Raw genomic sequence first — 439,040 nt, 5'->3', positions numbered from 1 at the left:
TCACATCATCGTTGTTTTTAAATATACAAAATATATATTGTTGTGGTCTTCAGTCCTGAGACTGGTTTGATGCAGCTCTCCATGCTACTCTATCCTGTGCAAGCTTCTTCACCTCCCAGTACCTACTGCAACCTACATCCTTCTGAATCTGCTTAGTGTATTTATTTCTTGGTCTCCCTCTACGATTTTTACCCTCCACGCTGCCCTCCAATATTAAATTGGTGATCCCTTGATGCCTCAGATCATGTCCTACCAACCGATCCCTTCTTCTGGTCAAGTTGTGCCACAAACTTCTCTTCTCCCCAATCCTATTCAATATTTCCTCATTAGTTATGTGATCTACCCATCTAATCTTCAGCATTCTTCTGTAGCACCACATTTCGAAAGCTTCTATTCTCTTCTAGTACAAACTATTTATCGTCCATGTTTCACTTCCATACATGGCTACACTCCATACAAATACTTTCAGAAATGACTTCCTGACGCTTAAATCTATACTTGATGTTAACAAATTTCTTTTCTTCAGAAACGCTTTCCTTGCCATTGCCAGTCTACATTTTATATCCTCTCTACTTCGACCATCGTCAGTTATTTTGCTCCCCAAATAGCAAAACTCCTTTACTACTTTAAGTGTCTAATTTCCTAGTCTAATTCCCTCAGCATCACCCGACTTAATTAGACTACATTCCATTATCCTTGTTTTGCTTTTGTTGATGTTCATCTTATATCCTCCTTTCAAGACACTGTCCATTCCGTTCAACTGCTCTTCCAAGTCCTTTGCTGTCTCTGACAGAATTGCAATGTCATCGGCGAACCTCAAAGTTTTTATTTCTTCTCCATGAATTTTAATACCTACTCCAAATTTTTCTTTTGTTTCCTTTACTGCTTGCTCAATATACAGATTGAACAACATCGGGGAGAGGCTACAACCCTGTCTTACTCCCTTCCCAACCACTGCTTCCCTTTCATGTCCCTCGACTCTTATAACTGCCATCTGGTTTCTGTACAAATTGTAAATAGCCTTTCGCTCCCTGTATTTTACCCCTGCCACCTATATATTTTTAAGCTGACAGTGCATCACCGCATGGAATGCCTTCTGGAAGAAAAGGAAAGCTTCAGTACTGCTATCTCTTTACTGCTTTCTGCATCTCATGAATCCAGAGTGATCTCTCATAGAATAGAACAGTTTGAGTTTCATATGATCACTCGTTGCAGAATACTCGTTAATTCCTAGAGGAAATTTTTGATCAAATTTTGTGAACTTATAACTGAGGAATATTTGATGCATGGAGAACATAGGGTTCTACAGAAAAGACTTTTGACCATTCCTGCACAGTCTTTCTGGATGAAAAATTTTCTAACTTTATTTACATAGTTAAAATGATGTCTTACATACTGCTAATAAGATTTAACTTATGAAATGCATGTTTACCTCTAGTCTGTACTAGGGAAGTTTTGCAATTATGTTAATACTTCTTAAGTTCTACATGAAAGTGGAGAAGTTTGCTATCATCTGCATAGTGTAATGGTATAAATTTGGCATTTATCTGACTATTGTAAGTTCATTATATTTACAGTGTGGTTTTTTTTTTATTTTTATTTTTTTTTATTTTTTAACTGTGTGTAGCTGGACTGTTGACAAATAAAACAAAGAAATAAGAAAAATAATGATTTCAATTTTTGTAAGCTGTTGTTATTTTCAGTACACCTCTACATCTGCATCTACATGACTACTCTGCAATTCACATTTAAGTGCTTGGCAGAGGGTTCGTCGAACCACAATCATATTATCTCTCTACCATTCCACTCCCGAACAGCGCGCGGGAAAAACAAACACCTAAACCTTTCTGTTCGAGCTCTGATTTCTCTTATTTTATTTTGATGATCATTCCTACCTATGTAGGTTGGGCTCAACAAAATATTTTCGAATTCGGAAGAGAAAGTTGGTGACTGAAATTTGGTAAGTAGATCTCGCCGCGACGAAAAACGTCTTTGCTTTAATGACTTCCATCCCAATTCGCGTATCATATCTGCCACACTCTCTCCCCTACTACGTGATAATACAAAACGAGCTGCCCTTTTTTGCACCCTTTCGATGTCCTCCGTCAATCCCACCTGGTAAGGATCCCACACCGCGCAGCAATATTCTAACAGAGGACGAATGAGTGTAGTGTAAGCTGTCTCTTTAGTGGACTTGTTGCATCTTCTAACTGTCCTGCCAATGAAAGGCAACTATTGGCTCGCCTTCCCCACAATATTATCTATGTGGTCTTTCCAACTGAAGTTGTTCGTAATTTTAACACCCAGGTACTTAGTTGAATTGACAGCCTTGAGAATAGTACTATTTATCGAGTAATCGAATTCCAACGGATTTCTTTTGGAACTCATGTGGATCACCTCACACTTTTTGTTATTTAGCGTCAACTGCCACCTGCCACACGATACAGCAATCTTTTCTAAATCACTTTGCAACTGATACTGGTCTTCGGATGATCTTACTAGACGGTAAATTACAGCATCATCTGCGAACAACCTAAGAGAACTGCTCAGATTGTCACCCAGGTCATTTATATACACTCCTGGAAATGGAAAAAAGAACACATTGACACCGGTGTGTCAGACCCACCATACTTGCTCTGGACACTGCGAGAGGGCTGTACAAGCAATGATCACACGCACGGCACAGCGGACACACCAGGAACCGCGGTGTTGGCCGTCAAATGGCGCTAGCTGCGCAGCATTTGTGCACCGCCGCCGTCAGTGTCAGCCAGTTTGCCATGGCATACGGAGCTCCATCGCAGTCTTTAACACTGGTAGCATGCCGCGACAGCGTGGACGTGAACCGTATGTGCAGTTGACGGACTTTGAGCGAGGGCGTATAGTGGGCATGCGGGAGGCCGGGTGGACGTACCGCCGAATTGCTCAACACGTGGGGCGTGAGGTCTCCACAGTACATCGATGTTGTCGCCAGTGGTCGGCGGAAGGTGCACGTGCCCGTCGACCTGGGACCGGACCGCAGCGACGCACGGATGCACGCCAAGACCGTAGGATCCTACGCAGTGCCGTAGGGGACCGCACCGCCACTTCCCAGCAAATTAGGGACACTGTTGCTCCTGGGGTATCGGCGAGGACCATTCGCAACCGTCTCCATGAAGCTGGGCTACGGTCCCGCACACCGTTAGGCCGTCTTCCGCTCATGCCCCAACATCGTGCAGCCCGCCTCCAGTGGTGTCGCGACAGGCGTGAATGGAGGGACGAATGGAGACGTGTCGTCTTCAGCGATGAGAGTCGCTTCTGCCTTGGTGCCAATGATGGTCGTATGCGTGTTTGGCGCCGCGCAGGTGAGTGCCACAATCAGGACTGCATACGACTGAGGCACACAGGGCCAACACCCGGCATCATGGTGTGGGGAGCGATCTCCTACACTGGCCGTACACCACTGGTGATCGTCGAGGGGACACTGAATAGTGCACGGTACATCCAAACCGGCATCGAACCCATCGTTCTACCATTCCTAGACCGGCAAGGGAACTTGCTGTTCCAACAGGACAATGCACGTCCGCATGTATCCCGTGCCACCCAACGTGCTCTAGAAGGTGTAAGTTAACTACCCTGGCCAGCAAGATCTCCGGATCTGTCCCCCATTGAGCATGTTTGGGACTGGATGAAGCGTCGTCTCATGCGGTCTGCACGTCCAGCACGAACGCTGGTCCAACTGAGGCGCCAGGTGGAAATGGCATGGCAAGCCGTTCCACAGGACTACATCCAGCATCTCTACGATCGTCTCCATGGGAGAATAGCAGCCTGCATTGCTGCGAAAGGTGGATATACACTGTACTAGTGCCGACATTGTGCATGCTCTGTTGCCTGTGTGTATGTGCCTGTGGTTCTGTCAGTGTGATCATGTGATGTATCTGACCCCAGGAATGTGTCAATAAAGTTTCCCCTTCCTGGGGCAATGAATTCACGGTGTTCTTATTTCAATTTCCAGGAGTGTAGATCAGGAACAGCAGAGGTCCCAGGACGCTTCCCTGGAGAACACCTGATATCACTTCAGTTTTACTCGATGATTTGCCGTCTATTACTACGAACTGCGACCTTCCTGACAGGAAATCACGAATCCAGTCGCACAACTGAGACGATACCCCATAGGCCCGCAGCTTGATTAGAAGTCGCTTGTGAGGAACGGTGTCAAAAGCTTTCCGGAAATCTAGAAATACGGAATCAACTTGAGATCCCCTGTCGATAACGGCCATTACTTCGTGCGAATAAAGAGCTAGCTGCATTGCACAAGAACGATGTTTTCTGAAACCATGCTGATTACGTATCAATAGATCGTTCCCTTCGAGGCGATTCATAATGTTCTAATGCAAGAAGTCATCATCTCAATATTGTTTCTGTCATATATTTATTTCCTTTAGCTGGAAACAGCTTCAGTCCTCCCTCAGGCATGGGTGTGTGTGTTGTTCTTAGCATAAAGTTAGTTTATGTAGTGTGTAAGTCTAGGGACCGATGACCTAAGCAGTTTGGTCCCTTAGGAATTCACATGAATTTGAACATTTTTGAAACAGAAATCTTTATTACTGATGCATTTTTGGTGTAATATATGTTATTTGTTGCTATATTATAAGGCATGTACAGACTCCACCAGTCTTTCTAGAAACCATTGTTTTGTAGGACTTTAAATCCAGTTAATTTAGTGTTAACTACACATATGAGATGCTAAAAAATCTGACACTGTATCAACACTGATAACTCCAATTACTATTATATCTACCCATCACCTTGTCTGGTACTGCTTGCCAGCTACATCAATAAAAAATGACTAAGTTGGAAAATGGGGACCCACATAGAACTACGGCGATTACTTTTTATTTTCTGCACTCACAGATTATTTATGCAATTTTTCATAATACCTCAACATTAAAAGTATTTATATTTATGGCAGTGACAGTATTGTTCTTACAATGCGTAGCAAGGTTTGAAACACTGTCATCATCTTTTCAGCTGAATGCAGGGCAAAAATTTAGTGGAGTGGATAATATATAATAATTAACTAACGTGGATACCAGTGCTAGGTTGTAACTAAAACAGCTAGGTTGTCACTCCACACAGTGGTATCTACATCACTGTTCTGTTTTTTGGAATATTATTTTAAATTTAAATTTGTACAGTGAGACAAAATCTAGGTGGATTACTATACACATTTGTGTTTCTTATAGTTTTGAATTTACTGTCTTTGAAGTGAGTTATTTCAGTTAACATTACTAAACAAGTCAAATAAAATACAACTACCATTCAGTACATGTACTTCTGGGAGTATCTATGCATTACACGCAAATCATCTACGGGTGAGTGGTTGCCTTGCCCCATTTTTATTTATAGTTGGCATTATGCTTATTATTAGGAAGTTTTCTTTGTCATGATATAAAATGTACTTTCAACAACAGTACCACTGTCACTGGAAGATACACTGATGAGCCAAAACATTATGACTACTGCCCACCGTAAGAACGAACGCAACCTGGTGGCATTTCAGGCACATGTGATAAGGGAAGTATATAAACAGAACAGAGCCAATGCGGAGTCATTCTAGCAATAATAAGGTATGGAAAGGGGGTAAGCCACTGACCTAAGCAACTTTGACAAGGGAAAATTGTTATGGCTCAGTGCCTGAGAATGAACATCGCGAAATGGCAAAGCTGGATGGCTGTTTGCTTTCTACTGTCATGGGTATATGGAAAGTAATTGAAGGACGATGAAACCATGGGTAGGTGACAAGGTATTGGATGTCCACACCTCAGAGCCTTCCCTGCCCTGTAAAACAGGGAAGTGAGCAATCTGTGGCAGATCTGACAACAGAGAACAGTGATGGTTCAATCACATGTGTTTTGGAGTGTACAAATCGGCACACATTGTTTCGTGTGGTGCTCCACAGCAGACGACCCCTACGTATTTCTATGATGATCCAGTGACTTCATCAATTACAACTGCAGTGGGCACGAGATCATTGGAATTCGACCATGGGAACATGTGGCCTGGTAAGCTGAATTACTTTTCCTATTACACCTGGTTGATGGTCATGTCTGGATATGCCATTATTGATGTGAAGGGTTGCTCAGAACATGCACTGTGCCATGTACACAGGCTGGTGGGGGCAGTATTACACTATGGGGGCCATCGACATGAGTTTCCAAGGGATCTGCAGTAGTAATCCTAAGCAACATAACAGCTGCGGACTATTATTGTTAATGGTTTTTTTTTATGTAAACACCGTTGTGGATCACCTGCATAGCTTCATGTTTGATGTCTGGATCAATGGCAATGGCATCTTCCAGCAGAATAACTGTCGATGTCACACGGCCAGAATTGTGCTACAATGATTTGAGGAGCATGATAGTGACCTACTTTTACATCTGTATGACTACTCTGTAATGTACATTTAAATGCCTGGCAAAGGGTTCATCGAACCACTTCCACTCTTTTTCTCTACTATTCCACTCTCAAACAGCGTGCGGAAAAAAGAACACTCAAGTCTTCCTGTGCAAGTTCTGATTTCTCTTGCTTTACTAGAATGGTGATTTCTCCCTCTGTAGGTGGGTGTCATCAAAATACTTCCATGTTAGGAGTAGAACATTGGAGATTGAAATTTCGTGAAGAGAAGAAGAAGATGATGAAGTTTGGTTGGTGGGGAACTCAACTGCGCGGTTATCAGTGCCCATACAAAGTCCCAATCTCACCACATTCATGAATGATGATGAAATGATGAGGACAACACAAACACCCAGTCTCGTGAAAAGATCTTGATGCAATGACTTGCATATTGTATCCAAGACACACTCTCCTTAAATCCACAAGCCCATAATTTACAGGAATTGCATGACCTGTGCATAGACATTTGTGCAACATACCTCCATAGCTCAACCAAGGGCTTGTTGAATCCGTGCCATACAGAAGTGGTGCTTTATTGCAGTCCAGAGATGGACCAGCAAGCTATTAAGCATGTGATCACAATGATATGGTTTATCAAAGTATGTTTGCCCATTGCCATAAAAATGTATTATGAGACCACTACCTGTTTCTTCATTTACACTTTCTGATATGAATCTGATGACTTTTTCCTCGCTCAGTAGACAGTTCGAACAATAACAGAAGACAGTGAAATAATATAATTCCGGTTATTATAAAAGAAATTTTATTTTATAAAAAATATGAAAATTACAATCTCTTTACACTGTTGGCACAATGCATAAAAATACCTGTTTAACAAGATTATAATCATTAAAGTATGAAGCACAATAAAACAATTATCACAGATGAAGTAGGTAAAACATACTCTCATAATCATAAAAAAGATCAAAAATGGTATAAATTCATCAACATTTACATGTACCACTACAGCTCTGTGGTGAAGAAGGTGCATGTGCACAGTGCACAAGTTATGAGGATTAAATCTGTACCTTCATAGAAGTTAATACCCATTTTTCTTCACAGATCTTCAGTCATTAAATTTTTCTTGTCATCAGCATTTAAAACACTAAGAACGTAACTAAATATATCAGCCTTTTTCTCATCTTCTTCACTGTGGCACGACAGATTGAGCTGGTTCACAATGTCTTGCAATTTTGTAGCTATACCAGCTGATTTCATGGTTATTTTAGCCTTCTGATTGTTAGCAGTCACAGCCCATACCATTAGCACAACTAAATATTTTTGTTCTAAACTCCCCTCAGACAGCTTATTGAATAGAAGTTTTATGTATTCACCTGTAAAGAAAAATTCGATAAGTGTCATGCATTGCAAAATATATCAAGGAAGTGATTTATTGCAACACCACAAAAGAGTAATTTGTGACTGCATTTGTTAAATGTAATAGGAGTCTGGCTGTGGTAACAAGTGCAGAAAATATTGTAAAGTTAGAAAATGATCTCAGAAAAGGAGTGCAAAAGTCTCACTAATATGAAATTTTAAAGATGAAAAAGAGTGATGTAAGTAGTGATAATATGATCCTAAACATATAAGATGTTTGAGTTTCTTTCTGAAACACTTCACATAGAAAATAGGAAGATCCAAAAAGTTTACTGAGCAGCCTTCCATTAGTAAAACTGAATGCTGACTTTAACATCTGCAGATGTTGTTTAAGAAAAGCATATTAGCAGTCTGGTGCCAGACAGGAATCTAGGAATAGAGGTGGTCAGCACTAAAATAAAACTCACTTATTACTCGTGGCCTTCACAGCTGTTAGGGAGTTGGTTAAGAATGAACTTATGGCTTGTGCACAAGTGCTCATGTGCAAGACAATTTGGTCATACTCATAGCAGAAGGGAAATTTCTGAAGGAAAAAAACTGCATGCATGACAAGCACACAAGTAGTGAAGTCATTATTTCATCATCATATTTTCAATTTTGCATTTTCTTGTGAACTTGTTTACAAACAGCATAGTAGTTTTCATTTGTTAAATATGTGCCTGTAAGGAAAATATTTGTCCTGTTTAATAATCTTCAATACATGAAGTTATTTCATGAGTTCAGTGAGTAGTCCTCCACATGTGACATATGAGTAATGCTTTGCATCCCTCTCTCTGGCACTAAACATAGCCCACTGAACCACTATATCCATTTCACTGTCCACCAGAAATTAAAAATAACATTAATAAACATTTGTTCTGTTGAATACAGGTCCTACCTCTTTCTCTTACCTATTTAAAACTTTGAAGCTAACTTCTTTTATAACTAATGAGAAAGGGAAAAAAAAGCAGAAATGAAAATAATATTATGATTATTCCCATTATGGTCACAAAATGAAACTTGGTGAAAAGTTGCTTCAGTAGATAAGAAACATTATTCAAGTTTTTTGATGAAATCAAAGGAACATGTTTTCTAAATTCAGTCTCAAAATTTATTATTCACTACAGCTTCCCTTTTCACTGACATCTGGCAATATTCCCAAACATTTGGCCATAACTGAACTCTACAGCTTGATGTGGAACAGATATTACTTAATTTAAATAATACAATGAGCATAATTTTATCATATCAGTGTTCACAAACTAAGTGAGTTGTGAAAATAAACTTAAGTACTCTAATTTCCAGAGAAAGTAAGAGAGAAGAAAGAAAACTCCAGGAAAATCTGATAACTTTGGATTGGGCACTTTGTTCATCTGACATTAAATGATGCAAAGTCTTAATAAAATTAAGGAAGTAGTTGCTTGAAATTATTCTTGCTTATCATGGGCCAGTTGAGCAGTATGTACATTCTGTGTGGTAATATTCATAGAAGGTCCTTCTTAGTAGTCATAGCACTGTAACAAATGGTACTTGAGAGTCAAAGAGTCTAACAAGCTCTACAAGCACAGAGTAAAATTGCAGAGTTACTGACCAATGTCAATCACCGGCTCTTCCCACGTTGCACCTCACAAGGATGTCAGCGACTTCGCGTATGGAACAAGGGTGGGATGAGCTTAAGAGCAAGTATGAAGGCTGAGATGCCTGGATCTACCCAGTATCTGAAAGTATACGAGGGGCAATATAAAGGGAAAAAACACTAAAGAGTGATTCTGACTGTCCTTCTAGATGGCTGGGAATCATTATTATGAGTATTTGGCAAAGCTGATACCTCTTTGTAAGTCCAAATTGATCTCTGTGTTTTCCAAAACTTATGTTAATGTATATCAGTGCAATGCCTACATGTCTGATGAACCTTGTAGCTTATTTTTTTAAAAAAAAATATTTGTGTCCTTACATTCATAAGGAATATGCTCAATATAGCTAATGGATATCAATATTCAGAGCATAATCATTTCTGATGAGTTCTTTGTCATTTATGTTATTCTTTTCTTTTAGAACTTACAAATCCAACAGTTCTGCCCACTTCACCATTGTTACCACATTCTTCAAGGGATGGCATTTCTTCTCCACTTGGGTTAATATATAGTGTATTCAGAAACAGTCTGAAAGCTTGTGTGAGTGTTTCAGGGTAGGTTGTGCTGAGGAATAAACATTGAGATAAAAATTTGATATGTTGTGTAATTTCTGAGTTAATTAGCACTGATGTTAGCAAATCAGCTACTGCTTGCACAAATTCAAGTGGCCTGCCAGATACAATTAATGTCAGTTGTTCTCACAGCATAAATAGTAGTGCTTTAGACTGCTCAGCCTTTGGCTTGGGTTCAATCCTTACTACCATCCCATGCCCAATTTTTGTATCACTCTCTTGTTCAGTTTTAGGAAATCAAACAAAGAATATGTTTGGCCAACACCATCTCTGGTGTGTTGCTTGAATTTGGCCTCACAACAGCCTGATAGTCTAATGTAAATGCTAATTAACTTGGAAATCATGCAATGTATCAATTTTTTTTTCTTCACAAATATTTCTCAGCAGAATGTAGCCTGCGACACCTTTACAAGCTTTTTCTGATCACACTGTATATGACTTTTTATCCAACTCTAGTCTTATTAAGAATACTTAACAATAGGTATTCAGCATACTTGCTTCTATAAATTTTCATCCTCTTTTTGTAAAGGATGATAGTTCCCTAAGTGATTTTTGCCATGTAGTAAAATCAATCTTCTTGGTACAATACACCAAATAGCTCCACTTCCCTGCCAAAAGGATATGCTTGACCTACTTACTCATCACTATTTTCATTTCAATTCCACACATAAAAGTTCCCATTATTTGCTCAGAGGTCTTCTGCATTGACAGGCACTTAAAATAAACCACCTTCTTTGTTTGCCTTTTTGCCCTCTGTAAAATAAAATTCAGGCTGTCTGCCAATATTTTGAAGGGTTGAACATTCAACTCTTCAATGAATTTTTTTAAAGATAGCAACCACCCTGTCTGTTATTTATACATACACTGCTGGCCACTAAAATTGGAACATAAAGAACAAATGCCAAATACATTTGGATGTGCAAATGATCAGCATTTCAGTGCAAAATAGGTAGGTGTAACTCTGTCTGAAGTATGAGATTATGCAGTAGGTTTGTCATTCATAAATCTTATCTGAAGGTCATTTAATCGGACAGATAAAAAAAATCTACTCACCAAGTGGTGGCAGAACACACACACATAAAAGACGGTTGTAATTGGCAAGCTTTTGGAGCCAGTGGTTCCTTCTTCAGGCAGAATGGTTGAAGGGGAAGGAAGACAAGTGAAGGAAAAGAACTGGAGAGTCTTTCCTTCTCATCCTGTATGGAAGTCTCCCCTGACCCACAGTTATGGGTGACTTTCCTGAAACCTACCCCTTTTCCTAGTCCTCTCCAACTCTTCTGCCTGAAGAAGGAGCCACTGGCGCCAAAAGCTTGCCTATTACAACCGTCTTTTATGCGTGTGTTCTGCCGCAGCTTGGTGAGTAGATTTTTTATCTATCCAATTAAATAATTTTGTCAATAATTGATTGTCTTCATTGTTATCTGAATGTCAGTTGTTTGTGAAAAGTTTGTGTTAGGAAGGGGAAACATTTACTAGCACATGTTGGAAATTAACTGCAGCAGCAGCATGGTCTACTGAGACTGCAGTTTATCATTCTGTGATAATGCTGCTCATGATGGTTGGGATCCCATTACTGTCATGTAAATATGACACTGACAGGTTCAGGGGGACCAACCAGGGTATCAGTAGCCCCATGAGGCTAGTGCCCAAGATGACAGAATGTTCACTCAGACATGCAGATCTCATACAGCCATGTCAAGTACCTGTAAGTCATGAAATGGGCTTATTTGCACTTACAGTGGGACTGTGTGGAGCATCAAAGACTGTCAGCATGGAGACCATTGTTCTGGTTTCTCCTGATGTGGCAGCAGAGAGATGTACTAACAGTGACATATCCATTGTCAACAATGGATGAAAGCGGAGCAGGATGTTACCTTTTCAGAGCAGTCTCAGTTTTGTGTCACCATCGTAATAGAGGTATCCATGTCTGGAGGCTTCAAGAAGAATAAATGGTGCCATATAGTACTCATCATCATTATATGGGCCAAGCACATGAAATGATGGTTTTGTAGTGTATAACATGATCGCCTCTGATTCACAGAGCTGGTAACTTGAGTAGCAGCCATTACATTTCTGCTCCTGATAAATGTATACTCTGCAGATGTCCAGCGTGAAATGATGAGACCAATGAAAAGGTTAGTATACCTTATTTATCTGAAGGATACCAGTGGACAAATCAATTTGGGAAAGAAAAAAAAAATCAGACTCAGAAAAAAAGTGTCACTCAAAGTGACACTGATATAATGTCCATGTCCATTCTCTAAATTATCTAACAATCGCTCACATTCAATATGGAAATTGGACACAGTCACACTTTCTAACTTCTCCCTTCACTGCCAAACCCCCCCCCCCCCCCCACACACACACACACAAAAGCAAGCAAACGAATGAATGAACACACATAAATTAATAATAAAGCTGGTATGGTAAATGAAATGATCATGTGCCATTGACGGCAGAGAGGCCCCATGCGGGGAAGGTCGGCCGATAGGTTGCAAGTCTTATTTCAGGTGACACCACATTGGGTGACTTGCGTGTCGGTGATGATGTGACAAGGATGAGGACAACACAACACCCAGTCCATGAGTGGAGGAAATCTCCAACCCAGCCGAAAGGAAATCTCCAACCCAGCCGAGCTGGGAATCGAACCCGTGCCTGCTGCATGGTAGGCAAACACATTACCACTCATCTAAGCAGGCAGATGTTGGTGTGGTATTAACATATAAATCATTTTATACAGAATATGTAGATGCTTACCATGCCCAACCAGACGAGCTCTATTTGAATGGCTGAAAGTAACATTGCGAAGTACTTCTAGGGCTTTAATCTGACACGGCTCTTTGAGTGTTTTAGCAAATACCATAAGTGTATCTAATGAGTCATTTGCCTGAAACAAATAAATATATAAATAATTTGCCTGTCAGGAACACGTATCACAGTTAGAATGTAAAAACTGTATGAATACTTTGTTAAAAATCAACATATGAGTAACTCTACAAACTATCACTTCTTATAATTAAGGGTTTTATTAACTATATCAAAAGAAAAACGTAAATTAGAAAACCAAAAAATTATGAGGCAAAAGGATGGCCAATAGTTACCAATAGGACGCAAAATTCAATGTAGTTGTTGATAGAAACACTTACAAGTACTCCAAGTGACCTACTACTCCTTTCCAAACTTTCCCAATCTCTCTCTCCTTCCTCCATGAAGAAGGTACATACAAGTTCTGAAAGCTAAGTATAGTTTCTTCCTACTTTTTAGTGTTTATATCAGCAATAATAACAAAGAGTATTGTAATATCATGTAGGAGTAATAGGAACTGCATTATAGTATGAAGGAAAGTCACAAATCAGCAGCAGAATTTCACTACCGGTAATATTATGAAGCACTGAAAAGTGCCACTAAAACTATTACAACCATGCAATGTACTAAGAGAGTAGATGGGCCCATGAAAAATTAAAAACTATATGGTCAGTTTACAAAGAATTATCAAGGCTGAGTGTGGAATCTTAACATGTCACATGAAGCTCCTGCTGACATGGTACGGCATGGCTATCAGTGGCCAAGATCAACAGGCTGCAACAGATTATGTAATCATTGAGTTCACAGAGATTCCCACAGGACAGGATATTTAAGTGAGAACCCAGGGTGACTCAAAAAGAAGAGAAGAAATCACTCCTCGGATTTTGACAAGATCAATGTGTTGTTTATTTAATCATTTGATACATCTCTAACTTCTACACCTTCTCAACATACCGTCGTTCGGTTCTTGGCTGACACTACCACAGTTCTTAAATACTATTACACACAGTTGTATTACTAACAAACTTAAATTTTATAGATATTCCATGACCCCTGATAAAACTTTATGGGACTGTTGGTGAACTACTAAATCTGTGGAAATTTTTTATAAATTCTCTCTGCCAACAGCTGATAACTTGAATGAAAATTTTATTTGTATGGGCAACTATGCAGAATTTTTACAAGCTGATGTTACAGGTATAGATTATGCTGTATATGGTTAAAAGAAACTAGCGAGGAGGAAACAAAATCAATATGATTGTTGAATCATTGAAGACTATACTCTGATTTAAACTATTTGTCACGTGACAGGTAACAGGCTATGCAGCTCCCACCACCAACAAAGCAAAGGGAGCCTGGTACTGTTGGATGCCACTCTGTTGCCAACTAGAGCTGTGCTCCGTAAAGCAATGCGCCAGCCAGTCCTCAACGAGCCACTGTAGTGACACATTTGAGTGACTCTCAGCTTCACATATCTTACGATGTGTGATGAAAGTTGTCAAAAGAGGGGCAGACCGCACACTCCTAGGAAAGTGTCGGACATGGTGTGATTATGCACAGTCAGTCATGTGAATTCGTGTATTCCATGACAGAGTGTTCTCAGAGAGAGAGGGATGCAGGGGTGCCTCTACTTCCTCTGGGTAAAGTGGTGCAGCAAACTGCAGCTGCTCTGTAAATCAGTGAATTATCAGCGATAACAATCTTCAAGGAGAAATTGGTGAAGGAAGAATTATGTGAGTCATCTAAACAGGAGACATGTGGGAAGAAGAAGTGTGTCGAGAAAAGGTTCGTAAATCTCGACTCTTTTCAGGAAGGTGTGATTTGTCGTCAGATATATGCAAAGTGTTGGAGGAAGGTGTATCTGACAATCAAAAAGCTACATGCTACCTTTGTAGCAGTGGACCTAATTCAGAATAGTAAATAGTCCTCGTTATTAGTCATGAAAAAATTAGGATTCTGCTACAAAAGCATTTCTGACCATAATTTTTAATGGAACACCAAGATATTGGAGCATGTCACTTTTTTAGAGAATTAGTAGGGAAAAATTCTGACAGTATCATTTGGCTTAATGAAACATGGGTGGATATTGGAGGCAATTTAAAAAAAGTTTGGACAGACGATACCATCAGTGGCAGTATGGCAGCTCCAATCAGCAGAGAAGAAAGAATAATTGTAGCACATGCCAGAAATTCAAAGGATTCCTTCTAATTTTCTGCTGTTATGCACTTCAAAAAAGACTCCAACTACCACCAAGACATGAATCAATACTTTTGTGAAAAGGTTTGAAGTCACTGTGCTTCAAAACTTAATGAAAGACTCTGTAATTACCATGCATAATACTCCATATTGTTCAGTTATACAAGGCGCCCACAAAGGAAATGAAGAAAAATACATTGTTTTCTGGCTAGAGAAACGTAAGACACAGTTTAACAGTATCTTCGCAAGGGCAGAACTATTAGAAAATGTGTTGCAACACAAGCTGAAGAATCTAGTTTACATTGTGGATGAAACAGTAAAAAAATATGAGCATAAAGTGCTCAGATTGCTGCCCTACCATTGCCACTTCAACACAACAGAACTGATTTGGGCCCTGGTTAAGTGTCATGTTGATTCAGAAAATAATAAATTTACATTGACCGAAGTGGAATGGATTTTGTAGGAGACAGTAGAAAAAGTGATGCCAAAAGACTGGCAAAAAGGAGTGGATCAAGTGAAACGAGTGATAGAGGAAGCATGGAATAATGAAGGGGTGTTACAACAGTGTGTCAAGGACTGGATAATATCTGTAACAATAAGCAGCGCCGACACTCATTCTGATTTTGAATTAAGTGTTGTCTTCCCATTGTATGATTAGTATTTAGTGTATAGTGAATGAATGTCTTACTTCCATTAAATCATGTGTTTGTGACTTTATTTTGATCGGTCTCTCTTGATGTTGTGAGACTAAGGAATACTGTTCAGCCACCTCCCATCATATCCTTATGGTAAGTTAGACTACATTTTAAATATATTTCATTTTGTGGAAACTCCAAGATGTTATTTCACATGTGTAATAGTTTTCAGGATATGCAAAGATAAGAAGCGAACTTTTCCAGATGCAAAAATTTCTCTTTTTAAAATAACCAACATAACAATGGCCCTATGTAAAATGAAAAAAAAAAAAAATGACATGCTTAGAGATAACACTGAGAAAAACACTATTTGTAATTTAAGAGTTTTTACTTTTTTTGTAGCAGATTGAGACATTAAACTTCAGACTTCTTACGAGTTAAATACTGAAAACTGCATAAAAATGCCATTTTCAGAAGCATTTATGTATATAGGAAATGTAATGCAGTATGAAAACTTTAAGAGATATGTTGCCAAGCAAGATATTTTAGTAATCAACGGAAAAAAAATCATGGCTGACTGAGCATTGGTTTTTGAGATATGACATGAGAAGTGTGAAGCTATTTACGAATGGGAAAATTTGATCTCTTAAAAAAATTAATATCTCTTTTCCTAATTAAAATTAAGAACAGATTCTTGACATTACGAACAGGTGTTTGTCATGCTGAGAGAGACTATAGAGGTCTACATTTGAGATTTTTTACTTGAGTTTTGGGGAAGATAGAGGCTTTAAAGCAATTTTCTATCTCTGTGGAGAGCGATGCACTGTGGAGGTTGCCTGCAGACTATACTAGACTCAAGAATGCTACAGCTTTAGATCTTAAACATCAAGTGATAACTAGTTTAAATCAGATTATAGTGGCTCACACAAGTAAGACAAAATAGCAATGTATTAAAGATACATTTGCATCATACCCATGTCATGCAGTATGTATTATAGGTACAGGCAATTTTGAAATTCAGAGATTCATTAGTGAAGCCTCTTTATGTATCAACTGCATCACTATCATTGTTTTAAAGGGCTTTGTATCGAAGCCTAGTAACACTTTTCAGCAAACATAAATTTTGCAAAATTCACAGTTTAGCTTCAGGAAAGGAGCATCAAAAGAAGATGCAATTTTTTTAGTTTTTATATGTTGTGTCAAACATGGGGTTGTTATTACACCTGTATAACAGTAGTTTGAACATGTGCTTTCCATACTGATCTTCTGGACTCCATCAACAAAGCTATAATAACTACTTTAAATCCAAAAAGCATCCAAGCAGGTATTCCTTCTTGCTAAGTTGCTGTGACTGCCATCCCTTGCTGAAAACATGCATTGTATCACAATATGATTAACCACAAGCACAATAAAAATAAAACCAACACGCAATGTCTGCATATTTATACCTTCCATATTATTTAGGTTATTATTTTCTTACTACATAAATTACTTTCATTTACAACAAATGTCATGAGAAAATACATTTACCATGAAGCAGTAGTCAAAATGCCTAAGTCCTTGAACATATCTGTCAAAGATGACCATCAGTAAACACCATATATTATTCTTACAATTTACAACAAACTCATGAGGAAATACATATGTGGTGAAGCAATAGTGAAAATGCATAACTCCTTAAACGTACCTGAACAAGACAATCATGGGTGAAAATCTTATATTACTCTTATAAGCAGCTTTTAAGCAATTAATACTTTCTTAAAGACGAGTTACCCCCGGAACATCATTCCACAGTACAGTAATGAATGAAAATACGAAAACTATGGTAACTTAATGATTGCTCTCTCCCCAAGACTTGCAATGGTTTGACATAGAAATGTGGCTGAATTGCGTCACTTTAGGAGTCCAAAAAGGTGTTTTATGCAGTTTAAATTATCATAAATATGGACACCTAAAAATGTTGTAGTTTCAACACTCATTATTACTTTCTAACTATGTGTTACATTTATTAACTGCGTTAATACATCTAGGTACGAAGAATTAATTTTTTTAAAATTTTCAAATTTTATTTTACTTCATTTTATTTATTTATTTATTTAAATTGGGAGTGAAACCATCTACAGAAAATCACACAATAATACTTTTAAGAACATTATTCACCATGTCTTCTGTTGCTAGATATACATTTGGGTTGATTACAATACTCAGGGTGTACATGTGGACACACACACAAAAAAGCTGGAATTCTTGGTTAAAAATACACCTTTTCCAGGGCAGAAGGACATTTTTTCAGTGTTAAGTGATAATATTTCCCCTCAGAGCTCTAAAACTTATCAATCCATTGCATGGTAAAGGTTTTATACACCAGTGCAGAACTTCCCAGCACTTTAGGAAATGAAACTCACAAAAAATAACATGGTTCTGAAACATCTATGATGTGTGGCAACATGTACACTGCATATTTCTGTATTATGAAAGTATAAATACCAATTCCACCAAACACAGCAGGTTGCTTCCAAAGCACTGAAACCGAGATTGCAATGTGCTTTTGTCAGCCAGTCATATCTCACATCACATGATCTCACCGGCCAATAACAGCATGACTTAAGAAACATGTACAAATAAACTGGCTACAAATTAATGTTTAAACAATGGAAAAATCCAGGGTGGAATAATGATAATACAAAGAAAAGGACAGATTGCTACTCACCATATAGTGGAGATGCTGAGTCACAGATTCACTGAAATTAGACAAGCACGCAAATGCAACTCTCGTACGTACACACATGACCACAGAGATTGTGGTTGCTGAGGCCAGACAGCAAGCAGCAGCACATGGTGGGAGAGCAATCTGGATGATGGGGGTAAGGAGGTGGCTGGGGTGGGGAGGGTTAGGGATGGCAGGATAGGAGTGGAGACAGTAAAGTGTTGCTTTTGAGGGTGTACAGTGACGAGGTGGAGAGAGGCTAGGGCAGCTAGATGGGGGAGGGAGGGGAGGGGAAGCATAGAAAAAAGACTATTGGTGTGCTTGTGGAATGGAGGGTTGTGTAGTACTGGAATGGGAACAGGGAAGGTGATAAGCAGGTAAAGGACAATGACTACAGAAGGTTGACACGAGGATGGTTATGAGAATGTAGGATATATTGCAGTTACAAGTTCCCAGCTGGCCAGTTCACAAAAGCTGGAGTTGGTAGTGGGTATCCAGATGGCACAGACTGTGAAGCAGTCATTGAAATGAAGAATGTCATGTTGGGTAGTGTGCTCAGCAACTGGATGGTTAAGCTGTTTCTTGACTACAGTTTGATGGTGGCCATTGATGCTGACGTACAGCCTATTGATTGTCATGCCAGTGTAGAATACAGGAAGGTGCGTTGGGGGGAGAGAGAGAGAGAGAGAGAGAGAGAGAGAGAGAGAGAGAGAGAGAGAGAGAGAGAGTCTTTTCTTTGCTGAGAAGGCTTTGGCCAAAAGATACAATGTGTAACTTTCTTTTTATTCTGCAGGGTGGTGAAAAAAGTGCTTTAAATATATTTGTGTACTTAAAAACCAAGCAGAAAGCTGCACTCAAAGAGGAGATAATTTTGGAGTAACAAGAAATTGAAATTGCAATGTAAGCTTAATTTTGTCACCAAAGAGGTAACAGTGACGTTTACCATTTTGAGAAAACTATTGGTAAAGTCTTCATGAAATATAAATGTAGGGAGTATCGGGAAAATTTATTAACACTTCTGGACCTTCTAAAATAGCCAGTCTTTCTGCCACATAATTAATGAAATGACAATACATACACATTATCTGCATCTTATTACATGATTATGACAATGTGCTTACATATTTTCATGAAATTTTGGAATGTTGGCACCCAAGGTTGTTTACATAAAAATGTACTGACAGACATTAACATTCATAAAAACACTATGGCAAAAGAACACTGCTGTTAAGATCTGAGAACACAGAAATTATTAATAAAAATATTACTTTATAATGTACAGGTCATTCTGGCTTCTAGATTATTATTGGAGGGGACTTTAATATAAAATGATAATTATTGTATGTATGCAATGTAGTGTTCCCTGGTTTACTGTATTCAATGGAGACTTAATACTGTTCTGCTTAGTTGACTGTTGCCTTGGGTGTAGTAATACAATGCTTCTTATTATAATTGAAGTACTACTGCTGGAAGGAAATTTAACTTAACAACTTCTACTTTTCTTCGATAATCAGACGTATACTTTCGTATATATACTCCATATGCTGTCCACAAATATGTGCAAAATCCTTACATGTTTCTAACATTTATTTGGCCATTGACACCTTATTAAACAGTAAGGAAATACTTCAAACATAATGTCCAACTGAGAAAATTATGTATAAGTTCTTACACAGGGTGACGGGTTCAGAATTCAGAATGAAAGTTCAATTCATATTCATTTGTTTCAATATCAATATTGTCAGTGTCCTCTTTCCTTGCATTTATTCCAGTGATATTACACCTCTCCAAAATAGGCCAGTGATACATGGAGCCCTTTTCTTGTGCCACTCGCAAAGTTAATGCCAAGGCGATCCTGCCTTGATCACATGCATCTACTCACAGCATGGTTCTCCAATTGAAAATAAAACAATAGGGTGGGCTCTCTTACACAATAATTGGTTTTACAGTTTTTCATTCATGAGTATCATTTGTCAATAAGAATGTATAGGAATACCCATCATTCCCGTGAAGTGATGTATAGCACTGCAGCAAATAACCGAAAGTAGTGTGGGAAAGGATATATGTATTTTAATGACATAAAGAATACTAATTAATAAATACATGAAATATATTTAATGTTACTATCTTCATTTGTACAGTTCCTTGGGGATTTGTTAACATGATTGTTTTCTCAAAAAGTAAATACATAAATAAAAGTTACTTTTAAGATTATACATAGCTTAAAGTACATGCAGACTCAAACAGTAACTGTCTACGCATGGTCCCAGATCATGGAGGCTCAAATCACAGTTGGCCATGTTACAGAACTAACTGCCTGAGTCAGCTGCAGAATACTTAAAACAACATGTTGTAAAAGTAGACCTGTAGCACTAATGTTACGTAATACAAGGGTGAGTGTACAGTATATACAAAGGCACACAGTAGTATTTCCTTCTGTTTGGTAAGATACTGATGGTCAAGTTAACTGCATTAACATTATTTTCTACTGAATGACAATTTGTCCATAATCCAAGTCATTACCCCTCACCCTAGCTTGTGAAAACTACCAGTGACATGATCACATGTGGACAACAGAAAATTACTGAAAACATTGAGAAATTAACAAAAATCACTGTAAACAGAAACTTATTCTGAAAAATATATCGACAAAAGGAAAATTGTAAAATCTTAAAAAACTCTTTTTGCTTACCTTGGAAATTGTAATCTGTCCTTCTGGATATGACGAAAAGTCAGTCAAGAAATCAAGCCACATATTCTGCAAATAGTCAATCTCAGTGCTGGGTTTTCGGCTGTGTGTATGCAGATATGTTAGTCCTCGAAGCAAATTGCTCTAATGGACAAAAAAAAAACAAGTTTGTGAATCAACCTTTTATAAATTTTGACTGCATCATAAAAAAATATCACAATATTTATCTTCAACACCGAAGTAATAAGGAGAATGGAAATAAAAGAAAGAATATATGACGTAATGGATAGGAAGAAATTACAGTGGTACGGGCATGTACAACGAATGGAGAAAACCAGAATACCAAAATTGATACTGGAGTGGGAACTGGAGGGGAGAAGAAGAAGAGGACGACCTATGACCACCTGGCTCCAAAATGTACAGCACACAATGAGGAGAATGGGCGCAGGGGAAGAAGACACACAAGATCGAAACACCTGGAGAAATATTTTGAGAATATAGTTTATGAACGTTTATTGTTTGTATTGTAATTTCCAAGTAAACTATTATGTTGGAGATAAACCTCTGTAATGAGGAAAAGCTCAAAATAATAATAAAATATTTATCTTCAAATCAAACTTTCAGTCAATGATAAACAGTAAAGATATAGTTAGATATAATTTCCATCTTGCTTCTTCCTGTATCCTGTCCAGTTTTGTTTTACTCCCACAGCAGCCATTAAAGGAGATAGTAGTAGTGTATCACACCTAAAAGTCAAATGTCATTTTCTGTAATTGACTGCTCTTTTATGAAATAATGTTTACTAAAGCAGAAAAAAACTTGTCAGTACTTGAATTAGTTTTACTGAAGCAATTTGGGTGAATATAAATTAGGAATTATCCTGTGCTATAAATGTGACCTTAAAAATAAAATGATGTGACAACATTGTATAATGACTGTGTGAAATACATCAGTCGAAGGCCCGGTTAGCAAATCCTTTGAAGGCACGTTAAAAGCAACATAAACCAGATGAAAAACCTTCTGTTGCCACTTGTCCTCACAAGTGACTTAAGCTCTTTGGACCGACCAATTGTGTTGATATTTCATGTGTGCTAATTTTAAAGTTTTAGTAAGTAGTAAGTGTAGTGTCTAGATTTTATTAGGTTTAACTGCGTTCAGTAGTGTAATAACTGGGGAAGTGAAGATTTTAAGTTCTCTGCCGCATTTTTAAAGAAAATAGCGTAAAACCGTTACTGCTTAACAGCCATTTTTAGGCCTAAATTTTGTGTGCAAAAGTTAAGTGATTCGAAGTGTAATTAAGTAAGTACATTAATTCTATTAGAGCACTACAGAGCATAGGAAATAGGAAATAATCTTTATTTAGCAAAAGCTTAAAAAGTAGGCCTATATTGTAAGCAATCATGAGTGTGAAGTGTTTTAGCTGCCATAGGAAAGTTAGTTCTGGGGTGCTATGCAGCTATTGTGACAGATCGTTTCACTGGGGGGAATGCAGTGGCATGGAAAGTGGGGAACAAAATGAGACTCTTCTTAGGAACTGTAGAGTGTGTTCACGGGATATGAAAATAGCAGAACAGGAGGGGAAGATTACAGCCCTTCAGGCTGAATTAGATAAAGCTAGAGAGGAACTAATTAGGTTAAGGGGGGAGAAGGGTGAAGAGAAGTGGGAAGTGGTAGCAGGGAACAGGGGCCACCGAAAGAGGACAGTATCTGACAGTTTCATTGCTGGCACAAAAAATAGATTTGCCCTGCTGCCACAGTTACGTAATGAAGAGCCTCATGTAGATGTAGGTGTAGCTGATGCTCAGCAGAATTCAGTTAGGAATCCTGTTGCTTCACAAAAAGTAGGAAGTAGGAAGAAAATTCTGCTGCTAGGTAGCAGTCATGGAAGAGGTGTAGGCCAACTTCTGCAGGGAAAATTAGGTGACAGCTACCAGGTCTCAAACTTTTTCAAGCCTAGTGCATATCTCAGCCAAGTGATAGAGGGCGTAGGATCTTTGTGTAAAGGTTTCACCAAGGTGGATCATGTTGTAATAGTGGGTGGAGCAGGGAACAGTATCGATAGGGACCAGGAGGGCTACAGAACTGAGAGTGACCTGGTAAAAATAGCATCAGCAATGAACCATACTAATATTGAGTTTGGGCCTGTTTTCAAGCGGTACGATCAATCCCAGTTGAACAGCTCTGTGAAGAGGGTCAATATGAAGTTGGATCGACTACTTCGAGCTGGTGCTGGATCAGGGATTGGTTTGGTTCCTCTTGACACTATTGGTAGATGGGGCTTTACTTCTCATGGCCTGCATCTCAAAAGAATAGGGAATGATATATGGGCTAGGTTGATAAAGAATTCTTTAAGGGGGGACACTGCAACTCATGGAAGTAGTTCTTTTTTAGGTTAAGCTCATTATCTACAAATTCAATATTGAAACAAGATAAGTCTGAAAATGTTAAGCGTAATACAAGTGGGGAGGGAAGGGGAGGGGGGGGGGGAGGGAGAGGGGGAGGGAGAGGGAGGGAGAGAGAGAGAGAGAGAGAGAGAGAGAGAGAGAGAGAGAGAGAGAGAGAGAGAGAGAGTGTGTTACAGTAAATTTACATCAAAATCTCAGAGGTTTAAAAAATTAATGAATTTCAAATTTGTTTAGATGAGCTACAGTCTACAAATCCTGTTGATATTATTTGTATTTCTGAGCATCATTTAGGTAGTGAAATTGAAATGCTTAATATGGAAGGGTATAGCTTAGCTTCAAAGTATTGTAGAAAAGAGATGGAGGAAAGAGGAGTTGCCACTTACATTAGAAAGGGTCTCAATTATAAAAACATTGACATTCTTAAATACTGTAGTGTTCAGCATTTTGAAGCATGTGCCACACAAGTAGAAACATACAAAAGAAAAATAATTATAGTCACAATATACAGGGCTCCAACTGGTAATTTCCAGCTATTCACTAAACAGCTTGATGCAGTATAAATTTTGTATAAATTTTTTTAACTTCTAAAAATAATGAACTCATACTAAGTGGAGATCTTAATTTAAATTTTCTGGAGGATAGTCACTCTAGATCCGTACTAGAGTCTCCTATCACTTCTTATAATCTCACTGCCTTAGTACAGTTTCCAACCAGGGTTAGGGGTACCATTGACAAAATTTTCATAGATACTACTGCACTAGCAAATCATAGTATAAATCCAATATTTAATGGCCTCTCAGATCATGCACAGTTGCTTACATTTAACATTGTGGGGTCTGATTCAACTAATAACAGGAAGTGGGAAACTATATGAATAATAAATGAAGCAGGAATTGAAGGTATAAAAAACTGTTTGAGGAATACAGACTGGAAAGATGTATACAATTCACCCAGGATAAATGAAAAATGTAGCTGTTTCTCTAATAGGGGCTTAGGTCACACAAAACTGCTGCCCTAAGAAAGTAATCAAAGCAAATAGATTAAATGTTTCAAAACCTTGGACTACAAATGGAATAAAAGTATCTTGCAAAAAAAAGGAAGACTGTACTTAATGTCAAGGGAAAACGATGACTATAGAGCTAAATCACATTACAAATTATATTGTAAAATTCTAAACAAAGTAATCAGAACTTCAAAATGTATTTATTTTCAAGAAATAATAAATGCCTCTAATAAAAAGGTAAAAACTATATGGAACATAGTAAAAAGTGAAACAGGGAAACCTAGTAAGGCAAATGAGGGAATTATGTTAAATGTAAATAATGAGTTGATTAGAGATACCTCCAAAATTGCAGACACTTTAAACAACTTTTTCCTTTCAGTAGCAGACAACTTAGGTTTGCATAGTTCCTCAGAAGACAGCTAAAAATATTTTAAAAATGCAATTCTGCAACATTTTGACAAAATTCAACTATATCCTACCTCACCAAAAGAGTTTTCTAATATTTTAGCTCTCTTAAAAACAAATGTTCCCGTGGTTATGATGAAATCAGCACTACCGTAATTAAATGTTGCTCCTCAGAACTTTGTGATATACTGAGTTACTTACGTAATGAATCCCTCCACAGTGGTACTTTTCCAGATAGGCTTTAATATGCTATTGTCAAACCATTACACAAAAAAGGAGACAAATCATCAGTGGAAAACTTCCGTTCAATTTCATTATTGGCAATATTTTCAAAAGTGTTTGAAAGGGTTATGTACAATAGACTTTATAAACACTTAATATAGAAAAATATTCTCATTCACAATCAGTTTGGATTTCAGAAAGGATTGTCAACTGATCAATCTATATTCACTTTTACAGATGATATATTAGAATCAATAAATTAAAAGTTATTACCACTTGGAATATTCCATGATGTGGCTAAAGCTTTTGATTGTGTTAAGCATGATATCCTTATACAAAATTTAAAATATTAGGTGGTAACAGGAGTGGCAGGCTCATGGTTCTCATCCTATATTTTTAATAGAAAACAGTGTGTGTCTGTATCAAGCTTACCACATGACAACAGTTATTCAAAATATGAAACCATCAAGACAAGGGGTGCCCCAGGGCTCTATTTTAGGTACCTTGTTGTTCCCATTATATATTAATGGCCTTCCATATGCAGTGTCACAAAATGCAAATTTTTTCTTACTTGCAGATGATACAAGTATTGGTATAAAAAACAGTACCCGTGATCTCACTGAGCAATCAGCTAATGAAATATTTGTAAGTATCAATGGGTGGTTCACAGCAAATGGACTGTCACTGAATTTTGACAAGACCCAGTACATACAGTTTAGTACCTCACAAAGAATACCTGACCCTATAAGTATAATGTATTCAAACAATGAAATTACAGCTGTAGACAGTGTCAAATTTTTAGGGCTACAAATTGACCACAATCTAAATTGGAAAACTCACACACATGCTTTAGTTCAGCTATATTTACAGTAGGCATGATAACAGAAATAGGTGGTTTAAAAATGAAGAAGTTAACTTATTCAGCCTACTTCCATTCACTAATGAGTTATGGAATTATCTTTTGGGGAAACTCCTCTCACAAAGAGAACATTTTCAAAATTAAGAAAAGAGTCATTAGAATTATATCTGGTCTCAGTCCTAGATCATCATGCAGAGACCTCTTTAAGAAACTTGGTATTCCAACTACTACTTCTCATTACATATACTCACTGATGCCCTTTGTCATTTCCATCACATCTCTTTTTACACAAAATAGTGCAAAACATGATTATAATACCAGAACCAAAAACAATCTGTATAAGGACTATTAAAGCTTATCATTAGCACAAAAAGGAGTCAAATACATGGGTATTCATATATTCAGTAACTTACTAGAGCATATCAAAGGTCTTGTAAGTGATAAAGATCGGTTTCAGAGTGAATAAAAGAATTTCCTGTTGGCCGACTCCTTCTACTCCATTGATGAATATCTTCACAAGGATTATAGCTCATAACCCTGTCTGCATTAGGATTGTACAATATCCATGTATCTAAGTAAGACTCTTTCCACATCCCATAGACTCCTCTCCAAGGGATCCATGAAAAATGATAAATGTAATGTAAAGTGGGTTTCTCTGGGATATAAGTGACTTACACTTCATATCTAACTTTCCCCAACCTCTCTCTATCTCCTCCCTGAGAAAAGAAACAATACGTAGTGGTTGCTTCACTGTCCTTTTACCTCTTTCCGTAGATACTCATGATAGTAACATGGGAACATTCCACCACCTTTGCTGTTTTCGAGATAATTTTCACAGGCTTTCTGTAATAATAATCTGCCCTTTGTCAAAGTTGTTTATCTCATTGGATTTCCCCATTTGCAGCCCCTATCTTCATTAGAGTGATCCCCAATCTGTGTCTGCTATGCTTTAATAGTTTTGTTACGGTATCACATACACACAACACCTCCAGGCGGCATCCGAAGTCACAGTGGGCAGTGGTCATAATGTTTTGGCTCATCGGAGTATATATCCAATAACAATGGCAGTAATAAAATCAAAGACATTAAAGCATGTATAATAATATACAGCAGTTCATCTGTGAATAGGATGAGGAGGGGGAATCAAATGATTGTAACATGAGATGCTATCATCATACACTATGTGCAGCTTGCAAAATACGAAATTAAGTATATTTACCACATAACATACACTAGCAGGGACACTGCTTTCTCATTTCTTATTGTTTTAAACTTCTAAAAAAAAAAGAAAGAAACTGTATAGAGCATGCCATAAAATTCAAGTGAAACCATTGCAGACTATAATGAGAACATTACGCAAAATTTCATGGCAGTCACTCTGTAAGTATTTAATGTTCTGGGCACTGCACTCTATATGTTGTTTTTGTTGTGTCGGCCACTGTGAGAGTCAGCACCAACATAAACATGGAAGGAGCAAAGTTGCAATGGCTGGTGGCAGGAATTCAAAATGATCTGTACATAACACCTGAAAATTAATTGATCACCTTATTTCTAAAAAGAAAATTAACTTAACTTCTTCCTGTGCCTCCTACTACAAGTACTTTACTCTCTACTAATACTCACAGAACGCAAGCTAAGTAACGTCTTCTTGCTACTCAATACTTATATTCTTGAAGTCTGCGACGGATCTGATGCCAACCGGTGATGGGCGACTGGTTAAATCAGCATTGGCAGGGGGTGCTGAACTCTGTCTTCCTGGAGATGTGGCACTGCCCGCTCTTTCCATTGGCGTGTGGGTCAGCGCCTTTTTGAAGCTGTTTCACTGCGCTGCATTGGATATTTGGCAAGTTCTGCTCAATTCCTCTACCATGTTCCTGGCGATTTTTACTTATCTGTTTATTTTTTTTGCAGTTTATTCACACACTGATTTAAACTGTCATAAACGCAAAAACTCAACTGGTTCTATTGCTTCATTACCAAATATTACTATTTCATTTTGGAATGTCGATCACACACTACTTTAGTGTTATTATAACTGACTTTCAGGAGTGCTTACAAAGTTTTCCATTAATGTCTTCACAGCATGAAGCTTGAAACATGGTACACACACTCAATCTACCATACCAAAAACACTATGCTGAAATAGACCTTTACCATGTAGTTAAAACTTTCAACTAATGTTTTTTCTAATGAACTAATGGATTGGACTTCTGCTTCTAAATACAATTTTTCCAGGTGCCTCCCTGGCAAAGAAGAGACCTGATTTGAATATGTAAATGGTAACCTTCTGTGTATTCCAACAGACAATGGAAAGTGCAGGCTGGAATATCAACAATATTACACATTGAGCTTTCGGCCAAAGCCTTCTTCAGGAGAGAAATCTCACACACACACACACACACACACACACACACACACACACACACACACTTAGACAAGCAATCACACCTCACACACGTGTGCCCACTATCTCTGACCAGAACCCATCAGTTTGTCAAAATACAAATGGTGGTAAAACTATTAAAACATTGCATCAGGATAAACTTGTTAGTTGGCCAATAGCTGAAGAACATTTTGTGCAAGAATTTCACTAAGAAAGTTTGCATAGTATCTGGATTACTAAATCCATAGTCTGTATAGCATTTAATACATAAGTGAAGAGTCCGACTTTTCCTAATGAATAACTGGCAAGAAATCTTGTTTCCTGATATTGTTTTAATTATGTATGTTGTGCTTCATCAAACATCATTTAATAAGAACACAATAACACAAAGCTATACTTGTTTCTTTGAACATGAATGTTTCACAATTCACATGTCTTCCTACTTCGTAGAATTTCCATTACACAACAAAAAACATATAAAAAAAAATAAAAATAAAACCAAGACTGGCAATTCTGGTTGTGTTAGGAGTGAATAATTACTCCAAAGCATGCTCAATCCATACAAGCACGGTGGCCAGTGAACAACTGTCACAAAAGCTGTAAACTTACAGTGCTCCTTAGATGGCTGACTAATGAAATAAATAAATAAGTAAGTAATCTATTAAAAGTGAAAGAGGAGGAAGACAAGTTAATACAATGGTCACACAAAGTTCTGAAAGTGTCACAATGTATAACTGGTCTGCTTGTTTGTTCATTAAGTTTTAGTGAAGAAACATCTGTCCTTCCAATATACCGGGTGATCACAAAGTCAGTATAAATTTGAAAACTGAATAAATCACGGAATAATGTAGATAGATAGGTACAAATTGACACACATGCTTCGTATGAGATGGGGTTTTATTAGAACAAAAAAAAAAAAAAAAATTACAAACGTTCAAAAAATGTCCGACAGATGGCGCTTCATCTGATCAGAATAGCAATAATTAGCATAACAAAGTAAGACAAAGATCATGTTCTTTACAGGAAATGCTCATTACGTCCACCATCATTCCTCAACAATTGCTGTAGTCGAGAAATAATGTTGTGAACAGCACTGTAAAGCATGTCTGGGGTTATGGTGAGGCATTGGCGTCGGATGTTGTCTTTCAGCATCCCTAGAGGTGTCGGTCGATCATGATACACTTGCGACTTCAGGTAACCCCAAAGCCAATAATCGCACGGACTGAGCTCTGGGGACCTGGGAGGCCAACCATGACGAAAGTGGCAGCTGAGCGCACGATCATAACCAAATGACGTACGCAAGAGATCTTTCACGCGTCTAGCAATACTTTGCTTTTTTTTTGGTTCTAATAAAACCCCATGTCATTCCAAGCATGTGTGTCAATTTTTACCCCTCTATCTACATTATTCCGTGGTTTATTAAGTTTTCAAATTTATACTGACTTTTTGATCACCTGGTATGACACACACACACACACACACACACACACACACACACACACACACACACACACACGAGTTAATGACAAATACAAACTTAATTAATCAACAATTTAACAAATGACATTCACAGAATACCTTAATCATTGCTGTCCTGCATTCCTGGGATTGGCAGGCATTTTTCAGAAGATGTAAAGCAAATTTCATCAGTAGCAAATTACTGGACTGTGGTGTCAATGACATTTCTTGAAGAACTAAATTCACAACTGTGTGGAGCAGAGACATGGAGCTTGGTGATTTCCTCAGACCCACACCATGAACAGTACTTGTTAAGATCAAAGACCTGCAAGCTATCATCAAGAAAACTGCATGAAAGTGTTTGAAAAATAATAATAATAATAATAATAATAATAATAATAATAAGATACAGCCACTGCAACTAGGCTACAAAGTAAAATAGGCACTAAAGTATTGCTTAACAATGATGGTCTGATGTTGACAGCAAGTTTCCTTTTTCTTTCTTCAAATTACAATGACAGCTGTAGCTACTAAAGCACACAAAATAGTTCACACAATCCACAGCTCCCATGGTGGCTTTGATTGTTACCACAGATCCCATGGGAATCTAGTGAATATACCCCATAGCAGAGAACCTCCAAATTTTGTGAAGAGACGTGGACATTCAGTACTTTGTCACTTAATTGATTTTCACTATCCTTTAACTGTTCTGGACATGTTAACGCACACACCTTTGTACCTGATGTTTACACATAGACACGTTCAGAGTACCAGGTAGAAGGACTGGTAGCGCACATAAACGCGTTCAGAGCACACAGGGACAGGTACAAAGGCGTGTTAACACGTCCAGAGCAGTTAAGGGTTAAGCTCTTTCCATAGATGCTCATGGCAATAGCATGTGAACAGCCGAACAGTTTTGCCATTTCCGAGCTCCTTGTTTCCAGGAGCTGGGCCACAACAATCTGCTCTTTTTCAAAGCCACTTATGTTAGTCGACACCAATTTGTGACCTGTATCAGCACTAGAATCCTTTCCCATTTATCTCTGCTCCACTTACGTACTTTCTTTACAGAAACATGTGCCTGCAATACCACCAGGCGGCATATAATTTCGTGACGAACAGTGGTTATAATGTTTTAGCTCATCAGCGTGGAGAGAGAGAGAGAGAGAGAGAGAGTGAGAGACAGGGTACCTGGAGAATCTTGACCACACAGGTTGTCAAGCAGATGTTGTAGATCACATTTTGTCAAGCAATACGATCTGCTGCAATCACGTGGGGGAGCCTTGTCGAGCCCACAAAATGTTGGCATGAGTGGAAAATTAGTTCATGGTGATGATCACTTATAACATTGCAAGAGATACCTACAAGATCACTTTTACGTTGGGCGATCACCCATAGCAATGACTGTTTGTAGTTGAGTCAGGTTATCACTGTTTAAGAGTTTAAATTAACATATACTATTTTCGTTATTCTTATATGAATAATACATGTACTGACCATGAGCGCCTCTCCTTTGTATTTATTCATTAACAGAGACTAGCTCAAGGAAATTAGGTAGAGTATTTACAGTTATCAGTTCATTCTGGACTGACTGATGTTTTCAATTTCTAACCAAGTTGACAATTTGTTTTAGTGTACAATAGTTTTATGATAGAACTAGTCATCTTCTTTAGGTGGGATAAGCAGAGGTACAATGTATGCTTGATGCTCTGAAGTCAGCAAAATATATTGTTGGTGTTGTGCTGTCATTTATATTTGAGTTCTAAGCAGTGCCGGTTTTACACAGCCACTTACCATTTGGTGCTTCCCTCCCTCCCCCCATGCACATTCATCTGTCAATTGTAGCTATTAATTGTGAAATACACTGTACATAAATCTTACACTTGGGCTAACCTGGTTCCCCTCTTATCTCGATGCCCAAGTGGCCTCTTCTAATTGTGATACATCCTGCATACTAACTGACATTACAGTTGTGGCACCACTGGTGCTCCTCTCAGCTTAGCAACCCAAGCAGTGAATTATGTCACTTGGACCTTAAACCAGACCTGGGTCTGTCAACAGACATTATATCTGTCGATGCAGTTTGTTTTCCTGTGTTTATGCCCTTACTATGAAAAGCGTACACCTTCTGTTTCAGCACTTACAAATTGAATGACCAATGAGACATTAAAAAATGATTACCATTTCCCAAGTTTTACTTAAATTTAATGCCTATCTCTGTTAATGAGATAGTCTGATGTACTTGTTACTGTAAAATTACATAGAACACATGATGGATGAAGAATCTTAGCATTGCTGATAAATACATTTATCAGTATTTTAAAAAAACTTTATTGCTACCTCTGGGAACTGTTCCTCCCTTCCTCAGGGCAGAAAGAAAGGAGTGTTAGGCCACTCATACCCCAGGAAGAGAGAAACCAACTTGTTGTGAGGGCAAGGAAGGAATCAACAGTTCCAAAATATGAGAATATATTTTTTAAACAATGGAAGCTCCAGGTAACAAACTCAACAATGTAAGAAAAGATAGATCGCTACTTACCGTAAAGATAATGTGCTATGCTGCAGAAAGGCACAATTAAAAGCCACTTACATATAAACTTTCAGCCACAGCCTTTGGCAGTAAAAGAGAAACACACACCCTTCATTTACACAAGCAAGCACCTCATGTACACATGATCACCAACTACGGCAGCTTGGGCCAGAATGCAACTATCACGTGGGATGGTAGCAGCAATCTAGTAAGGAAGGGGAAAAGGAAAGGGGAAGGGATAGCAGTGTATGGGCAGGGGAAGAGGAGCGCTGTCTGGCAGAGTGTGCAGATACTAGAATGCCAACAGACACAGTGTCAGGAGGTTGTGGGGAAGAGAGGTGGGGAAAACGAAGCAAAAAAGGAGAGGAGCGGGGAAACATGGTTGGGTGTGATGGCAGAGGATGGCAAACAAAGAGTGTAGGAGACGGGAATGGGGAGGAGGTGACAGGGCAGAGGGGGTGAAAACTGTTGGGTGGAGGGGGTGGGGACAGTATGTTACCGTAGGTTGAGGATGGAATAACAGGGTGTATACAACCCGGGACAACCGGGAGATCCGGGAAAAACCTGGGAATTTTTTCATCCGGGAGAAAACCGGGAAAAACCCGGGGATTTTTTATAATTCCGGGAATTTTTTGTTGTTTTAGTTTTCAGTTAAGTTTTTGTAATTTTGGTTGGTAAGAACCAATACTCTAAAAAATGGTTCAAATGGCTCTGAGCACTATGGGACTTAACATCTGAGGTCATCAGTCCCCTAGAACTTAGAACTACTTAAACCTAACTAACCTAAGGACATCACACACATCCATGCCCGAGGCAGGATTCGAACCTGCGACTGTAGCAGCCGTGCAGTTCCGGACTAAAGCGCCTAGAACCGCTCAGCCACCGCGGCTGGCGATACTCTAAACAAAGAATATTACTGTATCCCGCTACTGCAGGAGAATACTGCAGCATTAAAACATGAACGAGAGAAAAAAACGAAAATAAAACTTAAATTGCAAAGGAAGTGCACCATATAAAATAACACAGTGCTCGTACCAGCATCTGCCGATAGCAAAATGTGTCAAAGGCCTTCGGAAGACTATGCAGTGCTTCGTAGCAACAAATGCCTCCGATGAGCGTGACGTCACAACTGTACATTTGACTCATTTAATCAGTTATGAGCGGGCTCATGCACACGCGCAGTTGAGTCGCGTATGAGTAGTACATTCTCCCCCCTTCTGGCTACAGAAATGTGGCTCTTGGCTGTGTAAGCAGCAGTAGCAGCAACCACCCACATGGTACCCGAAAAATTTTACTGGCGTGCCCAAGCTGCCAGATTCATGCGTGCGCAGCAGGCCCGGATCTATTAGGGGCTGGAGGCATACCGGGGTATCTGAACCGGGAGGAAATTTCGCAGGCAGGGGACATATTCATATTCTCGAGGAAAAAACCTTGTTTCACTAAGCAACTATCAACCAGCGCACGTCGCTCTATCAATTACTCATATGATTTTAAAATGCACCCCTGCTGGATTTTGGACACATTTTAAGTTGATTTCTGAATGAATTATAAGTTGATTTTTGAATGCATGCATAGTGTACGTGATCTCTGCCAGGTGAATCCTTGTCACATCTAGAAAGAAACTTTCCTGCAGACAATACGGGACGGGGCTATGCGAGCTGAGCGGAATAACGCCGAACCGGTGAATGCCAACTGCTGCTTGTTTATGTGGTTGATTCGGTTTGCGAACGCTCAGCGTTGTTATAATTACTAGCGAAATCCACAGAGTCAGACTACCGGAATGGAAATAAATGACTACCAGGAATAACAGGTGAGAAATATTACGTATTATCTTCTCGGTGTATCCAAGAAAGTGAAATTTTCACAGAAAATATTTGACCAGATCGCTACACTAGACAGGGCCAGTTGTAGTCCCAGGATAGCAGCTGCTTAAGTTCCATTCTGAGTAGCGCTGAAAATGCATTGTACGAACATCTACTAATGCCTAACCGGAGAATAATCAGTGGATAACTGAACTGGTGATTGTGGCAGGGTTAATAAAGTTAACCGGAAAATGAGTTTTGACAGTGGTAGAAATAGTTACAGAATTAGTGATGACAAGACTTTGTTAGAACGAGGAAGAAGAAGAAACAGGGGACCACAGAAATTATGGAAGAATATGACGATTCCAAATTTATACAAAAATTTGTTACTACTGCTTTTCGGTCTCGTGCGTTAGAAACTGGAGCTTATGAATGAAATGTGAAACTATTTCCTAATGTAAAGCATTTTGCTTGTAGTAGGCCAAATAGGAATTTCATTTTGGTGCTAAATGAATTATATTCTGTCGTATTATTAAAATGATCATCATTGCCAAAACAGTCTCGCGTATTTGGTGTGTGTTGCAGTTGATATAATATTAGAAAGGCCTATTCTGTTTATCCAGCACACAGTGACAAAATAGACGTAATCAGATCGAGAAACCACACCAGTCTTGGGTACTATTTGTATTAACAGCTTTTTCGGTATTAGACAACGACATTTCTATTTTTCATGTAGCAAAACATTTGACGAACTTTATAAGGTGATAGTTCTTTCGCTGAAAGGAAAGCATGCCATGTAAAGCTGTAGCAAGATTAGAGAGAAAAATCGCTAGGACCTAAGGATGTGTACTGTCTTGCCTGTTTCTTGTCTTTACTGGTTTTAGGTATCCTATCTTCAATTTTGTCACACAGAAGAGCAAGTCATAAGTTAATAGGCAATAAAGAGTCCAGATTTTCTGAAGAGTTCTTGTTCTCCTGGTTACAAATAATCCTACCCAGTACTAATTGCGAGGTTATTTTATTTTATTTTTTAAAATTTTTTTTAATAAAAGGAGGGCGGGGTGTTTAATTTCCACTGTACTGAAATATTTTGATGACATCTATTACAAAATATACACTCTTGAGTTCCACAGAGCGACATAGAGTGATGTGCGGTATAAGAATGTTGTTTGAAGAGGTGTGGTACTGCACTGCACACTTTAATTACGGAAGGCCAAAATATGTTACTAGTTTTAGATTTTATTTTATTTCCACCTTTCTGACAGTTAAGCATTAATTCCCTTGTGGAACCAATAAAGTTATTTTTGTTGGTTTGCTAAAGAAATTTGGCTTTTATTAAGCTTTCCTGCTGAGGCAGCCAATGTATTTGAAACGAAGTGTTTAATTCCACACTATTGATTAGTTTCAACTGATCGCTGCATTTCAAGTGCATGTTTTCATCTTCTAGCACATATGGCATTATGCCATAATAAAGAACCAAACATGAGATAATACAGTACTGGTACTCCAAGAAAATTAACGTCACAAAAACCGCACTGAAAAGCTTCCTGTCAGGCCGAGGCCTACGTCATTCAGAATCTGGACATATGAATGTGCACTGTAAGGGAGCTGTGCAAGCGCGGTGATGCTTCTTATCTGGGGCTCTCTGGCAACTGCTGAAATGAATCTATTTCTAACAGGTTGCGGGAAAATATTGCAAATTATTGTTCGAAAAGCATTAGTTTCAAAGTAAATTTACCTTTTACGCAAGATGAACTATGTATGATGAATTTCTTAAATCACAGAACGTTTGCTCTCTTTTAAAAATCAACTCATTGATGACGAGCCATTTAGAAGAATTTCGAGCCCAGAAGATCAGAGATTTAAGTCGGTATTAAAAATTTTACTCGTGTATTTGTGTGATGTCTCTTAAAGTGTAACATGCGCTAAACAGATCAACATTATATGTGAATGCTTAGCTTCTCTTGTAGCTTATTAATCCTTGAGATAAATATTATATGCGAAAGCTTTGCTTTTCTTACAGCAACACTATGAATATTAATTTAAACCATTAACTTTTCCTGTTGGTGGAATTCGAATCTATGCAGCGTACATGTCGATGCACATCTAAGATCTTTCCAAAACGTGTTTTTTCCCCCTGAGTTTCGTTTTCTAAAGCGCCGGGAAATTCTACGCTGCTGTATAAAACCATGTCCATTCAAAGGATAAGTTTTACAGTTGCGAGAGAAAGTATACTGTCACTTAAAAGGGAAAAAGTGTATTTTCACCCAGGAGAAAATGTATTTATAACCGGGAGATCCGGGAAAAATCTGGGATTTTTTTTTCCTTGTCCACGTATACACCCTGAATAATTACTGGAGTGGAGAAAGTGTTGTAAGGATAACTCCCATCAGCACAGTTCAGAAAAGTGGGTGGTGGAGGGGAGCATCCAGACAGCTGGGGTAGAGAAGCAGCCATTGAAATCAAGTAAGTCGTGTTCTGCTGCATGTTGTGCCACAAGATGGTCTACTTTGTGCTTGACCATAGACTGGTGGTGTCTATTCATCCTGGTAGACAGTGGGGCTGATAGTCAACCACTATAAAAAGCCGTGAATGACTGCTGCAGAACTGCTAAATGACATGGCTGCTTTCATGGGTGGCCTGTGGCCCCTGACGGGATAGGATAAATCTGTGACAGGACTGAAATTGGGAGTGCTGGGTGGGTGGATTTGGCAGGTCTGTATCTGGGTCTACCACAGGGATATGATTCTTGTGGCAAGGAGTTGAGATTAGGAGTGGCATAGGGTTGGATTAGGAAGCTGTTGAGGTTGGGTGGGCGACGCAACATCACTTTACAAAATGATTTTAGGTAGTACGACCCTCTTTACAAGGCATGATGATAGGTAATCAAAGCCCTGATGAAGGATGTGGTTCAGTTGTTCCAGTCCAGGAAGGTACTGGGTGATGAAGGGGGCACTCCTTTGTCGTTGGTTCTTGGAGATGGTGGAGGATTTCAGGTTGGGGGGGGGGGGGGGGGGGATGGCACTGGAGATCTGCTTGCGGAGTAGGTCTGGTGGCAGTGCCTGCCAGTGTAGGCAGATGAGACTCTCAGCATACTTGGGAAAAGGATTCTCGTCTTTGTAGATGCACCATCCCTGGTTAGCCAGGCTGTATGGGAGAGATGCTTTGGTGTGAAAGGTATGAGAGGTGTCAAAATGCAGGTACAGTTTATAGTTGATGGGTTTAATGTGGACAGGAGTGTGGTTGGAGCCATCAGAGAGGAGGATGTCAACATCTAGGAAGGTGGCACATTGGGTTGAGGAGCACCAGGTGAAGTGGATGGAAGAGAAGGTGTTGAGGTTATGAAGGAACGAGAATAGTGTGTCTTGGCCTTGAGTCCAGTTGTGCAGATATCATCAATGAGCCTGAACCAGTCTAGAGGTTTGGTGTTTTGGGAGGCCAGGAAGGTCCCCTCCAGATGGCCCATGAACAGGGTGGCATAGGAGCGTGCCATGTAGAAACCAATGCCTGTGCCATGGATTTGTTTGTATATCTTCCCTTAAAAGGAGATGTAGTTTGGGGTTAGAATAAAGTTGTTAAGGTGTATGAGGAATGAAGTAGTGGGTTTGGGGTCTAAAGGACATTGAGAAAGGTAATGTTCAGTAGTGGTAAGAGAATGGGCATAAATCATGTTTGCGTGTAGGGAAGTTGTGTCAACAGTGATGAGTGGAGATCCATAGCAATCAGCTACAACGGAGCGTCCGGGATAGTTGCGTTTGTGGATTTTGGGAGCATGTAGAACGTGGGTGGGTAGGGTGTCAGAGGGGTGAGGAAGGAAATGAATTCAGGGGAGAGGTTCTGTGAATGGCCTAAGGCTCTAAGCAGGGATTGGAGGTTATGTCGGGCTTCTGGGATGGAATCACTCTGGCAGAGTTTATAGGTGGGGGGCCAGGTAAGGTGGAGGCCTTCCATCAGGCAGTCACTATGATTCATGACAGTACTGGTGGAACCTTTGTCTGCAGTTAGGAGGATAAGGCCAGTGTTGTTTTGAGGTTGTGTATGGCTATTGTTTCTTCAGCTGAAAGGTTGGCAGTTTGAGAAAGGGACCTGGGGAAGGAAGGATGACAAAGCTAATCTGGAGGTAAGGAATTCCTGGAAGGTGACTAGCAGGAGGTTAGGTGGGGGCGGGGGGGGGGGGGGATCATGGTTGGATAGTGGTATGAACTGGGAGAGGCAGGGTTCAATGCTGGAAACAGGTTGGCTTTGCTTGGAGGGATTGGCATCAAAGAAGTTTTTCCATTGCAGAGTTTGGGGCAAGGAGAGAAGGTCTTTGACAAGTCCAAATTGGTTAAATTTGGGTGTGGGACTATAAAGGTGAGGCCTCTGGGTAGGACTGAAACAACTGTGGAGCTGAGGATTTTGTTGGAAAGGTTAACAACAATGTTATGGGAATATTTTGATGGAAAGGTTAACAACAGTGTTATGGGAATGTTTTGGCTCTGGAGTTGCTGGAGTGTAAGTAGGGAGTTGTGTCGCACAAGCAGGTGTGGAGAATAAAACACCAAAGAACTTCAGGATGAGGATGAAGTGGGATCAATAGGAATAAAATAATTACAAACAACTATTGGAGGGAAGAGTCTGAGCCATCAGATACGGCATCAACAATCTGCATGATCACAAAGCCTGTGCTATGCACAGATGATCTAAGATACAATGTAACTTGAAGGTAGCTCCAGTTTGGGGGGGGGGGACAACACCAGGATGGAAGAGAAAGAATGGACACCGAGAAGAGTAATACCACAGAGAATAGTAATAAAGGAAAACATCGCAGAGTTGCAGGATGGAAGAAGAGACATTCGACAAAATCAAGTAATGGAAACTCCAGGTTGGAATTTCAGCAATGTAGGATAAAATAGATTGCTGCTTACTGTAAGGATAACCAGCTAAATTGAAGACAGGCACAATGAAAAGACACTTACACATAAGCTTTCAGCCACAGCCTTCATCGGCAAAAGTGAAACACATACCATTCATTCACACAAACAAGCACCTCACACTCACATGACCGCCAAGTCCAACTGGTTATTGTGCCCTCACTGAAAGAATTTTGGCTCTCACTGACCAATACCTTCAACCAACAGGCCATAATCTAGCCTCCCACATCAAAGATGCAAACCACTTATCTCACCGACTATCCACCATCTGCACCGATTTACCTCATGGATCCCTACTCATTGTTAGCAGCACCTTCCTATACACCAACATCCCTCACGCCTGTGAACTTACCGCTACTGAAAACTACCTTTCCCAAACATCCTTCAGACTGAAGACCCACTACCTCATTCCTCAAACACCTTACCAGCTTGATCCCAATCCAAGACTGCTACTCCTTTGATGGGAAGATATACAAACAAATCCATGGCACAGCCACGGGCACCTACATTGCACACTCCTATGCCAACCTGTTCATGAGCTATCCAGAGGAGACCTTCCTAGCCTCCAAAAACGCCAAACTCCTAGCCTGGTTCCGGTTCACTGATAATGTCTTCATGATCTGGACTCAGGGCCAAGACACCCTATCCTAATTCCTTCACAACTTCAACACTTCTGTCTCATCCTCTTGCCCGGGTCCTCCTCGACCCAACATGCCACCTTCCTAAATGTTGCCCTCCTTCTCTCTGATGGCTCCAATGGCACCTCTGTCCACATTAAATCCACCAACCACCTACAGTACCTGCATTTTGACAGCTGTCATACCTTTCACACCACAAAATCCCTCCCATAGAGCCTTCAGAGACAAGAACTCCCTTGGACAGTATGCTGAGGGTCTCACGCATTCACAGACAGACACTACCCCACAGACCTAGTCCATAAACAGATCTCCAATGCCATTTCCCCTCACATCCCAATCGTCCACCACCACCAAGAACCAGCCACAATGTAGTGCTCCCTTCATCACACAATACCGGTCCAGACTGGAACAAATGAATGACCTCCGCCACCAGGGCTTTGATTCCCTATCATCATGCCCTGAAATGCGGGACACCCACTCGAGATTGTTCCCACCCCTCCTAAAGTAGTGTTCAGTCGCCCACCAAACCTCCACAACATCCTAGTTGATCCCCATGCTATTCTCAATCCCAACCAACTTGCCCCAAGGATCATATCCCTGTGGAAGACTCAGGTGCAAGACTGTCCAGTCCTCTCACCCCGCACTTCCTAGTCCAGTCCTGTCACAGGCTTATCCTACCCCATCAGGGGCCAGGCCACATGTGAAAGCAGCCATGTCATTTACAGCTATCCTACAATCACTGCACTGCTCTTTATATTGGTATGACTACCAACCATCTGTCTACCAGGATGAACAGCCATTGCCAAATTGTAGCCAAGATCAAAGTAGACCATCGTGTGGCACAACACATGGCTGAACATAACACACTTGATTTCAATGGCTGCTTCACTACCTGAGACATCTGGATCTCCCCCCATGACTGCTCTGCTGAACTGTGCAGATGGGAGTCATCCTTCTTGATTTCAAAGGCTGCTTCACTACCTGAGACATGTGGATCTCCCCCCATGACTGCTTTGCTGAAATGTGCAGATGGGAGTCATCCTTACAGCACATTCTTTGTTCTAGTAATTATGTAGGCTTTAACCTATGGTAATATACTGTTCCCACCCCTCCAGCCAACAGTTTCCATCCCCCTCTGTCCTATTACCTCCTCCCCCTTTCCATCTTCTACACTCTTATTTTGCCACCCTCTGCCAATGCATCTGCCCATCTTTTCCCACTCCCCTCCTTTTTCTCTCAGTTTTCCCCACAACCTACTGCGCTTTTTGGCATTTGAGTCCCCGTACACTCTGCCAGACAGCACTGTTCTTCTCCCACTCATATACTCCTATCCCTTCAACTTCCCTGCCCCGTCCACATTGCCACTACCATCTCACCCGATAGTTGCGTTCTGGCCTGAGCTGTCATAATTCGCAGTCATATGTACATGAGGTATTTGCTTGTGTGAATGAATGATGTGTGTTTCTCTTTTTCTGTTGAAGAAACTGCAAAAAGGTGGGAATTTAAGGAGATGGGACCTGGATAAACTGACTAAACCAGAGGTTGTAGAGAGTTTCAGGTAGAGCATAAGCAAACAATTGACAGGAATAGGGGAAAGAAATACAGTAGAAGAAGAATGGGTAGCTTTGAGAGAGGAAATAGTGAAGGCAGCAGAGGATCAAATAGGTAAAAGATGAGGGTTAGTAGAAATCCTTGGGTAACAGAAGAAATAATCAATTTAATTGATGAAAGGAGGAAATATAAAAATGCAGTAAATGAAGCAGGCAAAAAGGAATACAAAGGTCTCAAAATTGATATCGATATGTAGAGGCATATATCATTAGGAGTAAGAAAGATTCTGCCTACAGGAAAATTAAAGAGACCTTTGGCAAAAAGAGAACCACTTGTATGAATAACACAAGCTCAGATGGAAAACCATTTCTAAGCAAAGAAGGAAAAGTAGAAAGTTTGAAGGAGTATACAGAGGGCCTATACAAGGGCAATGTACTTGAGGACAATATTATGGAAATGGAACAGGACATAGATGAAGATAAAATGGGAGATATGATACTGCATGAAGAGTTTGACAGAGCACAGAAAGACCTAAGTCGAAACAAGGCCCCGGGAGTAGACAACATTCCATTTGAACAACTGACAGCCTTGGGAGAGCCAGGCCTAACAAAACTCTACCATCTAGTGAGCAAGATGTATGAGACAGGCGAAATACCTTCAGACTTCAAGAAGAATATAATAATTCCAATCCCAAAGAAAGCAGGTGTTGACAGATGTGAAAATTACTGAACTATCAGTTTAATAAGTCACAGCTGCAAAATACTAACACGAATTCTTCACAGACGAATAGAAAAACTGGTAGAAGCCGACCTTGGGGAAGATCAGTTTGGATTCCGTAGAAATGCTGGAACACGTGAGGCAATACTGACCCTACAACTTATCTTAGAAGATAGATTAAGGAAAGGCAAACCTACGTTTCTAGCATTTGTAGACTTTAAGAGGAAGCTTTTGACCAATGTTGACTGGAATAATTCTGAAGGTGGCAGGGGTCAAACACAGGGAGTGCAAGGCTACTTACAATTTGTACAGAAACCAGATGGCAGTCATAACAGTTGGAGGGCATGAAAGGGAAGCAGTGGTTAGGAAGGGAGTGAGACAGGGTTGTCGCCTATCCCCGATTTTATTCAATCTGTACATTGAGTAAGCAGTAAAGGAAACAAAAGAAAAATTCGGAGTAGGAATTAAAATCCATGTAGAAGAAATAAAAATTTTTGAGGTTTGCTGATGACATTGTAATTCTGTCAGAGACAGCAAAGGATCTGGAAGAGCGGTTGAAAGGAATGGAGTGTGTCTTGGAAGGAGGATATAAGATGAACATCAACAAAAGCAAAACAAGGAATGTAGTCAAATCGGGTGATGCTGAGGGAATTAGATTAGGAAATTAGACACTTAAAGTAGTAGATGAGTTTTGCTATTTGGGGAGCAAAATAACTGATGTTGGTTGAAGTAGAGAGGATATAAAATGGAGACTGGCAATGGCAAGTAAAGCGTTTCTGAAGAAGAGAAATTTGTTAACACTGAATATAGATTTAAGTGACAGGAAGTCGTTTGTGAAAGTATTTGTATGGAATGTGGTCATGTGTGGAAGTGAAAGGTGGACGATAAATAGTTTTGACAAAAAGAGAATAGAAGCTTTTGAAATGTGGTGCTACAGAAGAATGCTGAAGATTAGATGGGTAGATCACATAACTAATGAGAAGGTACTGAATAGAATTGGGGAGAAGAGAAATTTGTGGCACAACTTGAGTAAAAGAAGGGATCGGTTGGTAGGACATGTTCTGAGGCATCAAGGAATCACCACTTTAGTATTGGAGGGCAGCGTGGAGGGTAAAAATCGTAGAGGGAGACCAAGAGATGAATACACTAAGCAGATTCAGAAGGATGTAGGTTGCAGTAGGTACTGGGAGATGAAGAAGTTTGCACAGGATAGAGTAGCATGGAGAGCTGCATCAAACCAGTCTCTGGACTGAAGACCACAACAACAACAACAACAACAACAACAAGTAGCAATTTATCTTTTCCTACATAGTGAATATATATTTATTTTTTACACTTTTAAGTCTGTCTAATGGCAGTACTGGAATTTTGTCTTCTAGGCCATCCATTCTGCCACCTGGTAATTTTACCGTTTCCTAAAGCGAATTCGCCTTTTAATATATTTATTTTGGTAGGTTACTTACTCAGATTCTTGGAACCTATACTCCAATTCAGGTCTTATCATACAAGATTTTGTCATTGTTTCTTCTACTTCTTCTTCTTCTTCTTTTGTTTTGGTCATTAGCAGCCTACATCAATGCAGATGAATTTAATGTATTCCAGTCTTTATCCTTGTCCAATTTCCTTTCATTCTCATGCTACACAACATTCTTCATTCCTCTGCATATTATGTCTTTTATCATTAAAATAATTACTAACGGCAAATCAATACAAGAAAACCTTTGACAACCAGATTTTTTCTTTGAAAGTCAGTTTTTTGTATTCCTGTTTCTTTAGATCCCTTTTTACCTCTTGGATTTGGTATACTTCGGTTCTGCTATTCACAAGAAACTGCAATACGTGTCAACCTCCCCATATCCATTCTAAGGATGCTTTTGAAGAACATAGTCCTCTTTTCCCTGATGGCATCCAAATTCCTCTCCATCTAGATCTTCTGGACTGACCATCTCATATTCTTCGAGACCAAATATCCTCCAGAGAATCCTTCATTCCGTAAGTTATAGCCTCTTAAGCAATCCCGTTCTTACAAGGCTCTGACTTTCTGCTGTGTATAAAGTTTTAGGACATATTATTGTCTAGTTGTGTCTCAATTTAGTATTGTTCAAAAGATTCCTCTTATTGCCCATGTGCATAGCAAGTTTGTATGCTAATTCACCTTGTTATTTATGCTTACATAACTTCACTTTCTGCCAGACTCTATTCTACCAGTAAGGTACTTAAATAACTCTACCTTCACTGAAAGATTTCACTTCTCCAGAAGCCTCTACAAGTTTCCATTCACCTTCTTTACAACTGATTTAAATGTACTGTTCAATTTCATATCCCTTTAATAGTATTATTCACAGGTATTATTACAATCACAAAGTGTTGGGAAGCTTAACATTCACGCAATAATTAGTTGTATCTGGATTTCACGGGTAATATATTGCATTTGCTCGCACTTAAAGAGCTACCTTTGAGGATAGAAAATGGAAATGTTGTCCATTATTTTCTGCAGTTGCATACAATCAACCAGTGAAGGTCCTTCTGACCCTATTCATTAAATTATTACAAAATTACAAAGTAACAGTAGAAGCTCTGAATCATAAAGAGGTATATATGCAAGACCGAAAACTTTGAATGTATTCGTCTGAAAGCTAGAAACTTCTTAGCCTTTTTTATGTGCTGACTCACCACTACTGCTATTTGATGAGGTGTTACCTTTAATTTTTAAATTATTTTCCTTATTCCTTGGAACACGTCCAATGGACTTTTTCTGTTGAACATTCTCTCACTGAAAAGTGTTTTGAATGGATCATATTACTGAGAAGATAATCTGTATCAGGGTTTCTTCATTATTAGTCAATGATGTTCAATGCTTTTCAAAAATCTAGAAAATGGCATCTACCTATTCAGCTGATGTACTACTTGCAAAATATGGATGTGAATGAAGTTTTCTATGATTCTGAACTTGTTCTAGTTCTTGAAAACTTAGGATGTCCATTAAAATCATGCAACAGATGGACATTAGAGACAATTCTGTGACTCAGGTCTTTAACTATTCTTATAAACAAGAGTAGCTTGTTCTCTTCTTGTCACACAGGTATGGCTATTAGTGAGACATTCTCAATAAATATTACCTTGAAAAGGCATAATACTACCATGTATTCTATATCATGTGTGCATCATACCCACTCCAGGTAAGGTAAATACTACTACTAATCATTCCAAAAGAGGTGATGGGTGGGGATAGGAGAGGAAGAGAGGGGGGAGAGCAGAAGTGGAGATAAATAAGGAGGGGGAGAGAACATGTATTTGGGGTGGAACAATGGAGGAGAGCATGTCAAAAGGGTACAATAACTGAGCTATAATAATCAACTTGTAGTTTTGAACCTCTTGGTTACAGAATACCATCTTCATTGGATGACTCATATTAGTAACTAGTAAGTTTGGTAACTAAATCTGTTTCATATTTTGGTGAACAACCTTCATATCTATTTCTGAATATTATTTTGAGCATAGCACATTTACAAAAATTAGCAGCAGCTGCATAATTCTGAACACTAATACTTACCAGAAACACAATCTGTTGTAAATGTACACATCAGTTTGAGAGCCTTTAATAAACATGCTGACTGAAATGAAAACCAAACCCACATTTTATGAATTAGATCTGCCATTCCTGCTTCAGATGCCTCTGATTTCACATTTATTGAGCCAAATAGGAAATTTGTGAGGAGCTCTAATAGTAATTCTACATCTCGTAGCACTGGTGCAAGCTGGAACAAAGAACAAATCAGGAAACACATTAAAACATATAAAGAAAAACATTGACAGTGTCACATTAGAAAATGAAATTAATGATTAATGCAATTACATTCCTCTAGAGTCTCTTCCGGATGCCTAGGAAATACAAAGCACGATTATTTGAAAAATAAACCATAAATCGAAGTATGACTTTAAGTTTACACGAATGACCACTAGATGGTGCTATTGAGGTGTGACATTAATACTGCTTTAAAATTTCTCATTTCTTATTGTTAAAACAATGACAGTAAACAAGCAGTTTGTTTACCGGGAGCATTTAAAGAAACAGTTGCAGTTTTTTGATGGATAATTGTTTATGATGTTTTTTATGGCCTAACTAAACTACATCCGCTGCTCGTGGTCTCACGGTAGTGTTCTCGCTTTCCGAGCATGGGGTCCTGGGTTTGATTCCCGGCGGGGCTAGGGATTTTTCCTACGTCGAGATGACTGGGTGTTGTTGTGTCGTCTTCATCATCATCGTTTATCCCCATTACGGTCAGAGGAAGGCAATGGCAAACCACCTCCACTAGGACCTTGCCTAGTAAAGCGGTGCAGGTCTCCCGCATCGTTCCCCTACGCTCTGTAAAGAAGCATGGGACTTCATTTCATTTCACAACTAAACAACAGTGCCTAAAATTGTCTTGTTCAACTTTTGGTAACCACCCATTTCCCCAGAAATGGTACAATTGCAGAATCTGATCATAGTCATCTTGTATAAGCAATAAATTACATGAATGTTGACCAAACTGTGTTGTTCCAAAGAAATATTCATGTTTTGTGCAACATGACTCAAGACGATTGGCCTGAGACTTATTGTGAGACAGAGGTAGTATCTTTACGCATACTGAAAACTACAGAACATTCAACTTTACCTGAACATTTGTCTGTGAGAAACGCCTGTTTTCAACCAATTCTGCACAATTTAACCAAAGCTTCAAAAGAAGCCCCTGTTAATTAATTTATGTAAGAAATCACTACAAAGAAAAAAGGGGGAGGGAGAGGGGGAGGGATGGAGGGAGAGAGAGAAGAGGTCTGACTAAGGGAATGCAAAATCTATATACTACATTGTAACAGGATACGAAACATTATGTATTTGTACAAGCCAGAAAATATGTAACAACCAATTGTTTCAATATCCCAAGATGAATCAAAACCAGAAACCACTTCCAACGACAGCAGGTTTCTGTGGTCACATTGAACAACTGGACATGTTGCAAGTATTGCTTGGCCTTAAAGGGTCAAAGATCAGTTAATGTTGAATAGTGTCCAACAATTTGTTTCGCTGAAGGATACTATCATGGTTTAGGTTTTGCACAACTGGCCAATCATGCAAAACAGAATAATGTAAATACTTTTTAATTAAGGAACAGACATGGTAGACCCATGACACTATCTTTTAACATATTCCTGGGTGGGGTACCCTACATGACGAGAATGAGTAATTTGTTTTGCCACAAGTCATAAATGAAATCAGGATAAACAAGCAAAAATGTCAAATCATTCTCAATCATGACCATACATGCTGTCCAATAATTGATAGTTTGATCAGGAAAAATCAGTGTCTTCTTGTTTGTTGGTTGGTTAAAAGAGGGGAGAAGGGACCAAATTATGAGGCCATGAGTCCCTTGTTCTGAAGGAAACAATACCACAAGGGTGAGAATAAGACAATGAGACTTACAACAGAAAACAGAATGAAAGAAGACACCACAACAATGACTGAAGGGCAACAAACACTTAAATGGACAAAAGGGGACTGGAAAACCACAAAGACGCAAGGAACAGGTAGAAGAGGTTAAAACAATGGATAGCTGACCATGGGGATAAAAAGGAAAAGCCAGCCACTCTGCAACACATTAAAACCATCACCCTGAAAGAACTAGGGTGGAGGACACACAGGAACAAAGGACATGTGCTAAAACTTAGAGCAAATGATAAAACTCACCCTCATGAATAAAACATAAAAGTAAAGCTGCTGTTGGGGGCTGGGAAAGTTAAAAGTACACCGCAGAGTGGCTAAAAGCAGGCAGTCCAGCAAGAGATGGACGACCATCATTCGTGAGCCACAGCAACACCAAGGTGGGTCCTCGTGACGGAGGAGGTAACCATGCGTCAGCACATATGGCCAGTGCAGATCCGACAGAAAACCACAGAGTCCCTGCAAGAGGCGTGCGAGGAGGTCTTCCACATATTCATAGTTTCTTTAATAGCACGCAGCTTGTTGTGCGTACTGAGCTTATGCCAGTCCATCTCCTAAAGCCGCAAAACATTGAAGCATAATACTGAATGCAGGTCAGTTTCAAAGAACCGATCTTCATAAGCGGTTTCTACGTAGCCTGTTTGGCCAGCCTGTGGCAAGTTCATTGCCTGGGATTCCAACGTGACCTGGGGTCCAGACAAACACCACGGAACGATCGGACCATTCCAGGGCACAGATGGACTCCTGAATGGGTGCTACCAAAGGATTACAGGGGTAGCACTGGTCAATAGGTTGTAGGCTGCTCAAGGAGTCAGTACACAGTAGAAATGACTCGCCTGGGTACAAGCGGATGTGCTCAAGAGCACGAGATATGGCCGCCAGCTCTGCAGTAAAAACACTCAGTCACCTGGTAAGGAGTGCTGTTCTATATGTCCTCCAGGAACATAGGCAAAGCCAACGTGACCATCAGCCATCGAGTCATCGGTGTAAACCATTTCACGGCCCTGGTACATGTCAAGAATCAAGAGGAAGTGACAGCGGAGAGTCGGAGTGTCACCGAGTCCTTAGGGCCATGTGAAAGGCCTTAGGGCCATGTGAAAGGTCCAGGCGAAGCCATGGGGCCTAGTTGTACTCCATGGAGGTGTTCGTGAATGAACCTCAAGTATAAGTGGTAGAGGCAAGGTCTCCAGTTCGGAGAGAAGGGATCGCACATGAACTTCAATTGTAAGCCCTGACCTGGACCGCCGATGAGGGAGATGAACTGCCGTGGGCGAAAGGAGATGGTAATTCGGATGAACATGAAAACTACAAATGTGCGCAACGTAACTGGAGAGCAATTGTGCATGCCTAAACTGCAATGGAGGGACTCCGGACTTCACCAGGACACAGGTCACCGGACTCGTCCTAAAAGCTCCTTTTGCTAGGCGAATGCCACAATGGTGCACTGGGTCAAGTAAACGCGATGCTGAGGGTGCCGCCGGACCGTGAACCACATTCCCTTAGTCAAGGCGGGATTGAACAAAGGCTCTGTAGAGCTGCAGCAGTGTAAAGCGATCTGCACCCCAGTTGGTGTTGCTCAGGCAGCGGAGGGCATTGTGGTGCTGCCAGCACTTCCACTTAAGCTGACAGAGGTGAGGAAGCCAAGTCAATCAGGTGTCGAAAACCAGTCCTAAGAATCGATATGTCTCCATTAAGGTCAGTGAATCGTCATTAAGGTAAAGTTCTGGTTCCAGATGAACGGTATGATGCCAACAGAAGTGCATAACATACGACTTTGTGGCCAAAAACTGGAAACCATGGGCTAGAGCCCATGACTGCGCCTTGTGGATGGCTCCCTGTAGACGCCGCTCAGCAACAACAATACTGGTGGAGCAGTACAAAATGCAGAAGTCGTCTGCATACAGAAAGGTGAGACGGATGGCCCTACAGCTGCTGCTAGGCCATTAATGGCCACTAAAAATAGAGATACATTCAACACGTAGCCCTGTGGGACCCAATCTCCTGGATATGGGGGGAACTATGGGAGGCACCAACTTAGACACGGAAAGTATGAAGCAACAGGAAACTGTGGATAAAAATCAAGAGCGGGCCTCAGAGACCCCACTCGTATAATGTGGCAAGGATATGATGTTTCCAGGTCGTGTCATACACTTTTCGTAAATCAAAAAAGACGGAAACCAGGTGTTGGCATCTGGAAAAGGCTGTTCAGATGGCAGACTTGAGGGACACAAGATTATCAGTGGCACAGCGACCCTGGCGGAAGCTGCCCTGACATGAAGCCAGCAGGCCACATGACTCCAGGACTCGAACCAACTGCCGACACACCATACGTTCCAGCAGCTTACAAAAAACGTTAGTGAGGCTGATGGGCCGACAGCTATCCACATCAAGCGGGTTTTTACTGGGGTTAAGCACCGCAATAATGGTGCTCTCCTGCCACTGCAATGGAAAGATGCCATTGCACCAGATCCAGTTGAAAATGACAAGTAGATGTCCTTTGTAGTCAGATGAGAGATGTTTAATCATCTAAACGTGGACCCGATCTGGCCCAGGAGCTGTGTCGGGGCAATATGCAAGGGCACTGAGGAGCTCCCACTGTGTAAATGAGGCGTTATAGTGTTCACTTGGCGTGTAGCGAACTATAGGACTTTCCCTTCCATCCGCCGTTTGAGGATGTGAAAGGCTGGGGGTAGTTCTCTGATGCAGAGGCTCGAGCATAGTGCTCAGCAATCGCGTTTGTGTCAGTAGATAAGATGCCATTGATTTTAATGCCAGGGACACCTGTTGGGGTCTGGTACCCGAAAAGACATCTGATCTTTGTCCAGACTTGGGAAGGTGATGTATGGCACCCAATGGCTGAGACTTATCTCTCTGAACACTCCTGCTTCCTTCTTTTGATAAGCTGGCGAACACGGGCACAGAGCCGCTTAAAGGCTATGAGGTGCTCCAGGGAAGGGTGCTGCTTATGCCGCTGTAGAGCTCACCGACACTCCTTAACTGCCTGAGTGACTTCCGATGACCACCAAGGGACCGCCTTTCACCAGGGGCACCCTAAAGATTGAGGGATTGCGTTTTCTGCCGCATTAATGATTGTTGTAGTCACCTGTTCAATCATTACATCGATGTTATTGTGTGGGGGAAAGTCAATGGTGACTGCAGAGGTGAAAGTTTCCCAGCCTGCCTTGTTTAAAGCCCATCTGGACAGGCGTCCATGGGCCTGACACTGGGCAGTGACAGGAAGATGGGGAAGTGGTCACTACCACACAGGTCATGTGCTCTCCAGTGGATAGATGGGAGAAGTCCTGGGTTGCAAATTGATAAATCAATGTCTGAGTAACTACAATGAACCACAATGAAATGTGTGGTGGCCCCAGTATTTAAGAGGCACAGGTCGAACTGAGTCAGTAAGGTTTCAACATCTCTGCCTCGGCCAGTAAGGTGCCACCCCACAAGGGGTTATGGGCATTAAAATCTCCCAAAAGTAGGAAAGGTTTAGGGAGTTGATCAATCAGTGCAACTAATACATTCAGGGGTACTGCAGCATCTGGAGGAAGATATACATTGCACACCGTTATTTCCTGCGTCATCCTAATTCTGACAGCCACAGCTTCAAGAGGGGGTTGAAGGGGCACCGTTTCACTACAGACTGAGTTTAGGACATAAACACAAACTGCCCCACAGACTCGATTATAGTTGCTGCGGTTCCTGTGATATCCCTTATAGTCACAGAGGGCAGGGGTCTGCATTGCTGGGAACCAGGTTTCCTGGAGGGCAATGCAGCAAGCAGGTGTAAAGTGTAACAGTTGCCGTAGCTCAGCCAGGCGGCGGATAAAACCACTGCAATTCCACTGGAGGATGACGTCTTGGTGAGACTGGGAGGCATGGAACATTCAATGAGGCAGTCTACACCTCAGGGTCACCTGCTACCACCAACTTATTGCCTGAGCAGTCTATATCCATTGTGTCTGACGGTCCAGCCAGAATCTCCACCTTATCCTCAGGTGCAGAACTTGTAGGTAGCGGCGGTGTGGGTGCCACCGCAATTACCTTGGTCTTAGGGGTCGTCTTTTTGGACTTTTCTCACTGCTCCTTGGGTTTCTCTGGGTTGGAGGGCTTCCTGATTCAGTCTCCGAGACTGGGGATGATCGTGAAGCCCTATGACCAACTGCTTTTCGGCACTTCAACCACTGGCGGGAGTCATCTTTCCCATTAGCAGAAACCTGGGAAGGGAGTGACCCAACGGACCCCTTCCTGGTGAGAGGAGCCGAAGAAGACTTACGCTTCTCTGGCTGAGAAGTGGGGACTGGTGTCCCCAAAGGTTGGGGGGGGGGGGGGGAGTGGGGGTAGTGCTCCCGAGGTAGATGGTACAAGAGCAACAGGGGGTAAGTGCCCTCCACCATCAAGGGGCAAGTGTAGCCATCTGGCTCTGAGAGATGACTGGAATTAGTGGAACTGATGGGGCTACAACTGTTCTCATAACGGAGGTGTATGAGGAGGTAATAGCCACAGGATGTAGGTGCTCATATTTTCTCTCAGGCTCAGTGTAGGTCAGTAAGTACCGTGTCTTGTAGTCCATGATTTTCCGATCTTTCTGTAAAGTCCTGCAGTCTGGTGAGCAAGGTGAATGACGCTCTCTGCAGCTGACACAGATGGGAGGCGGGACACATGGATTATTGGGATGTGATGGTTGTCCAAAATCTTGACATGTGACGCTGGAAGTACAGAGGGAAGACATATGGCCGAACTTCCAGCACTTAAAGCACCACATCATAATGTGAAGATATTACAGTGGTAGACCATCACCTTGACCTTCTTGGGTAGAGTGTTATCCTCGAAGGCCAAGATGAAGGCACCGGTGGCTATCTGATTATCCCTCGGGCCCCGATGGAAGTGCTGCACGAAATGATCACCTAGCTGCTCTAAATTGGCATGCAGCTCATTGCCGGACTGCAAAAGAAGGTCCTTGTGGAAGATAATAACCCTGGATTTAAGCTCTTATGTGGTGTGATGGTAACGGAAACATCACCCAACTTGTTACAAGCGAGTAAAGTCCGTGAATGGGCAGAGGATGCTGATTTAATCAGGACTGATCCAGATCGCATTTTGGACAAGCCCTCCACCTCCCCAAACTTGTCCTCTAAATGATCTACAAAAAAGTATGGCTTCTTCGAAACAAAGGAGTCCCCATCAGTTCTTGTACATATGAAGTACAGGGGTGAATAAGGTTCGCTGTCATCCTTAGCCTAGTGTTCCTCTATGGTGTGGCCAGGGAGGGGAATGACTTAGGGTCGTACTTTTTTGCATTGTACTGAGACCTGGAACGCTTAGAGACTGCTGGTGTTTGATCACCAGAAAGTGATGACGTGGTACGCTTTGTCGCTTGTCATCCACCTTGATGCCACCCACTCTGACCAGAGGCCCTCCCCATGGGTGCTACCCAGCCGCAGCAAAGGCCACCTGGCAGGATGGCCACAGCTGGGAGTCCGGATCCCCCAGGATGACGGGCATCTACTCCTTGGCATACGTGGGGAGTTACCAGTGGAAGCATCAGCAGAGCGATCCCTGTGTTGTCAGAGGGCTACAACCAACAGGGAATATGGCAGCCCCACCACAACAGACTGGCTACCGTGCTGGATATGAGGTGCAAAGAAGTCCATGGTCATTGTTGGCGCAAAAAACGACACTGCATAGTGCATGGAAAACGCACCCAAGAAGGCATCCTCGCCCAAGAGATGGAGAATGAGCTGGACTGCAGTGTGATGGCGGGAAAGTGGGCTAAAGATCTCAAGGCATGACGGACATGGTGCATCATGTAAGACACCCTTCCCCAATTGGCTCACTGTTCACAGAAATTTTGAAAAATGGTCGAACTCTACAGGGGACTATCACATAAAGGCCAAAACGTGTGTGACTCCTTTTAGTCGCCTCTTACGACAGGCAGGAATACCTCGGGCTTCTTGTAATACCTGGACCTGCAGGGGACATTGTTGTTTGTATTCACCAGATTTATTGCACGATGACATCTCTTTATTCCATTACATCAAACAAAAAGTGTGAAGAGAGATTTTCATCATCTCAAGAAGCTGTTGAATCCTTCCAAATCCATGTTCTGTGGTACTAACATCCGAACAGAAAAATAGTTCCAGAATTGATTTGAACATATATGAAACACACAGATGATTGGAACAAAAATCTTTCATTGTTTCCATAAAATCATGAAAGATGGCCCTAGTAGATACTGGTAAATTTATTTGTAACTTACAGCAATCTGCTTCCAAATAATATTTGTGTGCCATTTCAACAAGACAATACCTAAAACTTCATATGTCTGCGAGAGTGGGGCAGTATGAGAGTTAACATCAAGCAAGGAATTACACTGGAAGTAGAGTAATACCGGTAAGGATTCTGAAGTTGGGACAGATCCCTTTAGATAAACAAGACAGTATTCCACAATTCCCTACTGCTCTTATGCTCTACCTCAACATGTAAATATTGTAATTGTACATTAGTCAGCTTATCTTATAGCAATCTTAGACACTGTTGATATTCATCATTGTCACTGTCATTGAACAAATATCAACAGTGTTTAGGACTGCAATAAATCAGGCCAACTGGTGGACAGTAGCAATATTATAGCAATCCTAGACAATGTTTATATTATGAATTAGCTTTATGTATTATTGTGGCTGACAGGTCCTACTGCAAGGAATAGTTATGATCATTCTAGCAGGAGTTTTTTCAAAGGAAGACAGGAGAGGTGGTGGTTGTTAGTGTTTAACGTCCCGTCGACAACGAGGTCATTAGAGACGGAGCGCAAGCTCGGGTTAGGGAAGGATTGGGAAGGAAATCGGCCGTGCCCTTTCAAAGAAACCATCCCAGCATTTGCCTGAAACGATTTAGGGAAATCGCGGAAAACCTAAATCAGGATGGCCGGAGACGGGATTGAACCGTCGTCCTCCCGAATGCGGACAGGAGAGTGAACAAATGATAAGGGCACTCACGATCCCTTGCAACTGGAGAAAAATTGCCTAAGAAGGCACTGTATCAGTAATGCACACAGCATGCATGCGGAGTAAATAGTAGAAGCCATTGCATACAAGACACGAAAAAAACTGTTCATAAAACTTCCGGGCAGATTAAAATTGTTTGTCAGATCAAGACTCAAACTCAGGACCATCTTCTTGTGTGGACAAGTGCTCTACCTGCAGAGCTACTTAAGCATAACTGATGACTTACCCTCACAGCTTTCCTTCCACCAGTGTCTCATCTCCCACCTTCCAAAATCCGAAGCTGTGAGGATGGGTCATGAGTAAAGCTTAGGTAGGTCAGTCAGTAGAGCACTTGCCTGAGATAGGCAAAGGTGAAAAATTCATTTTAGAAATCTATTCATAGTTCACACAATTTCTTGGAATACCCTTACAGTGGTCAGTCCTCTATTAAAATATTTAGAAGTATAACAATCTACTAACAGCTGAGAAGAAAGCACAGGTCACACACATCTGCGAGAAGGATAGAAGAAATGACACACAACCACTATTCAATATCATTGATATCCACAGGTTGTAGAATTTTAGAAAATTTAGAACATATTCTGAGTTCAAACATAATTTGGAATGTCGAATGGAATGTCCTCCATGTCAGTCAGTATGGATTCTGAAAACAATGGTTATGTGAAATCCAGCTTGTGTTTTTCTCAAATGATATCCTGAAAGCCATAATCAAGTCAGTTGAGGTAGATGCAATATTTTTTGGCTTTTGAAAAGAATTTGACTCAGCACCACACCAACACTTATTAATGAAGGAACAATGGTAATAGATATCAAGCAAAATTTATGACTGAGCTGAGAATTTCTTGTTGGGGAGGTTTGAGCTTGTTACCCCAAATGGAGAGTCACCAACAGATATAGAAATAACTTCAGGCATGTCGCAGGAAATGCTTCAGGACTCTTTCTAATTACTGTTGTATATTAATAATCTGGCAGACAATACTAATCTCAGGCATGTTGTCTATGATTCAATTATCCATAACAAAGTAATGAAATGTAGAACGTAATATTGTAATCTTCTCAAAAAAAAAAAAAAAAATAAATAAAAAATAAAATAAAAATAAAAAAATAATATATATATATAATAGAGGGAAACATTCCACGTAGGAAAAATATATCTAAAAACAAAGATGATGTGACTTACCAAATGAAAGTGCTGGCAGGTCGACAGACACACAAACAAACACAAACATACACACAAAATTCAAGCTTTCGCAACAAACTGTTGCCTCATCAGGAAAGAGGGAAGGAGAGGGAAAGACGAAAGGATGTGGGTTTTAAGGGAGAGGGTAAGGAGTCATTCCAATCCCGGGAGCGGAAAGACTTACCTTAGGGGGAAAAAGGACGGGTATACACTCGCACACACACACACACATATCCATCCACACATATACAGACACAAGCAGACATATTTGAAGACAAAGAGTTTGGGCAGAGATGTCAGTCGAGGCAGGAGTGCAGGGGCAAAGATGTTGTTGAATGACAGGTGAGGTATGAGTGGCGGCAACTTGAAATTAGCGGAGATTGAGGCCTGGTGGATAACGGGAAGAGAGGATATATTGAAGAGCAAGTTCCCATCTCCGGAGTTCGGATAGGTTGGTGTTAGTGGGAAGTATCCAGATAACCCGGATGGTGTAACACTGTGCCAAGATGTGCTGGCCGTGCACCAAGGCATGTTTAGCCACAGGGTGATCCTTATTACCAACAAACACTGTCTGCCTGTGTCCATTCATGCGAATGGACAGTTTGTTACTGGTCATTCCCACATAGAATGCGTCACAGTGTAGGCAGGTCAGTTGGTAGATCAAGTGGGTGCTCTCACACGTGGCTCTGCCTTTGATCGTGTACACCTTCCGGGTTACAGGACTGGAGTAGGTGGTGGTGGGAGGGTGCATGGGACAGGTTTTACACCGGGGGCGGTTACAAGGATAGGAGCCAGAGGGTAGGGAGAGTGGTTTGGGGATTTCATAGGGATGAACTAACAGGTTACGAAGGTTAGGGGGACGGCGGAAAGACACTCTTGGTGGAGTGGGGAGGATTTCATGAAGGATGGATCTCATTTCAGGGCAGGATTTGAGGAAGTCGTATCCCTGCTGGAGAGCCACATTCAGAGTCTGGTCCAGTCCCGGAAAGTATCCTGTCACAAGTGGGGCACTTTTGTGGTTCTTCTGTGGGGGATTCTGGGTTCGAGGGGATGAGGAAGTGGCTCTGGTTATTTGCTTCTGTACCAGGTCGGGAGGTGTACACGATCAAAGGCAGAGCCACGTGTGAGAGCACCCACGTGATCTACCAACTGACCTGCCTACACTGTGACGCATTCTATGTGGGAATGACCAGTAACAAACTGTCCATTCGCATGAATGGTAACAGGCAGACAGTGTTTGTTGGTAATGAGGATCACCCTGTGGCTAAACATGCCTTGGTGCACGGCCAGCACATCTTGGCACAGTGTTACACCGTCCGGATTATCTGGATACTTCCCACTAACACCAACCTATCCGAACTCCAGAGATGGGAACTTGCTCTTCAATATATCCTCTCTTCCCGTTATCCACCAGGCCTCAATCTCCGCTAATTTCAAGTTGCCGCCACTCATACCTCACCTGTCATTCAACAACATCTTTGCCCCTGCACTCCTGCCTCGACTGACATCTCTGCCCAAACTCTTTGTCTTCAAATATGTCTGCTTGTGTCTGTATATGTGTGGATGGATATGTGTGTGTGTGCGAGTGTATACCCGTCCTTTATCCCCCTAAGGTAAGTCTTTCCGCTCCCGGGATTGGAATGACTCCTTACCCTCTCCCTTAAAACCCACATCCTTTCATCTTTCCCTCTTTCCTGATGAGGCAACAGTTTGTTGCGAAAGCTTGAATTTTGTGTGTGTGTATGTTTGTGTGTCTGTCGACCTGCCAGCACTTTCATTTGGTAAGTCACATCATCTTTGTTTTCATATATATATATCCATGCGGAAAAAATATATATTGCTTGTGTCTGTGTATGTGCAGATGGAGAGATATATATATCTGTGTGTGTGTGTGTGTGTGTGTGTGTGTGTGTGTGTGTGTGTGTGTGTGTGTGTGCGCGCGCGCGCGAGTGTATACCTGTCCTTTTTTCCTCCTAAGGTAAGTCTTTCCGCTTCCGGGATTGGAATGACTCCTTACCCTCTCCCTTACAACCCACATCCTTTCATCTTTCCCTCTCCTTCCCTCTTTCCTGACGAAGCAACCGTTGGTTGCGAAAGCTTGAATTTTGTATATATATATATATATATATATATATATATATATATATATATATATATATATGGCAGGGGGGTAGACTACATCGTTTGGGTACTAGGAAAAAGCAATCAATCTGTACAGGATGTTGCTTACAAAACAATCGTGTGACCTCTCTTAGAATACTGTTCAAGTTGTGGGGACCAATACCAAATAGAGCTACCATGAGACAATGAACACATACAAAGAAGGATATGTTTATAGTTTGATATGGGAGAGTGTAAAGGAGGCACTAAAAAAATTTGAAGTGACAGGTATTTAAATACAGACACCAAAAATGGTTCAAATGGCTCTGGCCACTATGGGACTTAACATCTGAGGTCATCAGCCCCCTAGAACTTAGAACTACTTAAACTTAACTAACATACGGGCATCACACACATCCATGCCTGAGGCAGGATTCGAACCTGTGACTGTAGCAGTCACGCGGTTCTGGACTGAAGTGCCTAGAACTGCTCAGCCACCGCGGCCGGCAATACAGACACCAACTAACCTGCAAGAGACTACTTAAAAAGTGTCAAGAAGCAGCATTAGGTAAGGAATTTAAAAATATACATGCTGATTCAAAGAGAAAGAACAGATTTTAATTGTTTATTACAAACATATTATGGCAGATAGAAACACATTGTGCATTCCACTGGATAGAGGGCAGTTCAAAGTTTAATGTTTACACAGACAGTACAGGGCTATTACAAATGATTGAAGCGATTTCATAAATTCACTGTAGCTCCATTCATTGACATATGGTCACGACACACTACAGATACGTAGAAAAACTCATAAAGTTTTGTTCAGCTGAAGCCGCACTTCAGGTTTCTGCCACCAGAGCGCTCGAGAGTGCAGTGAGACAAAATGGCGACAGGAGCCGAGAAAGTGTATGTCGTGCTTGAAATGCACTCACATCAGTCAGTCATAACAGTGCAACGACACTTCAGGACGAAGTTCAACAAAGATCCACCAACTGCTAACTCCATTCGGCAATGGTATGTGCAGTTTAAAGCTTCTGGATGCCTCTGTAAGGGGAAATTAATGGGTTGGCCTGCAGTGAGCAAAGAAACGGTTGAACGCGTGCGGGCAAGTTTCACGCGTAGCCCGCGGAAGTCGACGAATAAAGTAAGCAGGGAGCTAAACGTACCACAGCGACGGTTTGGAAAATCTTACGTAAAAGGCTAAAGCAGAAGCCTTACCGTTTACAATTGCTACAGGCCCTGACACTCGATGACAAAGTCAAACGCTTTGAATTTTCGGTGCGGTTGTAACAGCTCATGGAAGAGGATGCGTTCAGTGCGAAACTTGTTTTCAGTGATGAAGCAACATTTTTTCTTAAGGGTGAAGTGAACAGACACAATGTGCGAATCAGGGTGGTAGAAAATCCTCACGCATTCGTGCAGCAAATTCGCAATTCACCAAAAGTTAAGGTGTTTTGTGCAATCTCACGGTTTAAAGTTTATGGCCCCTTTTTCTTCTGCAAAAAAAACGTTACAGGACACGTGTATCTGGACATGCTGGAAAATTGGCTCATGCCACAACTGGAGACCGACAGCGCCGACTTTATCTTTCAACAGGATGGTGCTCCACCGCACTTCCATCATGATGTTTGGCATTTCTTAAACAGGAGATTGGAAAACCGATGGATCGGTCGTGGTGGAGATCATGATCAGCAATTCATGTCATGGCCTCCATGCTCTCCTGACTTAACCCCATGCGATTTCTTTCTGTGGGGTTATGTGAAAGATTCAGTGTTTAAACTCCTCTACCAAGAAATGTGCTAGAACTGCAAGCTCGCATCAGCGATGCTTTCGAACTCATTGATGGGGACATGCTGCACCGAGTGTGGGAGGAACTTGATTATCGGCTTGATGTCTGCCGAATCACTAAAGGGGCACATATCGAACATTTGTGAATGCCTAAAAAAACTTTTTGAGTTTTTGTATGTGTGTGCAAAGCACTGTGAAAATATCTCAAATAATAAAGTTATTTTAGAGCTGTGAAATCGCTTCAATCATTTGTAATAACCCTGTATACCATACACTCAACATGAGCATCATGCAATTCTCAAGAAACATGGAAACGATAGTTCATCTTATTCTACACATGAATCAACAGGTCCCTCTTAATTGAATTGACAGCTGCAAGAATACGATTCTCAGCTCTTGAAGAGTAATTGCTGTAAGTGGGACAAAGGCTCTGTCTTCTATGTGTCCCCACAGAAAATATTGCAAGGTGTGAGGTCTGGTGACTTGGGAGGTCAAAAGCAATGAACAAGATCTTCTTGTCCACCTCTTCCAATGCAATGTTGTGGGATGGTGTCATTAAGATACCACGACATCTCAAGATGGAGGTGAGGTGGGACACTGTCGTGAATGAAAATGAAATCCTTGGAATCTTTGTAGGTTGAGGAAACAACCAATTTTGCAGCATGTCTGGGTATGACACTCCCGTCACAGTTTCCTCTGCAAAAAAGAAAGGCCCATAAATTTTGTGAACAGAAATGGCACAACGCTTGTTCAGTTTTGGTGGGTGTCTTGTGTTCAGTGATGATGGCAGGATTCCATGACCCAAATTCTTACACTATGATTAGCAAATTCTTACACTATGGTGGTTTACTTTAGCCAATACACAGATGAAACATCAATTCATTTGAAAAGATGAGTCATTTGGAAAAAGTGTCCTCTGCCATATCATGGAGAATTGAAATGCAAAATTTGTACCTTCTGTTAAGTCACTGGGCAGTAACCAACTTCTTAAGGCTTCATATGCATGCATCAGCTGAAATTTATTCCTTCTTTTTGGATCACCTTGCTCCAATAGGGATCACTGGACAAGACTAGACCAATTACAGAGTGCACAGTGGCATTTAGGCACTCATTTTTCCTGCATTCTACACCTAGATGGAATGAGAGGAAGATGCAGATGTTGACTAGTTGTATTTAAACTCAATGGGGATGTAAATGTTGAATCTTGCAAAGGAGAAAACAGCAACCAGCCACATTAATAATGCAATTTATGTACACAAAAAGGGCTGTTATCAGTTTCAAGATGACAGGGTCATCACCTGATGGCTGTTCACATTTAAATTACATTTGTTGTTGTTTGTATTAGTTGTTGGTTCGGTTTCCCCCTTTGTGATGGAAGTTCCTTGGGATTTTGGTTGTTTGATTGGTTTACTGATTGAACGGAACAAATTATGAGGTCATCAGTCCCATCTACCTGGAACAGGAAAGTCAAAATAACTGCATACCAAAGAAAGAAAATCCCAGTCTACCAAAGGTCAATAAAGCCCAGAGAAAGAAACAAAGAAGAAGAAAAGGGGAGAAAAGAAGAATGGAAGTGAGGTGCCCTGTCCAGGGAGCAGCTGGATGCCCCAAAGTCAGAAAGTGCAATGGGGGACATACTCCCCCCCCCCCCCCCTCCCCCCTGCCAGCATCTACCAAAGACACACGGCACCCCACCCAACAATACTCAGAAAAGATTAGCGACATGGACAGGACAAGAGAAGCACACGGAGAGGAAGAACACCAAGCCAATTAGAACATATGAAAAGGGGGAATAAGAGCAAAAGAGTGGGGCAAACCACCAGGTTCAGACGGCCACTGCTCGTTTTGGGCAGAGGCGGCAACAGGGCATCCTGCCAATTCCTCAATAGACCAACAAGGCAGCGGTGCCCTTGCTTAGAGAGAATGGTAAAAACCTGCTTCATGAGTAAACTGTAAAATCAGGTCAGGCACTGAGGTATCACCCCTAGCACAAGGGATAACAACTCAGGAAAATTTAGAGTCTGTCACAGGCAGCTAAGTTAGGACAGCCCAGCAAAATGTGGACCACTATCAAACGGGCACCACAATGACAGTGAGGAGGATCATCACAACAGAGATGACCATGAGTCAGCTAAGTACTGGTGATGCAGAGCTGGCAAAGGATGGTGAAGTCCTTGCAAGAGGCTTGCATGGTCCACAAATTCATGGTTTCCTTTGTTACCCGTAGTATGTTCAGCAATGTCACAGTATGCAGTTCTCTATTACTAATCCTCAGAACTTGACTGCGCAGTATCCATTGCAGCTCTGGTTCTGGAATAAGGATTTCAAAAGGTGCCTTGCCAGCAGCCAATTTGGCCAGACTGTCAGTGAGTTCATTCGCCGGGATCCCAATGTGACCCAGTCAAATTCTGGAGTTCTTCTTCACTGTGAGTCCAGATCATGAAGAACCTCTCCAACCTCAACTCCCTTTGGTTCCATCAGATTCACCTGGTCCTACTCCAAATCCCACGCCTCTTTCCTTGACGTTGACCTCCATCTGTCCAGTGGCCTGCTTCACACATCCGTCCACATCAAACCCACCAACAAGCAACAGCACCTGCATTATGACAGCTGCCACCCATTCCACATCAAACGGTCCCTTCCCTACAGCCTAGGTCTTCATGGCAAACGAATCTGCTCCACTCCAGAATCCCTGAACCATTACACCAACAACCTGACAACAGCTTTCGCACCCCGTAACTACCCTCCCGACCTGGTACAGAAGCAAATAACCAGAGCCACTTCCTCATCCCCTCAAACCCAGAATCTCCCACAGAAGAACCACAAAAGTGCCCCATTTGTGACAGGATACTTTCCGGGACTGGACCAGACTCTGAATGTGGCTCTCCAGCAGGGATACAACTTCCTCAAATCCTGCCCTGAAATGAGATCCATCCTTCATGAAATCCTCCCCACTCCACCAAGAGTGTCTTTCCGCCGTCCACCTAACCTTCATCCCTATGAAATCCCCAAACCACCTTCCCTACCCTCTGGCTCCTACCCTTGTAACCGCCCCCGGTGTAAAACCTGTCCCATGCACCCTCCCACCACCACCTACTCCAGTCCTGTAACCCGGAAGGTGAACACGATCAAAGGCAGAGCCACGTGTGAAAGCACCCACGTGATTTACCAACTAACCTGCCTACACTGTGATGCATTCTATGTGGGAATGACCAGCAACAAACTGTCCATTCGCATGAATGGACACAGGCAGACAGTGTTTGTTGGTAATGAGGATCACCTTGTGGCTAAACATGCCTTGGTGCACGGCCAGCACATCTTGGCACAGTGTTACACCATCCGGGTTATCTGGATACTTCCCACCAACACCAACCTATCCGAACTCCGGAGATGGGAACTTGCTCTTCAATATATCCTCTCTTCCCGCTACCCACCAGGCCTCAATCTCCGCTAATTTCGAGTTGCCGCCACTCATACCTCACCTGTCATTCAACAACATCTTTGCCTCTGCACTTCCGCCTCGACTGACATCTCTGCCCAAACACTTTGTCTTTAAATATGTCTGCTTGTGTCTGTATATGTGTGGATGGATATGTGTGTGTGTGCGAGTGTATACCCGTCCTTTTTTCCCCCTAAGGCAAGTCTTTCCGCTCCCGGGATTGGAATGACTCCTTACCCTCTCCCTTAAAACCCACATCCTTTCGTCTTTCCCTCTCCTTCCCTCTTTCCTGATGAGGCAACAGTTTGTTGCGAAAGCTTGAATTTTGTGTGTATGTTTGTGTTTGTTTGTGTGTCTTTCGACCTGCCAGCGCTTTTGTTCGGTAAGTCACATCATCCTTGTTTTTTGATAAATATTTTTTTGTTATATAAACATGGCATACAGTGTAGAGCAATAGCCACACACAGTGAATTATTTTTGCCACATGGGAGACAGTAAACAAAGATGGTGATATAACAGATAAAGCAGTGCCAAAGAATCTCTCAGTGGTGTTATGATATGTACACCGATGTGAGAGCTCAAAATTTATAATTTATATACATTTCATTATATTAAATTTACAATAATGAGCATCAGTTACAATTAAAATAAACAAGTAAAGCAGCAACTAGTATTTTGTATACAGCCATGGTCTCAAAAAGTCAGCAGAAATGAGTAAGGTAATATGAAAACAGGGCCAAGATTTCTGGTTAGGTGAGAGTAGCATCAGCAGATGATATTGCAAATGCTGCTTTTTTATGAGTATGGTGGTAGGTACCAGAACATGTTACTACACATGGAGTTGTGCTCTAGTTTCTATCTGGATTAAATGGAGGCAGTAGCAACTACTATGGTACAGATTAACATGAGAACGTTATAAATGTACAACAATAAAACAAGTGTCAGGTGATTTTTAATCATTTTAATAAGGCAACTGTAGCAGACTATGCAAATTATACAAGTTAAAGAAATGGTTAGCAAAGACCAACTGAAAGTTTTATGCTATAGCGAATTTGGATGCTTCTAGACAATTGTACAAATTGTGTTGTGAAGTAGAAATTAAAAAAAGAAAACAACATACAAAATAGTGTGTTTAAGTGAAGATATGGAAATTGCTACAGAATTTACATGTGTTCTCAAAATAGCAGCAATTTTGTTTTTGTGTAGAACTTAAGTGTATAATCAGAAATACCTTTTTTTTATTGCTCTTATTCAGCAAATTGTCCACTGCTTCTAGGCTCAGAAAGGCATGGTGATCTCGTAGACGTGAAAGTAATGAGCTAAGGAGTCCTCGCGCAAGTGCCATGCGCGTTGCTTCCTGAGACACTGCCAGCAAACCTCCCAAGGCTTGGCATATTTCCACGTGTCCCACATTCCAGTTGGTCTGCTGTAATGTAACTGTGTCATACACATGTATAAGCAGCAAACATAAGTCTCCTCCTTCACTGCTTTCATCTAGCAGTGATTGCAGTCTTACACAACCAGTAGTCTTCACTTTATCAGTGCCCTGAAAGCAAAGTTGCATGCAAAAAGAAAATTATTGTAAACTGTAGCTCTACAACCGCTACACTGGCATAGCAAGAACATTAGTTTTCCTATTTCACTGCAGAGGACACAACATCAAAGCATTTGCATGAAACTATTTACTTTTCATTTTCATTTTTTGTCAACATAATTAATATTCTCAAGCTTATAATTTCCTTACAAGCTCCTCTTTATTTTTTATAAATTTGTAGAATTATTTCAATGAATAAAGAGGATATTTACATCTGGAGTCCATTTCAGTTAACTTTTAATTTTCATATAGCATGAGTTGCACATGTTCTGGAAGCACATCAGGTATATAGAGACCAGTGTTATAATTGTTTTTCAGATACTGCTGTTCTATGAGTAAGAAGTTTTAGGTCTATCTGGCTTCCATAGGGAGTTTATTGATAAGCAATGTTTAGTAGAACCAATATTACTCAAATTTCTCAAAGAAAATACTCTTTGAAGTTGGAATCTAGAACAAGTAGCAGGCATAAAGATCAAACTTATGCTATGCACAAATTTCATACATCTCTGATTTGGTAGAAAGATACATTTTACACACTGACAGTAACTGATATGATATGTAAAAAAGTGAATGAGGACACTGAACATCAAACTAGAGTTTTTTTATTGTTTTATTTTCCACTTTTATTTTATTTTATTTTTTTATGTTTTATTTATTTATTTATTTTTTGCATGCTGCTCAGTGGCAGCATGTGAATGAGAATACACAGTGACTGAGTAAGAAGTGCAGAGTGTGTCCATAATTAAAGTTCCAATTTCAAAGTGCTGTAGAAAGAGAACCACTTCTCAGAATGAGATGAAATTTGAACATCATATTATTGATGAATGGCATATTATTGATGAAAATTTTACCAATAGATGGTGTTGTAAGGGTCTTAATGTAAATGGGGTTGGATACAACTGACAGATGAATCGCAATACAATGGATATGGGTTGAGTTGCACATTACACCATATGTACAGTTCAGTGTGCATGACTACACAAGTTCAGCAGTCAACAGTTGTGACACCATGGACCACAGCAAGATTGTACCACATCGGAGGGCAAAAATTGGTTTTTAATTGTACTGAGGCCTAAAACTGCACAAAAAGCAAAATGACATTGATTTTTAATCGTCATGAGGCTGGCACATGGCATGTTCAATATGCTCTCTCCCGTTTTCACCCACAAGTTGAAAATGAGAAACAGCATGTTCCACAACAGATCGGAGCATCTCAGGGGTCACGCTCAGAACATGCTGCGCTATGAGTGCCTACAACTTAGTTATGATTGTAATTCGAGCACTGAAGACAACATCTTTCAGATAAACCCATGGTTAGTAGTATCACGGATTCAGGCTGTAAGGAAATGATGGCTGAAAATTATAGCATTTTCAAAATGCCTCTGCAGCAGCCTCTTCACTGGCTGTGCAATGTGCACAGGCGTTGCCATCTTACATAGAAAACTAATCCTACACATATCCAGGCCACTGAATGGCGCTTACCAATAACGGTACAGGTAACAGGACCCACAGGACCCGCCTCCTCGAAAAAATATGGCCCTTTGATAAATGATGCCATCAACTCGCACCGCACGGTCACTTGCAAAATGAAGTGGTAATGGTTGGTGTGTGTGTGTGTGTGTGTGTGTGTGTGTGTGTGTGTGTAGATTTTCCATTGCCCATATTCTGAAATTCTGTGTACTGACATGTCCTTGGAGATGGAAATGAGCTTTGTCTGTGCACAGAATGTTCCATAGCCATTCTGTCCACTTCCATGCAAGCAAGAAATTGTAGACAGAACATATGTCTTGCTGGCAGGTCAGCAGGATGCAACTCCTGAACATGGGTGATTTTGTATGAATAGCAATGCAGGATATTTCTTATGATTTTATGTGTTGTGCTTGGTAGAAGGCCAACATTCATGCAATTTCCCTTGCACTGCATGTTAGCACACCACTGCTCGACCCCTCCTGTAATGCTGTCGCTACATCTTCAACAAACATTGGATCAACCGTTTTCCTTCCTCTGTCACTCTGCACTTCAAAGGAACATATCTTTTCAAATTAAGTAATCATTGCCTCTAGAAGCAGACATAAGACTGATGCGTTTTTCCATACCCTTGGGTGTCCAGAACTTCTGTAGGACTACTGGCGCACAGTCCTGTTCTTGTAAAAGAGCTTCACCAGCAGCATGCAAGCCTTCATGGAGACAGTTATGTTGGGCATCTGGCACACAAACTGAGGAAGAGTCATGTGCTGCGCATCCACTGGTGTGTATTTTCTGATGTTTACAGTGCCATCTATTGATCCAATTTCATTAATCCCCCCCCCCCCCCCCCCCCCCACACACACACACACACACACACACACACACACACTTGCCGTCTCCCTCTGCAACAATGATATGCTGTTCAAATTTGACATCATTCTGAACAGTGGTTCTCTTTCCACAGAAATCTGAAATTTTAGTTATGGACACCCTGTAAAAGCAATTGTATGGAGCTTCGAAAAATTTTAATGTTATTTGCTGGGACAATGTATCGTAGTTATAGTTGCTCACAGGACATTGTTCCTTCTAATGGCACAAATTACTTCATTAACACTGAATTAAAGAGTAAACCTGAATTCAAACCATTGAAGCCAATTCCTAACACCAGAGAGTAGAATAACTTATCCGATATATACATGAGAGTTTCATCTACTTTGGAACAAAGAAGTATTTAGTGCAGGAATATTGGAATGCAGCCAGTAAAGTAACCACAATACCAAAACCCTATAACTAATTCCAGGAAAGGGAGGTTACACCCGATGAGTTTAAAGTTTCATACACAGTTCTATTCCTTTGAGACAATGTGAGATAATAGCAATCAACTTAAATGTCCCACTGTCACGATCAAAAGGAAATTTCATTGAGATAATGGTTGTGATGAAATTCATGACCAAGTGTGTCCACACTTAGTCACTAAAGAACAAAAGCAGTACAGTCGTGTTAAAGATACTATAAAATTAAACACCAACTTAGAATATCAACAATATTAGGAAAACGGTGTATGGTTACTCAGTATAAAGATGACATGTTGAGTTTCAGACATGCAGAACAAAAAGACTGTTCGCAGGTGTACAAGTATGAAATGCGGATTTCAGACAACAGATGTCACACCAATGCAGTTTGTGCTATAAAGATTTGACACTGCACCATTATTTTGGGTCATCAACAAGAGTCAGATGTGCACAAGTGATAAATTTGAAAACTTTGTACATAGTGTTGTCCTGTTGTGTTCAGTATGCCAAAATTTATACTGACGAAAGACCATTCGCAGACAGCATTAATTGTTTGTTTTCGTTTGAAGAAAACCGCTGCTGAATCATACCGATTAAGCTTATGGTAGACATGCTCCATCACATGGTATGTGTGAATGATGGTTTCAAAATGATGACTTCAATGTTGTAGATAAGGAACTTGGAAAACTGCCAAAAAATTATGAAAATGTGGAATTGGAAGTATTGTTGAACAAAGATGATTCGCAAAAACAAAAACAACTTGCTGAGCAAGTGGGCGTTAATCAACAAGCTGTTTGCAATCAGCTACAAGACATGGGAAGGGTTCAGAAGACCAGTAGATATGTACCACTTCAGTTGAATGAAAGGCAAATGGAAAAGCACAAAAACACATGTGACATATTGCTCACTCGGTACAAAAGGAAGTCAATTTTGCATCGTACAGTTACAGGGGACGAAAATTGGATTTCCATTGTTAACTCCAAGTGCAAAGAATCATGGGTAGATGCAGGCACACCATCCACATCAACCGCAAGACCGAATCACTTTAGGAGAAAGACAATGGTCTGCATTTGGTGGGACCAGGGGAGAGTGGTCTATTATGAGCTGTTAAAACCTGGGTAAATGGTTAATAGTAAACGTTACCAACAAAGTCATTTTTCTTCAGGACAATGCTGCTTCACATATGGAAAAAAGGTTCACGACTCGTTGGAAGCACTCGGCTGGGAATTTCTAATCCACACACCTTACACACTTGACTTGGCTCCCTCTGATTGCCACTTATTTGCATTGATGGGTCACACACTTGCTTAGCAGAGCTCTGGTTCGTACAAAGATGTGAAAAACGTATAACAAATGATGGAGCATAGTTTGAATAAAACACTATTTATTGTTCTTCTGAATTTAACATGTTTTTTAACCAAAACATCTGGATTTCATACTTGTACACCTGTGCACATTTTGTTTTTTACCAAGCCTTCTTCGCAAAAGAAAACACCCACACTTTCCCACAAGCAAGCACACCTCATGCATATGACTGCCATCACCGGCAGCTTGGAGCGGGATGCAATTGTAATGTTGAGCGGCAATTTGGAGTGGGCCAGGGAAGGGTGAGAGATAAGAGAACATGGGCAGTGGTGGCGGGAGGAGAGCACTGTCTGGCAGAGCATGCAGGGATGGAGGCATGACAAGTCTGCCAGTTGCAGCATTGGGAAGCTGTGTGGCAGGGAGGTGGGTATGGAAAAGGAGAGGAGTGCGGAAGGAGAAGGAGAAAGATGGACAGGTGCAGTGGCAGAGGGTGGCTCAATGAAGATGAAGGGATGTGAGTAGGGAGGAGGTGATACGACAGATGGGGACGGAACAGGTTGGTTGGAGGACGTGGGGAGAATAGATTACCATAGGTTGAGGCTGAGATGGTTTCAAGAGTGGATAATGTGTTATAAGGATAGCTTCCATCCGAGCAGTTCAGAAAAGCTCATGGTAGAGGGCAGGATTCAGATGGCCTGGCGTGTGAAGCAGCCATTGAAATCAAGCATGTTGTGCTCAGCTGCAGCATGTTTTGTCAAAGGGTGGTCTACCATGTTCTTGGCCACAGTTTGGCAGTGACCATTCATCCTAGGGGATAGCTGGCTGGTATTCATACCAATATAAACTGTGCAATGACTGCAGTAGAGCTGGTATATGACATGACTGCTTCCAAATGTGGCCTGGTATCTGATGGTGTAGAATAAGCCTTTGACAGGACTGGAATAGGAATTGCTGTTTGGATGGATTGAGTAGGTGTTGCACTGGGTCTTCCACTGGGACCTGATCCTCGTGGCAAGGGGTTGGGACTGGGACATTGCAGAGATAGCGAGGGTGACAGATTATCATTTTAGGAGGAGTGGGAAGGATCTTAGTTTGGATTTCCCTTATTTCGGGACATGATAATAAATCGAAGCGCTGACAAAGGATGTGATTGAGTTGTTCCAGTGCGGGAAAGTATTGGGTGAGGAACGGCGCACTCCTGTATAACTGATAACTGTTTCTTGGGGGTGGGAGGGGGGGGGTAGTGGGAGGTTTGAGGGTGTGTTGGGAAATGGCACAGGTTGGTTGGTATCAGACGACAAAAAGGGCAATCCTGTGTTGCTGGTTCATGGGGATGGTGGGAGGATTGGGGTTGTGTGGGCAAGTGGCATGGGATTCTGATTGCATACTATGTCTGGGGAATAGAGCCTGTCTGTGAAGGTCTTGGCAAGATTTTCGGCATACTGGGCAAGAGAGTTCTTGTCACTGCAAATATGGCATCTTTGAGGGCCCACGCTGTACGGGAGAAATTTTTTTGTGTGGAAGGAATGGCAGCTGTCAAAACGCAGGTACTGTTGGTGATTGGTGGGTATAATGTGAACAGGCGTGTGGATGAAGCCATCAGAGAGGAGGAGGTCAACATCCAGGTAGATGGCATGCTGAGTTGAGGGGGACCAAGTAAGTGGATGCCAGAGAAGGTGTTGAGCTTGTGAAGGAATGAGGATAGGATGTCTTGGCCCTGAGTCTAGATCATAAAGATATAATCAGAGAACCTGAAACACAAATGAGGGTGCCATGTGGATCCTCATGGCTGTGCTGTGAATTTCTTTGCATACAATCCCTTCAATGAAGAAGTAGATCTGTTTAAGGATAAAGTTAGTAAGTTGTATGAGGAATGAGGTAGTGGCTCTGGAGTCTGAAATACACTGGGAAAGGTTGCGTTCAATAGTGGCAAGACCATGAGCATGAGGGATGTTGGTATATAAGGAAGTGTCATCACCAGTGATGAGTATATCCATGAAGTAAAAGGGTCAGTATGGTGAAGAGTTGGTGAAGAAAGTCTTTGATGTTAAGAGTGTAGATTTCAGGCAATTGGTTGGGGGTATTGGTCAATGAGGGCTGAAATTCTTTTAGTAGGGGCACAATAACCACCTATAATGGGGCATCCAGCATTGTTTGGCTTGTGAATTTTGAGGAGCATGTAGAAAGTTTGTGTGTGGGGTGTCATAGGGGCAAGGACAGGAATGGATTCAGAGGAAAGTTTCTGGAAAGAGCATAACAGTTTAAGCAAGGACTGGTGGCTATGCTGGACCTCTGGGATGGGATTATTCTGGCATAGTTTGTAGGTACAGGAATTTTTATGGTTAGTCTCTTGGATGGGATCACCCATCCTTTCACAACGACCTTCACCTTTTCAGATTCTGCCAGACCCTAGCAATCACAAACCTCCTGGGGAAAAAAAAAGAGGAGAAGAAGAACCATGGCATAGGTATCCCACCAGACACACCTCTGCTCCTCCACAAGATAGAGCTATTGTTGATCTCTACAACATACATCTCTGAAACTGAACCCCCTGCTTTCAAACACCTGTAGGAGAATTATTAGACATCACCTCCATAAGTTATCCAACCTGCTGACATCCTATTGCCACCTTCAGGCACCACTATCCAATCCCTATTCTACACACAATGTTACTCCTCATCAAACCCTCATAACAACCAGACCCTGTCTTGCTGCCATATTCCATAACATTCCCTACAAACACTCACTAAATCCAGATCCAAAACATTTCCAGAACTCTGTTGTTAACCTTTCCACCAAAAACCTCAGCCCCACAGCAATTTCAGCCCTACTCAAAGGCCTCTTCTTTAGCCCTACACCCAAATTTAACCATGCTGTACATGTCAAATATCTATTCTCCTTCTCCCGATCTCTGCAATGGAAACACTTCTTCGCCATTAATCCCTACAACCAATGTGATATAGCTCCAAAACTGAACCCTGCATTTCCCAGTTCATATGACAATCCAACCGTGATCCTTATCCCCTCCGACCTAACCACACTCTGGTCACTTTCCAGGAATTCCTTACCTCCAACTTGGCCTCACCATCCTTCCTTAAGTCCATTTCTCAGAACACCAACCTTTCAGCAGCACAAAGGCAGCCACACACATCCACAAAACACATCCTTAAGGTCAATCTATATGAAGTGGTCCAGTGATGGTTTCTTGACCATTTTTAAATTTTTTAACTTTTTTACATGCGATTGCCCTACATTTGAGAAATTCAAACCAGTTTTTTAAAATAATTTATCTTCAGCTTTACTGGATGGTGGCCATTTTTATTTGTAGGCGTGCAACAATTTTTCAGTCTGGAGACATTAGTGAAAGTTTGAATATCTCTGCACTGGGTTAAGTTACAACATTGCAATTGCCGTGACTGTTTTTAGAAAAGTGTCCTCTACAACACTGCCTATTAAACAAAATACCCTAAATTCAAAAATAACCATTCAAAATGACCTCCAAAGTTTGGTATCCAAATTTTCAAAAATCATCTTTTCAGGCTCAAAAATAACAAACAAGGAGTGATTTATGAGTGTATATTTTTTCCTATAGTTAGATATCATACACTACTAGCCTCATATAGAGCAAGAACACTTACAAAAGTTTCCTTAATTTTTTATGGATTTTTGAAATTTGAGAAGTTTGGCATTAGTTATCTCAGGTGGGACTGAATGTAAAAATATGATTTTTGCACAGTTTGTACACCTATATGCCTATATGATAGCAACGTACTGTAAAAATTTCAACATTGATATCTGACTGCGAACAAAGATACAAATTTTGAAAATGAGGAGATAATTCACATTACTCTACAACTGATCTTATGGCTGTTGCCTATTTAAATGGTTTATTGTTTCATTGTAACAAAATTTATTTGTGACATTTATTTAGTTAACACTATCACCCAATATTCATTTAGTTTACTTATTTTTAATAATGCAATATTAAACAATAGGAGCTTTTGCTTTTCTTCTATGGTAATTAAAAAGCCCATTTACATTTAGGTTTATTGTCAATAAAGAAGTACATTATTTCTGTTTGTGGCACTGTAGAAGTACATTATTGCTGGGTGTGGCACTGTTGTAGTCAGTCTGTTCTGAAACCTCTGTTAGAGTGGATGTACATACTTCATCGAGAGTATAGAATGTGTTATGTGCTTTGTTCTGTGTGTAATTTGTAATTAATTTTGAGAGATTAGCTGGAATGCAATAACATGGATGAACAGTGCTCTGTTGGACAGATAGCAAGTGAAGTTTGTCACAAAACAGTTTACGGTTCAGTCTCAAAAAACTTGAAAAATGTCAATGACTGTGACGACGATAGACAAACTTTGTTTAAATTTCGCATAAGTTCTTATGTAACATCAGTGTGTGGTATCATGAGAAGAAATATATTCTGAACTGCAACCAAATTTTTGGAAGAAAGTGCTGTGATCCACTTAAAGTTCATAAAAAGCCTGTTACGAAAGGTTTGAGGGAAATAAAATCTGAAAATTTGTCCTTGTTATGAGAGAGTGAAACAGCTTCCCAAGTGAAAAGTAATGTGATTCCTGGAAATTCCCTGTGCCCATATTGTTATTCAAAAATATTTGTTGTGAATCCAGAACCAGAATCATGTAACCTTGTAAATGACATTTATATTCCTAATGAGGAAGCTGTTAGCATATTGGATTTTGCTTGTTCTAAGTTAGACGTATCTCCTGCTTTGAAAATAATAAATAGTAGAAAAAGAAAAGCAGCTATTGAAAATAAGGTACAATAAATTTCAGACAAAATTAGAAAAGACTTGGAATCATGCTTTAATAATACAGATACCAACATTATTTTTAAAGAAGAAGAAAACCTACCACTAGCATCATCTGATACTGAATATTTGAGCTTAATAGAGAAATTAAAAATTAAATGTTCACTGATAACTGAAGAGGAAATGTTAAAATTTTAAGTTTGCTCCCTGACTCATGGTCAAGAGAAAAATTGTTCATGGATTCAACGTTTCTCATCGTTTGTTTAAACTAACCTGAAAATTAGTGAAAGAGCAAGGCATTCTGCCAGTTTTAGGAAAGAAGAAAGGAGTAGGTATAAGTGAAGAAACAATTAAAAAGATCCAGCAGTTTTTTGAAGATGACGAAAACAGTAGAATGTGCCCAGGTTGCAAAGATAGCAAAAGAATTGTTATAAATGGAATTAAAGTAACAAAGCAGAAATGACTAGTGCTGTCAAATTTAAATGAACTTTATGCAGCTTTCAAAAATTCTCATTCTGAATGTGAAACTGGGAGGTCAAAATTTTGTGACCTCCATCATAAGTGGTGTATTTTGGCTGGATCCTCAGGGACACACTCCATATGTGTTTGTTTATATCATCAAAATGTCAAACTGATGATTGTGGGTGCAAAACTCAGTTATCTTAACTACAAAGAGTTACTAGATTTAATAACCTGTGACACTAACCGTTATGACTGCATGATGAGTTTGTGTAATACATGCCCTGGTAAGGAAACTGTTATTGAATTGTTTCGCAAATATGATGAGGAAATGCCAGACAGTATTACCTTCAAACAGTGGGTCACTAATGACAGGGCAGAAATGATAACAGTGGTTAAATCTCAGGAAGAGCACTTGAAATCTTCAACTGATAACTTACAAAAACTCAAAAGTCACCACTATGTTTCTAAAATCCAAAGTATGTTTTTGAAGGACAAAAAAGCACAACTTCATGAAACTGAATGCATAGTGCCAGCTGATTTTGCAGAAAATTTTACATGTGTGATTCAGGATGCAATACAAAAATACCACTGGGTCAATGACCAGGAAACAGTGCATCCATTTATTCTCTACTTTAAAAATGTGAAAGATGAAGTTTGCAGTTCTTCAATTTGCATTCTAAGTGACTACTTGGAGCACAACACTTTGGCTGTACATGTGTTTCAAAAGTACGTAATAAATTACATAAAATAAAAATTTCCCAGTGTTGAGAAGCTGATATACTTTTCAGATGGAAGTGGTAGTCAGTATAAGAACAAAAAGAATTTTTCAAATCTGTGCAACCACAAAGTAGACTTTGGGTTGGAGGCTGAATGGCACTTTTTTGCATCTTGCCATGGTAAAAATGCAGGTGATGGAGTAGGAGGTACAACAAAATGTAAAAACGTAAATTAAGTAAAGCCAGCCTACAAAGACCAACCACAGACCAAATTCTCACAGTACAGTACATGTATGTCTTTTGCAAGGATAATATTAAAGGCATTACCTATTTTATGATCAAGAAAGAAGAAGGGGTTTTGCATATGACACAATACTTCAAACCAGATTTGAAAAGTGTACAGCAATAAAAGGAACAGGGCATTTCCAAAAATTCCTTGGCATTGCAGAAAACTTAGTTTGATGCTATGTAACATCATAAACCGAATTTATGAGGATAATTGTGTCAGTAAAATTACATTTCTGTCTTTAATGTTGAATGACATAGTGGCATGTGTGTATGATGGACAGTGGTGGCTTGCAGAGGCTGAAAGAATAAGTTTGGAAAACAATGATGTTTCTGTGCATTTTTACCACCCTGCTGGCCCAAGAACATAATTCAAGAAATCTACTAGTGACAAAGTTTGGATACCAATGAAAAATGTTTTAAGGAAACTTTCAGTACTTGAACTTACCACAGCAACTGGGAGGTCATCTTCTATACCACAGAAGCTGTCTGAAGTAATAAGTTTTCTTAACATGCTCCACCAGGTTTAGGGACAGTTGCATCTTGAAGGATGTTAATTGAAAATATTTATTTTAAGTGTCTCAAAATAATATAAATGTTAATTTCAGTGATGTTTCCACTTTTTGTATGTAATTCAGTACCTTACTTCAATAATAAGTGATTATATCCCACCAATATCACACATGAATAGGCAACAGCCATAAGATCAGTTGTAGGGTAATGTGGATTATCTCCTCATTTTCAAAAATTTGTATTTTTGTTCACAGTCAGATATCAATTTTGAAATTTTTACAGTACTTTGCTATCACATAGGTGTACAAACTGTGCAAAAATCATATTTTTACATTCCGTCCCACCTGAGATGATTAACCCTAAACTTTACAAAAAATGAAAATTTTCAAATTTCAAAAATTCATAAAAAATTGAGGAAACATTTGTAAGTGTTCTTGCTCTATACGAGGCTAGTAGTGTATGATATGTAACTATAGGAAAAAATACTCTCATAAACCACTGCTTGGTTTTTTTTATATCAAACTTGGGAGGTCAGTTTGAATGGTTATTTTTGAATTTAGGGTATTTTGTGTAATAGACAATGTTGTAGAGGACACTTTTCTAAAAACAGTCATGTCAACTGCAAAAAAAAACTTCAAATGAGTGTGAAATCTTGTGAGACTTAACTGCTAAGGTCATCAGTCCCTAAGCTTACACGCTACTTAACCTAAATTATCCTAAAGACAAACACACACACACACCCATGCCCGAGGGAGGACTCGAACCTCTGCCAGGACTAGCCACACAGTCCATGACTGCAGCACCTTAGACCGCTCGGCTAATGCCGCGCGGTGTCAATTGCAATGTGCAGTGCAGAGATATTCATATTTTTGCTAACGTCTCTAAACTGAAACATCCATGCAGTAAAGGCGAAAGGTAAAATTTAAAAAAAAAAAAAACAACTGTTTTGAATGTCTCAATTATAGGGCAATAACATATCAAAAATTAAAATATTTTAAAATGGTCAAGGGTAACCAACTTAATTTTTATTGGACCACTTCATTTGGATTGACCCTTACCTAATCACCCTACCTGCAGACGAAGGTACCACCATTGTCATTATTAATCACAATGACTATCTGGCAGAAGTCATCTGCCAATTATCTGATATCTCCAGCTATAAACTTTGCCAGAGAAATCCAATACTAAACATCCAACATAACCTCCAGTCCCTGCTTACACCCTTAGGCCATTCCCAGAACCTTTCTGCTGAATCCATTTGCCTCCTTGTTCCTATGACACCCCACACACCCACCTTCTACAAGCTCCCAAATCCCACAAACCCAAAAATCCTGGCCACCCCATTATAGATGGGTATTGTGCCTCCACTAAAAGAATTTTGGCCGCACTTACCAACACTTCCAACCAGTTGCCCAAAATCTAGCCTCCCACATCAAAGATACCAACCACGTCCTACACAGACTCTCCACTAACCCCACCCATTTCCTTTCTGGATCTGTACTTGCCACTATTGATACCACATCCCAATGCACCATAATTCCTAACACTCACTGTCTTGCCACTATTGAACATTACCTTTGTCAACATCATTCAAACCCACTACCTTATACCTCATAAATCTTAGCAACTTTATCCTAACATGCATCTACGTCTCCATTGAAGAGAAGGCATACAAAAAAATCCATGGCACAGCCATGGGCACCTGCATAGCACCCTCCTATGCCAAACTGTTTATGGGTCACCTAGAGGAAACCTTTCTAGTCCCTCCAAACCCTAAACCCCTGGTCTGGTTCAGGTTCACTGATGATCTCTTCATGATCTGGACACAGGACCAAGATACCATATTCCCATTTTTTCATAACCTCAACACCCTTTCTCCCATCCACTTCACTTTGTTCTCCTCAACCCAGCATGCCACCTTCTTGAACATTGACCATCTCCTCTATGATGGCTCCATCCACATGTCTGTCCAAATTCAACCCATAAACCACCAACAGCATCTGCATTTCGACACCTGTCATCCCTTTCACACCAAGAAGGCCTTCACAGACAGACACAACTGCCAAGATCTAGTAGCCAAACAGATCCCCCTTCCCATTTCCCCACACACCCCCACCCATGAACCTGTTAATACCACCCTGTACTGGAATAACTGAATCACATATTTTGTTAGGACTTGGATTACCTATCATCATGTCCTGAAATGAGGAAGGTCCTTTCCACCCCACCTACAGTGATGCCCATTCCCACCCTACATCCAACAGAACATCCTAGTGGATGATAATCCATCAAGGATGGTGGGACAGCTGCGGGACATTAAGTATTTGAATAATACAAACTGAAACCAATAGCTATATTGTAGCTCAAATGTCATTTATTTAATAAATGCTATCAGTTTTGATGTGAAAAAACTTCATTTTTCAGGCCCCAAGCATAATCTGCCATCAATGTATGAACAACAATGACAAAGACCAATGGAATCTTGAAATGGAAACACTACACCTTATTAAGCATAATAAACCAGCATGTGCAACCACAAGAGTCGAGTGCAGTGGGGGCAAAATCAACTGGATTACGTAACTTCCAGTAACAAGTTCATCAATGGTCAGCTGTCGTCTGAACCTTAGTACACCCCCACTTTTTTGAGACCCAGGTCACCCTAAGAAAGCTTATGTTTTGGCTGGCAGGCAGAAAATATGTGTTCTGTGGTGTTTTTGCTGCAGTCTGTCAATTTTTGATGATACATTGCCAGAATATGGTCTCTTCGTCTTCTTCTTCTACGTGATTCTTAGGGCTCTGGCCTCACAAAGCCACTCGAATCTGTCAGTTGCTGCATCCATTCACATGGAAGATGGTTTCCAGGTGCCGCAGCATGGCTGTCAGACTTTTTTTATCTCAGACAGAGTATGCTCTGTGGATGTTTTCATGGATGGAATTCAGTACGTTAATGACACTTTTGTTATTTGTATAATATGGACCTGCAAAACTACAGCACTTATAAGAACATCTGAATTCCATCCATGAAAACATCCAGTTTAGCATTGAAAAAGAATTTATATCCCCCTCTCCCCAAAGTCTTTTGCTGTGTGCCACACCTTCAAACAACCTCCCACTTGACCATGGGTGAAGACCCCCACAGTGATGCAAATTGGCAACAGCCTCAAGCTGCGTGACTAAAGCCAGAACTGCACGGAGCTGTGAGCAATGGGTCACCAACTCAACTTTCATTTGAATACAACAGTCAGAGGCTATTCATACTAAAGACACTGGAAGTCTGCAGAGCGACAGAACAAAACACTACACAGTTATTAAAACTGTGTATAGTATACATGCAAACCTGCAAACACTTTAAGAATTTAAAACAGAAAGCACACAGGTAAATCAAAATAAGTAGCTTCAAGTTGGAAGCTTGTAGAACAATTCCTTACTGTAGGATCCAAAGCTACTGCCAAACTGGGGTGTCTAACAACTGTGACTGATTGTCCAAACAAAAATAAATTACTATCATGACACATGCGATAAATTATACACTACTCCATAATTAAAATGTGGGCAAATCAAAATAATTTGGTTCTAGTTTTTGATGATTAGTAATATGTGTATTATTCGGTAAAGCCAACTGTTTACCTGGTGACAGCAGAAACTAATCTGGTCATGTGGCTAGGTATGGTCACGTTCCAATACAAAGTAGTGCATGGTTACTTCGGAATATGAATGCTAAAAATGATTGCAGAAAATATCTTCAAGGAAGCCATAACAACTTGCTCTTAATGTCATTAATTTTACTAACAATGAGAATGAGAAGGGTGTGAAGATGCTGATAAAGAAAGCGATGAAAGGCTGAAGCAAATGTTGGCAAGCAGGATTTAAGTCAATGGCCTAAAAATTATGAAAGGAGAGATGTGATGCTGAATGTAGCAGAATTCAAGTGTCTGTACTCAGTAAATGTTTCAGTGATGGCATAAAGAAATGTGTTATTAGACGACAATGAACATTAATAAATAATAAGTATACTCTTTGGGCACCACCAATTCAAAACAAACATTAATAACTTGTACATAGCATGTTTAGGTAAGTTGTGATTTTATGTACAGTATTTTTCCTTGGATTTTTTATGCCTCATGAACTTTTTCTGAAAAAATAAATAAATAAAAAACTTTAAAAGGAAACAATCTTAAAAGCAATTGGGATACATGAGATACCAATGGTCTCATGTCCCCTGACTCTCACAACGATACACAAAGTTACAGTGTTAACAGATACTGTCACTTTAAGAAAATAATAGAAATTAAAAGCTAATTTTTAAAAATGAAGTACTGCACCAATTTACTCCCACTATCGAGTGCAACTACTTACAGCACTAATTTTATATTATGTAAATAGGTGCACTTCATAATGGGAACAAATTCCTGAAAAACCTTGTGCCATGCGCGAGAAAAGAACATAACTAATGCAGTGTTTTATTATTAAATATTAAATGACATGGCCACAGGCTTTCAAAAAATGTTGATTACAATGAATGAAACTAAAAAATTAACACCTGTTTAACTAATCAATGTGAACATTTCAGCTAAGAGACTTACTTCCCCATGTGACATGGAACTGCACACACACTTCTGAACTTACCAAAACAGTGGAGATATGTACAGCTGCTACTAGTGCTAGAGCCATTTTTGTTGGAAATTATATTTAATCTCCAGCTATGTAAGCAGAGACAGAATTCCAAAAAGCAAAGTAACTACTTGTAATACAGTATGTTTTTATCAGACTGATAGAGATGTGCCATAAAAGCATCCAGGAGGGAGGCGACCATGGTGAATAATTTACTTAGTCTACAATTTGCTGAATTGGTCACAGATGAAGGAATTATAATGTAGAGAAAACTAGAAACCAGTATTCCTTCACTTATTAATCCATTTTACGTGTTTTGGTATTAGCCATCAACAGGATCTGTATATAAAAAAGTGAATACACTGTAATACAAATGTATGGAGGCACTTAAGGCTAACACATAGCAAACAGCAGGCACACCAAATAATTACAGATAAGACACATGTAGCAAAATGAAACCATACTATACATGAAGACTAGAAACATCCAAAATTTCACAAAAAATTGCTAACCTGATCCAGATAAAAACCAGAGGATTACATACTTACATGGCTGACTTGCAACAAACATGAGCAGAATGACAGAATTCGCATTGTGAGTAAGAGAGAGGTTCAACAGCATGGTCGCTAGGTGGTGCCATGGTACATTCAAGCTGACAACCAACACCATCCAAGAAGAACAGAAGCAAAATTATTTTAACCGATGGTACACAGCTGACAAATGTCTAAAACATTTGTATAAAGAAAAACAAAGATACTTCTTTATTATAACATGACATATGTACAGCTAATCCCTCTTTTAATATTGCTGTACATTTATATTTTTCATGACATAATTAGTTTTTATGTATGGTTTGAATCATGTAATTATGTTTTCAGTAATACTGTCACAGAAGAAGCTGCATAGCACTGTGGTGTAGTGGTTATGGTACTAAACTGTTGCATGGAGGGTCATGAGTTCAAAACTCACCTGGACTGTAGAATTTTAATTACTATATTCGGTTTGAGTACCTTCTAGAAGTATCCACAAATGTCACGAATCATTGAACTGGAATGTTCTGTAGCTGTATATATACTGTATGTGTTCTGGCCGGAGGCAGTTAACTCCGTACTCTTGTATTCGCAAGTGCTGAAAGTTAGTGTTTGTCCTTCATCTAATTACACCTTCTTCTACGTGACAATATGTCCTCTATTATATTTATCCTCTCATTCCATTTATAATAATTATTGTTATCATAATTTGACAAATTCTATTACTGTACATATGCTGTGTTGTAATAAAGAAGTTTCTTTGTTCTTCTTTATAGAAATGTTTTAGACATTAGCTAACAGTAAACCATAGGTTACAATAATTTAATTTTTTGGCCATTCCACTAGTTTAACTTTGCCTACACAGATTATCCAATGAACTGAAGACTTATTTTACAGTTATAAATAGTTAACAGCATTGCTCTTGTTCTTCTTGGGTGATGCTGGTTGTCAGCATGATCGTACTGTGGCACCACCTAGTGACCAAGCTGTTGTACCTCTCTATACTCGCAATCTGAATTCTGTTAGTCTGCTCACGTTCATTGCAAGTCGACCACGTAACAATGTAATATTCTGGTTTTTGTCTGAATCAGGGCAGGTATCTTTTGCAAGATTCTGGATGTTTCTAGTCTTCATATGTAGTATGGTTTCATTTTGCAACATGTGTCTCATCCATAGATTTTTTGACATACCTTCTGTTTTGCTGTACGCTATCTCTAAGTGCCTTCATAGATATTTTATTTTACATATGTATTAATTTTTATGTACAGATTCTGATCATAGCTACTAACAAAACACATAAAATCAATTAGTAAATGAAGGAATACTGGTTAATTTACTCTGCATTATAATTCCTTCATCTGCAATAAATTTAGCAAAGTGCAGACTATGTAAACTTACAAGATTAGCTGTCATAAACTCAACCTCATCATAAGTTCAGCATTCATAATCATCTTGAACCTCATGGGAGGTTACTGAACCAGGCAAGTGGTGAGCTAACATATTGTATTTCTCAACATAATGTTTTAAGAAAACAAATTAATTTGTGGATTTTCTACATTACTTTCTTTTCCTGGGAAAGAAAATCTAAGGCTTAAAATGTTAAGACTAGCAGTAAGGAGTAATTATTTACCTTGGTCAGCTCTTCCATTTCCTGTGACAAAAGGGCTGTGAGGGAACCAAGGGCATTGCTCACAAGATCTGGAGGAGAGTCTATCTTCAGGCACTTATGCAGAGCACAAATATACGTATTTTCACCACAATCCAACAATTCCTGTAAAATCATCTTATATCCTTCATATTTTGTAGCCAGTGCTGACAGCAAGTGAAACACTTTGGACCACAAATCATCGCGAAGATGCAGGAACTCTTCTTCTTTCTCATCTGTGGCAAAAATTATCATACACAGAAATTAACAATGTGTGTGTGTGTGTGGTTAGTTAGGAAAAAAAGATCTCACTGGAAATATTTATTAGTTGTTGTTGTGATGTCATGTTCAAGTCATAAAGCATGCACTCCATCACAGAGAGAAATATTCACTCTAGGAAGAACCACTACACTGTGGCTAAGCCATGTTTTCACTAAATTCTTTTTCCTAGGAGTACCAATCCATCACAGAACATAGGAGAACTTGTAAGAAGTTTGGGAAGTTGGAAATAAGTACTGGAAGATTGAAAGGCCATGACTATGCTTGGACAGAGGAAGGAAGAAATACTGACATTAGGTCTCCAAATGACTTGAAATCTCTCTCATTTTTTCTCATTATTGTCCTTTCACGACATGCTTATGGGATGAAGCAATACTGACCGACTTTTCTTGGACTGCAAACACCTAGTATTTTAACACTGCTGTTGGAGTTCAATGAGTGTTCATATGATAAACTTGCTCGTGCTGTATGAACCCATGATGAAGCACATGCTCATGTTTTGATCTTCTCTATTATCTGTGCCGGTATACACCTTTGGCAGCACACTGGTCGGCACTAGAAAACATTGTATAGCAGGCGCTGAACTAGGCGCATCTATGACACGAGAAGAGCAAGACACGCTATGCGATGATAACAGCCCATGGGCAGCGTGCATACAGGCCACTGCTGCGGACCGAGCTGTCTCAATCTCTCAATCTCAGTACATCACATCGGGACTCACTTCGTATTGCACATCAATACATCGCATTGTGCTCTAGTCTTCCACAGTGATAGTTGTAACCTCGCACCTTAGCAAGCTGTGAGGGAACGTAATTCATTGTATATAGTTGTGATATGGACATGGACAAGATTCAAGAATTGGTACATGTAATTTGATTGTGGTTAACCACAGAACTTCATATTGGACACAAATGAAGTTAAGTACATGATCAGTTCCTGTAATAAAGTGTATTTTAACCATGTGTGCATTTTGTGTTGTAGTGAGATGAAATCGGCCACCCACATATCATACCACCCTCTCCTCATCCAGCTAGGAACCACAAAACATTACAAGAGGGCACAGCCACAAGTGGCGACGGCTTTGATCAATGAGTTTTGTTTGCTTTAATGTGTCCTAGGTTGCTGCGGGGGAGCTGTCATTACAAAGATTCTATTTGCTAGTTTGTTCTTGTTGTTGCATATATACAAAAGGGGAGCTGCAGGACTAATCTCTTTCTCCTTTCAGAGGCTTTGAAGATTTTGATTCTCTATTTGTCTTTTCATATTTTGCTGTAATTTTTTAGCGATAGAATGGCTACCCACCCCGTCCCCCTGCACCCAATACCCCTGCGCCTCAGCCGCAGACTGCTCCTGCTCTGGAGCTAAATCAGATTTTTTAGTTTCAGAACCAACAAATTGCCACATTGCTGTCCACTGTACAGCAATTTCTTGCTCCACCAGCTATGTCGGCTGCCCAACTGACCAACCAACCAATCCAACAAGTGCTACCAAACAACATTCAACCATTCCGGCACTTCGATGAAAAAGAAGAGGATTGGCTCAAATATCTCACCCAGTACCAGACCCACTGTCGAGCCCATCAAATTCACGGTACTGTGAAATCTCATTGTTTCCAGTTTGTCGTGGGAACCTCCTGTGTTTTCCTTAATTCAAAAGCTCTTCTCTATGTTGTATCCTGACGCACTCTCTTATGATGAAATACTAGGTGCATTAAGTCAGTATTACAAGCAGCAGATTCAGGTCGCGGCTGCCAGATTTCAGTTCTTTTCTCTTAAGAAAAAGCCAAGATACATGTACTGTCAGTGGTATACTGACTTACAGGGCCTAACTAGGAAGTGTAAATTCAAGTGTAGTTGTGGCAACTTTTATAGTGACATGATGATCTGTGATGTGATCACATACATAGTCCCTGATAGCAGAATTAAGAACAGATTCTCAAGTACTCAGATCCTTTGCTCCATCGAGTGTTGCAAATATTAGAACAATTTGATTCTGATGCCACAGCCACTGATAAATTTGATCAGGTCCTTCCTCTTGCCCATGTCCCCCCCCCCTCAGCTGCCGCAATGGGCATGCACAGAGGCGTGCAGACAGCCTAGCAAACAAGTAGCCAGGCCTGTAAATCTAATGAAGTCTTGTCCTCACTGTTTTGCTTGCCATAAGTGGCAAGATTGCCTGTCTGGCAACGTGACATGCTACTCATGTGGAAAGAAATGTCATGTCCAGGCAGTTTGCTTGCAACGGCAAAAGAACACCAATTCTGCCCACTCTCACAACAACTGGTCTCATGCACATTCTGTGAATGCAGTGTTTCAAAACCGACTACTGGTTCTAGCAGTAATTCAAGTAACGTTGCGCCCTCATCTAACCCCAGTGCAGTGTGACACCATTTCAACTATCTGTAACACTACAAATTGCTGGCTATCGTGTTGGCTTTCAACTGGACACTGGTGCTTCTATAACATTGCTTAATCATGCCACATACAAACAGTTACGCTCACCACACCTGTCAAAATCTAGCATGACCTCACTGCATATAATGGACAGGAAGTTCCAATACTTGGACAGTGTAGTTTGCCTGCCACTTACAAATCTCACACTAGGATGGTGAAATTTATCATGCTGCAATCAACAGCCGTGGAATTATTTTTGGCTTAGATTCGTTTGACTTGTTGGGCCTTAGCATCCAAGACAAGGTACTTTCAGTGACTGTTTTTAATTCAGAAGACAGTTAGTTAGTTTGCTTAAGGAATTTCCTGAACTCTTTTCTGATAGCATTGGAAAAGCTAATAATTTTGTAGCACACATTACCATGAAAGACAATGCAAAGCCTACGATTTTCCGGGCTCAGCCCATTCCCACCGCTTTATGAGACAAAGTAGCCAGTGAATTAAATAATTGCAAGACAATAGTATGATTGCTCCGATACAAGCTAGTCAGGGTAAGTCCACTGGTTTTGATGCCCAAGCCTTCGCGTCACGTTCGCATTTGTGTTGACTTCAAAACTACAGTCAATCCACACACAATAATGAACACTTATCCATTGCCTCGCTATGAGGAACTTACGAACAGGATTGGTACAGGCCATTACTTTTCTAAGAGAGATCTGCATGATGCTTATTTGCAAATACCACTAGTTCTCATAATATGCAAAGATCAGCACATTCCTCAGACTGGGGAACTATCAAGAATGGGGCTCTACAAGGGTCGGTCTTGAGTCCTTTGTTGTTCTTAATATATATTAATGACTTGCCATTCTATATTCATGAAGAGGCAAAGTTAGTTCTCTTTGCTGATGATACAAGTATAGTAATCACACCTGACAAACAAGAATTAACTGATGAAATTGTCAATAATGTCTTTCAGAAAATTACTAAGTGGTTCCTTGTAAACGGACTCTCACTGAATTTTGATAAGACACAGTACATACAGTTCTGTACAGTAAATGGTGTGACGCCATTAATAAAAATAGACCTTAATCAGAAGCATATAGCTAAGGTAAAATATTCAAAGTTTTTAGGTGTGTCCATTGATGAGAGATTAAATTGGAAGAAACACATTGATGATCTGCTGAAACATTTGAGTTCAGCTACTTATGCAATAAGGGTCGTTGCAAATTTTGGTGATAAACATCTTAGTAAATTAGCTAACTGTGCCTATTTTCACTCATTGCTTGCATATGGCATCATATTTTGGGGTAATTCATCACTGAGGAATAAAGTATTTATTGCACAAAAGCGTGTAATCAGAATAATAGCTGGAGTCCACCCAAGATCATGCTGCAGACACTTATTTAAGGATCTAGGGATATTCACAGTAGCTTCTCAGTACATATACTCTCTTATGAAATTTGTTATTAACAACCAAACCCAATTCAAAAGTAAGAGCAGTGTGCATAACTACAATACTAGGAGAAAGGACAATCTTCACTATTCAAGATTAAATCTAACTTTGGCACAGAAAGGGGTGAATTATGCTGCCACTAAAGTCTTTGGTCACTTACCAAATAGTATCAAAAGTCTGACAGATAACCAACAAGTATTTGAGAAGAAATTAAAAGAATTTCTGAATGACAACTCCTTCTACTCCATAGAGGAATTTTTAGATATAAATTAAGAAAAAAAAGAAAAAAAAAAACAAAAAAACAAAAAAATATAATTTTTTTTTTAAAAAGTTGTTATATTAACTTAATTATGTTGTTAAATTAACTTAATTATGTCATGTATTGGAAAATTTGACTCGTTCCACATCATTACAAAATATCGTATTCATGATCCATGGAACTAGTATTAATCTAATCTTATCTAATCTAATCAAGAATCACAAAAAGTGTTGGCTGTTACTACACACTTAGGCCTGTTCAAGTATCTGCGTTTTCCCTTTGGCAGTGCCTCCACACCTGCCATTTTACAACATTACTTGGAACAGTGACTGCTCAAGTGCTGTTCTGTTCGAACTACCCTGATGATATTGTCAGGCGAGGTCATATGAAAGAGGAAAACATTGCTAATTTGCTTACTCTTTTTTGAGTGTTGTAAGATGCAGGACTCCAGTGTCATCTCAAAAAGTGTGACTTTTTTCAGGCGGAACTACAGTATTTAGGTCATGAGATCAACTGTCAGGGTGTGCACCCTCTCCAACATCATTTGCTTGCAATCTGTGACCTGCATGTTCCTCACTATGTATCTGAACTGCAGTCCATGCTAGGTAAGTTGACACACAGCATTCATTTCATTCCAAATGCTTCACAGATTGTGGCCCCATTGCATCACTGCGTCAGAAAAATGTGCGCTTCGTATGGACCAAAGAGTGTCATGACGCATTTCAGAACCTCAAAAATGCCTTCTCAGTGACAAATGTTTACTACACATTGATCCTGCCAAACCAGTGATACTGCAAGTAGAAGCTTTCCCTGGAATCAGCACTGTGTTTTCACAAAGAATTGCTGCACAAGACAGACCTATTGCTTTTGCCTCAAAGTTGTTAACTCAAACTCAATGCAATTATTCACAGAATGAAAAAGAAGCTCTCACTATTCTGTATGGTGTGACAAAATTCCATCACTATCTGTTTGGTCACAAGTTCTATTTAGTGACAGATCAAAAGCCTCTGGAGTCCTTGTGTCATCTGTCAAAGCCAGTTCCTACATGTACCGCTCAAGTTGAAATATACCAAGATTAAATTAAAAGTATGCTGCAACTATCCACCACTTATTTCATGAGTAGAGATAGATAGATAGATAGATAGATAGATAGATAGAGAGAGAGAGAGAGAGAGAGAGAGTAGAGAGTAGAGAGTTCTGTTAACAAGCTATATTCTTCGGAGAAGAAGTTTTTGGAGATTGTCGTAGCCAGCTATCCAGAGAAAAAGATCGTCTATGCAGATCAAGTAAGTCAACCGATGTAAGAGGGGTGTGAATTTTGCATGCAATCCAATTTTGCATCACACTCCAGGTCATCGACAACGTTTGAACATGGCAACCAGTGAAAAGGACTCAAAAAAATGGGAGTTTTGAGAGGAAATCAAAGCAGAAGATATAATGTGTTGTCATAGCAACCAGACATAACAAGACAAGAGAACTGTTTCATGGAATTTGATTCGGCTTAATAGTGCAAATGGTGAGAATTAATAAATGCAATGAAAGATAAGACGTAAGAAATATATTATGGTAAAAGAAAAGAGAGAAGATTCTGATGTATTAGACTAAGAAGAAATACGACGAGAATAATTCTTCGAAGAAGATCTGGTGTGGGGAGTAAGCGGCTCTCACCCACATCGTGGGGGATGCAGATGTGGAAACCAGCCTAAGTCCAACGATGCCGGCACCAGTCACTGATCACCAGTGCTGATTCCACATATGCTTGCCGATTCCAACGCTGAAACCAACATTTGATGCCGCCCAGTGCTGTTCACCAGCGCTGATTATGCATCTGCTCACCAATGCAGCTAGAACTCTACGCCGGGTGAGTGCAAAACAATAATAGTTGGAGTGTAAAGTTAAAGAAACTGTTGAATAATAGTCTGTTAGTATAGTTATTATACTCAATGTAGAATTTTTTTGATGATTACTAGATCAAAAACTAAGAGAAATATGGATAATACACAGAGAATTGGGGACACTTCAGAACCAGCCACGGCAATGAAAGTGAGTAAGGAGGTGTCTGACTGGTCTGAGGTATTAAATTTAATCAAGATTCAGAGGCTTTAAGAAAGGAACTAAGTCTTAAATTAGACTCAGTAAATACTCAATTAAATAATAAATTGGATGTTCAAAATGAAACTTTAAATTCTCGATTGGATGATCAAAATACAACTTAAAATGCTCAAAGTCTTAAATTAGATTCAATAATTACTCTATTAAATAATAAATTGGATGTTCAGAATGAAACTTTAGGATTGTTAATAGCTAAGGTAGATTCACAAAGTAAAGACTTTAGTAATTTACGTGAAGGTATGGGAAATTTGAAGACTGAATTTGACACTTTAACAACTAAAGTAGAACATTTTAAAATAGATTTGAAAGAGGAATTAACTAGTTCGTTAAAGAGTCAGGTAAACCAACTGTTCACTGACTTTAGTCGGACACAGAGTAACCAATTTCGGGGCTTAGCTAAAAAGTTAGAATTGGATATTGAAGATAAATATAATATTGTAGAAACTGAACTTGGTGAAAATTTAGGATCATTTCAGAGTGTCTGTAATGTTATGTTTGATGCTGTAAAACATAGATTGCATACCTAAAAAGAAAATGTTGAAAAGCAGGACAAGTTAATACCAGTAGTCCATTTGCAAATTGAAGGCATTAACACTCGAATAGATAACACGAAATGAAACTTTAAAGAGAAGCAAGCAACTTCAGATATGAAAAATATAAGTAGCCTGGAGGAACAGGTAGAAGAGATGATAGACCGAAAAGCTGCCGCGAGAGTAATCTCTGAGAGCGCATCTCCTGTTTTATCTTCTGAGTTTAGTAATACCGAGAGAGGTATGGAAAGGATTTAAATTTAACCAGGATAGAGTAGAAAATACAATAACTTTACCTGATGTTATGTTGCCTAGTAAAGTGGTGATTGTTTTGTCGTGGGAAGACTTTCACATAAAATTTCATAAGAAGTACTGGTTTGCACTTGCGCAAGTGAAGTTAATATCAGATCCATGGGATCCAGACGGAGTCACATTTATCCCCCAGAGACGTTAACATTCTGAGTTAATGGGCGGAGTGACGACCATCAGATGTCGAGTTGTTTAGGGTGTTTCTTTCAAGATAATTTTCCTGCACCGAATTCTCTTAAATCTTAAACTATTCTATAATTTTAGTGTGTAGGAAAGCAGATATAACAGTCAAGTAGAAAACTTAAGAGAATTACAAATGAACAGTGATTTCTAAACATGAAATGAAATGAATAAAATGTTATATTAGCAAAAAGTATAATATGATGGTACTATTTAAACAGAGTTATGTCGAGACGACGTAAACTGAATAGAGGATTTCATGTGTGTATAAAAGATAATATAAAGTGACTAACTAGACAACTATTTTATAGTAGTGTATAATTTTCTATTTGGTATAGAATATTTTATACCTTTTATGAAATGTGATGTATATGGGAGGGTTTGTAAAATTTTTGGAAGGGGTGGGTATTATAGATTAAACCATGATTTGCACAAACATATACAGGGCTATTACAAATGATTGAAGTGATTTCATAAATTCACTGTAGCTCCATTCAGTGACATATGGTCACAACACACTACAGATACGTAGAAAAACTCATAAAGTTTTGTTCGACTGAAGCCGCACTTCAAGTTTCTGCCGCCAGAGCGCTCGAGAGCGCAGTGAGACAAAATGGCGACAGGAGCCGAGAAAGTGTATGTCGTGCTTGAAACGCACTCACATCAGTCAGTCATAACAGTGCAACGACACTTCAGGACGAAGTTCAACAAAGATCCACCAAACGCTAACTCCATTCGGCAATGGTATGCACAGTTTAAAGCTTCTGGATGCCTCTGTAAGGGGAAATCAACGGGTCGGCCTGCAGTGAGCAAAGAAACGGTTGAACGCGTGCGGGCAAGTTTCACGCGTAGCCCGCAGAAGTCGACGAATAAAGCAAGCAGGGAGCTAAACATACCACAGCGACGGTTTGGAAAATCTTATGGAAAAGGCTAAAGCAGAAGCCTTACCGTATACAATTGTTACAAGCCCTGACACTCGATGACAAAGTCAAACGCTTTGAATTTTTGGCGCGGTTGCAACAGCTCATGGAAGAGGATGCGTTCAGTGCGAAACTTGTTTTCAGTGATGAAGCAACATTTTTTCTTAATGGTGAAGTGAACAGACACAATGTGCGAATCTGGGCGGTAGAGAATTCTCACGCATTCGTGCAGCAAATTCACAATTCACCAAAAGTTAAGGTGTTTTGTGCAATCTCATGGTTTAAAGTTTACGGCCCCTTTTTCTTCTGCGAAGAAAACGTTACAGGACACGTGTATCTGGACATGCTGGAAAATTGGCTCATGTTACAACTGGAGACCGACAGCGCCGACTTCATCTTTCAACAGGATGCTGCTCCACCGCATTTCCAACATGATGTTCAGCATTTCTTAAACAGGATATTGGAAAACCGATGGATCGGTTGTGGTGGAGATCATGATCAGCAATTCATGTCATGGCCTCCATGCTCTCCCGACTTAACCCCATGCGATTTCTTTCTGTGGGGTTATGTGAAAGATTCAGTGTTTAAACCTCCTCTACCAAGAAACGTGCCAGAACTGCGAGCTCGCATCAACGATGCTTTCGAACTCACTGATGGGGACATGCTGCGCCAAGCGTGGGAGGAACTTGATTATCGGCTTGATGTCTGCCGAATCACTAAAGGGGCACATATCAAACATTTGTGAATGCCTAAAAAAACTTTTTGAGTTTTTGTATGTGTGTGCAAAGCATTGTGAAAATATCTCAAATAATAAAGTTATTGTAGAGCTATGAAATCGCTTCAATCATTTGTAATAACCCTGTATACCATGTCTAACACAGAAAACACACCACACCTTTCAAACAACCCTCGCAAACAAGTGTGACTGATTCTTCACCATTTGCCATTCCATAGGGGTTGCTAATGTTTTCTTTGGGGACCTCAAGGGAGAAAGTGGGAATGTCCATTCTGTAGGAGACAATTTAACACCATACCTCCTCCGGCTTCTCGCTCAAGTACCGGCGAGGTAGGGATACTGGGGAAGGGAGCTGGGAAGGTTTTCGTGTCTTTGGGGCTATCTTCTTTCTCTTCTTCGATCTTAGCAACCATTTCTATTTTTTCCTTCCTTACTTCTCTTTTGAGTACCTGCCTATTTTTCCCCTCTTTCCATATTCATCTACTTCTGTCACAGAAGTCCTTCATATTATCCGTGGTTTCCAATAACCTACAACTTATCTTCAGATAAGAAGGCCGAAGAATCAGGCTACAAAAACACACATCATCATACACACAAAGATATACAAGTACGCAAACAATGAAACTACTATCTAGAAACCTCTCGAGAGGTACGAACCATCAAGTGTAAGTATAGAAAAAGTATGATGATTTTATGAGTATACATAAGATGGAGGCATGAGTAATGAAGGAGAATGCAAGTCAGATTGTGGTTAATTATGATGCTTAATTAAGTAAAGTCAGTGTAGCAAATACTCTGATGGAGTGATGAGTCATACAGTAGTGGGACTTGATCATAAGGTGTACACATAGTATCTACTAAGGATTACAGAAGTTGAAAAGTAGAGGAGGACTCTAGGGTATTAAAAGAAGTGTTAAGAAGTGAGTCTGTAGAGTGAAATAGATTTTTATTTTTTCCTGAAAATATTTAATTGTAGTGTCCACAAAATGTATACTAGAGCAATGAACCATGATGTCTACTCATAAAGGAAAAGGGGGCGTACCCAGCATTTGCTAAGGATTTAGGGCAGGCATACTTACACAAAGATAGGACGACCTGTGGCCTGAAGAATAGGGATTTGTTATAAAGGGGCATACCTACTGGAATGGATGGAGGAAGTGTACTCATTGGGTCAAGACACATGTAAGGTATTGGTGCTGATCCTAGGGGAAAAGGACAGTATCGTGGCAGAAGTCACACATTTTGTAGGAATTGTTCTGATGAGTTTGAATTCTATATTCCACTAGCATTATTATGTTTTATGTGAGTTTACAAGTGTCGAGCAGAACACTTTCATTTGCCCAGAGTTCCTCCGGACTACAAACAGTCTATAATTAATGAGACTATTACGTACTAAAGAAGCAGTACAAGAGTAAAATACTAAAGTGTCACGAACACCTGCAGCTTACGATCGGAAACCAAAGGTTTAAGTCCCATAACTCCTAGATATAAAAGAATTGACTCAAACATTGAGTGAAATACTCCCGTTTTATAATCAAAGTAAAATGAAAAAATAAAAGCTAAATAGTAAATAAAAGGGTTATGCACAGTTAATAAAAAAATGTGGAATGCATACTTTTGAAATATGAATTGTTATTACATGTAATACTAATATAAATAATGAGTATGTATAAAATATCGCGTGTTCGAGCTGAGGGGAGGAATATGTAGTGCTTCGAGAATTTCGGCGTAAATTCTAGAACCGCTCGTCCTTCTACTGTCTCGGACACACAATATTTTAAAAATAAATGTGAGAGAATATACATACTGCGTGACACATGTTTGTGTGTGCAGGCTGGAAAGGAGTCATGAGCACAAGGTAGATGCGACGGTTGAACGGCATCGGCAAGTGTTTGCCGCTCAGGCCACGGAAGTCGTATGGGAAGAACAAGGAGTAATATGTAACTTATGGTGTTTTATATCGTTGACTCTTGTAACGAGAAAAAAGAAGAACAGTTGAAAATTTGTTAATTGCACTTCATGTGTTGGACTTGCTAGAAGCAAGACATGTTCATAAATTATGTGATTGTAAAAACTACGCTATTGTAAAAGTATTTAATTGAGTCTAATGCTAGACGAATCAGTTGGCTTGCAAACATTCGAATATTTATGTGAGAAGTGGAGAATTTGTTTGCTGTGGAAGTTGAAATATACCAAGACTAAATTAAAAGTATTCTGCAAGTATCCACTTACTTAATGAGTAGAGAGTGAGTGAGTGAGTGAGTGAGTGAGTGAGAGAGAGAGAGAGAGAGAGAGAGAGAGAGAGAGAGAGAGAGAGAGAGAGTGAGTGATAAATTCCGTTAAACAACAGTACTCTTCGGAGCAGAAGTTTTTGGTGATTGACGTAGCCAGCTATCCAGAGAAGAAGATTGTCTGTGCAGATCAAGTAACTCAACCGATGTAAGAGGGGTGTGAATTTTGCAATCCAACTTCACATCGCTTCTTATCGTCAGACATCGTTAGAAGAACTACAGCAAAGCATGGCAATGCTGACACCCTTTCTCACCTTCCGATTGGCCCCGACTCTGATTTTGATTCCTCTGTTGCATCTTACTGGCAGACCGATGTGCAGGACTCTGAATTGCTGCAATCTTTTGCAACAAATTACAGAAAAATTGCACAGACCACAGAAGTGGATGCTGACCTGAAGATTTTGTTGCATTACATTTGTACTTCTTGGCCTCGCTCATTGAACAGTATTAACTCAGTGGTGCACCGATACTCGTCAGTATAACCTTTCAGTACAATAAGGTGTAATTTTAGTATAATCTGCCAGTGGACAATTGCATGTGCTCATTCCCACAGTGTTGCAAAAGGATTTGTTACTACTGCTTCGCCACAGACATTGGGGAATTGTTCACACTACACAGTTAGCACACCGGCATTGTACTTGGCAGAGCATGGATGCCCACATTGAACAGATCATGTCGCAGTGCCACATATTTGCGGAAAACCAATCCATTCCACCAGAGACATTCTCAGCTTGGCCTAAGACTCAACTGCCACGGCAATGAGTGCACAGTCTTTCCAGTACCATTCTGGAACACTCGTTGGCTCATAGTGGTAGAATCTCTTAGCAAGTTTCCACTTGTGTTGCCTACGAACTCTACCATGTCATGTAGCACCATTCAAGTGTCCTCAATTTTTTGCAATGAAGGATTACCTGAAGTCACTGTTACAGACAACGGACCTCATTCATGTCACATGACTTTGAACAGTTTTGTGACTGAAATAGCGTTCGTCATCTAACAAGTGCTCCATTTCATCTCCTGCCAGAAGCGGAATGCTTTGTTTGCACTTTTAAACAACAGATGGCCAAGCTTTGCACCTCCCACACACAGGAACAGGTACAGCTCCCACCCATGCCATGTACCATCAAAGGTAGAACTTCTGCATGCCCGCCGCCATCGGATGCTGTTTCACTTGCTCCACCCACTGCAGCATTTGGCGCCACCAATGGTCCGTAAGTATACTTTGCACCACGTGATCTTGTTCTTTACAGGGTTTTTGGCTGCCATCAGCACTGGGAGCAAGGTGAGATCCAGAAATGCACTGGCACATATATGTATCTAATTGCAGGTCCTGACGGTTTTTGCAGCACTATCATCAGAATCAAATTCGCATTTGTCGTTTGCCTTGTGATTCTGCTGCTTTTCTTCCCCCAGATTCTCAGCCTCACGTGACCATGTGGCCTTTGCAGCTGCCCACTATTGCTGCCAAGGAACCCAAGGACGAGCCAATGGACGTCATGCCCTCGCATCTTCTGTCACTGCTCTCCGACCCGATGGACCTGGACCCACCATTTCCGTCGTCGTCGACATCGCCCCAGAATTGGACATGTATCCTGAGCAGTGTTTACGGGAGAATGATCCTGTGCTCTCACAAGCCAGATGGCAGGGTACGGCCGTGAGTATGCCATTCTCCACAGCTCCGGCTCCCAGCTCATCTCTCTGTCCAGCTTCTTGCCTCCCCCCATTGTTGTTCGTATCTCCAGTACATGACAACGGAGTGGCTTTTTTGAGGAGGGGGGAGGGGGGGGGGGGAGGGGAATGTGGTGGCATACACCTCCTCCAGCACACCGGTTGGCACTAGGAGCTAGGAATGACTGTGACGAGAGAAGACCAAGACATGCCTCCAGGCTATGCGGCCATAACGCCCACTGGGCAGCATGCATATAGGCTGCTGCTGACCTCCAAGCTAATGTCAGTATGTCGCATTGAGAGTCACTTTGCACTGCACTTCAAAATGTTGCATAGTGCTCTAGTCTTCCACAGTGATAGTCATCACCTTGCACCTTAGCTAGCTGTGAGGGATCGTTAGTCATTGTATATAGTTGTGATATGGACACGGACAAGATTCAAGAATTGGTACATGTAATCTGATTGCTGTTAACAACAGAACTTCAGATTGAACATCACTGATGTTAAGTACTCCATTGGTTCCAGTAATAAAGTGTATTTTAACCATGTGTGCATTTTGTGTTGAAGTGAGTGGAAACCGGCAACCCACATATACCAACCTCTCCTTATCCAGGCATTACAAGAGGACACAGCCACAACATTACCTCGATTAATTCTATATTTTAAGCACCTGGACTAATGAGCAATAATCAATCATTCAGACAAGGGTGCTCTAAGCCACCTATTCTGTGGCTGAATTATGTTCCACTATAGTTCAATTCTTTTATCTTGGCGGCTCGCGCATGCCCGCCCAGACGCTGGAGATAGCTGCGTTGCCATTTGCACACGACGCACGCGCCAATAGAAGCAGCACCATAGAATAGCATAGTTCGCAAGCTTACGTGTAGGGGGGAGCACGCAGTTCATAAAGTAAAGCCACCACGGCCGCATTAACCCTTTCGCTGCTACGAAGACGTACTCCCTGCATTCCGCGCTGTAGGCGATTTTGTCACTGCACTGCTCGCCTGTGCAGACACATTGTGTTCCGACTGCTTTGACACTCTTTATCATTCGATTCCACAAAAACTATTTGGCTCAAAAATTAGATTTTTACCTATCTTCTTGACTGATACCTTCCCCCCATTAATGACTTAATTTTGTTTCGATGTTCAACGCAGTTATTATGCAGCATTAAATATAGTAAACCTTTGCACGAAATTTTGAAGAGTTTGCATAGGTAAAAGTCCATAGAGTATACTTTCCGTATGGTCGATTTTAGTTGCCACAATGTTGAGAATGAAATGTGGACAAGATACCTATATATTTCATTTAATTTAAGTACCACATAAGTGTCGTATGTAATATTGAGAAATATTCCACCTTTTGCGACTGTAACAAAAGTTTTACTTAGACTGGGCACGTTTGGCTTTATTTTAAAGCACTTCAATCAATCAAAAGGAAGTAGACAAAATACATTAAACAAAACTGTGGACTTACAAAAACATTAGGACTTGAATATACCGTCTGTCAGTGAAGTGCTCAGACCTATGTCAAATATAATTTTGTTTGTGGCACACACAAACAGCATTTATTTGCTAAAACACTGATGAGCCAACACAAACGTTGAATATTGTGCTACCGCAGCACAAAACTACGAAAGGTGACTTGGCAATGGAGGACACAAAATACAGTCCTCTTATGATGCTTCAAAAGAGAGAAACGCGTCTGGTCTAAATAAGTCGCTTATTACAGTTGCAGAAGAGGGATATATTTCAATACCATTGGTAAAACTGCGACTGTGGAAAAAAAAAAAAGAAATAGAACATGAATACCATTGTGTATGTGCCATACCTTTCACCGATGGAAGTGCTTTAAAATAAAGCCAAACGCGCCGTGTGTATATAAAACTTTTATTACAGTCGCGAAAGACGGAATATTTCTCAATATTACATACGACACCTATGTGGTACTTAAATTAAATGAGATATTGTTATACAGTAAATATATATGAAATTTTGGTATCTTGTCCACATTTCATTCTCAACATTGTGGCAACTAAAATCGACCATACGGAAAGTATACGCTATGGACTTTTACCTCTGCAAACTCTTCAAAATTTCGTGCAATGGTTTACTACATTTAATGCTGCACATCAAAACAAAATTAAGTCATTTATGGGGGGAAGGTATCTGGCAAGAAGACGTGTAAAAATCAAATTTTTTGGCCAAATAGTTTTTGTGAAATCGAATGATAAGTGTGTCAAAGCAGTGGGAACACCATGTGTCTGCACAGGCGAGAAGTGCAGTGATGACAAAATCGCGCACAGCGCGGAATGCGGGGAGCACGTGTCTGCAGCAGCGAAAAAGTTAAAGAAGAGGCAAAGCACTAGAAATTTCATTCAAACGAATAAAATTCGTGAAGTAAGGCAATCCAATATTGTTTTTAAATAAAGGAAATATTATGCGCCGCACAAGGTTTGAACTCATAACCTTTCACTTGGCAGCCCAACACCTTAACCGTTCCGCTACCTCACCTCGTCGAACAGTGTAACTCCATAAGGTGTAACTCCATAAGGAGTATAACACCTCACGCAACTACTTATAAACACTGTTGGTATGACTATGAATTACTCACGCTTCGTTGAAGTACAATAGGAAATAAACAATTACCGATGTTCTTTATTGCGAAAAAGCAGTTCGTGAGATTGAAACAAACACCTTTTCTTGCTATCGCCTGAATTAGGAGTCTTATTGCTTGTTTGGTTTAATTAATTAATAGAATATGAAGCAATTGGTATAAAGAATGCTTTTTCCAAACTTTCTGTAAAAGAAAGTCTGCTATCAAGACATTGTTTTTGTTCTATTACTTTATTTATGACTGAACGTTTCTAAAACTGAAGACACTCGTCCGTGCTCTGCACTGCTGTCGAGATCTGGCAACGTCGTTCTCTGTTCATTGGCTGACTGTGTTTTGTGATGTCAGATGCGCAGAACGAACCTAAACTCGGCCGCCAAGATATATGACGCGCACTTTAGGACATTTCCAACCACTCTCAGTCTGGCACCTGCCTTTTCAACAACTATTTTCATGTTCCTCTTCCTCTTCAGATATATCTGAAGAGGATGCGTACTCCTACATATTTTACAGTTTTTACTGTTTCAACTGACTGTATACTAATAATGTAATGAAATCATTCAGAACATATAGGGGAAAAGAAAACGTTATCACAAGGCTGGGCCTCAGGCTTAAATCATCCCCTTCAAAAGAAATGGGACCATAATGAAATCAATATCTACATCTGCATCTACATCTACATATATATTCCCCAAGCCACCATACAGTGCACGGCAGGAGGTATCTTGTACCATTACTTGTAATTCCTTTTCCTGTTCCACTTGTGAAGGGACTGAGGGAAAAAATGACTGCCTGTGTACCTAACTAGGAGCTCAAATTTTCTTATCTTGTCCTTGCAGACTTTCCATAAAATGTACATTGGCAACAGTAGAATCTTTCTGCACTCAGATGCTGGTTCTTTGAATGTTCTCAATAGTGTTTTGCAATGTCATCTTCCCTCAAGGGTTTCCCATTTCAGTTCATGGAGAAATTCTGTAGTACCTATAGCAAATCTAGAAGAATGCCTCAGAATTGCTTTGATGATTTCTTTTAATCCGATCTGGAGGTGATCGTGAACACTTGGACAGTACTTAAGAATGGGTCGCAGTAGTCTACATGCAGTCTCCTTTATAGATGAGTTATGCTTTCTTATAATTTCTCCAAAAAATCAAAGTCAACCCTAGTACTGACTGTATGTGCCCATTCAATTTCACATCACTTTGCAATGTTACATACAGGTATTTAATAGACGCACTGTATTCAAACATTACAGGGTTGTTTTTCCTTATCATCTGTATTAATCACATTTTTCTATGTGTAGCACAAGCTGCCATTCATCTCACCAAATAGAAATTCTGTCTTAGCAATCCTGTATCCACTTACAGTCACTCAACTACAACATTCTCCCGTGCACTACAGCATCATCAGCAGTTGCAGCTTACTGATCTCTCTATCTGTCATTTTGTTTATGTGTAGGGAGATAGAGAGTGGTCCTGTCACATTTCCATGGAGCACTACTTACGATACCCTTATCTCTGATGAACACTTGCCATCCAGAACAAAGTACCAGGTTCTAGTACTTAGTAAATCTTAGAGTCACTCTCGTATCTGAGAACTTATCCTGTATACACAGACCTTCCTTAACAGTCTGCACTTGGGCACTGTGTCAAATGCCTTTCAGAAATTGAGGAATATGGACTCTGTCTCTTGTCCTTTCTATGTAGTTCAGAGGATACTGCATGAGAAAAGGGCAAGCTGAATTCAGCCTGAGCGATGCTTCCTAAATCTGTTTTGATTTATGCAGAGATGCTTTTCTGTCTAAAGGAAATTTATTAAATTTGAAGTTACAATATCCTCCACGATTCTGCAGCAAAACCGTGTTGAAGATATTAGTCTCTAGTTTTAAGAAACAGTTGTTTCTTTGAGTTGTTTGTGACTTTGCACTTTGTGAAAGATTCACAATAAATGCAAGATAAGTAATGGGACAATGCCAAAGAGTACTCACTGTAAAACTGAATAGAGATTCCCTCTGGACTTGGCACTTTCTTGTTTTAAACTCCTTTAGTCGCTTCTGAATGTCAGGGATGCTTATTTCTACGTTCTCCATATGGGAGTCTGTGTGATAGTCAAACGATGGTGTCTGTGCAAGCATCCTGCATGAGTATTTTAAGCATCAGCTTTCCTTTTACTGTCTTATATTGCCACACCAGACTGGTTGACAAGTGACTTTGTGTGACTTAAGAGATTTTATACAGGACCAGAATTTTCTTTGTTCTTAGCAAGATCTTTTGATGGTATATGATGGTGGAAGTTGTATGCTTCATGCATCATGCTTTTAAAGACACACGAATTTGTATTAATTTTTTCCTGTCATCACTTCCGCATTCTTTTTTGAACAGTGTGTGCAACAGTCTCTGTATCCTCAGCATTTACCGATTTTCGATACTAAACCACTGTAGGCCTTCCCATCCTTAATTCACTTACTTGGCACACACTCTCCACAGCACGATTTGCAATTAGTTTCAACTTTAACCATAATTTCTCTATGTGCATCAAATTGGATCTAAATAATGTCCATTATTGTCTAAGTAGGATGACAACAACTGCTTATCTGCTTTTTTCAGCATAAAAACTGTTCTAGGATTTACTGAATTTATTAATAGTTGTTGCCATGATTACTTCATGACCACTAATTCCTGTCTCTATACAGTAGATGGAAGTGGTATGGGTTGATGAGAGTCACAAGCTGCTTGATGACAGCATAATCCCTTCATCAGTTTTCAACAGCTCATATTAGTAGCTTATGCCCACATCTGGCCTTGCCGGTGAGATGGGCATCAACGCACGGATCTCGGCAGTGAAATATGAAGGTGTCTGCAACTACTATACCCAGTGCAGCCTGGTCACAGTGTGACCTTGTGTGGTAAGCATTCCCAGCCGGCAGCAGAGCTGTGTCACGAAGTGGTGTGGCAGACTGGCGCGGCCAGCTAAGGTGCGTGACATGCTGGCAGCCTGCCCCAGTGTGGTGGCTGACAGGAATATAGGTGCCTTGGGAACAAAATATGGTCTGCTGGCTGGCTCCTAGCATCTGATACACGTGGACACCCAGTAGCACATTGGTTACGAGGGCCTCAGTTCGACCCTTGACCCATCAACAATGCAGCTGAATCTCCTGTCCTGCAGTCCTCTCAGGATGGCGGTGGAGCAGTAGTGACTTCATGGTGGAAGCCAACAATGTGATGGACACCAAATCCATGAAATGCCTGGTTGGGCACCCAGTATTTATGCACAAATCGTGTATACCACATGCTAGAAAGTGCTTGAATTTGGTAACTAACTGGGCACTGACCGGAGTGGGCACTGATACCCAGCAGGTGTCGTGGCACAATGCTGTGCCAGTGTATTGCGGGATGTGTTGTTTTTATGGCATCAAACCCACTTGCCTAAATTTTGTCATTACAATACTGACACAGGTAATATGGGCAGGACTGTGTGTAGCTACAAGGTCTAAAATATTTCCCTTATGTTTGAGTTGACTATCTGCTTAAGATAGTTTTTAGAAAAGTGTTCAGAACAATTTCACAAGACAGTCTAATTAATTCATAGACTTCCCAATCAAGTTGTCAGCAATAAATGTGACATGATCATGATACTTCTGCACTACTGAGCATAGAGTTTCTCTGAATGATTCTGCAATTGTTCCAGAAGAATCAGATAAATGATAAAAACTTATGGTAATTAACTTGAGTTCACTTAAGCAGGTTAGTTGCATCCAGATAACTTCATAATCAGACTCAATTTTGACCCTGATAGGAGACAATATTTATGTCAAATGCAACGAAAACTTCTCCTCCTATGGCATCTAACATGCCTTTTTGATATATCTTCCATGATCTGTCAAACATTTTGGGGCTTTCCACTTTGGGTATCATCTAGCTCTCTGTTCCAAATATAATTTGTACACAACAGCGTTCCTGGAGGGCAGTAAATTCAGTGACTTTGTTATGAATACTTTGACAGTTTTCTGTTGAACTTTTGACATCCGGAGTGTGTTTACTTTGTGATCTGGTTTTTCTCTCTGTGTACCAACTGATGAGCATTCATCAGAGGACCTCAAACCATTGTCTATCCTAAAAAGCCTTCATGAACACTTCACAAGTATCTTGTTACCCAAGCAACTGCTTCCTCTGTGTAGTGCACTCTTGACCTATCAGGAGGAATCTTACAATTCTCTGCCCCACAAAGCAGGTCCATAAAGCTGCAGCCAAGACTGTCACAAAATCGATGGAGCCTCTGGCTGAAACTTTCCAGTTGACTCCTAACCAAAGGACCTACATCAATTCTGGGTACAATACTGCAAATTGTAAGCTCTGCTTGCAACCCAGAAGTGAGGCTAGCAGTGTTCACCACCAGCTGTATGAACCAAGTACAGCCACAGAACCCAACTGACAGGTGTTATATGTGCTAACATGAGCCACAATTTGATGATGACTGCACCTGCACCCTTGATAACCACACCTTCACAATTTGGATGAGGCCTCCCGGCTAATGACTAAGGGCGCATTGGACTTTTTTCCTCATGTGACGCTTTACTTGGTCTAGCCATAGCTTAACACAATCTTGTAAATCATTAGCATGTTGCCACATATTTCAAGGAGGAAGTGTACTGTAATTGTAAAACTAACTCTCTCTCTTTCTTTCCAAGCCTTATTTCTGCTTGACATTTATTAATTTCATACTCACTATCTTGGTTTATTGGCATTTCTTTCTATTTCTTATCACCTTTGGATTGATACAAAAGTCTTTATTTTCTTCTCCTCCTCCTCCTTGTTACTGTGGAGGCTTCTCATATTTTACAGGAAACTGATGATATATTAGTTTCCTGTCTTGTACCTGGTAACACTCCTACAGCTTTATGCACTTCCTGAAGTCTCACTGTCTTAAGCCTGTAATGGTATGTCTGTAAAGCCGGGACTAGGTCAATATGTGTGAGTGAGTGTGTGTGTGTGTGTGTGTGTGTGTGTGTGTGTGTTTAAGTGAGCTCCAAAAAAGACATGAAAATTTAGCAAAATTTTTACTTTTGTTTATGTGAATGCTAGCTGTTCAATGTCTCAACTATATGTTGAGTTGTTAGCTTTATTTTCACATTACTGACATCACATGTTTCACGATCATAAACATATAACAGTGCCACAATTTTTATCTGCCTTCTTCATTGCAGTATGATGTTTCTTTTGAGGAAATCATACGTTTTAAGTATCTGTGCATTAGTCATGTTGCTGAATGTGTTTTTATTGAAATTCCTGTGAAATGTACCAGGGCAATAGCCAAATTGATGAGTATAAATACTTGCATGTTTCAGTCACTCTCAACTCCTCCTCTCATACATATGACCATATTTCAACTATTGTATTTATGATCAAACATTTCTGCTGAGTGTGACTGCCCCTGCAAGTGCTCAGAATCTAATTCACTGATGTATGAAAGTATTAAAAGTTTAGGCTGAGTAAAGTGTGAGTCTAAAAGTGAGACTGAGAGTTCCAGCTCAGTGAAAAAGATATGCCTGTAACACTCAAAGTTTAGGAACTTGTACGGATTACCAGTACATGTACTATGCTATGAAAAATTATGACCACCTGCTGACCGGCACATTTAGAACAATACAGCACTGATTCCATGTGGGATTGATTCAACGAGTCCATGGTAGCTTTCCAGAGGTATGTGGCACCAGATGCCTATGCAGACGCCATGCAATTCCCGTAAATTACAGGTCAGTTGTTTGTGGGCACACCGCTGGCACCAAATAGCAGCCAAGATGTCTTTCATCAGGTTCAGATCACACGAATTTGAAGGTCAAGACATCAGTCTTAGTTCACTATTCAGCTCCTCAAACCACTACAGCACAATTCAGGCCCAGAGACTTGGTTAGCTAATCTGCTGGAAGACTCCATTGCTGATGAAAAGACATCACGTATAAAAGGATGCATGCAGTTCGCAATGATGTTTACGTAGTCCACAGCTATCATGTTGCCTTCGATTACTACCCCATCTCCCATGGAGACAGAGATGAGCATCTCCCATAGCATAATACCATGCCCATCAGCCTGCACCCATGCTGTGGTGCTTGTTTCAAGCAGCTTTTTGCTTGAATGATCATGTATCTGGACATAACCACCAACCTGGTGTAATAAGAAATTTGATTCATCTGACCAGGTGGCAGATTTTCATTGATCCACAATCTAATCTTGATGATCATGTGTTCACTGTTATCGTAATTGACAATGTCATTGTTGTCCCTGTGTGTATATGCAGGGCTCATCTGCTGTGGAGCCCCTGTTAAACAATATATGATGAAAGGTGTGCTACAAAACACTTGTGCTTGTACCAGCATTACAATGTACTCTGTTGTCAGATCTGGCACTGGTTTACAGAATGAAAGCCTCTGACACCCACGTTCTACAATGACACTTGGACATATAATACCTTGTCAACTACTCAATATTTCTTTGTCCTTCAATGACTTTCTGTAGATATTATGGCAGTAGGTCTTGGATAGCCAACTAGCTTCATCACTTCCAAAGTACTTGTTATCAAGTGTTGGGTTATAACATAATGTCCTTGGCCAAAGTTGCTTATGACAGTGGATTTCCCAATTTGTGGCCCAGATCATTGTAAGAATGATTCTTCTTTCATCTCTGTTTTGCTTATATAGTTCCATTACCAGATCACATGTCCACAACACCACCAGGTGGCATTCTGCCTCACAGTGGACGGTAATCGTAATGTTTTGACTCATCAGTGTTGCATGTTTTTCATGCTAAAAACTGTTGCCCACAACAGGTGAAACTACACAAAACATGTACATGATACAATCTGAAAGTTCTTTATCTACAGAGCTTTGAAGAAGAGGAAGATGAAGAAGAATGAAGGAAAGGAGGAAGAAACAAAAGAGGGAGAGGCCAAATTCAAGTAAAGAAAAATATGTCACTTACAGTATGCACTGGGATTCAGCAGACCAATTAAAGTGTTTATACAGCCATGTGTATGCACAGCGACATCATGGCTGCTGGAATTGAGGGATACGCATGTTGATAACACAGTGCACACTGCTGTGTACATCTCCAAAACATCTCTGTACAGTGTTTTATTCCACTGATAATCTCCACATGCTGGTACATCACTGATGCTCCTAAAAAGAATTACTGCATTTTAAATACAAAACTTGATAGAAGAAATGAAAACATATAGAGTATACTTCAAATTCAAATTTTTACATTTTGTGTCCAATTTTCACAACTAAATTCTACCATGAAAGCTGATGAAAATAAGAAAAAAAAAAAACCATGACATAGAATGAGTGTATCTAAAATACGTTTTTACTGCAGAATATAATTTGTGAGCTTTTGGAGCCAGTGACTCCTTCTTCTGTCAGAAGAGTTGGAGGGGAAGGAAGGGGGAGAAGGAAAATGACTGGAGAGGTTTAGGGAAAGGGGTACAATTCGGAAAAGTCACCCAGAACCTTGGGTCAGGGGAGACTTATCAGACGGGATGAGAAGGAACTGAGTCTTTCCTTCAAATCCTGTTTGGTACGTCTCCCCTGACCCGGGGTTCTGGGTGACTTTTCTGAACTGTACTCCTTTCCCTAAACCTCTCCAGTCCTTTTCCTTCAACCCTCTTCCTTCCCATCCAACTCTTCCGCCAAAAGCACTGGCTCCAAAAGCTTGTAAAAGTTAAATCCTTTTGTGTGTGTGTTCCCCAGCTGCCACTTGGTGAGTAGATATTTTATCTACCCATTTACATTGTATTATCAATAATTGATTCTTTTCATTGTTAGAATATAGTTGTGTATGATTAACAGATATGGAAAACCTCTATTTAAAAGGGTCTGTAATGAAATGAATGTTCTGGTGCAATAACCAAGTAAGTCATGTTTACATAATTACAAGTCAAACACAAGAAACAGTGCAAAAATTGGAAAAAAATGCCAACAAAGTTTTTATTATGATATTAATTGACTTTTAAAATATTGCACTTACCTCTCACTTACACAAAAAACTTTTTTTTGTGTATGATGTCAAATAAATAAACAAACAACTAAAGAAACAACAAATATTAGCATTTCACATGAACTGTATGTAGTGTCTGTAACAATTCTCTTACAGACCAAATTACAATAAAATTACATGTCTCAAGCTGCACATAATTTTGGCAAGCTTGGTTACATGTTTATATTTCTGAGATTTAATTGGCAGAGATGCTTTTAATTGGCAGAGGTGCTTTGTAAAGTTTTTCATCAGGAAAAGTCAATGTAGTTGAGGCTTACTGAATGACAAAATCATTATGGTTAAGTTGTGATAATGATGTACTACTGTGAAGTACATGATTGTGTGCAGTGGAGTACTCAAAGAAGCTGTGATCTGATATAGTAAACTACTTGTTATGAGCACTCTTAATGTTAGACTGGAAAAGCTTTCTTAGATGGGACAAGAAGTCTAAACAAATGGATCTTGTATAGCATCAACCATAGTGAACTCCTTGGGTGTATTTCACAAGCCAGAATCTACCTACTGTTTGGTGCAATGACAAGGCAATCCAGGGACATGTCTGATTCTTGCCCCAAACACCTGACATCTACAAGTCCAGTCCCTACATTATTCTCAATTGGTCCCATATACAAGTCTCATTCTTGCACCAGTTGATTGAGCAACATTCATACTAAGCAATAGTATTAAATGCTTATTTTCAGCCAGAAGTGGACATATCAGGTTATTGCAGCAATGCCTTCAATTAAAGATTTTTTTCCGTACAGCACCTACCTTCACTAATTTATTCAGAAGTGTGTTACTGACCTTGTAAAATTCTTGACCAAGCCAAACAAAATTGAAGTCAGTAACATCAAATATTTAGGAGCTACTGATCTTTTATATGTAAGGAAAAAGGAGGACAGAACAACGTGAGGAAGGAAAGGTGATTCACTGCAACAGAGAGAGAGAGAGAGAGAGAGAGAGAGAGAGAGAGGGTGAGTGTTTTTGTGTCATTTCTGGAAGCAAATAAAATGGACAATTCAATCACTTCATTCTGAGATTTTACTGAGAGCCTGCGAAGTTATAAATCCTGTTACTTGTACCTTACCAAGAGCTGACAGTGATGAGCACTTTTAAAGTCCACTTCATTATCTATAGCTTGAGCCTATCGATAAACAACAAATTGTAAAATGCGGCAGATCAGATGCTGTTGTAAAATGAAAAATCTAAATTCAAATCAGAGGGGATAAGTTTTATTTAATTTATTTATTTATTTATTTTTTGAAACACATACCATTTACTCATCTTTAAAGCATGAACCATGGACCTTGCCATTGGTGGGGAGGCTTGCGTGCCTCAGCAATACAGATAGCCGTACTGTAGGTGCAACCACAACGGAGGGGTATCTGTTGAGAGGCCACACAAACGTGTGGTTCCTTGGCTGAAAGCAAGGGGAAACTACAGCCGTAATTTTTCCCGAGGGCATGCAGCTTTACTGTATGGTTAAATGATGATGGCGTCCTCTTGGGTAAAATATTCCAGAGGTAAAATAGTCCCCCATTCGGATCTCCAGGGGGGGACTACTCAGGAGGATGTCGTTATCAGGAGAACGAAAACTGGCGTTCTACGGATCGGAGCGTGGAATGTCAGATCCCTTAATCGGGCAGGTAGGTTAGAAAATTTGAAAAGGGAAATGGATAGGTTAAAGTTAGATATAGTGGGAATTAGTGAAGTTCGATGGGAGGAGGAACAAGACTTTTGGTCAGGCGAATACAGGGTTATAAATACAAAATCAAAATGGGGGAATGCAGGAGTAGGTCTAATAATGAATAAAAAAATAGGAGTGCGGGTAAGCTACTACAAACAGCATAGTGAACGCATTATTGTGGCCAAGATAGACACGAAGCCCACACCTACCACAGTAGTACAAGTTTATATGCCAACTAGCTCTGTAGATGACGAAGAAATTTATGAAATGTATGATGAGATAAAAGAAATTATTCAGATAGTGAAGGGAGACGAAAATTTAATAGTCATGGGTGACTGGAATTCGGTAGTAGGAAAAGGAAGAGAAGGAAACGTAGTAGGTGAATATGGATTGGGGGGAAGAAATGAAAGAGGAAGCTGTCTGGTAGAATTTTGCACAGAGCACAACTTAATGATAGCTAACACTTGGTTCAAGAATCATAAAAGAAGGTTGTATACATGGAAGAAGCCTGGAAATACTGACAGGTTTCAGATAGATTATATAATGGTAAGACAGAGATTTAGGAACCAGGTTTTAAATTGTAAGACGTTTCCAGGGGCAGATGTGGACTCTGACCACAATCTATTGGTTATGAACTGTAGATTAAAACTGAAGAAACCTGAAAAAAAGTGGGAATTTAAGGAGATGGGACCTGGATAAACTGAAAGAACCAGAGGTTGTACAGAGTTTCAAGGAGAGCATAAGGGAACAATTGACAGGAATGGGGGAAAGAAATACAGTAGAAGAAGAATGGGTAGCTTTGAGGGATGAAGTAGTGAAGGCAGCAGAGGATAAAGTAGGTAAAAAGACGAGGGCTAGTAGAAATCCTTGGGTAAAAGAAGAAATATTGAACTTAATTGATCAAAGGAGAAAATATAAAAATGCAGTAAATGAAGCAGGCAAAAAGGAATACAAACGTCTCAAAAATGAGATCGACAGGAAGTGCAAAACGGCTAAGCAGGCATGGCTAGAGGACAAATGTAAGGATGTAGAGGCTTGTCTCGCCAGGGTAAGATAGATACTGCCTACACGAAAATTAAAGAGACCTTTGGAGAAAAGAGAACTACTTGTATGAATATCAAGAGCTCAGATGGAAACCCAGTTCTAAGCAAAAAAGGGAAAGCAGAAAGGTGGAAGGAGTATATTGAGGGTCTATACAAGGGCGATGTACTTGAGGACAATATTATGGAAATGGAAGACGATGTAGATGAAGATGAAATGGGAGATATGATACTGCGTGAAGAGTTTGACAGATCACTGAGAGACCTGAGTCGACACAAGGCCCCGGGAGTAGACAACATTCCATTAGAACTACTGACAGCCTTGGGAGAGTCAGTCCTGACAAAACTCTACCATCTGGTGAGCAAGATATATGAAACAGGCGAAATACCCTCAGACTTCAAGAAGAATATAATAATTCCAATCCCAAAGAAAGCAGGTGTTGACAGATGTGAAAATTACCGAACTATCAGTTTAATAAGTCACAGCTGCAAAAAACTAACACAAATTCTTTACAGACGAATGGAAAAACTAGTAGAAGCCGACCTCGGGGAAGATCAGTTTGGATTCCGTAGAAATATAGGAACACGTGAGGCAATATTGACCCTACGACTTATCTTAGAAGCTAGATTAAGGAAAGGCAAACCTACGTTTCTAGCATTTGTAGACTTAGAGAAAGCTTTTGACAATGTTGACTGGAATACTCTCTTTCAAATTCTGAAGGTAGCAGGGGTAAAATACAGGGAGCAAAAGGCTATTTACAACTTGTACAGAAACCAGATGGCAGTTATAAGAGTTGAAGGACATGAAAGGGAAGCAGTGGTTGAGAAGGGAGTGAGACAGGGTTGTAGCCTCTCCTCGATGTTATTCAATCTGTATATTGAGCAAGCAGTGAAGGAAACAAAAGAAAAATTCGGCTTAGGTATTAAAATCCATGGAGAAGAAATAAAAACTCTGAGGTTCGCCGATGACATTGTAGTTCTGTCAGAGACAGCAAAGGACTTGGAAGAGCAGTTGAATGGAATGGACAGTGTCTTGAAAGGAGGATATAAGATGAACATCAACAAAAGTAAAACGAGGATAATGGAATGTAGTCGTATAAAGTCGGGTGATGCTGAGGGAATTAGATTAGGAAATGAGACACTTAAGGTAGTAAAGGAGTTTTGCTATTTGGGGAGCAAAATAACTGATGATGGGCGAAGTAGAGAGGATATAAAATGTAGACTGGCAATGGCAAGGAAAGCATTTCTGAAGAAGAGAAATTTGTTAACATCGAGTATAGATTTAAATGTCAGGAAGTCGTTTCTGAAAGTATTTGTATGGAGTGTAGCCATGTATGGAAGTGAAACATGGACGATAAATAGTTTGGACAAGAAGAGAATAGAAGCTTTTGAAATGTGATGCTACAGAAGAATGCTGAAGATTAGATGGGTAGATCACATAACTAATGAGGAGGTATTGAATAGGATTGGGGAGAAGAGAAATTTGTGGCACAACTTGACTAGTAGAAGGAATCGGTTGGTAGGACATGTTCTGAGGCATCAAGGGATCACCAATTTAGTATTGGAGGGCAGCGTGGAGGGTAAAAATCGTAGAGGGAGACCAAGAGATGAATACACTAAGCATATTCAGAAGGATTTAGGTTGCAGTAGTTACTGGGAGATGATGCAGCTTGCACAGGATAGAGTAGCATGGAGAGCTGCATCAAACCAGTCTCAGGACTGAAGACCACAACAACAACAACAAAGCAGTGTTGTATCAAGTAGCAATAAAGCTTCATTTTGGTCAATAAATAGTGTCAAACTTGCTTAAATAATAGGCTCAACCGGGGCTATGACATACAGCAATTACCCTACATCAGTTTTTCTGATAAAATAAGAATCATGTTGCCATTATCCTGGTACAAGCCTTCAGGGATTTGTGTGTCAATTTCCTTATTTAAAAAACAAACAAGGCAGGCACAATCACATAAATCACAGCCGAGCCTTAGCACCTGGAAACGACAGTGGTGTGTGTGTGTGTGTGTGTGTGTGTGTGTGTGTGTGTGTGCGTGTGCAAGAGTTATGCATCTATGAATGTTTTGTCTTTGTTGATAGACTTAATCCAATAGCTTATAATATCTAGCAGTCTTTTTTTCAGTGTGCTTGTCTGCCACTCAACACCTATTCTATGTGGTAATAGCAGTCTATCCTTTACATATAATTTTGCTGCTTATATTACTAAGCAGCTTCTTATTTCGCCTCAGAAGGTGTGCCAGACCTCTTTACTACAAAAAAATCTGAAAGGTTCAACAGGAATCAAATCCGTAGCTTCTGCATTAGCAGACACTAATTCTAGCCACCAGTCCATGGAGGCAGCCTAGTTTGGTAATATTCTTTTCATTTAAAAATTATAAAAAGGATAGACTGCTACTCGCCATAAATATGATTTGTTGAGTTACTGACGTGCAAAACAAACAGAAACACCAAGCTTTCAGTCAAAGTCTTTTTCAGAAAAGAAAAAAAGACACACACGCACACTAACACAAATAGGCACACCTATCTCTGGCCGCTCTGACCAGAGCTACAATGGCACTGCCAATAAAAGTCTTAAACAATTAATAGTGCTACATGAACTGACATAGTCTACCTCTTCCAGTTTGTGGAATACTTATTCAACATTTTTATCACAGTTGTGTGAACAGGTTTTGCACATATGTTGTTCTGTTTTCTGTTAAACAAGCCTCATCTGTTTCATGAACGTGGTTTCTAACAAAATGAACAGTATGTACCTTCCACGTCATAAAAATGCATATAAATTCAACTGATGCTGATAACTACATCCCTGACACAAATGCTGAAGAAGAAATTGAAGCAGGAATGACATAATAAGAAAGTGTTAAAGTCAGGTGCCTGATTTTCATTCCTAGAGAGCGGAAAAAGAGAAAGAGAAAGAGAAAGAGAGAGAGAGAGAGGAGGAGAGGTGAAGAAAGAATTTACAGGAAGCAAAATATGTATAATATTTTGGCCTTTGTTTCACGACAAAGGAAGTGCAAGGATAAACTTCTAAAAGCAGAAAATCTGCCATATATAATTTAATATCCAGTGCTAGTGTTACATTCAAAAGTGTACTATACTTATAAATATACAACTCAGCACCCAACCAATAACTACTGTTCCATAAAGGCTAACAAAACTAAATCCATTGCAAATAACACTAGAATATTTGAATAAGGCCGTTGAATATTTACCTCAATAAAATTCGTATAAGTCCCCAATGGTTAATTTCACACAAAGTTTCCTCTGGATTTATTGTCACTATGTTCAGTATGAACCAACACAATGACTTGACTAGACCAGGTGTTGTGAGCAAATGAGGCTCATTGCCATCTGAACAACTACTTGATCCTGGAATAATATATACAACAAAATAATAGTTTAACTATCAATAATTACAATTCTCAAAATATTATGTACAGGGTGCCCATAGAAGAATGTCCTGGTTTCAATGATGTATTATACCAGTTTAATTGAGACAATTTACAACAAATTATACTTCAAATTGAAGGTAATGTAGTTTTTCTTACAAATTTTCAAAATGTGCACTTTGAGTTATATGGCGCACATCCAAACTAAAACCCAATTTTTCTCACACTTCACTTAACAAGTCGGGAGTAACACAAGCAATAGTCTCTTGCACACTGTGTCTCAACTCTGGAAAATCATTAGGTAGTGGTGAAACATAGAAACAATCTTTTATAGAACCACAAAGAAAAAATTGCATGGCATGAGGTCAGGTGAACATTGTGAGTTAACGAGCATTGTGTTCTCATTTAAATATATGGCCGAAAAAGTCAGCCTACAGGAATTGTGAAACATAACCTGTCGTCCAGGACCACGTGCCACAGAGGGTACAGATTCACCATGAGATGGGGAAATTCACAGCTGTTTATTGTCTATTGAGGCCTAAGCGCTGTAGTGTGCAAGTGAGACAGATGAGAACCTACGTCATAGGGAAACCCATGAGAAGCTGTTTGTGGCCGAGGCGACGCAGCAGTGTTAAATATGGCAGCCCTAAGACCGGCTACAAAGGGAACAATTTGTGGAAACTATTTAATTATGTGGTGATGCAGGGAATGAAGCCACAGTAATTTCAATCTGCCATCCTCCATAAATTTTCGTGGGGATCAAAATAAAACTTGAATACTTATCATATCTATAATAGTTTAGGATTTACTGTTACAGTGAAATTAACAAGTTTTGTATATCAAAGACCTGAATGATAAAATCTGAATGCTTTGGTCGATCTTAATGACTGACATTTCATATAGAAGTGAATCATTAAAATGACAAACATTGTAAATATCAACTCTGTAACTTTACGTGTTTTAAAAGATATAGTAAATTTAAATTATCAGTATTTTCAGTTAAGCATCAGATCATCATTTCCTCCACAAAAAACACACTGAGCGATGACAGCATGACGCCTTACTGAATCATTAGGTAATAGAATATTTGTTGTAAAGTTTAGTGCACAATAGTTACTTTTGTTCTTTATTTATTTATTAGAAAGCACATTGGTGCAAGGCTACTGGCTGTGGCTAAGAAGGAATTTAACATTTATTATGTAATATATGTTATTGTTACTTTATTTAGAATGTGAATGTGGTCAAGTTTTGATTATTTAAATATGTTAAAATGTAAAATAATGTAGAATAAATTGTAGCCAAACAGATGGATGGCTTCAGGAGAGGGAACTGCACTAGTCAGTTGAGCGACGATGCTCATCGCGCTGGCAACACGGCCGCGGATGGGCAGAGAGTGCTGGTGCATACGCGAAAGGGACGGTTTGGCTGGAGACACTAAAGGGTACGGTTCGGATGCAGATGTGAAAGCAGACAGTCAGTCTTTGCACTTTGTGGCATCGCGGGACTTATCTCTGAGCGGTGACAAGCTGTGCGCCTGGTGTGAACTCTAACTTTTCATGTAGATAACTTGTATTTCGCGATGAGAATGTGAATGATCGAACTGTGTCAAATGGATATGCACTCGAGTGTAACAGTAACTCAAAATACAACCACTTTCGCTGTTAGTTTGCTTTCTGAAAAAACATTATTCTAAACAAATCGCAACTGTGTGGCTTACATCATTTATGGGTTGTAGATTTACTTCCCGGTATTATTATTACTGTTATGATATATTATATTAACTTTGTATTTCGCAAACTTGCCAGCAGCCAGACAATTTAACCAAAAGGTCACAAGTGTCTAATTTAGGGTGTGTAATGTGACACGAGTGGTTCAACCTCTACACGAGTTTGAGCCAAGACATCCGGGATAGGAACTTGGAAAGTGTTAGTTGAGAGATAAGAATGTTGCAAAGTGTTGGAACAGTATTTGATTTTGGAATGGGTTAGTTGCAGAATATGAACTCTGGAAAGTTTGGAATTGGATTTGAATTCTGCAAAGTGTTTCCAAAAGTATTATCTGAACTTTGATAGGTAGAACCTCTCACAAAAGTTAAATGTTGAGATCGGTTCAGGACTGAATACTAGGTTTCTTTAATAGTTGTGAAATTACAGTTGTAATTCTCACAGTTAAAAACATACTGTGATCTAGGTCCCAAGTCTGTGGCAGTTTAGGCAGTTTGCATGGGAAAACCATACTGTGATCTAGGTCCCAAGTCTGTGGCAGTTTGCACGGGGACTCTGAGCTATGAATTTTTCAACATTTGTGTGCACTGAGTTTAGCAGTGGTTAGAAGTGACAAAAAAAGTAGCGCAGAAGAAGAGGTGACATCGAAAGCACGTGGTTCCAGCCAGCAGTTGCATCTTCAACAGCGATTCATCATGCAGCGGTGGTTGCAGTACCACAGCAGAGGGTACGAGATCTTCAGTGTCGGCTTCAACTGCAACATCAGCAGAAATACCATTGCAGTAGGATCCAGCAGGACAAAGCTAAGTACCTGCACTGATAGTGAGATTATGTATAATTCTGTAGTTCAATTGCTAATAATATACGCCGCTAATATAAAGCAGTCGGCCAGTTTGTGTGGGTCTGAAAATACTAATGAGTCACTTAGCCCGAAGTCGGAGCGGGAGAGCATGATTGGCTGTGAATTTAGTAGGGCAAATAGTCCGAAACCAGGCAAGGGAGATGAATTTGGGGGAGACATGATGTCACAGTTAATGCAAATGATAAGAGGATTGGGATCCAAAATTGATTCTGTTAAAACCGATACAGGTGACGTAAATTTAAAAATTGACTCTGTTAGAACCGATATGGTTCATGTAAATTTAAAAATTGATTCAGTTCAATCCGAAATAGCTTTGGTTGTGAAAGATGAAGTAGGTAAAATGGCTAGTGGAATCGAGGAATTGATGATGGAAAATTAAAAACCATTAGATTTGAGGGAACAGCACCTGGTGAAATGAACCAACGTAATGGGAGATCGGGAAACTAGGTTTCACCGCATCTCACGTCCGGAGATGGCACAATAAACCGGTGATGAATAGGACACGAGTAAATGGATATGTGATATGTGTTAATAAATCGGCAGAAAAGTGTCAGAATTCTGAAATGAAATTAGTAAGAGATGAGAATCAAGTAGGTAAATTTTCAAATCAGATTGTATGTAAAAGGTGTAATCCTAAGATAAAGGCAATGATGATGATTTAGGTCTAAATTATTTGTTTCATGAATGTGAGATGAAAGAGTATGTGAATGTTAATACAATGAAAGATTCTATGTGCCAAAAGGAGACTGAGGTGGAGCTGAATTTGGTGGAGTTAAGATGGTATAGAAAATTCTAGGGAGATACTAACCAGTGGTAATGATTATAGTGATGAAGGTGATGATGTTTCAGGTGATATTGTGATGACGAAAGTTGTTATGGAGGTTAATAAGGGGGGCGTAGCATTAGACTCATCAGCTCTTGCTGAATCTGTTTGTGTACTGGCGGAGATTGGTGAATTATTTTTGAAGGAAGGTAGTAATGATGTTTTATGTGTTGAACTTATGTAAGTTGGGGCTGCTAGTACTGATATTTCAGAAGAAGAAATCTGTGCATATCCTTCTACTAATGGAGGTGAAGCCAAAATTCTGGATGGACCTATGGATCGTGAATGTTTGTTTGAGAAGGAAAGTGGACCTGAATTTGATGTGTGACCTGCAATTAATGTGGCGCAGGAGCATATAGGAGAGGAAAAGGTATTAAGCTCACATTCAAATCTTATGTTATGTAATGGCAGAGGATGGTGAAACTATGGGCAGTTCTTATATTGGTGATTTGTTGACAGAGGTAAATGAGGTTTTATGTAGCGAGCTGTATGATATGTCAGTGGCTGTTGAAAGTGCTGTTTGTGAAGGTGTTTGTAATGACATGGAAGTAAAAATTAATGCTTTATTTCATGATAATGATGTAGCTACTAATGTCAATAATTTTAAGGGAGAATACAGTGAGTTAGATTCTAATATAGAAAGTGATATTTGGACAGAATGGTATCTTAAGGAGGAATGTGATTTTACTGTAACTGATTGGCGATGGTACGGTATAACATTATGATCGTTATTGCCTCATTTGTGAACTTGAGAAAAGTTTAAGGTAGTGAGTGGCCTAGAAGAGAGAATAAAAGAAACTGGGGCGAAAGAAGCATTTAATGAATTATTTTGGGATGAATATGAAATTGAGGGGTGGATCAAACAGGATATGTGTACTCTAGAGATGGAAGAGAAGGGACGAGACATAGAAAATGATTTATTGAGGGAACAGTGGAGCGAAAAGAAATGATTAATGTTCAGCCTATCATTGAAATTAAAGTAAATGACGAGAAAGTAGACGCACTGCTCGATTCTGGACGTAATGTGTCAGCAATGTCAGAAGGATTTGTACATAGGGTAAAGAATAAGAAATTAGTAGAAAAGGTCCTGAGTTCGAGTCTCGGTCCGGTACACAGTTTTAATCTGCCAGGAAGTTTCAGAAATTAGTATTATTACCTGTAAATAGTGTAAAAATCAAAACGGCAATTGGCTGTTTAAGTATGCCCATAAGTCAAGAAGTGCTCTTTGAATTCAAGTGCGAGTAGAATCATTTTAGTATAGGATGCTTTTTAGTGAATGGACCTGTAAAAGATGCGGTGCTGGGAACAAATTTCTTATGTAAATATAAAACTTCACTTCACTGCGTGGGAAGGTGCTTGGATTTTGGAATTGAGGGTGAAGAAAGGAAAGTAAAATTGATGGGGAACAACCAGATTGCGCACAACATAATTACACATGGTTGGGATGAAGAGAAAAATATGTGCGACAATTTTGGAGGCGTAATTTGCAAAGTGAGTGTTTCTGGTGCACTTTTCACCTTGAGTTGCTAACAATTTTGAGGGCAGCACACGATAAAACAGTCCCGTCTCATCAGCACTGAACATGTCGTTCAGGTCACAATTCACAATTAAGTTGGACAGTATTGTCTTCCATCCTGTTGCTAGATTTTCATGCTCATCCTTAGCTTCCCCACACACTTCATTTCCACATCACATTGTGCCTAGCTTTGAAACTGTCCAATTTCCGGTCTTCTTTGCCTTTCTTTTCATCTGCCCATTCTCTTTCATCCATTCGTCCCAAATCTTATCCTTGTTTCTTAAATTCTCATAAATTTGTGTTTTACTGCATATGAAACGCGACATAATTTTGTGCACGGAGAGTTCGTCTTTCTCACTTGTCTAGATTACATTGATCTTTTCATTCAGTGTTAACGACACATACCGTTTGTTCAACATCATGTTAGTGTATCTCTTAAAGTGCTACAGTACTAGTCAACTGAAACTGACAGAAAATGATGACCTTGCCGGGCAAAACCATCATTTAATGGAACAATACCCATCTCCTTCACTGCGCACATTGCAGCAGAATGTTTGTAGATGCGCAACAATGTTCCTGTATGTGCTGGCGTGCGTCAATAATGAGGAAAACAAGAAAGCCGGCAAAAACAGCGCTGATGAATGAACCGTTTCCTTTGATGTACTGTACCAACACTGAGCATAATTTATTCATTGTTGCACAGAGCGGTGCGGTTTTAGGTCCACACAAGCAGCGGCGTGCTGTGCTGGACCTCTTTCCTTGGTTTTGTGTGTTAAAAGTAACGTCCTTGTAGAGTTGTGAATAACTAATGAAGTAATACAGTAGTACTGTATGGGCTCTTTTCCACTTTATGCAGTGAATTATTAAGTATGTTCTAAGATTTGCTTTCCACTTCCATGTTAGGTACGTTTTGCTTTATACAAAAAAATCAGCATATAAAAGTGCACTGAATGCGTCGGGATTGAAATACTTGTACAGTTTGGGCAGATTTCTGAATTATACACACGCCAATCTGAGCAAGTTTTACTGTACCTACTAAACAAAGGAATGTACACTTTGGAATATCAAGAATATTGTGAAAATTATAGCTTGCTACCCGCATTAAAGATGACATGCTGAGTTGCAGACAGGCAGTATGAAAAGACTGTACACATTAGCTTTTAGCGAAAGACTTCTTCAGAAAAAACACACACACACACACACACACACACACACACACACACACACACACATTTACACAAGTAAGCAAACCTTACACATGACTGCAATCTGCATCCGCTGTAGCCACAATGAAACAGTCACGCTGAGCAGAAGCAGCAATGCAGAATGAGTCGGGAAAGGGGGAGGGATAGCAGGAGTACAGGTGGGGGGAGAGAAACTGCTGTCTGGAGAAGCATGCAGAGACTGATAGCAACAGGACAAGGCAGCCAGGTCCTCATCAAGAGGCTCTGGGGGAGGGACGGGGGATACTGGAAGTGGAAAAGGAGAGGAGAGGAGAAGAGAAGGAGGAAAGAAAGATGGGTGCATTGCTAGAGAACAGTGCAAATGAGGGTGAGGAGACATGAAACGGGATAAGATGATAGGACAGAGGGGGTGGGGTGGGGGGGAGGGAAGGGAGGGGAAATGTTGGGTGGGTGGTGGTGGTGGTGGTGGTGGTGGTGGTGGTGGTGGTGGTGGGGTATGTTATCGTAGATTGAAGTCCGGATAATTTCGGGAGTGGAAAATGTGTTGTAAGGATAGCTCCCATCTGCACAGTTAATAAAAGCTGATCTAGAGAGAAGGATCTAGATGGGCCAGGTTGCGAAGCAGGTTAATTGAGGATATCTTTATGATCCCGAGTCAGGGCCAAAACACTGTATCCCCATTCCTTCACAACCTCAATGCCTTCTCTCCCCTTCGCAACACTTGATCCTTCTCACCCCCGTCCTTCCTGGACACTTACCTCCACCTCTCTAATGGTTCCATGCACACCCCTGTCCACATTGTACCCAACAACGATATCTACATTTCGACAGCCAAAAAATCTCTCCCGTACAGCTTGACTAGCCAGGGATGGCGTATCTGTTGACAAGACCTTTCTTTCCCAGTATGCTGAAGGTCTCACAAAGACCTTTACCGACAGGCACTAACCTCAGACACAGTCCGTCGTATCCCACCACATACTGCCAATCCTCCCAACAACAGCAAGAACCAGCATCACCCAATAACATTCTGGAATGAAAAAACTCCACCATATTCTTTATCACTGCTTTGCCATGAAATGAGAGACAACCTATTCAAGATCCTTCCCACCCCTCTTAAAGTGGTTTTCCATCTCCCAACCAATCTCCACATCCTAATCCATTGCTATGCCATTCCTAATCCCTTGCCAAGGGGATCATATCCCTGTGGAAGACCCAGGTGCAAGACCTGTGCAATCCACCAACCCAGCACTTCCTATTCCAGTCCTTACACAGGATTATCTTAACCCCCATCAGAAGCCAGGCCACATATGAAAGCAGTCATCTTTTATACCAGCTAGTCCAACAGGATGAACGGCCACTGCCAAACTGTGGCTAAAAGCAATAGTGGACCACCCTGTGCTGAATGTAACATGGTTGATTTCAATTGGCTGCTTCATAACACTGGTTATCTCAATCCTTCACTCCATCACCAGCTGTTCTGAATTGCACAGATGGAAGATGTCCTTACAGTTCTCAAAATTATCCTGGTTTCAACCTACGCAGTTCCCCCCCCCTCTTTGTCCAACAATTTCCATCCCCTCTGTCATATCATCTCCTTTAATTTCAAATTAATGATACAATAAATATGTGAAATGGAATAATTAACACTGAATTGTCACTGACCTTCTGCCAATGGTGTACCTCCATATATCATCAGGTAATGGCCAAAGAGGTGGTTAGAACCAGAAACATCCTGTTGCTGGTATGCCTTGACTGGTGCTGGAACATATCCTCCTGGAGCAATTTTGTCACCACAAAACAGTCTGGATATTACAATTCCTGCTTCCCTATAGAAGTTATTTTCCTTAAGCAGTTCTAGCATACTAGATACTGCATCCTATCAATAGACAACATACATACTCAGTTCAGAGAAGCAAATTAAAATACAGTATGAAAGATGTCAAGAACATGTTCTGGAACAAAGTCAACATAATCCTTGAAACTTACCACAAGATAAGGTAACATGTTAGACATAACATCAGTAGACAATCACTAAATTACAGAGACTAGGCATACTGCCTAAGGAGAGCACAGTGATTAATACAAATGAATTTATTTTGTTGCATTTTCAGGCTCAGGGCACACAAACAATATCTTAACTGGTTTCAACTACAACTTGTGCAATTTATGTCGGTAGGTGGGCAGCATGTGAACTGCTCCTAATATCATCTTATGATGACCTTCTAAGAACTTCAACCTGGTCATGATACTTTTTGTGTGACTTGAGGCTGAAAACAATAATAAAAGAATTTCAATTTCATTTTTCAACAGCAGCTGCTACAGTATTCATTCCTTTCTAAACTAATACATGACTGTTTAAAATTTTCTATTACTTTTATATATTTTTAATGGCCTGTACTATTACAATAAAAAAACAACGAAATCTTGAAATGATTATTTGTTGACCATGTAAACTAAAATAAAATACTCCAGTATATTACAAAACAAAATCATGAGGTTATCATTTGTTGACAGCGTAAACTAAAATAAAATTAAAAAAAATAGAATCTTTAAACAACGCTGTAAAGTGTTTCTTTTAAAATCGACTGCGAAAAAGAAAATGTTGTCCTTTGAAAATGTGTAGTTTCATTTTCTTCCTCGCAGTCAGTTTCAACTATGACAGCAAGGCATGTAAACCATTAGACAAATTGTTTCCTGCATGTATATTCATTTTTCTTACATATAATTTAACACAAAAATTGCTGTTTTGTTTGCTTCTTCATGCCAGATTTTAACAGAATAAAGGAAAGTTGAATTTATAGCTTAGGGACTCATAATCTGGAAAGTATTATGGAATTTGAACAGTCTGAATTTTTTTTAAATCCTGCTCATTCACAGATTAAAATTATGTAGAATACTGTCCTCACAGACCAAGCGGCTAGAGAGGTCTCTCTAATGCCTCCATATCAATGATTCCAATAGATTTACTCCAGTCATTTTAAGCAACTACATCCTAATGAGGGTTCTATTAGTATATATACCCAATTCCCATATATATTTAGCAATTGCAAAGCATTCCCAAGTTTGCTAGTGCAGTTATAAAAATGTACATAACAGTGAAAATTTTTTGAGCACTATATTCCTGTTTTAAAGAGGCTAATGAAATTAACTCTCCATGAAGAAATCTTGCATGTAACAAAGTAAGTTTTCCTAAGACACAACTTATGTTTCTTATTAAAACTCTAAGTTAAAACCTGAGAATCAACTATAGCTGTGCATCATAAGATAAAATGTACATAATTTTTATTGCATGAAAAAAAAGTGTGATCCATTGAAAAGTTTAGAGTCTGATTTTTATTTATGAAGATTGTGGAAAACCATTTTAAAAGGCAATTGTTCAGTGCACTGCCTGAAACTGCTTTAGCACATATTGGGAAAACGTTGTGTAAGTGTTGTATAAAGGAGTGTATCAATGCTGGGAAGATGTATCTGGGTATCAAAAGGGCCAAAGGGCTCATCCCCAAATCGAATGTCTTACTTAAGGGAACTGATGGAACAGCCAACATGGACTGCAATTGGCAACTGCACCTATGGTTCAAACACTACTCCAGCCTCTTCTGGGATCTGGAAAACATAACCCCAAAGGCAACAAGAGAAATTTCTCAACTGTCAACTTCCCACAAGAAGGGAGCTGCACCTACAAAGGAGAGCTTCAGCGAGCTGTTGCATGGCTTAAATGCAGGAAATGCCCCAGTAAAGGCAACATCCACACACAACTTATCACACTGACATCGCTTCTCCCAGCACTCTACAAAATTTTATTGAAATGTTAGGCTGACATCACTATGCTGGGGGATGTGCACAATGTGAACATTGTCATTCGGTACAAAGGTAAAGGCGACAATGGTGACTGTGACTGCTATTGCTGAATTTCACTGCTGAGTATTGTCAGAAAAGCTGGGCTGGACAGACTGGGGAAGCTTGCACAGTGTGTCTACCCTGAGTCTCAGTGTGGGTTTTGAGCTCAGTGATCTACTATTGATACACTCTGGCAAACTCAAGAAAAGCGCCACAACCAGAAGACCTCATTGTTCACTGCTTTCGTTGACCTGAATAAGGCGTATGACACAGCCAACAGGGAGGAACTGTATACTTTACAAGTGATAACAGGGTGTCCTCCAAAACTCCTGAAGATGGTCAGGACTTTTCTCAGCAATATGGAAGGTGCTGTGACATTTACAGGAAGCACATCACATCCATTTCTTGTGCAAACAGGAGCTCATCAGGATTTACTGGCCACTACAATGTTTGGTGCATTCTCCTCGTTACTTCCCAAAGTCATATTCAGCACAACAAATATGGACATCCAACTACACAGTACAACTGACAGGAAACTTTACTACATATTGTTACTGAGGTCCAAGAGCTATCATGATGAGGACTTATTGTAAGCAACTTCTTATTCACTGAAATGCAGAACTTTAGCTCTTACACAAGAGGATGTTCGAAGTCTTATGGACAAATTTCCTGCTGCATGCAAGCTCTTATCTATGTCTCTGAATGTAAAGAAGACTGTGATCATGGCACAAGCATACATGGATATGCCTATCATAAGATTGTATGGCTCTCTGTTGAATGTATTCGACAAATTATGCTACCTTGGATTGGTTGTGCCAGAAGATCTCTCTCTGGATGACAAAATAAATGCGACAATTGGGAAAGCAGCAAATACTTTCAGGAAGCTCCACACAAGAGTGTGGAAAAACATACATCTTATGGTGACGACAAAAACACTATCAGGCATGTGTGCTGAGCTCCCTCTTGTATGGTGCTGAGACCTGGGCATCAATGCTAAACTAGAATGTAAGTTCAACACCTTTTGCCTGTGGTGCTTAAGAAACTTTCTAGATGTAACATGAAGTGACCACGTAACAAAAGAGATGCTGCTGAATACTGTGAAGGTACCGAGTATCAGTGCCACTCTCAAGGAAAGTCACCTTCAATGGCTATGATGCTTACATCGTATGGACCATTTCTGTTTTCCCTGACACATGCTACTTAGTGAGACAGCATTTGCTAAGAGACTGTCTGAAATGAGCACTTTGCTTTAAAGATTGGTGCCAAGCAAGATATCAATGCATTTACGAGGGTTGTCCAGAAAGGAGGTTCTGATCGGTCACGAAATGGACGCCACAGTGACAACCTGATTTAGCTTTGCACAGATGTGTTGGGTAGCGTCTCTAGTATGACTGTCGATTGCATCAAGGTGCTCTTTTCAGTTGTGAGCACACTTTGAGTGAGTAAAGGTGCCTAGAACATTGATATCTCCCGCCAAGTAGGAGGGCCCACTGAGATGCTTCGCCTTAATGAATGCCGCCCACCTAACACAACTGCAATGCACTTCCTTCTTCATGGCAATTCTCAGCCGCACTCTGCAGAGCAGTGAAGATGCTCCTGCAGCTTTTTCGATGGGAAGTGTTTGATCACCCACAACACAGCCCTAATTGGCTTGTCCTGAATATCATCTCTGTTCACATGAAACGCTAGATATGAAGACAACACTTGGGTGCAAGCTACACGCTATAGACCAGCATAGAAAATTATCAGAAAACACAAGCAGCTGCCTTCTATGACAATAGTGTTGGAAATTTGATATAACGCTCCGACAAATGTCGGAGTCGGAGTGGCGATTGTGTAGAGAAGTATCAGGAAGGTGTAGCTAACTCTTGCAAATAAAATGTTTCTGATTTTCACTGTGGTTTCCATTTAGCCACCGATCAGAACTTACTTTCTGGACAACCCTTGTAATATCGACTCCAGCATATGACAAATTGGAGGAGCTCCCTTAATACCACAACAGATAGAGGAAACTTGTTAAGAACAGTAGCAAGTTCCACGACAGTCTTTGGATCAACAGCTTAACTGTGAAATGACCATGTAGACAAGCACTTACAGTTTATATCTCTATCTAATACCATTATGAATCAGACCAGCTCTATCTAATACCATTATGAATCAGACCAGCCAAGTCATTAATGAAAGCAATTTTCCAGAAATGAGGTCGCTATCATGGTATTGGTTGATTACTACTTCTTTTACACAATACCATGAAAGGTTTAGGGCTTTTATTTGTTCACATATGTTTCAATGGTAAAAAGAAGAGTTTAAAACATTGGACAATCTAGCCCCATGTCGTCAAAATGCAAAGCAAAGGCCCTAAAAGACACATTGATGATGAACTAATTTATAAAGTATTACACTGTTGTGGATACAATAAAGTGCATAATTAAACTGAAAAGTCTGCTCACTGTTCCCGGATTCTTTTCAGGCTTGTTCCTTGTACTGCACACAAAAGATGTGACTGAGTTTTCGGCTGAAAAATGACATGGAACACACACAATTTAATAATACTCTACTTGAGATGCATGAATGCTATTCTATCCATAGTTTTGGAAACAGCTTCAACAATACTGGAGACAATAGAGAAAGAAATAGAGACTGAATTTGTCTGGATAATCACTTCTCCAACTGAGTGTAGAATAATGTTGAAAAATATTTTAGAATTCTCTGTGCCTTAAGAGACGCTGCTTTTAAATCCCTTATGGCTGATACCCAAGAATACAAGGCCCATAAATCTTACCAATTCCACAATGCTAAGAGCTGTAAGCGTAATTTTCAGGAACAGTGATGTCTAAATGTGATGTGAATATTGAAGGTTCTAAGGTTATCAATATTGTCACCTTCCCTTTCCAGAAAGTTCCTACTTTTCTGGTAGTTAGAGCACCTATGGTGTTGTGGTGGGTTACAGAAAAAGTTGATGTCTTTCCTTAAGATGTACGTAATCCCTAAAACTTGACAGTATCAGGAGTTGTGTAGGGTGAATTGGCTTGCAAACTGCGCAGGCAAATTTCTTGGTGGGACGTGTAAACGAAAATGAAGAGTCCTCCACACTTTTCATGCCAGTAGTGGTAGGTAACCAGTCAGATTCATGGTAGTGTGACACCAGTTATAGTTTACAATTTTGGAACAACATTGTCTGTTAGCACTGCAGTCCACAAGTGAATATATCAGAATTAGTAATAATTTGTAAAAAAGTGCACAGAAATGGTATTGTATTATTTGTACCTCTGCATATACTGAGTAATGGTAAAAATATTTCACAATTTAATATATTTCTCAGAAGTTTAAAGATTATTTCCAATGTGACAAAGAATTTGGTCATTTCTGTAATGCAAACTTAAAATGATAAAAGTGATACCTAGTTAGGGAAGAAACGCTGAATGTTGAAAATTTCTCGGGTATTCAGCCGGGTAGCGTCGTCCAAAAGACGCGATATTTCGGCAAGCCGACTTCTTGCTATCTTCAGGCATTCTGGGAATCTGATTGACCTCTGATGGATGCCGACTTTATATAATCTCCACTCCTCTTCCACATCCCCTGTCTAGGTGGTTCCAAACAGTCCACGGCCGGTGGTGGGGGAAGGGCGGCACTGGGTGGTGGGGTAAGTGCAGTGCCCTGCGACAGATCATGGGCCGCAGTCCTTCTGCAGCCACGGCAGCTTGCTGAACTCTGCCATCTTCTTCTTCTTCTTCAAGTGTCCTAACAGGAGCGGATTTTCGTGTAGACTGTCATAGTGTTTTAATCATACTCAAAGCTGGACCCCAGGCCTTGCTTAACTGGAAACCGCTGTCTTTATATATTAGTTCGTCATGCAGCCGGATTTCCACTGCCTCTTTGAGGATACAGTCTCAGAAGGTTTTCGATTGCTGTAACACCTTTGTGCCACTGTAGCTCATGTCATGTCCATGTGAGATGCAGTGCTCTGCCATGGAGTACTTGGTCAGCTGTGTGTTGTCTGTGTGATGTTTATGTCCACTACATCTCTCCTGTACGGTCCAGATGTTGTGGCCTACATCCACTTTCCCACACTGGCAAGGGATGCTGTAAACTCCCAGTTTCCAGAGTCCTAGGTCGTCCTTGACTGATACTAATAATGTTTTTGTTTTGGATGGAGGGTGAAACATGCACTTGACATTGTATTTTCTGAGTATTCGGCCAATCTTTGCCAATGTGTTCCCGACATATGGTATAATTGCCGTCACAACCTGTTTGTCTTCATTCTCAGAAGGCTGTGGTTTCGGATTCTTCGGTCTTAAGGTGCATTTTATCTGCCGGTTGTTAAAACCGTTGGTGCAGAACATGGCCTGCAAGTGCTGCAATTCAACTGCTGGGCTCTCACAGTCCGAGATTTCGCGTGCTCTGTGCACCAGTGTGCTCAGAACAACCTCTCGCTTTGAAGGAGCATGACAGCTGGAGGCGTACAGGTACAAATCTATATGTGTTGGCTTACAGCAGATTGTGAACTTGATGTTCTGGTGCAGCAGAAAGTCTTGGAAGCATTGTTGTCCTTGCGGCCAGATTACTAATGTATCGTCTACATATCAAAAAAATCAAGAGAGCTTGTAGATTGCCGACGAGAGAGCTGCTTCTTCAAAAGCCTCCACAAACATATTGGCCACTACCGATGATAGCGGACAGCCCGTCGCTACTCCATTTGTTTGTTCATAGTAGTTCCCACCGAACAGAAAGCATGTTGACGTAAGTACGAATTTGAAAACTTTCATTACTGTTGGTCAGAAGTTTTCTAATATGAGACTTAGGGAATCTCTTATAGGTACCCTAGGAAAGAGGGATACCACATTAAAGCTCGACAAGACGTCTTCTTGACCCATTCAGAAGTTCTGGATCTGCTGGATGAAATGCGCGCACTTTCTGATGTGGTGCAGGCATCTGCCCACAAAGGGACTGAAAAACATCAGATGTTTTGCTAATTCTTATGTTGGTGCTCCAATGTTGCATACAATCGTGCAGAGAGGTGATTCATCCTTATGGACTTTAGGTAGTCCATAAAGTCTAGGAGTTGCAGCTGCTCATGAACGAAGTTTCTTCAGCATCTTCTTATCTTCGAAGGTATGCTGGAGAAGCTCAATAGTCTTCCTTTTCACTCTGTTGGTAGGATCGCCTTTGATTCTCTGGTAGGTGTCATCTTCTAATAGGTCGTACAATTTTTGCTTGTATACATTACATGGCAGTAGGACTGTGCAATTCCTTTTATCCTGATGTCGATGCTCAGTCCCTTTGTGGGCAAATGTCAGCACCACATCAGAAACTCCGCGCATTTCATCCAGCAGCTCCTGAACTTGTGACTGGGTCAAGAAGACCTCATGGTGAGCTTTTACCTGATATCCCTCTTTACTAGGGTACCTTTAAGAGATTCCCTATGCCTCATAGGAGAAACATCCGGCAAACAGTAACGTAAGTCTTTGAATTCATAATTATGTCAACATACATTCTGTCCAATGGGAACTACTATGGACAAACAGATGGAGTAGTGATGGGCTGTCTGCTATCACCAGTATTGGCCAATATGTTTATGGATGCTTTTGGAGAAGAAGCTCTCTAGTTGGCAGTCTACAAGCCCTCTTGCTTTTTTCGATATTTAGACGACACATTCGTAATCAGGCCGTACAGACGAAGACAAACCGGTTACAACGGCTACTATACGATATGTCGGAACACATCGTCAAAGATCAGCAGAATACTCAGAAAATACAATGTCAAGTGCGTGTTTCGCCCTCCATCAGAAACATAAACATTATTAGGATCAGTCAAGGACGACTTAGGACTTTAGAAACCGGGAGTTTACAGCATCCCTTGCCAGTGCGGGAAAACGTATGTAGGCCAGACCATGCAGACAGTACAGGAGAGATTTAGTGAACATAAACGGCACGCAGACAATGCACAACCGACCGAGTACTCCATGGCAGAGCACTGCATCTCACATGGACATGACATGAACTACAATGGCACAAAGGTGTTACAGCAATCGAACACCTTCTGGGACTGTATCCTCAAAGAGGCAATGTAGATCCAGCTGCATGACGAACTAATAAATAAAGACAGCAGTTTCCAGTAAAGCAAGGCCTGGGATCCAGCTTTGAGAATGATTCAAACACAACAAGAGTCTACACAGAAATCCACTCCTGTCAGGACACTTGAAGAAGAAGGTGAAGCATTGTTACCATGATGGCAGAGTTCTGCAAGTGGCCGCGGCTGCAGAAGGGCTTTGGCCCATGATCTGTCGCGGGGCGTCGCACTTCCCCCCACCCAATCAAACTGCATTTCAAGATTATATGCATAAGCCAATATATAAGGCTCCATCCACAATGTTGGCAGTATTCCTTTTAAGTTCCATAGGAACACTATTCGATATAGACAGGTATTTGTAGAGAAGTGTCTGATCTAAACACCCTGAATGCAATGGTTCTTATAAAATTATCTTATTGTTGGTCCTGCTCAACGTGAGTTGCATTGTCATCATACACATATACTCGTGGGCTATGTGAAGGTAATGATGTGGTTTGTGGCTTCTATTTTTGCACTTCATCTCTCTCAATACTCTGCACACTCTCACTTCTCATACTCCCACTTGGACTGACAATTCATACACTTAGTAAGGAGTCCGCTGCCACATAGGATGTTCCCAGTATTGGTATGCCAGGTATCACCATATTACCTGCTTGTCCAATGCCTAACTGCACTATGATTAACAGCTTCATCCTTTCTCTCTTCACTTGGCATCAAGGACTTCTGATGTTACATTCTTAAGTACTTAAATGGTTCAAAGCTCTAAATCCAGATGGAAATCCAGTCAGAAGCTTCTGCAGCTTCACAAACTGTGAAGGTCTTCCATTGTCCCTTTGAATGCCCTGAGCAAACATTCAGTGGAGGACCTTCATCCCCATTGGTGTAGCAAAGTTGCACATCTGCCCCAGTCTATTCTGATCCAATTTAGTATGCAATATTGTCATCAGCGTATGTGAAAACCTCCTGGTTGCTCCCAGGGAGATTTGAGTACTGGTGATACTTCATGGAAGACTACTCCTGCCATTGATCATTCCAGGTTTCTTACATGCTGAAATTATTGTCCTGCAAACTGATTCAATGTGTCATGATGGTTTTTTAGACCTCAGTCACTGGGGTTTTGATAATGAAATTTCTGAATGAATTGGTAACTCTGGATTGTTACTTATAAATTCTGATTCTTGTCCACATGTTCAGCAATGACTGTGATCTTCTTATGGATGGTGGAAGAATACTAGTTAGTAGCGGTAATCAGTGCTAGAACAGCGGTATTCTGTGACTGAGTGTGAAAGTGCTGCAGCCAATGGTCTGAAGACTGTTGCAGTGGCACCCTAGGCAGTTCCTTTTAACTTATGGAGTACATTGTTCTGAGCTTTGATTTTAGCTGCCACATTTTGGAGATGGAATTTATATGCCACACATCTGTCTAGGGCCACACTTACATATTTTGGAGTGTTGCAGTATTGGAGAGTCAAGTGTGATGTTGGGTTTGTAGTTTGCTTGTCTACTCTGTACATGGAATGTTGATACAATGGTGTTTTGCGGATCTGGTCAGAGAGAGTTGTGTCTGAGGTATTCATTCAACATCTTTAGGTCTGATGTTAGCGTTGTTTCGCTTCCCTACAGCTTTGATCCTGAGCAATCACAGCGATATCATCAGCGCAAATAAATTTCCTGGATTTTGATTCTGGAATGTCATATTAAAAAGAAGTGGGTAAAACACAGCTGTGTGAAATACCATCACTTACTCTGTGAACACTGCTTTTACAGTTCTTTGAGAACACATGAGAGTATTTACTGTTCAGCATGTTGCTATTTAGAGTGATTACTTTTTGATACCAAAGAATGGACAAGAAAACTGAGGGTCTGTTAGATGATGATCTGTTTGATTTTAGGAAAGGTAGTGGCACCAGAGAGGCAGTTCTGACATTACGATTTATAATGGAAGCAAAGCTGAAGAAAATCAAGACATGTTCATAGGATTTGTAAACCTGGAAAAATCTTTCAACAATGTAAAATGGTGCAAAATGTTCAAAATTCTGAGAAGAAAAATAGGAGTAAGCAGTAGGGAGAGATGGGTAATTGTTGGAGCTAGCGCAGTGGAATAAGTAAATCTGAACATGGAAAATGCGGGAACAAGGCAAACTATATTTTAATATCCATTACACAGAAGAGTGCATTCACAATCGGTAGTTAAGGTGACGCCGCAGAGCATACAAAACAGTCATAGAAGTCTATTACACTCCGTGCACAGCACTTTGCTGCATACACAGTCACATACAAAATTACTACTCATATATCCCCAACAGTAATGTACAATATGTACAAGAACCAAGAGGGAACAAAGAGGCTGGAAGACTAAGAATGAGTGAATGGATTAAAAAGGGTGTGAGACAGGGATGTAATCTTTTGCTCCTACTGTTCAATGTATATATCGAAGAAGCAATGATGGAAAAACAGAAAGATTCAAGAGTGGGATTAAAATTCAAGGTGATATGATATCAATGATAAGGATCACTGATGACACTGCCATCCTCAGTGAAAGTGAAGAAGAATTACAGGATGTATTGATTGGAATGAACAATCTAATGAGTACAGAATATGGATTGAGATTAAATTGAGGAATGACAACAGCAATGAGAAGTAGCAGAAATGAGAACAGTGAGAAATGTAAAGTCAGAACTGGGAATTATGAAGCATATGAAGTTAAAAAAAATAGGAGTACGGGTAAGCTACTACAAACAGCATAGTGAACGCATTATTGTGGCCAAGATAGACATGAAGCCCACACCTACTATAGTAGTACAAGTTTATATGCCAACTAGCTCTGCAGATGATGAAGAAATTGATGAAATGTATGATGAGATAAAAGAAATTATTCAGGTAGTGAAGGGAGACGAAAATTTAATAGTCATGGGTGACTGGAATTCGACAGTAGGAAAAGGGAGAGAAGGAAACATAGTAGGTGAATATGGATTGGGGCTAAGAAATGAAAGAGGAAGCCGTCTGGTAGAATTTTGCACAGAGCATAACTTAATCATAGCTAACACTTGGTTCAAGAATCATAAAAGAAGGTTGTATACATGGAAGAATCCTGGAGATACTAAAAGGTATCAGATAGATTATATAATGGTAAGACAGACATTTAGGAACCAGGTTTTAAATTGTAAGACATTTCCAGGGGCAGATGTGGACTCTGACTACAATCTATTGGTTATGAACTGTAGATTAAAACTGAAGAAACTACAAAAAGGTGGGAATTTAAGGAGACGGGACCTGGATAAACTGAAAGAACCAGAGGTTGTACAGAGTTTCAGAGAGAGCATAAGGGAACAATTGACAGGAATGGGGGAAAGAAATACAGTAGAAGAGGAATGGGTAGCTTTGAGGGATGAAATAGTGAAGGCAGCGGAGGATCAAATAGGTAAAAAGACGAGGGCTGGTAGAAACCCTTGGGTAACAGAAGAAATATTGAATTTAATTGATGAAAGGAGAAAATATAAAAATGCAGTAAACGAAGTAGGCAAAAAGGAATACAAATGTCTCAAAAATGAGATCGACAGGAAGTGCAAAATGGCTAAGCAGGCATGGCTAGAGGACAAACGTAAGGATGTAGAGACTTATCTCACTAGGGGTAAGATAGATACAGGAAAATTAAAGAGACCTTTGGAGAAAGGAGAACCACTTGCACGAATATCAAGTGCTTTGATGGAAACCCAGTTCTAAGCAAAGAAGGGAAAGCAGAAAGGTGGAAGGAGTATATAGAGGGTCTATATAAGGGTGATGTACTTGAGGGCAATATTATGGAAATGGAAGAGGATGTAGATGAAGATGAAATGGGAGATATGATACTGCGTGAAGAGTTTGACAGAGCACTGAAAGAACTGAGTCGAAACAAGGCCCCCGGAGTAGACAACATTCCATTAGAACTACTGACAGCCTTGGGAGAGCCAGTCCTGACAAAACTCTACCATCTGGTGAGCAAGACGTATGAGACAGGTGAAATTCCCTCAGACTTCAAGAAGAATATAATAATTCCAATCCCAAAGATAGCAGGTGTTGACAGATGTGAAAATTATCGAACTATCAGTTTAATAAGTCACAGCTGCAAAATACTAACGCGAATTCTTTACAGACGAATGGAAAAACTGATAGAAGCCAACCTCGGGGAAGATCAATTTGGATTCCGTAGAAATGTTAGAACACGTGAGGCAATACTGACCCTACAACTTATCTTAGAAGAAAGATTAAGGAAAGACAAACCTACGTTTCTAGCATTTGTAGACTTAGAGAAAGCTTTTGACAATGTTGATTGGAATACTCTCTTTCAAATTCTGGAGGTGGCAGGGGTAAAATACAGGGAGTGAAAGACTATTTACAATTTGTACAGCAAGCAGATGGCAGTTATAAGAATCGAGGGGTATGAAAGGGAAGCAGTGGTTGGGTAGCCTATCCCCAATTTTATTCAATTTGTATATTGAGCAAGCAATAAAGGAAACAAAAGAAAAGTTCGGAGTAGGTATTAATATCCATGGAGAAGAAATAAAAACTTTGAGGTTCGCCGATGACATTGTAATTCTGTCAGAGACAGCAAAGGACTTGGAAGAGCAGTTGAATGGAATGGACAGTGTCATGAAAGGAGGATATAAGATGAACATCAACAAAAGCAAAACGAGGATAATGGAATGTAGTCGAATTAAGTCGGGTGATGCTGAGGGAATTAGATTAGGAAATGAGACACTTAAAGTAGTAAAAGAGTTTTGCTATTTGGGGAGCAAAATAACTGATGATGGTCGAAGTAGAGAGGATATAAAATGTAGACTGGCAATGGGAAGGAAAGCATTTCTGAAGAAGAGAAATTTGTTAACAGCGAATATAGATCTAAGTGTCAGGAAGTCATTTCTGAAAGTATTTGTATGGAGTGTGGCCATGTATGGAAGTGAAAATTGGACGATAAATAGTTTAGACAAGAAGAGAATAGAAGCTTTCGAAATGTGGTGCTACAGAAGAATGCTGAAGATTAGATGGGTAGATCACATAACTAATGAGGAGGTATTGAATAGAACTGGGGAGAAGAGGAGCTTGTGGCACAATTTGACTAGAAGAAGGGATCGGTTGGTAGGACATGTTCTGAGACATCGAGGGATCACCAATTTAGTAGTGGAGGGTAAAAATCGTAGAGGGAGACCAAGAGATGAATACACTAAGCACATTCAGAAGGATGTAGGCTGCAGTAGGTACTGGGAGATGAAGAAGCTTGCACAGGATAGAGTAGCATGGAGAGCTGCATCAAACCAGTCTCAGGACTGAAGACCACAACAACAACAACATTAAGTTAAGGAATTCTGCTGCCCAGGCAGCAAAATAGCCCATGATGTATCGAGCAAGGAGGACATAAAAAGCAGACTAGTGCTGGCCATATGTGCACTCCCAGCGAAGATAAGTCTACCAGTATCAAGCATGGGCCTCAATTTGAGGAAGAAATTTCTGAAAATATATCTTTGGAGCACGGCATTGTATGGTAGTGAAAGATGAGGGGAAAACTGGAACATTTGAGATGTGGTGCTACAGAAGAATGTTGAAAATTAGGTGAACTGATAAGGTAAGAAATGAGGAGGTTCTCTGAAGAATTGGTGAGAGAAGGAATATACAGGAGACACTGACAAGAAGAAGGTTCATGATGATAGGACATCTGCTAATTCATCAATCAATAACTTCCATGGTACTTGAAGGAGCAGTAGAGGATAAAACTATAAAGGAAGACAGAGATTTGAATACATCCTGCAAATAATTCATGGTGTAGGTTACAAGTGCTACTCTGAGATGAAAAGGTGTGTGCAGGAGAAGAAATCGTGGTGGGTTGCATCAAAATGGTCATGTGACTGATGAAAAAGAAAGGTGGTTTCTGACATGGAGTGACACTGATGAATTTGAGCAGGAGTCTAATTCGTTCAGTGCATTATTGGCTTACAGCCTAGACTTCAAAAGATAATGCTTTTTTTTCTTATGTATGAGCTTTCGTGAAGTTTGGAATGTTCAAGAGAGATACTAGTGGAATTAAAGCTGTGAGGGCAAGTCATGAGTCATGCTTGGATCACTCATTCACAAAGAGCACTGCCTTTGAACAGTAAGATTCCAGGCTTGAATATAGGTACAGCACACACTTTTAACCTGTCATGAAGCTTGAAAACAATGTTGATCCTGCACATGTGCATATGGGTTCTGAAATGCTTGGAGGTATATACTATAGCTGAATAAGTTTCAAAAGTACTCTTTTTTTAAAAAAAAAAAATTCTGTTATTTGTCAATTTATTAAGTGTCTGTACTGGAATGGAAAACAGAAGTCATTAATCCAAAACAATATGTTTAAAATTTAAACTATGCTTGGTATGTTCAGGATACAGAATACAATGGTTATAGTTTTTATCAGTATGAATGAAATGATGACACCAGGAAACTACAATGATATTCTGCACTACTTTAGAGTCTGAACTTTGTACTTACCTGTTTTAGGGCAGTAACAGATGCTGATGTTTTTCCTCGTATATGGCTGCTAAGATTTGTTAGTACAATTGCAGACTGCTCTCTTACAATGTTGGCTTCAGCATGGTCTAACAGAAAGCTGTAATATATGACCATGAAATACGTTATGTATTAATTGATCCAAACTAGTGCCTGATGGAAAAAGAGTTTACACTGAAGAATAACTCCAACTGCTGTAATCTCTCTCTCTCTCTCTCTCTCTCTCTCTCTCTCTCTCTCTCTCACACACACACACACACACACACACACACACACACACACACACACACACACACACACAAGTTAATACAGGTAGGTACAAAACAATTATATTTCTGATGATATACATTTCACCGCTTCACCCCCCACTTCAAGACCTTACTGCAGTGGGTTGGCTTGCATGCCTCAATGAAACAGGTACCCTTAGCATAGGTGCAATCACTTTAGATGGGCATCTGTTAAAAGGTCTGATTAGCATGCACTTGCTGACAAGAGGCGGTCATCTCAAATTAGTGTAATGCAGGAGCAGACCTAAAAATGAACAAGAAAATAGGAATACTTGGAAACTTCTATGCACGCACAGTGAACAGCTTATTGAAGTTATGATAGATACAATGCCATTACCCACCAGAGTAATACAAGTATGTATGCCCACCAGTCCAGCAAAAAACGGATGGTGAGATAAAAGAAATTGTTCACAACATTAATGGAGGCAAAAGTGTAAATGTGTTGGCAGGAAAGGAATTAGAAAGTGGAAAAAGGATGAGCAGGAAAAAATGGAATGAGAACATGTACTGGGAGCAACGAATGAAAGGGGAAGCCATCTGATAAAATTTTTCACAGAGTATAATTTAATCATTGCTAATATTTGGTTTAAGAATCTTGAAATAAGACTGTATAGGAGAAGGAGACCTGAAGACACCAGAAGGGTTCAGAGTACATAATGTTAATATAGAGATCTATAATCCAAATTTTAAATAGCAAAGCATTTCCAGGAGCAAATGAGGGCGGTTGCCACAGTTTATTAGTAACAAAATGTAGACAAAATGAAGAAACTGGAGAAAGGTAGAAAATTATAGACATGGGACATGGATAATTTAAAACAACCAAATATAACTGAAATAGGTATAAAAATACAATGCATGGGCAGTTCTGAAATTGAAATTGTGAAGACAGCAGAGAAACAAGTTGACAAAAACACAAGGTCCAGTAGGAAACCTTGAATAACAGTCAAGATAATAAATATAATTAATGAAATGAGAAAATATAAAAATGCAATAAATGAAGCAGGCAAAAGTGAACACAGATGTCTAAAAAATGAGGTTATCATAGAAAGCACAAATCGACAAAGCAGGAATGACTAGAGGGGAAGTGCTAAGCTGCACAGGCATGCATGACTGTATAAAAGGTAGATGCTGTGTAAAGGAAATTTAAAGAAACTTTGAAGAAGAGAGAAGCTGATGCATGAACATTAAAAACTACAATTGTGGCACAGAACTACACAAAGAAGGCAAGGGTGCAAGGGGGAAGCAATACATAAGAACGTTTCATAGAGGAAAGGAACTTGAAGACAGTGTTACGGAAAGGGACGGGGATGAAGTTGAGATAGGTGATGCAACACTGCGAGACAAACTTGAGAAATAACTGAAAGACCTAAGTCAAAAAAAGGCACCTGGAGTAGATGATGTTCCTTTAGAATCACTAAGATCCTTGCAACTATCAACCATGACAAAACTGTTCCACTTAGCACATAGCACATATGAGATGGGAGAAATATCCCAAGACTACAAGAAGAATGTAATAATCTTACTACCAAAGAAGGCTGGTGTCAACAAATATCAGAATTATTGAATTATGAGTTTAGTAAGTAGGTATCACCAGTTACTGACATGAATTATAAACAGAAGGATGAAACAAGTGGCAGGGAGATCAATTTGGATTCCAGAGAAATGTAGGAACATGTGCAATGACTTATCTTAGAAGATAGGTCAACGATAAGACTTTTCTGAAATCATTTGCTTGAGTGTAGCCTTACAGGGAAGTGAAACGCAGATGACAAACAATACAGAGAACAAAAGAGTAAAAACTTTTGAAATGTGGTACTACAGAAGAATGTTATAGATTAGATGGACAGATTAACTAATGAAGAGGTACTAAATCAAATTGAGGAGAAAAGAACATTTAAGGCACAAATTCATTTCATGAATGGATAGTTTGATAGGACACAACTTGAGGAATCATGGAATAGTTAATTTGCTAAGGGAGGGAAGTGTGGGTGGTTATGAACTGTACACACAGACCAACACATGACTGCAGTAAGCAAGTTAAAGTGTATGTGGGAGGGTGAATAAAATATAAATGGGAGTTTTGTTCCTGAGTATCAGCAGTTGGGCAGACTGGGCACACACTTCTAGTAGTGTTGGGTGGGACCATTAGGAGTGGGAGAGCCGGATGTTACATACTTCCAACAGCTTCATCAGCAACACACGCAATGTCTGAACAACATGTGCACCCACTCCACTGTGCAAGGCACAATTACAAAATTTTTTGCTCATGAAGGAGTTCAAGCGATAGACATTTTTTAGAGATTGACTGCAAAGTTTAGTGAATAAACATTGTCAAGGATACCTGTGTTTACCTGCCATAAAGAGTTGTATGGGACAAAAACATGTGGAAAATCAACAACACGATCAACATCCTCGGACCAGCATCACAGACGAAAACATTCATGTGGTTTGAGGCATTCTTGAAGGCAATTGATTGTTGAGAGTATCAGAAATTGCAGCACAGGAATAAGTTATGGGAGATGTCAAGTGATCATCACAAATGACCTACAGTTCCATAAAGTGTTCTCCAAATGGGTCCCTCAAATTCTGATCAAAAATCATAAGTTGAGATGTTTGGAGGCCTGAGAGGGTTACAGCACTGTTTGTGAAAGAAGGTGATGCATTTTTGAGTCGGACTGTCACCTGCGATGAAATGTGGGTCCACTACTACACTCTAAAATCCAAACAAGGAAAGGGGAGGAAGTCCCAGTGAGAGTCAAGACTTCACTTTCAGCTGGTAAGGTTCACCACAAAAGATGAGACCAATCAATTCGATGGGTAATCCTCACCCACAGCAATGTCGGACCCCATACTCCATCTCTAACAGTCTCCAAAATACAGGAAATGCACTGGATTCAATGTAACCATCCCCGTTACAACCCAGACCTATCACCCTGTGATTTCCATTTGTTTCGACTGCCTAGGGACACTACAAGTTGGCACCAATTTGAAGATTATGAAGGTATGACGGAATTTGTGCACAACTGGTTCCTGATACAATCAGCTTCACACTATGATGCTGCAATGAGAAACCTTCTTTCTCGCTAGAAAAAATGTGTCTCTAAAGCAGGAAACTATGTGGAAAAATAAACTGAAACTGGCTTTTGTTTTTCAATAAATTAATTTAAAAAATAAAATCCCATTTGTATTTGATTCACCCTCGTAGGCTGTGTTAATTACGTAGAGATGTAGAGACCTGCACATGATAGAATAATGTGGAGAGTGGCATCAAACCAGTATTCGTGCTGAAGACCACAGTAATGTGGAGAGTGGCATCAAACCAGTATTCGTGCTGAAGACCACAACAACAAATGCCTTTTACTACCTGCATGACTGCATGCATATGTAATAACTGTACTTCTCAAATCCAGAAAATAGACTGACTCATAACTGACAGAAAGGAAAAAAGGGTGGAAAGAAGCAGGCCTTTTCTTACTCCTAGCATCTGGTAAGTACAGTTCCTTTTTGTATACAAAAAGCGTTTTCTATATCAATAATATACTGGTTCAATGTTATTTACGGCCACCATGTTTCTGTATTTGGTTCTTGGAAATAGTGCCAATGCTGTAGATGCTTTTCTTTGTGGTCACAGAACAAGTTATACAATGGTGATTAAATAACCAGGGTAGGAGGGGAGGGAGAGTAATCAGAGATCATACAGAAACTTACTGATAGCTGTCCTTACCACACACTCAGGGTTGCCACAACTTTTCCCAAGTGAAATTTCCTGATGTTTCCCTGATTTTCAGACAAGTTTTAGCATTTTCCCCTGATAAATTTTGAGATCTCAAGGGTAAGTAAAGATCCAAGTAGATAAAAAAAATGTAAGGACTTCTGTATTTCTAAATGTGTGAGCAGAAATCTTAAGTACTAACGTCAACATCTTGTGTAATGAACTGCTTTTACATGGAGAAAGAAGCCAAATGGTATATATGTTTCATTAATACCACTGATGTTATTTTATTTCAATAAAGCGAAACACATCTGGTGACAAAAATACGCATTTTGTTGGAGTCTCAAGACAGATTTAAAATACCTTCACTGCTTTTAGAAACAACCTCTGAAAAAAGTAGGCCTCTTGAAAGAAATGTATAAGATGGGGAAGAGTTGTGTAAACCAACACTGTAGGTGACCACGAATAAAATGTTAGCTCTACTACGTTTATTATTGTTGGTTATTTCCCACTGTGTTATGTCTATTCAACAGGTATTATGTGATTTTTATTTCAAGAAATACACGAGTACATAGCGTACAAACTGACAGTGACTGCCACAATTTTCTTCTTCTTATCATCCATACTTTCTACTATACTACTTTTGAAGTGCCAAAATGTACTAGAATAAATAAAATGTCTATACAACGCCACATTGTACAATGTACTTGTGGTGAGACAGTCGCAATTCCTGAAATCCATCGCCTGTGGCCTCTGGCCTGCCGAGGAGCACCACAGTCCTGGGTCCATGGATAAACCGTGAAAATCTGCTGCATTATGCCACACACAGACAGAACCAGCCTGCGGGCAGATCGGTGAGACTAGATACGACAGGCAGGGGCTGCACATTAGTGGGAATCTATGTGCTTCAGATCAGAAGGCGCGATCCGTTAGAGATACCTACAGAAATGGCCTGAGGTTTTGGCCTGTCATGAAAGTTCACTCGTGTGGCCAGCTATTGTCTTGGCACAGACAACATGTTGACGAAATGAGACCATGGTGATCACCCAGGCAACAGATGGCAAGCGCAAAAACTGTGAGAATCAATACTAATGAGCATAGGTAGCAACTCACCATAAAGATGATCGCTGAATCACAGACAGGCACATAGAAAAGATAATCTCACACTCAAAAGTAAATTTTTGGCCATAGCCTTTGTCAGAAAACAAGAGGGAACACACATCCAATCAGACACACCTCATGCACATATGATCATTGTCTCTGGCTGCTGCGTCAACAAGCTCTGAGAATCAAATACAAACAAACCATTCCTCATGCTGCCCTGCCTCTAATTGGCAGCTGCTAGACTAGCAGCAAGTAGTGGTGGCAGCACTGACTGCTAGCTGAGAGGAGGGTGGGATGGTGAAAAGCAGTAAGAATGAGAGAGTCAGGAAATGGCGCACATACTCAGCCATGCCCAACCACCGATGAAGAATGGCATCTCAGTGTACAAACAATTTCAGGCAACTGAGACAAAAACGAGATTTTTCCCAATGTATTTTTTTTTTCTTCAAATTTCCCTGGTATGTTTGAAATTCCCTGATTTCCAGAACTTGTGGCAACCCTGGCACCTTTTTCAAATGTAACAGGGAACAAAAGAAATGACAGTGGTAATAGAAGTACTTCCTGACACACACTGCAAGGTGAACTGCTGAGTATAAATGTATACTCAGAGCTCCAAGTATGGTTTTCTTCAATGAAAAGGGCTATTTGGTTATGGGATGTGGCTAATAACATTAGGTGGTTGGGTGGCAAATGGAGAATGTTATCTTGAAGGTCCACTGTGTAATTCCTCACAATTTAGCTGAAACTATGTAAGAGCTGGAGCTATGGAAAATAAAAAATTGACATTGAGCAATTGACAGCATGGAGATGTCAACATGTAATGGTTATAACAACAGATTATTCCTTTCCAGAGACAAGAGCTGATCACAAGTTTATAGGCTTCATTAACATACTACATATGGCGAAAGAGGCATCATTCACAGTTTTTTTTCTATGGAAAGTGAAAAAAAAATTATATGAGGGTTGGAACTTAAATAGTGGCAACTATTCTTTCACAAGTGATGCAAAAGAGTTACATGTTTGCACCTGTTACTGTCCTTCAAAGTAGTCACCAGCATTATGTAGAACCTATTGCTAGTGATGTGGAAGGTGTAGTATACTGTTAGCAGAGCCTATTCTGTTGATGGTGCGAATGGAGCGGTCTGAAGTCATGGTGATTCTCGTGTACAACTGTGATGGTGTTATCCTAATGCATTATGTTCCTCCATGGCAGATCGTCAGTGCACGTTTTAGGAGCATCACCTGCGACCAGCTTTGCGACAGAAGCGGCGACACTCTCTGCGCAACACACCCATCATTTTGGACGACAATGTGTGGGCACATACAGCGCAAGCTGTGGCTGCTCTGTTCTGTCGATGGGACTGGGAAATACTGTACCATCCACCATACTCCCTGGACTTAAGTCCTTGTGACTTTGATTTGATTCCAAAGATGAAGGAACGACTTCGTGGCATTCGCTTCAGAACTGTTCCAGGGATTCAACAGGCAGTAGACTGCTCCATTCGCACCATCAACAGAACAGGCTTTGCTAACGGTATACTACACCTTGCACATCGCTGGCAAAGGGTTCTACACAATGCTGGTGACTACTTTTAATGGACAGTAACATGTGCAAACATGTAACTCTTTTGTATCGGTTGTGAACAAATAGTTGCCACTATTTAAGTTCCAACCTTCATAGATCATGATCTCGAGCCCTGGTGGATCTCTAACTGCCACTTGGCAATGACCTTTTAGAACCAGCACTAAGTAGTGATGCTGGACACCTTCCTGGCCTGACCTAACCCAAGCAATAACACATTAGAAATCAGGGGGCAGGTCACTTGAGATGTCTACAGTCGCCCTTATCCCCTCCCATTTCTAACAAATCTTCCACCACATTTTAAAATCTCATTTAGAGCACAACCAATACACTGGCATCACCATGTTGTGGTGCTGCCTGGTTTCACTGAGACAACTCATCTGTGAGGATAGCACAAAGACAGGGTAGTATGTATTTTCACTGAGACAACTCATCTGTGAGGATAGCACAAAGACAGGGTAGTATGTATTTGGCAGCAGAGCTTTTAGCATCTACCAGCAGCAGGTTGAGAGTGATAGTTGGGCAATTGGGTAGGGATCAACAGTTTGAAATAGTTGAACTTGTGGGCTACCATTTCTCCAGTGGTCATCAGCAGCCTTTCTTCAGCAATGCTATCATCTGGTTCCAGATCGCAAGGTTGATTGTGGAGGCCTTTTTGGTGAGTAAGTGGAAATCTAAACATGGTCTTGCTCTTGGATTGCATTCCACAGTTGTTCCTCTGCTTGTAACTTGCTTACCACCTTCTCTTAGGAAATTGTACCACAATCCTGTCTTCTTAAGTAGTGGCCCAAGCTAGAAATACAGCTTGAGATATCACCCTGAATGTAAATGGAGACTAATTATTTTTTTATTAATACAGTTTTCAGGACCTTATATGTTTAGCATTATTTAATGGCCGTTTCTACAAGAATCTTGGTGTGGGTGCTTTCGGTCATAACCTTATTTGTGCAAATCTGTAAACCTAGGCTTCTTGGTTATATCTTGCCTGTATGGCTAAGTAACTGTAGAAACATTTCATGTTAAATTATACAAATTAAACTGTTATAATTTTATGAATTATGTGGATCCACAAATAAAACTTCTTTTTCTTGTTAATAATGACTACTATGGAAATCTGAGTAGAATTATATCGTAGCTTGTGTTAACTATGATATCTATGAGAGTAAGAAACCATTCACGGTGGCCTCCATTCTGTGTGTTCACCCCAGTCAACCAATCTCTCGCTCCTCACAAGTAATTTATTCTGCACCACACCTTCACCCTTCCTTCACTGTAAGAATATGTTATCATATTTACTAGACCATTTCTTCACTGCCTCAGAAACTATAGGTCGTTGAAACTGATTGGTGGATCATATACGCTGATCTTAGGCATATGCTTTCTATGAAGTAAGGATCTAACTAACAACAAATACATGCAACCCTAGCATTAGCAAGGTCCTGCAGGTATGACATTCAACCATCTTCTGACCCCACACCTACTGATATCCACATCTTTGTAAGACTGGAGCCAATTTTAAAAAAGCCAAACAGATGCCTGATGACAAAGCTGTGATTTATTGAGTACAGCAGTACCCTCCAGGATAACAAGTGTATTATACAAGAGCTAGAGAATAATAACAGAATCTTCACAAGGCTGGCAGGTAATTCACTCAGAACATAAATAAAAGTAACATTGTAGGCAGAAACAGGGGAAGAGATCAATTACTGTATAAATACATTACTGGCGGTAAATCACTGGTAAAAGTAATAAACAAAAAATATAATTAAAGCTAGTGGGAAACACACATCAGTATGAGACTGATTGGAAGAAGTTTATTGTTCAACTGATTCTTGAGTATTGTCACCAGTCTGGTACTATTATCAGGTTGGAATGATGTTGTTGTTGTTGTTGTTGTTGTTGTTGTTGTCTTCAGTCCTGAGACTGGTTTGATGCAGCTCTCCATGCTACTCTATCCTGTGCAAGTTCCTTCAACTCCCAGTACTTACTGCAACCTATATCCTTCTGAATCTGCTTAGGGTATTCATCTCTTGGTCTCCCTCTACGATTTTTACCCTCCACACTGCCCTCCAATGCTAAATTTGTGATCCCTTGATGCCTCAGAACATGTCCTACCAACCGGTCCCTTCTTCTTGTCAAATTGTGCCACAAACTCCTCTTCTCCCCAATTCTATTCAATACCTCCTCGTTAGTTATGTGATCTACCCATCTACACTTCAGCATTCTTCTGTAGCACCACATTTCGAAAGCTTCTATTCTCTTCTTGTCCAAACTATTTATCGTCAGTTACAAATACTTTCAGAAACGACTTCCTGACATTTAAATCTATACTCGATGTTAACAAATTTCTCTTCTTCAGAAATGCTTTCCTTGCCATTGCCAGTCTACATTTTATATCCTCTCTACTTCGACCATCATCAGTTATTTTGCTCCCCAAATAGCAAAACTCCTTTACTACTTTAGCGTCTCATTTCCTAATCTAATTCCCTCAGCATCCCCCGACTTAATTCGACTACATTCCATTATCCTCATTTTGCTTTTGTTGATGTTCATCTTATATCCTCCTTTCAAGACACTGTCCATTCCGTTCAACTGCTCTTCCAAGTCCTTTGCTGTCTCTGACAGAATTACAATGTCATCAGCGAACCTCAAAGTTTTTATTTCTTCTCCGTGGATTTTAATACCTACTCCAAATTTTTCTTTTGTTTCCTTTACTGCTTGCTCAATATACAGATTGAATAACATTGGGGAGAGGCTACAACACTGTCTCACTCCCTTCCCAACCACTGCTTCCCTTTCATGCCCATCGACTCTTATAACTTCCATCTGGTTTCTGTACAAATTGTAAACAGTCTTTCGCTCCCTGTATTTTACCCCTGCTACCTTCAGAATTTGAAAGAGATTATTCCAGTCAACATTGTCAAAAGCTTTCTCTTTTAAGATAAGGCGCAAGGTCAGTATTGCCTCATGTGTTCCAACATTTCTACGGAATCCAAACTGATCTTCCCTGAGGTCGGCTTCTACCAGTTTTTCCACTCATCTGTAAAGAATTTGTGTTAGTTTTTTGCAACCGTGACTTATTAAACAGATGGTTCAGTAATTTTCACATCTGTCAACATCTGCTTTCTTTGGAATTGGAATTATTATATTCTTCTTGAAGTCTGAGGGTATTTCGCCTGTCTCATACATCTTGCTCACTAGGTGGTAGAGTTTTGTCAGCACTGGCTCTCCCAAGGCTATCAGTAGTTCTAATGGAATGTTGTCTACTCCCGGGGCCTTGTTTCGACTTAGGTCTTTCAGTGGTCTGTCTTCATGCAGTATCATATCTCCCATTTCATCTTCATCTACATCCTCTTCCATTTCTATATACTCCTTCCACCTTTCTGCTTTCCCTAATTTGCTTAGAACTGGGTTTCCATCTGAGCTCTTGATATTCATACAAGTGGTTCTCTTCTCTCCAAAGGTTTCTTTAATTTTCCTGTAGGCAGTATCTATCTTTCCCCTAGTGAGATATGCCTCTACATCCTTACATTTGTCCTCCAGCCATCCCTGCTTAGCCATTCTGCACTTCCTGTCAATCTCATTTTTGAGACATTTGTATTCCTTTTTGCGTGCTTCATTTACTGCATTTTTGTATTTTCTCCTTTCATCAGTTAAATTCAATATTTCTTCTGTTACCCAAGGATTTCTACTAGCCCTAGTCTTTTTACCTATTTGATCCTCTGCTGCCTTCACTATTTCATCCCTTAATGCTACCCATTCTTCTTCTACTGTATTTCTTTCCCCCATTCCTGTCAATCGTACCCTAATGCTGTCCCTGAAACTCTGTACAACCTCTGGTTCTGTCAGTTTATCCAGGTCCCATCTCCTTACATTCCCACCTTTTTGCAGTTTCTTCAGTTTTAATCTACAGTTCATAACCAACAGATTGTGGTCAGAATCCACATCTGCCCCTGGAAATGTCTTACAATTTAAAACCTGGTTCCTAAATGTCTGTCTTACCATTATATAATCTATCTGATACCTTCTAGTATCTCCAGGATTCTTCCATGTATACAACCTTCTTTCATGATTCTTGAACCAATTCTTGGATTGATAGGGGAGATATAGAAGATTCAATTATAAGAAGTGCGTTTTGTCAGGGGATTGTGTAGTGAATAGTGGCAGAATAGAGGGGCAGGCAAAATAATGCAATGGAATGGAAACTGATTAGTAATTGCTGACTAAATAATTAAAAAAATGGAAAGAACAATTGAAGGAAATTGGAAGGTACACATATCCTGGGTGGAGTTTAACTGGCACTAATATCAACAAACCTTCAATGTCAATACAATTTAGATCGACATTCATTATTTAAAGTGATGTACTTCTCCTCAACAGTTCCAATGTTAATAAAGCTGATTATGAAAATGCTTTTAGCGGACTGCCTCCTCTGCTGCTCATGCAAATTCCTCTTGTCTGCTTCAATCTTCTTAATGCTTGCAGGATTCTCAGAGTGGGCAAAATGATGAACAGCCGGGGTTTTTGAATGTATATTTTTGAACAATACTGGCACAGCTGAGTTCATCACACATCAAATAGGTGAAGATACAGAAATTAATCAATTGAAGAGTGTATCTCTGCTCTTGTTTCTATAAAAAACATTATCTTTTCCATAAAATAACTTATTACTTTGCCGTTGGCTTTCCCTCCCCCCCCACTGTGTACTGACGTTGTATGGAGGTCCATAGTGTCTGAGCTTATTTCCCTTTTTGAGGGTTCATAACCCTGGCCAGTAGGGGCATAGCCTTTATTTCTGGGCATTGGAGTTATCCCGTATGGTTATAATTTATATGGGCGTGTCAGCTTCCTTTAACACATACATACATGTTTTCTTTCATAACAAAGTGCTTGCTGTAACCGCATAGTCCCATTGCTGTCAGTCAATATCTGCACAGCGTTTAGCTTGCAGAAGCTTGCATTCGCAGCTCGACGCCCGTTACCACCCCAGCTTGCTCTCACATGTTTAATACAAAGTTAGAATGTCCATGTTGTGCATTCACAGTAGCTTTCACTGCACAACTTGTGTTCAGCCAATGCCACCTAAATGACGTGATTTAGGTGGTGTTGGTTCAGTGGCGTGATCTTCGATGTGGTAACAAGTGGTTTCCATATCAGCATCCCAAGGAATTTATTTCACTTCATCACTCTCACTTATTCAGTGGGGACACCAGCCATACATCCACTGACAAGGTAACTTTCTTGCCGCTTTCATGACACTTCCGAGCACAGAAAATTCATGTTTTTACGACGTTGTCGAGCACAGAAAATTCATGTTTTTACGACATGTTCGAGCACAGAAAATTCATGTTACACGAAGTATTGTCATCTTTAGTTTATTGGGTGCAGCCAAGTTTCATATGTTTTTGCGCTTTGTTTTTGAGCGTCTTTCATACAGTTGCATTACATAAAGTTCCTGCAGTGTCCTTTCCAAATACTACACACACAGCATTAAAAAAATAATAATAATAATATTTCAATTACAAAAATAAACTTATCCTATTCATTTGCTAACATGCCATTATCGTCGCTTATACACATTATTGTTTGCTTGTTGTTTTGTTTTAGTACATTTTATTAAATTATAACTAACACATCACTACCTGTTTTACTCTTGTTTGGTTTTACATTCTTTACATAACATTCATACAATAATAGATTCCGCTTTCCTTTATGCCATAAATTGATGTACATTTCATTTGTACTCACAGTAACTTGTAGTTGGAGCATATTTATCTATTGCAAAGAATTAATGAAGTAAACAAGAGTCATTACAATAGACACTACGCGCTGTTCAAGTAACTACATTTGGCCTCGCCTCTCTAACATTCTCCAGGAAGCATCTATACACTACAGGGTTGGGCAAATTCCAAGGAAAGGCATTTATGTGCTCAGTTACGTCTCGTTACTAGACTTAACAGTGATCTCAAGAACAAAATGGTTTGTTGTTTATAAACACAATGCAAATCTGACGATACCAATCATATCAAGTACTTATTCAGTGTTTAAAGTGCAGCTCAATATTTACTTGTTATGTTCATTGTATAAAGGATAACCATTTCATATGCTGAGGTGTTCAGAGTTGTATCATCAATACAACATGTTATGTGCAATGAGCGTAAAACATTGTTTACATAAGTAACAAACATGCAAAAAAAGTTCAATGTAAATCAGGCGTGTCACGCTTTCATGGTTAGTTGACGTTCACCATAGTTTGGTTTTGACCCCTTGATTACTTGGTAGGGCTCAAAATTAGTTCAGCATCATGTATGTGACGTACTGCAACTCTTTTCTTCTTCACATACTTTCACACTTTCACATTCATATGTATCATAAATTTATAACTAAATTTTTCTTGCGGTGCAGTCCTTCTTATTTTTATATGGTACCTAACACTCTACAAGCATTTATCTTTCTTCATTTTAGGACAATATTACAACCAAACCCTCCAATTCCATAATGACTATAAATGTTCAGCTTCAGATAAAGCGTGGCTGGCAAAGCTAATTACTTTTGGGATGAGACTTCTCTGTTGTTCTACCATTTAACAAAGGCATGCATCCCAGACCGTGACAAGGTGTGTTGGTGTATAAACAAAAATTCATGTCTGGTTGAGATAAAATTTTAGCATTTAATAAGGCCTGCTTAATGTCCTCGAAATCGGTCTGACATTGCTTGTCCCATAAACAAGGTCTGTCTTTCTGGAGAAGATTGAATAAAGCAACACTGTTCATAAGTTGGTTAGGAATGAATTTCCTGAAAAATGGCACTTGCTTACGTATGCCTTTAATTGTCTCTTGTTTTGAGGAACAGGGCAGCTCCTAACGGCATCAAGTTTTTTAGGATCTGGCAGTATGCCTTCCAAAGAGACTAAGTGTCCTAAATTTTTACCTTTTCTTGTCCGAAATTAGATTTCTTGAGATTTACTTTTACTCCATATTTGGAAAAGCGGCTCAATACTTGTTCAATTAATCTTAAATGTTCTACCCAAGTGGGTGTAGTGACTAAAATGTCATACACATATACTGTTACCTTACTAAAAAGTTCGGGCCCTTGCACTCTGTCCAGTGCAAAGATAAATATACCTGCACTTACGTTCAATCCAAATGGTAATACTTGAAATTCGAAGCTCCTGCCCCAACATATGATGGTGGTGTACTTCCAACTTTCTTCATGCAGCTTTATTTGCCAATGTGAAGACCAGAGGTCAAGTGTAGTAAGAAAGTTAGCATTATGGAATTTCGTAAGCTGTTCCTCTAAATTGTCTGGATGTGTTCGGACTGGCACAGTAATCTTATTAATGTTACATGTGCAAGGACCAAGGGCACCTTGTCATCTGACTTATTCGTGGCCAAAATAGGACTACAGGAAGGGGAAAAATGATGGTTGTGTTATGCCCCATTCAAGCATCCCGTTAATATCTTTTCTTACTGCTTCCCTCTTTGTCCATGCTAGAGGGTATGAGGTAGAACTAAAAGTTTCATGAGGATATACTTCCATTTTGTACACAAAATCTTTAGTAATACCTGTTTTTTCTTCTTCTTCAAATACATGTATATAAGCAAGTATCAGCTCCCTAAGTTCTGCTTGTTGTTCTTGAGACAAGCACTTTGATTCACTTACCTTTGTGCTTATTGTGTTGACATTTACTTCATCTGCTGCCAACTGTTCATTATTGTATGTGTCAATAAATATAACTATAGGATTTACCAATTGATCTTGAAAGTCGTGAGTAACTTCAGTCTTATGTCTATTAGTACTTCCCCTGATTAGGTCTATTAAAAATAATTGGTTATTTACAGTGAAATGACATTGGCTTTTTCCTATATTGATGTGTACTTAATATGTCCTAAATGTATCTATACCAATTAAACAATCAACTATTAAATTCTCTGCTATGAAAAATTACATCATACAGAAAACTGTTCTAATTGTATGGGATTAAGGCTTGTATCTTGTTGTATCTTGATTCCTTTTGATTTCTGACCAGTGGCAGTTTATACCTTGCAATTTTGCCATCTGCACCATTTTTTTCCCACAGATCTTCTCTTTCTACACTAGCATTTAGCCCGTCTCTAATTATATTCTCTTGATTATTTTTTTTTTTTATTTTCTACTTTTTCTCCCTTTGATACACCCCCCCCCCCCCTCAATTATTTCTTTCTTCATAAACTATAACCTGTTACTTACTCCTGTTTCATCTTACCAAAAGTCATCTCTGCAAGATGTAATACAGAACAATAGGAGAAATGATCAGTTATCACAAGGAAAATATTTTGGAAACTTAGGTATCAATCTTTTAAAGGATGGTAATTATTGTTTAGATGTTTCAAATGCTATGAAGCAGTGCCATCTCCAGCCTTCTCCAATCTGAAGAATTAAAAAGTGAGTTCCTACTGAACTCAACTATGTCACAAGCTGCTTCACAAGATTATATCTGACTCTTCTTCAGCATAACTTTTACATCAATGGTGATGCAGTGTGCTAATATGCATAAGAGTGTCTATCTTTTCAGTAAATGTGTTAACACCACATGAAATACAGAAATAGCACAAGAAACATCGCTCAGAAAAACATAATTTACATAAATCACTGCAAGAAGCATTGCCTTGCTTGATGGAAAAGTGTTCCTGTATGGCAGCTGTAGTTTTCTTCTGCGAAAGCTTACTTCCTTCTTGACAAGGATTGTCCGCACTCCAATTTAATGTGATACTATATCTTTTGTGGATTTGGAGACTGACCTGAATGTAACCTCTGTTCAGCTTGGGGAATGGTTTGTGTGTACGACTGCTGATATTCTATGTAAATCTGCATTGCTTCTATGATCCACAAGAGTTTAACAGTTCTATGACAACAAGGAAGTATGTGACTCTATCGTCACAATAACTAATACCTTCAATGAATACAAAAAAGGAATTATTATTGCCTACAAACAACAAGTTGCATTCCAAAAACACTTCACTCACCCCAGGGAAGCTTCCCACACAAGGAAATTGCGAAGTCTGTGCAGCAGAAATATACATCCTTGACGATTTAAGCTTAGTCCAGCCAGTAGCTGCATAGCTCCTGCACGAAGAACTGGATCTCTACTTGTCCATAAAGAGGCAAGCCACAAGAAATCTTCCTCCCCCATAGCAGATGTCAACATCTCACGCCAATCCTGAACAAAAATTATTGTGTTAATAGCATATATTCAAACATAAATACTGTAGTGAATACTGAAATTTGGCTAACAATCTATGAAAAGCGAGGCAAGAAAATCATAAAGCCATTCGGTAAGCACAACAGTCTTCAAATAGTCACTAATTAAATTTATAGGAGATATAGGAATGCCATGAACCAGTATTGTATACAGCTGTATAAAAATTTATCATACAATACATCACAGTAAAATTTCTTCTGATGTTCCGCAAGACACAAATGGAAGTGTAACTTTGATAAACACTGCTCATAAACCAATAAGTAATGGTGTATTATTCATTTTTTAAATTAAAATTGCATCTTTTCAAAGAGCATTACAACAAATTTCCTATCTGTAGAACAAGCAGCACAGTTATAAAACTTCTGGATGGCACAAAGTGGTCCCAGAAAGATATTTGAAACATAATTGCGAAAACACTTGTTACGTGTGCAACTGTGACCAGTCAAACAGTAACATACTACAAATTTTCATCAGTTAAGGAATGAATAATTTATGAAAATAATGCAGTTGCTGTAAATCTGTACTTACTTAGAGTGCTGCAAAGTACTGACACTATCCAAATTACATTTTTTTACCAAAGCTAAACTACCGTATAACCGGTTGTGATCTGAGATCAGGGGCAGAACCAATGAAAATATGATAACCTGTTGGTCCTGACAGAAACACTACAAAAAATCTCCCATTCATTATGCTGGAGGTTTACTTTATCTTTATTTCAGAGTCAGGAATTTTTTGGATACCCTAAACCTTACATGAAACAGGAATAGGGAGTCTAAACATCTATGCAGCGTAATTTATAAATTCCAAATATTTACACAGTTGGTTCCTCATTTCTAATGATGAAGTTTCGTTTTCAACATATGTGGCAGTATCATTAACCACACCTTTAAATGCTTATCAACTGATTAAAATGAAAATAAAAATAGGAACTCCTAGTGCCACAACTTGACTAGAAGAAGGGATTGGTTAGTAGGACATGTTCTGAGACCTCAAGGGATCACCAATTTAGTATTGGAGGGCAGCGTGAAGGGTAAAAATCATAGAGGGACACCAAGAGATGAATACACTAAACAGATACAGAAGGATGTAGGTTGCAGTAGGTACTGGGAGATGAAGAAGCTTGCACAGGATAGAGTAGCATGGAGAGCTGCATCAAACCAGTCTCAGGACTGAAGACCACAACAACAACAACAACAACAACAACAACAGTGCCACAAGAATTTTGTGATGGCAGCATTTCTCAGCTTTGGATGAAAACATTTTTATAGAGCACTGAAGGAGTTAGAATTACATCATGATATTTTATGATCATTACCTTCAATTAACGGACTGTCTGCACACAAAACCAACAGGAAGTTTATTTACATAAAATGCAAGCCTCAGGTCATGGCTAATGAGCAGCTTTAGTAAGTCAATACCAATCATGAATAAAAGCTGTGGTGCCCAGAACACACGCTAATAATGTGTGAAGTAAGTGAGATTGCTAACAGAAGATATTCTATCACATTCCATATTACTTTCATACTTCACAACAGGATTTTGACCCTCCAGATGGCTGCTGAGCTGGTCAGTGTGGGTGTGGTTTTTAAGCAGCTTCACACACTTACAGAGCCTATATAGAGAGACAGAATGGCCATTGGTGAAATCACATGTGATTGATTGAACAGCTGTACCACTGCCCCCCCTTTTTTTGCCACATGTTTTTCATGAGCCATATGTCCACAGTGCTTCCTGGAGTTGGAAACTTTTAGAAAACTGTTTCAGTCTATAGCATGCTACATCCACAATTTTTTTGTGTCGGGAAGAAAAGAATAAACTTAAAAAATTTCTGAGCACTAGTACATACAAAATATCTGCCCGTCTGGTCTAATGTTGTGTTTAGCTCAGTAAGTAGTATTCAGTATCCTAAATTGTGCCATCAGCAATTTGATTCTTGCTGTCACCAAATTATTTTTTTTTACTTTTACCTGAATTGGATTTATTGAGCCGAAATGTCAATCAACAAACCCTACAAAATAATTTTTTTATGTTTAGTTACTAATCTCATGAAAGTGTGTGTCCACAATAAGAGCAGCTTGCTTTTCAAAAATCAGTGACTGTGAAATTGTTTTATCATGGTTCTGCGTTACCAACCAATGAGCAGTCCTCGCTGGCACTTGCTGCAGATTATATGCAACATATGCAGATTACAAAAGAAAAAGGTACTAGAGGAAGAAAAACAAGACCAAATTAAAAAGTCAATAGAATGATGAAAACCATTTGGGCAAGTATTAGAAATAAAAAAATTTCATTTAAACCAATTACTGAATAAAACAATAACCAAAGTTTTTGATTAACTTTAGAAATAAAAAAATTTCCCTACATTAGATAGATTCTAACGCACGACTTTCAACACATCAGGCTTGTACACTAACCACTGTGCCATGCCACAACACTGGGTTACGCAGTTATAACTGGGGTGACCTAGTAGCAATGATGAATTGCAGCCTTCAAAAATTTGGCATCTTGCAATGTCACTTGAAGCTTATCTACTGCAATTCCATCTCTGTGACTGTGATATCTGTATACAGGGTTTTACAACAAGGTACGGCCAAACTTTCAGGAAACATTCCTCACACACAAAGAAAGAAAATATGTTATGTGGACATGTGTCTGGAAACGCTTACTTTCCATGTTAGAGCTCATTTTATTACTTCTCTTCAAATCACATTAATCATGGAATGGAAACACACAACAACAGAACGCACCAGCGTGACTTCAAACACTTTGTTACAGGAAATGTTCAAAATGTCCTCCATTAGTGAGGATACATGCATCCACCCTCCGTCGCATGGATTCCCTGATGCGCTGATGCAGCCCTGGAGAATGACGTATTGTATCACAGCCGTCCACAATACGAGCACGAAGAGTCTCTACATTTGGTACCGGGGTTGTGTAGACAAGAGCTTTCAAATGCCCCCATAAATGAAAGTCAAGAGGGTCAGGAGAGCGTGGAGGCCATGGAATTGGTCCGCCTCTACCAATCCATCGGTCACCGAATCTGTTGTTGAGAAACGTACGAACACTTCGACTGAAATGTGCAGGAGCTCCATCGTGCATGAACCACATGTTGTGTCGTACTTTTAAAGGCACATGTTCTAGCAGCACAGGTAGAGTATCCAGTATGAAATCATCATAACGTGCTCCATTGAGCGTAGGTGGAAGAAACTAAAATGAGCTCTAACATGGAAATTAAGCATTTCCGGACACATGTCCACATAACACCTTTTCTTTATTTGTGTGTGAGGAATGTTTCCTGAAAGTTTGGGAGTACCTTTTTGTAACACCCTGTATGTGACACTAAATCGTCGCGGTTTTTGGTTATCATGTGTGATGAAATATGAAATAAAAGTGCCACACCGATGATTTGGGATCCAAGACATCAAGAAAAAAAGTCGGATAAGGAACTGCAAGTGAAATGACTACATGTTGTGGCAGAATGGCAATGGTGAGTGGTTCGGGCGTCATGTTGAGTGCTCTGGTTGGAGGAAATCAACTTCAATGCATGAGGTGTCAACTATCAAGTAATTTTAATTGGACTACAGTGCTCTCCCTGTCCTTCAGGCAGACTGCACACATTTGGTATTTAGAAGGATTTGGCTTCAGCTGGTTCATCATCCAGCAGGTGGACAGCAAGCCTAGGGCTTTTGACAGCTTTTGCTCAATGCTTTCAAAGGATTTTCCCTGAGATTTGAAGGCATGATCATCTGCACAAAAGTTTTTTTTTTCTCTTTGGGGGGGGGGGGGGGGGGGGGCACTGGTCATTAGTATAGATGTGAAACAGATTGGTGCCAACACACTTTCTCCTCCAACTGCTCCTTTGACCCTGGAAGTACAAAGTTCTGGTGAAAGTTGCTGATGGCCTGGGTGAAAACATATTTTTCTGTGATGTTGTAATGCTTCCTAAGCAGAAGGCAATGGTTAATGGAGTCGTAGGCTGCTGAGAGGTTTACAAACACTGGCCCTGTAATCTTCTGCCTTTCCAACCCATCTTTTATGTGCTGAGTCAGCTTCAGTATTTTGTAGGTGCAGTTTTTTCCTTCTCTAAAAGTGGTTTGTTATGGGATCAAGAATGGATCAATCTTCACCAGCCTCTGTTAGGTGTACTCTCCCCAGCACTCTGTGAAGAAGGCACAGCACAGACATCAGCTCTGTAGTTCTCTGGGTCATTCTTATCCTTACACGGTTTCAGGATGGCTGTGATCCTAGCTGTCCTCCAAATTTTTAGTATTCTGCATATGTTCATCATTTGCAGGAGACGTATCTTAGTTGCAAAGCCGAAGCTCTGTAACTGATCTACTCCTAGGTCATTGATGCCAACTGCTTTACACTTCTTACATCTGCCCAAGGCAATTTCAAGTTCATTTGCAGTGAAAGGATGACACAACTCACTTATTTCATGGATTTGCTGCCTGATGATGGTTTTTGTTATAACTTCAAGTTGAACAAATATGTTTCAAGAAAGAAGCAATACATGAAAGTCACAGATCAAATAAACAGAGTACGACGTGTGTACACTTCAACAGTCAAATCATAACTGAGTCCGAGTCTAGCGGCCGCTGGCCACTTAGGTGGCGCTGCTGCTGCATGGCTGGCAGACAGTGCCGCATGTAGAAGACGCGCGTAACTGTGTGACGGCACTTTGAAAGATCGGCGAGTCACAACACTTCCCCCCCCCCCACCCCTTTGAAGTTTTTGCACAGGTCTTGATGGAGGTGGCCTGTAGATTGTTAACGTCCATAGGTGTTGTTTGACTGGCCGTAAAGTCTCGAGGAGGAGGCTTTCCATACAGACCTAAGTGTCCCCGATGATAACGGGTCGAGATGACAGGAGACATGGGGAACGAATATGCTGGGGCCCCATGCACCAATCTGCCCATTGCAGCAAGACCGGTTGTTATAACAGGAGACATGGGCGATGTGTCTGCATCCATAGGAGAAGGAGGCGAGTAGAGCTGCTCCGACAGATGATGGTCATCCGGTTCCTGCATGGGCACGTCTTCTGGTGGCATAAGTTCTTGTGCTGGCATTGATATGATGGTGAGAGGACTGCAATGTGAGTAATGAGAGATTCCAGTATCCCGAGTGTCAGGTAGAGCCGAAGGTGGTGTAGCGGCATCTGGAACAGGCGTTGCCGGCACACGAGGCCGAAGCTGGTCCGAATGACGCACTGCAACACCCATGTCTGTCTGAATTTCATACAGGCGTTGGCCACGGTGTCGTAAGATGCGGCCAGGACTCCATTTTGGCCGCCTGCCATATCCCCGTACCCATAAAAGGTCGTCGGCGGTGAACCGGCCAAGCGAAGGCACCCGCGGTCGTGAGGTGGAAGGCCGCAGAAGATGAAGTAGCATGTGGAGCTGTCGGCCATGTAAGAGCTCAGCTGGGCTGTGGTCGCACATGGGGGTGAAACGGTAAGAAGCCAAAAATTGGAGAAGCGCATTATCAGCAGCAGAAGAAGTCAGGAGTTTCCTCATCTGAGCCTTAAATGTGCGGACCAGTCGTTCAGCCTCACCATTTGACTGTGGATGGAACGGAGGGGCCGTGACATGCATGACGCCGTGACGGGTACAAAACTCCGCAAAATCGGAAGAGGCAAATTGCGGACCATTATCAGTAACAAGAGTAGAGGGAAGGCCTTCCAAAGAGAAAATGCGAGCTAGAGCATTGGTGGTTGCCGCAGTGGTAGGCGACGTGCAACGGACAATGAAAAGAAAATTAGAGTAGGCGTCAATAATGAGAAGCCAATAAGTACCTAAAAAAGGTCCCGTGAAGTCAGCACGAATATGCTCCCAGGGCTTCTCAGGTGACAGCCACGGTGACAAAGATGACTTCGGGGCGGCGGCCTGTGACGCACAAGGGCCACAGGCAGCAACCATGTGTGCGATTTCAGAGTCGATGCCGGGCCAGTACACACGATGGCACACCAGAGATTTTGTGCAAGAGACACCCCAGTGCCCTTGGTGAAGGAGCCACAAGACCGAAGCATGCAAAGACACAGGTACCACAACAGGTAGTGAAACATTTTCGGTGGAAAGGAGGATAACACCATCCCTAGCTGTGAGGCGGTAACGCAAAGCATAGTAGTGCCGCAACAGATCAGAAGTCTTAGCGGACGGGCGATCTGGCCAACCCTTCTGAATACAGCGTAAAACTCGGGAGAGGGTAGCGTCAGAACCCGTAGCAGCTGGCAGCCGGTCCCGGTGATGGGGAACCTGTCCACAACCCGCTGCTCGGCAACATCCAGGTGGAAACACAAAAGTTCGACCCTATCGAATGCCAGATCAGGACCCATGGGAAGGCATTCGCATGTTGAGTCGTCAGCTGGAAATGAATCTCATAATTGAAACAAGACAAGTAAAGAGCCCAATGCTGGAGGCGGTGTGCAGCCTTGTCGGGAAGTGACGTTGATCGATGAAACAAGGAAACAAGTGGTTTGTGATCCGTAACAAGATGAAATTTGGATCCATAGAGGAAAACACCCAACTTATGAAGAGCACAAATAATGGCCAAAGCTTCTTTTTCAATTTGAGAATACTTTTGTTGGGCATCCGTGAGCGTTTTGGAGGCATAAGCAATGGGTTGTTCAGAACCGTCAGAAAAACGGTGCGCAAGGACTGCACCGACCCCGTATTGGGAGGCGTCCATGGCAAGAACAAGATGTTGGCCAGGTCGATAAGTAGCCAGGCACGGGGCCTGTTTCAGCATAGTCTTCAATTTCTGGAAAGGCGCATTGCATGACGCTCAATTGGATTCCTTGTCGACGACATTTTCGTTCCTTTTTTCTCCTGGGTTAGGCCGTGCAAACGACTTTGAAGCTCATATCACGCTCAAACCCACTGCTTGGCCTCAGTTTTTTCTAGCTCGGCCCATTCCTGTGGCCCTTCGTGATCAGGTCAAAGGAGAGCTGGATTGTCTCACTGCTTCAGGGGTCTTGCTTCCTGTCACTTCCAGTGAGTGGTCCACTTGAGCATAAGGAATAGCATCAGAGACGATATTGAAGGAGTCATCTATGGAGAACCCAAAAATGCGAAAGGCATCGAAACCAAAAAGATTCTCCACGTTACTATGGTCGACCACAAATATGGGAACAGTGCGAACAACAGATTTGTAAGATACCGCAGCATTAAATTGTCCCAAGAGAGAAATCTTCTGTTTATTGTAAGTCCGTAATTGCCTAGTGACAGGTGACAGAACCCAACTGAAGATACGTCTGAGAATTGATGATAGTGGCAGCAGAACCAGTATCCACCTGCATGCAAACATCTTGACCAAGTATTTGGACAGTGAGGAATAACTTCCCTGAAAGGGAAGAAGTACAATTGACAGAGAACACAGAATAAGAATCAGCGTCATGTTCATGAACATCATGTATGCGGTCGGATTTGCAAACGGATGACACATGACCCCTTTTTTTTGCATTTGTGACACACGGCCCAACGTTGTGGACAATCTTCTCGTGAATGTTTCGTAAAACACCGCAGACATGAAGGAAGTTGCTGTGGGTTTTGCTGCAGTTTCGTAGAGGTTTGTTTACGGTAAGGCCAAGGCTGCGCTTTGGAGCATACTGCGTCCACGTCGGCTGGTGGGGACACGCCACACGCTTCGTCAACATCGCACAGAGGTTGTATTTCCCCGACGTCGCCCCATGCCTCTATTTGCGCTCCAGCGGTGCGAGAAATTTCAAAAGACTGAGCAATGGATAGGATTTCATCTGGAGTCAGATTTGCCAAATGAAGGGCACGTTGCCTAACTTCTTTGTCGGGCGCCGATCGGATAATAGCATCCCACACCATGGAATCGGCGTAGGATTCTTTGTGAACTTCAGGAACAAATTGCCACTTTCTAATGAGGCCGTGAAGTTCAGCAGCCCAAGCACAATAGGATTGATTCGGTTGTTTTTGACAACGATAAAAGGCAACACGAGAGGCTACCACTTTGCTTTTGAAAATAGACGGACAGAAGTGAGCACATTTCAGCAAAGGACAAAGATGCAGAATCTTTCAAAGGATCCAATTGCGACAACAACCGATACATTTGAGGTGAAATCCATGAAAGGAACAGAGACTTACATGTTTGTTCGTCCGCAACATGAAATGCCAAGAAGTGCTGTCGAAGACGTTTTTCGTAATCAGACCAGTCTTCCGCCGTCTCGTTGTAAGGAGGTAGAGACAACGACGAGAGACACCCCGCATTTGATGCCGCGACGAAATCACAAATCGCATTTGTGAGAAGTGTTTGCTGTTCTATGAGACCTTGCAATAGTTGCTCTGAAGTAGTCATGGAAACATGTGGGTCAATGATGGAAAAGAAAAATCCCATCCTCGTCGCCAATTGTTATAACTTCAAGTTGAACAAATATATTTCAAGGAAGAAGCAATACATGGAAGTCACAGATCAAGTAAGCAGAGTACGACGTGTGTACACTTTAACAGTCAAATCATAACTGAGTCTGAGTCTAGCGGCCGCTGGCTGGCTGGCCGCTTAGGTGGCTCTGCTGGTGCATGGCTGGCAGACAGCGCCACATGTAGAGGACGCGCGTAACTGCGCGGTGGAACTTTGAAAGATCGGCGAGTCACAACAGTTTTCATTCTTATTTTTGTGGTTGTAGTTGGCTTTCCATTTAACAGTAAGTGATGATGTATTTGGTTGGTCTTCATGTTAGATAAGAGTTCATTTGGGAAGGGTAATTGCTGAGTCATCTTAGCAACCTCCACGCTTCTTGGCTGCTCCTGCTCGGGTCCAGCTCTGTTATCATTTTCATCCACTGCTCCTTTCTAGCATGGGAGATGGAGGTAAGGATTTTTTTTTTTTTGGACTTATTGATGTCAACCAACATCCATGCCCAGAATAACTCTTGAGCCAAGCTCCTTTGTGGCCACTGCTACTCAAAGATTGACTTTGTAGATGCATATTTGCAGTTTCCCTTGGACAAACAGTCTCAAAAATTAGCTGTGGCTAATACACCATTCAGTTTCTACCAGTTTCAGTTCCTGCTTTCAGAAATTGCTAATGCAGAAACACTGTTCCACCAATGTTTAGAAGAACTGATGAGAGACATACCATCACACATAAACTATGTGGGTGACACCGTCATCATAGGAGCTAATCTACAGAAACACATATCAAAGCCACACATCTGGTTATAGAAACTGCAGGCAGCCAGGCAACACTACAACTTGTGCAAAAGATATTCTTTCAGGTAGAAGCTGAATATTGAAACCATATACTAAACAAAAACATCATATTTCTTACTGTGCATCATTTAGAAGTCACTGACAAGCTGCCAATACCCAACAACAAAAAGAAGTTAAAATCTTTCATGCGCAAAATGAACTATAATATTAAGTTTATTCCACATGTAGCTACTACTGCCCATCCTCTCAACCAGCTATGGCAAAAGAGGGTACAGTTCAAGTGGACAATAAATAACCTGTGACAGAGCCTATGAAAAGCTGAAGGAATATCTCAATCTGCCCCATTCCTAGGATCATTTAAACCTGGCCAAGCATTAATATTGACAGCCAATGCATCACCCGATGACATATGGGTAAGCACTGTGTCATGAAAACTGATTGAATATGTTTCAAACATGTCAGCACCTGTCCAAAGAAACTACTTCCAGATATAATTAGAGTAGAGCCAAAGGGTATACGTAATGAAATTCAATACTTATCTCTATGGAGCACAATTCCACTTAACCACTGATCACAAACCCTTGTTATCATTATTTGTCAGACCCTACAGGCTATCAAAGCAGACAGCACAGTACCTGCAATGATGAGCCTTACTCCTCCATATATACAGCTACGAAATTAACCAGTCCACAACTAAACATGCTGACTCCAATGTGTTGTCGTGCCTGCCTGTGGATTCTAATCAAGTGTTTGATAGTAGGGCACAGGTCTGCTTCCATATCAACTTGTCAGCCCAGGATACTGTGCAAAACTTTCCCATAATGGCCACAAACACAGCTACAAGGCAGGGCTCAATGCTTCAGCACGTCCTACACTGGTTTTGTCTACGCTGGCCTCCCACATTACCAGCTTCCACAGCTTCTCCATTGCAGACACTCTTTCGCCTGAAGGTCATCTTTTGGTTGTTGATAAAGTTGTACTACTGGCCACCAATGGCTTTTGTGTTGCCATTCCCCAATTGTTGGGGCCACTTGGGAATCACCCACACAAAGAACATAGCATGCCAAAGTATGTATTGGCCTCAGATTGATGGAGGCATCAAATGTATGTTCTGTGCATGTACCAAGTGCTCTAAACATCAAGTATGCCCACCACCACGACAGCCGTGGAATAGGATACACTTGGACTTTGCAGGATCTGTCCTACACTTGGACTTTGCAGGGTCAGTCCTACATTCAGTGTGTCTGGTAATGGGGAAAGCATCATTCAACTATCATTATGTGGTTGATATGAGGTCCACCATCAAAGGAGCTATCCTCTGGGTGCTGGCAAATATATTAGCAATAGAAGGCTTACTCTGCACCATAGAAATGGGAAACAACCTCAAATTACATTCAAAATTTTCACAGAATTCCACTCCTGGAATCACATAATGCAGGTCACAATGGCGCCTTTTCAATTAGCATCTCACAGCAAGACATTTAGAATGGTGCTTATATTCAAACAACAAATGTCAAGGCAATGAGAGAAATGTGACTTGAGGCAGGGCTAACATTATTTCTTCACATTTTCAGGACAATGCTACTAAACGATTGCAGCCTTGCTGAAGTATTCCATGGTCAACAACCATGCACCCTTCTGCACCTGCTCATGTTGTCCTTATGGTTGGTTGCATGGATGCATTTCTCATTTTTTGGCTATTACATGATGGCCAAGGTGCAGGCCTACACATAGAGTGCCACAACAGGCAGAGTCCAGCAATAATAATCTGGCATCAGGAACACACTTGTATTGTTTACTGTGGGAGACTCACATGCTGCCACATCCATAGGACTTGCTTGCTGCATGAGGCAGCTCCTTCTCCTCAACTGGACACTACCAGGCACCGCCACTACCTGACCTGCTAGCAACCCCACAACCACAACCACAAGGGAAGTGCAGGCCAATGTTCAGGTGCTGGGGGAACCACCCCAGGTCCTTATTCTGAAAGCAGAGACTACCTGCCCACAACCAACCACCAACCCTGCTGCAGCATCAGGCCCTCTGGAACTGCTCCAACATCCATGCAGATTCTGGCCAGGTTGCTAGCAACTTCTGCCCTTCTACAAAGACATAGGTGCCATGCTGGCCATTGCTGAGCATACTAGTTAAAGTGGAGGAGGGATCTTGTATCCAGGTCAGAAGCAGAATACACAATTCTGATGGTGCAAGAAAAAGGATGGTGGTAGATCTCCTAAATTCATATGATCTTATGCAGACAGTGTTTTTTCCAACTAGGGTGCAGGGGAACAGTAGCACAGCCACAGACAATATTTTTATTCATTCTTCATTACTAGATGGGCATTCTGTTAGCAAAAGCGTGAATGGCCTTTCAGACCATGATGCACAAAATTTAACTAAAAGGCTTTTGTACTCAAACAAATGTCATATTTAATTACAAACTATGAAGGAAAGTTAATCCAACAGCAATAGATAGTTTTTTAAACCTTGTCAAGGAATAAGAATGGCAGGGTGTTTATAGTGCCGATAACATCGATGATAAATACAATGCTTTCCTTAACACATTTCTCATACTCTTTGAGAGTTGCTTTCCATTAGAAGATTCTAAATGGAGTACTAGCAGTAATAGGCAGCGTGAGCAGCTGACTAGTGAGATAAGGATATCTTGTAGAACAAAGTGGGAATTATATCAAAATGTTAGAAGTAGCCCCAATCAAGCTACAGTAGCCTATTACAAACAGTATTGTTAGGTGCTTAAAAATGTTATTATGAAGGCAAAGAATATGTGGTATGCAAATAGAATAGCCAATTCCCAGGATAAAATTAAAACCATATGGTCAGTTGTGAAGGAAGTGTCTGGTCAGCAGCACAAGGTCGTCAATATAAAGTCAGTTCACAGTAAAAATATTTCTGTCACTGATAAATCAGATACATATGTACAGTATTCAACAATCATTTTCTGAGCATTGCTGGTGAATTAAATAAAAATTTAGTTTCTACAGGGAATCATATAACTTTCTTGGAAAATGCCTTTCCAAGATTGATGTCTGAAATACTCCTCTGCGATACAGACAAGAGGGAGACTGAGTCAATAATTAAATCACTGAAGACTAAGGACTCTCGTGGTTATGATGGAGTGTCTATCAGAATATTAGTCCTGTTTTCAGCCATATTTGGAATTTTTCCTTTAGGAATGGTCAGTTTCCTGAGTGATTAAAGCACTCAGTAGTAAAGCTAGTTTTGTTTTTTTTAGGCACAAAACAAACTAGGGTCCTACATGCCTTGTCAGAACTGCAGAACACGAAGACAAGAGAGGAGTTAAAAAGAGACAGCTAAGAACAGGGACGTGGAGAAAGGTTCATAAAATACGCCATAAAGAAACGGAGGTTCTGAACTAAAGATTAAATGTCCTTTGCTATCTTGCCACAATGGATAAAAAGTAAAACACGGTTGACAGCCCACGCGTTGTTCACTAAAATGGCCGATAACTCAGACGGCAAACACAAATGAGAACGTAAGTGGTTAAAAGAAGGGCATTCCATCAGGAAATGGTGGACCATCAAAAGTTGAGGGCAATGAGCATAAAGTGGTTAATAAATGGCGATGGCTAAAAAGACAGTGCCCGATACACAACCTAGCTAGAATGACCTCTTCATGGTAAGAGGGCCGAGAGGAAGTCATCTAAGGCACTGGGAGAGGCTTCTTAACCCGAAACTTGTTCCCAAGAAGGGACAAACAGTGCTGATGCTAAAGTGACACCACCTGCTGACAGATGGCAACATAGAGATCATGAGAGGCAATGCAAGAACTAGCAGCCTGAGATACAAGGACTGCAGCCTTGGCAGCAACATCAGCTACCTCATTTCCTGTCAGGCCAACGTGACTAGGAACCCACATACACACTACAGTGGCTCCATCAAGAGTGAGCAAGTGACAGCTTTCCTGGACCTGTTGGACTAAGGGATGGACAGTGTACAGCACACAGTGGCTTTGAAAGGCACTGAGAGTGTTGGAGCAGATGACGCAATTTAAAGGTCTATGTCACTGGATGTTCTTCTTGGCCTGATACACGGTGACAAGCTCTGCTGTAAATACTGAGTAGTTTCTGGAAGCCGATACTAAAAATACATGGGTGTCAATGACGAAGGCACACCTGACACCATGGTCAGACCGAGAACCATCAGTATACACAAAGGTACTTTCGCAAAGTTCCATGCAAAGATCGTGAAACTGAAGGCAATAGAGTGAGACTGGAGTAGTGTCCTTAGGAAGCAAACGAAGACCAGGGCTGCCACACGGGGCCAAGGTGGTGAAGGGTTCACACCCATTGCGAAAGTGGCAGAGAGCATGAAGTTAAGCTGCCAGAGCACCTGCATACAGACACTCAACTGGGCTACTGTAAAAGGTGCCAGTGGCCAAACAGATGCCATGATGTCGGATAGTATTGAGATGGTGTATGACAGACAGATGTGCAGATGCATAAACGAAACACCCATAGTCTAGTTTCGAACAGACAACGGACCCATACAAGTGGAGGAGGGTGGTTTGATCTGCTCCCCAGGCAGTACTACTGAGGACACGTAGGACACTGAGGGACCACATACAGCAGGCTGCCAGGTAAGCCATGTGGCAGAACCGAGAAAGTTTCCTATCAAACGTGAGCCCCAGGAATTTTGTAGTTTCTATGAACAGAAGAGCAAGAGGTCCAAGATGTAAAGGCGGTAGAAGAATCCAATAGCGCCGCGAGAAATTCATGCAAACGGTTTTGTCAGTGGAAAAATGAAAGCCACTGTCAATGAGTAAAGATGATAGAGACATCACTGAAGATGCCGCTCAATGAGACAGGTCTGTGGAGAACTGCATTAGATGGCAAAACCATCAACATAAAGGGAGCCAGAGATGCCCCTCAGGAGACAAGCCATTATAGGGTTGATGGTGGTAACAAAGATGACGACGCTCAGGACGGAACCCTGAGGCACACCGTTTTCCATGGATAAAGGTGTACGACAAGGCAGAACCCACATGTACCTTCAAAATTCGGTGTTTTAAAAATTCTTGAAGGAAACAGTGCATGCAGCCTCGGAAGCCCCACGTGTAGAGCGTACGGAGAATACTATTTTTCCGGCAGGTGTCGTAGGCTTTCTTCAAATAGAAAAACATGGCCACAGTCTGGTATTTCTACAGAAAACTATTCATGATGTGGGTGGACAAGATGGTCAACTGCAGAGCAGCATGCTCGAAATCCACACCATGCAGTGGTTAGTAAATTACGAGACTCAAGCCACCATACCAGCTGGGCATGAATCATATGTTCCATCACCTTGTAAAAACAGCTGGTGAGAGAACTCGGGCGCCCGTCCTTTCTGGGCTTAGGTGTGGGTATGACAGTGGCTTCATGCCAGCATCTGGGAAATGTGCCCTCTGCCCAGATGCGGTTGTACGTGCAAAGGAGAAAGTGCTTGCCTGCAAGATAAAGCTGCTGCAACATCTGAATGTGAACTCTGTCTGGCCCTGGGGTGGAGGACTAGGATGAAGTGAAAGCATGATTGAGCTCCCTCATTGGTGGCATTGTAGCACTCACTATTCTGGGAAGAGAAGGGTATTGCCCAAATCTCCTCCACTCATTTCCGATGGAAGAAAGCAGGGTAACAGTGAGAGGAGCCCAAAATATCTGCAAAATGGCAGCCCACGGTGTTAGAGATAGCAATAGTGTCCACTATGACGTTGTCTGCTACTGTCAGTCCGGAAATTGGGGAATGGACCTAGGTCACAGAGAGCTGTCGGAAGCTGACCCACACGACGGAAGAGGGAGAGTGGAACCGTTAAAAGAACTAGTAAATGAAATCCAGCTAGCTTTTTTGCCATCCTGAAGAATATGATAACACTGTGCATGCAACCGTTTGTAATGAACACAGTTTGCCATTGTAGAATGATGGTTAAAATTGCAGAGATAAAGTCTCCATGTATGAATGGCGTTGCAGCACACCTCAGTCCACCAAGGGAGGGGGAGGTGGCATGCTAAAGAAGTGCGAGGGATGGAACATTCGCAGTAGTAAGGATAAACTTTGTAAGATATTCCATCTGTCATCGCAGCTGGAGAAATGTTGTTCGTCAATGGGCGCCAGGCAGGAGTAAAGCCTCCAGTCAACCTCAGAAAAGTGCTATTTGGGTGCGCAAGTTGACTGAGGAGGTCAGCCAAGAGGGCATGTATCGGACAGGTTCTGGGTGAGCCCCATGCCCAATAAGCTGGAGGAAGTCTGCCCTGGTGCCATCGAATGACGGAGGGATGTAAACGGTACAAAGGGAAAATGTCAAGTGAGGAAGGAAAACGAGGACTGCAACAGCTTGGAGCTGGGTAGTCAGGGAGATGGGTTGACTATGATCATCATCCCGGATGAGCAGCATGACTGCCCCATGAGATGGAATGCCGTCCTTGGGAGAGGGTCAAAGTGGGCCGGGAAGAGCTGCGAGAGCTCAAAGCGGTCATGAGGACACAACTTTGTTTTCTGGAGGCAGAGTACAAGGGGACACTGCAATTCTAAGAGCAACAGTAAGTCCTCTTTGTTGGATCAAAGGCCATGAACGTTCCATTTGAGGAGAGTCTGACGAGGAAAAAATCAAGGGATGTCACCTTGGTGGCTGCCGAGTGGCAGCCTTCGAAGACTCACTGCTCCACGAGGTGAACTGAGGTACTGGCATTCTCCTTCTGTCAGTTTGTGGAGTTCAGGGCAGAAAAATGGTTGTTGGTGCATGCCAACGACACACAGGTCAGCCAGGCAAGGGCATCACTTGGTAACACAGTTGAAGAGGATCTCAGAGTTTGTGAAGGAGAAGACCGGTTCCCTCTGTTTGATTTCCTGGAGCCTTTCTGGTTGGCAGAGGAAGACTCAGATGTTTCTTGATTGGGCGGACGTAGGAAGTCTTCGCGGGAGTACTCCTTTCTGGCCTGCTGGTTGTATAGCAAGTGACTTCTCCCTGTGAGGTGCAAGTTTGGTGGCTTGTTGCACGGCTGGAGAAGACGGGGACGCAACCATGGCACTTGGCGATTTCACAGCTGCAGTGCTAAATTTGAGGTCACATGTCTGTATGGCCATGTTCTTCTTGGAGTGAGATGTAACAAGAACAGTACTGTAGGTGCCAGATGGTAAAATGCAGGGTTTCCGACAGGCAAACAACTTGCAAGCGACTGGCTAAGGCACTTTCTCCTTCACCTGGATCTCCTGGACAGCCCGCTCATTGAGATATCTACATCTACATCCATACTCTGCAAGCCACCTGACGGTGTGTGGCGGAGGGTACCTTGAGTATCTCTATCTGTTCTCCCTTCTATTCCAGTCTCGTATTGTTCGTGGAAAGAGATTGTCGGTATGCCTCTGTGTGGGCTCTAATCTCTCTGATTTGATCCTCATGGTCTCTTTGCGAGATATACGTAGGAGGGAGCAATATACTGCTTGACTCCTTGGTGAAGGTATGTTCTCGAAACTTCAACAAAAGCCCGTACCGAGCTACTGAGCGTCTCTCTTGCAGAGTCTTCCACTGGAGTTTATCTATCACCTCCGTAACGCTTTCGCGATTACTAAATGATCCTGTAACGAAGCGCGCTGCTTTCCATTGGATCTTCTCTATCTAGGACAATATAGGGAGGAGGTGGCATGGTCATCATTGCAGTTGATACAGTGGGGACAAGGAGGCAGACAATTGACCTTGTGAGCATCCCTGCCACAGGTTACACATTTGGCTGGGTGTCGACAGGACTCTTGAGTGTGGTTGTAACAATAACACCAGCAGCAGCATATTGAGTTCGAAATGTATGGTTGTACTGTGACAACTTCATAGCCTGCTTTGATCTTTGACGGAGGCACCATTCTATCGAAAGTTAGAAAAAGAGTGTGTGTGGGCACTTTTTTCATCAGCTGATGGACTGGAAAGACACTCTAATCAGAGATGTAAGTTTGGATTTCTGTCTCAGTCACACCATTGAGCAGCCTAGTGCAAATAACACCACAGGAAGAATTCAGCATTCGATGGGCTTCGGTACGATCAGGACAGCTGTGGAGGAGCTAAGCTACAAGCAGTTGTTGTGCTTGAGAATCTCTAGTCTCTAAAAGCAAAGTGTCATTTCGTAAATGAGAGCAGGCTTTCACACGGCCAGCAATTGCATCAACACCTTTCTGAATAATAAATGGATTTACTATAGCGAAGGGCTGACCACCTTCAGTAAGTGAAACCACTAGGAACCATGGTGCAGCTGGAGGGGGGGGAGGGGTCTTTGAATCGTTAGCCTCATTCCATTTACATTTGGTAGACGCTGACGGTGAAAAAGATAGTGGCTCATTGTGAGAAAATCCCCTATGACTGCCATCGTCTCTGATGGCACGCTCCTTCCAACTGGGGGCTCCCCTCAGAAGTGGCCACACCCGCCTTAGGTGTTTGTTCACACCTCAGGTGACACCTCCCGAACACCTGACAGTGGGAATAATTGGCAATTTAGGAAGGTAGCAGCTCACGCAGTCACCCTCCCTGGGCCTGGCACTTACCAGGAGGTACGTGCGAACCATACATGTCAATCCAGGGCTCGGAATTACATGTTAGCCCGTCACCTGTTGTGTGTGAGACACATGGGCTGGCCTTCAGGAGAGCACAGGGAGGAAGAAGAAAAAGAGGAACCTCAACACAGAAGTGGAGGAAGGATAGGAGAAGGGGAAAAAAGGGGAAAGAAAAGCAGTGGAGAGACTGTTCTGATATCAGCTACTGAATACACAGAACACATTTCCTACAACATCCCATACATGTTCCCCAAGGGAGGGGAAAAGGAATAGCAAGAGGATAGACGTGCAGCATTGAAGGGAAAAGATGCTGCAAAGGCTCTGGCCCCTGGTAGCCAAGCACGAATCCGCCAATGAGCGGCGAGCCCTCTGGGGGGAGTATTGTCAGTGTTGGTTTGCTGTTGAGTCTCATGACAACAACCCTATCATTGAACTGGCCATTCAACAGCCATTCAATGGCGAGGTTATCATTGCTCTATGCACATTAAAAGAAAAAAATGCAGAAAAAATTATGAAAATGTATTGCACAGTGAGGAGGACATCTATAAAATGACACTCATGTACTCACTCCCGCCTCACTTTCGTTGACCACACAATCAGTCCATTTCACACACTTTAAGACAATGGAGAAAGGTTGGCAGGTGCTATACCTGGGATTAAAACAGAAATAAAACAACAGAGGAGCTAAAAGAGAGGTGCAGAGAACTGCGACTGGCTGACCACTTACAATGAACATGGGTGAGACAGTCACCATGTTAACACGTTAAAAACATCTCCCTAAAATTTTCGGAAACATGTTGGACAAATCACACAACGTTGAAACACACTGTCACTAAACTGTTCGCAGTAACTCTCTCTCTCTCTCTCTCTCTCTCTCTCTCTCTCTCTCTCTCTCTCTCTCACTCTCTCTCCCCCCCCCCCCTCCCCCCACCTCACTGCTTTACCTTGCTATTCATAACAAATTCAACTCCAGTAATACCATTTTCTGCTGCTGTTGATATTACCCTATATTTGTCTGACCAGAAATCTTTGTCTTCTTTTCATTTTAGTGCATTGACACCACTACATCTAGATTAAGCCACTGCAGTTCCTTTGTCGGATTTTCTAGTTTCTCTACCACATACAAACTCCTGACATTCCATGCCTGGACGTGTAGAAACTTATCCTTTCATTGGCTACACAATCTTTTTCTCATGGTTACCTCCCCCATGGCAGTCCCCTCCTGGAGATTCAAATGGGGGACTATTCTGGAATCTTTTGCCAACGGACAGATCATCATGACACTTTTTCAATTATAGACCAAATTTGCTGTGGATAAATGTTGTGTGTCTTTAATGCAGTAGTTTCCATTGCCTCCTGCACCCTCATTCCACTGATCATTGCTGACTCTTCCACCTTTATAGGCAGTTTCCCACTCCAAGGACAAGAGAGTGCCCTGAACCTCTGTCTGCTCTGCCGCCCTCTTTGACGATGATTTTGGCAGAATGAGGGTGACTTCTTACGCCAGAAATCTTCGGCTGCCACTGACAATGATTTTTATTCAAAATTTAAGCAGTGGCAAGGTTCAAACCTGGGACCCAAAGGATGCTATGATTACTCATCAAAGATACTACCCTCTAGACCATAAGTTACAGACACAAAATATGGAACTAGTTCCAGACAAAGACCCCAACAACAGAGAGGGCACCACCAAGACAGGTGTGCAGCCAGCATACATAAACACAGAGGTGGCTATGGAAATAGCAGACAACAACATGATGTTGGTTCCCAAACTATCTTAACATGGCTGAGAGGGTGCTGCCAATCTTCATGTGGTCTCTAAAGGTGCAACTTCTGGGCAACACGTGGCATGCGGCACTGACACACATGGCAAGGAGTACTTTAGGTGAAGCTACTGGGTACAGTATGTAGCTAGAAACAATTATGTATGCCACATGTTGCGACATGCAGCCAGGCGCATAGGCCACTATGCAACATAGGTACAATGTTTTGAACAGTGTTACCAGTATCCAAGTGGTGGTGGAAAGGAGTGACAGAAAATTTGTGACATGGAGTGGAATATACAGAAAACAACCTTATTTACTGAGGACTACCATACTTCACTAGAGTTGTGGAACAAGAAATTGCTTCATATAAAGACAGGATGTGAAAGGTGATAAATTAAAACTACTTGGTAACAGGTATGGATGTTCAGTAGCTGAAATAAAAAAGAAAATCGAGAACGTTATCAGGGACATAAAAGGCATACTAAGCCAAGGAGTGGCTCATCTCCTAAAATACAGAAATGTTTTGCTTATAATCTACTGAAATTTTCATTAGATGTTGACATTTCATGGCAAACTTTTTTAACAGATGAAAACTATAAAGAATGTTAATTAAAATTTCTAATTATTTTTAATGGTATAATTTAACTAGTCATGGAACATGAGCTATATCCCCTTTGAGATTACAAATACAAAATTTGAAAAATTCCTTGCAATTTTCACTACTTTTAACAAATAGATCTTTGCTCCATCACATAGCACTCTTTCATTTTCTTGTTTTATAGTCATTTGCAGGGAGAAAATAAGCAGCAGCTGCCTCTGCTTCTGACAACATTGGCAAACAGATGTTGAATAACTTGAAATGCTTTTGTCTCATGCTACAAGCAACGGCAACAAGTAGCAAATGACAACTGCCACCAGATTCTTGGTTGACATTCGACTTGCAATGAAAGTATGAAAATGGATGCCAATAGCTAGCAACAAAATAATAAGTGTAGCATGCCACATGTAGCTTGTTGTTGCATCAGTGGAATCGTACCATAGGACACGACTGCAGCACCATTCGACCTGGCCAGTTCCACTCGTTCAGGACTGTATATGAGGTCTGACATCAACTGCAGCCAATTAGTGTTTGAATCTCACTGTGCGTCATCTGCATAAAGTATTGTATACTGTTGTTGACATCAGTGTGACTTGGAATCTGCTTATAGATTAACCTCCAGACTAATGACTTATTGCTTTGTGTCACACTCTGGCCTGCATTATCTAACGGACTCTGTCTTATCGACAAACTGTCAAGCTTATGATTGAGCGATGTCCATGTATTCTGTTCCAGATCATCAGCAGACTCTGTATGGGACTGTGATGTGTACAGTGGTGAGCATGCAGTAAGTTCTTGTTGAAATAAAGAACTTTGTTTGAGTTCCCGTCAAACGGGGTGATTTCGGATGGCTTTGTTGTTATTTTGATTGTAACTTTTGTATATATTGTTAGATTAAATTGATTGCTATGGAAGTGGTAGGGTATATGTGTAACGAATAAAACATCCCAGAACCAGAAAGTGTATGTGTAGGTATATTTATCTGAGGCAGTTAAATAAAGTGTCTGAAGTCACCCCATGCATTGGGGTGATTTCGGGCACATGTGGTTTTTAAATCTCTGTCCAATGTTACAGCATATAGAGGGTGAATTCGGACAGTTACTGCCTTTTTTTTTTTTTTTAATTCTACATGGAGTTTTGCTATTTGGGGAGCAAAATAACTGATGATGGTTGAAATAGGGAGGATATAAAATGTAGACTGGCAATGGCAAGGAAAGCGTTTCTGAAGAAGAGAAATTTGTTAACATCGAGTATAGATTTAGGTGTCAGGAAGTCGTTTCTGAAAGTATTTGTATGGAGTGTAGCCATGTATGGAAGTGAAACATGCACGATAAATAGTTTTGACAAGAACAGAATAGAAGCTTTCGAAATGTTGTGCTACAGAAGAATGCTGAAGATTAGATGGGTAGATCACATAACTAATGAGGAGGTATTGAATAGGATTGGGGAGGAGAGAAATTTGTGGCACAACTTGACTAGAAGGGATCAGTTGGTAGGACATGTTTTGAGGCATCAAGGGATCACCAATTTAGTACTGGAGGGCAGCGCGGAGGGTAAAAATCATAGAGGGAGACCAAGAGATGAATACACTAAGCAGATTCATAAGGATGTAGGTTGCAGTAGGTACTGGGAGATGAAGAAGCTTGCACAGGATAGAGTAGCATGGAGAGCTGCATCAAACCAGTCTCAGGACTGAAGACCACAACAACAACAACAACAACATGCTTTTTATTTGATTTTGGTGACGTTTTACACATTTTAAGGTAGCCCTTTGTTATGAATAAGTGATATGGAATGATGGTTTCATCACAGTTGATCATGTTGCTAGGTGGCAGATTTTCCAGCTTTGCCTTGATATTGGAGAAAATCATCTTAACAGTCTCTTTGTTCACTTAATATATTCGCTTAAGCGAATGGAAAGATCTTCTGACTTTCGTTTGAGGAATAAATGCACCCATTCTTCTCATGGCAAATTATTACAAAATTTCTTCTCTTTTCGGCCAGATTTATCAAGGTAGCCTTTAACTAAATATCTAATATCCAATTTAGTGAAGGGAAATTCCCAATGTGCAGCCCTCAAGATACCTTGCTTCAACATTTCTTCTTCTTCTTTATTTAGCACTGGCTGTCCTTCCATTTCTTTCGGATGTGCTTCCTGCACTTTATTTTGTATGGTTGATTTAGGTATACCATACAAATCGCACGCTTTTCTGTACGATAATTTACCACTCTGAATATCACAGACAGCTTTATCTAAAAGTTCCGGGTCAAAATTACACCGTACTGTAGCACCTCTCCTGCTCTTATACATTCTTGGCATTGTCCAAAATCACCCTACACAGTACACAGTTTTACAAAAACTCTCGTAATTTTATAACCTTGCATGAGAAATTTGACAAACTTGTACAGAAATTGTCTCAATGCAGTTAGCTAATGAGCATGTCGACAATTACGGTTACAATAACTTCCCACTTGACGCAATGATAGAAAGTTTTCACTTTACGATAACGCATGGATTTTTAACACTGAGACTGTGATAATCTTGCACTTAAAATAAGTGGTGCACAGACGTTAAAATAAGTAACTCTTTGTTTCTATGCAGTGGCAAAGAGCTAATAAGCAATACTGTCCGAATTCGCCCCAGTGTCCGAAATCACCCCGTTTGACGGTACATTATTTAAGTTACAAACAATGGAAAATCCAGGATGGAATGTAGTCTGGCTTCAGCTGGCAGACTGCTGTCCTGTGTGTGTGTGTGTGTGTGTGTGTGTGTGTGTGTCTGTTGTCTATTTTTGACAAAGGCCTTGTTGGCTGAAAGCTTATTGCGTGACAGTCTTCTTGTTGTGCCTATCTGCGACTCAGCATCTCCACTAAAAGGTGAGTAGCAACTACCCTTTTCATAATATTGTTATTTAAGTTACTTTACACACACACACACACACACACACACACACACACGGAATATGTAACCTGTTCAATTAACTGTGCCTTTAGGACACATTACAATGCCTGATTATTTACTTCACAGCCTGTCTGTTCTCCAAACTAACAGAATTAAGGTGCATCTGAACTACATGTTGAACATTAGTGTAATGATCCTTTATCCTAAAAAAGTCACATGTTTGTAGCCTAGAGCAATTGGACCCTCCTCCTAATCAGGGGGTTACATAGTTCACTTATACAGGTAACTAGCTTGACCTTTCCCTTCCTGTGTATATGCAGTCCATGGTTGTGTGTTCATCAGGGTTCATTTTACTTATGTCTAGCAAATGTGCACATTTGAACTTATCACACAGCATTTTAGCTTAAATTTTAGTACTGAATTTCTTTATTTACATACAATGTAACATGCTCTTTCATTAATGAGTATCTAGCTCATGACATATTCACTGCACAGATGTTACGTCATTTTTGGGTCAAATTGAAAGATGTATCCACTTGCATAAATTACAGTTTTATTACTTAGTTGATTCTTTTACTGGTCTCGTTGTCTTCTTCTCAAGGGTATTATGGTCTCAAGTTCTTCTCTTTGAAGAAATATGTATTTTTCCAAGATTGTAAATCTTCAATTCAACTGGTTGACAACAACTATCATCTGTTTGCTACCTTGAGCTACAAACTGGAACTGTACACATAACATGTCTACTCCATAGAATAACTAAATACCCAATTGTTTCCTAAAGCATCTAAAACATAGTTACTTCTCACAACTCTTCCAGTTGTGAGAGAGAAAGATAAACAATTACAGGGTTCGGTCTTAGGTCCTTTACTGTTCTTGGTATACATTAAAGACTTACCATTCCACATTGATGAAGATGCAAAGTTAGTTCTTTTTGCTGATGATACAAGTATAGTAATAACATCCAAAAACCAAGAACTAAGTGATGTAATTGTAAATGACGTTTTTTACAAAATTATTAAGTGGTTCTCAGCAAATGGACTCTCTTTAAATTTTGATAAAACACAGTACATACAGTTCCGTACAGTAAATGGCACAACTCCAGTAATAAATATATACTTTGAACAGAAGTCTGTAGCTAAGGTAGAATTTTCAAAATTTTTAGGTGTGTCCATTGATGAGAGGTTAAACTGGAAGCAACACATTGATGGTCTGCTGAACGTCTGAGTTCAGCTACGTATGCTATTAGGGTTATTGCAAATTTTAGTGATAAGAATCTCAGTAAATTAGCTTACTATGCCTACTTTCATTCACTGCTTTCGTATGGCATCATATTCTGGGGTAATTCATCGTTGAGTAGAAAAGTATTCATTGCTCAAAAACGCGTAATCAGAATAATTGCTGGTGCCCACCCACGGTCATCCTGCAGACATCTATTTAAGGATCTAGGGATCCTCACAGGAACCTCACAGTATATATATATTCACTTATGAAATTTGTTGTTAATAATCCAACCCAGTTCAAAAGTAATAGCAATGTGCATAGCTATAACACCAGGAGAAAGGATGATCTTCACTATGCAGGGTTACATCTGACTTTGGCACAGAAAGGGGTAAATTATGCTGCCACAAAAGTCTTTGGTCACCTACCAAACAGCATCAAAAGCCTGACAGATAGCCAACCAACATCTAAAAATAAATTAAAAGAATTTCTAGATGACAACTCCTTCTACTCATTGGCTGAATTTTTAGATATAAATTAAGGGAGGGGGGAAAAAAACCAACTTAAACATTAGTGTCATGCAATATTTTGTGTAATGTAATATCTTGTACAGACATCTTTTATTAACCTGACACGTTCCACATCATTACGAAGTGTCGTATTCATGATCTATGGAACAATTATTAATCTAATCTAATCTAACAATTACATTTGTATGACAAAGAATTTAAATTACTTATATTGCAGCCAAAGACATTATTTAGATTAACTGATAAATATTCAACAAAACTTAGCAGAATATGGATCTATGTACTTTTGCATTAAAACTTCTAAATTATCCTAATCAAATAAAATGTAAATAGCAAGGCACGAAATATGCACATTCTACCAGAAATGTCCTGCAACAAATAGGGAATTTTAGTATACATAGTTTTATGGGAGCTTTTTACCTTACAAATGTAAATATCATTACCAATCAGTATCAGAGAGTTTATAATGTGTATTAGGCTTGATTACATCACAACAGCCATTGTGGTGAAACATGTCAAACCAGCACATTTGTGATAATGACATTCATATCAACTAGTTTTGGCAATAAACTTCTAAAACATTGAAGAGCTCTCTTGCTATCACTATTATGTACATAACGGCCACCGCCTATAATCACAATACAATTGGCTTCTTTCAGGTGAAATGTTTTTGTTTTAAAATTCTACATCACTGAATTTAATCTGGCACTAGGCTTACCTTTCACAAAGATGCAATGTTTTGTACATATATTGACCTGAATGTGTGTGGAAAAGCTTTTTCTTGATTGAATTTCAGCACAAAGTAGGAGTGCTGTTTTGCACTGTAAAGTTCTTTTTTGAATCTGTATTAGAAGTTTTGTTACTGTTTTTTGGCTTGCCTAACTGATAGTATGATGTCTGCTTGTGTCTGTATGTGTGGATGGATATGTGCGTGTGTGCGAGTGTATACCTGTCCTTTTTTCCCCCTAAGGTAAGTCTTTCCGCTCCCGGGATTGGAATGACTCCTTACCCTCTCCCTTAAAACCCACTTCCTTTCGTCTTCCCCTCTCCTTCCCTCTTTCCTGATGAGGCAACAGTTTGTTGCGAAAGCTTGAATTTTGTGTGTATGTTTGTGTTTGTTTGTGTGTCTATCGACCTGCCAGCGCTTTCGTTCGGTAAGTCACCTCATCTTTGTTTTTATATATAATTTTTCCTTCTATTATATTGATAGTATTATCAGAATCACATCCTAGTGCCACACACCATTTTCTGTGAGGAATGACAACACTAGCTAGGGATAGTTGATGTTTACAATCAAGTGATTTATATTTCTTTTCATGCTCTTGAAGAAGTTCTGGATATTTTGAATTGACTATCACCCACATTATTTTTTCATTTTCATGAGGGAAGGATCTTCTATGCACTGACAGCATGTCAATTTATGTTCACTTTTTATAATTTTCTGATTTACTCTGACACTTCTGTCATGGTACTAGCAACTTCAGTCAACACACAGGATACCTCCTTTCACCTGTGTGTGCAGGTTTTACAAGCTTTTAATATGAGGGACTGACGAAGAACTAAAATAAATGTGGCTGATCCAGTCTTTCTGCACCGCATTGCAACTTCTCTCATAAAAGTTCAGAAAGGCATTTGGGTTGGAAAAAATTAATATTAAATAAAATAAAATCATATCATAACGTGAAGTCATTAGCTAAACTTGAAGGCAAATCCCTAGTTATATTTAACTCTGGCCTCTTGCTAACATGCAGTGTTCTGAAATGTATATGTGCAAGCATTACACACTAAGAGGATCCTCTAACTTGAGAAAAACAAATGGTACATTGTTCAATGTTACATCCTCCAGATTGGCCTACCCAGTTCTCTCATTGGAAATTAAAGATCACTCCATGTGACTGCAGATTTCCTAATTACAATAAATCTTGCTTATTGATCACTTTAAAATAAGTACACCATAGAGTGCCATGTGGTAACATACAATATCGGACACTATGCCTGATTATGACTAAACCTGTAACAAAATAAGGAGGAGGTCATTATTCTGATGTAATGAAACTAAAGATGATTTCTTGCCTTGTATCATAAAAGTAAAAAAAATTGATCAGAGTTCACATGCTCATTTCTGAGGCTTGCATTCGTGAGGAAATAAGTACTGGATGCTCCTGATATCAAAACTTTGTATAGTAATTTACAATTAAAACTTTAAATAAACTTTGTATCACAGTTACAGGAAACATTTACATTCACATAATACTTAATTTCGATTACTTACTTCATTCTTTGGTGGAAAGTGATGCAGTTCAGAAATTGTGTGATTGAGACACACAATACTTCTCTGTGATATGCTTAAGCCCATGAAGGAAGCAGACCCATCACCACCCTTGCCACAATGAAAGGCCTTAACAAGTTCCACAAGACATCTCACAAATGAGTTCAGATGATCAGACACAGAATCAGACCAGCCTCGTACACTTGTCAATTGTGTAAGACAATTCAGCATTGAATTCAGGAATGCTGTAAAAGAAACAGAAAAGTATACAGATCCAAAAAGTGTCAGAGATTTGAATGGACTGAAGAACAATAAAAACTAAAAATTAGTCTGTATGCAAGTATGTATCATTTATCCCTGAATTCAATACAAGGTTTTCTCCTGAAATTCTGTGCCCAGAATTAAGGGTCATCAATAATGGAAGTGTTTGTTACAGTGATTTTTTTTTTTTTTTATAAATAGTTGTTCAACTTTGGAGATCCAACTTCTAAAATGCGTAGTTTAATGTGTAACAGATCACAGTGCGGGACAACATGGATCTACTTCATAGCCTGCTTTGATCTTTGACAAGACGCTGGCATTATTGTGACGCAAATTTCAAAATCTCTTTCTTGAGAGACTGTTATGTGTACACATTTTGCCTCATTCATCATAACAGAATGCTGGGAAAGGACTGATATATATTCAGACATAATAGTAAACCAACTAGTTTGCTTTTCAAAAGGATATAGCAGTTTACTGCATATGGAAAGAAAGGTAGAAGTAATGTTAATACAAACACGAGTTGTGAAATCATGCAGTGGATATAAGACTCCACACACCTAAAAAGGAATCAATATATCCTGTAGTTACAGACTGTGTTTTCCAAACCCACACTGAGCTCCATACAATGTCATGCTCAAATTCTGAAAGTTAACAGTTTTGTACAGCTGGTACATTCCAGGCTGTTTTTCTCCAAGTTCCTAAAAACTATGGAAGACAGCCGCGTTGCAAGTATCTGTCAGCTGTTTTCCAATGATATGTACAAATGAATTCAGCTTCCATGTATGAAAAACTGGCACAGAGTGCTATGTGAACTGCCACTGCATTCACCAGGTATACTTCCATTTTGTACAATGCGAAAGATTTATTCATGACATATCATTTTACATATATAAGTGAAGTTATATGTTCATCGCAAATAAGCAACACTGCATTTTATGATCTTCATAAACAGACAAGGTTGTGTACAAGGCTTGATCTTGTTACACACCTCATTTTACACTTTTCCGGTAACTTAGGCATTATTAATAATTAATTTGCAAAATGAATAAATGTTTAATTATTCAACCAGTCCTGAAAATGTCAAAAAATCTTAGCAGAATCCAGAGTTCACTCCAACATGTACATCCAACAAAGCTAGGAACCCCAATCCAATTTTTCCTACACATACATACAGTCAATGAGATTCAGAAACCTCCAATGGAACACACGATCAGTGAGATCTAATAGAGCAACGTTGTTTATGTGATGCTTACATGTTATTCATTGCCCGTGGCGATTACAGAGGCAAGATTCAAGTCTAATTCCCATATTAGCCACTCCAAATATAAAATAATTAAAGAAGAAATAATAGATGGGAATGAAGGCACCACTTCGTTTCTCCACAAAACTACAGCATACCAGTAACTGCATTACTGTGTACAGTACAAATACCACTGGAACTAATGCAGTTTGCATAAAACTAATAGGTGGTTCAGTTACAGTTTCATAACTTTGCCTCTCAGCAAGATTTACAACACAATAGGATTTACAACATTTGCTACCTGATAAATCACAAAATGGCCACAAGAAGCATTACATCAGCTAAGCATCCACAGTGAAATGTGGTCTACATAATCTCTCCTGACATGGGCCAAACAAATTATAGACATGGTAAACCACATCAGCCATCATCTTTTGAGGCTAGAAGAAGCAATAAGTAATCTTTGTGCACTGGCTGATCCCTTGTGGGGTGCACATCCTGCCACAAAGCTCATCCTGCACTGATCACTGGTCTCAATCAGATTACAGTGTTACCTTTCATTGAAGTGGGATTAAGTTAGCACTCACCACATTAGATAAAATACAGTACCTCGGTACTCAAACCTGCATCAGAGTTATATGTTCCCAATGACTAACACTCCGCCTTGGAAACAGCAGAAATGACTATCCATATCCATAGCCCTTTCCTGGCATATACATTTACAATGAAGAGAATCCAAACTCTGGGGTGGAAATAGTTAAAAAATAGCTTAATTATAAAAGCTTATTCGAACTAGTTATCATCTGTTTACTGGCCTAAAAAGCACACTGCTGAGTAGTGATCACCGCTTAAAAAGACTGCTTCCTTACCTAGTTTATTTGATGAAGAAACACTCCAACCCCCCCTCCCCCTCACCCTTGAAATTCCTGTCATGGAACAAGCAGAATGGCCAAATTAATTCTCTCAGAAGACATCAGTGTTTATGGCAGATGTAGTAACTGCTGTGCAGGTTACAGAGGACTGATACTGTGATAGGAAACTTCAAGGCAAGATGGCATGAAAATAGTAGAGGAAGCTGGAGGAGACCATACTATGTTCATGATTGTAACGACACAGATGGGTTCACGTAACAAGTACAATTAATGTAAACAGCTACATCAAAGTGCTGAAATAATTTTTTGCAGTTAGCTTTTCCCCTTAATGAAGTGCAAGGCAATTTTTGTGGCCACCAAGCTGAAATTGAGATCACCTGATGTAGGGAATGCTCAGGAGCTATAACACATCTTGAGTGCCTCACAAAGTACTCATATTTCAATTTCACTGAAAATCTTTAGGATTTTCTGGAGTAATGCACCTGCCATCAGGGACAATATTAACTCTATCGGGTAAATCACCTAGAGTGAGTGTTGTACAAATAGTTCGACACTGCTGTTTCTTACGCCCAGAATCTTGTGCAGTTCATGTTATAGGAATCTGTAGCTGTTACAAAAGCTTCAGCTGTTACAAAGGCTTCTGAAGTGTTAGATGCTGTAAGTAGGATAATGGCTAATTTTGTGACAGTTTGTAAGATTTTTGATCAAATATTCAGAATTATCATGAAATTCTTAGTATGTGTGTACATTGGCACTACTTAGATAATTTAACTTCTGAAATAATGGAATTTACCTAGATTGTAGAAATGTTGCGTATCACTGCAGTGGAGGCTGCGTATGATTGTACGAATAACTGCTGCCCACTTTCTTGGCTCCAAATGTTTTGCAAGCAGACTGCACTGTCTGTACAGCAACAACAGTAAATTACAAAGCTCCACCTGGGCTCCTCTACTGTCATGGTCACTAGTCATATCCAACATCAGAAGTCCAATAAGAGGCTGACGTTCCTCCCGAAAGAAATCTGACAGCCAAATGCACCATGCAGAGCCATCTGTGCCTGGACAGAAAATATCACAGACAATGTAACAACCACAGTTATTTACGAAGCACATTGTAAAGAAAAAAACATTGTTGAATTGTATACTAAACATAAAACACAAGAAAATATTGAAAAAAATCATCTTTTAAGTTTAAACAGTATTCAACAGAACTACACACTAAACTGGTTCAAACAAAAGACATGAGGAACATAGAGCTCTCATCTGACATAAGCCATGGAGCTTTCTGTTAGTTCAACCGAAATTTAATCGATATTTGTGCTATTTATTGTGACATAATGAGGCTTTAAAGTTACCTTTTTTTTAAAAAAAAATCCCCATCTAGTACTTGCTCCACTGAATTCAAGTTCTGGCAATTTTTTATTTTGTTTAATTTTGTTGCTAGAAACTCGTGTGTGGGTGATCACATTTTAACTGCCTGTGTATTGTATTCTTTGAGCCCGACAGCGGAGACCAGCTGAGGATTTGCCTAAACCAGTGTGAGAAACTGCCTTAAAACCACACCTAGGCTGTCCAATGCACCAACCACAGTCATTAACCAGCCTTGCGGATCTGATCCGGTTGAGGCTCACATTACTGTCTCACAAGTTAGCATGCTGTGCAGAATACTATATTAGCAGGTGTTCTAAAGTTACTTTACGTAGAGAAACTAGTATATATTAAAGACTGAAGATTTTTATGCACGGAATCTATCAGGCACAGCTACTTAATAAGAAATTTGTAGCAGATATGAATGAGTTGTAGGGCAAAAAGGCCTGAAAGCAAGAATTTATACAGGGTCCAGTCACATTTATGTGACCACCTGTCACCTTTGGAGTTTAGGCTTGCAGGAAGAGTGCCAGTGAAGTTCTGGAAGATATGAACAGGGATCTGCAGCCAAGCTGACTCCAGTGCTATGGTCATCTGTGTAGGTTTCTTGGTTAAGGATCCATGGAATGAACAGCCCTATCAAGGTGGTCCCACAGATTCTCAGTTGGGTTTATAAATCCTGGGAGTTTGGTGATCAGAGGAGTACAATAAACTCATCCTGGTGTTCTTTGAACCATGCATATATACTGCAAGCTGTGTGACGCATTACACTGTCCTCCTGGTGATTCCACTCTGCCGAAGAAGAAACAAACTGCACGTAGGGGTGGATGTGGTCCCCCAAGGATAGATACATACTTGTCCAGATCCATTGCACCTTCTGGAATGATGACAACACCCAAGGAATGCCACAAAAACATTTCCCAGACCATAACCCTCCCTCCTCCAATCTGAACCCTCACAACAATTGTTGCAGGGTCATATGTGCCAACAACCATCTGTCCAATGAAGAATGAAACATGATTCATCTGGAAAGGCCACCCGTTGCCACTCAGTGGAAGTCCAGCTGAGGTACTGGCATGCAAATTGCAGCCTTCGGCACTGATGAGCAGCAGTCAGCATAGCTGCACGAACCAGGCATCTGCTGTGGAAGCCCATGAAGCCGATATGCAGCAATGTTCGCTGAGCAATATTGAGGAGATACTGTTGGCAGCTCCTTAGTTCATCTGGGTTGGTCAACAGAAGCATGTCTGTTCACTCTATTCACTATTAGCATCTCTGCAGGCATAATCCATTCCAGTCATCTGTCACCTCAGTGCTGGTTTAGTACAGCACTATGTTGGCTTGCACAGTATACTTTAACCACAGCAGCACATGGATACTTTACAAATTTACCCATTTCTGAAATGCTTCCACCCTTGACCCTGAAGCCAATGATCATGCCGTTTTGGACATCAGATATATCAATCAATTTCTGCATTACGACAATGACTGCACTGTTATCCGTGTCCCCCGCCACAGAAACGTTATATAGTAGAATGAAATTTTCACTCTACAGCGGAGTGTGCGCTGATATGAAACTTCCTGGAAGATTAAAACTGTGTGCCGGACCCAGACTCGAACTCGGGACCTTTGCCTTTCATGGGCAAGTGCTGACTGAGCTACCCGAGCACGACTCACGCCCCATCCTCACAGCTTTAATTCCACCAGTACCTCGTCTCCTAACTTCCAAACTTCACAGAAGCTCTCCTGCGAACCTTGCAGAACTAGCACTCCTGGAAGAAAGGATATTGCGGAGACATGGCTTAGCCACAGCCTTGGGGATGTTTCTAGAATGAAATTTTCACTCTACAGTGGAGTGTGCGCTGATATGAAACTTCCTGGCAGATTAAAACTGTGTGCCGGACCGAGACTCGAAGAACCAAAGGTCTCGAGTTCGAGTCTCGGTCCGGCACACAGTTTTAATCTGCCAGGAAGTTTCATATCAGCGAAAACTCCGCAGTAGAGTGAAAATTTCATTCTAAATCAGTAACAGCTTGCACTGTACGTGCTTGAGCATTGTCCTGCAAAATGATGGTCAGGTCCCACAGAAAGTGTCATCACTTCTGTCTCTAAGCTGGTCGTAGGCTGTGTTCCAAAAATGAACAGCGTAGAGACAGAAGTTATGACACTTTCTGTAGGACTTGACCATCATTTTGCAGGACAATACTCAAGCACGCACAGTGCAAGCTGTTACTGATTTGTTTGACTGATGGGGCTGCTAAGTGCCATACCACCTACTGCACTCCCATGACTTAATCCCTCGTGAGTTCAACTCCATTTCTAAAGTGAAGGAAACACTTCACGGCATTTGGTTCAGAACTGCTACAAATTCGTCGGGCAACAGACCGTGCCGTTAGAATTGTCAACACAACTGGCACTGCTAAGAGTATCCTACGACTTCCACATCGCTGGCAATGGGTTGTACACAATGCTGGTGACTACTTTGAAGGTCAGTAAAACTTTGAAACACATATCTATTTTGTATGAACTGTAAATAAATAGTTGCCACTATTAAAGTTCCAACCGTTGTATTTGTCTAATGCTTCATCAATGGTTTTGATGTCTTTTTGTACGATACCTAAAACTAACAGATGAAACATTATTGATTGAAAACCATAATAAACATACAGTTTTAAAAGACGGACAAGAGTTATTCTTATCTATATGACAGATATTATTGAAGTAGAAACTGAGGAAAAAGGGCTGCGAATATTAAAAATACGACAGTCTAATAGTTGGTTTAAGAATGAAAACATGTATTTGGGGACCCTTCTTTATTTTTCAGAGAGATAAAATATAAATATTTATGAAGAAAGTGTTTTTAATTGTCTAAATTTTGACATTTTATAGAGAACGGGGACTCTAACTTATGAAAAAGAAAGTTTGTTTAGGGAAGTCGAATTAATGTAACAGAATATCAACTTTCTCTGCTTTTGAAAAACCGCTGGTGAACAATCCAGGCTATGAAGGCAGTCGTCAGAAAGGCTTTAAGGAGAGGGGGAAGGGGGGGGGGGGGGTTAAGATGATTCCCAATATCGGGGCCAAGATTATGTCCTCGTATTGTCAACTGTACACGTGTATTTCATTTGGTGTACTGACGTGAACGTAGTGTGTCTCGATTAAAATTTTCTCCTAAAAGAGTTAGTATGCAAGAGACTGTTTTTATTGGGGATACGAGTCGAGCAATTCGGATATGAATTAGTGCAAGCATTGTAGTGTACAATGTATGTCATGGGTAGTAGAACCCCGAAGTTACGATATGTGTGCTGTAATTCAACTTCCTGACATACTAAAACTGTGTTCTCATGAGGAATCAGAGAGTAATTCTACGTACTTGGAAAATACACTTGCCAGTTGAACAATTAAATTATGCCTGATGATTCGATTAAAAATTAATCTGACAGTATCTGTCAACAGCTCCTGCAGTCTCCACTCAGGCTTATGCACGTCGCGTGAAACTGCTGGGATTACGTTTTCCCGACAGTCAAAGTTTCACATGAGTTCCAAGAGGCCACGCCGTTTTGAGGAAGGCATTCATTGACAAGAGAAAGGAAAGTCTAAAAGTGGAAATTGTAAGATCCTTCTGATACAAAACTGAAAAAAAAAAAAAAAAAAACAACACAGATTTCAGTGCTTGCCATGATTTTTGTGTGAGGCGTTGGATCTACATTTCAAATGTTATGGGGACTAGACCACAGTTGGTCCGTATTAGAATTCCACTCTACGATGAAGTGCACGTTTTAAGCAAGTTCTCTGACAGCCAACACCATTGCGCCGAATTACGTCTCGAACCTGGTCTCTTAGCTTACTTGAACAATACTCTGTCAGCTGAGCGATCCGACGTAAGTCTCATGACGCGAACTTGCAAGGAGGCTAGCTCTTTGTTCGAGAATGAAGCACTGCTTGTCGACAAAGGCAATTAATTTGTCACATTATTTCCCGTAGAATGACTGAAAAAGATTGATCATTTTCTTGATCAGTCATTATACTGTCATTTAAATACTGACGCTAGTGATAAGTAATTGTGGATTTATTTTTTTTTCTTCTTTTATTTTGCCCTCTTCAATACTAAGAAGATATCTGTGAATATAATGGATGCACATAAGATCCATTTTCTCTGTAACTGTCTAATTTGTACAGAGTGCAAACGATAGTTCTTTTCTCTTAATGATGTTGTGCAAGAGAGTGACTTGCAAGAGTAAGATTTGTGAATTAGGTCCTCCTGTATCCTGTATTCTGTGTAATTCTTTACTGCCTTTATGTATCGCTGATTATATGTATATTCGTATCTATTGTTTAACGGGTTTAAAGTGTTGTTTGTATTCTCAGCACCGTTTACATGCCTTATTTTTCTTTCGTGTTATGCCATATCCCTCCAGTTGACACAGTATTACGCAAATTCCGAGCAACATAAGCGAGGAATATTCCCTCTTGCTTTCGGTTCTCCAATGATACACTGTTTTCAGTTTGATGTAGATAATTAGGTATAGCGGGTATCATTTATCTCTTAGACAGTTATTTTATTTATATTTTAATGCATATCTTTGCAGCAAAGACCACTTGTTAAGCGTATCTTAATTACATCTATGGGAACAATATATAGTGTTTTCGCACTAACCTACAAGCACTGGTAAGGTGAATAATCAGAGGTGATTAATAGATGCAGGTCTCTTGTTAGATCAATGTTTCAATCGTGCCATACACGCATGCAGGCAACTGACAAGACACACGACTATCTGTATACGAAAATTTCATTTCTGTTTTGCCTTCTTTCTAGCATTTTCTAGTCGGTTTCATCAGCTGTAGGATCGAGAACAGTTAAAAAAATGTAGTATGTATTTTCTTTCTCAACAAGTGTATTAACCAGATGTATTTCTGTTATTTATTTCAGATATATTGTTATTATTTCATAGCAACGTTATTTGTCGAAGTGAGCTGGCATTTAATTTCCGGGTACTGCTTTATTGCAGGAAGGCTAACCAACTTGCTTCCTTCATTTTCTCAGGCAATGTCTCGCCCCATTTGCAATTCATCCAGTGAAAATCTCTCGCACCCCTCACCAGATTAGAACTGAAGGGGCGGCATTTTCTCACGAAATGAGAAGGTCTATGATCGAGCATCGATTCGGCACATTATTTTAATCTGGATGCAGAAAATCCAGAATTATACAACAGTGCTGTTGTCCGTCGTGTAACAGACGTTTCAGTATTGCGAGATAACTGAATAACGTAGTGGTAATATTGCAAAGCTGGTTTCTGGGACGATCGTGGTATTATTTCACTCCTATGTAATTTCGTTATTCACATCATCCCCATATCACTGTAAAAGTGTACGGTGTGCACTCATCTGATGTCATCACATCACACCTAGTGCTACTGATCCCATGACAGCCCCATCATTGGTAATTTCTGTGGCCTGCTCCCATTACCTTGACTTGCGTCTGAGTGGAAAAAGAAACGTCACTAGTTTCATAATCCGGAATTTAGCAGAGAAAGGTTAAGCACGGTTAGTACAGCCCTTCTGTCAGTCAACCTTCATGCTCCACTAAATGTAATTGGGTGCACTATTTCTTGTTTTATTGCATGTCAGAAGGCAACAGAGGCGACCATTCAGACTATTAGCCGACGTGTTGAAACAGTCATTCTTTGCATTACTCGTTCCCAGCCAATCAGTGTAGAAACTTTCTCTGTACTGCCACTGTTTGTTTTTCATTTAGTGGACGCATTAGCAACGGCCACCGCAACCGCAGTGACGTAAAACCATTACGGAGCAGTACTGTTAAATATAACGACGACTTGTGAGGCTTCTCAGAATGCAGCATCTCTGTGTTGGTGTTCTATACCTTTCGGATAAGAATCAATTTTCAGAATCCTACACTGTAAATTTTTATATTATTGATTTATTTACAGAATAAAGAAGAAAGCACTTTCCTGAATGATGTTGGTGTCACGTTACAAGGCAGTCACTAGCCTATCTGCAGTTTACTAAGAGGAAAATCAACCCTGATGCAGTCCGCCTGCAATAGTTTATCAAACTGTGAGAAGTCTAAGTGATGTTCGCCAAATAAATGAATTCATCAACCCGCACTTGCCCTTTGTCACACTGTATAATGAAGTTAATACCACCGTTGACAGTAGAAGCTGTCACGAAGCTTAGATAATGTTGTATTATATAAAATAACTGTTACTGCAGACAAGGCAAAAAAAGCGGTCAGCCAATGTGGTTGCGATCTTTGACATTACACGTTTGATTGTCATTGCAAGCTGTATGTTTCTCTGGTTTTTTTGCAAAATATAATGTCCTCTTTTAAGGAATGTGAAAATAAAAAGCCGACCAAAAATGTTACGCAGTTATTGTCGAAATCTGTCTCTCTTTCCGTCTCTCTAATACTTTTCTTGGCAGTCACGTGAGACGTTATCACACTGTAAATATTAACTAATATTTGAGTGCCCATGTATATAGAAGGAAAGAATTCCCTTAGGAAAATTGCCACAGATCACACCAAACAGCACAGACTATGTGTACATGCATCTACTCGCGGGATTATTGTAGTTAACATAACAATACTAGGTCTACAACTTTGCTTCCACTGTTTTTTCTCGAAGTTCGGGGCTTCATTGTGAAAAACTTACAAAAAATTATGATTCATAGTATTGCCCATCGCTGGCCACTACATTCTCCCATCTTTCGGAAAGCATACGAATCCCGTGGCAGAAGAACTGGGTGTCTTTTGTGAGGATACATAAATGGAATCAATTTTGCACTTGTTCATATGATCGGAAGTGCTGGTCATCCCGACTGTATGCCACTGATCGAAAAAGGTGGTAGTCAGAGCAACATATGGAGAATTCGGCGGGAGGGATAGGATTTCTCATTTCAATGTTTCCATGTATATTTTGACGGGTTTTGCGACATGGGGTCGAGCACTGACCTACTGCGCTGTATTGTGGCCGTTTGTGTTTCAGTGCTGGGCTCGAACACATCAATTGCTTTTGATAATAATGTCTTGTGACTGTCTTCGTCTGTTTCAGTAGCTACGAAAACGTACTGTATTCCACCGCCATGCCGGTCTTCCACTAATAGTTCCTTCACCATAGGTCTTACCCAGCATTTCAAGAGCCACAGTCACAGATTTCTTCATGTTAAAGCAGAAAATTAAAACTTCCCGCAAATGGCGAGAAATGGGTACGTAAGTTGACGTGTTAATCGAGAATAACCTTATGATGCAATCAAAAATAGACTAATATTTTTATGGCATTATGTTTACAGATGCCTAAGCTTATTGTGTTACACCTATGACCAACCACCCGAACCCCACTTGCCGTACTGCCATCTACTGCAAAACGGCGGAAGCAAAGTTGTAGACCTAATATATGAATTTTGCGATAGTAAACAAGAAATGAAAATGGTACGATTCCAATCCACACACAGGGAAGATGTGAACCGAACGCCAGCGTTGTGTTACTTGGACACGGCCCAACTAAAATGTTGTGGAAAACATAAAGACGAAAGAAAATTTCACACGGTTTGGCACTACCGAGGAACATAGCTCGATGAAACTTGGACCGTGCATAGGAAGAACTGTTACAATGTAGTACTGAAGGTAATTGAAAGAAATAGGCCTAGAGACGGACAGAAATGACGCTTTTGTGTATATAGACGGAAGCGGCGACTGAAAATTTATACCAAGGCCTGCTATCGAACTCGGGTTCCCTGCTTACAAGGCTGATGTGTTAGCCACTAAGCCATCTTGAGACAGCGGTTCGCATAACTGCACAGATTACTCTGACAAGCCTCCCTCCTCGATCCACCAGTCTACTTTAAGTTCCCACTCTGAAATTGTGTCATTTCATTTGTAGAAATGACACTTTTATCCAAAGACAAAATTTACACTGAAGTTAACATGATTTGTAAAAGTCGCCTGGATATTACAAGCTGCGGTCATGATTCTTAATAGGGTGTGTGATCACCATGGAATGCAGGCCATTCTCTGTAACGTGCTTCCACGCTGGCCAGAAGGAAGGAAATGTTCATTCTTGGCTTCGGTGACGTACCCTGGTGCCTGCTCGCAGGCCACCTACCCGTGGGTACGTGTGGCCTGACTTTCCACATTGCCTGGCGCGGCCGCCATGCACATATGACAGTTATTAATTAATTGTTAGCGCGTGAGAATGGAGCTGTAATGCTCTGAAACTGGTCATGTAGTTAATAAATAAATTCTCATTACAGCTGAATCGGATTCTTAGTTTACTCGGTTGCAGATGTTCACCACATCAAATACTTTGAACGAGTCGTGAAGTGTGAAATGTCGCAATTCCTCTATGGCCACATCGCAGGTGACTGCATTGCTCTTCAATATAGCGCCACTAATATCAGTATGGCTGACGGTGGTTTGTTGTGACACATCAGCACTTCTTAAACATGCGCCTTACACACACACTGCTCATTCTAAATCTCTTACTGCCTGTAACAGCGATTTTCGACCATTGCTTCCTAACGTCATATTAGTGTAGCATCCATTATTTTTTGTATAACTTCAACACCAACGTTTGGGACACAGTGTAACGACTCCATCCTGAGGCAGATACTATTAATCATGACTATAGTAAAACAGGGTGTGTGTTGTTGTTTCGTGTATGTGCCTCCGCAACAGAATATGAGAGAAATACTCAGTGTAGTTTAAAATTGGAGACTGTTACAGGACAGTTTTTTGCAATAGTCACAAGAAACATGTTAAGTCATATAAATTGATAGTAGAATTGCTTCCTCAACCTCAATAATTACTTACAATCGGGGGAATAAACTGATGTCAAAGGTATGAGTGACTTGTCAGTTTCTGCAGTAAACTAAAACACATTTGCATGCTGGTTGGAAATAAGAGAATTTTTTGGAAGCACGCTGGGCGACACGGATGCAAAACTAAGTGCCAGAACGTTCAGGAACTACACTCAGTCCTTCTTGGAAGGCCGATGAGGTGAGGCAGTCATTGCGACACCCCCGCCCAACACGCACTCTTGTGACACCTAAAGGCGATGTCATGCAGACAGACAGTTATAACATCCTATATCGACCACTTGCGCAATTTTTTTTAGGAGGTGGAGTAAGGGGGAATCTTTAGAAAAAGGCACTGTTGTCAGTCAAACCTACAAAGCCGGCTTTTGGGATTGACGCTGGAGATGCTATATTGCAGGTGAAAACAGAGCCCCAAACTAGGCTGTGAGACGCCACTGAACATGTAGCTCTTACTAAAAACTCTGTTTAAGGATGCGAGCGCTATGGGCGTTAGTCCATCTAAACTTTTTTTCAGATTTGTAGAGAAGCTCGATAGTGTCAGATGGCAGCTGTCTCAATGGCCGAAGAGAGAGACAGGAATAGCAAGGAATGACTTTTCTCAGAGGAGAATGATAGAAAGGAACTCATTGCTTAACCAAGTGAAACATAGCTCATAGAATGGGACCTCTGCTATTTGAGGAGCATTTTGGTCAGTCGAACCTTGGATGATTCAGAGGCCAGCCAATAAAATCAAGCATGAATTTTTTTTTTAAAAAAGAAAAAAACGTCGCAAGCGCTGTTTCTTTGTCAGGCGCTCTTACATAGGAAACTGTTTACTTCACTTCTTCTTCTTCTTCTTGCTTGTTATTCAACTTTAGATGTTGTCATTTCGCCTCTCTTCTTGGAGCACTGCTGCTACTCAGCGAACTTCATCAGCTTCAGCCACCAGCAGATGTAATACATCTGGAGGACTTCGAAAATTTTCTGGCCATCCAACACTTAGGCTAAGGCGAGAGGGCAGGTGCTGCCATTGTTTGAGGTCGCTGTACCTCAGTCAGTGGCAGCTACACTGTTGTGAGACTGAGCCGCTACTGCGTGAGATGTGGCGAACTTCGAGTCAGTTTATAATTTTATAGTTTCAGAGCCTCACTCTGAAGATTTGCATTGTCAAGTCATGAACAGTTAGCTGACAAAATCCACAACAGGTGAGATGTATTACCTTCAATAACTCTGCATATTACCTTTAATGGTTCTATGTATTCCTTCAGATGGTCTATTCTACGTTAGCCAGTTTCACGACAATTACTCAGTACTTCACGATTCATCCTCAGTTTCCTCACCTGACCCATGTGCTAGATTCATAGATCTGCGTTCACACAGGGTACCGTTATTAAATGTTTACTAAGATGCGGCCACAAGATCTCATTATTGTGTTCGAAGAATTAATTATCAATTACCTGGACAGTAGTAGACGACACACACAGCAGCCAGAGACAGTGAGATCATGTGTGTGAGCTGCGTGTGTGTGTGCGTGTGTGTGTGTGTGTGTGTGTGTGTGTGTGTGTGTGCGTGTGCGTGTGCGTGTGCGTGCGTGTTTTTGTGTGTGGCTATTTCCGACGAAGACCTTGTTGATCCAAGGCTTATTTTCTGACAGTCTTTTTGTTGTGCTTATCTGCGACTCAGCATCCCCGCTCCATAGTCAGTAGAAACTATTCTTCTCATAGTATTGTTACATTATAAATATGGCAAAATAAATATGTAGCTTACTGTATTTAATTTCACATAACTCTCACCTCTCAGATGTTTTTTCTCAGATATGTGGATCAATTCTAATCAAAAACTGGCTATCTTCTACAACATAATGTACAGTTGCCCCCTGCCTGGGAGAAGACTGACCCCGTTTAATAGTACAAAAATTATTTTTATTTATTTTTTCCATTGCTCCTTACTGAGATGAGGTAGCCAGCTTGGACACTGGATTGCCGCCCCAGCTGCATGCTTTCAGTGTGGAATGCCGTGGAATGAAATTTCCAACAGTGAGGAGTGCTAACAGGGTGTGCTTTCAGTGGACTTTGTTCAACCACCTCTTTCAATGGCATGGTATGAGAGGTATCACGTTGTCATAGGTGCAGATACACAAGGAACTATGTGGGAGCACATCACTTTCTTGCCATCCAGTGCTCGTCCTGTTAATACCCACATTTCCAGCATTTCCAATTCTCCTCCCTTCCATGGGAGGAACTTAGAGAATATATATATATATATATTCCCCTCCACACCTCTACCCTTCTCTTGCACTGATCGTTTTTCCACCTTTGGAAATAAACTTTTACTGGGATCATTGTTTACAAGTTGCAATGTCATTCATGATATGCACCACCTGAATCCGGATGCATACTCATGAGCTGCTTGCGTCCCAACTGTATGATAATGATCTTCAAAGGAATAGAATGTCTACATCCTCATGGTTATTTTTAATTTTCCTTTCTGTTTCTTTCCTACAACAATATTCCAACATATTTCCATAGTTTCCTTCATTGTTGACACAAAGCATATTATTTTTATGCAGTTTCTAAGAGGCTGTGTCAGAACTCACGCTTTTCCCAATAAATCATCACATTCCCACACTGCCTTTTGTAGCACTTTCATGTACAGTTAATTTGTGAATTTTAATTAAAAATAATAATGTTTGCATCCCCCCACCACCATGAACCATGGACTTTGGCATTGGTGGGGACGCTTGTGTGCCTCAGCGATACAGATAGACGTACTGTAGGTACAACCACAACAGAGGGGTATCTGTTGGGAGGCCAGACAAACGTGTGGTCCCTGAAGAAAGGCAGCAACCTTTTCAGTAGTTGTAGGGGCAACAGTCTGGATGATTGACTGATCTGGCCTTGTAACATTAACCAAAACGGCCTTGCTGTACTGGTACTGCAAATGGCTGAAAGCAAGGGGAAAATACAGCCGTAATTTTTCCCGAGGGTATGCAGCTTTAATGGATGGTTAAATGATGATGGCATCCTCTTGGGTAAAATATTCCAGAGGTAAAATGGGAGTAAGGAATGAAAGAGGAAGCCGCCTAGTAGAATTTTGCACAGAACATAACGTAATCATAGCTAACACTTGGTTCAAGAATCATGAAAGAACATAGTATACGTGGAAAAGGCCTGGAGACACTGGATGGCTTCAGATAGATTATATAATGGTACTACAGAGATTTAGGAACCAGGTTTTAAATTGTAAGACATTTCAGGGGGCAGATGTGGAGTCTGACCACAATCTATTGATTATGAACTGTAGATTAAAACTGAAGAAACTGCAAAAAGGTGGAAATTTAAGTGCCTGAAGATGGCCTTGTAAGCCGAAAACCGGTTAGCAATAAAAATAATATTGTAGAACAAAAGCAAACTGGTGCTTTTCATTTATTATTATAATGTTGTTCTACCAAGAACCGACGGAAGATTCTGTTAATATGAAATTTAAGGAGATGGGATCTTGATAAACTGAAAGAACCAGAGGTTGCAGAGTGTTTCAGAGTGAGCATTAGGAAACAATCTACAAGAACGTGGGAAAGAAATACAGTAGAAGAAGAATTGGTAGCTTTGAGAGAGGAAATAGTGAAGACAGCAGAGGTTCAAATAGGTAAAAAGATGAGGGCTAGTAGAAATCCTTGGGTAACAGAAGATATATTGAATTTAATTGATGAAAGGAGAAAATATAAAAATGCAGTAAATGAAGCAGGTAAAAACTAATACATAGGTCTCAAAAATGAGATCGACAGGAAGTGCAAAATGGCTAAGTGGGGATGGCTAGAGGAAATGTAAGAATGTAGAGGCATATATCACTAGGAGTAATAGAGATACTGCCAACAGGAAAATTAAAGAGACCTTTGGCAAAAAGAGAACCACTTGTACGAATATCAAGAGCTCAGATGGAAAACCATTTCTAAGCAAAGAAGGGAAAGTAGAAAGACTGAAGGAGTAATTAGAGGGTCTATACAAGGGCAATGTACTTGAGGACAATATTATGGAAATGGAAGAGGACATAGATGAAGATAAAATGGGAGATATGATACTGCGTGAAGAGTTTGACAGAGCACTGAAAGACCTAAGTCGAAACAAGGCCCCAGCAGTAGACAACATTCAATTAGAACTACTGATAGCCTTGGCAGAGCCAGCCCTGACAAAACTCTGCCATCTGGTGAGCAAGATGTATGAGACAGGCGAAATACCCTCAGACTTCAAAAAGAATATAATAATTCCAATCCCAAAGAAAGCACGTGTTGACAGATGTGAAAATTACCGAACTATCAGTTTAATAAGTCACGGTTGCAAAATACTAACGCGAATTCTTTACAGATGAATGGAAAAACTAGTAGAAGCCGATCTTGGGGAAGATCAGTTTGGACTAGATTAAGGAAAGGCAAACCTACGTTTCTAGCATTTGTAGACTTAGAGAAAGCTTTCAACAATGTTGACTGGAATACTCTCTTTCAAATTCTGAAGGTGGCAGGAGTAAAATACAGGGAGCAAAAGGCTATTTACAATTTGTACAGAAACCGGATGGCAGTTATAAGAGTTGAGCGGCATGAAAGGGAAGCAGTGGTTGGCAAGGGAGTGAGACAGGGTTGTAGCCTATCCCCGATATTATACAATCTGTATACTGAGCAAGCAGTAAAGGAAAGAATAGAAAAATTCAGAGTAGGAATTAAAATCCATGGAGAAGAAATAAAAAAATTGAGGTTTGCCAATGACACTGTAATTCTGTCTGAGACAGCAAAGAACCTGGAAGAGCAGTTGAACGGAATGGACAGTGTCTTGAAAGGAGGATATAAGATGAACATCAACAAAAGCAAAATGAGGATAATGGAATGTAGTCAAATTAAATCAGGTGATGCTGAGGGAATTAGATTAGGAAATGAGAAACTTAAAGTAGTAAAGGAGTTTTGCTATTTGGGGAGCAAAATAACTGATGATGATCAAAGTAGAGAGGATATAAAATGTAGACTGGCAATGGAATGGAAAGCGTTTCTGAAGAAGAGAAATTTGTTAAGATCGATTATAGATCTAAGTATCAGGAAGTCATTTCTGACAGTATTTGTACGGAGTGTTGCCATGTATGGAAGTGAAACATGGACAGTAAATAGTTTAGACAAGAAGGGAATAGAAGCTTTCGAAATGTGGTGTTACACAAAAATACTGAGGATTAGATGGGTAGGTCACGTAAATAATGAGGAGGTACTGAATAGAATTGGGGAGAAGAGAAATTTGAGGCATAACTTGACTAGAAGAAGTGATCGGTTGGTAGGACATTTTCTGAGGCATCAAGGGATCGCCAATTTAGTATTGGAGGGAAGCGTGGAGGGTAAACATCATAAAGAGAGACCAAGAGACTAAAACACTATGCAGATTCAAAAGGATGTAGGTTGCAGTAGGTACTTGGGGATAAAGAAGCTTGCACAGGATAGAGTAAAACGGAGAGCTGCATGAAACCAGTCTCTGGACAGAAGATAGCACTAACATCCAATTACACATATTTACATTAATGTGACCACCACCTATGATTGATGTCAATATGCAGTAACCATTCACAGATGGCAGGTGGCAGCACTAGCAGTGGAGAGTAGAGAAGGCATGTCAGAGTGACACGGAAAGTAGAGCAGTCATTGTCATAGTGCAGAAACAGAGTGATTTATCTGCCATCCAAACAACTTGTACACTTGACTTTCTGCCTAGTGTCAGCTTTGCAAACTGTTTTTATTACAACAGTTTCTGTGCAAGAAGCAAAATTTCACATCTCTACTAACAAGAATGTTGAGTGTCTAAAGGTCTGTAAAGGGCGACAAAATCCTACAAACTCATAAAACAGTCATAGATATACTGGAACTCTGATCACTTACAGAAATGTTTTAATACAAATAAAAGAAGAAATTCAGTACAAAAAATTAGAAAACTTGTCCCATGTATGAAACGCACGTATCAGGTTTCTAACATTATTTTGTCCGACACCTGTACCAGATGACATTAATTCTAGAAACACAAATAATATGTTATATCCCAAGCATTCACAGAACCAATTTCCACCTCTACGGCGAAGAGGGAAAAAGGAAATGGAAGGCATGAGGTCCTTTTTAGGATAGATGGAGGGACAAGTTTAGAACAAAGTTCCAAAAGAGAAAGCACAGAAGAGTGGAGCAGAAACTAAATGTAAAATATATTATCACGTGAAACATTCATTACTATTTTCAGTAATTTGTAATTTTGAAGATAAAAATTACTGTAATTATAGATAACATAAAACTGTCACACACACACGCACACACACACACACACACACACACACACACACACACACACACAGAGACCTACCCGAGTACAGAAGCAGCTTTGCATGTAGATTGAACAACCGCAAAATCGTAGCAAGTAAATCTTCATCTTCAGGTGATGCTGGTGTTGCTGATAGAAATCTTGAAAATGTTTCTGTCCAAGGGAGCCCTTTAAGCTCATCTATTCTACATTTGCTTTCCTTGTGAGGCAAGAGCAGCAGTAAATTAAAGTATCTGTGAATATAAATCAAGAATTGCCATTAAACTAACAACTGAGTATTATTAAAAGCTAAAAGGATTTAAAACAATTTTAACTTTGATAGCATTATATTTCTGAAATGATTTACATCCACAGTTGTTACAGAAGTTCAAATACTTCTAATTTTGTCTACGTATTAAATATGAGTTTTTCACATCAATATATTACTGAAATATATAAAAATGGTGATGCAGTTCTGAAAAAGTTGACCTTCCTTTGTTAGTCCTGTTACAATAAAAAGAAATTACTTCCTTCTGAAAAATGACAATACATCTGATTTTCTCATCTTTCACAGGATGTTTAGCATAAGGTTGGGAATTTGTAAAGCTGCTGCTGTTGATTACTTTCCTGCCTCTGTTTCAAATTTGTATTAGACTACGATACATGACAGTACGGGATCCAAGTTATGATACATATCTAATATAGCTAATTACCTTTTTGAATTGCTGAAGCAGACATCTCAAAATGGGATTACTACCATCAGTTAGAGGACATTTCACGTTCCACATTTACCCTTATGCTGCCACCCACACTTCTATTACTGTTGCACATATTGAGTTTTACAATCGTGTTAGCTATTCAATGATATTATCCCAAATATCTTCGTCTGGCTTCATATCCAGCAAGCTTCAGAAAATATTGCAAGCACTTTTGAAACAAACCCTAATACAAAGCAGTAATGTATCATTTCACTTCCTCCAATTTTCACTCAATATTACATTTGATTTCACCAGAGTCAAGCCATTCAATGAAATTATATTTTATCTAATCACAACCTTTTTAATGCAACTGAGTGTGAAGTGGGTAGCTTCCCAGATAGTCTTTTTTCTTCTTCTTCTTTTAACAGCTCTTGCTGACATATCAGAAGCGTACCATCCTGTAGCCTCTCTGTTGATGAATAAACCTACAAATCTATCCATAGCTTTATGATTACACAGTGGTGAATTTTGCAGATATTTAGGTTATGCGAGACTACTTCTGACTCAATAACAGACTCGGTCTGTTGGGAGTAGTTCTGATTGAACAAATCATTTCCATGTGGATTATAAGACTTTCTTCCGTGATGTGTGTCCTAAATTAAATTTAGCAATACGTTTACCATCATGAGAAATGATGATAACACAAAATACTTAAACAAACAGAAAAAGATACTGGAAATATGAATACAGCAAAGGAATGAACACTTCAAATGGAAAGAGGTGTCTAGTAAAGGGAACATGAAAGTCGACAGATGAATAAAGAAACACAGATAGTTATTAGTGAAATTGATGACATTCTGGAAGTAATGACTGATGAGGTTTGTAAAGCTGTTTGAGCTATTAAGAAAGGAAAAGTGTATGCAGGTGACTGTTTTTAGTGGAAATGAATAAAGTCTGACCGCAAATAATACTAAGCAACTTGCAAAATTATTTACAAAACAGGAAGAATGCCGCATTTCCTATTCTCCCCAAAAAAAATTAGATGGGCAAGATATATAAAGAAAATCCTACAAAAAATATTAGCCTCCACCCCAAAATATACAAAATATTCTCTAAATTAATCCTCAACCACATCAAAACATTGATTTTTAACCGTATAAGGAATAAGCTGGATTTAGGTGGAGATACAGCAAAACAGACCATTTGTAAGCAGTGAATGAAATTTAATGAAGGAGAAAAGCACATGAATTAGCACTTTTCCTATGATCTGTAGAGACTTGAAAAGCTTTCAACACAACTTGAACCAAATCTATACAAACAGCACATGGGAAAATATGGTAATGATTCAAGCTCTGTTGGCACACTGAAGAATACACACTAAACAGCAAGAACATTATGACCACTGACCTACTATTGACATAAACCTATCCTGGTGATAGCAGTGTCACTTGGTGAGGAATGATTGCTAGTGAAACACACAAATGATGCATTTAGTATCAGTGAGCATGCTGTCTGTGAGTAGAAATGGAGAGGTGCACGATCTATCCGAGTCTCATTGAGGGCAGATTGTGATGGTCTGGAGGCTTGGCAAGAGCATTTCAAAAAGTGTACGACTTGTTGGGTGTTCGAAGACTGCTGTGGTGTCTTCAACATGTGGCAGAATCAAGATGAAATCATGTCCAGACATTATGGCGGCCACCCCTCATTACACTTGTCAGATGTCATAGACTGGGCAGACTGCTAAAATAGGGCATAAGAGGAACTGTGGCGGAACTAACACCAGACTTTAATGCTGGGCAGACTACAAGCATGTCTGAACACACAGTGCACCAAGCACTCATAAAGATGGGCCTCTGCAGCTGACAACCCTTGCATGTGTCAATGTTAATGCCATGACATCGGCAACTAAGACTGCAATGGGCACATGACCATCAGCACTAGATATTGGTGCAGTGGCAGAGTGTTGCATGATCTAATGAATCGCAATATCTCCTTCATCATTCCGATGGGAGGGCATGAATCCGTTGCCTTCCAGGGGAACATCTCTTTGACACTTGTACTGTGGAGCGGATACAAGCTGGCGAAGGCGCCATTACGCTCTGGGGAACATTCATGTGGGCATTCACGGGTTCAGCAGAGCTGATGACCAAGGAGTATCGTATACCGTTTGCAGACCATGTACACCTCTTCATGACGGTCATGTTTTCTGAAGGCAGTGGCATTTTTCAACAAGATAATGCACCACATTACAACACCAGGAGTATGATGGAGTGGTTCGAGGAACACAGTGCCGAGTTCCAATTGATGTGCTGGCTCCACAACTTGCCAGATCTGAACCTGATCAAAAATAATCTAGGGCGTGATTGAATGTGGCATGAGAACTCGTTGCCCCTCCCCGGAATTTATGGGAATTTGGTGGCGTGTGTGTGCAGACGTGGTGCCAGTGCCCTCCGTGACCTATCAAGACCTCACTGCTTTCATGCCACCAGATGTTGCTGCTGATAACCTTGCCAAAGGTGGACATATCAGCTATTAGGTAGGTGGTCAGAATGTGCTGGCTGACCAGTCATACATAAATCCTACAGCTTCCATTAGAGTAATTCAGAATAGTAGAAAATTTACGTCATACCACCAAAAACTATTCTGCACAGCCATAAAGGGAGCTATTATTGTATCACTAAACCAGGAAAAAGAAGGAATACATGTTAACAGAATATACCGGAACCATCTGCACTAAGCTCATGGCATTAAGTCTTATTGCAATCAATTATAGTTAACTGAACTAACTGTATAATATAATCATAAAAAGACTACACTGAAGTCATCTTATCTTTAGGAGGTGACATTTTTAGTACTACTGATGAACACCTATAAAAGCACACGAAACCATCCTAGCTTCTGAAACTATAAGTTTGTTCCTTGGAGAAGAAAGAGGAATACTTTGCAAAAGGTTAAAAAGGAAGGGCAGATCACTCCCTCTCATCTTGGGGTTTGCATGACCTACCCGTCTTTTTAATGTTCCATGCCCTATCACTCTTTCTTCTTGAAAAAGGCACTACAGGTAATAGTTCTGAAAGCTAGGATAGTTTTGTATACTTGTATCTCTTATATGTGTGTATTCAAAGTACTAAAAATTTCACTTACTGAAAGAATACTGAAAGATGAAAAGAATATATGCAGTCTACAAGAGAGTGGAGAGTAGATGAAGATGAGATGAGAGATATGATACTGGAAGAATAATTTGACAAAGCACTGAAAGACCTAACACAAAACAAGCTGTCTAGAGTCAGAATTATTGAGATCACTGGAAGAGCCAGCCATCTGATGTGCACGACATATGTGACACGTGTGACCCCCAGACTTAAAAGAAGAATGTAATTATTCCTATTACAAAGAGGGCAAGTGGTGAGAGGTGTGAGTATTATAGAGGCATCAGTTTAATAAGTTATGGTTGCAAAGTATTGCCACAAATTATTTGCAGATGACTTTGGGGAAAATCAGATTGGGTTCTGGTGAAATGTAAAAACACGAGGCAATACTGATCCTATGACTTACCTTCGAAGACAGATTGAAGAACGGCAAACCTACATTTACAGCATTTGTAGATTTAGAGAAAGCTTTTGACATTGTTGACTGGAATACACTCTTTGACATTCTGAAGATACTAGGGATAAAATACTTGTAAAAAAAAGTTATCTATAGCTTGTACAGAAACCACAATGTAGTTATGAGTTGAAGGACATGAACAGGAAGAACAGTTGAGAAGGGACATTGAGTAAGTTGTGAAAGAAACCAAGGAGAAATTTGGAAATGGTCTCAATGTTCTGGGAGAAGAAATAAAAATTTGAGGTTTCTCGATGGCATTGTAAATCTATTAGAGATGGCAGTCGAATGGAGTGGAGTGTCTCGAAAGGAGGTTATATGATGCACATCAACAAAAGAAAACCAAGGGAACAATACGAGAGAAGGAAAGTTGCTACTCGCCATATAGCGGAGATGCTGAGTCGCGATAGGCACAATGAAAAGATTCACACAATCATAGCTTTCGGCCATTAAGGCCTTTGTCAGCAGTAGACACACATACACACACGCACACACACACTCACGCAACTTGTACCCAAGTCTGCAGTCTCAGAGAGCTGAAACTACACTGCGAGCAGCAGCACCAGTGCATGATGGGAGTGGTGACTGGGTGGGGGTAATGAGGAGGCTGGGGTGGGGAGGAGGAGGGATAGTATGGTGGGAGTGGCAGACAGTGAAGTGTCGCAGTTTAGACGGAAGGTAGGAGAGAAGGTGCGGAGGGGGTAAGTAGCAGAAAGGAGAGAAATAAAAATAAAAGAAATTAAAAGACTGAGTGTGGTGGTGAAATGACGGCTGTGTAGTGCTGAAATGGGAACAGGGAGGGGGCTGGATAGGTGAGGACAGTGACTAACGAAGGTTGAGGCCAGGAGGGTTACGGGAACTTAGGATGTATTGCAAGGAAAGTTACCACCTGCACAATTCAGAAAAGCTGATGTTGGTGGGAAGGATTCATATGGCACAGGCTGTGAAGCAGTCATTGAGATGAGGGGTATCATGTCTGGCAGCGTGTTCAGCTACAGGGTGGTCCACTTGTGTTTTGGCCACAGTTTGTCGGTGGCCGTTCATGCGGACAGACAGCTTGCTGATTGTCATGCCTACATAGAATGCAGCACAGTGGTTGCAGCTTAGCTTGTAGATCACGTTACTGGTTTCACAGGTAGCCCTGCCTTTGATGTGATAGGTAATGTCAGTGAACAGACTGGAGTAGGTGGTGGTAGGAGGATGTATGGGACAGGTCTTGCATCTAGGTCTATTACAGGGGTATGAGCCATGATGTAAGGGATTGGGAGCAGGGGTTGTGTCATGATGGACGAGTATATTGTGTAGATTCGGTGGACAGCGGAATACCACGGTAGGAGGAGTGGGAAGGATAGTGGGTAGGACGTTTCTCATTTCAGGGCACGACGAGAGGTAATCGAAACTCTGGTGGAGAATGTAATTCAGTTGCTCCAGTCCTGGATGGTACTGAGTTACGAGTGGAATGCTCCTCTGTGGCCGGACTGTGGGACTTTTGGAGGTGGTGTTTTTGTACAAGGATGGGAAGAAAATTACGGTCAGTGAAGGCTTCAGTGAGACCTCGGTATATTTAGAGAGGGACTGCCATCACTGCAGATGCAACGACCACGGGTAGCTAGGCTGTACGGAAGGGACTTCTTGGTATGAAATGGGTGGCACCTGTTGAAGTAGAGGTATTGCTGGTGGTTAGTAGGTTTGATATGGACGGAGGGACTGATGTAGCCATCTCTGAGGTGGAGGTCAACATATAGGAAGGTGGCTTGTTGGGTTGAGTAGGACCAGGTGAAGCAAATGGAGGAGAAGTTGTTGAGGTTTCAGAGGAATGTGAATAATGTGTCCTCACCTTCAATCCAGACAGCAAAGAAGTCATCAATGAATCTGAACCAGGTGAGGGGTTTAGGATTCTCGGTTTTCAGGAAGGGTTTCTCTAGATGGCCCATGAATAGGCTAGCATAGGTTGGTGCCATGCGGGTGCCCATAGCCATAGTGCGGATTTGTTTGTAGGCAATGCCTTCAAAGGAGATGGCTCAAGTAGTGAAGCAGCCATTGAAATCAATTCAAATTTAGAATGTGAAACAAAGTAAATTTAACCAAAAACAAATGTGAAGTATGTTATGTTGTTACAAATTTATTATCATTCATACTCTAAAACTATGGGAAGTATAAATCTAATATGCAGAGAAGTTATAATTAAGATTTCATTAGTTGAGAGGGCTCCCATGAAAAACAAGTGATCATAGGACAATGAAACTTAGTGGAAACATTTGTAGGGACACGCGGAAGAGAAATGACAAATAAATCATTGCAAGAAACAAATTTTAATTTCCACCTGAGACATCTGTTAGGTGTGTACCGTATTAACGTTCCAGGTTAAAAATGCTGTTCAATGTGAAGACCATCTGCATCCACGACAGCCTGGAACCACACTACAGATACCATTTCGCAATTGTTCACAGCAATTTTCGAACAGTGGACATGGAATGTTCAGCTGTCATGACATAGCTCACTCACTGCTTAAAGATCGAACATTGCATACAGATTCTCAGCCATGGCAACAGTAACATCTTCAGCAACTTGTGGTTCAGTTGGTCGTCGGCCTTTTTCCGGGAGCAATTCCCAAATCACCAGTTAATTGGAACTTCTGAATCATGTTCTTCAACCTCCACATGGAAAGATGATCTCTCCATATTCCTTTAACACATCAATACCTGTAAAGAGCAGCAGCACTATTGCTGTTGTTTTGATAAAACAGCTTAAGGAGTAAAGCCCTGTTCACCTTGCCCAAATCAATGTTGACTGTCTGCAACTGTAAGGTGCACTGATGATTGCAGTTTAACACTACATCACCATACCAATGTTGGCACTTAACGGCAAGTCATGAAACCAACATTACTACAAATTCACATACTGCAGTGCACAGTCTGATCATCATTCCTGTAATGTTGGGTACCCATATGATCAGTAGTTTATTTCTACACTGGCTCAAATAACAAAATCTTAGTTATAACTACTCTGCAGACAAATATATTGTTTAATACCGTGTAAGACCATATAAGGCAGTCTCTGCATTCTCGTGAGTAGTAGCATTCTGTATATCATACATATACTGCTTGCAAACAGTAAAAGAGGACATCTGCACTTCTTCCATGTCAAATGCTCTTGCTTTTAATTCTGAGCAGAACGGCAATTCTTGTAGTTCTTCCAGTGTATCCTTTTCCTTGAGCAAATTTTCAATGCTACCAAACCACTCAGAAGACCATGTTAGCCGTAACAACTTCCTGAACTCACCTCTCTGCATTAGAACGCCTACAAAATTCAAAATTAACTGTTTAAACAAACACTTCATAAAAATAAAAATAAATGTCATGATACATTTTATTTCTGACAAATGGCTCTTAGGTGACGCTAGGTTTACGATGAATTAAAGAAAAATATCACTGAGCGAATGTTACTAACACATTCATTCATATTGTGTGTTCACTTTTCGCCCTACTAAATATTCAGTTTATTCTTTCATTGCCTCTGTCGGAAAAAATATAAATCGAAAGAAAAATTATTAAAAAAAAAAACATGAGAAAGAAACACTGAGTTGGAAAGTAAATGTGAGTTGACATCCTGTACAAAGCATAAACTTGGACAAACAAATTAAACAACGGAAAGTCCAGGGTATAAGCAAATTGCTATTTATACAGTGATAAAAAGGCAAAGAGTGTATAACATAAAAATGAGTCACTAACAAACCTAGAAATCCAATCTGCAGCTTGTCATAGCCCTGGAGCACAGCAGTACCAGGAGTTTTAAAGTGTAATAGCAGCACTAAGCCGCTTCCAGCTTGTAATAACCACATTTTTTAAAGCTTGTTTTCAGCTATTTTTTCAATGTAAGTGTAGATAGCACCCATACAACGATCAGTGTTTCGCTCTCATCAAAAATGGAAAAATTGAAAGTTCATTATGTAAAGAATGTAAAAAGAAAGTGATAAAAGCAATCTTATGTGTTAAGTGTAATTACTGGTTGTATGAAAAGTGTGTCAAAATAAACTTAAAATATGTCAGTGTTGATTTTTTATGGACATTTCTTGGCTGTTTACGTTTCGAAACATCCAAAATTGAAATTATCAAGATAGTTTAAAATGATGTTGAGGTGCTGAAAAGTGAAATCTCGATTTTAAAAAGAGATAATGATAAATTATTATGAGAAAAAGAGTTCCATGTGTCAGAAAGCTGTGAAACCAAAACAACATTGCATCAATCAGTGTTCGCACATCAGCAGTAAGTTGGTATACAACAAAACAATGACTCCAGGTAAAGCAAATAGTACAAATAGTAGATTAGCCACAACGAAATATTCCTGTGTGTGTGGATGCAGGAAAATGGTAACAAAACAATACCATGAAACTTGCATGCATGTATAAGCAGTACTAACAATCAAAACTTTAGGTCTAATATATCACATGTGCTTGGTGAATTACCGATAACCTCAGTACGCAAAAATTCAATACATAAATATGAATGGAAGTCTGCAACATATACTAAAGGGAAAGGCAGTGGCTCAAGTGTACCAAGAAATGAAAATGAACTTCTATTGATAGGCGATTCTTTACTGAAAAATGTCACTGTTCCAGGATGGAAAATTGATGTGTGACTTGGAATTAGAATACAACAGCTAAACAACCATCTAAAAAATATGGAAAACTCAAAGCAACATACTGCAGAAAGTGAACTTAAATGTAACTATAAATATGTCTGCAAAATAAACTGTGCCATCAAAGAACACTGTGATGGACTTGGAGCAGTATTCATAGATCCAAATAAATTCCTACATGAAAACTGGCTAGGAAAGGATGGACTAACATTAAGCAGAATTTTACAGACTTTTGCAAAATAACAAAAAACAAGGAAAACTAAAATGGCTTGATGGGGATGAAAAACTGGATAAACCAGTAAAAAAAAAAAAAAAAAAAAAAAAAAATATCCAAATCCAAGGACAGGTATCATCTAAAAACTGAAGGAGAGTAGAATATGGACGTGAAAACTGGGTTTTTAAACATTCAAAGTTTGAATGACAAGGAACTGGTATTGAATGACTTCTCATCAGTGAATAAATTTGACGTGCTGTGTTTCAGTGTCCGAATGTTCACTTAAGGTGAAATTCCAGTTTCTAAGTTCAAAAATTATGGTTTATCAAACAGTTACTGCAGAAGAGTTCACAAGATTTATTTATTTATTTCATGTTTCATAGATCCAGCTAGTGAGTCAATCACAAGGATATGGAAAGTGTCAAATTGTACAGGTTTCAATTTAAACTTACAATAAATACAAGGGCAATTCAATGCCAAATTGTACATAGTTTAAGTAAGACATACTATAAATACAATAACAGATACAATGTCAGCTAGGTAACATAACAACCATTTAACAGAAAAAGGAATTTCAAATAAAGGTTATAAATAAGAGCACAAAGTTAAATCAGATATTAGGCCTACAAGAGTAAATACAAGTACAGGCAAACTGTTGTTACAAAAAGTGTGATAATGCTCAATAAAATCAATTGAACTAGTTCTAGACACAATAAGTTTAGTGATGGTATATATTTTCTTTCAAATATTCATCCACAGTATAAAAAGATTTCTCTGTCAGGTAATCTTTGAGAACTTGTTTAAATTTTGGCAGTTCTGTATGAACACATTTGATATGTAGTGGGAGAGCATTGAACAGCTTAATGCTGGAGTAGTAGACTCCTTTTTTCATTTCGACATGTAGATTGTTTTTGTTTCTGGTGTTATAGCCAAGGAATTTACTGTGTCTTGGTAGATAGAATAACTTTTGCACACAAAGGTCAGCAAGGAAAAAATATACTGTGAGGCAGTTGTTAGCATATCTATCTTTTTTTTTATGGTGAAAACTTTTTTTGCAAGCGGTTGGTTCCCCCAGAATATGATAGCATATGACATCAATGAGTGGAAGTAGCCAAAGTAGGCAACCAAAATGGCGTCAACTTCAGCCACTGAAGAAGTTATCCATAATGCAAATGGTGCTGAGCTAAGTTTTTTACACAGATAAAGAATGTGAACTGACCAATTACATTTGCTGTCTATATAAGCACCCAGGAATTTTGTATCTTCAACTTTCTGTATTGGTTGATTTCTACATTTTATGTTAATTTCATCGAGATTACTTTGTGATGTACGGAACCTCATATAATGAGTTTTATTTGCATTGAGTGAGAGACCATTTGAGGAGAACCAATTTAAGATGTCATTAAAAACAGTATTTGTAGTTTGTTAAAGATTGTGATCTATCAAAATGTCAATTAGAATTGTGGTATCATTAGCGAACAGGGTAAATTTGCTGTTTGTCGCAGGTTCGAATTCTGCCTCGGGCATGGATGTGTGTGATGTCCTTAGGTTAGCTAGGTTTAAGTAGTTCTAAGTTCTAGGGGACTGATGACCTCAGATGTTAAGTCCCATAGTGCTCAGAGCCATTTTTTATGTTTGTCTCAGAACAAAGAGGAAGATCATTAATGAAGATGAGGAATAGCAGTGGGCCCAAAACGGAGGTGGTGTAGCAATATGTGTTGTTAGATCAATCAATTGCACCTTTGGTAACTTAGATCTAAATTATTTATGTGAAGAACTGAATTTTGCAGCCACTGGTATAGTCGTAAGTAGTATGAAGCTAATAGTAGTATCATTGTACAGGTCTCCCAAAGGAATTAGCAGTGTACTCTTAGAAAAATTGGACATCCTTTTATGTGCACTCACTGAGAAAAGATTTACCAACTATTACATTACAATAGGTGGTGATCTTAATTTTGATTTTGACGTGTCAATTACCAAGCGCAGTGTTAGTGATTTGAGAAACCTCCTACGACAGTTCAGTCTATCCAGAGATTCCCAGCTCGTAATCAGTGGAATAATAAAAAGAAGATCTGTAATGATAAATATGTCTGCAAAATAAACTGTGCCATCAAAGAACAGTGTGATAGATTTGGAGCAGTGTTCATAGATCCAAATAAATTCCTAAATGAAACCTACTAGGGAACAAGCGTGCTTAAACAATATATTTGTTAATTTTAAATGTGTCCAAGTCCAATGTGATGTAACAATGTTTCTCTTTTTTTACCACAAATCAATGTCCCTAACATATGCTGGCAGGACCAGTTCAGTTAATCTTAGTAGTGACATGGCCAATTCAAAAATGGTGATCACTAGGCCAATGACCAATGGAATAATTGAGAAGTTCAGGAAAACTCTTGCAGATAGAAATTGGTTCTGCCAGAGAAATGATGGTAATCTTTGCCTATCAAATAATGGATCAGCTAAGATAAATTTTGAACGTTTCTTTAACTCATTTCTGGAAATATTTAATGATTGTATTCCCATTACGAAATGTAGGGTAACAGACAGAGGTTGTAAAAAGAAGGTTTCAAAAAAGAAAAATTCCTGGTACACTAAAATGCTGTCTGATATGCATGTAATGATGCTGTTAGATATACACAGCAATACCAAGTCTGAAAGTGCAAAATCCCTGTATGTAAGATCGAGAATTGATTATACAAAAGCAGTCATTGAATCGAAAAAGTCACACAATGCCCAGTACATTGAGACTTCTAACAATAAATGCAGAGCTGCTTGGAATCTCATAAATAGTGTTGCCAAAGAGTCACATAAGGTCAAAATCAATATCTCTCAACAACAGTTTAATGATTATTTTATTAAATCTATCGAGGAAGTAAGAAATGGCATCAGTAAACCTAATACAAGTCCATTAGAACTCTTAGAAAAAAATTATCATGGGATGCTTTACAATAATATTCTCGCTTTCTCTGAGGTTATGCATAGTACTGTATAAAAATAGTAAGGAACATTAAGTCATCAGATGGTGCTGATATTTATGACATGTCTTGCAATTTGCTGAAAAAAGTCATTGATTCCATTGTTTATCCATTGACTCACTATGTAAATAAATGTTTATCAGAAGGATACTTTCCAGAGGAGCTGCAATTATCTAGGATGGTTCCTGTGTATAAAAAGGGTGACAAAGACAAACCTGCAAGTTTCAGACCAATATCAATAGTTCCAGTCATGGGCAAAATAATAAAATACATCATTTACCATCAGTTGTCTGCTCATTTTGAAATACATGGAATATTTAATGTAGCAGGATATGGATTTAGAAAAAAACATCAACAGCAGACACAATGGACTCTGTAACCATGGACCTTGCCACTGATGGGGAGGCTTGCGTGCCTCAGCGATACAGATAGCCGTACCGTAGGTGCAACCACAATGGAGGGGTATCTGTTGAGAGGCCAGACAAACGTGTGGTTCCTGAAGAGGGGCAGCAGCCTTTTCAGTAGTTGCAAGGGCAACAGTCTGGATGATTGACTGATCTGGCCTTCTAACAATAACCAAAACGGTCTTGCTGTGCTGGTACTGCGAACGGCTGAAAGCAAGGGGAAACTACAGCCGTAATTTTTCCCAAGGGCATGCAGCTTTACTGTATGATTACATGATGATGGCATCCTCTTGGGTAAAATATTCCGGAGGTAAAATAGTCAAGAGGATGTCGTTATCAGGAGAAAGAAAACTGGCGTTCTACGGATCGGAGCGTGGAATGTCAGACCCCTTAATCGGGCAGGTAGGTTAGAAAATTTAAAAAGGGAAATGGATAGGTTGAAGTTAGATATAGTGGGAATTAGTGAAGTTCGGTGGCAGGAGGAACAAGACTTCTGGTCAGGTGACTACAGGGTTATAAACGCAAAATCAAATACGGGTAATGCAGGAGTAGGTTTAATAATGAATAAGAAAATAGGAATGCGGGTAAGCTACTACAAACAGCATAGTGAACGCATTATTGTGGCCAAGATAGATGCGAAGCCCACGCCTACTACAGTAGTACAAGTTTATATGCCAACTAGCTCTGCAGATGACGAAGAAATTGAAGAAATGTATGATGAAATAAAAGAAATTATTCAGATTGTGAAGGGAGACGAAAATTTAATAGTCATGGGTGACTGGAATTCGAGTGTAGGAAAAGGGAGAGAAGGAAACATAGGTGAATATGGATTGGGGGACAGAAATGAAAGAGGAAGCCGCCTGGTCGAATTTTGCACAGAGCACAACATAATCATGACTAACACTTGGTCTAAGAATCATGAAAGAAGGTTGTATACATGGAAGAACCCTGGAGATACTAAAAGGTATCAGATAGATTATATAATGGTAAGACAGAGATTTAGGAACCAGGTTTTAAATTGTAAGACATTTCCAGGGGCAGATGTGGACTCTGACCACAATCTATTGGTTATGACCTGTAGATTAAAACTGAAGAAACTGCAAAAAGGTGGGAATTTAAGGAGATGGGACCTGGATAAACTAAAAGAACCAGAGGTTGTACAGAGATTCATGGAGAGCATAAGGGAGCAATTGACAGGAATGGGGGAAATAAATACAGTAGAAGAAGAATGGGTAGCTTTGAGGGATGAAGTAGTGAAGGCAGCAGAGGATCAAGTAGGTAAAAAGACGAGGGCTAGTAGAAATCCTTGGGTAACAGAAGAAATATTGAATTTAATTGATGAAAGGAGAAAATATAAAAATGCAGTAAGTGAAACAGGCAAAAAGGAATACAAACGTCTCAAAAATGAGATCGACAGGAAGTGCAAAATGGCTAAGCAGGGCTGGCTAGAGGACAAATGTAAGGATGTAGAGGCCTATCTCACTAGGGGTAAGATAGATACCGCCTACAGGAAAATTAAAGAGACCTTTGGAGATAAGAGAACAACTTGTATGAATATCAAGAGCTCAGATGGAAACCCAGTTCTAAGCAAAGAAGGGAAAGCAGAAAGGTGGAAGGAGTATATAGAGGGTCTATACAAGGGCGATGTACTTGAGGACAATATTATGGAAATGGAAGAGGATGTAGATGAAGATGAAATGGGAGATATGATACTGCGTGAAGAGTTTGACAGAGCACTGAAAGACCTGAGTCGAAACAAGGCCCCCGGAGTAGACAATATTCCATTGGAACTACTGACGGCCGTGGGAGAGCCAGTCCTGACAAAACTCTACCATCTGGTGAGCAAGATGTATGAAACAGGCGAAATACCCTCAGACTTCAAGAAGAATATAATAATTCCAATCCCAAAGAAAGCAGGTGTTGACAGATGTGAAAATTACCGAACTATCAGCTTAATAAGTCACAGCTGCAAAATACTAACACGAATTCTTTACAGACGAATGGAAAAACTAGTAGAAGCCAACCTCGGGGAAGATCAGTTTGGATTCCTTAGAAACACTGGAACACGTGAGGCAATACTGACCTTACGACTTATCATAGAAGAAAGATTAAGGAAAGGCAAACCTACGTTTCTAGCATTTGTAGACTTAGAGAAAGCTTTTGACAATGTTGACTGGAATACTCTCTTTCAAATTCTAAAGGTGGCAGGGGTAAAATACAGGGAGCGAAAGGCTATTTTCAATTTGTACAGAAACCAGATGGCAGTTATAAGAGTCGAGGGACATGAAAGGGAAGCAGTGGTTGGGAAGGGAGTAAGACAGGGTTGTAGCCTCTCCCCGATGTTGTTCAATCTGTATATTGAGCAAGCAGTAAAGGAAACAAAAGAAAAATTCGGAGTAGGTATTAAAATTCATGGAGAAGAAATAAAAACTTTGAGGTTCGCCGATGACATTGTAATTCTGTCAGAGACAGCAAAGGACTTGGAAGAGCAGTTGAATGGAATGGACAGTGTCTTGAAAGGAGGATATAAGATGAACATCAACAAAAGCAAAACAAGGATAATGGAATGTAGTCTAATTAAGTCGGGTGATGCTGAGGGAATTAGATTAGGAAATGAGGCACTTAAAGTAGTAAAGGAGTTTTGCTATTTGGGGAGCAAAATAACTGATGATGGTCGAAGTAGAGAGGATATAAAATGTAGGCTGGCAATGGCAAGGAAAGCGTTTCTGAAGAAGAGAAATTTGTTAACATCCAGTATAGATTTAAGTGTCAGGAAGTCATTTCTGAAAGTATTCGTACGGAGTGTAGCCATGTATGGAAGTGAAACATGGACGATAAATAGTTTGGACAAGAAGAGAATAGAAGCTTTCGAAATGTGGTGCTACAGAAGAATGCTGAAGATTAGATGGGTAGATCACATAACTAATGAGGAAGTATTGAATAGGATTGGGGAGAAGAGAAGTTTGTGGCACAACTTGACGAGAAGAAGGGATCGGTTGGTAGGACATGTTCTGAGGCTTCAAGGGATCACCAATTTAGTATTGGAGGGCAGCGTGGAGGGTAAAAATCGTAGAGGGAGACCAAGAGATGAATACACTAAGCAGATTCAGAAGGATGTAGGCTGCAGTAGGTACTGGGAGATGAAAAAGCTTGCACAGGATAGAGTAGCATGGAGAGCTGCATCAAACCAGTCTCAGGACTGAAGACCAACACAACAACAACAACAATTAAATATGTTCTTAAAGTATTTGAGAAGAAGGGATTTGCTCATGCCACATTCTGTGACCTGAGTAAAGCATTTGACTATGTAGGACATGACACATTTCTACAGAAACTCCATTTTTATGGCATTAGGCAGAACAGCTTAAAACTACTAAAGTCGAATCTCAAAAACTATAGGCAAGTTGTGTGTATCGCACAGAAAAGTCTAATGAGAAACAAACTAAGGTGGGAGTTCCGCAGGAATCTGTGTTGGGACCATTTCTGTTTTTGGTAATGATCAATGACCTACTCTCCTTTATAAGATCCAAAACAGTGTTATTTGCAGATGACACTATCTTCCTAAACGACAGCAATGATCTAAATAAGTTAAAAGATTCTGCTGACAGTACACTTGCCCAAATGTCATATTGGTTCAGGTGAAATGGATTTGTCCTGAACAACAACAAAACACAAAAAATTGTATTAAGTTTTAAGGACAAAAGTCCTTTTAATGATCCCTGTTATATAAAGTTCTTGGTTATATAAAGTTCTTGGGGGTATACTTGGATGACAAATTGTCCTTGGAGCAACACACAAAATACATTAGCGTTAAATTATCCAGAGTAATTTACTTATTTAGATGCTTTATGAAATGTGTACCAGAAGCTTATGTTGAAACATCTTATTTTGCACTTTTTGAAAGTACTATGTCATATGGACATATTCTATGGGGATACTCAAGCCATGTTCAAAACAAATTATTTCTGCTGAAGAAATCAATCAGAGACATTACATGTTCTCAGCATAAAGCACACTGTAAGCCATTGTTCTCTGAATGTAAAATAATGACTGTTATAAATCTGTATATATACCAAGTGTTAACCTATGTAAAAAAGAATCTACAGGAAGTAAAACTTATAAATAATATTCATGGTCACAACACAAGAAATAATAATTCCACATATATGTCATACCATAGATTACCAAAGTCAATTAATAGTTATGAGCTAGTGGGCCACAAACTATTTAATAAGCTCCCGCATATGTCACAAGACCTACCAGAGTGTGAATTTAGGAAAACATTAAATAAATGGCTTGTTGCCAACCCATTCTATGAATTAAAAGAATTTTTTAACTGCAACATGGAATTGTAAGCTAAATACTGATATGGTGAAACAGTTCTATTTGCTAATGTAATAAACCCTGGATAGCTAATGCCAGTAGGAACCAAAATTACTAATGTTGTGTAGGTCGACAACGCACAATTTTGAAACTACAGAAACTTGGTGCCCCACGCTCTAATTGACCACGGGATTGCACTGTTGCCAGATGCTCTAGACAACACATAATAGCGAATGCTTTGCCTGCCGGAGATTGCGATGTATCCAAGGTAGCCCGCATACTCGGTGGTAGCACGTCAGCCTTCCACTCTGGGGGCGAATCTGTCAGGGTCTTGACACTTCTACTTAAGTTTCATGATAAGAGGTACCGGGAACAAACCCATAAACAGCTGTTAGTTCACATACAGAAAGTCTTTTACAAATTGTGTTGGCTCTGAAAAGGGCCTTTTTTGTAGATAAGACGTTGTGTACTTAAAGCGGTGCTTGAACTGGCGACCCTCTGACATGACACAAGCTTGACAATGCCGAACTCTTTCAAAGATTCCTGGCATTGCCCTGATGTGATTGACGGCACACTGAATGCAATCCATTAATTCCTCTTTGTTTCTAGGTGGTTTGCATTCGAGTGGGTGAACTAGAACTTTGAACAATCCCCAGAGGAAAAAGTCCAGTGGCGCGAGGTCTGGTGATCGTGGGGGGCCATATCCTACAAGCACCTCTGCCAATTACCCGGCTGTCGAAGAGTTCATTTGAATATCCGCGTACAGCATGACTGTTATATGTGGGCACCCCTTCATACTGCAACCACATGCGTAGCCATATGACCAAGGGAACATCTTCCAGCAGACTGGGTAGAGTTTCTTGCAAAAAGTGAAGGTAATTTGCCCCAGTATGTTGAGGAGGTAGACGGGCCAGCCCAATCAGATGGTCACCCACAATGCCTGCCAAGGGAACATCTTCCAGCAGGCTGGGTAGAGTTTCTTGCAAAAAGTGAAGGTAATTTGCCCCAGTATGTTGAGGAGGTAGACGGACCTGCCCAATCAGATGGTCACCCACAATGCCTACTCAAATGTTGAGTGAAAATCGTTCCTGGTGTCCACGGATGTACATGACATGAGGATTTCCTCTTGCCCAGTAATGAACATTTTGAGTGTTGTAAAGGCCATCTCGATGGAAGGTGCAATTGTCCGTAAATAACGCAATGGCGGGGAAGTCGGGATTCCACGCAACATGTCACAGAAACCACTGGCAAAACCCTACACTGTGATCATAGTCTGCCACAGGATTTAGGTCTTGGAAAAGGTGGAAAGTAAATGGCTGCTGGCCATCATCCCTCAGAACATCCTAGACTAACTGATGAGTGACCCCCATGCCGTGTCCAGCCGCTCGAGTACTTGTCGCAGGTACTTCCCTAAAGCACTCGAGAACAGTCTCTTCATATGCAGCATCCCGTCATGTTCAACGTCTTCCAGCATCACCCTGATATCCCACTGACGAGCCCGTTTCACCAAGTTGCCAGTGACTTGCTGTAAACATTTGCAGGTGTGGGTGGCATCTTGCTAAGTATTGTTCCTCATACAACCATGGAGCTTCAAACAAATTAACCATCAGCTAGTCCATAAACAAAAACAATATCTTGTTGTTCTTCAAATGAATACTGTGCTGCCATGTTTACTGTATGACTAAATCGCAGATGACGTGTGTGCTCCGAAGTGAAGCTTAGGTGTGAATGCCTCTGATGTAAGGTGGAGGCAAGACCTATACGACACATGTGCGTATCACATTGGGACAGTGAGGGAGTGAGGAATGTTTGTATGTGTGAACCAACAACCAAAGCGCTGCCTGTCAACCAAAGAAAGGCAGCAGGGCAATCCCATGGCGAATCGGAGCACGTGGCGCCAAGTTTCCATAGTTTAAAAAATGATGTGTTGTCGAGTTACACAATATTAGTAATTTTGAGAATGAGATTTTCACTCTGCAGTGGAGTGTGTGCTGATATGAAACTTCCTGGCAGATTAAAACTGTGTGCTGGGATGAGACTCGAACTCGGGACCTTTGCCTTTCGTGGGCAAGTGCTCTACAACTGAGCTACCCAAGCACGACTCACGCCCCTCCTCACAGCTTTACTTCTGTCAGTATCTCGTCTCCAAATTGGTAGAGCACAGTTTTAATCTGCCAGGAAGTTTCATATCAGCGCACACTCTGCTGCAGAGTGAAAATCCCATTCTGGAAACATTCCCCAGGCAGTGGCTAAGCCATGTCTCCGCATATCCTTTCTTTCAGGAGTTCTAGTTCTGCAAGGTTCGCAGAAGAGCTTCTATTAAGTTTGGAAGGTAGGAGACGAGGTACTGGCAGAAGTAAAGCTGTGAGGACGGGGCGTGAGTTGTGCTTGGGTAGCTCAGTTGGTAGAGCACTTGCCCGCGAAAGGCAAAGGTCCTGAGTTCGAGTCTCGTCCCGGCACACAGTTTTAATCTGCCAGGAAGTTTCATTAGTAATTTTGGATCCTACTGGCATCCGCTATCCAGTGTTAATATTTCATAACACAATTTTTCTCCACCCTGTATACTGTCTACTGCTGTAAAGACCTAATGAAAATAAAATTATCTTATCTTATCCTCTCCTGAAGGAAATTAAGCATTTTTATCATAACAAGAATGAAGCAGTTTTTGTAATACCCTGGAAAAACTTAAAAAGTATATAATTTAATACATGCAGTGGGTACAATGATGTTATTGTCACACTCAGTTTGTAGACAGCTTATATACAAATAGATTCTATAACTATCTTATCTTAGAATGAGAACTGCGAGGAGAAATGGAGATATAACACACCAAACAGAGGCTTATGCAAGCAACAAGTGGATCTATCTTTCTCAACCAACCACGATCTGCCATTTGATATTGCAGCTACCATTCTGTGGAAATGATCTTAAAATAACAAGTAAAACTTTAATAGGAACTAACTAAATGTCAAGCAACAAAGATTTATACACACTGAATAAGTTATATTAAAATTGTAAAGTAGAATGTGGGACTGGTAACTTTAAATTTCAGTGGTTATTAATAATTAAACAAACAGCTGTACAGCAAAAGTGGTTTATTAAATCAATATAACTTTTTGTCTATGGTTATAATAGAGGGAAACATTCCACGTAGGAAAAATATATCTAAAAACAAAGATGATGTGACTTACCAAATGAAAGCGCTGGCAGGTCGACAGACACACAAACAAACACAAACATACACACAAAATTCAAACTTTTGCAACAAACTGTTGCCTCATCAGGAAAGAGGGAAAGACGAAAGGATGTGGGTTTTAAGGGAGAGGGTAAGGAGTCTGTATATGTGTGGATGGATATGTGTGTGTGTGTGTGTGTGTGTGTGTGTGTGTGTGTGTGTGTGTGTGTGTGTATACCCGTCCTTTTTTCCCCCTAAGGTAAGTCTTTCCGCTCCCGGGACTGGAATGACTCCTTAACCTCTCCCTTAAAACCCACATCCTTTCGTCTTTCCCTCTCCCTCCCTCTTTCCTGATGAGGCAACAGTTTGTTGCGAAAGCTTGAATTTTGTGTGACTCCTTACCCTCTCCCTTAAAACCCACATCCTTTCGTCTTTCCCTCTCCCTCTCTCGTTCCTGATGAGGCAACAGTTTGTTGCGAAAGCTTGAATTTTGTGTGTATGTTTGTGTTTGTTTATGTGTCTGTCGACCTGCCAGCACTTTCATTTGGTAAGTCACATCATCTTTGTTTTTAGATATACAACTTTTTGTCTATTTTTCCATGTAATCCCCACCAAATTTATGGCACTTGTCCTCTCAGCAAAAAATTCTTTACCTTGATATCAATGTCAGTTTTGTACTTTTTTATTTGCTTTTCATCGCCATGGAACTTAAGGTCATGCAAAGCTTCTTTCATCAGAACAGATTGAAATCCAAAGGGGGCACATCAAGAATGCAAAAGGATGAAGTAAGAGCTGCCTTTTCCCATAGTTTCCAATAACAGTTGTCCCACATAAGTCAAAGCATCGTCTCAAAGAAGCAGAGTGTCTTTCCTCTTTTCATTGCTTGACTTTCTTCTCAATCATGTATGAGTAACATAGCCATTGGCCGTGTATTGCTCCTCCAAAAAAACACTGAAAATCAGACAATGGGGAATACAAAAGATAATTATCATTGCATGCTTTCACTCTTGGACTCTGGTTCAGAATAATGTATTCATTTCATCACAGGTTAAACCTGACCAAAAATCCACCACCTTTGCAAGTAGAATGATTTCTGAGCTTGGTGCAAATGCTAAATCCCTTTACTTTGAGATGAATGGTAAGCTCTCTGGGAATCCACAATGCACAAATGATTTGAATGCTGGAGTGAGTTGTGTTAACACTTACCTGGCACTGTTCAGCAATTTTTTCAACTCTAAGATGTCAATCTTCTCGGCTAAGTGGATCAATAAGGCATTACAATGTCATGGTCAATACTGTTAGTGATCGTCAGTTATGCTTTTTCAATCACTTTTAAAATTTTTGCACCTGCATGTAAAAAACTTGTATGGTTTGTGCCACTACTGAATTGTCTGTTCATCTGCGATAATACTGCTGACAGGTTGTATGCCTTCCAAAAGCAAAAAATCTGATCACTCAACAATCGTCTTCAAAACTGCTTTTTTCAGGCAGACACAAAAATGTAATCAAGACCTCAGATTTTATATTTACATAAATATTTATCAAACAAATGACTAATACTTTTTGCAAGGTTGTGTGGGGTGCATAAAAATTATGTATAATTATTATGCATAATTTATGGCTGTTCAAAGCAGAAAAATATGTAAAGACTTTTTATAGGTTAAGTGAACATTTTAGAGACTCTGACACTCTAAGCCACAATATTCGGAAGCGGCAGCAGTCGGACAGGGAACACCGGGCAGGTGTGCCAACATTGGTCACGTTTCTGCCCAACATGAGAAGGCCGATGACAGATGCAGTTTTCACAGCAGCAGTCAGCACTTCGACAGATCAACAACTGACCAGACCAGCAATACTTCCAAGGAGAACAATGACCAGAGCAGCAGCCAATGCTCTAGTAACTGTCAACATACTGAAATCATGTGCATGATGTACCTGGCAATGCGGAGGAGGATGAAAGGGTAATGCCTGACCCCACCAGCATAGAGGCAAAACAATGGAAAGCAGCACATGTGTCAATGTTGCTCACATTTCTGCCCAACATGAGAAGCATAGATCAATGATTGAAGAGTCAGTCACTGCCCTAGAAACTTCGCGACATTGGTAAAAATATCGAATAAATATCTCTGACAAATGGACGGAAGGAGGTCTTTTGAGAGGAGAAAGAAGACATGAAGAAATGTCTCCTGGATGGATGGACCGATGGTTAGTCAGCGGATGTCATACTTCGCTATCATAACTTAACCGCTATGCTTCTCGACAGAAGATGATGTCGGTACTGTGCCAATAGGTCAAGGCAGAAGATGCCATCACAGATGTTACCTGAAAGAATTTTTTGTGGTGCCTACCCAGGTGGCTTGTGAGGACAAACGGACTGCGGCCTCACCAAATGGGTCACGTGTGAACCTAGAGGTTGATGAACACCATAAGATGCTGAACCTCAAGGTTCTGGGACAGAGCACTCGCACCACACCGTAACCGCTTGTTAACAATGCAACGAGCATATTCACAAGGAGAAGACCATGCGACCATCACAATGAGTCACGTGTACGGTACTCAATGGAAGAATACGCCACTGGCGCCTCGCTGCAACATGAGCTGTCATTGTAAAAGTGGTCACTGGAATGTGCACACTACAACTTTGTTGCTCCACAGCTGCAAGGAAGTAAGCAAGTTAAAACACATTGTATTACTAAGTTCGTTTAATGGGAATTATGTGAACAAATGACCGTTAGTGGATCCACCAACGTTTCTCTCACACATCACCCACTGAACCAAGTAAAGAACCCATTCCACCACCCACAAAGTGTCGCTTTGTCTACCACTATTCCTGAGAAAATAACGACCTTTTCTCCCCTCTGTCACTGACACACAATATCTAGTGTCACTAAACCCCGACGTACTATATTTGGTGTCAGATAACCTTGGCTCTATTTTGAGGTGTACATGGTAGAGAATTTGTGGTATAAGAAATTCATGATGCCATCGCCAGTGACGGGCCACGAACAACCCACAGACAGCAGACGGCAACCTGCAGACAGCAGTACATTGGTGAGTGCAAATTGGTTCAAGATATTTTTCCTTTTCAAGAAAAACTTCCGCATTGTAAAAAACAAAAAAATGTAAAGCTCTCATTCTTTCAAAGAAATTTCACACTAGAAAATTTCTTGTCAGATAGTATTAGATGTTCTTTTTATTTTGATTGAAATTGTAATCAGGTTTCAAATGTTATTTGTTACATAACTGAATATTTGTTCTTGTGGCCATAGGAAGTATATTTGTGGGAATAACCATTTGTTAAGCAGGAAAGCATTACAATGACAGACAGTAAGACAAAAGGAATTTCCACCATGAGGTTATTCAGAGTCTACTTAATTAGATAACCAAATCGAAGTCTGACAGTAATGAATTGTTGAATTGATTATCTGAGTATAGGTCGACATCTAGTGTAGCCCCTCCTATATGGGATTCATCAGCAGCCACACCTCTCTGGTAAGACAAGCAAGAATGCAGAAGCATTTTTTGCTGATTTGTTGGCAGCCACTAAACTCGGTTCCTGGTCAGAGGAACAGATGCTGCAGATGACAAAATTACAGTTAATTGGGGAAGCTAAGGCACATGTACTATATCATGAGGAATTACGAAATGCATTAACTTTTGATGAATTGAAACAAGTTTTGCTCAAAAGGTTTAAAAATCAGAACAGTTGCCGTTTTTATAGGGAGCAGTTGAACACCATGTCCCAAAGGCGCAATAAACAATAGAAAGCTTTGTGGATAGAATACGAAAAGTTATTAGCAGCACTTACCAATTGTCAGCCAGTGATGAAGCCAATAAGTATATTCTGCAAAAGTGCAGAACTGTCACCCGAAACATTGCGCTGTGTTAGGGCAGAAATCTGAAGAATTTAATTGATGGAGTGAACATTGCTACAGAATTAGAGGAAATAGACACTGTGACGCTGTACGAGGAAAGAAAAAATGGATTTTCCACAGGGGTTAATTGTTTCAGATGCGATCGGTAGGGACACATCTCAAAAAAGAGTTGCCAACTACAGTATACAACTTGTCAAAGGTTGGGCCATACATATTGTGAGTGTAGTAGTACAGTGAAATTTGGAAACGGGGGCCCATTAAACAGGAACGCCGACAGTTGTTCCCATTCCCATTAAAATTCTATAGTATTAGAGCGCATGCGAAGGCGGTGTGATGGTTACCAGGCACTATTAATGGTAAAACATGTAGACTATTAGTCGACACTGGGGCTCAAGTGTCAGTCATAAATAAACAGTGCACTGAGGTCAGGAGATATGACCCTCCAAGATATAAGTTAAGTGGTATAGGCGGAGGTGATACACATCACTAACCTCTCACATTGAGGGCGTAAGATTCCAGGAGGTTGTGGAAGTCATATCAAGGGTAAATGATGAATACAATGCTATCCTAACATTAGATTTCCTGAATAAACATCATTCTATAATCAACCTTGGGCAGCAAACAGTGGAGCATAGCGGGACAGTGTTTCAATTAGATGACACAGCTGCCAAGGATGCTTTTCTGCAATAAATCTCCCCGGAAAGAGGAATCAAGTAAACTGCGAGCAATGTTCTTGAATGTAGATTCGTGGGATAAACTACCATTTGGCACAGGAAAGCTACTTTGGGTGGACATTAATGTTGCTTTACACTATGCACAGTTGAACCATTAAGAGGAAAACGCTGAATTAGACACAGCACATTGTTTGGTGTGCGGAGTATAGTTTGTGCCACAACAATTGATGGAGTACAAAAGATACCAGTGCATATAGATGGAAATGGAAATGTCGTGTGGCTAGGGCCTCCCGTCGGGTAGACCGTTCGCCTAGTGCAGGTCTTTCGATTTGATGCCACTTCGGCAACCTGCGCGTCGATGGGGATGACATGATGATGATTAGGACAACACAACACCCACTCCCGAGCGGAGAAAATTTCCGACCCAGCCGGGAATCGAACCCGGGCCCTTAGGATTGACAGTCTGTTACGCTGACCACTCAGCTACCGGGGCAGACAGTGCATATAGATAATTTTGGGACAGAACACAAATGGAAATGTTAATAGCTAACATAGGTTCCTTAGAGGAAATGATTTTGATTGGTCTGACGTACACAACAACAACAAACCAGCCGCTTGCAAAACCACATAGCACCAGAAGATATTGCACTTAAAGGAAATGAAAGTGATATGATAAAAGCAGTGTTGGATAAGTTTCAGGATATGTTTAGTTCACATGGACCGCTACCACCAATGAACACCACACAACTCAGGATTCCAACAAGAGATAACACCAGAATGAGATTTTCACCCTGCAGCAGAGTGGGTGCTGATATGAAACTTTCTGGCAGATTAAAACTGTGTGTTGGATCGAGACTTGAACTCGGGACCTTTGCCTTTTGTGGGCAAGTGCTCTACCAACTGAGCTTCCCAAGCATGACTCACAGCCATCCCCATAGCTTCAAGGTTAGCAGAAGAGCTTCTGTGAAGTTTGGAAGGTAAGAGACGAGGTACTGGCAAAATTGAAGCTGTGAGAACGGGTCATGAGCCATGTTGGGTAGCTCAGTTGATAGAGCACTTGCCTGCAAAAGGCAAAGGTCCTGAATTCAAGTCTCAGTCTGGCACACAAATTTAATCTGCCAGGAAGTTTCAAGAGATAATGCCCCATTTTATAGGAGACCATACGGAGTTCCTCACCAGTTATAGCCATTACTTGAATTCTTGGATCAGCAGTTAAATGTGGTGTAATAGAGTATTCGGCTTCGCCATGCGGCGCAAATGTCATAATTGTGCCAAAGAACTCTGCTGACAGTGCAAAACATCATAGATCCTGTTGTGATTACAGGCTTTTAAATAGCAAAACAATTTCAATTGTGTATCCATTACCGAATATCGTAGATACCATTGACCATCTCGGCAACAGTAAATATTTCTCCACAATTGACTTGAGGAGCGGGTACCATCAAATAGAAGCTGCACCGGAGGACAGACATAAAACTGCTTTCTCCACCCCTTCAGGTCATTGGCAGTTCTTAAGAATGCCTTTTGGATTAAAGAATGAAATACTCCAAGATTGCTACAGGGTGGATAATGTGGACTAAAACTTTGACAGTGCATGATATACCTCGATGATGTAATCGTATTTTCAAAAGACATCAAAGAGCATGCGATTCACTTATGAGAAGTTTTCCAACGTCTCAGGGATGCTAAATTAATATTAAATTTGGAAAAGTGTCACTTTGCATTAAAGGAAGTAATATATTTAGGCCATGTTATCAGCGAACACGGAATCAAAACCGATCCACAGCAAATAGCAGCACTTAAAGATTTTCCAACACCATAAGCTACCAAGGAAATACAGCTGTTTCTAGGCCTCTCAAATTATTATTGAAAATTTGTAAAGGACTATGCAGAAGTAGTATGACCTCTCATGCAGTTATTGAAAAAAGCTACTAAATTTCACTGTAAAACAGAATGCAACACAGCATTTGAAACACTGAAATACATATTAACATGTAGTCCTGTATTAATCTATCCAGATTTCACCAAAGAATTCATTCTGTCCTGTGATGCATCTAGACATGCTACCAAAGCAGTTTTGGGTAAAAACATTAATGGTGCAGAACATCCATTAGCCTACGCATCCAGACAATTAAATACAGCAGAAAAGAATTACTCAACAACAGAAAAGGAGTTACTGAGTGTCGTCTATGGTACAAAATATTTCAGGTGCTCTCTGTATGGGAATAAATTCAATAGAATCATCGACCATGCCACTCTCAAGTTGTTACTTTGACTAAAAGACCCATCAAGTTGTTTGACGTGTTGGCCTCTGTGCCTTTTCAAAATGGTCTTTGAAGTCATTCATTAACTGGGGAAGAAACATTCCTACTACTAAGTCTTAGTAGAAAGGTAGGGTTATTAGAAGCAGTAGGTCGCGATGCAGAAGAATGACAAAAGGCACAGGCTCCAGATGCAGATTGCAACACAAAAGCAGTTTTGCCTACAGTGTGGGGTCTTGTGTCGAACAACTAGACTCGGATTGAGAGTTGGGGTACCCAAACACCTCCAACAGGAAGTCATGCAAGAGGCCCATGATCACATTCTTTCAGGTCAAGGTGGTCAAAGAACTACTGAAAGATCCATTGGTGAACAATTCTGGTGGGAGACCAGAAAGCACGATCTGGCACAATACGTGCGCAATTGCATACCATGCACCCAGCAAGCAGACTATTGCCATCAACATATATAGTTACAAAGACTCCTGGAAGCATCACACCCATTTCAAATAGCAGGAACGGACATGATGGTCACTTTAATAAAACACTAGCCAGGAATAGGTATGTACTAACAATTATAGATCAGTACTCAAGATATCTATAACCATGATAAGTGTCCCTGATCAACACAGGCTATGGTCAATAATTGGATTTTAAAATCTGGCATACCAGAAACACTTATAACTGACCTAGGTAATAACTTCGAGCTCATTTAAACAACTTTGCCGTTCACTGAAGGGATGTAAATTACACACCACCCCATTACAACCACAGGCAAACAGATGGGCAGAAAGGGTCCACTGCAGTGTTGGGAAAATGCTTAATTAATTTATCAATGTTCTGCACAACAATTGGGATACCATCATTCCATACTGTGTAAGCATATACAGTGCCAAAACACATGAAGGAACAGGCATGTCAACTTATGAAGTTATTTATGGAAGGAAGATGCTGTTGCCATTCGATGTTATTAAGCTCAAGAAAGGAAAGAATGGAGAAGCAGTTAGGGAATTTGCTTGAATCATTAAGGATGTGTGGAAAAGATACAGAAAGCAAATACCACAGCATTAGAAAGGCAAGAGAAATTAGGCAATGTACACGTTAAGTATCCGGATTTCAAAATTATTCGCTCCCTATGTTTCTAAAGGAAATATGAAAAATTTATGACAAATTACCAGGGTCCTTACCAAGTTGTCGAAATCACATCACCTATTAATGCCAAGTTACAGTTATCCACAAAAGCAATTATTATTCATGCAAGCCGGTTGAAATCTTTTAAGGGAGTAACAGATGTAATGTCACCATCAGTAGCAAATACTGTTCTGGAGCGTGCTGGACCCCGGAACCGGAAGACTGCTGATCCAATAACGCAGAACACGCAACTGGCACCATTTAATCTTCATCCACACACAGTCAATTACGCATCCACAATACAAGCTACGGAACAGAGTGAAACAATGCATTCGCAATGCTAAAATCAGGCACGCTCGCTCCCTTGTATGCAGCGATCTGACGTCCACGACTCTATGGAAGAATCTCCGTAGCTTGAGGGTCGGAAAGGCAAAATCGGAAACTACTTTTCATGTGTCAGCTAACGAATTAAATGAATTCTTCTCTGCACCTCTGAATACCAGCACGGCTGATAATTACCGTCCACAAGAATCCCCAAACAGGATAACTAACAACGATAGCTTCCATCTAAAACATGTAACAACAAATACGGCAAGAAAAGCAATAATGAGAATCTCTTCTGATGCAATAGGCAACGACAGTATCGGTATAACCATGATTAAGAATGTTGCCGATATCTTAGTACCTGTCTTAACTGACATATTTAATTTTTCCCTCGTGAACGGAATATACCCCACTGCATGGAAAAGAAGCATAATTCGACCCATCCCTAAGATCGAAAACCCGCAACTGCCTAGTGATTACCGACCAATTAGCATACTGCCTGCTGTTTCCAAAGCACTCGAATATATTGTTCATGACCAAATCACTGAACACCTGCATGAATTCAGCCTATATGACAAATTTCAATCCGGTTTCCGTAAACATCACAGCACAAACACTGCTCTAATTAAAGTAACAGATGACCTGAAATGTGCCATCGACAATCGAAAGGCAACAATATTGACGCTACTGGACTTCAGCAAAGCTTTTGACACTGTTAACTTTGACATATTGCTCAGAAAAATGCAAGAGCTTAATTTCTCTGATAGTGCAATGAGATGGTTTGAAAGCTACTTAAGAGACAGACAGCAATGTATGGTCTGCGTAAATGAAAAATCTTCCTGGAAACATGTTTCCTCGGGAGTGCCACAAGGATCAGTCTTAGGACCACTTTTGTTTTCTTTATATGTCAACGATATTTCGTCGGTTCTGTCCTCCTGTAAATATCATTTCTATGCCGGCGACCTCCAGCTCTACCTAAGCGTCAGACCTGAAGACGTAAACACTGCAATCGCTCAGATGAATGATGATCTGTCTTCGGTAGTGACATGGGCGAAAAGCCTGGGGCTTAAACTAAATGCAAAAAAGACGCAAGTAATCTTAATAGCCCATCAGAAATTAATAAGTTCAGATTTCCGCGAACTGCTACCTCCTATTCTGCTCGACGGTACTCCAATACCATATCAGAAAACAGTGAAGAACTTGGGTGTAACTTTGGATGAGCATCTCAACTGGGCGGAAAATACAGTCGCAGTGTGCCGAAAGACATCTGCTTGTCTCTATGCTCTCAAAAAGTTTCGGAACATATTTCCACAGGACTTGAAACGCCAGCTCGTGCAAGCACTCGTTCTACCGAACCTCCACTATTGTGATGTGATTCAACAAGGCACGAGTAGTGAAAACAAAAGACGGCTAGAGCTAACCATGAATGCCTGTGTGCGTTACACCTGCAACATTCGCCGATATGATCATGTTAGTGCTTCATACTCCGAGCTAAAGTGGCTGCGGCCAGACAAATTGCGTGACTACCACACACTATGTCTACTTCACAGACTCCTCATCGCGCAAGCACCCCAGTACCTTGCTTCAGAGATTAAAAACCTGTCATGCCATCATAATAGAAACACGAGGTCACTCTTATTTGGTATCCTAACTGTGCCCACTCACAAAACAAAAACTTTTGCAAACTCCTTCTCAGTTGCCGCTGTCTGCCTCTGGAACAAACTGCCCCTTACCTTGCGCAAAATTCAATCTCCTGCTGCTTTTAAGAAGAAGTTGAAGCATTTCCTACTATCATCCTCATAAAGTTCTCCACAAAATTAATGTACCAGGCCAATCCTCTCATCTGTCAAATAGCAAAGCTAGCGTCTCCTATCTTGCTCCTGAGATGCCTTCCCCTTCATCTATCTCTATTAGCCAGGGAATCTTCTTTTCCTTTATATTTCCTTAATTATGTTTCATCATGTCTATTCTTCTCCTCCCTTCACCATGAGTCTCCCTCATACTCCCTGCTGCCAGCACTCCTATCTAAAATTTGTCTCTTCAATAATGTCTAATTATAACAGTACTTATGATCTACGAATATAAACTCTACATGTATGTATTTTTCCAGGTGTACCTTTCTAATTGTTTATTTCACTTTTTGTACTAGATGTAGTTTAACATGCCTACTAAAACGTATGAATGTAAAATAAGTAGAATGTCTGGTTAGATGTAAGAGAGGGCCTGATGGCCCTAATCTTGCCAGGTTAAATAAATCAATCAATAAATAAATAAAAATCTACACTCTAATGCAAATGTACAGATTACAACGATAATGTACTAACAGGAAATCAGATACAGAAAAGGGAATTAGCAAAATACACAAAAGGGAATTCTGGGCTTTAGATAATAGGAAGTACTGACATATGATTGGATACCATGTGCTTAAAGAAGTATGAGTCCTACAGTAGAATGTATTGAATTTCTCTATCCTGCAGTCATTAGATGTTCTTATCACTGTACAACAAGCCAAGATTGATGCCAACACTATGATGCAACATACCGTACAGTTGATAGAGGAACATGAAACACGAATTATGATATTGGGCACAGGTATTTCTGGAACCTTCTTGTTTATAATCATACTTTGTACTGCTTTCCTATGCATCAGACCAAAAACACAAGACAAACAACAACATCACTACATCAAATTCCAGTTGAATGGCTACAGAAATCCAGAGCCTACATGTGTGATGCTACTTCATTGTATTGTTACTGACTGTCATTCTACCATATTTCTAACATCACTTTCAGAAGTTTTCTTAATGCTGTTGTACTTCAATCTATTATGGAATGAATGTATTATATAATTTTCCTGACAGACTAAGGTTGCCACTACGTTTTTGTTTCTTGTTTGCCAGTCATTTTCAGATGAACATGGGAGAAAATTCGAGGATGAATTTTTCGGATTTGGGGAGGAATGTAGGGTGTATAATATTTATGTATAGTAATTATGTGTTATTTATGGTTGTTCACATACATAAAGACTTATTATAAGTTAACATTTTAGAGACTTTGACAAGATAAGCCACAATATTTGGAAAGCCAGTGGTTTGTCAACATTTGTCACATTTCTGCCCAATGTGTGAAGGCCAATGACCAGTGCGGTTTTGGCAGCAGCAGTCAGCACTTCAACAGATCAATGACCGAGTAGACAGGCAATGTTTCCAAAAAGAACAACTACAAGTGCAGTTTGCACATCACGGTAAATGTTCTGGAACTGTCAGCATACAGAACTCAGGTGCGTGATGTATCTGGCGATGCGACAGAGGACGAAAGGGCAATGCCTGACCACGCCAGCATAGAGGTAAAACAATGGAAAGCCGGCACGTGTGTTGACATTGGTCACGTTTGTGCCCAATGTGAGAAGCATAGATCAATGACCGAAGAGTCAGTCACTGCCCTAGAAATTTTGCAACACTGGTAAAAATATCAAATAAATATCTCCGACAAATGGCAGGAGGTGGTCCTTTGAGGGGAGAAAGAAGACATGAAGAAATGTCGCCTGGACAGATGGATCGATGGTTAGTCAGCGGACATCATACTTCGCTATGATGACTTAACAGCTACGCTGCTTGACAAAAGATGTCGGTACCGCGGCAATAGGTCAGTGCAGAAGATGCCATCCCAAATGTAACCAGAAAGAAGTTTGTGTGGTACTTAACCAGGTTTGGTAATGAGAAAGGGACTGTGGCCTCACCAAATGCGTCACCTGTGAACCTAGAGGTTGATGAACTCCACCAGAAGATGCTGAACCTGAGGGTCACTGGTTTTATTCTGGGATGGAGCACTCTGGACCATGCCATAGCCATTTGTTAATAACGCAACGAGCAAATTCACAAGGAGAAGACTGCACCGCCATCACACTGAATCACGGATACGGCACTGAAAGGAAGAATATGCTGCTGGCGCACCGCTGCAATACGAGCCATCGCCGTATCAGCAGTTAATGGAATCTGCAAGCTACTACTCCGCCATCGTGAGGAATTGAGTGGGTTAAAAACACATTGTATTACCCTGTTTGTTTAAAGAGTCTTATGTCTGAGTAAATGACTGTTGGTGGAACCACCAACATTTCTCTCACACATTACCAACTGAGCCAAGTACAGAACCCGTTCCACCTGCCATGCCTGACAAAATAATGACCTTTGCTTCCCTCTGTCACTGCCGCTCAATATTTAGTGTCGTTAAATCCCAATCCACTATAAATGTCAAATAACACAAAATTTGCAGTTTCCTGTATACACCTATAATATTGCACCTAATTTTCCATGTAATCATGAATTGGAAGTTCTTTTACCTTTCAAACTTAGTTGTCTGTTATGGCTTTCTTTCCAATGAGTTTTGCATATAAAAGGTAATCTCATATGTATGGCCACAATTTCAGGAACAGAGAAACTTGAATCAGAGCGAGGAGAGTCACAAGGCCAAGTAGACAATATATGATCACTGTACATCAATAAAGAAAGCAGGATTGCAGCATCAATACGGAATGTGTCATCACTGCCAAAAAGAAACAAGCCTGTAAAGGAAGCAAGCAAATACAATTAGTTTGCTGGCCATTCAGTCCATTATTACGGATCTTTATTTTCCATCATTTTTTTTTTAAAAAAAAGAAGAAGTCTTAATTACTATGAAGTGTAGATTATTCAAGAAGTAATGAAAAACATACACACACTGAACCTGCACTAACAGTATCTTAATCAGTACATATAAATAAGGGAATTTTATCTGCACAAACATGGTTATTCAAAAGCCTTCCTCAGTAGTGTGAGAACTTTTCCCACACCCCTCACTGATAAACAGCAAATATTGTGAAAACATATTCACAAGTAAAGTAAAATTATAAAAAGTAACACCACAGATTACCTAGCTGACTTCAGAAGGAAATTTAAAAACAAATATGGCAAATTTAAGCTCTAGTCTTGTAATTAATAATGTTTTACTGTGACTTGCTTTTAACTTTGCAATATTATTTATTTATGTAGTGGCTACAGATTTCATTAATTTTATAATTGACAAGTTGCTTAAAGTAGAAATACTATATAGTTCTTGCACATATTTTATTTATCAGCCCATACTATATTTACAGTTTAGAACATTAAAGTTGGTGTTTTTAATGAAAATGAATTGTTCAGTTTGACAAACCTAGATCATTAGGAAATTTTATTTGGATGGTACTATGATATAAACATTCTCAATTTTTAAGAACAACCAAACATACAACAGTTTAAACGCAGATTATTAACTAATTTATTAAAATAAATTGCGAGCACAGAATCTTACTTAAATAATTCCCCCAACTCCAGTGCCCCTCACAGAAAATAAAATTTTTGCTGTTAAATCTATCCCGGTATCATACAATAGAAACAATCTTGACAGTTTACCTCGTAGTATTGCATAGTGTAATGATGACTGATGACTAAGTTCCTGTCGGATGCGAGTATGTCTCAGGCACAAATTTTTTAGAATACTAATTATCGGAACAACTGAATCAGGAAAGTATGTGTAGTACTTTTCTATCTGAAAGAAAATGCAGATAATTTAGTTACTTTATTTTATTTGTTGATTTATTTATACAGGTAAGATGAGTCATAAGACCTTCTCCAATATAATACCATGCATTCTTCATACCGGCACTGTATTTTACACTACATTCATTATCATGCACATGTTATAAGGGCTCTCACCCCTAATACAGAAACCAATATTTAGAAATAGTTATGACAATAATAGTGAAACTAGTAAAAGCTACATCAGAAATATAATTAATTTGTGAAAAATATAATTACGAGAATTATAACAGGTGGGATGATTTACACTCTGAGTCATGGCAACAATGAACATAAGACGAATGTGGTAGAGCACAAGTAAGGAAGACAGGAGACAAAAATTGATTGAGAAATGAAAAACGGAAGAGGCACAGCATGTAGAAGTAAGAGAAAAATAAGTATATATTTTAATTTTTTATGGAAACATAACGAAGATGGAAAGATAAATTTTTCTTAATGCAGAATGGCATTAGATCGTGAATAAAGCACAGGGTAGCTTGTTCCAAAGGCCAGGGAGAAGCAAGCTGAGAAATTTGTTTTATGGATGGGTGGAACTTGGGACAGTAGGTAAATGAAACCTTGGGTTACTATTACGATAAGATGACAGGTGATACAAAATACTAGGGCACTTGCACACCAAGGAGTTGAAATAGTCATAGCGTATTGTAGTCACATAACTTTAGTGACATAAACATCCTACCTGGGCATATGAAACACTGACATGATCAAATACGTGAATACTGAAGTAACCCAAGTACAGTTAATTAAAATCACCTAGAGTTTTCACTGCACATACTGTATCAGATTACGTCACAACAATGAAGGTCCAGCAAAATGAGTGATGGTACTAAGTTATTTTCACGACCAATAAGAATGAGTTAAGAAACTTCTGGAGGACATAAAGCCAAGTGGATACCTTTATGCACATGGTGATAGTGTGCTCAGTAGAGATGGTCATCCAAAGTTACTCAGTATCTTCTGATATGGTACTGGCAAGCTTTGGCATAACATCACAATGAATACGGGACAACTGTTCAAGAAATTCAGGCCTCATTAACTTCTAGTCAGATACTTAAATTGCTTGGAACTTATTTCCATTTAGTTGAACTAGGGCGTTTCCACCCATCTGAAGGCAGGTCATAATTCATTTTGATGGTGGTCAGCATTAACATTTCTATGTCTTGCAAGTGAAAGTAGCTGGATATCATCACTACAGATATGGTATTTACAAGATGACAGAACTGATAAGAAGAAATAGAGACACAAGGAGAATATATATCATGAATTATATATTCCAAGAGTACAACACGTAAATGATGATTTCTAGTCATCACTAGTTGATGTGGGTTTTCCTTCTGAGGGATAGGTCATTTCCATCAAGCTGGATGTATTTCATTCACTAGGAGAAAATTTAATGTCTTTCAGGGCTGGTATTAAGTTCTTTGCTGCATCCTTGAACATAGTTACACTTACATTGTCATTACTTATAGCTCCACCAGATTCTCAGTATTGTTTTCTTTTTGTGTTTACTGCAATGTGGTCTAGGTGGAAAATGTATGTTTTAGGTACGTGGTTTGGGGTTACCCATAGAACTGCAATGCTCATATCACTGTATGTAAAGGAACAAGCAAGTCTGATTTTGACATTGCACAAATATTGCTTCAGCAGCCAGAGGCTGCAGTCATGTGTGTGTGTGTGTGTGTGTGTGTGTGTGTGTGTGTGTGTGTGTGTGTGGTCTATTTTTGACACAGGCCTTGTAGGCCTTAAGCTTATATTTTTGTTGTGCCTATCTGCAAGTCAGCATCTCCACTATATGGTGAGTAGCAACTTTTCTTTTCATAATATTGTTAAATATTGCTTTATCTAATTTTTTTTACAGCTTTCTGTTTACTTCTATGGGTGAGATTTGACTTAAAATATAATGAACGGCATCTCTGTTCATCTGCATTTGTCAAAGAGCATGTTTCCTGGAAAGAGCCATGTGCTTATCAGCAAATTTATGAATTTTCTCATACTTTGTGGGTGCTCCAATTATTTTATGCCAATTGGTTTTTAAATAGTTCACTGTTGGAGCATCATACTCTATATGCTTAACGTCCATACAAATTAAATGGCCTGGTCTGAGTTGGGAGCAGAGGCAAGGGCAGCAGAACTCAATTATCATCCCACATGCAGAGGGGTCAGTGGAAGAGGAGAGGAGTGGAGGAGGGGAAAAAGGTGCAACTCAATGTCTCTTTTATATGGTTAGTAGTAATCTATCCTTTTCAGAACAATGTTGTTATTCCATCTTGGGTTTTCCATTATTTAGTGATAGATGATATGTATTTGCATTTTTAAAAATGTTAACACAATTCAAGCACACCAGTAGTATGGTGAAGTTGCATTTTACATTCAGCTATGCATGAGACACTTTATTCAGTGTGTATTGATTTCTGTAGAGCATCAAGCTACTTCTCCAGAGTTGAATACACTTGTTACACAAGTGGATGTTGTGAGGAATTCCATATCGACTGATTTGTGCCTGTGTTAGGTAACATCTTAGTCATGTTTTTTGAGTAGAGTATGTTCTGAAGCCATGGATGTATATTATCAGAGCTTGTTTAACAGCTAGATCAGGAAAAGCTTTGAAATGAGATTGAGGTGTGGGGACTGAAATCCACAACACAATGATTGTCCTCCTAGTGTAAGGGACAAACACTTTGTTGCAAGTGGGTGAAGATTTAGAATGTGATCCACCTCTGTCTCTGACCTTGATGTAGAGATGGTGAGAGTTGTCTTTGTCCTATAAGCCACCATTTGACATGATACACTATTGGAAGTTGGCTGTTATCTTGGAAAGAGAATTTTCAAGCGATTATCATAACAGAAATGTCTGTTTAACCAAAATAAAAGTACTGCTTTCGGTAAGAGGTGGGGAGTGTGTCCTATGGATAGCAAGGAGAAATTTTTTTACATTTTCATTTAAATAAGAGTGTCCTGAGATTTTTTAGAAGGTAGACTTTTCTGCAGCACAGAATCCAAAGTCACAAGGAAGCAGCTACCTGGAAGGAACAAAATAATCAGGTATATTGAAAACACTAAAAATTACAAGAATAAAGAGAATTTACAAGAGCATGACAAAAAAGTCACAGCAACTAGATACTGAAGCGTTTCTGTATACTACGACAATGAGAAGTAGTATGTGAATTGGGTTACCACACCAACACTGTCACTCAAACTGAGGAAAAATTAGGTATAAACAAACACATGTAAATGTACTGGTCATGAAACTACATCTTTGGTTCCAGGCACGATATCATACACTGTTTCTTCCCATATTGCAGATATTAGTTTGGCTTAAGGAAAAAGACAATTGTAAGTAGACTTACTAATGAGTTATAAAAAATATTTAACAATGGAAGAAGTCCTCCTTGATCAAGGAATACTGTCTGCAAATTCGAGTCTTCAAGCATCACACTTAACTGAGTCAAGGCTGACCTTCGAATACGAGCTTCAATGTTTGTGTTAGTTAGAAGCTCCATTACTTGGCACAGACTGCCCACCTGTAACAAGATTTAAATAAATGCACTTACAATTAATCTGCAAGGCTTGAGTCATTAAAGGAATTTTTACTAGTATCTACATGTAAAATGTCTTTCTGTGTGCAACTGAATTGTAGCAAGCAACTGTGTTATATAGCTAGCTTCAAATTCTGTGCTGGTATGGACATGAAAAGAGCAGTTTCCTGTTTACTTCATTATATGCCTTAGACACAAATTATAAGTAAACTTAGACAAGCAATTTACTGTTAAAAACATTATTAAGAACAGGTTCACAGAACGTTTCTAGAAAGCTTTTCATGAGAGGCATAGCAACGTTATATATTTATTTGTGATCACAGATATTAGTTTGGATTAAGGAACAAGGAACTTATTCACAAAAGTATGTCCCATATTCGTGACAGTGCGCTGGTGTAGCAATTAAGTAGACCTATCATGAACTGACCACTCATTCTAAAGACTCAAAAAGTTTCTTCTGACACCACAAACTTATACAGACCTTGAGAACAATCAAACTTAGAATTTTTCTGTAAATACAAATGGCAGTGGCTGCCGCATCATTTATGTATAGTTTGAGTGTTAATGATACCATGAGGCTTCCTTGTGGGTAAACCCAACATTATATATCTTTCTGGTGGCTACCCCACATTTACTATGAGAAGCTCCCAACTTAAACATTTTAATCAGATATGAACTCTAGCGCATGTTTTGTAAAGCTGTATTTTTTATTTAGATTACTGTGTTCTAAGGAATCTCTGCTGTACTTCAAAAAATAATTTTTTAATTTAAATTTAACATTCAAATACATTTTCATCATCCCATAATATTATTTTACCTGGTAGACACCTTCAACAGTTCTTGTCTTGAAAAGATCCACTTTCTTTTCAGTGATGCATATGTTTCTCATAACACTGTGATTAACTGAAGACAATTTCGGAAGCTTCTCAAATGATTGATTCTCCTTTGATAGCATATAAGTAAGAGAAGAAATTGCATCTTCTCTGACAAAGTCATCAACACAAAAAAGTGCACGGATATTTGCTTTCAAGACCTGTAACAGTGACTGAAATTTAGATTTTGATTTCGTACAATCAGCGATACAAAACAAGAGTAGTTGTAGCATACAGACATAACTATCTTGAAAAACACTTATTTGCACAATGAATGGTTTAATAATTATTTATATACAGTTAAACAAACCTCATTTTCTGGCATCATGATACTGTCACTCTTTCTTGGATCAAATATACCCACTATGCAGCGTCCTAATGCAGATTCTTTCTCCATAAAGCACTGAAGTAATGAAAGATTTGGAAGCATACCAGAGAGGAACATTTGCCAACAATCATCACTCACAATGAGCTTGCTCTTCAGTAAATGGATTATCATCTCAGATGCACTCTGTTTCACCTGAAGAGAAATTGCTTTCCAACATGATTAAATGAGGAATTTTGTTAATTTCACTTAAATATGTTGTTTATAGAATTCTACACCAAAATATTTTATTTACAAATATGAAAGACTTTAATTAAAATTTACAAGTGTTCAAAATTACCTTGCTGTCAGTGTGAGCTAATCCAAAGCAAATTATTTCTGTAAGAAATTTAGTATGGAATGCAACCTTCAATAACAAAGGACTAGATGTGTTAGGGGTGTAATTAACACCAACAACGTCCAATATCAGTTGATGAAAGCCTGCGTAAATTGCCTGCTGCACTTCCACATCATAATGTGCTAATAGCCCAAGTGTTGTATCGACAACGATGTTGTGGTATTTTTCTGTGACAGACCACCTATTTGAGCAGACACACATTTGTACAATGATAAAATCTAAAGTAATGCTTTTACACACATCACTAAGAACTAGTCAAAGAATATTAGGAGTGTAAAGGCATACTTTTTACTTTATCCTGTAAATCAGGATAAACCATTTTGAAGAAATTAAAAATATTAACCTGTGCATCTTCCTGACACATTTGTCCATGAATAGATCTACATAGGACAAGTTTTTATGAAATTCAAGGCCTTTCAAAGCATCACGGAACACTGTAATAATTTGTTCTTCCTTAAATGTGTAAGATTTCTTCAAAACAGTCACTGCTGCTGCAAATGATTTGCAAACTGCAGAACACTGCAGTTGTAAATTCAGTTCTGCTTGGAGATCTGAATCACTGATAACCTGTAACACAAAATGCAAACTGAGAATCCAGAGTGTGAAATTCATACAGCGTGACAGTTGTGATTGCAACACAATACGCTATCCATCCCACACAGCTGTTTACTAATTAGAAAGATTGCTGTTACAATCAAACTGCTGATAACTGAAAGATGATGTTTCCATTTATGTGGCGTCCTGAATTAGTAATGCTAATATATTCTGTATTACGTAATATCAGTAGTTTGAGTCATGGTGGGTAATGAAGTAAATAGGAGGTAGGGGTGTGAGGATGGTGGGGGCATGAGGTTGGAAAAAAGAAGCAGGTGGACATGAGTTACTTATACATTAAAAAGAAATAGACCAATGACAGAAATGTAAATGTCACAATCTGAAGTAATAAACAGAAAAATGTATATGATTAGAACCATACTGGTAAAGATAATATAGTAAATTTCATTCATGTGTAATTATATCTATTCAGCTAGCCAAGGTGGGGTGGCTTGTGTGCCTCAACAATACAGATAGCCATACTGCAGGTGCAACACAACAGAGGGGTATCTCTGAAGAGGCCAGACAAACCTGTTTCTGAAGAGGGGCAACAGCCTTTCCAGTAGTTGCAGGGCAACAATCTGATGATGTGATGGATAGCCTTGTAACTTTTGCCAACATGGTGTTAGTATGATGATGAAGTGAACTGCTGAAAGCAAGGACATGCAGCTTCACTGTATGATATAAAGATGACAGTATTCCCCTTGAGTATGACATACTAGCTGTAAAATAGTCCCCATTCGAATCACCGGACAGGGACTACTCAGGGAGACATCGTTTCCAGGAAAAACGGAACTGGTGTCCTATAAGCCAGAGGTGGAATGTTAGATACCTTAGTCAGGCTGTTAGATCAGAGAATGTAAAAAGGAAAATAGACAGGTTAAAGTTAGATATAGTGTGAATTAGATAAATGTGGTGGCTAGAAAAAGAGAACTTTTAGTCAGGTGGGTGCACGATTACAAATACAAGACCAACCTGGGTAATTTATGACTAGATCTATAATAAATACAAAAATAGAAACGTGGATATGCTATAATGAACAGCATAGTGAATACATTATCCTAGCAAAGATAGATTCAAAGTCAATATCCACCATAGCTGACCAATTCCCAAGATGATGAAAAGATTGAAATAATGTGTGATGAAATAAAAGAAATTATTCACTTAGTTAAAGCAGAGGAAAATTTAATAGTGATTGGGGGGGGAGGGGGGGGGGGGGTTGGAATTCAGTGCACTGTGGGAAAAGAATGAAAGGGGAAGGTACCTAGGAGAAATTCACTGCTAGCACTTGGTTTAAGAATCATGAAAGAAGGTTATATACATGGAAAAAACCTGGAGAAGCAAGAAGGTTTCATATAAATTTAATAAACAATTCTATGGGCAGACGTGGACACTGACATAATTTATTGGTTATGAACAGTAGATTAAAACGGAAGACTAATGAAAAGGTAGGAAATTAAAAAGATAGGGCCTGGATACGTTTAAACAGCCAGAAATTGTTGAGTGTTTCAAGGGAAGCATTGGGTAACAATTGAATGAAATGGGGGAAGGAATATAACAAAAGATAAATGGGTAGCTTTGAGAGATGAGATGGTAAAGGCAACAGAAGATCAGGTAGGCAATCAGACAAGACCTAGTAGAAATGCTTCAGTAACACACAAGATATTAAATTTATAACGTAATTGGACAGATAAAAAGTCTACTCCCCAAGTGGCAGCAGGAGAAAACACACATAAAAAGTTAAGGAAACGTGCAAGCTTTCAGAACCACTGGCTCCTTCTTATGGCAAAAGGGTTGAAGGGGGAAGGACGAGGGATGAAGGAAAAGGACTGGTCAGGTTTAAGAAATTGGGAGAGTTACAGAACCCTGAACCCTGGGTCAGAGGAGACTTATAAGATGGGATGAGAAGGAAAGATTGACTGTTGGGGACTGCACTGGGTGAGTTTTATGTACGCACTGTTCAGCCTTCTACATCGGTATGACTACCACCAAGTTATCAGTTAGGATGAATAGCATAGACAGAGAATGTATATTGGCCACACACAATATCCTGCTGCAGAGCATGCTCTACAACATGACAGTTGTGACCTCAGTGCCTGTTTCACGACGTGGGTAGGGAATAAGAGACATTTATGCCATCTTTTGGCATTGTATACAAAACTGTAGAATGTGCTGCCCTCTGCAGTGTATGTAATATAATTGAGACTGAAACTGTAGTGGACAGTGAATAAAGGTGTGAGCAGAAGCTATTGTGTTGAATTCCTTAAAAGGCTAGCGAATAGCAACATTTTGGTGCCAAAACCAGAGAATATATGAAGAGAATAGGTGCTACTACACATTCAAGAGAACTTGACATTGACAGAGAAGATTCTGAGCTAGTTCAATCTCAAAATACAATCACACCACATCACATTCAGAACACTCAAGTAAGTTGCGACATTGCTGTACTACACTCACAAGGAGATTACTGACTGGTTCTGTTTGTATATGGTGTTAATTGGTGCATGCTTGTTGGTGGCAGAGCAATATTGTGTATTTGCCATAATATTTATATGGTACAAAGGGAACTGCTAAAGTGTTAGTAGACTGCAGCACAGTCTGTTAGCAAGAATGAGCATTCCTGGGGCTGCTAATGGTGACTACTGCACAGCAGCACCATCTCTTAGTGACCGCAGACATCTCGTTATGGGGTGAGAAAGACAGACACACCCCTTCAGCAACCAAGCAAACCACACCATGGCAGAGACAGCAGCTACAATACTGCCCAAACTATGATGCAAGTGGGCCACACTACTCAAGAATGCTAAGTGTTTCATGAGCCAGATGAATGGGTTTGATGTTTGTACGTCATCAGAGGAAGGCAGACATTGTCAGGAGCACCTGCAGAAACCTTAGAAGTGCTGATCACACTCAGTGACTCAACACAGTATCTAATCGATGATGCAGAATGCGAAGCCAACACAGAAACTTGTGAAGACTACACTGACAAACGCAAATATGCCATCTACGGAAGGGCTTTTAGGAGGATCACATTCAAGGGATAAAAATACAGCAGATACACATTTGCCAATCTCAGCAGCTCACCAGCATGCCTACAGGACATCAAGTTGTCTTCTATTAAGCTGCACCCTTGTAACATTACGAGTCAGGACAGCTGTAACGGAACTTGAATAGCGTAAAGTTATAGTTAAAAACGCACGCCGCGCGATTTGTTATGATTTGGTCGGTCATAATAGTAGTAACATGCTTTTGAATACAATTAAAATATAACGGCGATACCTGTTTAGCGTTATTGGAAATAATATGTAATAAATTAATGATTAAGGTAGCCGATCTTATAAGAAGAGGTAAAATTGGGCATATTAAGGTGTTTTGCTTTATATCGACTAAGCCGATGATACGGCGTCTTTTTTTTTCCGTTTACTCTTAGAAGAAAAAAAAAAAAAACCAGTAACGAAGTGCTAATTGTGCGTTGTGAAAAATATAGGGGCGAATTTTAAATAGCTACAGTGTATAATCAGACTAACAAATGGACATTCAGTTACGCGAAATAGCGGACAGTGAAGTGTGGTCATTAAATTGAGTACACCTACAGGGCGGTCAATTCCAGGATAAGTCTATTCGCGTCTCACGAGGCACGCGGAATTGAGACCGGTTTTTTTTTATTATATCACGGAGAGCGGGCTTCAATTTATAAAAAGGAGAAAAGCTGTATCATTATCATTGACTGTTGGTGTTATGCAACCAAAACTGTTCATCAAAGGGTTTCGGTGAATGAGTGGTGAATGCGAAATGAAACTGTGAACGAAGTTATGTTAAATAAAGCAGAAGAGACAAGACAGTTTGGTCGTATCTGTTATTATTCCATAAACCGTAACATTTATTCTCGTTGTACGAAGCCTTTATAGACGATCGTTATGACAATTTGCTTTGAAGGGAACTCGTTACTAGTTAAGTTTTGGGGACCTGGTCAACAGGGGATAGTTCTTAACTACTGCAGCTATTCTGGAATCAGGTGCTACCGTGACCGTTGTGTGTTGTCTATGGCTTAAGGTCATCATATCTCATGCTCTAAGATCGACGCGCCTTTCCTCTTGGTATAACGGTGTCTCACGGTAACCACGACAACGCAGACGGCGAAGGAAGATACGGTAGAAGTGGCGCCACAACGTGCGGCTCGATCGAGGAGGATTGCTGCATCGAGTCGAGTGTCATCCGGATTCACGAACCCTCGAGTTGGAAAATATTGTAGCAGCCAGTGAGTCTGTCCAATGAAAGAGGTATTCTTCAATAATCGCTAAAAGTGAGCGATACTACCAGGTATGATTAAAATAACTGGATAATTATAAAAAAAAAAAAGGAAGTTGAGACTTGTGATTTCGGAAGATAAATATATATAAATACATAGTGAAAATAAGTGTATGTCTTGGTAGTGAATAATCATGTCAAAACGAACGAAAAGAATACATGATAATGTGCAGTTGAGTAGAGTAATGAGTAGAGAGAGTGAGAAAAGTGAAGAGGATAGGGATGATGCATCCCATGAGCTCAATGTGGGACAGGAGACATGTACAGATAATAATACAGTTATTGATTTAGAGCCGTTAGGAGATTCAAATACAATGATAAGTAAGGTAAGCAGCGTGGGAGAACATAAAGATCTTGAGGTTTCGGATGTAGATCAGCAAGTTGATCCTCAAAATGGAAATATTAATCAAAAAATGTTTGATATGCTGGTATCAATAAATACTCAAATGGGTGTAATGAATGGAAGACTTGGTTCACTAGAAAAAGATAATAAGCAATTAAAAGAGGACAATCAAAAGTTAAATGAAAAATTTGAGGCCAAATTTGGTTCATTAGAAGTTAAAATGGATTCTTTGGAAAGCAAACTGAACACCTTTGATTATAAACTGGAAAATACTAAGAAAGAATTAAAGGCGGACTGGGAGACTCAATTAAATGCGAAATTTGGAGAACTAGATGTAGAGTTTTCTAACACCTTAGAAAAGCAATATAATAATTTAATGGGAAAACTTCATGACGTAGAAAAGAAATATGAGGTAGTTTCGAAGAGTTATGATGGCCTGTCCAACAGGATGGTTAAGTGTGAAAGCAGCTGTTTCAATGCTAGCGCACAGATAGAAGAGCTTTCGAAACAAATAGTCGAGTTTGAGTCTGATGCTCGTAAGGGGATTGACAAGTATTTAGTAGATCAAACTAAAAGACTTGACGAAGATCTATCTGAATGGATAGAAATAAAAGGAAATGAAATTGTAGACAAGGTTAAGACTACTATTGGATCCCAGCCAAATGAAAATATCAATGAGCACCTAAGTAGAAATGATGAATTAATTAAGCTCTTCACTAGCGAATTTCAGAAAATAAAAGACAAAATAGTTGATGAGTTACCTAAATGGCAAAAGGAAACCAATCATAAATTGGCGGAGTTAGAACGAAAGTCATCACAAAATTTGTTGACAGAGGACGAACGTTCGGAGAATAGGTCGAAGAACAACCGAACATGTGATAATACGAAGTACAATTGTGGTGAAAAATTGCATTGGGAAGTTGATGATTCGGTTGGTAAAGATGATGATTCTTTTGGTCAGCGAGGATATTTGTCTTCTTTAAAGGTGGAGAACAGCATTTTTAAAAGTAGACAATTCCCAACATTCTCCACTGAAAAGAACAACCTGCATCCGAAAATCTTTATCAATAATTTCAAAAGAATATTTCCGCGTAGCTGGTCAGAACACGACCGACTTCAATTTATAGTATCCAAAATTACCGGAGAAGCCGCATTATGTGCCGCCGAAGTAAGTGAAAGTTGCCATACTTGCGCTGAGTTTGAACAACTTTTTTTGGCTAAATACTGGTCGTCGAGTAAACAAGAGAAATTAAGAAAAGAGGTTTACCAACCTGAGTATTTTAACAGTAAAAGGAGTACTTTAAGGCAGTATTTTGAAAAGTACATAAATAAGACACGTTATTGGAGTGATCCAATTTCTCACAAGGAAGTGATCAGAATTTTGAAGGGAAGGTTGCCCATAAATATACGTGAAAAGTTAATAAATGTTCCTGACCACGATGTAGAACAATTCTTGTCGGTGATTGACTCAATAGATATGATTATGGAAGACGCAAGACAAATGAGTAGTAATCAAATGTCGACTCACCCTCATAGTAATACGAATAATTATAATAATAATTTAACGTATGATAATAATAATACCGAAAACCAGGTCAAACCCGCATCACAGGAGCGTGGACAATCTTCATCCTATGGTTGCAATAAAAACAATGATTATAATAAATATAGAAGAGATACTTACTGTGCTAGAGGTAAACCTCGATATGGTGACGCGAATGTGCATAGTAGTGATATTAATAAGGGTAACAGGTACCCAAGTGATGAACCCAATTGCATTCGACCTTGGGAAGATAATTCGAAGCATAATGTTCATCGGCAGGATGGAACAAATGCCTCGAGTCCTCATCCAGCACAAGGAGTTATACCAATGGGCGAAGGAGCCTCCAATGTGCGACGGGGTGAATACCATAACTCAGATCATACTGTACGGATTGTGGAAGTTCATGAACCCCCACCGATGACTCAACGAGATAGATTAAACTAATACCAGTCACCAAATGCCTTCCTAGGATGACTGGAAAGGAGAAGGAAGGCAGGCATCAATTTGAACTGAGAGTATTAAGCTATAATAATGATCACGATATAAGGAATGAATTAATTGAAGAAAAACCTGAAGTTTCTAATAAATGTGGACAAATTTTACAGGCAATAATTCCAACAAGTATAAATAATGTTGATGTTGAAATATTAATTGATACTGGAGCAACTATTAGTGTCATGACGTTGGACTGTTTAAAACAGATAAGCCGAGGGGTAAAATTGCCCACTTTTCCTATTACAGGATGTACCGTGTCTGGCGCGTTCAGCGCAAAAATGCAAAAAGTTGTGAAACAGGTACGTGTTGACGTTACAATACAGGGGGCTCAAATAGAAAGTACATTCCTGGTTGTTCCTAAAATGACAGTACCATGTATCTGGGGTTTGGATTTTTTATGTGAGACCGGTGCAATCATTAATTTAGAGAAAGGTGAATGTATATTTAATTCAAATGGTAATGTTTTGACAACTACCCTGAAAAAGGGCCGAGTAATTCCAAATCAATTGTGTATGAATCTAATGGCAAAATATGTCAGTATTGATGATGAAAATGTGTATGATATATGTCTTATTGAATGTTCTGAAGAAATGATGGATAAAATGTCATTGCAGGAAAAGGTGTTAGAATCAGAATATTTATCTGTTATCCAAAGGGATGAACTGTACTACTTGTTGGAAGCATATCAGTCAATTTTTAGTAAACGTCCGGGTATAATAAAAGACTTTGAATACCATATAAAGACGTATGCACATAAACCCTTTTGTCGTACTTCCTATTCTATCCCATGGACAAAGAAAGAAGTAGTCAGAAAGGAAATCAATAAAATGTTAGAATGGGGTATTATTGAGCCCTCAGATTCTGAATATTGTAACCCTCTTGTGGCGGTAATTAAACCCAATGGTGACATCAGATTGGTGTTGGATGCCAGAGAGATCAATAAGATCATTATACCTGTACAAACGCGACCGGAGAACCTAGAAGAGTTAGTACAAAAGTTTTATGGTGCCCGCTTCTTAACTTCTTTGGATATGCGTAGTTCATATTGGCAAACTAGAATATCGAAAGAATCTAGAAAATATACTGCATTCGTTTTTCTGGGCCGAAGTTACCAGTTTACTGTCATGCCATTTGGGTTGAAAATAAGCGGTGGTGTTTTCATATCGGCATTAGATACCGTACTGGGCAGAGACCTTTTGAATGAAGTTACTTTATATGTGGATGATTTGCTAATTGCTTCTGAAACTTGGGAGGAACATTTGGACTTATTAAGAAGAGTTTTTGCGAAATTTTTGGAATACGGAGTTACTGTAAATTTGAGCAAATCCAAGTTTGCTCATAACCAATTGAAATTTCTTGGACATATAATCACTCTTGAAGGGATAAAACCAAATCCTAAAAAGATGGATGCGATTAACAGATGTGCTTATCCAAAGAATAGAACGGAATTAAAGTCATTTATCGGCTTAGTTTCATTTTTTTGACGATTTTTACCCAATCAGTTAGGAAGTCAAGACTGTTTGTTACGGCTGTTAAGAAAAAATGTCATGTGGGAGTGGAATTCCGAATGCACGCAAGCTTTTGATAACATTCGCAATGCTTTGACTAATGCTCCACTGTTACATCATCCGAGACTTGATCAAGATTTTTATATTGCTGCGGATGCTTCTGAAACAGGATTGGGTGCCACTCTTTTCCAGATGGACAATCCAGAAGATATCAGTACCATCAAGATAATTGGGTTTGCCAGCAGAACACTCTCTAGCTGTGAACGTGCATATTGTACTACTGAATTGGAAGTACTGGCCGTGGTCTGGTCACTTAGAAAGTTTCGCTATTTTGTATATGGAAAGAAGATCATTGTATTCTGCGACCACAAAGCTTTATCTTTTATTTTAACAGGAAGGATGTTCCATTCACGTTTAACCCGGTGGGCCTTGCTACTGCAAGAATATGATATTATGCTCAAATACATCAGAGGGAAAGACAACATCATAGCCGATGCTCTTTCAAGATTACCGAAAAGAAAGAATGCTGACGAGTGTGAAGAACGGACTATTGACTTTAAAGTCATGAATTTATCAAGGCAATATTGTGAGAGGCAGATTTCACAGCTATCTCGAAGTCTTCCACAACTGCAAGAAGATGATAAGTTGTGGAAAGCCATTAGGCAGGCTGTTGAAAGCAAAACGCTAAGTCACTCTCAAGAACAGTATCAATTAAAATTCGGAATATTGTATCGGAGGAAGGATGAAGAAGATGTTTGGAAAGTTTGTGTTCCAAATAAATATTTAGAATCACTAGTATGGTACACTCACTTGAATTGGGGTCATTTTGGTGCCGCTAAATGTACAGCCAAAATAGCACAATACTGCTATCATCCAAATTTGGGATGTATAGCTACAAATATTATTAAGAAGTGCAAAATATGTCAGAAGGCGAAACCCATAAACTATTGTCGGAAGATAGAATTACATCCTATCATCCCACAACAACCTTTAATGTTGGTGTCATGTGACGTCTGTGGGCCATGTCCCATGACACGTGGACGGTTCAAATATGTATTGGCTTTCTATGATCTCTTTTCAAAATATGTGAAATTATATCCTTTGAAAAATCTCCACGTTCGACCCATGTTACGCAAATTTATCAACAACTATATAACTGAGCTTGGCAAACCTATAATGATCTTGACAGACAACGCTGCTTATTACACAAGCAAAGTATGGAGAGACGCTATGAAAGAACAAGGAATCCAGCACATTTACATCTCAAGATTTTACCCTTGTGGAAATCCGGTTGAAAGAATCTTCTGAGAGTTGAACCGATTTTTACGGACGTACATACCCAAACAACATTATAAATGGATCGATTGGATTTATGAATTTGAGAAAGTGTATAATGACTTACCACACTTATCGACAGGTTATTCACCTAACCAAATAGTATTTGGTGAAAGTATTGTGCCAGAATGGATGAAGAAATTACCTGCAATAGAACAAAAGATTACCAAGAAAGAAGATATGGTGAAGAAGGTCTACGAAAACCTGAAGCATCAAGCACAATTGAGAAAAACCCGTTTTGATAAAAATGTGAAGAAAGTAGTCACATATGATGTAGGGGAAGAAATTTTATTGAGAAATCACCCAAAAGCATCAACCAGGAAAAGACTGAATAAGAAATGGCAATATTTATATACAGGTCCATATAAAATAATGAAAATACCTCATGAAGGGAGCTACCTGCTGGCAGATTGTGATACTGATGTAATTAAAGGCTTGTTCCCTCACATAGACCTGAAGAAGTATTATCAATAATGAGCAAAATATAGATTCAAGAAACACTGAATGATACCAAGACTACACTCAGTGGACTAAATAAAAGCACCAATGGATAAATACGTACTTATACTAACTTACAAAGAAAATTAAAGAATGTACCGATGATTTCCATGAGATACCTTCTTGGTATCAGCAACAATGACGACGCTGAAATACGATTTATCCTCTCACTGAACGACGGGGATGGATGATTTGAAAGTGGAATTAAGAGGAAAAGAAAAGGACCAAATCCTCTCTGGTTAAACAAGTGGCCTAATAAGAGTTTTGGCCTAGGATGCCAATCGTCGAACCCGGCTGTGATCCCTGCCTTGCACAGTCGGTTGAAGAACTGAGGGCTTCATCAAGAAAAAAAAATGTGGTGTGAATATGAAGTGATTAGTGCGAAGTGCTTCTAAGACAACCTATAAACAAATGTGGAATTTAGTTAAGGGCATTTTGTCTAGGCCCATTAACTCAACTTAAATATTGTAGAATGTATGTACTGACTTGTTGAGTGAATCTGAGAGTGAGTGTATCCGCCGAAACAAATACCCTCTCCCGTCACAGTACACAAAAAAAAAAAAAGCCTGTTCTGTCTGGAACCCTCTTCAAGACATCACAGTCTGGGGGGCCGTGTAACATTACGAGTCAAGACAGCTGTAACGGAACTTGAATAGCGTAAAGTTATCGTTAAAAATGCACGCTGCGCGATTTGTTATGATTTGGTCGGTCATAATAGTAGTAACATGCTTTTGAATACAATTAAAATATAACGGCGATACCTGTTTAGCGTTATTGGAAATAATATGTAATAAATTAATGATTAAGGTAGCCGATCTTATAAGAAGAGGTAAAATTGGGCATATTAAGGTGTTTTGCTTTATATCGACTAAGCCGATGATACGGCGTCTTTTTTTTCCGTTTACTCTTAGAAGAAAAAAAAAAAAAAACCAGTAACGAAGTGCTAATTGTGCGTTGTGAAAAATATAGGGGCGAATTTTAAATAGCTACAGTGTATAATCAGACTAACAAATGGACATTCAGTTACGCGAAATAGCGGACAGTGAAGTGTGGTCATTAAATTGAGTACACCTACAGGGCGGTCAATTCCAGGATAAGTCTATTCGCGTCTCACGAGGCACGCGGAATTGAGACCGTTTTTTTTTTTATTATATCACGGAGAGCGGGCTTCAATTTATAAAAAGGAGAAAAGCTGTATCATTATCATTGACTGTTGGTGTTATGCAACCAAAACTGTTCATCAAAGGGTTTCGGTGAATGAGTGGTGAATGCGAAATGAAACTGTGAACGAAGTTATGTTAAATAAAGCAGAAGAGACAAGACAGTTTGGTCATATCTGTTATTATTCCATAAACCGTAACATTTATTCTCGTTGTACGAAGCCTTTATAGACGATCGTTATGACAATTTGCTTTGAAGGGATCTCGTTACGAGTTAAGTTTTGGGGACCTGGTCAACAGGGGATAGTTCTTAACTACTGCAGCTATTCTGGAATCAGGTGCTACCGTGACCGTTGTGTGTTGTCTATGGCTTAAGGTCATCATATCTCATGCTCTAAGATCGACGCGCCTTTCCTCTTGGTATAACGGTGTCTCACGGTAACCACGACAACGCAGACGGCGAAGGAAGATACGGTAGACCCTTTCTCAGGAGACACAGGAGCATGGCCCCTATTCTGTGAGCAGCTCACTGCCTCAATAGATGCTTATGAATGGTGCTGCTTATGAATAATCACATAGTCACCTGAGGATATTTAAACAGGAAACCTAAGGATTTTGTCAATGGGATTGCTGTTACAGCTGACACATAAGAGTAGACAAAGCACATTTCGAATTACAAGTAAGGAGATAAGAACAGAATTATATAAAGCTACTTTGACTTCTTGAAGAACCTTAATGCTTTCAGAGGCTTTCAACACCATCTACATTTAATATCATACGTGGGTTCAAGAAATAAGAACACTAGGAGAGTGTTCACCTCAAAGCTGCTACATACGTTCCCAGAAGACTTTTGCAAAAACTGGCTTCTCCATACAAGAAGGCAAGAGATTCAAAAAGTGAATCTGATGCAACTCATGGAGTTTCTCAACAAAGAGGAGGAGGGAGCCCTCACCACACGCAAAATGCACAGAGATACTGTTCCACAAAAGAAATATGTACCCACAGCATCTGCCTTTCATGTGCAAGTTAAGACAAAAGGTGACAAGAAGAAGAAACAACAAAGCTCAGACCCTTTCTGTGTGTACTGTGAGGAAAGGGAGCACTGGTGTCAAGGTTGCCGAAATGTTGCAATTTTACAGGCTACAACACACACCCTGAAGAAAATGAACTGCTACCTCTTATGACTTAGATGATGCCACAACAAAAATCAGAGCTTTAAATGGGGAAAGGAATCCTGTGCAAAATGCAAGCATGAGCACCACTTTTCCATTTGCAATAGCCACCTCATGACAGTAAACAATATCAAAATGATGACTTCCAATTGCAAATACTTACAGACTGCTCACGTAGGTATCAAAGAACCAAGCTGTAGAGTTAATTGAAATGTGCCGTCTTAGACACAGGGGATCATGTCAAGTTTTAAACACCATTTACTGACAGAATCTCTCCAACCAAAGGTCATTAAACCACAGCTATGGAGCTGATGACATTTGAGTCATCCTGCACTTCATACCCCTCAAGGAGAAAGGTTCATTTTGATATGATGGTATAACTCCTCCAATGCCTGCATGTTAGTAACAACTTTTCAAAACAGCAATAAACTCTCATTTCAGCTGTCAGTACCACAAGATGCAGGAGATATGGCCTTGTTGTATTGTGCACAGCTGGCGGATCCAAGACGAGACACTGAAGATCTACCCTACTGAAGTCCTGGCTTGAGCAGATTATTACTGGGAGATTGTTACCTTGGAACAACCAACTAAAGTATCACATTCACTGGTTCTCCTTTTCACAATGTTCAGTTATTTTCCTAGTAGAAACCAACTAGTACTGCAGTTAACAAGACAACCATCAGCTTCATTCAGGATAGCTTTAATTAGATCCCCGACAAGTCAGTGCAACTTCTTTGGGACTTGGAGGCAACTGGCATAACAAAGCGTCAAGAGCAAGTATTGATACACATGGACCATCGTCTCTGGCAAGAGTTTCAAGAGTCACACCGCATGGAGAATGGCCGTAGGGTTGGATGCCTGCTCCGAAAGAAGGATATACTTTTCTCCAGTATGGACATAATTGCTGAAGCACATCTTTGCTCCTTACGAAACAAGTTGCAAGGGAATGAGAAGCTGAAGCTTGTTTATCATGAGACCATGTAAAATTACATTAAGAGAGTTCATGCAGAAGTTGTACCTGAGGACTAGACAGTGGGAAACATATTTGACCTGCCACACCATGTAGTGAAGAAATGCAGCAGTGGACGCATCAAATACAGGATTGTGTTTGATGCATCATCACATGAACCTGACTCTTCATCTTTGAATGATACTGTCGAAACAGGACCAAATCAAATGCCAGACGTACTCGCAACCTTGTTACTATCCCACAAACTTCTAATAGTGCTAGTCTGTGATGTGGACCAAGCCTCCTTGCAGATATCCTTGAATGAACAAGACAGAGATCTCACTAGGTTCTTTTAGTATCGTGTAGAACAAACTCAGTATGGTGCCTACACCATCATAGATGATGTAACAACATATTGCTTCAAACACTTACCACTTGGACTTGCGCCAAGCCCATTCCTGTTATCAGCTGCTGTAAGGGAGCTAGCATAACTAAATAGTGGCAAATATCCGTGAGTGTCAGGACACGTTGACAATTCTACATTCACAGATGATTTTGTAGTTAGTGTGAGACACAATGAGGACACTGCAACTGTTTACCAGGAACTGACAGTACTCTTCCTGCAAATAAGACTTACATTTACCAAATGGACAACTAATTCAAAAGACTTTAGGTAATATGGAATGCCGAAGCCTTGGAACCAAGCTCGCAACATGATTCTTTGGAATCGACTAGAATACAGAAGATAACTCGACCTCCACTGAAGACCCAACCAACAAATTGGCAACCAAGAGAAACATTCTTGGAGCTGCCACTCAGTTTTACAACTCTCTTGGCCTTTTCACATCCACTGGATTGTTGTTAACTCATCTTCCAAGCACATGGCTGAGAAGTCTTGCAAAGGGAAGTTCTGCCCACAGATCTTGCACATAGGTAGCACTCTTGGGTTTCTAAGCTTCATCACTCACGATTGTTGTACATTCCCAGATGAATAGGTATGATAAACACACGCGATCCTGCAGAAGAACATGTGTTCTGTGATGCGATTGGCACCAACCATGAAAGTCGCCTTACCTAGTTTGGAATGGCTTGTCACATTGGTTAGCTCCTGACTCCATCATTACATTTTCCAGAGAACAGGGATTGATGGCAACAAGACTACTTTGAGGAGTGATTCAACAGTCACCTTGGAGTGGATATGAAATAATCAATACAAATGGAAAACCTTCATTTTCCGTCGGGTGACAGAAATACCCTTTTGTCCGCCCTCGGTGGTCCATTGCTCTGTTTGATCTGACACTGCTCAAGTCAGACTTGCCCTGACTCAAGGCTGCGACTCACTATTAATTGTGCCATTGTTACTTACTGTATTGTTGATTACAGGTAATTGTTGTTATAGCTTGTCCAGTTCAGTACTCCATCTCTCGTATCATTTCTGTCATTGTTCATGTTTCTTGTACAGTACTGCATTGTGAAGTTTTTAGTGCTTACTGTTTGGTGGCTTTATGACACTGTTCTTCTGTGTTTATTGCAGTAGTGTATGTATTTGTTTTATTTTGTGTACATTGTACAGATGTGTGTGTTTTTCCAAGATGTTAGAAGTGAAAGATAAACATGTTACTCTTTTGTTAAATGAAAAATTAGCAGTGCTATGAAGACTATCAAAGGGGGAATCAATCCAATAAATTTCCAAGGAACTCAATGTAGGCACTAAGATAATAAAATATTGGAGAAGAAATTGGAAAGACATTAAATCACGTACAGTGACAATATATCCTCTTACGAACACAAAACATTGAAAAAACCTAAACGTGAACTGCCTGACAATGCACCGTGGATGTGCTTACACCAAGAAAGAAAGAAAGAAAGGAACCCAGATATCTGGGGCCATTATAGAAGAAAACACAATAAGTTTGCACATAAATCTCGAGGCCAAAATTGAGTTCGCAGCTACGGAAGACTGGATTCATTGCTGGAAAACCTCTCATGCATTTGGTTTCTTTCAGTTACTGGTGGAAAACTATCTGATAATGCCAAGGTGTCTAAGGAGTTTTCTGTGAAGTTTCAAGAAATTGTCAAAGAAAATGAACTGTTGCCTTGCCAAGTCTAACATAGATGAGTCGAGTCTAACCTATAAAATGCTGCCAAAACATCAGATGAAACTGTGGCAGGAACGAAATTTAAAAAGGACAGGCTAAACGTTGCTCCATACAGCAACACTGATGGTATACATGAGCTTCCTCTGTTCATTACTGGCAAATGTAAGAAGCCTAGGACATTCAAAAACATTACTGACATATCTTCCTTGCAGGTTTATACCAAAATAAGAAATCTGCTAGGATAAACTGCAATCTTTTCAAATCTTGGTTTTTCAACGAGTTTGTTCCCTCTTTTGAAAAAGACTTAAAAGAAAAAAAGCTCCCTGTTTGTGCTCTATTGCTGTTGGATAATGCACCACTACATCCATCTCAGGAGAATTTAGTGAAAGAGGCATGAAAGCTATTTTCCTTCCACCAAATGTTGTATCACTTATCTGGCCAATGGTTCAGGGAGTGATAGAATGGTTAAAGAGCGGTACTGCAAAAAGTACATCAAGCTCAATTTTAGAAAAGTCCCAAGAAGGTTCTAATGTACTTGAAACGGTGGTATACAGTATAGATGGTATCTATACAACTGTTGAATATTGGGAGGAACTAAAACTTCACATGCTGAGAAAATCTTTGCATAAGCTTTGGTCGGAAATTATGACCAAAAGTGACCAGATCAAAGTCGTGCAAAACAAAGACCTGCAGGAAATTGTTAAAGATCTGCAAACTATACAGCCAAATGTTTCTGCCAGAGAAGTTGAGTAGTGGATTGCTCAATGTGGCAAAGACTGTGAAACCAGTGAAGAGCTCAATGACAACCAGATTACTGCCAGTGTTTTGGAAAAAAAAAAAAAATTGTGAAGAAACTGTGAATGAGGACTTGGGCAGTGACGATGGATGACCCCCCCCCCCCCCTTCCCCCACCCAGATTTAACACGGCAATGCCAAGAATGTTTTTGATTTTGCCCTTCAGTACATTGAGCAGAACTCAAGTGGGGTCATGAAATGAAGGAATACTGCAGCTAAGTCTACAATTTCATCTATTACACAAAAATCTAAAACTGACTTTCTTCCAAAGTAATGTCCGCCTGCTTAGCTGAGTGGTAATGTGTTTGCCTACCATGCAGTGGGCCCAGGTTCGATTCCCGGCCAGGTTTGAAGTTTTCTTCGCTTGTGGACTGGGTATTATGTTGTCATCATCACCACCTCATCATCTCCGATACGCAAGTAGCCCAATGTGGTATCACCTGAAATAAGACTTGCAATCTGGCAGCTGAACTTCCCCGGATAGGGCCTCCTGGCCATCAGTGCTACATGATCATATAATTTCATTTCCTGAGTAATTTTTGCTAGTGTATAAGCTACCTCCAATTTTTGCATTAATGTACATATGAACTGTATGTACAGTACAGTACAATACATTAAATACATACTATACAGTATTGGTCTTCTTCAATATGTAATAACACAAGTTTTTGTGTTGTTTATTGCAATGCTTTTACTGTAGAGAACAATGTTCATATGTACAGTATTCATTTTTGGGTTCACAGATTGTTTATTTTAATGTAAATCCAATGATAATTGGACTTTCTTGTGTTTCAATTCAGACCCCAGTACAAAATGTGATGGATTACAGAGGTTGTACTGTTGTCAGTTTTGCGTTTTCCACTGCCGGGTGTTGACCATTCATGCAGAAGGACAACTAGTTCATTGGTACACCCAGTAGAACACTACATGATACTGTCAGCCCAGGTGGTATAGGAAAAAACTGCTCACCTATGATTGGATAGGAAATGCATGTAACTGAAATGCAGTAGGCTGCAGGGGGTTTGTCCAAGACACTCTCTTATAGCAGCAAATCCTGGCACTGAGGTTAATAAGGTGTTCCTCAACTTCCAGAAGGCATTTTATACTGTGCCAGACTGCCGATTAATGAAAAAAAATATGAGTGTATGGAATATCAGACCAGTTGTAAGGCATAACATCAGAGGTCCCATGAGGCTTTTCTCAGATGATGCTGTTTTATGGAGAAGATTCCAAGAAGAGCAGCATGTTTAATTACAGGTTCATTTAGTAAGTGCAAAAGCTTCATGGATATGTTCAGTCAACTCTGGTGGCAGACACTACAAAGGAGGAACAGTGTGTTAAATTCTGAGAGTGTAAGTTCCTAAACGAGCCAACTAATATCTTGGTTCCTCCTACCCACAAAGGACAATTTGAAAGATTTAATCTCAGACAGACATTTACCAAAAATCATTCTTGCTGCCAGCCATCTGTGGGCAAAACAGAAAAGGGATAAGTGGCAATGATATATGAAGTACCTCTGCCACACACCTCTAGATGGCTTGCAAAGTATAGATGTAGACCAATATGTAGAGCTGTACGAGACACATCTTATACCTAGTTCCAGCACAGAGGAATAATGCTTGGGACACTCAACTAGGAGCTATTAACTAAGATATTTAATACATTGGATGAGTGATGGAGATCTAAATTGGATGCTGAGGGTAGCAGTTTGGATGAATATCCCCAACCAGACGACTTAGTGAAACATGGTAAAATTTTTAGAGAAGGATATGGCTGAGTTTTTCAAGGTAAGAGTGGGCACTAACGGAAGAATCTCTCATTGGTTGATTCACAGTGACAAAAGACTTGTTGATGCCACAAGAAGAAACAGAGCAAGACATCTGTTTTGGGTCTAGTTAGGTAGGATATTGTCTGCCTGCAAATGCTCTGGAAGAATTATCAGAATATCTGAGTAACTGCTGTTTACCAGGGCACATGAGGCACTAACACATTTCAGGGTTGCAGAGGAGTGGTGTTTTGATAGGGCACAAGTCAGAAGTTTCAAAGTAAGGGTACTGCTGGTAACTGGTATCGATAGAGATTTCTGTGGAGGGGTGGATATCAGCATCCAGGAAGGCAGCAACTTTAGTCGAGAAGGAGTAAGTGAAGTTGATTTGGAACTAGGTGTTGTAATTCTCGAGGAAAGAGCAGAGCCTGGGCTTGCAATGTACCTAGATCACAAAGATATTATTATAAAATCTGAGCCAGACAAGAGGTTTAAAATGTTGAATAAATGTCGAAACTCTCTTTATAAGAGCCATTAACATATTGGCAAAGGAAGATTGCATCCAAGCATTTATCACATTTACGTAGATTTATTTGTTTGGCACTTAATAATTGTGAGTCTGCATGTGATCAGCCAAAGATTAGGAAGGAGATTGTTCATTCTGTATCTGGGGGAAGATAAGAGACAGACGTGTGATATACAGTAAGATCATAGGAATACGGAATGCTGATGCACAACCATGCAGCATCTGGAATTAAGAGTGTGGAATTTGGTGGTAATATGATAGGGACTGTGGAAAGGTGGTGAAGGAAGTAAAAAGTCTCTTGGTCATAAGAAACAAGGTTGTGGGCAAAGCATCTTTCTGTTGGGGAATTGTCACCAGTCACAGTCTTTTTTCTAAGTAATGTAGGTTCCTGGCACATTGCCAGTGGAAAGTGAGAGTTTCAGGTCCCAAGGATTTTTTGGAGGCTAAGTTAAACTTTTGGGATGGGGTCTAATGGGAAGATCTATACAGACAGAAGACAAATGTTGTAAGTGCTCTTAGCTCAGTGGTCAGTAAAGCTGGAACCCTTGCCAACTGAAAGACTGATAAGCTCATGATTGATTTTTAGCTCATAAACAAATCTGCAGCACTGTCAAGGGCACCCCACAAGCCACCCTCCAATACTAATGTACTTAGTTATGGTACTGGACTCACTGTAAAATGATATGGGAAACAAATGTGACGTGAGGAGTTTTCGAAAATGCAAAACGTGACCAGATGGAAGGAATGTGGATCACAGCTGCAAGGAGATCGAACTGAGTAAAAAAAGGTGTAGTGTATCCTTCAGACTAACTGTAGTCATTAGTCTAGATGGTAAATGAATGCTTCCACTGAACAGAACAAATAAAAGAAAGTATATGCCATTGACAGGCACGGAAAAAGACGGAAAAATTTGCTTTCAGATGAACCCATTTTTCAGCTGCAGTACATACACACACACACACACACACACACACACACACACACACACACACACACACACATACACACAAAAACACACCCCTACCCTCATCACTAAATTCACCGGCTGAATGCACAGGATTGCAGTTCTGCAGGTTGACTAGGTACCACACTGGCGAGGCTTGTAAGCAGAGGTGTCACAAAGTTGGTGGATGACTTCTGTCAAGTAGTTACTGTGATTTATGATGACAGCCATAGAAGCTTTGTCTGCAGAGAGAATGATTAAACCAGAGTCCCCCCCCCCCCCCAACCATTTCTTCTTCTTCTTCTTCCTGCCTGTTCCTTCTTCATTTGAGAGGTCTGTGTTCCTGGGAAGGGACCTGGTAGGGATGGTGGGGCTAGGTACGAGGCAAGGAATTCCTGGAGGGTAGCCAGGAGGTGATAGGTGGGAGAGGCAGACAGTCACAAACAAATCTGCCGAATGGCCATGGGCACCTGCATGGCACCCTCCTGTGCCAATCTATCTGGGAACATAATCAAAACACTATATCCTCATTCCTGCACAACCTCAACACTATTCTCCTATTCACTTTACCCCATCCTCCTCAGCTCAGTGTGCTGCCTTCCTGGATGTAGACTGATATGTCTCAATCCATATTTCTGTCCATATCAAGCCCTGTATCTGTCAACAATACCTGCAGTTTGGCAACTGGAATGACAAGAATGTCCTTGTGCAGTATGTTGAAAGTCTCACTAAGGCCTGCACAGACTAGCACTATGCCCCAAAATTAACCCTCAGGCAGATTTTCCGTGCCATATCCTCATAAACCCCAAATCCTCCCAGCACCCACAAGAACCAGCCTGAAACAAGTACTCCATATCACCCAATATCATTACAGACTGGAACAATTGAAGCATATCCTCAACCAGCACATCGACTATCTATCATTGTATTCAGAAATTAGGATCATCCTATGCATAATCTTTCCTACTCCTCATAAAGTTGTATTTCACTGCCCACTCAATCTAAAAAACAACCCAGCCCATCTCTATGTTCCATCTATTCCCTACACCTTGCCACATGAGTCATATCTCTGTGGAAGACCCATGCGCAACATCAGTCCGATTCACCTGCCCAGTACATCCTACTCCAGTTCCGTCACTTATCGCATCAGAGGCAGTACCACCTGTGAAAGCAGCCATATCATCTCTGCTGCAACTTCTGCACAGAATTTTATGTAGGCTTGACCACCGACCAGCGGACCATAAGAATGAACACCATTGCCAATTTGTGGCACAGAGCAGACTCGACCAAGCAGTAGGGCATTTTGCTGTTGAGTGTAACTTTATTTCAATGGCTGTTTTACAGCCTGTGCCATCTGGATTCTTACCTGAACACCAGCTTCTCTGAATTACATATATTAGAACTGTCCTTGCAACATATCCTTTGATATATGCAAGCCCCCCCCCCCCCCCTCTGTGTGTGTGTGTGTGTGTGTGTGTGTGTGTGTGTGTGTGTGTGTGTGTGTGTGTGTGTGTGTACCTCTATAGGCTTCTTTTGTGGTCCTGGAGGCTCTCCACCTTAAACTCAACCAAAGATTTTACATGGAATTAGGTTCTCAGCCATTAGTGGTTTGAGTCATGTATATTCCCAGTAGGAGGGAACTTATAAAATGGGAATATTGCTGGGAATATGTCTTTGGCCCAGGAAGATTCCCAAATATGGGGAATTTATGAAAATTTTTGGATTTTGAACGTTTTAGCACTTAATAACAGAAAAAGAACCTTGAAACTAGGTTACCTAAGTAAATTCATACATTTTCTGGGTGTATACGGGGACAAGGAAAAAAAATTCCAGGATTATTCCCGGATTTCTCCCGGATATCCCGTTTAAAAAATATGCTTTTTCCCGGGCGAAAATACACTTTTTCCGTGCTAAGTGACAGTACGTTTTCCGTAGATTTTCCCTCGGAACTGTAAAACTTATCAATCCTTTGAATGGTTAACGTTTTATACAATCGTGTAGAACTTCCCGGGAAAAAAAAAGAAAAGACGGGGCAGAGAAGTTTTGGAAAGACCTTTGTTTTGCAGCAACACATACGCTGCATATTTTCGTATTACGAAAGTATAAATTCGAATTGCACCAAACACAGCGCGTTAGTTTCCAGAGCGTTGAAACCGAGGTTGATATGTCCTTTTGTAAGCAAGTCATATCTCAAGCCACGAGATCTCGCCAGCTGATGACAGCAGCTATTCAGAGCATAGGACACGTGTTTTAGTCAGCCAATAGCAACATCACTTGTTACATAGCGCGAACACACAAGAGGAAAAGTTAACGGTTTACATTAATGTACACAGTACCATATTTCTACAAGAAAAGCTAAGCTTTCACATATAATATTGGTCTCTAAGATTAACAGGCTACAACAGAAGCTAAGCTTTCACATGTAATATTGATCTTTTTTTGCGTGTGTTATAGTTTAAGATACGTCACACAAATGTGCCAGTAAATTTAAAATTATGACATAAATGTCTCGCGGCTCGAAATTTTTGTAAGTGGCTGGTCCTCAAACTGTTCAGTTTCTAACGGTCTGTGATTTAGATATCCATCCCACTTTCTCACACGTAACATAATTCATCTTGGGTAAAAAGAAATTTACTTTGAAAGTAATGCTTTTCTAACCACCGTTCGCAATACTATCCGGAGACTGTTAGAAACAGGTTCGATTTACTAGTTGCCAGAGAGCACCAGAAAACAGACATTACTGTGCGTGTGCAACTTCAGTGGTGTAGGAAGCCCGCATGTTCGTGTGTATAAAGCACTAAGAGAGCTTAGATTACACCATAAAAGAAACAGGGCATCAGAGGATACTCCAAAGAGCATCGGAATTTCGTAAACCATACTAAAATGCATAATTCAGCTTGAAGTGCAAATTGGCTTTTTCCAGAGTCACAATGAAGCAGGTCCCCATCTGATATTAAGCTTTTCAGTGTGGTTTTTGGGATGTAAATTTTCTTGAAGTACCAGTACTATACGATCTCATTTTTGGTTCTTTATTATGTCATAATGCCATACATGGCAAAAGATGATAACGTGCACTTGAAATTCAGCGAACAGTTGGAGCTAGCCAATACTGTAGAATGAAACACTTCGTTTCAAATAAAATGATCGCCTCAGCGGAAAGATTAATCAAGCCAAATTTCTTTAGCAAACTTGCAAAAATAACTTCATTGTTCTGCAAGGCGATTAATGCTTGACTGCTACTAACTTGGAAATAAAATAAAATCAGAAAACTGTAATTAATAATATATTTTTGCCCTCCGTAATTATGTGAATGTATTTTAATTCACTTGATAGCTCACGGCCACAGAAATCCGTTTTGTTTTCATTTGACGTGGGAGCTGTAAACGAAGAGAAGCAGCGAAATCACTGAACATAAACACGGGTCACGTGCAGGTTAACCCCCTCCCCACAACAACTCAGACAACTCTGTGCAAGCGCGAATCTGGCAGTTAGGACGCGCGAGAAAAATTTTTCTCGTTTGCATCTGGCTGCTTGCAGCTACTACCAATATAGCTACAGCCAAACTACAGTGTGTAAACTTTTAGATGGCAGATCTCTCCCAAGTCCTGAATCGGTAGAAGTCGGGAGGCTTCGGTAGGCACGCTGTTTCGGCTGCTGCCAACATTACGTAGCTGACTGTGTTGTACAAGGTAGCCATTGTCGTCTGCTTCGTTATTGCTTTGCGCTGCACTGTTCTGCGTGTTTTTATTGTGCAGTCGTGCTAAACATTATCAAAATGAGTGAAGAGGCAGTTGCTGGCCCATCTCAGGAGTCGCCAACAACCCCTACCGGTAGGCCTACGGTTAGAAGGAAACCAGTATTACGTAGCGATGCTCGCAAAATTATATTGCGTGTGATCGAATGCTGCGAAAGGGAAAGGAAGCAGAAAAAATTGCTTCACCCCATTTACAAATCTTCAGTGAGAGCTGCTACATACACAGGACAAAGCATGCGTAGCACTGGAAGATTCAAACAGTTTTCCAAGAATCATCCTGGCGTATCACCACAAACGCCTGGCAAGACAAGGTGAGTTTCCATTTCAGATATTTTGTTCGCGATCACTTTGAAGGAGCCCCCTATTTCGTCCGAATTACCTTATATTTCATTTTTCCTTGCTACCGTGTTGCTTTGTATGGAAACACCACTGGCTACTGTATTATTTCGAAACACATTCGTATTACAGTACTTTGCAATCGGATGAATGGTTTGTGAGCGCATAGTAGACAAACATACATACATTCATTTATATATATATGTAGATTTTAATGTACATGACGATTTCAGTTTCATTTATGAACAACATTTAAAGCGAGTTTTACTTCCAAGCCTTTCGTCTGTTTTCGTGTAAGCATGACGCGCAATTTGTAGTGCCAGCACTGCAACTGGTAGGCGTGCCTTGTCCTCCCCCCAACGGCTCCTCTTCCCTCGCCAGCCAATGCTTACTTCCTCCTCTCCCCGCACTCCCCTCACAACTCAACCGTTTTGCCTGCTTGCACTCATCTAATACTTTCCCCTCTTTGGGGAAGTGTGAGGGGGAGTTTGTAGCCTTTTGGCTTTTACTCCCCTGTGTACATGTGTGTGTGATTTTTCTATAAATTTTTGGTGTCTGTGATATGTGATGAATTGTTGTGTGTGTATCTGGGACTTGCCTGAGGTAGGCGAGATGGTTGGTGATATATGGGAAGGAACTGGATTAGGGATTGGGTATTGGGATTTTTCTCTTCGACTTAATTGTCGAAGATCGTCATAGGGCGCTTGTGTTTATCGCGGGACATGTCATACCGACCAAGGGAAAGCCCTTGCCAGATCCTGGAAACGCTCTCTCAGGAGTGGGATATCGGCTGCGGCGTGCAGGTCGTCTGTGGGGAATCCGAGAGGTAGATGCAGTGCCCTTCTGAGGGCGCGGTTTTGCAGCCTCTGGAGTTTGTCCAGGTGCTGCTTTGCCGCGTATCCCCAGACACGGCACGCATACTCCATTACTGGCCGGATCAGGGCCTGGTAAACGTTTACTGCTACTGGGCAGGGAAGGGAGCTGTTTGTGTTCAGGATAGGGTATAGGATGGACATTCTGGCGCAGACCTTCCTGTGGACCTCGTCTATGTGGGGTTTCCACGTAAGACGAGAGTCCAAGGTTACGCCAAGGTACTTGGCGGTTCTGCGCCAGGGGAGTTGGGTTCCATTTAGGTGGAGGTGGAGGGGGGGACATTGAGGAGGTTCGCGCCTTCCGAGCCTGCGGGTAATCAGCATTGCCTGCGTCTTCTCCGAGTTGATGGTGATGCGCCAGCGACGGGCCCAGGTTTCTGTGTCATCTAAAACCCTTTGTAGCCTGCGAATGACCAGGTCCTTGTTCGCATTTCTCGTGTAAAAGGCTGTGTCATCTGCGTACTGCGCGGTGTGCACCAGGGGGGCCGTTGGAGTGTCCGCAGTGTACAAGCTGTACAATACGGGCCCCAGGACCGATCCCTGTGGCACCCCGGCACGAATACGCCTTCTGGTGGAGGTGGCAGTTTCTATTTTGACGGAGAAAGTCCTATTCGTGAGGTAGCTCTTGATTAGCTGAACTATGCTCCCTGGAAACCCTTGTGAGTACAACTTGTAGAGTAGCCCTCTATGCCATACTGAATCAAAGGCTTTGGCTACGTCTAGTAGCACTATCCCGCAGTAGCCTCTGTGGTTGAAGCCCTCTGTGGCTGCTTCAACCATTCTCATGACCTGTTGTGGGGCAGAGTGGTTCTGCCAGAATCCAAATTGGAAATCCGGCAGAATTTGCTCTCTGGTAATATGTTCTTGCATGGGTTTTAGCAGGAGGCGCTCATAGATCTTGCTGAGTGTTGGCAAGAGGCTAATCGGCCTGTAGTGCTGCGGGAATAGAGGGTCTTTTCCTGGTTTGTGTATCGCGACCACTTCCGCATGTTTCCAGCAAGCTGGGAACTCACGGGAACGAGTAATCTCGTTGAGGACGTTCGCGAGGTGTGTGATCGCTGTGGGTGGGAGTTTTTTGACTAACTGGTTTGTGACACTGTCGTGCCCTGGCGCCTTTTTTGTAGGGAGGGACCTGATTACTCTTGCCACGTCCTCGGGGGCAAAAAGTATGGGTTCGTCCTCTGGGTCCTCCTCAGCATTGAGGAAGACAGCCAGTTGACGACTGACTACCTCTTCATGCTCTTCATCCTGGGGTTCTGCCGTTTGAAACTGCTTCTCGAAGGAGTCGGCGAGGGCGTTGGCCTTCTCAGCATTGCTGTAGACCAATCCCCGCTCGCCGTGCAGTGGCGGCATCCTAGCGCGTCTTTTTGTGAATTGTTTGGTTGCTTGCCAAAGTGTATGATCGTCTACTTTGAGAGCTGTGAGGCGGTTTTGCCATTGCTGGTTTCTGTGCTCATTGAGCGCTACCTTCAGTTCTCTCTGTAGACGATTGAGCAGCCTCCTGGTGGCCTGATTTCTGGTGATCTTCCACTCTTTTGCCACTCTGTTCTTGTGACGGATTTGAGCTAGTAAGTGTTCCGGGAGCTGTATTTGCGGTGGAGGGCCATCCCTTTGTGGTGGGGTGGCCTCTTCCGCTGCCTGCAAGATGGTGCCTGTCAAGTCTAGTAGCGCTTGATCTACTGTTTCGGCAGTAGGTGGCGGAGCGCGAGCGATATCAGAGGCGACAGTTTCTTGGTATCGCTCCCAGTCTGTTCGTTTGTAAGACATCTGGTACCGTGGGAGTGCTACCCATTCTCCCACATCGACTTCTAGAATCACTGGGTTGTGGTCGGAGGACATTCTGTTGATTGTCCTTGCGGTCACAAATCCTGCGATCCTCCTAGTGAGTGCTATGCCTAACACATCGGGCCTGCTTCCGTTTTTCGGAAAATGTGTGGGTTCGACTGGACCCCATGTTTCGAAGTGGTGGGCGCGCGCTAGTTGTTGCAGCTTGGCGCCTGCTCTGGAGGTTACTCTAGAATTCCAGTCAGGGTGTTTGGCATTGAGGTCTCCCCCTATTACGAGTTTGCCTTCAATTTGCCCTAGAGCAGCTATGTCTCCCTCATCTATCTGGTCATGTGGGGGTCGGTAGACTGCAACAATTGTTAGGGGTCCAGTGGCAGTGGTTACTTCCACCGCCACTGCTTCGATTTTGTTGGTAGCTGGTAAGAATACCTGGTGGTGGGGGATCCCTCTTTTTACATATATGGCCACTCCTCCGCCTTGGGTTGGCCTGTCTTTACGGTAGCTAATGTAGTTGGGAACTGTCGCTTTTACTCCCGGTTTTAGGTGGGTTTCCCCCATCATGCATATGTCGATGGAGAACTCCTTCATGAGTTCTCTGAACTCGACCTCTTGATTGACAATGCCGTCTGCGTTAAAGACGCACATTGTCAGGCCTTGGATGTTTGGTCGTCTATCCATGATGGGGTTTTGATGCTACTGGGGAAGTCGCAGAGGGGAGCGACTGCTGGACTGTTGCCTGAAGGGCAGCGAGGATCTGCGTGTTCTGCTTCTGGGCTTCCCTGAATTCCTTCATCATTTCCATGACGAGGTTCATGGTCTGCACCATTACGCATAACAACTGATCCATGGGGGGGAAGTGTGTCTGGGGTTTCCTAGGGCCTTCTCCATCAAGGTGGACCTGGTCGTTTTTGCTGTGTATTTCCCGGTGTTGTTCTTGTGTTGGTGTCTGGTGTTGTGGTGGTTGGGCAATGCTTTCATGGTTCCTCGGGGGAGAAACCACTTCTGCATATGTTGCCCTGGGTGTGTCTGGCCTTGGTTTTACCCAGGCCTTGTCTGTGTGTGTTGTCGTGTTTTGGTTTCTTGTGTGTCTGGATGGGTTCGTGGAGTTTTCTTTTCGTGTGTGGGGGGCGGCCTTTGCGCCCTTTGCCTGCTGTGTGTGTCTTTTATGGACCTCGCAACCTTGGTAACCCGCTGTGTGGTTTTTGCCACACAGTGCGCACCTTATTTGCGGGTCCGTGTGTTTCATGTTGCACGTTCGTGTGTCATGGGCCTCGGCGCATTTTCTGCACCTCACTGCCATGGAGCAGTGTGCCGCAATGTGGTTGAAGCCCTGACATCTGAAGCACTGCACCGTCTTGTTTTTGCGGCGCAGTGGTTCAGTGGTCACAGGGACCGCCAGGATCATCTTAATGTTCCTTTTGTTTTGTGGGACGTCCGGCAGTGTCACCTGATACAGAGGCCATTTGCTCCCTATGTTTCCCATCTGTTGGACCGCCTTGACGACGTACCCCTGGGCAGTCAGGTCTGTTTTGATCGCCTGGGGGGCCACTCGTCTTGGTAGGTCCCTGATGACTAAGTTTTTATTGTGTGTTTTTGTTGTGGGGAAAGTGTAGTGGGGTATGTTTTTGCTGTTCAGAAGTGTTTTTATTGTGGTGTAGTGCTCGAGTGTGATTAGTGTAATTTTTATTTTGTCACCACCAGCAGGTTTTGCCTTGAAATTGCCTCCCCCGATTGCTGTTTTTAACATTTCGTAGAGTTCCTCGTAGTTCTGAGTGAACTCCGCGACGATCGGAGGGAGGTGGTGGGTGACCTGGTTTTGTGTTTGTGTTGTTGTGTCATGTGGTGTCTCTGGCTCATCGGCCACCGCCTGGAACCTGTTCGGGGTGGGTTCCACTCCCCGGGCCGGCGGGAGCCTCGGCTGGCGAAAGGTTTTCCTCGCCAGCACGAAACCATCCGAATCCTGCCCGTTTATGTGGTTCCCTTCCAGTGCCGGTGTTTCCTGGTCCCCTCCTAGGACGACGACAGGTGCTGTCGGGGGCACTGGCTCCTCAGAGGGTGTGGAAGTGGTTGGGATGGGGGTGGTGGAGTGCTTTTTCCCCTTGGAGTGCTTCTCCTTCTTGTCCTTCCTTACACGCCTTTGTTTGGATGTGGTGGACTTGAGTGGGGGGGATTTGAGGAACTGGGATCGGGTAGGGGGTAGGGTGGCAGTTGCGGGTTTGGGGAGGATCTTAGTCGGTTGACTGGGCTTCTGCTTGCCATTTAGGCTGCGGATATGTTCGGCAAGGAGGCCACAGCCGTTGGCAAGCAGGAGAGGGCTGAGGAGAGGGGAGGGAGGGGCGGGATCGCAGGTCCTGACGATGTATTTGTCTGTCTGCGTTTTATGTAGTTTTGCCATGTCGGTAGCAGAAAGGGGGCTTGCTGCCAGGTTATTGTCAGTTGCCACCTTTGTTGTCACCGTTAGGTTTTCCGGTGGCATTGCTGACCCTACTATTACGATGGCAGACGCGGAGTTCTGAACGGGGGCGGCGGAAAACATTTCTGTGGTTCCGCGGCCCGCTTCCAGGTCCTGGCCTACATTTTCCCTGTCCTTGGGGGGGGCAGAGACTGACTCTGCGGCAGCTGAGGTGCTAGAGATGGCCGGCCGCGCGGCCCGCGGCAACAAGAAAGCGCGCCTCGTGTCGTCGGCGGAAAGAGACCGCCGCGACCCCAAGGCGCCACCCAAGATCGACATTCCACAACGGCGAGAAGACACGACAACTTTGCCAGGCGACGCCATGCAAATGTTTTTCCCAGTGCCGTCCGTGCTAAGACCTAGGCGCAAGTGCCCGTCAATGTTTTAATAAAAACAGAGCCGGAGAACACTTCTGTTTTTACTCCCGTGCAAGCGGGGGCCTATGGCTGACAGTACGCGAGCGAGAGGAGCGATGCTCAACCCTCGACTGCTACTCAGCGAGTTTTACAGTTAACACACTGTACAAGTAGCGCCATAGCGGGAAGCAGGAGAAGGTCCTGCTTATACGCGAGTCAAAAGCGCATGCGCAACAGACCGCTGGCAATTGGTCAAACGAACCTAATGTGAACAGTTGTGTCGTCATGCTCATAGCAAGCAGTTCATTGTTATGAAGAATTACAGTCTGCGCCCTACGGCCTTTGACATATTTTTGCTATTTGCAGACGCTTGTGCGTGCACGGGGTTTCGTTGTAAATGGCACATTTCCTTTGCCACTAAAGTTTTACTTTTTTCCCTCTCGTTTATATTTTATTGCTGCAGTATCATTCTTCATCAGCAGAATACAATAACGTTCTTTGTTAGAAAATCAATTCTGCAGTCAAAATTACAAAAATTTAACCGACAGCTAAAACAATGAAAAATTCCCGGAATTCCGAAAAATTCCCGGTTTTCTCCCGGATGAAAAAATTCCCGGTTTTTTCCCGGATTTCCCAGGTCGTATACACCCTGATTTTAATTCATGATTTATCATTCCATGCATTAATTTCCATGCAAAACATCATTTCCTGCAATGAATCATGATTTATAAATTTATTTTCCAAAATATTGCTATCACTTTCACTTTTAGAATCGTTAATTAATATTTTATCAAGTTGTATGTCAATAAAATCACTTGTATTTTCAAGTAAATTATAAATATCGACCGGTTTATTTGCATACTTTTTCCCCAAAATGCCATTTTCAATGACAAATGTTTACAAAATTCGCACAAGTTTAGGTAAAGTTTATTGTCTAAAATATCTCTAACATCGACAGAAAACTTAACAAACTGAACAAACAAACTTCCCTGTGTATTTTAGTATCTTTAGGTACTCACTATATGGCATATCTACATTATAAACTCAGTTTTTCTAAAGGTAAATTATTTCAATGTTGGCAGTTCTAGGAAACGTAATAGTTATAAATTTCAATGCTTGGCTGTTCTAGGGATAATTCTTTGATATTTAAAACATGGAAAACCAATAAATGTCTTTATTTCTAACAAGGAGGTTAAGTCCAGATGCATATAAAACTAAACATAAAACCTATCCAAATATTTCATTTACAATTTAAAATAGAAAGTAGGAGTGCTCGAATAAAAAATAGCATTAAAATGGGAAAGAAGGCTAATTTTAATTGTAACCATGGTTTAGGTCTTAAGGGTAATATAATTACGATGAGCTGAAATGTAGAAATTTAGTTCTTACAAGACAAAAGAGGGAATTTTTCCCTTCCCCCTTGAAAACTACAACACTCTAGGTTTCAGAGAGATAGCCATATTGTTTTTTTTTTCAGTTGATAGTTGTGTCTGCAAGTTAAAGAACCAGTTTCATTAGAGCTCTGTGTGAGATGAAAGTGTGAAATTTTAACATTTAAGTGGCAACTGCATCAAATAACTTTGAGTAGGCTTGCTTCCTGTTTTGTTCATGGTTGTGTTTTCATTCATTGTTGCAAAATGGTCAAGAAAAAAGGGGCAGTTTGGGCTTCTTTAATATTAAAGGAAAAGGTGTTGTTTGTAAGTATTGTACTCAAGAAACAAGCAAGGTGATTCAGTTGAAATGGAAAAGTACATAAAAAAAATGTATCAAATGCCCTGCAGGATTGAAACATATTCTCACTGTCAGTAAACCAACGCCAAGACCATCAACCACAAAGGATATCAATGAACCATTGACAGTGAATGCACATTCAAATGTAGGCCGGATTACCCAAGCTCAAGCTTTTTTAACCTCAGCTGATTTAAGTTCGGCTACATCTCCTTTCAAGTCACCAACACCACCTCCACCAAAGCCTTGTCCAAGTCCCCTATGTAAACACTCTTCTAGTTCAAGATCTGCAACTATTTACAACCCAGGCTAATCAATAGAAATAAATGCATTTTCGGATCACATGGATAACCAAACAAATTTAAGTTTAAATCATTTTAGGCCTACTATTCTCTGCTATGAAAATGCGTGGTTTATAGTATTCTTTTTTGTAGCCTATTATACTGTAGGCCTAAATTGTTTTTTTGGTGTTAAACAGTAAGAATGTTGTATGTATTCCATTATATTAAGAAGGCAAATTACAAATCAACAGCCAAACTGGAAACTCTAGTGACTTTCCTTAAGCATATCAAAGAGATAAATTAGCAACTCCTACCCCAATTATTTCCCACCATTTGAATACCACAAAAACAAAAGTAGGTTCATTATAGTTTGTAAAACAAAAGTTTGTTAACAAAAGTAGGTAAGTTTTCCTGACTGAACCCTCATGCTAATAGAATATAGCTTCATTTCTCGTTTGCATATAACTATTTTTGCCTTTAGGAGAAGTAGGCCTATGTTGAAACTGCTCCTTCGAATCTCAAAACAGTTTACAATGTAGTGTGTATTGCGTCTTTTGTACAATAGAAATATTTTAATTAGATACGCTGTAGGTATAGCTGTCATACATTAATTACTTTTTTTTAATTTTTTTACTGGGGATTGGGAATAAAGTAAAAAGTAGTTTTATGTTTACCCCATTTGTCAGAAGTAATAAAAACTTTTTAGGTGTCAAAAGCTAATAGTTTTTATTCTTTGTTGTGCCTTTATTAAATGGTTCATTACCATTATTTTTTCCCCCCCAGGAGATGAACCAATCTGTAGCTCAAGTGGTTTTTGTAAGCGGACCCCCATTATCCTTCGTAGAGCACTCACTGTGGATGGTTTTTTTTTTCCAAAAATTGAGACCTGCATATAAGTTACCATCAAGATTTTGAATGTCTACAACTTATCTTGAGGCTCAGTACATAGAAATGAAAGAAGAAATAACAAAAATAATTCAGAAAACAAAAAAATTACATCTTTAATGTGAAGGCTGGAATCACATCAGGAATGAGTCTATAATTAATTTTATGATTTCAAAGCCAGAACCATTTTCTGTAGATTTCAAACTGACCAAAACTGAGAGACAATGCCGAATACCTGGCAGAGATCATTATATCTGTCATCGAGAAGTATGGTCTTGATAAGTTTTTGGTGTTTTGGTGGTTATTGCCAACAATGCTCCGAGCATGAAGGCAGCCTTAACATTGTTGAAAGAAAAGTAGCCTCATATAGTACCATTAGGCTGCATTGCTCACTTTCTCCATTTACTTTGTGCTGATATCTTATGATGTCAGACTGTTAAAAGTTTCTTTGCAGAGGTAATAACTGCAGTACAGACTATCAAAAGCAATCACATACTGAAAGCTTTGTTTGATGAAATTTCTTCTGAGAAAAGATTCAAACACTGAATATCTCTGAAGCTGCCTGGGCACACCAGATGAGGCAGCCACCTTTGTTTGTTTGGAGAGCTTCCAATCGAACAAAGTGGTCCTCCAAACATCGGCCGTCAATGAAAAGGTTCATCTAGACCCATCAATTAAAAGAAAACTGCTAGACGATGCTGTGTTTTGGGTTAGAACAGAAAAAAATGATAAATCTGCTGAAACCAATTGTTGATCTTATCACATCCATTGAATCAAATGACCCACAAAAACAGTGTGGCCAGGAAACTAAATGAATTACATAAAAGTATGAAGGAAAACTTACCAACATCACCCACGCAAAAATCCGAAGAAAAGACAATCATGGAGAAGTTAATCAAGAGAAAAAATTTTGGCACTGGACCAATCCAGTAACTGTGCTCAGCATATGGGTTTGGACGTCTTAAAAGTAACAGAAAGTTTAGCTGACTACAGATACAAGGAAGGTTTATTCTCAGAAAGTTTCTTTGGGAAGGGATGGACGATAAGGAAAAAATTATCAGGCCTCTGTCATGGGGAAGGGGGTTGAGAGGTACTTGTGACTTGACAGATGTAGCCATAAGAATATTGGGGGCACCAGTAACTTCGGCTGCAACAGAGCATACATTTAGTAAGTTTTCTTGGTTGCATTCCAAAAAAAGAACCATCTTTCTTCTGAGTGAGCAGCGAAACTGACATTTCTTTCTTACAATTGGAAACTCATGAATGCTCCATCTCCAAATGAGAAGAAGCAAGAAACAAGCAAGCAAGCAGAAGCCAACCCAGAGGAAACAGCAAGTAACTGGAAAGATGATGATGATTTTTTTTTTTTTTTTTTTTTGGAAATGCAGAAGAAGAGGAGAAGGAGCAAGATATTTAATGGACATTGAGAGTGACAGTGACAATGACTAGGGGACTTAAACAAAAAGATTGAATATGGAAAGTAAAGATGCTGTATTAAACCTTTTGCCTTTTAGTAGTTTTAATGTGATTTTTATAACATTTTACATTCTGGTTATTTTTCTGATGCTTTTATTCAATTATAATATTTTGTGAACATGTAAGGGGCAGCAGCCTTTTCCGTATTTGCAGGGGCAACAGTCTGGATGATTGACTGATCTGGGCCTGTAACACTAACCAAAACGGCCTTGCTGTTGTGGTACTGCGAACGGCTGAAAGCAAGGGGAAACTACAGCTGTAATTTTTCCCGAGGGCATGCAGTTTTACTGTATGATTAAATGACGATGGCGTCCTCTTGGGTAAAATATTCTGGAGGTAAAATAGTCCCCCATTCGGATCTCCTGGCGTGGACTACTCAGGAGGACGTCGTTATCAGGAGAAAGAAAACTGGCGTTCTACGGATCGAAGTGGGGAATGTCAGATCCCTTAATCGGGCAGGTAGGTTAGAAAATTTAAAAAGGGAAATAGATAGGTTAAAATTAGATATAGTGGGAATTAGTGAAGTTCGGTGGGAGGAGGAACAAGACTTTTGGTCGGGTGAATACAGGGTTATAAATACAAAATCAAATAGGGGTAATGCAGGAGTAGGTTTAATAATGAATAAAAAATAGGAGTGCGGGTACGCTACTACAAACAGCATAGTGAACGCATTATTGTGGCCAAGATAGACACGAAGCCCACGCCTACTACAGTGGTACAAGTTTATATGTCAACTAGCTCTGCAGGTGATGAAGAAACTGATGAAATGTATGATGAGATAAAAGAAATTATTCAGGTAGTGAAGGGAGACGAAAATTTAATAGTCATGGGTGACTGGAATTCGACAGTAGGAAAAGAAAGAGAAGGAAACATAGGTGAATAAGGATTGGGGCTAAGAAATGAAAGAGGAAGCTGCCTGGTAGAATTTTGCACAGGGCATAACTTAATAATAGCTAACACTTGGTTCAAGAATCATGAAAGAAGGTTGTATACACGGAAGAACCCTGGAGATACTAAAAGGTTTCAGACTGATTATATAATGGTAAGACAGAGATTTAGGAACCAGGTTTTAAATTGTAAGACATTTCCAGGGGCAGATATGGACTCTGACCACAATCTATTGATTATGGACTGTAGATTAAAACTGAAGAAACTGCAAAAAGGTGGAAATTTAAGGAGATGGGAGTTGGATAAACTGAAAGAACCAGACGTTGTACAGAGTTTCAGGGAGAGCATAAGGGAACAACTGAAAGGAATGGGGGAAAGAAATACAGTAGAAGAACAATGGGTAGCTTTGAGAGATGAAATAGTGAAGGCAGCAGAGGATCAAGTAGGTAAATAGACGAGGGCTGGTAGAAATCCTTGGGTAACAGAAGAGATACTGAATTTAATTGATGAAAGGAGAAAATACAAAAATGCAGTAAGTGAAGCAGGCAAAAAGGAATACAAACGTCTCAAAAATGAGATCGACAGGAAGTGCAAAATGGCTAAGCAGGGATGGCTAGAGGACAAATGTAAGGATGTAGAGGCTTAATCTCACGAGGGGTAAGATAGATACTGCCTACAGGAAAATTAAAGAGACCTTTGGAGAAAAGAGAACAACTTGCATGAATATCAAGAGCTCAGGTGGAAACCCAGTTCTAAGCAAAGAAGAGAAAGCAGAAAGGTGGAAGGAGTATATAGAGGGTCTATACAGGGGCAACGTTCTTGAGGATAATATTATGGAAATGGAAGAGGATGTAGATGAAGATGAAATGGGAGATATGATACTGCGTAAAGAGTTTGACAGAGCACTGAAAGATCTAAGTCGAAACAAGGCCCCAGGAGTAGACAACATTCCATTAGAACCACTGACAGCCTTGGGAGAGCCAGTCCTGACAAAACTCTACCGCCTGGTGAGCAAGATGTATGAGACAGGCGAAATTCCATCAGACTTCAAGAAGAATATAAAAATTCCAATCCCAAAGAAAGCAGGTGTCGACAGATGTGAAAATTACCGAACTTTCAGTTTAAGAAGTCACACCTGCAAAGTACTAACGTGAATTCTTTACAGAAGAATGGAAAAACTGGTAGAAGCCGACCTCGGGGAAGATCAGTTTGGATTCCGTAGAAATTTTGGAACATGTGAGGCAGTACTGACCCTACGACTTACCTTGTTGTTGTTGTTGTGGTCTTCAGTCCTGAGACTGGTTTGATGCAGCTCTCCATGCTACTCTATCCTGTGCAAGCTTTTTCATCTCCCAGTACCTACTGCAACCTACATCCTTCTGAATCTGCTTAGTGTATTCATCTCTTGGTCTCCCCCTACGATTTTTACCCTCCACACTGCCCTCCAATACTAAATTGGTGATCCCTTGATGCCTCAGAACATGTCCTACCAACCGATTTTAAATTTTCTAACCTACCTGCCCGATTAAGGGATCTGACATTCCACGCTCCGATCCGTAGAATGCCAGTTTTCTTTCTCCTGATAACGACATCCTCTTGAGTAGTCCCCGCCCGGAGATCCGAATGGGGGACTATTTTACCTCCGGAATATTTTACCCAAGAGGACGCCATCATCATGTAATCATACAGTAAAGCTGCATGCCCTCGGGAAAAATTACGGCTGTAGTTTCCCCTTGCTTTCAGCCGTTCGCAGTACCAGCACAGCAAGGCCGTTTTGGTTATTGTTACAAGGCCAGATCAGTCAATCATCCAGACTGTTGCCCTTGCAACTACTGAAAAGGCTGCTGCCCCTCTTCAGGAACCACACGTTTGTCTGGCCTCTCAACAGATACCCTTCCGTTGTGGTTGCACCTACGGTACGGCTATCTGTATCGCTGAGGCACGCAATCCTCCCCACCAACGGCAAGGTCCATGGTTCATGGGGGGGACGACTTACCTTAGAAGAAAGATTAAGGAAAGGCAAACCTACGTTTCTAGCATTTGTCGACTTAGAGAAAGCTTTTGACAATGTTGACTGGAATACTCTCTTTCAAATTCTGAAGGTGGCAGGGGTAAAATACAGGGAGTGAGAGGCTATTTACAATTTATACAGAAAGCAGATGGCAATTATAAGAGCCGAGGAGCATGAGAGGGAAGCAGTGGTTGGGAAGGGAGTGAGACAGGGTTGCAGCCTCTCCCCGATGCTATTCAATCTGTATATTGAGCAAGCAGTAAAGGAAACAAAAGAAAAGTTCGGAGTAGGTATTAAAATCCATGGAGAAGAAATTAAAACTTTGCGGTTCGCCGATGACATTGTAATTCCGTCAGAGACAGCAAAGGACTTGGAAGAGCAGTTGAACGGAATGGAGAGTGTCTTGAAAGGAGGGTATAAGATGAACATCAACAAAAGCAAAACAAGGATAATGGAATGTAGTCGAATTAAGTCGGGTGATGCTGAGGGAATTAGATTAGGAAATGAGCCACTTAAAGTAGTGAAGGAGTTTTGCTATTTGGGAAGCAAAATAACTGATGATAGTCGAAGTAGAGAGGATATCAAATGTAGACTGGCAATGGAATGGAAAGCGTTGCTGAAGAATAGAAATTTGTTAACATCAAGTATAGATTTAACTGTCAGGAAGTCGTTTCTGAAAGTATTTGTATGGAGTGTAGCCATGTATGGAAGTGAAATATGGACGATAAATAGTTTAGACAAGAAGATAGTAGAAGCTTTCAATATGTGGTGCTACAGAAGAATGCTGAAGATTAGATGGGTAGATCACATAACTAATGAAGTGGTATTGAATAGAACTGGGGAGAAGAGGAGTTTGTGGCACAACTTGATTAGAAGAAGGGATCGGTTGGTAGGACATGTTCTGAGGCATCAAGGGATCAGCAATGTAGCACTGGTGGGCAGCGTGGAGGGTAAAAATCGTAGAGGGAGACCAAGAGATGTATACACTAAGCAGATTCAGAAGAATGTAGGCTGCAGTAGGTACTGGGAGATGAAGAAGCTTGCACAGGATAGAGTAGCATGGAGAGCTGCATCAAACCAGTCCCAAGACTGAAGACCACATCAACAACAAGAGTGTTCATGTTTTTTTTAATCACTCAATTATCACAGTGACCTATTAATCTGAGCGAGTTCATTATTAAAATTATAAAATCCCAGGAATTTTATTCAATTATAACTTTACCGTAAAATATATTTCTGTTTTTGAGTTTGATTTAACTATATAATTACTGCTTTTACCTATTAATTAACAGTTTTTGAGCTATCTTGCTAATTAATTATAAATATCCAAGAATTTATGAATTTTGGGAATATTGCTGGCCATATTCCCTGGGAATATTTCTTCGATTTTAAATTCTCAGGAATTTTACAACACTATCAGCCATATAACAACCGTATTTGTTTGTAATGCTTTATATTGCTCCTGTCAAAAGTAGAAAAATAATTTTGATGAAATTTCAGTTTCAAGAGTTTTAATGAAGCTTCATACAGCAAAACGAGGTAGCATCTGAACTCTTCAACTTTTTTGTTTGTTGTGCACACAAAGATCATTTCCTTCGTTCCATTGGTACTGGCCAAGCAGCGTTTTATCCTTCGCCAATGCCGTCGTTGCTGAGTGCAATTTGCTCCTGTCCTCCCGCAAAGGAAAACTCCCTGCCAGTACTGGGAATCAAACATGGGTCCTCCACTTGGTAGTCAGCCATGCTGAACAATCAGCTACCTTTCCTTCACATACAAAAACCATTATCAGTTCTGGTCTTCAGTTCCCCCTTACTACATGCTTTTCTGAATCAAGAACATACACTTCAATTTACTTACTATAACTCTTAAGCTAGATTTTTCAATTTTCCCTTATATTGTTTGCACACTACCGTTTGTAAAGAGACTGACCAGCATCCCTTACAGACAGCAATGTGGAGTTTGCACGCCACTGAGGGCACTACTAGTGTGAGAACTGACACAGCACCACTAGTGGCGGTCTCCTCACATCTTGTAGGTAACACCTCTAGCTGTTGCTTGCAGATAAAGGGGCCATCACTGTAGCGTACTATTAGTGCTGTGTCTAATATGAGTGATGTCTATTCATTTTTCCTATACCAGTTATTGGATCATGGCCAGTGTTATGATTTCTCTTGGCTTTCTCTTTGGTTCTTTGCTAGTAGCTCAGACATCAGAACTTAAGCTAAAGACTTGTCTACATGGAATGTTCCCAGACTAGTTTTCTCTTTAGCCTAAGACAACTGTATGGCTATAGGCTTATCAATCATTATATCTATATCTGCTCCTTCAGAACCTCTACAGTAAAATAGTAATAAACTGGTGTTATGGCATACACGAAAGTTTGTTACATCTTGGAGGTAATAGGGGAAGTGACACGAGGCCTATAAGACATCAAAACCAAAGTAGTATCTGTAAAAATGTTATAATCATTGTATGGTAGCACAAGTGTAAATTGGTAATGAGTGGTAAACAGGCACACAAACAAAAACTAGAATATTGCAGTTCAGCTTAGTATATTTATCCCCCCCCTCCCCCCACAAAAAACGCATGCGCGCGTCCACACACACACACACACACACACACACACACACACACTCTGTTCTGGTGGAGAATTCTTGCATTATGTGTATCCTTGTCCACAAGTAGTAAAATACATCACAAAAGGATTACTATGTCTCAGCAAAACTAAAGTGCATTATTCAATCAATCTGCAAAAGTTGAATGAAGTCAGTCCTTTACATATGGTTCAAGTAGTTTCTGATAAGAAACTGCAGCACATAAGGGATTTACTGAAATCACAATTGTTCAGTCACCCGTATCACCTGTATAAGACAAGAGATAACAGAGCTTCAGCTGAAGTATTGTTAAATTACCGGTCCACCACAGTAGGTTTAATAGTATCTGCTCAAATTTTTGCTATTTCTACAAGCACAAGTGAGATGGTTGAGTGATGAGATGTGTAAAGGGGATCTCTGAGAGTGTTATACAGGGAATAAGTTTATCAAGAAAAGGCCGCCAATATCCTGTCATGGTTGAAACATCTTAATTACTCACTACTAAAATTTCATTTGGAATTATGAAACTGGAATTTTAAGCATTAGCATTTGTATACATGTCAAAGCCAGAAATTTTAAGTTAAATCACACCATTATCCCAACAAGAAGTCACCTCCATACAGCACAACTTAGGGTGAGATGGAAAGAGATACAGAAAAGACTTGCAATCTCTTTTGTTTATGTTGGTGCTATGAAGGATAACACTAATGCAGAAAGAGAAAGAGACAGAGTGTGTGTGTGTGTGTGTGTGTGTGTGTGTGTGTGTGTGTGTGTGAGAGAGAGAGAGAGAGAGAGAGAGAGAGAGAGAGAGAGAGAGAGAGAGAGAGCGAGAGAGAGGAGAAGAAGAAGAAGAAGAAGAAGAGAGGGGGTGAGGGGTGAGGGTGGGGAGGGGTAGGAGCAACATCAAAAAAGTGAGGGAAAGGGTTATGGGGGAGGACTGAAGACAGGGTCAGAAGAGAACCTTGCATTATTTCACTCTTACGTAAACATAAACCAAAATAAATATTCAATACGCAAATATCAGTAACAATGTTGCCCACTACCCATTCCCTCTATGTACATCAAATTAAAAATGATTTTATTTTCCAGTAATCATGTGACAGAAACAACTTGTTACTGTTTATAAAATTGAAGAACAGGAAAATGGAAAATTTCTGCGAACACGCTTAAGCCTGTAATAAAAGTACCAAAAATACATCAAAGAAAATTATAATATCAAAAAACAAACCAAAATGTAATTTTTGATGTCCTTGTGCAGATTTGGGTAGAAGTTCATTACTGAAAAATCAGAAAGGCTGAGCAACAGTTGCTCCTTCAAGTTTCTGGGTATTGTGTCACCAGATTCCACAGGCATCAAATATACCAACAGATTTCTCACCATTGATAACAGCTGCAAGTATATAACTTTCGAGTCTGCTGCTAATGACCTGTTAACAAGACAGAATTGTTACTAACATGAAAAGGAAGATGAGTAACACTGAGATCAGATGCTGCTAGTCATACATAAAGCTAACATTATCATAGTACACCCGTAGAAAAAAAATGAAAAATAAACCACAAATTGTAAACAACTGAACCAGGAGAAATAATTCTAAAAAGACAAAGAAAAGTTAAAGCTAATATGACTAATATAAAATAATATGCAATAAATGAATTTTAAAGGACTGCAATATAGAAAGTGTGACAGTACACAGTTTATGAAAATCTGTTCAACATTAGTGACAAGACTGGGTGTTAGCAGTTTCATTATTGTGTTGAATGGCTAACGCTGAAAACTTGCAGACATAGACTGCTACTGTTTTATGTGGAGGGCACAGCACAGCCTTCCTCAGGCAAAGCTCATGACCCACATAGATATCAAAACTCCAACAAGCAGAGGCATTATACTTCTGCAGCTCTGGGCCCAGATGCGATGGCAGTGTGCTATGGTACTACCAACTGTCTAACCATTCTTGATTGGTTCAGAATTCATAGTAGTATCTGAACATAACAACAAGAATCTCTGGATAGGTATGGCTATGAAACATGAAACTGCACTGTCTTTGATCAGAAACATGAACTTATTCATTCATTCATTCATTCTTTCTTTCTTTCACTATGTTCTGTAGATCCATCATGGAGGAGAATTTTCAGGATGCACAATAAGCCAAGGTATCAATTATGAAAAGACAAGGAAATCATAGAAACTTAATCTGTAAACTTTAAACTATCACTATATTGCTTAATGCTATTCACACTTAAGCCTTCTGTATCTGATAGGGTAAATTAGAAAGAACGCTGCTACTTTGAAATAAGCTGCTGCCTTCTCAGTTGTTATATAAAACTACAATTTATCTGCTATTAGTTCCGTAATATTTACCTGATGTAATATATTTCAAAGAACCTATATTGTAAATACTGAGCACCATGTACAGTACATTACGACCAGTCATGCTGCTTTACTGCGAGCACTATTACTTGCCAAGCAGCTAATGTAACTTTTCAATCCCTGAATCTGGATATTCAGATAATCTTAATCTAGATATTCGGATAATTTGTAAAAAGAATGCCTAAAGAGGTAAGTTTTTAATTTTCTTTTGACTTGCTATAGATTCCCAATTTCTTGCTTTTATGGTGGATGAGAGCTTGTCAGATATCTTCTCGCCACAGCAAATAGTTCCTTTCTGAACACTACACAAGGTGGCAAAGTCAATATGAAAATTATTTTTGTGTTCTGCATTGTGGTATGCAAATCACAGTTCAGCTGACTGATTTTTTATCATCAGCAACAAAAACCATTAAAGACTTAATGCACTGAGAAAGGAATGTAAGACTTCCTAGATCCTTCTAAAGGTTTCTGCAACATTTTCAGTTATCTGCTTTACACAATTATTCTCACTTTATTTCCCTTACATGCACTGCCCCAGAAGATAATTTCAATAATACAATGCAAAGTGAAAATATGCAAAATATGTCAACACCTCTGCCTCTACACCATGAGACATGCTTCTAAGGGTGAACTGAGATTCTTGATTAGTTTATCTGTGTGTTGACTTCATTTTAACTCATCATCCAGCTGGACGACATGGAATTTTATACAGCTTGTTTCATTCAGTAGACACCCATCAATGCCTATGAATATTAATTGTAGCCAGCAATATAGCTCTAGTTATGTTTTTATCATGGATGTATTAGTTGTAAGCTGCTGGAATTTGAAAGCTAAATTCCAGGTTGGCAAGTCACATCAAATCTAATTTAGTATAGACATGAACTATTATAGCTGTTTAGACATGAAGTCTAATGTTTGCTAACCAATCAGTGAGTAAATAAGTCACTCTCTACCATATCATTTTTTCTACCAGTGGTAAATATAAGCACCTGTTTTCTAGATCTAATCCTAAACTGCAGAAGCCACCAAGCAGTGTGTGGTGGAGGGTACTTCTGGCACCACTATCATTCTCTCCTTCCTGTTCTTTTCATGAATAGTGTCCAGAGTTGCCACAAGTTTCTCCACGTGAAGTTCTCTGATATTTCCCTGATTTCCAGCATTTTTTCCCTGACAAATTTAGAGATGTCAAGGGTAAGTAAAGACATAGGTTGACAAAAAATGTAAGGACTTCTATATTTCTCCCCCATTTTGTTTTGTTTTAGGGCGCAAAAACAACTAGGGTCATACACACCCATGTCAAAACTGTGGAACATGAAGACAAAGAGAGGAGTTAAAAATGACAACATGTCAAACCCCAATGACAGATGAGAAGACATCTAAAAACAGGGACATGGAGAAAAGTCTATAAAATACACAATAGAGAAATGGAGGTCCAGAACTAAAAATTAAATGGCCTTCGCCATATTGCTACAATGAATAAAAAGTAAAACACAGTCGACAGCCCATGTGTCGTTCACTAAAGCGGCCGATAACTCAGACAGAAAACTTAGACAAGAACATAACTGGTCAAATAAAGGGCATTCTGTCAGGAAATGGCGGCCAGTTAAAAGTTGGGTGCTATGTGCACAAAGTGGTGGGGGAGCACCACTTAACAAATGGCAATGGCTAAAATGGCAGTGCCCAATACGTAACCTAGTTACAATGACCTCCTCATGGTGGGAGGGGCGATAGGAGGTCATCCAAGCTGCTGGAAGAGGCTTCATAACCTGGAGCTTATTCCCATGAAGGGATGACCAGTGGTGATGCCAAAGTCACACCACCTTCTGAAAGAAGGCAACACAGAGATCATCAAAGTGAATGCAAGAACTAGGAGGATGAGGGACGAGGACTGCAGCCTTGGCAGCAGCGTCAGCAGCCTCATTTCCTGTCAGACCAACTTGACCAGGAACTCACAAACATCACAGTGCCACCATCAAGAATGAGCAAGTGCAAGCTTTCCTGGACCCATTGCACTAAGAGATGGACACTGTACAGTGCACAGAGGCTTTGAAGAGTGCTGCGAGAGTCTGAGTAAATGACACAATTGAAAAAGTGTGTCGCTGGATGTACTCCATGGCTTGACATAGGACAAAGAATTCTGTCATAAACACTGAGCAGTGTGCCGGAAGCCGATACCAAAAAACGTTGGCACCAATGACGAAGGCTCACCCGACATCACGATCAGTCTGAGAGCCATCAGTGTACACAAAGGTACTATTGCGAAATTCCATGTGAAGCTTGTGAAACTGAAGGCAATAGAACAAGTGTCCTTACGAAGTGAATGGAGGCCAAGGTGAACACGGGCTGCTGCATGAAGCCAAGATGGTGAGGGGTCCACACCCACCAGGAAAGTTGCAGGGAATTTGAAGTTAACCTGAAAGAGCATGAGCCAAAAGCGAACTCCAGGAGGTAACAGAGAAGAGGGATGGCCCGCATACTGGCAATCAAAGGAGTCATCGAAGAAGGAGGCGTAGGGTGGATGGCCATGCATGGCAGACAAATGGCATACTTACCTGCTGAGGGGGCTGTCATGGTGATAGGACAGCAGTAGTTCAATGGATTCTGCATACAGACTCTCAATCAGGCTTTCCTATCAAGCATGAGCCCCAGGAATTCCATTGTTTCAACAAATGGAAGAGCAATAGGCCCAAGATGTAAAGATAGTGGAAGAAATCAATTGTGCAGACAGAAGTTCATACAAATGACTTTGTCAGTGGAAAAACGGAAGCCATTGTCAATGCTCCATGAGTAAAGACAATCGAGACATTGCTGAAGACACCGCTCAATCAGACAGGTCTATGAAGAACTGCAATAGTGGGCAAAATTTTTAACAAAAAGAGAGCAGGAGACGCACGGCTGGAGACAGGCCATTATAAGGTTAATCACGATAGCAAAGAAGACAACACTCAGGACAGTACTCTGAGGCACACCGTTTTCCTGGATAAAGGTGTCCAACTAGGCAGAACCCACACGTACATTCAAACCTCGGTTTTTAAAAAAAATTCTTAAAAAAGAAAACAGGGGGGGGGGGGGGGGGGGGCGGCTGCGGAAACAACACAGTCCTCCAGCAGGTGTCATAGCCTTTCTCCAAACCGTAAAACACGGCCACAACCTGGGATTTCTGCACAAAACCATTCATGACATGGGTGAACAAAGTGACGAGATGGTCAACTGCAGAACAGTGAGCTCAAAATCCGCACTGTGCAGTGGTTAATAAAATGCAAGACTCGAGCCACCATACCAGCCGGGCATGAATCATACGTTCCATCACCTTGCAAAAACAGCTGGTGAGAGAGATGGAGCAGTAGCTACAAGGAAGGTGTTTGTCCTTACTGGGCTTGGGTATGGGTATGACAGTGGCTTCAACCCAGTGTCTGGGAAACTTGTACATATTATGCAGAAAGTGCTTAAGAGAAAGGTGCTGCAACATTTGAACGTGAACAGCATTTGGCCCTGGGGCAGAGGATCTGCATGAAGTGAGAACATGATGTAGCTCTCTCATAGTAAAGATGGTATTGTAACACTCAGGATTCTGAGAAGAGAAGGTATCGCCTGAGCCTCCTCCACTTGTTTCCAATGGAGGAAGGCATGGTGATAGTGGGAGGAGCTCGAAATTTCTGCAAAATGGCAGCCCAAGGTGTTGGAGATAGCAATAGGGTCCATGATGACATCATCTGCTACTGTCAGGCCAGAAACTGGGTAATGGATCTCGGTCTCAGAGAGCCGTCGGAGGTTGGCCCACACGAGGGAAGATGGGGTGGAACTGTTAAAAGAACTAGTAAATTAAATCCAGCTAGCTTTTTTGTTATCCCGAAGAACGTGACAACACTGTGCACACATCGGTTTATAATGAATGCAGTTTGCCGCCATAGGGTGACAATTAAAAGCACAGAGAGCATGTTTACACACAAGAATTGCGTCATGGCATGCCTCAGTCCATCATGGGACTGGTACATGGTACGGTAACGAGGATGTGCGAAGAATGGAATGTTCTGCGGCAGTAAGGATAATGTTTGTAAGATATTCCACCTGGTCATCACAACTGGGGAAACTGTGTTCGTCGAAGGTTGCCAGGGAGGACTAAAGCCTCCAGTCAGCCTTAGTAAGCTGTGATTCAGGTGTGCATGGAGGTGGGGTAGGAGTCAGCAAAGGGAGAGCACACGGGAAACGGTCGCTCTAGTAGGTTACAGAAGGACCACTCAAGATGATGGGCAAGATGGGCTGTGCAGGAGGATAGGTCCAAATGGAAATAGATGTGTGAGGAGTCTGAAAATAACATGGGTGCTTCTGTGTTATGGCAGAAAAGTTAAGTTGATTAAGAAGGTCAGCCAAGAAGGCACCTCTCAAGGCAGATTACTGGGAGAACCCCAAATGGAATGGTGGGCAGCAGAAATAGGTGATGTAGCTGCCCAATAAGCTGGAGGAAGTTGGCTGTGGTGACACTGAATGATGGAGGGATGTAAATGGTACAAAGGGAAAGGTAAAGTGAGAAGGGAAAAGGCAAACTGCAAGAGCTTGAAGACGGGTAGTAGGGGAGATGGGTTGACTATGAACGTCATCCAGTATGAGCATCAAGACTCCCTCACAAGATTGAATTCTGACCTTGGGTGGAAGTCAAAATGTACCAGGAAGAAATGCGAAAGCTCAAAGCGGTCTTGAGGACGCAATTTTGTTTCCTGAGGGCAGAGTACAAGTGGACACTGTAATTCTAAAAGCAGCCGAAGTCCTCTTTGTTGGATTGAAGGCCGTGAACATTCCATTGGAATAGAGTCGTGATGAGGAAAAGAAGTAGTGTCATCTTGGTGACCGCTGAGTACCAGCCTGCGAAGACTCTCTGTCACAGGGCACCAAGGCATGAGGATCCTGCTCCATGAGGTCCACACAAGCATCAGCTTTCTTCTGCTGTTGGCCTGCGGAGTCCAACGCAGAAAAATGGTTGGTGGTAAGCACCGGCAACACGGAGGCGAGCCGGGCAAGGTATCATATGGCGACACCGTAGATGAGGATCTTCAAGTTGGCAAAAAAGACCATTTGCCTTTGTTGGACTTCGTCGAGCCTTTCTGGTTAGCAGAGAAAGACTCAGGTGCTGGTTGGCAGGAGGGTCATGGGGAGTCTTCATGGGAGTATTCCTCTTGTCCTTTCTGGCCTGCCGGTTATGTAGCTGGTGACTTTGCCCCTTGAGTGAAAGATTGATAGCTTGTTGCACAGCTGGACGAGGGGATTGCAATGCTACCATGACAATGGGTGATTTCACAGCTTCAGAGCTGAATTTGAGGTCACATGTCTGTGTGGTTATGACCTTCATGGAGTGAGATGTAGCAAGAAAAGTACTATACGTGCCAGACAGTAGAGCGCAGGGTTTGCAACAAGCCAATAACTTGCGAGTGACTGGGTAAGGAACTTTTTCCATTACCCAGATCTCCTGGACAGCCCGCTCATCAACATACATGGGACAATCTTGAGAGGAAGCAGCATGGTCGCCAATGCAGTTGATAAAGCAGGGAGAAGGAGGTGGACAATCGCCCCTGTGCGCATCCCTACCACAGGTTACATATTTGGCCAGGTGTTGACAAGACATTCGTGTGCTGTTGAAATGATGAAACTGGTAGTAGCGCATCAGGTTTGGACTGTACGGCTCGACTGTGAGACCTCATAGCCTGCTTTGATCTTGGATGGAAGCAACACTCTATCAAAGGTGGAAAAAGAGTGTGTGTGGGCACTAAAGAGGCATCTACCTTTTTCATCAGCCTATGGACGGCGATGACATTCTGATCAGAGAGGTGCGTTTGGATTTCGGCCTCGGTCAGACCATCGAGCAGCCTAGTGTAAATAACACCACAGGAAGAATTCAGTGTTTGATGGGCCTTGACACAAACAGTATAGCTGTGGAGAAGTGAAGTGGCAAGCAGTTGTTGTTCTTGAGAACCAGAAGTAGTCTCCAAAAGCAACAGGTCATTCCATAAACAAGAGTTGAAATGATGACACTGGTAGTAGTCTCCAAAAGCAATGGGTCATTCCATAAACAAGAGCTGAAATGATGACACTGGTAGTAGCGCATCAGATTTGGGCTGTACAGTTAGACTGTGAGACCTCATAGCCTGCTTTGATCTTGGATGGAAGCAACACTCTATCAAAGGTGAGAAAAAGAGTGTGTGTGGGCAATAAAGAGGCATCTACCTTTTTCATCACCCTATGGACGGCAATGACATTCTGATCAGAGAGGTATGTTTGGATTTTGGCCTAGGTCAGACCATCGAGCAGCCTAGTGTAAATAACACCACAGGAAGAATTCAGTGTTTGATGGGCCTTGACACAAACAGTATAGCCGTGTAGAAGTGAAGTGGCAGCAGTTGTGCTTGAGAACCAGAATTAGTCTCCAAAAGCAACGGGTCATTCCATAAACAAGAGCAGGATTTCACAGGGCTGCCAACTGCATCAAAACCTTTCTGAATAATAAACAGATTTACCATTGTGAAGGACTGACCGTCTTCAATAAACGAAACCACGAGGAACTGAGGTGCAGCTGAGAAGGTCTTTAAATCATTAGCCTCATTCCATTTATAATTTGTAGATGTCGATTGTGAAGATAATTGGCTCATTGCGAGAACATCCCCCATGATTGCCAGTAGGTCCAATGGCACACTCCTTTCAACTGGGGTCCCCCTTCCTAAGGGGGTGCACCCGCCTCAGGTAACTGTTCACACCTCAGGTCACACCTCCCAAACACCTGACAGAGGGACCAATTGGCAATTTGGGAAGGTAGCAGCTCAGGGAATCACCCCCCTCTCTGGGCCTGCTCTGTAGCATGGGGTATGTGCGAACCCTACCTGTTGACCCGGGGCTGGGAATTACATGTTACCCAGTCACCTGTTATACGTCAGACGCATGGGGCTGCCTTCAGGTGTGCACAGGAAGGAAGACGAAAAAAGAGGAGCCTCAAATGCTGAAGCAGAGGAAGGATACGAGAAGGTAAATGAAAAAATGAAAAAGGAATGAAAAACAGTGGTAATACTGTTTTTATGTCAGCTACGGATGGTGCAAAGCATACCCAAAAACACCCCAGATATGTTCCCCAAGGGAGGGGAAAAAGAACAGCAAGAGGATAGACATGCAGCACGGAAGGGAAAAGACGCTGCAAAGGCTGAGGCCCTGTAGTAGATTTCTCCTCCGTGTGAGCACATATCTTAAATACTAACATCAACATCTTTTGTAATGAACTGTTTTCAAATGGAGAAAGCAAGGCAAATGGTAAGTGTGTCCACTGAGACCACTCTTGCTATTTTATTTCAATAAAATGAAATACATTTGTGACAAAAATACACATTTCCTTGGAGGTGCAAGGTAGATTTAAAATACCTTCACTGATTTCAGAAATAACCTCAGAAAAAAGTAGACCTCTTGAAAGAAGTGTATAAGACAGGGAAGAGTTGTGTAAACCAACACTATGGGTGACCACCAATAACATGTTGGTTCTACTGCGTTCATTATTGTCAGTTATTAGTCACTGTGTTATGTCAACTATATTACAGGTAGTGTGTGATTTTTCTTTCGAGAAATATATGAGTACATCGTGTACAAATTGCCAGTGACTGCCACAATTTTCTGCTTCTTATCGTCCATACTTTCTCAAATAGAAATTATTTTTAAAGTGCCAAAATTTCCTAGAATAAATAAAAGTCAATAAAACGTTGCACTGTACATTGTACTTGTGGTGAGACAGTCACAATTCCTGAAATCCATTGCCCGTGGCCTCTGGCCTGCCGAGGAGCACCAGTCCTGGGTCCTTGGATAAACCACGAAAATCTGCCACATTATGCCACACAAAAATGGACTCTGACTGCAGGCAGATCGGTGAGACTAGAAGTGATGGACAGGGCTTACACATTAGTGGAAAATAATGGGCTTCAGATCGCCAGGCCCGATCTGTTAAGAGATACCCACAGAAATGGCTTGCAGTTTTGGCCCGCCGTGGAAGTCCAATTACGTGCCCAGCTATTCACTTGTCACAGACACTGTATTCATGAAATGAGACAATGAGATTTTACCATTGTTTTTGTTTCAAATTTTGCTGATATTTCCCCGATACATTTGAAATTCCCTGATTTCCAGATTTTGTGGCAAACCTGTGTGTATATGGAGGACAACTGTTGCTAAGCCACCATATTATCTCTAATTTTCCAAGATGGAGGAAGTAAAATAACCTACAGAAACAAGCGTACTGTCATTACATATGGAAGAAGGCATGGACCCGATAAGAGTGCTGAGACCTTAAACTTGTCACTACATGAACAAGTGCACACACCCATGTGACGACAGATCAAAACTGCACGTATGTCAACCATCTATTGGACTTCAAAAGAAGGGCAAAAGCATGGAGTGCATTTTCTGATGGAAGGAGTGCAGAGAACAGAAATTAATCAAAGAATGGCACAAGTGTGCGAACAACACTGCATGTCCACTGCAATTCCGTTTTTCCATCTGACTTTTTTCTGTGGGAGCATTGTACTTGGCCACAAGGGGATGACCAATAGGGAGGCCTATGGGGTTGAGTGCATGGATTTTGGGCAGTAAGTGAAAGGTCGCAATGCAGGGAACTGTTGGTGTGAGGAAGTAAATGGATTCCGGTGCCAGGTTTTGGGAGTGGACCTAAGGTCTTGAGGAGCTGCTGGGGGCTGAGACAGACTTTTGGTATTGGATCACATTCATACAGTCTCTATGCAGAGGTGTCAGAAAGTTGCTTCAGCCACATAGTCACTATAATTCATGGTCATGTCTTTGTCTGTGGGAAAGACGCAAAGATATGGGTTGGTTTTCATGTTATAGATAGTCTGTCCACAGGAGTGATGTTGAATCCCTGCAAGATTGACTTGGGATGATTGGGTGGAAGGGGAGGAGGATTACAATTGGAGGGAGGTTGGAGCAGTTTCAAATGAAGTTCTACTTGTGGTTTTGGTTGGCTGTTGTCTGTGGAGTGCATAGCAAAGAAATATTTCCACAGACAATAATGAGTAAAAGTCTTTAAGCTAAAGATGAGGTCTTTAGAAAGTACTGCGGCTTCCACAGGGGCCAGAGTTTTGGCAGAAATGTTGACAACGTTGTTATGCGATGAGTGTTCAGGGGCAGTGTGTTTCATTGAAGGGGGGAGCAAGCTTTTTGGGGATGTAGAGGGCGGAGTAAGTCAGCAGAGCGTGGTTGAGGAGCTACAAGGGGTTGATGGGGAGGCAGTATCAGAGCAGTAGGCTCTTTCTTGGTTATAGGTAATGTCATACAGGCATAAGGCAGGAGTAACTCAGACAGCTTCCTCAGGTATTGCTAGAAACACTGTTCCAACTGTTGACTGCAGTTTGTACTGCAGTGATGGGATTCAGGAAGTTGTAATCACAGAGTAAAAGGATCTTGCAAAAGGAGTAGTGAATAGAGAGAGTGCTTTGAGCTTGGATTTAATGACTATGAAAGACCATGCTGGTGAGAGTGAGGGACTGATGGATTTGGTAAATTGAAGCTTCTTGAGGTAAAATGGTTGCCAGCTAGAGATGCCAATTTTAATGGTAAGCCTATTAGGTGGGATACTATGTGCACTCAAGATTTCAAAAAAAGTATGTGCGACTGGAGCTTTGCTACAACAAATGAGAGTTTTCAAAACTGGCAGAGGTTGAATGAGGATGGATTCAGATTGGATGTTTGGGAGAAAAAAGAAGTGACTGAATAAACAGTTAACTACTCAGTCTACCTCTGCCAATTCTGAAAACTCTCCTTTGCCCTAGCATAACTCCAATCACACATGCTCTTTCTGAAACTTGTCTAGCAACGGCATCCCACCTAATGAGCTTGCCATTAAAAGTATCATCTTGGGTTGTTACCTCTCCTACCACAAGAACCTTCACCACCTCCAATTCCACCAGACCCTCACCATCACCAGTCTGGTCCTCCATAATCATACAGTCCAGGCTCAAACCATACCTGACAACCTTTTGTAAAATCTTTTTACTCTGTTACTTTCTGAATGCTATCACTGCAACAGAAACTCTTTCCCGACAACACCTGGAACTGCATTCATAGCACCATCTGAGGAAGTTATCTCAGCTACTCCTGTTCTATGCCCACAAGGGACTGCCTATACCCAAGAAAGAGCCTAGAACTCTGATTTAACCACCCCGTCAACCCCTCATAGCTCCCCAACCATGCTCTAGTGACCTACTCTGCAATCCACATCCCCAAAATCTTCCTCCACCCTGCACAAAACACACTGCTCCTGAACACACATCCTGTAACACTGTTGTGAACATTTCTGTTTCTAAAGGCCTCATCTTTAGCCCAAAAGCGAAGTGTAACCTTGCTGGACTCGTAAGGGACTTGCGTACAAACCTTATAATCATGATACTAAACTAAACTAAACTAAATTCCGTCCAAACAGGCCTTTGAAGGTCTAACGGTACTGACTGGCCGCCATGTCATCCTCAGCCCACAGGCATCGCTGGATGCAGATATGGAAGAGCAGGTGGTCAGCAAGCGCTCTCCTGGCCGTATGTCAGTTTACGAGACTGAAGCCACTACTTCTCAATCAAGCAGCTCCTCAGTTTGCCTCAAAGGGCTGAGAGCACCCCACTTGCCAACAGTGCTCGGTAGATCGGATCCAAGTGCTAGCCCAGTCAGACAGCACTTAACTTCGGTGATCTGATGGGAACCAGTGTTACCACTGCGGGAAAGCCGTTGGCTTATAATCATGATCCCTTCCCAGAAGTCATGACTTTCAGCAGTTTGTCAAGGCCTTAGGTCCATTCCAAAATCTAGCATCTGAATCCATCTGCCCCCTTGCACCACCTGCACTGCTACATTTTACCTACTCTTCAAACTCCATAAACCCAAACCTATAGCCCTCCCTACTCGTCATCATTCCACAGTAATGAACCTCTGCCTTTGTTGAGCAACACCTCCCAACTACTGTCATGATCTGGTCTCTTGGCATGGAAAACCTTAGTTCTTTCAGTGCTACACTCCATAGTTCATTCCATTGTAGGTAGTCCAGGTGCAAGATCTGTCCCATACACTAATGCACCCATCACCCACAACACTTTTCCCCTTCTCTCTGTCCTCCTGTCCACACCACTCCACTCCTTCCTTGTCCATTTTGTATTCTGCCTTCTACCACCTATCCCCCCCCCCACCCCCCCCTCCCCACACACACACAAATCACACCCTCATTTGGGGAATCTCTCTCTTTCTGTGTGTGTGTGTGTGTGTGTGTGTGTGTGTGTCACTCACCCTTCTCCATCCTTTTCCCTTTCTCTCCACCTTCCCCCCCCCCCCTTCATCTCCATGTTCCTCTTCTTCCCACCTCCCACCTTTCCTTCTCGCTCTCTAATCTCTTATCCTATATCCTCTGAGCTCCTTTCATCTTGTTGTGCAGCCACTGAGTCATCTGTGGAAAGATCTACCTCTGTGCCTCTTGTTTTCTTCCATACTCTCTCCCCACCTCCATCAGCTCTCAAAAATTGGTAATCAGTGTTGCCACAGGAGTGTGTGTGTGTGTGTGTGTGTGTGTGTGTGTGTGTGTGTTTTGCTAGAAAAGGAGGAAAAGCTCAAAAGCTATTTGAATCCTGTTTTCTGTTACTTTTGTCTATGTGCCATTATAGGTGAGCAGTTGTGTTTCTCTTATTTTACATATCATTCCATCCAGGAAATCACATTTTGTTTTCTATTTTCCTTATGATTATTCGTTCTCTCCACCCCATACCCTTTACCATAAACCATGGAATTTGCGAAAGTAGGATGGCTTGTGTGCTTCAACCAAAGAGATGGCCATAACAGAGGTTAAACGACAAGAGAAGGGTATCTGTGGACTGGAGAGAAAAAAAAGAAAGAAAGAGAAACCTGTGGTTCCTGAAGAGGGGCAGCACACTTTTCATTAATTGTTGCATTGGATGATTGACTGATTATGCCATTTAACATTAGCCAACATGGTTTTGCTAAATTCATACAGTAAATGACTGAAAGAACGAGGCAAACTAACAGCTGTTACTTTTCTCAAGAACATGAAACTACTGTGCAGCACAATGATGATGGCATCTTATTGAGTAAAATATCCCAGAAGTCGAACAGTCCCTCATTCAGTTCTCCGGGCAGAGCCTACTCACAAGGGGAGGCCACGATGTTGGGGTCATAGATTTGCTTCAAACTTTATACACCTTTGGTAGGCCAATAAAATAACACAATGTGCAGGTAGTAAGGTGCACTACTCTGGCAATTCCGAGAAAATCGCAAGAGAAGCTCTACGTGTCCATTATGTAATGGATGTATCTGTGCATAGATGGTGCATGTTAGAGTTCATGGTGGTCAAGTGGTTAGCATTCCAGCTTTGTAAGCTTTGAGTGTATGAGGCAACAGTTCAACTCCGCACCTAAACTTAATTTTTAATCTATATATTTTTCAACACTGGTCACATTATTTGATTTATATGACATTTGAGAGGTGATATAATTTTAATAAAACACAGGAATGTGCATAAAGTTTTAGTGAATGTCATGTTATTTGACTACTTATTATTTTTAATTAAATTTAATTATTAGAACAAACATATTTATAACTATCGACAAGTAAATGAAGAAATGCATAGAGTTTTCCTGAAAATGTATGCCTGTTGTGATTTGCAAAATCCCTTATACATACAATCTGGTAAGGTGCCCAGAACTATTTTGCACCTCAACACTTCGAGTTGCAGACACAGAAGCAGGCCCCATTTGCAGTTAACCCATGTGGCAGTGAGATGTTGCTGATGTAGCAAGAACAAATAGTGTACGTGCAAATTTTTTGCATATGACAGCATTTACACCCGTACTACAAAAATTAAGGTTTGAGTGGGAGTCGGGACTCAAACCATCGGCTTGTACACATTCATCTAATGAAGCTCGAACGCTAACTGCTTGACCACCTTGAACACTAATGTCCGGCAGTAATGAAGAAAAATATAGATTAAAATTAAGTTTAGGTGGGATTCAAACCGTCGCCTCATACATGCTCGGCTTATGAAGCTCGAATGTTGACCACTTCAGCACCATGAACTCTAACATGCACCACCAATGCACAGATACATTAATTATGTAATACACACATAAAACTTCTCTTGTGATTTTTTTGCAATTGCCAGAGTAGTTCACCTTACTACTTGCATATCATGTTTTTTATGGCCTAATAAAAGTGTTTGTTTTTATGGCCTAATAAAAGTGTACGAAGTTTGAAGTAAATCTGTGATCCCAATGTCGTGGCCTCACCATGTCTGTAGGACGTTGTCATTTGGAAAAACCAAAAGTGGGTTTCTACAGGTTGCTTCATGCAGTTTTAAGATTCCTTAAACAGGCACACAGATTAGAGAATTTATAGTGGAAATTAGGGAAGTGTGATGGCAGGAAGAATTGGACTTGTGATCAGATGAGTGTAGAATATAAATACAAAATCAAATACAGGTGATGCAGAAGTATATCTAATACTGTATATGAAAATAGGAATGCAGGTGAACAGCATAATGAATGTTGTATCTTAGCCAGGAGAGACGTCATTACCTGCTACAGTAGTACACATTTATAATCCTAACAGCTCTGTAGCTGATAAAGAGATTGAACAAATGAACAATGAGAAAAACATAAATTATCCAGATAGTTAAGGGAGGCAAAAATTTAATTGTGATGGAGCACTGAAATTCGATACAAGAAAAAGTAAGAGAGGGGGGGGGGGGGGGGGGGGGGGGGGGAGTTGGATAACACAGACTGGGGAAAATGAGATGACAGGGGAAGCCGACTGGCAGAATTTTGCACTGTGCATAACTTAATCATTGCCAGCAATACATTTAAGAATCATGAAACAAATTTGTATATGAGGTCTGTTCAAAAAATTCCAGAACATTCATAATTTCGCGCCAATGGGGTATTGGAGCAAAATGCGGATGGTATCCCTGCACATGCCTGAGTTTAATGTATAACTGCTGGGAGTTTCATTGTCATATGTCTGTTAGTTACTGCTCAGTGCTGTATTGAGTAGAACGTTGTGTCACATGGTATGCAAATTTCAAGGTGGAAGAGTCAGAGGAGCAATGTGTCTGCATTAAATTTTGCATGAAACTCAAGAAAAGCTTTACAGAGACACACCAAATGATGCGGGAAGCCTATGGTGATCAGTACTTACGCTGTAATCCATGTTACGAATGGTTGACATGGTTTAAAAATTGACAGACGGAAGTTAAAAATGATCCTCATTCAGGACATTCATAGACATCTACTGATGACGCTCATTTCAGAAACGTAAATGAAACTGTGTGTGCCAATCCAAGACTGACTGTGTGAGAGATTGCAGAAGAATGTAACATTGGATCATGTCATGAAATCTTGACACAGCATGTCGTGTTACTGCCAAGTTTGTCCCATGGTTCATGAGTCAAGACCAGAAAGATCTTCACCTCACAATCTGTGAAGAGCCTTTGGATCGTGCAAATGAGAACGAGATGTTCCTTGAGAAAATCATAAATGGTGATGACATGTGGGTCTATGTTTATGATGTTGAGAACAAGGTCAATCTTCACAACAAGTCAGGAAAGGTTCTTCCAGACGAAAAAAAGCTCAAAAGGTCGAGTCAAATCTTAAAGCCATGCTGATAGTTTCCTTGGACTTTGAAGGATTAGTTCATCATAAATTCATGCCACAGAGAAAAAATGATAATCGATGGCACTATCAGGATGTGTTGCAGTGCCTGCGAGAAAATGTGACAGGGAAATGGCCTGACATACAGCGAGACAATTCGTGACTCTTGCATCACAATAGTGCATCTACACATTCATCCCTGTTGGTGCACGACTACTGCACAAAAAACAAAATAACTGTTCTGCCTCGTCCTCTGTACTCTTTGGACCTGGTCCCTGTGGACTCTTTTTTTATTTCCAAAGTTCGAAACCACATTCATGGGACGAAGATTTGAAATGATGAATGAGATAAAAGGAGATTCGCAGAAGGTGCTTCGTGTGATCCGGCAAGAAGCATACCCAGACTGCTTCCAGAAATGGAAATGGTGTTTGGATCAGTGTACTAATTGAATAGGAGAATATTTTGAATGAGACCATTCACAATAAGTAATAGATTAGCAAAGAAAAATTTTGTTGACAAATCTTGGGTATTAATAACCACTTCAGCTGTATTTAATCCTTTATTATTGGGTAACTACCAGTTTTGTGGCACTAAAAGCCACATCCTCAGGTGAACATCTGTATAACAATAAATCCAGAAAGAATACCAGCACGAAATGTACACTGGTACGGCAAATTATTAAGACTTTAAAATTTTTTTTTAAATACTAAAACCTTTCACATGAGAACATCAAAATGTTAGTGCTTACGTGACTAAAACATTAGAATGGAAAAGCTTGGAACCTTTTTACCCAACATTTGCTGTTCATCAAAACAAAACGCCACTAAAGGGTGGTATGTTACAGAACAGAACAGCCAGATTCCAGTACAATGGATGGGTTGCAAACAAATTGTACCATAGTGGTCCATTGTTAAGGAGAAAATAAATGAAAACCACTAAGACCCAACTTTGGGACAGAATGAAAAACCAGAAGTGGCTGCCACAAAACAGTGGTATGCTCCACCTGGACAAAATCGTCAAGCAAACAGCCATTGGCAGATAAGCAGAACCCGAAAATCCCACTCATTGCTTCTCTGATCCACACAAAACTGCAAACAGGGGCCACGGCTGCATGCTCTGTCATACTGACAGCAAGAAAATAAACAGCCCGCCTGCAGACAGCTCGCATGTGTACTGATGGTGCGCAGGCTCAATCAAATGATGGGTGGTCTTTTGGGGGACACACAAATGGTGAATGGGAACAAGGAATATTGAGACAAACAGTACAAAAACTTTTTTGAAAAACAATCTGTAGAATAACAATATGATAGTGACAGTTGACATATTTTTCATTAATAACTCCTGTAAGTTATGCTAAAGTTAGAGCATAAAAGAGGATCATCATACACATATATTATGGTAATGAAACAGGTCAGCTGGCAGAGTCCACTGAATAAACCTTAAAACTTAAAAAAAATTTTAAGCACATTAAAATACTAAATACTATGTTTCATAAAAATTATTTTAAAAATTCTTCATTTTGACAGATAAAAAGGATCCAAGACTTTAGTGAATTTTGATGCTTCTCAAGAGTAGATAAAGCTAAAGAAAATTTATAAAGAATTTAAAACATACTTGAAAGGAAGACATGAAAAACTTGACGAGGGCAACTCCCCATTGCATCCCTCTCAGATTTAGTGGTGAAATGGCCCAGTGAATAGCCCATCAAAAACTGAACACAGATCAAGCAAGAGAACAAAAAGCAGGGGTACTGGACTGCGAAAAAAAAGTAAAATGGGAACAGTGAACTGTCCAAGAAAAAGAAGAGCAATAATGAGCAGCCTGAAACAGTAAGTGTCATGGTGTTGGACTGCCAAGCAGACTAGCTGTGTTCAAAACTGCCTCGTGCCATTTTCCTTCTTCTTTTGCAACATTATGAACTGTCCGTCTGGTCACTGAAATGTTCGTTCTCTTTCTGTAGTCTTGGCAGTTATCATCCTACAGATTAGTAATAGAATATGAGTCATGCGGTAAGAATATGTTACAGCCACAAGTAAATGTGATGAATAGTGAGATCAGGCGAATACCACACAAATGTCTCACAGAAATTAAAACAACAAATAAACAGGTGTGAACTATGTTACAAAAAAGGAGTTCAAGAGTCAAGACCTCTAAAATGGGATGCAACTTAAAAAATGTTGAAAACATGAGTTTTGACAGCCAACAGAGAAACTGTGCGATTGTGAAACTGCAGCGTTAATTTGTTGCAGCTTATGAGGTAAACTATTATGTTTTCATCATTACCTTGGAAGTGATCACATTCACATGAACACCCATATTGGGAAAGGAAGCATATCTCTCTCACGCACTCACCAGTCATACAAATTAGGTTTGACGAAGAGAGATCCCTACCGTATGATGTACTTACTGTCACTAATCCCATGTATAACAACCAGGTGTGTTTTCCGGTGGAGGATTCAGTTGACTTGTCGCCTTGACATCAAACAGTTGCAGTTCCCATTCGAAAGCCACTTCCATTCCATTGCTAACAGTGTAGTTGTGCAGAAACAACTGTCTGTCATTATAGGCCCCTACCTCACAACTTGCTGTTGTAAACGGGCACTACACCATGATACAGACATAAATTTGAACAAAGCAAACAGCGAGGGGGGGGGGGGGGGGGAGGGGACTGGCATGAAGGAGGTTTGAACATGGCCCAACCGCTTGGCAGTGCAACATTGTAACCACAGTGCCATTTCTGTTCCCAGCTGGCTATATATTGCACTTCTTGTACTTGGACCATTCGCTGTTTCTATTTTGCTTTCTTTTTTCACAGTCCAGTACACCTTCTTCTTGTTTTCATGCTTGATCTGCGATGAGTTTTTAATAGGCTTTCCGCTGGGCCTTCTTATCACTAAATGTGAGGGGGTGCAATGGGGAGTTTCCCTTGTAAGATAACAAGGCAGATGCATAGGAGACGGGGAGGTGAAGTGTATTATAATGTATAAAAGTTTTATAAAGTTTGAAGGTTTATTCAGTGGACTCTTCTGGCAAATCTGTTTTGTCACCGTAATATATGTATGTGTTGTTCCTCTTTTATGCTCTAGCTTTAGCATAACTTACGGGCATTACTAACGAAAATTATGTCAACTGTCACTATCATACTGTTATTCTATAGACGGTTTTCCGAAAACATTTTTGTACCTTTTAACCCAATATTCCTTGTTCTCATTCACCATTTGTGTATCCCTCAAGAGATCGCCACTCATTCACTCAAGCCCGAGCATCATCAGTGCACTTGCGAGCCATCCACAGGCAAGCTGTTGACTTTCTTGCTGTCAGTATGACAGAGCATATGGTCATGGTCCCTGATTGCAATTCCGTATAGATTGGAGAAACAATAAGTGCGGTTTTCAGGTTCTGCTTTTCTGCCAATAGCTATTCACTTGATGATTTTGGCCAGGTAGAAAATCCAGCAATTTTGTGGCAACCACTTCTTCATTTTTCATTGTGGTGCAAAATTATGTCTTAATAGTTTTCATTTATTTTCTCCTTACCAATGGATCACTATGGTACAATTTGTTTAGGACCCATCCATTATATTGGAATCTGGGTGTTTTATTCTATGTCATACAGCCTTTTAGTGGTGTTTTGTTTTGACAGACAACAAATGTTGGGTAAAAGGGATCTGAGCTTTTCCACTCTAATTTTTAGTCACGTCAGTACTAACATATTCTCATGTAAAAGTTTTTAATATATATTTTTTTAAATCTTAATAATTTGCCACACCAGTCTGTATCTCAGGGCTATTACTCCTTCTGGATTTTTTGTTATACAGATGTTCACCTAAAGACATGATTTTTAGTGCCACAAAACTAGTAGTGATCTAATAAGATAGGACTAAATACAGCTGAAGTGGTTATTAACTCCCATGGTGACGACACATAGCTGTGGTTGCCCTAACTACAATGTCTGTGGACAAAGTTCTGGAATTTTTTGAACAGACCTTGTACGTGGCAGAGACCCGGAGACATTGTTGGGCTTCAAAAAGATTATATAATTCTATGATAGGTATTTCCAAACCAGAATATAAACAGTTACACATTTTGAGGAGCAGATGCAGTGGCTGACCATAATGAAATCTTTGTGAATTGCTGTTTAAACCTGAAGAAACTACCGAAAGGCAGGAAATTAAGGCGATAAAACCTGGATACGTTGAAAAACCCAGAGGTCGCTGAAACTTTCAAAGGAAGCAGTATGAAGCAACTGACTGAAACAATGGAAAGGAATGCAACAGAAGATGAATCAGTAGCTTTGAAAGACAAAATAGTGAAAGTAACAGAGGATCAAATATGCAGACAGACACGGTTCAGCAGAAACCCTGGACAGAACAAGATATACTGAATTTCACAGACAGAAAGTGCAAAACAGCTATGTCGAGGTATGACTAGAGAACAAGTGCAATGCTGTAGAAGAAAGCAAACTAAGGAAAAGATAGACACCACATACTGTAAAACTAGAGAGACCTATGGAGAGTAGGGCAGCACTTGTATGAATGTCAAGAACACATATGCCACAACAGTACTAAGAAAAAAGGCATGCCGAAAGGTGGAAGTGGAAAGGGAAATGAATTTGAAGACAATATTTTAGAAAGGAAAGAGGAAATTAATGAAGTTAGGATATGAGTGTGGTGTCATTGCCATCAGTACTACCGCAGTTGCCATCCGGCGACAGTTGGTAGCATACTGAGAAATTTCGATAGATGCCGATAGCAGTCACTGGATGCCACTGTAGCCAATGATGTATTCTACTCAGCCTGCCTCCAACAGGTGCCGATAAAAGCAAACATCTGTAGACTGGGTGTAAGACAGCCCTGTGGCAGTCAGAACAGTTCTTCATGAGCTAGTGACCAGACTATGTAGTATTCCTACTGTGTCGCTGAGTGTTGATGTCTATTTCTGAGTATATCGGACTATATTTATGGTTTGATCAAAGTTTCATAAATATATGTTTACAGAGTATTTGTGCAGATTATTTATCTGCTATTGTCCAGATCTCTTCGGTGACAAAAATAAGGCCCCTGAAGTAGACGTTGTTTCCTCGTGGTTATTGAGATCCTTGGGAGAGGGTAACAAAACTATTCCACTTGTGGTGCAAGATAAATGAGGCAGATGATATACCCCCAAAAATCAAGAAGGATGTAATAATATCAATTCCAAAAAGGCAGGGGCTGACAAGTGTGAACATCACCAAACCACCAGCTTAATTGGTATGGTTAAAACATACTGTCATTAATTATTTACAGAAGAATGGTAGAACTTCAGAGAAGTTCAGATTGTGTTCTGGAGAAATGTAGATACACACATGGTAATACTGATCCCATGAGTTATCTTAGAAGATAGGCTGATGGAATGCAAACTTACATTTATAGGATTTGTAGGTTTAGGGAAAGCTTTGGATGGTCTTGATTGAACTGCACTCTCTGAAATTCTAAAGACAACAATAATAAAGTATAAGGAGAAGAAGGATATTTAAAACTAGTATAGAAAGCAGACAGCAGTTAAAGAGAGTTGGAAGGACGTGAACGTGAATCAGAGGTTGTAAAGGGAGCTTACCCCTGATGGTACTCACTCTGTACAGTACTGTGACATAAATTTGGAAAGGGAATTAAAGTTCAGGAAGAAGAAATAAAATATTATGAGATTTACTTACATGATTGTAATTCTGTCAAAGGGCTTGGCAAAGCAGTTGAATGGAATGACTAGTGCCTTAAAAAGAGGTGAAGATCAACAAAAGTAAAACAATGGTAATAGAATGTAGTCAAATTGAATAAGATGATGCTCACAGAATAAGATTAGTAAATGAGACACTAAAAGTAGATGAGAAGTTTTGATATTTGGGCTGTAAAATAACTTATGATGACAAAACTAAACAGGATACAAAACACAAACTGGAAAGAGCAAGAAATGAATTTCTGAAAAAGAGAAATTTGTTACAATCAAATATAAATTGATGTATTTGAGTCTTTTTTGAAGACAACTAATTGAAGCTTAACTTTTTATAATGTGGAACAGAAACTATTCAGATAAGATGAGACTGGAGTTTTTCAATTTTGGTAATACACAAGAATGCTGAAGACTAGATGAGTAGTTCAAATAACTAATCAGGATCTGAAGTGAAGAAAATAAAATTTATGGCACAACTCGACTAAAAGAAGGAATCAGGTGTCACGGAATAATCAGTTTGATAATGGAGGGAACTGTCGTGGTAAAATGATATACTAGCATGGTCAGCTGCAACCAGTCTCCAGAGTGCAGACCACAACAACAACAACAACAACAACAGTAATTATAATGATTCAATCTGACATCTGCTTTTTCTACAGCTAGTTTTGTGTGTTTGCCGTGGAAATCTGAGCAGTGCACAATTCAACCAGCTGGCCAAATGGGAGACCCACAATGAAGCCCCATTAAACTGAATCAAGTGCTGATAATGCTGCCTCACACAAGTAAGCAGTATCTATGTGTTCTTCAGTGATCACGCAACATCTGATGCAATTCGCACCCCTTACATATCTTAGCAGGCCTTGTATCAACATTAAATACTAGCAACACTAATACAGTCTGATGGCCATTCTACCTATCACGGAGAATTGCAACTCTCGTAATTGTACGAAGAATAACTATATGAAGAATAATTGTACAAAGTTACAATGACATCCAACCACACCTTCTGAGCACCTCACTTTACTTTTCTTTTCTGTTTTATTATCCCATTTACCACACAGGTATGTACAATCAAGAAGATTTTCCTTTCTTGTTTTTATTACTACCAGAAATTGCCTGTCTTTTCCCAATTTTCTTAACATATCTCTATTTCTCAACATATTGACTATTCAATGCCACACGCACATTTCAGAGGCCTGCATCTTTTTTCTCTCCTCCTTCCTGAAGATCATAATTTTTCCATCGTATAATTGAACTCCATACGAAATATTTTGTTAATGGTTTTCTCAGGTTGATTTCAATATTGCAACCTTGTCTTACACCTTTTGCCCAATTATTTTAAGCTGTAATTTTGTCCTTTCAGTCTAAGCACTGCCATATATTTTAACTACAGCGAGTCATACATTGTTCAAGAATAACAAGGAGGTACACTTGGAAGAGGCCCTAGAGACACAGGAAGATCTATCAATTCGATTAAGGAGGAATGGAAATCCCTAAAAAGGGCAATTGCAGAAACTGAGAAGGCAAATATAGGTACAATAAAGGTAATTGAGAAGAAAACTTGTCACAAAATAAACACTGCAACTGATCAGCAAAAGAAGTAATTACAAAAATGTTTATGAAGTGAAAAGGATACAGCAACAGAAGTCACTTATTACTGAAGTCAAAGGAGACCTAAAGTAAAATGGCTGCAGGGAAAATATGGCTAAATTGAAAAGGAAATGGGCTTTGAAGCAACAGATTCAGCATACAGAAAAGTTAAAATACCTTTTGGAGAAGTTAAAGACAATAACATAAACACAGGGAGTAGCAAAGCAATTTTTAGACAAACAGAGAGAGAGAGAGAGAGAGAGAGAGAGAGAGAGAGAGAGAGAGAGAGAGTAAGTAAATGGAAAGAATACACTGAAGATCTCTACAAATGGGACAAACTATCTCTCTAACATGGTAGAAGAAGAGATGTGTGGTGATCTGGAAGACATAAGGGATCCAGTGTTAGAGTCACAGTTTCGTCAGTCTTTGAAAGGATTGTGCTGAAACAAGGCAAAGGCAAAGGCAAAGATAACATTCATACAAACTTTCTAAAGTCATTTCAGAAACTGGAGATACACCAGTAGACTTATGGAAGAATGTCATCCACACAACCCAGAAGGTAGCACACCCAGATAAATGTGAGTATTAGTCCCTGCCAACTTTAGAAGTTGAAAGAGAGTATTCCAGTCAACAACAGTAGTAAAGGAGTTTTGCTATTTGGGGAGGAAAATAACTGATGATGGTCGAAATAGAGAAGATATAAAATGTAGACTGGCAATGGCAAGGAAAGCGTTTCTGAAGAAGAGAAATTTGTTAACATCGAGTATAGATTTAAGTGTCAGGAAGTCGTTTCTGAAAGTATTTGTATGGAGTGTAGCCATGTATGGAAATGAAACATGGACAATAAATAGTTTGGACAAGAAGAGAATAGAAGCTTTCGAAATGTGGTGCTACAGAAGAATGCTGAAGATTAGATGGGTAGATCACATAATTAATGAGGAGGTATTGAACAGAATTGGGGAGAAGAGGAGCTTGTGGCACAACTTGACGAGAAGAAGGGACCGGTTGGTAGGACATGTTCTGAGGCATCAAGGGATCACAAATTTAGCACTGGAGGGCAGCGTGGAGGGTAAAAATCGGAGGGAGACCTAGAGATGAATACACTAAGCAGATTCAGATGGATGTAGGTTGCAGTAGGTACTGGGAGATGAAGAAACTTGCACAGGACAGGGTAGCATGGAGAGCTGCATCAAACCAGTCTCAGGACTGAAGACCACAACAACAACAACTGTATAATCAGGTTAACAGCTTGTACATTGAAGTTGCTGATTATAATAATATACAGATGATTGGAAAAAATGGAGTATATGTTAGGTGACAACCAGTTTGCCTTTATGAAAGACTAAGATACAAGAGAGGAAGCTCTAATGCTATGCTTGATAATCAATGCACGACTTAAGAAAAATCAAGATGCTTTCATAGGATTTGTTGACATATAAAAAGCATTGGCAACATAAAATGGTGCAATATATTTGAAAGGAAACAATAAGAAAGGAAGACTGACAAATTACTGCTCAGATTGAGAAAAGATGTAAGAGAAGGGTACGGCCTTCCTTCTATGCTTTCAACCCTGTATATCAAAGAAGCAATGGAGGAATTAAAAAGAAGGTTCAGAAGTGAGATTCAAATTCGGCATTAAATAAGATTAACACTAAGGTTCGCTGATCACATTGCTGGCCTCTATGAAAGTGAGAAACAGTTACCATAGCTGTTGAATGAGACGAATAGTACAATGACTGAGAATCGAAAGTAAACTAAGGAAGTACAAAAGTACTGAGGAGTAGCGAAGATGAAAATAGCTTAAAATCAATATTGGAGCCCATGTAGTAGTGTAAGTGAAGGAATTCTGCTACCTTGAAAACAAAATAATGCATGACAGACAAAGAAGACAGAACATTAGAAGCAGACTAGCACAGACAAGAGAGCATTCCTCGTCAAAAGAAGTATACTAGTACCAAAGACCTTAATTTGAGGGAGAAATTTCTGAGACTGTATGTCTAGAACATTGCACAGTATTAAATAGAATCATATACTGTGGGAAACTTGGGAAATACATGAATTGATGTGTTTGAGGTGTGGCATTACAGAAGAATTAAAAAAGTGGACTTACAAGATAATAAACAAGATGGTTCAATGCAGAATCAGTGAGAAAATGAATACATGGAAAACACTGACTAGAAGAACAGGATGAGAATATATCTTAAGAAGTGAGGAAATAACTTCCATGGTACTAGAGAGAGCTGTAGAGTCCACAAATTCTGGGGAAAAAAACAGAGATTGGGATATAACCAATAAATAACTGAAGATATTGGGTGTAAGTGCTACTCTGAGATGAAGATGATGGCAAAAAGAGAAGAAGTTGTGTCAGGTTGCAATAAAACAGTCAGAAGATCAATGACCCCAAAAATTAAAAACGTAAGATCATCACCTTCACAAACAATCTTTCTCCTGAGAACCACAGCATAGCTATCAAATCTCACGTCTCTCTTGTTTTTTCTGAATCCAATTTGTTCCTCAGCATTCTAAAGTATTCTGTTCTCAATACTTTTGTTTAAAATTCTTAGTACAATTTTCTGCTCGATTTAGCACAATTTTTTGCTGAATGTGAGATACAGATAGTTGTTCTTTGTTCACTTTATCTCTCAGCTCCTTGTTTCTTTGAGATGGTGATCATTACTGTTTTCAGTAAGTCTTCATGGCTATTCACTAATGTCAAATATTTAATAAATATTTAATTTCTTTTAGTGTGTTTCAGTCAAGCATTTAAATACATCTCTATTATCGAGTCAGAACTTACAGAATCTCTATTATCGAGTCAGAACTTACAGATCTCTTACAGGAAATTCTACTCCTTACACTTTATTATTAATGACAGAGACTGTGCTTATATTTTATGTTCTTCCATTCAAAATTTTTTAGGTTCCTTTTCTATTCTGTGCTTTTCTCAGCTTTTTCTTTTTTCTTTTGACTTCCATCATCATGACATTGTGATTAATATTAATGTCTGCACTAGGTGTACCTTAAGCAGACAAAACTATTTACCTTTAGGAGGCAAAATTCTGAGTATTGCTAATAGACAGTTATAAAAGTACCAAAAACCATTCTGCCTTTCTGAACTATTAGCTCCACGCCCAAGGAGAATAGAGGGACAGGTTTGGAAAGGTTAGAAAGGTGGGCCAGGTCACTAATCGCCCCTTCATCTTTTTCTACTCTCATCTTAGGGTCTTCATAATGTGCCACTCCTTTCTAACCTCCACCAAGCTATCTTCATTTGCTCCCCTTCCCAAGGAAGGAACTAATAATTTTTGAAAGTAAATATTCCCCTTTCAGTCTACAATTGCTGTTTCAGCTGGGCACATTATGAACTGTCAATGTGTGCTGCTATGGGTTGCTTTGGATGACACACGAATGGCATAACTGTGCTCAACGAAAATTAAACGTGGTTTGTGAACTGTACTTGGTATAGATGCAGCGGATAAAACAAATATACATTCTGTTAACACATTCATGTACAGAAAAACAATCAAAATGAACAATAATAATATAAAACTGTTGTTTTACGGTCGAACTGTGTATGCATTAAGGAGACAATGGTACATTCGCTTTTAATATTGTCTTTTATGGAAGGGGGGGGGACTGTTGTGTTACAATCTAGTAACTGAAATGAATGCATAACACATTTGCTAGTAACACATTCTTCTACAGGGAATCATATGAAATTAAAAGAAAGCTTTTGTTTTTAGATCTAATAATTTGAATTGGGCATGCAGCAGATAAAAATACATTTGCTGTTAAGATATCACTCTACAGGAAAGCATAAGAAATAAAAATGAAATTTTACTGTACAATCTAATAACTAGCAAAGAGAAGTCCCAAGTGTGGTGGAGGGGTGGGGAGATCAACTTTTGAAACAGTGGTGTAGGTTAGGGTCCTATGTATCACACCCTGGAGTGATTCACCCTAGTGGGTCCTTGTTTGCAAATAATAGATGAGGGGAAAAAAAAGAAAAAGTTTCAGAATTCTTTGCGAGAATCAATGCCATTGCAACAGAGAGCACATATTATCAGCTGAAGCAGTGCAGAGGACAACACATCTGCATACTGTGCAACAGGTTGTGGATTCAAATCTTTCCAGGCACTGTAACATTTTCTTTACCTTCAAATCTTTATTGAAATGAACTTTGATCGCTATATTATTAAATCTTGTACCAGAATATACATTTTTGACCGCATTGCACACTCAGTGGAAACAGATTATTCTACTTCTGTTTTCTAATCAATACATCAGCAGTTTCAAACATTTAAATATTGTAATGGATAAATAAAAATAATTAAAATCACACACACAAGGATTCCAAATGGAAAAAGAGAGACAGGAACAAAAAATGTGATCTAGTAAAAAAAGTTAATACAATATTTTCAACAACCTTTAATCCATATGTAAGGACTGAACACCTAGCTCTTCTGCACACAGTTCTGCCTCATTTACTGACTTGGCAGAGCTATTGCTGATGTTGAAAGCAGCTATCTCCATTGAGTCTAAATTTGCCTTGTCCAATATATCCTCAGAACCACGCGATGAAATTCCACTGCCACTGTCTGTCTGGTCGAAGTTGAATAATTATGCCCTCAGTAGCTTTGTCCATCAGTGTGTCTCTGTGCTAGTATTCTTCCATAATAGTTTTCACTTTATCATAAGCCTTCTTCCGGTCATCTTTCGTAATGCTCTGAATTGCAGCCTTAATCATTTTTTTAAGTTGTTTGATGAAACTTTCTGTTTCATTAAATTCGAGATAAGTTCAATGGGGTTCAGATCAGAGTTGTAGGGTGGAAGGCATAACACTAAGACCTTTCCTGGATTCATTTAAAACACTATCTACAGCACATTATGGCTTAGGTTTGTAACATTTCACAACTTCCAAGAGCTTGTTGCATGTTAAATCTGCACCGAATGGAATTTGATGCTTAATCAGCTATGATTGTGTACCTGATTTATGAGACAATGTGTTAGGCGCCTTATTTTTGTGAACAAAATAGTGGGGTGCATTGTCTAATACCACAATACTTCCACCTGGAATATTTGATATTAGGTGCTCTTGCAACCATTTTCACTGTTCATTTTGTTGTGAAAATCTTCCGATGTTGATCTTGAATCACAGATGAACTCTGCACCCTCAATCAACCCCATTTCTCCTCCCACATCAACCATTATTGCTCTGTCCAGAACTTTCATTTTTCCGTAAACCTGGTACACCATTATGCTGCTAACATTTACTGACAGTATAGTGTGTTTGCACCCATGTTTCATCAGTATATGTGACAGGTTTCTTTGCAAGAAAGCATGCATACCACACAACAATGTCCTCCCTCTCAAACAGAAATGTTTGCCTATTTTTATATTTTTTAAAACAATACCCTATATCTTTCAAAATTTTTCAAAAAGTGATGCTTTTCCCAATGAAATTAATGTCTGTATCCTCCTCCACCCAGTTGTGAAGCTTTCCAAGAATGGGTATCTCTCTTTTAACATTGTAATATTTCAAGAACTTTCTTTTCAGTAAACACTTATCAAAGTCAACGAGACACTTTGGTTTCTTCCTCAGTTTATTCTTCCTTGGTGCCACAATTTTTTGAACACTTCATTTGGCTTTTTTAATGTCATTCACAATGTTGTTAACTATCCTTAGACTCTTTCCTACTGCAGCTGCTGCTCTCTCCAGAGCTCTTTCTAATGGTATTAACAAACCTTTACATTTTTCTTCTCAACAGAACTGAATTATGTTGTTAATCAAGACTTTTAAATCTAAGCATACTCTTCAATAATGTATATTTGCACAAATACTATCCATTTCAGCAGATGCTAAGAATACACAGTAATAGTAACCCACTATGATAATAACAAGACTGTACAACTGGACACCTTCACCTCATCAGTATGTAAACAAAGCTTTGTTCCACATTCTGCCACCAGCAATTGTAAAATGAATAGGTAATACAACCAGCAATTCTATCTCCTTGTAATTTTATATTTGTCCACCTCATTCGTTCCAACAACAAGTCCATGTTCATTTACTATGGTTCTTCCAATACCCTCTCCACCAATGGTATGTAAGTCGCCTATTACTATTTCACATTACTTTAGGTTGTCAACTACAATTATTTCTAAAATGGGATAAGTTTCTTTGACACGTTTCTCAACTAGCTGTACTGTTAGCAGATGTATATGTCTATATAATTAATAGAGCTTGGAATATTCCTTTCAGACTAATTGCAAATACCTTTCATTCCCATGTGAAAAGTCTTTCACACATTTGGCTACTTCCTTTTGTCATGATGATCCCATCCCCATTCATACCTTTAATATTCCTGTTGAAAGATACATTACAAATCCATCTTTTTATACATTCCCACGGCAAAAGAAATTATTGTTTTCATATTCTTCCTTCACCCAGAGATTTAAACAGACTTTTAACATGATCTTGTAAGTAGCATGTAGGTATCAAAACAGTTTGCAGTTTAGCACACAACTCACTTTGAAATACGGTGCAGGGAAATTGCACACTGGTGTAGCAAATGATGAACATCCTGCCTCAAATGAGTAGCTGCTGGGTCTTGACTCTTCCAACTTTGAGGAGTAACACATTCACGTAGGAGCATAACAGCAGAGCCACAGAGTTCAGCTGCTGGAGGGAGATGAAGAGCCACCTGAAGTACTAGTGTGCAGAACTGAGGCACACTCAGCTGCTGCAGCTGCTCCAATAAAGAATCTTCTTCACCCTCAGGTGTGGCTCCAGTATTACTCTGGAACAAAGTTCATCAAATTACTTGAGTTAGTGAGAAATTGTCTCTGATTTGGCTGATATTAACTTCTTTTATAAAGAACACACACATTTACAAAGACTCAGGTCATTTCAAACATGTTATTCTACAGACCAATTACAAAATATGAAAAAATAAACTACACAACAACACATTCAACAAGTCTTATTGACCAATTTTATTGTCTTATTGACCAATTTTATTGTCTACTCACTAAAGCTCATTCAACTTCAATACTATTATGTTCAGCCAATGCTTCAGGAATACATACCAAACAGAAATTACTATAAAGAGTGGATGTGGCTAGTATATGCTTTCTATATGGAACAACAACAACAACAGAATGTTTTGTCAGAAAAACATTATGTTTCACTTAGATAAAATCATTTCAAAGTTTGTAATTAGTTTTGGTCAAAATAACACCAGTCAACAGTAAAAAGTGTAGCAACATTGACATACTGCCTTTTGGCTCTTGTCTCAGAATCTTTGGCTGACATTTGTTTAATGATTTTTCTAACATTTCGCCAGCATCAGTGGTTGGTGCTCTCAAAGATCCACCTTCCATTACTGGTGGTAGATTGGAGCCAAGCCTATGGCTGGAACTTAGATGTACTCCCTGCACTAACATCTGTGGAGGCATTTCCATGGGTAGTATTGCTGTAACACATCCATCTTTACTTGCAGTTGTTGGTCGTAACCGTATGGGAATCCAATATCTATTTATCTTGAGGTTTTTCTTATTTCTTGTTAAAACTGTGGTTATGTTTTTGAATTTCACTGGCTTCCCCAAACAAATGGGCGTGGAAGCTTTTCTCCACAGCAAGAAACTAAATGTCAGCAAATTTAAATATAAAGTCAGTCTCTCATAGCATGTGCTCGACCACAACCGATTTCTCCATCTGTCCCAACCTGTGATACTATTTTTATTTGATGATCCTGGTATTGATGGATCATCTTGTCAATCCACCATGTATATGGTATACTCCCAACCCTGCAAGTGGGTCCCTTTGTCCTTTGCCAAACTAACACACACTCTTGATTTTCTTAGTCAGTTTGTATATAGTTTTTATGCCGCTGCTGTGCAATAAACAGTTGATTCTCTACATTGACCTGGTGATGTATGTCAGAAAGGTCGTACCCAATATTTCTTCAAGTTGTACCCTATATTTCTTCAAGTCACACAATGAGGTCTTAGATTTCATGACCCTTCTTATACAGCTGGTGGAGTAGTCATTGTCCCTCAAAACATACACTATGTGGTGCATCTCACATCTGGGGTGTTGTGACTCACATATTTGTTATAATGCTTTTCTGGTTTAGGTGATGATTTGTAAGCTTTGTCCGTGCAGGTCAGTTTCTGATTACACTGTGGCCCAGGTTCTCATCATTTCTCAAGTAGGAAGGGTCGTTGGTAATCCTTTTCTGCTTCAATGGTAAATTTAATGTTGTATAAAAGGTGTCACCCAGTTGAGGAATATTTAGGGATTTACTTTTAAAAAATTATTTCAAAAGCACAAGTCAAGTCTGTACAAGGTTTCTCCTAGGGTAATGTCTGCTGTGCTTTTGTGACTAAAGCTGCCTGACTTTCAGAACTGAACCAGTTCTGTCCAGTCAAAGCAACTGACAAGAGGTGCCCCCACCTCTCTGCTGAATATGCTGGTGAATTCATGCCATCAGTTTAGCCAATAGCAAGCACGGGAGGCGAGTCATGTGTTTGGTTGTTGGAGGCTTCTGGAGATCAAAAAAATGTTGCTTCTCTCTCTTGCGATCCAGAGGACCTCAACTAGAGCACGTCTCTCTTGGGAGACACAGCCTGTGCACTCCATGACCAACCACCAACAGATCTTAACATGTAGTGCCCCCTCTCCCATTGCCTACATTTTTAGTTTGTTATGTTTCCCACACTGACCTACATCAAATAACTTCACTCTGCAAACACCCCAAATATTCTGTACACTGAAATATACCCTTTTTATTTGACCAGATCTCCTGTTCTCATTTAACATCAGCCTGGACACCACTCCCAATGCATGACAGCTTTACACTATGTACAGTTGCCATGGAGACAGTTCCATAACAGTACACTATCTTTGTACATTTTTGGTAACCAATACAACTGTGGCAGTAGGGCTGCTGTGTTGCACATGCCCCTGGAGAGAAGATACATTGATCAAATGATCTGTATTGCATGGCATCTAATGTGTCTGATATCTGTCTAGTTTTTGGTATGTTGTCAAATCGAGTATGTCATGTATCTTTGGCTCATAATCTTCAGTCCTCGTTACAAGAGTCACATACATATCTCTTGTTGGCAGGCAGAACCAATATGTTCTTGCAAGCATAAAGGTTATTGTTAGCTTGTGACTCTTCTGTTTCCCAGTTGCAAGTTGACGGTTTTGCTCAACGCAATGTCCCTTTGGTTTCAGTATGCATTCCTCAGCTTTTTCATAATGGAAGATCCTGATTGTCATTTCGCTGCTAGCAGCTATACCCTTCATAATTAAAGTTCTGGAGATGACAGCAAAATTCCCACCTTTTTGAAAGACATATATTTTCTCTGAAGCCAGTAGTAATTTATTTAGGTTGACAGCTGTACGTGAAATGTCTGGAATCGAATCGTCCATATGCTTCGAAAACCTCTCAAAATTTTTCTTCTGTTGCTCAGTAAGCCATAGGTATAGGAAGACCAACTGCCTGCTGGCAAAAACTCCTGAAAGAGAACTCTTCTTGATGAGGGCCACACTTTTATTCTGAAAGCTGCCAGTTGATCATTATGTAAATAGCAACATGCAGTACAGTCAAACAATTGCTGTGCCTTGCCATTATACTTGGTAGATGAGAGAATGACAGAGGTATTTACCTTTTTGACAGGTAAAATGATAAAATTCTCATCTTCTCTCAAAGAACAAACCTTTCTGCTAATAACTTCTCAGACTGGAGGTGGTGTGGGTGTATGTGCAAACTTCAAAACTTTTCTGTATCACTGAGATCCCTGCATTATCTAGCATCTCTGTCACAAGATTAAATACAATGTATTGCCGTGGTATACATCCTTGCAGTTAGTTCCATGGCTCAAATTCACAATAAACATTATTATGTGAAACGTGCCAACAGAAAACATAGAATACTTACATACAACTAGATATAAAAAAATAAAAGATAATATTTACACTGTCAGAAAAAAAGATGCAACACCCTCAAGGACAAGGTCATTTTATTCACAAGTGAAGTGAAGGTAATTAATCATTTCAGGAGTACATGACGACAAATTCAGACCAACTGAGAGACACATGTCACACTAAAGGGGGCCCAACAGCTGCATCAGTACACAGTAACTCCCCACCCTGGACGGTGCCGACGTGGGCGGTAGTGGGAAGAAGAGCCGCGCTCATCGACTGCCTTGGGCTGGGAGGAAGGGACGCCCGAGGTATCCATGATGGCCGACCCAGAGTCCAGGGCGGGGGAGGGAACTGCCAATCCACCCGGGGACGAGAAGGGCCGGTATAAGTGTAATTTCGTAAAAATAATGCCTAGCGCTGGAGATGTTGAGCCGTCCACCCTGGAAGGTGAGAGTGGGGTCCGAAAAGCATAACCAAGGGTTTATGGTCTGTCAGGAGGATGAACTTTGCCCCAAAGAGATAGGTGTGAAATTTTTGGACGGCGAATACGATTGCCAGGGCCTCCTTTTCAATCTGGGAGTAGTTCCATTTTGCTAGGGTCAACGTCTTAGAGGCATAAGCGATGGGCTCTTCGGAGCCATCGGCATCCCGATGAATAAGGATGTGAGGATGGCCCCAATGCCGTATGCCAATGCATCAGCCGCCACAACCAAGGGCGGTCCGGAGAGAAGGGAGTAAGGCAAGGGCCATACTTCAGCATCGTCTTTAAACAGAGAAAAGCCTGGTCACACACAGGAGTCCAATCACAAGGTACCCCTTTGCGATGCAAGTGATTGAGTCATTGAGCAACAGAGGCAGCCTGGAGCAAGAACTTTAAGTAATAAGTAACCTTGCCCAAAAACACCTGGAGTTCAGATGAGTCCTTGGGACGAGGAATGACCTCAATGGCCGCGACATTGTGACCCGAAGGGCGAAGGCCATCCTTGCTAAGCCAGTGGCCTAAGTATTCCACTTCCGGTTGAAAAAAATAACACTTGTCCAGCCAACAGCGTAAACCTGCAGATTGCAGAGCGTGAAATAAGGGAATGCCCGGTGACCAAGACGTCATCCAGATAATTCACAGGTGGGGATAGGCTGAGTGAGCTGCTCCAGGAACCGCTGGAAAATGGCTGGCACTGAAGAGACACCAAACGGAAGGTGCTTGTACTTGTATAACCTGAAAGGTGTGTTGATAACCATGATGGTCTGGGACTTGGCATCGAAGGGTAACTGGTGGTATGCCTCAGCCAGGTCGATCTTGGAAAAGTACTCGCCCCCAGCAAGTTTGGCAAGAAGGTCTTCCTGTAGGGGAATGGGTAAGTGTTGATGAGGGACTGAACATTGACAGTAGTGCTGAAGTCCCCACACAGCTGAAGGGACCCATTGGGTTTCCGTATGACCACCAATGGTGTTGCCCAGGCACTGTACGTCACAGGTTCCTGAACACCAGCAGCCTGGAGCTGATCAAGTTCCTGCTTGACCAGTGGCTGTAAGGCCACCGGAAGGGGCCAGGCCCGGAGAAAGCGAGGCTGCGCACCCGGCCGAAGTGTGGTGTGCACCTGAAAATCGGAAGCACATCTGAGATTCAGAGCAAACAACAATGCAAAAGCGGAGCACAGATCGTCCAAGTCCTGAAAAGGAACATCCATGGAAACGACCTTAAATTCATCGGAAATTGAAAAGCCAAACAGCTGAAACGCATCCAGGCCAAAAATATTTGAAGCCGACGGATGGGTAGGAGCCGGGGAACACGTTTGTAAGTTGCCTGGATGACAAACTGCCCGTGAAGGGGAATGGAACCATCTACATAGGCGACCAAACACTGAGAGGGAGGTGACAATTCAGGAGAGCCCAGAAGGGTATACGTCGCCATATTAATCAAGGAAATGGTGGCCCCAGTGCTGACTTGAAAACTGACATCCTCAGTTAAAACGCAGAGCATGAGGAAAAGCTTCTGCACTGATGGGTCATCCTGTGGGACTACCGATTGCAGAGCATGGAAAGAATCTTGAGGCCCAGGAGGGGCAGGACTGGAGCGAGTCGAGCGACTATGACAAACCGATCGGATGTGGCCCTCCTTGTTACACAGTGTGCCCGTTTTCCAGCGGTGGGGACAATCAGCTCGAGAATGTGCGATAAAGCACTGTGGGCAAGTTGGAAGTGGGCCGCGTGACCTGCGACGAGGGGAGATCAGACGTGCCAATGCCATAGAGATGTCAGACAAAGAGGAGTCCCGACGGTGCTGGCCTCTGTTGGCATGGCCACATCGACGGCGTGAGGGCGGACCCCGCCGAGACACATCGATCGCCGCCACTTGCAGCCATGCCGTAAGATGCTCGTTAGCCAACTGAGCACTTTCAAAGGAGTGTGCAATGCGGAGAATCTCTTCCAAGGAGGGGTTATTGAGTTTCAACGCTGCAGTGCGGACCTCAGGATTGGTACCCAGCTGAACCACCACACCCCGGATCAGGGAGTCCGCATACGAAGCCTTACATTCCTGATTGGTGCACGTGGGAAGAGAGAGAATGTGTCTGGGGAGCCCCAAGACAAAAACTACGACCACTGCAAGGAGTCACCTGAGACTTGAAAAGCCATGAAACTTTTTTTCAGCTGATGTAAATATGTTTCCCAGTCTTCTTTCGTGTCATTAAATGGTGGGAATAACGGTGGATGTGGGAAAGCATTGGACACCCGAGGACTCAGAAACTGTTGTGGTAATGCATCCCGGGCATCGACTTTGTCTGTTAGCAACCGCAGCGACTGTTGTAAGATGTCTGCTGCTGCTGCATGAGCTGCTGCTGTTGCTCCAGCAGACAGACCAACTTCGCCTCCGTGCTAGCAATGACCACCATTTACTTCGTCACCAAAAATGTTGTAACCGCTACCGGAACTGCCGCGGGGTTGCCGTGAAGGAAAGCATGATGGGACCCACGGAGCAGCCCGCGAACAACAACAGAAACGGAAGAGGATGGACACAAACAACGAAGGACAACCGAGTGAGACCTTACGAACCACAACAAGCAAGAAACAATGGAGTCACAAGAAGACCTCACGAATCAACCATGTCCACTCGTACACAGATCAAAGTAACGTAAATAAGCTGTGTGAGGCGAGATGTCAATAGACGCATGCAAAGATTACACTGACTGGCTGAGCAAGAGACAGGTGCTTGAATACATGATTGGGGACGCCGCTATTGGCCACTGGGACCGCGTGTTCCACTGTGGCGCCCTCACATTAAACGCGGGCCAGGAGGCGCACACCGCCATGCCTTATGGCACGATGGTGCAGAGACCTCTAGGGGTCTTCGACATCCATGCCGTCTGGCACGGATTCAAAATCTGCGGCACGTGGTACTGGTGCGTGGCGATAACAACTTGTGCAATGTAGCGGGAACTGGTAACTTTGCCTTGTCATGAACCAATGCACTCTCGAATAGGCAGCTCACCAACTCTACATCACACACGTATATGTGCACCGCTCGCACTCAGACAATGAACTCTTTTCATAACAACAGAGCGGCCATGCTTGGTGGTGTCATGGTGTCAGTTGTAACCCACCAAGAGAGATACACATGATTTTAACTATTTCCCAATGGTTCCTGATGACACAGCAAGTAAACGTGTCCATATTTCATCCCTGGATGATGCTCGATCAGCCACCACTGTTCAAAGAATGTGTCAATCTTGGCATGCACCTGTGCCACATGAATGTCCAGAGCCTACTGTTCAGGTGTATGTTCCGCAGCCACTGTTTAAAGCAGTGACACAACACTGAGACACTGTCCCTAACAAGTGCAGCAATCCTTCAATACTCCTATCCAGTTACCCAGAGGCCCACAATGCGACAATCTCCAAGTGGCTGAAGCTTTTCAGTAGGAATATATAGTCATGGGTGGGGCATGGTTGTACCCCAGAATGAATGTTGCAAACATTACTCGCCTCTAAATTCAGCACAGCTCCTGCCTACAGTGTGCAGACAGGTCTCCTGAGAGCCATCCAATTGCTGATGACCATGACAAATGAACCACTAACCCTAAAAACCCTTCAGTATGCACTTTTTATACCCTAGTGCATTTAATCTATATCTGAAAAATATTGGGCAGTGTGTCAAAATCTCTTGTTGTTGTGGTCTTCAGTCCTGAGACTGGTTTGATGCAGCTCTCCATGCTACTCTATCCTGTGCAAGCTTCTTCATCTCCCAGTACCTACTGCAACCTACATCCTTCTGAATCTGCTTAGTGTATTGATCTCTTGGTCTCCCTCTACGATTTTTACCCTCCACGCTGCCCTCCAATGCTAAATTTGTGATCCCTTGATGCCTCAAAACATGTCCTACCAACCGATCCCTTCTTCTAGTCAAGTTGTGCCACAAACTTCTCTTCTCCCCAATCCAGTTCAATACCTCCTCATTAGTTACGTGATCTACCCACCTTATCTTCAGCATTCTTCTGTAGCACCACATTTCGAAAGCTTCTATTCTCTTCTTGTCCAAACTGGTTATCGTCCATGTTTCACTTCCATACATGGCTACACTCCATACAAACACTTTCAGAAACGACTTCCTGACACTTAAACCTATACTCGATGTTAACAAATTTCTCTTCTTCAGAAACGATTTCCTTGCCATTGCCAGCCTACATTTTATATCCTCTCTTATAGCTGCATATTTGACCCCTTTCTGTGCCGAAGTTATATCCATTAAAGGGTAATGGTTATCTCTGTTACTCACCAACTTACTTGTTAGAAGTGTTGTTTATAACAAATTTCATAACTGAATAAATTTACTGTGAGGCTGTGATGTGGTTGATAGTCCCAGTTGCTTAAAGTGATGCCTGAAACAGGTATGTCTGTGAACCCTGTACATAGTTCTAATTATTATACTCTGTGCAATGAATATTTTGTGCCTAAGTGAGCAGTTGCCCCATAATATTATCCCATAATATGTCAGTGAATGAAAATATGCAAAATACATTAACTTGACTTCTGTATCCCCAAAGCTGGCAATTATCCTTATGGCAAAAGCAACTGAAACTAAAGTTTTTGGAATGTCTACTATATGGTGATTACAATTTTAAGTCTTCATCGATAGGCGCACCTAACTGCTTATAATTTTCTATCCCATTTATTATTTCTGGTCAGTAAACAAGGTTACTTCAATATTTCTGACAATACAAAATTGGATGAACTCTCGTTTTTCCAAGTTTAAAGCTAGTCCTTTTGTGCAGTTCAGTAACTTCCATGAAAACATCATTTACTACTTTCTCTGTTGATGCTTCTTTGCTCAGCTTCCCAACAATGATTGTATCATTTGCAAATAGGAATAAGTCTGCCTCCTGATGCAAATAAAATGGCAGATCATTAAATAAAGCAAGAACAGTTACAGGCCAATGATCGGACCCTATGAGGGCTCCCATTGTAATTTCTCTCAACAGAGATGTTGCATCTGTCTTTGTATTGTTTGAACAGCTGACACAGTATGAAATGTGATTGGTTAAATATCCCATTGTGACACAGTTGGGTGGGAACCCTGGAGTACATTACCTTCCCAAAATTTTTAGAAAATGATATAGGAGACAAAATGGGAATGGTTACTAAAATGGGAATTGTTACTGACACCTGTTGAGTCATCCTTTTTATAGTGTCCTAACACTTGCATATTTCATTTTTTTCTAGAAAAAACACCCTAAATTAATGGTGCATTACGTAAGTGACTGATAACATTACATTTTACAGACCCACAATGTCTTGGTGTCTTATTGGAGATATTATCCACCTCATATGAACTATACACTATAAAAACTACAAATAATACATTTCCCAATAGCAACTCTCAAGGACATGCTTCTATGTTCTTATCCATGAAGAATTTACTTATTTCCACATTTTTGTTTTTATATCCCTTTTTTATGAATGTGACAACTCCTTTACCCACATTAGTTCCACATGAATATTCAGCTAACTTCTAACCACTTACATTAAAGATTTTCTAATCCTTGGTTATATGGTGTTCAGACAGGGAAATTACATCAGTTTCTTCCCAAATTCTAAGGTCTTGCAAACAAACTAAAAATTCATTAACTTTATTTTTTACCCCCTTAATATTTTGACGAAGCACTTTCATTTCATTTTTCCTTCTATTATTATAAGATGAACATGGGACAGCTGACAATTTAATTTTCTTAAATCTGTCTGAATTCGGTATTTGTCCTAAAGTCAGTATCTCACCTGACTCCCATAACCACTGCATTTTTCCTGTGTGTGCCGGTAGTCCCCTTATGTTTTCTGCTAATAGATCTGCTACCTTGACTTTACTCTCCTATTCATGCAAGCCCCTGAGAAGTATATCCCCACCTTCTTACTGGAACAGCAACAATACCAAATTCTGCATCCATCTGAAGGAGCCCTCTCAGCTCCATGTTCACTTGCTTTACAGCAGAGTTACGACTGGACTTGTCACGGTGTCATGGAACCTCCACAAAATCTACACTTGAGTGTTCAGTAGCTTCTTCTATTTTGTCCAGGTCATCCCTAATACAGCATTTTTTGTTTTCAGCCAGGTTGTTCCCAGCTCACTCAAGTATTAACATCTGTTAACACAAAACTTGTGGTAAGGTATTCTGCAGCTAATTTTTCCTGTAGCTGCTGGTCTACAACCAGTCTTTGTACTGCTTCCTAACAGCAGAATTATTCTTTTCCTGTTCGTTTTCACCCGACTTATCGGTAAGTTTTTTTCCGCATTGTACTGCTGCACCCTCGATTTCTCTACATCTGTAGGAGGGTCCTCCTCCTCCAGTTATGGTGGTAAGCAAAATCTAATGCTTAATGGAATTTCAAATTTGCCAACAAAATTTTCTCCTGTTGCCCTTTGTTTGCCATTTTATCCCAGCACCCAATCTCTTTTCACAATCTACAATTCCATGGAAAGCCCCATTGATCACCACATTCCCTTCCCCAGAGCAATTGTCCAATGAACCATAACCTATAACTGTTCAACTAACCTGCAGCAACATTCGCTCTTATCGCACATGGCTGAATCACTATATGTTAGGACCTTCAGTCAGTCATATTTTGCAGTTTTTGTGTTGCCCGCTAAGCATACACCCAAGCACAAGGCTATTGGTGAAATATTCAACAATATCAAGAACACTGAGGCACAGCACATACTGCAAGCTAACTCACTTCTATCTATATCTGCCGACTGCAAGTTGTTACCACAATGCACCATCCTATTGTGTATTCACAATCAGGTTCACAGAGGACATGTCACTCCCAAACCTGACAACCTGCCTGGTGAGCTTCAACTTACAAAAAAAGTTTTTTTGCAGATCATCGCTTCTGAGAAACAAATTTACTGTACCAGGAACCAAAACGAAAACACCGAGACATTCACTACTATACATTTCTTGCTGTAGTTTGGTGGCAATTCTTTATGAATCAGAAGAATCATCAAACAATGTAAAATACAGGATGGAATGTAACAATTCCATAGAAGGAAAGTCGCTACTCACCATATAGTGGAGTTTCACACAATTACAGCTTTTGGCCATTAAGGCCTTTGTAAGCAGTAGACACACATACACACACGCGCGCACACACACACACACACACACACACACACACACACACTCACGCAAACACGACTTGCACACACATCTGCAGTCTCAAAGAGCTGAAACCACACTGCGAACAGCACCACCAGTGCATGATGGGAGTGGCGACTGGGTGGGGTAAGGAGGAGGGTGGGGTGGGGAGGGGGAGGGATAGTATTGTGGGAGTGGCGGTCAGTGAAGTGTTGCAGTTTAGACGGAGGGCAGGAGAGAAGGTACGGAGGGGGAGGGGGTAAGTAGCGGAAAGTAGAGAAATAAAAAGAAGAAACACTTTTTGTTGTGCCTATCGTGACGCAGCTTCTCAGCTATATGGGGAGTAGCAACTTTCCTTCTCTAGCAGAATCATCAACATACACAATATTAAATATGCTAAAACTGAATAATTTGTGGGGTCCTACAAAACACAATCTCAGCCTTGAGAAACAAAGTGTGCACAATATTTTCATATATTGGACAGACAAGTTTCATGCTGACCATTGTGATGAATATGATCATCATAACTGCTTAGGATAATCAGATAAACCTGCAAATTCTATTAACAGTTTCACATTTCTGGAACTGCCTTATAAAGGAGGTTATTTATATTTGCATTAGAAATAATCTTTATCAATAGAGATTCAGGATTCCAGCTAAGTACGGCATCAAAACCTGTACTTCTGCCTTCAGAGCACAATGACAAAAACAGGAATTCCCAATAACAGCCGCCCCCCCCCCCCCCCCTCCCCCTCCCATTGCACTGTGGAAGACCCATGTAGCTGTACATTTTAGTTTGCATCTTGGCTACTGCAACACCCAACAGTAGCACCAGCTTCCTACTGCACATGTGGATGTCCACACGTTGGTTCCTTATAGGAGGCTCTCAATACCCTACCGTCATCAACCTGGAAGGAACTTTGTCATGCACATGCTGCTTCTGGACATGGACTGGATAAGAAGACCAGCAGCTGCTACTTGCTGGCAGTAATTGGCTGCAACCACCTAAAGATGTCAAGCTGTTGCCTTGAGGAAATATGAAATTTATACAAGGATCATAAATTCAAGTTGAATGAAGATGTCTCTTCAATAACAACCTTACAAGAGAAATGTTGGTAAAGAGAGGAGGAAGATTATCAGGCATGGTCAGTTGAAGAAATTAGCAAATCATTCATCTTAAGTGTTTTAGGAAAGCTATGAAAAACAGAAATCTAGATAAATCGATAAGATTTGAATCTAGATCCTCATCGATGAATTTGTAGGGGCACCCTGCTCATTCAGGGTGTATACGTGGACAAGGAAAAAAATTCCCGGACTTTTTCCGGATTTCCCGGTTAAAAATACACTTTCTCCCGGGTGACAGTATACTTTCCCTTATCAATCCTTTGAATGGTTATGGTTTTATACACGGGCGTACAATTTCCCGGCACTTTAGAAAACAAAACTCCGGGAAAAAATATGTTTGATGTGCAGCAACATGTACGCTGCGTATTTTCGTATTATGAAAATATACACTGGAATTCCACCACAACACCGCATGTTACTTTCCGAATCATTGAAATCGAGATTTCGATGCGCTTTTGTAAGCCGTTCGTAGCTCATGTCACGTGATCTCACCAGCCAAAGACAGCGGATATTAAGAGCATAAGACACGTGATGTAGTCAGCCAACAGCAACATCACTGTTAAGTAGCATGAACACACAAACAGGGAAGGTTAATAGTTTAAATTAATATACATAGTGTCGCTACAAGAAAAGCAAAGCTTTCACATATAATATTGGTCTCAAGCTGGAAGAGAAGCTAAGCTTTCACATATACTGTTGATCTTTTTTGCACGTGTTACACTTGAAGATATTATCACACAAATGTGCCAGTAAAATTTTTAATAATGACATAAATGTCTGATCTTCAGGGTTCGAAATTCTTCTAAATGGCTCGTCATCAAGGTGTTGATTTTTAAATCTAAATGGCTCGTCATCAAAGAGTTGATTTTTAAATGAGAGTTAAACACTCTGTGATTTAATAAATTCTTGGTACATTCTTGCACATAGTTCAACTTACGTAAAATGATATTTACTTTGAAAGTAACGCTTTTCAAACCACTATTCGCAATATTTTCCTGCGAATTGTTAGAAATAGGTTCATTTCAGCAGTTCCCAGAGAGCGCAGATAACAGGCGACACCACGCTTGGGTAGCTATCATGACGTAGGAAGCCTGTATGTACGTACGTGTAAAACATTGAAAGATCATACATTATGTCATAAAAGAAACAAGACATCAGAGGATACTCCAAGAGCATCGGAATTTTGTGAACCATACCAAAATGTGCAAATTTAAAGTGCATGCTTAAAGTGCACATCCGTATGTCCATATTCCAAATGAAGTAGACCTCAACCTGATATTAAGCTTTTGAGTGTGGTTTTCGGGATGTAAATTTTCATGGAGCACCAGTGCTGTATTATATCATGTTTGGTTCTTTATTACGGCATAATGCAACAAGTGATAGAAAATGAAAACGTGCACTTGAAACGCAGCGAACAATTGAAACTAGCCAGTACTGTGGAATTAAACATTTCGTTTCAAATACATTGACTGTCTCTGCGGAAAAGGTTAATAAAAGTCCAATTTCTTTAGCGAACATACAAAAATAACTTCATTGTTCTGCAAGGCGATTAATGCTTGACGGTCAGAAAGGTGGAAATAAAAGAAAATCTGAAACTAATGACATATTTCAGCCTTCCATAATTATGTGAATGTGATTTAAGTCACTTGATAGCTCCCGGACACAGATATCCGTTTTGTTTTCATTTGATGTGAGAGTAAACAAAGGGGAAACAGCAAGATCACTAAATGTGAACACGGGTCACGTGAGGGCTATCCACTATATCTCAGACTGCTCTGCGCATCAGCCCTGGATCTACAACATTTGCGAACCGGGTCAATACTAAAAAAATCGAATTTTCAAAATATGTTCATCTTGCAGCGCACAGCTTTCTAAAAAATCTGAAACATAAAACATATGTATTTGAGGAAATATTATTTGGTCTAAGTATGTCAAAGTGCATTTCCACGCCTCTTCATAAAGCATTTTTCTACCGCACAACCAAACAGTATTCAGGAGAGTGCAAATTGAAATGTCCTGTGGTGCCTCTCCTGCTCCCATCGGCCAGTTTGACAGCCTCTTTTTTTTAAAAAAAAAAATTTAATAGCAGATGGGATTATTTTTACAAGAACTCTTCAGAAAATCTAAACTCTTTATTGCCTATTAGTTAATAACTTGCTGTTTTGTGTGACATAAAATTAAATATAGGATATATAAAACCAATGCTGACAAGAGATAAGCAAGAAATTACACATTTCTTCAAACTTTAGCTCCTAGCATTTTTTTCTCTCTAATCTTGCTACAGCTTTACATGGCATGCTTTCCTTTCTGCGAAAGAATCTATTACCTCATCAAAGTTCGTCAAACGTTTTGCTACATGAAACATCGAAATGTCGTTATCTAATACTGAAAAAGCTGTTAATACAATAATACCCAAGACTGTGTGGTTTCTCGATCTGATTACGTCTATTTTGTCACTGTCTGCTAGATAAAACAAAATAGGCCTTTCTAATATGACAGCAATTTTGTAACACACCAAATAAACGAGACTGTTTTGGCACAAATGGCCATTTTTATAACACGACAGAATATAATCCACGAAGTACGAATATCAAATGCCTATTAGGCCTACTACATACAAGCAAAAAGCATTATGTTTCACATTTCAATCATACGCACCAGCTTCTCAAGCATGAGATCGAAAAGCAGTATTCGGAAATTTTTATATAAATTTGGAATCATCTTATTCTTCCATAATTTGTGTGATGTCCCCGTTTCTTCTCCTTCCCCGTTCTAACAAACAATCTTGTAATCACCAATTCTGTAGCTATTCCTGCCACTGTCAAAATTTGTTCGCTGATTAACTTCACTAACCCTGCCAGAATCACAGGTTTAGTTATCCCACGATTATTTTCCAGTTAGGCATTATTACGTGTTCGAACAACACGTTTTCCGCATTACTTCCAGAATAGAACTTATGCGGCTGATAGCCAGGGACTGTACTACTGGTGATTACTAGTGTAGCAATCTGGCCAAAAATGTTCTGTCAAAACTTAATTTTCTTGGATACACCGAGAAGATAATACATAATCTTTCTTACCTGTTATTCCTGTCAGTTGTTTATTTCCATTCTGGTAGTCTGAATCTATGGATTTTGCTAGTAATTATAACAATGCTGATCATTCGCAAACCCAATCAACCACATAATCAGACAGTGATTGGCATTCATCCGTTCGGCTTTACTCCCTCAGCTCGTATAGCCCCGTCCCCTTTTGTCTGCGTACAGTTTATTTCTAGATGCAATGAGGATTCTCCTGACAGAGACATCATGTATACTATGCATGCATTCAGAAGTCAACTTATGATTCCTTCAGAAATCAACTTTAAATGTATTCAAAAATGTTCCAAAGCCAACAGGGAAGGGTTTCAAAATCATCTGAATAATCGATGGCAAACGTGCGCTGGATGCTAGGCACTTTGTGAAACAAGTTTTTTTTTCCCTCAAGGATCTGAATTTGGTGCCCCCTTTTCCCAGTAGCATCTAGCTGCTTGCTGCGACTGCTTCCACAGCCAACAGCCACATTCCTGTAACCAGAAGTGGGGAAATCTACTACTCAAACGTGACCCAACTGCACATGCGCACGAGTCCGCGCGTAACTGCTAAAAGAAATCGAATGTAAACAGTTGCGACTTCACGCACATTGGAGGCAATTTGTTGTTATGAAGCACTGCATAGTCTTCCTTTGACACATTTTCAATTGGCAGACGCTTGCATGAGCAGTGTGTGTCGTTGTTGTATATGACGCATTTCCTTTGCAATTTAAGTTATTTTCATTTTTTTTTCTCTCGTTTATGTTATATTGTTGAAGTATTATTCTGCAGTAGCTTTTTTAGAGTATCGGTTCTTACCAGTCAAAATTACAAAAATTTAACTGAAAACTAAAACAATGAAAAATTCCCGGAATTCTAAAAATATCCCGGGTTTTTCCCAGTTTCCTCCCTGATGAAAAAATTCCTGGGTTTTTCCTGGATCTCTCGGTTGCCCCCGGTTGTATACAACGGTCATTGAAAGCAGTTAACTAAACATATTAATTTACATTGTGAGTTTTCACTGAATTAAACTAGGAATCACCCAATACACCTTTCACTGACAGTGAGCATCACACTGCATGCAGTATATTTGCCATACCACTACATTAAAACTAACATCTCACTACAACAATGCTATGTGTTTCACTGTTGTATGAAAGATGAAATGTGGACAACATATTAAATACAGGGTCATAGTCTCTCACCCTACACACTACGTACCAATTTACTACCGTAATAACTAAAGTGTGATGAAATGAACTCTGAGTAATGTAAGACAGATTTCACTTTTAATCAATTATGGTAATTGTGGAAGAAACTTACACTAGGCCTGATATTGTTTCTCTCCTGGTCCTGAATGCTGAGTATTTCCTCATTTCTGTCTATTTGTCTCCCTCTTTTTGCTGTAACTGTGCTGTTGTTTTGCAAATAGTCACCTGAGTCCAAAGTTCTTTCTGATCCGAAGGATGTACTACTGACTGCTACCTCTCTGCTGGTGCATATCTGAAAAAACAGGGAATTTGCAAAAATGATACACACTGTTAAAATGGACTATAGTAAGCAGAAGACAAAGTTCATTTCATTTTTCATGCAAGTAAAATACTTGCTAAATGTGTGTATTTGTTTTAATTTTGGTTGCTATTGGCAGAGGCAGCTACAACCTAAAAAGAATTAAAATAAATAAAAGACACAATTGTGTTTGTTGTCTTGTTTGGTTTCAGTTGCCTGAGACTGCAGTCGTGTGTGTGAGTTGTGTTCGCGTGAGTGTGTGTATGTGCATATGTGTGTGTGTATTGTTGACAAAGGCCAATGGCTAAAAGCTTTAACTGTAGAGTCTTTTTGTTGTGCCTATCTGCGATTCAGCATCTCCGGTATATGGTGAGTAGCAACTTTCTTTCTCATAATATTATTACATTCCATCTGGGATTTTCCATTGTTTGATTTTTGTCTTGTAAAATACTTATTCAAGACAAATGAAGTGCTGTGGTCTTATTTACAGCAAAAAGACCAGTTGCAGAAAATCTAAGTTAGTAGATATGAAATTAAATGTTGGATAGATATGACTATGCGCAGAATATTTCTAGTACTAAAAGTCTACGACAACAAACTGAATAAATAAGACAGCCTGAGTACTCTTGTTATGTTGCAAATATCATTGTTTAGAATTAGAAGCAATCATCAACCTGTTACTTTCAGTTGCAGAGGTTTAACTACTAAAGGTGGCATATTCTTAAATGTAATACAACTGTGAATTTGTAAATGGAAGATAATCTTCTGAAATTCCTCAAATCACTTGAAAAATCTAGAAAGAATATATGAAAGAAAGAAATACATAAAGAAAGAAAAATTAAGGTTCAATGTCCCGTCAATGTTGAGATCATAAGACATGGTAAAATATTAGAAGGTGCTTGATAAAACAAATGTCTAAAAACGACTGGCACAGAATATTCTACACTGTGGCACTGTTTTTACACAGACTGGGTACTGTTTCCTTCCTATAGGTATATGATACAAAGATTGCAGAACCTGCAATTGCTCAATGTACAAGAGGTACATAGAAAAATGCGCACTGCAGAAAAATATGACCTCCTCAAAGAAAGCAGCCATTTGACAGTATCAATGTCTGTTCTGAGGATGTGGATAATATGGTATGTGGCTGCAACCAATGTTATTAATACAGAATATGATAGCTATCATGGATAAAATAACAATAAAAAATCTGATTTGTAAAACTGTAGTGATAGATTTCAAATAAAAACTCCTTTTCTTCTTCTTCTTTTTTTTTTAGGGAAGTTAAAAACACATTGTAATGTCCAGAGATGGAGGGCAGATATGGAACAGTTACTCAGCATCTCTTGGACTAAAGAACAATCAGAAGACTGGATCAGATGTGCAGAAATATGTCACTGATGGTATCCACAAAATTCCTTTAATAGAAATTGATGTGCATACAAAGGGAGAGAAGTGTGCATGTATGTGTGCAGGGAGTGGGAGTAGCTTGTTACATTAAACAGCCAACTCCAACAAGACCACATAACTTAAATAGAACCATAGAAGCAGGTAAAGAGGTCCTCAATTACAAAACACCTAGCTACCATTTTTGTAATTGTTGACAACAGAACATTGGTATAATTGTCTACTAATGTAACATCAGTTCTCCACATGCCAAACTAAGAGTGGTTTCTGCTCTTAAATGAAACAGATACCCTTCATACCACATATCATCACTAATAAAGTATACAGACCTGTGAGTAAAATTTACTGATGTTTGGTATTGCATCAGATTTCACAGCAACGCAAAATAACAATCAACAGATTACAAAACCTCTGCACGAGAATGATGTATACCATGCAGTAACATAACCAACCAATAGAGTATTTAGTCTCACAAAATCAATTCTTGACCAACCCACATTTAAAAACACCACCTGAGGCATCCCACTTGCTAAACTGTTTCTACACATCTACAGAGCACTTTACATGTAAGTGTTTAAAAAGTCACACAATTGCATACATTTTTCTGTTGTATGTACAGTGAAGAACAAATAAGTTTATAGTATTTATTTAAGTATCTTAATCTGTTTTAAATCTGCTGCTTCCAAGTTGTTGCATTAACACACTGATAACTTTTATGTCCAACGACTTGAATATGACACATAAAATGAAACAATGGAAAATCCGAGATGGAATAATCCATCACAACATTACTCCCTTTCCGTCCTTTTCTTTTTGAATGTCCCTATGTTTCCTTGTCACCATCCAAACTGCATGCACTTTCAACCACCTATCACATGCCCAATGACGTTACGACTTCCAAGCCACCTTGTATCTACTGTCTAGTCCACCCACAACACACGGTTATGTGCCTGCATGGACCACAGGTACAGTAGCCTCTGTCCCACAATCTCTCCACATATATAATTGTTCATGGATCTTCAAATTGATCCCACCGACTTCCTTAACTCACATCTGATTTCATGCTTTTTCCTAATCCTACTTGTGCCATATGTACAGTGCTATTAAAAAAGAAGGAACAGACTTCAAACATTTATTGCTTCCAAACTACAAAACATAAAAACACAATTCCAATGTTCCTGTGGAGAGAAAAGTTCAAATTTTTATGCATTCACTGTGAGCACCGTGTGTTACACAATAAATATTAATAAATTTGAAGTTTTCTCTTTCCAGGTACTTCAGGATTGTGTTTCTATCCTTTGTAGTTTGGAAGCAACTGATGTTTGAAATCTGTTCTTTCTTTTTGAATAGCCCTGTATTTTGTCACAGCAGATACCTAACAGCAACCCCCTCTACACTTATTGAAGAACGCACCATATTGACTTCCCCAAATCCATTTACATATATGCCTTCTCTCTCTCCACCCACCTTCATTCAACAAACACCCACCTGCAGCTCATTCAGTTACCACCATTTTGTTTATATTTATTTTCACTCTGAATCATCCTGTTTTAACATCAGTATTATTTTCTTTTAATCTTTTTCAATATACTTCCTATGTTTCATCTATTTTCTTTTCAAAATAAGGTACTCACATGTATTTATTTGTTTGTGTGTGTTATCCTTCATGTGGATACTTGCCCATTCCATATCTGCCAACACAGATAAATTTCTCTGTCCCCATCCAAAACCCAGCCCCAGATACTGTTCCTGCATTATTACCTTCCTCATGGAATCTCCTGAATGGCCTGACCAGTGTTTATGCAGTATTTATGCATAGGAATATGCATAAACACTGTAGCAGTGATGAATGAAAAACAGTTAAGAAAGTCAATTATAAATAGTGCAGCGTAGGAAATAATGCAAAATGCCAAAAACTGCAGACGTGAACTTAAGCCTGTCGACATCAACCACCGCTAGCAAGAGGGGAAGGTGCAGACTATTTAAAGAAATATCAATGTACACAAGATGTTTTCTAAATAAAAGCGAAAGGCATCTGGAGTAATTATTTTTAATTACATTGCAGTCAGCTCAAGACAGATAACCTATAATAACAGATGTTATCAGCTGCTGCGGAAGATTGCCACAAAAAAAAACACGTAAACCCACAACACATTCATGAAACTGCCCTCCAAAAGCCTCAGTCCCACAGAAGTATCAATCCTTCCCAAACATCTTATCTTTTGCCCCACTCCCAAATTCAATCAACTTGGGCTTAACTAAAGACCTCTCCTTCTCTTAGTCCCTACAGAGGTGACACTTTTTTGCCACTAACCACAACCAATCAGACTCAATCCAAAACCAGTACTGAGCACTGCCTTTCTCAGCTTACTCCTTCATCTATCATAATCCAACCCCACTACCCCCATTAATCTCCTGTTAACTTTCTAGAATTTCCTAACCAGAAACCTTGCCTCACCATCATCTCCAAATCTCGCAATAAGGGAACCAAAGCACATCTGCAGAATGAAACACAATCCATCACCCAAAAACTGACTCTGACTTTATAATCCTAATTGCCTACAAATGCTCTACCACAGTGGTTATCAACTGCAGGGGTTACCTGAATGAGGAAGTCTGCCAACAGTCACATATGTCCACCTACAAGCTACAAGCCCTGCCACAGTGACATCATTCCAAAAATTCAACTGAATCTCTCTCTCTCTCTCTCTCTCTCTCTCTCTCTCTACCTCCCCTCAAATCCCTAGTTCCATCTTAGAACCTCTCCTCTGAGTCTATCACTCACCTCACCCCACCACTCTCTGCACTTATATCTTCTACATGCTTCCTAAGGTACAAGGGTTAACTGGAAAGTAATGCTTCCACCTTCGTAACTCTTCAACAGTTGGCAGCATTGGTATGCGGCAGGTACTGGCTTGTTCCGTAGCCTCTTCCCTACAGCTCCAGTTGGTGGGAAGCATTGAACAGTTGTGTTGTTACAATGTAAAGTATGGCACCCTGCGCAGACGGTCATTCAATGCGATTTAAGTAATGTGAAGTCATTGAATTGTTGACAGCAGAAGGTGTCACCCAAAGGAGATTCATCAGAGAACTAAAGCAGTTTATGGTGATTGTGTTGATGTGAATACTGTGCACCGTCAGCAAAATAAGTTTAAAGATATTGAGGCGGGAACATCTGACCTGCGTGACAAACAAAGAGTTTGACGTCCTGTGACAGCAACCATAGAGTTTCACAAGCAAAATGTTGTCAGACTGATTCAGGACAATTGTCGTATCACTCAGAGAGAAACTGATAGCACAATCGGCATTTCACAAGAACATGTGGGTCACATTATTGCTTTGCTTGGTTATCGGAAGATCAGTGCATGATGGCTACCCCAGATGCTGACTCCTGAAATGAAAGCGCACAGACTTTAAATTTGCTAGGAACTACTCTTGCATTACGAGAATGAAGGTCACGCCTTTCTCCATTCAATTGTGAGAGGAGATGAAATTTGGATACACTGTTACGACCCGGAGATGAAACATCAGTCTATGGAATATCAATACAAGGACTCGCCCAAGAAAAAGAAATTCAAGAGGCAGCCCTCAACTGGAAAAATCATGGCCACAGTGTTCTGGGATGCAGATGGTGTTATCGATGTTGATTTCCTTGATCGTGGAACAATATATTCAGAGTGTTACATCACAATGCTGCGAACTCTGAAAAGACAGCTAACAAGGGTCCGAAAGGAAATGGGAAATGTTTTCCTGTAGCATGACAATGCCAACCCATACACTTCATGTGCCACCACAGCAGAACTTCTGAGACTGAATCTCACCACCATACGGCATCCTCCATACAGTCCAGATTTAGTACTGTCTGACTTCCGTCTGTTCCCAATAATGAAAGACGATCTACGGGGACATCGTTATGCTACTGATGAAGACGTTGAGAAAACTGTGAGACTATGGTTGCGGAAAAGAATGTTGACTTCTTCCATGACGGCTTCAGAAAACTTGTTCATCATTGGCAGAAATGTATCCAATTGGCTGGTGATTATGTGGAAAAGTGAATATTGGTAATTAAAGATCACATTCTAAGGATTATTTCTCAATTTCATTTATTAAAATATCCCCAACCAAACCCAATTAATGAAGGTGGAGGCATTACTTTTCATTAAACCTTCATACATGTATTCAACTGCCCAGCATCCCAAAGTAGCTGGTCACTGCACCCTCACAGAAAAAATCTTTGCCCATCTAGATCACACCTTCAGGCTATTACCCGTAACCTATCCTACTATATAAAAGGCACTAACCATTACATCACCCACTCCCCCAGTTACTGTTACAACCTGGTGCCCTGCTCATCAGGGGACTGATGACACTAAATATCCCAGCACCCAACTGACTCCAAACCTACAGCTTCTTACCTGGTCACTATGAAATACAATTATTTCTCCTTTGAAGGCATCATGTGTAAACAAATCTGTGGTCGAAAAATGGGCGCTCCAGCAATGGACACTCACTATATAAAAGGCACTAACCATTACACCACCCACTCCCCCAGTTACTGTTACAACCTGGTGCCCTGCTCATCAGGGGACTGATGACACTAAATATCCCAGCACCCAACTGACTCCAAACCTACAGCCTCTTACCTGGTCACTATGAAATACAATTATTTCTCCTTTGAAGGCATCATGTGTAAACAAATCTGTGGTCGAAAAATGGGCGCTCCAGCAATGGACACTCACATGCCACCATTTTATGCCAATATATTCATGGGCCATCTAAAAGAAGTTTTTATCCATCTAGAATCCCAAAACCCCTCAAACGCTTCAAATTCACTGATGACAACTTCATGATCTGGACCAAGGGTGAGCATACTCAATCTACATTCCTCCAGAACCATAACATTTCCTTCATTCACTTCACCTGGTCCTCCTCAGCCCAACAAGCCACTTTCCCCTATGTCGACATCCAGCTCAGAGATGGCTACATCAGTACTTCCATCAACATCAAACCTATAACCACCAACAATACCTCTACTCTGATAGTTGCCACTTATTCCACACGAAATAGTCCCTCCCTCATAGCATAACCACTGGTGGTTATTGCATCTATAGTGACGAACAGTCCTCCAAATATGCCAAGGATCTCACTGAGGCCTACACAGACCAAAATTATCCTTCCCCCCTGCCCCTATCTCACATACTTTTTCTTCTCAGACACTTGCCATTCCTTGCATATCCACAGTCTGACCACAAATTGGCACAGCTCCCCTCTCCCCTCCATGACTCAGTACCACCCAGAAATGGAGCAACTGAATCAATTTCTCTGCCATGGTTTCGATTACCTCTTGTCACATCCAGAAATGAGACATATCCTACCCAGTCCCCTCACAGTGGTATTCCACCATCTACCTAACCTATGCAGTATCCTTGTCCGTCCCTAATCTGCACCTGTTCCCAACCCCTTGCCCCATGGCTCATATCCCTGCAATAGACGAAGATGCAAACCTGTTCCATACATCCTCCCCATACTGTCTACTCCAGTTATGTCACAGACATCTTCTATCCGCCAAAAGCAGAGGCACCTATGAAAGAAGTCATTAATCTAGCAACCTAGCTGGAATCATTGTGTGGCTTTTCACATGGGCACATCAACTAACAAGCTGCCTGTCCACATTAGCAGCCACTGACAAACAATGGCCAAAAGACAGCTAGACCACTCAGTTGCAGAGCTTGTCATGCAACATGATGACCTCAATCTCAATGACAGCTTCACTATCTATGTATTCTTTCCAACACCAGCTATTGCACAGATGGTAACTCTCCTTGCAACATATCCTTCATTCTCATAACTGTGTTGCCTCACTTTTCCCTGTTCTCCATCTGCCTCTATACCCGTTCCTTTGGTACCACTCTAGCCCTGCACATGCCTTCTCCTGTACAGTCCTTTCCCCTTCTCTACTTTTCGTCTCTCCTCTCCCATCTACCTGCCCAGCATAGATGCTGTTGCTTCACCAAGCAGCCCACTATCCTGCCCTTGTCTCATCCCTGCAGTCTCCCACAACCTGCAGTAGTATCTTCCTTCCCTCCCCCTCCTGGTTTCTTCTGTACGCTACTACCAACCCCAGCTGAGATCACCACCCACTTCAGACACAGTTACAGTCAGGCTTTGGCAACTGGAGTTGACAGTGAGCATGTGTATGTTGCAAATGTGTGACTGTGTATGAGTGTTTTGTCTACTTCTGATGAAGGACTTAGTCTGACACCTAAATAATTTCCAACAGCCTTCATTCAATGTGACTGACTGCTAGTCAACAGCTCTTCTATGTTATAACTTAACATATAAAATGATGAGATTTAGTTGGACAAACAAACAAATACATCATTTAATAACAACATGTGACTTTCTGTAAAAGGTGATATCTACGCATGAACAAGTGTGGCCTAATTACCGAGATTTTAAGTTGGCTTTCAGTGTACAGTGGTGCCAGTACAAGAATGTGATCAAGAAGAGCATACAATCAATTTACCATTACAAAGCACCCAAAGCAAAGAAAATTGTCTGAATGATAGAGGATACAATGGCAGCTACATAAAATACATGACTTCTACAATCACATTACTGTACAAACTGGCACACTATTTTGTTACATCCACACCCTTCAAAGTTTCGTGCGGGGCATCTTATACATCTCGTAATAAACCAATTACAACAAGGAAGGAAGATTAAGGTTTAACATCCCATCAAGAGATTATTAGAGATAGAGCACAAGTCTGGATTAGGGAAGAATAGGAAAGGACTTTAGCTATGTCCTTTTCAATGAAAACATCTTAATATTCGCTTTAAATTAATTTATGGTAAGCATGAAAATCTGAATCTGGATGATCGAATAGGGATTTTAACGGATGTCCAACAAATGTGATTCATTGTCTTAAACATTGTATCACTTGACTTTGTAACATAAATTAAATATAAAGAAAGGCCGTTCTGTATTTCAAGTCCATATTTGTTTTTTTAGAAGTAAATTGTGGGATTGCCGAAAATGTGGCCTCATCTTTCTTTGTTTGGAAAAACTATATTAGCCTCCTGCCATAAAATATTTTGTTTTCTTCTCAGATAAGAAAAAGAAATCAATTTGAGTGAGTTCTGTGAACATTATTTATTGACGTGAGAAGTCTTCTATGTCCCTGCATTTATTATATGTTTAACTGTTAATTGCCTCATATACACACATCAAAAAAAGTTTTGCATCACCCTGGTTCCCAGAACTACTGAAGACAGACGTTGACTGTGGATATTGTATCACAGCCACAGTCCCTTTGACTGTTCAGAGATGTCACTAAATGTGCACAAAGATGTAAACAACCATGCATGAGCAGCGCCTATTAGATGGAGGGGGCTGACAGCCGATCAGTTCCAGTCATTCCACTAGGAAGGAGGTACACGGCTCGTGTTCACTGCAGTTCAACCAAGCGTAGATGGTCAATACCCCAGTGCGATGGTGTCCGCATTGTTACTATTAGCCAGTAAGGGCTCTCAACAAGGGAAGTGTCCAGGTGTCTCGGAGTGAAACAAAGCAATGTTGTTTGGACATGGAGGAGATACAGAGAGACAGGAACTGTCAATGACATACTTCACTCAGACCGCCCAAGGGCTACTACTGCAATGGATGATCGCTACCTACCACAGGACATCATGTTACAACTCAAACCGAGTGCAATAGGCTGCATGATGCACAACTTCACTCCCAACATCCATGGCGATGTCCATTTTTGCAACCGCGACATCATGCAGCATGGTTCAGATGGGCCCAACAACATGCCGAATGGACTGCTCAGAATTGGCATCATGTCCTCTTCACTGATGAGTGTCGCATATGCCCTCAACCAGACAATCATCGGAGACGTGTTTGGAGGAAACCTGGTCAGGCCGAATGCCTTACACACACTGTCTAGCGAGTGCAGCAAGGTGGAGGTTCCCTGCTGTTTTGGGGTGGCATTATGTGGGGCCGACATACACCACCGGTAGTCATAGAAGGCACCGTAATGGCTGTACGGTACATGAATGCCATCCTCTGACCAATAGAGCAACAATATCGACAGCATACTGGTGAGGCATTCATCTTCAAGGACGACAATTTGTGCCCCCATCAAGCACATCTTGTGAATGACTTCCTTCAGGATAATGACATCGCTCGACTAGAGTGGCCAGTATGTTCTCCAGACATGAACCCTATCGAACATGGCTGGTATAGATTGAAAAGGGCTGTTTATAGATGACGTGACCCACCAACCACTCTGAGGGATTTACACTGAATTGCCATTGAGGACCGGAACAACCTGGACCAATTGATGAACTTGTGGATAGTATGCCATGACGAATACAGGCATGCATCAATGCAAGAGGATGTGTTACTGGGTATTAGAGGTACCGGTGTGTACAGCAATCTGGACCACCACTTCTGAAGGTCTGGCTGTATGGTGGTACAACTTGCAATAAAAAGGGTGGAAATGATGTTTATGTTGGTCTCAATTCCAGTTTTTTGCACAGGTTTCGGAACTCTCGGAACCGAGGTGACGCAAAACTTTTTTTGATGTGTGTATAATTATCAGCCAAAAATATTGTCTCTGATGGGGTGGTTTCCAACAGTCATTGTCAAAGTTCCAGAGGGCAATTTTCCTTGCATAATTTTATTTACCATTGCCATCTTATTTACTACTATTATACTTGCATGCTGACTTAGTAATTTTAGTAATTTCTTTCTAAATACTATTCACCTTCTGAGTTATAATATTAGGAAATAAAATATTCTTCTTACCTCTTGTTTTAAATTTGATGTGCATGGATCACAATAATACCTTATACGTACAAGAAGATCTTCAGAAACTTTCAATAAGCATTTGACAGTTGCTGAGTACAAGGTATTATTGGCTGTTGTTTGACTGTTCTCCATTAGTTCAATAAATACCTAGAATATTTTAAATCATGTTAAGTAATATATTTTTATACTTCAGGGAAAAATGCTCATAATTCAGCAGAACGGAAATTTCTGTATGCTACATATTCTAAATATAATGTTGGTTGGAACAGCAACCAACACAATCAGAAAAAATTTATTTGATTCATTCTACAGTCACGTTTTTATTTTGTCTACAAACCTCTAGCTCTGGTACCAAATATCACGCCACCCAATGATTAAAAAATTACAGTACAAAGTTTAAATATTCTTCAATAAATATTTACAATATTTTTTCCTTATAACAGCAAACATACAATATAAAGTGCAGCTTTAAAATATTGATAGCCATTACTTAGATATCTTATTCTGCTTTTAATGTCTTGTTGCAGTGGCAATAGCTTCATTTTTTTGTTTTATTAGTTATTTTCTTAAATTTAAAATTTTCATGCTGTTTTTATTTTTCATATTTTTTTACACTGTGACTCTCTTTTATGAAGAATTAATTTATTTAAATTGTAACATTGACCTTTAATTTTAGTAAATGACACACATTTTCAGGTGAGCAAGCTTGAGAACAGAGGTGAGGGGCTGCCTATATTTTAAGGTTGCACTCTATACCACACATCTGCTATCATAGAGAAAAATGTTAATGTTTCCTGAAGAAATTTTAACTATTTAATGTGATTTTTTGATCACAGGAGAGCCTGATGATAGTATTTGCTATAAAAACTGGGTAGTTGATGACTGTAGACTACATACATATTTCTTTCTGTACATATTTTATTCAGAGTACAATAGTTAAAAAAAATTACTGTGTGACCTTAGAGGCGAAAAAAAGGATAGATGGTACACATCAGCAAACATTTGCTGAATAACAATTTCATAAATTAAACATATTTTATTATAGTGCGAAATCACAGATAATGACACACAATAAGTAGAGCAATACTGTGGGTGATTACTGACATGTACAGTTATAAATTGTTAAGGCAGTTCTTGTGACGCTGCTATTACAAATGTCATCTCTTTGCAAATATCAATACTACACCTACTGATTTGCAAAGAGTGAACAGAAGAAATCCTAAAATATTAAGCCTGTGTCCAGTAAAGGAGTGAAGACTACACCAACTACAAATATCATGCTTTCTTTATAAGAGAATACGTACGCTCTTGATCAGTTTACATGGTGGAATATTTAGAAAGATACACAGACAAAGGCCATTACAAGATATAACTTCAAACCAAATTGAAAAAGTCATGTGTAAATGAGAAGTATCAATAAACAAATTAAGTTTAAAACAAAAGTAAAAAAGGAGAGTAACACCTCAACAACAAAAAATAATAATCTGTTTAATGTAGAAAGTATTTTTTTTATCACTAGGGCAGAAATAAAAGCTGGCAGAGGTGGGATGGAGGGAGGACAGGAAATGGGAGGGGGGGACTGGAGAGGTTAGAGGTTATGTTTTCGTGGACTAGTCATACAGTCTTGTAACAAAATTCTACTATCGTATTTTTAGGACACAGGTTACACAAACAGTAGTTAGTTTTATTTGTAATTTTGTTCGCTAGTATTTTACTACACCCCTTTTTTCTTTCTTTCTTAATAAATCATCTGAAAATTACTTTGTACAAAGATGTGGCAATGATACTGCTCCATTTGTGTGATCCGAGGCTGAAAAATGCAGTAATTCTATTTCAGGAAGTAATTTTTTGTATTTCTTCACCCTTCATTTTTATTTTCATCTGTCTTTTCAGTTACATTTTGTTCAGCTTTGAATTATGAACAGATGGGAGTTCATCATCACAACCTTGGAATTTGAATCCCAAGTTGTACTTTATTGTTTCCTCTGACTTACTTCTTAAGCCTTTCATCACCCAGATAGAAGAGTCACATTTATTTCACTATCCTCCTCTCATTAGTTGTCCCTTACCCACACCAAAGTGGTAAAAATTGTTCTTAGACATACATGGTGTCTCATGAAATGTGGATGTTCACCAGACAGTGCCATGAGGGTGCAGTGTTTTCTGCAGTCTGTTTGCTGCAGAGAGTGTTCTCCTTCACTTCAGATTGTGAGAAGCATTCTCGATGATCACAGAGGAATCAACTCTTTTCAAGCAATTTTAGTCACAGCTGAAACAAAATTCACAAAAATTATCATGCTTCTACAAAATCAAGTCAACCATAGTATTTGATTTGTAGAGTTTGCATCGAAAAATGCAGTCTTTGGTTACTGTATGTTTGATACACTTTTACGTCATATATTGCTGGATAAGAAACACAGCTAAGGCATCAAAATTATGTTTCAAGCTGAAAGCAGTCGTACATACTTCCAATTTGTACTAAACGGGTTTTATATAGTGGAGGTACATTCTGCTCACTTAAAGCTGCAGACACAACTGTCACATATCTAATGTCACATTTATCTTTAGGACAGATATTTCATCTTGTTGTCTAAAGCATGGAAGTTCTATTCCACTACCTTGTTATCCCTCCCCCTCCCTGCCCCAGCCTCCTCCTCAGACCCACCACTCAGATTGCTTCTCCTGTCATGCACAGTTGTTCACAGTCCAGACTCGGCAGCCACAGACAGTGTTAATGTGTGTGTCAAGTCGCACTTGCATAAATGTGTTGCTTGTGTTGTCTACTTTAGAAGAAGGCCTTTTGGCAGAAAGCTCTTGTTTACAGTCTTTTTGTTGTGCCTCTCTACAGCTCAACACTCCTCTCTCTATATGCTGAGTAGCAGTTTATCCTGTTCATATTGTCATTATATCATCCTGGATTTTCCATTCTTTTATTTATCATTTACTTGGAATCAATTTGGTTTACAACCAAGTTACACAGTGCAAAGTCAACAAAATTAGAGGTTCCCATGGCGTTGCCGTCATTTGTGATAGATGTTATTACATATTTCAAATAGAAATGAGGGCTAAAAATGCTCTTTTCAAAGTAGATCTACATCTACATCTACATGATTACTCTGCTATTCACAATAAAGTGCCTGGCAGAAGGTTCAATGAACCACCTTCAAGCTGCCTCTCTACCGTTCCACTCTTGAATGGTGTGCAGGAAAAACAAGCACTTAAATTTTTTTGTCCGAGTCCTGATTTCTCTTATTTTATCGTGATGATCATTTCTCCCTAAGTAGGTGGGTGCCACCAGAATGTTTTCGCAATCGGAGGAGAAAACTGGTGGTTGAAACTTCATGAGTAGATCCCATCGCAACAAAAGATGGTACAGTTTCAACCTACACCATGTTGTAAGGAAAATTTACTCACAACAGCAATCCTTTATCAAACTACATGCGGCACAGCATGTAGTTTCATAAATGTATTTACACTTTCACAGCACTTAATACTAACAGTGTAATACTGTTAGCTTCAGGTGATACTGTTGATCACCGTGAGGGCCATGTTATTAATTTCATCCCTGATTGTGATTAAATTACAAAGTGAAATAGTGTGGTGACTAGCTGTATCATGTGTTTATTTTCATACTCCAATATCAAAATGCCAAAGTCTGTTAATGTGGGTCAATGTGACCCGACAATGCCATTCACAAAATAATCTCAGGTGCAAAGCAAAAAGTGTTTGAATGGCAAAGGCCATAAAGAGACATAAACACATGAATTTGAATAGTTCTTCCAGAAAGGTCCGTGGTAGAGCACAGTCAGCATACTGTTAAGATTCACAGTATAGAACACCCATCTTTATCAATTAGACAGAAGCTGTGCAGCCATGGACTTTATGGTAATTACTGCATCTACAGTACACGCTTGTGGCATTATTTCCACGTCAGTAGAGTATTAGATCTGTACTACAGCAAGTCCGTCTCTGACCTGCTGTCAAGAGTGATATGCTGTAATTCTAAGTCCCATTCCCATTTAATTGCTACCTGGTGCTGATAAAGCTTTGGACAGTGGTGCAGATGGCAAGGAAGAAGGGACGTGGATGTTGGAGAGCCTGCAAGTGGCTCCACAGCATATTTACATATGGATCAGCTGGAGGTGGTATCAGTTCAGGTGGTTCTGGCTGGTCTTACATTTGCAGAGGGGACTGTAGGCTCACTCTGGTATGCTGAGCACTGGGAATGATTTGTGGGCACACACAGATCTTTGAAACTACCCAAAGGATCCTGTGGCTTATAGCAGAGCCTGAGGTCGTACTGATGCTGAGACTTGGACACGGCTCTCAATGGTGTGCCCTTATGGGTGACAATGTAGTAGGTCCTAGGTTCAGAACTGTAGACAGAATTGTGTTTGCTATGATCCCTGTCCCCAATGAACCATGGGCCTTGCCGTTGGTGGGGAGGCATGTGTGCCCCAGCGATACAGATAGCCATACCGTAGGTGCAACCACAATGGAGGGGTATCTGTTGAGAAGCCAGACAAAAATAGGGTTCCTGAAGAGTGGCAGCAGCCTTTTCAGTAGTTGCAGGGGGCAACAGTCTGGATGATTAACTGATCTGGCTTTGTAACACTAACCAAAACGGCCTTTCTGTGCTGGTACTGCGAACGGCTGAAAGCAAGGGGAAAGTACAGCCATAATTTTCCCAAGGGCATACAGCTTTACTGTCTGGTTAAATGATGATGGCGTCCTCTTGAGTAAAATATTCTGGAAGTAAAATAGTCCCCCATTCGGATCTCTGGGCTGGGACTACTCAGGAGGACATCGTTATCAGGAGAATTAAAACTGGCGTTGTACGGACTGGAGCGTGGAATGTCAGATCCCTTAATTAGGCAGGTAGTTTAGAAGACTTAAAAATGGAAATGGATAGATTAAAGTTAGATATAGTAGGAATTAGTGAAGTTCAATGGCAGGAGGAACAAGACTTCAGTCAGGTGAATACAGGGTTCTTGTTGTTGTTGTGTTCTTCAGTCGAGAGACTGATTGATGCAGCTCTCCATGCTACTATATCCTGTGCAAGCTTCTTCATCTCCCAGTACCTACTGCAACCTACATCCTTCTGAATCTGCTTAGTGTATTCATCTCTTGGTCTCTCTCTATGATTTTTACCCTCCAAGCTGCCCTCCAATACTAAATTGGTGATCCCTTGATGCCCCAGAACACGTCCTACTGACCAATCCCTTTTTCTAGTCAAGGTGTGCCACAAATTTCTCTTCTCCCTATTCTATTCAATACCTCCTCATTAGTTATGTGATCTACCCATCTAATCTTCAGCATTCTTCTGCAGCACCACATTTCGAAAGCTTCTATTCTCTTCTTGTCCAAACTATTTATCGTCCATGTTTAACTTCCATACATGGCCACACTCCATACAAATACTTTCAGAAATGACTTCCTGACACTTAAATCTATACTCGATGTTAACAAATTTCTCTTCTTCAGAAATGCTTTCCTTCCCATTGCCAATCTACATTTTATATCCTCCCTACTTCGACCATCATCAGTATATTGCTCCCCAAATAGCAAAACTCATTTACTACTTTAAGCCTCTCATTTCCTAATCTAATACCCTCAGCATCACCCAATTTAATTCGACTACATTCCATTACCCTTGTTTTGCTTTTGTTGATGTTCACCTTATATCCTCCTTTCAAGACACTGTCCATTCTGTTCAACTGCTCTTCCAGGTCCTTTGCTGTCACTGACAGAATTACGATGTCATCGGCGAACCTCAAAGTTTTTATTTCTTCTCCATGGATTTTAATTCCTACTTCGAATTTTTCTTTTGTTTCCTTTACTGCTTGCTCAAAATTCCGATTGAATAACATCGGGGATAGGCTACAAACCTGTCTTACTCCCTTCCCAACCACTGCTTCCCTTTCATGCCCCTCAACTCTTATTACTGCCATTTGGTTTCTGTACAAATTGTACATAGCCTTTTGCTCCCTGTATTTTACCCCTGCCACATTCAGAATTTGAAAGAGAGTATTCCAGTCAACATTGTCAAATAGGGGTAACGCAGGAGTAGGTATAATAATAAATAAAAAAATAGGAGTGGGGATAAGCTACCACAAACAGCATAGTGAACGCATTATTGTGGCCAAGATAGACAAGAAGTGCACACCTACCACAGTAGTACAAGTTTATATGCCAACTAGCTCCGCAGATGATGAAGAGATTGTTGAAATGTATGATGAGATAAAAGAAATTATTCAGATAGTGAAGGGAGACAAAAATTTAATAGTCATGGGTGACTGGAATACGGTAATAAGAAAACGAAGGGAAGGAAACGTAGTAAGTGAATATGGAATGGGAGTAAGAAATGAAAGAGGAAGCCGCCTGGTAGAATTTTGCACAGAGCATAACTTAATAATAGCTAACACTTGGTTCAAGAGTCATGGAAGAAGGTTGTATGCATGGAAGAACCCTGGAGATACTAAAAGGTTTCAGACTGATTATATAATGGTAAGACAGAGATTTAGAAACCAGGTTTTAAATTGTAAGACATTTCCAGGGGCAGATGTGGACTCTGACCACAATCTATTGATTATGAACTGTAGATTAAAACTGAAGAAACTGCAAAAAGGTGGAAATTTAAGAAGATGGGACTTGGATAAATTGAAAGAACGAGAGGTTGTACAGAGTTTCAGGGAGAGCATAAGGGAACAATTGAAAGGAATTGGGGAAAGAAATACAGCAGAAAAAGAATGGGTAGCTTTGAGAGATGAAATAGTGAAGGCAGCAGAGGATCAAGTAGGTAAAAAGACGAGGGCTGGTAGAAATCCTTGGGTAACAGAAGAGATACTGAATTTAACTGATGAAAGGAGGAAATACAAAAATGCAGTAAGTGAAGCAGGCAAAAAGTAATACAAACGTCTCAAAAATGAGATCGACAGGAAGCGCAAAATGGCTAAGCAGGGATGGCTAGAGGACAAATGTAAGGATGTAGAGGCTTAATCTCACGAGGGGTAAGATAGATACTGCCTACAGGGAAATTAAAGAGACCTTTGGAGAAAAGAGAACAACTTGCATGAATATCAAGAGCTCAGGTGGAAACCCAGTTCTAAGCAAAGAAGAGAAAGCAGAAAGGTGGAAGGAGTATATAGAGGGTCTATACAGGGGCGATGTTCTTGAGGATAATATTATGGAAATGGAAGAGGATGTAGATGAAGATGAAATGGGAGATATGATACTGCGTGAAGAGTTTGTCAGAGCACTGAAAGACCTAAGCTGAAACAAGGCCCGGGAGTAAACAACATTCCATTAGAACTACTGATAGCCTTGGGAGAGCCAGCCCTGACAAAACTCTACCATCTGGTGAGCAAGATGTATGAGACAGGCGAAATACCCTCAGACTCAAGAAGAATATAATAATTTCAATCCCAAAGAAAGCAGGTGTTGACAAATTTGAAAATTACTGAACTATCAGTTTAATAAGCCACGGCTGCAAAATACTAACACGAATTCTTTACAGATGAATGGAAAAACTGGTAGAAGCCAACCTCGGGGATGGTCAGTTTGGATTCCGTAGAAATGTTGGAACATGTGAGGCAATCCTGACCCTATGACATATCTTAGAAGACAGATTAACAAAAGGCAAACCTACGTTTCTAGCATTTGTAGACTTAGAGGAAGCTTGTGACAATGTTGACTGGAATACTCTCTTTCAAATTCTGAATGTGGCAGGGGTATAATACAGGGAGCAAAAGGCTGTGTACAATTTGTACAGAAACCAGATGGCAGTTATAAGAGTCGAGGGACATGAAAGAGAAGCAGTGGTTAGGAAGGGAGTGAGACAGGGTTGTACACTATCCCTGATGTTATTCAATCTGTATATTGAGCGAGCAGTAAAGGAAACAAAAGAAAAATTCGGAATAGTAATTAAAATCCATGGAGAAGAAATGAGTTTCGCCGATGACATTGTAATTCTGTCAGCGACAGCAAAGGACCTGGACGAGCAGCTGAACAGAATGGACAGTGTCTTGAAAGGAGGATATAAGATGAACATCAACAAAAGCAAAACAAGGATAATGGAATGTAGTCAAATTAAATCGGGTGATGCTGAGGGTATTAGATTAGGAAATGAGATGCTTAAAGTAGTAAATGAGTTTTGCTATTTGGGGAGCAATATAACTGATGATGGTCGAAGTAGGGAGGATATAAAATGTAGACTGGCAATGGCAAGGAAAGCGTTTCTGAAGAAGAGAAATTTATTAACATCGAATATAGATTTAAGTGTCAGGAAGTCGTTTCTGAAAGTATTTGTATGGAGTGTGGCCATGTATGGAAGTTAAACGTGGACGATAAATAGTTTGGACAAGAAGAGAATAGAAGCTTTCGAAATGTGGTGCTACAGGAGAATGCTGAAGATTAGATGGTTAGATCACATAACTAATGAGGAGGTATTGAATAGAATTAGGTAGAAGAGAAATTTGTGGCACACCTTGACTAGAAAAAGGGATCGGTTGGTAGGACATGTTCTGAGGAATCAAGGGATCACCAATTTAGTATTGGAGGGCAGCGTGGAGGGAAAACATCATAGAGGGAGACCAAGAGATGAATATACTAAGCAGATTCAGAAGGATGTAGGTTGCAGTAGGTACTGGGAGATGAAGAAGCTTGCACAGGATAGAGTAGCATGGAGAGCTGCATCAAACCAGTCTCTGGACTGAAGACAACAACGACAACAACAACAACAACAACATGATCCCTGTCAGGTCTGTGAGAGGGTGTGAGTTGTATGTGGTAATTTGGCCAAAGTTGTTCCTAGGGCAGACCATCTGCTATTGTTCAGCCATGATGTCAAATGTTGATGCCCCTTGTGCTCGCGGTGATACTTTGACTCCACCCAAGGGTCCAACCAAAGTTGTGAGCACAGATGTGGGAGCATGCACAGTAATAGGAGCTCACATGCTGATTATGGGCTCACAGAAACAGGTGCAGAATTTCGAACACTGTGCAGTGTCTGCGTCTGTGGAAAATTTCAGCTTACTGCAATTCACTGGTGGGGTAGGTCCTATATATTGTGAGAAAGTTAGTCAGTGGTTCATATGATGAGACACATTGCTTTCCTCATCCGTGTCTTTAAGCATCTAACAGCTCCACCTCTGAATTAGATGCCGGGTGAAATGGGGTGATAGATACTTGAAACCTTTTCACAGGTAGAAAATAAGTAAGGTGAAATGACAACCATTCTCTGCATGAATAGTGTGGGGATTGCACTTCGTTGCCAAGATAGTCACATGGGCATGGTTGGCAGCATCTGCTGCTGCTGTAGAAGTCTTTTTTATGTATGGAGCATTTGCAAGTACATAACTACCAGCAACCAAATTGTTACCTGAAATGGTACAGTAAATTCAAATTCACTCAGTCTTGGGTAGTGATATTTCCTTGTATTGGCACAGACAAAAAACAAGCATACACAGTTGAGGAATAAAAAACATGTAAAAATACAAAAAATACATAAACATATATAAAATACATACAAATACATGGGAAAACCTCACAAAACAGATAAAGTATGGGTAAAAACAGGTGAAACCTGAGGGAGTAGGGCTGATAGTGAAAAGTAGAAATGAACTAAAATCAATGTGAAAACACCATGAGATCAAAGAGGAAAAGGAATAAAAAGATGATAATAGTGGAATGCAGCTTGGGGTGGATCTGTGTGAAGAGAGAAGAGAGAGGACAGCAGATGTAATTTAATTAGGTAAGGTTCACGTGAGGTTCGTATGTATGTGCTGGAATGAGGGAGGGAGAGAGGGAGGGAGGGGAGTGGGGAGGTAGGGAGTGGGGTGAGGAGAGTGGTAAGGTCAAGGTTCAACAAGGCAAAAGTAGGAAACATAACACATGAGAGTGAAGGAGAAAGTGTGATCAATTTGAAGCTCTAGGATTAATTATATCAGCAGGAAGAATGTGAGACACAAGATGCTCTGCCAACAATCTGCTCAGTGACAAGCTTCGTGTTGTGTGCAGACGATACCATTGATACAATGTGGTTCATAAGTCAGAGCAAGTGTTGTTTGGAAGGTGATACATAAAACACAGGAAAGAAGAGAAAGAAAACTATGTACACTGAGTAAAGTAATGCTTTAGAGAACAGTGACAAAGGAAAATAGCTGGGTGTTGTAAGAAAAAGTCGTTACGTAAAATCAAACAATGGGAAGTCCAGAATGCAATAACAACATTATGTAGAAGATAGATTGCTGCCCGCAATAAAGAGAAGATGTTGAGTCACAGACAGTCACAAAGAAAAAATTGCTGTACATTTAAGCTTTCAGCCAAAAGGCCTTGTTCTGAAGTAGAAAACACACACCATTGTCTCTGGGTGTTATGGGCGAATTGCAGATTGCTATTGGGCATGATGGGAGTAGCAACCAGGGCTGAGTGGTTGGGGTAAAGAGGAGTCATGAAGCATGGAGGGGGAAGAAGAGTAGGATAGGGTTGGAGAAAGAAGTAGTGCTGCTTGCAGGAGCACAAAGGGATGTTGAGGGGACAGGGAAGGGCTGCTAGGCGCAGTCCAGGGTGTTGGGGAGTGGAAAAAGGAGAGCAATAGAAAAGGAGAAAAATACTAGTCAGTGCTCTGGCAGAATAGAAGGCTGTGTAATGATGGAGTGGGAGCAGTGAGGGGGATAGGTAACCAGAGGACACAGATTAGTGAAGGTCTTCTTCCACCGGCCGGTATAGCATAAATACTTTTTTGCTGCAAATCCCACCATTCATACTCAATCCAAAAGCAATAATGAACACTGCCTAACCTAGTTCACTCCTCCATTCGAGCACAATCCACCTCCTGTTAAAATTCCAGAACTTACTAACCTCAAACTTTGCCTCACCATCATTCCCCATAGCCCTCAATATACTAACCAACCTTGCATCTACAGAAATAACTGCAATCCACCACCTAAAAACTGATCTCGATATGCAACAGGATCTCCAGTTCCTCTTAAATCCTTAGCTCTTCTTTCTCCTCGCCCCTACCACACCCCACATTCCTATCTTCTACCTGCTTTCTGAAGTCCACAAACTCAACCACCCAGGATTCCCCATAGCGGCCAGTTACTGTGCCCCCAACTGAGGGAATCACTCCTCTTGTGGACCAACAACTTTAGTCTATTACCCATGACATAACCCTCCTATATAAAACACACCAATCATTTCCTCCACCAATTCTCCACAGTTCCTGTGCACCCTGCCAGTCACTCTTGATGCCACCTCTCTCTAAACTAACATCCCCAATGCCTTGTAATTATTGAGCGCTACCTTTCCCAATGCTCAATGCCTGACTGTAGGTTCAGAGTCAACCTCCTTCCTGGTCACCATGACCATCTATATCCTCACCCACAATTACTTCTTCTTTGAAGGCATCACCTATAAGAAAAAACTGTGGTACAGCAATGGGTACCTGCATGGCACCATCCTAGGCGAATGGATTCATAGGCTACCTAGAGAAATTCTTCCTAACCAACCAGAATCCCATAACCCTCAATTGGTTGAGATTCAATGATTAATTTTTGTAATCTGTGTGAGGTTGAGGACACCTTATCCACATTCCTCCTGAACCTCATTTCACCTAGTACTTCTCAGCCCAACAAGCCTACTTCACTACATCAGTACTTCCATCCATATCAAACCCATCAATGACCAGGAATACTTTCACTTCGACACCTGCCACCCATTCTAAACAAGAAGTTCTTCCATGCAGCCTTGCCATCCATCATCATTGCATCTATAGTGATGAGCAGTCCCTCTCCAACTACACCAAGGTTCTCACTGAGGCCTTCACAGACTGAAATCAGCCTCCCAACCTTGTATAGAAACAGATCTCCCATGCCTTGTCATTCCACTAACCCAACACCTCCTATATACTCATAATATGCTGCAAAAAAGCACTCATCTCTTTACTCAGTACCACACAGGACTAGAGCAACTGACTCACATTCTCCACCAGGATCATGACTACCTCTCGCCAAGCCCTGAAATGAGGAATATCCCCCCCTCCCCCCCCCCCCCCCACAGTGGTATTCTGCTGTCTGTCATACCTACACATTATCTTTTTCCATCCCTACCAGCTCCTGTCCCCACCCCTTTTTGTCCATGTCTCATATCCCTGCATGGACCTAGTTGCAAACCTTCCCAAGCACCCTCCCACCACCACATGCTTCAGTCCTATCACAGGCATCCCCTACCCCATTAAAGGCAGGGCTACCCGTAAAAGTAGTTCTATGATTTACAAACTTACCTGCTGTGAAAATAATCTAGTGATTTACAAATTTGTGTGAAAACAGAGTGGTAACTAAACAGTTGTCACTGACAAACTGTGGCCAAGAGGCAACTGGAAGAAACCAGTTGCTTAACATGCCACTTAATGCAATGTGCTTCACATCAATGAGTGCTTCATGGCCTTGCTACCTGGATCCTTCCTATAAACACCAGCTTTTCTGAATTGCACAGGTGGGAACTCTCCCTATAATAATTCCTATGTTTTCATAACCTCCCAGGCCTCAGTCTTCGCTAGTCCTCCACCTACCTATCCCCTCTTCCCTGTTCCCATTCCAGCACAACATAGCCTTCTATTCCACCAACAGAACCCGCTAGTATTATTCCCTTCTCTACTTCTCTCCTTTTCCAATCCCCTACCCTCCCTCCCATAAGCAGCACTACATCTTTCCCCCACCCCTATCCTGCTATCCTTCCCCCTCCTCATTCCATGCTACCTCCTCAAGCCACACCAGACTGCTGCTGCTCCCATTAGTTGCAGCTGCATTTCACAGTCCGACCACAGCGGTAAGACAGGGGTGTGTGTGTGTGTGTGTGTGTGTGTGTGTGTGTGTGGTGTGTGTTTTTCTCTATTTCAGGGAGTCTTTCGGCCAAAAGCTTAAATGTATAGCAGTCTTTTCGTTGTCTGTCTGTAACTCAACGTCTCCTCTATATAGCGAGTAGCAACTATCCTTTTCAAATTATTATTGTTATTCCATCCTGTATGTTTATGTAGAGGGAGACCAAGGGATGAGTGCACTAAATAGATTCAGAAGGATGTAGGTTGCAGTAGGTACTGGGAGATGAAGAAGCTTGCACAGGATAGAGTAGCATGGAGAGCTGCATCAAACCAGTCTCTGGACTGAAGACCACAACAACAATGTTTATGTTGGAATTAATATGCAAAATAAGGGAAAGGTAACCACTCACTCATAGCAGAATGATGTGTGGCACATAGACACACAAACCAGAAAACAGTGTTACTAGCTTTCCAGCTCTAGCTTGCAGCAGTGGGAGAGGAAAATATGATTACTACAAAATTGATTACCTTTCCTGGGCACACCTGAAAATTTTCCTATGCACATTCTTAATAAAATGATTGCACAGAGGCATGTTTCACACCAGACAAACATTGTACTTTTAGAAACAGTCCTTTTTTTTAAGTTAGATCCACAAAGGGTTCACAATAGTACTAGATGACAAAGTCTTTCATATTAAAAAAAATTGGTAATAGGAATCTTATTTCTTGAGTAAATTTATACCATGTTACAGATATAATTTTTCAATACCACTACCTCCTGAACAAATATTATACACAGTGTTTAAGACAATTTTGGTTCATGGGAGTAGAGATTCAAATATACATAACCCACTAAATATATCAGTTATAGACACACAGCCCAGTGCAAATGAATGTTCTAGAGGAAATACTGGCAGTGTTAACTGTGGTGTTAGCAAACAGGGTGTACAGTGTGTTCCAGGACACCCAAATGAATGTGTTTTTCACGTGGCTTGATTAAAATCAGTGGGGAAAAGAATTAATAATGAAATTATTATTTTTTTAATTCATAACACATGTAAAATAATTCAAAAATACCTCATAAAAAGGTACACTTGTCTGGCACAACAAACCTTCACAATAGCTGGTCTTTGCAGGAAAACTTCTGAAGGGAAGTCCTGTAGGAGAACATCTGTGAAGAAGTAACACGAATGTAACAATAAGACAAGCTCTGAAGCTTCAGTAAGTGATTCCTCCACTGCTTTTAGAACATGACGGTCCGTAGTCACAAGAGGTTGCCATGGCAGCAGCAGATGTGGAAATATGTCCAGCAAAGACTCTGCAGATGCCACATTCACTGGATACACCAGAGGGTAAAATCCTGTACTCTGTACACCGACAGGATGCCTGGAATACCAAGGCAATATTAGATTAGTGCCAAAATTATTATTACTGTCATTACTGCTACTAGTAGTACCTCTACAATGAAAAAACTTAAGATGAATTACTATACGTTGGTTACTACACTACTTTAACAAGCAGTATATAAAGTTTATTTGTTTCAAAGCAAATGCAGTATGTTTCAGAGTGACTGACAATTTAATCAACTGATTACTTTTGGTTTCATCAGAGAATACAGCAACTTATTTACCATTTATGCACAACATAATAACAAGCAATATACCTAGTTCATGTAGATTTTTGGGAGCTAAAGAAACTAAGATGTAACATCAAATTGCTTGAACTTTTGGAGTAACATTTCACACTTAGCTTCAGTTAAACAAAATTCTGTTGTCATATAGGCATTGAAAGCAATATCTGGGCATTAGTTAAATCAACAATTGTAATTGTAACATTTTATAAAAGATAGCTTGCATAAAAGAACATCTGAAAATTGCTTTAAATCACCCAGTTGGAATTACCAAATTGACAAGCACTGACAGTCCTGTTGTTTTCAAGGACACAGCTTTGGCATACAATCATTTTGAATAATGTAATTAGCAAATGCTTAAATCCATTGTATCTGACGTTACACAGGGTCACTATATTCTGCCCATTATTACCTATATGTGAAATGAGAGGACTGACAATAAATTTTCAACAAAAGGTAATAGCAAACTAGGTGTACCAGAAGAATATTATAATATATTATTGGCCATTGTGCAGCAGCAGATGAGTAATTAAAAGCAAGGTAAATCATTGCAAAAGCTGTTTTGTATTAAGTGATACACAATGAGTGACCTTGATGAACAAGGCAGTGTGACTGAGAACAATACTGTAGAGGTTAAGTTTTTAAGCGAACAGAAATACCTAAGTGGGAATGTTTCTGTATATGATAGTAGTTATAAATCAGATATAAATGTAACTGTGAAGGATGGGAATGAAAGTCCTATTGTAAAGAACGAAATGGACGAAAACAGTACTGATGTGGATGAGGTCTTTAAGGTTAAGTAGGAGGAATCTAGTAGCAAAAGTCAGCAAGGACAAAAGTTTATGGCAGATGGAAATTTGGAAGTGATGTCAAGGCAAATTTTGAGCAATACCAGTAGCATGAAAGAAGACATGAATAGGACAGAAAGTAGTATGAAAGAAGACATGAACAAAATTGAAAGTAGTATGAAAGAAGACATTAGTAGGGTGGGAAAGAAAACTGACGGCATCAGAACTGACATCGTTAACTTATAAAGGATGAACTGAAGAAAGAAATTAAAAAGGAAATTAAGGTAGTCAACTCTAATCTTACAGAATTACATAAGAAGTTTGATGCGGTAGTTAAAGACTATTATAATACTAACGAGAAATTAACACTGAGTAGTAACTGTGTAGAAGAGAGAGAGAAACTTTGTGATGACAACAGTAGGAAGGTGGAGGTTTCTGAGAAATTTTGTGCTGAAAGAGTAAAGCTTGAGAACCAAAGCAATCACATTAAGAATGATTTTGAAACAGAGGTGGTAACCAAGTGTACACTAGTGGTAGAGGAAAAACCGGTAAAAGTAAATGAAAATGTAGATTCAAAATTGACTAAATTAGAGAAAAAGGTGGAAGAAATACAAAATCTATAGAATAGAGAAAGTGACAGTAGGTCTGATAATTATTTTGGTAAGCAGGATGATAGTTTTTTCAGGGAAAAGATAGAGGATTTGTTTATGAACAAGATCACATGGTATGTAAAAAGGAAGTGTGTCAGCCTGTAATAACAGCAAGTGTACAAGGAATACATGTTAAGTTTTCACTCGACAGTGGTAGTGATTTGAATGACATTTCACAGGCATTTTTTGAATCTATCAAGAACACAGAGGTTATAGTGGTGATGCAAGCATCTGGAATAAAAATTGTTCGTGCTATTGGTAAGCTATCAAAGAGTGTGAAACAAGAGTATTGTTAACTGAGGAATTCGCAAGACAGCTATTGGAATGCAATTTCTTGGTAATTCAAAATCTCAGCATTGTTTTAATATTTTGGACTAATTTATTATGCAATTAGCAAGTAGGGGGTTCAACATTCTATGTTGGATTCATTATGCGGCAATAATGCAGCTGCCTGTCCATTTTTCATGTTTCCTGAGGCAGTCAAACTCTTCTCCTTTCCAAGCTGTAGTTTGTAAGTGAATCAGAATTAAGCTCTCTTCGACTTTTGATTTTGTGCAGTAGCATACTTTGGTACAGAAATATGTTAGAAAAGTTTTCTTCGGTGTTATCTATATAACTATTTATACACTCCTGGAAATGGAAAAAAGAACACATTGACACCAGTGTGTCAGACCCACGATACTTGCTCCGGACACTGCGAGAGGGCTGTACAAGCAATGATCACACGCACGGCACAGCGGACACACCAGGAACCGCGGTGTTGGCCGTCGAATGGCGCTAGCTGCGCAGCATTTGTGCACCGCCGCCGTCAGTGTCAGACAGTTTGCCGTGGCATACGGAGCTCCATCGCAGTCTTTAACACTGGTAGCATGCCGCGACAGCGTGGACGTGAACCGTATGTGCAGTTGACGGACTTTGAGCGAGGGCGTATAGTGGGCATGCGGGAGGCCGGGTGGACGTACCGCCGAATTGCTCAACACGTGGGGCGTGAGGTCTCCACAGTACATCGATGTTGTCGCCAGTGGTCGGCGGAAGGTGCACGTGCCCGTCGACCTGGGACCGGACCGCAGCGACGCACGGATGCACGCCAAGACCGTAGGATCCTACGCAGTGCCGTAGGGGACCACACCGCCACTTCCCAGCAAATTAGGGACACTGTTGCTCCTGGGGTATCGGCGAGGACCATTCGCAACCGTCTCCATGAAGCTGGGCTACGGTCCCGCACACCGTTAGGCCGTCTTCCGCTCACGCCCCAACATCGTGCAGCCCGCCTCCAGTGGTGTCGCGACAGGCGTGAATGGAGGGACGAATGGAGACGTGTCGTCTTCAGCGATGAGAGTCGCTTCTGCCTTGGTGCCAATGATGGTCGTATGCGTGTTTGGCGCCGTGCAGGTGAGCGCCACAATCAGGACTGCATACGACCGAGGCACACAGGGCCAACACCCGGCATCATGGTGTGGGGAGCGATCTCCTACACTGGCCGTACACCACTGGTGATCGTCGAGGGGACACTGAATAGTGCACGGTACATCCAAACCGTCATCGAACCCATCGTTCTACCATTCCTAGAGCGGCAAGGGAACTTGCTGTTCCAACAGGACAATGCACGTCCGCATGTATCCCGTGCCACCCAACGTGCTCTAGAAGGTGTAAGTCAACTACCCTGGCCAGCAAGATCTTCGGATCTGTCCCCCATTGAGCATGTTTGGGACTGGATGAAGCGTCGTCTCACGCGGTCTGCACGTCCAGCATGAACGCTGGTCCAACTGAGGCGCCACGTGGAAATGGCATGGCAAGCCGTTCCACAGGACTACATACAGCATCTCTACGATCGTCTCCATGGGAGAATAGCAGCCTGCATTGCTGCGAAAGGTGGATATACACTGTACTAGTGCCGACATTGTGCATGCTCTGTTGCCTGTGTCTATGTGCCTGTGGTTCTGTCAGTGTGATCATGTGATGTATCTGACCCCAGGAATGTGTCAATAAAGTTTCCCCTTCCTGGGACAATGAATTCGCGGTGTTCTTATTTCAATTTCCAGGAGTGTATTATGCTGTGTTAGTTATAAGTAATGAATCACATGAGGATGGAATAAAATAAAGTGATGCCATGGTTAAAGAATTTCTGTCAAACAAAGAGGTAAGTTAAACTGAAAATGAAAGGTCTTGGCATGTGTGGAGGATCATTAACATGAAGTAATGAGCTCACTGGTGCAGCAGCAGAGACAGTGTGCAGTATAAACCATCTTAAGTACTAGATCTTAATATTAATTGTGATATAATAGAAGTGTTTGTGTTCAGAGCAATCAGTCTATGTGAGGTAACTATCTATCTGTGTCATGGTACAGCCTTTTCTAACATTAAGGAATTCAAACTTTAGACATAGTTGCCTGGAGTAATGTGTGGAAAGAATAAGCAAAATTTGTATATATATATATATATATCACCCTTCAAGCTAAAATATTAAGCAATTTGATGGAATACAGTGAAATAATAGTTTTTTTTGTTTTTTTTTTTTTTTTTTTGAGTGATAATTTTGTCTGATCAATAATGAGAGTTAAGTTTGCCTTAGCATAAGGATCTGTTACTGTGGAATGTTTTTCAGTAGAATCAATTTTGCATTAGATAAGCAGAGCAGGTGTTTATTTATTAGATAGTGAAACAATAATGAAATAATAAAATATTGGATAATGTTAGGGTCTTAATAATGGTTAGGGAGCCTGTCTATGTAGTAGGGATATTTTTTGAGAAAGCACTCCACTAGTTAACTATGTGAGAAAGGTACGTAAAATAATGGAGCTGATAAACATGATTAACGCAAAAGATAACTGTATATAAACAAATGTGGTGTAACTATATTGGGGATCTAATTTTGAACTAGGCAACATTGGGTACTGTATATATTGTGCAATTCATGACACAACTGGGAATGAGAGCTTAACACAAAGGGTAATATTTTAGTGCAGTACAAGTTGTATAATGCTGTATCATTGGATCTATAGGTATCTGAAAACTTCTATTTGTGTTCTGTGGAATTATGAGCTTAAAGAAGTAGTACTGGGATGAGGAAAAGTAATTTTGCTGATTCACTGATAACTGTGGCACTAGATTGATGTGAATATTCTGACAGGTAAACTATTTGGTAATATTTTGCGAAGATTTAATTTTCTGCTGGAATGAGAGTAGTACTCAGAGTTGGGTGGAGAAGCAGGGCAAGGATGTGGTACAACTTCCATCCCCTTAATTTTGATTTGAATAGTAATCAAGTTGTGCAATGATGACTATTCCTTTTTCATAATGTAATGATTAGTAAATCTATGCTGCTGCACATCATGAGTTTTTGCTATTTTACAAATGGAAAGAGACCCAAATCTTTCAAGTTTAACCAGTTTCAGACAGTTATGAGTTAAGAGTAATGTTTTGTAGTGTAATGTGCACTTGATTTAAAAAAATTTCTAGTCACCTTCTTTTGTACTATAGCCAATTTTAATGCTAATTATTGTAATGTTATGAGGATTATGTAATGTATTTATTCATGATGTAATGACTATCATTTGCCATTAGTGTTAAACTTTTTTTAGACTTAAGTTAGAAATAAAAGTAAGTGTACTAAAGTACGCTATTTTGTCTGATTTTTTTAAATGTACTACGGTAGAGTAGAACCACCTCCAAGGGGAGTGATCGCAGTGAATTTCCTAACTAACTGCCACTTGGACCTGTTGAAGCTGTGGACATCTTGGTGAGAAAGTGTGTAAAAGCTCATTGAAAAAGTGAAAGTGCTTGTAAAAGCTCATTGAAAAAGTGAAAGTGCTTGTGAAAATTACATATTGAGCAAGTGAAATTTTGTGCTTGACAGTGAACTGCAAGTGTAATTTAACTTCTTTGCTACCCATGAGGATTTATTCTTTTAAGCAAGATAGGCTTGAATAAAATGATATGTATCTTAAAATGTAATCTTCGCTTACCCAAAAAGGGACATCACTTATGATGAACATGCAAAATTTTGTTAAAAGTATAACTTGTGGATCTTTAGTGAGACTGTACAACATACTGTATGTAAATATTTCGTTTGGGAATTTTTGTATGGGAGGTTCACATAATTATAAATTTGAAAAAAACATATGTACTGTAGTTTTGATAAGCAAGCCAGGATATTTTTACTTCCCCTCTTGTTTTGCCATCTGCCTCCTTAAATTCGTTTTTTCACTTTTAAATATTACTATTAACAAATGTGAGTATAATCTGCATTTTCATAAAAGAGAAAGATTGGCCTTCAATTTTAAAGAATATAACACCAGGTCTAATTTTGTGCTCAGTTTTATGTATGTAATAGAATTCTTAATTTATTTGGCCTATTCCTAGTTAGTATCTTTTATTATAGGGTGAAATCAGTAAATTGTTTTGTAACATAAATTCTATTGTTGACATATAAACAAATATACATTCTGTAATAGTTGTAAACATTTAGAAGAAGAAACAATAGTGATCTTAAAGTATCTATTTGGCTCTCTTCAAAAACATGTTAGCAAAGCCAGCCCTTAATTAATTCCCAGGTAATTAACATTTTGTCATAAGTATTGTTTGTGTAACAATATCTGTTAATTTCATCACTTAAACAAACAATACGGCGTAACCTTTGTAGCACAAGAAACTGTTAAAAAGAACAAATTTTTCGATGTATTCAGTTGATTTAATGAGTTAAGTTGTAATCAAAATTTCTGTAAATTTAACTTTAATCAATGTGTAGTTTCAGTACCTATTATAGTGATGATATATAAGGGCTCAATTTTTGGTCCCAAGACAGTCAGCCCATGGCCGAGTTTCAGACAAGAAACCTGTGTTGGTTAGAACAACAACAATGCTTCAGCTTAACTGTGGAATAAGTGTTAAACAATTAGACTGTGTGTAAAAACAATGACAGTGTCTGCTCCATACGTATCCTTCACTTTTTCAAGAACTGAGAACTTTGTGGTTAGGTTTTTATTGCTCGTAGATGTTCAATAGTAAACTATTGTAGCAGTATGTGGATGTTTGCCTGCTTACTGTTTTTTAGGCTTATGGGAAGTTAGAACAATAGTGTACTGGCCATATTAAATGAGTATATGGGGGGTTGTGAAAAGTGAAAATAAACATCTGTGGAACGCAAATGTGCATCTGTCGGCTACATCATTCAAGGTAGTCAGTGTTTACTTCCAAACCCCATTATTCAGCCAGTGTAGGAATGCAGTACGTTGACAACGAGGACAATCAATGAAGAAACAAAGTCGGTAAACCGCTACAGTTTATCTTTTACTTATTGTGCATGATCTCCTTCGAAATACACTCCCACACAATTGATACACTGCTCCCAATGGCGTTTCCACTTCTGGAAGCAGTCTTTGTATGCAAAGCACCGTCTGCGGATGTTCTTTTCTCGTCTACTGTTGCAAACATTCATCTTTTCAATCGGGTTTTCAACTCTGGAAATAAAAAAAAGTCCACTGGGGCAGGGCCTGGATAGTATGGGGGATGAGGCAGCTCAGGTACTTTGTTTTTTGCAACAGTCATACACCAACAGGGATGAACGTGCAAGTGCATTATCATGATGCAAGAGCCATTAACTGTCTCGCCGCATTTCAGTCAATTTCCTTCTCGCATTTTCCTGCAGGAGTCGCAACATATCCTAATAGTAACATCAATCCACAGTTTGTCCTGTGGCACGAATTCATGATGAACTAATCCTTTAAAGTCAAGGAAAATTATCAGCATGGCTTTGACATTTGAGCTCACCTGACCAGATGATCTTTTTTTTTTGTCTTGGAGAACCTTTCCCGATCCATTGTGCAGATTAAACCTTGATCTCAGCATCATAACCATAGACCTTGTAGTGGTTCCACCTGTTTTTATTTCTTCAGTTGTTGATTGTCCTTAGTGTCGACATAATGCATTGCTTTACTGGGGGATTGAACCATCGTCCTCCCGAAGGCGAGTCCATTGTGCTAGACACTGCACCACCTCACTCGGTTTTCATGACATGACTAAACTGGAATCATACATTATTCTGCAGTCTCTCACACGGTCAGTCTGAGATTGGCATGCACAATTTCGTTTACATCCCTGAAATGAATGTCATTGGTAGACAATCAAGGGCATCCTGAATGAGGGTCATGTTTAACTTCCGTCCAGCCATTTTTAAACCACGTGAATCATTTGTAACACCAACTACGGCTTAAGCACTTGTCACCATAGGATTCCTGCATCATTTGGCATGTCTCTACAAAAGTGTTCTTGAGTTTCAGGTAAAGTGTAATGCAGACATGTTGCTCCTCTATAAGTGCCATCTCAAAATTCGCAATTTGTGCGGCACAGCATTCTACTCAACACAGCGCTGAACAATAAGTAATAGACAAACAACAATGAAACTTCTGGCAGTTACACTTTAAGACCCGATGTGTGTAGGGATGCCAACTGCATCATGCTCCAACAAACCACTGATGTGAAATTATGAATGTTCCGGAATTTTCTGAAAAGACCTCGTATAGCTTTATGAAGGAGTGTTAGTAACTCAGCTCTGAAACCTTCCTTGTGTAGCAAATACTGTTCACATAATCCATGATTTGAAAGAATCATATCTAGTAATCAATGGAATATCGTCTCAGTTATGTGACTTCCTGTCAGAGAGATCACAGTTCGTAGTAATTGACGGAAAGTCATCGAGTAAAACAGAAGTGATTTCTGGCATTCCCCAAGGTAGCGTTATAGGCCCTTTGCTGTTCCTTATCTATATAAATGATTTGGGAGATGATCTGAGGAGCTGTCTTAGGTTGTTTGCAGATGACGTTGTTGTTTATTGACTAATAAAGTCATCAGAAGATCAAAACAAACTGCAAAATGATTTAGAAAAGATATCTGAATGGTGCAAAAATTGGAAGTTGACCCTAAATAATGAAAAGTGTGAGGTCATCCACATGAGTGCTAAAAGGAATCCATTAAACTTTGGTTACACAATAAATCAGTCAAATATAAAGGCCGTAAATTCAACTAAATGCCTAGGAATTACAATTATGAACAACTTAAATTGGAAGGAACACACAGAAAATGTTGTGGGGAAGGCTAACCAAAGACTGTGTTTTATTGGCAGGACACTTAGAAAATGTAACAGATCTACTAAGGAGACTGCCTACACTACGCTCGTCTGTCCTCTTTTAGAATACTGTTGCACGGTGTGGGATCCTTACCAGACAGGACTGACGGGAGTACATCGAAAAAGTTCAAAGAAGAGCACCACATTTTGTATTGTAGCGAAATATGGGAGAGAGTGTCACTGAAATGATACAGGATTTGGGCTGGACATCATTAAAACGAAAGGCATTTTTCGTTGCAATGGAATCTTCTCATGAAATTCCAGTCACCAACTTTCTCCTCCAAATGCAAAAATATTTTGTTGATACTGACCTACATAGGGAGAAATGATCACCATAATAAAATAAGGGAAATTAGAGTTTGAACGGAAAGATATAGGTGTTTGTTCTTTCTGCGCACTATAAGAGATTGGGATAATAGGGAATTGTGAAGGTGGTTCAATGAACCCTCTGCCAGGCACTTAAATGTGATTTGCAGAGTATCCATGTAGATGTAGATGTCACTAACAACCACACCAGGCATTTAGCCATTATATCACTCAACAACACAGGCTGTCTAAAAACAGACACATGGTAGTGTCGAACATCTATGCAGGCATCACTGTAGGGCAGGCTGAAATGTAACTCATCAAAAAATACTGTACCCTTGAATGAATTTACATGTTCACTGAAGTCTGAGGTATTCATGGTTTCTGAACACTAAAAGTCAACACAACAGCATCTGTGCCAGTAATCCAGGTTGCAACAGGTGCTGTATAATCTATACCTATCATAAACGTGGATGTATGTATATTCCACATGTCCTCCTAAACCACTGGACCAATTTCAACCAAACTTGAAACACACATTGCTCCCTGTCTGGAAAGGACCAGTGTGGGATAAGAACCACCTACAGGGGATAGGCAAAATAATGTGAACACTTGTACTTGGGAATGGTTTATTAATAAGGGGCTGGGCCCCCATTAGCCTGTAAAACAACCTGCACTGATGCCTAGTCCGTAATGGACATGTACAGTCCATTGTGACATGTGCCTTACTTGCATTGTTGACCGTCAAACACAACCATCCCATTGCTACCACTGTTCACATTATTTTGCCTCTCCCCCATGTCTCTCACAGGAGTGGCACTGGGCATGAAAAAGGAGTATAGCTCATGACACACAGACTGTATTCTACATCTACATGACAACCTCACAATTCATACTTAAGTGCCAGGCAGACAGTTAATTAGATCACTTTCACTATATTTCTCTACCGTTCCAATCTTGAACAGCATATTGGAAAAATGAACTCTTAAATTTCCTGTGCAAACTCTGACTTCTATTATTTTATTACAATGATCATTTCTCCCTAGGTCAGTGGGTAATATTTTTGTATTTAAAGTCCATAGTGCTCAGAGCCATTTTGTATTTAAAGTAGGACAGTGGAGATTGAAATTTGGTGAAAAGATCTCACTGATATGAAAAATGCCTTTGTTAATGATTCCCACACAAACTCACGTATCATATCTGGGACACTCTATACCCAATTTTGCGACAATACAAAATGATTGCCCTTCTTTCAGCTTTATTAGCATCATCAGTCAATCCTAACAATATTCATGCACTTTATACATAATTTCAAACCTTTATTAAACAAATTTTCGCTTCCCTCCCCCCCCCCCCCCCTCCCAAAAAACAATGATGAAAAGGAAAAAGTTCATGATCTATAAATTTATTAGTTCTTTACTACTAACTCTATTCACCAGATGGACAGAGAGAGGGGGGATGGACCAGACAGACAGAGAGGGTGCTGGGGGGGATAGACCATATTGACAGAGAGTTGGCAGGGAGGAGTAGCAGATGGTCACAGAGAGGAGGAGGAGTAGGATGGAGAATGGGGGCTGGAGGAGACATGACAGAGAGAGGGTGCTGAAGTGGATGAGGGGGTGGAGAGGAGGGGGAGAGGGGGAGAGAGAGAGAGAGAGAGAGAGAGAGAGAGAGAGAGAGAGAGAGAGAGGGGGGGGGGGGAGAGGGGGAGTGGACTAAGAGGTACAGGAGGAGATGCACTAAGGGGGATGCAGGAGAAGAACAGATGGGGAAGGAACAGATGGACAGAGAGAGGGGAATGGAGCAGATGGACAAAGAGAGGGAGGAGGAGTAGCAGACGGTCACAGAGAGGAGGAGGAGTAGGATGGAGAATGGGGGCTGGAGGAGACATGACAGAGAGAGGGTGCTGAAGTGGATGAGGGGGTGGAGAGGAGGGGGGGGGGGGAGAGAGAGAGAGAGAGAGAGAGAGAGAGAGGGGGGGGGGGGGGAGAGGGGGAGTGGACTAAGAGGTACAGGAGGAGATGCACTAAGGGGGATGCAGGAGAAGAACAGATGGGGAAGGAACAGATGGACAGAGAGAGGGGAATGGAGCAGATGGACAAAGAGAGGGAGGAGGAGTAGCAGACGGTCACAGAGAGGAGCAGGAGAAGATGAACAGAGAGTGGGAGCTAGAGGAGATGGACAGGGAGATGGTGGAGAAGTAGACAGGCAGAGAAGGGGAGGAGGAAATGGACAGACAGGGGGAAGAATGAGATTGGCAGTAAGAGAGGAAAGGAGCAGATGGAGTAACTGAACTGGAATAAATACATACCCAGGCAACTCTGCATACTCAGGTAATTGTTAATACAAACTGGTTCCCACCTTTGCAAAGATTGAACATCAACCCAAGATTGTATGGTCCATTCTGGTCATGAAGACAATATGCCACTTATCATATGCTATGAACACAAAACCTGGCTTATTTTTTCACAAAGGTACTTTACTGTCCATTCAGTGGATTATAGTCAGTGGATTATAGTGAAATGGCTCTCTCTCTCTCTGTGTGTGTGGTGGGGGGGGGGGGGGGGGGGAGGGGGGGGGGGGGCACACATGCATGTCAGTACACTTGTGTGTGTGTTTAATCTATTAGGAACATGATACACGTAAAAAACCATACAAACAAGATCTTTCTACATCTGAGTCAGGGCCTCCAAATAAAATAAAAATTATTTTTATCAAACACGGTAGAAAGCATCCAACAAAAAAAATTGCAATTTTTAGAAAGTAAATCCTATTACCTCTGCTCCTTGGTTTGGGTGAAATTCTCAGGTTCAGTTTCTTTTATACCATGTAGTTTGGCACTGTCTTCCCGCTCTCTTGTAATTTCAGTGATGATTTGGTCAACATAGGACTTCAAAGGGGCTTCTAATTCAGTTTGTATTTCATATAATCTTGTAAGTGAAAGCGGTGCTTCCAATAACATTAAGGAATCTCTTTCCCAGGCAATCTACAAGAAACAGTACAGTTATTTCCTATTGCAGATAACATGAGTGAAACAGTACTCTACAGAAAAAAAGAAAGTTTACCTTCACCAACTGTAGCATCAATTTCAACACTTTTTCTTTTTCAACACATGGTTTTAAGTAAAACCAGTTCAAGAGTTTAAAGAACAACTCTTTTCTCACTCCCAGATCATCATCACTTATTAAACCATGTTCCAGTTTTGAAATTAAGCTATTCAAAGCTCGGACCCTGATTTCTTCCAACCCATGTCCTGTAAACGTAGAAAAACATAAAGAAAAGCGAATCACAATCGCTACACGATCCCTATCATTTTCATTTTTGTGTCTGAAATATTGTCAACAGTGAGGCAATTAGATGTGGAAGTTAAGGTCAGTACAGCCAATGATGTGGTGCAGATTACTGCTACAGAACCTAGTAGATGATTCCACAAACTTAAAATTAAAGTTGTTTGTCATTGTCAGATTTAGATTTGAAACAACATGCCCCATATGGCAATAGTTATGCATAGAACACTTTCCCTCTGTTCTGCTTTTGTAAAAGTAGTAAATAATTTGTTGGAATTTATGCTGTGAATAATTTATCTGCATTCATCTCCTCAAAACATACATATACAACATTTGGTGCATAGCTGTCATGTTCCATAGCCTGCTTAAATTAAAATGCATAATCCACATTTTACAAGGAGTGTGGAAGATCATAATTCTCATTGTGGCATGTGTAAGGTAACACTACTGATATCCCACATCTTTTCAAGTGCCACAACATACCTCCCCCTAACCGCGAGCGCACCCGCGCCCACACACACACACACACACACACACACACACACACACACACACACACACAAGCCTTTGTCACTGGCTACTGAATACAGACTGCAGACAGGAAATGTGCTTAATGAGAGAAACAATCTGTGGATGGTAGAGGAAAGGAGGAGGCCAATACGGGTAGGGGGAGGGACAGACAGGCAGTTTGCAGGGAGGGGGTGGACAAAGAGAGAAGTAGAGAAAGGGAAAAAAGACTAGTGGGTGCTTTGGGGAAGTAGAAGCCTGTGTTGTGTTTGAATGGGAGCATGGAAGGTGATAGGCAGATGGAGGACAGGGACTAGTGAAGAGGGGTGCTACAGAAATGTAGGATATTTTGCAGGGAGACTTCCCAATTCAGAAAAACTGGTGTTGGTATGAAGGACCCACATGATGCAGGCTATGAAGCAGTCACTGCAGTGAAGTGCACTGCGTTAGGTGGCATGTTCATCAACTGGGTGGTGCTGCTGTATCTTGGTCACAGTTTGTCACTGATCGTTCACGCAGAAAGACAGCTGGTTAGTTGTCATGCCCGCATAGGAAGCAGTATAGTGGTTGCAGCTTACTTTGTAGCTCACATGACTGCTTGCACAGGGAGTTCTGTGTTTGATGGAATAGGAGATGCCTGTGGCAGGACTAGAATAAATGGTAGTGGGAGGATTTATGGGACAGGTCATGCCTCTAGGTCTATTGCAGGGATATGGCAGCAGGGCTGGATTAGAGATGGACAAGAATATTGCACAGGTTTGGTGGATGGTGGAATACCACTGTGAGAGGAGTGGGAGGGATGGTGGGTAGGACATTCCTCACTTCAGGGTACGACGAGAGGTAGTCAAAGCCCTGGCGGAGAATGTGATTCATTTGTTCCAGTCATGGGTGGTACGGAGGGTAATGCTCCTTTTTGGCTGGACAGTCTGTATGTGGTAGGTGGTAGGTGACTGGAGAGACAAGGTATGGGAGGTATGTTTCTGTAAAAGATTGCAAGGGAAATTTCAATCTGTGAATGCCTCTGTGAGACTCCTGGTATATCTGGAGAGGGACTGCTTGTCACTATAGATGTGATGACCATGGGTGGCTAGGCTGTGTGGGAGGGACTTCTTGGTATGGAATGGGAATATGGTAGACCTTCGATCTAGATCACAAATATGGCATCAATGAATCTGAATTAGGTGGGGGGTCTGGGATTCTGGGTGGTTAGGGAGGAATTCTCTAGACAACCCACGAATAGGTTGGCATAGGATGGTGTTATGCTTGTGTCCATTGCTGTATCACGAATTTGTCTGTATGCGATGCATTCAAAGGAATTGTGGGTGAGGATACAGAGGGTCATGGTGACCAGGAAGAAGCCTGAAGGTATTGAGTCAGTTGGGTTATGGAAAAGGTAGTGTTCAATAATGGCAAGGCCATAGGCTTTGGGGGTGTTAGTGCAAAAGAAGATGGCATCAATAATGACTAGCAAGGCACTGTGTGGTAATGGAATGGAAAGGGACTGACATAACTGAAAACTTTAGAGAAAATTCCAGTCTGCTTCTACATACGTTCGTCAATCATACTGTGGGTGGCTAGGCTGTGTGGGAGGGACTTCTTGGTACGGAATGGGAATATGGTAGACCTTCGATCTAGATCACAAATATGGCATCAATGAATCTGAATTAGGTGGGGGGGTCTGGGATTCTGGGTGGTTAGGGAGGAATTCTCTAGGATGTAGAGCATCCGACAGTCAATTAGGAAAACTAGTTTTGTTAGTGGTGGGCATGACATGACATCCTGTGAAACATTACTAAATGCCTTCTCTGTAACCTATGTGGAAAAGATAGTTCGGAACATCATTCATGATGGAAATATGTTGGCCCTAATGACAACAACAAGACCCTACCGCTTTGATGACAACAATTAAAACAAGAAGAAATACATTTATGTTCAGTAAACCAGATTTTTAAAAAAGCAATTGTGCCATATCTCAATGAGGAACTTGAAATAGGGCAGCAAAGTAGCTTTTGTTTAAAAGAATAGTTGATCATGCACTGGATACATATATGTCCACTAAAAGAGTTCATAATGGAAGGGATCGTCCATGGCATAGTCACTGTAAAGAAACTTCTAAAGAAACAGAGGCTACTGCATAAAAGGTGTAAAACAAAGCATAGGACTATAGGTAGAGAAATGTTGAATGAAAAGTGTTTGGCTTTGAAGAGAGTAGTGTGCAAAGCCTTCAATGACTACAGTAGCAGAACATTATCAAATGATCTTTCATGAAACCCAAAGAAAACATGGTTGTTTGTAATGGCTGTTAGGGGCTGTAATCCAGCCACTTGCGAAGAGAGAAGAGCTGAACCTGAAGTCAGCAAACCGAAAGCTGAAATGCTTTCAAATGTTCCTTTACAAAGGAAACCCCAAGAAAATTGCACCAATGTACTCCTGCAGTATTAATGAGTCATAGTTGAAATCGGTCAACTCATACAAATACCTGGCTGTAACACTGTGTACAGATTATGGACAACAAGAGTTTCAGTGTGATAGATGGGATGCAGAAATTTGAGACTGCAGAGCAGGAGAATTTTACGGGTGGAGAGGTGGTCCTGAAGGATGTTTGGGTGTTATTTACATGGTTTTTTGGCTACAGATTGGCTGTATATGAACAGACAGACGTCACTATGAAAGGAAGGATTGTGGCCGAAGATGAGTAATCTGATGTTCATGCCATTTGGGGGTATTCCACAAGCTAGGCAACAATGCAGGAACACTATGTGGGACTGAGTTCTGACTTGGATAGGGAAATTTTTCTGTACTGGCTCAGATATAAGGAGCAAGGATCCATAGTAGAGTGTATATGTGTGTGTGTGTGTGTGTGTGTGTGTGTGTGTGTGTGTGTAAACACGAGAGGGGGGCAAGACAGATGAAGTAAGGGAAAAAGGTGAAAACTTAGGATGTAGAGCAAATAGTGAAAAAAAAATAAATAAAAAAAACTGAAATTGAGAATAAAACGCCAGCAGATCAAAGAGGAAAATAATTAAAAAGACAATACTGTGTGATGCAGGTTGGTGTGTGATATGTGTGAAGAGAGGGGACAGCAAATGTAAAGGGATTAGGTGAGGTTAGTATGTGTGGGAGGTGGTTGGTAAAGTCAAAGTTCAACAAGTTTGTGTGGCATAGGAAGTTACAGAAAATAACAATCAAAAATACGTGAGAGTGAGGGAGGAAGCGTGTTCAAATTGAAAGTCTAGGATTATTTATATCGGTGGGAATAATGTGGGAGGACAACGAGGTCATTAGAGACGGAGCGCAAGCTCGGGTGAGGGAAGGATGGGGAAGGAAATCGGCCGTGCCCTTTCAAAGGAACCATCCCGGCATTTGCCTGAAGCGATTTCGGTAAATCACGGAAAACCTAAATCAGGATGGCCAGAGACGGGATTGAACCGTCGTCCTCCCCGAATGTGAATAATGTGGGACATGATAAGTTGCACCAAAAATCACAGGTCACATAAATGTGTGTTGTGAGCAGACGAGACAGTTGATAGGCAGCAGTGTGCCTCATAAGTCAGAAGCATGTGTAGTTCGGAAGGCAGCAGGTAAATCAAAAGAAAAAAGAGAAACAAAATGGTGGACACTGAGTAAAGCGTTCTAGAATAGTAACAAAGGATAATTGCACTAGGCTGTGGGGGGGAAAGAAAAGCACTTAGGCCGAACCAAACAATGGAAAATCCAGGATGGACTAACAAAAATATTATGAAAAGGATAGATTGCTGCTCACCACAGAAATGAGATGTTGAGTCACATACAGCCACATCTATGGCCAAAAGCTCTCCTCCTGAAATAGAAAAACCACATGCACTCACACAAGCACAACTCTCTCATACAGACGACATCTGTCTCTGGTCGCTGTGGCCAGACTCAGAGAGAGAGATAGTTGTTGTGTGTGTTGTCTACTCCAAAAGAATATCTTTTGGCCAAAAGCTAAGATGTATAGCTGTTTTTCGCTGTGCCTGTCTGTGACTCAATGTCTCTTCAATAATGATATTGCAGTGCCTGTGTTATTCTGAATTACGAGGCAATGTTCCTTCAGACACAAATATCTGTCTGAAGGAAGACTGCATTGTAAATCAGAATATTTTGTTGAAAGTCGCTTGCCCGATGTCGGTGGATAAATATGTACAATGTCACCATTCGACTACACAGCTGATGGTTGTCCACATTCATAACTGTGAATAAATTTCATTTATCTCCTTTATAAGGTGAATAGCAATCTATACTTTTCATACAACTGAAAAGAAGGTGTACAGATTGACGAAAAATTGAGTTTTATTTGATGTCATGATCTACATTAGTGTGAAAAAATCAGTCTCTTAAAATTTTTTTAGTTTTTTTTTTTTTTTTGAAAAATTCATGTATCACATACAACACATTGTACTGAAGGCGGAAAATCGTGGGAATGAATATATGTGACTCCATAATTCATAATAGTCATTTATTTGACAAGGTGTACAATATCAAAGGGTAGATATTTAAGAAATACATTATTTTAACATACATTGATTTTTCAATGAGATGTCCCTACGAAAATTCCAAAAACAATTTCTTCCTTCCATGAAGCACAAACGAATCTTGCACTCTTTGCAGAAAACTCGTGTTCTTACACTCTTACACCCACGCTTGCTACAGCGATGAGCATTTTCATCGTTTGCAACCTCTGGCATGTGAATAGCTCTTTTTGTTTAGCATTACTTGTAATTGGTGATGGAACACTTTTTTTCTTTTCAAGGCCCTAGAAACAGTATCCATTGCTTTATCTTCATCTGCAGATTTGTCGTTAATATCAAATGTATCATTTCCTGAATGAAGCAACTATTGTGATACTCCAATTTTAAATTGTAGATAGTTGATTATATTTTCCTTCTTTTCTTTGGTGCGTTATGGTCTCTCCTGTGGTCTATCCATGCTGCAGTACAAGCAAAATCAAAGAGATGCAGTATCATCCACACTGTCCACTTTCTTGTTCTTGCACTTCGTCTGTACACAGCAATGATGCAATCCAGTAAGTCTAACCCACCCATATTTTAAATATATTTTTCAACAGCAATAGCCTGCTGATATTGACATATTTTTTGTCTTGCTTTGACCAAAGCCTGCACTTCTCTAGAAGCAATTTTCCTACTGGCAGATGAGGCAACAACAGATTTGTTGTCATACGATTTAATAATGAAAATTGTTCCATCATCACAAACAGGCTGCTCAACTGAGCCCCAGCATGCCTTTTTCTTTTCTGAATCTGATTGTAGATGGCTCCCACTTGGAATTTTACAGCACTGTATTGTTCCTGTACCCTACCAGCCTCTGTCTGAGCAGAGACAGTCTAGAAGCTCAACTGATGTGAAGAATCGGTCCATATAACTTACAGACCCTGCAGGTAGCAACGTTGACAATGTCATTACTATCTTTCCACCAATGTCCAAGCGATCGCAGCCCCCTGATACAGTGTCACCTTTCTCTTCATACATGAAGAAGTCAACTGGTAACCCATCTGGAGATGTGCAAACGAAGTTTTCAATGCTGCACCGATTGAGCTTTCCAAGAACGTATTTCTGCACCTTTGGTCTTGCCCCACAAAGCAATTATCTGTTCAATGATTGACACCTTCTGTCTCGTAGGATTTAGTAAACAGCCTGCTCTAATGGTGTTAAGTTAAGGACAATTTTCCCGTATTTATCTTTCAATCTCACAACACCATTCACATCACTGTCTATAAACAGTTTTCAGTGCACTTCTGATTGAAAAATTACCTCTTCCTTGACATTTTTTCCTGTTACTTCAGTCACACTTGTTCCAAAAGCCCAATACATATGTGATCTGGGCTATTCAAGAGATGACATCTTTATTGAGATACCAAAACATTTAATTTCTTGAAGAGTTGTATTCACTGATTTCCTAGTATGTGCAAAAGATGACTAATTCCTTCACAAAGACAGCAGCTGAAAAACATCATAAGGAATGCATTTAAGAGAATAATCTCTTGTGTCACAGACTTTCCTCAGCCAAACAGTTACTTTAAATGCTGATGCATGTGGTAATGGCTCAAACACATCTGTATGGCACCAGGAGGGTGTGGGAGCGGGGGAGGGGGGGGGGGGGTGTGGGGGGGGGGTGCCAGTTCTTTCTTTCTGTCTACCACAATTTTCAGTCACAGTATCTGAAGCACCATCACATGAATGACCATCACTTTCCAATTCTGGTACTAAAACTATATCTGGATTGTATTCTTCATCACTGGATATGCCTTTGATTTCTGGGCTGTCTCTCATCGAACTCTAGAGGTCTCTCCAACTCTTCAAGGATCTGTGCACCTGACATTAAAGAAGAAAAAAAAAAAGTTTAATTATTTTAAACAAAACAGAAATCTATAATTATAATTATTACATCAAAAGATAAATATTACATGTATAAAATAAGACTAAAGATACTGACTGACCATCACTGAATAATTTTTGGGAAATATATTCTGATGTACACAGTAATACCTCTTCAGTTCCGTTGCGTCCTATCTGACGTGTACAAATTCTTTTGTACCACAGTACAAAATATTATTTTGCAGTATTAAAGTGGTCACATATTAACTACGACTATTTGTCTCATATCTTATGCCCATTAGGTGTAAAGCACAATGTAAATAAATGTATGTAAATAGATACTTACAAACATCTGAACATCATTTTGTCTGCCGTTTGTTGCATTAGATTTGTCTGTTTACAGGGCAGATCGCCGAAACTCACAGGAATCCATGTAGACATCTAGCAGACACCTGGAAAACTACTTACAGGTGTCTCTCTGGTGTTACATCGGAACTGTTTCTATACAGTGTATTAATTTGGTGTGTTGTGTGCGACACGTGAGATCTGAGGAGGTTAAAACTTTGCCCAACAGTTGGAAGCATGCACTAATCACAACCATCTACAAGATTTTTTGTAGAATCTTACAACATATTTTAAGATCAAAATAATGAAGTATTCTTCCATATAAACTAGCATGGATTACAAAATTATTTGTCATGTGAAATCCAACTCACGTATCAACTCTTATTAATAAAACTACTATCATTTGACGAACCAAACAAAATTTGTGACTGGACAGAGCATTTCTTGGGAGGGAAGAGGCATTATGGTATCCTCTATGGAGATTCTTCCATATACGTAAAAGTAATCTGAGGCATCCTTTAGAAAAGTATATTGTGACCCTTGGTGTTCATTATACAATGACACACCAAATAGACTGGTATAGCCATGTGTACTGAAATACAGAGGCAGAATATAGCACTGCATTCGGCAATGCCTACATAAGACAACAAGTGTCTGGTGCGGTTGTTAGGTCAGTTACTGCTGCTACAATGGTAGGTTATCAAGATTTAAGTGAGTTTGAATGTGGAGTTATAGTTGGCACACATGCGACGGTACACAGCACCTCCGAAGTAGGGATAAAGAGGGAATTTTCCTGTACAACCATTTCACAAGTGTACCATGAATGTCAGGAATCTACTAAAACATCAAATCTCCGACACTGCTGCGGATGGAAAAAGATCCTGCAACATGGGACAAACAACAATTCAGTGTGACAGAAGTGCAACCTTTCCATAAACTGCTGCAGAGTTCAGTGCTGGGCCATCAACAAGTGACAGCGTGTGAACCATTCAACGAAACATCATCGATATGGCCTTTTGGAGCCAAAGGTCCATGTGTGAACCCTTGATGACTGCACGACACAAAGCTTTACGCCTCACCTGGGACCATCAACACCGACATTGGACTGTTGGTGACTGGAAATATGTTGCCTGGTCTGACGAGCCTCGTTTCAAATTGTGTTAAGCAGATGGACGTGTACAGGTATCGAGACAAGCTCATGAATCCATGGACCCTGCATATCAGTAGGAGACTGATCAAGCTGGTAGAGGCTCTGTAATTGTGTGGGTCAAGTGCAGTTGGAGTCCCCGATATGTCTAGATATGACTCTGACAAGTGACATGTACATAAGCATCCTGTCTGATCACTTGCATCCATTCATGTCCACTGTGCATTCCGACGGACTTGGGCAATTCCAGCAGGACAATGCAACACTCCACACATCCAGAATTGCTACAGCATGCCTCCAGGAACACTCATCTGAGTTTAAACACTTCCACTGGCCACCAAACTCCTCAGACATGAACATTATCGAACATATCTGGGATGCTGTGCAACCCCCCCCCCCCCCCCCCCCCCCCTTGTACTTTTACAGATTTGTGGACAGCCATGCACAATTCATGGTGTCAATTCCCTCCAGCACTACTTCAGACATTAGTCGAGCCCATGCCACGTCATGCTGCATCACTTTTGCGTGCTTGTGGAGGCGCTACACGATATTAGGCAGGTATACAAGTTTCTTTGGCTTTTTAGTGTGTAGTGAATGGCCCGGCAGACAATATTAATAGCACGATTCTTCAGTTTCTCCCGGTGTATTTCTTGCTCGAACAGTCCAAGGGTGTACTTCTGATCCATAGTGTCCAACGGACACGATATTTCGATGATCAGACATGTCGCCATCGTCAGGTGCGCTGACGAACTGAGTTCTTGATGGCGGGCGGCCGCCTTAAATCCCCTCCCCCTGCGAGGTGTACTCTCCACGGGCCACGCCCACGGCCACATGTTGATGGTTGCTGAGACGCTGGTGTTGGCGTCTGTGGTGGCATTGGTGTAATTACCTCATCTGCCCTGGTCGCCTGTTCATTTTCTTTACTGAGCGTCTTTTTAATTTGACTCAATGCTGGTTCCCATGCCTTGATGAGGTTATAGCCGCAATCTCGGTTGATGAGTCCATCCCTGGTTCGAATTTCGGCTTATATGGATATGAGTTCTCCTCCTCTAACTCAAGTGTCACGGAGGCTGGTGAGTTATAACAAACAACATATTCCCATTCTTGGGCAGTTTTATGTGCCTCTTACAAGGTTGTGATTCATACATTAACATTCCTAGTTGTGGACAATGCTTATGCTGAAAATCTGTTTGGTTTGTACACTTTTTAAACTCATTGGATTCTCCACTGATGATGAAGTGCATTTGGTTTCTGATCATGTTCCATGTCAACAGTTAAATGGCCTCTGCCAAATTTTCCTCCCAAATGGCCTCTGCCAAATTTTCCTCCCTGTTTTCTCCAGGACTCAGTTGTGCAACAGAATTTCAGGCTTGCCTCCATTTTTTTGAGCTCACCTGCTACCGTAACTTTATGGGAACAAGTAAAAGCAGAATTAGACTGTGTTTTATCCCTTGATGTTATTCAACCGATTTCTTTCAGTTAATAGCCAGTGATATAAAAAAACCTACCAGTAAATTACACTTCTGCAGCAGTTTTTAAAAATCTGTTAATGCACAATCAGTCACTGATACCCCATCCTTTGCCATGCCTGACGAGCCAACATTTTTAAAATATTGATTTGGCAGAGGCATACTTACACAGCTGCCGCTCGTTGAGGAGTTTAAATGCCATCTAGTTATCAACACCCATTAGGACTTTATTAATACCAGCATTAGCCTTTTGGTGTGGCAAGTGCACCAGCTGTTTTTAGAGCAACTTCTTGCATCACTTCCAAGCTGCATCAACTATGTAGATGAGATAGTAGTGTCGGATGCTGCTACAGAAGAAATTTTGCAGAACCTTCTTGCTCTATTTTCTGTTTTACAGTCTGCGGAGTTAAAAGTGCAATTTAGACAAGACAGTTTCTCAACACTCCATTATTTATTTTGCTTTTGAAGTGTTGGGTGCTGGCATTAAACCATTATGCCAGCATATTGATGCTATTGCCATATTTGTACCACACCTCCATGTCCATCAAGGACTTCAGGCATTTTTAGGAAAAATTGCATACTATCACAAATTTGTATCATATGCTCCTACTGTGACAAAGCCACTCCGTGGATTATTACGTAAAAGCGTTCTTTTCCACTGGTCCCCAGCTTGTGACCAGACATTAAAGTTGTTGAAATCTAAACTGCAGTCGGTCCCTTGGTTGATCACTTTTTACCCAAGCCAGTATCTTATGCTACCAATGGATGCATCTCAGTTTAGCCTTGATGCCATTCTTGCTCGTAAATATGCAGATGGTTCTGAACACCCTATTGCATATGCCTCTAAATCCTTAAATTCAGTGCAACAGTGTTATTCTCAGATAGAGAAAGAAGCTTTGTCGATCATGTATGTTCTAAAAAAAATGTCATGTTTTTTAATGTATGATTATAAGTTTCACCTCATCACAGATCACAAACCACTCGTGTATCTTTTTAACCCTTTGGCCTCCTTGCTGCATCTCTCAATGATGCACATCGCTCACAGCAGTGGGCTCTTTTCCTGTCACGATACAATTATGAGATATGTTTTTGAACTACAGCGCAACATGCAAATGCTGACACATTATCACATTTGCTGATTGGTTGTAATCCAAAGTTTGGTAAAGAGGAATTACTGTTTTTATTTAGACGTGGAAGCTCAAAATGTGTTTGATGGCTTTGGTATTACTAGCACAAAAATTGCACCTGCTGTAGCAGCAAGTCCTGTTTTAAGTAAAGTTATTTCTTTTGTGCAACACAGCTGGCTAGACAAACCTCTGAGCCATGCTTCTGATCCTTTGAGGAATTATTTTACATTACAAAACTGCCTTTCTGCAGCATCGCAGGAGAGCTTCTGTGAAGTTTGGAATTTAGGAGATGAGGTACTAGCGGAAGTAAAGCTGTGAGGACGGGGTGTGAGTCGTGCTTGGGTACCTCATATGGTAAAGCACTTGCCACGAAAGGCAAAGGTCCCGAGTTTGAGTCTCAGTCCGGCACAAAGTTTTAATCTGCCAGGAAGTTTCATATCAGCACACACTCTACTGCAGAGTGAAAATTTCATTCTGGAAACCGTCTTTCTGTTTGGGACAGGGTGCTACGGTTTGCTACAGAGGACTCTGCTCACCTGGTTTGGTCCCATCTGCCCTTTGACAGAAAGTTGTGGCACATACAAAAGCTTTAGCATACAGACGTGTTTTTTGGCTAAGCATTGATGGAGGAACAGTGCAAGTTGTTGCAGCCTGCCCAAAGTGTGCCATGCATCGAGTGGCTCCATATGCTTCTTAGTCACCGTGGCCAGATCCACAGCAGTCTTGGGAATGAATTCATGTAGATTTCTACTGGCATTTTGTAATTGATGCTTATTGTAAGTTTTCGTTTGTGGTGCATTGTCTGTCGGCTTCTGCAGTGGCAACAGTTTCACTTTGTCAAAATTTGTGCAATGGAAGGCCTTCATATACATTAGTTACTGACAACAGTCCCCAGCTTATATCTCAGGGATTTCAAGATTTTTGTAAATAAAGTGGTGTTTGCCATGTAATGCTTCCTTCTTTCCACCCTCACTTGAATGGGGAAGCAGAATGGTTGGTATGACATTTACGACTCAGATGAAAAAATATGTTTTGGATGTGTCACCAGAAGCAGCTCTTGACTGGTTCCTCAGTTCTTATAGGTTGTTGATAGAAAGAATCTAGTGGAGTTGGTACATGGACGTCAGCCCCAGACTCTGCTCCATCTCCTTCAGCCAATACTTAGCCATCTGCCAGCACCAGTGCAGCAATGCTTCTGGTCTGGCATGGTGCTGCAGTAATCAAGTGTACCTTGCTGCCTTCTACATCATGGCTGTGCCCTCGCCTTCCCTGCCACCACTGCCGATGTTTTCACAACTGTCTCCACTGTTGTGGATGCCCCTTTTAGCTGCTACGAACTAGGGTGGGACTTCATCCCCCAAACAGTTGCAGATGACACCTCTGCTGCTGCAATCTCCTACCCTGGGGTTGCACTCAGACACAGAAATGGACATTGTGCCACCGTCGCCTGTCCTACCATATTGCCTCTCACAGGAGGATGTGCTCTGCACCTGTCTGTGCTTGCGTCACTTCTGTCCCTACACACTACTGGCAGCGCGTCACATGACTCAACAACCTACATTGACCACAGAAGAATTGGACATGAGCACAGTGCTCACTTTTTCACAAGGGAAGAGGAGTGCTGTAACTACCAATTTTGTGTGCACCATTTCACAGTTCACACGTGAAGTTTGTGCTTGATTCGGCCACTAGAGGCCACCCAACCTGATAATACGACAGCAGTTGCTTATATAGCAAGCTGGCGGTGCCCCCATTTGGAAGTAATGAATTTGTAGGCCAGAGCACAAGGCTCCACCAGCCACTTGTGTATTGCCTAACTGTATTGTAGCTTGTCTTCCATGTGTGTTTATCTTTTGAGCAGTAAATTACATTGTTCTTGGGTTAGAACAGTTTGTATGGCCCATTTTTGCAATTTAAAATTTGTCTTGTGTTTTGTGTCTGATCCACAGAAAAGCATCCCATAGCTAAGAACTGAGTTTAGATAGGCATAGTGTGTTGCAACAAGACATTGGTTGTTACAATCTGATGATAAAACCCTGAGGGCAAAACGTGCTGGTGACAATTGTTTTGCTAGCATCTTTGTGCATTCTTTCCCTGTTAGTTAGTTATTCAGTTAGTTTCATGGAACATTTGCATGATAAATCATAATGACTTGGAATGAGTCATTTTACATTCACATTCCATTATTGCTGCACCCGTGTCCACCTGGATTCTCAATGATTTGTTTAACACACACACTTCAATGTATAACTTGCTTTGAGACACCATCACTGGTGACACATTGTTCACACCCATATTCATTTTGTTCTCACCCCAGTTTGGAAAGGAGTTACATACAGAAGCAAAGGGTCCTTTCTTAAGGCACCTATTACACATTGCCAAGCACTTGGGACTCACAGCCCATTCATGTTAAACGAAGCAGTATGGGTACAATGCCAGTGGTGCACGAGGCTGTCGCTGTTGTGATGCAGACCATTGTTGTTGTGAATGCTGATTACCTATACAATGCTGAGACGGCTGCTGGACACCTGCAATAGTGTCTGCACTCCCTTGCAAGCTGCCTGAAGACTGGGAGGGGTAAGAGGAATTGATTTCTGAGACTTTGGACCAGGCTTCTAACTGACTATCTGTAGCCTGTGAAACTTGAAATGACTGAGCTATGTCCAACACATTTGCAAGCATAGGATTTTCACACTGTAGAACTTGCTCTTGAACTTCCCTATCAGGAGCAAAACATATGATTGCATCACAAATCATTTGATCAGCATACGATTCTTTATGAACATTTGTCACACATGCACATCGCAAAGTCTATGTTAATTCTGCTGCTCAAGCCATGTATGACTGTTTTGGCTACTTTTGGCAGTGGTAAAACTCCACACGAGCCAGTGATAGGTAGAAAAGAACTCAGACATCTGATAGCAAGAAAGACTTGTAGGTTCTGTGAGGTGAAATCCATGACAAAAAAAGAGCCTTTTGCAAGTTGACGTCCGTTACCCCAAATGCCTGGAAATGTTACCACAGGCATTTTTTTTGTAAGTCTCCCAGTCTTCTACAGAATCATTGTACACAGAGTAAAGTGGTGGATATGTTGTTGGTGGGGCCACGGGTTGTGCCAATGTAGTCATTAAACTGGAAATAGCAACTGTCAGTGCTTGCTGTTGTTCAAGAAGAGATTTATACACTGCCTCCATGGAAATTAAACTCAGAGGACTAATGACTGAAGTGGAACTCGTTGACTTGAATACTGTACTCACTCTAACCCAAGAACACTGCAATTTATTGTTTGAACAGTACACACACACACACATGGACAACAAGGGACAATACAATTAGCGATACGCAAGTGACCAGAGGAGCCTTACGCTCTGCAGCCTATATATTCATTAGTTCCAATGGGAGGGGGTGGGGGTGCGGGGTGCAGCCGACAAACTTGACATGTGAACTACAAAGTGGTGCACACACAAAATTGGTAGTTACAGCAAGAATAAAAACCTGAAGTAGTATTCGGCCTCATTGTAAGGAAATGTTTTAAAAAAACGAGTTGCTGTTGTCGTCTTCAGTCCAAAGACTGAATACGTCTATCTAAAGGTTGTGAATACCATTACTAAGTACTTCAATTATCCTTCCATACATAATCACCGAACAAGAAATGATTTGGACTTACATTTCCCAAGGAAAAACAAAAACAAAAAGGTTAAAACAGCATTTTCTATCATGGAATAAAATCTGTCCGAGGAGATGTAAAAGATTACAACATTCTTTGTAAGTAATGCTTACTACACATTTAAAGATAGAGGACTCAGAGAAGTGGTTAATAATGAAAGGCTACAACTACAACAACTTGTCACATTACAATGCTTTCACAAGAAAATTAAATGTCAAGATCTATAGCACATAATAGTAGTGTCCTACCATTCTCTTGAGTTTAACATCTCACTCACCATGCAGTGATGTTGATTCAGTTTTTCAGGTGGACTGGGGTGAGGATATGAAGTCATGCTTGGGGCATAGTGGCACATTTACAGTCCTGAAGTCTGTTTTCTGAATAGACTGGAGTCAGTGCAAAGGGCATAACAACATGTTCATGGTTCAGCAGTCACCAGTGAGTATCCTTCATGTGTGCAACGATGAAGACTGAAACTATGTTTATAATACAGGATATGGCAAAAACAGCTAACACACTTCAAGGCTAAACAAATCACAAACAAAGTATATGACAAGTTTTATTTCACTCTCATCTGAAAATACATGAAATGCCACTTTAGTTACAGTAATTACTTCTTTGTTAATTTAATGTCAGTCACGCGAGTGCCACAGACACACTCTTGAAGGTGTTGTGTTTCAAAAGAAACAGCTCGGAGAATAGAGACAATATGGCGGTGTGGAGTAGCGAAAGGGAGAGGGGGCGAGCACTGGAGAGGGAGTAACTTGCCACAACATGAAATGAATTGGCAATAGATCTTCAAGTGCATCACAGTACTGGATCTCAACTGAAACGAGAACAATCTGGGTGACCTAGAATCACCAGAAACCCTGAACATGTGTCAGTGGTAAGAACGTCCATTCAATGATCTCCCCTGCCAATCGGCACACAAAAACACCACTGCACTTGGGCTTTTGTACCACAGTGTACAAAGAATTCTCCACACAGAACTGCAAATGCATTCTTACTAAATGATGTTGGCAGAGGAACTGAAGGAGAGGGACTGGGAAAACCAAAGAACAGTGTGCCTGGACATTCAAAAATATGTCCCCAGTGAAGCTTCTGTGTTATTCAGTAATGAGACACATTGTCACTTCCGTGGCTATGTTAATTAGCAAAATTTCAAATATTGGGCACAGAACAATCCTCGGGAGTTTCATGAAAGAGCCTTGCGTAGCCTTAAGATGAATGTATGGTATGTGATTTCAGATTTTGGCGTATATGGCCCATATTTCTCTCCACAAGGCAATGTTACAGTGACTGTGAACTCAAGAGTGACATTCTGAGATGTTGGAGACCTTCTTAAGACCCAAAATGGATGAAGTTGACAATATGGACAATGTTTGGATTAACAGAATGGGGCAAGAGCCCACACTCTTTGCTGGGAAATGGGGATGTTGAGGGAGGTGTTCCCCACTCATTTGATCTTGTTGTGCAGTGACACTGTTTGGCCAAACCAGTCACCCAACTTAAATCCTTGTAATTTTTTTTTTTTTCCTTTGGTGATGCCTCGCACTACTGATCAACTGAAACACAAAATTTGTCAGAAACTGGCTGGCATTCCACAGGAAATCATCAGTTGAGTGATGGGCAACTTTCATGAATGCCTTCATCATGCAACTAAAAAGATGTAATGACTGCAATCAAAATGGCATTTCATGTACTTTCAGATGAGAAGGAAATAAAATTTGTTATATACTTTGCTTGGAATTTATTTAGCCTTGAAGTGAGTTAACTCAGAGTAGCCACAAGTTTTCCCAAGTGAAATTCCCTGATTTTCAGGGAAGTTTTAGCATTTTTCCCTGAAAAATTCTGAGATTGATTAATTGAGAGGGTTTATGGGACCAAATCCAAGGTCATCAGTCCCGCGATTCAAATGCAACTCACAAAACAAGGAAGGTCTGCTAAAAGTGGATGGATCCAGTCAGTGGAGTCAAACTATAAAACAAGGAAGTTAAAACACATGCAGTAAAAGGCATAAAAGGTTAGACCAAATCTAAAAACTGGAAAAAAGAGCAGTCTTTCAGTGGGGGACTGGTCACAGGCCCCAGACAGAGAAAACATGAAGCGAGGCCCCAAGTCCCTCTCCAGAAGTAAGGCAAAACCTTATATTTGGAAATAACCAATTTCATAGAGGAAACTGAAGACTAGTTCAACCATCCATGAACTGTTTGCTAATATTAAAATTAAGGAAGACTATATTTAGCACAAAGGGCCAAAAGAAGAGGACATTCCATCAATATGTGGGATACCATCAGTACGGCTCCTCAACCATATTGTGGGGGTGGTTCGCTCCACAGGAGGAAACAATGGGTGAGCCTGGTATGACCAATGCATAGATGGCATAAAGCAATAGACTCCTTCCAAAAGGAATAGAAGGAAGAGCACCAAACTGCTGTAGTCTCCTTGATGGTGCAGAGCTTATTACTAAGAGCAGTAGCGCATGAGATGTTATTCCAATTTTGGACAAAGAGAGATTTGACATAGATCTGAATATCTGTAGCTGGAGTCATGAAAGGCAATGGAAGGTGAGTATCAGCATCTCTAACCAAGTGGTCAGCCAGTTCATTCTCTTGGATACCCACATGACTTGAGACTCACAGAAAGACAACTGAGCAGGTGGCACGGCCAAGGGAGGAGAGAAGGTGATGGCTAGCAGAGAGCAATGGATGACAAGAGTAACAGGCTGCTCACTGAGACAGTACATATTAAAACATTGTGGAGGGAGGCCTTGGTAATGACTAGCAGCTCTATTGTGAACGTACTACACGATTCCAGCAATAATGAAAGCATATCCCACTTTATCTACAGTCTTAGAACCATCAGTGTAGAAGGTAGTAGCATCCTGGAACTCTGCAACTATAGAATGTACAAGACACCGGAAAACTGCAGGGGCGACTGGGACCTTAGGATCCTGACAGAGATCGGTCCTAATCCATGGTCTAGGCACCATCCAAGGAGGGGGAGGGGGGAGGGGGGGGGTAATACACGGGGTACATTTCAGTGAATGGAGACGGAGATCCTGACAGAGGGAAGTGAGACACAGTCCAACTGGCAATACCACCCTTGGGCAGTGATTAGGAGGGAGACATCCCTCGCTTGTAAAGAGGACAGGGTACACGGGATGGTCAGGGAATCTGCAAATGCCGATTGCGTAAGGAACTTGGAGTTGGCTTCGTCGTATTTGTAGAGAGGGAATCCCCGATTGTATGAGGAAACTGTCAAACGGGACTAGTGTGAAAGGCACCAACAGCGAGATACACCCCACAATGGTGAATAGGATCAAGTATTTTCAGAGTGGAAGGAGCCGCTGAGCCATAAACCTGACATCTAGTCAAGACAAGACCAGAGCACATGGTAAAGATGGAGAAGAGTAGCATGGTCTGCTCCCCAAAATGTATGGGCCAGGAGGTGGAGAGCATTAAGCTTCCGCATGCATGTAGTCTTTCACGCGACGAATATGGGGCAGCCATGTCAGCTTTTCATCAAAAGTAAGGCCCAAGAAACAGGACTGTGTTGCAACATCCTGGAGTTAGTCGCCAATATAAAGTTCTGGATCAGGATGTACTATGGGTTGACGACAAAAATGCATAACACACGTTTTGGAGGGAGAAAATTGGAAGCAATGAGAGACAGCTCATGCAGAGGTCTGTCGGATGGTGTTCGGAGCTCAGCAGACACTACCACTTGGGAGCTGCAACAGATGCAAAAATCATCGACATACAACGCTGGTGCAACCTGAGGGCCAACAGGGGTTACAAGCTCATTGATTGCTATGAGAAGAGTGTGACACTAAAACAGAACACTATGGGTTACCATTCTCCCGAATCCGAGGGTGCTGAGTGAAGTGCCAACTGGAACCGAAAAGAGCCGGTGGGATAAAACCTTATGAACGAAAATCCGAAGGGGGCTGTGAAACCCACAGTCATGGAGAGTAACTAAAATGTGATGGAGCCAAGCCGTGTCGTATGCCATATGTAGGTCAAAGAAGCAGTTAGTAAAAGCTTGTCCGATTGCAGTTTCCAATCTGAGTAAATCGTTAGTCGTCCTTCCCGGAAGCCACACTGATAAAGGGACAAAAGGCCCCAAGCTTCAAGTACTAAACAAAATCAGAAGCTAACCACCCTCTCAAGCAGTTTACAAAGTACTTTTGTTGGGCTAATTGGGTGGTAGCTGCTGAGAGATGTTGGGTTCTTCCCAGGCTTAAGGACAGGGGTAACTACACTGTCTCGCCATTGTGAGGGGAAGCACTCATGAGCCAAATGAGGTTGAAGACCGTGAGTAGATATTGGCTTTGTGTAATGTCCAAGTGTTGGATCATCTGGTTCTCGATGGAATCTGGACCTGGGGCCATGTCATGTGAAGAAGTAAGAGTATGCAAGAATTCAAGATTGGTGGGGGGGTGGGGGGGGGGGGGTCTGTTCAACTCTGTGTTTCTGCTGGAGAAAGGTAGCAGGATAGGAAGAGGATGTTGTCACAATGTGTGTTGCGAGGTGTTCTGCAAGGACCACTGGATCTGTAGACAGAGGATATGCTCTTGGACAGTTGACTGTTGCTGGCAGCCCAGAAGGCTACAGAGCTTGGACCAAACGTGCAATGAAGAGCCATACGTCCACAGGGAGGAAACATAGTGCTCCCAGCATTTGTTTTTACTCTGCTCAATAAGATAACAAGCCTTAGTACAGAGACGCTTAAAAGCAAGAAGGTTGATCTGTGAAGGGTGTTGTTTAAATTGCTGCAGCACCTGTCAGTGGTCCTGCGCAGTGACTGCTACGTCCTTGGTCCATCACAGTACTGGTTGACAATGAGGGGGACCTGTAGATAGGGCGACAGCAGTGCCAGCAGCGTGAACAATATTGGCAGAGATGCCCTGGACAACCACTTCAATTCAATTCGAGAGAGAGGTGTCGAAGTGCACAGCAGACAATATAATAGTGATGGGCAGACTGCTTCTGAACTGATTCAAAACTCCTGATCTTTCTAAAGAGTGGATGATGGATGATTTGGAAAAAATGAATGTTAGCCCATCTGATTTCAAAATGCACCTCTGGTGGCTGTAATGAGCAGGATGAAAATTCTGCACTAGGCTGCTGCAATGGCACCCCACACCGCATCCTTAAGACAACGTTTCCCAAACTTCAAAAAATGTGTTATAGACCACGTGCACATGTGGATTTGCATACCTTATTAGTACATGAAGTTTTTCTCATCCATGAAAAGAGAAAATAAAGAAAGCTTTATTTCTATTTTTTTTCCAATTTGTTGGCCATCAGGCAGTACCCATTCAGCCATCTCAGAAGTAATACTAACACAACACCCAGTCTTCGAGTGAAAAAAAAAAAAAAAAAAACTTTCAACCCAACCAGGAACTGAACCTGGGTCCCTTTACTTCACAATCCACTGTGCTGACAGCACAGCTACCGAGGCAGACAACCAACGATGCTTCAGTACACATTAAGCCAGAAAACACTTCCAGCATCATGTTTCCACTCTTGATTTCAAAAGCATGTCTCAAATTTCAGAAGCTCAATAAAAGTTTGCATACTTCTTTTTCTTTGACTTAGCATCGGACTCAGAATGTATGAGCAGCGAGCATAGAAGCTGCTGTTGGAGCATATCACAAAGTGACCCAGGCATCACTCCCCTCCCAACAGCTCAGCACTCCCACCGTACTAATCAATCGGACCGTAAGCTGTCTCTCTAGCTCACTGCTCCTCAGGAATCGGACTGCAAAGTAGCTCACTAGCTCATTGCTCCCCCACCATTCTTACTGATTGGATTGCAAGGTAGCTCACTGCTCCCCCCCCCCCCCCCCACTCTCATGAGCAAGACTGCATGGAGCAGACAATGCGGTGACTTGAGGCGTCACTCTGTTCGCTGCGCTTTTGGCACAGTGATACAGCTTGCAATTCACTTTCTTGACTGAGCATCTCTTTATTATTTGTACCCTTATTTGATTTGTTCTAGTTCTCATCTTCTCATTATGTTGCTCTTCTGTTTTCTTGTGGTGTGTGTTTTTGTTAGGTGTACTATTATGTCTTCTTCTACGTCTGCTGCATTTATAGTCGCTGTTGTCAGTGTGCTGGTACCTTTTATACAGGTTTTAATTACTATGGGTGGATAGGATACTAAGTATAATGGTAAGAATAACACAAAATTATTTTAACATACATGCTAGTCCATGTATAAAGGTTGTCTCAGGAGAAATGGTCAAGAGATATGTAGGAATGATCATTTGAAGCAAAAAACTAAATATGGACATATGCCCTATTCCAAAATGATTTCTGAGATGGAACATACATAAAGTTACTTTTGTATGTTTTTCTTGAATAACACGAAATCCGCAGCCTCTAGTGAAAACGTGTCACAGTACAAAATTAAACTACATTAAATTTCCTTTAAAAAGGTCAAATTCATTTTTTCTCAGGGACTTACAGGTTGCATGAAGAGAGCGAGACAATATGGAAAATCTTGCGCAATGGACATGCATTGAGGTGTAGGTAAGCCAGTTTACAGTAGATTCCCAGCTTGATAGATCACACTTCCTATATCAAATTATTCGTCTCGACTTTGCACTACTATGGTACATTGTAAACAATGACAGTGTACTGAACAATAATGAAAAATGTAACAATGCACATGAAAAATGTTCCATCTCGAAAACCATTCACAATAGTGCATATGTCCACATGAAGTTTCTGGTTCAAATGATCATTCCTGTCATATGCCTGAATTTTGACCATTCATCCTGGGGCAGCCTATATATTATGTTTAATTTTTTATTTATTCATTTAACCTGAATAGATTAATGCCATCAGGAGTCACCTTACATCAGACCAGAGTTTTATATGTAACTGCAAAACTTATTACAATCACAGTTACTAAAAAAAACATAATATTTCGAACATAACCCTCAGCATGTATTAGGCATTTGCCCATTTCGCCCTCTTAGTTGAAATTGTTGATTTTTTTTTTCGGTCTTCCTAAATGTCTTCTGCCCATTGGGTAAAAGTTATCAACAATTTGTAATCTGTCACCTTCCATTCTAGTGACAAAATCCTTCCAGTTGTTTCAGTTTTCTTCAATCTTCACTCTCAGTTGTTTTCTGATGTCTACATTCATTCTCCCATCAGACAGAATGTAGCCAGCTACTCTTATAAGCAATTGGATCTCTAGTGCTCACATTCTGTTGGTAATGATTGTTTCTGTTGTGTCGTCAAGGCAACAGCTTCAAGGTCTATGGAGCAGTAATTATTATGAGCAGTAGTAGGTCAATGATATGTCTGATCATTTGGACTGTGAAGTCGCCCTATACAGTAAATGCTGAGCTGAAGAATTTTTTGACAGCATTGTGAGCTCAAGAAAGAACTTTTCATGACTACAATCATTTACCTTGGTGAAATAATCAGTAACTGTATGTTTTGTTTGCAGCTCAATGAAGGTTATCACTAAAGTCAAGTTCTGGTTTAGTTCCTTGGTTGGGGCAATAGGATCAGCTGCAGTTACTACACTACTGGCCATTAAAACTGCTACTCCACGAAGATGACATGCTACAGGCGTGAAATTTAATCGACAGGAAGAAGATGCTGTGATATGCAAATGTTTAGCTTTTCAGAGCATTCATGTGCTGACATGAGGAAAGTTTCCAACCGATTTCTCAAACACAAACAGCAGTTGATCGACGTTGCCTGGCGAAACGTTGTTGTGATGCCTTGTGTAAGGAGGAGAAATGCGTACCATCACGTTTCCGACTTGGATAAAGGTTGGATTGTAGCCTATCACGATTGCAATTTATCGTATCGCGACATTGCTGCTCACGTTGGTCGAGAATATGGAATCGGTGGGTTCAGAAGGGTAATACGGAATCCCATGTTCGATCCCAATGGCCTCGTATCACTAGCAGTCGAGATGACAGGCATCTTATCCACATGGCTGTAACGAATCGTGCAGCCACGTCTCGATCCCCGAGTCAACAGATGGGGATGTTTGCAAGACAAGAACCATCTGCACGAACAGTTCGACGACGTTTGGAGCAGCATGGACTATCAGCTCTGACATCACAGCTGTGGTTACCCTTGACGCTGCATCACAGACAGGAGTGCCTGTGATGGTGTACTCAATGACGAACCTGGGTGCACAAATGGCAAAACGTCATTTTTTCGGATGAATCCAGGTTCTGTTTACAGCAACATGATGGTCGCATCCGTGTTTGGCGACATCACGGTGAACGCACATTGGAAGTGTGTATTCGTCATCGCCATACTGGCGTCTCACCCGGCATGATGGTATGGGGTGCCATTGCTTACACGTCTCGGTCACCTCTTGTTCGCATTGATGGCACTTTGAACAGTGGACATTACTTTTCAGATGTGTCATGATCCGTGGCTCTACCCTTCATTCGATCCCTGAGAAACCCTACATTTCAGTAGGATAATGCACGACCACATGTTGCAGGTCCTGTACGGGCCTTTCTGGATACAGAAAATGTTCGACTGCTACCCCGGGCAGCACATTCTCCAGATCTCTTGCCAATTGAAAACGTCTGGTCAATGGTGGCCGAGCAACTGTCTCATCACAATACGCCAGTCACTACTCTTGTTGAACTGTGGTATCGTATTGAAGCTGCATGGGCAGCTGTACCTGCACACGCCATCCAAGCTCTGGTGTGTCAAGGCCGTTATTACGGACAGAGGTGGTTGTTCTGGGTACTGATTTCTATGCATCCAAATTGCATGAAAATGTAATCACATGTCAGTTCTAGTATAACATATTTGTCCAATGAATACCCGTTTATCATCTGCATTTCTTCTTGGTGTAGCAATTTTAATGGCCAGTAGTGTATTGCGCCTACTCTTCCCTAGACCACACAATCTTTTCAAAAATGGTTTAAATGGCTATGAGCACTATGGGACTTAACATCTGAGGTCATCAGTCTCCTAGAACTTAGAACTACTAAACCTAACCAACCTAAGGACATCACACACATCCATGCCCAAGGCAGGATTCGAACCTGCAAACATAACGGTCGCGCAGTTCCAGACTGAAGCACCTAGAACCACTTGGCCACACCACACAAGCTTTTCCATAGAGCATCTGGTCTTTATGTTTTAGATTAATGTATTTGTATGTCTCAGATTGATTGACTCTGTTTGCTTTCTTATTGTAACCGATTTTATTTTCAAGGGTAGGAGGTCGTTTGAAAGTCCAATGTGCAGTGTCTCCAAGATTCATGAACAGTTTTAGCTCTTCCGCTAGCCAAGGTCCAGGTTTTCCCTTCAGGATTTTGGTCTTTGGGGGAGCATATTTATTGTGTAATAGAGTTATCTTGGTAGTAAATCGATGGAGCTGTTCTTTCATGTCCAGGAATGGTATGGAAGTTGTTTCCCAAATTATCTCTTATTCTTCTGCTGCAAATTCAGGTACACTGATACACTTAAAGTCTCTGTATGTTGGAACTGTTTATTCCTAGCATATTTTAGAGAGTAAGTCATGTATATGATGATATGAGATGATATTCCAGTTATGAATTTCTTTGCTTGTGGATCTCGTGGCAAATATATGTATGGGGGCCTGACTGTAGGCTGCATTATGGGGAGGTGCAAGCTGAAAAACTGTTACATTTCAACAAGAAATTACACACTTGAATTTCACAGTGAACGAGCAGAATATTTATGTTAGTGTTCCTAGCATTATTTGTATGCTTCTAACTTGAATCAAATTTTCAAATATTAGTTTTGAAACAGGCTATCACTACTACTTTGGGAGGTCCGTAGAGGATGCACGTTAGGCAAATTTTCTTAAAGAATTTAATGTTTACAAATATACATTTGACTTGTTTGTCTTTGTTATGGCTCTGAGCACTACGGGACTCAACTGCTGCAGTCATTAGTCCCCTAGAACTGAGAACTACTTAAACCTAACTAACCTAAGGACATCACACACATCCATGCCCGAGGCAGGATTCAAACCTGCGACCATAGCAGTCGCAGTTTGTCTTTGTTACCACTGGGTGTTAGTAGCACGGTCAGTAATAAGCCAAAGTGTTTGTATACCATTACTCCACCTCCTCATCTGTTACTTCCTGTAGTGTCTTAGGGCAGTGGAGTCTATATTTAGGGAACTGGAGAGCATGATTGATTTGAGCTATGTGCCAATGCTCATTAGAACAAAGACATGGATGTCGGTATTCTGAAATATACAAGTACGGCAGAGTTCATTGAAATAAGTTGAAAGTCATGGTCAACTATGTTCTACAGCAAAAATACAGACACACTAGTAAAACTAGTGGCTGCATGAGTAGACAAGTTCATAGCTTCTAAAGCATACACTTCCGAGTTCATTTACGCTGCTTTTCTCCAGCCTTCATCCGCGCCATTATCCTGCCATCTCTCGTTCACATGCTATGTAGCCCAAATCCGGATATCACATTATTCAAAATTTTTAACTTTCACTAGTGAAATCCTCACATATTATCAGGCTTGTCTACGTGAGTTTCTTAATCACTATTACTATTTCAAACTTTTTCACAACTGTGGGTCTAGGTTTCATAGATCAAAATGTTCTACGTCCTACTCTATAACTTCTGACTATAGAATGTGCTGCATGTATATTTGTTCTCACTTTAAGCTTTTCCAATTTAAAATGGCTGTGCTAATAGTAAATATTTTAATTTTACCAGCATACTTCTCATTGCTGCACAACAGCATGTCATCCATATTGCCTTAGTCCAGAAGAATTTCGAGTGATGTTTGGTATCATTTTACCAAAATGGAAGAGAAACGAAAATATCACTACTGTCAGCAGATAATTGCCATAGTTTCTGGCTCATTATCAAACCTGAAGAGACATCTAAAATCGAAGCATCCTACAGCACCTCTGGAATAATGTGGATCAGGAAGCTGATCACGCCAGCAATTGATGCAGAAATTCGAAAAATCATTTCTCGTGAACCATCCTCACTGATGTCTGTTTCTGAGAAGGCAAATTGAGTCTCAAGCTGTATTCAGCCCACCAGTGTTGTCAGGTTCTAGATCAAGTCCTGGCTTATTTCCTTTTATAATGCCTTCATGCCCAACAACTTTTCATTTACAACACCCAATAAGTAACTTTTTTAATATTATAAATCCGCTCACATTAAATAAAAGTACGGCTTTACGAGGTGTACAACTTTGCTTCCGCCGTTTGCCGATAGGTGGCGACAACAGTAAGTAGTGGTTGAAAGAAACAGATCGCAGATGTCAAGCAGTAAGCTTGGACCTCAGTCAACATAATCTCATTCAAACATTAGACGATTTTTGTCTGCATCATAAAGTTATTCTTGATTGACAATGACAGTTTACAACCCTAATTCTCGTCATTTGCAGGAGATGTTAGTGTTTTGTTTCAATATGAAGAACACAGCGGCTGAGTCTCAATGAATGCTCTCAAGTACGTACGGTAAGGATGCTATTAGTGAAATAACATGTCATGAGTGGTTTCAACGCTTCAAGAATGGTGATTTTAATGTCGTAGACCGGCATAGTGGTAGAAGAGAGAATGTTTTCGTAGATGCAGAATTGGAGACATTGCTGGGTGAAGACTCACGTCAAACTCAAAAAGAAATGGCACGATTAGTGAGAGTGACACAGCAAGCCATTTCAAAATGTCTCAAGTCTATGGGTATGATTCAGAAAGAAGGAACTTGGGTCCCGAGTGAGCTGAAACCAAGAGACATTGAACGGCATTTGTGTGTTTGTGAACAGTAGCCTTGGAGGCAAAAACAGAAGGGATTTCTGCATCGCATTGTGACCAGGGATGAAAAATGGGTTCATTACGATAACACTAAATGCAAAAAATCATGGGGATATCCCAGCCATGCCTCCACATTGACGGCCAAACCGAATATTCGCGGCTCCAAGATCATGCTCTGCATTTGGTGGGACCAACTTGGTGTCTTGTACTATGAGGTGTTAAAACCAAGTGAAACAATCACAGGTGCTTGTTATCGAACGCAATTAATGCGTTTGAGCAGAGCATTAAAGGACAAATGACCACAATACAGTGAGAGGCATGATAAAGTGATTTTGCAGCACGACAATGCTCGACCCCAAGAGGCAAAAGAGGTAAAAACATACTTGGAAACATTAATATGGGAAGTCCTACCCCACCCACCGTATTCTCCAGACATTGCTCCCTCTGACTATCACCTGTTTAGATCAAAGGTGCATAGCCTGCCTGACCAACACTTCCGATCTCATGAAAAAGTCACAAATTGGATTGATCCGTGGATCGCTTCAAAAGATGAACAATTTTTTCGACATGGGATTCGTACACTTCCCGAAAGATGGGAGAAAGTAGTGGCCAGCGATGGAAAATACTTTGAATGATACATGTGTAACCAATTTGTTTCATTAAAGCCTCAAATGTTGGGGAAAAAATGGTGGAAGAAAAGTTGTATACCTTGTAGATGTACAGCTTTTAAAAGAGATTTACAGAGAATACCATCCTTTCTCTATAGTCAAAGAGACATAATTTAATATTTTGTCCAAATTATAGCTAACCAAGTCAAAAAATGTTGTCAAACTCTCTAATGCCCAGTCTGCATCATGAGTTATTTGAAAAAATTAAATATGATTTGACCACCAAAAAGGCAGTCTGTCTTTTATCTGGTGTGCGGACAAGTGTAAATAACATTAGTTTCTACGCATTCACAGCACATTTCATTTCATAGATGATAAGAGTGAACTAAGTCATACCTTTTAGAGTGCTCACTATTCGAAGACAGACACACTGCAGAAAACATCTCAAACTGGGTATAGTCTGTTATCCCAAATACAATATCAATTTTAAAATCGCTTCCATAACAGAAAATGAATCAAACATGAAATTAAATAAGATGCTTCTTAAATTTTCACATATCCCACACTTTGCACATTCTTTAAACCCCACTGCGCAGCAAGCAATTCAGAAGTCCATACAGAAAACCTTTGAAAATGTCAAATGAGTTGTTATCTTTCTTAAGAAGAGACTCTTTGCTTTAAGCAAACTTGCTTACACGAAAAGAATATTTAAGAAAGACTGACTTAAACTGAAATAAGATGTCCCAACCACATGGACCTCTACTTACAAAATGTTGCAAAGATTTAGGTTAATCCCAAAATTTCTTGGCTCACTATTTCAGGTGGAAAACTGATCACCTTAAACTTAAAAGGTACAGACTGGGAGATAATGCAACAGGCCGCACAGATTTTGAAAGTTTTTGATGTGTTAACCAAAGCAGTGTCCTCAGAGAAAACAGTCTTCCTTTTAAAAATGAGATCTTGCCAAGGTTAATGGAATGGCAACTAAAATCTTTTTAAAGGCAAAAATAAAGAATGTCTTCAAGAAACAGAGTCATTGGTTAATAATTTGCTTAAACGGTTAGCAGAGTGGTTTGGGACTATCTCCAGCAACAAACTGATTAGTCAGGCGAAGTTACTGGACCCCCCAATCCAAAGCCAACAATCTTCAGAACTGTTACATGAAGGCTATTGAAGAAATGAAAGCATTGGTTGTTCAAAACAGAGCTCATTTCTTAACCACTTACCACTGTAACACATGAGACTTCCATCAGTCTGGGAGGAGTTCAATGAAACTAATAGTCAGCTTCAAGCAAGTCACAACCCAGAAACTGCAGCAAGTGTCAAACAGATCAAATGTTTAGTGGAGAGATATTTGCCCAGAAACAGCAATTCCTTAAACTGCTGGAAAACAAGAAAATTGCTGTGACCTGCGCTGTATCAATTGGTTGTGAAAGTATTATGTATCACAGCAACATCAGTGGCCTGTGACCGAATTTTCAAAAGCACAACAAATGTGCACTAACAAGGGAACCTCCCCATCGCACCCCCCTCAGATTTAGTTATAACTTGGCACAGTGGATAGGCCTTGATAAACCGAACACAGATCAATTGAGAAAACAGGAAGAAGTTGTGTGGAACTGTGAAAAAATAAGCAAAATATAGAAACTGAGTAGTCCATGGGTCACATATGCAACATTACGGAGTTCGTGGGTTCAGGAGCGCCATGGTCTCGTGGTAGCGTGAGCAGCTGCAGATGAAGAGGTCAGAGGTCCTTGGTTCAAGTCTTCCCACAAGTGAAAATTTTACTTTCTTTATTTTTGCATAGTTATTATCTGTCCGTTCGTTCATTGACGTCTCTGTTCACTGTAATAAGTTTAGTGTCTGTGGTTTGTGACCGCATCGCAAAACCGTGCGATTAGTAGACGAAAGGACATGCCTCTCCAATGGGAACGGAAAACATTTGATCGCAAGGTCATAGGTCAACCGATTCCTCCACAGGAAAACACATCTGATATATTCTATACGACACTGGTGACGGCATGTGCGTCACATGACAGGAATATGTTGTCGACCGACCTTGGCGAATGGGTAAAAAGACTCTTCTACCTTGCCCGATTTAGGTTTTCTTGTGGATGTGATAATTACTCCCAAAAATGTGATGAAAACATAAGAGTTTGTCACATAAACTGGAAATAAAAAATTAAAATTTTCACACGATCGAAGATTTGAACCAAGGACCTTTCGTTCCGCAGCTGCTCACGTTACCACGAGACCACGGAGCTCCTGCTGTCCCAGCGTCCTTGATGTTACCTATCTTCCCATGAACTACTCAGTTTGTATATTTTGCTTATTTTTTCATAGTTCCACACAACTTCTTCCTGTTTTCTCAATTGATCTGTGTTCAGTTTTTCAAGGCCTATCCACTGTGCCAACTTATAACTAAATCTGAGGGGGGTGCGATGGGGAGGTTCCCTTGTAAGAAGAGAAAGAGACTCACATCAACTAAAATGGGTCAAATTTTATTTCTGAATGACAATATTGACTGTAAATGATGACTGCAGAAACAGTTCAAATACAGATGTAATAATTTTATGTGTCTCCCCCCCCCCCCCTCCCTCCAGAAGAAGTATCAAAATATAACAAGAATCAGTCTCCATTCTTAAAGTTTTTCTAGTTGATAAAAAATATTTTGGATTTTGTTATGATATTTACAATTTTTACAGCAAACAAAATTTGAAACTTTTGTATTACTAGCGACATAACAAAATTATTACTCCTCTTTATATGTTCTTTGACCAAATTGGATAAAAACACAGGTTTAGAGACCTGAATTAAAAAGGCAATGTACCTTCTATTTACTTATTCTTGTTAGTGAATGGTGAGCGCTGAGTCATGGAAAAGAGCTAGTTCATTCCAGTGAACGACCAGGTCTGATCCGATCTCTGAAAAGGACAATTTTGCACATCTCTAGTATATAAAGGACAATTGGCCCTGCGGAATGCCCAACATGAGGCCTGTCTGCCTGGCAGTGGCAGGGCAATGACAGAATCATCAGAAAGTGGTCACTGTCACAAAGATCATCATGGGGTGACCAATGTAGGCGAGCCACGAGAGCAGGGGAGGAGACTGTGAGATCAATATCAGTAAAGGTGTCATGAGCGGCACTGATGTGGGTAGGGGAACCGTCATCGAGGAGACAATATCAATACGGGGGTGGGAGTTGCTGTCTTAAGGTAGACAGTTCAACATAAGCAAGTGGCCTACCTGGAGGGAAGCAGACATTGCCAAAGGTGATTGCCGGAGTTGTCTGCACTCTAAACGCTATCACTTCCAGGTTGGTATGAAGGAGGTCCAGACACTTATGACATACATGCGAACGAAAGAACCAACTCCTCCAAATGCTGTCCCGGGGCCAACAGAATGCCAAATAACACGAAATGTTAGGGAGTGATCATCATAAAAGTGAGTTTCTTGAAGAGCAAGACAGAATGAAGAGTATGAGGAAACAAGGCATTATATTTCCAGAAGGTGATGATAATTCCATTGGATTATTGTGTGGTAAGAGTCCAGGTGAGAGAGAAAGATGTCGAGAGGAGATCACAGCAGTTGGTCGGTGGACATGACCAACGAGGATGGGGTGACATCCATAAAAGCTGGCCTAATTCTGGATTAGGTGGAGGGGGTGAAACCCCCCAGGAAGCTGGGGAAGCCCCATCCTTTGACTTGCGCTGCTTCTTCTTCTCCCTCGGTGAGAAGGAGCAGGTTTTACTAGTAAGGGAATATGTGGCAACGGTGTTGGGATCGGACAGAGAGCGAGTGGCTTTGGGGCCCTCAGAGTGCAGGTCTCTCCTCCGGCCCGAGGGTGCAAGCTTCCTGTCCTGAGAATGTCGGGGAGAGGTGTTCCAAGATGGAGACCATCCCTAGCAGGAGCCAGAGAACAGGATGTTTTCCCTGGCTGAGGAGGAGCAGCAGGAGGAGGAGGTGGAGTGGTTCCTGGAGGGGAAGCAACAGGAGCTGCTTACGGTGAATAAAGGGATGGGGGACGGGATGGGGTTAAGGGGGAGGGGTGAGGAGGAAACGACGCAACTGAGGAAAAGGTAGAGAAGAGATTTACATGGTGAAGTCTGTCAAACTTCTTCCAGGCCTCAAAGCATCTGAGACTGTCAAGGATCTTTATTTCCTGAATTTTTTTCCCTTCATGTACACTAGACACTGATGAGTGGGGAGAATGGAGACTAGAGCAGTTTTTCTGTTAGGCGGTGGAGTGAGGGCTCTCCACATGAAGAGGGTGGCCACGATCACAACAGTTGGGAGTGGCATCACATCGTGAGGACATGTGGCCGAAGTTGAGAGAATGGAAGCAACAGATGGGAGGCAGAATGTATGGTTTCATTGTGCATCTGTACACCATTACCATGACCTTGGGCAGGGTAAACCCCTCAAATGCCACGATGAAAGTGCCAGTGTCTACATGATGGTCCTTAGGGCCTTTCTAGACACGCTGGGTGAAATGAACACCGTGTCATTCCAGATTAGCTGTAAGTTCATCGTTGAACTGGAGGAGAAGATCCTCATGGAAAATTATATCCTTTGTCATACTGAGTGACTTGTGAGGAGTGATAGTCATGATGATGCCTCCTAAATGGTCGCAGGTACGGAGGGAGGCTGGCTGACTGGCAGAAGTTGTATTTACAAGGAGAGAGCCAAATCTCATATTGCTTAATAACTCAACTTCACCTAAATTGTCCTCAGTATGTTCCACAAAGAAAAGGGGTTTGGTGGCGGCAAAAGTCTCCCCGTCAATCCTGCTATAGACCAGGAACCATGGAAAGGGTTTTGCCCCACGGTGACAGGTCTGGCCTTCCTCCCAGGGTGTATCCAAGGAGGGTAATGCCAGGAAGACAGAAACAGGAACTGAGACAGAACTATGTTAAGGAAAAGATGCGGTCACGGTAGAGCAGCCAGAGAGTTTAACATATTTTATGTGCCAAACGTCCATCCTGGTTACACTCACTCATAACAGGGGCTCACCTTGTGGGCACCACCCAACCACAGCGGTGGCTGCCCTGGCAGGACGGTCGCTGCCCGGAGTTCCAATGACCCAAAAAGGTGGGCTACAACTCCTAGGCTTGCACAAGGTGTTCACGGTGCAGGTACCAGCAATGTGATCCCTGCAGTGTCAGGGGTCTCAGTGAGATGGGTACGTAACAGCCACAGCACATGGACTGGCTATCAAGCTGGTGACATAGCAAGGAGGCGAAAGGACTTTGGCTGGGAGGGAGGGGAAGGGGGAAAGGGAGAGGGGAGGGAGGAGAAGGGGGAAAGGGAGGGGGAGAGCGAGAGGGAGAGGAGGAGGAGGAGAGGAAACCATGCCAAAGACACTAGGGAGGGAGTTCTTCCCCATGTGGCTCACACTACATATCTCAAATTTGAAGATGGAGGTCAAACCCCTGAGGAGGAAAAAATAAGAAAAGCCAAAAAGGAGGAAGAAAAGTAACCAACCAAAAACACAGGATGAAGGAAAGTCATGAGGATAGATGGGCTGACAAAAAGAAGAAGACCAAGTTAAAGAAAGGAAGGGGCAAAGGGAAATGAAGGAGGACAGGGAAGGAGACGGAAGGGGAAGGTAAAGCAGAACAGAAAAGAATAAATGCTGCTATAGCTCAGGGAGCTGTGTGTGCCACACATACCTCACTAAAGACCTGTGGGTCCACTGAGGGAACACATTTTGAGATCTCAAGAGTAAATATAGACATAAGTTGACAAAAAAATGCAAGGGCTTCTGCATTGCTAAATGTGTGAACAAAAATCTTAAATACTAACACTGACATCTTTTGCAATGAACTGTTTTTAGATGGAGAAAGCAAGCCAAATGGTATATATGAGGATATTTTTTTTCAATAAAACGAAACATATTTGGTGACAAGAGTACGCATTTCATTGAAGTCATAAGGCAGATTTAAAATATCTTCACTGATTTCGGAAATAACCTCAGAAAAAAAGTAGGCCTCTTGAAAGACGTGTATAAGGCAGAGAGGAACTGTGTAAATCAATACTAATCCACGACTGCCAATGGAATGTTGGTTCTAGTAAGTTTGTTATTGTCAGTTATTACCTACCATGTTATGTCTATTATTTTACAGGTATTGTGTGGTTTTTCTTTCATGAAATATGCGAGTACATAGCACACAAACTGCCAGTGGCTGCCACTACTTTCTTTCTCTTATCATCCATACCTTCTAATGTATAATCTACTTTTGAAATGCCAAAATGTACTAGAATAAATAAAATGTCTATAAAAAGCCGCACTGTACAATGTTCTTGCAGTGAGACAGTTGCAAGTCCTGAAATCCATTGCCCGTGGTCTCAGGGCTGCCGAGGAGCACCACAGTCCTGAACCCATGGATAAATCACAAAAATATGCTCCATTATGCCACATACAAACAGACCTGGCCTGCAGGCTCATTGTTGAGACTAGATCCGATGGGCAGGGCCTGCACAGTAGTGGGAAATGATCGGCTTCAGATTGGCAGGCCCAAAGCTGTTAGAGATACCCACAGAAATGGCCTGAGGTTTTGGCCCGTCATGGAAGTCCACTGGTGTGGCCAGCTATTTACATGTCACAGACATCATGTTGATGAAATGAGACCGCAGTGACCAATCCATGAAACAGATAACTTGTGTGAAAACTCTGAGAATCAATACTAGTGAGGATGACAGCAACTCACTGTAAAGATGATCACTGAGCTCCAAACAGGCACATAGAAAACACAATCACTCTCTCACAAAGTAAATTTTTCGCCAGAGTCTTTGTCAGAAAATGAGAGTATGTACACATTCACACAATCACTCAGACACAACTCATGCACACATGACCGCTGTCTCCAGCCACTGAGTCAATAGTTTCTGAGAATCAGATCCAAAACCACTCCTCACACCTCCCTACCTCTTGTTGGCAGCTGCTAGGCTAGCAGCAAGAAGTGGTGACAGCACCAACTGCAAGATGACGGGATTGGTAGAAAGGGAACAAGCAGTAAAACTGAGTGAGTAGTGAAGTGGCTCACTTACTCAGCTGCGCCGAGCCAGCGACGATGCCTGATATCTCAGTAAACAGACCATTTTACCTACTGAGACAAAAACGAGGTTTTTCCAGTGTTTTCTTCAAATTTCCCTGACATGATTGAAATTCCCTGATTTCCAGAACTTGTGGCAACCCTGCAGCTATTTTTGCCACACACTGTATAAGTTATCTGGAGCAAATTGTGTGAAGATCAAGGAGCACTGTACAATAGGAAACAACCAAATGAGGCTGTACAGTTGCTAACACTCATATTCGTAAATATGAAGTCTGCTCTGTCTGGCCAACTTGATTTAAGTTTCCCTAGATCATTTCAGGTAAATGTCGGAATGGGTGCTTCATCAGATCACAGCCAAGCATCTGTCCTTTCCTTATAAAAACACATTTATATACTCTTTTTGTAAGTCTCTTTCTGAACTATTTATTTTAATTGTATTATAATACAGACCAATATTGTCAGATGATTCCCATAAGTGTTTTGTAAGAAATACCCTTTGTAGACTGACTGCATTTTTGTAGAAACAAACCAATGTCTGCTACCGGCTTTACCTGCAACTGAGCCTACATGATCGTTCCATTTTATATCCATACAAATTGTTACACTCAGGAATTTGTTTAAACTGACTGATTCAAATCGTGACGTGCTGATATTGCACTCAGAGGACAGATGAACTAAATTCTTTTGTTTTGTGGAGTGCATGACTTTACATTCCTGGACATTTAAGGCAAGTTGCCAATCTCTGCACCACTTTGAAATCTTTTCAGGATCTCACTCCATTATAGATGATTGCATCACATACAAAAAGTCTGAGGTTACTATTAATATTGCTTACATGTAATTAATACAAAATGCGAAAAGCAAGGGATCCAACACATTTCCCTGGGGCATACCTGAGGTTACTTCTACATAAATCAACGATTCTCCAGCAAAAATAACACACTGCAATGCTCCTACTCAGAAATCCTTAATCCAGCTACAAATTTCACTTGATACCCCATAAATTCCAAATCCAATAATAAGGTTAGATGTGGTACTGAGTCAGGTGCTTTTTGAGAAACAAGAAATACTGCATCTACTTGACTACCTTGATCCATGGCTTTCAGAAAGTCATGTGAGAAAAGTAGGAGTTGAGTCTGCATTGTTGATGTTATCAGAATCCACAGTGGTTGGTGTGCAGAGGGACATTCCATTCAACAAATGGATGTCAAGCACATCGGGCTGTAATTTTGTGGCTCACTTCTGCTGCCTTCTTACAGACAGGGTGAACTGAGCTTTTTTTCCAACAAGCGGGCACAGTTTTTTGTCCGAGGGCTCTACAGTATAATATAGTTAAATAAGGGTCAATTTAGCTGCACATTCTGTCTACAGTCTGACAGAGATTCCATTGGGCCACAGAGCTTTGTTTAATTTTACTGATTTCAGCTGCTTCTCAACACCACTGATAATACTACCAGTAAAGGTCCACTTAATAGTGTTCGTGTCTTCTTAAGTAACATAACCCAGTATGCTGACCTTGATGGTGAGAGTTCATCAGAGACAAGGGTATTGTCAGGATTGCCCCAGGGAAGCGTGATAGGGCCACTATTATTTTCTATATACTTAAATGATCTAGCAGACAGGGTAAGCAACAGTCTGAGACTGCTTGCTGATGCTGTGGTGTATCGGACGGTGTCATCGCTGAGCGACTGTAGGACGACGTAGACAAAATTTATAGCTGGTATGATGAATGGGAGCTAGCACTAAATGTAGAATGATATAAGTTAATGCAGATGAGTAGGAAAAACAATCCATAGTGTTTCAATACAGTAACAGCAGTGTGCTGCTTGACTCTGTCTTGTTTATTAAATATAAAGGCATAACATTGTAAAGCAATATGAAATGGAATACCATCTAAGGACTGTAGCAGGGAAGGTGAATGATCAACTAGGGTTAGTTGGGAGAAATTTAGTATAGCATGGTCATCTGTAAAGGAGACCACATACAGGACACTAGTGCGACATATTGTTGAGTACTGTTTGCGTGTTTGGGACCTTCACCAGGTCAGATTAAAGGAAGACACTGAAGAAATTCTGAGGTAGGCCGATAGATTTGTTACCAGTAGATTCAAACAACACACAAGTACTACAGAGATGCTTCGGGAACTAAACTGGGAGTCACTGAAGGTAAGGCGATGTTCTTTTTGAGGAGAGCTACTGAGAAAATTTAGAGGACCAGAATTTGAAGCTGGCTGCAGGACAATTCTACTGCCAGCAACATGCATTTAGCAAAAGGAGCATAAAGCTAAGATTAAAGAGATTAAGGCTCTTATGGAGGCATACAGACAGTTGTTTCTCTCTCACTCCATTGGTGAGTGTGACAGAAAAGGAAATGACTAGTAGTGGTAAAGGGTATCCTCCACCAATATTCATACAATGGCTTGCAGGGAACGTATGGAAATGGAGATGTTGTATTACATGCTGATATGGTTAACAACTCACAGGATAAACAATGGGAACAGAATATGATATGAAATCACACACACATGATTGCAGCCTCTGTCAGCTGAAGCCACAATGAGAGCAACAGCAGCAGTGCAAGATGGGAGTGGCAACTTGGTGAGGCAAGGAGGCAGGTGGGGTAGGGTGGGGGAGGAAAAGCAGGGGGTGGGGGACAATGAAGTGCTGCTAGGGAGCGCACAAGGATGAGGTGGAGAGAGGATAGGGCAGCTGGGTGCAATAGGGAGTTTAAACGGAGAGCAAGGGAGAGGTTATGGGGTGGGGGTGGAGGGGGGGGGGTTGCAGAAAAGGAGAGAAGTAAAAAGACTGGGGGTGTTGGTAGAATGAGGGCTGTATAGCGTTAGAATGGGATCAGGAAAGGGGTTGGCTGGGTGAGAAAATGACTAACGAAGGTTGGTTTCCCCTTTTTCATCTGTTTCTTCCTTCTCATGATTTTCCCCACATATTTGGGTGTATTTTTTTGAATTTTTTTGAGACGTAATTCTATCTTATTCATGTATTTTCACATTTTTTCCACCACCATGGATCTTTTCTGCTTCCATCTGCATCAATACAAAAACATTTCCTTATCCATAACCAGAACCCAGTCCCACATACTGTTCCTGTGTTGTTGCTTGGCTCTTGAAATCCCCCCAAATGGCCTTACCATCAAATTACTCATCTCCGGCTGCCAACCCTCCTTCCACAATACCTCCAACTGTTCAGATTCACCCAATCCTTAGCCCTTCCCAGCAGAGTCCTGGAAACCATATCAACCAAGCCCAAACCTCCTTGCAATATCTTCTCTCCATCTGTGAAATGTCCACCGCCATTAGCTGAGTGGTCAGCGCAACAAAATGTCAATCCTAAGGGCCCGGGTTCGACTCCCGACTAGGTCAGAGATTTTCACAGCTCAGGTACTGGGTGTTGAGGTGTCCTAATCATCACATTTCATCCCCATTGATGCGCAAGTTGCCGAAGTGGCATCAAATCGAAAGACTTGCACCTGGCGAATGGTCTACCCAATAGGAGGCCCTAGTCACACGGCATTTACATCCGTGAAATTCTTCTGCTATGAAATCCCAAATTCCTGGAACCTATAACACACACTGAAACTCTTGCCCTAAAGGAATTAGAGCAACATGCACAACGCCACCTCAAAAAATTCTCTACCCTGCTCACTTCCTAATCCCACTTTGGAGTACCACAGTCTGCCACCACTACAACCTCCAAGCCTCCCCCATGTCCCCTCATAGCTGCCAATAGGCCAACTACATTTACCCCATCCTTCAAAACTCCCTCCCACCACTACACAGAATCCAGAACCTAAACAGACCCAAAACACAGTCATGAACCTCTCCTCCAGAAGCCTCATCCCTACAGAAATATTTCCTTTCCAAAGACCTCATCTATTGCCCCACTCCCACATTCAATCATGTACGACTTGTTAAAGACCTTTCTCTCCTTCTTCTGGTCCATACAGTAAAAACACTTTTTCGCCACCAACCCTAACAATCAAACTCAACCAAAGACCAATATTTAACCCTGCCAGACTCAGTTCATTCCTCCATACAATCGTGATCCAACCCCACTGCCTCTGTTAACTTTCCACAACTTGTTAACCTTGAACCTTGCCTCAATATCATTCCCCAAATCCCTCAACATGCAAACTAACCACACATCTGCAGACAGAACCACAGTCCATCATCTAAAAATTGATCCTGACCTCATGATCCTACCTGCATACAAAGGCTCCATCACCATTGTTTTGAACCACAAGGATTACCTGGCAGAAGGACTCTGCCAGCTGCCAGATACATCCACCTACAAACCTTGCCACAGTGACCGCATTAAAGAAATCCAGTGGGTTCCAGACTCTCCTCAAATCCTTAGGCCCATCCCAGAACCTTTCCCTGGAGCCCACCTCTCTGCTCACCCCTACCACTCCCCGCCCTTTTACCTTCTACATGCTTCCTGAAGTTCATAAACCCACCCATCCAGGATGCCCCATTGTGGCCAGTTACTGTGTCCCCATTGGGCGAATCTCTGCTCTCGTAGACCAACACCTTCAGCCTATTACCATAACCTACCCTCCTATATAAAAGATACCTATATAAAAGATACCAACCATTTCCTCCACAGACTCTCCACAGTTCCTGTCCCTTTACCACATCATGCCCTGCTCGTCACTATTGATGCCACCTCCCTCTACACTAACATTCCTAATGCCCAAGGCCTTACTGCTGTTGAACACTACCTTTCCCAACACCCGATTGATTCCAAACCAACAACTTCCTTCCAAGTTGCCATAAGCGACTATATCCTCACCCACAATTACGTCTCCTTTTAAGGCATTACCTACAAACAAATCCAGGATATGGCTATGAGCACCCGCATGGCACCATCCTATGCCAACTTATTCATGAGCCATCTACACGAAGCCTTCCTAAACACACAGGATCCTAAACCCATCACCTGTTTCACATTCATTGATGACATCTTTGTGATCCGGATTGAGGGTGAGGACACCCTATCCACATTCCTCCAGAACTCAACAGCTTCTCCCCCATTTGCTTCACCTGGTCCTACTCAAGCCAACAAACCACCTTCGTATATGTTGACGTCCATCTCAAAGATGGCTACATCAGTACCTCTGCCCATATCAAACCTACCAACCACTGGCAATACCTACCTGCAGTGAGGAGTGGTTCCTCTCGAAATATACCAGGGGTCTCACTGGGGCCTTCACAGACCATAATTATCCTCCCACCACTGTACAAAAACAAATCTCCTTTGCCTTATCTTTCCAGTCTACCACAATCTCCCAAAGTCTCACTGTCTGGCCACAAAGGAACATCCCCCTCGTAACTCAGTACCACTGAGGACTGGAGCAACTGAATTATATTCTCCGTTAGGGTTTCGACTACCTCTTGTCATGCCCTGAAATGAGAAATGTCCTATCCGCTATCCTTGTCACAGCGGTATTCCACTGTGCACCGAACCTACACAATACACTCATCCATCCCTATACAACCCCTGCTCCCAACCCCTTACCTCATGGCTCATATCCCTGTAATAGACCTAGATGCAAGACCTGTCTTACAGCCTCCCACCACCACCTACTCCAGTCCAGTCACAAATATCACCTACCCCATCAAAGGCAGGGCTACTTGTGAACCAGTCATGTAATCTACAAGCTAAGCTACAACCACTGTGCTGCATTCTATGTAGGCATGACAACCAATAAGCTGTCTGCAAGCATGAATGGCCACCAACAAACTATGGTCAAGAAACAAGTGGACTGTCCTGTTGCTGAGCACACTGCCCAATACAACATCCTTCATTTCAATGACTTCTTCACAGTCTGTGCCATATGGATCCTCCCACGAGCACCAGTTATTCTGAACTGCGCAGGTGAGAACTCCCCCTGCAAGATATCCTATGTTTCCGTAACCCTCCTGGTCTCAACCTTCATTAGCATTTTTCTCACCCATCCAGCCCCTTCCCTGTTCCCATTCCAGCTCTACACAGCCCTCATTCCACCAACGCACCCAGTCTTTTTACGTCTCTCCTTTTCCGCAACCCCCCTCTACCACCTCTCTCCCGTCGTCCATCTAACCTCCCGACTGCACCTAGCTGCCCTAAGCTCTCTCCACCTCGTACTTGCGCACTCCCCAGCACCACTTCACTGGACCCCATGCCTACCCTGCTCTCTCTCCACCTTCCCGCCCCCGCTGTCTCCTTATCCCCACCCAGTACCCACTCCTATCGTGCACTGCTACTGTTGCTCGCACTATGACTTCAGCTGCCAGAGGCTGCAGTCATGTGTGTGTGAGTTGCATTTGCATGTCTGTATGTGCGTGTGTCTCGTCTATTTTTGACAAAAGCCTTGTTGGCCAAAAGCTAATATTGTGACAGTCTTTTTGTTGTGCCTATCTGTGACTCAACATCTCCACTATATGGTGAGTAGCAACTTCCCTTTTCATAATATTGCTACATTCCATCTTGGATTTTCCATTGTTTGATCATTGTGAGGGTATTATAGCCCTAAGATCTATATTACTCATCACGGCAATGGTGCAAGAGTAAAACTTGTGTGATTCTCATGATTTTTTCATTTTAAAAGAACATTTGAAAATTAAGTTCAATATAACTCTTTTTACTTCACTATCCTGTTTCACATCCTGTCGTCCATCAGCACCTGGATACTGACTCAGTGCCACTAAAAGCATTAACATAAGAATCTCTGTGTTTCCTGAGAGATCTTGCAATAATATTTTGCTATGTTAGTCACTGAAGGCTTCACACACTGACATTTTGACAGCCACATGCATTTCATTCAACATGTCTCTAGCTCTATGCTTCGTTTTAGAAACGCAACTCATGAACGTACTACATTCTATGGATAACACTTGAACTAAAGTGGACGTGTATTATGCTTCTGTATATAGTTTGCATCGTCTCTGAGAATGCCTTCAGAACAGAGATTGGTACCTCATCCAGGCACGCCATGTTGTTATTTTTTAATGTTTGTATTGTCTTCTTAGGATACATCATCATTATTCTGGTAATGTAATTTATTTTGGGCGCTACACCTGTCTTAGGAAAATTTTGCTGCAGGTCCTCTGCAATAACTGAAAAGTAGTCACTTCAATAATTCTCTATTTTCTGTGGGTTTCCTACTATTATACAGTTATCTCTGATTTGTGTGTTATTGGTCTTGTGTCTGTTATGATACACACCAATTTATTATCCCTCAATCATTACACGGCTTTTGTAAAGAACTGAGGTACTTAAGTTTCCCAGAGAGCTTTCTAACATAAAGTTTTTAAATCTTTTTATTCTGCTGTAGTCACCTCTTTCATAAATGTCTCCTGAAAAATTAGTTTGAACACTGCAAAATTTAAGGCTTTTCTGACCACCCATTATCTGCATACACTTCATTTTGTGTTCGGGTTAGTAATATTCTTGAAAAAGTACCTATGTAAGATTTACAGAAGAATGATTGACAGGCCTGCAGTTTTGTGTGAGTTTGCAAGCCTGTTTCTAGTCTTATTATGTGGCCTTAAAGGTAGTAGATCTTTTATAAAGGCACTTTAATTTCTACTGCTGACATGCTCTAGATTGATGCTGAATTTTTGGTTGCCACAGTAGCATTATTTATCATGTTCCACTGATATTTTATTTAAACAAAATGCCTTCCATGTGTTCTATATATATACCTTGCAAAAAGTGTTTGATGTTGGTATTAGTCATTACGTATAGTCTGTGTTTGATATAGCAAAAAGCTTCTAAATTTATATCTATTTAATTCCATAATTTTGCTTCAAAACACCTACACACATTAAGGTTGTTGTAAATGTAACCTCACCCAAAATAAACAAAAAATGCTTAAAAAACATGCAGGTTTTAAAAAAAATAGAGGAAACAATAAAACCTGACTATATTTAAATATGAAAATTTAACTAACACACAAAAATGTTACATAGTTAGCCTTACACAAATTAAAAAGAGTCATCATAGAATTTATTTTATTAATATTGTGTTTCAACTTCGATTGCAATATAAGAAACACAACTAAATAACGTTTGCAGTTCTAGAAAAACAAAACAACATGATGTAGAATCATAATGACTGTCAAGCGTGATATACTACTTTTCGGAAGAATGTCGAAATTTATAGATCTTCACAAATTTATCTGATCTTTTTCTCCTAAATTATTTCTTAATTTTCATAAAACATGCCTGTAGGTGAAAAAGGTTATCTCAATGGATGAAGTGCTGTCATGGGAGGAAAAGACGCGCTAACATAGTTGGTAGTTGTAACAATGGGTTAAAGTTTCTAATAAATTAGACATAGGAATTAAAACTGAATTATTTAATCGTCAATAGAAAACAATTTAAAAAAACATAACCGATAAAAATCAAAATCTTCGTGTTTTTTAATACCAAGTTTTTCTCAATCCTGATACAAATATTGCTGCTTTATTTCAAGCATTTTTATACTGTTGTTACCCTATGCTGTGTGCAATATAATGCTGCTACATATATATCCAGAAACTACTTACTAACTAAAATTGTAACAGTATTTCTCTATGTTCCCTGGAATAACTTAATAGCTGTCAATCCCGTGTGTCATCGTCACGTCAATTTAACTTCAAAAATAGGTTTTTCTATTCATTTCACTGGTCATCTGCTCCGTGCACTTCTTAGTCATAAAATATGGTACATTCGGTAATTTGATAGTTTACTACCTTAAATAATCGGCTCACAATAAACATCCAAAATCAAAATCTTACGGTAGTTACAGGAAAAGGCAGAAACTGTATCAGAAACTATGAAAAACAATTTCAATAACATGACGTGCACGAACCTAATTTAGCTATAAGTGTGGAGATGACGGAACTGTCGCTCATGTCGGATAATTTTGGAATTAGATATCACATAATGTCAACAAAAACACAGCATCCCTCAAACACTACAAGTAACTTGTCGTCTAATCCACAAATGACAACAAAACGGTACACAACCCAACAACACATGAAATTAATTTCAAATGTACTGCGTATCAGAGATGTACGTTGTTCGGTCAAAGATGGAATGAAACTTGTAATTTATTTTTCCTCGTAAAATTTCTCAGTGATAATGATTTATAAGTTTATTTACAAAAAACGATGACTGAAATAAAAATGTAATCGCGTCAGTGATGGGGGTTATTTAGATCTTGTTAGATGAATTTCATAACAACACCAAAAGTCAACGATGTAAGTAAAATTATCGCATCAACGCCGTCTGTCATTAAGTCGATTATGTTCGTTCGTCTTTGGCGGCAATTCAAACGTTCGTTCCTTCGTGATCATAAATACTTACCAAAAACATAACATTTATGTGTATGAAAAATACATAATTAATCATCTCAAGCTAACCAACTAAATTTACGCCACAATGAATGAATTATTTGATAAAAATGACGTGGAAAAAAGTTTATTTGTACCAGGAATACAGATTGGACAGGAAGCTGAAGAAACTGGAAACCTTTCATCCAGCTGTGCTTCCAGCCCAATGTCACCAGAAACACTTGGAGAGCTGTCTCCAAGATATTGGGCTACCGACAATGAATTTCCTCATACGATACATCAAAGTGAACAGAGAATTTATTTGCGCACTGTGCAAGAAATACGTATCTTTTTTGCTGAATACCAAACCTGAGAAATAATTGTTAAACATTGATTTCTATTTCATATGGGCTCATAGACCTTTTGTACAACAGTGTCTGATGTTTTTTAAGTAATCTATTCTTGTACTATGCCCAGCACTGTGTGTTACTATTACTTTTATTTAGTTATTCGTTCTTTGATCATTTGGAACAACAGTATAGGGGGTGTCAGATATATTACAAAAATAATAATGCAATAGGATAGGTTTTGACGTAGGTGGCAGAGAAAGTCAGCCATGGCTTTATCGATAGAATCATCCCAGCATTCACCCTAGCAACATAGCAAAACCCATGTCAGGGTGGTTGGACTGAGTGCATGCATCACTAACTCCTACTGAATGGTAGTCCAGTACATTGACACTTCCTTAACCATCTCGTTCCGTTCATGATTTGGGAATTAAAAAAAAATACCTGGTCTACGAGGAACTTACATCATGCATAACAAGTGTAACCAGTGAGGTAACTAGAACATGAAAATTTATTACATTTCACTTCTGAAAAATATAAACACACAAACACATGTATTACACTTCTGAAAAATATAAACATGTAAACACCTGCCAACACTATATCCATCACAACTATTCTTGCAATTATTCCCTTCTCTGAGATGGTGTGCTACACCACATCTGAAACAGAGAAAACAGGGAAACCAACAGCAGAAGTTTTCTTGTGCAAAGATACATGCGGCATAGATGGCACATTTGTGAACAAATAAAAAAGTGATCAACAATAAATGAGGGTCTTCTATTTGTACAAGCTAACATATTCTGTTGAAACATACAAACACTTTTCAACAAGAAATTTCTTTCTCCAATCTCTTTATGTACAGGGGTAGACAAAAACATGTATAAAACTATAACACAATACATCAACATGCCTAGTACTTCATAGGAAAACCATTGGCATTCAAGATGGCTCCCAGTCATCTTGAAATAGATAAACACATGTCCTTCTTGCAAAGTAGTGGCAAGGTCAGGTACCATAACAATGATGGAGATGGATAGTGATCAAGCACCTTTCTCTTCAAAGTAGGCCACAAAGGCTCAGTAATACTGAGATCCGGGGACTATAGTGGTCAGGTGAGATGTGAAAATTCGTCCTCGTGCTCACAAAACCAGTTCTGGGTGATACAAGGTTTGTAAAAAGGGACCCTATCATCTTGGAATGTAGCATCACCATTGAGGAACAAACATGGTATCGTTGGATGGTGATCAGCAAAAATGGTCACATAATATTTTGCAGAGCACCCATGGGGCCCATGGAATACCACAATATGCCTGCTCAAATCATCTCTGAACTACTGATATGTTTCACTCTTGGGATGTAAACTCATCCAGTGGTTGAAAACAGTTTGCAACAAGACTGTTGCAACCAAATGCCTTTCTTCCATTGTTCCATAACCTTTTTTTGTGGCATCAGTGCCACTTTTTCCAGTTACAGGGATTTGCATCAAAGATGAGTGGTTTTAGAGTCACTACAGTTCCCTGATTATGGAGCTCCCTTCATGTGGTTAGGATGCTGACAGCATTTGCATGTGTGACATTCAGTTCTGAAGTGACTTTTGCAGTTGTCATCTTCTTATTTTCATCACTTTCCTCTACGATGACTGTCTGACATAATCATTCATCACATAGTTTTGTTGGTGGCTTGTTATTTAGTAGAAGAAATTTTTCTGCTTCCCTTACAAGTGGTATAAATCTTCAATATGGTGCCTCTTGTAATGCCAAAGACTTTGGCTATCTTGGTTAGAGAAGAGTCCACCTTACAAGCACCAACAATTTGCCCAGGTTCAAATTCAGTTAGCTCCTACATGATATACTCACAGCTGCACGGATCACTGTCCTGACCAAGACTAAAACTTGCAACATAGCGAGGACACCACACAGGTGCCCTTTGTGGTTAAGTACAACAGTGCAACCTGCAGGTCTGGCTAGTATCTGCAGTTATGTTCGAGCATTCATTTCTTGTGGTGTTTCCATATTTTTGTCCACCCTCTGTGTGTTGGCAGTGCTTTATATAGAATGAAGCTAAAGTGACTAACATGTCCTTGAATACAAGTTGTTCTTGCTCATTCTGTGTGGAAAGACCCACAGCTGTATTTAAGTTTTATACAAAAAACTATTTCACAGACTACAGAATACTGGACAGAACTGAAATAAGCCATTCTAACATTGTCTGAGAAGCCTGCTTTTGAAATTATTCTAGAGCAAAAGATGTGGAAATTAGTCACTGGTAAAGTTTTGTTACATGCTCTTTTTCAGTTTAAGTCTTGATCAACATTCTTTCTAAGTCATTACCACCCAGTACCAGTTGGAGATATTTGGTTTTGACTGAGTTTTCCAAACTGAATTTAGTTGGCCTCTCTCTCTCTCTCTCTCTCTCTCTCTCTCTTTTTTTTTTTTTTTTTTTTTTTTTTCTTTGCATTGGATCAGCTTGTTGGTATTGAAGACAGAGATTCTTTAACATCATTCACTATTGCACTAGTGTCAACTGCAAACAATGTGATCTTAGCTGCAGTTTCTTAAATCTGTATGTCATTTATATAAATAAATAATAGACAGGGGGCCTAACACATGTCCCTGTGGTACACCTATTTCGAGTTTCCTTACATCCGACACTAATCTGATTTTATGATTAGAATAAGTTGATTTGAGTTCCGCAAGCTGTGATCTTTTTGCAAGTATGATTGCAATGACATGTTTTACAGCCATTTTATCCCAATTGCTCCCAACTCATCTAAATGAATTTGAGGCCAACAGTATCAATTATGCTAACTTGTTCATTGTGTGTCAATTTTCTATATATTTACAACTCTGGCTGGAGATGTTGGCAAAACCTGCTATAAGCCTATACTAGCTGCAGCAACATTTGTGTCAGCAGCAAACAGAGTTATGTGAATATCATACCATTGATTAGAGTCTGAATGCTATTTATTGAAATAATAAGTAAGAGAAGCCCTAGCCATGTCCTGTAGTACCCATTTTGGTACAGTGTGAATATCAGATCCGGAAACAGTGGTTTGTTAAAGTAATTTTTGCTACCTGTCTCCCATTTTTGAGATATCACTGAAATCATTTCTTCAGTACTATTCCTATGCCAATAACTTCTAATATATCTAGCAAGATATCATGTTGGCCTTGGATACATCAAAGCTGTTCCTATTATACTGTTGTTTCTGTCTAGTCCCATTACAACATTTTCATGAAATGAGTAATAGCTGATTTTGCATCTCTGAAAAATCTATGTTGATATACAGACAATAGATAGAAACTTTCAACATAATTTCTTACTGCATGTTTTGTGATTGTGTCTATGACTTTTGAAAGTACAGTTAACATTAGTCTATGTTCTCCACTTCATATGTATTGCCCTTTTTATATAGTGATTTAACTTTTGAAATTTTTAGCCTTTGTTGAAACTCTCCTTCAGACAATGATGTGTGAGATATGACACCAGCACATTTAATTATGATTTGATCAGGTACTTCACTGATCCACGAAGAAATTTTATTCTTCATTGTTTTTATTATTTCAAGAACTATTAAATCATTTATTGAAATTAGCAATATTGAATTAATATTTTGTGCTGTTGGAACTGAAGTTTTACTATTTCCAAATCACTTACTGTATATCAATAATGAAAGCTACTGGATGGAACAATACATAAAACAAGGGAAAGGCAACCACTCACCAACAGCAGATTGATGTGTGGTGCACAGTAACACATAACAGAAAACAGCAGTTGCATAGCTGATATATGACATGGCTGCTTTCACATGTGGTCTTACCTTTTACTGGGTAGGAAATGCCTCTGACTGGATCATGGTAGAAAGTAGAGCTTGGGTGTATGGGACAGGTATTGCACCTTAGCCTACCACAAGGGAATGAACCATGAGGTGCAGAACTGGGAGTAGGATTGGAACAGGGATAAAAAAGGATATTTTGTGGAACACTATTTTGGGGACTGTGGGAAGGATATCCCTCATCTCAGGGCATGAATAGAGGTAATCAAAGTCCTGGTGGAGGGTGTGGTTGAGCTTTTCAAGGTCGGGGTGAATTTAGGTGATCAGAGAAGTGCTGGCCCATGACTGGTTAACAATTTTACAGATGGCATATGGCATGGGAGACTCATTTATGGATGAGCTGACCTAAACCTCCACTAATCTGTTCCCAATGCCTCATCTTACCTTTTCCCTTCTCTCTTCTGTCCACATCACTCCTTCTCCATCCAGATCATGCACTGTCTTGCCCCACCACTCCCCCACCCCTTCTGATGTGAACACTCTCTCTCTCTTTCCCTCGTTCTCTCTCCCCCTCCCTCCCCCTCTACCTCCCTCTCTCCTTCCCCCCTTTCCCACCCATCATCCCCCCTCCCTCCCTCCCTCCCTCCCTCCCCCCTCCCACTCTCTCTCTGTCTTCCTCTCTCTTCTCCTTCCTTTTCAGTCCCTCTTCCTTTTCTCTCCACTCCCTTTGTCTCTCTTCATCTTCACCTTTCCCTCTTTTTCCCTTCTCCCTTTTTTTCTCCCCCCCCCCTCCCTCTTCCTAGATTTCTTTTTGCTTTACCCTCTGTACTCTTTTTGTCTCATTGTGTGGCCATGGAGTCACCTGTTCAAAGATCTGCCTCTTACTTGTTACTCCCTTATTGTATCCCTCCTTATGCCCTCCATCAGCACAGGCAGCTGCTTTCAGTAATCAAGTATCGATAATTAGTCTTGCTGTGGTCACAAGAGTGTGCATCTGCATGCCTGTGTGGTTGTTTGAGTGAATGTGTGTACTATTGCTAGAAAAAGATCTAGTGCTTGAAAGTTAAGTGTAAATGCTGTTTTTTTTATGTTTTACTGTGCCTCACATCAGTCTGCCATAGGTGAGTGGTCGCCATTCCATTATTTTACGTAATGCTTTTATTGCTCTGGTTGATTGGAGTTTTTCTGAGTTATTTATTTATGTAGTTTGCTAGAGTTAGATTTCTGACCTTTTACAACAATGTCAACTTGATTTTTAACATTTTTGTTTATTTCATTTTTTTCCTACATTCCACAATGATTTTTGTTTGTTAGCTGTCCCCATAACTGCTTTAACATTGCACATTGTTTTAACTTTTTTAATTGCTTCCCTATAAATTTTCTTGTATACATTAACATAGTCTGTAAAATGTTGATTTTTTTGTCATTTTTGAGTTGAGTAAGCTATTTTAGAGTTTGATGAGACACTCTAACAGCATGTGATTTCGTTGTATGTATTAATATTCTGAGACATGTCGATCTTTTTTGTCCGTTTTGAGTTGACTGAGATGTTTTAGAGTTTAGCTAAACAAACTAATAGCAAGAGCTGTTGTTCCTTGGTATGACATTTTTGTGAGCTTTTTTTTTGGAAAACCCTCTCCTATAGGGACATGACATTACCAGAAAATGCATTGAATATTTCATTGGTTGTTCTTTTTGAAAATACATGTTCCCAGATTTTTTAACATTTAATAGAAAATATTCACATCTTTTGTGTAGATGTGTCTTTTACATTCACAATAAGTTTTTATTACTTTGGGTATGGAAGAATTCATACATGTTACCAGCATATTGTGATATGAAACATTTATGTTGACATTATAGCCTCAGTGATGCCATTTTTGATATTTGTGAACATATTGTCTAATACAGATGATGACAACTCTGTTTGCTGTGGAGTCCAAAAAGAGTGGATTCATGTGAAAACTGTTTAGCATATTCAATAACTATATTCACAATATTATGAAAAGGGTAGATTGCTTCTCATCATATTGTGAAGATGCTGAGAGTTCCAGACAGGCACAACAAAAAGACACTAAGCAAGTAACCTCCCAGCCAAAAGGTCTTCCTCTGAACTACACAAAACACACACACACACACACACACATTAATGTGAATGCAACTCACACTGACATGACCACTGGGTGTGAGAGCTGAGACCAAACTGCAAGAAACAGCGCATGATGGGAGAAGCAGTCTGGTTGGGGGGGTGGGGGAGAATAGGAGGAGGTGCAGGCATAGAGGGAGAGGGATAGCAGGATAGAGCCGGGGACGGTAAAGTTCTGCTTGTGGGAACATATAGGACAAGGTGGGGAGAGGGTAGGGCAGCTAGGTGCAGTTAGGAGTTTAGACAGAGGGCGGGAGGAGTGGGGGGGGGGGGGGAGGGGGTAGGAAGGGTGTGGCAGGGGAGAGTGGGAAAGGAAATGATTAAAAAGACTGTGGGTGTGATGGTGAAATAGAAGGCTGTGTAGTGCCATAGTGGGAGCAAGGAAGTAGATTTGTGGATCAGGGACAACGACTAACGAAGTTTGAGGGTTATGGGAGCCTAGGATATATCGCAGGAAGAGATCCCACCAGTGAAATTCAGAAAAGCTGGTGTTGGTAGGAAGGATCCAGAAGGCACAGGTGGTGAACCAGTCACTGAAATAAAGAATTTAGTCTTGGGCAGTGTGCTCAGCAATTGGGTGGTCCAGCTGTTTCTCGGCCACAGTTTGTCAGAGGTCATTCATGTGGATGGACATCTCATTAGTTGTCATACCCACATAAAACACAGTACAGGGGTTGTAGCTTAGTGCTGGTAGAGCACATGACTGATTTCACAGCTAGCCCTGCCTTTGATGGGATTGGTGATGTTTGTGACCAGACTGGAGTAGGTGGTGGTGAGAGGATGTATGGGACAGGTCTTGCATATAGGTCTACTACAGGAATAGGGTCATGAGGCAAGGGGTTGGCAGCAGGTATTGTGTGGGGATGGACGAGGATATTGTGTAGGTTCAGTGGGTGGCGGAATACCACTGTGAAAGGGGTGGGAAGGATAGTATGTAGGGCATAATGAGAGGTAGTCAAAACTGTGGCATAAAATGTTCTTCAGTTTCTCCAATCCTGGGTGGTGCTGAGTCATGAGAGGAAAACTCCTCTGTTGCTGAACAGTGGGACTTTGGGATGTGGTGCATGACTGGGGAAATAAGGCAAAAGAGATCTGTTTCTGTTTGAGGTTGGGAGTGTAATAAGTCTGTGAAGGCCTCTGTGAGACTGTTGGCATATTTTGAAAGGAATTGCTTGTCACTAAAGATGTGACAGCTAGTCTGTATGGAAGAGACTTCTAGGTACGGATTGGATGGCAGCTGTCAAAATGGAGGTATTGTGGTGGATGGTAGGTTTAAAGTGGACAGAGGTAATGATTTAGCATCTTTGGGGTGGAGGTCAACATCAAGGAAGCTTACTTGCTGAGTTGAGGAGAACATGTGAAGCAAATGGGGGAAGGTGCTGAGGTTCTGGAGGAGTGTGGATAGTGTATCCTCACCCTTGATCCAGATCACAAGGATGTCATCAATAAATCTGAAACAGATGAAGGGTTTGGGACTCTGGGTGGTTAGGAAGGACTTTTTTAGTTGGCCCATGAATAGGTTGCCAATGGTTGGTGCCATGTAGGTGCCCATTGATGTACCGTGGATTTGTTTGTTGGTGTTGCTCTATCCACATTCCTCCAGAACCTCAAAACCTAAACCCTTCTCCCCATTTTCTTCACCTGCTCCTCCCCAACCAAACAAGCCACCTTCCTTGATGTTGACCTGCAACTCAAAGATGGCTACATTAGTATTTTGATCCATATCAAACATACCAACCACCAGCAATACATCCTCTTCAACAGCTGCCTCCCATACAGCCTAGACACCTGAGGCTGTCACATCTGCAGTGACAAGCAGTTCCTTTCAAAATATACCAACGGTCCCACTGAAAACTTCACAGACTATAATTACCCCCCTTATCTCTCCAGTTACCCACCACCTCCCAAAGCCTGATTTTACTAGTAATAGTGTCTGTAAGATCATTAGTATAGAACATGGACAGCAAGGGTCCCAACACACTTCCCTGGGGCACTCTCAAAGTTACTTCTACATCTGATGATGACTCTCCATCCAAGACAACATTCTGTGTCCTCCCCACCAGAAAGTCCTCAATCCACTCATAAATTTTACTTGACACCTCATATGATCATACTTTTGACAATAAGCATAGGTGGGGTTCTGAGTCCAATGCTCTTTGGAAATCAAGAAATAGTGTTTACCTGATTGCCCTAATCCAAATCTGTCAGTATGTTGTGTGAGAAAAGTGTTAATGAAATGCTGATTGTCATTGGGAGGTCATTCTGTTCAAGATACCTCATTATGTTTGAGCTCAGAAAATGTTCTAAAATTCTACAACAAATTGATGTCAAGGGTGCTGGACGGTAGTTTCAAGGATCACTTCCACTCCCCTTCTTGTAGACAGGTGTGACCAGTGCCTTTTTCAAGAACTGGGCATGGTTTTTTGTTTGAGGTATTTATGACAGATTATAGTTAGAAGACGAGCTGACTCAGCCACAAATTCAGTATAGAATCTGACAGGGATTCCATTGGGCCCTGGAGTTTTGTTCAGTTTTAACAGTTTCAGCTGTTTTTCAACTCCACTAACAGTAATACTTATTTCATTCATCTTTTCAATGGTACAAGGATTAAATTGGGGCAATTCTCTGGTTTTTCCTTTGTAAAGGAACATTTGAAAGTGGAGTTAAAAATTTCAGCTTTTGCTTTCCTACCTTCAATTTCAGTTATTGTCTCATTCACTAGGGACTGAACACTAACTTTGTGTAACTATCAGCCTTTACATATGACCAGAACTTCTTTGGGTTCTGTGAAAGATCACTTGACAATATTCTGTTATCTTGGTAACTGAAGGCATCATACATTGCTCTCTTGTCAGCCAAATTCATTTCATTCAGCATCTCTCTATCTAGAGCCCTACACTCTGTTTTACACCTATTATGCAGTAATCTCTGATTCTTTAGAAGATTTTTTCATAATGATTGTGTACCATGGAGATTCCCTCCCATAATGAATTGTTTTGCTGGAAGCCTACCCATCTATCCAGTGCATGGTCAACTATTCTTTTGAACTTGAGGCATAGTTCCTCTACATGCTCCTGCCCTATCCTGAAAGTCTCAGGTTCCTAATTGAGATATGACACTACTGATTTTTTTATCTACTGAACATATGTACCTTTCTGCTTGTTTTAGGTATTCTTTGTACTTTGTAATCATTGTTGTCACAACTGCATCATGGTCAATGATACCAGTTTCAATGTGGACATCCTCAAAGAGGTCAGGTGTATTTGTTGCCATTAGATCCAATATATTTCCATCAAGAGGGGGTTCCTAACTGTCTGTTCTAAGTAGTTTTCAGCAAAGGCATTTAGTAAAGTTTCACAGGATGGCTTATCACACCCATAACTGACAAAACTGTAATTTTCCCAATTAATTATTGGGTGATTAAAGTCTCCACCAATGATTAAAGTATGACTGGGTTACTTACATACAACCAAACTGAGATTTCCTCTAAAATTTTTGATTACGTCAGGAGATGAGACTGGCGGGTGATAGAAGGGTCCAATTATCATTTTATGCCCACCCCTGATACTGACTCTTGCCCAAAAAATCTCACATGCAGCTTCAATTTCTATCTTGGTGAATTTGAGTTTATTGTATACTGTGACAAATACACCACCTCCACTTCCCTTTTGCCTATCCCTTCAATATACACTTAAATTTTCCGAAAAAGTCTCGCTGCTATCAATTTCAGGTTTCAATCAGCTTTCTGTACCTAGTATTATGTGAGGTTCATTGCTTTTCATGAGCGCTTCAAACTCTGGCGCTTTGTTGTGACTGCTTTGGCAGTTTACCATTAGGATTTTAATACTTTGATCTTACACTGATACTTCTGGGTTTCCTACAGCTATCATTATCTGGATTGGATGGAGAGTTGCCTAATCTAAAACCCCTTGTATGTGTGTGTGTGTGTGTGTGTGTGTGTGTGTGTGTGTGTGTGTGTGTGATGTCTAATTCAGAAGAAGGCCATTGACTGAAAGTTTACTTTTGCATCTTTTTGTTGTGCCTGTCTGTGACTCAACATTTCCACTATAAGGTGAGTATCTAGGTATCTTTTTCATAACATTTTCATTAGTCCACCCTGAATTTTTCAAAAACTATTTTCTTTCTTCATCTGCAATTAACTTGTTCATATTAAAAATTCCCACTTATTAAAACTTTCGCTTTATTATAGCAAAAAGTTTTTAGCACTGCATCCAATAACAAAAAAAGAAATATTTTTAACAACCAGTGAAAATCTATAAATTACTGAGATAATAGGTTTTTACTCTTACATTTACTTTTTATGTCTCTGGCACTTCATTCTAAACGTTTTATATTTTGTTGTTGTTTTTTTTTTAATTACAGTCCTACTCTTGAGTAAGTACATAATCTACAATTTTTTTAAATGTTACAGCAGTAATGTTACGCTAATTTAATTTTTTTTTATATTTATTAGTATATCAACAGTGTAAGAAAAGACAGACAGTTACTTACTGTGAAGAACACATGTTAAGTTACAGATAGGGACAATTAAAAGACACACAAAGCTTTCAGCCACAGCCTTCATCAGCAAAAGTTAAACATACACCATTCATATACACAAAGATGCACACCTCACTCAGAGATGACCACCAACTCCAGCAATTCAGGCCAGAATGCATTCTTCTTTATGGTAATTAGTAACCTATCTTTTTCCTACCTGGAGTTTCCATTGTTTAATATTTATAAGTCCTATTTCACTAATTTTGTGCCACTGTTCAGTAAATAAACATGAGAGATATCAGCAAAATTATTTAAAGCTACTTATAAATTACACTTTATTAGTGAGCCACTGAATGTTCTAACAAAGTATTCTGAATACATCAAAATTGCAAAGATGGCAATAAACAGCAACTGTAAACAGATACCTCTGGAAAAGATGAAGGAATCAACCAATCAGTTGTATAACACTGGTTTATTAGAATCCTTGACCTAGGTTCAATTCTTGCAGATGTAATTGTAATAAAAGTGGCTAGCAGAAGAAATAACATCATGGCAGTGTTTGATGTAACAGATGACTTCCATTAATGAGGACTTGTAATTTGTTGAAATGAAATGTGTCCTACAGTACTACATTTTATAACAATTCCTGTAGGCCATTCATTATGATAATGTTTGAATGTTGTACTTTTTATTCTCAGCGAAACAGTTCTTTGTTTATTCCCTGTAGTCATCTAAAAATTGCAAAGTGTCTATTAAATGACAAAAACAAACATTTTTCTTGTATCAGGCACACTGTACAAAGGAAAAATTGAAGCAGTCAGACATTTCGCAGTAACCACTAGTTTTATTTAGACTGAACTGGGATGGAGTCAGAAATGGTCCCGGCCATTGTTCTGCATATTGTGCTGCATACCAGGCATACTTGATCAAATTAGTAAAGCATGGTGAAGAAAACTGGTAATGCACAAATGACTGGAACTTAAGAATACTGTTCTGCTGATAAACCTGAAATGAGAGAGAGATATCAGAAATTATGTTGTCTAATAATTTTCTGAAAAATATTTTCACTTGTAAAAAAAAATTACTTATCAAGAGGTTGAATTACACTAGTAGTTCCAGGCAGAATCCACATTACATCTACAGATTTTTTGTCATCCTCCACAAAAATTGAGGCATCATTATATATAGACCATGAATCCAACAAAAGCAACAAATTAATTTCTGCAGCTGGCAGGAATACATTTCAAATGAAATGTTGAAAATTATTCTTGCCCATTTTTCCAGATTTTCATACATCGATTACATGATTTTTACAATTAAATAGTCAATTTTCATTTTTGGTCCTAATTTGCTTTGCAGTTCTTGAAGACATATACACAGCTGCAGAAACATTAAACCACTCATATTTATCATTGGCATTATCATATATGAATGTGTCATTGGATTCACTGTTTGGGCAACCAACTCTGACTTTTTTTTCAACCTGAAATGATAAAGTGCAGTGAGCATGTAGTTCTTTCACGAAACCTGACTGATCAACATTATAAACATCTGTTGCAGGGATAACAGCAAGCTTCATCTTTACGACAGCTATGAATTTCTTTACAGCACTGTCTATCACTAACAGCTGCTCTACATGTTTATGTGACGTAACCTTGGTAATTTTGTGACTTCCTATTGTGTACAATTTCTTGAAACTGTGTAGGTTGATGAAGCCTGGAAATTAGCAATATTCATGTCAGATGCAATAAAATGTAAACGATTATGAAACATCAACATACCAAATGTATAAAACTTGGTACACATTATTGGTATTGACATTGTAATTATCTTTCTAATTGGAATCTGAGTAATCACTTACCTTTAAAGAACTAAGAGTTATGGTATTGGTCAATACAATATACTTCCTAAACTGGTCTGTTACATATCAATACCCCCAAAGAGTATTTCACCTCATAAGGATATGCAAGACTCTTCCAGATAACCCACATGACAGAGAACTAGTAATGAGTACAAATATAAAGGTAAACATTATAATTTTTTAAATATAAGTAAATACAAAAGCTGTTAAGTGAAATGTATTACATAGTTACTTAGTAATGGACATCAAGGATAATTGCAGAATGTGGTGCCACAGAACGTGGCACTACGCAAAACTGGCGCTAACAGCATAGGCAGACAGGGAACACACACAACACTGATCTGTATGTCCACAAACACATGTGCTACAAAACACCACTGTTTCCTGCACATGTACCCTGACATCAACGGGGGACATGATCACCATGCACATATACACAGGCCGCACAATGGTTTGGCGTACTCCGGATCAGGTAGTCGAGCAGCTGCTAGGATATAGCCTCCCATTCTTGCACCAGTACCTATTGGAGCTCCTGAAGTGTCCTAGGGGTTTGAAGGCATGCAGCAATATGTCGACTGAGAACATCCCAGATGTGCTCGATGGGTCTGTAGAACAGGCAGGCCTCTCCATTCGCCTGATATCTTCTGTTTCAAAGTACTCCTCCATGATGGCAGCTCAGTGGGGCCATGCATTATAATCCATCAGGAGGAAGGTGGGACCCACTGCACCCCTGAAAAGGTGGACATGCTGGTGAAAAACGACATCCCGATACACCTGACCTGTTAAGTTCTTCTGTCAAAGACATGCAGGGGTCTACATGCACCAATAATAATCCCAACCCACACCATCAAACCACGACCTCCATACAGGTCCCTTTCAAGGACATTAAGGGGTTGGTATCAGGTTCCTGGTTCATGCCAGATGAAAACCCAGCAAGAATCACTGATCAGACTATACCTGGACTTGTCCGTGAACATAACCTGGGACCACTGTTCTAATGACCATGTACTGTGTTCTTGACACCAGGCTTTATGGGCTCTCCTGTGACTAGGGGTCAGTGGAATGCACCTTGCAGGTCTCTGGCTGAATAAATCATGTCTGTTCAGTCGTCTGTAAACTGTGTGTCTGGAGACAACAGTTCCAGTGGCTGCGGTAAGGTCCCGAGCAAGGCTACCTACAGTACTCCGTGGCCGTCTGTGGGCACTGATGGTGAGATATTGGTCTTCTTGTGCTGTTGTACACTGTGGATGTCCCATACTGTAGTGCTTGGACATGTTTCCTCTCTGCTGGAATTGTTTCCATAATCTTGAGATCACACTTTGTGAACACGGAGGACCCGTGCTACGACCTGCTGTGTTTGACCAGCCTCCAGTCGCCCTAGTATTCTACCCCTCATAACGTCATCAGTATGTCTTCTTTGAGCCATTTTCAACACACAGTCACCATTAGCATGTCTGAAAACCTCTGCACACTTACTCGCTGCACTGTACTCTGACATGCACCAACACACCTCTGCATATGCCGACTGCTGCCAGTGTCACTGTGCGACGACCGCAGGCCGAATGCACTGCATGGTCATACCCCGAGGTGATTTAAACCCACAAACCACCCATCAGAGCATTGTTTCGCCATGTATCAGCATTATCCTTAATTTATGAGCATGAGTGTATTTGAGGAATTCTGTACAGAAAAATGTATTTTAACCATCCAAGGTTTTAACTGTTTATAATCTGATTACTCTTTTGCACAGTATCTTTTCTTGCATTACAGTGAATAATAATGTCCTTTACAAAATCATGTGTAATTCAGTCCTGGAAAAACTACACACAAATTGAACTTCCACCACAACAAGAGCACTTACACAGGACAAAATATTTTGTGTTATAGATGATTGACAAAACAATGAAACAGATCAGGTAAAGAAAATATAATCTAATACATAAAGATAAAATGAAACTTAGTACCAACTACAGTTATGCACAGTAAAGGTAAAATCTTGTGGAAGTCAGGTATGGTGTGGGAACAATATAAGAGAGGTATGACATGGTACAATAGACTTACACATTATCAAATGAATGCCTACACAAGTAAAGACACACAACTGTGCAACATGGATGCTAAGATCAAACTGAAGTCTTTGGTCAAGCAGCATATATTGCACTCACAGCCAGTTGGCAATGTACACTGATGGGAAAAAAATCACAACACCAAAAAATAATTAATGTAGAGTAATGAAATTTTGGAAATAGATCTGTGTAGGTATCATAATTAACTGATTAACACTGAAAGATCACAGATTAAAGTAAGTGCAAAATAAGCCATTGCAAATGTGAAATGCTGGTACATAAATAACTGGTGTAACTACTAGAATGTTGAATGCAAATGCAGCATGCAAATGTGAACGCATTGTGTTGCTCAGGTGATGGATGTCAGTTTATGGGATGGAGTTCCATGTCTGTTGCACTTGGTCAGTCAATACAGGGATGTAGATGACGTTAGAGTTGTCATCTGATGATGTCATATAAGTGCTTGATTGAAGACAGCTCTGGTGTTATCCAGTTGGAAAACAGCCCCTGGAATGCTGTTCACAAATGACAGCACAGCAGGTTGAACCATCAAACTGATATACAATTTTGCAGTCACGGTAAATAGGATAACCATGAGAGTGCTCCTGCTGTCATACAAAGTTTTCTAGAGAAATAATGTCAGCGCAGCATTCCATCAGAATCCACATTGAGAATGAACTATTTAGATACTTTATATGAAAATACATCGAGCATGAAAGGGAAGATATAGGAGGTTCATACATGTGGATCTCTGTCGATGAGACAACTGACAGCCATGGTCAATATTTGTTTAATTTAATTATTGGAAAGTTAGATCCTGACACTTGCTCTGTACCTCATCTGCTCTGCAGGAATGAGATAAAACAGACTAACCAGGAATAAATTGATCACTTTTCTCCAACAGTCTAGATGAAAATAAAGCACTTGTAATCTGCACTGATGCAGCCACTTACATGAGTGCTGCTGTTTAATTGTTGAAAATATTTTACCCATCCTTGCTCCATATCACATGTCTTGTCCATCCATGAGTCATGTAGCTGAGATTATATGTCTCGAATTTCCACATGTAAATAAGTTAGTTTCAACCATCAAAACGTTTTTTATTAAAGCACGTACAAGAATCCAGCTATTTCGAGAGGAGCTTCCCAAAGTACCACTTCCACCAGAACCCATAGTTACTCACTGGGGAATGTAGCTAGAGGCCATAGAATGTTACAGCAAGCACTTGAAAGACATTCTTAAATTGCGGGAGGAGTCAGTAAGCATTATTTCAGCTAGTTATCATCTAAAGGATCCAACAATTCCCAATGAACTGCATACATAAAATCGCATTATGCATTTTTGGTCCGTATTATTAAAGCTCTAGAGTGTCCAGGGAAACCAGTCTACATGCAACTGTGATTGATAGAAGAGGCAACAGAAAAAAATCAACTTGGCCCCAAGGTCTATCGGTATGAAAGTTAAAGAGAAACTAAAGACAGTGCTAAAAAAAAAAGAAAAAAGACAAGGACTGACCACACACTAGCTGACATCTTATCAGGTAAATCAACAAAACATGAGTGTGCAGTCCCATTGCGCATAATAGCATCACTTATTTGTTCCGCCGACATCTGTTGACATGGAACATTTATCCTTGGCATATAAGATTTACTGTCACTGTAATAATGGACACAGAAGATAATATAATGTGGTTTTTTGTCAATATATTTATCTTTCTAGACAATAAAATGTCAGATTTTGGTCACCTATTTTCTGATTTTTATAACCTGTTTTGGTAAGTGATAGAACCTATTTTAGGTAACTAACTTAAGATTTTTAGAACCTAAAAGTCTGCGGTCTAGTTATTATTCTTATGACCCTTTTTTGAAGTTTGAATATTGTAGCTACCTTTTGTGTACATGTTCCCCAAAAAACAATGCCACAGTTAAGGACTGAAATTAACCTATGTAATAATACACTGTAACTATGAGGCACTTACCCCCACCCAGTTGCTACTCCCATCATGCACTGGTGCTGCTGCTCGCAGTGTAGTTTCAGCTCTCTGAGACTGCAGACGTGTGTGCAAGTTGCATTTGTGTGTGTGTGTGTGTGTGTGTGTGTGTGTGTGTGTGTGTGTGTGTGTCTACTGCTGACGAAGGCCTTAATGGTCGAAAGCTATAATTGTGTGAATCTTTTTGTTGTGCCTATCGCGACTCAGCATCTCCCCTATATGGTGAGTAACAACTTTCCTTCTATGGTATTTTTACATTCCATCCTGGAATTTTCCATTGTTTGATTTTTGCCTAACGGCTTTTCTTCGATCCTAACCCTGTGCTGTTTTCCTTTGTAAATATATTCTTTTGCATCCGCTATACTCAATGTCCATCCTTCTTTCTTTTCTTTCCTGTGTTTCTCTTGTTACCTCACGAACCGCACTGCATGCTTTACTTATGAGCCACACTGTATCAACTGTCTCGGCATAACAGACGGCCTCAAGACCACGCTGATTGTTAGTGCAGCATCTTAGGACCCACATTACTTCCGCTGATATAATGAAGCCTATACCTTGAAACTGATCATGCTCCATGTGTCAATTTCTGTATTTTTGCGTGTTATCTCCCGCACTATTCCGGTGCCACTCAATCTTACTACTAACTACGAACCTCCCAGCCCCCCCCCCCACCCCCCACCTCCCACTTTCACCATTCTATTCCTGTTCGCACCCACTACAGCCACCTCATCCACTCACATCTGTTGCCCCCCTTATGCTTATCCGCCTTCAAACTAGCTACCCACAGTAAAATATGTATATATACTATTGATTAGTTATTCTCTACTTTGACCCTTGCGACTCCTCGCCAATTTTAGTGACTTTTCGCCTTCCACTATCATTGTCTTCCTCAGATTTCATCTCGTTTTTCCCCCTTGTGCATTCATTTCGTCCTTTTCACATGTATTTGGGTGTATTTGTGCGTAATTTTTCGGACGTAATTCTACTTTCTTACGTAATTTTTTGCACCACCATGGATCCTTGCTCCTCCCATCTGCATCAATACAGAAAAGTTTCCTTATCCCTATCCAGATCCCAGTCCCACATACTGTTCCTGCGTTGTTGCTTGGCTCATAAAATCCCCCCTAATGGCCTTACCATCAAATTACCCATCTCTGGTTGCCACCCCTTCTTCCACAATGACCTCCACCTGTTCAGATTCCGCAAATCCTTAGCCCTCACCAACATAGTCCTGCAGAACCATATCAACCAAGCCCAATCCTCCTTGCAGTACCTTCTTTCCATCTACAAAATTCTCCTGCTATGTAATCCCAAATTCCTGGAACCCATAACACACATTGAAACTCTTGCCCTGCAGGAACTTGAGCAACATGCACAACGCCACCTCATAAAGCTCTCCATCCTACTTACTTCCTACTCCCCCCTCAGAGTACCACTGTCCACCACTTCTACAACAACCTCGAAACCTCCCTCACAGCTGATAAACCCTGTCTCGCAGACCTACTACACTTACCCCACCCTCCAAAACTCTGTACCACCACCACACACAACCCAGAACCTAAACAGACCTGCAACACAGTTATGAAACTTTTCTCCAGAAGCCTTAGTCCCACAGAAATATCAGTCCTTTCCAGAGGCCTCACCTTTTGCCCCATTCCCAAATTCAACCATGCAGGACTAGTTAAAGACCTTCTCACCTTCTTCTGGTTCCTACAGTGGAGACACTTTTTTGCCACCAAACCGACCTGTCAGACTCAACCTAAGACCAATATTGAACCTTGCCTAACTCAGTTCACTCCTCCATCCAACTGTGATCCACCCCCACTGCCTCCAAACCACCCCTTGTTAACTTTCCAGAATTTCTTAACCTTGAACCTTGCCTCAACATCATTCCTCAAAACTCTCAACATGCAAACTAACCTTACATCTGCCGAAGGAACTGCAGTCCACCATCTAAAAACTGATCCCGACCTTACAATACTACCTGCTGACAAAAGCTCCACCACTGTTGTTTTGAACCGCAAGGATTATGTGGCAGAAGGACTCTGTCAGCTAACCATGCCACAGTGATCCCATTCCAGTAATCCAGCAGGATCTCCAGTCACTACTCAAATCCTTAGGCCCATCCCAGAACCTCTCCCCAGAGTCCATTTCTCTACTTACCCCTACCACTCCCCACACTTCCACCTTCTACATGCTTCCTAAAGTCCATAAACCCACTCACCCAGGACACCCTATTGTGTTCGGTTACTGTGCCCCCACTAAGAGAATCTCTGCTCTCATAGACCAACACTTTCAACCTATTACCCGGAGCCTTTCCTCCTATATAAAAGATACCAACCATTTCCTTGATCAACTCTCGACAGTTCCTATCCCTTTAACACACGGTGTCCTGCTCGTCACTATTGATGCCACCTCCCTGTACACTAACATTCCTAATGCCCATGGCCTTACTGTTTTTGAACATACCTTTCCAGATGCCCTATGGATTCCAAACCAACAACTTCCTTCCTAGTCTTCATGACCAACCATATCCTCATCCACAATTACTTCTCCTTCAAAGGCATTACCTACAAACAAATCCATGGTACAGCTATGGGCACCCACATGGCACCAACATATGCTAACCTATTCATGGGCCATCTAGAGAAATCCTTCCTAAAAATCCAGAATCCTGAACTCCTCACCTGGTTCAGATTCATTGATGGCATCTTTTCTATCTGGATTGAAGGTGAGGACACCTTATTCACATTTCTCCAGAATCTCAACAACTTATCCCCCATTTGCTTCATCTGGTCCTACTCAACCCAACAAGCCACCTTCCTAGATGTTGACCTTCACCTCAGAGATGGCTACTTCAGTTTCTCCGTCCATATCAAACCTACTAACCACCAGCAATACCTCCACTTCGACAGCTGCCACCCATTCCAATCCAAAAAGTCCCTTCCATACAGCCTAGCCACCCATGGTCGTCACATCTGCAGTGACAAACAGTCCCTCTCAAAATATACTGAGGGTCTCACTGAATTCTTCACTGACCATAATTATCCTCCCAACCTTGTACAAAAACAAATCCCCATGCCTTATCTTTCCAGTCTCCCACCACTTCCCAAAGTCCCACAGACCGGCCACAGAGAAGCGTTCTTCTCATAATTCAGTACCATCCATGACTGGAGCAACTGAATTACATTCTCCACCAGAGTTTTGATTACCTCTCATTGTGCCCTGAAATGAGAAATTTCATGCCCACTATCCTTCCCAGCCCTCCTACCGTGCTATTCCGCCGACCACTGAACCTATACAATATACTCATCCATCCTCACACAACCCCTGCTCCCAATCCCTCATGGCTCATACCCCTGTAATAGACCTAGATGCAAGACCTGTCCCATACATCCTCCTACCACCACCTACTCCAGTCCAGTCACTAACATCACCTGTCCCATCAAAGGCAGGGCTACCTGTGAAACCAGTCATGTGATTTACAAGCTAAGCTGCAACCACTGTGCTGGATTCTATGCAGGCATGACAACTAACAAGCTGTCTGTCTGCATGAAAGGCTACCAACAAACTGTGGCCAAAAAACAAATGGACCACCCTGTTGCTGAACACACTGTCAAACATGGTATCCCTCATTTCAATGACTGCTTTGCAGCCTGTGCCATATGGATCCTTCTCACCAACACCAGCTTTTCTGAATTGATGTAGGTGGGAACTTTCCCTCCAATACATCCTACGTTCCCGTAACCCTCCTGTCCTCAACATTCATTAGTCACTTTCCCCACACATCCTGCCCCCTCCCTGTTCCCATTCCAGCACTACACAGCTGTCATTTCACTGCCACACCCAGTTATTTAATTTCTTTTTATTTCTCTCCTTTCCGCTACTTACCCCCACCCCCCTCTGCACCTTATCTCCTGCCCTCCTTCTAAACTGCAACACTTCACTGTCTGCCACTCCCACCATACTATACCCCCCCTCCCCTCCCTGCCCTAGCCTCATCCTTACCCCCACCCAGTCGCCACTCCCATCATGCAAAGGTGCTGCTGCTCACAGTGTAGTTTCAGTTCTCTGAGACTGCAGACGTGTGTGCAAGTTGTGTGTGTGTGTGTGTGTGTGTGTGTGTGTGTGTGTGTGTGTGTGTGTGTCTACTGCTGACAAAGGCCCTAGGAGCTGAAAGCTATAATTGTGTGAATCTTTTTGTTGTGTGCATTGCGACTTATCATCTCTGCTATATGGTGAGTAGCAACTTTCCTTCTCTGGTATTATTACTTCTATGTAGAATACTTGCACCAAGATTCTAAGTGTATAACACTCTATTTACCAGTATTTTTGGATGCTGATTCTACTTCAACCAACAATCAACATTTGTCACTAAAAATTTTGAGTTTGTCATACAGTTTATAGAATTGTCTTCTACATTTAACCCCTTTTATTTATTTATTCATTTCTTTTATTTCATTTCATGTTCTATAGAATCTGGTAGCGAGTGAATCGCAAGGATATGGAATGTCTCAGATTCTACATAGTTCAAACATAACTTTTATAAATTCAATAAAAAGATACAATGTAAACAAAAATCAACTACACAACAGCACAATCAATTAACAGAAAATTGTGTTTCACATGTTAAGGAGGAGTAATATATTTATGATCTCGAAGGTGTCAGATTGTACACAGTTGATATATTGTGAGGAGGTGGTAAGGATCCCCATCTTTCAAAAAAAGTGCCTGCAAGAGTGCCTTTGATGGACACGACTCATTATTCTAATGGCTTTTTTTGTGCAGTGAAAATTTTCTTTGTGAGAGGTTGGTTCCCCCAGAATATAATAGCATATGTCATTAATGAATGAAAATAGCTAAAGGGTGAAGCCTTAATGGTGTCTGCTTCAGCCACTGAAGCAATAGCCCATAGTGCAAATATTGCTGAGCTAAGTGTTTTATAAACATGAAGAATGTGTGCTGACCAGCTACATTTGCTGTCTATATAAGCACCCAGGAATTTTGTAACCTCAGCTTTTTGTATTTCCTGATCTCTGCAGTTAATGTTAATTTCTTCCGTATTTCTTTGTGGAGTATGAAATCTCGTATAAAGGGTTTTATCTGTATTGAGTGAGAGACCATTTGAAGAAAACCAGTTTACAATATCATTGAAAACTTTATTCATAGTTTGTTCAAGATTGTTGTGTGTAAAATCATCAGTTAGAATTGTAGTGTCATCTGCAAAAAGAGTAAATTTACTGTTTGTATCAGAACAAAGTGGGAGATCATTAATGAAGATGAGACGTAGCAGTGGACCAAAAACAGAGCATTGTGGCACACCACAATTTACTGGTTCAAATGGCTCTGAGCACTATGGGGCACAACTTACTGAGCCCCACTCAGATGAGGCAGATTCTCTGGATGAGCCATTCAGCATTACAGTCTGCTTTTGGTCCTTTAGGTATGATTGGAGCCACAAACCAATGGTACCACCCAAACCATAATATTCTGCCTTTTTCAGAAGGATTAGATGGTTTACACAATCAAAGGCTTTTGAGAGGTCACAAAAAATATCTACCGGAGACATTTTTTTGTTCATGGCTTCCAGAACTTGGTTGGTGAAACAGAATACTGCTTGTTTTGTAGAAAGACCAGCACAAAATACAAATTGACTCTTGTTTAGGATATTGTGAAAGGTAAGATTATTGACAATAAACCTGTGCATGAGTTTTTCAAGAATTTTTGGAAAGGTGGTTAAGAGGGAGACTGGGCGATAGTTTGTAACATTGTTTTTCTCACCTTTTTTAAAGAGTGGTATCACTACAGCTAGTTTTAGCCTGTCGGGGACTATTCCTTCTTGCAGAGATGTACTCTCTATATTCTGTTTTCCAGATATGCGTGGAACCATTAATATTTACCAAATGAAAGTGCTGGCAGGTCGACAGACACACAAACAAACACAAACATACACACAAAATTCAAGCTTTCGCAACAAACTGTTGCCTCATCAGGAAAGAGGGAAGGAGAGGGGAAGACGAAAGGAAGTGGGTTTTAAAGGAGAGGGTAAGGAGTCATTCCAATCCCGGGAGTGGAAAGACTTACCTTAGGGGGAAAAAAGGACAGGTATACACTCGCACACACGCACATATCCATCCACACATACAGACACAAGCAGACATATTTAAAGACAAAGAGTTTGGGCAGAGATGTCAGTCGAGGCAGAAGTGTAGAGGCAAAGAAGTTGTTGAAAGACAGGTGAGGTATGAGTGGCGGCAACTTGAAATTAGCGGAGATTGAGGCCTGGCGGATGACGAGAAGAGAGGATATACTGAAGGGCAAGTTCCCATCTCCGGAGTTCGGATAGGTTGGTGTTGGTGGGAAGTATCCAGATAACCCGGATGGTGTAACACTGTGCCAAGATGTGCTGGCCGTGCACCAAGGCATGTTTAGCCACAGGGTGATCCTCATTACCAACAAACACTGTCTGCCTGTGTCCATTCATGCGAATGGACAGTTTGTTGCTGGTCATTCCCACATAGAATGCGTCACAGTGTAGGCAGGTCAGTTGGTAGATCACGTGGGTGCTTTCACACGTGGCTCTGCCTTTGATCGTGTACACCTTCCGGGTTACAGGACTGGAGTAGGTGGTGGTGGGAGGGTGCATGGGACAGGTTTTACACCGGGGGCGGTTACAAGGGTAGGAGCCAGAGGGTAGGGAAGGTGGTTTGGGGATTTCATAGGGATGAACTAAGAGGTTACGAAGGTTAGGTGGACGGCGGAAAGACACTCTTGGTGGAGTGGGGAGGATTTCATGAAGGATGGATCTCATTTCTGGGCAGGATTTTAGGAAGTCGTATCCCTGCTGGAGAGCCACATTCAGAATCTGATCCAGTCCCGGAAAGTATCCTGTCACAAGTGGGGCACTTTTGTGGTTCTTCTGTGGGAGGTTCTGGGTTTGAGAGGATGAGGAAGTTGCTCTGGTTATTTGCTTCTGTACCAGGTCGGGAGGGTAGTTGCGGGATGCGAAAGCTGTTGTCAGGTTGTTGGTGTAATGCTTCAGGGATTCCGGACTGGAGCAGACTCGTTTGCCACGAAGACCTAGGCTGTAGGGAAGGGACCGTTTGATGTGGAATGGGTGGCAGCTGTCGTAATGGAGGTACTGTTGCTTGTTGGTGGGTTTGATGTGGACGGACGTGTGAAGCTGGCCATTGGACAGGTGGAGGTCAACATCAAGGAAAGTGGCATGGGATTTGGAGTAGGACCAGGTGAATCTGATGGAACCAAAGGAGTTGAGGTTGGAGAGGAAATTCTAGAGTTCTTCTTCACTGTGAGTCCAGATCATGAAGATGTCATCAATAAATCTGTACCAAACTTTGGGTTGGCAGGCCTGGGTAACCAAGAAGGCTTCCTCTAAGCGACCCATGAATAGGTTGGCGTACGAAGGGGCCATCCTGGTACCCATGGCTGTTCCCTTTAATTGCTGGTATGTCTGGCCTTCAAAAGTGAAGAAGTTGTGGGTCAGGATGAAGCTGGCTAAGGTAATGAGGAAAGAGGTTTTGGGTAGGGTGGCAGGTGATCGGCGTGAAAGGAAGTGCTCCATTGCAGCGAGGCCCTGGACGTGCGGGATATTTGTGTATAAGGAAGTGGCATCAATGGTTACAAGGATGGTTTCTGGGGGTAACGGATTGGGTAAGGATTCCAGGCGTTCGAGAAAGTGGTTGGTGTCTTTGATGAAGGATGGGAGACTGCACGTAATGGGTTGAAGGTGTTGATCTACGTAGGCAGAGATACGTTCTGTGGGGGCTTGGTAACCAGCTACAATGGGACGGCCAGGATGATCGGGTTTGTGAATTTTAGCTTCCTAAAATTCACAAACCCGATCATCCTGGCCGTCCCATTGTAGCTGGTTACCAAGCCCCCACAGAACGTATCTCTGCCTACGTAGATCAACACCTTCAACCCATTACGTGCAGTCTCCCATCCTTCATCAAAGACACCAACCACTTTCTCGAACGCCTGGAATCCTTACCCAATCCGTTACCCCCAGAAACCATCCTTGTAACCATTGATGCCACTTCCTTATACACAAATATCCCGCACGTCCAGGGCCTCGCTGCAATGGAGCACTTCCTTTCACGCCGATCACCTGCCACCCTACCCAAAACCTCTTTCCTCATTACCTTAGCCAGCTTCATCCTGACCCACAACTTCTTCACTTTTGAAGGCCAGACATACCAGCAATTAAAGGGAACAGCCATGGGTACCAGGATGGCCCCTTCGTACGCCAACCTATTCATGGGTCGCTTAGAGGAAGCCTTCTTGGTTACCCAGGCCTGCCAACCCAAAGTTTGGTACAGATTTATTGATGACATCTTCATGATCTGGACTCACAGTGAAGAAGAACTCCAGAATTTCCTCTCCAACCTCAACTCCTTTGGTTCCATCAGATTCACCTGGTCCTACTCCAAATCCCATGCCACTTTCCTTGATGTTGACCTCCACCTGTCCAATGGCCAGCTTCACACGTCCGTCCACATCAAACCCACCAACAAGCAACAGTACCTCCATTACAACAGCTGCCACCCATTCCACATCAAACGGTCCCTTCCCTACAGCCTAGGTCTTCGTGGCAAACGAATCTGCTCCAGTCCGGAATCCCTGAAGCATTACACCAACAACCTGACAACAGCTTTCGCATCCCGCAACTACCCTCCCGACCTGGTACAGAAGCAAATAACCAGAGCAACTTCCTCATCCTCTCAAACCCAGAACCTCCCACAGAAGAACCACAAAAGTGCCCCACTTGTGACAGGATACTTTCCGGGACTGGATCAGATTCTGAATGTGGCTCTCCAGCAGGGATACGACTTCCTAAAATCCTGCCCAGAAATGAGATCCATCCTTCATGAAATCCTCCCCACTCCACCAAGAGTGTCTTTCCGCCGTCCACCTAACCTTCGTAACCTCTTAGTTCATCCCTATGAAATCCCCAAACCACCTTCCCTACCCTCTGGCTCCTACCCTTGTAACCGCCCCCGGTGTAAAACCTGTCCCATGCACCCTCCCACCACCACCTACTCCAGTCCTGTAACCCGGAAGGTGTACACGATCAAAGGCAGAGCCACGTGTGAAAGCACCCACGTGATCTACCAACTGACCTGCCTACACTGTGACGCATTCTATGTGGGAATGACCAGCAACAAACTGTCCATTCGCATGAATGGACACAGGCAGACAGTGTTTGTTGGTAATGAGGATCACCCTGTGGCTAAACATGCCTTGGTGCACGGCCAGCACATCTTGGCACAGTGTTACACCGTCCGGGTTATCTGGATACTTCCCACCAACACCAACCTATCCGAACTCCGGAGATGGGAACTTGCCCTTCAGTATATCCTCTCTTCTCGTCATCCGCCAGGCCTCAATCTCCGCTAATTTCAAGTTGCCGCCACTCATACCTCACCTGTCTTTCAACAACTTCTTTGCCTCTACACTTCTGCCTCGACTGACATCTCTGCCCAAACTCTTTGTCTTTAAATATGTCTGCTTGTGTCTGTATGTGTGGATGGATATGTGCGTGTGTGCGAGTGTATACCTGTCCTTTTTTCCCCCTAAGGTAAGTCTTTCCGCTCCCGGGATTGGAATGACTCCTTACCCTCTCCTTTAAAACCCACTTCCTTTCGTCTTCCCCTCTCCTTCCCTCTTTCCTGATGAGGCAACAGTTTGTTGCGAAAGCTTGAATTTTGTGTGTATGTTTGTGTTTGTTTGTGTGTCTGTCGACCTGCCAGCACTTTCATTTGGTAAGTCACATCATCTTTGTTTTTAGATATATATTTCCTACGTGGAATGTTTCCCTCTATTAGAACCATTAATATTCTTATTCTTAATTATTCTGTCTTCTTCATTAGAATTTGGTGGTCAATAATTCAGAACCTAGAATGTTTCTTGATCCATGAAAAGCTTTTGAAACAATCACTTATGTAGCAATAATAGAAAAATGTAAATCTAAACTGTATGAGGATATCATATGTTGCCAACATCAAGCGGAGATTCGAGGCATATCAGAGATTGGAGTTATTAAGTACGGCATGCCACAGGGAACTATCTTAGAAGAGGCATTTGGCAGCAGGCAGGCACATTTACAGTGCACTTAAAACTAGCCTGAGCTATGGGACAAAGTTTCTTCTTCAGATTTAGAAAATACAACATACACACACACACACACACACACACACACACACACACACACACACACACACTAATTCATACTGTGCACAATTCACACAAACATGACCACTGTTTTCTCCAGCTGCTATGACCAAACTACAGTGAGAAATGATCTCAGCTGACAGGGGTAATAGAGGTACAGAACAAACAAGAGGAAAGAAGGGGTATGGGAAGCAGAGACGGAAAAAGATGCTGTGGTGCTACCTGTGGCAGGGACAAGGTGGTGGGTTGTTGGGTTCAGCATCGAGAGGCTGGCTGGGAATGAGAAGGGGAGAGGAGAGAAACAGAGAAGGAGGAAGGACTTTCAGGTGTGCTGAGAGGATAGCATGCATGTATGAGGCTTGAGTTGGAGCAGAGAAGGGGATAGAGGCAGATGGATACAGGGGGTAGTGGACATTCACCCCAGGGTGTTGCAAGAATGGAGAATATGCTGAAGACTGAGTTCCCATCTGTGCAGTTCACAAAAGCTGGTATTAGAAGATAGCACCCTGATGGCTTTGGCTATGAAGCAGTTGTTGAAGTCAAGCATACCATGTTGGTGGACATGCTCAGCATCTGAGTAGTCTGGCTGTCTCTTGCCCCACAGTTTGACACTGGCCATTCATATCGTCATACAGCTTATTAGCGGTGAAGCCTTTGTAGAATGCCACACAGTGTTTGCATCTAAGTTGGTAGTCTACATGGCTGTTTTCACATGTGGCCCTGCCTTTGATAGTGTATGAGATGACTATGACAGGACTAGATTAGGTGGCTCTTGGAGGATGTATGGGAAGGGACATAGATCTAGGTCTATTGCAGTGATATGTGAGAACCATTGGTGCAAGGAGTTGGGAGCAAGGCGGAAGAGGGCAGGAAAAGGATACTATGTAGGTTGTTTGGGTGGAGGAATACCACTATGAAAGGGCTGGGGAGGATATTTATCATTTCAGGGCATGAAGAGAGCAGTTGAAACCCTGGTGGAGAATGTCATTCACTTACTCCAATCCTAGGTGCTCGTGAGAAGAGCAGTAGTTATGTGAGGATGTAGACAGTGAGACAAAACATGGGATATCTGATTTTCCTCTACATCTACAGCTATTCTTAACAAGTCACATTATAGTGTGTGGCAGAAGGTACAAAGAAGTTGTAATCTCAACTTGTTTGTCTCAGAGAGGGACATCCCCAAATACCACACTCAACCCCACCACCCCATCCCCATGCATGGGTATTGGCAGGGTGGGGGGGACTTTGAAATCTTCAATGGGAACTCCACTTTTTATTGCAGATAATGATTCTTCAGCAATATCTACATATGTTTCGTCTGAAGCATTTTCTTCGTTTCACCGCAGATGGTGCTGCAATCAGAGAAATAGAAATGAGTACACAATAGTAATTTACAATGTGTTACTCAATGGCCCTTGAATACCCAATGGCACATGGGACCCGGCCTCTATGCTGCAAGGGTAGGAGAGGCCAGTATTTCATAACTTCTAATTGGAACTTCTGATTGGAAACCCCTTTCCCAACATTGTATTCCTCCAGCATATTGAAAAGGGGACTAATTGATGTGCCACCATGGCCATGTAGATACATTGTATCTTAACAGGCAGTACGCTGCAACTGGAGCTCACATACTGTTCAGACATAGAACAGATAGTGGCTCTAAACATCACAATACTTGCACAGTGCATATCTACCTATCATTTGGAGAACAGATGTGTAACTGGTTGATGAATGCTGCAACCACAGAAGCAAAAATTGAAATGATCCTGATTTACTGAGAATGTAGGGGAAATTTTGAGGCTACAGTTGCCTTGTATGATGTGCATTTTTCAGAGAAACTCTCAGGGAACACCTGATGAAGACGTCAAGTAATGACGTTGAAATATCGTGTTTGGGAGACACTGATATCCGGCAGAAAACCCGATTTCCACGAGATGTCATCAAAGCTACTCTTGTTTGTTCTTTTACAGTGTGAATGCCTTTATGTCTGATGGCAGCATACAGTGCACCACAACCCACAGTTAATTTCTCAGCGTCCCAATATGCCCATAGGTAGTATTGTCACAATACTCCATCATCATATGTATCATCCATACCACATGTCACTACAACAAGAACTTCACTGCGCCAGTTTCCATAACTGAGTTGTGTTTTGTGCATGAGCACATCAGTAAATGCAAATGACCCCACATTTTTTTTTCTGAGGTACTGTTTTCTGATGAGTCTACACTCACAAACCATGGTAGTGTTAACCAACATAACACGCATTACAGGAGTCTAGACATTCCCCACTGGTTGCGGGAAGCTGACCATCAACATCATTGGTCAGTTAACGTATAATGTGGTATCATAGGGAACAAACTCATTGGTCCATATTTAATTGACAGCACTTTGAATAGATGCAAATATTGAATGTTTTTTGGAGAGAAACTACCAGCGCTGCTGCAGGATGTTGCTCTGGATGTTCAGCAACATATGTGGTTTCAGCATGATGGTTGCCCTAGACAATTGAAGCACGGGAGGTATTAGACTGTGTTTCACTTGTCTGTGGATTGGCAAAGGTGGATCTATTAATTGTCCTGCTAGGTTGCCAAATTTCTTTTGGAGGAATATTTGAAAGGCAATGTGAACCAGCAGCTGCCAACAAACCATGAAGACATGCTCGACCACATCAGAAACACCTGTGCTGACATTCGTGCAGATATGTTTCTGTCTGGTGCACGGTCATTTAAAAAGTGGATCACTAAGTGTATTGAAGTTGGCGCTACAAAGTTTCAACACTTACTCTAAGTGGAAAAGTAGAGTAGCATTTGCCTCATGTCACAGTCCCAGTTGTGCATCGAGTAGCCCCTTGTTTGATATGTTGGAGGAATACAGTGTTGTGAATGGGTTTTCCAATTAAAATTTATGAAATACTGGCCTGTCCTAGCCTTGCAGAATGGAGGAAGGGTCCCACATACCATTGGTTATCGAAGGGCAATTCAATAGCATGACATAAATTACAACAGTGTGCCCATTTCTATTCCTCTGATTACAGCACCATCTGTGATGGAACAAAGAAAATGCTGCAGACAAAACATATGTAGATTTTGCCACAGAATCATACTCTGCAATAAAAAATGGGGTTCTCACTGAAGATTTCAAAGTTGCCCTCACCACCCACACATGGGGTGAGATGGGCAGCCGAGTGTGGTATCATTGTATGTCCCCCTCCAAGACAAACAAATTGGAATCATAACTTTTTTTGATCTGATGTATAGTTTTTGACATATTTCAATGTTATCAGTTAAAATGAACACTGTTTGTGTGTGGGCATATACACGATGAATTTTCTAACACATGAAAGTTATTTTTAATATTCATGCGTCTTAATGTTCAAAATTACTAGTACTAAGTTAAAAAGTACTTGCACACTTTTTAATGTTTAAAATTACTAGAATTTTTCTGAAAATTTACCATATTTTCTGCTGTAATGTAGCAAAAACTACACCACAATATAAATATGCTTCTTCCAGATGTATTTTCCTCTCTTTGCTGCCTCATTCTTATGTACATAGATGGGAAGGTCAATGTTTTTAGATGTTGGAAGACTTTTACATGTGACTTTGTGTTTTGTTTATAATCATTTTAACACCATTTCTGAAATAAAAATTAGTTCTGTATTACTGCTACTGGTGTCACCCCAGACTGAAGTTTCATGCTGCTAACATGATTCAAAAAGGTCATAATCACATTCATTAAAGTTCTGATACTATGTGTACAGAGCATTTTAAAATGGAACAATCATGTTAAACCAATTCTAGGAAAATCAGATGACAAACTGACATCATTGGAAGAATCCTCAAAACGTTTGTCCATTTACAAAGGAGGTAGCTTACACAACCCTCATTTGACTGATATCTGAGTATGGCTGATCAGGTTGGGACTTTACCAGGTACAATTTATAAAGAAAATAGAGTCTATTCAAAGAAGATTAGCTTGTTGTGTCAAGGGTTTATTTAGTAAGCACAAATGTGTGATGGAAATGCTCATCCAACTCCATCAGCAGAGTCTACAAAAGAGCCATAGCAAAACAGTGTAATTTACAGTTGGAAATATATACCCTCTCTGTAAGTAATAGTAGATTTAGTGCAGTATTAAAAATGAACATTTAATGCTGATCCATTATTTTAAACTTCTTGAAAAATTCATGATTGTAAATACTGTAAAAAACACTGACTCATTACATATCCTAGCAAACCTGATGCTACTGGATTCAATGGAACTCAAAATAAAATAAATAAATATTCATATCAGACAAGCAGTAAACACCACCTGACATTTATAGACATACTACACAGGTTAATGTTCTTAGAAAAGGCTCATTATAATCAGTTGGTCACCTAAAAACGTGTGTGAAGCATTTACAGCACATTACAAGTGGGACCTTTCTGAACCTATTTGAGGACTTTTTATTACTACAAGAACTTGGAAGTGTATCTCATTATATAATGAAACAACTGATATATGTTATGACATAACTATAGAATCGAGTGACTGTACACAAGCATTTGACTATGGTAGCTGTAGGATTTGGGTAACGAACATGATCTTCATGGTGTGTAATGACTGTCAATGTTACTTATTTAAATACACAAAGTACATATTATACACATTATATGGACAGATACAACTTAAACACTTGAAGTCTCAGAACATACTGCCCAATGCCCAGAGATACTGTTTTTCCAGGGATATTCTTGGGGATGGAAGTCCGTAGAGCTTGTATCCCAACAGCCCCCCCCCTTCCCCCCAAAGGCATGGAGTGCTGAAGTTGTGTTGGGGTGTGGTGCAGTTCATCTCTGGAGGTGCTGTCTAGCACGTACTCATCTAGATGTCTTGGTCGGCGCAGCGGTCTGCCTTTTTGTGATGTCGGTGCTGGCTGAGTAGGTGGTACTGGAGGTGCCATTGTTAGGTCACCCACTGGTGGTTGTACATCATCCTGTAGTGGGGGTGTAGGCTGATAGGCTGATCCCGTGTCTGGTTTTCCGTGTTGTCACCTGGGGCTGACACATCTAGGATGCCATGCTTGGATAGCGTAGCTAACAGTGCAGCTGTGGAGTGGTACAATGATCGTGACACAGTGCTGTTGCTGACTGTCAGTTTTCGTACATGGCAGATACCGTGATCATCGTGTCATGTAGAGACACTGTGATATCTTCTGGATGGTAGTGCTTGACATTGACTACAATGGAAAAGGGGATTGTGTTGCGGCATGAGGTCAAAGTGGCAATATTGTTCCCCATCATCTCCGTCAAAGTCCATGCAAGCTTCAGTCTATCGACAGACACAGTAGTGGTTTTGCCAACTATCATGATTTCAAATGTGTTGGGTCCCTGTCTTAGTACTTCATATGGTCCACTGTATGCTGGGTGCTGTGTTGGCTTGATGGCATCTGTGCGTAGCATTATGTGAGTGCAAGTCTGTAGGTTTTTGTGCACAAATACATGAGGTGTTGTGTGGTGCGACAACAGTGGGACTATGATGCAGCATTTCTGTTTTCTAATCTGTCATAAGAGGTCTGGGAGGTCCTTGTTGCATTTCTGTTGTCTGTGTGACAAATTTTACCAGGAGGCTAATCGCTTCATATTAGAGGATCTCTGCTACCGAGGCATCGAAGTCCTCTTTTTGGGCCATTCTGATAGCCAGCAGCACCCAGGGTACAGTCTCTGACCATTCGTTATGGTGGCACACCATTGCTGTTTTCAGTGTGCGGTGCCACCGTTCAACATTTGATTGTGGGTGGTAGGCTGTGATATTGAATCAGTGGCAGCTGCAGAGGTGGCACAGTTCCATAAAAAGGGTCAATTTGAATTGTCTGCCCTGATCGGTTGTTAGCGACTCAGGGTAGCCAAATCTTGCTATCCTTAGGTTGATGAACTCTCTCACAAATGTCTCTGCTATGTCCCTGAGCGGAGCAGCATCCACCCGAGTCGTTCGGTCGATGACCAAAAGGGTATTACAAAATCTGCTAGGTTCATGTAGTGGCCCCACTAAATCTATATGTGCACGGCAAAAATGGCCCTTCAGGAAAGGGAAACTCCCTGACAGTGGCTGGTTGTGTCATGCTGTCTTCACCCTCTGGGAAGGTATACATGCTCATGTCCAAGTGGCACAATCCCTCTTTATATTCGGCCACACATAATGCTCTGAAACTTGTTTCATCATGGGGCATACTCTATGGTGAGCTAAGTTATGGAGCAAGTAACATATTGTTCAGTGATAGCAGGTTAGAAAGGTAATTGCCTCCCCGTTGACATGTCACACCAAACTAGTTTGTTGGTTCCGGGCACTGGGAATTTTCATAGTTGTAACCCCATGTCGCTGCCTGGCAGAAATTGTTCCAGGTCCACATCTGTTGCCTGTGCGTATGCAAGGTTACCAAAATCCAGTTGAGTGGTCACCGCCGCTAAGTGGGACACATAGTCCGCAACCATATTGTCTGCTCCACGCACATGGTAAATATCTGTTGTGAACTGTGAGATGTGGTCTAAGTGCCTAAACTTGCATGGTGTGGTGTTGGCATATGGGTTCTTTACTGCATCAGCTAATGGGCGATAGTCTGTATAGATAGTAAGTGTAAGTGGTATCCCTTCAATATCACCGCGGTATAGCACACCACTTTGTACACAGGCAGTAGTTCATGGTCTAAGGTTGACCACTTCCTTTGAGATTCTCTCAGTTTCCTTGAGAAAAAACAGTGAGGTTATGTCATCCATGGCACTTCCTGCTGTAATACAGTACCTATCACTCGGTCTCTCTTGTCTGATGTAATGATAAGATGAGAATCCAGTGAAGGTAGTGCAAGTGTGATTGTGTGGGCTAGTTGAGCTTTAATGTTGTCCAATGGAGTTTACATCTAAGCTGTCCATGTTAGCTTCCTCTTTCCCACTGTATTTTCCCCCTGTAGAGCTTCTGTGGTGGGAAGCAGATTTTCATGGGGTAAGTGTCATCAGTAGAAATTGACAACGCTGAGAAATTTATGTAGTTCTATGTAGTTCTTAGTAATGTGTGGGAGGACACCAGTTAATAATCTACTCAATTTTGTCCTGTTTGGGCCGTATGCCTGTTGCATTGACTAAATGGCCAATGAACGTGACACAAGGCTGTCGCAGTTGGCATTTGTCAGTATTAATTTCCACCCCATGTTGTGACAGCTTGTCGTATACTCCACACAGGTGTTGTTCGTGTTCCTCTGTGGATTTTGAGAATACAATTAAATCATCTAAATAGCAGTAACAGTGTGGCACATTGAAAAACGACCCATCAATGAATCTTTGCCACATCTGTGTGGCGATTTTGAATGTAAATGACATGAATAAGTATTCATCTAAACACAATGGAGTGATAATGGCCGTTTTGTGGACGTCCTCCAGGCCACAGGTATTTGGGAGTAAGCTCTTTTACAGTCCAGTATGCCAACTCATGTGCGAAATCTTGGGTATTCGCGACTGGGTAGCTATCTACGAGGGTTGGAACTTAAATAGTGGCAACTACTTATTCACAACCGATACAAAAGAGTTACATGTTTGCACCTGTTACTGTCCTTCAAAGTAGTCACCAGTGTTGTGTAGAACCCATTGCCAGCGATGTGGAAGTGTACTGTTAGCAGTCCCTGTTCCGTTGATGGTGCGAATGGAGTGGCCTACTGCCTGTTGAATCTCTGGAACAGTTCTGAAGCGAATTCCACGAAGTGGTACCTTCATCTTTGGAATCAAATGCACAGTATTACTGTTCATTTTTGGAGCATCACCTGCGATCAGCTTTGTCAAAGAAGCGGCAACACTTTCTATGCAATCCACCCATCATTTTGCTCGACAATGCACAGGCGCATCCAGCGCAAGCTGTGCTGTTCTGTTCAGTCGATGGGACTGGGAAGTACTGTACCATTCACCATACTCCACAGACTTATGTTCTTGTGACTTTGATTTGATTCTGAAGATGAAGGAACCACTTTGTGGCATTCGCTTCAGAACTGTTCCAGAGATTCGACAGGCAGTACACTTATCCATTCGCACCATTAACAGAACAGGCTCTGGTAACAGTATACTATGCCTTCCACATCACTGGCAATGAGCTCTACACAACGCTGGTGTCTACTTTAAAGGACAGTAACAGGTGTAAACATGTAACTCTTTTGTATTGGTTGTGAATAAATAGTTGCCACTATTTAAGTTCCCACCCTTCTATAATCGTTCTGGCATTGGGGTACCATCAGTCGCTGCTGAGGCACCATGTACCGTCATTCTTTGGCCACATAGTGACAGTTGATGCTTATGCATTGTCCAAAGGCCTGATTATACTGTCCTGGAGAAATTCTTCAATGGCTGCCCTGAGTTTGTGGAGGAAGGGGGGGGGGGGGGGGAGTGTGGCGGGGGGCTAGACGGCGGGGGCGGCAGCATACAGGCAGTCCCAGCGTCGTACTAATTCTGTGGACGAGTAGTTTGTAACTATGCAGACTGTTTTGTTTGGTAGGGGTGGTCCAGGTAGCAAAATCCTGTTGTCTGATCTGTTCACAGATATGGTAGCCTTGTCAGTGGGTAACCCGCTCATGAGAACTGAAACACTGTCACTATTCGACCTGCTCATGAGAGCGTAAACAGTGTCACTGTTCAACCCACTTGCAAGAGCTGTATCTTCAAGTATAATAGGCAATGTACTAATCTGTGTATCTGTGCTAGTGGTTGTACACTTATCCCTTGGCTCTCAGTTGCACTGGGCTGTCTGTAGTTGCTGCCGGAATCATTGCAGTTGGCTGTCCAGTTCGTGATGCAGCTGTATAGCTGCTCATTCTCAGTACATGTTTTGTTGTTCTCATAGGCCATGATCTTTTCATGGAGTTCATCACAAACTGTTGCATGCTGTAATGCAAGATCCACTGCAGTCTCCGTGTCTAGTGGTAGAGGAGGAGGGTCTATGTTGGACGGCAGACTGTCATTGCAGAGGTCCCCTATAGAGTGTAGTCCGTCGCGTTGTAATAATACCCTGCTGAGATCTGGGATGAGGCAGTAATGATGGAAGAAGTCCACTCTGAGCACTAGTTCCACCATTTCGGCCACAAAGAAAGTCCATGGACGTGATGTGTTGTCATCTAGCCAGAGCATTGTGGAGGTTGCCCCCTTACTGGTATATTGAATCATTTGCCGCTCAGAGTTGTATGATTGAGCACTTGTGATCTCCTGTGGTGAGATGTGAGGGTAGCGTACTGATGTCCATGCCCTTATTGACCAGCAGGTACTGGTGTATACAGGTGTCTAGTGAGTCTGTGTGAATGGGTGGCAGGTGGAGTTTGATAGATGGTGGGTGGTTTCTGTAGTGGTAATTTTGTGTTGGTCCCACTGAGTTGTCAAAGTGCTGTAATTTTATGGCACTGCTTGGACTGACTGTGGTGACCTGATGAGGTATGGCCACTGTTTGCTGTACTTGTCAGCCTGGTGTGATATGATATTCCGATTGGAGCTGTGGTCCAGCATGCGCTGTGGCTGGCCAGGTGGTGATGTCACGCCTGTGGAGTG

At 40.6% G+C, this 439,040-nt stretch overlaps 1 protein-coding gene across 1 annotated transcript; it reads right to left on the bottom strand.

Annotated features, from left to right (window-relative positions):
* Window positions 1-7,233: 7,233 nt before the first annotated feature.
* On the bottom strand, window positions 7,234-402,331 carry LOC124795380 (rotatin). Its single transcript, XM_047259395.1, has 31 exons — window positions 402,145-402,331; window positions 359,024-359,211; window positions 358,736-358,944; window positions 346,574-346,847; window positions 332,639-332,788; window positions 322,231-322,410; window positions 305,687-305,955; window positions 276,055-276,253; window positions 235,719-235,942; window positions 235,319-235,556; window positions 234,964-235,173; window positions 234,599-234,814; window positions 233,593-233,766; window positions 230,060-230,195; window positions 228,973-229,194; window positions 203,672-203,939; window positions 196,402-196,592; window positions 180,646-180,909; window positions 177,480-177,721; window positions 150,237-150,430; window positions 134,529-134,646; window positions 119,784-119,997; window positions 111,836-111,992; window positions 104,829-105,025; window positions 82,103-82,353; window positions 64,146-64,460; window positions 45,466-45,670; window positions 29,882-30,093; window positions 21,030-21,170; window positions 12,752-12,881; window positions 7,234-7,766 (listed from the first exon to the last, which is right to left on the bottom strand). The coding sequence occupies exons 1-31, from the start codon at window positions 402,185-402,187 to the stop codon at window positions 7,489-7,491; spliced, it is 6,309 nt and encodes a 2,102-aa protein (XP_047115351.1). The 5' UTR covers window positions 402,188-402,331; the 3' UTR covers window positions 7,234-7,488.
* Between the last annotated feature and the right edge of the window lie 36,709 nt (window positions 402,332-439,040).

Source organism: Schistocerca piceifrons, chromosome 1 (genome assembly GCF_021461385.2).
Source record: "Schistocerca piceifrons isolate TAMUIC-IGC-003096 chromosome 1, iqSchPice1.1, whole genome shotgun sequence".
Classification (NCBI taxonomy): Eukaryota; Metazoa; Arthropoda; class Insecta; order Orthoptera; family Acrididae; genus Schistocerca; species Schistocerca piceifrons.
The sequence above is the reverse complement of the archived record's forward strand: the minus strand, read 5'-3'. Positions and strand labels throughout refer to the sequence as shown.

What these genes read in the sequence shown, in the direction of transcription:
- LOC124795380 (XM_047259395.1), bottom strand. Translation starts at nt 402,187, where the DNA reads ATGAGCGACAGTTCCGTCATCTCCACACTTATAGCTAAATTAG. An exon ending in AAAGACCAGCTATTGTGAAG is followed by an intron (nt 332,789 to 346,573) that starts GTTTGTTGTGCC and finishes AAAATATTCTAG; the next exon opens with GTATTTATTGAACTAATGGA. An exon ending in GAAACAATATCAGGCCTAGT is followed by an intron (nt 305,956 to 322,230) that starts GTAAGTTTCTTC and finishes ACTTTGTTCCAG; the next exon opens with AGTAATACTGGAGCCACACC.